This window comes from Carettochelys insculpta, chromosome 9 (genome assembly GCF_033958435.1).
Source record: "Carettochelys insculpta isolate YL-2023 chromosome 9, ASM3395843v1, whole genome shotgun sequence".
NCBI lineage: Eukaryota > Metazoa > Chordata > Testudines > Carettochelyidae > Carettochelys > Carettochelys insculpta.
The window spans coordinates 65,281,595-65,755,000 of NC_134145.1; the positions used below are offsets into that span (position 1 = coordinate 65,281,595).

General features: G+C 47.7%; 8 protein-coding genes and 2 long non-coding RNA genes across 28 annotated transcripts; 4 read left to right on the forward strand and 6 right to left on the reverse strand.

Moving 5' to 3' along the window:
• The first annotated feature begins 12,016 nt into the window (after nucleotides 1-12,016).
• On the forward strand, nucleotides 12,017-30,624 carry HSD17B7 (hydroxysteroid 17-beta dehydrogenase 7). Of its 3 annotated transcripts, XM_075003075.1 has the most exons (9): nucleotides 12,017-12,113; nucleotides 12,204-12,407; nucleotides 13,847-13,939; nucleotides 16,377-16,491; nucleotides 17,520-17,714; nucleotides 21,944-22,048; nucleotides 26,577-26,633; nucleotides 27,285-27,383; nucleotides 29,613-30,617. In XM_075003075.1, exons 1-9 carry the CDS (start codon nucleotides 12,079-12,081, stop codon nucleotides 29,715-29,717), a joined length of 1,008 nt encoding a protein of 335 aa, XP_074859176.1. In that variant the 5' UTR covers nucleotides 12,017-12,078; the 3' UTR covers nucleotides 29,718-30,617. The 3 variants fall into 3 exon arrangements, with proteins under 3 accessions (XP_074859176.1, XP_074859177.1, XP_074859178.1); XM_075003076.1 differs by lacking the exon at nucleotides 17,520-17,714 and having other exon boundaries at nucleotides 29,613-30,624; XM_075003077.1 differs by lacking the exons at nucleotides 17,520-17,714; nucleotides 21,944-22,048; nucleotides 26,577-26,633; nucleotides 27,285-27,383; nucleotides 29,613-30,617 and having other exon boundaries at nucleotides 13,847-14,000; nucleotides 16,377-16,488.
• A 760-nt stretch (nucleotides 30,625-31,384) lies between these two features.
• Nucleotides 31,385-33,302, reverse strand: CCDC190 (coiled-coil domain containing 190). Its single transcript, XM_075003327.1, is given in 7 exon segments — nucleotides 31,385-31,447; nucleotides 31,449-31,533; nucleotides 31,535-31,706; nucleotides 31,709-31,963; nucleotides 32,463-32,543; nucleotides 32,887-33,080; nucleotides 33,226-33,302. Coding segments are annotated over 7 exon segments (927 nt in total).
• A 1,254-nt stretch (nucleotides 33,303-34,556) lies between these two features.
• Nucleotides 34,557-76,559, forward strand: OLFML2B (olfactomedin like 2B). Of its 2 annotated transcripts, none has more exons than XM_075002743.1 (8): nucleotides 34,557-35,292; nucleotides 36,847-37,110; nucleotides 45,551-45,658; nucleotides 53,834-54,010; nucleotides 60,342-60,567; nucleotides 69,604-70,236; nucleotides 72,252-72,428; nucleotides 73,591-76,559. In XM_075002743.1, the coding sequence occupies exons 1-8, from the start codon at nucleotides 35,119-35,121 to the stop codon at nucleotides 74,190-74,192; spliced, it is 2,361 nt and encodes a 786-aa protein (XP_074858844.1). In that variant the 5' UTR covers nucleotides 34,557-35,118; the 3' UTR covers nucleotides 74,193-76,559. The 2 variants fall into 2 exon arrangements, with proteins under 2 accessions (XP_074858844.1, XP_074858845.1); XM_075002744.1 differs by having other exon boundaries at nucleotides 34,563-35,274; nucleotides 73,591-75,987.
• LOC142017652 (uncharacterized) lies at nucleotides 43,675-51,025 on the reverse strand. The gene is made up of 3 exons (XR_012646572.1): nucleotides 50,476-51,025; nucleotides 49,090-49,244; nucleotides 43,675-44,946 (listed from the first exon to the last, which is right to left on the reverse strand). It is a non-coding gene; the product is annotated as an uncharacterized LOC142017652 (long non-coding RNA).
• Nucleotides 76,560-85,344: 8,785 nt separating the features above from the next.
• ATF6 (activating transcription factor 6) lies at nucleotides 85,345-238,847 on the reverse strand. 3 transcript variants are annotated; one of them, XM_075002222.1, is made up of 16 exons: nucleotides 238,763-238,847; nucleotides 238,238-238,314; nucleotides 237,107-237,194; nucleotides 236,387-236,478; nucleotides 232,654-232,765; nucleotides 231,123-231,329; nucleotides 213,564-213,784; nucleotides 187,580-187,765; nucleotides 184,564-184,655; nucleotides 180,592-180,732; nucleotides 177,950-178,063; nucleotides 176,819-176,921; nucleotides 166,486-166,550; nucleotides 152,961-153,075; nucleotides 120,629-120,713; nucleotides 85,345-86,979 (listed from the first exon to the last, which is right to left on the reverse strand). In XM_075002222.1, the coding sequence occupies exons 1-16, from the start codon at nucleotides 238,833-238,835 to the stop codon at nucleotides 86,771-86,773; spliced, it is 1,980 nt and encodes a 659-aa protein (XP_074858323.1). In that variant the 5' UTR covers nucleotides 238,836-238,847; the 3' UTR covers nucleotides 85,345-86,770. The 3 variants fall into 3 exon arrangements, with proteins under 3 accessions (XP_074858323.1, XP_074858324.1, XP_074858322.1); XM_075002223.1 differs by having other exon boundaries at nucleotides 152,961-153,072; nucleotides 231,123-231,332; XM_075002221.1 differs by having other exon boundaries at nucleotides 231,123-231,332.
• Nucleotides 198,388-204,517, reverse strand: LOC142017411 (uncharacterized). The gene is made up of 2 exons (XM_075002225.1): nucleotides 199,945-204,517; nucleotides 198,388-199,117 (listed from the first exon to the last, which is right to left on the reverse strand). Exons 1-2 carry the CDS (start codon nucleotides 200,408-200,410, stop codon nucleotides 198,807-198,809), a joined length of 777 nt encoding a protein of 258 aa, XP_074858326.1. The 5' UTR covers nucleotides 200,411-204,517; the 3' UTR covers nucleotides 198,388-198,806.
• Nucleotides 238,848-238,999: 152 nt separating the features above from the next.
• Nucleotides 239,000-249,225, forward strand: LOC142017451 (uncharacterized). 7 transcript variants are annotated; one of them, XR_012646530.1, is made up of 3 exons: nucleotides 239,000-239,103; nucleotides 241,860-241,964; nucleotides 246,923-249,225. It is a non-coding gene; the product is annotated as an uncharacterized LOC142017451 (long non-coding RNA). The 7 variants fall into 7 exon arrangements; XR_012646531.1 differs by having other exon boundaries at nucleotides 239,025-239,103; nucleotides 241,886-241,964; XR_012646529.1 differs by lacking the exon at nucleotides 239,000-239,103 and adding an exon at nucleotides 239,105-239,243 and having other exon boundaries at nucleotides 241,886-241,964.
• Nucleotides 249,139-303,888, reverse strand: SELP (selectin P). Of its 8 annotated transcripts, none has more exons than XM_075002310.1 (18): nucleotides 303,805-303,888; nucleotides 301,525-301,615; nucleotides 299,401-299,790; nucleotides 298,038-298,145; nucleotides 284,531-284,716; nucleotides 283,640-283,825; nucleotides 277,805-277,990; nucleotides 277,211-277,396; nucleotides 276,348-276,533; nucleotides 275,897-276,082; nucleotides 273,432-273,617; nucleotides 272,981-273,166; nucleotides 272,050-272,235; nucleotides 270,698-270,883; nucleotides 268,250-268,372; nucleotides 261,264-261,294; nucleotides 260,034-260,089; nucleotides 249,139-249,277 (listed from the first exon to the last, which is right to left on the reverse strand). In XM_075002310.1, exons 1-17 carry the CDS (start codon nucleotides 303,805-303,807, stop codon nucleotides 260,035-260,037), a joined length of 2,661 nt encoding a protein of 886 aa, XP_074858411.1. In that variant the 5' UTR covers nucleotides 303,808-303,888; the 3' UTR covers nucleotides 249,139-249,277; nucleotide 260,034. The 8 variants fall into 8 exon arrangements, with proteins under 8 accessions (XP_074858411.1, XP_074858409.1, XP_074858408.1 ...); XM_075002308.1 differs by lacking the exon at nucleotides 249,139-249,277 and adding an exon at nucleotides 253,198-255,419; XM_075002307.1 differs by lacking the exon at nucleotides 249,139-249,277 and adding an exon at nucleotides 253,198-256,084.
• A 55,855-nt stretch (nucleotides 303,889-359,743) lies between these two features.
• On the forward strand, nucleotides 359,744-364,247 carry RGS4 (regulator of G protein signaling 4). Its single transcript, XM_075002790.1, is given in 4 exon segments — nucleotides 359,744-359,844; nucleotides 361,639-361,700; nucleotides 363,153-363,319; nucleotides 363,996-364,247. Coding segments are annotated over 4 exon segments (576 nt in total). The 5' UTR covers nucleotides 359,744-359,749.
• Nucleotides 364,248-376,017: 11,770 nt separating this feature from the next.
• Nucleotides 376,018-439,653, reverse strand: RGS5 (regulator of G protein signaling 5). The gene is made up of 5 exons (XM_075002785.1): nucleotides 439,546-439,653; nucleotides 423,561-423,662; nucleotides 398,631-398,692; nucleotides 387,152-387,318; nucleotides 376,018-382,734 (listed from the first exon to the last, which is right to left on the reverse strand). Exons 1-5 carry the CDS (start codon nucleotides 439,587-439,589, stop codon nucleotides 382,573-382,575), a joined length of 537 nt encoding a protein of 178 aa, XP_074858886.1. The 5' UTR covers nucleotides 439,590-439,653; the 3' UTR covers nucleotides 376,018-382,572.
• Nucleotides 439,654-473,406: the final 33,753 nt, after the last annotated feature.

The following is a 473,406-nucleotide window of genomic DNA, read 5'->3' on the forward strand; positions in this document are numbered from 1 at the left end:
GGGGCTGGAAGGACAACATTGGGAGATGGAGGCAACAGGCATTTGCCAAAATGGTGTATAGTGAGAGCGGCTGGACAAGTCAGAAGTGGGGAAGGGCAAGAGGAGAGATGGGCATGATGGAGGGAGGTTGGTGAAGGATCAGTGGCAGGAAGACAGCAGGACAGATGGAGGAGGGACAGTCCAATGTTTAGGTCACTAGCCTGGGACTTGGGAGGCTGGAGCACAACAGGATCCCTCTAGTCCAGGATCCTGTCTACAGGCTGGGTCAGGAGCAGCTGCTTCAGAGGCAGGGGCAGAGACCGTGGATTTGGGATGTGCCTTTACCAAGTCACTCTGGCCTGGCCAGTGCAGAGCACAGCAGATTTACAGTTTGGCACAACCCTTCTCAAGAACCAAGGGACTGTGGGACTAGCACTCAGGGAGCATAGGAGGGGCGTGGGCCCAGGGGACACATACTGGGGCTGTCATACGTTCTGGGAAAGGGAAATAAGAACTCAGTGTTGCCCAGGGCTGGTGTGGATGAATGGCTTGTGTTGTGCTCAGGGTTGGAGTAGCCGTTCATAGTGGTTCCTTTTGCCCTTAATATCTCTGAGGTCAGACTTACATGGGGCTTGCCACAGAGAGGCCGTGTCTACACTAGCCCCAAACTTCGAAATGACCATATAAATGGCCATTTTGAAGTTTACTAATGAAGCGCGGAAATACATATTCAGCACCTCATTAGCATGCGCGCAGCCACAGCACTTCAAAATTGACGCTCCTTTTCGAAAGGACCACGCCTACGTCGAAGTCCCCTTATTCCCATCTGCTCACAGGAATAAGGGAACTTCGAAGTAGGCGGGGTCCTTTCGAAAAGGAGCCCTGTCTGGACAAGCCACGCGGCGACGAGCCGCATCAATTTCAAAGCGCTGCAGCTGCCCACATGCTAATGAGTTGCTGAATATGTATTTCAGCACTTCATTAGTAAACTTCGAAATGGCCATGCAAATGGCCATTTCGAAGTTTGGGGCTAGTGTAGACATAGCCAATGTGTCCAAACTAGGAGATGGCTGAGGCCTGAGGGAAGGCTGCAGCCCCATGTGGATGCAGTTGGCTTACTGGATCTCTTGGTGTTTGCACTCTTACTGAACTGGTTTGCTTTAGGAAAGCTGCTTTCCTAACTTAGCAGCAGAGGTAAGTTAAACTGCTCAACCAGGTGAGGCAGAGCTGGAAGGGGAAACCAAGGCAACTGCTGTCTCACCAGGGCTACGTCTACACTAGCCCCAAACTTCAAAATGGCCATTCAAATGGCCATTTCGAAGTTTACTAATGAACCGCTGAAATACATATTCAGCGCCTCATTAGCATGCGGGCGGCTGCGGCGCTTCGAAATTGATGCGGCTTGCCGCCGCACGGCTCGTCCCAACGGGACTCCTTTTCGAAAGGGCCCCGCCTACTTCGAAGTCCCCTTATTCCCATCTGCTCATGGGAATAAGGGGCCTTCAAAGTAGGCGGGGTCCTTTTGAAAAGGAGCCCCGTCGGGATGAGCCACGCGATGGCGAGGCGCGTCAATTTCGAAGTGCCGTGGCCACCCACATGCTAATGAGGCGCTGAATATGCATTTCAGCGCTTCATTAGTAAACTTCGAAATGGCCATTTGCATGGCCATTTCGAAGTTTGGGGCTAGCGTAGATATAGCCCACGGCAACCGGAGTGGGTCCCCAATGGAAAAGTTGTGCTATCACCAGCAATATTGGTGCATTTTCAAGGAGATAAACAAAAGGGATTTCTGGGTTTGATAGAATAGGTAATTCTTGTATGCAGTAGAGTTCCAGATGTGTCAGTCCCAAGATACTAGTGAGACAAGGTAAGGTAATCTATGGTATTACCTCATCCATCTGGTCTTTCTAATCACTAAATGTTAACATTCGGCCTCTCTAAATTTCCTCTTCAATTTCACATGGTTACTCTTCTCCACTTCCTGACCTAAACTATTGTGTAGTCTTGATGTAACAGTGGCTGCATTCTGCCCCTCAACTATCTGCGTTTCCATGACTTGTGTGTATATATAGTTTGGAAAGATGTTAGTAAAACTCTGGGTCCTTCAGGATGAAAGATACTATAAAAGTGTACGATACAGTAGGTATTAATTATTGATAATTGTTAAGCTTCCTAGCAACCACAGGTGCAAAATGCTCCTTTCTTATAACACGGAGCAAATATCTGTTGCATGCAGCAGGTCCAAATCTGCACTTCTGGGACCTGGTGTTGCCTTTTACACAAATGCAACTGTGTGTAAAGAGGGTATGAAATTCAACCCTTGCACACATGCAACTACTGACACAAGGTACACAGTAGTGGAAAACAGGCCCGAGACTTCTTTGATGCAAGTTGGCATGGTGAGCTTCATAGGGGAGCGTGCCTTTCAGAGGTATGGCACACCTGTAGCTCACACTGACTCCTTGTGCCAGTTGGGCCCATCAACATCTCTGCAGAGCAGTTTCATAAAGGAGACCAGGCCAGATTTCCTCTCCCTGCAGTAAGTCCTCCTCAGTGTAAACCCACTGACACTGGGCGAGGTGAGCAGGAGGAGAATGTGGCCCCGGATCTAAACGATGTGGATGCTTTGTTGCTCTGTGCCTGTGTTTGTAAGTACCAAGATTCTCTGTTTAATGAACCTTGATGTATGTTTTCCTGCCCTCTCCCACTGGTTGCTGAACCAATGTTGTGAGCTAGGTTGTGGCTAATGGGTCCCTGTGCTGTATAGCTCAGCCCTGTGCACAACATGTGAAATGTCATCTTCCCTTCCTAGTGCATAGTGCTGCATCTGCTCAGTGTCTTGCTCCCAATCCTCATGCCAAACCACTCTCTACAAGTGCTCTATATTTGAAAAGGAGGCATGATACACATGCATAGATTTCTGTAGTTCCTTATTTATTCTGTGTAAGGACACCCTGCATTGTACTTCTCTAAAGTTATTGATTGTAAATAAGAACCATCTTTAAAAAGTCCATGCTGCTACCCGCATTATGTCTGCACAAAACTACAGGATGGTCCAAGTTATGTGTTGGGCTGTAAGTGGGGTTGTGGGTGGGGTGTCCCATGCTTGTGCATTGCTCTTCACTGACTAAGATCAGTGCAGGGACATGCGCACTTTGCGGCAGAGAGCAAAAGCCATTCCTATCCCTTACTTTGGGGGAGGTGGCTGTAGATTCCACCAGCACAGACCAGTCCAAGCTTTGCCTCCTTTGGGCTATGAGCGCTACCTGTCCCTGCTGCAGTTAGCTGTGTGATTGCTGTTTGGGATAGGAATACCAGAGCTGGCCTTAATCTAGCTAGGATGACTAAATATACCAGTGCAACTGCCATAGTAAGGGCTTCAAGCACAGGCTGTACAAGCACCCAGGGATGCTGGTTAGGCACCTACAGGCATGTCGCCATGTAATTTGACACAGCCTGTACTGCCTGAGTGGGGCTCATGGTGTTACCCTGCTGGTAGGGGTCTGGGTCTGGACTTTTCTTTGAGAGACTATGAAATGTGCTCCATAAAACATGCATCATTTATGGAACAATACCCTAGCATACACACGTTGTAATAAAACAATGCATGTGCTTGGAGCTCCATAGGACACTAGGGATACCACTACAGATTCCACTAATGGGGGAAAAAAACCCTAAGTAACCTAAGTTCTCTTTAAGGTGAAGAGCTGTGCAGACACACAACAGACTACTGAAAGCCATGCAAGGGCACATGGGGAGAAGTGCTTTTTGTGACAGCTCCAGTGTGGTTGAGGAAGTGGCACCTCTTGCATGGCCCCACTGGAGCCAGCAAGCCTGTCTCCCAGTCCTAGCCTTATTGGAATGCCCATGGCTGGAGAGAGGTGTTCTCCTACAGCCTCTGGCTGCTGCAGTGATAGAGAGCCAGAAGGAGTCCTCTCTCCCTGTCAGTATTCCCTGTAAGCAGAGCACTTGGGTAGCCACTCAGGAGAGGTCCAAATGCTGCCTAACTGATTAGCAGAGCGCCCACAGCTGGGTTTTGTTTCTACTAGTTCTGTACATTTACACATCCCTCAGCACACATAGAAAAACTTATTTTGTACATGGATGGAAAAAAATCTGCACATGGATGGAAAAGACTAGTGGGAACATTGGTCCCCATCACAGCTTTGGGGCAGCCTGCATCCCAAATCCCTCATCACCAACCCCATCCCAAGAGCCCTCATCTCTAGTCCGAGCCCTCACTCCAATGTATGCCAACCCTCTGCCATAGCTCTGAGCCCCCTTTCATATCCTTGGCCCCATCTCTAGCCAGAGTTCTTGGCCTCCCGTACTCCTATTAGCCCTTTGCCCTAGCCCTCAGCCACCTCCTACACTCTGAATCTCCCATCCCCCTCACACATCACCTCCCTACGGGTGCACACAATATTTATTCTGCATGTGGATCTAAAAAATAGAGGGAACATTACTGGCAACTTTGCTCATGGTGCATATACACATAGCCTGGGAGGGACATGAGCAACATGTAAGATTAGCCATATAGCGTCAGACCAAAGGTCCACCTAACCCTGTATCCTGTCTTCTGACAGCGACCAGTGCCACGTGCCCTGGGTGGGGACGAAAGGAACAGGTAACTGTCAAATGATCCATTCCCTCTCAGCTCCTGATGAACAGAGGCTAGAGGCACCAGTCCTGCACTTCCTGGGTAATAGACTTATCTGTTGTCAACTTATCTAGTTCTTTTGAGAACCCTGTTACAACATCCGCTGGCAAATAGTTCCATAGGTTGTGCATTGTGTGAAGAACTACAGGTTGAACCTCTCTAGTTTTGGCACTCTTTGGTCCAGCAACATCCATGGCCCAGCATGATTTTAGTTCTCCGGGTGTCTAGTTATCATGGGTGTGGTCAAGTTTCCCACAGACCCATGAAGTTTGTTTCCAGTCATCAGTCCTGGCTTGCAGTGTTCTGTGATATTATTTAGCTGTAATTTATCCCTAAATTTAATCTAAGAGCCCAGTAAGCAGTGGAAGTATTGGCAATGCTGCTAGGCAATAATGACCTCCCATGTTTTGGCAAATTCTCTTATCTGGCACTAGTCAGGTCCCTTGGGTGCCAAACTAGATAGGTTCAACATGTACTGCCTTTTGTTTGTTTTAAACTTGCTGCCTATTCATTTCATTTGGTGACCCCTAGTTCTTGTGTTACGAGAAAGAGAAAATTGGACTTGCTCATCTACTTCCTTTACACTAGTTATGATTTTATAGACCTCAAGCATATGTCCCCTTAATTTATCTCTTTTCCAAGCAGAAAAGTTCTAGTCAAATCTCTCCTGGTATGGAAGCTAGTCCACACCCCTCAAAGCACAACAGTTATGGAAGAAGGGTTAGGTTAGTAACTTTTCTTTTTTTGGCAGGCAGAAGGGGGGTAAAGGGGGGCATCTGACGCTTCCTATGAATTGTATACGGAGCTTGGGCGCCCAGCTCATGGCCGTGAATTCCAGTGAGTATGCTGCTGATCTGCTTAGCTATGCAGCAGTGTCAAAGTGATCAACTTTGGCTGATGTTAAGTACAAATCACCAGAGGACTGAATGTAGAGGGAGTGAAATATGGTCACCAATGTTGTAATTATTGTGGCAATAATGAGAAACAGGACCGTCCTTAGCCTGTCCCAAATGAAGGAGGCCACACTCAGGCCTGGTCTACACTGTGGAACAAAGTTAGTCCCAGATACACAATTCTAGCTACGCCATTAGTGTAGCTAGATTTGATGCATCAGCGTTGACTTTCTGCCTTTGTGTAGCTTGGGGCTCTTTAAGCTTGGAGCAACTTTCCTAACTTCACCCAATAGCATGGAGTAACAAGATAAACAGCCAATGCCAGAGAGATTGATTTTGCCCTGTCTTCCTACATGTGGCAAAATTGAACTCCAGAAGACCATCTTCCCGTTAAGTATGTAACTCTTCTGCTGGAAGCAGTTGGCAGCAACCAAGGCCGGATTCAATATCTAGGGGTTCCTTTTCACCCATCTCACATAGAACTGGCTTGATACTCCACCCAGTAGACTGGGAAATTCACGTACCCTGGGCGCCTCGGACATGCAATGCTTCCCCACTTGCAAGCAGAGTCTGAGTGTAGAAAAGAAACTTTTAATGAAAGAGGCAGAGAAGTCACACGGCATTAGCTTGGGAAAATACCACACCCAGAGTTCATAACCAACCCTCAAGTAACCATCCCAGCTCAAATGGATTGAGCAGTGTCCTTTGCCTCTAAGGCTCACCAGTCCAATACTGTAAGGGTCCCTTTCACATCCCCAAACTTTCTCCATACCCCCTTTTAAATGCCCCACTTACAACTCTGTCCAGTCCGAGCAGGCCCTGACACATCACCCTGATGCATTCCCTCATTGAGCCTGAGGCAATGCCACCTCTGTGCTAGTCCAGTGGCCTGCTTGTTCGTGCCAGGGGCTGGTTTGTTCTGTTCCACTAGCCGCTTGGCCACTGTGTTGTGGGTTTTGCGGTAAACAAAACCCTGTGATTCCAGCTCTCTCTCGCTTCAGCTGGCATTGATTTCAGCTCATAGTGGATTCAGCTCTGAGCCTAACCCCAGCATCCACCAAGGTGAATTCTCACAAAATAACTGTAGACCCCAGCTTTAAATCTATCTTTGAACAGTTGCTGGAACAAGTCAAACCAGTCTTACAACTGCATGGCCAAAAAGCTCCCAAACAGCTGGTTCAACCATTATCCTTTCCCTCCCTCCCCCTCTTTCTGCCTCTTGATGCTCAGATGCGGGGAGTGCTGTGTGATCCATATCTTACACAGCGCTGATGACTGCCCTGTATGCACCCCTCCCCCGCCCCGCCAACATCTTCAAGCATTGGTGAGACTCCACAATTCTTACACTGGGTGATAGCATAAATTGTGACTTTACAACATGCAAACATGTAAACACATCTTTACAATAGATGAAATTTCATTGCTTCACCTGTTACCCATCAGGCTTTATTTACAAGGCATTACATATGCACACCTTTGCATTTTCATGCAAATAACCTCTAAAGAACACATTTCCCAAAAATCTTCTGCAGTACTGAGCTCCTGCTGGCACATTCCTTACATCTACAGACTCACCCTCAGTTGAACAAAACCTTGTTAACCCCAGGGCTTGAATGGCAGAGTTCTATGAAAGTAAACAGAATTGAGACCAGCATCCAAACCAGGAAGCTGCAAATCTTCCCCATGGGTCCTGCTTGGGCTGGTTTTACCTGTTACCTACCCGACCCCAACAGCTCTATTAGGAGCTCCTTTGTTATGTTAAATGCTCAACAAGAGCTGACATCACTTGAGATTGGCAGTGTTTCTGCCCAGCCTGCAAAAAGCTGAAAAATTACCAAGGCTTGCTCTGCAAGGTTTGTCCTCCTAAACTGCCATTTGGTGACACAACAGCTAGGCTACATCCACACAGGCAGCCTGAGAAACCTCTGCAGTACCTCTGTTGACAGATCATGTCCACACGTAAAAGCAGTTCAAAAGAGCAAGCTGCTCTGTCAACAGAGCAGCCAGAAAGCCCTGCCCTCTGTTGACAGAATGGCTGACCAGAAGCTCTGCAAACAGGGCTGCCCAGGAAACCGGAAGCCCTCTCTAGTGACAGAACTGTCTACATGGGCACTCTGTCAACAAAACATTGTCAAAAGAAGTGTGATACCTGATCAGGGAGAAGTATAACACTTCTGGCTGAACAGCTAAGTTTTGTAGACAAACAGAGCACTTTAACCATGTAGATGCTCAGTAAGTTTTTCAACAAAAGACCAGTTTAGATGTAGCCCTCGAGTCGGGGTCGGGGGGAAGGGGGGCAGAATGGTGGATGCCTTGTTTGGTGACAAAAGACTTCCCCTCATGACAGACTTTTTTTTCTTTTCCCCTCCCTTTATTGCAAAGAGGCAGTGTAGAGGCTGCTGTTTGTTTTGTTGACAGTAGCCCACAATGCCTGCCCTGATAGCTGTGCCCCTTCCCCGTCAAATCTCCCAGAAGTATCTGACAGGCTCTTCTACCCTCAGAATCTGTGCTTGTGAGTGGGAATGTATTGCCTTTCAGAGGTGCTCAGCATTGGTGTGTAAAGGCTTAAGCCAGTTCTGGGCTGTGTCAAAGGAAAGCAACTTCTAGATCTGTGGTGTCCAACATGCTAGCCACATGTGACCAGCTGTGTGGCTAGTTGGCTTGAACAATAAATATATTTGCAGAATAATGTGGCTAGTTGACTACAGCAGTATTCACTCTAGTGGCTAATGCTTCAGAACTGGTTGCACCCCACAGCTCTAGATATGGAATCTGGCCCTGGTTGCCACATGCTCCACGTGAGAGAAGGGTTACATTATGCCTAACTCTGTGTGGTTTTACCCTTTACCCAAATATTTTGGTGACAGTTCCTTTTTTTTTTTTTTCCCCTTGCTGTTCATCCCAGTTTAATTCTGTCATGTCTTTAGGCACCAGTGGAGCTTTCAATCATGATGAATGAGGGATGAGTTTGCTTAACTAGGATGACATATTTAAAAAAAGTTTCCTGGTATCACTTTTCTTCTCTTTCTCTCCGAGACAGTCCCCATGCCACTGAATTTTCCGTCTTTATATTTGTTGGAATAAAGTCTGCACAAAGTGTATGAAGCAAGAAGGAGGATTTATTACACACAGTGCTGGTGGAGTGTTACTTTGCCCATCAGGACTTGGTGGTGCACTGCCAGACAATAAGTTACAATTGATTATATAGATTATTGATGGGCGGGGGGAACTATGGCATTGGTGTCACCCAAACCTGGATAGGTCCTAGCAGTGAGACAAAATGAGCACAATAAGCCAATAATCTAAAACGGTTACAGAGTATCTCCGCCCATAGCTTATAGAGCATCTTATCTCTAGTACAAGTAGTTTTCCCTAACAAGTTACTTAAAGCAGACATGCAATAACATCTGTGTGTCTAATTGGATGGATAATGTGTCTACAAGAGCAATGATGCCACCTTTACACGGGCACATTCAGGGGTGCTTTGCTAGAAGATTAAAGCAAAAGACAGTAACAGCATAGAGCAATAACACATTTGTTTTGAAACAAAAAGCAGTCAAGTAGCACTTTAAAGACTAACAAAATAATTTATTAGGCGAGCTTTCATGGGACAGACCTACTTCTTCAGACCATAGCCATACCAGAACAGACTCAATATTTAAGGGCCAGAGAACCAAAAATAGTAATCAAGGTTGACAAGTCAGAAACACCTTGATAATTTTTTTCTGACTTGTCAACCTTGATTACTATTTTTGGTTCTCTGGGCCTTAAATATTGAGTCTGTTCTGGTATGGCTATGGTCTGAAGAAGTAGGTCTGTCCCATGAAAGCTCGCCTAATAAATTATCTTGTTAGTTTTTAAAGTGCTACTTGACTGCTTTTTTGTTTTGATAGTATATAGACTAGCACAGCTTTCTCTCTGTTACTATTCAACATTTGTTTTGAGTGCCAGTTTGGGATATCCTTGTTCCCACTTGCATGGCCTCTTCTTGGAATGTGGTTACCAGGGAAACTATCCCTCGCTCCAAGGCCCTGTGGGAGTTGGGATGACCTTCTTTGGGTTGTGTAAGTGAGATGGAGGAGGGAGCCAACCAGGGATAATCTTCCACCCATGCTAACTGGGTTTCTGAACTATAGAATTATAGGACTACTCCAGACTTCAAGGTTCGGATAGGGGGTCTTTAGCAGAATACCATAACCTGCCACAGAAATTTCTATCCTACAATATTTGTGTTATTAAATGTCAAGATTCTTCTTGGTATTGATTAAATGAATGCAATAATAACAGTTCCTCTCCCTGGGGCTTTAGCTCCATGAAATGCCACCTCTTAGGTTTCTAGGCAGTAATTAGTTCTTGGATCCCGTAAGCACAAATAAGAAACTACAGCTCTTTGAGCCCCTGGGGCACTCTGCTTGAGGATTAGGGCTCTTCAACGTAAGACAAGTATCGAGGGGTAGCTGTGTTAGTCTGTACCTGCAAAAACAACAAGCAGTCCTGTGGCACCTTATTATACCTTATTACCTTATAACAGATATTTTGAAGCATAAGCTTTTGTGGACAAAGACCTGCTTCATTATGAGAGTTGCCACACTGGGTCAGACCATGGTCCATTTGGCACAGCATCCTGTCTCGGACAATGGCCTGTTCATCACAGCAAGAGCTAATGGCTTGTCAGAGGATCCTTCCTCCTTAATTCACTGTCCTTCATGAAGTCAATGTCATGAGCAGATAGATGGAAGTAGAAGTAAAGCAAAAGCCACTGTCTTTGGCTATATCTGTTATGGCATTTAGCGGTGCTAACCCCTCCCTAACCTCCTGAAAGACAAGTTCTCTCACAAAAAGTGCTGGTGTGAATAGTGCTTTGTTGGCAGGAGTACTTTCTTGCTGATAATGCTGTTTGTAGTGGATAAAAATATTTTAGTGGCTACAATGCTTTAATGACAGGCTTGTGTCAACACAGCCCTATCGCTAAAAAGCTGCATAGTGTAGCTTAGCAGTTCCCAACCTTTTCCAGACAGAGATCCATTTTGACAATTCTGGAAGACGTGGTGACGTAAGGCAATTCAAAAATGGGGGGTGGTAAGATTAGTGCCATAATTAGCTAATTTTGCACTTGAGGCAAGAATATAAAATGGTGCCCCCTTATGTTTACATATTCATAGTAGTTATTTCATAGAAAAAGGGGAACTACATTAATAATAATAAAATAACTGTTTATTATAGTCAATTATTTTATAATCACAGTTGATCTGGGTTGTGGTGGGGGAAATACCTTCATCCCTAAATTGCTCCCCCTACACTCAGAGGCTGGAGGGGCTGTGTGGGGAATCACACTCAGAGGCTGGGGGACATATAAACAAAAAAACTAAAACTGACAAATCAGCTACATAGAACAGGAAGCAGGGCAAAAGGAGGGAAGAGAAGAGGGTGGGTGAAAATTAGTTACTGCAAGAGTATTGAGTGGCTTGCTTGGGTTGGCTACAAATATCAAAGGTGGAGAAGCTGTCTCTGTAATACCTAATTGCTTCTCTATGGTTAGAAATAACTGCTGGATGCGGCAGTGTTAAGGAGCTGCAAATGGCTCTTTTAAGAGCCACATGCAGCTCTGAGCTGCTGGTGACCCTTAACAAATCTAATTGTGACGTATAGGTTGAGAATCCCTGGTGTAGCTACAATTCCTCTGTCTCCTCTTTGTGGCTTACGGTGGAGGCCCAGGCAAAATGCAGCCTCCTGCAGACGTCACACTCCAACAGCCTCGGGGATGAAATGCACATTTCTTGTACCTCTCCCTGCTACTGAGGCATGACCACTCACACAGGTGTTGGCCCTTTTAAGGCTGGGCTGGGATCAGTGCGTCCTTGTCCCTGGCGAACCGATGGGCGCTGTCACCTCGAAAACAGCACGTTTCCCTTACACTCCTCCACTCTGAAGAAGTGCGTCTGACCCACGAGCTCATTCCCTGCGGACGCAATGTGCCAGTCCTGGCGGTGCTGCAGGACGGCTAGTTTCTCACAGTAAACTCCACGCGCAGCTGCTGCGCGGAGTTCCCCAGCTGGCGAGGGGGCAGCGACGAGACGCACTGAGCCGAGGCGGAGCGGCGTGCGACGCGGAGCGGAGCTCCACGCGAACGGGCGGAGCAAGCGGACCTGCGGCGGCGCCTCCCGTTGCCCGGGCCTTGCTCTCGGAGCCGAGGGGAAGGAAGGGGGCGGCGCAGCGGTGCGAACGGAGGGCGCTCAGGCCCAGGCAGGCTGCGTCAGAGCTGAGGCGCGGCTGGGCAGGGTACAGGCAGCTCAGCTTCAGGGCGCCGGCACCATGGCAACCGCAGGCCGGGCCAGGGGGCGGGCGGGGACTCCTGTCAGCTCATCCTCGCGCCACCGTCCGGGCCCCCGCGAGCTCGCTGATTGGACGGCGGCAGTGCGGGGCGGGGCCTCGGGGGGCGGGGCGGCCCGCCGGGGGGGCGTGGCTCGGCGCGTGGCGCGGCCGAGCGCTTTATAACCGCGTGCGGCAGGACAAGGCGGCCGTCACCTGGAGCGCGGCGGCGGGGGGATGGGGGCCGTAGTGCTGGTCACCGGCGCTAGCAGGTGCGGCGGGGGTTCGCTTCCCGGGCGGGCGGGCGCGCGCGCTGGGGGCGGCCTGAGCTGACTGGGCTCTTCTCTCCCCGGGCGCTGCAGTGGCATCGGAGCCGCTCTGTGCCAGCGGCTGCTGCAGGAGGACGCCGCGGTCCGGCTGTGCTTGGCCTGCCGGAGCATGCAGAAAGCCGCCGCCACCAAGGCCTTGCTGCTGGCCGCCCACCCGGCTGCCCACGTCAGCCTCGTGCGCCTGGATGTCAGCAGCCTGGAGTCCGTCCTGCAGGCAGCCGGCGAGGTCCAGCGCCGGTGCGTGGGGCCCCTGGGGGTGACCGAGCCGCGGGGGCCGCCTGGCCAGTCTGCCGCAGTCAGAGGCGGCCTTGCGGTGTCCGGGCCGGCGGGAGGCCAGCGATGGGCCCAGGCACAGTCAATGTGCTCATGTGGCAGAGGAGGAAAGGGCTGAGATGGGTCCTCTCCAGTGCAGCCGGTGTTGCTTAAAGCCCTGTCCCAGTGCCACGCCAGGCTCGCCTGTGCTTCGGGAGGCAGTCCTGTCAGGGTCTGCAAGGCCCTTGTGCAGCCTGGGGCCTGAGCACCAAGTTTCATGGCAGGGAGAAATTCGCTGTGTCCCCAGCAGAGGAATGCTGTAAGCCTCACTGCCACCAGTCTTTTATCTCTCCTGCTCCTGCAGGGGGCACTTGCACCTGTCACAGTCTGAGAGTACACCACTGAGCCTGACCTGCAAAAGCTTTTCCCGGAGCTCCAGATAAGGAGATCTTCTTGCTTCTGTGGTGGTAGCCATTATGTGTCATCTTGAGCAAGTGGATTGGCTTTCCAAGAATTTCCCTAAAATCTCTGGCTGCCCTGGGCTTTTTAATCAAATACTTCCTGCTGTACCTTCCATTAGTTCTGAAGCAATGGGAGCCTTGGTGTAGTAAGGCTTCAGTGAACCACATGCTTGCTGAGTACCGTTATCTAGCTTTTGTCAGCAAAAATGCATGTGCCTCAGGAACCTTATGTGCTAAGGCTCCCAGTATTCCTTCCCAACTCACCAAATTAGCATGAACAGGTGGTAGCAACAATAGGAATTCTTTTTTCTTTTTTTTTCCTAGTGCAGGTCAGGGTACTTTTGAGTTCCTTAATTCCCTAGTTGGCTGTATCTGAGGTGGTACTGCTTCCCAATGACAGTACTGATCTCAAAGCAGTAGCTAAACAAAGCTTTGACTGCAGAGTTACTGTGGTGATATCAGTGTTATCTGTTGGAACTGGGATTGTTATATTAACCTATGGAAGTTAGGTGCTTAAATCCCATTGAATCAATCTCCTTTTATTTTCTCATAAAATCCTGTGTAGCTAATTGGGATTTGCAACATAATGTTTGGAAAATGGATTACCTGTCATCATCAGTTATATTTTAAGAACCCTGGATTTTAACTTGCTACACTCCAGATTTTGTGGGATTTCATGGTGAGAGTGAATTTTAAGGTTCGGCTCCTATAGGGAGATTAATTAAGAACCCTGAATCCTCGTACTCTGACTATGGGAAGGCTTGTCATCTGGATCACATCTAGTTTTATTTTGCAATGTGGCCTCATTCTTATTGGTTTAATACTTTTTTGAATGTCAAAACACAGACATGGCTTGTCTCTGAGGCACTATCTCTGTTGTGGGCTAGTACTGGCTGCTTTTTAAAAGATATGCTTTAAGTAATAGCCATAATCAGCCATAACATTTTTGTTTCCTTTGTGTAGGTTTCAACGCTTGGATTATCTCTTCCTGAATGCTGGGATCATGCCGAATACCCGTGTTAACTTCAAAGCACTTGTCTCTGGTCTCTTCTCTGGGTATAAGATATGACCTTTAAGTGACAGTCAGATACTCTTCTCTTCCTGGCTTTGTCCTTGTGTGAGTGGGGAGAGAAGGGGAACGTGGAGAGAGAAGAAACGGATGATGGCATAAACAAATATTCCAATAATTCACTGAAATTCCTGTGTGGCTAAGAATGTGAGAGGTGGTTAATGACCATTCTTTAATGGGTGGTTATCTAAGAGGTGAACAGATTGTCTGTCTTTCTGGTTTTGTCATTACTTAGTCATAAATGTACATGATGGTGTACAAAGGCGTTCTGTGCAGAAGAGCTCACCATTCAGGTAAAATGAGAAGGCTTGCCAAACTGGAATCAATGGATTATAAATAAGACTGAGATTTTTATCGGGGGTCTCTTTAGTAAAAGTCCTGGGCAAATAAGAAATAAATCACAGAAGATATGATCTGTAAAATAATGGGGATCTGTGGGTCCCCACACTGCTTACAGCAGGTCAGCTGTGGGGTAGCTGGAAGCTCTGGGGGGGAACCCAATGTGCGTTGGGTGTTAGAGCTCCACCCCACCCCCTCCTTCGTGGCCAGGACCTGTAGGGTACCACTTCAACAGTACCCCGGGTAGCTCATGGGACCTTGTAGCTCCAACCAAAAGCAGGCTGAAGTCACAGAAATTGCTGAAAGTCATGGATTTTGTAACTTCAGCTATCTCTGACTAAACGGTAGCGTTAATCATAATAGCGTTCTCAAACTGGGCATTATGAATCTGCACGTGGGGGTTTGAGTTGTCAACCTTTAGCCCAAACCCTACTTTGCTTCTAGCACTTGTAATAGTGTTTATACATATCAGAAGTGGCTTTTAGTCTAAAGGTGGAGGGGATTGCATTCAGCGGCTTACTATGTGGAAGTGGTCACAAATACAAAAATTTTAGAAAGGCTATTGAGGATCAGTAAAACTAAGGAAACGGGCACTTCCTTTTGGAGAAGGAGATGCATAGGTGGTGGGTATAGTAGGTCAGGAAAAGCATGGCTCATCTAGGCTGGCAAATGAGGGGAAATGACTTGGGGTTCCGTTGGCCAGTGTCTTCTCTGGCTGTGGAGTGTGTCTGCTCAGAGCTCTGACTATGTGGTACCTTAGAGCTAGCCTCCCTGAAGTTGATGTTCACTGGATGTCCATGGGGTGCTATTACCACAAAGTAGTTTGAAACTGGTGTTTGAGGACTCTGTGGAAGAAAGCACCAAAGGGAAATGTTGGAGAAATATTGTTAGGGCTGTGGGTTGAGCAATGTGGCAGAAAAAGAAGGGGTGACCAAAGATTTGAAACTATACAGGAATGTGGAGTAAGTTGTGAGGGATCTCAAAAATGAGTGTGAGGAGCTCAGTTATTTCAGAAAGCACTAAGTAAGCAGGTGCTTGTTCTGGTACAGATTATGTAATGGCACAAGGAATTTTTATACCAGTGTAACCATCTCAGTAAAAAAAAAAAAAAAAAAAAAAAAAAAAAGTCATACCTTTTAACTCAGGCTGGTCTATGCACACCTCTTGTACCAGCATAAGTGTGGAGGCAAAATGTAATGCTGTAGATGGGGACTCTGGATTTGGTATTAGGAAGGAGGAATGAATTATCCCAAATAAGTCAGAAGTGTTAATGGCCTAACCTGTGCGAGATGGGGGTTGTGGTTAGAGAGGCAAAAAACATTAATAGGAAAAAAATGGATCACCAAACAGCCTTCACTGAGTCTTTAGTGTCAGCATGCAGGGGTGCATAGGAGGTTGGGAGAGAGCAGGAGACCAACCATAGCATAGCAAGGCATCAAGTACTTCCTCAACACAACAAATCCAGATTTATTTCTATCCCTCTGAAATAGGGAAATAAGCCATCTTCCCTGCTACACACAGGGAAACTGAATCATGGAAGTTAAGTGCAAATTCAGTGGCTGACAGAACCAGAATGGGTGACTGTATTTATTATTAACCCTGGGACTATTTTTTTCTCTGAATTACAGCTCAGGTTACAGGCTCCCATTTAGTGTGTGAGCAGCAAATTGGGAATCATTTTTAAACTGTTTTGTTGTAGTAATGAATCTCTAAAATCAAATCTCACTAAATTGCAGCTGGCAATTTCAATCTTTCAAAATTTAGTTGAATGGATTTTAAACTTTTTTTAAATACAAAGAAAACTAAAACTTCCTGACACTGTTATTCTTTTGCAAAATTTATGGCCTTAAATATGTAAAAGATTATCTCAGTTCTTCTTTTTCAAAATCCAAAGTTACTATTTTGAACTTTCAAAATGAAAGTTGTTTCCAAATTAGGCTCTGCAGAGGTTTACAGTTTATTGTAGAACTGCTCAAAATACTGAAAATGGTAAGTGGGAATGATTAAAAATTGTTTAATAAATATTTGGCTAAACAAGCAGTAGCTCTGTCTGAAATCTCTGCTGTTATCCTCTTTGTATTCTAGGAAAGCAATCCACATGCTGAGTACAGCGGAGGGGCTGATAACCCAAGAAGATAGTGTCACTGCAGATGGCCTGCAGGAGGTGTTTGAAACCAACCTCTTTGGGCATTTTATACTGGTAAATCTGTTTGACAGTTGGGCCTTATTCTGGATCAGTGGGTAGTTTTGGGTAAAGTGGGAATTAAGTGAGTCCGTTTCACCTCTGATTGCAGTATTCCTGTACACTGCTTAGCTACCCTCCAGACCAGGTCACAATGTGTAGTGGCCCAGGCATAAGACTGGAGGTCAGATCATACCCTGTATGTATCCTGGTCTGGCCAGCTGTCTTGGGTTATGTCTGTGCTTGCCCCCTTCTTCAAAGGGGGCATGGTAAGCAGCATGATTGCAGAATGCTAACGAAGTGCTGCAATGAATGTGCAGCACTTCATTAGGCTAATTCTCCATGTCACAACCTTGAAGTGCCAGAATGCCTGCTGCTTCACAGTGCCTTTACTTCCCCAAAATTTTGTGGATCACCATACAGCCTTCAAATATGCTTTCCTATATAGCTTCCAACTTTTGGTGAGTAAAGGCACTTCACAGTAGTGTGGGCACTTCGACATGCCCATCACTACACAGCATGCCAGCACTTCAAAGTTGCTGTGGGAAGAATTAGCCTAATGAAGTGTTGCATGTTCATCGCAGCACTTAATTAGTATTCTCCAATCAGGCTGATTACTGTGCCTCCTTCAAAGAAGGTGGCAAGTGTAGAGATAGCCTTAGTGTTTGGGGGACTGCCAGACATGGCTGTTAATCAGTGTTGCCTTCATACCGAGTGCTCAGCGTAGCCTGCAGACATGTTGGCTCCTAAGAACAAAGGCCTGTTTCTCACTGCTTTGCAGCCTGTGTAGCAAGATAGTGCTGTGCAAAGTGAGTGTAAATGGGCTCTAAAATACAACCAACTTGGGTCTGCTGCATCCAGAGGTTGTCTCCTCCTGGCTGGCATCAGTGTGCCTGTGGCACCAGTGACATGATTCTCTGCTTGTTGCTCGTGCCATCAGTTAACCCAAACCCCTACCCTTCAGACTAGTGTAATTAAGAATGGAGAACTATTTTAAACTGTCCTTGGGATACTCCTGAAATGGATAAGGACTTTTATCTCCTCAGGTTCGGCAGCTTGAGCCTCTGCTATGTTGTCTTGATAAGCCCTCCCACATCATCTGGACATCTTCTGCCAATGCCAGGAAGTCTGCTTTCAGTCTCACTGACTACCAGCACAGCAGAGGCAAAGAGTCATACAGTTCCTCCAAATATGGTACTGACCTTGCTAGTGTAGCTCTGAACAACCACTTTAACAAGCAGGTGAGGTGTCTACTCTATGGTATGATCCAGAAGCTGTCACACTTGAGCACATGGGCCTCAGATAAGGTGGCATGCTTTTCAGTTGCAATAGTATGTTGATACGTGATTATGTACCACTTAAAAGGGTTCAGTTGCTTATGAGGTTGCTTCATGAATGTGAAAGCGCTAAGCTAGGGTGAATTTCATAACCTCAGCCATGCAGAACGCAATGCCATTAACCGCCTCAAACAACTCGACATTGTCATCCAAGAGGGTGACAAGGGAGGGGCTGTTATGAATAGGACAAACTACCAAAAGGAAGCTGGCAGGCAACTCTGCAATACCACATTCTACAGGCCTCTGTCTGAGGATCCCCACTGAGGAATACACAAACTATAGCATCTGCTCAAGACCCTCCCTATAAACACAGGAACACACACCTTGAACCCAAACCAGGTATATTCTACCTGCTACCCACGAGCCATAAACCTGGGAATCCTGGACACACCATCTCGGGCATTGGCACCCTCACCACAGGATTGTCTGGATATGTGGACTCTCTTAGATCCTATGCTAGTAGTACCCCCAGCTTTCTTTGAGATACCACAGACTTCCTCAGGAAACTACAATCCATTGGTGACCTTCCTGAAAACACCTTCCTGGTCACCATGGATGTAGAGGCCCTTTACACCAATATCCCATATGAAGATGGACTCCAAGCTGTCAGGAACATCCCTGAGATCGAGGCACAAATGTTGGTGGAGATTTGGCTTCGTCCTCACCCACAACTGTTTCAGATTTGAGGACAAATTATACCTTCAGATCAGTGGCACTGCTATGGGCACCTGCATGGCCCTTCAGTATGCCAACAGTTTTATGGCTGACCTGGAACAACGCTTTCTCAGTTCTCATCCTTAGTGCCCCTCCTGTACCTGCGCTACATTGACATCTTAATCATCTGGACCCATGGGAAGGTGGCTCTTGAAGAGTTCCACTGTGGTTTCAACAGTTTCCATCCCACCATCAACCTTAGCCTGGACCAGTCCACACAAGAGATTCACTTCCTGGACACTACTGTGCAGATAAGCAATGGTCACAGAAATACCGCCCTATACCAAAAACCCATGGACTGCTATGCTTATCTACACACCTCCAGCTTCCATCCAGGGCATACTACACCATCCGTTGTTTACAGCCAGGCACTAAGGTACAACCATATTTGCTCTGATCCATCAGACAGAGACAAACATCTACACGACCTTTACCAAGCTTTCCTCACACTACAATACCCACATAAGGAAGTGAGGAAACAGATTGACAGAGCCAAATGGGAACCCAGAAGCCACCTGCCACAAGACAGGCCTCACAAGGAAAACAAGAGAACACCACTGACCATCATGTACAGCCCCCACGTAAGGTCTCTCCAGCGCATCATCAGCAATCTGCAGCCCCTCCTGAACAATGATCCTTCTCTCTCACAGACCTTGGGATGCAGGCCTGTCCTCGCCTACAGACAGCCTGCCAACCTTAAACAAATCCTCACCAGCCACTATAGATCACAAAACAGTAACTAAGCCCGGAACCAGCCCCTGCAACAATCCTCACTGCCAACTCTGCTCAAATATCTACACCAGTGGCATCATCACAGGACCTAGCATCAACCATACCATCAGGGGCTCCTTTACCTGCATGTCTACTAATATAGTATATGCCATCATGTGCCAGCAATGCCCCACTGCTATTTACATTAGCCAGCTTGGACAGTCTCTCTGTAAAAGAATAAATGGACATAAATCAAACATCAGGAACAGTAATGTACGGCAGCCTGTGGGAGAGCATTTCAATCTGCCTGCACACTCAGTAGCAGATTTAAGGGTTGCAGTCCTGAAACAAAACTTCAAAAATCAGATGCAGAGAGAAATCTGAGCTGCAATTTATTTGCAAATTTGACTCCATTAACCAAGGATTAAACAGACTGCGAGTTGCTCGCAGCTTACAAAAGGAGTTTCTCTTCCCTAGGTGTTAACATCTCCATATTAGACTGACACTGGGCCATATTCCCGCCCCCCCAGCCCGTCTTAGCTGACCTGTTTTTTTTCCTCTCTTCATAAGTACTACTGATGAGCCTCTTCCACCCTGACAGAATAGATCTTGTCAGCTCTGGCCCTCCCTTTTACTGGGACCCCACTCTTTAAATACCCCTCTGAAACCACCCTCACACTCATGCATCTGGTGAAGCGGGTCTTTGCCCATGAAAGCTTATGCTCCAAAATATCTGTTAGTTTATAAGGTGCCACAGGACGAGTTGTTTTCATTGTTGGTACAATTGATGGGGATTGTTTGGTGAAAAAGTTGCTTTGAGGTTTGAAACATAATTGAGCTCAACTTCAGAACACTTGGGAGCTATAACTTTGCGTTTAGGATGGATGGTTGGTCTCTGGCTGTATCTTATTGATATTAAATACACCTTCCACTTTGGATTCAATCGCATGACAATTGGCCTGCTCTCATGTGGAAGAAGGAGTCTATCTAATCTAGCAACCTGTATTCATGGGTGGCTAAAACATTTTAAAGCAATATGCAAGAGACACTTTTGGGACAGCCATAAATTAACTTGCCTCCCCCGCATGGCCCCACAGGGCTTGTCACTGTTCCCTGATGAACATAGTTTAAAAGCCTCTTCACTAGCTTTGCAAGTCTGCCCACAAAGATGTTCTTTCCTCTCCATTAGATGGATCCCATCTCTTCCTAGTATCAGAGGGGTAGCCGTGTTAGTCTGGATCTGTAGCAGCATCGAAGGGTCCTGTGGCACCTTATAGACTAACAGAAAAGTTTAGAGCATGAGCTTTCGTGAGTTAACTCACTTCTTCACATCTCTTCCTAGTAACCTTTGTTCTTGAAACAGAATCCCATGGTCCAAGAAACCTAATCCCTCTTTGCAAAACCACCTGCACAACCACACATTTATTTCCACAAATCTATGATCCCTACCAGGACCCAGTCTTTCAACACAGAGGACAGAGAAGAACACCACTTGTGCTCCATATTCCTTGATCTTTCTTCCTAGAGTTACATAATCTGCTCAAGGTCATTCTTTGTGTCATTGGCTCTTACGTGGACAAGTAGGTAATCTGCAAAAAATTTTTTTTTTTTTGGGAAGAGTTACATCCTGGATTCTAGCTCCTGCTGAGCACCAAACTTCTTGAGATTCCAGGTCTAGGTGGCAGAGGCATGATTGTCCCTCTTAAGAGGGAATCCCCAACTATCGCTACCCATCTTCTGCTCTTGGGGGTGGTGGTTGTAGAGCCCCCATCCCTAGGACTGTGCATCCCAGGCCCTTAAGTCAGTGGGGTCTTCTTATTGCTTCCCTGAGAGGTGTCTGCCACAGCATTCTCCACTATGGTACATGTGCAGAGAGCCTGAAAGCAGTTGCTTACCTCCACTGGAGTTGGAGATGCCTGAATTGACCTTCTCCTGAAGGTTACACACTTCCAGTTTTCTTCCTTATTTTGTACTGTCCTCACTAGTGCTCAGCCTGCTGTGTCTGCAGGACTAAATGCTGCTGCCTGTTAAGGTCCAATATCAACCCTCCAATCTATCAGAGAAGGTGAAGACTTCACGTCTTCTAATCTTTCTTCCAAGATGGTGACCAGCTTGCACTTGATACAGACAAAATACCTTCTGTCTTCTGCAAGGAAAACAAACATGGCACATGCTCTGCAGGTTACAACATTTGCCTTGTTACTATCCATTTTTCTTTCCTTGTAGAGAGGCGTTGATAGCCCTTCTAAAATATATACCTGATGTGACTGAGGATGGGCTTGTAATTTGTGGCATGGCAACAGGTATTTATGTGGGAGCTAGTGACTGTCCAACGCTAGAATCTTGGACAAGAGGCAATGCCTCCCTGTTATGGGCCTGTGACTAGAGCGAATGGTGCTTTCCCTTGTTCTGTACCCATCCATAGGTGGCCACTCTTCTTTCTTTTCTTTGTCTTGAAAGAGTTGCCATCCCTTACTGCTACTTAATTGCTGTCTAGTGGGATTGGGTTTTAACTATATGTTACAGAAAAGGAGTGTGTAATATTTCTGTACACCTTTGCTTGCTGCTGTGAAGGGTGACTGATGGCTTTATATTATGAGGCCTTAGGAAGGTGCAAGCCACCTTGTAAATGTTTTTCATGTGTGCCCTTTCTGAGCAGACATGCATTGTTTACTGTTGGTTGGCTTTCTCTCGTCTCACTTCTGCAGGGACTGTATTCCAGTGTAGTTTGTCCAGGTCTTGTGATGACCAACCTGACTTATGGAATTCTTCCATATTTCTTTTGGAAGCTGCTTATGCCTATCATGTGGCTCGTGAGTAATCCCTTAAACTGTGGGTTTATTTCCAACCTTACAAGGGCTGGGAAGGACTTAGGGCACTGTGTGATGGTGTGAAATGCCCATCTGCCTTACAACCAAGGCAGTTGTACAGTGCCCTTCATTCCTACTTTGAAGGGAAATGTAGCAGATTGCTTCACATTGGCTGTGTCTATACTTGCCCCCAGCTTTGAAGGGGCCATGGTAATCAGGGCCACAGGAGATAACTAATGAAGTGCTGCAGTGAATATGCAACACTTCATTAGGCTAATTTTCCCCCTCAGCAATTCCAAAGCAGCAGACTTCCAAGTGCCAGTATGTGTGTAGCCACAGGCTCTCAAGTGCCTGTGCTAGTTCGAAGTCCATTTACTCCTCAATTTTGAGTAAAGGACTTCAGAGTGCCCACAACTACACACACGCAGGCACTTCAGAGTGTGCTACGTCGAAGTGCCCATGGCTAAGCACATGCTGGCATTGGAAGTTGCTGTGGGGGAAAATTAGCCTAATGAAGTGCTGCATATTCACCACACACTTCATTAGCAATCTCCTATGGCCCTGATTTACCATGCCCCCTTTGAAATTGGGGGCAAGTGTAGACAGAGGCATTGAGTTAAGTGGCCCCCCTTCCCCTCCCCCCAAAAGTGACTGACCCATCTGGTTCTTAGGGGTGGGATTTCAGCAAGGAGGTGCCTAGCTAGTGTGAGGCTCTTATCTGTGGAGGCTTAGAGGACTGGTGAACTGCCAACCATTTGTTCCTGGTTCCTGTGTTTTGTAAATGGGTATGAAGCCTCTGTTAGATACTGCCTCACAGTTATGTGCCTTATGATGGGGTACAGAGGGTCCTCCATAAGTCCAGGTTATGTATCTAAATAACGTAACTTACAGCAAACCCTTGATTTTAATGAACAGATGCAGGGGGGAAGCAGTGTCCATTAATGCTGAAAGTCAGGTATATCTGGTTATACTGTGTGATGATGCACTGATCTTCCCAGCATACCACTCACTCCTGTCCTCTTACCCCCCCCACTTCCCTTCCACCTGCCCCATTCTTCCACTCACCTCCCTCTCTCCCAGTTATCAGGAGAGGAGCTGAATGCTGGCCTGGTTCCTTCCACCTCCTGCAACTCTGTGCTGCAGCTCCTCCAGCTCCAAGCTGCCTGCACAAAGGTAGAGCGTGGCTGCCCCCAGCCTGCCAGTGGGCAGCAGCCTCTGATGCTATGGGTGCTATTTGGTGCCATTGCTGGCAGTGGCAGCTGGGTGCCAACATGCTTCCAGCACATGGGGCTGGGGGAGAACTCCTGCATCCCACTGCCACCCACCCCCCTTCCTGCCACTGGCCCTGGTAGCCTCAGCCTCTGTGATGGCCCCTCTAGCCCCAGCAGCTCCGCCAGCCCTTGCAACAGCTATGGTGAGTCTTCAGAACTTATTTGGAGGGAGGCTGAGGGGCAGCCTAACACAGTGTCTGTTTCTGCAGTCAGTCATATCAGGGCCCATTAACTTGAGGGTTTACTGTATAGTGAAACTGCTTCAAGGGCAATTGCTATCCATAAGGAATAATGTAATTAGCTTGAGAGACATTCCCAGCACATACAGTTCACACAGGTGTAATACATATGATGTGCCTATAAGCCACAAAAAAAAAAAATAGAAATAATAAGCCAGTTCCCCTCCAGTTGCTCATCAGTACCCTACGCTCCCCACCAGTCCCCCAGGACTTCAGGGCTCACTTCCTAGGCCCCCACACTACAGCACCCCCTGGCCACCACAAAGCTGTATGTTCCTGGCATTTGGTCCCTGATCCCCAAAATGACTTAAGTGTGGATCAGTGCAGCTTATAATGAATCTGTTTTCCTGACTTAATTAACGACTTATATGTGAAATGACTTATAATGGGGACCCCCTGTACTGCTATGCGTTGTGCAACCATCAGAGAAGCTGTACCCTGGTATAACATGCATGCCAAAGGACCACTTCATCGTGATGGCAACTCTCCTGCTTCCCTCTGTTAGCAGACTTTTGAATTCATGAGTTATTCTCCACCTTGATAGCAGGCAGGACAGGCTAGACCTTTGGGGAGTATAGAGCAAGTACCTGGGACAGGCATAGGCTAGTAGAGCAAAGAACCTAAGAATAGTCAAGGCTGGGAGTAGGTTTAAACTGAATTTGTGACCTTCATGAATTTCTTTTGGGTAATTAACCCAAAGCATGGTAAGGGGATGACTCTTGGCAGTGAGTGAGGTTGTCTGGAGCTGGGAAGGGAATATTACTGCCCATCGCTCTTTATGGCACAGGATCGATATTGCTGCTGAGAAGTACTAATGGGGGGGGCCCCTAGATGTGGAAGCAGATTTTAACCCAGGCTTCTGATCTCTGGTGCCCAGCCACATTAATTTAGCTAATTTCCCAGATGTGCCAAGCACTTGACATGCCCATAACCAAGTGTAGTTTAGTACACTTCAAAAGCAGAGGGACCTCCAAATATGAGACCATTCTTGAACATATGAAATACAAACTGGACTGGTACTTTCAAAGCATGAAACATTGGCATATATTAAACTTCCCACTCTAGTAGGAACAGAATTGGACACAGTGTGCCATAACTAGGGCTACCAAATGAAATGAAGGGGTAGCAGGTTTAAAACAAACAAAAGGAAGTATTTCTTAATGTAAGGCACAGTCAACCTGTGGAACTCCTTGCCAGAGTATGTTGAAGTCCAAGGCTGTAACAGGGTTTTAAAAAAAAAAAAAAAAAAAAAAAAAAAAAAAAAAAAAAAAAAGCTAGATGAAATCATGGAGGATATATCCATCAGACAATTAGCCAGGATGGGCAGGGATGGTGTCCCAGACTCCTCCTCCTCCTCCTCTGGGTGACAAGGGAGGGATCACTTGATCACCTGCTTCCAGCCCAGTAAAAGTGAGGGTGGGGAAGAGCAAGCACTAGGGTTAACAAACATGTGGACAAGAGGGATCCAGTAGATATAGTGGACTTAGATTTCCAGAAAGCCTTTGAGGTCCCTCGCCGAATGCTCTTGTGTAAATTAAGTTGTCATGGGAATAAGAGAGAAGATCTTTTTGTGGACTGAGAACTAGTTAAAAGATAGGAAACAGGGTATGAATAAATGGTACATTTTCAGAAATGGGCGGGGGAGGTAGTTAATGGCATTCCTCAAGGGACAGTCCTAGGACCAATCCTATTCAGCTTCATAAATGATCTGGAGAAAGGGGTAAACTGTGAGGGAGCAGAGTTAGCAGATGATACCAAACTGCTCAAGATAATTAATACCAAAGCAGACAGTGAAGTTCGAAAGGGTCTTAAAACTGAGTGAGTGGGCAACAAAATGGCAAATGAAATTTTAATGTGGATAAATGTAAATAATGCGGGTGGGGGGGGGGAGGAATAGCCCCCTCCCCCATCATATTGCATGTATAGTTGGGTTAATTTAGCTACAGCTAACCAGAAAGAAAAGAGATCTTGGAGTCATCGTGGAAAACATCCATGCAGTATTCAATGGCAGTCCAAAAAAAAAGTTAGTCATATTTTTAAAAAAAAAAAAGCATATATGATGGAGAATATCTGATTGCCTTATATAAAAACATGGTACGCCTACATCTTGAATACTGTGTACAGATGTGGTCACCTTATCTCAGATATTTTGGCATTTAAAAAGGTTCAAAAAGGGGTAACTAAAATGATTAGGGGTTTGAAATGGGTCCCCTATGAAGAAAGATTAGAGGCTAGGACTTTTCAGCTTAGAAAAGAGGTGACTAAGGGGGGATGTGCACTTTCTCCACACCACTCAATGTTATATACCTTTATCACAAGGAAAAACTAGGGGACACCAAACAAAATTAAGGGCAGCAGGTTTAAAACAAAAGAGTTCTTCACACAACACACAATGAAAATGTGGAACTCCTTGCCAGAGGAGGCTGTGAAGGCTAGGACTATAACAGGGCCTAGAAAGGAGTTATAATAAATGGCTATTAGTTGGGATGGGTGAGGAATGGGGTCCCTAGCCTCTGTTTTTCAGAAGCTGGAGGTGGATGGCAGGAGAGAGATTGTTTGGTTCACTCCCTCTGGGGCACCTGGTATTAACCTAGATGGACCTTTGGTCTCACCCAGTATGTCTGTTATGCTGTTCTTAATGGGGTGGGGAAGGGGAATAGAGTGAGCATGGTAAGGCTATGGGAAAGGGGCAGGACCTCAGAGGCAGGCTAGATCTTGAGATGCACTTGACTTTCCAGAGTCCCAGATTGTATTCCACTCACAGCTTGGATGCTAGCTCAGGAAGGACCTAGCTAGAAGAAAGACCAGCAGCAGGGAAAGACCTGGTACTAGCTTGTTGTCCATCTGGGTGGTTCTAGTGAATTGACAGGTGGCTTTGGGTTGGAAGATGTCCCTCTAGCCATAGGCAGGTGGCCTGGTATCTTAATGCTATTGATAACCTACCAGGAGCTCGGTCTTGATTACCTGCTCGAAGGCATAGGCGCTAGTAAGCTTTGTGTCTTGTTTCTTGTTATCTTTCAGATACGCTTTTTCACCAAAACTTACACGCTAATGCCATATAACGGGGCAGAAGCTCAGGTACGTACCAAGGCTTGCACATCAAATTGCTGCTTGTCTGCAGCATACTACTCCTCACAGCCTATTAGGGTCTGGTACTGGCTGCGAATGCCTCTTTTGCTAGATGAATGCATACACAGCGGTGTGTTACTGTTGCCCTGCACATCCTGACTGGCTTTCTGCAGTAAAAGCTAACAAATGGCTAGTATCTGAGTGTCCTTGAGCAAATTACTTTTTATCACCTTCTTCCTCACCTGTTAAAAGATCTTTTGCAGAGAGACCCTATGGTTTTCAGATCTCACCTGTGAGGGTCCCTTCTGCTCTTATCCTAGCCAGAAACTGTATCCATAGATGTAAGGCCAGATGAAACTTAGCAGAGCAGAAGGTGATAGAACTAAACCCAGTAATGCTTGCATCAAGCAGAAACCACAAGCTTCTTGCCTTCAACCTCTGCATAAGTGTAACTGGTGGCTACTAGGAGGGGGGCTTGTGCTGTTTCCAGTACTGCAGGGAGCAGGACAGCCAGATGTCTCTCTGTTGCTCCACTGGAGTATCTCATTGAGGACACTGGACAACCCTGCATGTTGCCAAGGTGCTTTGTTTTAAAATGCAAGGTTGTGAGAACAAGTTGGACTGCCTGCTGATACAACTCTGCTATTGTTGTCTTTGAAGGTATGGCTCTTCAGACAAAAACCAGAGTCACTGGATGCGCTAATGAAATATCACAGCTGTACTTCACCATGGTGGGGGAACTATGTGGAGGCCAGAAAGGTAAATTCAGCAATGACTCTAAAAATCCAATTTGCTTTTGCAGGAGTTCTGTGCCAAGAAAACAAATTCTGTGCACGCTGTTGTAAAATCTTACAAACGTTATTTGTCAGTAAATAAAAGTGGAGGCTCGATGATGACGGGCAAGTACAGGCCCCTGGTTGCACAGAGATGGGTGATGATCCTGCAGCTTTGTAAAATTATAGAACACTACAAATGGAAGGAACCTTTAGAAGTCATCAAGCCCCGTCCACTGCCCCCATGTCAGGACTAATCACATTCTAGACCGTCCCTTACAGATGTCTGTCTACCCTGCTCTTAAATGTCTCCCGTGATGGAGATTCTGCAACCTCCCTTCCCTTCACTAGGATCCAGATTTGGTGGTGAGGCTGCACCTGGCCCTGACACAGCATGACACACCCTGGGCTTGTCCTCTATTCCAGGCTAATAGTTAGGCTCATTCTGGCCAAATCTGAGGGGTGGGGAGAACCAGGTGTGAGGTGAGAAGGGGTTCAGAGTGATGCAGGCTGGTCGGGGGTAGCCCTGAAGGCAGCGGGCCCACATGCAGGGTAGCCGGATGCACAGGGGCTCATTCTGTGCAGGGGAATGGAGCCCAATAAAGGCCATCTGGGCTTGGGCACCTCAGTGCTAGAAGAATGGAGCTGGGTGGGGTTCCGGCTACCTGGAGCACAGTGGGATAGGGATCTAGGGCCGTGTGAAGTCATTGGGTGGTCAAAGGGCAGTGGGGATGGGGCATATTGGGCTTCAAGTGTAGGAGGCTCAGTGGGGGGGTCTAATTACAAGGGTGGGAGTCTGTATGTATGTAGCGGGGCTGTGTACAAGGAAGCTTGATTGGATAGGGGTTCTGGATGTAGAAGGGAGGCTTGGCAGGCCATTGTTGGTATGGGGTTGGGCCCCAATGCAGGGCAGGAGCAACTCCCTGTGCAGTGATGCCTGCCCCCATAGTCAAGAGGAATGGGAGCAGGAAGCAGAGAGGGTTGGCATGTGCAGAGCTTCTTGCAGCTTGGGTGGGTCTGGCCTCGCCCTTGCTCCAGCTACTCATGTAGGGATAAGAGAAGAAGTCCTATCCCCCTGCGCACCCAGTTCAGCTGGGACTAGCAGATTAGCACATGGTAGGAGCCACTGGCTAGCATGTCTCCAGAACACCCTTCCTCACATCGCCGCAGTGATCTACCTCTCTGCAGGCTCCTCAGGGTGCCCTGAACAATGCTGCTGATGTTTATACGTGACTGCGCAGTGCCCAACCCTAGCCTGCTGGTCTCAGCATCTTGCTGTAGGAAAGCACTGCTTCTTGATTAGCAGCAGTGTGCCTAAGCAGGTGGCCACCTGACTAGCCCTTACAGGACAGTGTCCCCACCACCAGCCCTTTTGTATCCAGAGCAGAGTCACCAACCCAGGGCTTGATACAGCTGCCTACAAAGGGAGTATGGCAGCCCAATGGATTAATGGGCTTAACAGGCTAACAGGAACTCAAACAACATCTGAGAGCTTAGGGTGAGGCCCCCAGTAAGCCTGCATTCTTTTCCAGCTAATGGAATTTAACATACACTTTTTCTATTTAGGGCAGTTGGTGATGGGGACCAGGTAGGACTGGGCTGGGGAGGAAGGAATGCAGTGGACAGGCATGGCTGGGGCCTGGCAGCTGAAGGGCTGCAGTCGCAGCAGAACCAGAACCCCCAGCTAGCCAGCCATTTTCACTATATAGCAGGGAAGCTCGCTCCCCAGAGTCAGAATGTGGAGTAGAGGATGTGAGGAGGTCGTGATGGCACCTCCTGCTCCCTCAGCAGGGGTTAGTGCTGACTGTCTTGGGAAGGCACCTCAAGGGTGGCTGCAGTAACGTACACCAGGCAAGTTCTTCCTGGCTTAAGCTACTGTTCCCTCATTGCAGAGGCTGTGGTTAGCAGTGTCCTAGGCTGCTGGTGCTAATGCTGCAGAGCTATTCCCTGGCCCCCAAAGGCTGCTACTCCATGTGCTGGCCATCGGGGAGCAGCTTTCTCTTTCTATTTTGTCATCCTTGTGAGATGCCACCTCTGTCATTTGGGGCCACAGCCCTGATCTTGGACTCCCTGGGCACAGGGAATAAGTGACTGAGTGGTTACCTTTCAGGCAGAGACTAAACCTGCCCTTGTCTTTGTCTGTCCCTGGCAAAATCCAGAGGTTCAGTCCACATTGTAGCCCCTGAGTCTAATTCTACTCCTGTTTTTCTTGCAGATGGATGTGGATGAAGAAGCTGCTGAAATATTTTATCAAAAGCTGTTGGAACTGGAGAAGCAAGTCCTAGCAAGAATGAATGTTCCCTTGAACACCCAAAAATAAGACTCAGACAGTGCTTCCAAGCGCAAATCTTTCTGGTGCTAGTGACATTGGGTACTATGCATTTGCAGTATAGGCCTCCTTAGGCTCACATGGCTTTGGTAGCTCAGGCTCCTTTTCTTAGGCTGGGAGGAATGTTCTTCTAGAAGTGGAGCTACCAGAGTGACTGAATAATTATTAGTCTCCTGCAGTCAGTACAAGACTGCTCTCTCCACACTTAATGCTTTTTAGTAACTTGTCTAAAGCAGACTGCCATTCCTGTATGTTAGGGTCCTTACAATAAACTGCAGTCACCCAAGAACCGAGGAAAAGCGTGACTGGGGGGGCTCAGTGACACAACAGGTGGAAGGGCTGGTCTTGAGCAGAAGGCTCTACCAGGGTGGTGTGATCTGAGTTGCCAGACTTCTTGGATAGCTGCGTATGACTGCTAAGGTTAGGCTCTTCAGAAGCTGATGTCCATATCTACACGGACACGTGCATGGTAGCCCTGTAGATGTGTTCTACTGTTGCTTGAAAGAGCAACGTGCATTATAGGGCTTACAGTGAGCAGCAGGGGCCATGTGGCCATTGTATGCTGGACACTGGAGTCTGTGACCTGTGGAACTTTTAGAGATCACCAGCAGGATCCACACAATTACTTAATGTATGATAAACTGGATGGAAAGAGATGACTGTGCTCTGCCTAAAGCACAAAGTACTTTTTATGTAACCAAACCAGCAGTTATGTTTTCACGTTGGGGCTGTAGCATCTTGCATCCAGGCACCAAGTTGGTGTCTGCAGTCTCCCACAAGCCTGCAATCTGCTGGTCTTGGTTTTTAAACAGTTACAGGCTCTTTCCAACTGCTGCCTGAGCCTGCAGAGAGACTGCACCTCAGCCCCACCTGAGGGCACACGGCACCCAGGAGGACATGGAATGTGACTTAGGACATAGTGGGGGCTCTAACAAGTGCAAGAGATGCATGTCTCTATCTGCAGAGCCCCAGACATTGGAGAATGCTCTTGGTGGTTTTGGATGTTTGGAAACATTGAGGAGCTGCTCCCCTTCGGCAGAGGAGCGAGATCGACAAGCTGTCTGAACTGTTTTGCCATTGCAGCGTTGCAGCACACACACACTGTATGCTTGCCTCACTGAGACTTGCTGAACGGTGTCCCTTCTGGGACTTGCATGTCTACAAGGCTGCCGAGACATGGAGAGGGCTCAGAAGAGCCCCAGGACCAATTTAAGCTAGGACAATTTTGCCTTTGAGTGAGACAAACTCCACTCCATCTCTTCAGCATATTGAAGAGAGGACAGTTAAATAGCCAGTACCTCTGTGGGGAGGTGACTGCCGAGAGAAGAGGCTCTTCAGTCCAGCTGACACAGGCACAATGAGTCAAGAGCTGGATGCTGAAGCTAGAAGAACTCCAAGGGGTAGGGAGGTGAACTTACAGTGCAGGTAAAACATCTTCTCCAGCCCTGTGGTGGAGTCTTCCCCAGCTGACCTTTTCCCAGCAGGAGTAGGTGTCTTTTGAAAAGCTGTGCAGTAGTTCAAGTGTAAGCTATGGGGCATACCTGGCTGAAAGTCCCTGGTCTGTCTCCTATAGCAGGTCAGAGTAGATGCCCTAGTGCCCTTAGTCTGTGACTCTGGCCCTCGCATGCTTCGCTTGGGGAAGGACCCATCGTTCAGGATTATACTGCTTTCATTCTGTGGAGGTTGGGATTTAAGTTGTTCTCATGCCCAAAGATTTTTGCACAGGCTGCATTCCTTCTCTGTGGCTGGAATGCCCTTGTGCCACATACACTTGGCCTTCCTGACTTCAGGGTACGAGTCCAGAAACAGGCCTACTGTGTGTGGGTGAGAGGTGGCTGCTGACACGGACATAGGCAGCTGTATCAGATCTCAGCTTCTCCTGGTCCAGGGAAGTCTTCCTTCTCTCTTTGCAGCTAGTGGGTTTGGGCACAGTACCACTGCCATTTGCAGGGCTGGCCTTGCCTGGTCCATGCGCCACTTGGTATCCAGTTCTCCTTGGCTGTTGGTTTCTTCCTGATTTGCTGGCTTGGCAGAGATGCTCAGCTACCTAGCAACAGAATGTTTGAGCTCTGGGATGGAGCTTGCAGCTTTGGCCTGGGTACATGGTGAGGTCAGCCCAGGCCTGCATGAGGACAGCTGCCTTGTATCAGCCAGGACACCATGGTCATGTGTCTGCTGCAAGGGTGATAAGGCTGCCCTGGAGGGTCCCTCCAGTGTGGAAAGTACTTCTACATGCGCTGTAGGGACGGGAAATGACGCACATCACATTTCAAAAATCCAAAACTTACTAAATTTTAAGAATTCAAAATTTCTGAAACTTACTTTAAAAAAATCATTAAATGGTGCTGTTATGCTTCTTGTGCCAAAGGGACAATGGCCCCAGTTTGATGTTGTTCACAAACTTGTAGCTGTAGGTTTTGACCAGGATTGTTAGTAAGTGCCACAAGAAGCTGGTCTGCTATGGTGGTAACTTCCCTCAGGCCAAGACACTTGGCAGGGGCTAGGCTTCTCCAGTTTGGAAGTTACACCTCTTGTGATGAGCTTTTCAGCCAGAGAGGGCCAGCATGTTTGTAACCATCTAACTTTCTCCAGTGTTGCCCCCCCCCTTACCCCACCCCCACGGTAGGAGAAGGCTACAGCACTCTGTACAGCCTTGCACCTGCCTGGCAGGGTGCTGTGGTGTCATGGAGGTTTGTGTAGGGTGAGTGACCCAAGTTGTGAGGCTGCAGAAATTACACAGTTGCTCCATTTGGCTGTTGCTGTGGCGGTGCCCTGACATGGAGGCAAGTATGGGCAGAGCTGGCCTTTTATCAGTCTCTGGGGAGAGACCCTGCTACAGGGGTGTGAGCCTTCTGGGAACTGCTTAAGACAGGGGCTAGCACCAATCATGGCAAAGGCTGGGGAGCAGCACAGGAGAGCCTGGGGCCCACAGAAGCCCCCCTCAGCAAGCACAGCTACCCAGGCAGTGCTGAGGGCTGGTCGGGCTGGCTAGCAAACTTACTCTACATTTCTCTTTCCTTGGGTCATCTCCACATGCAGTGCTGTCCTTGCCCACATGGGCCTGTTCACCTCTGTGCCCCACCCTCAGCTGTGTGTTTGCTCCTATACTGCTCCCACCCATGTGGCACAGCCATCTTGTTCTCATCCACCAGCTGCTCACCTTGTTGCAGTTGCTGTAGCTCCTGGAGCTGCCACTCCTCTTTGATCATTGTATTCATGTGATAGAGTTGTGCATCCTTTGAGTCCTGCAGCCCATGGCTGAGGGGGGCTTCAGCCTGTTTAACATTCTGTCGCTCCAGCTCCCAATGCCTGACTTGGGCTCCCTTGGCCACAGAGCTTCTGGGTTGATGCGTGCTGCCCCAAAAACGGGAGCCTGAAGCTGCTCCATGCCTAGGCTGGGCAGTCTTTCTCATAGCCCAGCACCCTGGCAAGGACCTGAAAGGAAGAGCTCTGCAGGCCAAGGTGCATGGTGCAGTGTGAGACTGGCTCTATCGCTCACCTGAGGAGCTGGATCACAGTGCAGAACTGGGTGGCATCACCCCCCAGACCCTTCCACTGGCCAATGCAGACAGCCATTTGATGATTCACCCAGCATGTCAGTGTCCCAGGCTACCTTGGCTAGTCTTATGGAGCCCCCCCCACCCTCCTTGATCTAGCAAATGCTGGTGCTGCTCCAGCACCCCCGTCACTGGGTCACACCTGGTTAGGTGGGCCTTGTGCAGCAGGCTGGTCGAGCAGTTTAAAGGCACCCATGCACCACTGCATGGCCATGATATACTTGCCATTTGCCCCTTCTGGCCCCAGCCTTACAGGCCTGGTGCAGCAGGAGTGGTTTGCTTCTCTCTGCTGTGTGCAGGCTGCCAAGCACAGTCCAGCCCTGCACCTGCAGCCATAGGGCTCTCCTCCTTGCCAGGGGGCCACACAAACCTCCCTGTAGCTATTGAACTGTGGCTAGGCGGGGAGTGCTGGGAGGCTTTGGTAGTTGGTTGGTAACGCTGTACCATGGGGCAGTGGCTCAAGAGTGGCAGCATACCTCCCCCTAGCAGCTGGCCCCAGGCTTTTTGCAGGGTCACACAGCTCAGCCCATTGCCTGGAGCTGTCTGCTGTGGGTAGGGCTAAGGCACCTGTCTCCTGCTCCTAGCATGGTTTGTCCTTTCACCTTTGTTGAGGAGAGCAAGTAAAGGCCTGTGGTGGGCCAGGCATCCACTGCCTTGCAGTGGGCCATGGGGGTGTAGCCCCCCCGCCCCAGGCTATTAGAGAGGTGTGCTGAATGAGGGAGTAGCTCACTGGTGAGTGAGGTGAGTTTATGGCGTTCTTGGCTGCCCAGGTGGCTGCAGGGTTGATACACTAGTTGTCCAAAGGAAGTGTTCAGTGTGCAGGGAAAGCTTGTCTCGCTCAGCAGCCCGTGCTGAAGGAAGGCAGCAGCCTGAGCATGGATCTGTGGCTCTGGTAGCAGCAGTGCACTCACCGGACTGCCACCAGGGGAGGAGTCCTAACCCTTCCAGTGGCCCTTCCCACCACCACCCATCTATGAAGCCCGAACACCCCGACGCCAACATTAAGTTCCTGCAGCCTTGTGGCACCTCACAGACGAACAGATCGGCACCTCTGAGAATTAACGTCCTGGACACCACAACCAGCATCAAACCGAAACCCTACAGCCCCCCGCAAGCCACCACGCCTGCCCACACGGGTGCAGGGACCACCCCAAGCACAGCCGGCAGTGCGTATCGGCAGCCGGGCCCTCCCCTAAACACACGTTCTTCGGAGCGAGTCGGAGCGCGGTTCCAAGCCGCGAGCAGCGCGGTGCAGCCACGTAGCTGCCACCGGGGGGCACCGCGCTCCCATCGTGGGAACGAATCCCCGAGAGGCGCCGAGCGGAGGCGAGCCCCGGGCTGCAAAGCCGCAGCTGGGGGGCGGCAGGAGTCTCTCCGCGGCCTGTGTCCCACGGGCTGCGGCGGCCGGGAGCCGGCACCCCGCCGGGGCTGCTGCTGCTGCAGTCCCACGCGGCGCCCGGGAGCGGGGCGACCGGCCAGGCCAGGTGTGAGCGCGGAGCCCGGGTCCGGCGCTGCCCGGGGAGATCCGGGGGCTCAGCCTGCCGCGACCTCGGACACAACTGCACGTGCTGCTCGGCCGCCCGCCCCGAGCCCGCAATGCGCCCCGCTCCCGCCGAGCCTCCCCGCTGAGCCGGGCCTCAGCCTCGCCGCAGCCCCGGCCGAGCGAGCCGCGACAGCCTGGCTCCTCCTCCTGCCCCTGCCCCTGCCCTGCGCCGCCGCCGCCACTCGCCGGGGAAGCGCGGCCGCCTGCGCCAGCGGAGCCTGCGCCTGGCCGGCTGGGACATGTGCGGCGCGCCCCGGCTGCGCCCCTAGCCCGCGGGAGCGCCCGGAGCCCCATGGCCCCGCCGCTGGTGCTGCTGTGCTGCTGCGCGGCGCTGGCGGCTGCGGACTGGAGCGCGCCCCCCACCCGGCCCGCCGCGCCGCCCGCCGGGCTCCCGGAGGACGAGCTGCTGCAGAACGAAGCGGACAACCAGGAGAACGTCCTGTCCCAGGTACCGCCAGCAGGCTTGGTGAGCCCCGGCCCGGCCGCGCGTCTTAGCTCCCGGCGGTGCCAAGCGCGGCCCCTGTTCGCTGCCGGGGCGCGGGGAGCCGGAGGGGTTCGTTATTCCCCAGTGCTCGGCGCTGCACATGCCTAATGATCGCTCCCATGTTAATACCCGTCCTTCTCCGGGGCTTTACCTGCGGCCGAGGAGCTGCTGCAGAGGGAACTGGAGAATCAACTCTCAGCCCCTCTGCTGACAGGCTGACTACAAGTGGGAATATCCCAGGGGCACCAGTCAGCCTGGAGCTTCTGACGCTGGGGACCGTGACCTGTCAGCCTCCCCGCAGGCCCCCTTCACCTCCTGCCTTTGTAATTGTATTCCTATAGAAATGTGCTTTTACTTTTTACTTTGATGCATCTGATGAAGCAGGTCTTTGCCCACGAAAGCTTATGCTCAAAAAAATCAGTTAGCGTATACAGTGCCACGGGACTTCTTGTTTTTGCAGCTACAGACTAACACGACTACCTCTCTGCTACTTACAGGGGGTGGTCAGTGGTGTGAAAGGGGTCACCAGTGCAACCCTTTGAGAACCACTGGGTAGCCTCTTGGTCCCAGAATGTTAGCCTGACAAGCTGGTGGGGCTGTAATTTGTACTGGACCAGTTTCTGTGGGTGAGAGAAGTGAGCCTTCCAGCTCGTTCTGAGCTATTCTTCGGACCATAAGTCTTGGCTGCTCTGGTGTCTGTGTGTTTTGTACACCAGTCAGACCTGCGTGCAAACTTGTCTCTCTCACCCACAGAAGTTGGTCCAATCAAAGATATTACCGCCTCCCCCTGCCCCCAGCCCTTGTCTCAAGACAAGAGCATCTGGATTAAAGCAGCAGAGTTCAGGGTGTGTTCTGGTCTAGATTTGGCAAACATCTTGCACTGCACCGCCTATCCCTGAAAACAGCTAATTTAGATGAATATTGAAAACATACAGCCAAGTTATTTTGTACTTAAGTTTCATGACTGATTTCTGTGAACTGCCATGAAGGAGACCCCTGGAACTGTAGAAGACTATTAGCAATGATATATTACCAGGAAGTACATGGGTATTAGAAATGACACATTGATAGGAAGTAAATGGGTTATATTTATGCACTATTCTAGACCACAAATCGACTCCCTTAACTCCTAAAACCCACCCAAGTAGGGCACCTTCTAGGTAGTTGCAAAAAATTTGGTAGATTAACTGATAAAATCAGGGTATTAATATACATTCTGGTGGCTTTGTCCTTTTGTTTAAATTTTAACATAGCCAAACCCTTTGTAGCTAACCAGTGTTTGGGTTTGAGCAGTATCTTTTTCATGGGTGAAAGGAAATACCCCTCCACCCCCAGAAATACCTCTTTCCCAAATAGCTAAGGAGCAAAAATCCAAGCACTCTCAAGGAAATGTTAGAGTCAGCAATCTGTGTAAGCAGTGACCTGTTTCTGCAAGGGTCAGAGTGTCTAAGCTCTCACTAAAACTTTACAAAGCAAACAAAAAGCAAAATCTGATGTTAGGTGCACACTGATGCATTGTGGTTTTTTTGTGATTAGTTGCTAGGTGACTATGACAAGGTGAAAGCAGTATCTGAAGGCTCCAACTGTCAGTGCAAGTGTCTGGTCAGACCCCTGGGCCGAGGCGCATGCCAAAGAATTAATGAAGGCGCTTCCAAAGCAGAGGATTTTTACACTGTAGAAACCATCACATCAGGGCCTGACTGCAAGTGTGCCTGTGTGGCTCCTCCTTCTGCTCTGAATCCTTGTGAGGGGGACTTCAGGTTGAAGAAGCTGCGGGAAGCAGAGAGCAGTGACTTAAAGGTACCAGTCTCCTTCCTTTTCTGCAGGAGTACATGGTTGCAAAAGACAATGTGCAGTTGAAACAGGCATGGCTCAGCTCCGTTAGATGGTATGCTAACCTAGATCAATTGCCTCTGAGGGCAAAGCTGCTGCTAACAAGTTTTGGCTGTAATGATGTGCGGGAAGTCTCATCTACACGAGGGAAACTGCTGCCACCAGCTAGGGAGCACTAAAATGTCCCCAGATGAAAGAAAGACAATGCTTTCCTCAGCACTATGCACAGCATAGCTCCTACCTGCACAGCAGTGATTTGTACTGACTCAGTGTAGAAGTACTGCTGGCGTCTGTGGAAGTTGCACAGGCAGACATGAATGGCAGGTATCATAGACCAGAGAAGGCTGCCTCTCTGGACAGCCAGGCTCCCACCCTGAGGCCCTTCTCCACACCTGCACTTCCCCCGTGGCCCTCTGCATGCTGCCCCTCTTTCCACCCTCGCTCAGCCTCTCCCCCAAAAGCCAGCTGGGGCTAGTGTGGGTGTGGGGCTCGGACCAGTGGATGGGTTGCTACTTGTGCTGGAGAGGCTGGGGTGAGGCACCTCTGGTTGCAGTGAGGGGCTCAGGTCTCCATGGGGTGGTAGGGGCAGGGCTGGTTGGAGCTGGGACATACCCTTCCTGATGGATGGATTCATGCTCTCCCGATGCATGCAGAAGAGTACAGAATGCGCAATAGATCTGAAATCTGTAATGTTGAAAAGCTATTAATGAGTGGATTGGGGAGAAGAATGTTGCCCTGAAAGTATAGAATATCCATGACAGATATTGCCTGTTCCAGCCTGAAACCTAGCCCAGTAGGCTTTGCCAACTCAGAATAACATCACCAGTATCTTTTAAAGCTGTTTTCCTGCTTTTGCTGCACTTTAATTATCAGATGGATTTTTGCAAATGTTCTCTCTTGGCTGCTCCTGTCTCTGCCTGTTTTATACATCAGTCTAGCTTAAAGGAGCCATAAGGGAGTGATTTAATGAACACACCACAGTGGAGTCACTCCTAAAGCTGACACTCAATCCTTGAGGTGCATTGTTTTCTCAGGGTGCTATAGCTCTGGCCATGTGAAATTCTCATTTGCTCTTCTGTGGATTCTGAGCCCCAGAGTGAGTGGAGCCAAGGATGGCACTTCCCTGTGTTAAGCAGTGACTGCACTGCACTCCATTGGAGGTGTGTGTACAGATGAGTCTATAAGGCATTCTGGGTTGCCTCGGGATAAAGGTAACAATGAAAATCTACGATCATTGTTGCACTGGTGCAGGATGAAACGGTCAGTAGGTCTTTCCCATTTTGATTTTTTGTGACTCTACAATAACATACAGTAGGCCTCGATTTACTCACCCTCGTGTAACTGGAACTTTGTGTAAGTCAGGGGCAGCTTTTTCCCCAGCAGAATGCATGTTCTGCAGCCATGGAAGCAGCAGGAGCACCTGCAGCTCCTTTTGAAAGGTAAGTCCTGGAGTTTGGGGATGGGTTGGAGCTGCAGGGGCACAGAGGGTGGGGATTTGAGCTGGAGCCGCACACGGGGGCGGGGGTTTGAGCCGGAGCCACATATGGGGGTGATGAGCCAGGTCGCAGGGGGTTTGAACTGGGGCAGGGGGGTTGAGCCCTAGCTGCACACAGAGTGGGGGTTGAGCCAGAGCCACAAGTGGGGGAGGTGAGCTGGGCCATGGTCAGGTGGTGAGCTGGCAGGGGGTTTGAACGAGGTCTGGGAGGGATTGAGATGGAGCCGCGTGTGAGGGGTGGTGAGCCAGAGCCGGGTGCAGTGGTGCAGGGTTAGCTGGAGCCATGTGCAGGAGGTGAGCCGGCGGAGGGGCGTTGAATGAGGGCTGGGCTGGGTTGAGCCGGAGCCGTGCGTGAGGGGTGGTGAGCCGGAGCCAGGTGCAGGATTAGCCGGAGCCATGTGTGGGTGGTGAGCGGGGCTGGGAGGGGATCAAACCAGGGCCGAGGGGGTTGAGCCAGGGCCAGTGGAAGCGGGATTTCGAGTGGCGCTTAACTCGCATTAATAAGAGTTAAGCGCAATTTGCAATCATGCATTTCGAGGGTTTACTGTATTACCTCTTTGCTTTCCAATGACACAGTGAACAGTAATCAACAAGTCTGTGGGCTTAGCAGCTGCCGAGGGTCGGTCTCTTTTTTGTGAGGTAGTTTGAAATTCAGGTGACAGACCCATATGCTGAAGTTCTGTTTATCCCCAGGCATGCAACAGCAGTGTGAGCTTCTTGCAGAGCAGCCTGTCCCAGGCCCAGCACGGAGTGAGAGCCTGCCTAGGAGTTCTTTCTTCATCACTAGTTCAGCTTCCTGCCAGTTGTGGCATGGATATTTGTCATCTAGGAACGGGCTGAGCCCTGCCAGCTCAGTTCAGAATGATCCCTCAGCAGAGTTAGCCAAACTTTTTTTGCAGCAGAAATTGAGCTGCAGAAGCTGTAAGACCAGGCTCTCTCTCCCAGTGGGCAATGTTTGCTGTTGCCAGACAGGCCAGTGACATTTCTTGTCCAAGAGGAAACCACATACTGAAAACCCAGGCAGGGAAAGACGGGCACTAGTGGGTTCTAAGCTTTTGCCTTGGGAAACGAATCACTGAGTCATAGATATTAAGGCCAGAAGGGTCCCCCGAGACTGTCCTGTGTTACCCACAGAATAGTAGTAGTAGGCATCCTTCAGTCTGCATAGACTATGGATCGTGCCCTTAATAGTTTCAATTGAGGACTTCATTTACAGTGTCTACTGTGACTATGAAGACCCACACGAGAGTGACAGTCCTTGCTGCATCTCTTGCAGATGTGGTGGGTATCTGGCAAGTCCTTAGTGTGGTTTCTGTGCGCTCGCTTCTCCTCTGCTAGCTGTCTGATTCTCATCTCGCCCTTCTGAAGGGCCTTGTGTAACCCCTGCCTCCATCTGCTGCGGTCGTCTGCTAGTTCTTCCCAGTTGTCCAGCTTGATGGTACCTCTCTGAGGTCTCTCTTGCAGACATCTTTGCAGCGCAACCCACAGAGTGCAATACCATGAACCTTCCAGAAAGGTTGGATTTGAAAACAGCAAGGAATGGAGAATCCATCGCTTCCCTTGGGCATTTGTCCCAGTAGGTAATCGCCCTGCCTGTTAGAAATGTGGCCTTATTTACCATTGGGGTTGCTGTGGCTTCAACTTCCAGCCATGGGTTCTTGTTCTGCCTTTCTCTGCTCGATTAAAGAGCCCTTTAGTATCCACTGTTTTCTCCCTGTGGGGGTTTTGGCAACCCCCAGATCAAGTCACCACTCGATGTTTTTATTAAGATGAAATGATGGAGCTGGAGCTCTCCAGAATTTTACCGGCTCTTTTTTGCACCTTTTCTAATTTTTCGACGTCCTTTGTAAGATTTGGGCATTAGTCTCACCAAGGCCATATACAGAGAGAAAATCACCTCCCTCCTTTACTCTCGTGTTTAGACCTCCAAGCATCATGTTCTCTTTCTGTCACAGTGCCAGACCCGGAGCTCCTGTTTAGTTTCCCATCCAAGGTACAGTCTCTCCTGCTGCAGGGGTGGCCTGCAGTCTTTGCTCTTCAATGCACAGTTGTTCAGGACTGGATGGCTGGCAGGGCTGTCAATGGACTCTACAACTTTTCTTTGCTAGGTCAGTGGTGCATATCCAGCCTCTAACATATCAACAATGTAATGATCTGATGGTTGTTTGGTACTTTATGTAAGATCTGTTGATGGTCTCAGTCCAGTTCCTAATGGAGAGTAGGTGAATCTCCACAAAGCAGACTGTCACAAAAAGTTGCACTGTCATTTAGCACAAAGTCTGGCCTGGTGGCAGGCTTAGCGGGGTTGCCACAGAGCCTGGGATGGCAGGACACTAGCTCTGCTCAGAGTGTTGCCTGGATTAAGGTCCATTGTCAGAGGTCTCTGGTTAGCACTCTGATCCCAAAATACAAAGATACAGGGAGAGAATATTTTTCAACCACCATTCCAGAGGATGTGTGTCCATGCTGTTGATGGGTTTTACTTGATAATGAGCCAAAGCAGAACAGACCAGTGCATTTTCATTTTCATCGTCTAAGTCAGATGTCACCAGCAGAAGACTTTTTTTTTTGTGGTGGTTCAGGTTCTGTAGTTTCTACATTGGAGTATTGCTCTTTAAGAGCTTCTGAGGGCATGTTTCACACCTCCCTGTCAGATTTTGGACAGCACTTTAGATCCTTAAACCTTGGGTTGAGTACTGTAGCTATTTTTAGAAATCTCAAATTGGTACCATCTTTGTGTTTTGTCAAATCTCCTATGACAGTGTAGCCAGACAAAAATCTCCCCACTACAGACCAGCTTTTGCCTCCCCTCTAAGGTGCCTCAGAGCACACAGGGCACTGAAAAGCAGTTAAACAGCACAATCTTTGATGCCTTCCTAAAGGGGCCCAGATGTGCTGGCTCATCATGACCCTGAGAAACAGAAAACACAGATAGAGGGCTAGCAGGCTAACCGTTAACGAAGGGCCTCAGAGAACTGCCGTTGGCTGGCATTAATGGAGTGATGCACCACACAGTTATCCCAGTATAGAAATCTCCACCCTTGTAAAAGAATGTCCTGTACTCCCAAATTGCTAAGAATTGCCCTTGTAAAAACTGGCGTCACAAAAGACAGACCAGTACGTTCTGACACCATAGATAAGAAAGAGCATATGTGACCCAAGGGGTATAAAGATGGGCCCAGCAGCACACTGACTCTGAGTGCATTCCCACCAACTACCTGCTGGTTGGGTCAGGTGATTGCCTCCCGAGGTCCACAACGGGGGATGTCCAACCTCGTATTCGTCTTTCTGCGGAATTGAGTGACCGATCCTGGCTTGGCTACGCTGGTATCGAGAGACACAAGGAGGGTAAGATGTACCCACATTAAGGTCTCTTTTTGGTGTACACAGTTAAAGAATTAGAGCTCTATAGATTGATGTCGTTGTATTGGATTGTAATGTAATCTGTTAACACCTGTACTCTGCTAGCATATAAGAAGTAGACAATAGCCTTTTGTAACCGCACGCTTATAACTGTAGCTTAATAAACTTGCAACTAGCTAAGATCTAAGCCTGACTGCTGTTACTCTTTGTCACTCCAACACAGCCGGCACAATCAAAAGAACTTTAACCGTTTGGTTACCACAGCCTGGCCATAGGTGGGGGTGCTGAGAGCCTAGCGTAGAGTCGTGCCGCCTCCATGGGGCAGACTCCTGGGGCGCCCGTCAGTCAATCCTGGCTGCCTGCTGTGAAGGAGCTCCCTGCTCTAGCAGTAAAAGACTCGGGTGTTTAGGACCCCGGGGCATCCGTCAGCCTGGCCCAGGCTGCCCGCTGTGAAGGAGCCCTGCGCTCTAGCAGTTAAAGACTCGGATGGTAACAAGGGCATAGTTGGTACCTCACCGCACATTACCCGGCCACCGGCTAACAGACAGTGTGTTTATTTTGAGCTTAGCAGGAACTCATAAGTGTAGAATCAAAGAAGCAGTGTTTGGTACACTGCAAAAGTATTATGTTCCTGTCTCAGAAAACTGATGTTAAACTGGCCAGGGACAAGCCTCTGGAGTCTTCTGTGGTAGGAGATGAAGCACTATTTGCTGTGTGAATCTTAGTGATATAGCTGGTGTCATCCAGGGTCACAGAACTGGGTGGGGAAAAGGGAGAAAAGACAAAGAGCAATACCCGCAGATTGAACTGGACCATTTCAGTGGATGACTGTACAGAGTCAAGCTCCTTGGGACTGTGGTGCTGCTGCCTGGAGATTTAATTTTCCATTTGCATCACCTCCCTGTGGTTTTAGTGGGCTGTGGGGGGCGGGGGGGCTTTCTTGGTTAAATGAATGCTCGACAAATTCAGTCCAGCTGCTTCCTTTTCCAGAAGAGGCATCTGATGAGTTAAAGCTGGAGGAAATGCTGAAGCCTCAGCAGGATGTTAATTTTAATTAGGCTAATGTACACCTCATCAACTTTTCACTGCTGATGATTCTTTCAGAGCATTAGCTAGACAGTCTGGAATTGTGGATGGTGTTTGTGCGTGGATCTCTGTAGAGTGCTGCCTTTTCTATCTTGAGTCCCATGCCCAAGTCTTGATCTCAAACCTTTTTCAGGGTCTGCAGTGTGCCAAGTTTTGTTTAATCCTGTGCACTTGTGTGCTGCTCTGGGGTGGAAGAGAACAAAAATGCTGGAACAGCTAGAAGAGAGCCTGTTCTCATGGCACATCCAGATAAGCTGAAACATATGGTGGGAGCTGAACCCACCCTCCTGAACTCAGAGGAGGCCACCCACAATCCCAGCCAATGCTGTTTCATTATTTATATCCCATTGTTATAGCTGTCATTTTCCCCCCGTGTCTATTGAAGATGTGCCACACTAGTGTTAAGCAGTAATCTGGCTTGTCCCATGTTCTTTCTTGAGTGGTGGCCAGTGTGTATGCTAAGAGGAGGTGTAGCCATTCATGCTCTAAATTGCCTAACTGTGTAATACCTTCCTGTTTGAATAGTAGCAGAGAGAGAGAGAGCCATGCTAGTCTATATACTATCAAAACAAAAAAGCAGTCAAGTAGCACTTTAACAAAGTAATTTATTAGGTGAGCTTTCGTGGGACAGACCCACTTCTTCAATGGTACCAGAACAGACTCAATATTTAAGGCACAGAGAACCAAAAACAGTAATCAAGGAGGACAAATCAGAAAAAAAATGATCAAGGTGAGCAAATCAGAGAGTGAAAGGGTTGTGGGGCGGAAGGTCAAGAATTAGATTAAGTCACGTATGCATATGAGCCCCTATAGTGACTCAGAAACTTTCCATCCCTGTTCAAACCACGTGTTAATGTGCCGAATTTGAATATAAAAGACAGCTTGGCTGTTTCCCTTTGAATAGCGGTGTGAAATTTTTTTTTCAGTAACACACATACTTTTAAGTCTTTAACAGAATGGCCCATTCCATTAAAATGTTGACTAACAGGTTTGTGGATCCGGAGTGTTTTGATGTCTGTTTTGTGCCCATTAATCCTTTGTCTAAGGGAGTTAGAAGTCTGTCCAATATACAAAGCATCTGGGCATTGTTGGCACATGATGGCATATATGATGTTAGTAGAGGAGCATGAGAAAGTGCCCGTGATTCTGTGAATAACCTGGTTAGGTCCAGTGATGGTATTTCCAGAGAAGGTATGTGGACAAAGCTGGCAGCAGGCTTTGTTGCAAGGAAAGGTTCCAGTACTGGTATTCCTGGGGTACAGACTGTGGCTGTTGGTGAGGATCCTCATGAGGTTGGTAGGTTGTCTGTAGGAGAGGACAGGCATGTCACCCAGGGCCTTCTGGAGTGTGGCATCCTGATTAAGGATAGGTTGTAGGTCTTTAATAATTCGTTGCAGTGGTTTGAGTTGGGGGCTGTAGGTAATGACCAGTGGTGTTCTGTTCTTGGCTTTTTCGGGCCAATCTTGGAGTAGCTGGTCTCTGGGTATTTGTCTGGCCCTGTTGATTTGTTTTTTTACTTCTCCTGGTGGGTAATTCGGGTTTATGAATATTTGGTAAAGATCTTGTAGTTTTTGGTCTCTGTCAGTTGGATCAGAGCAAATGCGATTGTATCTAAGAGCTTGACTGTAAACAATGGATCTAGTTATGTGTGCAGGATGGAAGCTAGAAGGGTGTAGGTAAGTATAGCGACCAGTAGGTTTTCGGTAGAGTGTGGTACTGATCAGGCCATCCTTGATTTGTACTGTAGTGTCCAGGAAATGTCTCTCTTGCGTGGAGTAATCGAGGCATAAGGTGATGGTGGAGTGTAGATTGTTAAAGTCTCTGTGGAATTCTTCTAGAGTCTCTGTACCATGGTTGTCCTAGTTGGTGAACAGTATAAATCCTTACACTATGTACTAATTTTAACACTGGCTAGCATAGGCATTAACTGTGCAGGTACTCCAGACTGGGAGCACCTGTAGAGACAAAAACATAGCGGTACTGGCAGCCCCCAATCAGCACCCCACTCCCCCAGTGCCTCCTTCCCACCAAAGGGCCCTGCAGCTCAGCAACTCTCCCTCTCTTTTTGCACCTTCTGCTCATCACAATCAGCTGTTTCATGGTATTGGGGAAGCTCTGGGAGGAGGAGAAATGAGGATGCAGCATGCTTAGGGGAGGGGGCAGGAAGAGGCAGGGTGGGGGTGGGGCCTTGAGGGTTTGGGGACCCCCCAGGCAGTTTTGCAAGTCAGTGCCTGTGTTGGCTGTTGTAAATGCAGCGGCTGTTGTGCCCCTGTAAATCCCTAAAATGCTCAGCTTGACTTTGAATGTTGTCTTCTAATTCCAAAATTCTCTAGGCTGCAGCTATGAAAGGAAAATTGTGTCTTAAAGCCAAGATGATATTGCATAGTAGGGAAGAATTGGGGGTGGGGGAGAGAAAGATGCAAATCCCATCTTGATTAACATTATTTCACCTTTGTTTTACAGCTATCCTCCATCGTAGACATGCTAGAAAGTGCTTTCTATGGCTTAGACCTCCTAAAGTTGCACTCCGTCACAACAAAATTGGTGGGCCGAGTGGAGAAGCTAGAGGAGGTAAGATGAGGTCCATTTCTTTCGCTTTGGGTTGTTGAGTTAGAGACGATATCATGCAAAATGAAGTGGCACCTAATTGTTTGGCTTCTGGAGCCAAATCGTGGCTTTCCATTCCTGGTGGGAGAATTGGTAATTCACCACCATTTCACTAACCATGTGGCCACACTCATCATGACCTCTGATTCGACATTTAGAGAAAAGAAATCAAGGGGTAATGTTTTCAGAAATAATTGAGTTTGTTAAGGGTCTTTAGGCACCTAAAAATGCATATTTTTTTTACAAATCCTGCTTGATGCCCGGTTGTTGCTTTAGAGGCTTAAAGACCTTTGAACATGGTCCATAGATGCCTAAGTTCTGTTGTCTTTCACTGAGGCTTAGATTCCTAAGTGCTTAAGTCACTTTTGAAAATGGAACATAAATTCCTAAATTATTTAAGAGTTTTTAAAAAAAAACTCCCCAGCCCGTGTTGCCAGTTCTCACAAGCCTTCAGATATTTCATTCTCTTCTTAAAGCCCCAATTTCTGGAATCACAACATTTTTGTGAGAATCTCATCTCTCATTTCAAAAGAGAAAGAAGGTCTTGTGGTTATGAAGAAAAGCTTGGAAATGTGACCTGAGTTTTAAAGACTAAACAATAAGAATTTCAAACGCTTTGTTTTTGAAGAGCTTCATGATTTTTTGGGGTGTGACTCATGGTTTTTGAATTCTGGGGTTGGCTATGCAGAGCCTGTTTCTAGTAATCCATGGGTGTGGTGAAAGATCACGTTCTAGTCAGACACAAACACACATGACATTTTGTAAAACAGTTGAGGCAGATCAATGAAAAGGGTCTCTCGAAAGGAGATTCAGGGTGTGGAGTTTGGTGCTGTGTTTGTGAATCTGGTGACTCCTGTCCTGCATGTAGGTTACTGTAAACAAGTGTGGTCTCTTGGGACACTCCTGAGAGTTCCTCGTTCCAGAGAAGGTAATCCTGTAAACTTCCAGTGTAAGCAATGTCCAAGTTAAGTCCCAAGCAGACTGCCAAGAGTTACAAAGAGAGCTCACAAAACAGCATGACTGGGCAACACAAATGCAGGTGAAATTCAGTGTTGATAAATGCAAAGTAGTGCACACTGGAAAACATAATCCCAACTATAGACACAAAATGATGACATCACTTTACTGTACAACCACCCAATAGAGAGAGCTCGGAGTCATTGTGGATAGCTCTTGGAAAGCATCCATTCAATGTTCAGCTGCTGTCAAAATAGCAAATAGAATTATGTGAATCCTTAAGAAATGGTTAGAGAATAAGACCGGAAAATATCATACTGCCTCAATGTAAATCCATGGTGCATGCGCATCTTGACTACTGCATGCAGATATGGTCACCCCATCTTAGTAAAAAAGATCTATTGGGATACGAAAACAATTCAGGAAAGTACAACAAAAGTTATTAGGGGCATGCAATGGCTTCCATATGAGGAGAGATTAATAAGATTGGGAATTTTCATCTTGGATAAGAGACAAATAAGTGTTATGATTGAGGTCTATAAAGCATGACTGATGTTTAGAAAGCAAATAAGGAAGTATTATTTACTCATAACGCAAGAACTGGGGGAGGGAGGTCGTGAAATGAAATTAATAGGCTGAAGGTTTAAAACATAGGAAAGGAAGTATTTGTTCACACAGTGTGTAGCCTTCCAGGAGGTACTTCAGCTGATCTAGAAATGTGCCTAGTTTTACAACAGGCTACATAAAAAACACTAGTAAAGTCAGTACAATCTAAAATTTCAGTCAGACAATGACTTGTTCCTACTGCTTCATATGCCTTACGCTGAAATGTAAGTACAATATTTCTATTCCAATTTATTTATTTGGTAATAAGATGGTAGAAAGTCAGCAAGTTTTCAGTAGTAGCCTTCTGTGATATTTAGCATGTTTTTGGAAGTAGTTTTTAAGTGAGGTGTAACTTGGTGTTACGCAAAACAAATCTGGTTCCTGCAAAGGGTACAGGAATCTGGAAAAGCTGAATTACATGTTTCAAGACTTCAGATCACTGTAGGACCATGTTTCTTAACTGTTGGTATGCGTACCCGAAGAGGCACTTGAGAAGTCTGGGGGTTCTTATATTTTTAAAGTGGTACCTATATATATATATATATATATATATATATATATATATATATTAAAAAAAAAAGTTCAGAAACACTGGTCTAAAGCATACAACTCCAATTCTGCCAGGCTTTCTAATCCCCTAGTGCCATGTACAGTTTTATCTGACTATGGCATGAGCATCCATTTCCAGGTAGTCTTGAGAGGCAGTAGGCAGGCAGCAGGTTTAAAGCAAACAAAAGGAAATACTTGTTCACACAAGGTACAGACAACCTGTGGAACTTCTTGATGGGCAGGGATGAAACCCCAACATTGGAGAGGGGCAGGGTTGTGTAGGGGAGAGAGGCAGGCAGCATGAAAGCAGGGACTGGGGTTAAGGAGCCGCGGGGACTGGGAGCCAAGGCACTGGAGGCCAATGCTCACCAGGCAGGGGAAGGGAGAGAGGGCTGGCACACGGCCTCTTCCTGCAGCGAGAGTTAGGACTCAGCCTTTTCATCGTTTTGCTGTCTGCAGTGCAGGGGCGTGCCCTGGCACTGCCTCCCCCTCCACCAGGCAGCCCAGCAGAGCTGGGGAGAGCCTTGTGCAGGTATTCATTCCACTACCCACAGATATCTGTGGTTAGGCAGGGCTCTGCAGACATCTGTTGTGTGTTGCACTAGTTGTATTGATGGCACTGGAAACTCCAGGCACAGAATGAATGTAGAGCAGGAAAGAGTAGGGTGACCATCCATCCCATGTTAGGTGGAATAGTCCCGTATTTGGGACTCCAAAAAGGCATCCCTACTTAGTTTTTAAGAGGGACTAGTTGTCCCGTATTTGAACCCAACTCTGCTGACCTTTTCCGCCAGTAGCTGTGCACACATGACTGCTGCTGGGAGTCACTTCCCTGAGCTGCAGGGGAGCATGGGTGGCCGCTGTGTCCCTGCCACTTGCCTGGGGCAGGCCGGCGGCTGCCACTTCCCTGGGCTCCTGGGCAGAGACAGCGGCTGCTGCTTTCTTCCTAGGGCTTGGTGGAGCTGGGAGGAGCTGCTCCTCACCGTATCTCCCTGTCCCATATTTGTGACAGCGAGGTATGGTCACCCTAGAAAGAGGCACATGCAGAGCGGGCAAAGAGACTTTTTCCATGGTGTTCAGAGCACTTGAGTGTTTGTCAGGTACATTGTGGTCATGGGATGAGAGTGGCTACTTAAGAAACTACCCTGGTGTCTCCAACTCTGTGACTCTGGGGTGATAAGATGTAGGGAGCTGGGAGTGATGAGACAAGTTCAGCAGGGCTGCCTGGGTGTAATCAAAAGAAGAATTTGGTCATGTAATTTCCTCAAGACTAATTAACTTACACTCATCTTGGGCCAAGTCCTGAATTCAGAAGAGTTGCTCCAGATTTACACCAGGGGAAACTGACAGCTGAATCTGGCCTTTTGTATCCTCTGCTAGGGCAAACTTTTGCTCATCTATCTCCATGCAGGTCGTGGTTCCAACATCCTTGTTCTTCCTGCAGCAAATTCACAGGCACAGGGAAAGCAGAACTTTGTAGTGGGGAGCAGTGAGCACAAGTCTGCCCCTTATTCTGTCAAGTCATTTCTGCCTTTTGAAACACAGTAAACCCTCGAAATGCACTATTTCGAGTGGTGCTTAACTCACGTTAACGTGAGTTAAGGGCAGCTCAAAATCTCACTCCTCTCAGCCCCCAGTTCAACTCCCGCCAGCCCTGCTCACCACCCGAGCAGGGCTTCGGCTCACCAACCCCATTCGTGGCTCTGGCTCAACCCCCCACTCCTCGTGCCTGGACTGGGGGGAGGGATAGCTCAGTTGTTTGAGCAGTGGCCTGTTATACCCAGGGTTGTGAGCCCAATCCTTGGGGAGCCCATTTAGGGATTGGGGCAAATAGATGTCAGGGATGATGCTTGGTCCTGCCAAGGGGGGCAGGGGGATGGACTAGATGACCTCCCAAGGTCCCTTCCAATTCTAGGAGATGTGCATTTCCAATATTCTATATTCTTTTTTATCCAGCTCAACACTCCCCCTGCTCTGGTTCAAACCCCCCCACCGGCTCATCACCCAAGCATGACTCCAGCTCACCAACCCCCCTGCTCTGGTTCAAACCCCCCACCGGCTCATCACCCAAGCATGACTCCAGCTCACCAACCCCCCTGCTCTGGTTCAAACCCCCCCACTGGCTCATCACCCAGGCATGACTCCAGCTCACCAACCCCCCTGCTCTGGTTCAAACCCCCCACCAGCTCATCACCCAGGCATGACTCCAGCTCACCAACCCCCCTGCTCTGGTTCAAACCCCCCACCGGCTCATCACCCAGGCATGACTCCAGCTCAACACTCCCCCTGCCCTGGTTCAAACCCCCCACCAGCTCATCCCCCAGGCATGACTCCAGCTCAACACCCCCACTGCAGCTCTGGCTCAACCCCCACCTCCGTGGGCAGCTCAAGCTCAACCCACCTGTGCACAGCTCTGGCTCACCACACACACACGTGGCCCCTATTCAATGCCTCCATGGCCTAGCTCACCACCCCTGTGCGTGGCTATAGCTCAAATTCTCCCCTGCCCTGTCTCAGTTCAACCGCCCCCCCATCGCGTGGCTCTGGCACAACTCCACCTCCTGCAACCCTAACCAACCCCAGGCTTAACACTCCTGCTGCTCTCCCATGGCTCCAACCCACCATCAGTCTTAACCCTCCCCAAAGCACCCCCACCATCCAGGACTTACCTTTCAATGGGAGCTCCAGGTGCTTCTGCTGCTTCTGTGACTGCAGAATACGCATTCCTCTGAGGAAAAGCCACCCCCAATGTACACAAAGTTTGAGTGATGTGAGGGTGAGGGGAATGGAACCCTCGTGTAAGCTGAAGCACCACTGTGCTGACAGTTACGCAGGAAACCCATTGTGGCGCAGCCAGAGAAGAAGTCAAGCCAGGGTGGGGGTCTCAAATAACAATAGAAACATTGGTACCCCTCACCCTCTTTTGTAGATCACCAGGAGTGGTCAGTCCAGTGGCACAAGACGCCACATTCACACACACCATTTTCAGATGCCTCGTCTTTGGCCTCTTGGCCGAGTTGTGCAACACTCTCCCGAGATGCTGTGTGTGTGGAATTTTGATGTTTTGAATCCATTGCAGTTGGCTCATGTTTAAGTCTTTTGGGGTGGGCCTGCATTTAACGGAATGTGGATTCACTTTCCTGGACAGAGTGTGAGAGGGCAAAGCGCCAGTATTTGTGCTGGGAACCTGATGTTACTGGAGTATAACAGAGTGCAAAGATTTACTGGCCACAGCTCTATTACATGGCATGAAAGAGAAAATGGTTTATGGAGAAACCTACTTAAAAATTAAGTTAAGGCCGGTAGCTTATCTTTCAAGATGGATGTTCACTCTGAGGTGTTATATGCTGAATTCAAGACAGAATATACCTCTCTTGCCATTATTTGCTCCTCTTGGGCACTAGATGCTGAACCTCTCTAGTTCAGCACTTTCTAGGACAGCATGTGCAAGGTTACCAGATTTCACTGGTTTCCATCCGCGTTGTTCTTTCCCTTTTGGTATTACTAAAGTGACATGCCTGTAAAGCCCATGGACGTGAAGTGAGTTTCATGATGATTGCACACAACACTGACTGTGAGAGCCACACGCTGGAGCCCCAGGTCCTACAAATGACCGTAGGAGCGCTGAGTGGTGTTCTCTGGGCAGCACTGAGAGCTGGGTGGTGTGAGGACTGGCTGACCCTAGCCCCGCCACCTCCAAGGCCCTGCCTCTGCTGGGGGCACAGAGAAGCCCCTCCCTGCCCTTGTCAGGGGCCCAGCAAAGCTGTTGGCTCTGCTGTCCATAGATAACTGCAGCCTGCCAATCACCCGCCAGCCTCAGTTACCACTTCCAGGGCGATCCAAGCACCCTCCCAGGCTAGGACGTTCACAGAAACAGGTGTTCTGCACTGCCCAGCTCTCTCCTGTAAAGGGTCAATGCACAACAGTTTGCTACCTTAATAGGAGTTACCCAACCCCTTTGGTTCAAACACAGTGCTGGCTTAGCTTGGATTCAAAGTAAAACAAGGTATTTAACTACCAAGGGATGGTTTTAAGTGAGTACAAGTCTAAGGTATTAAAGTCTGAAATGCTATAAGAGAAATAAAGACAAAATCCTTTCTAGGAACTGATTTTAACAAGTCAGCCTTGAGTTAAAGTAAAATCCTCACTGCTTGTTCCCTGCACTAGGACCAGCCATACTCTCCAGACAGACTATAGCTAACTACCATGGCAGTGCTCCTTGCCAGTGAGTTCAGGAGGGTTTTAGGTGCCAGAGGATGGGGACAGCACATGACTCAGTGCAACTAGCTTGAACTTCTGCAGACTGGTCCTGAGCACAGCTCGGCTTGCTGTTTGATTGCACCCAGGATGGTGGTAACTGCCAAGGGAGTGTTGTGTCAGCCTTTCCCCAGCACTTTGAGCTGAGGTGGCAGCACCAGCTCAGACTGTGACAGCACAGAACAGCTGCTTCCCCACAGAGCCCCCACCCCTGCGGCCACACGTCCCATCCCTGGCGCTGGCTCAGACAGTTACCCTTGTGTTATTGGACTGTGATGTTATTTGATTAAAACAGGACCAAGGATTCAGGAGCCAATTGGTCCAATCCCCAGCCCTGCCAATTCCATCCCACAAACCCTGCCAGAGCCCCGAGCCCCACCACCACGGCCACCCCTCCGGGCTAGCCCTCAGCCCTGCCACTTCCATACGCCCTGCCTGCTGGAGCCCAGAGCCCCTGCCCCAAGCTAGCCCCCAGCCCTGGGGCTCTGGGAGGGAGGGCAGGCAGGCAGGCAGTGTGGCAACAACCCGGCCAACCCTGGAGCACCAGGAAGGTGGGCAGCACAGCCCCAACCCCTGCAGCCAGGCTGCAGAGGAAGCAGAGAGTCTGAGGCACAGTGTGGGTGGGGCCTTATCTGCCACCCATGGGAGTTCTCTCTGGGTGGGACTAGACATGGGAGTGGCTTGTCTTGCTCATGGCTTCTTATCTCTGTATGTGGCCAGTAGGTAAGAACAGCATTGGGAAGCCCCCTGTTCTCACTGTGGAATGGGTCCTGTGGAATAAAAAGGCCACACACAGCTCTTTGTCTAGCAAACATCAGAGCAGCCACACTGGGTCAGACCAAAGGTTCATTGCACCCAGTGTCCTGCCTGACCACGCAGGCTCATGCCAGGGGCCCCAGGCTACGTCTACACGTGCACGCTACATCGAAGTAGCTAATTTCGAAGTAGCGACATCGAAATAGGCTATTTCGATGAATAGCGTCTACACGTCCTTCAGGGCCGGCAATGTCGATGTTCAACTTCGACATTGCGCAGCCCAACATCGAAATAGGCGCAGCGAGGGAACGTCTACATGCCAAAGTAGCACACATCGAAATAAGGGTGCCAGGCACAGCTGCAGACAGGGTCACAGGGCAGACTCAACAGCAAGTCACTCCCTTAAAGGGCCCTCCCAGACACACTTTCATTAAACAGTGCAAGATACACAGAGCCGACAACTAGTTGCAGACCCTGGGCATGCAGCATGGGTCCCCAGCTGCCGCAGCAGCAGCCAGAAGCCCTGGGCTAAGGGCTGCTGCACACGGTGACCACAGAGCCCCGCAAGGGCTGGAGAGAGAGTATCTCTCAACCCCCCAGCTGATTGCCACCATGGAGGACCCCGCTATTTCGATGTTGTGGGACGCGGATCGTCTACACTTTCCCTACTTCGATGTTGAACTTCGAAGTAGGGCGCTATTCCCATCCCCTCATGGGGTTAGCGACTTCGACATCTCGCCGCCTAACGGCGATTTCAACTTCGAAATAGCGCCCAACACGTGTAGCCGTGATGGGCGCTATTTCGAAGTTGGTGCCGCTACTTCGAAGTAGCGTGCACGTGTAGACGCAGCCCCAGAGGGAGTGCAGAGAACAGGCAGTCACTGAGCGAACCCTGCCAAGTTGTGCCATTCAAGCTAGCAGAGATGCAAGCTCCAAGCGTGTTGTGACCCAGAGTCTGAATTTTGTAACGCACCAGTGAAATCAGAGATTGCACTTTCTCACTCAATTTCCCAGGAGTTGTCCAGAAACCTCACCACAGAGAACAAGCCATTCCCTGGGAACGTGGATGCAGTTTGGAGCGAACCAAATACAAGGGACAAGGAAAATGGTTCCACCAGTATCTCCAACAGCCTCCCAGACATCCAGAGCTCACTGCAGAGGGATGCTGCAGCTGCCTACACCCACCCTAAGGTAAGGCAAGCTGCACCCTCTGGGCTGCACTCGGAGCTCTTGTGCAGCCTGAAGCCAGGAGCCTGTTCCAGTCCAGGAGCACTCAGTGCTGTGCAGGCAATGGAGAGAGAAATGCCCTGGAGCTGCAGGGTCAGCTCTGAACAGTAGGGTTGGAAGTTGGCGAATATAGGCATCTTCTCATGGCACCGTGCGATGAGAGTTGCATACCCTTGTCATGCTGGTGACAGGACAGAGCAGCTGTTTCCCCACAGAGCCCCCCCGACTTCCCATCCTTGCACATCTGTTCTCCTTCTCAGCCTTGTCAAGACCATCACTGGCGCAGCTGCTCAGAGCTGTGGGTTCAGACCCAGCGGGCACTGGCAGTGCCAAGGGCACCATGACTTGGGGACAAACATTAAATGTCCTTCACCTGCCATGGCTGAGGGCAGTGGGTATTTTTACTAGGGCTGCAGGAGAGGGAAGTGCTGCAAACACCTTACTGTGCCAATTCAAGGTAAAACAACACTTGTGGCTTGGCCCTGGGGGCATGCAGTGTGGGGTTCAGGCTCTCTCATGGCCAGGGTGCCCTCTCCAGTCCCATCCTTCTGGAGAGGCAGTCGGGGAACTAGGCGTTTCTTATGGAGTCGCTTTCATTGCAACGGCAGTTTTCTGCACAGCTGCTGCAGCAGTTGGTGCATGAGGTTGCTAGGCCTGATGTACAACTGAGATGGAATATAGGGGTCCAAGCTGTTGCTGTGTGCCAGTCCTGCCCCAGGGTGAGCCCAGGTCTGGGCCAGGATACAGAGCCCTTCAGCCAGCGCAGAGGCCTGACAAAACACCCAGCACACAGGTGTTAACCCACTCCTGAAAAAAGGGGCAGATCTGTATAGGCAGATGTGTGGGGTCGGGCACTGTCAGGCTCTCATTGTAACAGGGGCCTCCACTCCTTTCCCTTCAGCTGGAGGAGCTGTGCGAGGAAAGGGCCTCGTCGTACAGCTCCTCAGGTGGACTCACACGTGGCAGGCGCTGTCCTTTGAGGAAGCGCAGTCAGCTGAGCATGGCCTCTCGGTGGTGGCAGAGGTGATGTCATCGGGGTCCCTCTCTTGGGCCTGGCCTGGCCTGGCCTGGCCTGGCCTGGCCTGGTCTGGTCTGGTCAGGACAGGACAGCTCTCTGGGGGCCAAGGAGATGTGGGAGTGACAGCTGCGAGCGAAAAGCCTCTCACAGTTTTGCACCTTCATTCCGTAAGGACCCTGATGACAGCTGTGGCTGGAACTAGTACCAGGCACGCCAGTGCTGGTTCACTTACTTCCAGCTCCCCCGATCTGCTTGTAAGAGCACAGCTGCTTGAGTCCTTGGCTTCTGTCAACTGTCAGCGTGGCGCGAGCCTCAGACCGAGGCTGCTTCTCCTGCACCTGTCCAGAACATTCCTTGCTGAAAATCCCTCGACTGGTGTTCCATGGCAAATTCCTGGGCAGGCAAAGGCATTAGCCCAATGGCCCCCTGGCTACGCATCGCGGGTTCGGCCCAGGTGGAGGAGGATGCCTGCTGGGGGAGTTAACTTTCTTCTGGCTCCTGGAGTTCCTAGAGCCTGCGCCAGCTGTCGGCTCTGTGTCCCAGCAGCTCCCCTGTGGCCCCCACAGCTCTTGCACTGCTCTGCACTCGGCAGCGCCCGACTCTTACAGCTTGCTCTGCAGGCCCCTGCTCAGACCTAGCCTTGCTCACGGTGAGCCTGGCAGAGCATCTCCAGCACCTGCTTCCCACTGTGCTCCCTGCAAAATTCCTCCAGTGCCTGCTGCCTCTCCCCTCTGAGCGCCAGTCCCACACCCACGCCAGTCCCCAGCAGCCCCTCCGGCACCTGCTTCTCACCTCTCCCTCACAGCCCCTCTGGCACCTGCTTTCTGCCCCTCCCCCCTCGCCCCCCAGCGCCTCCGGCGCCTGCTTCCCACCCCTCCCCACTCGCCCCCAGCCCCTCCAGCGGCTGCTTCCCACCCCTCACCCCCATCCCCTCCGACGCCTGCTTCCCACCCCTCCCTGCTCACCCCCAGCCCCTCCCGCGCCTGCTTCCTGCCCCTCCCCCTCATCCCCAGCCCCTCCGGCGCCTGCTTCTTGCCCCTCGCCCCCCAGCCCCTCCAGTGCCTGCTTCCCGCCCCTCCCCACTCGCCCCCAGCCCCTCTGGCGCCTGCTTCCCGCCCCTCCCCCTTGCCCCCAGCCCCTCTGGCGCCTGCTTCCCGCCCCTCCCCCTCATCCCCGGCCCCTCTGGCGCCTGCTTCCCGCCCCTCCCCACTCGCCCCCAGCCCCTCCGGCGCCTGCTTCCCGCCCCTCCCCACTCGCCCCCAGCCCTTCTGGTGCCTGCTTTCTGCCCCTCCCCACTCGCCCCCAGCCCTTCTGGTGCCTGCTTCCTGCCCCTCCCCACTCACCCACAACCCCTCTGGTCCCTACTTTCCACCCCTCCCCGCTTGGCCACAGCCCCTCTGGTGCCTGCTTCCCGCCCCTCCCCGCTCACCCCCAGCCCCTCCCCTGCCTGCTTCCTGCCCCTCCCCGCTCACCCACAACCCCTCTGGTCCCTACTTTCCACCCCTCCCCGTCTGGCCACAGCCCCTCCGGCGCCTGCTTCCTGCCCCTCCCCACTCACCCACAACCCCTCTGGTCCCTACTTTCCACCCCTCCCTGCTTGGCCACAGCCCCTCTGGTGCCTGCTTCCCGCCCCTCCCCACTCGCCCCCAGCCCCTCCCCTGCCTGCTTCCTGCCCCTCCCCGCTCACCCACAACCCCTCTGGTCCCTACTTTCCACCCCTCCCCGCTTGGCCACAGCCCCTCTGGTGCCTGCTTCCCGCCCCTCCCCACTCGCCCCCAGCCCCTCCGGCGCCTGCTTTCTGCCCCTCCCCACTCGCCCCCAGCCCTTCTGGCGCCTGCTTCCCACCCCTCCCTGCTCACTCACAACCCCTCTGGCGCCTGCTTCCCACCCCTCCCTGCTCACTCACAACCCCTCTGGCGCCTGCTTCCCACCCCTTCCCGCTCTCTCACAACCTCTTCGGCGCCTGCTTCCTACCTCTGCCCGCTCGCCCCCAGCCCCTCCGGCGCCTGCTTCCTGCCCCTCCCCAGTCAGTCTCCAAAGTGCCCTAATTTGGCTGCTGATGTGCCAGTGCATGGTGATTTACTTGCTCTGACGCTTGCCGGAGAATTCCCCTCCATCCCATCGGGACGAGGAGGGTCCGATGCTCTGCAGGGTAAAACGCCAGCAGGGGTTGTTGCAGGACTAGTGGTGGCTACAAGAGGGCATTTCCTCTGGGTAAGGGGCCCCCCTGACAGGCCAGACTAGTTTCCAGTGCTTTTTTCCTGGCTCAGCAAACCTGATTTCCGTCCTCAGACTCCACCCTGCTGAAGTCAGCACAATGCAGCCAACCCAGCGCATAGGGGGAGCAGGCCCAGCCGCCCCATGGCCCTCCCCCGAGGTGTGGGTTTGAGGTCAGAGATGGAAGGCAGTGTTGGCGTCTGGAATTCCCTGATGTTGCCTTGCAGCTGGAAGCAGCAATTTGAGGGGGGGTGGAATTCTCTGGGAACAAGTACACTGCAGTGAGGCCACATCAGTCATTACCACGCGCAGGCACAGGGGTGCTATGTATGGATGCTATGCCACTGCGCAGCTCCATGCCAGCTGCTGCCAGGCTCCCCTGCTGTCTCCTGTGCGATGCGGGGTGGAGCGGGCACCAGGAACAGCTTCAGCTGGCTGGACTTCTGAAGCACGGCAGTTTGATTTGCCTCATTTCAGGGGGAGGAGATGGGGGCACTGAGAGCCCCCTCGTGCTGGCCCAAAGCTGGTGTGGGACAGCATTTCCTACCCCATGCCTGCTCTGCAGTGGCTGTAGGAAAGAGGTGTGAGTGGGGCTTTCCCTAGGCACTGCGATGGCCCGTTCAGGACACTGGCAGGTGGTGTAATTTAGAGCAGCTTTGAGCTGCTCCGCATCAGGCTTTGCAGAGCCGGCCTGAGCTGAGCTGTGCTGAGCTGTGCTGTGCCCGGAGCCAACAGTGTGGCTGTGGCTCTCTCCTATCCTGTAGTGGTGCTGGGACTCTGTGGTGCAGGGCAGGGTGCCATTCCCTCAAGGCCAAAGTGAGCTGCTTTAAGTGTACTGCACGCACACTCAGGATGGCGTCACTGGTGGTGCCAGTCCGGTGCTCAGTGACTGTGTGCCTGTTTCACCTCTAGCTCTACCTCGCCCGAGCCCATGCACAGCACTCGCTGCGCCTGGAAGGCCAAGTGGGGAACCACCTGGGCAAACAGGGCAAAATCCGCCTTCTCGGGGGCCATTTCTTGGGGCTGGCGACCTTGGGGCCCGAGGCCGCCTTGGTCATGGACTGCAGCCCGAGCACATTACATAGGGTGATCATCATGTGTAAGTGCTGAGCCATACTGGGCCTTCCTCAGTAGGGAGACATGGCTGCTCTGTGGGGGGGGCCCCTACACCCCAACGTCCTGAGGAGCACAGGAGCCTAGTGATTTGATGCACGGAAAGCAATGCCGGCACAGTGCGCACGCTGTGCCTCAGCAGCCCACAAAGGCAATAAAAAGCTAAGTCTGGCATGGTTCCCCGCCACACTTCTCCACAAGGACTGTACACTGAGACCGTGCCCTTCTTGCTGCAGCCCTTTCCCGAGCTGCCCCCTCCTGGCACACCAGCATCCTGCACCAGCCACCCACAACTGCTGGTGTTGGGGGGACTCCTCTGGTAACATGGCAAATCCCCAGGAGTGTCGGGGGTGAATGAAGGTTGTGGTGTGCAGCCAAGGGTAAGGACACACTGTGACTCTGGGTCTGGCCAGCACCTAAGGTTAGGGGGCTTAGTTTTGCATTGCCTTGCCTTGGGTCAGGCATGTTGTGTGAGACCTGCTGCTTACCAAGCGGTTTTGAGTATTCACCTCACGAGCAGCCAGCTGAATGGTGGAGAGCATCCAGTCCCATCTGGCAGAAGTGCAGCACTTCAGGTGCACTGCATGTCCTCGCTTCCAAAAATTCTGCTTGTGTTACTCATTTCAGCCTGGACCCATTTACAGGAACCCTGGTGCCACCCTTTCAGCCAGCTAACCACTGCTGCAGTGGCTCAGGGTCTCTCTTCATTTCCTTTGAATGAGATGAAAATCAGGGTATTAGCCTAAAAATGGACTGACCATCTAAAGCCAGGCTCTGGGAATGCATTGACTCTGGCATTAGACCAGCTCAGCTTCTTTCATAATTAAGTATTTCTGCCTTTGCTGTGATAACGGCTCCAACACACAAGCACACCATGGAACTCTGGAACTTCATCCACAGCACACAGATGTACCCTCGTCGTATACAGGCTAGCATGAGTAACATTCCCACACTCAGCGTACCGTTCATCTTCACATACACAACACCACTGTATAACATGCAGCATCCCTCAGACACAGTGTATACTGAGCTCTCTCACACAGCAAACACTCAGGGTCAGTTTAGGGAGGAAACAGGATGGTATTCAAGATCCTCCTACAGTCCCCCCCCCACCCCAGCTCCCACCAGCTCGAAGAGACTGGAAGTTTCTAAACAAAATTGGTCATTCATGAAATATTAACAGTGTTGGGATTGCAATGGTCATTGCTGTGCTTCAGGATGCTCAATGAAAGGGATAGTTGCGTGCTCTTGTTTTGGTCAGTGTCTGTCTGCAGACTCAGGAAGACAGCCCCATATTGCTTTACGTTCACTGCGTTTTCTTTGCAGCTGAATAGGTAGAAGTATTTTCTTAAGGAAAGGTCCAGTTCTGCAGGAAGTGAGTGGATTGGAGGAAGTCAGTAAGCAATAAATGTGCTGCAGAATGGCTGGTGTGGCGTAACACAACCAGCCCTTGCCTCACCGGCCAGCAGACATTATGGGGGGCTCAAACCCTTGCTTCATGGTGCCTGGAGCGCAGGGACTGCCTCTTGAGCTGGTTTCCTTTAGCTGCGAGGTGATAGGAGCTGATATATCTGCTCTTTAAGCCATTAGATGGAGACTTGGTCGCAAGCACTAAGTCCATGTATTTCACTAATGCTAAGCACCAGCCCTGCAAACACACTAACAGCACAGCCACTGTGTCATCATCCTAGTATGTACAACACATAATTTAAATAATAGAGCCTGTATAGCCTGGTTGTCACGCAGGCATCACATCACAAACACAACATAAGCTACTAACACTGCTCATCCCTATTTACAATACTTTCCGTTAGCCAACAATGTAGCTCTGAGCACCTAGGACTATTAAAGTGCAGCAAATCTGACCCAGGATGGTGTCAACCCATTCTTCCATCTGCCAGTTGTGCAATTTAGCCATCATGTAACACCCTCTTTTATCTCATAAAGGAAAAATATGAAGAAAGATTCCTGCAAGATGAGATGGTTTCTCAGCAAATCAACTCTATCGAGTCCCTGCCACAACTGCTGTCCGCTCCAGAGGTAGTGAAACCGAAGCAGCCCTTTCGGAGGAAGATGCATGTCCAGAGCCGGCTTCCTTCCAAGCCCACCATCGTTCGTGGCATCACTTACTACAAAGCCAAGTTTGCTGAGTCAGAAAATGACCTGGAGGACCGTGAGTTATGTTTGTGGCCGTGGCTGGCTTTGTGGAATTAGCCATCTGTTCCTCTTAGCAATGGGATGGGTACAGCCTATAGACAATAAGCCTCTTCCCCACTCCACAGCCTGGCTAGCCAAACTGAGTACAAGCGAGTACCTTTCAACATGTGACTCCGCCAGGGAATAGTCCCGAGGGGGAAGCTGGGTTCCGTGGCCCAGCTAGGTTCTGCATCACCAGGCCTTGCATACTCCTTCACTCTAGTGCTGTCTGCATTCCCTGAGCACCATCTGGCCTCGCCTCTCCCATTGGCATGGGCGCTGCTGCAGAAAGTGCAAGGAGGGATCTGAAGTGCATGGGGCTTGGCTCCATGCGTAAGGAGCAGTGCGGTAGAGAGCATTGCACTACATCAGTAAGAGATCTGTATTGTCTCCAGTAGTGTTAATGCAAACCCATTTGTTGGGGGGAGCAGGCAAATGGGCAGTTAGGGCTGGCGTGGCAGGCAGAGCAGCTGAGAGACAGAAAGTGAAAAGCAATGAAAAGTGAGAGACGAGGGGAGGCGCCGATGTGTGAAGAGCGTGTGCAAGGCACGGAAAGGGGTGAAGAGATGGTGATGGGCTGTGGAGATAATCTTAGCACATTTTATGTAGCTATTGTTAGAGCAGGCACACAGAGTAAGCAGCTAGTCCATGTGCCCCATTCGCTAACAAACAAAGGCTACGTCTACACGTGAAGCCTACATCGAAGTAGCTTATTTCGATGTAGAGACATCGAAATAGGCTATTTCGATGAATAACATCTACACGTCCTCCAGGGCTGGCAACGTCGATGTTCAACATTGATGTTGGGCAGCACCACATCGAAATAGGCGCTGCGAGGGAACGTCTACAGGCCAAAGTAGCACACATCGAAATAAGGGTGCCAGGCACAGCTGCAGACAGGGTCACAGGGCGGACTCAACAGCAAGCCGCTCCCTTAAAGGGCCCCTCCCAGACACACTTGCACTGAACAGCACAAGATCCACAGAGCCGACAACTGGTTGCAGACCCTGTGCATGCAGCATGGATCCCCAGCTGCAGCAGCAGCAGCCAGAAGCCCTGGGCTAAGGGCTGCTGCACACGGTGACCATAGAGCCCCGCAGGGGCTGGAGAGAGAGCGTCTCTCAACTCCTCAGCTGATGGCCGCCATGGCGGACCCCACTATTTCGATGTTGCGAGACGCGGATCGTCTACACGTGCCCTACTTCGACGTTCAACTTCGAAGTAGGGCGCTATTCCCATCCCCTCATGGGGTTAGCGGCTTCGACGTCTCGCCGCCTAACGTCGATGTTAACATCGAAATAGCGCCCAACACGTGTAGCCGTGACGGGCGCTATTTCGAAGTTCGTGGCGCTACTTCGAAGTAGCGTGCACGTGTAGACACGGCTAAAGAGAGCTAGAAATGAAGGAAATTGAAATAACACCAAAACAGACACTGTAGTGTCTCCAGCAAAGATCCAGCTGCACTAGAGGTGGGTGGGAATGGGGAAAAGAAAAACAAACAAACCTTTTTCTAAGGTGTTTCACAGAGTTAGAGCCCAGAGCATCTGCTCACTTGGAGAACGGCAAACCAGTAGCCTAGATTATTTGGTAGACACAAGGACTGCTGCAGAAACTTGGCTAAATATTGTCAGAGTTGCATCTTGTGAACTTGCATCCTGGGGAGCAGTGCAGTTTTGCAGTGCAGTAGCTACGGTCATCTGGCACTATCACAGATTGCTGTAAAACCCCAATACAATAGCTTTCCAGATAGTAAATGCAATTCATCAGCTGTGTTTGGACAGAAGACCAACCTAGCTGAGAAGTTAGGTGAATGCACGTTTGCTGAAAATGGCACAGTATGAACCAACAGACAGTAGGTAGACTTCCTTATGGCTCCCAGGACCATGATAGCTGGCAGGAGACTGCAAATCACAAGATAATGTCAGTGATACATCCAACGAAAGACATTCCTTTTACCTTAATTGAGGAAATAAAACAGAGCTTGGAAATAAGGAAGATGTGAAAGTGTTCTCAGCCACTTCTGTTGGAAAAAAATAAGGACTAATGGAGACACAGCCTAATGATTCTACTCACCAGTGCCACTTCCTTTCAGACATGCCCTTTCTAATAAGTTTCCGCTAATGCAATTGCTTATCCATAGACAGCCAGATTCCAAGTTTGCAGCTCAAGAAACCTTTGCAATGTATGCTCTGAAAAGTAAAACTCTAACCTACCTTCCTTTTTCTGCTGGGGGCACAGATGCCATGTTGTCTCCTCTCTCGCACATTAGAATTGCTTATTCTGTATTTAGATGAACTTTCATTATCTTTGCCTGAGCCTAGTGCATGTTCCTTTGTCTAAAGCATAGTGTTTCTACACTGCTTGCCAAACACGTTAAGAATATAGTTGTAGCCTGTCTCCATAACTCTTTGCACACAAAAACAACAAGAAGTCCTGTGGCACCTTAGAGATTAACAGATATTTTGGAGCATCAGCTTTCATGGGCAAAGACCCACTTTGTCAGGTGCAGTGTAGTGGAGAGTGCATCTGATGAAGTGGGTCTTTGCCCACAAAAGCTTGTGCTCCAAACCATCTGTTGGTCTATAACGTGCCACAGGACTTCTTGGTTTTGCAGATCCAGACTCATGCGGCTACCCCTCTGATCGTTGTACACCGCCTGTCCATATATCATGGCAGACTTCTGAAGACGAGTGAATTATTGGTATTCCAGTTTCTTCCATGCCACCTTTTAGATGCATATTATGACGCCAGTGAGTGGGGCAGTGAGCACGTTAAACCAGAGGAGCTGCCAAACCAGCAGTGGTATTAGGACGAGCTGCCTGAGGGGATTAAAAGAAGTTGAAATGATAGATGGTGTGTGCATTTGGGCTGAGCACCTCAGAGCAGAGTGCAAAAGGCTGTAGGGAATTCTGTACTACCCTGTTAGTAAAGCTGTGTTTTCTGTTGGACATAAAGTGAGCAAGGCTGTTTGGCCTGCTGACCCAGACACCGTTATGCAAAAGTTGAAATGCCTGTTTCACAATCTAACATGGTCTTTAGTGGCTTAGGGGGTGGTTAAACTAATTGGAAAAATTAATGCCCAAACTTTCTGTGGGTCATAAACTTGGAAAGAAATTGTGGGGAAATGACCTTTCCTGGTCCTGGCAAATCAGACCCAAAGAGCCAGTGAACACTGGGATCCATTCACCAGTTTTAAGTACTCAGATGCTATTCAGCCAGCTGTGCTGTCAGGAGAGGCATCAGCTGAGGGCCAGGTGCAAGCTTTACACAGGAAGGGCAGCCAGCAGCATTCACGCTGAGAGCCCCAAACAAGGGAGAAGGAAACCAATTCCATGTTGGAAAGCAGATGCTGGCAATGGATTTATTGTTTTACATCCCACGTAGATGCAGCTAAGAAAAAAGCACATGGATGTGCCTGGACAAAAATCTGTTTTTAATACTCCCAAGAGCTGAGGGTCCACTGCTGTGTTTACAAGGCTGTATAGAACCCACTGGCAAAGAAGCAAACAGATTACCACCTCAGAGCCAAATGGCTGACCGTGAGCCTCCGACACGTGACACCTAGCACGCCTTCCAGCCCCGTAGCATTTGAGATTGAATGCACTGACACGTAGAGCCTCTCTTGCATCGGGAGTGGGTTTTCCCGTGAGCTGAAATGGACAGATTGAGAGGGCTCAGCCAAAGAAAGAGCAGGGCCAAGTCCCAAACTGACACGAAACTGGCCAGTTTGGGAACCAAACAGTGGGGAGCACTTACCTGCAGGTGGCACTGATTTGTCCAGCAGCTATCTAGGAATGGGAAAGTGAGCCCAGATGGGGCACACTCAGCTAGGTCCTGGTGCTGCTAGGAAACAGCAGGTTCACTCACAGCTCTTACAGTGGAGGGCAATGTCCTTATTCCCAAAACTGGAGCACAGAGAAGGGCTTCCACAGTCAATCAGCAGGCCACTGACAAAGCCAGGATTAGAACACAGGTCCTCTGCACCCCACATCTGTGCCCAGCCCTGTAAGCACTACAGGGCAACATGTTTGCTTCCAGGGAGCCCAGAGTCCCAGCACAATAATGGCAAAAGCCTACAGCTGTTGAATTGACCAAAGGTGCCTATTTCCTAGTTTTGCCATCTTCAGGTACTCGGCGTAGTCACTGCCAGTGGCATGAGGACACCCAGAGAGCACTGAAAACTCAGCTGCTGAAAGTGCAGGCCCGCTACTGCCAGCCACAGAGAGGCAGGAGTCATGCGGCTCACCCAAAGGAAGGGGCTGTTGCGCACTGGGGTTTTCAGGGCTTGGCATGTGCTTTGTCCCCCCTGCCACCCCAGCGCTTCAATGGGACAGCGCCTCTGACGGCTCTGGCCCAGCTACAGGTGCTCATCTCACCAGGGAGCTGCACTGTGCTGGGCACTGGATGAGCAGAGCCAGGGCTGATTGTCCAGTGCAGCGGAATGTGATGAGAGGGGGTTGGTGCATCCCCATAAGGCCTGCCCCAGCTGGACTAGTGAGAATCTGGTGTGCCCACTGCCTCCCCACAGGCTGGCCATGACCCTTCCCTGGAGCTGCCTGGGAAGAGGACACTGTGCAGCGCCCAGAACATAAGAACATAAGAACATAAGAATGGCCATACTGGGTCAGACCAAAGGTCCATCCAGCCCAGTATCCCGTCTGCCGACGGCCAATGCCAGGTGCCCCAGAGAAGGAGAACAGAAGACAATGATCAAGTGATTTATCTCCTGCCATCCATCTCCTGCCCTTGTACTGAAGGCTGGGGCACCATACTTTACCCCTGGCTAATAGCCATTTATGGACCTAACCTGCAAAAATTTTTCAAGCTCTTTTTTAAACCCTAATAGAGTCCTGGCCTTCACAGCCTCCTCTGGCAAGGAGTTCCACAGGTTGACTGTGCGCTGTGTGAAGAAAAATTTCCTTTTATTAGTTTTGAACCTCCTACCCATCAATTTCATTTGGTGTCCCCTAGTTCTTGTATTATGGGAAAAGGTAAATAATTTTTCTATATTCACTTTCTCCACACCATTCATGATTTTATATACCTCTATCATATCGCCCCTCAATCACCTCTTTTCCAAACTGAAAAGTCCCAGTCTCTCCCCATATGGGACCCGTTCCAAGCCCCTAATCATCTTAGTCGCCCTTTTCTGAACCTTTTCTAATGCCACTATATCTTTTTTTGAGGTGAGGAGACCACATCTGCACGCAGTACTCAAGATGTGGGCATACCATAGTTTTATATAGGGGAAGTATGATCTCTTTTGTCATATTATCTATCCCTTTTTTAATAATTCCTAACATCCTATTTGCTTTACTAACTGCTGCTGCACACTGCGTGGATGGCTTCAGAGCACTATCCACTATAACTCCAAGATCCCTTTCCTGATCTGTCATAGCTATATTTGACCCCATCATGTTGTATGTGTAATTTGGGTTATTTTTTTCCAATGTGCATTATCTTACACTTTCCCACATTAAATTTCATTTGCCATTTTGCTGCCCAATCACTCAGTTTGCTGAGATCTTTTTTGTAGTTCTTCACAATCCCTTTTGGTTTTGACTGTCCTGAACAACTTGGTGTCATCTGCAAACTTTGCCATCTCAACTCATTGATGAATAAGTTGAACAGGATTGGTCCCAGGACTGACCCCTGGGGAACACCACTAGTTACCCCCTCCATTGTGAAAATTTACCATTTATTCCAATCCTTTGTTTTCTGCCTTTTAACCAATTCCCGATCCATGAAAGGATCTTTCCTTCTATCCCATGACTGCCTAATTTACATAAAAGCCTTTGGTGTGGAACCGTGTCAAAGGCTTTCTGGAAATCGAGGTATATTATGTCCACTGGGTGCCCCTTGTCCGCATGTTTATTAACCCCTTCAAAGAATTCTAATATATTAGTTAGACATGACTTCCCTCTGCAGAAACCACGCTGACTTTTGCCCAACAATTTGTGCTCTTCTACGTGCCTTGCAATTTTATTCTTTACTAATTTGCCTGGTACTGATGTTAGACTTATCAGTCTATAATTGCCAGGGTGTCCTCTAGAGCCTTTTTTAAATATTGGCGTTATATTGGCCGTCTTCCAGTCATTGGGTACCGAAGTGGATTTAAGGGATAGGTTACAAACCACTTTTAATAACTCCGCAATTTCACGTTTGAGTTCTTTCAGAACCCTTGGGTGAATACCGTCTGGTCCTGGAGACTTGTTACTATTCAGCTTATCAATTAACTCCAAAACCTCCTCTAATGTCACTTCAATCTGGGAGAGTTCCTCAGATTTGTCACCAAAAAAGGCTGGCTCAGATTTAGGAACCTCTGTAACATCCTCAGACGGGTGACTGGAGTTTGCTGTAGACAAACAGTGCTTGCCTAAGGAGGTAGCTTCTGCCTAGGGCAAACAGGCCAAACCTGAATGGTGCTTGAGACCACCAAGATGTCCCCCCTACCCCCATCTACCAAAGCTACTCACTCTGCACCCCACAAAAAGCCTGATGGACTCTGTGTGGGGATCCTGTGTCCTAGAGGCTGAGCATGGCAGCAGTCATAGAATCACACAATCCTGAGGCTGGACATGCCCTCAGGAGCTGCCTAAAGCAGGATCAACCCCCCACTAAATCATCCCAGCCAGGACTATGTCAAGCTGGGACTTAAAAACCTCTAGGGATGGAGAATCCACCACCTCTCTAAGTAACGTATTCCAGTACTTCACCACCCTCCTGGTGAAATAATGTTTCCTAATAGCCAATCTACACCTTGCCCGCTGTAACTCCTTGTTCTGCCATCTGTCACGCCTGAGAACAGGCTGTCTCCATCTTCTTTAGCGGTCCCTTTTCAGGAAGCTGAAGGCTGCTATAAAATTGCCCCTCAGTCTTCTCTTCTGCAAACTAAATAAGCCCAAATCCCTCTGCCTCTGCACATAGGTCATGTGCTCCAGCCCCCTAATCATTTTTGCTGCCCTCCGCTGAACCCTGTCCAATGCATCCACATTCTTTCTGTCCTGGGGGAGCCCAGAACTGGACACAATATTCCAGATGTGACCTCATCAGTGCCGAGTAAAGAGGATAATAACTTCTCTAGATCTGCTGGAAATGCTTCCCCTAATGCATCCCAACATGCCATTAGCCTGCTTGGCTACAAGGGCGCCCTGTTGATTCATATCCATCCTTTCATCCACTGTACTCTCCAGGTCTTTTGCTGCTGCACTGCTACTTTGCCAGTCAGGCCCCAGCTGTACCAGTGCTTGGGATTCTACCAGCCCATGTGCAGGACTCTGCGCTTCTCCTTGTTGAACCTCATCAAATTGCTTTTGGCCCAATTCTCCAATTTGTCTAGGCCTCTCTGGACCCTGTCCCGACCCTCCAGCGTAGCTACCTAACCCCTCACTTAGTGTCAGCTGCAAATTTGCTGAGGGTGCAATCCATTCCCTCATCCAGGCCATTAGTCAGGTAGCTTGCCTAGGGTAGCAGCTTGTCTTGAGCAGCCGCTGGTCTGTGTACCAGTTCCACCAGCCCATGGTTCCTGCAAGTAGCAAAAAGACCTCCAAGCCATGCGCTTTCTCGCTGACCTGCTTTCTCCTCTTACATACAGGGCCAGCTGCCCCTCCCCCACCCCGCAAAAAAAAAAAAAGCACTTACCTAAGTACAGCTAAATGAACATGTCCAACAGTAAACTGACTTCAGACACCAACCAAATTCACAGCTAAAGCAATGCCTTGTAATGCAGGGCCAGGGCAATATGTTTCTGACCACCTTACGTGACCTTTTTTATGAAGCCGTACTTCTGGCCGGTCCTACCTATTTATTGGCAGGGTAATAATGACAGCAGATCGGCTCCCTAGTTAGCGCCAGAGGGAAAAAACTGGCTATGTCTACACTAGCACCCCCCCAACCACCCCGCTTTCACAAGGGGGTGGGCAGGATGCTGATGAGCCACTTTGGGATGGGCTAATGAGGTGCTGCAATGAATATGAAGCACCTCATTAGTATACCCCAAAGTGAGCATCCCCCCCCCCCCCCCCCGCTTTCAAAGCAGGGGCGGGAGGAGGGGGGCGCTAGTGTAGCTACAGCCTTTGTGTTCATGTACCCAGCTCACACAGGGCACCCTGAACACATGGGGCTTGCAGGTGCCTCCAGGTGCTGTGCGCCTGCCATTGGGCACTGGGCAGCAGGATTCTGGAGGTGGGAGGTCACAGCCAGTATTGCTCATGTAATAGTGCCCATGTCTGGGGCCTTGCTAGGGCTTAACTCTGGGCTTGCTGGCTATGACAAAGCAGAGGCTGCCAATGTGTTCAGTAAAGCACAGCTCTTTGAGCAGGCACCCACGGCTACAGGGCAATAGCGGCCCATGAGACCAGGCCCTTTGCCAGGCAGGCTGGTGAGGTTGGAGCTTTTGTGTTAGAGAGACGAATTCTGGTTCTAGCTTTGTCTGCAGTGACCTTGTGTGTGGGCTCAGGTCCTACCCTGATGTGGGTGACGTACAGTCCCCCACCCCCATATGGCTCGGGGCCATAACGAAGGCTGGTAAACACACATATTAACAGCACTCAGGCTGGGCGGGGGTACAGCGATTTGGCACTTTGTGGCAGAAGAGATCTCACAAAAAAAAACTTCTGACACGCCCCCCCCCCCCCCCCCCCCCCCCCCGCCCCAAAGTCCAGACTGGCATTTTGTCGCCAGCTCTCTGTCGGTAGCGGTGCGCTTCCTTGCCGCTGCCAACAGAAACGCTCCACTCTGCCCTTCTGCTGTCGACAGCCCCCACAGGGAACACCGGAGGCCCCATGGGGTTTGTCAACAAAATGGCTGTTTTGCCGAGAAATCCCCCCCGCGTCTTGGTGCCAGAGCTGGGCCATGCTCACACACTGCTGGGGCGCCGGCTCACCATGGGCTGGCTGAGTGCTGTGGCCTGACTGTGCTCTGCGCACCAATGGGGCCAGGCTAGTACAGGTCACCTTGCCCAGATCAGGTCTTGCCACCCCCCCCCAGTGACATGCGCATGTTTGCTTGGCAGAGGACGAGGGTTTCAGTGGGGCCCACACAGTGGATTTGCTGATTGAAGACCAGCTCCTGAGGCACAGCAGCCACGAGCGAAGCAGCCCCACGAGGATGCCGGCACCAACGGGCAGGCCTCTGACACGCCAGGACATTGCTCCCCTGCCAGCGTCCCTCTCACAAGCCGCCCCTGCCATCGCTGGGGCTGCAGGAGCAGAAACTGCCACCACGCCTCTGCCATTGTCCACTGCCACCCCAGCCCCCTCCAGTCAGCAGGCAGCAGCCCTTAGCCCAGCAGTTCCTACAGCCACTGCAGACCATCGCTCATCTGCACTGGGGATCTCTGCCACGCCTTCAGCCACCACCATGCATGGGTTGGTAGGTGAAGCAGCCACGTGGACACCAGCAGCTGTGACCCAGACAGGCACACAGATATCCACAGCTGCACAGCTCCTGCCCAGCGCCACCGCCCCAAAAGCAACCATTGCCACGGCAGCCACAATGGGCCACATCTCGCCACCAACTGGGACAAGCACTGTGGCCTCCATGCATGCGGCATCAGCTGCCACAGCCTCTTCAAGGCCAGCCCGCCATACGCTCCAACCCACACCCAGACAGAGCCTGGATGAGGAGGATCTGAGAAGCATCATTGGTGAGTCTGCCCTCCTCCACTCTTCTGGTGGCCCAGCAGCCCAGTGGGTGGGTGGGTATGAGGCCTCATGGTCTAAGCTAACTTTGCAAAGACACATGCACAGCAGTATTTTGGAACAGAGGCTCTTTGAAAGACAGGGAGCTAGCACAGGGGGTAGGTAAAATACAGCCCATGGACCAGGTGCAGCCTGCCAAGTTCCAGATCCGGCCCATCTCATGCTTTCTGCTCCATCATGTAGCCTCCCTCTCCACGTCCGTCTGCCCCCTCTCCTGTACCCACAACCCCTCCCAGACTCTGCACCCCAGTCCCCTGCCCTAGGTCGCAACCCAAACCCCCGCACTTTCCTCCTGCATCCCAGAGCCCTGCCCCACATCACAACCACCACCTTCACCCAAACTGCCTTCCACACCCCTTGCACGCCAGTCCCTTATCCTAAGCTCCCTTCTGCACCCAGTCTCCATCCCAGACCCCATGCCTCCTCCATTAAGATCATGGCAGTGTGCTGTCCGCAGCAACTTTCCAACTTCTTGGCCTGGCGCCCTATCAGAAATTATTGCCCAGCCCAGAGCTAGTGGCTTAGCCAGAGCTCCTGGGACTAGGTTCACAACAGGATTTAGGCACTGTAATATCACCCTCCATTGCCACTCCCGTGCCCTCCTCTGGCCAGGCTCCCAGTGGTTTGTGGCAAGCACTGATTGGGATTGGCTGAAGCCATAAACTGCATGGGAGCTGCTTGAGCCAGACAGGAGTGAATGGTCGGGAACATGGCAGGGCTTATGGAACAGAGCTCCTCAGCACCCCACTCCCAAGGAACTGGGCCATAAGCACCTCCTGCTGTGCAGGATGCTCAGCTGTGACCTTGTCCTGGCATTGGACACCTGCACCAGGTGTGAGACCCCTTCCTGCCATGACAGCCCAGTGATCAGGTCACTGCACTCAGGGTTTGATGCCCCAGATGCCAAACCTTGGGCATCTTGGGGCGGGGGGGGGGTGTTAAAAAAATACAAACCTTGTAGCTGCCTTGGGGCAAAAACTTGAATTCAGGCCCTCCCCTCCCCCCCACCCCCGCTGAGGGGCATGTCCTGCCCCTGTAGTAGCTCCCAGTGGAGCTGTGTCGGTCCATAAGCAAGCGCTCCCTGGCCACGGAGCAAGCAGGCCAGGAAGTGTGACTGCAGCCCAGGATGGGGATGGGAGGAGCCAGGCTTCAGTAGATCACCTTCGCTGAGGCCAGGCCTCCGCATCGGTCTTTTTTGTGTGCGCGCGCGCGCATGCGCAGAGATGCCTGCAATGGCAGCTGAGTGGGTTTGAGATTAACAGGCATGCCTATGGCTTAGACCAAGAGACCTAAGGAGGCAGTTATGGGCCCAAGTCCAGCTGGGAATGTAGCCCCTGGATGCTGGTTGCACCTTCTACCACTCTGGTCCCAAGCTGGCCCTGACAGAAGGCAGCCAGCCCTTTGGGACTGCAGCTCAGCCAGTGAATGCAGCTCTGCTCGTGCTCCAGCACTGGTGCTTGGGGCTTTATGAGTCAAGCCCACTGAATTTCTGCAATTCATGGAGCCCTTGAAGATCTTCAGATTTCTCTGGGCACTGCTGGCAGGTGACACACTAAGGGTCCCCTGCAGGTGGTGTGCAGCTCTTGCAGACTCTAGCCCTGAGCCCTGCTCCTGTTCTAGCGACATTTGCCATCCCTGCTGCAGGGGAAGGGACTGGTGGCAGACGGGTAATTCACCCAATTTGCTCCATGCAGTGGGGCTGCCTGATAGAGGAACCTGCACAGTGCAGCTAGTGCCGATGCAGCCTGGCATGGCAGAACATCTGCTGAGTCCCAGGGCCTGCACTGGGGACCAGCTGTAGGCCGTGGTTTCTGAAGCTGCTGAGGTGGGTGGGGAATGGCCTTGGGAAGCTGCATGAAGTTGCCTGATGCCTCAGTCTGTGGCTTGAGAAGAGGTTCAGCACAGCCCCTGCATCCCCAGTAACTGTCGAGTGAGTGACTACACCTTTCCCCTGTCCTAGGGCGCTGCAAAGACACACTATCCACCATCTCAGGCCCCACCACCCAGAACACCTATGGGCGGAATGAAGGCGCTTGGATGAAGGATCCGCTAGCCAAGGATGAGCGGATCTACGTCACCAACTACTACTATGGCAACACCCTGGTGGAATTCCGAAACCTGGAGAACTTCAAACAAGGTACGCACTTCGGTGGCTCACCCAGCCCTCCAGGTCCCTTAGTTGTGCTGGTCACTGGGTGTCTTGCTGCAGGTGGGCATGGCCCAGTCTCCAGTCTGTGTCCCAGCTGCATGGGATGGCTCTGTGCAGCTGTCCTGGGCATGACTCAGCTTCTCAGCAATACACTCAGTCACCATGAGCCCTGGCTTGTGACACAACTCCATCCGGCTGGGCCAGGCCAGCTGCTGTCTGCTGGTTGCAGTGTTGCGGTTGCTGGTGATGATAGGACTCCTGGATACGTGCAGGCAGCCCAGCCCAACTGCCTTACCTCCTTGCCATGAAACACTGGGATTTCCTTGCTGTGAGGGAGAGGGTCTGAGGTCAGAGGCAAGCTGCAGGTCTGTAGCCAGATGGACAGGCATGATTTGGTCCTGGGAAGGTGCAGAAGCCAGGCTAGCATCAGCAAGTTTGGGTAGGGAGTATCTGGGGTCACTGAGACAGAGGGAAGAAAGTCACCAGGGTAAGTGGGGGTGGGGTGGGGGAGGGGTGGTGACTGCTGCTGCTTTGAGCCTCAAAGGAGCAGGGGAATGGTGGTGGAGACAAGCAGGGCCGTAGGCTGAAGGCAGCCTGCTGTACTGGTCCGGTGCAGAAGACCCTTGGTTCATAGCTGAGCTTCACTCATAATGGAGGGAGCAGGGGCTAGAGCAGGCTGGCCAGGGAGAAAGGGCATTCTTAAAACGAGAAGCCAGAGGCTCAATGGTATTCAGGTGCCTAACGCCCTCACTGCCAACATAGAGCAGCTGCAGTCCCTCTGGGAATGGGCATGGCCCTGCCTGGAGGACCACTAGCCGACGACCAAGCGACCCTGGGGATAGGACTGTGTATGCCCCTAAGGCACTAGAATAGTGTGGTGCCTGGGCGAGAGCCAGGGTGCTGGGTGGGGAAGGGAAGTGGTGGTGGCACCATGGGTCACTGGCCTGGAAGAGGGACACTGGCCCTGCAGAGCATGACCTGCATTTGCCAAATCCTGGCACAGCAAGTGCTAATTGGTGCCAGCAGCTGCAGTGGCAAAGCAAAGAGAAAGGGGTGGCCGGGGGAAGAGGTTGCTGAGTGACAGAGGGCAGGCAGAGGAGAACCTGGCGCGAGCCAAGGGTTTAATTGGTGCAATGTCTCTGCTGGCCAGGGCGCTGGAGCAATTCCTACAAACTCCCCTACAGCTGGATTGGCACAGGACATGCAGTCTACAATGGCTCCCTCTACTACAACCGGGCCTTCACACGCAACATCATTAAATACAACCTGAAGCAGAGGTACGTAGCTGCCTGGGCCATGCTGCATGATGTGGCCTTTGAGGAGGCCACGCCATGGCAGTGGCAGGGCCACTCTGACATAGACTTTGCTGTGGATGAGAACGGGCTCTGGGTCATTTACCCAGCCATCAGCTACGAAGGTTTCAGCCAGGAGGTCGTTGTCCTGAGCAAGCTGAACGCTGCTGATTTGAGCACCCAGAAGGAGACCACATGGCGGACAGGCCTGCGCCGGAACTTCTACGGGAACTGCTTCGTCATCTGTGGGGTGCTCTATGCTGTGGACAGCTACAACCATAAAACCGCGAACATCTCGTATGCCTTCGACACTCACACCAACACGCAGATCATCCCGCGTCTGCTCTTTGAGAACGAGTACTCCTACATTACCCAGATAGACTATAACCCGAAGGACCGCCTGCTCTATGCTTGGGACAATGGGCACCAGGTCACATACCACGTGATCTTTGCTTATTGAGACTCTGGCCACAGGACACACTGAAAGGGCCACTGGCATCTTTTATTATTATTATTTTGTACAAATTGACGAGGACATGCTGTTTTTAAAGTGGATTGTAGATCAGTCCACAGGCCAGAATCAAACCCATTATTTTTGGCATAACCTTGCTTCTCTTTTGTACTGATGCTGCTGTCTCCCATCCTGCGCAGGGAGGACGGGCGGGGCATTGCTTCATGAGTCCATTTGCCGAGCGGTGTCTCTGACGGAAGGGCTGAATCCTGATTCCCTTTCAAGCAATGCAACGGTCATGCAGAACGGGAAAACAAATACAGCGTGTTACTTTTTTAAACTAACCAATAACTAATAAAAAGATCAAACCAGCCTTGCTGGGCCCAAGTGGCGCACGCAGAGGTGGCAAGGCCGGTCCTTTCAGGGGCTGCGCAGAGCATGCTGTGTGCACTGAGTCAGGTTTGTGACAGTCCCAAAGAGCCACAGATGAATGTGACAGCTGTGGCACCAGTGTGTTGTGCTGCAGCCTCCTTGGGCTACATGGCACCTGTGAGCCAGTGGTGCCGTGATTTGCCTTTGCTGCCATAAGCTCTTGCTGTAGCGCTGCCCACATGTGGCCTGCCTCTGTCCTGCTAGTGCGAGCACTGTGCTGGGAGCCACGCTGGCAGTGCCCTGCCAGAAACAGGCACAATGAATGGCTACTTGTACATAACGCTGGCTGACCTTGGCCCCAGACGAGGCACCCCCCCCCCCCCCCCGCCCCTGGCCACAGTATTTGCTTGTACGTGTATCACCCCCCCCCCAGCAGTGGCTCAGCTTTATCATTGGGCCACGTCTTCCTGGAGCTGCTCCCTCCCAGCATGGGCAGAGCATGCCTGGCCTGACAGCAGCACAGTTCCACATACGTCAGGCTGTACTAATTGCACCACTCTAGCACAGTAGTTTGGGGGCTCAGGTTTGTGCCTGCCCTGCAGTCCCCCAGGCTGCTGCCACGCCACACAGGTAGTGCATTTCCAGCCTGGGCGATGCATTCACAGCTCTGCCAGCAGCTTGTTGTATTTACACACATCCAGTAATAAAGTCTTGTACCTTTGCAATTTTGGGGTTTTTTTGGGGGGTTTGTTTTATTCTCAGGGAGCAGAACACGAACTGGACTGTGCGCTGCCAACACAGATCAGGAAGAGGCTGTCCAAAGGCTACTGGGACAGGAGAGCACCATGCGCTCGCTGGCCTTGGAACAGCCATGCTGGAGGAGGCGCGCAGTGGCTGCAGTGTTTGTACGCCAACCCACTGCTCACTCCTGATGCACACCCAAGGGCAGGCAACCGCTGCAGGATCCCAGACACCTTTTCCCTGCATCCCAGGGTCAGCTTCCTCGTGGTCTGAGGCCGGGAGCTGGGGTAGGAAAGGAACAGTGGTGGGAGGAGGACGGCTTTGGGGAGCACTCTCACTGCTTTCCCTGGCACTGCTGCCACCACTGTGCTGAGGGGTGGACAGACACTTGCTGCCCCCCCACCCCCAGCTCTGTGCGGTGACCCACTCCCACTACCAGTGCCTTCTTGCTGCCTGCTCAGCCCCAGTGGGAGGATTCCTACACTGTTGCTGGTGGGGTCCTGCCTTCAGTGCTGGGGTCCGGGCCACCACCTGTGCTCTCCAGCCACTCAGCTCTGAAAGCAGCAGTGCAGCCATGAGGGTGGCAATACTGAGACACACCCCCTCTCCACCCGAAATAACCTTGCACTGCTCCTGCAACTCCCTTTTCATAAGGCCCTATTTATAACCATGAAATAAAGTTACTGTTTCTGCATACAGTGATCCTATATATTATTAAAAGTAGAAGTCAGAACAGCATCAGACCCTAATCCTCAAACAGGATTTGATTTTGCAGGTCTAAAAATAATTTGGACGAATAGCCCTGCTGCATCCATCTTACAAACTTTCCAGGGATTGCTACACCGTCTGTGCCCTGCCATAATGGCTTTGCTGGCTTTAGTCTGGTCCTCTGGAGTGCTGAGGGAGTCAGTTGCAGAACTGGGGGGGTCGATGGATCTAGGGCTGGATCTGAAGCTTTAGGACATGCTTTAGGAGTTAGTGTGTAGAGAGCCTGCTGTACCAGGCTCATTTCTTACTGCCTTCCAGCACAGAGAGCCGCACATCCTGGCTGCCGTTGGGCATGGTGCTAGTGTGTCATGGAGTGAGTCAGCATGAGGCAACGGACCTTGAATAGCAGTTTCTCATAGTTGAAAAATTTTGTGAAATCTTGTGGTGTTCAAGAGATTGTGAATAATCAAGTTACGCAGAGTGTGGTGCTGTGCATCCTGGAAGACATGCTGGTGGTCCATAAGGTTGGGGAGATCAGACAGTGAGGGACAGAATTCATTTATTTTAGGTCAAAAAGAGAAGTTACTCACCGTAGTAATGATGGTTCTTCGAGATGTGTCCCTGTGGGTGCTCCACGATAGATGTCGGGCTCGCCCCGGCACCGCAGATTGGATCTTTCCAGCAGTTTCTGCTGGACCGCGCATGCGCTGGCGCGCGCCGCTCCCCTACATGCTCCTGGCCACGTGCGCAATTCGGTCCCCGCCAGTTCCTTGACCAACCGCCTCGGATGCTCCTGCAAAACACCAAACAGAGATCCGAAGCGGGGAGGATGGGCGGGTGGTGGAGCACCCACGGGGACACATCTCGAAGAACCATCGTTACTACGGTGAGTAACTTCTCTTTCTTCCTCGAGTGTCCCCGTGGGTGCTCCACGATAGGTGACTACCCAGCAGTAACCCAAGAAAGGAGGTGGGTAATCAGGTTATGTGCAGCTTGCCCCTGAAAGGACTGCTGTCGAGAGGCGGATATCCTCTTGGAATACCCGGTGTAGGGCATAATGCTTGGCGAAGGTGTCATAGGATGACCAGGTCGCCGCTCTGCAAATGTCTTTTAGTGCGATGCCCTTGAAAAAGGCTGTTGATGCTGCCACCGCCCAGGTGGAATGAGCTCTAGGCGGGGCCAGTAAAGGAGTCTTTCGAAGTTCGTAGCACATCTTTATGCAGGACACAATGTGTTTCGAGATTCTCTGTGAAGAGAGACCCTCTCCTTTTGATCCGGGAGCGAGAGAGACTAAGAGTCTGTCCGTTTTCCAGAAGGACTTAGTTCTGTCTATGTAGAAGGCCAACGCCCTCCTCACGTCCAGGAGGTGCAGGCGTGCCTCCTTGTTGGAGCTATGAGGCTTCGGGTAAAACTATAGGTTCGTTAAGATGGAACTCTGAAGAAACTTTCGGAACAAAGGCTGGGTGCAGCCGTAAGGTTACCGCTTCCTTTGAGAATACCGTGCAGGGCGGCGTTGCCATAACTGCTGCGAGCTCACTGACCCTGCAAGCTGACGTGATTGCAAGAAGGAAGGTTGTCTTTATCGTAAGGAGACGGAGGGAAACCGTGGCTAAGGGTTCAAAGGGTGGTCCCGTTAGTGTGCTGTGCACCAAGTCCAAGCTCCACGATGGTGGAAGCGGTTTCCGAGTGGGGTACAGGTTTACCAGCCCCTTCAGGAACCTGGTAACAATAGGATGGGCAAACACCGTGGGCCCTTCCTCTTTATGCCGAAAAGCCGATATAGCGGCGAGATGGACCTTCAACGAGGAGAGGGAGAGCCCGCCTCTCTTGAGGTCCAGTAAGTATTCTAGTATGACAGGTATAGGCACTTCAAGGGGAGCTAACTGCTTGGTGGAACACCATGCAGTGAATCGAGTCCATTTCTGTTTGTAGGTCTTCCTGGTGGAGATCCTTCAGCTACTTTCCAGGACTTGTTGTACTCCCTCCGTACATGTACTTTCTAGGGAGCTGAGCCATGGATTAACCATGCTTGTAGGCGCAGGCCCCGGGGGTGTGGATGCACTATGGACCCCTGGGCCTGCGTGAGCAGGTCCGGCGCTACCGGAAGGGGAAGCGGTGGACAATCCGACATGCGGAGAAGCAAGGGGAACCATTGCTGTTGATCCCATGTGGGGACCATTAGGATCATGTGGGCTCTCTCCCTCCTGGCTTTCTGCAGGACCTTGTGGATGAGCACAGTGGGGGGGAACGCGTAAAGCAGTGGGCCCTTCCATGAAATCGTGAACGTGTCCCCCAGGGACCCCCGCCCCAGTCAGGCCCTGGAGCAGTATTGGGGGCACTTCTTGTTGTGCTGAGTGGCAAACAGGTCTATCTGGGGAAACCCCCATGCATGAAAAATCGGTCGTAGCAGATCGGAGCGGACCTTGAATAGCAGATGCCACTCGTGTGTGAGTGCGAAGTGCCTGCTCAGCTGGTCTGCCTTCACGTTGTGAGCGCCTGGTAAGTACGAGGCTTTCAACGTTGTATTGTCGGCGATGCACCAGTTCCACAGCCGGACTGCTTCCGCACATAAGGCACGGGATCGAGCTCCGCCTTGTCGATTTATATAAAACATGGTGGAGATATTGTCTGTATTGATCCCGAATACCTTGCCTTGCATGTGGTCTTGAAAGCGTTTGCAGGCGTTGAACACCGCTCTGAGCTCCAGTATATTTATATGCAGTGACTGTTCCGTAGGGGACCACAGTCCTTGCGTCACCTTTTCGCCAATATGTGCTCCCCACCCTATGTGGGAGGCGTCGGTGGTGAGAAATAGAGATTTGTGGTTGGTGGAAGGGTACCCGTTAGCATGTTCTTGGGGTTTACCCACCATTGCAGGGATCTGCACACCTCTGTCGTGGGCGACACCACCCTGCGGACGGTATGGGATGCCGGCTTGTAAACGCTCGCCAGCCAGTGTTGTAGGTTGCGCATATGCAACCTGGCGTTCTGTACCACGAACGTTGCCGCTGCCATGTGGCCGAGCAGCTGCAAGCACGTTACAACCGGCACCGTGGGGCTGTATGTAATGACTTGTACCAGGGAACCAATGGCGCAAAAGTGAGCATTGGGTAGATAAACCCTTTCTGTGATAGAATTTATGCGTGCCCCTATGAACTCTATGTCCTGTGTGAGGTCAATCTTTGACTTCGCAAGGTTGATGACCAGACCCAGAGAAGAAAACGTGTTTGCTGTTACGCGTGTCATGCGTAGTACCTCCGCCTTTGAGGCCCCTTTCAGTAGGCAGTTGTCCAGATATGGGAATATAAATACCCCATCTGTGCAGGTAGGCTGACACCACTGCCAGGGTCTTGGTAAAGACTCTGGGGCCGAGGAGAGGCCTAACGGGCAGAACTTTGTATTGGAAATGTTCTTTGCCGACCATAAACCGGAGAAAACGTCTGTGAGCCAGGTGGATCGTTATATGAAAATACGCATCTTGTAAGTCGAGGGCTGCAAACCAATCCCCATTGTCTAGTGCCGTGAGTATAGAGGCGACTGTGATAATCTGAAAGCGTTGTTTGTGCAAGTACCGGTTGAGGCCTCGAAGATCTAAGATGGGCCTTCAGCCTCCTGTTTTCTTCTCTGTGAGGAAGTATCGTGAATAAAACCCTTTCCCCTGAAGTCGCTCTGGCACTCTTTCGACCGCCCCTGTAAGCATCAGGTGGTCCACCTCGTGCTTGAGTTTCGCCTCGTGGGAGGCATCCCTGAGATGAGGCCTGGGTGGAGGTCTTGGTGGTGGGAGCGACTGAAAGGGGATCACGTAACCCGTGGCTATGATCTCTAGTACCCACTTGTCTGTGGTGATCTTTTGCCATTGTGAGTGGAACGGTTGGAGGCGATGATGGAACATTAATTGTGGATGACATTGCGCGATGGTAGTAATAGTGCAGCCCTCGACCAGTCCGTCAAACCTGTTGCCTTTGGGCCTGCCCCGAGGATGCACGGCCTTGTTGGGAACGTCGCTTAGGAGTTCTATACTGTTGTTGCTGTTGATGCCGCCCTTGGTCGTAGCCCCGTTGGTACTGAGCACGCTGAGGTTGGTACGGGTATTGCCGTTGTTGAGGGTAATACTTTTTCTTTCTGTATGGAGGGGTATAAATACTCAGGGTTCTGCGTGTGGCTCTTGAGTCTTTACTGGAATGAAGGACCGAATCAGTTGACTCTGCAAACAACTTCTGCGTGTCGAAAGGGAGATCGACAATTTTTGCCTGCAGATCCCTCGGGATACCCGATGTCTGGAGCCAGGATTCCCTGCGCATGACCACTGCTGTAGCCGTTGAGCGTGCCGCCGTGTCTGCTATGTCCAGGGCGATCTGGACTCCCGTCCTGGAAGCTGCATAGCCCTCTTGCACGATGGCCTTCAGCACCGGCTTCTTATCTTCTGGAAGTGAATCCATGAGAGAAGTAAGCCTGGAGTAAATGTCGAAATTGTGGTTCGCTAGATGTGCTGCATAATTAGCCATTCTCAGCAGCAGGGTGGAGGAGGAGTATACCTTTCTGCCAAATAGCTCTAGCTTCTTGGCATCTCTATCCATTCCCCCCGCTTTGTACTGGGAAGTCTTCGATCTCTGCTGGGACGATTCTACCACCAGAGAATTTGGTTGTGGGAGACTAAACAGGAACTCCATGCCCTTCGCGGGGACGAAGCATTTCTTATCCGCCCTCTTGTTTATAGGTGGAGCGGAAGCCGGGGTCTGCCATATGGTGGTAGCAGACTCCATGATTGCTTTGTCGAGCGGGATAGCGATTTTGGACGAGGCCGGAGGCCTCAGGTTTTTGAGGAGCTTGTGGTGCTTCTCCTGCACCTCTGCTGTTTGGATGCCTTGCATGAAAGCCACCCTTTTAAACAGCTCCTGAAACTGTTTGAGGTCGTCCGGGGCTGGGGGGGCGGGCAACATCCCCGGGGGCCGTAGCCTTGTCGGGGGAGGACAAGGAGGAACCACTAGGGTAGACCTCCCTTGAACTCTCAGGGTCCTGCTGCCGGTGGTACACCCTCTCACTAGAGGCTTGCGAGGGAAAATCTCAGGGTTCCAAAATCAGCTCCCCTTGAGACAGCTGTGTTTCCGTCCCCGTCCGTGAGTGCCCGCGGGGGTACTGGGCGGTCGAGGGGGACCTGCCCCTGGGTGTATGCCTGTGGTGTCTATGCCCAGCGTGATAAGGACGACTGTGGCAGCACGGGCATGGTTCCTGGGATGGAGACCTGGACCACTATTGAGGTGCATACCCCCGATGTCTGGGGGAGCGAGATTGTCTGGATGATTGAGACAATGGTGAAACTGGTTTGTGGTAGTACTCCAGAGGGTCAAATCCCAGAAAAGGCGAGGGTGGCCCGAGCCATGGTGATGCTGGTTGGAGGAACAGGGAAGGAGGCTCTGGGTAGGCTGGGGGACACCCATGTCTCCTGGTTGGTGTACGCAGCATAAGGGGAGGACTTGATGAGAGCAGCCCTGCAGCCCTGTCCAGAGAAGGGCTGCGGTGCCGGGTTTTCGCTGCTGCCTTTCCCCTCCCCTGCGGGGCTGGCTCCGCACCTCCCCATGCCGGGGATCTCGGCTCCGCTGTCGGCGCCGCGCTCGGCATGCTCATCTACGGTGACACGCGGGTGGTCTCCTCCGGTGCCTGCAGGCTACGTGCCTGTTGGCCCTGCACCGTTGGTGCTGCGGGGGTCTGTGCCGCCAGTTCTGGCGCTTGCCTGGCCGCTGCTCTGAATGTGCGGGCCGGCTGTTTAGTAATCGGAGGCTCAGCCTCTGCCACGTGCGCTGCTGCACTGCCGCTTGCTTGTGACTGCGGCTGGGGGCTGTGTGCTACACCCGTCCTGCTCGCTGTGACCGCCGGCAGGGATCGGGCTGGAGAGAGCTTCCTCCGTTTCTGCACCGAGGGGGTGAGGGACACCGCCTTCCTTTTATGGAGCCCTGTGGGTCCCTCCGGTTGAGGCCTCTCCAGCATGTCTGGCTGGAGGGCCTTATCAAACAGCAGCATTTTCAGCCGCATTTCTCTATCCTTTCTGGCTCTGGCCATGAGCTTTGCACAGAAGAAGCATTTCTGGGTGACGTGTGATTCCCCCAGGCACCTAATACATTGACTGTGCCCATCAGAGGCCAGCATAGCTTCGCGGCACGACTCACACTTCTTGAATCCTGAAGAGGACATTGCGGTGAGTCTTTGAGCTGTTAATAGGGTACTTAGCACCTTCTCTGTGCCTGCTTCCCTCTCACGGACTCCAGCCTGCTGCAGCAGGAGGCCTACTGGCCTTCACGTCCCCGGGTTGCCTCCACTCCTCCTTCTCGTTACTAAGACTTTCTACTTTTATATATCTATCTATCTATCTATCTATATATTTTTGCAATAAAGAAACAAACAATTTAACTAAGAACTCTGAAAGAAAACTCTAAAACTCTGAAAAACTCTAAATATGCTGACTCTGGCCGCAGCCTGAGCAGATTCCGTCTGCAGCCGATGGCGGTTAAGAAGGAACTGGCGGGGACCGGATCGCGCACGTAGCCGGGAGCGCGCAGGGGAGCGGTGCATGCCGGCGCATGCGCAGTCCAGCAGAAACTGCTGGAAAGATCTGATCTGCGGCGCCGGGGCGAGCCCAACACCTATCGTGGAGCACCCACGGGGACACTTGAGGAAGAATTAAAGGTTTCATTGTGTTAAAAATGTAACAAACATCTGAGAGACATTAAACCAACTCATCAGGTAAAACAGTTCTTAGGGTGATTTCAATATATCCTTGCAGTGACTGACAGCCAGACATCAGCTTTGTGTTGGAAATGGGAGCCAAAAAGTGGCAGTGACATGAAAATGAACAGCGGGGTTTCAGACAATGGGGATGAGGGGTATAAATACAAGAACCCAACTAGATTTGCTTTCACCATTCAAGGTGAGTGAAGGGCAAATCTACTATATATTTTAGAGCGCTGTTTGCCAGTTTGATCAAGAACTCCTCCTAAACAGTAAGATCCAGGACTACCAAATTTGGTATACAGCTTCCTCTTTTCATAACTTAAAGCCAGGTGAGAGTTTGGTTGTGCCAGGACAATGGGACTGCTATTCATAAAACCAAACAGACAAGAGACAATCGCCAAATCAAGTACAGTCTTCATAACTGAGTGAATTTTGAGACTGAACCAAGATGAGCCAGAAAAATGGGATGAACCTGGAATAGGATTGCCTCTCAATAAAATTTACAAAAAACAGCGAAATTTTGAGTAATGCTCTGTTTTGCTACACCTAAATCAATGCTTAAATTCTGAAAACTAGAAGAAAATGTTATTGGAAACAAAACTGACTATAGCCCTTTTTGTCAGAACGTAGCAAATGATAAGAATTTACAAGGATTAAGAAAAAAAATACACTTATGGCATTCCCACTTAAAAAATTTACTAAAAAAAAATTAAAGCAGACAAATTTAATTATCCCTTTCTAAAAACTCCAAAATAAAAATTCACTTAGTATCACACTATTTTTGAAAATTACAATCATTTAAATAAAGCATGCATGTTCATTTGCCCTTTATTTTCCAAACCGTTCCTCTCAAAAACTTAGTTGAACCAAGTAGCTGAGCAACACCATGTAAATCTGCTAGCAGAAAAACACAGAACATCAGGGTGAAAAGGATGTTTAAAAAGACACTTTAATAACCTGAGGTATCAGTGAGGCAGGGAAGGTGTGTTTTTATGCAAGATTAAGCTATTTTAATCAGAGCTGCCCCTTCAAATAAAAACAAACAACTCAAGATCAAGACGATTAAAATTAATGAGCTGAATTCTGCAATTTAACCTGTACAATCAAACCATAAGGACTGCAGATTGGCTTCCAGTGTTCCTGCTATTTCCTCTGGCATCACTGATATGTGCAGGCCAAGTGTGGAAGCCACACAACGAGGTTAACAGAAAGTTTAATGATTAAGACAATTAAGTATCACCAGTCCAGTACAATCCATAGAAACACGCACATCTTTCATCACAGGCTTCATTACACTTGCCAAGGGCTGGATCCTTTCACTGATCTGCTAAGTCACAATGCTGGTAAAAGAAGGTTAACAGAATTGTAAAATAAATGCTTTTAACTAGGTGTTCCTTGTGGATTGCTACAGCATTGACCATTGTAAGCACTGATGCCAAATATGTGAGCACCAGGACTGGGACAAGGCATCTGCGCCCCACCCCCTCTCAGCATGTAAGCATTGGCAGCCACTGGCCAAGGAGTGCATTTACTGACTATCTGCAGGAAGCCCTCCCCCTTTGCAGAAAATGTGTCCCTGAATGTTAGCACTGTTACTGTACCACTTCCAGTGCAATCAGCTGGGAAGCATGAATGTGCTCTCCCACACATCCACAGAAAGCCACCACAAACTTGAAAAATTCCACTTTGCAAAAGTAACTGCTGTCCCCCCCGACCCCACATCCTGTGTCCTGTCATAGCCCAGTCTTTAGTAATCCTTAGCCTGTAGGCTACCACCTTTGCTCCTCTGCCAGAGCTCATGCAGCCAGTAGCTACGAGTCCTAATGGCTAGTGAAGCCACATCTGTCACTCATTTGTAGAGCAGTGGTAAAGCAGTGGAATCCCACTGCCTCCAGGCATTATTCTGGGGTACTGCGAAAATAGCCACTGCATAGCAAGAGTGGTGGTCCCTGCTATGGAGGTATTCATGTCTGCTGGTAGCTCTGGCTTTTGTAGCTGGGCCCCAATACCCCACTCATTTTAGACTGGCATTTCTCTGCTGTACTGCCCAGGTGTCATTCAGCTACCTGGCCTGTAACTTGCAATGTAGCTTGGGCTACTCAATGGACAATCCATCCCTCAGCTGCAAGAAGCCCATGTTCCACTAGGGCACACACAAGTGAAAAAGACCCTGTGAGATTCTATGAACCTCCCATAACAGGAAGCATGAAAAACAGCTCACCACACTGACTAGTTCCTTCTCTCTAGCGTTGTATAACTTGGATCAGGGCCAAGCTGCTCAGACACAGGAATTAAACAACAAAAATCTCCGACTGCAATGCACTGCAGTCACTCTAAAGACACACAGGAATAAGCATGGACACTGCCTCCTTAGGGACTGGGCTTAGAAAGCCCCACACAGATCTGCTCTGTTCCAGACAAGCCCCATGTTGTACCGGCAACTAGATGGCAGACAGGACCTTTCAAGGAGAGACTGGGGCTCTCATGTCTGATCTCATGACTGAGAACACAGCAGATGCTGGCGCAGTCACCACCTGGCAAAGGTGCACCACAAGTTGCAGGGGAGGCAGTGTGCCAGCTCCTTATAAACCCACACACTCCGCTCACACAGGGCACAAAGGAAAAAGTTCTTTATTACAGCATTTTGTGCATCCCTCCCCACCCCCCAAACTTCTCGTAATGGGGCATCTGGTTGTTTCTGCAGATACTCAGTTACCTGTAGCTTGGCTTTCTCCAGGGACCAAATCATCGAAGGCTATTCCTGGTTGCTGGGCTAGAATCAGCATCAGCACGCCAGAGCACAAAGCTTTTCTCAACCATTCCATCCCCACAAGGGAGGAGCACAAATCCCTTAGCAAGGAATCAGGTGGCCGGAATTCCCTTCTCTCAGTTAGAAGAGGGTGTGTGCCTGAACAGAAGGAGCAGCTTAATGTGGCAAGGAATGAAGGGTACTGGGTACAATAGGGTTCCAGGGAAACACATTCAGACTGAGCAGCTGGAGAGCGCTGGTGGTAGTTACTAGACTAGAACAATCCCCACCACAACCTGTGTGTTGCAGGTGGTCAGATAGCAGATCTTAATGCTTGTTTGGCTTTTGGGTGGGGGTATGTACTCTGTGCCTGCTCAGGGCAGTGAAGAGCTCAGCTGTAGTTACTGTGTGGAACTGAAAGGGGAGTCACAGAGGCCAGGCCAGCTATTGCTTTCGCCCATCCTGGTTCTGAGCACTAAGTGCAGAGCAGAGCATGAGCAGACTGGTCCCCTGCACACTGTTCCAGATGGAAGCTGCAGCCCTACCTCTGCAGAGGTGCTGCTGGCTTGAGGGCATCCCGTATCTTGCTGCCCCCTCCACAGATAAACTTGCCTATTCTTCTCCTGTCCTTTTTGATAACACACTTAAGCATAAATAAATACTGTAACTGTAGGCTTTTACCAGAGCCTCCCTCCACAGAATCGCCAGCAGGTAATCAAACCTCAGCCCCCCTGCACCAGGGAGGTAGGGTCTGGGTTCGCATGTATTTACAAATGGGAGTCAAGGGAGTTATGCAGATCATACAGCAGGTAAAGCTGGCCCCAGCCCTGCTCACTGGCCTGGCTGTACTGCCACTCCCACATATCACCAGCTTTCTGCCCAGCTTCCTTCCCCTGCCTGCCCAGTCCCTGCAGGGGAGGTCATTTACTTGTGCCATTCCAAGGCTGATGGCAAACACTGGCCTGGATGACCCTGGGATGTATCAGACAGGGGAAAGGCTGAATGGGGAGCATCAGTAATGCTGGGCAGGCAATGAGCAGGTCAGCATCATGCGGTTCTGCTTAAACATCGTGTTTGAGGAGAGATTATGCCCAGGCTGAGCTCTCTGGAGTTCTAGAAGCCTGGAAAGACCAGACTGACTGACTACTACAAGTGGCAGTGCCTAGGGCTTGAGCTGGGGCTCCCCAGCTGTTTACCTAATATTAGTGACTGGGTGAAGGTGGTCTGTACCACCCAACAATTCTGCTTCCTTGCTGAGGCTCAGGGACTGCAGCTCCAAGGATTCTGGGAGCTACTGCAGTGATTCCACGATTGCTCTCCTGCTGGGGGCTGTCTCGGGGACGGTGGGAGCAGCACTGTAGAATGGGCTGGTCTGATTCTCTTGCTGTTCTCGAAGGTACAGAGGTATGGAGGAGCTTTTGATCTGGAGGATCCTGGTGTCCATTACTTCACAGTCTATCTGCATCATCACCTCATAGTCCTGACCATTTATCACATTCTCTGCAAAAGGAAAGGGCAGTGTTAGCTCTGCAGCAGTGTCTCTTTTCTGTTACATTGGCCCTTTGAAACCAGGATATAATAAACACACACACATCAGATAACAGAAATGGCAATATACAAAAACCCATAGGAGAGCACTTCAGTCTCCCAGGCCACACGGTAGCAGACTTAAAAGTAGCTATCCTACAGCAAAGAAATTTCAGGACCAGACTCCAAAGAGAAATTTCTGAGCTACAGTTCATCCGCAAATTCGATGCCCTCAGCTCAGGCTCAAACAAAGACTGCGAATGGCTGGCTAAATACAAAAGCAGCTTCCCCTCCCTTGGTGTTCACACCTCCAGATCAACTGCTGGTAGTAAGCCTCACTCTTGCTGACTGAGCTAACCTTGTTATCCCCACCCTTGCTCTGGCTTATTTATACCTGGCCCTGCAGATTTCCAAGACCAGCATCTGATGAAGTGAGTCTGTGCTCACGAAAGCTCATGCTCAAAACTTTTCTGTTAGTCTATAAGGTGCCACAGGACCCCTCGTTGCTGTTACAGATCCAGACTAACACGGCTACTCCTCCGATACAGGATATAAAGATACTTTCTAAGGCATTTGGACCCAAGAGTTTCATAAACCATATGCATACAGCCACCTCTGGGGCGTAAGGCCTAAGAAGTCTTGAATCTGGGCCTGCAGAGCTATCACGTAGCAGACACCTCTATGCTACCATTCAGCAGCAGCAGCTCGTGCTTTGCTACAGGCCTCTTACCTCCCCCAGCCAGCTCCTGCAGTCCCCAAGCAAAGCACCCATTCATAGGTATATTAGCTCATCATCCAGTGGCCTGAGTGCCCAGCAGAGCTAGCCCCTTTTGTGGCATACCCAAAGTGCAAGGAAATGGAGCATTTCCATATCCTTCACAGTCTGTCAGTTCCTTAGACTGCTGTTCATTACTGCACCAGACACATGATGTAATGCAGCTAAAGGTGGCGTGTGGCATGAGGGCTGCAGCCCTTATTGTGAGCCATGAGACAGGATAAAAATTAATTCACCAAGGGAGGTGGTGGAATCTCCATCCTAAAGGCCATGTTTGAAAGCCTTCGCTGGGATGATTTAGTTTGGGTTGGTCCTGCTTTGAGCAGGTGGTTGGGCCAGATGATCTCCTGGGGTCTCTTCCAACCCTGATCTTCTGTGAAGCTACAATGGCAGTTCAACATAAACTATAGCTTTTTTAAAAAAAGCCCAACACAGCTGGAGTTTTGACCTGAGCTGGCACAGCACACAGGGCTGTGCTATGAAGTGTAAAAGGAGCAGCAAATCTATTTATAGATCCAAATTCCTTTATACTGACCTGTTTCCTTATTTTCACATGTGACCCTATAAAACCATCAGTCACAGGTAACTCAGGACAGGAAACATTGGAAGTAAATCAATATTACATCAGCAAAAAGCAGCTAAGTTTAATGCAGACTGGAAAGTGCAGCCATTCCAGCATGTGAACTGTGAGGCTGGACATAAAACAGTACTGTGTCTTGGGGCTTTCAGTCACAGCCAGTTCTTAGCCAGCCTGCCAGGCTCTCCACCTCACTGTATGGGGAAGCAGAGGGTTTCTGGGCATAGGGCTGTGGGGTAGATGATGAGCTGACCAGGAGCTGCAGAGGAAGGCTCGGGTTAAGAACGTTAGGCTTCAACAGAGATGAGAGACAGGATGACGCCAAGGATTAGCAATGCACAGTGCAGGGTCCTAGCAGGGAGAACACAAAGGGCTGTGGTGGCGTCTCCATCACTTGGTACTTGTGGCTCAAGATTGGGGGTCTCTTTCTGCAGCTCACTGGACTGTGTTAGGTAGGAGCTCAGGCTGGAAGGTCACAGTGGTCCCTTCTGGCCTTGAAAGCTCTGAGTGTTCAAGGCGTCAGGAGTGAGGGAGCTAACGCAGCATTGGTATGTGCAGCTGCAAGTGTAGGCCACGACCATGGCTACAATCTACAGTAGGATATTTTATCGAATAATTCCCACCTGTAGCAGCATATGTTCAACTTACAAACTGTACAGGCATCAGTCCTAGCAGTGTCTTCGAGCACTGGTGCCTTTCAGACTCTAAGAACTTGTCTACCGTACACTTTAGGGCATCTGGTGAAGATCTGTATGCCGGTGGAGGAGAGCTCTCCTATCGGCATAATAAATCCACCTCCCCACAAGACAGTAGCTATGTTGGAAGAGACTCTCCTGCTAACATAGTACTGTCCACACAGGCACTTAGGTCACTGTAACTTACGTCGATGAGTGGGTGGCTTATTTACACCTGAGCAGCAAAAATTTTGCCAAAGTAAGTGGTATTCTCTGTCTGGCCTGACTCATGAAAGTCAAAATAGCATTCTGCCAAACTCTGAAAGCTTCAGCTTAGCGACTCTTTCTCTGCAAAAGGTCAGCTCTCTCTTCCCAGCCAGTTGTATTTTTTTTTGCCCCTCCCAGAGCTGGTGAAAATGGATCACCACAAACAGCTAGGAAACATTAGATTGTCCACTATCCACATCTCAGGAGAAACTGAATCATTCATGCTCAGGCTTCCCACAGTGATTCACCATGGCAGAGTAGGCCTTGAGAATGTTATCTTTAAAAGATAATGAATCAAAAACGCTAACGGCATCAGAACCCAAACAGCCTATGATGGAAATGCACAGGCACCCTGAACTATTTTTGTCACTAGCATGCCAGCTGTACCCATACTCACTCCTCGTCACCTGGCCTGTGGATTTAGCTCTGATCCTGATAAGCAAAACATTGATGGATAATGTTTGGTTGAATGTTGTGTGTGTGACATTAAATGACTGGTGAGATCCAAACAGAAGTTTTTCCAAGGCACACAAACCACCGTGTCTTTCTTCTGTTAATACTGATAATATTTTCATTTTCATTTAGGCTGTCAATTGCAGTTAAAGTACACAGGTAACTCAAAAAATTGTGATTAAAAATCAATTATGATTAATCACAACATTAATCACACTGTTAAAACAATAGCATAACAATTGAAACATGTTACATTTTTGGATTTTTTCTCTATTTTTGAATGTACTGATTTGTTGTACTTTTACCAAACAGAATACCAAGTGCACAGTGCTCACTTTATAACAAATATCTGAACTGTAAAAATGATAAAAGAAATACGGAGGGCCCTTGTTGTAAGTCGCTTTGCTGTAAGTTGTTTCCCTTCTATTTCGTTAAGTAATTCAGGAAAGCAGATTCATTATACGTTGCACTGTTCTGCACTTGTCATTTAGGGGACAAGGGACCAAAAGCCAGGAACTTAGCAGAGCATTGTGGTTGCGGGGTGGCTCTGGAAGTGAGTCCTGAAGTCATGGGGGACCGGCGGAGAGCTGTGGGTGAGGAGTCAGCGGAGAGCTGGCAGGTAGCTGCCGGAGCTATGGGGAGCAGCGGGTGGAGACTGGTGGGAAGCTGGCTTATCTTTTTCTATTTATTTTATTCTATATTATTATGTATCTATTTATTTATTTCTATTCTAATTCAATTTATTGTTTTTTGTGGGTTATAGGTACATTATATGTACCACACGTGTGAACTGTCTGTGTTGGGAATGTATTTCAAGCTAATTACATTATTCCTTATGGATAGAACACCAGAACTGGAAGGGACCTTTATAACTCCCCTTTGTAAGTCGTTTCACTATAAGTTGCATTATTTAGGAAAGTAACCTGGATTTATAACGAGGACCCCCTGGAGTACATTTCAGTTCATCTCATACAGTGCAATAGTCCAAACTCTTTACTGTGACAATGCAGCTTACACATGTAATTTTTTGGGTTACATAACTGCACTCAAGCACAAAACATTCTACTTGGAATGCCCCTTGAGGTGGTTGAAGACCAGTATAAAATCCTGCCTCTTCCCCCAATTCTTTTCTTCTGCAGACTAAATAATCCCAGTTCCCTCAGCTTCTCCTCACAAGTCATGCACCCCAGCTCCCTAATCAGTTTCACTGCCCTACACAGGACTTGCTCCAGTTTATCCACATCCTTTCTGTAGTGGGGGGCCCCAAAACTGGATGCAGTAGTCTACATGTGGCCTCAGTGACAAACAGAGGAGAATAATCAGCTCAATCAATCTCCTGGAAACGTTTCTACTAATGTAGCCCAATATGCCATTAGCCTTCTTGGCAACAAGAGCACACTGTTGACTCATACCCAGCTGTTCCTCCGCTGTTATCCCCAGGTGCTTTTTTGCACAACTGCTGCCTGACTAATCAGTCCCCAGCCTGTAGCAATCCATGGGATTCTTCCATCCTAAGTGCAGCACTCTACAGTCATCCTTCCTGAACCTCATCACAATTGTTCTGGCCCAATCCTTCAACCACTTTCGACCCTATCCATACCTTCCAGCAAATGAGCTGCTCCCTCCAGCTTAGCAGCTGCCACAAACTTGCAGAGGGTGTGATCCATCTATCATTCAGATCAGTAATGAAGACATTGAACAAAACTGGCTCCAGGACTGATGCTCTGCCTCTGACCGACTGCAAACTAAACATTGCACCATTGACCCATCCTCCAAATGTCTTCATGTCTCAGGCTATATCTACACTAGAGGGTTCTGTCAGCAAAACAGCTGTTTTGCCAACACAATCCGCGGAGCGTCCAGATTCCCAAGGCATTGTGTAGACAGTAAGCTGGCCTGGACGTTCCAGGGGGTGCTGTGTCGACAGACAGGTCTTCCAGGACACCAAGCAGCCCTGTCTGCCATGCTTACATTTGGGCGTTTTATTGAAGGAGCAGCTAGGTAGTCCGGCTGCTTCTGTTGACAGGGCAGATTGTGGCCAAATTGCCAAGCAAGAGCAATCTTTTGACTGAAGTTTTGTTTGAGGGTATCTTCTGACAAAAACATCTGTCAACAAATCCCTGTAATCTAGACACAGCCTCAGTTCCTTATTTCAGCTGGTGGTATGGGAGTGCCAGGAGTTTTCAAGTATCGGATGGGTAGCTGTGTTAGTCTGGATCTGTAACAGCAAAGAAGGGTCCTGTGGCACCTTACAGACTAACAGAAAAGTTCTGAGCATGAGCTTTCGTGAGCACAGACTCACTTCATCAGATGCTGGTCATGGTCAGGAGTTTTCAAATGACCAATGGTTCTGCAATCACATCAGCCAACTCTCTCAGCACCCTTGGATGCATCAAAACTGGCCTGATGGACTTGTCTATGTCCACTTTTTCTAAGCAGTCCTTAACCTATTCTTTCATGACTGAGGGCTACTTACCGCCTTCCCATACTGTACTAGGCCCATTGCCCATCTGTGAAGACTAAGGCCAAATAAATAAATAGAATACCTCATTTTTTCCACGTGACCTGCCAGTAGGTTGCCTTCCCCATTCAGTAAAAGTCCCACACTTTCCTTGACCTTCATGTTGTTACTAACATATACCTGTAGAAACCCTTCTTGTTATCCTTCACATCCCTTGCTAGCTGCAACACCAGTGGCATTTTAGCCTTCCCGGTTACATGCCTGCATGACTGAACAGTATTTTTATATGCCTCTCCACTCATCTGTCCAAGTTTCTACTTCTTGTAAGCTTCTTTCTTGTGTTTAATCTCTCCCAAGATTTCTCTGTTAAGCCAAGCGGGGTGCCTGCCAAGCTTGCCATATTGGGCTTGCATATAGTTAGTTATTAGCTTTAGGTAACTGGATTCAGAATAATTCAGGGCACATCATTTGGAAGCAATGGGATGGGCAGGAGGGAAGAAGAGAGAAAGACCTGGATGTACTGGTTGATCACAGGATGACTATGAGCCATCAATGTGATGCCACTGTGAAACAGGCTAATATAGCAAGGTATTTGGAAGTGTCATTACTGTTGTACAAGGCACTGATGAGAACTCATCTGGAAAACTGGTTGCAATTTTTGTCTCCCATGTTTGAGAGAGTCAAATTCAAATTAAAGAAATGGAAAATCCACCCTTCAAAAGGAGACTGAAGGAGCTCCGCTTGTTCAGCTTATGATAACAAAGACTGAAGGGAGATATGACTGCTTTCTACAAATACATCAGAGAAACTAAAAAAACCCTGGAACTGAGAGGAGTTATTTAAATTAACCACCAAACTTGGCACAAGAACAGATGGATATAACTAGCCTTCACTGCAGGGTGGGTGTGGCCCTGTGGGGGCAATACAACAAGGACAATGGGAAGCACTGCCTTCACAAACAAGAAGAGTCCTGTGGCACCTTATAGACTAACACATTTTGGAGTATAAGCTTTCCTGAGCAAAGACCTGCTTCATTTTCACTGAGCTCCAATTTAAGAGACTAGCAAGGAATTCCTCAGAGGGACATCTCAGATGCACTAACTGAATGAAGGGAGATATGACTGTTGCCGGAAACCAGCATTTGATCTTGATATAGTAGCTTGGCCACAGTCACATTTTTCTGGAACCCTGCTGTCAACAGTCTAGCAGTTATGTTTTCAGAGCTTCTGCAGTTTGGGGGACAAAGAGTGAACAGGGCTGCCAGGGGCAATGAATGTCCTGAGAGGGTGGCTTGGACAGGCATGGGGAGGGAGGGTTGGTGTGTGTGTTGTGCATGTGCAGTGGGGAATAAATTCTGAAATGCAGAAGGAAAAAGGACTGTGCCTCTAGACCAAGCAATCAGTGCTAGAAAGGCTTTCCTGGCACAGTTATATTTGCTTCCCAGTATACAGAAGCAGCTGTGCCATGGAGACTCTTCCAAACCCAGAACCTCTGTCGAGAGCATAGTCCTTCTCCCCAGCTGCTCTGCCCTGACAAAAAAACATTTTTAAAAAATGTTCAAAAACAAAAAGTCTGCAGGCTAAAGAATGGATGAACTCCACTCTCCAGGCAGCTGTCTGGGAAATGCAGAGCAAAACCACTCCCACCCCTTCCAGGAATGAGATGTTACATGAGAACTCATGGGAAGGCAAATTCCCAGAGATTCCCACTCAGGGTTGTAGTACATAGACTATGAGAAGGAGAGATTCCATCATCCCCTGAACTGCAGTGAGCTTCTCATACTTGTCCGAGATGCAGCCCTTCCCAGGGCAGATGGATGTGGGAGAGGGACCATTTCCCAATGGTGCTGTTACGCAAGATGCTAGCACTGCAGTGCAGGAGACATTACACTGTGGTATTATGCACATAATAATAATGGTCTCCAAAAGGCTTTGTAGGGCTAGGCAATCCCGTTGTGCATATCCTGTCAGATCTTCAGTCTCAGGTAAGAGACCTTTGAGGAGCACCTGTTACTGGGGAGCCAGGTGAGGAGTAAAGTGACAGCACAGTGACCCATGGATCAGACTGTGTTTCAGGTGAAGGCTGAGGGCCTGTTGCTCAGGGCATTATCCCTGGCACCTGGGTGGATTTCAGTACAGGTTCCCTAAATCCTCCAGCACACAAACAGAAACATGTCTGCTGACTAGGTTTGCCCTGCCCTGTGAAGTCACTGCTGTGCTCCAATGTCCAGGGATCCACAGGGCAGTGGTGCAACAAGAGATCCCATGTTTAAATGGGAAGGCCTTGGCAACACGAATATTTTGACAAACTGAAGGTCAGGGTCAACTGGGACCCTGAATGGGTCCATTTTACTATGCAAGCACCATTTTTAGGCACATGATGCTGCTCTAGAGCAGAGTTTCTTAAGCTATGTTCTGTGGAACACTGGTGTACCCTGAACAACTCGCAGGTGTGCTGTGAACATTTGGAAAAATACACCAATGGTCTATATTTTCTGTTATTAGATACAATGTTAGTTCATTGCTATGATACCTGATTAAACTATTTTATTTTACTTTTGCTGCATATGTTGCTGTCCAGTTTTGGGGTTTTTGTTGTTGTTTTGCTTTGGTGTGATGACAACATTTTTGAGGAAAATTTTCATAGGTGTGCCACATAATTATTATTGTTTGGTGTTTCGCGATCTCAAAAAGTTTAAGGAAACCTGAACAATGCTTTCAAAAGAAGAGAGTAAGAGCTTAAATTAATCTCTCGGGTGGACACTAAAAATCATGGTCTCAATAAAGACAATGGATTTACGGCTTTTTACAACAACCTGTGAGCCACTAAACTCCTTTTTTCCGTTTGACTGTGGAGTTTTTAACAATTTCCATGAATTTTCAAAGGTAATGGCCAAAGGCTCTACAACAATATCTGCCAATTCCCTCAGTACCCTTGGATGCATTAAACCCAGACCCATGGAGACTCATGGAGATCGGGAGAGATCCCAGATGACCAGAAAAAGGCAAATGTAGTGCCCAACTTTATAAAAAGAAAGAAGCACAATCCAGGGAACTATAGACCTGTCAGCCTTACCTCAATCCCTAGGAAAATAATGGAGGAGATCCTCAAGGAATCCATTTTGTAGCACTTGGAAGAAGGGAAAGGAATCAAAAGTAGCCAGCATGGATTCACCAAGAGCAAGTCATGCCTGACCGATCTGATTAGCTTCTATGACGACGTAACAGGCTCTGTAAACATGGGGAAGTCAGTGGATGTGACATACCTTGACTTCAGCATAGCTTTTGATACAGTCTCCCACAACATTCTTACCCATAAGTTAAGGAAGTATGGATTGGATCCATGGACTATAAGATGGATAGAAAGCTGGCTGGATGGTCAGGTCCAACGGGTAGTGGTCAATGGCTTAACACCTGGATGGAAGTTGGTTTCAAGCAGAATGACCCAGGGCTTGGTTCTGGGGCTGGTGGTGTTCCACATCTTTATTGATGACCTGGATGAAGGACTGGACTGCACCCTCAGTAAGTGTGTACACAACACAAAGCTGGGGGGACAGGTAGATACGTTGGAGGGTAGAGATAGGATCCAGAGTGACCTGGATAAATTGGAGGATTCGGCCAAAGGAAATCTGATGTGGTTCAACAAGAAGTGTAGAGTCCTGCACTTGGGACGGAAGAAGCCCAAGCATTATTCTAGGCTGGGGACTGACTGGCTAAGCAGCAGTACAACATAAAGTGACCTAGGGGTTATGGTGGATGAAAGGCTGGAAATGAGTCAACAGTGTGCCCTTGTAGCCAAGAAGGCTAATGGCGTATTGGAGTACATTAGGAGGAGCATTTTGAGCAGATATAGAGAAGTGGTTATTCCCCTCTATTTGGCACTGGTTAAGCCACATCTGGAACACTATGTCCAGTTTTGGGCCCCCGAGTAATAAAAGGATGTGGATGTGCTGGAGCAGGTTCAGAGGTGGGCAACAAAAATGATTAAGGGGCTGGAGCGCATGACCTATGAGGAGCGGGTGAGGGATTTGGGATTGTTGAGTTTACAGAAGAGAAGACTGAGGGGTGATTTAATAGCAGCTTTCAACTTCCTGAAGGGGGGCTCTAAAGAGGATGTTGAGAAACTGTTCGCAGTGACGGATGGCAGAACAAGGAGCAATGGTCTGAAGTTACAGGAGAGGAGTAGGCTGGCTATTAGGAAAAACTACTTCGCCAGGAGGGTGGTGAAGCACTGGAATGCATTACCCAGAGAAGTGGTGGATTCTCCAGCCCTAGAGGTTTTTAAGTCCCGGCTTGACAAGGCCCTGGCTGGCATGACTTAGTTGGGTTGGATCCTGCTTGAAGCAGGGGGCTGGACTAAATGACCTCCTGAGGTCCCTTCCAGCCCTAGGATTCTATGATTTGTGTACATCTAGTTTTCTAAATAAATCTTAACCCCTTTCTTTCCTCACTGAGGACTGCCCACCTCCTTCCCCTACTGCATTGCTTAGTGCTGTAGTCAGGGAGCTGACCTTGTCTCTGAACACTAAGGCAAAAAAAGCATTGAGTACTTCAGCCTTTCCCACATCATCTGTCACCAGGTTACCTCCCTCATCCAGTAGCGGCCCCACACCCTTCCTGATAACCCTTTTATTGTTAATGTGTCTGTTGAAACCCTTCTTGTTGCCCTTTGCATTCCTTGCTAGCTGCAGTTCCAAATGTGCTTTTTGGAAGAGTATTTCTGAGGCAACGTATTAAGTGGATAAGCCATGGGTCTATCACGTTACAGGTCTGAGTTCTGTTCCCTGTTACTGTAATCGCTATTGGTACATCAACATTGCAAAAACTCACAACCCTGCGGCAGTGAGTTTCAGAGCTCAGGATTTGTGTACATCTAGCTTGGGTTTGCAATACTGGCCTAAAACAGCAGTGCAAATGTGCCCTCTCAAACTAGCGCCTGGGCTCTCACAGCCACTCCCTCACTGTATTTCAGAGTCCGAGCTCATTCTGAGCAGAAGTGCTGCAGGAAAAACTTCTGGCACCAACACTTCTATGTTTGGCTCTGTAGCATAAGCCCCGGGTCAGTTGATCTGAACACTGAGAGTTGCTGCTGCAGGTTTGGTTTTATTTATTTGCAGTGGAGACTTACTCCAAGTAATTTACAGAACCTTGCCCAATATGAAGTGCAGGACACAGAATTACCACCAACAGTTAGTTTAGGGGATAACTATAAAACTCACTGTCCAATGCCCCTTTCTACAGACCAAAGCATATTTTAATGATCAGCAGCAGGACCAGGATCCATTTTACCGGTGTTCACTTCAGAGACTCAGTTTTGAGTGCCAGTCATACTTGGTACAGCTGGTATATTTAATGGTTTTACTAACAATCCCCTAGCAAGCTCTGGTGAGTATAATGCAGCCCGCAAATGATGATTTATAACTTTAGTCCAACCTGGATGGAGTTTCATGAGGACGGGAAAAGGCACTTCCATAAATCAAGGTTTCTCCCATAATCTCAAAATTTGAAACGCTAGGTGCAGCTCATGCAGGCATAAGCACCCTCTAAAAATGGTCTGAAAATATTTATAATGGGAGGAGTCAGGCAACCCACCTACTGAGACTGCTCCCCTTCCCCTGTACTTAATGAACACCCATGTAAACATAAGCCTATCTAGCACTACAGCCAATTCTCATGTTTTTTAAACAAGGAAAAGGTGAGAACAAATGTATTTCAGGCTGAAGCACAGGAGTTCTGTTGCACTGTCACTGGTGACAAACAAACAGGAAATGGTGACTGGGGAAGCAAACAGCATCCCTTATGATGTGCAATGGAGATGCCACTCCAGGGATTGTCAGAGCAGCTCCCCTACGGATACTACTGAGGAACAACTTCCGGCACTGGTGCATGTGGGAAGTACGCATGCCTAATGTGGAATGTACATGAGAAATCACTCAAAGAATTGAACTTATTTAGTCTGCAGAAAAGTAAGGGGAATTTGGTAGCAGCCTTCTACAATCTGAAGTGGTTCCAGAGAGGATGGAGGTGGTGGCAGACGACAGAACAAGGAGCAATGGTCTCAATTGGCAAGGAGGTGGTCTAGGTTGGATATTAGGAAAAACAATTTCACTAGAAGGGTGAAGCACTGGAATGAATTGCCTAGAGAGGTGGTGGAATTTCCATCCTTCGAAGTTTTTAGGCCACACTTGATAAAGCCCTGGCTGGGATAAATTAATTGGAGTTAGTCGTGCTTTGAGCAGGGGGTTGGACTAGATGACCTCCTGAGGTCTCTTCCAACCCTAATCTTCTGATTCTATGATGCCCCATGTTCACGGACAGTTGAACTGTCTTCACAGGCTGCAGAAAAGCCAAGGAACCTGTTGTATTTTCCATTTGTCTTACATTTGTCAACCCTATTTTTAACCCCAGCTCCATTAAGTACCTGTCTGTGATGAAGTAGAGGCACCAATATGTACTTTTCCCTGCATAAGTCTCTTAGGTCTAACAGATTTGCCAACTTATTTAAAAAAATTCTTATAAACGTACTGCAAAATGACTGAAAGAACTAAGTTAATAACAGCATCTGCTTGCTCACGCCTGTGTTCCTGGGATTTTTGCTGCACGACTTCAGCATCTAGAAATTTATAGCTTTAAGCTAAGGATGCTGGCCCTGAGGAGAGTGAAATGAGTTTCCTTTTAGAAAGCATCACTTCAGATCTGCATGGCTTTCGACTCTGAAAGGAAAGGCAGTCTGAACTGCAAGTTTGGACTTTGCTATGACATTGGAGAGAACCAAGAGTTCCAGTTCCAAGAGTAATTTTTTTACTCTCATACCAGGACCAATACAGCAGCATACAGACAATCCAGGAAGCTACTGGAGAATGCGGGGGGATAACTTCCTGGTACAAGTGCTGAAGGAACTGATCAGGGGCCATGTGTGGCTTGACCTGCTGCTCATAAACAGGGAAGAAACAGTAGGAGAGATAGAAGAAGGTGGCAAATGGGGCTGCAGTGATCAGAAAATGGTAGGTTTCAGGATTCTTACAAAAAGGAAGAAAGATGAGCACTAAAATACAGACCCTTGATTTCAGAAGAGCAGACTTTGACTGAGAAAACTGATGGGCAGGACCCCCTGGGAAGCTAACATGAAGGGGAAAGGAGCTCAGGGGAACTGGACGTATTTTAAAGAAGTCTTATTGAAGGCATAGGAACAAACCATCCTGATGCGCAGTAAGTAAAGTAAATATGGCAGGCAATCAGCTTGGCTTACCAGGGAAATCCTTGGTGAGCTTAAACTCAAAAAAGATGTGTCTAAGAAGTGGAAACTTAGATGAGTAAGGAGGAATATAAATATACGGCTGGAGAAGGCAGGGGCTAAACAGAAAAGAGAAAGCACAACTGGAACTACAGCTAAGCAAGGAATGTGAAAGGCAACAAGAAGGGCTTCTACAGGTGTGTTAACAATAAGAGGGCTATCAGGGAGGGTGTGCAGCCATTACTGGATGAGGGAGGTAATCTCGTGACAGATGACATGGGACATACTAAGGTTCTCAATGCTTTTTTTGCCTTAGTCTTTGCAGACAAGGTCAGCTCCCAGACTACAGCACTAGGAAATGCAGTATGGGGAAGGAGGTGGGCAGACCTTGGTTGGAAAAGAATGGGTTAAGAACGATTTAGAAAAGCTAGACACACACAAATCCATGGGTCCGGATTTAATGCACCGAAGGCTACATAGGGAATTGGCAGATGTCATTGCAGAACCTTTGGTCATTATCTCTGAAAACTTGTGGAGATCTGGAGAGGTCCCAGATGACTGGAAAAAGGCAAATGTAGAAACCATTTTTAAAAAAGGAAAGAAGGACAATACAGGGAGCTATAGACTGGCCACGCTCATCTCAGTCCCCAGAAAACCCATGGAGGGGATCCTCAAGGAATCCATTTTGGAGCACTTGGAAGAGGGGAAGTGATCAAAAGTAGTCAACATGGATTTACCAAGGGCAAGTCCTGCCTGACCAATCTGATTATGATGAGGTAACTGGCTCTGTGGACATGGAAAAAAGTCAATGGCTGTGATAATACCCTGACTTTGGCAAAGCTTTTGATACAGTCTCCCACAACATCCTTGACCACAAGTTAAGGAAGTATGGATTGGATACATGCACTGTAAGATGGATAGCAAACTGGTTTGATGGACAGACCCAACAGGTAGCAGTCAATGGCTCAATATCTGGTTGGCAGCTGGTTTCAAGTGGAGTGCCCCAGGGATCAGTTTTAGGGCCAGTACTGTTCAATATCTTTATTAATTACCTGGATGAGAGGATAGATTGCACCCTCAGCAAACTTGCAGATGACACTAAAGTAGGAGGTCAGGTAGATACACTGGAGGGTAGGGATAGGGTCCAGAGTGACAAAGACAAATTGGAGAACTGGGCCAAAAGAAATCTGATGAGGTTCAACAAGGACAAGTGCAGAGTCCTGCACTTGGGATGGAGGAATCCCAAGCACTGTTACAGGCTGGGGAACGACTGGCTAAGTAGCTGTGCAGCAGAAGAGGACCTGGGGATTATAGTGGATGAGAGGCTGGATATGAGCGAACAGTGTGCCCCTGTAGCCAAGAAGGTTAATGGCATATTTGGGTATATTAGGAGAAGCATTTCCAGCAGATCTAGAGAAGTTATTATTCCCCTCTACTTGGCACTTGTGAGGCCACATCTGGAGTAGTGCATCCAGTTCTGGGTCCCTCAGCATAGAAAGGATGTTGACGCATTGGAGAGGGTTCAGCGGAGGGCAACAAAAATGATTAGGGAGCTGGAGCACATGACCTATGAGTAGAAGCTGAGGGATTTGGGCTTGCTTAGTTTGCAGAAGAAAAGACTGAAGGGTGATTTGATAGCAGCCTTCAACTTCCTGAAATGGAGCTCTGAAGAAAATGCAGAGAGAGACTGTTCTCAGTGGTGACAGATGGCAGAACAAGGAGCAATGGTCTGAAGTTAAAGAGGGAGAGGCGTAGATTGGATATTAGGGAAAACTATTTACCAGGAGGGTGGTGGAGCACTGGAATGCGTTACCTAGAGAGGTAGTGGAATCTCCATTCCTAGAGGTTTTTAAGTCCAGGCCTGACATAGTAATGGCTGGGATGATTTAGTTGGGGCTGATCCTGCTTTAGGCAGGGGGCTGGACTAGATGACCTCCAGAGGTCCCTTCCAGCCCTATAATACTATGATTCTCTGATGCTGTGACTTTTCCTTGGTCTTTGGTACTGATGGTTCCAAGGCATGGAAGATGCTTTAAAGGATGATCACTGACAGTAACAGCCACTGTAGAGGGGGTTTTGCCAGTCCTGGATCTGAGCGGGTCCTCAGTCTCAGTTTCCTCTATCAAGTACTTATGGAGGGGGAAGTCTCAAATTTCTCAGGTTTGGGGCAGGAAGTACTTGCAGATGGAACTGTGAGATGTGGTATTTGCCTTGCTAAGCAACACAAAGCACCCTAGTAATCTGGGGCATAGCCTCTGCCAGGGGTAGAATAGTCCCAAACGAGAAAAGCACTATACTAACTTCTCTTCACACTAAAACAACTATCTTCATCTTTTGACAACTTTATACATTGAATGAAAAGTAGTCATACTAAAAAAATGAAGAGTGTGAAGTAACAGTGTTCCAACTTTGGCCATGTGGCAGTACGAGCACATTGGGGAGGCCTCCACCCACAGGGATTATTATATCTTCATCTGGGAGAATGAGGGGATGTACTACGCACATGTGGGTCAATGGACACTGCTAAGAAATGCTTCCAGACTGAGGCACATGGCACGCACGTATATGCCATGTGGGGAACACACATGGGACCATCACTTGAAGAAATGTAAGTTATGAGTAGAAGTTCCTAGAACAGGCAGGCAGTGCATGCTTGAAAACACCGTGGTGGCTGCTGCTGAACTTTTGGATGTGGAAAGGTATGTTCTGCTTAGAAGGATAAGTAGGTATTAAGCCAAAAGATTGGATTCAAGATATAATTTAGAACAAGAGGATTTAGGGTGTGGCCCAAGCAGAGGTAGGAACTTCCAACATTCCTGGAGCCACTGCAGGACTCTCACCAAACCCACGGACTGCCTGCCTGCGTGCCTTTGCAGCCAACAACCAGGCTGCTTCCACACTCCAATAGACCCAAGAAGTAAAATGTCCTCCTTGCTTACTGTTTTTGGTTCTCTGTGCCTTAAATATTGAGTCTGTTTGGTCTGGCTATGGTCTGAAGAAGTGGGTCTGTCCCACGAAAGCTCACCTAATAAACTCTTTTGCTAGTCTTTAAAGTGCTACTTGACTGCTTTTTGTTTTGATAGCGTATAGACTAGCACAGCTTCCTCTCTGTTACGAAAACTGGAGAGTGTAAAATACTGCAGGCAGGAAAAGTTGCCCTCTCTGCATCCATAAGGTTGTCTCAGTGCTGCGGAGGCAACCCTGGCAATCTCAGCATTTAGTAAACTAATGCTGCAGTCCAATTCATTCACAACTCACTTTCTACCCTCTTCTTGCACACGCTGTTCCCAAGTAAATTCTATCTACAGGGCATACCCTGTGCAGGGAAAACTAGGCACGCTGAGCTTGCTTGTCAAACCGTGGTAAAAACCATGTGGTATTCTCTACGTATTAACAAAAGGGCAGGACCCACAGCAGCCCTCTCTGAATACATGATAATGGATTGTTCATTTAGCAATTTAGGAAAACAATGCATTATGAAATATTGCTTGGGAATTGGCCTTTATATCTCATTTCTCAGTTGTTCCTATCTAACTACATATGAAGTCAAGTGACAATTACTTTTTGTGCACAAAACACGAACCACTTTTTCAAGCTTTTTCTTGAAAAAGTTGTTCAAGTATTCAGAATCCTAGGGCTGGAAGGGATCTTAGGCAGTCATCTAGTCCAGCCTCCTGACTAAAGGAGGATCAACCCCAACTAAATCATCCCAGCCAGGACTTTGTCAAGCCGGAACTTAAAACCCTTTAGGGATGGAGATTCCACCAACTCTCTACGCACCTCTCATTGAACTTCTCCTTTCCCATGAAATACAATACACTGCTATTTCTTCCTTGAGTGCTTGCTCATGTCTGTTCCATGGCAGGTAATTCACATCACCCTTGCAGGTGGGCTCGAATTTTATGAATGTACTGACTGCAGCAAGTATTAGAGGGGCAGCTGTGTTAGTCTGTATCTGCAAAAATGAGAAATCCTGTGGTGCCTGATAGACTAACAGGTATTTTGGAGCATAAGCTTTTGTGGGCAAAGACCCGCTTCGTCATGTGCAACAGTCATCTTTGCTGATGAAAACTCATGCTCCAAAACACCTGTTAGTCTATCAGGAGCCACAAGACTTCTTGTTGTTTCTGACTGCAACACCGTTCTTCTGAAACTGGATCCATCATGGGTGTGCTAGGGAACTGACAACCATGTTGTGGCACTGCAGATGTCCTGGACTGGTATTTGTGCAAGAAATGATGAAGTCTGAGCTCTCATGGAGTGAATGGTCACGATGGCTGGAGGGAGACCCTTCCCTTGCTCATATCAAAATATAGGCAGTTTTGCAGGGTGAGGTTCTTTGGGATGACTGATAACCCTTTCACCGTTTCCGCTACTGCTACAAAGAGTTGCTCAAGCTTGCGGAAGGGCTTAGTTCCTTTATAAGAAGGTGAGGGCCTGCCAAACATCTAATGTCTGGAGCTGACGTTCCCTGTGGAGGAACATACAGCTCTTCTGCCACGCAGCACAGTAGGCCCTGGGACTGGTGGCAGTCATCACAGGATGAGGGTGGGAGGAGACGCCAAAGCCACCTGCATCCGTGAGGCAGACAGAAATTTCTCCTGCACTGGTGGAGCCACAAGAACTAGACTGAGGGCTCCTTTTCCATTACAGGTTCCACGTGTCCACTCCAAGGCGCCCAAGACAGACAAATGGATAAAGTTGCCCTTACAGAACTGACGTGCTCTGAGGCTGGACGGGGGTCAGGATCCCCAGCAGAGCCTGCCCAACAGATCAGAAGGGAGCTGTGGAGAGCCCCACAGAACAGGGAATAAGTGATTTTTGGGGTGGCTGGAATGGGGGATACTGGCACAATATAGAAGGCCTCTGCTGGTATTTGTAGTGGTGGGAAGGGAAGGACAATATCTGCCCCTCATCCCATTGTTCAACTTGTTCATCAATGATCTAGAAAATGAGGTAAGCAGTGAGGTGGCCAAGTTTGCAGATGACACCAAGTTGTTCAGGACAGTCAAAACCAAAACAGATTGTGAAGAACTACAAAAAGATCTCAGCAAACTGAGTGATTGGGCAGCAAAATGGCAAATGAAATTTAATGTGGGTAAGTGTAAGGTAATGCATGTTGGAAAAAATAACCCAAATTACACGTACTACATGATGGGGTCAAATTTAGCTACGACAGATCAGGAAAGGGATCTTGGAGTTATAGTGGATAGTTCTCTGAAGACATCCACGCAGTGTGCAGCGGCAGTTAGTAAGGCAAATAGGACGTTAGGAATTATTAAAAAAAGGGATTGATAATAAGACAAAAGATATCATACTTCCCCTATATAAAACTATGGTACGCCCACATCTTGAGTACTGCATGCAGATGTGGTCTCCTCACCTCAACAAAGATATATTGGCATTAGAAAAGGTTCAGAAAAGGGCGACTAAGATGATTAGGGGCTTGGAACGGGTCCCATATGGGGAGAGGCTAGAGAGACTGGGACTTTTCAGTTTGGAAAAGAGGCGATTGAGGGGCGATATGATAGAGGTATATAAAATCATGAATGGTGTGGAGAAAGTGAACATAGAAAAATTATTTACCTTTTCCCATAATACAAGAACTAGGGGACACCAAATGAAATTGATGGGTAGTAGGTTCAAAACTAATAAAAGGAAATTTTTCTTCACACAGCGCACAGTCAACCTGTGGAACTCCTTGCCCGAGGAGGCTGTGAAGGCCAGGACTCTATTAGGGTTTAAAAAAGAGCTTGATAAATTTTTGCAGGTTAAGTCCATAAATGGCTATTAGCCAGGGATAAAGTATGGTGCCCTCGCCTTCAGAACAAGGGCAGGAGATGGATGGCAGGAGATAAATCACTTGATCATTGTCTTCTGTTCTCCTTCTCTGGGGCACCTGGCATTGGCCACCGTCGGCAGATGGGATGCTGGGCTGGATGGACCTTTGGTCTGACCCAGTATGGCCGTTCTTATGTTCTTATGTTCATTCCTCCGAATATGAAAATTCAGGGATCGGGTCCTTTGTCATCACTGTCGGAGCTGATGGCAGCATGGATATTACTGGAGAGAGTGGTGAGGAGTGCCTCAACTACGGCATTTCCTATGCCTGAGATACAGTCTTCCTAGAAGTGGAAATCTCAGTTCTCCCAGGGCAAACACTGACCGGGGCTCTAGTGCTTTTCCCGATCTCCCTGGAGTCAAGGCTACATTTTAAGTCCCTGAATTGGTATGGGAGAAATGGTGCTATGGCTCTGAAGGATACCAGTGTTGATGGGTGTGTGTGGGGCAGCATTGGCACTGACAGCTCTGTCAACTTAAGCAGACTCTTATCACACTTGTGTGCTTCAGAGCATACTCCCTCCCCATGAGTGGCACTTGGGGAAGGAGTCTCTGCTTTCTTAGTTTCAGTGGAAGACTTACCTCCATGCCTATGCGCTTACTTCCTTCTATCTCGACCAAGCCACAGTGCTGGCACTGTAGCTGAAAGTGCACTCCTAGCAGCAGACTCAGGGCAATTTTCAGGGGAATTACCTGGCCAGAGTCTGAATGAGGCCTCACAAAATTTCCATGAGGTGCTCCCAGAGGTGGAGAGGTGTGCTGGGAAAAGATTAAGACACTGCACTTGGATGATATCTAGTCAGGCAGCAGAGAGAGTGCTGATGTTCACAGATAACTGAGAAGGAATGTGGGCAAGGACCATGGAGTTTAAAGCCTGGGATCTCTGGCATAGTTCAATACTCATGTATGGAAATGGGGCAGCTAGTGGGGTAGAAGTGGTAACACAGAAACAACCCCAAACCAGCAAACTAATAAGACACATATATACATAGTAAAAACAGTAAAATACTCTAAAAGTAACTATGTAAAACTGTATATTTTTAAAGTGCTTCACATGGTAGAGGACACCAATGGTTCTGACCTGGATCATGAGGTGGTGAGAAGAAAATGGGACAAGGTTGTTCTGCCCTGCCTTTTATCACCTCAGACAAAACCATGAGGCAAGCCAAGTGCATATGCACAAGCCATCAGCCACTTGTACTTTCAAAATGTTTGTTTCCATATACATGAAGAAACCCTCAGTGGAATACAAAAGGGACCACCACATGAAGACGCGTGTACAGAACCTCACACACCCCTGCAGGAAACAGCACAAGTCACACTAGAAGCACTGTGGATCCAGCAGGGTGTAGCATGAAGAGGGACTTCCAATCTGTCTTTTCTCTGAGTTTTCTGCATATTTTGTTTCTAGTAGTTGATCTGCAAAATAGGATCAGCCAAATATAACTGAGCAAAGGGACACTAATAACCACCTTTCTCATTGCCAACCTCGACTAGGAACTTGATTGGTCATACACAGCCAGCACTGACCACATGACCTCTTCTGAGCTATCTGTGAACTTAACCCAATGTTGACATCAGCAAAACAGCATTTTTATGAAAACCACATCTTCATACATGATACAGACTAAGGCAATGAAGTCAGAGGTGATTTGTACTAGTGAGAAATGTAGTAAAGAATGTTGCTTTGGCCAAACTTCTATGGTCATCCAAACCAATGCTCACCCAGTGCTTTTAGATAGCAATATTGTTTTTCTATGAAGGGAAACGTAGCGTTTACACAATATGAAACAACCCATGCACCAAAGCAGGAAGAATGGCTTGGCTGTCCAGCACAGTGTTGATGATAATTGTGATGTGAAGATTAACGTTAACAGCCCTACATAATTTTGCCAGCAGTTAGGAAAATAGGCGGCTAATGGCAGATGTTTTTATTTAAACTATATGAATTGCACCTCCAGTGTGTTTATTCTGAATCCCTGTTTTACAGCCAATGAAACTCTGAACTGCAAACAAAGGTTTTTTAGGAATGAAAACAACCGAAATCTTAACTAGTCTCTTGTGGGTAGTTAGATTTCTAAAATAATACTCATTGCATACCCATAACAAACATGATTTGCTTACAAAGAAAAGCTCATGTTTAGATTTAATGACAGTCGGCTTCCCTTACACAAAAGCCCTCAGAAGAGCACTGGGTAAAGCCTGCAAGATCTCTTTGCTGAGTCTAAATACCCTACTAATATGAATGCCAAAAGTGTCTTTTGGACAGATCACCAAGACGCTCCATCATGACAGGACAGATCAGCTGTCTCCTATACTCAGTAATCAGAATGAGGATAAGGACACTCAGCTGAGATTCCCAAGAAGTCCAGAGGAGTTAGCCATCCATCTTCCGCTAGTCTGGATAGAAGACCTGTGGCTAAATCTCTTACACTGCTTTGAACATCTCAATTTACACTTCCTCCACAAAGGATGTCCAACACTTCATAAACTCTGGGCTGGATTCTCCTTGGTTACACCGGTGTAAACTGCAAAATGAAGTCCAGTGAAGACTAGATCTTCCTGGACAAGAAGGTGAAAGATAACACTCAGCATGTAGCATTCTCTTTAACTTGCAAAGAAGTCAATGCACCACGATTAATATCAGGGTTTCTAGCCTCTCCAAACAACCAAACCTCACAACTGACTAGGGTTCATGCTATGAGGCTAAAAATAGCAGTGTTGACATCTGGGCTCAGATGGAACCCAGGCTCTGAATCCTGGTAAAGGGGATGAGTGTTGAAACCCCGGCTCAAGCCCAAGTGGTAACATCTACACTACTATTTTTAGCCTTGTAGCATCAGCCCTGTGAGCCTAAGTTAGCTGACCCAAGCCCTGAGACTTGCAGTCACAAGATGATTTTTAGTTGCAGTGCAGATGTACCTATACCACGAAGCAAGTTTGCATTTGAGTGAAATTAATGGTGAAAATAGCTGGACTGGCAGGCCAGGAGACAGAAGTCCTCTCTTTATGTAGACAGGAGGTGTATCACTAGCAGCTGTGTACAAGCTTTCCCTTGCACATCAGCCCTGATCTAGAGGAACAGCAAGGACACTCAGGAGTTGTCTACACAACAAAATTAGGCCAACTTCTTACAGCCTCTGCAGCAATTAAATTAACAGTCAATGTCCATGCTGCCCTTTTTCTGCCAGTGAAGCACACCTTCACCAGGAGCATTTGTACCAACTGAAGTGGGACACTGTGGGGCACTAACAGCCATGCAGGGCTCATGGGCACAGCCCACCATGCGAGGCTGACAGTTGGACCCAGAAATAAAATGTGAAATAACAGGAGATATAAAACTGGCCACAGAATGTCAATTTCACTGCTGGGAGGCTCCCTGCTGCAAGAATGAGCTACAGTTCAGGCAGTCGGTGTGGGCAGCTCCAACTGTGAACCCTGTGCCCAGCTGACAGCTCAGGTGGTCAGGGCGGGGGGCGAGAAGCACTGAAGTTGTGGGCTTCGTGCCCAGCTCAGAGCTCTTGTGAGATGGAAATATTAAGTCAATGTACATTGGCTGGAGCACCACTGTAGCATAGATACTGAGATATGGACAGAGTTAGGCTGACAAAAGATGTATTACAGTGAGCTAACTCCATAGTGTAGACCAGGCCTATGTTTCAAGGTTTTAAGTTCACCTGCGACGACAGTGTCAAGAGCTCCAGAAGGGGAAAGGAAGGACTTCGTATGCATCTCACACCTACAAGAGACTGAAAGAGCTGTGGGACCCCACATGTGAAATATCTGAATGATGACATGAAAAGGGAAAACAAACAAACCAGCTCATATGCAGATGTGTCTCAGCTCATTTTTCTTCCCATTAGTTTGTAATTCATTTACAGATACAACAAAACACATGGTGATTTCGAATCTCCCTCCCGCAACTGACCTTTAGTCTCCTCTCTAGAGCCATGCCCAGGTGCACACAGTGAGATGCCCTTCATTTCTTCTAATTCTAGCTTCTCACCAGCTATACACCACAACACAACTAACGCGGGAACCAATCCCTGCAACGAACCTCAGTGCCAACTCTGCCCACATATCCACACCAGCCACACCATCACAGGACCTCACCACAACAGTCACACCATCAGGGACTCATTCACCCGCACATCTACTAATGTAATATATATCATCATGGGCCAGCAATGTCCCTCTGCCATACACATTGACCAAACTGGACAGTCTCTAAGTAAAAGAACAAATGGAACGCGCAGAGAGTGAGAAGTTGGTTTAGAAAGTGTAGAGGTATGAGACAAGGAGATCCAATATCGCCAAGTATCTTCGTCACACACCTAGAGAGAGCGATGGACAAGATCAAGAAGAGGTAGAAGGGATACTGGTGCATGGGATAAAAATTGACAGCTTGAGGTTTGTGAATGATATAGTTATCCAGGAAGATGAAGAAAAGCCAGCAAGAATGGTTCAGGTGCTAAACAAGGAAGGGAAGTGGTACAGACTGAGTACGAACATCGATAAAATGAAAACAATGGTATTTGGAGATAAGGAAATAGGAAGGAAGATCAGCTTAGATGGGATCGAACTATATAATACAGAGAAGTTCACATATCTGGGGAGCAACATGACATCTGATTTATATTGTAAGAAGGAAATAGCTACTAGAATAGCGAAAGCAAGAACAAGTTTGAAGGTGATGGATAAGATCTGGAAAAGCAAAGCGATTTGCTTAGGAACGAAGCTGAGAGTCTTGAAAATGTGTGTATTCACCAGCATGTTGTACGGACGTGAGACATGGATGATTATGAAAGATTCAAAGAGAAGGATATTGGCATTCGAGAGGAGTTCTTATAGAAAGATCTTGAGAATAGGAGGGATGCAGAAGGTCACCAACAAGGAATTATATAGGAAGATACAGCCAGAAGAGAACCTACTGCTGAAGGTTATACAATGGAAAGAAAGGATACTCAACGTAGTAACGGTGGTTCTTTGAGATGTGTCCCTATGGGTGCTCCACATTAGGTGTCGGGCTCGCCCGGCGCCGCAGATTGGATCTTCCAAGCAGTTTCTGCTGGACCGCGCATGCACTGGTGCGCGCCACTCCCTTGCGCGCTCCTGGCCACGTGCGCGATCCAGTCCCCGCCAGTTCCTTGACCAACCGCCTCGGATGCTCCTGCAAAACACTAAACAGAGATCCAAAGCGGGGAGGATGGGCAGGTAGTGGAGCACCCACGGGGACACATCTCGAAGAACCACCGTTACTATGGTGAGTAACCTTTCTTTCTTCTTCGAGTGTCCCCATGGGTGCTCCACATTAGGTGACTACCCAGCAGTAACCCAAAATAGGAGGTGGGTAATCAGATTATGTGCAGCTTGTCCCCGAGAGGACCACTGTCGAGAGACGGGTATCCTCTTGGAATACCCTGTGAAGGGCGTAATGTTTGGCGAAGGTGTCATAGGATGACCAGGTCGCCGCTCTGCAAATGTCTTTTAGCGCAACACCCTTGAAAAAGGCTGTTGATGCCACCACCGCCCTAGTGGAATGAGCCCTGGGCGTGGCCAGTAAAGGAGTCTTTTTGAGTTCGTAGCACATTTTTATGCAGGATACGATGTGCTTCGAGATTCTCTGCGAAGAAAGACCTTCTCCTTTCGATTTGGGAGCGAGAGAGACTAGGAGCCTATCCGTTTTCCAGAAGGACTTGGTCCTGTCTATATAGAAGGCTAGCGCCCTCCTCACGTCCAAGAGGTGTAGGCGCGCCTCTTTGTTAGAGTTATGAGGCTTTGGATAAAACGAGGGTAAAACGATAGGTTCGTTAATGTGAAACTCAGAAGAAACTTTAGGAACAAAGGCTGGATGCAGCCATATGGTTACCGCCTCCTTGGAAAAAACAGTGCAGGGTGGCGTTGCCATAACTGCCGCAAGCTTGCTCACCCTGTGAGCTGACATGATTGCAAGAAGAAAGGTCGTCTTTATCGTAAGGAGGCGGAGGGAAACCGTGGCCAAAGGCTCGAACGGTGGTCCCGTTAGCGCATTAAGCACCAGGTCCAAGTTCCACGAAGGTGGAAGCGGTTTCCAAGGGGGGTATAGGTTTACCAACCCTTTGAGGAACCTGGTAACCATGGGATGGGCGAACACCGTGTGCCCTTCCTCTTCGTGTCTGAATGCTGAAATGGTGGCAAGGTGGACCTTTAACGAAGATAGTGAGAGTCCTCCTCTCTTGAGGTCCAGTAAATACTCTAATATTACAGGTATAGGCACCGAAAGGGGGGCCAGCTGTTTGGTAGAACACCATGCCGTGAAGCGAGTCCATTTCTGCTTGTAGGTCTTCCTGGTGGAAGTCCTCCTGCTACTTTCTAGGACTTGTTGCACTTCCTCTGTACATGTGCTCTCTACGGAACTGAGCCATGGATTAACCACGCTTGTAGTCGCAGGCCTTGGGGGTGCGGATGCACTATGGACCCCTGGGCTTGCGTGAGCAGATCCAGCGCCACTGGAAGGGGCATCGGTGGATGTCCCGACATGCGCAGGAGTAGGGGGAACCATTGCTGTCGATCCCACATTGGGACTATCAGGATCATTCGGGCTCCTTCCCTCCTGGCTTTCTGCAAGACTTTGTGGATCAGCACTGTGGGAGGAAAAGCGTAAAGCAGGGGGCCCCTCCAGGAGATCGCGAATGTGTCCCCCAGGGACCCCCGTCCCAGTCCTGCCCTGGAGCAGAATCGTGGGCACTTCTTGTTGTGTTGAGTGGCAAACAGGTCTATCTGGGGAAAGCCCCATGCATGAAAAATCAGTCGTAGCAGATCGGGACGGATCTGCCACTCGTGCGTGAGTGCGAAACGCCTGCTCAGCTGGTCTGCCTTCACATTGTGAGCGCCTGGTAAGTACGAGGCTTTCAAGGTTATATTGTTGGCGATGCACCAGTTCCATAACCGGACTGCTTCTGCACATAAGGCACAGGACCAAGCTCCTCCTTGCCGATTTATATAAAACATGGTGGAGGTATTGTCTGTACTGATCCCGACTACTTTGCCTTGTATATGGTCTCGAAAGTGCCTGCAGGCGTTGAACACTGCTCTGAGCTCCAGTATATTTATGTGCAGTGACAGCTCCGTGGAGGACAACAGCCCTTGAGTCACCTCTTCGCCCATGTGTGCTCCCCACCCTATGAGGGAGGCATCTGTAGTAAGAAAAACCGATATTTGTGGTTGGTGGAAGGGTACCCCTGTTAGCAAGTTCTTGGGGTTTACCCACCATTGCAGGGATTTGCGCACCTCTGCTGTGGGCGACACCACCCTGTGAACGGTGTGTGCTGCCGGTTTGTATACGCTCGCCAGCCAGTGCTGCATGCTGCGCATGTGTAACCTGGCGTTCTGTACTACGAACGTTGCTGCTGCCATGTGGCCCAGCAGCTGTAAGCACGTCAGGACCGGCACCGTAGGGCTGAAGGTGATGACCTGCACGAGGGAGCCGATGGCCCGAAAGTGAGTCTCTGGTAGATACACTCTCGCTGTAATAGAATTTATGCGTGCCCCTATGAACTCTATGTCCTGTGTGGGGTCTATCTTTGATTTTGCCAGATTGATAACCAGGCCGAGCGAAGAGAACGTGCCTGCTGTGATGCGTATCATGCGTAGTACCTCCTCCTTCGAGGCCCCTTTGAGTAGGCAGTCGTCCAGATACGGGAATATAAATACACCCTGTCTGTGCAGGTAGGCTGACACCACTGCCAAGGTCTTGGTGAAGACTCTGGGGGCCAAGGAGAGGCCAAACGGTAGGACCTTGTATTGAAAATGTTCTTTGCCTACCATGAACCGGAGGAATCGTCAGTGAGCCGGATGGATAGTTATGTGAAAATACGCGTCTTGTAAGTCGAGGGCTACGAACCAATCTCCATCGTCTAGTGCCGTAGGGATGGAGGCGATTGTGATCATCCGAAAGCGTTGCTTGCGCAGGTACCGGTTGAGGCCTCGAAGATCTAAGATGGGCCTCCAGCCTCCTGTCTTTTTCTCCGTGAGGAAGTACCTCGAGTAGGACCCTTTCCCTTGCAGTTGCTCCGGCACTCTTTCCACTGCCCCTATGAGCATGAGATGGTCTACCTCCTGCTTGAGCCTCGCTACGTGGGAGGCCTCCTGGAGGTGGGGCCTGGGTGGAGCTCGTGGAGGTGGGAGCGACTGGAAGGGGATGGCGTACCCTGTGGCTATGATCTCCAGCACCCATTTGTCTGTGGTGATCCTTTGCCACTGGTCGTAGAATGGTCGGAGGCGATGGTGGAATAACTGCTTCGGATGACCTTGTGCGATGGTAGTGATGGCGCAGCCCTGGATCTGTGTGTCAAACTTGTGGCCTTTGGCCCTGCCCCGAGGACGCACGGCTCTGTTGGGAACGTCACCTGGGAGTTCTGTATTGCTGGTGCTGTTGATGTCGCTGTTGCTCGTAACCCCTGTGGTACTGGGGACACTGTTGCTGGTACTGGTACCGTCTTTGTTGAGGGTAGTACTTTTTCTTTCTGTATGGAGGGGTGTAAATCCCCAGGGTCCTAAGTGCGGCTCTTGAATCTTTACTGGAATGAAGGACCGAGTCAGTTGATTCAGCAAACAGCTTCTGCGAGTCGAAGGGAAGATCGACTATCTTTGCCTGCAGATCCCTCGGTATACCCGAAGTCTGGAGCCAGGACTCCCTTCGCATCATCACTGCCGTAGCTGTGGAGTGTGCTGCTGTGTCCGCAACATCCAGGGCGATCTGAACTCCCGTCCTCGAGGCCACGTAGCCTTCTTGCACGATGGCCTTGAGCACCGGTTTCTTGTCCTCTGGAAGCGAGTCCATAAGGGAGGTTAGCCTAGTGTAGTTGTCGAAATTATGGTTCGCTAGATGCGCTGCGTAATTTGCCATTCGCAACAGTAGAGTGGAGGAGGAGTAGACCTTTCTGCCGAACAGCTCTAGCTTCTTGGCATCTTTGTCTGTTCCCCCTGTCCTGAATTGAGATGTCTTTGATCTTTGTTGCGACGACTCCACCACCAAGGAATTTGGTTGTGGGTGGCTGAACAGGAACTCCATGCCCTTCGCCGGCACGAAGTATTTCTTATCCGCTCTCTTGTGGACAGGCGGAATAGTCGCAGGGGTCTGCCATATCATAGTGGCGGACTCCAAGATTGCTTCATCAAGCGGTATTGCTATTTTGGAGGAGGCCGGAGGTCTCAGATTTTTGAGGAGCTTATGGTGTTTCTCTTGCACCTCTGCTGTCTGGATGCCTTGCGTGAAGGCCACCCTCTTAAACAGCTCTTGAAACTGTTTGAGATCGTCCGGAGGATGGACGTCCCCCAGGGCCGTAGCCTCGTCCGGGGAGGAGAGCGAGGAACCACTAGGGTACGCCTCTCTGGACCCTTCCAGTTCCTGTTGGTGATGGTACATCCGCTCGCTGGAAGCTTGCAAGGGAAAATCTCGGGGTTCCACAACCAGTTCCCCCTGAGATACTTGAGTCTCTGTCCCCGTTCGCGATTGCCCTCGGAGATACGGGACCGTCTGCGGGGATCTTTCCCTGGTAGATTGCCGGTCGTGTCTATGCCCCGTGTGATAAGGGTGACCATGGCAGCATGGGCACTGTTCTTGGGAAGGTGACCTAGACCACTCCCTTGGTGCACACCCTCTGCGTCTGGGGGAGGGAGATCGTCGAGAGACCTGGGACACTGGAGAGAGCGATTTGTGATAGTACTCCAGCGGCTCAAACCCCAGGAAGGGTGAAGGTGGTCCCAGCCAGGGCGAGGCTGGTTGTAAAAATGGAGACGGGGGCTCCGGGTAGGCTAGGGGGGACCCCTGCCTTCTAGTTGGAGTCTGCAGCATGAGCAGAGGCCTGAGAGAAAGCAACTCTGCAGCCCTGTCTGGAGAGGGGCTGCGGTGCCTTGTTTTGTGTGCAGCCTTCCCCCTCCCTTGAGGGGGTAGCTCCGCCCCCTGACGTGTAGGGGATCTCGGCCCCATCCGCGCCGTGCTCGGCACGCTTATGCGCGGTGCCGCACGGGCGGTGTCCTCCGGTGCCTGCAGGCTGCGTGCCTGTGCGCTCTGCACCGCCGGTTCCCCGGGGGTCGGTGCCGCTGCTTGTGGTGCCGCTGGTACTGGCGCTTGTTTAGCCGCCGCCCTGCCTGCGGTGCGGGGCGGCTGTTTGATTATCAGAGGCTGAGCCGCCTCCATGTGGCTCTCCGTGCCGCCGCCGATCAGCTGTTGCTGCAGCTGTGCTCTCCTCCCGTCCCGCTCGCTGTTGCTGCCGGCAGGGATCGGGCTGGGGAGACTTTCCTCCGTTTTTGCGCTGATGGGGTGAGGGAGGCGGCTTTCCTTTTATGGGCCCCGGAGGGTCCCTCCTGCTGCGGCCACTCCGGCACGTTTGGCTAGAGGGCCTTGTCGAAGAGCAGCATTTTAAGCCGCATCTCCCTGTCCTTCCTTGCTCTGGCTGTTAATTTTGCACAGAAGGAGCATTTCTGCGTGACATGGGACTCCCCCAGGCACCTTATGCAGTGACTGTGCCCATCAGACGCTGGCATTGCATCTCGGCAAGACTCACATTTCTTGAATCCTGAAGAGGACATTGTTTGTGAGTCTTTCAGTTGTTAATGGGGTACTTAGCACCTTCTCTGTGCTGTTTTCCCCCTCTCCGATAGCCTGCCGCGGCAGGAGGGCTAATGGCCCTAGGCTCCTGGCCTCCGGTGCTCCGCTTGTTACTAGGACTGGACTGAATGCCGTCCCGCTTGTTGTTTCTTTTTTTTTTTTTAAAAAAACAACAACTGGCTAACTTAACAGTAGCCTAAGAACTTGAAAACTTTAAAGAAAAACAGTTAAAACCATTGAATACGCTAACTTGGCCGTAGTCTAGTCGGATTCCGTCTGCAGCCGACGGCGGTTAAGAGAAACTGGCGGGGACCGGATCGCGCGCGTGGCCAGGAGCGCGCAAGGGAGTGGCACGCACCAGCGCATGCGCGGTCCGGCAGAAACTGCTTGGAAGATCCGATCTGCGGCGCCGGGCGAGCCCGACACCTAATGTGGAGCACCCACGGGGACACTCGAAGAAGAAGTTACAGCTATTCAGGCATATTTGCAGAATGAACAATAAACGAAAAGTCAAGACCCTGGTATTCGACAAAATTGAGAGTCTGAATAGGACAGGCAGAGCCCACTGAGAATGGGTACATGATATAGTACACTGGTGCTGAGCTAGTCTACAGAAACTAAGCCACTCTGCACTGGACAGGAAATGATGGAAGGAAACAGTGTGGGAGGCAGTGGACAAGAAGCAAACCTTGCCTTGTGTGTTACACGCAATCCAGTTGGCCAAGGGGTAGGAAAGAAAGCACAGCATGTGGCATAAGTCTTCATTTTTACCCTGGTGTTTCAGTTCACTTTGTGGTGAGACTGTGCTCCTGGCAACCTTGTGTGGGAGGAGTCCCTCCCCTTTGTAGTTCTGGCCCTCCTTCCTACAGCTGCTGTAAAGTCTGGTGTGGGTACTGGCAATATCCCAGGGCAGCTGTCCAGAATAGGGAGGTTAGTAGGCAGTGGGTCCAGTGAGGCTTCTCGGGTGGCTGCAGTTTCTGCAAGAAGCCAGCTTTTGGAGAATTGCCCCACAAGGAAGAGGACAGCACATTCTGAAGAGAGACAGCAGGGCTGGTGGGAGCTGAACATGTGTCCCTCCTGGCTCCTGCTCCCATCGTTCATGCTCTCCTCCAGCGACTCCTCTGAGGGAAGAGGGGAAACCATTGCCATCCGAGTGGCTAACAGCCTTCCTCTTGCTGTCATGGGCCTTTGAGTGCAAATCAAAGGGATGTGATTGTGCCCTTCTTAATGTTGAAAGAGTCCCCAGAATGCCTTCGTTTGCTTCCTTTTGCACTGGCCCTGACTTGGAACACAAAACATTGTTCAGTTCAACAGACAGTGGTTTGGGAGTCTCAGGTAATTTTTTAAGCAGAATTCTCATCCTTTTCTGACTGGCCCTGGGATCGCTCATCTGAACTGCTGATCTCCATTCACCCTGTTTGTGGGACTCCCAGTGACAGCAGAAGGTGTTCATGCAGAGAATAGATACAAGCACAGAATACACTGTCTTGAACAGCGACCATAGGCACATTTTCAAAATATGCTCAGCTCTCAACTATCTCTAACTATTCATTGCCCTAAATCTATTCCACATGCAGCATTCGGTTCAGCTGTCTGAATTTCACTATTTTGTGTTACGAATTCCATATTTGTAACAATACTTTTAAAAGTGTAATTTTTATTAAATAATTTAACTGATAAATAATTGAAATTCAGTGGCTCAGAGCAAAATGCAAAGTAAACAGCAACTTACTGGGGAAACCGAGGCCTGCTGGTATGCAAAAAGATGGGCAAGGGAAGGGGGAGGTAGCTCCAGAAAGCAGACTCCCCTCCCCACCTGCCTCTTGGAGCTGAGATGTGGCATTTAAATCATGTCCCAGCACCAGCTGGCTCCCTCCCTCCTTGACACAGCAGGGAAGGAGGTTGATCTCCCCACAAGCCCGTTTGGGCCATGAAGCAGCATTTTAGTTGCCTCCCAGTGCAAGTGGGCTCCTGCAGGGTTGGCATTGCCCCTCGTGGTGGCTCTGCAAAACACCACCAAGGGGGGAAACTGACCAATCCTGTGCCAGCTGGGACTCAGGCAGCCTTGTTGTTTGGGGGTCATGAATTTTCCCCCTACAGAGGCTCTGCAAAGAGCTGCAGCAAGGGGAAACTGATGACATTTCACAGCACACTTGGACATTTCTCACAACACATCAATGTGAAAACCACTGACATAAAAACCTGGGCTTGTTTAGTTTGGGGAAGAGAGGACTGAGAGGGAGCACGATGATAGTTTTCAGGTACATAAAATATTGTTACAAAGAGGAGGGAGAAAAATGGTTTTCCTTTACCTGCAAGGATAGGGGTTAAATTGCTGCAGGGGCAATTTAGGGTGGACATCTAGAAAAACTGCCTGTCATGGCAGTTAAGCATTGGAATAAACCGCTTAGGGAGGTTGTGGAATCTGCATTGATGGAGATTTTTAAGAGTAGGTTACGTGAATGCCTTTCAAGGATGGGCTAGATAATATTTAGTCCTGCCATGACTGCAGAGGACTGGGACTAGATAACCTCTCGAGGTCCTTGCTATTCCACTGTAGGTCCTCAGACTGAGTTGCTTATGTCAGGCCCACTAACTTTGGCTGCTGCCACTTTGGCCTCACCCCTTCTGGGACACAGAGCCACCCTTTCACTTTGCACCAGGGCCTGTGGTCATTATCAGTGTTGCCGTCTTTTAATACTAATCCACAATATTAATAGCTCAGCTAAATCAAGACTGAGCCCCCTTTCCCTGCCCTCTCAGTTCTGTACAAATCCTTACAAAATTAGCCCTCTTCTGGAACTGGGAAAGTGAGGGGTTGGAGGAGGGTTAAATGCAGTGGCAAAGTGAACAGGGAAGTGGATTAGGAGACACTGACAAGCATCAATTTTCCCCCAAATTATACCTGCCAAAAGCCAATGTTGGAAATTATTCAGTTCTGCACAAGACAGGGTTACAATGAGAAATCTGGTGATCCTATAGAACCAGAAACATGACCTTCACAGCACCAGGAAGGGAAATTTCCAGTTTCCTAACGAAACACCACCTTTTCTCCCAATCATGGTGAGACTAACCTATTTGACTCTAAAATTATGCAATTTAAAGCTATTTTTAGAGGCATTAATGGACTCTATACAGCAAAAAATTAACTAGACACCTGTGGAGGGCAGAAGTTCCATTTCATAAAGTATCTAGAGATTTCAAATGTGGTTGTGTTTGGAATTAGAACAAACACTGAATTTCTGAATTCTCAACAAAGAAAAATTCCATGTCAGGTCCATCCTAGTGGATCCCCTCCCCCAACAAAATTGGAATGTTTTATTTTGGTTTCAATTTGTATTGAAATTTTAGAAACAAAAAGTTATTTCAAAATAAAAACCAAAATAGTTAATTTTAACAACACTGAAATATGAGGCAATTTTGACACTGTTTGACTTTTTCTCTGATTTTCTTTTAAACTAAAATTCCAGTGAAATCAACCTGAGTTAGGACGTAGGGAGACAGGGAGTAAATTTCTCAGACCACCTTTAAAGTTAACTACAGCAGAGGGTTAAAGGCTGGAGACATGGGTTGCAGATGAACAGACCTGGAAAAAAGCTTCTACTGAAGAGTCAGATTCACCACTGTCCTTTAGTTCCGTGCCCGGTGAGTCTAGTGATGTGATGTGAGTTTCAGTGGTGTGAAAATGGTGTGAAACACAAATATTACAGAGTGACAAACTCTGAATGTTAGCACTACTACCTTTGTAATGTGGCATACAGAAAACAAGATGGTGTGGTGGGTAGACTTTATTGCACTTGTCTGAGCTGCACCGATTGCAGAGAAGACTGAAGTTGCTAAAAACTTTCATGATCACATGTACTATCCTCTGAAGCATGGAACATAAAAAGAAAGTTTTTCCCAGTGAAAAAGTGTTTACTGAATTGGAACAACGGTCACAGAATTCAGTGCTGTCTCTGTGTGGGCAAAGACCAGAAGAAAGCATGGAATCAGGAGTGGTTAGTGGAGGAGGGTTCTGCTATACTTGGTTCTCAGATGCTGCATCCAAAGCACACGTATTCTTGTAATGGATAACTTCTTTGAAAAAGGATCTGTGAGTACGGGAGCAGGCAGGCCTGGCACTACTGGGATAAAAAAAGAGACCTTCCCTTCTATACCCACAACTATCTTCAAGAGGCCCCAAATTATTGCCAGAAAGGCCAAAATATGTACAGTATCAGAGGGGTAACCGTGTTAGTCTGGATCTGTAGCAGCAACGAAGGGTCCTGTGGCACCTTATAGACTAACAGAAAAGTTTAGAGCATGAGCTTTCGTGAGTTAACTCACTTCTTCAGATGCTGTATGTACAGTTATCCAGCGTTAATGCAATGGAACTGAAGCAATTTGGACAGACATCATTCTTTATATAAATTGTAAGTCACAGTTGAATACTGACATAGTAGACAAATTTTATTTTTTAAACCTTTTAAAATCTAAGATTTCCCAGGGGTCTAAATAGCCAGAATCCTGGAAGGTTATTAACTAGTGACATACAGGGCTGTCAAATAGCCACTTATTCCCCCCTCTCCCTCCAGTAATGGGACCCTTGAACCTTGTTTTGGTGGGCATGTGAGTCCTCCATTAGGACTATGTAAATATATGACATAGCTTCTGCACCAAGAAAGCTATTTATTAAACTTACATTGCATTTCAGCTTCCATGACTACATAAAGTAGTAAACCACTTGTCTTAAGTCAAACTTTGGACGTACCACTGATGTTTATTGCAGGCAACACGATAGACATCTTGGGCCGTCTGGTCTTATTATGGGTGGTGGCAGGCAACAATAAGTGATCCTGGAAAATGTGAAAAAAGTGTTAATTTGTATCAGAGCACTGACTTGCAGAAATGCTTCTCCATTCTGTGCCACCTGTGTTTCATATAAACTTATTTGCAGTAAACTATTTGATACCCAGCAACCCAGGGACTGGGAGGTTGTTGGCTATTCAAACGTACCAGTCAATGGACAACAGCTGGGGGAGAAAAAGGCAGTGGTCCGTGGCCCCCTAATAAGAAAACTCAGCTCCTCTCACCCCCTCAGTGCCAGGTCCTGGTCAACTGCTTACCTTTTGGTGGGAACAACAGAAGACACTTGAGGGGCGGTGGACACCACCAGAGACATCCCTGTGAGGCAACAGGAGCTGCCTGCACGGCGGTGGGGACAGCCACGTTCTGCAGAGCTGCTTGCAGCATGGAAGACACAGCTGCGCCCTGCAGAGCCATTTCCTGGGTGGCCGACATAGCCGTGCACTGTGAGGCGCCGCTTACAGGGCGGCAGACACTGCTGTCCCCTGTGGAGCTGCTTTCAAGGTGCAGTTGCAGGATGACAGGCACAGTTGTGCCCTGTGAGGAGCTGCTTGTGGGGGGACATCACCGCATGACATGAGAAGACTGGGGGGCTCCCACTCAGCCTTGGGGGGATGTGCTCGCACAGCACCCTGGAACTCCCAGAGGGGGAACAGAAAAAGGAAGCTGTGTTTGCCAGCTATCTGAGTGTTCCAGTTAAAACAACGGATAAAAAAGAATTTATTATATGGAGATTTGGTGATAAGAAAAGTCACAGCCATTGCCCATATTGTTTAACCAGAAAAAGTTCTATCACAGATGGCAACATCTGAATTCAGTGAGATTTAAGATTTGGTGTTCTGTAACTTGCTGCAGGTTGGTCTCACCCAGTTTGCAAGCATCCTTATTTTTGACAAGGAGATGTGCTCCTTGGCAACATTAGCCTTGTGGTGAAGGTGAGTGTAGCAACAGACAGACCTTGCAGCCAATCTTTGGTCTGTATTCCGACTAACTATAATGTTAGATTAGAAATTTGGAGTTATTACTAATCAAGAGGAAAACATCTATAAGTTACTTTGCTAGCATTAACTTTACTGGGTCCTCATAATTTGCCTACATGGGTGTGGGAATATTATCTATTATCCACGTTACAGAGATGGGGGAACCTCAAGGGGGAGTGGGGGAGGGATTTCAAGTTATCTGTCCCAGACTATGGAGGGAGTCAGGTGGAGAGCTAGTATTAAAAGTTAGCCCTTATTCTGAGTCCCATACTCCAGGCAGTAAAGCAAATCACCTTTCTGCTCCACATGTCCTTCAGTAAAATTAGGTCTATATTTTTAGATATTTGGGGATGGGTGGTTATCTTTATCAGTTCTGGTGCCTTGAGGACCTCCTCCTTCCCTGCCCCATTACCTTTGCTTTATATCCTGACCAGCCTTAGGGCTGCATGTCTGGCTATTGATGCCTTTTGGCCATCTTGGACAAACTCACTAAGGTGTTGGCACAGCCTTAAGAGCATCCTTGGAGAAGGATGGCACAGACAGCAGTCTTTAGAGATGCTCTTCAACAGGCACAAAGACATCAAGCAATTTTCTCTGTTGTCTGTTTAGCCTGTCGCATACAAGAAGTTGGCACTCTCTCCACAACCCTTGCTGCAGCTTAGACATAGTTATTTGAAGAGTAAGACACCAACCCCTGCCCAGGCAATAAATCAGTGCAAAGATGAGTGCTTAGAAATGAGACACTTAAAAACAATTTTTAAAAGTATCTCTGTGTAGCATGTGATAGATTGGGCAAAGACATTTTTCCCCTGAATTCCTAAAGCATGTTCAATTTCTCCCTAAAAGGAAAAAAACAACTAATTATTCACTTCTGATCTTACCACAGTACATATGTTTATCTAAAATGAAAATGTAATTTGTAGGCTTGGTAAATTTTTTTTCTTTTTTTTTGCCATTTCAATGGGAAGCACCAATTTTTATTTTAAGCATTTCCCCGAATTTTTTCAACTTGAATTTTCACAGTTGCAGGACATTAAGGGGTGACGGAAGACAGACAATTATTTAATGACGATGGAGCTGCAGGGAGAATTCTGGTGTACTGAGGGGCCAGAGATACCTGAGCACAAGGTGCTGGAGAGGCTGCAGTCCTGTGCCACTGGAGCAGAGCCCCAGCCTAGGTCACACAGACGAGGAGAACCCAGAGGCAATCCCACTGCTGAGCAGCTCCAGACCAGAGGTAACCCCAGCGCTCGTAGCTGCTGAGAGAGCGTGCAGGACTGTGACAGAAGGGCTAGTTGCAGAGTGCTTCCTGTGCAGCTAAGGGCCAAGGATAATGAATCTTTACGAGTGCAAGGTATAGTAAACTCTTTCAAATCCAGCAGCCCCAGTACTGGAAGGTTGCTGGATATACAAATATTCTGGATAATAGAGAGGTATACCTAGCAGTGCATAACACTAAAGAAAAACAAGATTAGAGATTAAGAAACTAAAAAAAATGTATGAAGAGTACTTTATTTACCAACAACAGTTGCATTGTACATTGTAAACTTCCACTGTATTTCACTATGCTGTACTTATGGAAAATGTCACTAAAATTTACTTCTGGTTTAAATAACAGTTATGTAAGAGTTCTGACTAATAGAATGGCATTTAAGACAGAGTTTACTGTATTGGGGAGGCTGCCTCCAATGACTGCCCCCAATGTTTTTTTCCTCTTGGTCAATTTCTGTGTCACATGAGAATGATGCTTATTAAACTAATGATTTAAATCAAATCCTTCCAAGCCTAGTTATTTGTTATACCAACAGAGGTGGTAAAACTGAAGAGCAAAACCAAATCCTGAAAGCCAGCATCTTCTTCGTTCCTGCAAGTGTCAGCCAGAAGCAGAATAAATATTAGCCTACAACAGATGGCTCTGGCTCAGACCAAGATTTACACTTGGATGAAACGACAATTTCAATAGACAACGCAAAGCTGACAGTTGGCATCACCACTGGAAAAATAATAGCCTGGAAAGACAAGATTTCCACGTGAGACCTTGGCTCCAGCATTCTCCTTTTGTTAACAATCATTTCCCCAGCCTGGTGATACAAAAACCAGATGACCTAAATATTCTAAAATACATCCACACAGCTAATACCATTCTTTAATAAGTTTGAAATGCAGTCACTCAGAATTTTCTGGGGCTAAGGGATGTTAACTGTTTCTTATTAATGCCCCTGAAATGATTACATTTATCAAGCCGCTATTCTCACAGAACAGTCAGGGCCCTGCACAGTTAAAGTACTACCGCCTGTAAAACAGCATATGACACTTGACCTCATGAAACACTTATAAGCTATTTTCCTCATAAAATGGAATGTTTCACCAAATTCTGCTATTCTTTAGGCAACTCCCGTGTCTGCCACCTGCTTCCAGACACAACCACTGCAAGTGCTCAACAATGCAGTCTCTGAGAATGATGCAGGATAATCGATGAAGTCATTAAAGAATCTGAGGTTAAAAGATCAAAGATAAAATGCTCCAATTTTGGTAGTTATGCCCTACATCCTTAAATATCCCCTGTTGTTTCAGAAGGAAATGGAACTCCTTTTCACTGTGCTAAGATAGTTCAGCGATGCCAGATCCTGCTGTTTTAGTCTGAATCTTGTGATAGTTGGGGTGTTTCTTAAAAGCTTCAGCTCCTGGGGTTATGCGAGAACATGTGATAATGTGTGAGAATCTCAGCTTTTGTTTTATAGAAGCACATTTCTAGACATTACAGCTGCAGAGCAAAGCTTGAAATGTGATCTGACTGTGGCCTCAGGGTCAATCCACACAATGACCAGATCCCCACATCTGGCCCATGCCAGAGCCCAAGATCTGGAATCCTCCCCTCTTGCAGGGGTCCAGGGCGGCTCCAGCCCAAGCCTGAATGCCCACACAGCAATGAAACAGCTCCACAGCTCAAGCTCTGATAAGCCCTTGCTAGCTGGCACGGGGCTCTGGGTGTGCCTGTTGCTATGTTGACATAATGAAAGGGTTCAAACCCCCTCCCCAATTAAATTAAAAGGTTCCAAAATGTATTATTTTAAAAGTGATTTAAGGTCCTGACTCACAGTGATCAAATGCTTGGGGCTGGCATTGCTGTTTTCTGGTTTAGTGTGCCCTGTTAAACAGGGATCAAGTTTCACCCCAGCCACAGACGCATTTTAGTGGTGAATGAAATACCATTGAGTTATAGACATTTCTATGATACTCAGCACCCAAACACCGAAATGCTGCAAAACATTATCGGGATTATTGTTACTGCACCTGTGATAGCCCTTTGTGGAAAAATAACAGGAGAGTTTTGAAAAGTACATAAAAGGACTGTCTACACTTGAACATGAATTGGATAAAGGTGGGGTGAGAATTTCAGCACAATAACTCTGAGTACCTCCCTATGTGGGCACTCTTATCCAGAATAAGACTGCCTTGTCCTGTTTAGCTTAATCCATCTTCAAAGAATAGCTCTTCTGGAATACCTCAATGTAGACAAGCCATCAGAGCCAGACAGAACCCAGGAACAGATTTTTCACAATTAGCTTATGCATCTTAAGGACAAGGTCATCTATCCTCATTTTCTTACGTACTCCTACATAACCAGGCCAGGCTCCCCAGTATTTTGTTTAACAGGGTAGTTGTCTTATTTTTGTGCAGGATAGCACAGCTGAAAATTCTTTAAACAATCATCTGAATAATGCAATGAAGTTACAGAAGGAAAAACTTATAACAGATGTAATTTATAACTATAATTAATAAAATATTTTTAAAATGATGGTTTTGCTGACTTTAATTTGTTTAAGTAAGTTTAGAGTGAGAAGCTGGGTGAGGTAATACCTTTTATTGGGCCAATTTCTGCTAGTGAGAGAGACAAGCTTTCAATCCAAACAGAGCTCCTCCTCAGATGCAGTGATTCTACTCTTGATTTAATAACTTTAAACAATGGTCACAGTCCACAATATCCTTTGGCAAAATTCTATTACAGATACGAAGAGGTGCTTTCAGAAAAGTTGTATGGAAGAAAGATAAATGAATACACAAAATGAATTGGGCTGGTTCTCCTGAACAAAAGGTATGTGGTTCTTTTCTCACAATGTGTTCTCTACAGGATGTTTCTTTCTCTGCCTACTCCCCTAACCTTGACTGGAAGGATTGATAAGAATACCACGCATCCAAGACTCCAACCCCCACAGACTTACAGCTACTCCTGATCTGCTCAGGGTCACATGCTACAGTGGCCACATGGTTGAGCAACATGGGGTAGTAGTAAAGATCTGGATGATGCTTGGCAGTCTGTGTGACGTCACAGCTATGGGCCTAAGATAGGCAGTATACCATGATGCCAGGTCAGGCTGGCATTTATAAGCCTCTATCCCCCTCACAAGGGAGTCACCAACTACCACTACTCTACATTTCATTTTGGGGGTGGTGGCCATGACCCTCCCAGCCTTGGGGATATATGGTGTCTCTTCTGACACTTTTGGGACTGATTGCTCATCCCCTGCTACCAGAACAGCACACTGTATTTTTTATCTCTAAGGATGAGGGGACAGAGAGCAGGAGCAGAACTATATGTTCTTCTATACTAGCTGCTAGCTTTCTCACTATAAAGGACGCATTTTTCTCCTCCCAGAGTGTCACTACTGCAGTCCTCCCCAGCTGAATTGCTTCGTCTACTTTGGAGGTCTCTGTATGTATATCTTCAATGAATTCCTCATGTGCACAGATGCTCCTCAGCCCAACATGTTGCCTAGAACTCAAGCTTAGTTCACAAGGCGTTCTCCTATCTTCTCCAAGACAGCTTACTTAAAATTCTTTCCCTAGCATTTTCAACAAGTTTGACTGAGATCCTCTCCCATAAGATCAGTCCCGCAAGTGGCAACTTGCCCTCACAGACTGAAGGATTCAGCTGTCTCCCAGATATACTGTACTTTCTAAAGTTCACTGACTTACTGCTGAGAAGCATAAGCCCTGCTGGTGTTGGCTCTTCCCTCCAGCCCACACAGTCTATTCATTAGCATTCTGCCCACACTGTAAATCGACATCCACTGTGAAAGGTATATTTAATTAGCATATGACCAGCCATTACTTCCTGCCTGCAAGGAGTATTTGGAAATCAGGAAATGACAGCCTGAGGGACCTGACAGGCTCATGAACAATGGCTAAGTAGGAAGAGCTCCCCTCCTCATAGTAGATGCTGCTTGGGCTGTGACTTTACAGTCTTCTACTATTCCCCCTCCCATAGCCATCTTCTCCAGTTGGGATCTCGACTCCTCTGCATTTCTCATGCTCTCCTCATCACGCCTGCTTTCCCTACCAGACCCTGCTGCCCACACGCTGTTCCTTTAGCTGCAGATAGGATTCTCCTCTGTAGCTTACTCCTATGCCCTTCACTCCATTGTGCTTTTCAATGAGTCTTGGCCTGCCCTTGGTGTACTTTGCTCTCTGCTGCTAGTGCTCTTTCTCCAGCGCCACCTTCTGCACCAGGTGCACATCAACCTGTGACACTGTGCAAAGAGGCAGAAGATACCTCCCACCATTGTACAGACATGATCACGAGGAGACAGGGAGTAAATAAGGGGTGGCTGTTGGACAGTCAGATCTAAAACAACCACTAGTCTGAGGGAGCCTGCTCAGACAATTATTGTGCCTCAAATTCATCTGGCTTTTTAGAAGTGTAATGAGAAAACACAATGAGAAACTCATTTGAAAAGTATTTGGTATGGTCTCTCATGATATTCTTATCAAAAAACTAGGCAAATACAATTTAGATTAGGCTGCTATAAGGTGGGTGCATAACTGGTTAGATAATCGTACCCAGGGAGTAGTTCTTAATGGTTCTCAATCCTGCTGGAAAAGTATAACAAGTGGGGTTCCGCAGGGGTCTGTGTTAGGACTGGTTCTGTTCAATGTCTTCATCAATGATGTAGATATTGGCATAGAAAGTACGCTTATTAAGTTTGCAGATGATACCAACTTGGGAGGGGTTGCAACTGCTTTGGAGGATAGGGTCAAAATTCAAAATGATCTGGATATATTGGAGAAATGGTCTGAGGAAAACAGAATGAAGTTTAATAAGGAGAAATGCAAAGTGCTCCACTTGGGAAGGAACAATCAGTTTCACATATACAGAATGGGGAGAGACTGTCTAGGAACAACTACAGCAGAAAGGGATCTAGGGATTATAGTGGACCACAAGCTAAATATGAGTCAACAGTGTGATGCTGTTGCGAAAAAACCAAACATGATTCTAGGATGAATTAACAGGTATGTTGTGAACAAGACACAAGAAGTCATTCTTCTGCTCTACTCTGCGCTGGTTAGGCCTCGGCTAGAGTATTGTGTCCACTTCTGGGCACCGCAGTTCAAAAAAGATGTGGAGAAACTAGAGAGGGTCCAGAAAAGAGCGATAAGAATGATTAAAGGTCTAGAGAATGTGACCTGTGAAAAAAGGTTGAAAGAATTGGGCTTGTTTAGTTTGGAAAAGAGAAGATTGAGGGGAGACATGATAGCGTTTTTCAGGTATCTAAAAGGGAGTCATAAGGAGGAAGCAGAGAACTTGTTCTTCTTGGCCTCTGAGGATAGAACAAGAGGCAACAGGCTTAAATTGCAGCAAGGGAGGTTTAGGTTGGACATTAGGAAAAAGTTCCTAACTGTCAGGGCAGTCAAACAGTGGAATAAATTGCCAAGGGAGGTTGTGGAATCTCCATCACTGGAGATACTTAAGAACAGGTTGGATAGATGTCTGTCAGGGATGGTTTAAATAGTACTTGGTCCTGCCATTGGGGCAGAGGGCTGGACTTGATGGCCTCTCGAGGTCCCTTCCAGTCCTAGTGTTCTATGATTCTACGAAACTCGGGATCCACTGGATCCCGAGTTGCTGAGCTGTCCCAAATCTCCATTTAACCCCAGGGCCGTTTTTCTGGTTTTTCTTCCTCTTTGGTTTCTTCTCTTAAGGGCTAATCTAATTCCTGACCCACCTCTCTCTCTTTTCAGGGTGCATTTCTGATTATATTAAATATGGCTCTGTGCAAAGCAAGCTCAATCTTTTCAGACAGCAAGCAACTTGGATGGAACTTCAGAAACAGCAGTCTGCAAACTCTTGGAGGAGCTGAATATTTAAAAATTCAGAACAGATAAAGAGGTTGCTGGGAGACATTTTCCAATCTGCCAAATAAACTGGCTTTACCTTCATTTGCCACAAGTTTAATAATCTTTAAAGTTTTCAGATTAATCGATTCAGGCTGTTTGACTGCTGTAATAGATGTGAAATTTACGGACTGATCTGTTAAACATAGTAATGACTTTTACTTAAGCTATGCTATAATCTTCTCTATCGAAATATACGTCCATAGAACTGAAAGGCACCTCACTAAGTCACACTGGTCCAGACCCCTGCATTCCAGCAAGAACTAAGTAATAACTAATAGAGTCCTGAAGATCCGCAGATAGCGCTTTATATCTGTGGATGTGGAAGCACATATCCACAGCTCACTTTGGACATAGATACCAATTTTGTATCTAGAACTTGACAAATTTGTATCTAGAACCCTGAAAATGTGCAGATGTCTGTGCGCATCACAATCTGTGGATGTGGATCTGGATAACTGTAAATTGTTTTTGCCGATGACGACACCAATTCTGTATTTGTGAAGAGCTCTATTAACTAGACCACTCACAGACTCATAGAATTCTGGAGCTGGAAGGGACCTCAGTGGGTCATCTAGTCCAGCCCCCTGCTAAAGCAGGACCAAACCTAACTAAATCATTCCAGCCAGGACTAAGTCAAGACGGGACGTGAAAATCTCTAGGGATGGAAATTCCACCACCTCTCTTGGTAATGCATTCCAGTGCTTCACCACCCTCCTGGTGAAATAGTTTTTCCTAATGTCTGACCTATACCTCTCCCTCTGTAACTTCAGACCATTGCTCCATGTTCTGTCATCTGTCACCACTGAGAACACTCTCTCTGCATCCTCTTTAGAACCCCTTTCAGGAAGTTGAAGGCTGTTATCAAATTGCCCCTCAGTCTTCTCTTCTGCAAACTCAATACGCACAAATCTTTCAGCCTCTCCTCATGGGTCATGTGCTCCAGTCCCTTAATCATTTTTATTGCCCTCCGCTGAACTCTCTCCAATGCGTTCACACCCGTTCTATAATGGGGGGTGCAGAACTGGATGAAATACTCCAGATGTGGCCTCACCGCTGCTGAGTAGAGGGGAATAATAACTTCTCCAGATCTGCTGGAAATGTTTCTGCTAATGTACCCCAGTATGCCATTAGCCTTCATGGCTACAAGGGCACACTGTTGGCTCATATCAAGCCTTACATCCACTGTAATCTCTAGATCCTTTGGTGCTGCATTGATACTTAGCCAGTCAGTCCCCAGCCTGTAACAATGCTTGGGATTCTTCCATCCCAAGTGCAGGACTCTGCACTTTTCTTTGTTGAGCCTCATCAAATTTCTTTTGGCCCAAACCTCCAACTTGTCTAGGTCACTCTGGACCCTATCTACCTGACCCCCTAGCTTAGAGTCATCTGCAAATTTGCTGAGGGTGCAATCCATCTTCTCATCCAGGTCATTAATAAAAATGTGGAACACCACCAGCCTCAGAACCAATCCTGGTGGCACTCCACTTTTCAACCAGATGCTGAGCCATTGACCATTACCCATGGGGCCCGTCCATCAAGCCAGCTCTTAATTCATCTTACAGTCCATGGATTCAATCCATACTTCCTTAATTTATGGGCAAGAATATTGTGGGAGACCCTATCAAAAGCTTTGCTAAGGTCAAGGTATATCACATGCATTGACTTCTCACATCCACAGAGCCTGTTACCTCATCGTAGAAGTTAATCAGATTGGTCAGGCATGACTTGCCCTTGGTGAATCCATGTTGACTGCTCTTGATCACTTTCCGCTCTTCCAAGTGCTCCAAAATGGATTCCTTTAGGATCCCTTCCATGATTTTTCCAGGGATTGAGGTAAGGCTGATCAGTCTATTGTTCCCTGGATAGATTTTTTTTTTTTAAAAGATGGGCACTACATTTGCCTTGTTCCAATCATCTGGGAACTCTCTTGACCTCCACGAGTTTTCAAAGATGATAACCAAAGGCTCTGCAATGACATCTGCCAATTCCCTCAGTACCCTTGGATGCATTAAATTTGGACTCATGGACTGTGCGCATCTAGCTTTTCTAAATAGCTCTTAACCCTTTCTTTACCCATCAAGGGCTGGCCACCTTCTTCCCATATTGCATTGCCTAGTGTTGTAGTCGTACCCTCCCAGAATTCTCCAGCAATATATTTATACTACTCCTCAGTCACCTGTCCAAGTTTCCACTTCTTATATGCATCCTTTTTGAGTGTAAGCTCACCAAGGATTTCCCCTGTAAGCCAAGCTGATTGCCCACATATTTGCTTTTCTTACTACGCATCAGAATAGTTTGTTCCTGTGCGTTCAATAAGACCTCTTTAAAATACTGCTGAAAGATGTTTGTCTAATCTGTGTTTTAAACGCTGCTAAGAGAAACTCCACACACCGCCCTAGGCAATTTGTTCCAGTGCTTAACTATCCTGAGAGTTTGCAATTTTTTCTTAATCTGCAACCTAAACCTCTCTTGCTGTTATTTAAGCCTTTTGTTTCTTGTCTTGTCCTCAGAGGTTAAGGGAAACAAATTTTTTCCCTTTTACTTGCAACAGCATTTTGTGTATTTAGAAATGAATATCATGTCCAACCTGATTATTTTCTTTTCCAGATTAAATAAACCCACCTTTTCCAATCTTCCCTCATGGGTCATATATTCTAGGGGCCATGGCTACACTAGCCCCCGCCTTTCGAAAGGGGGATGCTAATATTCCACTTTGGCAGATGCTAATGAGGTGCTACCATGAATATTTAGTGCCTCATTAGCATAATAGTGGCTGCATGCATTTTGAAAGTGCCGCTTTTGAAACGCATGCTGCCAGATTAGACATGGGCCTTTCGAAAGGACCCCCCAGATTTTGAAAGCTCCGTCTACACTGGCAGCGTGCATTTCAAAAGTGGCACTTTTGAAATGCGTGTAGCTGCCATAATGTTAATGAGGTGCTGTATATTCATGGCAGCACCTCATTAGCATCCCCCTTTTGAAAGGCGGGGCTAGCGTAGCCACGGCCTAGTTGTTTAGTCATTTTTGGTACTACCGCCGAACTTTCTCCAGATTGCATCTCTCACCAGGAGTGTTTACCAAAACTGGATATTCGGTTGAGTCCATATCAGCAGGAAGTAGAGTTGGAAAACTACTTTTGTGTCTGGCTTACAAAACTCCTGCTGATGCAGCTCAGAATGATGTTTGCCTTTTGCAACAGTGACTCATTTAATCTGTGATCCACTAATTCTCTAACAAATTATGCCAAACCAGGTTGATTTTCTTCTTTGACAGGGTAATTGGTTTGGTGGTAGGGGCAAAGTGCTCGATACAATATATCAGAACTTCAGCATGGCTTTTGAGACAGCCCCAGATGACATTTTGATAAGTCAGATGGAGAAATGAATAAGGCCAGAAAACAAGCCTCACCATGGCAGTCAAGGAACTATTTAGCCTGAAAAGGAAAAGCGAAGAGGTGACTTGATCATGGTTTATGAATACTTACATGGGGGACAAACATTTGATAATGGGGTGGGCACTTCATTCTAGCAGACAAAGCATAAAATAACTAGGGGCTGAAAGGTAGAGAAATTCAGGCTGGAAACAAGGCGTGAATTTTTTTTTAACAGTGAGGGAATTAACCCCTGGAACAATTTACCAGTGGTTTTGGTGGATTCTTTATCCCTCACAATTTATAAATTAAAAAGAGAATATTTTTCTAAAAAGATATGACCTTGTTCAAGGTAGAATTTTTTTGGGGTGGTTCCATGGCCTGTGTTATACAGAAGTCAAACTAGATTGTCATAATGGCGCATTCTAGTTTCAGAATTGAATATATCAAAACACGTTTTCTTTTCATATTTAAATAATACCAGACAGCATCCATTTCAAGCTCCAGGACCCCATAGCAAATCAAATAAAAAAATACATATGATAAAATAAACAGTCTCCAGCACCTACCAACAGATAAGTAATAAACCTCACTAATAAATACATCATAACACTCTCTCTAATCTACCCACATTCCCACCAACCCACACTACAATTTTAAAGTCTCTAACAACTACCTACTTTTTGTAAAACTTACTACAGACAGAAATTAACATCTGGTTACAAACTACGTTCTCTAGCAAGAAAACTCCATTACTAAAAGGTTCGTGCGCACCTGAGGCAGAAAACCAAAAATCTAGAGCACATATCTTAGTACAGAGCAAACACATGACCTCCGTAAAAATGAAGGCTCTCTCTACATATTCAGTCTGGTAGCACACAGCATTACAGAGCGGCTCTGCTCCCCAAATCCCAGATCAGAACTCTGGCACAACCTCAGTTAAAACGGATAAAGGTATGCTACTACACCATTTGCATTTAGGACCAAGGAAAGCTTGTGTCCAGAACATAGAGGCAATGACAGAAATCAAATAAGCCATAGTAAAGGGACCAGAGACACCTTTTCTGGCCAGCACTGTGCATACATATGCCATGCATAATAGTTGTGTCTGAATGCAAAGGGGTGGTGGTGGGGAATTAATTCTCTCAACAGGAAGATTCAGCTCCTCTTCATGATGCCCTGAGCGAAGAATTTACTTTCAAATAAAACACTTTTAATTCCAAGGGTAACATACAATCAAGCCCCGGCATGAGCGCCAAGGAGAGATTCATACCTGCTTCTGTTCAGATTGCCACTCGACACAAAAATGTACGTTCACCTAAAATGGCACCAGAAAGCTTGAAGTCGTCCGTTCACACTCCACTCCTTGTGCCCTTTGATTCATACCCAGAATATTGTGGAAAGACCACTATACAACAGAATAGATCTTCTAGCAACAGTCAGTCATGGTTTCACTGTCAAAGTAAGTTATAACCATGCCAGGCTTGGTAGTAGGACCCAGAATTACAGACAGAGGAGCTGCATAATTAAATCTCAGACTTTAGTGTCAGATCACTTGCACAAAGAAAGAAATGACTACACAGTGGATTGGTTGTACGATGGAGATTTTCCACTCTGCTATGAAGCAGTAGGCACTAGGTACTGCCAGAGGCAGGATACAAAAACTGACTGATGGAGCAATGGACTTGGCTTTTGCTCCTCTCACTCTGCAGGCCAGCAATGGAAGCCTTCTAAAGCAGTGTGCTCAGCATCTGAAGGCTGAGAGAAGCAGAAGTCTCTCTCTGTTCAATATAAGCCCTTGTGGCTCCTTACAGAGCAATGAGCTCAGGGACAGTGCTCCTGTTCTCATTAATTACGGGGATAATGGCTATAATCCAGAGCTCGAGGACAGTAAAGAAATCTGAGGAATTGGGATGTTACGTGACAATAGTAAGCAGAGTTCTTTTAAAAGAGATGAATATGAAATCTAACTGGAAAGCAGTGGAATACAAGGCAAATTAATAAAATCTCTGCCTCACATTAAAGTACAGCTGTAGACCAGCTGCCACATAAACACAGAGGAGCTGACTATAAATCTCTCTCCACACCGGGCTCATCATTATCATCAACCAGGGGCTCAGTGCGCCTTGCTGTCTGATGCCTCCCTCACCATTTCCTTCCATCTTTCCTTGTCCAGTGTGGAGTGGCTTAGTTTCCGTAGACTAGCTCCACACCAATCTACTATCAAAACAAAAACGCATTCCAGCAGCATTTTAAAGATTAACAAAATAATTTATTTGGTGATGAACTTTCATGGGACAGACCCACTTCTTCAGACCATAGCCATACCAGAACAGACTCAATATTTAAGGCCCAGAGAACCAAAAATAGTAATCAAGGTTGACAAATCAGAAAATCATCATCAAGGTGAGCAAATCAGAGAGCAGAGGGGCGGGGGGGGGGGGGGGGAAGAATTAGATTAAGCAAAGTATGTAAAAGAGCCCCTATAATAAGCTAGAAAATTGCCATTATAAAAACTAGCTCATTGCAGGGGCTTCTTTTACATACTTTGCTTTATCTAACTCTTGACTCCCCCCTTCTGCCCCTTCTCCCCCCTTCTGCCCTTGACTGCCCCCTTCTGCCCCCCTTCTGCCTTCAGCATGAGCAATGCTGGCCTTCACGCAGTCTTTATACCTTTTGTGAGGCCTACCTTGATTCCTTTTGCCCTGGGAGAGTTCACTGTAGAGGAGTTGCTTAGGGATTCTTGACTCCTCCATTCGTATGACGTGTCCTGTCCAGTGAAGCTGGGTTTTCGGAATCATGGATTCAATGCTTGTGGTTCCTGCTCTGTCCAGGACTTCCAGGTTTGTAACTGTCCTGCCATCAATGTGTAGTACTGACCTCAGGCTGCGTATGTAGAAGCGCTCCAGCAGTTTTATATGTTTTCTGTACAAGGTCCAGGTTTCACAGCCATACAGGAGACTGGTCAGGACTACAGCCTTGTACACTTTCAGTTTAGTGGACTGTCGGATATTGTGCTGATTCAACACTTGCACTTTCAGACATCTTAGTGCCCAGCTGGCCTGACAGTTTCTGGTATTGATTTCTTTGTCAAGGGAGCCATCATTGGCTATCACACTGCCAAAGTACTTGAACTCCTCTACCGTTTTTAACTCTGTTCCTTCAATAAAGATTGAAGCGGGGAGAGCAGCAGATTCTGGAGCAGGTTGAAACAGTACCTTGGCCTTTCCTAGGCTGATGGTCAAACCAAAGAGGCGAGTGGCATCAGCAAACTTGTTGACGATGCGCTGGAGATCAGATTCCTTGTGTGCCACAAGTGCACAGTTGTCAGCAAAAAGGGCTTCACGGATGAGCCTCTCAAGCGCCTTGGTTTTAGCATTCAGATGACGAAGGTCAAAAAGTGACCCATCAAGTCTGTATGTTATGTAGACTCCATGGTCCAGGTCCCTAACTGCGTGGCTGAGGACGCACATGAAAAAGAGGTTGAATAACACTGGGGTCAGCATGCACCCTTGCTTCACATCAAATGGATCTGAGGATTCGCCATTTAAAAGTACAAAGCCAGTCATGCTATCGTAGAACAGGCATATCGGGTTAACGAATCTTCTCGGTGAGCCAAGTTTTGACAGGATAATCCACTGGGCTTCTCTGTTGACGGTGTCAAAAGCCTTGGTCAGGTCTATGCAGACAGCTTACAGATCCAAGTTCTGCTCTATGCGCTTTTCCTGGACCTAACAAACAGCAAAGATCACATCAATGGTGCTGCGGCCTGGGCAAAAACCCCACTGTGCCTGCGGTAGGTTCTCCTTTGAGATGCTGGTGATCAGACGGTTGAGGATGACTCGAGCCAAGATCTTCCCAGCAGCACAGAGAAGGGAGATGCCCCAGTAATTTCCACAGTCAGCTTTGTTGCCCTTGTTCTTGAAGAGCGAGATGATTGTGGCATCCTTAAAGTCTTTTGGCATGGGTTACGGCAGTAACGCTTGGGAAATGTTTTACACTCCTGAGAGGAAAGGTGTTACTGTACATAAACAAGTTTGAGTAAAATGCCTTGTGAACTAGGTCTAAGTAGTAAAGCTCTTGTTTTCATCAACACTGATCCCTTTTCCCTCATGCTGGTATTGGTAATTTATACCTGATGTAAGGCTGTTGTACATTGCCAGAGGGGTGCAAAGAGGCCTTAGCTTCAAGGACATTTACAGCCTAAGAATTTAGCTTGTGGAAGTGATGCTCTGCATTCCATACTGTTGGAAGGGAAGGCTGTGAGCCATGAAAGGGAGAAGACATTGTCAGGCACTTCTGCCCGGTTCTCTGCCCAGAACTGAATCAATATATTACTTTATTTGTATAGTTTAATTCAAATAGTTACATGCTCTCTACTTCTCAATCAGTGTAAACCCTGCCCACAGGAGTATAAAAATATGACAAAGTGAGTACTGTATTAAAAAGAAAAAGCCATAAAACAGAATAACAGGAAACACATGCAGTTCCCAATCAGAAGCCACAGTGAGTTTTAGTATGAAACCCCAGAGCAAATCAGCTCTCTGCAATGACTTTAATTCAGGGCTGGGTGGGTCTCCGTGCATCTTGGCAGCAAGGCAGACAAAGTTCCTATGCAACCAAATGTTTACGTGGTGGTCTGGCAGCTGTGAGTGTGATCAACATTCAAAATCCTTACTTCTTCCCAAAAATGTTAGTTCAGAAAAAATAAAGCTTTAATTCATCTTACAGTGGGTCAAATCCATCCCTGATTGACACAAAGGTTCTAGGACATTCAAAAAAGCTAAAAAATATATCACAATATCTTCTAATTTAAAAAACAGCCAAAGGAACCATGGTAAACAAATCTTACCCATGTTACCAAAAACAGCTTTCGTGATTATAATAGTAAGATTTTGAAAAGAAGGATTAATCATTTGTGATATTTGCTTCCTTTTCTACATTTTTCCCAGACCAGACTGTTTCTAGCTATGTCTCAATTCTGTTCTGTTTAGTAATTTTTTTAAAACAAAAGGTCTGTTCTGTCTGGATTTCCAGCACTGCAAAGGAAGCAATAAATCACCCCAAGAAATGGCCTGCAATGGTTGTTCACCAATAAAACAGAAATGGGAGATTTTCACAGGCACAAATATCAACTATGTACCTAAATGCACTGAGTGGTACTGACAGCTGGATTCCTAACCACCCGTCAAGATTTCTTCCCCCAATTATTTAGCTTAAACTACTTCCCCATGCCTCTGTCTTCAAGGGTAACAATGCAAACTATACTGCAGTGGCAATACACTGGCACATGGTCTTCTGCAGAAGGCTTAGAATTTGAAAACTGCTCACACTAGCCAGGGAGGAGTAAGGAAAATTGTTCACTCAAGCCATCCAAAGTGGAGATTTGACTTTAACTTTAGAGTCAGAAAGGGAGGTAAATAAATAAGCAGTATGCACATTTTATTACTAATGCAGGCTGTTTCCTAAAAAAGGCATTTCCAAGTGCAAGAAACTATTTGGATTGCAGTTTGCAGTATGATGGGGTAAAAGAAACAGGTAATGGTTGATGGACATGGTGCATGGAGAACAGATCATTTTACAACAGTAAGATTGCCCCCAGTAGTAGGAGTAGCATCCTTCAGTCTACGCAGACTATGGATCGCGCCCTTCGTAGTTCCATTTGGGATCATCATTTGCAGCATCGACTGACTGTGAAGGCCCACACAAGAGTGACAGTCCTTGCTGCATCTGTTCCATGTGTAATGGGTGTCTGGCAGGTCCTTACTGTGCTTTCTGTGGGCTCGCTTCTCCTCTGCTAGCTGTCTGATCCTCATCTCACCCTTCTGAAGGCCCTTGCGTAGTTCCTGCCTCCATCTGCTGCGATCGTCTGCCAGCTCCTCCCAGCTGTCCAGCTCAATGTCTACCTCCCTGAGGTCCCTCTTGCAAACATCTTTGTAGCACAACTGGGGGCGTCCAGGAGGTCTTTTGCCAGGGGCTAGCTTGCCATACAGGATGTCTTTTGGGATCCTTCCATCATTCATCCTGTGGATGTGGCCAAGCCAGCGGAGCCGCTGCTGCCTGAGGAGGGTGTGCATGATTGGGATTCCAGCTTGCTCAAGGACGGCGGTGTTGGACACTGTCCTTCCATGATATTCCAAGGATGCGCCTGAGGCAGAGCAAGTGGAAGACATTCAGCCTCTTTTCCTGGTGGGTGTACACAGAGTCCAAGACTCGCTGCCGTAAAGGAGGGTGCTGAGGAGGAAGCCTCTTTAGACTTGCATTTTGGTGTGGGTGTACAACTTGATGTTATTCCATACTCTTTCGCTGAGTCTGGACAGAGTTGTGGCTGCTTTTCCGATCCTCCTATTTAGCTCAGTCTCCAATGACAGGGTGTCAGTGATGGTGGACCCGAGGTAAACAAATTGGTGGACGACCTAACGAATAGTTGTCAGTGCTGATTGATGGAGGGTCAGCAACGTCCTGAGCAAGTACATTTGTCTTCTTAGGCTGATGGAAAGCCCGAAGTCCTTGCATGCTTTGGGGAAGTGATCGAGCAGTTTCTGAAGCTGGCCTTCTGTGTGTGGCACTACAGCAGCGTCATCTGCGAACAGCAAATCTCTGATGAGGACTTCCCGCACCTTGGATTTAGCTTTCAGCCTTGCAAGATTAAACAGTTTCCCATCAGATCTTGTGTGCAAAAAGATGCCCTCTGTTGAAGATCCAAAGGCGTGCTTCAGGAGGAGTGCAAAGAAGATCCCGAACAACATCGGAGCAAGGACGCATCCTTTTTTGATACAGCTCCTGATGCTGAAAACATCCGATAATGTGCCGTCATATTGGATGGTTCCTCTCGTGTCTTTGTGGAAAGACTGGATCATCTTGAGTAACCGTGGTGGACAGCCTATCTTGTGGAGCAGTTTGAACGGTCCATCCCTGCTGACCAAGTCGAAGGCCTTGGTCAGGTCGATGAAGGCAATATAGAGTGGCTTCCTCTGCTCCCTGCATTTCTCCTGCAGCTGTCTGAGAGAGAAGACCATGTCAACAGTAGATCTCTCTGCACGGAATCCGCACTGTGATTCGGGATACACCCTCTCAGCAATCTTCTGGAGTCTGCCGAGGATGACGCGAGCGAACAGTTTACCAGTGATGCTTAGGAGGGAGATTCCACGGTAATTGTTGCAGTCACTTCTGTCTCCTTTGTTCTTACACAAGGTTACATTGTTAGCGTCACGCATATCCTGTGGAACCTCTCCCTCTCTCCAGCACAGGCACAGTAGCTCACGTAGGGGTTCCAGGAGAGTGTCTGTGGCACACTTGATTACCTCTGGTGGTATACCATCCTGGCCCGGGGCCTTTCCTATCGCAATGCTGTTGATGGCTTTCTTCACTTCATCCACAGTTGGTACCTGGTCCAGTTCGTCCATTACTGGTAGGAGCTCAACGGCATTGAGGGCTGTTATCAACCACAATGTTCTCACGAGTACAGCTCGGAGTAGTGCTCGACCCAGCGCTCCATCTGTTTGGCTTTGTCGGTGATGACTTCATCAGATTTGGATTTCAGAGGTGCCATCTTGTTCTGGGTGGGTCCTAATGCCTTCTTGATGCCCTCATACATTCCCCTGAGATTACCAAAGTCAGCACTGGTCTGGATGCTGCTGCATAGCTTGAGCCAGTAGTTGTTGGCACAGCACATGGCTGTCTGCTGTACTGTTTTTCTGGCTGCTCTGAGTGCTTGCAGGGTACTCTAGCTTGGTAAGCGTTTGTATTCCAGGAGTGCAGCGCGCTTCTTTTTGATAGCTGGAATCATCTCACCGGAGTTAGCTTCGAACCAGTTGTTTGTGTTTCTAGCTCTTCTTCCAAACACCGACAAGGCCGTGTTGTAAATTGTATCCCTCAGATGCTGCCATCTGGATGTCACATAGGCACCCCCAGGGCTCCTGTGCAGATTCTCCTTGAAGGTCTCTCTGAACTTTTCGGCTCTTTCTGAGTTGGCTGTCTTTCTGGCATCAATGCGGGGCCTTCCACTTAGTTTAGAGTGGTACAGCTTCTTGGCAATCACCTTGAGTTTGGAGCAAACTAGCGAATGATCTGTATCGCAGTCGGCACTATGATAGCTGCGTGTCAGAAGGACGTTTCTGAGGTTATCAAGTCTAGCGATGACCACGTCTAGTTGATGCCAGTTTTTCGAGCGTGGGTGTCTCCATGACACTCTGTGCTGTGGCTTGGTTTGGAAAAATGTGTTTGTGATGCACAGATTGTGGCATGTGCAAAGTTCGAGAAGACGCTGTCCATTTTCATTAATTTTTCCCACACCAAAGTGGCCTAAGCAGGAAGGCCATGAGTCACGATTGGCTCCAACTCTTGCACTGAAGTCACCCAAAACGTACAGTTGTTCGCGAGCAGGTGTTTGCGCTATGGCAGCACTAAGCACATCATAGAACTTGTCTTTTACTTCTGGTGCGGCATACAGGGTTGGAGTGTAAGCGCTGATCAGGTGGACAGGACCGGCGCAAGTTTGAAGTATGACCTGAAGGAGTCTTTCTGATCCGCCCATGACTAATTTTACCGTTTGTAGAAGGGTGTTTCTGATGGCAAAGCCAACACCACGCTCCCTGGGTTCTTCCTGGGCTTTACCCTGCCAGAAAAAGGTGTAGTCCTTTTCCTTTAGAGATCCCGAATCTGTGAGTTGCATCTCTTGCAGAGCAGCAATGTCAATTTGGGGCCACTTCAGTTCCTCATTGATGACAGAGGTCTTTCGGGTGTCGCTGATGTCCTGAAGATCTTCAGTCAAACCGGTCAGCATGGTCCGCACATTCCAGCAAGCAAGCTTAAAACTTTGATGGTTTCCTTTTCTTGTTGATTTTCTCATTGGGTTGCCTGGTGCTCAAATTTCAGTCACTTGTCAGGTTTGGGAACCTTAAGCCTCATGCACCCAGTGAGGCAGGTGAACTGTGGTGGGACAGTATCCTTCTGCTGGGGGCTGCCCAGCTTGAGGCAGGCGGTGACTATCCAGTGAGATGTGACGATCTCTCCCACCGTCGAAGGCAACCCCTGCCACTCGTTCTCTACGCCAATCGAGCAAGAGCTTATAACCGGTATCTGTTGCCTCCCGTGTTGGTTCAACGCTGTTAAGTGATGCTGGAGTACCTCTTCAGGCACGAACATGGGCTGCCCAGATGCCAGTGTTCCCCTCTCGGCTTTACTGATGTAGTCCAAAGGAGAGGATAACCTCTACGTCTGGTACCAGCTCAGCTGCAGGAGTTGCCGGGTCAATGCCAGAAGCTGGCACAGAACTGCCTTAGGACTACCCTCTGGATCTTCTGTCAGGGTTTACTCTCTTTGCCTTGCTCCTTCCCAGGACAACCCACAAGGTCCCCAATAACTGGGTCCATAATGGGGCTGGGGAGACTTCCACAGTGTCTATTACATGTATGCCCATGGACAATTGCCTGTCAATTCCATGAATCTAAGCAGCAGGCTCACTACTCTCTCAGATCACAAACACCAAATTACACAGAAAAAAAGCATGAAGGAAGCTCCTTCGGAGCTTTCAATTATTTTCTCTTGTCCTCAAGGATGTCATTAATAAAGCACAAATTTGCTATAGTTCCTATGGTAGTATTTGGTGAGCAATACTGCATAATTTGACATTCTAAAATAAAGTCAAAACATCTAAAAGTTTAAAGTCTAAAATAAAGTGTGTATTAAGAGTATATTTTGCAGCCAGAGATCCAGCCTTTCACTTTCTTTACCTAAGGGAGTGGAGCAAAAATGCTGCTATTTACCTTTTTGGTTGTCTGCCTCCACTACCAGCAAGTTGGGTGCTCAGTGTGTGAATAAAACTTGTTCTCTCAAAGGGGTCAGAATTTTTCTAGTCCGACCTTTCACAAGATAATGGAATTGTGGCTGAAGTTTGCCACGCCATCTTGGCAGGATGTCTGCAAGATACCATGTTGAGTTTCCAGCACTTCCTTCAGAGCAATTTTGAGCTCACTAGACAATCTTTGAAATAAATCTTGGCAGTGGGTAAAGCCATCTGCCCTGGGAAATGGTGGGAGCATAACAGCCTCTTCCTGCTCTGCCCTGGATATCTTCTCTGCCTTGGTCACTAAGGCTATGCCTACACTACATGATAAAGTCAAATTAATGCCATTAACTTGATTTTACAATGTCATTGCCTTCACTGCAAATACCATTAGGTCGATTTCAGGGAGTGCTAAGGCCCCCATCATAACATTATAACTCGACATAGCATCAAGAATGAATTTGAAAGGTTGAATTAAGTCTAATGTGGAAACACCATGTCTTTTTAAATTGACTTTATCAGCCTCCAGAGACTTCCTGTATGTATCCCAAAATGCACTCTTGCCACTTTCATCTCCACTGCTGTCCAGGTGTGCAGGAAATCAGTAACAAGAAGCCCATGAATTTGAATTCATCACCAGCAAGCCCGGGAAATTTAAAGGGTGCCTGGAAGCCAGAATTTCTTTTAGCCATCGCATTGCAATCCATCTCTTGCCATCATGAGTACTCAGATTTGTGATCTGAGCTGATCCAATGCACTGCTCATGAATTCGAACTTGGATAAGGTAATGGAAAAGCGGTAATTGGACTTTCCAAAACATTTGTGGACAATTAAGTTTGAATTTATAAGATTGAGGTTAAAAAGTCAAATTGATTAAAAATCAAGCGTAGACATAGCCTGAGGTTTCAGAGGGTGGAGGCAGTGATCTGATATTGTTCCTATGTGGAATGGGGACCCTGCTATAGTGGCTTCTGTAAGACCTGCACAGACTCCAGTATGGCCAGCGACCAGAAAAGAGAACTGGCGGTCCCACCCATGGCTGACCATTCTATGGTGGCCATAAGTGGATCTTGATCATGTTTGTCCTGAAGGTCTGTGTGTCCTGATCAGAGAGATACCAAAGCAGAGAATACCCCTTGAGCCTTTTTATCATCACTACTGGAGAGATGCAGTACTATTGGAGACAGCTGCTGTTCCAAGTGAGATGTTGATGCCTAAGAGAGGAGGCTCCAAGGTGGAGGAGATCAACAAGTCCTTATGATGCAGTGCTGAGACCCTCAGTACCAAAGTGCGTGGTGACGATTTATTAGAGAAGCAATGTGAATCTGCACCAATGTAGATTGTGTCAGCACTGTTGGGCTTTGGAGCAGGGGGCAGAGCAGCTGTGAGTGTTGTCTCCTTTGGAGCTGTCTATGGTATTGTGTTGGGGGCTGGTGGCTTAAGAGCTCATAGCCTTGACACTAGGGCGCTGCATTCCAGCGGTTGCCATTAGGTGGGTGATGCCAGAAGTGCATGGAGTATTGCATGTGATGACAGCAATGTAGTTGACAACTGGTTTTTGGTGGTCTGTGCTCTTTGAAGTGAGAAAGATGTAGGGTGTTTTTTTTTTTTTTGGCTGGCTTTTTGGCTTTCAGGGACCTTGGCAGTGAGGGACCCAATGATCTAATACCAGTAAGAGGGTTTTTGTCCATGTCAGAGGCAGCAGGGAGGATGTCACCTCAGCCAGCCCCTTTCACCTGCTTACTGCTTAGCATAGCAGACTACTGGACAGCCTGCTAGGAATGTACTCCAGACAGCTCTTATTGGAACAGAGCACCACTTACCTTTACCTCTGGGCTTATTATTCACTTAGGGATAAATAAATGTGTCTATTGGCATATAACTCTTTTTCTATTATGGAAAACAGCACATATTGTATGGTAGATAACACTTCCCTACTTGTGAGACCCGGTTTTTAATCCTCTCTTTGGAAGCTTTATTCACCTTATCACATTCAAACTCTCATTCTCTCACTTCCTGATTCGTGTTCCCAGCCAGTATCATGAAGAGTAGGTCTTTTATTGAAACTTTGCAAAACCATACTGTCTCAATCTATTTCTTGGCCACAGTTCTTTGTCTGCCAAATCTGCAGCACACATTTTATAAACATATATATTACTGGTGACATCCGCCTGTAACTATGCTTTTTTTTTTGTTCTGGCGATTTTGCAAGCTGTGCTATATTCATCATAATTATCTACATTGTATGTTGTCCTTCCAAATGCTAGTTAAAAAAATAACAGTATTGGTTAGGTCTGAGGACTGGAACATTTGATGCTGAAGGAAGCTTAGTCACAGGATTAAATTTCTGACTCATGAAGTTCCAGTAATTTGTACAGAAGACAATAGATTCAGAAGTAAACAACAAAGAAAACGGACCACAATCTGTCTCCCAAATTACAGGCCTTCAAATAACTTCTGCTCTTCTTCCTTTACACATACACACTTGAGACAGACACAGCAAGCTTCAGTGCAATATGTCATTCCTGGCTTTGTCCAGGGACATTTTTAAAGAGCAGCTCTGCTTCCAAGGAGCCAAGTTTTTCTTCATTTGAATTATCCAGATTCTGTATTTTCAAACATACTCCTGGAGCCACCTATAGGACTCCAGTGTTTTACAGACAGGACAATTAACATTGGATGTGATACAACTGCAACAGCACAGCAACTTCCTTCCCAAGAGTACTTCTGCTCCCTTCTAACTACTCTTTAAGTCTGGCTAAGCCAAGCAGCAGCAGCTCTGGAGTGGGCACTATGCAGCTGCAGGCTGCTCCTCTGTAGCTTACTGCCCTGGTCTTTTTGAAATTTGAAAACCAGCCAAGTACTTTTGGGTTTGATGTAACCTAACATACATATGTCCTAGTTCCCTTACATCTGCATTTTGATGAGTCCCACATCATTAGTGCATCAGTTCCCACTAGGCGCTTTCAGCCTTAACTCTAGGATAACAATGTTTCTCTGGAGGGTTCTGGATTGTTTTAAAATGGTCCTACGGCTCTCAAGCAAAGAGCCCTGCTCCTGCTGACAATGAGAGCTCCAGGGCAGGAGACTCAGGAAGTGGAGAGTCTCCAGTCTGGACATGAGCTACTTCCTCCTCCTTTGAGGATTTTGCAGAGGAGAATCAGTGAGTGAAGATTTCCTCCCACGTGCCCCTCCAGGAGAGGGATTCTGCAGCAGCAGCAGCAGCAGCAGCAGCAGGAGGGGTTGTGGCTTTCGAATGTGTTGTGAGGGCTTGAACTGAATGATATTATGCTGCAGAGTGACACCAGGAATGAGGATTTCTCTTTTGCTGTGGCAGGAGGAGACAATCTGCATTGGTACACGGGAAAAGGAAAGCTGTCATAAGCACCACAGGAGGTTGGGGTTCTTTAGTTGATGGAGGGCATGGGGGGAAGGAGGGTTGGAACATGGTAGTAGGGTCCTTGACCTTGGAACTCAATCCCTCAACTGGTCTGATAGAGCTCAGCCTCTCAGGTTCTTCCTGAAGTAGCAGGTAAAGGGTCATGGAATGATTTAGGACAGGGGTCTGCAACCGAAATAGCAAGAAGAGCCATTTTTTCAAATTCAGTTACAAAATCAATACTTCAAGAGCCGCAATGCACGTGAATATGGGACGGTCTTTAACAAATAACATCAAACAGTACTTTTTGTAACCCCTATTTTAAAAACAGTGCACACACACTGATTTGTACCAGTTAGAAAGCCTGTTACTTTCACCCCTAGACTGGAGAGCAAATGCGGACAATTAAATGTCGTACTGGGGGACAGGCTCTTAAGCAGGAAGGAGCAATGTTTGCATCAACCCTCCATCCCTCCCCGCCACACTCCCAGGCTCTACCCCCACTTTGGCCCACAAACCCATCCCTCCATCTCCAGGCTTTACCTGCCTCAGCTCCCAAACCCGCCCCTCTATTCCCTGCCTTAACCCCTCTCAGCCCCAAACTCATACTCTCCATCCCCAGGCTTAATCTCTGTCGGCTCCAAGCCCCGCCCATATTCCAAGGATTATCCCCCTCAGACCGAACTCTACCCACCCCCAGGTGTTCCCATCTCAGCCGACAAGCTCCTCCAGCTGCATGCACTGCCACTTCTCCTCCATGGCCACCCCTTTCTCAGCAGGGCTGCGCAGCTCCAGCAGGGGCAGACTCGGCCACCCTCTCCCCAGCTCTCCTGCAGGCTTAGCTCTTCTCCCACCTGCAGCAGACAGCTTCCTGCCCAGCCACCACTGAAATAACGGAACTAAATTTAATTGGTTTAACGGCTGGATCCCTCCCACTGCCCTGCCGGCTGTTAAACCAATTAAATTTAGTTCTATTGTTTCAGTGGCATCAGGGCAGGGAGCTTCAAGAGGAATCAGCAGCAGTAGTGCCAGAAGGGCAGATTTCAGACCCTTGTTTTGGGAGGATAGATGGATGAATGCGTGACCTCTGTTTTGAAAGTCTGGACTGGTCCGAGAGCAAGTACACTCCCTCTGGGGTGGCCACTTGCAGTTCCTTATAAGCAGTGAATAGTTTATTCCTGATACATGTTCCTAGAGCCTTGGATAGCAACTTTCAAAATGAAGTAGCTAGAATCTTGAAGATGAATTTCACTATGGGAACAGTGTTACAGGTAGAACATTTTCACAAATGATAACAACAAGCAACTGCAGAAGTGAAGAGCCTGACATCTACAATTTTGTTCTTTGTTATGAAGTTGCATGGAAAATTTTAATAACGAACCACTCCACACAAAGCTATTTCAAGGCTCATACTAAATATATTTGTGCTGCTAAGAACTGTTGAAAGAGCAGATGCACTTGCCAAGCATTTAATAACAAAATTCCAACCTTCTGACACAAGCCTGGAAGCTAAATCTTATTCAACATAAAAACCTCAATTCCAGTCAGCGTGTCACTATTGGATTGTGTCTGAGACTTTCACAGACACAAAACTGCACACGTTAACAGAAAGTACTGCAGACCTGGCAGAGGGAAATAAGATGTACTCAGAGCTCTAACACACATTCACATGGACATATAGGGAAGAGGAATTACTGAGGATGGGAAAAATAAGGTTCTAAAAATCAGTTTACCACCAGGCCTTTGGATAAAGTATCTTTTTAAAGAGCCTTTTTAGGAGAGGCTAAATATTCAGCATAGAAAAGCAATTGATTAAAATGACACTGTCCAGTAGTTTACAGCAGAAATTTCAATTTTGAGAGAAAATGGTTTTACAAAAGCTAATATTAATAGAAATGCTTTTAAAGGTCAAAGAAATGGGGCTATGTGTGACCCATCCCACCCCCAAAGGCCAGGAATCCAAACACTGTAGAGCTACGTCTACACGTGAAGCCTACATCGAAGAAGCTTATTTCGATGCAGCGACATCGAAATAGGCTATTTCGATGAATAACATCTACACGTCCTCCAGGGCTGGCAACGTCGACGTTCAACATTGACGTTGCGCAGCACCACATCGAAATAGGCGCCGCGAGGGAACGTCTACACGCCAAAGTAGCACACATCGAAATAAGGGTGCCAGGCACAGCTGCAGACAGGGTCACAGGGTGGACTCAACAGCAAGCCGCTCCCTCAAAGGGCCCCTCCCAGACACAGCTGCACTAAACAACACAAGATCCACAGAGCCGACAACTGGTTGCAGACCCTGTGCATGCAGCATGGATCCCCAGCTGCAGCAGCAGCAGCCAGAAGCCCTGGGCTAAGGGCTGCTGCACACGGTGACCATAGAGCCCCGCAGGGGCTGGAGAGAGAGCGTCTCTCAACCCCTCAGCTGATGGCCGCCACGGCAGACCCCGCTATTTCGATGTTGCGGGACGTGGATCGTCTACACGTGCCCTACTTCGACGTTCAACTTCGAAGTAGGGCGCTATTCCCATCCCCTCATGGGGTTAGCGGCTTCGACGTCTCGCCGCCTAACGTTGATGTTAACATCGAAATAGCGCCCAACACGTGTAGACCCGTGACGGGTGCTATTTCGAAGTTAGTGCTGCTACTTCGAAGTAGTGTGCACGTGTAGACACGGCTTAGGTGTGTTAGTGTATGAGCATCAGAAAGAAAGCAGAATAACTGGCCAGTGAAAGCAACCAGCTATTACTGCTACTTCAAGGAATGAAGTACAGAACAGGTTAAATGCCTGAATTCTATCTACTATCCCCAGATGTTTATCAATTGATATGGGGGAAGGGATAGCTCAGTGGTTTGAGCACTGGCCTGCTAAACCCAGGCTTGTGAGCTTAATCCTTGAGGGGGCCATTTGGGGATCTGGGGGCAAATAGCTTAAAAAAATCTGTCAGGGAGACAGGTCCTGCTTTGAGTGCAGGGGACTGGAGGCAATGACCTCTGAACATCCCTTCCAATTCTATGAGATAGGTGTATCTCCATTATTATAAAATGCAGTACAGAATCTCCAAGGCTGGATCAGACCTGTAGTCCATATTGGCCCTGTACAGCGTCCAAAGAGAGACTTCAGAGCAGCGGTTCCCAACCTTTTCCAGACAGGGACCCATTTTGACAATTCAGGAAGACGTGGTGACCCAAGACAATTCAAAAATGGCCGGGGGGGGGGCGGGCAGCAGAGCCATAACTAGCTTATTTTGCGCCTGAGGCAAGAATATAAAATTGTGCCTCCTTCATGTTTATGTACTCATAATAGTTACTTCACAGAAAAGCGGAATACCTTAATAAAATAATAACACTACCTTTACTATAGCTAGTCAGAGTTGTGGTGGAAAGACACTCATCCCCAAACTGCTCCCCCTGGCTTAAACCCCAAATCAGGAGCTAGTGGAGTCACACTCAGGGGCTAGAGGGGGCTAGGGGGTCACATTGAGAGGCTAGGAGTCACTCAGGGCTGGAGGGGGCTAGGGAAGTTACACTCAGAGGCTGGGAGAGACACACACGGGCTGAAGGGAGCTAAAGGGGGCCAGGGGAATCACATTCAGTGGCTGCAGGGGGCTCAGGGAGTCACACTCAGGGGCTAGGAGTCACTCACTAGCTGGAGGGAGCTAGGAGAGGCACAGGGACCCCTGTGGCTGGAAGCTGGCTGGGGTGCAGAGCCCTGGCCTGCAGCATCAGCTGCGGGAACCCCAGCTGGGGATGGGGAAGACCTAAACCCCCTGCGGCTGGAAGCTGGCTAGGGTTGGGGGGTGGGGGACTCCCACCCCCATGGGCTGGAAGCTGGCTGGGGCAGAGCCTGCGCTAGCTGCAGGATCCCTGTTGGGGTCTGGAGGGAACCTCAGCTCCTAAAGAGGCTGGAAGCCAGGGAGCTGATTAGTTCTACCCTCCCTCCCACTCTCGGACCCAAGCCCCCACCTTTCCTGAGCTGGGCACTGCTGCTCAGGTATGCAATTCTCTGCCCTGCAGATGAAATGGTTCTCAATTTAATTGATCATCTTAACTGCCTGACAGCTCTTAATCCAATTAATAAGTTGAGAACCACTTCAGGAGTGTGAACGGCTTCTTGATAGCCACCTGTGGAGCTGCCCAGCCCACGACCCTTTTGAAATATAATGATGACCCATGTCTGGGTCCCCACCAATAGATTGGGAAACCCTGCTTTGGAGCAATAGCTTTCCAGAAGCTGGGAATGAATGACAGGGATGGATCACGTAATGAATACCTGTTATGTTCATTACCTCTGGGGTATCTGGCATGAGCCACTGTCAGAAGACAGAATACTATGCTAGACAATCCTTTGGTCTGAGTCAGTATGGCCATTCGTACGTTCTTCATACTGCTCAAACAGAAGGCACAACTCAGAAGTGTCTTGCTCAGTTAACAGCAACGAAGGATCCTGTGGCACCTTACAGACTAACAGAAAAGTGCTCATGAAAGCTCATGCTCAAAACTTTTCTGTTAGTCTATAAGGTGCCACAGGACCCTTTGTTGCTGTTACAGATCCAGACTAACATGGCTACCCCTCTGATACTTGCTCAGTTAAGTACATTAAGGTGCGAGTCATGAACATGGAGTACATTCAGTAAAATCTCTGCAGTACTAGCTCAGGGAGAGGATGGATCCATGAAATGGATCCATGAGAACCCTGGCCTGCTGATGGTGGTGTGGTTGTTGATGGCATCTTTCCTTGTCTATCCTAGTGCATCACTGTGCCACCATAAACCACAGGGGAAACAGTCCCTCTAATTTTTTTCCCATGGGAGGAATACATTTTATGTGTACTGAGGCATATGTGGATGTCCACCCTCAGTAGAAACACATACTACCGGCTGTAGGCACTCTGCTAATTATCTCGGCAATATGCAAATCTCTCCTAGGTAGCTGCCCAAGCGCTCAGCTTACAGGGAACACTGCTCAGGAAATGCCCTGTAACACCCTTCTCTCTCATCTATACAAAACCGGCACTGTGTCTCAAGCTGTGGTGTTCAATACGCTGTCCATTCAACACATGTGATGAACTGGACAGTGTGGTGTGGTGAAGTGGCTCGTTAGAGCAGCATACACGGAGCACCCTGTGCTCCTCCAAGCACGAGCCCCACCACTTGGTGGGACGAGTGTGTGGTGGCAGCAGAGCCTCCTGCAGCTTGCTCAGGGCCCTGGGGCAGGACAGTACAGCTCATGCGGGGCAGGGTGGCTTGCAGTAGGGCAGGGCAGGGCTGGGCAGCTTGGGGCTGGAAGGCTCCAGTGAGTCACCGGCAGATTGTGATGGGGGAGGGCACGGAGGGAGGGTGCCTGGCTGGGGGTAGGGGGAGAAGAGTACCTGGCTCGAGGTGTGGCACCTAGCTGCAATCGTTAACTTTCTTTTGGACACCACTGGTCTAAAGCATGCCATGTACATTATCAAGGATGAGGTTATGGCCATCTGAAACCCACTGCTGCATACACATCTGTATATCATTAATGCATATGAACAAGCCCACCCATAAAGGGTAGGGCCAGATGGACTGGCAAAGGGAGCAACTACCCTGGGGGCCCAGTGATTCAAAAGGTTTCCAGATGCCTCCCCAAGCCCTGCAAATTGCTAACAGGGCACTGTGAGGGGGGCAGCACTGAGTGTGAGGCCTGGTGCCCCCAGCTCTGGCCCTTCTACCCAAGACTCTGGCCCTTCCAGGAGCACAGAGCATCACCCCCACCTCAGCCAAGGGTCCAGCAAGTTTGTTGGCACCCCTGTATATGAAGCTATGAGAATGTGTTGTATGGTTGCTGTGGGTTTGGGAAGCAGCCAGACACTACTTTTCTAGAGACAGTGATATGGGAGGTAACCTCCACGTTCAGCTGTAGTCCTGAGAGAGCCTCTCACATGTTGATATCGTCGTGGGCTATGAGGACCTGGTGACTTACTGCATGGAGCTGGAGGATGAATAAAGTTTATGCTCAAATAAGTTGAGTCTGAGTCTTAATTTTTTGGGGTTGTTCCTTTCTGACCTTGCCATTCACAGTGGTTGATGGTCTCCACCCCCAGGAATTGTGGGGGGCAGGGTCAGAGTAAAATGTACTGATGCCCTTTGGCAGGGATGGAGTATTTATGTTCTGCCCACTTGGAAGTGGGGATGGGGGGGACAGAGGAGGGGGTATACCATAGGGCATTGGCTATTTTGGTCACCCCATCGTGGAGGGGTAAGGCCACCAAGGCCAGGGCTTCCTATCCCAGCACCCCAAAAAAGGTATCTTCAAGTTCTTCCTGCTGCTCCAACTGAAGATTCAAGTTGGTGGCCACAAATGTTCCCTCTAATCTTTTCTAGCCATGTGTAGATTTTTTTTGATCCATTTTGGGGATAAATTTTGTTATGTGCACCCAGGCATTTGTGAATGTTAACCACCAAGAAAATCAGCAGTGATTAGTCTTGGCCTTTCCAAAACACAAGCCCAACAAAAAACGCAGAAATGGTGCCTTTTGAGTTTATTTACAAGGGTAGTAATTCCTTCGCCACCTAATTACATACATCAACAGCTGAAATGCAGAGCAGTCAGTCAGTCTGATCTCAAACATATAGCTTTTTAAGAAAAAGAAAGCTTAAGAAAGATACTTAACAAGTAAACAAGCAGCATGAGTCAGGGACAGGATCAGTGGTTAGCAACAGCACAATTCTGTTCTAGTGCACTCCACATTCAAACTCCATTCTATTGATTTACTGGCACTCATCAAAAGAGAGAAAACCTTCCTGCACTGACACAATACAAGTTATCCTTTGGGCTAAGTTTATACCTAAAATTTATTCAGTAACGGTCAGACAAGAAATATAACCAACATTTAAGAACGAAAAAAAATCCATTATTTGCTTTATCCAAAAAACATTAAAACAATGCTGCAGTTTTCCCAAGACCCATAGGACGTTTGGAGTTCCACTTGAAAATGCCACCCTACAACGTTCCTGAAAAAGTCTAAACTAGGGAAGTACACCATGTCAGCCACACTAGACTAACCACACTCTGGCTGTGACACGCTGAGAACTAGAAGCTGTAAAATAGCCATATCCATCCATCACATAAGTTCATCTCATTAATGACCATTACATAATTGTTACAAGCACCTCCTGAAATTCAATGAAAGACACTTCCACTCAATAAGGACACTTGGAGAAGAAGTGAAACTTCCACACGAACTAGGGTCTATAGTAACCAAAACAGTTTAGAACACGTCGGTAGAAAAGGGAGCAGCAAGGGGGAAAAAAAATACCAAGTGTATTATGAAACTCCTTTTCCGATTGATCCCAGACAATGTCTGTCCTGGAATGAATTGTGGCATGTAACATTTCAGATCAATTGGTTTGTTTCCAGTAAAGCAAAGGGACTTTGAAAAAAACAATTCAGACTTAAAAAACTTCAACTGTGAACTGATTAGCACTCCTTCCCTAACTCAAAGGCCAAACCCTGAACCATCACGATCTTTACTACTGCCCAATTCAATACTGAATGTATTGCACTTACCCTACGAAATGATACCACATAGAATGTATCCCCCCTTCTGCGAATAGCTTCAAAGAAGTCCTGATAACTTCTTGGAGAGGTATAATAGATCTGCAGCTCGTTCCCTGCGCTCCTGCTGAAATAGAGGGAAGTTAACAACCTTAAGTGAGATGCCATCTTTAAGGATCAGATTTTAAAAAAGCTCAGCATGCAGCACTTTCCATTGTCTTCCTGAATTTGTGTGACAGAGCATGAGCACACGGGCATATGGTAAGGGCTGCTGGATGCATCTCTATTGAAAATAGGGCACTAAGAATAAGTCAGAGGTGAGAATCAGAATAGAACTTCGGAATCCTAGCTACTTACTCTTCTGTAAGTCTGGTTTTACATACGATGTTGGGGTGAGAGATCTCTTCAGCATGTTTAAAATATTCTGAGCGAAAAATACCTGCTTGCCTGACTCTCACAGCGCTGCCTTACTGTTTGTATGGTCTAGGGAGAAATTCTTATGATACATTGCTATCAAAATTTTTGCCCAGTTCGTCTTAATTAACCAAGATGTTATCTCATTTGAGGGACTTATACTATTATTTGGATTTCAGCATAACTATTATCTTTCAAGAAATTTTGCTTTAGTGGTATTCCACCTCCTTACAGCATTTGCTGTGGTCATACCATAGCAAACTGGGACAAAAGCAGTACCACACTCTAACCAAATACCAGCATCTTGGATTTTCAGATAATGGCACTCTGTTTATTGACCCAGTTCAAAGTGTTACAGAAGCAATAGGTTAGTTTTATTTTATATTTCTGAAGCGAACTTACTTCTGCAGTTCAGGGCAAAAACATGACAAAATGCCTTCCTGCTGGGGTGCTTGTAGCACTAACTCCTGAGGCTAGCTCAGTATTTTTGGAAAAGTAGTACTGCAACTCCGAAGCCCAGGAGGATCCCATTCTGTCCCATAAGGGCTGGCTAAAGATTAGGTGGTAAGAAACTGATGTGGGCATGACATATGACATTCAAAGTTCATGGGGATCATTTCCCATGTAAGATAGGATATGTTGTTTTTTTTAAACGAGACTACAGAAATGTTCTTCATAGGGGCAGAAGGCTGGACTGCCACAGGAACTAGGAGCAAGACGTGGTGCCCTTTTAAACTATAAAGAGGGTGGTCCCCCTTTTACCTGGAATGAAAACGTAACCAAATACCACCAAATAGCAATAAGCGTCAGGACAGCAGAATCATGACTCTAGTACTGAGACATTATCAGTCTTACCTTATTAAAGGCACGTCCAACTTATTATACATTAAAACACTCAAAGAGAGAAAATGTATCCTCAAAATAAACAGGTTCAACAGTTATCCATAAAACATGCTACATCTAGATCAGAAATAGAAAAAACACTCTTCAGACTCTAGGCCAACCTCTCTGATCCAAGATGCATTGGGGATCATAAGACCATTCCAAGTGTCTACTGGCAGAGGTTTTCCATGAAACCACACTAGTAGAGATGTCACATTCCAAATAGCCTAGGGGGTCAGCCTCTGGCCTTTCAGTATATGAGAGTTCAAAATGAGAAAAGGAAAGCACTTTGCCAAAAGAAGTCTACAGATAGGAGGCAAAAAGTTACCCACTGCTACAGTAATGGACAGGGGTCAGCAACCTTCAGCTCCAGAACCACATGCAGCTCTTGAACGAGTCATTTGTGGCTCCGCATACTGTTGCCACTGATTCCTCTGTGGCTTTCTAAAAGCCCTCTTGACAAGAGTCCCGCAGGCAAGGCCTGGCCATAGAGCTGCCCAGGTGGGCTCCCCGTTCCACTGGCAGGTTGCCGACCCTGGAACACAACAGAAGTCCAGGGGTATGTGCACTCAAGCTGCATGTGACTCTTTGAGCAATCAAATGCCGTGGGAACACTGTGTGCTGCTCTGTGAAAACATCCTTTCCCAGCACTTTGAGAGAGAAGCACGCAGCAACAGAGATGGTGCAACTGCTCTGCCAAGTCGATGGTATTAGATTACAGCAGGAGGGGGAGGAGGAGGAGGACAGGCTGGAGGTGCTTGGTTCCGCAGGAAATACTGGTGTAGAGGGTTGATGAGAACATTGGTCTTTCCTGCTTAAAAGCCTATCCCCAGGCTCAGCGTCTTTCTTTTCCTCATTTCCTCAGGGGCTACAAAAAGTATGGTTTGATGTTACATATTAAGGACTGTCTCGTTTTCCCATGCATTGCAGCTCTTGAAGTATTGATTTTGTAACCAAATTTGAAAAAAATGGCAGCTCTTTTTGCTATTTTGGTTGTAGATCCCTGTAATGGACTACCGTATTACTGAAACACACTATTACATTTATATCCAAATGCCAAGAACCTTGGAATTTTTGGAACCTGCACATTACTTTTACTGATCAGACCTTACATTTGGGGGAAAGCAGCATTTCTTTTTACTATCTAACATGCTCAGTTCTTGCAGGCCATCAGCACTGTACAAGGTGGCTTTATTTATAACAAAGCTATGTCATGAAGGGAAGATCAGTCACATAAATTGGTATATGTGCTGACTGTATAAGTACACCCTTTACCAGTACATGGTAGAAGAAGGGGGAAACCTATAAAGACCTCTATTATCTCATATCTGTACCCCTCTGAATATACTTACAGATGCTCATCAGGTCACCTCTTAGCCTTCACTGGAGCAAGCTGAAAAACTTTTTTCAGTGTCTCAATATAATGCAGGTTTTCCAGACCTGGAATTATCATTATGGCTCTTCTGCGAACCCTTTACAATTTGACAACTTCCTTTTTAAAGTGAGAATGGAGTATGTCACTACTCCTCTCATCCACATTCTAGACAGAGATAAAAATTGCCTCCTTCCACTGTCTGACATTTACTCTGTGATCAAGTTAGTTTTTAAGCCACAGTATGTCAGGGTGAGCTCATATTCACATTGTTCCCACCGTGACTATACAGTCCTTTTCAGCATCACTGCTTTCAATATGAGTGAGGAGGACAGACTCCCATGAGTCAGGAGGAAAGTCATCCATGACAGCATGAATGGAGAAACCTACAAAGAAAGTTCCTGATCTGGATAGGCAGGAAACCCATATGGCCATCCACATCCAAGGCATCCATCATTCCATGCCAGGAACTGGCAGGATCTTCACATATCTGTAGAGAGACTTCAGCTATGTTACAGTTCCCATAGGCTGTCCTTCTGGAGCAAACCAAATACAATGAAACTGAGCAAGGAGAAATGTCTCATCTTCTCTCTTATTGCCCCAGCTGCAAAGAATGCTTTATTTCATTGAGTATGGGTCATTGGATCCAGGTTTTAAAGGCTTGGGAGAGAAGGAAAACTTGCTCTTTGGGATCTTGCAATTTCTGAGCACAATCACTTTATAGAACTGCTGTGACTCTTACATTTATCCCCACCTTCACATCTCCTGGAAGTGTCAGGACCACGGTAAAAGGTAGCTGGCAAGGCCTCCACAAAAAAAGGCCTGCATTTCTTGGTCAGTTTGCTACCAGATACAAAGCAAGAACTTCCTCCTAGCAACTGACCACCACTCTGGCTCAGCATCGAAGAGCATCCATGGAAGCTCTCATGTATAAGAAGCTGCCAAGGTGATCTTGTGAAAGACAGATGTGACTCATTATTACACTGTTTCCCAAATGGCATTCTGTGAAGTGAAAATTTCATTGCAGCTCCAGAGCTGCATGTGGTTCTTAAGGAGTCATTTGCGGCTCCAGATTCTGTCACTGCTTACTCCTCTGTGGCTCCCTGCCCTGCTGCCACTGAAACAGTATAACTAAATTTAATTGGTTTAACGGCTGCTGGAGGGATCCGGCCATTAAACCAATTAAATTTAGTTCCACTATTTCAGCAGTGGTAGGGCAGGGAGCTGTAGAGAGCCCCTCGCTTGCCCCACTATCTGAGCAGCTCACCCCTGCCAGTGGAACACCTCCACACCAGCCTTCCTTCCACTGGGCACACTTGATGTCCAGCTTAGGCGCCCCAGCCAGAGCCATCGACAGGTTAGTTCCGGGGGCAGGTTTGGAGTTGAGAGGAGTTAAGCCTGGAGATGTGTGCGCGTGTGTTGCGGGGAGGGGGGGTACAGGGCTGAGAGGAGTTAAGCCTGGGGATGTGTGTGTGTGTGTGTGTGTTGGGGGTGGAGGGGCAGATTTGGGGGCTGAGGCGGGTAAAGCTTGGAGATGGGGGGTAGGGTTTGTAGGGGCTGAGGAGGGGGTTGACCCTGTGAATGGGGTTCTGCAAAGTTCTTTCTAGTTTAAAAGGGTTCCATTGCCAAATAAACTTAGGAAACACTGCATCATTAGATTCAGTCTAATAATTGGTCTATGCCAAATGGCCTTGAGCACACCTTGAAGGATGATAGCTGAAGCTTCATACATTTTTGTGAGGGATACTTTAATGTGTCTATTGGTTTGGCGTTCAGGAAAATAGGCCTGTGTCTACTGTGTAAGGAATTTGTAAAGTCTTGTCTATCTTAGGGGAACTGATAGAACTTGGTAGCCTGTTTTTCACATCATCAGTTTAGAGTTGGTTCTCCTCATTCAGATGGATCCTGCTTCAAAAATAGGAATGCAAGGAAAAAGAGAAGTTACTCACTTGTAGTAACGATGGTTCTTCGAGATGTGTCCCCGTGGGTGCTCCACAGTAGGTGTCGGGCTTGCCCGGCGCCGCAGATTGGAATTCTTCTAGCAGTTTCCACTGGATCGCGCATGCGCTGATGTGCGCTACTCCCTTGCGTGCCCTCGGTCATGTGAGCAATCCGGTCCCCGCCAGTTCCTTGACCAACCACCTCGGATGCTCCTGAAAAAACACTGGACAGAGATCCGAAGCGGGGAGGATGGGCGGGTAGTGGAGCACCCACGGGGACACATCTCGAAGAACCATTGTTACTACAAGTGAGTAACTTCTCTTTCTTCTTCGAGTGGTCCCCATGGGTGCTCCACAGTAGGTGACTACCCAGCAGTAACCCCAAGTAAGGAGGTGGGTACTCAATTCATGTGCAGCTTGCCCCCGAGAGGACTGCTGTTGACAGACGGGTATCCTCATCGAACACCCGATGCAGGGCGTAATGCTTGGTGAAGGTGTCGTAGGATGACCAAGTTGCCGCTCTGCAAATGTCTTTCAACGCGATAGCCTTGAAGAAGGCCGTTGATGCCACCACCGCTCTGGTGGAGTGAGCCCTTGGCGGGGCTAGCAAAGGGGTCTTTCGAAGCTCGTAGCACAGTTTTATACAGGACACAATGTGCTTTGAAATTCTCTGGGAAGAGAGGCCTTCCCCTTTCGACCTGGGAGCGAGAGACACCAGAAGCCTGTCCGTTTTCCAGAAGGACTTAGTTCTGTCTATGTAAAAGGCCAACGCCCTCCTCACATCTAGAAGATGCAGGCGCGCCTCCTTGCTGGAGCTGTGAGGTTTCGGGTAAAACGAGGGTAATACTATTGGTTCGTTAATGTGGAACTCCGAGGAAACTTTCGGAACGAAGGCTGAGTGTAACCGTAAGATCACTGCCTCCTTTGAGAATACTGTGCAGGGCGGCGTTGCCATCACTGCTGCAAGCTCGCTCACCCTGCGGGCTTACGTAATCGCAAGAAGGAAGGTCATTTTCATGGTAAGTAGTCGGAGGGGTACTGTGGCTAACGGTTCGAAGGGTGGTCCCGATAGCGTGTGGAGTACCAAGTCCAAACTCCACGACAGTGGTAGTAGTTTTCGAGGAGGGTACAGGTTTACCAGCCCCTTCAAGAACCTTGTGACGATAGGATGGGCAAATACAGTGGGCCCTTCCTCTTAGTGCCGAAAAGCTGATATAGCTGCAAGGTGGACCTTTAGCGAGGATAGAGAGAGCCCTTCTCGTTTGAGGTCCAGCAGGTATTCTAGAATTACAGTTATAGGAATGTCAAGAGGAGCTAACTGTTTGGCAGAGCACCAGGCGGCAAAGCGTGCCCATTTCTGCTCGTAAGTCCTCCTGGTGGAGGTCCTTTGGCTACACTCTAAGACTTGTCTTACTCCCTCCGCACACGTGCTCTCTAATGCGCTGAGCCGTGGATTAACCATGCTTGTAGGCGTAGTCCCTGAGGGTGGCGGGTGCACTATGGACCCCTGAGCCTGTGTGAGTAAGTCCGGCGCTACCGGTAGGGGGAGCGGTGGACGATCTGACATGTGCAGAAGCAAGGGAAACCATTGTTGTCGGTCCCAAGTTGGAACTATGAGTATCATGCGAGCTCTCTCCCTTCTGGCTTTCTGCAGAACCTTGTAGATAAGTGTTATGGGGGGAAACGCGTAGAGTAGAGGGCCCTTCCATGAGATCATGAAGGCGTTCCTCAAGGACCTCCGCCCTATTCCTGCTCTGGAGCAGTACTGAGGGCACTTCTTGTTGCGCTGGGTGGCAAACAAATTGACCTGGGGAAACCCCCGGGTACGAAATATGCTTCGTAGCAGGTCGGAGCGGATCTGCCATTCGTGCGTGAGTGCAAAGCGTCTGCTCAGTTGATCTGCCTTCACGTTGTGGGCGGCCGGCAAGTAAGAGGCTTTCAATGTTATGTTGTTGGCAATGCACCAATTCCACAATTGGACTGCTTCTGAGCATGGCGCACGGGACCGTTCCCCTCCTTGTCGATTGATGTAGAACATGGTGGAGGTATTGTTGGTATTGATCCCGACTACTTTGCCGTGCAGGTATTTCTGAAAATGTCTGCACGCATTGAACACTGCTCTGAGCTCCAGTATATTTATGTGCAGTGTCTGTTCCGCAGGGTACCATAGCCCTTGCGTCACCTTGCTGCCAATGTGCACTCTCCATCCTATGTGGGAGGCGTCGGTTGTAAGAAAAATGGAAATTTGTGGTTGGTGGAAGGGCACTCCCACTAGCAGGTTCTTGGGATCTGCCCAACACGCTAGTGACTTCCTTACCTCCGTTGTGGGCGATACTACCCTGTGGACAGTATGGGATGCCAGTTTGTAAACACTCGTCAGCCAATGCTGCAGGCTTTGCACGTGTAACCTGGCATTCTGTACCACAAACGTGGCAGCCGCCATGTGCCCCAACAGTTGCAGGCACGTTAGGACCGGCACTGCGGGGCTGTACATCATGACTTGCACCAAGGATTTGACGGTGCAGAAGCGGGCATCGGGCAGGTATACTCTTGATGTGATAGAGTTTATGCGCGCCCCTATGAACTCTATAACTTGCGTGGGTTCGGTTTTTGATTTTGCAAGGTTGATAACTAGGCCCAGTGAAGTAAACGTGTTTGCGGTGATGCATATCATGTGTAGGACCTCTGCCTTTGAGGCCCCCTTCAGTAGGCAGTCGTCCAGATATGGAAAGATAAACACGCCCTGCCTGTGCAGGTAAGCTGATACCACTGCCAGGGTTTTGGTAAAGACTCTGGGTGCCGAGGATAAGCCAAACGGAAGAACCCTGTATTGGAAGTGTTCCCCGCCAACCGTGAAATGGAGGAAGCGTCTGTGTGCTGGGTGGATTGTTATATGAAAATAAGCGTCTTGTAAGTCGAGAGCTGCAAACCAGTCTCCATCGTCCAGTGCCGTAAGTATGGAGGCAACTGTAATCATCCGGAAGCGCTGCTTGGGCAAGTATCGGTTGAGGCCCCGTAGGTCCAAAAACGGCCTCCAGCCTCCTGTTTTCTTCTCTGTTAGGAAGTAGCGTGAGTAAAAAACCTTTCCCTTGGAATTGTTCCGGCACTCCTTCCACCGCCCCTATGAACATGAGGTGATTCACCTCCTGCTTCAGCCTCGCCTCGTGAGAAGGGTCCCTGAGAGGAGGCCGGGCGGGAGGTTTTGTCAGTGGTAGTGACTGGAAGGGGATCGTGTAACCCGTGGCTATAATTTCCAGCACCCATTTGTATGTTGTGATCTTTTGCCATTGGGAATGGAACGGTTTGAGGCGATGATGGAACATGAGGTGAGAGTGGCACTGAGTGATGGTATTGATAGTGCAGTCCTCGACATACCCATCAAACTTGCTGCCTCTGGGTTTGCCCCGAGGTTGTACGACTTTGTTGAGAATGTCGCCTGGGGGCCCTGTAGTGCTGTTGCTGTTGATGGCGCCCTTGGTCATAGCCTCGCTGATATTGTGCGTGCTGTGGTTGGTAAGCGTAGCGCCTTTGCTGAAGATAGAATTTCTTTTTCTTCTATGGAGGAGTGTAGATACCCAAGGTCTTAAGTGTGGCCCTCGAATCTTTGCTAGAGTGGAGCACTGAGTCAGCTGATTCTGCAAACAGCTTTTGCTTGTCAAAGGGAAGATCCATGATCTTCGCCTGTAGATCTCTGGGGATACCAGACGTCTGGAGCCAAGATTCCCTACGCATTATCACTGCTGCAGCTGTTGCGCATGCCGCTGTGTCCGCCACGTCCAGGGCAATCTGAACTCCCATTCACGAGGCCGCGCAGCCCTCCTGGACGATCGCCTTTAACACTGGCTTCTTGTCCTCTGGAAGGGAATCCATGAGAGAGGTGAGTCTAGAGTAATTGTCAAAGTTATGGTTTGATAAACGTGCTGTGTAGTTTGCCATTCTCAATAATAGGGTACAGGAGGAGTAGACCTTCCTGCCGAACAGCTCTAATTTCTTAGCATCTTTATCCGACCCCCCTCATTTATACTGAGACGTCTTCAACCTCTGCTGGGACGATTCGACCACCAAAGAGTTGGGTTGTGGGTGGCTAAACAGGAATTCCATGCCCTTGGCTGGGACGAAGTATTTCTTATCTGCCCTTTTGTTCATAGACGGAATAGAGGCCGGAGTCTGCCGTATGTTAGTGGCTGACTCCATAATGGCTTCGTCCAGTGGGATAGCGATTTTAGATGAAGCCAGGGTTCTAAAATTTTTCAGGAGTTTATGACGCTTCTCCTGTACCTCTGCTATTTGAATGTCCTGTGTGTATGCTACTCTTTTGAACAGCTCTTGGAATTGTTTAAGGTCATCTGGAGGGGAGACATCCCCAGAGACAATTGCCTCATCTGGGGAGGATGAGGAGGAACCGCTGGGATAAACCTCCCCCAAGTCCTCTGGCTCCCGAGTTCGCTGGTATGCTTGCTCCCTCGTGGGCTGTAAAGGAAAGTCTCGGGACTCTGGACCTAATTCCCCCTGGGACAGCTGCATTCCTCTCCCAGAGCGAGAGTGTACATGGGAGTATTGGCGAGGAGTGGGAGGGGATCTGCCCCTGGATCTAGACCTCCGATGTCGGTGTTCAGTATGATGAGGACGACCATAACAACATGGACAAGGGCCTGGTGATGCAGACCTGGACCACGATCGGAGAGTGTACCCATGATGTCTGGGAGAGCGGGATCTCCGTGATGACACTGATAATGGTGAAGCTGGTTTGTGATAGTACTCATAGGGATCCATGCCCAAAAAGGGTGAAGGTGGCTTGAGCCACGGCGAAGGTGGTTGGAGGAACGGAGAGGGAGGTCCGAAATAGGCCAGCAGAGTTGCCGTCCGGTGACGTGGCGTGTGTATCTCGGGGCGGGGGGGGGGCGTGATAAGGGCATCACAGCCCTGTCTGGAGATGGACTGAGGTGCTGGGTTTTGGCTCTAGCTTTCCCCCACGCCTGCAGGGTGGGCGCCGCCCCCTCCCGTGCCGGGGATCTTGGACCCGCTGTCTGCGCCACGCTTGGCACCGTGGGTAGCTTCCTCCGGCGCCGATGGGCCCCGTGCTGGGTGCCCCCTGCGCTGTTGGCGCCGCTGGTTCCGGCGCTTGACGCGTTGGCGCCCGCGGCACCCTCCGTGCTGACTGCTGCATAGTTGGAGGCCTGGCCCCGGCCACGTGTGTGACCACGCTGCCGCTTTCATCAGCCCACGGCTGAGGGCTCTGCGTTCCGCTCGTCCTGCTCGCTGGAACCGCCGGCAAGGATCGAGCCGGCAAGAGTTTCTTCTTCTTTTGCACAGAGGGGGTCAAAGATGCTCCCTTCCTTTTATGTGACCCACAGGGCCTTTCTGTGTGGGGCTTCTCCGGCGGCTCAGGCTGGAGGGCCTTATCAAACAAGATCATTTTGAGCCTCATTTCTCTGTCCTTCCTGGCCCTGGCTGTAAGCTTAGTGCAGTGCGAACACTTCTGGGTAACATGGGACTCCCACAGGCAACGAATACACTCACTGTGCCCATCAGAAGCCGGCATAGCCTCGCAGCATGACTCACACTTCTTAAACCCCGAGGAAGCCATCGCAGTGAGTCTTTACTGTCAATCGGGTACTTAGCCGCTAATCAGTGCATTACACAACCCAAAATAACATTCACGGCCTTCAAGGTAGTGGACGGCTTAAACAGCCTTCTTTGTCCGCTCCTCTTAACTCTACTATTTTGTACGCTTTTTTTTTTTTTTGCTTCTTCTTTTCTTTTTTTTATAATAGGAAAAAACAACAAGCTAACAAGGAAAAACAACTATCTTAACTGTCTCAGGCTTTAGAGCCGGAGCAGATTCCGTCTGCAGCCGTTGGCGGTTGAGAAGGAACTGGCAGGGACTGGATCGCGCACATGACCGAGGGTGCGCAAGGGAGTAGCGCGCATCAGCGCATGTGCGATCCAGTGGAAACTGCTAGAAGAATTCCCATCTGCGGCACCGGGCGAGCCCGACACCTACTGTGGAGCACCCATGGGGACCACTCGAAGAAGACGACAACAGTCTCCTTAGACTCATTTTCAAGTCCATCCTCCATTCTGACCTTCCTTGTTCATCTTTGCTAGGTTTGGACTTTAGTGTAGCAGAGACTCTTTAAAACGTCATCTTCAAGATCTCAGGAGGCACTGGTCTACTGGGTCTCATTCCTCCATCTCTTCCTTGGGTGTTCTGGCATGGTTCCACAGCCTGATACTTACAGGCAAGAAAAGATTGGGTGCAATCTAAGACCACTCTCTGAGGCAGGCTCCATAAACAGGACAAAGCAGCTGAGGGAAAGAGGGGATCAGAAGCCACCGTGGCTGCTATGGGGTTATACAACAACTCAGACTAAAGACTGCTAGCCAAGTAGATCGGCTCTATTGCCTCACCCATTTTCTTAGTCCCAAAGTTATAGCCAGATGGGCAAAGTTGTAACAGACAATAAACTGTTCAAAAAAAGCTATTACTGCTTAAGTTTGCATCAATACCTGAGGCTTATAAGAAAGTATTTCAGCATGTGCAAAGGACCTGGGTGGGATGTATATGGAAGCTACCCTGCTGATGAAAGTATATCTTCATAAATGGGATAAAGATGCAGATGGCACAGTTTGCCAGGGGATGTTGTGAAAGCCAAAAGCAAAACAGTTCAAAAAAGAGGTAAATAAATTCATGAAAGACAGGTCCGACAACAGCTATTAGCCAAGGTGGTCAGGGATGAAGTCTCATTGTCTGGGTCCTTAGCTTCTGACTTTAAGAAGCTGGGAGTAAACAACAAGAGGATGGATCACTTGATGATTTCCTGTTTTGTTCATTCCCTATAGAGCATCTGGCATTGGCTGCTGTCAGCAGACAGGATGCTGAACAAGACTGACCTGTGGCTGGTCTGACCCAGTGTGGCCATTCCTATGTTACAGCTGCTACAAATAAGGAATGCCTCCATGGCCAAACTAGTCTGGAATGCTGTATTCAAAAACAAGACATAAGGGCCACACGATGGTACCGGGAAAAAAAGTTAGCAAGTTGGTTGGTGATGATTAGTCTTTGGTGATGTAGAGAGTGCTTTAAACTTGTAATTAGGTCTATTGTAAATATAGCTAGTTTTGGGGTCAATATAGGGAACATACCTTGGCTATGGAAGAAATCTTCCAGCAAAATTTCTGTCAGACCACATCCATGTAAAAAAGTATACAGAAAGAGAAATCTATTCCGTCAACAGACGGCAGCCAGACTGCCCGGCCCTCTCTCGACAGAATGGCTGACCAGAAGCTCAGCAAACAGGGTTGCCTGGTGAACTGGAAACCCTGTTTGTTGGCGGAGGGTCCCTTGGAGCATCTACACAGCCTTTGTATTGACAGAAACTGTTGACAGAGGCTTTATTCCTCATTGCGGAGAGACAGAATGCTGTCGGTGGAAGTGCTGAGTTTTGTAGACAGACTGTCAACAAAATGCATTGTGTGTAGATGCTCTGCAGGTTTTGTCAACAAAACTCTCTGTGTAGACATAGCCCTTCTGTTTAAAATGAACTGACACTCTCTGAATGAGTAATGCAGTAACTTTTTTTTTTGCACTATACTGTTTGCTTTTAGCAAGAAAAGTGTCTAGAGTTTCCTTATATGGCCTCATGAATATATTTCACAACAAACCACAAATGTAGTCAATAAGTCTAATATGAGTTCTAGAGACTTGTTGCTTACTCAGACTCAAGGCCCTACAATAAGGGCCTTATGAACTGCGAAAATGCTCCTTCCCCAACCAAAAGGAAAGGGAGAAAGCCTGCCTGCTTCCTATAACAAGAAAATCGGAAATTCTGCTGGCTGGGTACGGGGACCTTCTTAAAAGGAACATATTTCCTTTTTGTATGCAGCGTTGTGATAGCTGTGTTGGTCCCAGAATATTACACTGACAAGATGGGAGAGGTAGTACCTTTTGGTCCAATTAAACATGCTTTCTTTTTATTAGTTTGGTTTTGGTCTCTTTCTTGGATCCTGTAAAGGAGGGCATGTTGAAAACTTCCCTTTTTCCACAGGAGAGTGGGCAGGCTAGATCAGCAGGAGATGACAAACCAAATAATAGGGGACAGAGCTATGTACCTATTTTAAGTTTTCTTAGCCCTAACGTAAAAACCTTTTCTTTCATGTTGCAAATCCATAGAACACTCTCAAAGAGGAAAAAAATCCTTCCACCTTGAGCACCTGGATACTCTCAGAGGCCAACACAGTGAGTTGTTTTCAAAATAATTTATACAATTTGCACTATGTATAATGCAAATTGTGTAAATTATTTTGAAATTCCTTATTCCGAACTTGGTGCCATTCAAACAGCACTGAAGTTCAAAATAGGCAGCTATTCCAAAAGTTCCATTATCTGCTGTACAACAAGGGGTACCAGCAACAGAATACCATGCTTGAAATGGCTGCACTGTAGTTAATGTGGAGCTGCTATTTCGGGATACATTTGTATCTTGAAATAGCACTCCCGTGTAGACATAGCCAAAGAGTCCTCCAAACATCTTCCTAGCTTGGAGACTAGACTGATGGACGAACTTCCCACTGAGACCAGTTCTATGCTTTTTTCTGAAGGTTCTCTCTTCTTAGGCAGGGACTCAGTGGAGCAAGAGAAGGACTCAGAGTCATTGATAGAAACTCCTCAGAAAGAGAAGAAAATAGTGCCATAATACAAGGGAGTCTCCACTTTATATGCCAGAGACAGTGAACAGAAAGATTCAAATACATTAGTTTAAGAGGGGTCAGTAGTTTTGTCACTAGATGTAGAGGAAGTCTGAGGCAAATTATGACAGTGAGACTGAATATTCAGAGGAGGATGAGAGGACAGGTAAGCGTAAGGTAATAATCAAAAAGAATACTTAAACACCACTAGTCCAGAAGGACAGAATTTGTTCTGCCTTACCTGATGCTGGGGTTTCTGTTTGGCATGGCCATCAGCTGAGAAACTGCATTCTCCTCTGTAGAGCTCTGAAAAGGGAAAAGTAAATCACAATGAAACAGGGAACTCTGTACTGCACATGAAATCAGGCTGCCCACAAAACAGAGTACCTCGCAATGTACATCTGCAACAGGTGATCATAGATTCAAATCCAGCAGCAGGGTTTATGCCCAAGTCTGATAATAAGGCTATACACTACTTAGTGGGAGGTGGAAGAAAATGACAAAATGGACGCTCAGCTTTAGGAGGTACCATTCTAGGAGGGAAACCTGGGATTTTTGTTTTCCGTGAAGAAATGTCACTCATGGGACTGCAGAGACCTTGGCAGCTATGGATTTTATTAAGTGTAAATGTAAATGCATACATCTAGAATGCACACTGTAAACCATACTTAAGACAGGGGATTCTATCCAGGGAAGAAGTGAATCTGAAATAGATAGGGGGTGGAGGGTAGTGAGGCAGATTTTCAGTTGAGCATGGAGATATACATATTACATCTCATAGAACTGGAAGGGACCTTGAGAGGTCATCAAGTCCAGTCCCTTGCACTCACAGCAGGACCTATCACCATCCCTATCAAAAACAACAAGAAGTCCTGTGGCACTGTATAGACTAACAGATATTTTGGGACATAAGCTTTCATGGACAAAGACCGTTTTGTCAGATGCATGAGTTTGGGTTCCAGAGGAGGGTCTAAATTTATAGGCTCATGAAAAGAAGGGATTTCCAGACAAGAGAAGGACCAGAGTTGACAAGATCAGTTCAGTCAGGGAGGATGTGGCCCATTATCAGTAGCTAATGTGAGGTGTGATCATCAAGGGAGAAGAAACCGCTTTTGTAATTGGCCAGCCACTCCCAGTCTTTGTTCAATCTTTGGTAATTGGTGTCATATTTTCTTTAAGAAACCTAACCTACCCCAGACCCTTGAAGGCCCTCTAAAGGATTGAGCTCACACCCTTTGGTTTACAAGGCAAACAAGCTAACCACTGAGCTACCCCTCCCAAACATAATGAGAAAGTAAAGAAACTCAACCTATTTAGCCTAAAAAATGAGAACGTTGGCAAATGAACACACCTACAATGGGACAGAAATGAGCAAGCACTCAAAGAACACAAGTCACACCTACAGGTTGCCAGCCAAAGGGGGCCTGGCACCTAGTGACATCTTAAAGACCAAGGCTGTTTCTACACAGGCCACTTTCTTTGAAAGTGGCATGCTAATACACGGCCTGAAATATGCTAATGAGGCACAGACGCAAATTCCCTGTACCTCATTAGCATAAGGTGGCGTGATTTGGAGTTTGGAAGACTGTTCTTCCGGACTCCAAAATGACATTTAAAAGCGCCCCCCCACCCCACCCGGTGGTATTCCTGAAGGAAGTCCTTCTTCCGGAGGCCCCTTCTTCCCAAAAAAGAATGCTTTTAAATAGCGTTTTGGAGTCTGGAAGAACAGTCTTCCAGACTCCAAATCACGCCACCTTATGCTAATGAGGTGCAGGGAATTTGCATCTGTGCCTCATTAGCATATTTCAGGCCGTGTATTAGCATGCAAAGAAAGTGGCCTGTGTAGAAACAGCCTAACAGATTTATTTGGGCATCAGCTTTCATGGGTAAAAACCACTTCATTAGACATAAGTAATTTTCACCTATGAAAGCTTATGCCCAAGTAAATCTGCTAAGCTTTACAATATCACAGAACTCCTTGTTGTAATTACAGGTAGGGACTAACGCAGCTATTCCTTTGAGACTTATTTAGCTTAAGAAACAGAAGGTTACAGAGTGTCTTGGCTCACAGTCTTTACGTACCTATATGGGGAACAAATATTTAAGAATGGGCTACTCATGCTAGCAGAGAAAAGTATAATATAGGTGGACACTGAAGCTAGACTGAAAATAAGTCTTACATTTTAGCAGCAAGTGTAATTAACCACAGGTGTAATCAGCCACTGGAATCAGGGGTCATGGTTGAGTTGCCATCGCTGACAACTTTTAAATCAAGATTGGATGATTTTCTAAAAGCTCTGCTGAAGGAATTATTGTGGGGCAGTTCTCTGGCCATGTCTTACAGGATTACAATGGCCCTTTCTGGCCTTAGAATCTATATATATAGTAATTGAATTTAAGCTAAGCTGCTTTAACCACTGCTAAGGTCCACAATTAAACTACATAAACTCTAAGGAAAAGGCCCATTTCTGGTAGACTCAAGTTGAAAATCACCTCAGCTACAGTTCAGATGCATTCCCTAAGGCTTCTGCCTCTTGAAAAACCTCCACCTCCCCATATTTACTACAGACATTCTGCCCATATCCAAGGTGATGGGCACAACTGGACAATGTGGAGCACAAGTTTTTTGGAGTCACAGAAGCCAGAGAAAGAAAAACCCTGTTAGATCAGATCCACTCTGTCTCCCTTCCAGTATCAGATTGTTACCATCACCACATTTCTAGTGCTTGCTGAAGGTTCAAAGGCATGGGGCTGTACCACTTCCAAGGGGAGACCACCAAGAGGAAACTGAGGATTAATAGTTAATAAATATCTCCCATAGTGTCTGTACCATTACCCAGGATACTTCAATTCAATCCTTTTAAATGTTGCATTAAGAGCTCTTTATTAAGTAAGATGTTTGGAAAGTTCAGATACTCTTTGTCATCTGACAATGCAGATGAAGTTAAAAATCTGAACCATAAACCCAGATCTCATTAATTCTGAGCCTGCCCTACTCCCAGCAAGTTATCCATTTGGCAGTGTTTTAAAGCATGAATCCCTGAACAAAAAGACTCATAACATGAAACCTAAAAGGTTTGCTGTGGCGTATACTTAGCTACGCAAATCAGTTATATATCTTTGCAAAGTCAACGGTGCTAGGTATCCTATAGCATTTATGAAACGGGAACTTTCAATTTCTCTTGGACTTTGTTAAGTAGAAGATGAGAAAATTCCAATTAGTAGCTTTCAACAGATTCTAGTCAATTAAAACCAGTTCTCTGTACTTGTTTCTCTTGCCCCTTCAACCTACTTTATGTACATTGAAAACATTCCCATTAAGTTCTAGAATGTAGCACCTCAGTATTGCCCTTTAATGAGATATGATAAAGCTCTGATCTCATCTCAGTGGGTGCTGTGCTTTCTGGAGACAAAACTGGAAAGGACCTCGAGAGGTCATCAAGTCCAGTCCTCTGTCCCCTTGGCAGGACCAAGCACCCTGCCTGATATTTTTTTAAAATCTATTTGTTCCAGACCCCTAACTGGTCTCTCAAGGAGTAAGCTCATAACCCTGGTTTACAAGGCCAATGCTCAAACCACTGAGCTATCTCTCCCCACCCAGCTTGCCTCAGAGGCTTACTATGACCCTTGATGTACCCCTTCCCTCAGTAGAAGCAAGGGTCAAAGGCTACTGAGCCACTTTCATTATGGGCCAGCAAGGGGTTGGTGGGAGAATTCCCACAGTCTGTTGCTCCTTCAAGCTTAGTAGTAGCAGTTCAGCCTCCTGTCTCAGCAGGCATCTGTCTTCCCTTTCCAAGTGTCTCTACAGTTAATCAGCAGAAGGGAAACCTAGGCCCACCTTCTCCAAGCTCCAGTCCAGGGACCCTAATGATAACAGCTGTTGACAGTGTTTCCCGTCAACCCCAGAACTGCTTCAATTCCCTGGGATACTCTCCTATGGCCCTCTGCTCTCTCATCACTTCTTTCATCTGTAGGTTGTTGGTGTTTGTACTTTTAAGTCCTTTGGTAGCACTTCTGCCTTTCTACCTCCTCTGGGATCTCTTGACTCAAGAGGGGAAGTTCTTAAATAGCACTAGCAGGTCCTTTATTGATGTCAAGTGTCTCAATCGGCCTAACAGTCTCAACTGAAGTACTCTATAGACTAACAAAATGATGCATGAGGTGATGAGCTTCCGTGGGACAGACACATGGCGTGGAATGTCCAGATCTGAAGAAGTGGGTCTGTCCCACGGAAGCTCATCACCTAACACATCATTTTGTTAGTCTTTGAAGTGCTACATGACTGCTGTTTTGTTTTGTTAAAATACAGACTAACAGGGCTACTTCTCTGTTACCAATTAATGTGTGTTAATTGAAATTTAGCGGCTGCAAACTCTTATTGGACAAGGACAATATTTTAGATATTTCTTAATTATACAATATTTGCTATTTATTAGCCTCATTATTTGTAGCAGTCCAAATTTTTCCTATTGCATAAAAACCCTACATTCAGCGTGCAAAGTCTAACACGGAGGTAAGAAATGCCTGATTTAAGGTTCCTGGTGTGTGTGCACATGCACGCACACACACATACAGAGGTGTTGCCCTGGTCAGTTTCCCAGCTCTGCAAGTGGAGGGGACCCAGGCTACCTTCTGGTTTCCACTCCCCACCACTCTGGGCACCAGGAAACCTGTCAGGGCGGTAGCTGCGTTAACCCGAGACATGCGCAACTTGGTTGTGTGCATCTCGAGGGTTTACTGTATGGCATAATCGTGTGTAAATGTGTGAGCAGAGGCCCTTGTGGCTGTTCTACACAAGTCCTCAGTGAATATGCCTTGCAGGTAGGCTGTAGATACAGCCATCACACATGTGGAATGTGCCTGAATACCTAGTGGGGGTTCCCTATGAGCATTAAAATAGGCAAGTCTCATGCAGCTGGAAATCCATTTTGAGAGTCTCTGTTTGGAGATGGGCATGCCATGGGAGCTATCGGCAGTGGAAATGAATAACCCTGTTGTTCTCCGGAAGGACTGAGTTTTTTTGCAAGTAAAAGACCAATGCTTGGCAGACATCAAGGGTGTGCACGATTCTGTCCCTATTGCACATGTATGGTTTGGGGAAGAACACAGGTAAGTACACCAGTTCATTACAATGGAATGAGGTAAGAACTTTGAGGAGGAATTTGAGGTGGTTTCATAGGACCAGCTTGTCCTTAAAGATTGTGTACGGTGGTTTGGACACGAGTGCGCTGATTTCTCCTACCTTCCCTGCCAATTGCTACACGGAAGACTACTTTCATGGAGAGAGATAATAAAGAGCAGGTGGCCAAGTGTTCAAATGGTTTCCCCATTAGAGCCCTGAGACCCAGGTTAAGGTCCCATGCTGGTGTCCATTTTTTGATTGGTGGATACATGTTGCAGACACCCACTGGCAACCATTTTATGGAGGAATGGGTAAACATTGTGTAGTTTTGCACTGGCGAGTGGAAAGTGGATATGGCAGCCAGGTGGACCCTAACATTGCTTATCGATAAGTTTGCTTGTTGGAGGTGTAGTAAGCAGCTAGGTATATATGGCATCCCTGCTTGTGTAGGGTCACATGCTTGTGCATGACAGCAGGCTATAAAATGCTGCCATTTTTGTGAATACGTCTTTCTCTTTGCAGGCCTCCTGCTGTTTTTGAGGATCGAGTGGACCTGGGGAGGACAACCAACCCTACTTCCGTTCACTAAACAGGAACCATAAGTGGAGGCAAATGTGTTCCATGGCTGGGTGATGTATGGACCCGTTCTGCTGGGTCAAGAGCATTGGCACGGGAGAAAGATAGTGCAGAGGATGGCTGCACAGGGGCATCAGTTCAGAGAACCAGGTTTGTCTAGGCCATCTGGATACTGTAAATATGACCCAAGTGTCATTCCATTTTATCTTGGCCATGACCGTCCGGATGAGGTGTATCAGTGGGAATGCATACACTAAAGGAGCATTCCATGTGATATTGAACGCATCCCCCCAGTGAACTGTGGTCTAATCCCTGCCTGGAGCAAACCTGGGGGCAGAGTGAGTTGGGAGCTGTGGCAAACAGGTCAATGGCCAGGAAACCCCATAGTTGGAGGGGGCCTGTGAAATGGGACTCCTACATAAATATACATTGTGAGGTTGCGCGCACCATTTTGACTGGAACACTCAATGTTTTTTTCAGTGGGTGTATATGTGATCTGAACATCACTCTGAGCCAGGCATGCACAGGTCTCATGAAGAGGCGTGTATGTGGCACAACTGATATTGCTGCTGCCATGTGGCCTAGCAGGCATAGGTATTGCCTGGCTGTGACGGTAGGAGAGAGTTGCAGTTTGTATACAAGGTCCTGTAATATTTGCAGCCTATGCAGAAGATCAGCAAAAGCAACGAGGGGTCCTGTGGCACCTTATAGGCTAACAGAAATGTATGAGCATAAGCTTTCGTGGGCAAAGACCCACTTCGTCAGATGTGGAAGCTGTGAGGCTACAGTGGTCTCACAGTTCCAGAGCGCCCCTATGAATTCCAGTCTGGGTGTTGGCAAGAAGGTGCACTTTTGGAGGTTTATGCATAGACTGAGATTAGATAACAGACATATGGTGAATGTTGTTGCTTCTTCGTTCTGAGCCGAGGCTTGGACCCTTATAAAGCAGTTGTCTAGATAAGGGAAGATGGTCACTCCCTTTGTTCTCAGATGCACGGTGACCACTGTCAACACCTTTCAGAAGGCTGCTGGTGCTATGCGTAGGCCAAAGAGGAGCGCTCATAATGTTCGGTTTCTATGACAAGTTTGAGGCATCTCCTGTGTGATGGGTGGACGGTTATATGAAAGTATGCATCATGGAAATCAAGAGTGGACAGCCAGTCCCCCTTTCCAGAGTGAGGATAATCATGGCTAGCATTACCATCCTGAACATTTGACAAAGTACATGCTTTAAGTTCAGGTTCCTGAGGTCTAATATGGGTCTCCAACCCGTTTTCTGTGTAAGCAAATATCGGGAGTAGAATCCCCTTCCTCTGTGCTCAGTAGCTACCTCTTCTATGGACCACAGCCGCAGAAGGCATTGTACTTCTGTGCTACTTCAAGTCTTGTGAGAAGGGTCCCTGAAGAGGAACGAGGATGGGGTTGGGGTTTGGAGAGGAATGAAGTCACATAACCAGTTTGTACCATTTCTCAGACCCAGCAATCGGTCATGATGGCTCATCAAGCAGGGTAGAATGCTGCTAGCCTTGAGCTGAAGATGGTGCCCAGGTCTGTGTGGGGCCTGACTCTTGACCAAAACTTTAAAAATAATTGGCAGGCCGGAGCCTGATGTGTCAGAGACTGGCTTGATGCCGATCTCTTCCTTGGCTGTTTTTGGCATCAGCTATTGTAATACTGTCTATTGTTAAATGGTGGTTTATATTTGCAATTATATAGTTGTTGTGCTTTACAGTGGCTGTTTGAATGACCAGGGTATGCAAGTTGACCCTTGACTGTGAAGCACTGCTACGTCTCATTGGTGCTTTCTGAAAAGAGACTGGACATCTCATATTCAGCAATGGCTTGGACCTTGGGGAATCTGGAGTTGCAGCCAGGACGACTGCCAGTGCTAAGGACCTGGCTGCAGTGTCTGCTGTGTTTAGGATGGACTGTAACACCGATCTTGCAATTAAGGAGCCCTTGGGTGTGAAGTCTTTGTATAGGTCTATTTTATTGATTGGCATGGCCTCAATAGAGGTGTTAAGCTTGTCAAATATGTGATGCGGGTAGTTGGCAATGCAAAACTGGAGGCTGGCTGAAGAGTATGATTTCTTCCCCATTGTATCCAGCCTTTTCCATTCTGTGTTGCTGGGGTTGACTATGGTATTATACTGTCTGCCCCCAGTTCACAGCATCCTCTATTAAAGAATTTGAGGGTGGATGAGAGAAGAGGAAGGCTGAGCCTTCTGACACTACATAGTATTTGCATTCAAGTCTGTTTGATGTTGGTGTGACAGACGCTGGAGTGTTCTAGATGATTTTAGCGGGATCCAGCAACACTTAATTGACAGGTAGGACCAGTCTATTCTGTGTGGAGTTGTGTAGAATATTTGTTACTTTGTGTTTACTATTCCTTGAGGTAGAGAGAGGAATCTCAAGTTTATCTAAGATTCTTCTGAATAGATCCTGGAGGGATCTAGAGTTGTTGGTCAAGGTGGAAGGCTGAATTATTGAGTCTGTGGAGGACGGTGAAGAGACGTGATGGATAAAGAGTGGCTGAACGATCTTCCTCTCTAAGCTGAGAGTCACAGTCCTCTGTGTCAGAGAAGTCTGACGTAACAGATGACTGCATACTGGGATATGGGTTATGGCTAGGTACCGGAAGTGCTGGTGGGAGAGGCTGGTGTGCGAATACCACCCATGGGCCCCATTAGGCCCAACTGGGAGCCGAAGGTAGAGCCCATTGTTTCTGCCACTGCTGTGCATGTAAAGGTTTAGAGTGCTTCTTTGCTCTTTTCTGGAGTGGTCTGTCATCTTGAGAATCTGAGGACTTTGTCAGGTCTGTAGCTGGAGTGTGTGTCAGACAGCCTTGGATTATGCAAAGACTCAGCAGAGCTGTGCCAGGCACTGAATTGACAAATAAGTCCTCTGAGAAAGCGTATGGTATGAATGGCAGCAGAGGCATCGGTAGCGGGACCCCTTGCACCGTCCGTACCGGGGAACAGGAGTCAGTGCAGATAGTATGTTTTTTTTGGCATGTTGGCCCTGTGCTGGTTTCTCAGCACTGTCACCTGCCAGTACTGGAGCACTAAGCAGAGAAGCCAGTGTGTGCTTTTCAGTCACCAGCCTCTTCTGTGCTGCTGTAACGGTTGCCTTGTCAAACAGCCTAACCCAGTAGTCGGCAACCTGTGGCTCTTTAAGGAGCCTGTGTTACGCAAGAACTCTGATTAGATAATCAATCACAGTAGTCTCTTGTGGCCTTGGAAACCACAAATCTATGAAATGTCTAGCTCTGAAGAAAAGTGTGGTCTAAGGTTACACACAGCATAGTTTTCCTTCCTTCTCTTCCTGGTGGTCACTTGGAAATGAGTAGGATGTCTTCATGTCACACTCCTACTTGTGAGTCCATTGATGGCTGATCAGCCCAACTCTGGAGCCGCAGATCTTTACACAGAACAGGCAAGTGTTAGTAGCTGTTGGAATGGTACGGGGCATTTTCTGACATTTCTTTCTTCTTCCTTTTCTTCACAGCATAATATACAGGCATACTGTATACAGATTTTGCACTGTGAGCCTTTGGATGAGACTTGGATTAGTTGCATTAGAGACAGGAATCTACTCTCACCTCCCCCAGAAGTGATGCTTCACTACTTCTGTACAACATTTGTAAACTAGCAATAATGATGTTCACCTTGCTGCTAAGGCATGGTAGCTCAATAATGACTATTCAGTGCATAGGATTCACACTTACCATTAGTGGATGTTTTCCACTAACTCCTACACCAAAAGTAAAGAAGGAGCATATTGCTGCTTCTGGACCTTTATCCTCACTGAAGGTGTAGTTCTGTGCCTGGGCCTAGCACGTAGGAGACGAAGAACTATGGAAGTGCCCTCTGTGCACATCAAGGCCAACAGAGCGGGAAATATGTTCACTGCAAATGGTATCTTCAGAAATTTTTGCAGCAAGCCTCTAAAAAGCTTTATTGAATCTGTGCATATGACACTTTATAAAAGTCAATGCTGGCTGGATTTTCATGAAGTCAGCCAAAAGCACCACCCTGACTCTAGCACTGTCTCCTTGCCAAATTTCAAGCTCCTACTCCAAAGTACACAGATGCTAAAACTTTTCAGTTAAATGGCTTGACGTATTTTCTGAACACAGGGAAAAGTTGCATAAGCTCATCCTTTCAAATGGCTGAACCAACTTTTATTTATTTATTTATTTTTTTAATTTGGCTTGAAGCCAAGCGCAAGCATGGAAAAATTCATCTTGAATACTTAAAATCTAGCCAGCTAAAAGCTATCTGAAAACCGTGATTTAAGCTGGCAAAAGTCAAGCACTTTTAACTACAGGTGTTGCTGCCAGCTCAGCCTAATACACCAAAACACAGAGAAATAAAAAGATTTATTGCAGAAGAGGTAACTTACGCGTATTAGGTTAACCAAAACAAGATTTACAGTCTCAACACTCTCCTTTGTGTCACTGCATTGAAAGATTGTTTATAATGACAAGACTCAAGCAAGGCAGAGTCAAGGAGGTATCTACATCTTTTCTTCACAGCTCTTGTAATACCATTCAATGCACATCTGCTAGATCCACTGCAAACAGAGGCTTATAACCATGTCAAACTGTGGGAGTTCTGTGATGTGGATGAACATCTGTCAAGAACTTATGGTGAGGCCATTTTTGATTGAACTGAAACAACCTCAGATACGAACCACGGATTCCACAAATCAGCGTGTTAACCCCTTGTTCTACGAGCCTGCAGATTTCTTTCCACATTCAATCCATTTTACTTCACACAAAAGCCTGGGAGAATGAGCAGTGTTTCAGGAAAGTCAATCATGTTGCCAGCAGTTAACTTATATTGTTATTGATTCAACAGTACAAACCTACCTGGACAACTTGTGTTTTCTGCTGCTGGTTATTAGACATCCTCCTGGACCTTGTCCTTTCTACTTCATGCCTATGAACCCACCCTCGAAGTTCATGATTTAACCTGTAAATGCAACATTAAATTGGGCATGTCTTTAAAAAAAGGAGTCAAAAGGTCTTGGGTTTCGAGCAGCATTTTACCAATTCACTTTAAAATTCTTGTGATTTAATGATTGGGTTTTTTTTCACCTTAACATTTTATATTGTGTTCCTTTTAAACACTGGGACATGATTACTAGTCACAATTTCTAAGAGAATTCATAGCTAAATATCTGCTACATATTAATATTGGACTAGACTTTTCCAGCTAGAGAGGATCCTATATTTAATTAAACAAATCCTGAAAACAAAAGGGGATTGAGAATTTAAATCCCAAGGCTACCCACAAGAACAAAACGTGGATGAAATGCTCAATTAAACTTAACAGAGTAAAGCAGGGAAAAAAGAAAAACCATTCAGTGATTAATTCATGCCTTCAGAAGCCACAGAATTCTAGTTCTTCCAGCAAGACAAAGAAAGTACAGTAAAATCTTGATTTAATGTACTAATGGGGCAAGGGGTCTCTGTTAAACCTGAAAATGCGTTACAGCCAATGGTTTACTGCCCACACACCCCTTCAGGCTTCCCCAGCCCCAGCCCCCCACCCTCCAAAAAAAAAAGGCACCATGGACTCAGACCACTACCACTGGAGTTGGAACTGCTGGCACTTGAGGAGCTGCCTGAGCCAGCCTGCAGCCCATTCCTCTCATCAAAGGTGGGGCGCATCCTCAAATGCTGTCAGCCCGCATACATGCCCCACACCTGGTGGGAGAAGCACGTGGTGGCTGTGATGATGGTGGCTCCAGGGGCTTGGGTAAATACCTTACTTTTGTGGGAGGAGGCGGGGGGGCAGGATTTAGGATTTTAAGGCCTCAGTTAAGCAGGCTTTGGGAACATCCAGAGGCAGAGGGCGTGACAGATGTCTGTTGTTCCCAAAGTCTGCCAAATCGGGGTCCATAAAAATCAAGGGTTTCCTGGTCTCTTCCTCTATGCAGAATTCACACAACAATTACAAATTAGAAGACAGGCACTGGGAAATCAATGATTGCCGACCTGAGAGATTCAGTCCGGTTGATCAGAGGCTGACAGGGTGGTGGAGAAATATACAACAATGGATCTTCTGTTACTACCATTAAGGCTTTGTTATCAGAAACAGAACGTTCATACCTGGAAATAGAGACATCAAAAATACCTTAAAATTTCTTGCCAAGTTCCTGCAGCCCTGCCCAGTGAACATGAATCACCATGGGGCAATAAGAGCCAATGAACAGATTACTGTTGCTACAACAGATTCTTCTTATAGAAGGTAACAATTTGTGCCCAGTAACTCAGTATTTTACTCCCTATGTCCTCATGATTTTTGTAGGCACAACACATGGAAACATATCAGCAGTATCTTGGGCTGCAGGCCAGAAACAAAATTTTCTCCTTAAGCCAAAAAATCTGTAGTGTTCACATAAATAAGCCAAATGTTAGCAGTTTAATCATAAATCTAAGACAGTTATCTCCACAGGGCTGGAATTGTTTGTGTTCTGTGCCCAGTACAGTGGGGTCCTGACTCTATGACCAGGGTTCCTAGGTGTTACTGTGATACAAATACAATGATAAATTACCATTCTGATCAGATTCACCGACACCATTCACCACATGTAAACCTGCAGCCCACAGCAATTGCTTTGCTTCTATAGCATTGTGCATGTACGTGGAGTAGTGAACCTGGGTGAAGCTTGACTCCAGTGTACAGGCTCTTGGCAGTGACACACTGCACGGCTGGGGAAGGAAAATGAGTTTTTCCCATGAAGAAGTGGAAAATATTGAAGCAGGGGCTATCTAAATCTGCACTGTAGGCCATCCAGGCCAACTGGCAGGAGCCCACAGACAGTATCTCTTTCACGTGCATATTGTAACCACATTTCCAATTGATTTCAAGTTTTAAAATGCAACACGAAAGAAAGGGACACAGTCCAAAGCACAGCTCTACAGATTTCCTACCCAAAGACACAGCCTTCTATGGCCAGTGTGCAGAGAAGCCTCTGGTCAAGTGGCCTGCTCTTTGCTCTAGTGAGACAGAACCTGGCAACCCATACTCTAGGTCAGTGGTTCTCAACCAGGGATGTGTGTACCCTGGTGGTACACACAGCTCTTCCAGAGGGTAACTAATGTTTCTCAGTCTTTTTTATTAATTAAAAAAATTGGACTTACTGTATGTTCACTTTAAAAAAAAAAGATATTTTTGCACAGTCTTAAGTACAATGGCAAGTTTATTGCCTACAGGCAATTTCTTCCAACCAACTAGTTATGGTTAAGTTGTTTAAACAAATGGGTTGAAATGGTAGAAAAATTGTGTTTCTGAAAATTGTAGGTACTCGGGTTATTTCTAATTTTTTAAAGAGGAACTTTATAAAAAAAAGGTTGAGAAGCACTGCTCCAGCCAAGGGGTCAGCAACCCCAGCACACATGCCAAGAGTGGCATTCGAGCCCATTTTCTGTGGCACGTGAGGTGGAAGTTCAGCTCCACTCCTCCTCCCCACTATGCACCTGGGAGCTCGTGCCACTGTTACTCTGCTTCATGCTCACACAACCACACCACAGCCTCTCCCCAGGTGCTCCACACCCACCCTGCCACAATGGAGAACTCACCAAGGCAAAAGCAAGGCCAAGGATCACACTAAATGGTAAAGCTCTGCATCTTTACTTATTTATTAAGCTGTTGTAAGAAGGATTTTTAGTGACTTTAAAAAGTATCACTGGCACTCAGACCATACACAGAGGTCAAAAGCTCAAATTTCAGTGCTCTGCCTCAGAAAGGTTGCTGATCCCTGCACTAGGCAGAGAGTCTGATCTGTGTGGTCAGACCTCAGGCAAGGCACTCCAGAGCAATGCTCTCCCTTCACAGCAGCTACCTCTGCCCTTCCACTGCCTGCCTGCTCTGAACTGCTCTGCTTCTCTTGTTAAAACCTTGACTCCAGCTTGTGCAGGCCCTGCAGGTACAAATGGGTGGGGCCATGCGAGCCCAGAGATGTTTCCTAAGCCCCTGCTTTGCAGTCTGGTGTTTGTTCACCCCATCACAGCCCCATACATGGAACGCAAGCATCAACATCTTGCTTACTATGTTGGAAGAGACCAGGAGCTGCTTTTGAATGTATGCAAGTCCAGTGTTGGACTGTCACTTGACCTGTTCAACACCAGAATGGGATCAGACGTGGCCTGATGGAGCTGCATATGAAAAGCATGCACCTTAGTCCTGATTGGAGGAGGCATGAGTGCTCACGCAGCTCTCTCCCTCACCAGGCAATGCAAAGGCAGATTTGTCTGATTCAGGGTTTGGCTCATTTTTATATCTCAGTTCACCAAGACTCAACCTTGAAAGAAGAATCTTGACAAATCCCATAACTACAGTACAAGAGGAATCAGCTTTCAAAGCATGCCATTTTTAGGCTTAAATGCCATAACAGTTATCAGAGGGATAGTCATGTGAATCTGCATCTGCAAAAACAACAAGAAGTCCCATGGCACCTCACAGACTAACAGATTTTTTGGAGCATAAGCTTTCATGAGCAAAGACCTGCTTTGTCAGGTGCACGTTTTTGCCCTAACTATGCTCATTTAACTCTGGCTCATGATGTACAGGGACACTAAAGTCCAACGCATGATGAACAGCCAGTACTTTTAAACTTTACATATATTCATCTCACCTCGTCCTTCTCTGGGGAATGATGTTATCATGCATTTGCTGAGCTGCATTGAGCTGGCTGGCTGAGAACTCCAAAAGATTTCTGTTGCGGTGCTTATGGCTCACAATGGGTTCAGTTCCACTGGTATCCCTTTCAAACACACTGAAATTCAAAAATACATATAGTGACGTTATGTTCCATATCCTTTATGAAAATAAAACATGCTTATGCTACAAGTATGACATAACAGATATACTTTATGCAAGATAGCTCATGTAAAGGATCGTTAGAAAGATTATGATTTACTGAATATGATTATCCATTCATATGCAGGTAACATTTTTGTATTTAAAGTTCAAAACAAGTCTTATCACAGAACTGGAAAGGACCTTGAGGGGTCATCGCGTCCAGTCCCCTGCCCTCACAGTAGGACCTATCACCATCCCTGACAGATTTTAATCTAACTTGCCCCAGACTCTTGAAAGGCCCCCTCAATGATTGAACATTGGTCTGGGTTTATAAGGCCAGTGCTCTAACCACTGAACTATCCCTCCCCAGTCTAATTCCCCTAAGAAGAACATATAAAATGCATTCTTCTCACATATTTCTTACAAATATTAGAGCTCACATAGGCATCATAAAGGGATATATCCAAAGGTCTTCTACTACTTAAGATACCACCACCACCACACCCATGTATCATAAAACCGTAGAAGACAGACATCAGGAATCATCTACTCCAACCCCAACTAAACCATCCTAGCCAGGACTGTGCAGTTACTGGCTACATTTGGGCACTGAGCTGGCTGACCTTTGGGCCATGTTTGAACATATGGAACTAAATACAAAGAAAGAAAGACAGGAGACTCAGTTATCTTGTACAGACTCGTCTTTAGAGTGGAAAAGAATATCACTGCCTTGTCTCTGTAAAGATTAGTTCTCCAGGCATGCTACAGCACCTGATATTTAGCAATATTTTATTCCTCTAGTTTGTATGTCAGCTTGACAAATGTGGAAAGCCAGTTTTGCCAACTTTAATTGGCTTTCATCTCTAAACCTGGCTCACCAAATCTTGTACATTTAGATTTTTGAACGCTGACTTTTAAGCTGCATAGTAACTTTCACACTCAAGCCAACAATGATATCATACCAACAAACAAGCTCTGCTATAAAAGTTCTCTCAGGGTGGGATAATCTCTGAATATGCACTGGGTTTTTCCCTCTAACAGGATGAATGATCAATTGACAATGCTTGGAAATACCCAAAGTTGTTTCCTTCCCAACAAATCTGCCAGAATGCCAGTAGTTCTCTCTATCCAGTTCTGGCTTGCTAATCTCCTGATGAGAGCCCCATCTGCTGAGCCACTTCAGAGCAACATCAGCAGAGATTAAGATCCCCTCCTAGAAGAGGCACCCAAAGTACTACCTTGTGTTCCCTACAACTGCAGGGTGAGGAAAAAAGTAATCAACTGCGGGTGTTTTTCCCTAGTGAACTCAAACCACAATACGTTTCTATTAAGTCAGTCAAGAAAGATGTAAATATGGTCACTATTTTTGCTTTTAAAACTGTGATTTGCAAACAATTTATGATCCTTAGGGTCAAGCTTGGGTAACCTCAAAGTGTAACTGACACTGGTTACGCTAAGTGTCAAAGGAGGATTCCTGGCAGGGCATACCAGTCATTCAAAGTTATAAAGTAAATTACTTCTTTTATATACACAACACATTCCATTGCATTTACTACACATTCTGTCGCACATTTTGGGGGTAGCTTGGCCCCTTTACAGAAACCAGTAGCGGTACAGCATCCTTGGTTCACACACAATCTGTACAGCATTTATTCATTACCTTACCAGGCTTATGCTACCCATTATCTTATGTATTGTTATTGCAACTTTGTAGGTCCCAGGTTATTAGTGAGACTAAGGGTAAACCTACATTTATGCGCTGGCAATCAGTCTCCTGGGGGGTTGATTTAGGGCACCTAGCGGGGCTGCGTTAAATTGATCTGTGATGGTGCCTCTGTCAACCACGGTACTCTTGGCAGTCATGAGGAGTAAGGGAAGTTAATGCGAGTGCTTCTCCCGTTGACCTCCCACTGTGGGGATGGCAGCAAAAATCTATTTTAAATATGCCAACAACAGCTACGTGATTCTTCTAGCTGGATTTGCATATCTAAAATTGTATTTTATCCTCTAATATAGACCTGGCCTAAGGGATGACATGTCTTTTATTGAACAAACATCTGTTGGAGAAAGACAACTTTTTGAGCCACACAGAGCTCATCTTCAGGTCTGGGAAAGATATTAAGGTTATGTCCACACTAATACTTTTGTCAGCAAAACATGTCAGTCAGGGGTGCAAAAAAAACCACACCAACTGAACAAAGGTTCACCGACAACATCAGTGGTGCAAACAGCCAGTCGCTGTGAGTGGTTTAATTATGACAGCAAGAGAGCTTTCTCCCTTCAGCACTGAACGGCTACAAAGGAGACTGTACAGCTGTGCTATTGTATGGCCCGCAGCGCAAACATAGCCTAAGTGTGTCACAGCTAAATCCAAAACTAAAGAGATTGTGTAGCAGAAGGTGTTAGCCCATGATCTAAGTAATCATTCAAGATGATGTGATCCATTTAGTCACAGGAAGAAAAAAAAGGGAGGGCGGTTTTAAAATGGGTAATAGATAGGGAGACCATATTTCCCTATCATGAAAACACAGCCTGTAGGAGCACCCTTTATTTATATGCTATTGGGAACACCCAAAAAAACACCCTTTCCATTAGCAGTGGAACAAATTTAGCAGACAATATCTCCAAACATTGGTGCATGCTGCTTGAACTCACAATTTTTCGCAGGAGTATTTTCCTTAAAGACTTTAAAAAAAAATTCTTATACAAGATCATGCTGTGATGCTGGCAGAACAGGTACCAGCTCACTGAACACCAAACAAAGGAGTCAAAACAAGTGTTTGGCCTACACTGAGGGAGAGCATGTGCCCTGTCCAAAGCCTCAGTGTGACATAACACAGCAGAGAAAACTGTCTCTCTTTCAAGGATAGTCTCACTCTAGGGCTACATCAACGCTACTGAGATCTTTCAAAGAAGCCTCTCTCTAAGATCTTTTCCAGAAGAACTTCTTTCAATAGAGTGCATCCACACACAATAAAGCGGATCAAAAGAGTGATTCCCTCTAAAACAGGAGTGTCCAACCTGTGGCTCACAGGCCGCACGCGGCCCTGGACAGCTAGTAATGCAGCCCCACAAGATCGTAAACTTTTAACATTATTATGTGATTTATATACATTAACTATATTATATATTTTATATGCGGCCCAAGAGAATTCCTCTTCACTCAATGCGGTCCAGGCAAGCCAAAAGGTTGGACACCCATGCTCTAAAATCTCTCTTTATACCCTAATATAAACAAGTTAGTACAGCCCCTCTAACATAGTTATTACCCCCCGCTGTGCTTAGTTATCACCCATTACTTGTTCTTATCGGTTCATTCAAAACATCTCAATTACATACTGTCAACCTGACCTTAACTTATCATATTTCCATTATCCTTAAATAATCTTGTTGTACCATCCTTAGTATCAAAATGTGGTGGTACCACTTAATATGGGGGGTGTCTTTGCATGAATACACTGTGACTAGTATGTCGTAGAAATGCATATTTCTTCACTATCAGCCCTGTTCTTGTCGGATTCTGAGAGCTGCTCGTGTCTAATATCAAACTTTTAACACAAGAGTTTATGTCTCAGTTCCTTTTTTATTATACCCTGAAGGTATAGCTCACTCTTTTGCTCTCTGTGGTAACATGTGAACCATTGGAAGAAGGGAAAAAACCCTGTGATCTGAGCCATGACTTCCCACCCTCAGACTGTATTAACTATCCAGGGAATGGAGAGAATCAAGGCTACAGAGCCAAACTAAGAATTAATTCTACTGTTGTGGACAGAGGACACAGGAAGTGAGCTTGAAGACAGCTTACCTGAGTGGGCCACAGTTCAACATTACAAAGGCCAGTATCACCATCACACACACAGCTCTTCTCTTTGGAGATGGGATTTTAAGATTCTGGTTCTAAACAGGGAGACAGAGCACACACAGTGTGAGGGTTTGAAACCATATTACAGATGGCTAGCAGAGTGTACCACCGCAGAGTAAAAAATGAATTTCCCCTGATTTCTTAAAAATGCATTAACTCAGCCAAGTCTATTTAAAAACAAATCTAGTCCCTTTTCTACACTCAATTAAGTCCCATCTACCTAAACTTTCTATGGACAACCACAGAACCAGTAGATCTACAGCAAAAAGAAACTGAAACTAATACATTTTCTGTCTCCCATCACCACAGTATCTGAGTATTTCAGTTTAATATATTAATCCTCCCCCAACAATGTGAAACAAAGTCGTCCTATTATCTCCATTGTACAGGTGGAAAGGTGAGGTTGAAAGTTACTTCCCCAATGCCATCAGGCAGCCTCTGGCAGAGCCAGGAACCCGTTTCAACCAAATCTCAGATAGCATATTGCCCATTGGTCTACTCTTCCTCTCATTCTCACTTTTAATTGAAGAGCAAATTATTTTTAAACAGCTTTATGTAGCTCAAATGCCTGTCAATCAAAACAAGAAAAGCTCCTTGATTGAAAATTCAACTACTTTAGCTCTTACATTTAAGAGCTCTCAGTGCACAACACTTTGTCCTTCAGGAATAAGCTGCATAAAGCCCAAAGAGAAGACAAGCCTGAATAATTTTTAAAGTGAAAATATTGAGAGCAAAGGGAGAATCTACCAGGCCATCTTCACACATCATTTAAACACGACAATAGCCAGCCTAACACTTAACTTTTTCAGATCCTCTTTCAGTCCCCTTTTAAGGGCTTACTCTGACAGGGACACTCCAGCTGGAGAATGAGGTGTTTAAGGGGGTCTCTGGAATAATCTCTTCTCTGCAGACAGTTGCTAAAGGGAAGTGCTGTAGTCCCTTGAGTTATGCAAGGGGTCCATTCCCATGCACTCTCACATAACTCGAACTTTGCGTAAGTCAGGGGGAGGGGGAAGGTGGCTTTTCCCCTGGTGGAATGCAAGTTCTGCAGCTGGGGAAGCACCAGGAGTACCTGGAGCTGCTTTTGAAACGTAAGTCCTGGGGTGGGTGGGGGGCAGCTAGGGAGGGTTAAGCCTGGCGGTGGGTCAAGGCCACGGGAAGGGGGCAGGGCAGTTAAGCCTGGGGTGGTGTAGGGCTGCAGTGGGGTGGAGTTGAGCTGGAGCCATGCATGGCAGGGGCGGGGGCGGGGGAGGGAAGAGGAGAGGAGAGGAGAGCCTGAGCCAGAAACACACGCAGTGGTGGTAAGCCGGAGCTGCGTGGGGTGGGGTGGGGTGGGGTGGGGTGGGGTGGGGGGGTGAGCCAGGCCACAGCAAGCGGGGAGATGTTGAACCGGGGCCATGCAGGGAGTTGGGCCAGGGGAGCAGGATTTTGAGTTGCACTAATTCGTGTTAATGTGAGTTAAATGCAACTCAAAATTATGCATTTCAAAGGTTTGCTGTATAAGAATGATGCAGCAGGGTTAACATTTGGGAACTATGCCAAAGAAATCTGCAGTCCTGAAACTGTACTGCAAAATATTTCTCCCTTGTTCCATGCCAGCAAGAACAAAGACTAGGACTAGGATTATGTCAATTGGCTTTCATCTGCTGTAATTATTGCTTGAAAGACAGGAACACCTTTCTGGTCGTAAATGGAAAGAAGAATTAAAAAAAAAAAAAGAACATAGTGGTGGGGTGACAATTTTAAAATAAATCAAGACTGGATGATTTTCTGAAAAAAAAAAATATGCTCTAGGAATTATTCTGCAAAAGTTCTTTGGCCTGCATTATATAGGAAAGCCAAAAGATCAGTGGACCCCTTCAAGCATTTATCTATGGTCCTGTGCCAACAATACTGAAGGAGGGCATGGAGGGCACATAAGTACATGAGAGACACTCATGACTTACTTTAGTGAGTGCATTTGATGAAGTGGGTCTTTGCCCACAAAAGTTTATGCTTCAATATATCTGTCTATAAGGTGCCACAGGACTTCTTGTCTTCGCAGATTCAGACTAACATGGCTACCCCTCTGATACTCCTTATTTTAGTGTGGAGTTTCCTCTGAATTAACAATTAATTGTTAATTACCAGTGTTATTAAAAATGGTGATTAGCCTGGTAAGTAAACCAATGTAGTTCAGAAATGATGAATCTAGGAGTACTGGCAGGGAGACTAATATCAACTTATAGCAAACAAAAGTCCATAACAGCTATCTCTACAGCTCTCAGGTGTTAGCACATGCCATTATGATCCCTGTGCACCATTTATTCTAAACAAAGCACGATATGGTAAACCCTCAATTTAAGGGACTAATGTGGGGGGTGGGGGAAGGGTTGTCCATTAATGCAGAAAGTCTGTTATATCCTAATGGTTATACTGTATGATGATGCACTGACCTTCCCAGCCCATCACTCACTCCTGTCCTTTGACCCCCTTCCTTCCATTCCCCTCCCCCTCCTGCCCTATTTTTCCCCCTCACCTTCATCTCTCTCCCCCAGTTACCAGGAAAGGAGCTGAATGCTGGCATGGCTCCTTCCACCTCCTGCAGCTCTCAGTGCTGCGGCTCCTCCAGCCCCAGCTCCGAGCAAAGGTAGAGCGTGGCTGCCTCCAGCCTGCCAGTGGGCAGCAGCCTCTGACACCATGGGTGCTATTCAGTGCCACTGCTGGCAGTGGCAGCTGGGTGCCAACATGCTCCACCCACACATGGTTGGGGGAGGAGAATTCCTACACCCCACTGCAGGGCCCCCCCACCAGCTCTCATGGCCCCTCCAGCTCCAGCAGCTCCTTCAGCCCCAGCAGCGGCTATGGTGATTCTCTGGCATTTATTTGAGGGGTTTGGGTTCCAAAGTCCATTATATTAGGGTCTGTTAACTCAAGGGTTTACTGTACAGATTTTTGTCCTTCCACAGACACTTCTTACCTCTAACACCAATTCATCCAGCTGCTTCTTCAGTGTGCCATTCTCCCTCTTGAGCTGTTCATTCTCCAATAAGGCAGCCTTCAGCCTGACCTCCAGCCCCAACATATATTCCTTCTTCTTCCTGCGTGACTGGCAGGCTGACTCCCGGTTTTTGATCATGCGCTGCTGTCTTCTCAGGGTGTTAACCTAGAGGGGGATCAAGCAGTCTAGTTAAAATAGGGAATTCTAACCTACTTGCACATTGATCATCTCATCCATAATTTCTGCTCAGTTACTTTATTTTCAGCCAACTGACCACATGTATGTAAAAGTTCCTAATGTGTTCACCACTATAGCACCTCGTCTCTTATCAGGACATACAAAGAACTAGATCACAGAGGGAATGAAAGAATTATAAGTCCCAATTTCTTTTCTTTCTTGATCTGTACTATTTCATATTTCTTTGACAGAAACTGGTACTCATATACACGACTGGAGGATAACTGCAGTGCTTGAACAGCACATGATTATTAGGAGCCAATTTATGAAAGTAAAGAACTTGATGTGTACAGCTTTTAAAAATCTTGACTAAGACAAGACACAAGTATCAGCTACAGGTATGAGCATCAAGCAGACAGGAGTGTGCATGATGTGATACAGCAGGGCCAGAAAGCAGCAGAAGGGTGATAGCCAAAAGGTATACAAACACCAAGATGATCAGAGCCTTATTCCCTGTAAATAGACACTACTACAGGTTAATTAGAGCACCTGGGGCCAATTAAGCCCCTACCCAAGACCTTATAAGAACCGCTGCTTCAGTCAGACAAAAGGAAGGAAGAAGAGCTGTGGTTAAGAGCTGTGCACTTTGCCCAGAGGATCAGAGTACCTGGGGAAAGAAGACCCTGCCCAAGCAGGGGAGAGGCACTCCCCCAGCACAGAGGGCTGAGATAAAACCTGAGAAGCTGAAGGGGGCAGACCTAGGTCTCTCCCAGGCTCCTCTTGGCTCCCCGTCCAGGGCACTAGTATCATGCAAGTTTAGGGGCAAAGGCAGAACCCTGATGAACCACACCAAGGCAAAGCCTGAGACCCAGCACAATAGCAACAGCTATTTTCCACATCAGTGATATCTGAGGCAGAGAATGAAGAACAACAGAATGAAATTAAAAGAAAATGTAGGCTCAACATCAGGAAAATTTGTAAATAGTAACATTAACTCAAATGATGAGCTTTCTACCAGTCTCCTTGGAATACCATTTTAGAAAACTTGAACTTCTTGGCATACCAAAAAAAATAAAAAAATAAAAAAACCACCCACAAACCTGGACTAATAGACTAACCAATGCACTGGTAAATAAACTCTAGGGTTTGCAGGCAACAAACCTGCACTGATTTGCAAGAGAAGTTCCTTCTTATTGCCCTCCAAGGTTGGTTTATAAACCTATATGGCTAAGAATTTATCCCTCCAAACTCAGCATTGATTCTCATTTACACGAAGGCCATTTACTGAAAAAGGGAGAGAGGAAAAGAAAAAAAACAAAATGATTTGCTAACAGAGGGACTAACAAGCTGAACAGAAAAAAAGAAAACTGAGAACAAACAACAATGCCAAGGAGGTTCAGAATGGCAGCCTTGCTTCTCTTTATCAACATTTCAGCACCTTCTCACTTCACACCTCAATCTGACACTTCATGATGTTTTTATTGGAATAAAATCAACCCCCCAACCTTTTTGGTCACCAATTTAATGAAATAATATAAATTTGAGACCTAAGCTGACCTGGAAACATCTTGTTCAAGACAAAAATAGCTTGTCCACAATAGCTTTATATGGAGTTAGATTGCTGCCCCTGCCTTAAGAAGTCTTCCATTGAGATTCTCCTCCATGTAGCCTAGGAATGGGAATTGTGTTCTTTCTTTATTATGAAGACACACAATTAAAACGTAAGAAATCTTTCAATAAGTCACAACAAAATGTGTGTTATTTAACCTATTTTTACCCTTCTGGAGTGCATATCTACCTGCAGAATACTCCAACACCCTAATAATGCACAAATTTGTTGTTTACAAAGGTATCAAGGGTATCTACTTGCATGTTAGCAACAAGAAGGTGGTCAGAGAACGCATGGGACCCTTACTGAATGGAGAAGGGCACCCTTACTGAATGGAGATGGGGACCTACTGAAAGATGATGAACTAGACAGCACAATATGGGGAGGAGAGCAAAACTCAGTGGTGAAAGAACAGATTAAGGACTATTTAGAAAAGCTGGATATGCACAAGTCCCTGGGTGCTGAGAGAGTAGGTGGAGATGACTGCAGAGCCATTGGCCATTAACTTTAAAAAAATGACAGCAAAAAGAGGTGGTCACAGACAACTGGAAAAGGCGGTCACAGACAACTGGAAAAAGGCAAATGCAGTACTACTACTACTACTACTAAACCCTTGTACCCCACGGGAACAAGAGGTCATCTACAAATTTACAAGCCTCCTCCACTTCACTCTGTCTTGGGACAAAACTTCAAGCTGGCTCCAGGAGCACCCCAGTAACTGTCCTTCAGTCTCAGTAGACCTTCTCAACCTTGTCCAAGATCTTCCTCTTTTGTGTTTTCCTTGCAGGTTCCATGTGAGAGCTTGATGAACTGCGCTGGATGATAGTTTTCTGAGAGTGTGGCTCAGCCATCCCCACTTTCTTCTCTTGATTTCAGTGTCAACTGATTCTTGTCTTGCTCTGTTCCAAAGCTCCTTATTTGTGATGAAGTCTTGCCATTTGATGTGAAGGATGTACCTCAGGCATCTGTTTAAGAATGTCTGTAGCTTGTGATTTGAAGACTTTTTAGTGTACCAGGTCTTGAATCCATACAAGAGCACACTCTTCACGTTTGTGTTGAAGACCTGCAGTTTTGTCTTTGCAGATATTTGTGAACTCTTGAATGCAGCTGTTGCTTTCCCTATGCTGGCATTGATATCCTTATCTGTTCATCTATGCTCATAATACTCCACAAGTAGGTGAACTGCTCCACATCTTCCAGGTCATCCCCTCCCAGGGTGATGGTGGTGTTGTTGGACTGATTGATCCTCATTATCTTGGTCTTTCCCTTATTAATGTTCAGTTCTGTCACTGAGGCAGTTTTGTCTAGTGTTGTAACCTTTTCTTTATTGCTTTCATGTTGGTTTGAAAGGAGGTGACATCATCAGCAAAATCAACATCCTCTAGTGTCCACTGAATGCCTTGTTGATGGTCATCTGCCATCCTGTTCATAATCCAGTCCATTGTGATCAAGAACAGGAAAGGTGACAATAGGCACCCTTGTCGCTCTCCTGACAGTATGCTGAAGGATTCTGTCAAGACACAATTGTAAATAACTTGGCATGTCAAGGATTCATATCTTGAATGAATTAGGTCAATTTTAGATGGGATGCCATGGTGTTGCAGCAGTTTCAACCAAGTGTCTCTATCAATGCTGTCAAAGGCTTTTTCAAAGTCCACAAAAGTTACATATGGGGCAAGTTCCACTCAAGTGACTGTTCTATGATCACTCAGAGTTCCTATTTGGTCAGTACATGATCTCTCACTTCGGAAGCTGGCCTCTTCTCTTCTGAGCTGTCTATAATTTCTATCTTTATTCTCTCCAAGAGAATCCCACTGAACATTTTTCCTGGAATAGACAGTAACATGATGCACCTCCAGTTCTTGCATTCCTTTGGGTTGCCTTTGTTTGGAAGCTTGATAAGGTAGCCACATTTCCACTCTTGTGAGATCTCTTCAGGTGTCCCAAATTTTCCTAAATAGATTATACATCATGTTGACTGATGTCTCACTACCTGCTTGATTGCTTCTGTGGGGATATTGTGTGGACCAGGTGCTTTTCCTTTTTTCAGATGAGCAATGGCTTTTCTAATTTCTTCTTTTGTAGGTCTACTGCTGTTAATTTGCTGCATGTTGCCTAGGCCTTCTTTTCCTATGCTCTGTTTTCTGCCTGTACTTGTGCTTCCAATTTTCACGTTGAAGTCACCCATCAAAATCAACATATCCTTCTTTGCTTTCTGGTTCACCACACATTTTAATTTCTCATAGAAGGTAAAGGGTCTTTCATGGAGAACTACTGAATAGTATTAAATGTGCTCTTAGCTATAAAAGAACAAATTGCATTCAAAATCCATCCAGGAATAGATTAAATGCTTGCCATGACTAAACCTCCAGCCACAAAGCAGCAGCCACTATCAAGCCATTCTTGTTACTGAAGCAAAAAGAAGCAACAGATCCTTTGAAGGAAGGCGTGCCTTCTCCTTAGAGTCAATCCAAATTATTATACAGGGACCTGAATTATCTCTTCCCCTTTTGTAAACTTTGTGAACCTGATGTCCTCTGCTGAAAATTCCAGTCATAATAATTTAAGTGAAATATTCACATCCTGTCCAGAAAACTTGCCATGTTACAAGCCCTATGACAATAACATAAGTACTGTCCCATTTTTTTCCCCCATGGGATAGTTCCCATTATATTGTAAACCCAGCATTATCCAAAATAATTCCCTGGGTAGCTTAGTTCCAGTTATCTACGGGACCTTCCCATCACATTATGTAAGTAAGCATGTGGTTAAGGAGATGCCAGAGATCATGTGTTAAGGTCTTAAAGTTTGCTCAGAAAAATATTTGTAGGATTACTTTGAAATGCTAACTTCAGTTTGTAAAGTGATTGAATTTTCTAAGTAACTTTGAAGATGAGAGGATCATGTGAGACTAGTTATAAGTGTGGTAAAAATTATTTAGGAGAAAACTTTCTGACACTTACTTTGGACTTCTTTTAAAAAGCAAATATACAAGACATACAACATAGTACATAGTTCTTTAATATATGGTTGAACAGTTAATGCTAGTGGTCACGTTTTGACATGTTCTGAATGTCTACTTTGAGTCAAAGTTACTCCACAATTCAGCATATTTAAGAAAAGATCCAAAATATGGAAGTTAGCAAAACATGTAGTATGTTTACGTATATGTGAATTAGCAAAAATTGCAGACAATGCAAGATTACTTAAAATAGTTAAATACAAAGTGGACTATGAAGAGTTACAAAGGGATCTGACAACCCCATGACTGGATAATAAAATGGCAGATGATAAATGCAAAGTATGTATTGTATATGCACATGCACTGGGAAAATGCCAAGTATATGTAAGAAATAATGAGGTCTAAATTATCTGTTACCTCTCAAAAAAGAAACCTTGGTGTCAACATGGACAGTTCTCTTAAAACATACGCTCAGTGTGCACAGCAGTCAAAAAAAGCTAAAAATGTTAACACTCATTAGGAAAGGGATAAGTATTAAAACAGAAAATATGCCACTACGTACATCCATGATACATACAGATCTTGAATGCTACGTGCAATTCTGATCATCCTATTTCAACAAAAGATAAAACGGAATTGGAAAAAGCAGAGAAGGGAAGTATTTGTACGAGTACTGGCAGCAGAGTAAGCGTACTGGCAAGGTCACATTTGCATTACCGGTTATGCTGCAGACTGATGTTCCAGCGCTTTAGTGCTCCTGACAGAGAGCAGGCAACTTACAGCCTCTCAGTCTGCTCATTTAGAAGACCATGGCTGTGTTGTCCATTAGGACCTGACCAATGACAGTCAAAGCAGTCAGAGTCTGAGGCAGAGTTGTACATGCTGGACAGCATATGTCCATGCTTTCATGTGACTTAACAATGTCAGGCATATGTGTGCAGTGGAAGTGCCTTCTCAACTCAGACTAATTCTTTGGTAACCGTGAAGGGGAACTGTGCCAGGCACATCCTGGTGCTGGTGGTGCACTGCATGCAGATGTCAAGGTAGCAAGCATGGAGTCCAAAGACAAGTGCAGAGCAGACTCCATAAGGACAGCCCTCAATCAAATGTCTAGTTCTTTCTGCGTTCAGCGATGAAACTGCATTTGTCTTTTCCGTAGGACTCCCTCAGACACTTCAAACTCCTCTCATGAGGATCACTGATGGGCATCAGCCAGCAGCACTCAGAACATGGCTTACAACCTGGGAAGTAGGGCATGCCCTGATACAGGCCAAACAGGACAGGACTCTATTACTAAGCACTTAACAGCTAACTAATCACTACACTAAACAACAAAGAAGAACCATCTAAACAGGTAAGAATGAACTAAGAAGGCACAGGGATGGCAGTCCCAGTACACCACCACCAGAGAATGGCACTCCAGACAACACTACAGCCAGCCCTATGGATGCCAGTAAAGCAAACATCTCAAATAACCTTGCACATGGGTGTTCAAACACCCACAACAGAAATGACATGAGCAAGCATTTGAAGAACAGCAACACTAACAGCATTAACAATGCTGCAACATCAGCAACACTAACAGGACATATTATACAGTGCCACGTTCTAACAGGAGCAAAGGGGTCTGAGCAGATGGATTTGCAAATGTATTCATTGCTCCAAATGAACCAACACGGGAGGTGACAGATACAGGTTATAAGCTCTTGCTCGACTGGCACAGAGAACGAGCGCCAGGGGCTGCCTTCGATGGCAGGAGAGATCATCGCATCTCACTGGACAGTCACCACCCGCCTCAAGCTGGGCAGCCCCCACCCAGTAGGGTACTGTCCCACCACAGTTCACCTGCCTCACTGGGTGCATGAGGCTTAAGGTTCCCAAACCTGACAAGTGAATGAAATTTGAGAACCAGGCAACCCAATGAGAAAATCAACAAGAAAAGGAAACCATCAAAGTTTTAAGCTTGCTTGCTGGAATGTGCGGACCATGCTGACCGGTTTGACTGAAGATCTTCAGGACATCAGCAACACCCGAAAGACCGCTGTCATCAATGAGGAACTGAAGAGGCTCCAAGTTGACACTGATGCTCTGCAAGAGACGCAACTCGCAGATTCGGGATCTCTAAAGGAAAAGGACTACACCTTTTTCTGGCAGGGTAAAGCCCAGGAAGAACCCAGGGAGCATGGTGTTGGCTTTGCCATCAGAAACACCCTTCTACAAATGGTAAAATTAGTCATGGGCGGATCAGAAAGACTCCTTCAGGTCATACTTCAAACTTGCGCCGGTCCTGTCCACCTGATCAGCGCTTACGCTCCAACCCTGTATGCCACACCGGAAGTAAAAGACAAGTTCTATGACGTGCTTAGTGCTGCCATACCGCAAATACCTGCTCGCGAACAACTGTACGTTTTGGGTGACTTCAATGCAAGAGTTGGAGCCAATTGTGACTCATGGCCTTCCTGCTTAGGCCACTTTGGTGTGGGGAAAAATGAATGAAAATGGACAGCGTCTTCTTGACCTCTGCACATGCCACAATCTGTGCATCACAAACACATTCTTCCAAACCAAGCCACAGCACAGAGTGTCATGGAGACACCCACACTTGAAAAACTGGCATCAACTAGACGTGGTCATCGCTAGACGTGAGAACCTCAAAAACGTCCTTCTGACACGCAGCTATCATAGTGCCGACTGCGATACAGATCGCTCGCTAGTTTGCTCCAAACTCAAGGTGATTGCCAAGAAGCTGTACCACTCTAAACTAAGTGGAAGGCCCCGCATTGATGCCAGAAAGACAGCCAACTCAGAAAGAGCCGAAAAGTTCAGAGAGACCCTCAAAGAGAATCTGCACAGGAGCCCTGGGGGTGCCTATGTGACATCCAGATGGCAGCATCTGAGGGATACAATTTACAACACAGCCTTGTCGGTGTTTGGAAGAAGAGCTAGAAACACAAACGACTCATTCGAAGCTAACTCCGGTGAGATGATTCCAGCCATCGAAAAGAAGTGCGCTGCACTCCTGGAGCACAAACGCTTATCGAGCCGGAGTACCCTGCAAGCACTCAGAGCAGCCAGAAAGACAGTACAGCAGACAGCCAGGTGCCGTGCCAACAACTACTAGCTCAAGCTATGCAGCAGCATCCAGACCAGTGCTGACTCTGGTAATCTCAGGGGAATGTACGAGGGCATCAAGAAGGCATTAGGACCCATCCAGAACAAGATGGCACCTCTGAAATCCAAATCTGATGAAGTCATCACTGACAAAGCCAAACAGATGGAGCACTGGGTCGAGCACTACTCTGAGCTGTACTCACGCGAGAACATTGTGATTGATACGTCCCTCAATGTCATCGACCTCCTACCAGTAATGGACGAACTGGATCAGGTACCAACTGTGGACGAACTGAAGAAAGCCATCAACAGCACTGTGGTAGGAAAGGCCCCAGGCCAGGTTGGTATACCACCAGAGGTAATCAAGTGTGCCACGGACACACTCCTGGAACCCCTACACGAGCCACTGTGCCTGTGCTGGAGAGAGAGAGAGGTTCCACAGGATATGTGCTATGCTAACATTGTAACCTTGTCTAAGAACAAACGAGACAGAAGCGACTGCAACAATTACCGTGGAATCTCCCTCCTAAGCATCACTGGTAAACTGTTCGCTCGCGTCATCCTCGGCAGACTCCAGAAGATTGCTGAGAGGGTGTATCCCGAATCCCAGCGTGGATTCGGTGCAGAAAGATCTACCGTTGACATGGTCTTCTCTCTCAGACAGCTGCAGGAGAAATGCAGGGAGCAGAGGAAGCCACTCTATATTGCCTTCATCGACCTGACCAAGGCCTTCGACTTGGTCAGCAAGGATGGACCGTTCAAACTGCTCCACAAGATAGGCTGTCCACCACGGCTACTCAAGATGACCCAGTCTTTCCACAAAGACATGAGAGGAACCATCCAATATGACGGCACATTATCGGATGTTTTCAGCATCAGAAGCGGTGTCAAACAAGGATGCTTCCTTGCTCCAACGTTGTTCTGGATCTTCTTCACACTCCTCCTGAAAAATGCCTTTGGATCTTCAACAGAGGGCATCTTTTTGCACACAAGAGCTACGTCTACACGTGAAGCCTACTTCGAAGTAGCCTATTTCGATGAATAACGTCTACACGTCCTCCAGGGCTGGCAACGTCGATGTTCAACATCGACGTTGCGCAGCACCACATCGAAATAGGCGCTGCGAGGGAATGTCTACACGCCAAAGTAGCACACATCGAAATAGGGGTGCCAGGCACAGCTGCAGACAGGGTCACAGGGCGGACTAGCGCTTCCGGGGCAACAGCTAGCCGCTCCCTTAAAGGGCCTCTCCCAGACACACACAGCCTGCACAGCACGTGGTCTGAAGAGCCATAGGCACGCAGACCTCGGGCGACGCAGTCATGGACCCCCAGCAGCAGCAGCAGCAGCAGCAGCAGCAGCAGCAGCCGCCGCCGCCAGAGGTCCACCCAGCCGCCCCTGCAGGAGCAGGGCTTGCCCTGCTCCATGCCATGCGGGAGGCAGCTGAGCACCTCCTTGCCACACCGGAGGAGGAGCGGCCCGCAGGAGAGCAGGACTCAACCCCCAACCCGGCAGCACCCTGACCCGCCCCCCACCTCACACGCCGCCGCCTGTGGAGCTACCCCACCAGCACTGACTGGTGGGAGCGGCTGGTGCTTGAGGAATGGGACGACGACCGCTGGCTCAGGAACTTTAGGATGAGCCGGCAGACATTTATGGAGCTGTGCCAGTGGCTCACCCCTGCACTCAGGCACCAGGACACCGCCATGCGGCGTGCCCTCCCCGTGGAGAAATGGGTCGGCATTGCTGTCTGGAAGCTGGCCACTCCAGACAGCTACCGATCCATGGGACAGCAGTTTGGCATCAGCAAGGCCACCGTCGGGGCTGTCCTCATGGAGGTAAGGGGACCCAAGGGGAGAGGGGGGGGAAGGCAGCCCTTGCAGGGCAGGGGGGCCCGGGCAGGGCAGGGCCACGCACACCCTGCTCACCCCTCATTGGTGCTCTCCCATGTGCTTCCCCTGCAGGTCATGCGGGCCATCAACGCCATGCTCCTCCACAGGCTCATGAGGCTGGGGGACCCAGATGCCATCATCGTGGGCTTTGCCATGCTAGGCTTCCCCAATTGCTTCGGGGCTCTGGATGGGACTCACATCCCCATCCGCACCCCGCAACACAGTGGAGGACGCTACATAAACCGCAAGGGCTACCACTCAGTGGTCCTCCAGGCCTTGGTGGACAGCCGGGGCCATTTCCAGAACGTTTATGTGGGCTGGCCTGGTAGCACCCACGACGCCCGGGTTTTCCGGAACTCGGGCCTGTGCCGCCGGCTGGAGGTGGGGACCTACATCCCCCAGCGGGAGATCCCTGTGGGGGACACCACCATGCCTCTCTGTGTCATCGCAGATGCGGCATACCCCCTCCGGCCCTGGCTCATGCACCCGTACACGGGCCATCTCTCTGCCAGCCAGAAACGCTTCAACCAGCGCCTGAACCACGCGCGCCAGGTGGTGAAGCGCTCATTTGGCCGCCTCAAAGGGTGCTGGAGATGTCTCCTCACCTGCCTCGATGCGGGCCCCACCAACATCCCCCAGATTGTGGGTGTATGCAGAGCCCTCCACAACCTCGTCGAGAGCAAGGGGGAGGCCTTTTTTCAGGGCTGGGCTGTGGAGGCCGGCAGGGCTGACGTGCAGCCCCCGCTGCCCCCAGTCGCCAGGTGGACCCCAAAGGGACCCGGGTCCGGGAGGCCCTGCGGGCCCACTTCGATGAGGCCGCGGGGTGAACTCTGCCAGGCCCCCCACTGCGCCCCCCCACTTCCTCCACAACACTCCCTGCCCCTACGCCCACACCACGGAGCACCCAACAGCACACCCCCCCCAACTTTTCCTGGACAAATAAAAGCACGCACTTGTTTGTAAAATCAAACTGGTTTTCTTTTAACTGTTGTTTTAACTAATACCAAACTATATACAAGAACTTCTATTATAAGTGAATAATAAAAAAGTATGCATATATTTACAAAAAAACCCAGGGATTGCAAGGAAGGGGAGAACTATTTACATGGGGGGGGACGGGGCAAACGGGGGGCACAAATAAATAAGTCCAAACTATATACGGGGGGGGGGGGCACGTCCTGGGCCCCATGCCCCTATAGTCCGGCACTGGGGGTGGGCGGCCGGGAGCCCCGCCTTGGCCGCAGCCCTGTGTGGGGCTGGCTGGGGGCCGGGCGGACCAGAAGATACGTCCGGCGAATCTCAGCTGGCCCCAGGTCTCCCTCGGCAGTCCGGCCCTCGGTGGCGGGGCGACGGCGGCCAGCACGGCGACGAGCGGAGCAGCGGGTGGTGCGGTGGGTGGAGCACTCAGGGTGGGCGCAGCGGCGGCTGGCGCGGCATGGGGGGCCAGGTAGTCCACTAGGCGGTTGAACGTGTCCATGTAGGCCCCCCCCATGCCTCTTGGCGCCAGGCCAGCGCCCGCTCCTGGAGGTGGAGGCGGCGTTGCTCCACCCGCAGGCGCTGCTCCGCGACCTCCAGCTGCCGACGATGGATGGCCAGCAGCTGGGGGTCCGTCGCCGTCGGGTGGTGGTGGTGCTGGGTCTGCCGTCTTGCCCGCTGTGGGGCCGGTCGGTCCTCCGCCGAGGGGCTGGCCTGGAGCGATGGCCCCGGAGGGGTTTCCGGGACCACTGAAGCCTCGCCGGCGCTCTCCGGTCCTTCTGATGGTGCAGCTGCGGAACACAGGAGCGGGGAAGAAGAGTGGAGAGAGGCATTAGTGTGGGCCCCGAGCCGTGGCCCTTGTCCCCCGACCCCTGTGCTGCAGGTTCCCCATCCCCGTCCCTGGGAGATGCTGCTGTGATGGGGTTCACGGGTCCCCCTGCCCTGCACCCCGTCCCCCGGCGGGAGTGACTCTCACTTCACTCAGCAGGGTCTGACAGGAAAGGTTTCTTAGGCCACAGATGCCCAGTTTCTCCCAGAAGTGACACTACAGCAGTCAGAGACACTCCTTCCAACCCGTCCTGGGGAGAAGACCCCAAGGGGTGCCCCTCTGGGGTGTAGCTTTCCCCCTCCTCAGGCTGCCTGCCTTACAGCTCTCCCTTCCCCTAGCCTCTACCTGCGACCCCCCACCCCCGATTCAAAGCCAGCTCGGCTCTTCCCTCCTCTTTGTTCAGGGCAGAGGTGTAACCTGCCAGTTGTAGCCCCAGGATCATCCTTTGCCCCTGGCAGCTATTCAGCTTGTTGCTCATATCTAGCCTGAGTCTCGCATTTGCACTCCCCCCACTCCATCACATGCTGCTGCGACTGCTGCTGCTGCTGTGGGGTGTCCCACCCCTCCTCCCGGCGGACCCTAGAGGTTCCCCTCCCCCCTGCCCCGGGGATGGGGCATGGCACTGTCGTGCTGGGGGCGGGGGGGCGGGGCAGGGGCTGATGCACTCCTGTGAGGGACATGGCACTGCTGTCCTTGGGGCCACGGCCATCCGGGCATGTGGAGGGCCCTGGCCACATATCTATTACCCCTGCCCCTCAACCCCGGGGGTGTACACCGGGGGGTACATACCTGTAGGTCCACTCCCACGGTCGGGGGACACCCGGGGGGCGGACGCCCGGCTGCTGCTCCGGGATGGGAGGAGGATCTGTAGCCCCGTCTCAGTGGAGGAGGAGTCCCCCTCATCCTCCTCCTCCTGCTCTGGTGCCCCGGGGGTGGGCTCCAGGGGGGCGGGGCTTACCTCCGGGGCGTACTCCGCCTCCGGGGCCTGCTGGGGCTCCTCAGCCAAGGTGTCAAGAGTGGCCGGAGGGGAAGAGGTATGCCGGGGGCCCAGGATGTCCCTGAGCTCCCTGTAAAAGGGGCAAGTGACGGGGGCGGCCCCAGATCGGCCGGCCGCATCCCGGGCCCGGGCGTAACCCTGCCGCAGCTCTTTCACTTTACTCCGGACACGGTCCGGAGTGCGGGCAGGGTGACCCCGGGCGGCCAGGCCCTCGGCCAGCCAAGCGAACGCATCCGCGTTCTGCCTCTTGCTCCCCATTACCTGGAGCACCTCCTCCTCGCTCCAGAGCCCCAGCAGGTCCTGAAGCTTGGCCTCCGTCCAGGAGGGGCCCCGCTGCCGCGTCCCGGCCTGGCTACCAGCCTGGGAGCCCTGGCTGCCCTGGCTCCCCTTGGGGGGGTGCCCTGGGGGCGCTGGGGGGGCTGCCGGGCAGCCATCACAGCTGGGGTGGCTGTCTGTGCTGGCTGTGAGATGTGCAGGCTGGCCGCGTGTCTGGGCTGCCGCCTGCACGTTCTCTCAGCTTCCTGCACAGGAAAGGGAGGGGGAGGGGACCTTTAAGGGGCCGCTCCACGCGGCCACCATTGAGTTGAGGGGCTGGAGAGAGCGTTTCTCAACCCCTCAGCTGATGGCCGCCATGGAGCACCCTGCAATTTTGATGTTGTGGGACGCGCAACGACTACACGGTCCCTACTTCGATGCTGAATGTCGAAGTAGGGCGCTATTCCCATCCCCTCATGGGGTTAGCGGCTTTGACGTCTCGCCACCTAACGTCGATGTTAACATCGAAATAGCGCCCAACACGTGTAGCCATGACGGGCACTATTTTGAAGTTAGTGCCGCTACTTTGAAGTAGCGTGCACGTGTAGACACGGCTTAGATCTGATAGGAAACTGTTTAATCTTGCAAGGCTAAAAGCTAAGTCTAAAGGTGCGGGAAGTCCCCATCAGAGATATGCTGTTCGCAGATGACACTGCTGTAGGAGTAATAATTAAAAAAGGGATAGAAAATAAGATGAAGAATATCTTATTTCCCCTATATAAAACTATGGTACGCCCACATCTTGAGTACTGCGTGCAGATGTGGTCTCCTCAGCTGAAAAAAAAGATATATTGGCGTTAGAAAAGGTTCAGAAAAGGGCAATGAAAATGATTAAGGGTTTGGAATGGGTCCCATATGAGGAGAGGCTAGAGAGACTGGGATTCTTCAGTCTAGAAAAGAGGAGACTGAGGGGCGATATGATAGAGGTATATAAAATCATGAATGGTGTGGAGAAAGTGAATACAGAAAAGTTATTTACTTGTTCCCATACTATAAGAACTAGAGGACACCAAATGAAATTAATGGGTAGCAGGTTCAAAACTAACAAAAGAAAGTTTTTCTTCACACAGCGCACAGTCAACCTGTGGAACTCCTTACCAGAGGATGCTGTGAAGGTCAGGACTCTAACAGAGTTTAAAAGAGAGCTTGATAAATATTTGGAGGTTAGGTCCAAATACGGCTATTAGCAAGGAGTAAGGTATGGTGCCTAGCCTTTTGTCGAAGGTGGGAGATGGATGGCAGGAGACAAATCGCTCGATCATTGTCTTCGGTTCACCTCCTCTGGGGCACCTGGCATTGGCTACTGTTGGCAGACAGGATACTGGGCTAGATGGACCTTTGGTCTGACCCAGTATGGCCATTCTTACGTTCACACACAGAAGACCAGCTTCAGAAACTGCTGGATCAGTTCTCCAAAGCATGCAAGGACTTCGGGCTTTCCATCAGCCTAAAGAAGATAAACGTACCTGGTCAGGACGTTGCTGAACCTCCATCAATCAGCACTGACAACTATTCGTTAGAGGTTGTCCACGAGTTCATTTACCTCGGGTCCACCATCACTGACACCGTGTCACTGGAGACTGAGCTAAATAGGTGGATTGGAAAAGCAGCCACAACTCTGTCCAGACTCAGCAAGAGAGTGTGCAGTAACATCAAGTTGTACTCCCACACCAAAATGCAGGTCTACAGAGCCTGCATTCTCAGCACCCTCCTTTATGGCAGCGAGTCTTGGACCCTGTACGCCCGCCAGGAAAAGAGGCTGAACGTCTTCCACTTGCGCTGCCTCAGGAATGTCGTGGAAGGACAGAATGCCCAACACTGCCGTCCTTGAGCAAGCTAGAATCCCAATCATGCACACCCTCCTCAGGCAGTGGCAGTTCTGCTGGCTTGGCCACATCCACAGGATGAATGATGGAAGGATCCCAAAATACATCCTGTATGGCGAGCTAGCCTCTGGCAAAAGACCTCCTGGACGCCCCCAGTTGTGCTACAAAGATATTCGCAAGAGGGACCTCAGGGAGGTAGACATCGAGCTGGACAGCTAGGAGGAACTCGCAGACGGTCGCAGCAGATGGAGGCAGGAACTATGCAAGGGCCTTCAGAAGGGTGAGATGAGGATCAGACAGCTAGCAGAGGAGAAGTGAGCCCACAGAAAGCACAGTAAGGACCTGCCAGACACCCACTACACATGCAACAGGTGCAGCAAGGACTGTCACTCTCGTGTGGGCCTTCACAGTCACAGTCGATGCTGCAAATAATGATCCCAAATGGAACTATCAAGGGCGCGATCCATAGTCTACATAGACTGAAGGATGCCTACTACTACTACTACCTACCTACTCATTGCTCCAAAGAACTAGATTTTTATTAGAGATTTCTGAAATCACTGTTAAAGCTGCTTAAGATAAAGTCAAGTAATTAGCTGATCCTGCAGCTGAGGTGCCTGGATTTATAGGCAAGCAAAGAAAGGCTCAATTCCCCATTAAGTAGTCACTGAACTGTTCAAAAGCAAGTTTTCATTTAAATAATCTGTTTCATGCACATGCTTAGAAGTGATTAGCAAATGCCAACATCAAATTAGACAATAATGATTCTCAAATGCTATGAAGCATTTCTATAAGCAGTTGGAATGGCCCTCAAATGCTCATGAAAATCATTGAGCTTTCCCTATTCCAAGGGAAAAAGGACTGCATGAAAGAATGGGGGAAAGGAGAGTGGGGCAAGGAAACAAAGAAAGTAACTAGCTAGGAAGATTGTGTGAATCATAGATGGTGACGGGAAGAGAAGAGTAATGTAAACTGAGGCAGAGCTGTGCTCACCAACAATATGAGCAAACTCTTATGTAGAAAATAAACAGAAGACAAGCAGTTCAGGGAGAGCAGGAGCAAAGCATCAGAAAAGGAAGGTTGCTTCATCAATTGCATTCTGGATAAACTGCAAACAGGGAAGGTGGAGGTGGGCAGGTTGAGGATAAATTTGCAGTAATTAAGGGTCCAGGTCAGCAAAGCATATTAACATGTCTGAAATGCATTCTGATTCAGTACAGCACTTACAATTAAATACAGACTTAACTATGGGCTTAACCACAAGCAGTGAGTTAAATCCTTTGGGCTCTTCAATTTAGCAGATGGTTAAAAACGATCCAGTGGCTGGAATCTCAAACTAGATAAACTGGAAGGGCACATATTAATAAAAATCAAACAAACAACCCCCCCTGAAAAAAAAAACAAAAAAACAACCCAATGGCAAGTAATTAAATATCTGAACAGGTGGTAGTAGATTCTTCATTGCAGTTAATTTTTAAAATCAAGAGTGGATGTTTTTTCTGGAAGATCTGCTCTAAGTTAGAAAGGATCTGATTCAGGGCAGTCCAATGGCCTGTGTTACACAGGTAGTCAGCTAGCTCCTCCTGGACTTGGAATCTGCAAATCAGGACTCAAGGCAGGAGAGCATCAAGGCATGGACCAACATTCTGGCAGTCAGAACAGAGCACAGAGACAGCACTGTGGAAGAGCCAATAAAGGCTGACAGGAGCCTGGGTGTGGGCATGGGAGAGAATGATGGGGGAAAAAAAAAGAGATTAAAAAAGTGACTCCAGATTTGAAGAAGGATGGCTAATGTGGAGTCTTGAGAAGTTAAAAGTGATTGGAAAGAGAGCGGAGGGAGGACAGGAACCTCATCACTTTCACAGTCTCGTATCTTTCATCCACAGAAAGCATTTTAACCTCACTGTGCAGTGCTAAGAGACTCAACACTGGAACTGAAGTTTCTTCTTTTTGAGAGTTTAAATTAAGCTCTTTGGTAAATTTGAAAATACTGATACTTATTTCTTAAAAAGCTTGATGTACTTAATTGTGTTTTGGCTCAATCCACAAGACTAACATGCCTGTTAATACACAGTATCATTTCATGCAGGGAAGGGTTTGTATTGCAGCAAGAATGCTTTGTAGTGGAAGGTTCACTAAAAGAAATCCCCAAAGAAACTCCACAGCAGGAGAGAGGCTGCATTCACTTTTTCCAGCAGATCTGGAACCAATAAGTAGTCTTATGGCTTTTAAAATATTATGTGAGGTTTTTAAGGAAATTAAACAAAAATGGCTTTACCATCCACAGGACGAATGGGGAAATAATGTGTTTAAAATACGAAGATGGCTTTTTAAGAGCGACTGGAACAAACACTAGGAGCAGTATGTTCGTCTGTGCGTGTCAGAAAAACTGAAGCCAGACAATAAGGATGGAAATACCTAACCAAAAGACACCCACTAAGAGGCAGTCAGGAAAGTGGAGAAGGTCTCAATGGTAGCAAACAAAGATCAGCATACCAGGAAGTCACCTAGCACCTACCCAATCTGCTCATCACAAAGGGTCAGCTCTTCAGTAGGTGCCAATTAGCGTAGCTCCACTGAAATCAATGGCACTATGCCATTTGTCTCAGTGGAGGATGTGACCTCAGGTCTTATTTCATATCACCTTCTGTTAAAGTTCAGTCACTGCATCTTGTCTCCAACCTTTTCATACCATTATTTGTTTGTTGGCCATTTCTTGGAGAACTGTATTCTACCAAGCCCCGCTTTCCCTGTTTTCTTCTAAGAGGCTTGAATTGCTTTGTTTTAACTTTTTAAAAAACCTCACAGTTTTTCCTTTCAGAAAGAAATAGGCAGGTCAGCTAATGAGAAAGACAGGTATTTTATCACCTTGCCTTCATTTAAAAGCTCTACACCACTAGTCAGCCAGAATCCAAAAGCTAAAATGTTGCCAATGGTGCTATGTAGTTAAATGACTGATGCCCAGCTAATTTGGCAGACGGACTTCATTGCAAAATCCATCTCACAGTGATACCAGACCTGTCCTCTCATAAAGACAAGCTCCTTGCAGAGCACCAAGTTTAAACACTGTTTGCACTAAAGATGGAATAACAAAATCTGCTTTTCAATAATGTACTTCCCTTTCCTCCACTCACACATACACAAATATAACCAGAAATTTCAGCAATGGGCCTTCCACCAATAGTGTAGCTTTTCTTCATCATAGACTGTAAGGTAACTAAGTTGTGTTTGGCTAAAAATAAAGTGAGATACAATTCTTTCTAACCTATTTCTTAGCACCGTCTCAGAAGGCTTGAGTGAATTTTTAAGTCTAATTTTATATAATAAATGCAGATTGCTCTTTCACTGCATTCAGCATACAACATTCAAACAAGCAAGGTAGTTTCTAATCAGGTCCATGCTCTAACTTTCAGAAGAATAACAGATTGAGCCAAATATTATAGGTCAATGTTTTAATCTCAGCACAAAAGTTGCTTTCATTTGACCAATACAAAAGGGTTTTTTTTTGTTTTTAACGTTAGAGTCTGGGAAACTGCATCTTCACAAAGCATAGCATAGTCATAGTCATGCAGGCTTTTCCCACTGCAACTCTTCACAATAGTCCTTAGGGTTCTCCACTAAATGAAGTGGAAACAGCACCCACGCTACAAGGTCTACATTGATCATTACCAAGTTTCTAATGGTGGTTGCTTCCTCCTACCCCTATCTTTTTTTGGGTGGGGCAGGGGGTGGGGTTTGAGGGGCATACAGTGAAGACTCCCGCTCACACAAACTTGGAAGGTTCTTCTGACAATCTGAATCCCTTGGGAAGCAATCATTAAGGGGCTCAACATCTTACACATTAAGAGGTTACAGGCTAAGACTTAGGGGACTCTTAGTCCAGACACCATTGGGTCCTTGAAAAAAAGACATGCCAAGTTGGCATCCCTGTGGCCATTGCCCAAGCTCTTCTGGGACCTCCAGAACAGCTTCAGTAAGTTTGTCAGCCAAAGAAATATCAAGACTTAGATTCATTGACTTAAGGTCAAGAGAAATCATGCAGCCCAGGGGTCAGCAACCTTTCTGAGATGGAGTGCAGAAATTTAACATTTTGACCTCTGTATATCATCCGAGTGCCACTGATACTTCTTTAAAAATCACTAAACAGTTCAACTTACAACAGCTTCTATAGCTGACAGTTCCAGCAATGAATATAGTAGATGCATCTAGGGCCAATGTAACATTTACTCCTTAAGTCTGCCAACAAGAGTATGGATTTAGACATTTTTCCCACTTCGATCTGAAGGAAAAACAACAATTTGTTGCAAGTATGTCTTCAAACTGCCATGACACAAATTAACTGTTACCAAACCTAAGGACGAGAGGAACTGGGTGTCCATTTGCAAGCACTGAGGTACTTTTTCAAAATTAGGTCCTGTATTGCTTATCTTTATTGTCCATTGTGAACCTTCCGTTCAGCCATCACAGATACACTGTAATTCATATTTCCCAGGGAGTTTCCTCAAGATCCATTTCAGTCAAAACCAGAAGTTACTATACAGGTATCCCCATAAGTACACAAATATCTTCTGTACAAAGAGAGCAACAACTGATCACAGGGCATTCATTGTCTGTCCCTACAGAAAGAACCGTACGATCTGGGCTGGGCTGCTACCACTTGCTAAGCCACTAATTAGAGTAGGAGTCTCCAGCTCCAGCAGTGCACACTCTGCAGCTTTCAGGAATGAAAAGCTGAGTCGTCTCTTCACACTTGGCCTTTGCAGCTACAGGCATCCTGGACCAGAGCTGGACGTGAAATAGCCAGCTTAACACAGCAAAACAAAGCGATTTTGTTTGTTATGTCCTATTTATTGTTCTGCAAGACAATCCAATTCCAGCAGGCCATTACTTTTCTGATTTTGGTTAATTTACAAACTGATTCCAAGTTATTTCTTTGCTACAAAGACGACCATCTGTATCTGCATCACTTTCAAAGACCACTGCTCCCACTTCTGGTATCTTCACAGGAACAGAATCTGCTGAACAACAGAAGCCACCTAATGAGAACACCTGATTAAATTTGTCTTCTAAGGCTCATTTTAGCTAATTCGAAAACCACTGCAGACCCTGCACAATATTCAAGTGTGGCACGATTTGATTTAAATGCACATATATCAGAAAGTGTTGAGTTCAAATGTGTCACCTGCCTGGATTTTTATATTGGATGTGGAAGCCCTTTTATGTGTTCATTGTATCTATTGACACTGATATTGTGCCGGGTGGTTGTGAAAAGCGTGTAATGAAACCTGAGGATGCCCTGAATCTGTGTATGCTACACTCATCCCTCATTTAACGAGTACTGGACTTATGAGTACTCATTAAAATGAGGGAGACACATACATACCAATGCTCACTAGACAAGTAAACTTCCCTCGCTAATACGAGCCAGCCGCTGGGGGCGGGGGCTGCAAGACTAGCAGCCCCGCGCCTGGCTCTGCTCCAGCCGCAGGCTCCCTGGCTAGGGTGCAGGGAGACCCGCAGACCCACGCCTGGAGCCAAGCCAGCCATGGGGTACCTGGCTGGGAAGACTCGCAGCCCTGCGGCTGTAGCCCAGCTGGCCGCGGGGTCCCTGGCCAGGAGTGTGGGGAAACCCACAGCCTTCCACCTCCCCCCCACCCCAGACACAACATTCCCCCATCCCACTCCCAACACCCACCCCATCCTGTTCAGTTCCAAACCCCCTGCTCCCGCTCCCCCCAGCCCCTGGTACCTCTGGTGCAGCCAGGAGGAACAAGACGCCACCTCCTCCACCCGAGCCACCTACAGGTTTTAACTCACCCTCCCTCCCCCTCATGGCCCCAAACTGTCCCCAGCCTTTAACACCCTCCCAACCCCAGGTTCACTTACTTTTCAAAAGGAACGCTGCCTGTTGCCACTCTGAGCACTTGGAACCAGAGTCTTTTACAAGTATTTTAATAGGAATTTAGGGTCCCTCTTAGGAGTTTTTGCTGACAAGCAAAAAGTTGGGAACCAATTGTGCTCCTATAGCGAGGGATGAGTGAACATATATGTCTGTATCATGTTTGTAGGTAGACTTATAGGTTTTAGCTCTATAGCTGTATTAGCAATGTTTTAGTGCTAAAGATACAAAATGGCAGGTGTGGTTGGAGGCCTCTGCAGCCAGAGTACTTGTCTGAGACAAAGGAACGGATTCCCAGATGTAAATACATATCTAAAGAATTTGGGACTGCCTCCTGGGATTCATTCAATGGCAGTCTGCCACAACAGCTTACCTGAATCAGGTGATCTGGACGCCGCCAAGGAGTACTACAAAACCGAATGGCAATTGATTACCTCCTTCTACGCCATAATCATGGGTGTAGTGATTTTGAAGGCATGTTGCTTTAATCTCTCTGATAAAAGTCAGCTAATTGAGAGATGCCTCTCCGATCTCCAGCATCTGGAGACACAAATTAAGCAGAATACTGAGGGAATCCAGTGGTGGGATTGGCTAACATCCTGGATCCCTAATTTGGGTATTTGGGGAAAAAAGGTCCTTCTTGTGTTAATAACTGTTATCCTTTGTATAGGGGTCATGTATTGTTGTATCACTTGCTGTGTAACTTGTTGTACTAAGCTCTTCTCTAAGCTGCTGTATGGAATTGTCTGAATTGTCTAGATAATGGCACTTAGCCTACAAAGCCAAAAGCGGGGACTGTGGCGAACTGTATGAAGTTAGCATAACTAATGTTGCTTCTGTAAGGCTAAATGCCCATGTGATTCGCCCTGCTCGCTTGCTGGCAGATAAGCTGACCATGGTACGATCCCACACAGGAATGTGAAGCACGGTGTGATGGGGTTCAGAGATCCCCATGCACTGCACCCTGACCGCAGGCAGGAGTGACTCTCACTCAGCAGGTAGAATAGGAAGTTTATTAGGCAACAGTGGCCCAATTTCTTACAGAAGAGTTATTGCAGCAGTCAGAGACAGTCATTCCAACCCATCCTGGGGAGAGGAGCCCGAGGGGTGCCCCTCTGGGGTGTAGCTTCTCCCTCGCCCAGCTGGCTGCCTTCCAGCTCCCTCTCCCCTCCACCTTCTAACTGCCACCTCCGATCCAAAAACCAGCTCCGCTCCTCCCTCCTCTTTGTTCAGGGCAGAGGTGTTACCTGCCAGCCTAGGTTATAGCCCCAGGGTCATCCTTAGCCGCTGGGAGCTGCTCTGCTTGTCTCACACACATCCAGCCTGAGTCTCACACTTGCACTCCCCCCACTCCATCACACACGGACTGTAAGGAGCTGGAAAGAACAGGATCTAACTGAACTGGGAGTACTGTGCCTTGTCAAGATAAGATGTTAAAGAATTGTTGCTTGACAGTTGGGACATACCTGTTTGCTCATCCATTACTGTACCCTGTATCCAATCAAATGTATCCTAGTTACTGTGTTTAGCCAATCAACTGTATGCTAGTTAAGACTATAAATGCTCTGTTACTTTGCTATACAGGGTCCCTCTCCCTGGAGAGGTACCTTATGCGCATAATAAACACCTTGTAATTCTACCCCAGAGAAGTCTCCATGTCTCTCAGTTAGCCAGAACACTGTCATTTCTCCAACAATGGGAAGAAGAAAGGGCTTTTTCCCTCCATGGAGGAAACAAAAAAGAGAAACCACTATAAAAGGGGCCTAGCAGCATCCACCTTGAACTTGGTTTTGGTCTTAGTCTTTGCTCCTGTCTTTGTTCTCCCAAGCTTCCATATTCCAGCACTCTGGTTCCAGCTCGCCAGATATGCAATTCTTCTGTGACTAAGACTATGTGACCAGGAATCATATCTCCTATGAGGTATATTTTCAGAGACTTTCAAGACTCAGAATAGAACATCGCTGGCCTGCTTCAATAGCTGTAATTGATGTATATAAAGTATTGCTTTAACAATTTTTGCCTCTAACCCTGTTCTTTGTAAATAAAGATTTAAATTTTTATATCTAAAGGATTTGGGCAAGTGTATTGTTTAGGGGTAAGATCCAAGTACATATTGACCTGGGACTGTGGCTGGACCCCTTAGGGCCTGGGAGAATCTGTGTGGACTTGGTGAAAGAGGTTTTAAAAACTGCTCACCTGAGTTGGGGGTTGTTGGTCTGGCCTGGTATAGCAGCTGGGAAGTCTGTGGGTTTGCTCGTGTGGCTTATGCCTGGCCAGTGGGGCTGCCAGAGGTAGTTTTTTGGGGCTGACTGGATTTGCCTTAGCGAGAATGAAATCCCAGCCTGGGGACTGTAAGTGGCCCAGTGTTAAGCAAAGACAGCCTGGATTGATATCTGATAGCTATGCTCAGAAACCCTCTCATATTATATGCTAACATGTTGAAATCAACCAAAAAAATCCATTGAATGCCTTGCACTTGCAGAGACTGAGGTCACCAGCCTCCCAGTTGTGTAGCAAGCCCCATGAAGTCCTGTTGCCACAGCAGCACTCACCACACAGGAGTGCAACAGCCACCCCGCCCCATTCCCCGATGTAGCTGCCCTGGACAGAAAATTATGTTTTGATAGGAATGTATTTTTTGACAGAAACTTTGTATGACCATGTATCTTTGTATTTCTCTGTATTACCCTGCATCTATTGATAGGAGCTTTGTACTATTTTGTACCTTTGCATTAATCTATGTATTTGTTGTTTTATGCTACTATGTATTGTTCTTTATATTTGTCATTTTGTTTTCATAGACACTTTATGACTCCATATCGTAAGAAAGACTCCATTTTGAGGGATATGGTCTGCTGTATTAACCTGTAAACCTTGTGCTGTCCCTGTGTGAGGATGGATGTTTATGAGATTCATTTGGAAGTGTGAATGTGGATGCTTATTGAGTTAGCCTTTGGAGTTAGCTGCCTGGACAACAAAAACTTTGTGTCTGAAGAACAATGGGAACTGGATTCTGCAGCAATGACCCACCCAGACAGGAAGATTAAATGCCATCTGTAGGTGACGAATCACACAAAAATCTGGGGCAGTGGGAAAGGATCAAATCCATCTGACATTGACTGGTAACTCAGTGCCTGGGGCAGTGGGACAGAACCACAACTATGGACTAAAACAAATAAAATGTGTACACCAATACAGGCTCAGGTTCTTTTAGTCTTGTCAACATCAGAGCATTGATCCAGATCAACAGAACCTGGCTCCACAGTCACATCTAATCCATCTAGTCACTGGATTACAGTGAGCAACTTTTGGCAGCTACAAGACAAGTGTGTGCATATGTGTGGGTACGCCTATGAGTAAACAGAATATAATATATGCAGATAATATGAAGGTACCTCAAACCACAATGAAGTAAACATAAAACAGTTTGACAATGCTGAGTCAATTCTTTACCCTCCTCATTTGCTTGTATCCTCATCATCTACACTTCGTCTGAAGGGGCCACATCTCTGCTGTGTTTGTACATCACCCAGTCCAATAAATGCTGTTACAGTATTTAGTAACAGTAAGAGGTGGGAGAAGAGGATAATTTGCATTCGGAGGACTTAGGAACAAAAAAGTTAAATGTCTTACCCATTGTCACCAATCAGTCCATGGAAGATTTCAAATCTCGCAAGTCCCAGTCCAGTACCCTAACTTCAGAGCCAGTCTCCTCACCTGGTGTATACAGGCACTTCCACTGTTGGGCCCAAAGCACCCAAAAATAAAATGAGGCCCAAATTTGAGGCAAAAATAGTTAAGGTTTTGCTAATATATATATTATATATGTGTGCGCGCGCGCACACACACACACACACACACACGCACACACACACACACACAGTTAAGCTGTGAGCAACAGGCAGGCCCTGCTCACAGAATCCGTCAACAACAGGGCTGACACCGCAGAAACACAAACACCGAAGAGTTACAAGGTGCACGTTACACAGACACATGGCAGAATGGTATCAGAACACTCCATTAGGAAACATTTTGGTACCAACATGCTCCCCACAGATAACAAAAACACACTGACCCATATTAAGGATAGGTTAAGGATGACAGTATGACGGAGAGGAATGTTTTGATCTAACCACCATGTACAAGGTAATGGGTGGCATCCAGGTATGTCAGAAGGTGGCACCCTGATAAATCAAGGGTTGTATGTATTTCGATCATATGTGCATATAAAAATGAGTGTCTTTGTACAGCCAAGGGAAAAGTGGAAAGTCCTACCACCAACTGAGCTGCATCCATTGTCACAGGCACACATTCTTAGTAGTCTCAGAGTCTACCAAGTGCTATTACTATTCTTAATTTATAATAAACCTGTGTGGGCACCTTTGTCACTTGTTTGATTTGTAGTCGTTGGGGTTCTCTTGGAGTTTGCTGTGCTGGCTACCTGCACAAAATATAGGCAGCACAAAAAAGTAGCACATGCACACAGTTGAACAGTTTGCAACATCTGACAAAGCAAGATACCTGTCAGGACACCACATCAATAAGATCTGACAACACTACTCTGCTTGCATCTACACAGACACACACACTGCTAGACCAGCACAGCCATTCTCAAACTTCACTGCATTGCTACCCTCTTCTGACAACAAAAATTACTACATGACTCCAGGAGACTGACAGAAACCTGAGCTCACCTGAGCCCCACCTCCCCAGGCAGGGCTTGGGGTGGAGAGGGGGGCGGGAGGGGGGAGACAAGGAAAGAAGGGCAAAGCCTGCGCCCAGTGCCTTGGGTAGGGGGAGGCAAAGTCTCAGCCCTAGACAGAGGGCCTGTAACCTGAGCCTTTCTGCCAAGGACTGAAGTCCTTGGGCTTTCACTTGGCCCGAGGTGGTGGGGCTCAGGCTTCAACTTCAGACCAGGGCCTCAGCAATCTAACACCAGCCCTGGAAACCCAACTAAAATGGAGTCCTAATCTGTGTTCCCTGTAAGCTGTTCACTTGTGCAGCTGCTCAGGAGAGAGTCTCAAATGCCACCTAACTGACCAGAAAAGCGATCAATCTAGGTGTTTTATTTCTACTGGAGGTACACACAAGCCTCAGCACACGTAAAAAATATTCTGCATATGTAGGGAAATGATCAGCAGGAACACTGGTCGTGACCCACTTTGGGATCCTAACCCACATTCTGAGAATTACTAGCTAATCTTGAGAAAAGATCCCCCGCAATTTGACACAACGCCTTCCCTGGTTAGACATTAGGAAAGATATTTCTTAATAAGGCTGTGCAGCCCACAAGTACTTCCACTCTATGTGCCAGCAGCTGAAGGGACATGTGGTTTCAAACTTTAACTGTCATAAAACAGCTGGAACTTACATCCATGCCTGCAGTTTGGGGGGTGTCTTGGATGATGGGTTTGGCCAATGCTATTTTTCCACTGACTGAAATGCTTCCTGCAGCTGGTGCCAGTACATTCACAGTGTGACTGGGCAGTTGTGTGGCCCCTCCAGTGACAGCAATTATTGGCTGAGATGCAGGCAGAACTCCAGGAGTCTGAAGCTGCCCCACAGTGGACTGAGAAATCACCAGAGGCTGCCCTGGAAGGGAGACAAAAAAACAACAGTCACTGTGCGTTCAGTGGGAGATAAGGAAAAGAGAAGTTACTCACCGTAGTAACGGTGGTTCTTCGAGATGTGTCCCCGTGGGTGCTCCACAATAGGTGTCGGGCTTGCCCGGCGCTGCAGATCGGATCTTCCAAGCAGTTTCTGCCGGACCGCGCATGCGCCGGCGCACCGCTCCCTTGCGCGCTCCTGGCCATGTGCGCGATCCGGTCCCCGCCAGTTCCTCGACCAACCGCCTCGGGTGCCCCTGCAAAACACTAACAGAGACCCGAAGCGGGGAGGATGGGCGGGTAGTGGAGCACCCACGGGGACACATCTCGAAGAACCACCGTTACTACGGTGAGTAACTTCTCTTTCTTCTTCCAGTGTCCCCGTGGGTGCTCCACAATAGGTGACTACCCAGCAGTAACCCAAGATAGGAGGTGGGTAATCAGATTATGTGCAGCTTGTCCCCGAGAGGACCGCTGCAGAGAGACGGGTATCCTCTTGGAATACCCTGTGAAGGGCGTAATGTTTGGCGAAGGTGTCGTAGGATGACCAGGTCGCCGCTCTGCAAATGTCTTTTAACGCAACGCCCTTGAAAAAGGCTGTTGATGCCGCCACCGTCCTAGTGGAATGAGCCCTGGGAGTGGCCGATAAAGGAGTCTTTTTGAGCTCGTAGTACATTTTTATGCAGGATACAATGTGCTTTGAGATTCTCTGCGAGGAGAGACCTTCTCCTTTCGATTTGGGAGCGAGGGAGACTAGGAGTCTATCCGTTTTCCGGAAGGACTTGGTCCTGTCTACGTAGAAGGCTAGCGCCCTCCTCACATCCAGGAGGTGTAGGCGCGCCTCTTCATTGGAGTTATGAGGCTTTGGATAAAACGAGGGTAGAACAATAGGTTCGTTAATGTGAAACTCGGAAGAAACTTTGGGAACAAAGGCTGGATGCAGCCGTATGGTTACCGCCTCCTTGGAAAAAACAGTGCAGGGTGGCGTTGCCATGACTGCCGCGAGCTCGCTCACCCTACGAGCTGACGAAATTGCAAGAAGAAAGGTCGTCTTTATTGTAAGGAGGCGGAGGGGAACTGTGGCCAAGGGCTTGAACGGTGGTCCCATTAGCGTGGTAAGCACCAGGTCCAAGTTCCACGAAGGTGGAATCGGTTTCCGAGGGGGGTATAGGTTTACCAACCCTTTGAGGAACCTGGTAACCATAGGGTGGGCGAACACCGTGTGCCCTTCCTCCTCATGTCTGAACGCCGAGATGGCGGCAAGGTGGACCTTCAACGAGGATAGCGAGAGTCCTCCTCTCTTGAGGTCCAGTAAATACTCTAGTATTGTAGGAATAGGCACCAAAAGGGGGGCCAGCTGTTTGGTAGAACACCAAGCCGTGAAGCGAGTCCATTTTTGCTTGTAGGTCTTCCTGGTGGAAGTCCTCCTGCTACTTTCTAGGACTTGCTGTACTTCCACTGTGCATGTGTTCTCTAGGGAGCTGAGCCATGGATTAACCACGCTTGCAGTCGCAGGCTTTGGGGGTGCGGGTGCACTATGGACCCCTGGGCTTGCGTGAGCAGATCCGGCGCCACCGGAAGAGGCATCGGTGGACGGTCCGACATGCGCAGGAGTAGGGGGAACCATTGTTGTCGATCCCACGTTGGGACTATCAGGATCATCCGGGCCCTTTCCCTCCTGGCTTTCTGCAAGACTTTGTGGATCAGCACTGTGGGAGGAAACGCATAAAGCAGGGGGCCCCTCCAGGGGATCGCGAACGCGTCCCCCAGGGACCCCCATCCCAGTCCTGCCCTGGAGCAGAATCGTGGGCACTTCTTGTTGTGCTGAGTGGCAAACAGGTCTATTTGGGGAAAACCCCATGCGTGGAAAATCGGCCGTAGCAGATCGGGACGGATCTGCCACTCGTGTGTGAGTGCAAAACGCCTGCTCAGCTGGTCTGCTTTCACATTGTGCGCACCCGGCAAGTATGAGGCTTTCAAGATTATATTGTTGGCGATGCACCAGTTCCATAAGCGGATTGCTTCCGCGCATAAGGCACGGGATCGAGCTCCTCCTTGCCTGTTTATATAAAACATGGTGGAGGTATTGTCTGCACTGATCCCGACGACTTTGCCTTGTATGTGGTCTCGAAAGTGTCTGCAGGCGTTGAACACTGCTCTGAGCTCCAGTATATTTATGTGTAGTGACTGTTCCGTGGGTGACCACAGTCCTTGAGTCACTTCTTCGCCCATGTGCGCTCCCCACCCTATGAGGGAGGCATCTGTAGTGAGAAAAACCGATATTTGCGGCTGGTGGAAGGGTACCCCTGTTAGCAGGTTCCTGGGGTTTACCCACCATTGTAGGGATTTGCGCACCCCGGCTGTGGGCGACACCACCCTGTGAACGGTGTGTACTGCCGGTTTGTATACTCTCGCCAGCCAGTGCTGCATGCTGCGCATGTGTAACCTGGCGTTCTGTACTACGAACGTCGCCGCTGCCATGTGGCCCAGCAGCTGCAAGCACGTCAAGACCGGCACCGTAGGGCTGAAGGTGATGACCTGCACGAGGGAACCGATGGCCCGAAAGCGAGCCTCTGGTAGATATACTCTCGCTGTAACCGAGTTTATGCGAGCCCCTATGAACTCTATGTCCTGTGTGGGGTCTATTTTTGATTTTGCCAGATTGATAACCAGGCCGAGTGAAGAGAACGTGTTTGCTGTGACGCGTATCATGCGCAGAACCTCCCCCTTCGAGGCCCCTTTGAGCAGGCAGTCGTCCAGATACGGGAAAAGAAATACCCCCTGTCTGTGCAGGTAGGCTGACACCACTGCCAAGGTCTTGGTGAAGACTCTGGGGGCCGAGGAGAGGCCAAACGGTAGGACCTTGTATTGGAAGTGTTCGTTGCCTACCATGAGCCGGAGGAATCGCCGGTGAGCCGGATGGATAGTTATGTGGAAGTACGCGTCTTGTAAATCGAGGGCTGCGAACCAGTCTCCATCGTCCAGTGCTGTAAGGATGGAGGCGATTGTGGTCATCCGAAAACGTTGCTTGCGCAGGTACCTGTTGAGGCCGCGAAGGTCTAAGATGGGCCTCCAGCCTCCTGTCTTTTTCTCCGTGAGGAAGTACCTCGAGTAGAACCCTTTCCCTTGCAGTTGCTCCGGCACTCTTTCCACTGCCCCTATGAGCATGAGATGGTCCACCTCCTGCCTGAGCCTCGCTACATGGGAGGCCTCCTGGAGGTGGGGCTTGGGTGGAGGTCGTGACGGTGGGAGCGACTGGAAGGGGATGGCGTACCCCGTGGCTATGATCTCCAGCACCCATTTGTCTGTGGTGATCCTTTGCCACTGGTCGTAGAATGGTCGGAGGCGATGGTGGAATAGTCACTTCGGATGACCTTGTGCGATGGTAGCGATGGCGCAGCCCTGGATCTGTATGTCAAACTTGTGGCCTTTGGCCCCACCCCGAGGACGCACAGCTCTGTTGTGAACGTCGCCTGGGAGTTCTGTACTGCTGGTGCTGTTGATGTCACCCTTGCTCGTAACCCCTGTGGTACTGGGGGCGCTGTTGCTGGTACTGGTACCGTCTTTGTTGAGGGTAGTACCTTTCCTTTCTGTATGGAGGGGTGTAAATCCCCAGGGTCCTGAGTGTGGCTCTTGAATTTTACTGGAATGAAGGACCAAGTCAGTTGATTCAGCAAACAGCTTCTGTGAGTCGAAGGGAAGGTCAACTATCTTCGCCTGCAGATCCCTCGGTATACCCGAAGTCTGGAGCCAGGACTCCCTTCGCATCACCACTGCCGTTGCTGTGGAACATGATGCTGTGTCCGCAACGTCCAGGGCGATCTGAACTCCCGTCCTCGAGGCCGCGTAGCCTTCTTGCACTATGGCCTTAAGCACCGGCTTTTTGTCCTCTGGAAGCGAGTCCATGAGGGAGGTTAACCTGGAATAGTTGTCGAAATTATGGTTCGCTAAGTGCGCTGCATAATTTGCCATTCACAACGTTAAAGTGGAGGAGGAGTAGACCTTTCTGCCGAACAGCTCTAGCTTCTTGGCATCTTTGTCTGTTCCCCCTGTCCTGAATTGAGATGTCTTTGATCTTTGTTGCGACGACTCCACCACCAAGGAATTTGGCTGTGGGTGGCTGAACAGGAACTCCATGCCCTTCGCCGGCATGAAGTATTTCTTATCCGCTCTCTTTTGGACAGGCGGAATAGTCGCAGGGGTCTGCCATATCGTAGTGGCGGACTCTAAGATCGCTTCATCAAGCGGTATTGCTACTCTGGAGGAGGCCGGAGGTCTCAAATTTTTGAGGAGCTTATGGTGTTTCTCTTGCACCTCTGCTGTCTGGATGCCTTGCGTGAAGGCCACCCTCTTAAACAGCTCTTGAAACTGTTTGAGATCGTCCGGAGGATGGACGTCCCTCGGGGCCGTAGCCTCGTCCGGGGAGGAGAGCGAGGAACCGCTGGGGTACGTCTCTCTGGACCCTTCCGGTTCCTGCTGGTGATGGTACACCCTCTCACTAGAGGTTTGCGAGGGAAAATCTCGGGTTCCATAACCAGTCCCCCCTGAGATGCTTGCGTCTCTGTCCCCGGTCGCAATTGCCCTCGGAGGTACGAGATCGTCTGTGGGGATCTTTCCCTAGTAGATTGCCGATGGTGTCTATGCCCCGCGTGGTAGGGGCGACCATGGCAGTATAGGCACTGTTCTTGGGAAGGTGACCTAAACCACTCCCTTGGTGCATACCCTCTGCGTCTGGGGGAGGGAGATCGTCGAGACACTGGAGAGAGCGATTTTGCATAATAGTCCAGCGGTTCAAACCCCAGGAAGGGTGAAGGTGGTCCCAGCCAGGGTGAGGCTGGTTGCAAAAATGGAGAAGGGGGCTCCGGGTAGGCTAGGGGGGACCCCTGCCTTCTGGTTGGAGTCTGCAACATAAGCGGAGGGCTGTGAGAAAGCAACTCCACAGCCCTGTCCGGAGAGGGGCTGCAATGCCTCCTCTTGTGTGCAGCCTTCCCCCTCCCTGGAGGAGGTAACTCCGCCCCCTGACGCACAGGGGATCCCGGCCCCGTCCGCACCGTGCTCGGCACGCTCGAAGGCGGTGCCGCACGTGCGGTGTCCTTCGGTGCCTGCAGGCTGCGTGCCTGCGCGCTCTGCACCGCCGGTTCCCCGGAGGTCGGTGCCGCCAGTACCGGCGCTTGTTTAGCGGCCGCCCTGCCTGCGGTGCGGGGCGGCTGGCTGATTATCGGAGGCTGAGTCACTTCCACGTGGCTCTCCGTGCCGCCGCCGATCAGCTGTTGCTGCGGCTGGGGGCTGCTCGCTCCTCCCGTCCCGCTCGCTGTTGCTGCCGGCAGGGATCGGGCTGGGGAGGCTTTCCTCCGTTTTTGTGCTGATGGGGTGAGGGAGGCAGCTTTCCTTTTATGGGCCCCGGAGGGTCCCTCCTGCTGCGGCCGCTCCGGCACGTCTGGCTGGAGGGCCTTATCAAAAAGCAGCATTTTAAGCCGCATCTCCCTGTCTCTCCTTGCTCTGGCTGTTAATTTAGCACAGAAGGAGCATTTCTGTGCAACATGGGACTCCCCAAGGCACCTTATGCATAGACTGTGCCCATCGGACGCTGGCATCGCCTCTCGGCAGGACTCACATTTTTTAAATCCTGAAGAGGACATTGTTGGTGAGTCTTTCAGTTGTTAAACGGGTACTTAGCACCTTCTCTGTGCTGTTTTCCCCTTCCGATGGCCTGCCGCAGCAGGAGGGCTGATGGCCCTATGCTCCTGGCCTCCGGCGCTTGTTACTGGGACTGGATTGAAGCTGTCCCGCTTGTAGTTTGTTTGTTGCTTTTTTTTTTTTTTTTTGCAAAAATAACAACCGGCTAACTTGCAGTAGCCTAAGTACTTGAAAAACTTTAAAGAAAAACAGTTAAAGTCATTGAATACGCTACTTGGCCTTAGCCTAGTTCGGATTCCGTCTGCAGCCGACGGCGGTTAAGAGGAACTGGCGGGGACCGGATCACGCACATGGCCAGGAGCGCGCAAGGGAGTGGCGCGCGCCGGCGCATGCGCGGTCCAGCAGAAACTGCTTGGAAGATCCGATCTGCGGCGCCGGGCAAGCCCGACACCTATTGTGGAGCACCCACGGGGACACTTGAAGAAGAAGTGGTTCTAATCATCCATTCGGGGTGGGGTAGTTTAGATGTGGGGGCACTACTCACTCTGGACTAAGTTCTTAAGCATCAGTAAGCTCTCAAACAAAACTCTGTTAAACAAAACAAATCTGCAGGGTTCTATATTTATTCCCTCAGCATAATATCTGTTTATAAACCAAAATAAAGCTTCTCTTCTGCCACAATACACACTTAATATGGGACTTGAAAATCCAGCTGCACTTTTTTCTGTCTCTTATGGTAATCAGATTTTGCACTGAGAATTTAGCTGGCAGTTTTGCTGATGATAGATAAAGCAGAATAGAGCTCAGATCACTCTCCCAGAACTGTGCTGGCTCCTTGGGATTCACAAGAGTAAACACATTTTGGTGTCACTACACATGCTACAAGTGTGTAATAAAAAAAGTTGAGGGGAGGGATAGCTCAGTGGTTTGAGCATTAGCCTCCTAAACCCAGGGTCAGGAGCTCAATCCTTGAGGAAGCCATTTAGGGATTGGGGCAAATAGATGTCAGGAATGGTGCTCAGTCCTGCCACAAGGGCAGGGGACTGGACTAGATGACCTCTCAAGGCCCCTTCCAGCTCTAGGGGGTGTGTGTAATAAGAGTGACATCATTAATTTTAGCATTTTACTAACACTAACAATTCTATTAAATATTCTCTTTGTACATTGTTATTCCCAGTAAGAGATGAGGACACCAAAGGCACAGAGAGATGAAGTGACTTCCCCAAGGATACAACAGGAATGTGTTGCAAAGCCAGGAAGAGAACACAATTATTAACTCTGAGGAAAAAGGTTACTCACCATCAAATGTAGCTTTTCAAGAGTTACCTCCACACAAACATACACACAGGGTTCAATGCAAGTACATGGCAATGATCCTAAACCTACGGCCCCAGTGGGACTTGCACAAGCCTCATCTTGAGGCACCAAATGATCTAAAGTTTCTTAATGGTTGCTGTTAGCCCTCAGCTGCTCAGCTCCTGTTCAAGAACATGGACGGAGCTCTGTGGATGAGAATGAACATGAGAAACTCAAAGAACTACCAAGCACATATTGCCGCTGCTAGAGGAAGCGGGTCCAAATGACGTCTGAACCCTGAGCTAGGAAATCAGCCCAGGGAGCAGACAGGTTTTCAGCCTCACTGGTTGCACAAGCACCACATTCCCAGAAAGCTGTAGACACAATAAAGGACCAACATTTGCCACTATGAGTTTGCCCTCTACCCAAGCATAAGCTATTGCAAGGGACTGGGAGGAGGGGAGTTGAGCAGTTAAGACAAGAACACTCAGTTACGTAAGCCCTGGAGATTCTGCAATGCATTACTTTTAGCATTAGATGGTTCTTCTCACAGGTGCCAGTTAAAGATCCCTTTTATTTGTTAAGGTTATACATCCACACAAGTCATTACTAGCGTGTCTAAGAACAGAGTAAGTCACTGTCTCCTCAAGGACACGGCTCCAACTGAGTAGGTGTTCAGCAGCACAGCACATTGGCATAGGCTACAGCTACACATATAGGCTCTTTGCTGACTAAGGAATAGGTATAAGTTAGAGGCAGTACTGCAGTGAGTCTACAAGTTTTGTGGTTCATAGTACATTAGCTCAGCTAAACTAATCAAGGCATAAGGCCCAAAAAGCATGAGTGGCTAGCCAGGAGTAATGCTCAATCATAAGACAGCGCAACATGGAATGTTGTAATAAACAAGTATGACTAAAGTGCTGAGAGGCAATATCAGATTTAGCTATGCTATAGTTAGAACAGCAGCAGATGTCAGACTAAACCAATACTATGGCAAAAAACTGACATACATGCTAATAAGCTTGAGCTAAAAGGCCTGGACGCCAACATTAGTAGGTTAAGGAAAAAGGGCTGAAACATGCAATGGGAGTTGGCGTAACATATTACAAAAGCTGTATCACAGCCTGTGTGCCATGGGAGATGGCAGCACGACAACCACAGGTGATGGTGACTTGTTTCTGCAAGGGTTGGTGAGACTACAATATATGGATTATCCAACAGGAGACATTCTGACCATATTTTATTGTTTACCTACTTTGCTGGGGTAGAACATTTGTGATTTTGTAAACTGCACTAACAATCACTACAGGGACAGAACACCATTCCTAAATATAACCCTCTCCTTTGTGCACACTGAAGAGCTGTAATGTTTCTGGGTGTGGCCACGAGGCAGAAGCCTGCCAAATCACAGAATGCAAATTAATAAATGATTGAGCAGCATTACTTCATGCTATCATCTTGCTCTCCAAAACCTAGACCTCCATTAAACAAGCATAAGGGGCAGTTTGCAAGCAGTTCTTCAATCAATTTAAATCTGTAGAAAAAAAATGATTTTTTTCAAATCAATCTTGAAACAATGAAGTGTGGAAACTCCAGAAGACACTCAGATTGCCCAATGCCGTTGGCTAAGGAATATTCATGTAATATTTATTAATACTAAGTTTATGCATCTTTTGGAGTTTGAATACAATGGCCAGCTCTGATGGGGAAGATTACTAAGCTTCCTCCAGGAAATGAAATTGGTGTGAAGGAGGGGAGGGTGGCGAGCAAAGGTGAAGGTTGTATTCCTGTAGAGCCCCAGCCCAGACAAGTACCATTCTTTGGGAGGAACTGAACATACTGGTTCAGACTGGATTCAAAAAACCAGGAGGCCAAAAAAAAAAAAAAGCCAGGGGAGGTGGGGGGGCATAGAGGAACAACCTGAATTGCCTTAGAGTGCCTTATTCCAATCCAAAAGTGACATGAGATTGTAACCAAAAGAGCAAAGCCCTGCTAGAGGGGTCGGAAGGACTGGAACAGCCCAGGTCCCCTTGCAGAAGATGGGTAACAACTAGTGTACTTAGCATGTGTCAACTTAAATGTTTTAGGGTCCGTTTTCTCAGGATTGCTTCTTTCCTAAATGTACTGTGGTCTGTGAAATCTGGCTGATCAGTGGTAGAAAGGACTTCTGCATCATTCAATGTATGGGACTGATGCCACTGAAATAATGAGCAGCTATTTAATATTTTGTTTTATTGTTTAATATGTCGCCACCAAGTCACACTCTGCTCTGAAGAAAGAATTCATTTCAAGAGTTTTTCAATGCTGATCACTACAGTGCCGAAGTGGTTCTCAATTAATACATCCCATGAGGAGGAGTATTATCCCCATTGTACAGATGGAGAACTGAGTAACTAAGAAAAGCACAAAAAAAAGAAATTCATCAGTTCATTAATATTAACAAATATCACTAACTCCAGGAGTCCTATTTGAGACACCCAGGATCAGTTTTTCAGAGGACTTACCACGTTAGCTTGAGCTGCAAATATGAATGCTCAGCACATCTGCAAATCAAACCTTGAACGTGCAGGTGCCTCATTTTATAGCTGTTCAAATTATGGACCACCCAAGAAAAAAAGTGTGATTTAAGTTACTTGACTGATATTCCACAGGAACTCTCAGAGGCAAGAACAGAATCCAGTTCTCCATGGCAGCTTTCAACTACCTTAACCACGAGACCATCTTTTCTCTTTATGCAACTCATTCTCTCATTCACTACACACCTTCCAACTCCTACAACAAATGAGGGAAAGCTTCTACAGGTAGCAGCTTTCTTCACTGCACAGACCCGATTCACACATAGAACACATCAATCTTGTGCACTGACTGAGATAGGGTCCTGGCATGGAAAAATATAGTATGTGGTCACAAGGTTATAGACTGTGCCATCTTGGCTACACATCAGTGGGCCAAGTTATCGTTGTATGTATTTATACTAAAACTGTGCCACACCTTCAGCAATGCTCCCAGTAAGATGAGAGCTTGGGAAGCCACCCAAGAGAGATTCAGATGCCACCCAGCTGATTAGCAGAGCACCCACAGCCATCTGCCTGGGTTTCTATTGGTGGTGCACATCTGCATATACCTTGGCAAACACAAAATTTATTCTACCGATGGACAGAAAAATTTAGGACTGCTGACGTTCACTGCTATTTCTACCTATGCTACGTACATTACAGAATGTGCAGGAGAGCCACCCAATGCAACAATCACACCCCCCAACTGCAGCACGGACACATCCTAGAACCCTAACACAAGTAAGCGGGCCCAAACTAGTAGTTTTCCAGAAGGCTCCAGATCGAAGGCACATTGACCATGTATCCAGAAGTGGGGATATGTAGTAACTTCTGAAATATATTTTCCATTTCAGAACTACTCCCCTTCCAGCATGGACCAGGATTGCAATGCCCTGAGGATGGCATGACAAGCGCTCTAGAACCAGGTCTTTTAATCTAATGATTACTTCAGATTGCCCCACTTGTTGGCACACTTAATCACAAGCCAAGACTTGAACACTGATCTCCACCTCCACCTCCCCCTCAGAAGCTAATCCCAATTTTAAACTACTACAGGGCATGTGTGTGTGTGTGTGTGTGCATGCACGCGTGCGCGGACAGCTTAATGAAATCCATCACTATGCCCGCTAACCTGTCATGTGTTGTTACAAACTAACACAAAATGAGCAAACTGTGTAGATCTCTGGTGATTTTTGTCACAAGTCTCAGAATATTTGGCCTTTTTTTTTTTTTTTTAAAAAAGGTTAGTTCCTGCACCCATATTATTCAAGTATCAGAGAGGCAGCCGTAAGGTGCCACAAGACATATTATTCAAGAATCTCACTTTTATTCTACTCCAATCCACATGAAGATTCTAGTTCTTGCAGTTGCAGGAAAGAAGAGCTCAAAACCATGAACCGTAAAGTCTCAAATACTAGCAGGAAAATAAGCAAGCACCCGATATTTACTGTTTTCAAAATCTTGTGCATTTTTAATCCATCATGATTTTTGAATGTTTGGGATTAGCAGTTCTATATTCATACTATGCTACTTCTTTTCTCAGAAATGCTGATGAGCAAAGCAACATTTAATACTGACATTCAAAGAATCACCACTGGTATATGAGTGAGCATTTCATGAAATGAAGGGGACAATTCTCATCTCAGAGGTATAGTTTCAGGCCTTCTGTAAACACAGGTATCTTTGTACATTTTACACTTAAAAAACCAAGAAATTCTGTGGCACCTTGTAGAACAACAGATATTTTGGAGTATATGCTTTCATGGGCAAACACCTGCTTCATCAGATGCATGAATGGGGGTTCCAGAGGAGGGTCCAAATTTATAGGCTCATGAAAAGAAGGGTGTCCCAGTCAAGAGGAGGATCAGAGTTGACAAGGCCAATTCAGTCATTATTAGTAGCTAATGTGGAGGTATTGAACAGCAAGAGAGGAGAAACTGCTTTTGTAACTGGCCCGCCACTCCCAGTTTCTGTTCAATTCTTGGTTGATATTACCAAATTTGCAAACAAATTGCAGCTCTGCAGTTTCTCTTTGGAGTCTGTTTTTGAAGTTTTTTTTGTTGCAAGATGGCTACTTTTAAATTTGCTACTGAGTGTCCAAGGAAACCGAAGGCTACATTTATGTCATAGAATCCATGATTTCCAGAGACCTTCATGACATTTTCTGTTTCAGCCCCTGCAGGTGCAGGATGGGAGCCAACATCCAGCAGGTCCCGCCATAGGCGACAGCCTCCTCGGGGTACCAGCAATGGAGGACAGCCTTGTGCAGGGAAAGGAGTGTCCCTGCAGGTCCTAGCCTTTGCAATCACCAGTCAAGTAGCCATTTCACTGGCAAGGAAGGTGGGGGACAGGAAAAAACAAGTCGGCATGAAACCTCTTCCACTACAAGATAGGGTGGAAAAAATTGATTTTTTTCTAAAAATATATTCCTCTTTCTCAAACTAAAAAGTAACACATGCCAAGACAGATACAAGTTGGATAGGACTGATTTTGTTTTGCGCTTATGTGATAATGGACCTTGCCCAAGCACAGCAGAGGAGTTAGTTAAAACACTCTCAAAGACAGAAACAACATACAGGAAAGTACAAAGGCAGCATAGAAAGGAAGAGGAAGGGAAACAAAAGGAGAAAAAAAAAGGTCACTATTCAGCTCATGTACAGCTTCCTACATTTTTCCCACAGAAAAACCATCATACCTTCTGCAACTTAGATGTCTGCAAGTCACCAGGGCCTGATGAAATGCATCCTAGAATACTCAAGGAGCTAATAGAGGAGGTATCTGAGCCTTTATCTATCATCTCTGGAGAATCATGGGAGACAGGACAGATTCCAGAAGACTGGAAAAGGGCAAAATATAGTGCCCATCTATAAAAAGGGGAATAAGAATAACCGAGGAAACTACAGGCCAGTCAGCTTAACTTCAGTGCCAGGAAAGATAATGGAGCAGGTAATTCAAGAAATCATCAACAAGCACTTGGAAGGTGGTAAGTGATAGGGAACAGTCAGCATGGATTTGTAAAGAACAAATCATGTCACACCAATCTGATAGCTTTTTTTGATAGGATAATAAGCCTTATGGATAGGGGAGAAGCGGTAGATGTGGTATACCTTGACTTTAGTAACACATTTGATAAGATCTCACATGATATTCTTATAAAAAAAACTAGGCAAATACAATTTAGATGAGGCTACTACAAGGTGGGTGCATAACTGGCTGGATAACTGTACTCAGAGAGTAGCTCTTAATGGTTCTCAATCCTGCTGGAAGAGTACAACAAGTGGGGTTCCGCAGGGGCCTATACTGGGAGTGGTTCTGTTCAACATCTTCATCAATGATTTAGATATTGGCATAGAAAGTACGCTTATTAAGTTTGCAGATGATACCAAGTTGGGAGGGGTTGCAACTGCTTTGGAGGATAAGGTCATAATTCAAAATGATCTGGATAAATTGGAGAAATGGTCTGAGGTAAACAGGATGAAGTTTAATAAGGACAAATGCGAAGTGCTCCACTTGGGAAGAAACAATCAGTTTCACACATACAGAATGGGGAGAGACTGTCTAGGAACGACTACAGCAGAAAGGGATCTAGGGGTTATAGTGGACCACAAGCTAAATATGAGTTAACAGTGTGATGCTGTTGGAAAAAAAGCAAACATGATTCTGGGATGCATTAACAGGTGTGTTGTGAACAAGACACGAGAAGTCATTCTTCCGCTCTACTCTGCGCAGGTTAGGCCTCAGCTGGAGTATTGCATCCAGTTCTGGGCACCACAGTTCAAGAAAGATGTGGAGAAATTAGAGAGGGTCCAGAAAAGAGCAACAAGAATGATTAAAGGTCTACAGAATGTGACCTATGAAGAAAGGCTGAAAGAATTGGGCTTGTTTAGCTTGGAAAAGAAAAGATTGAGGGGAGACATGATAACAGTTTTCAGGTATCTAAAAGTGTGTCATAAGGAGGAGGGAGAAAACTTGGTTTTTGGCCTCTGAGGATAGAACAAGAGGCAATGGACTTAAACTGCAGCAAGGGAGGTTTAGGCTGGACATTAGGAAAAAGTTCCTAACTGTCAGGGTGGTCAAACAGTGGAATAAATTGCCAAGGGAGGTTGTGGAATCTCCGTCGCTGGAAACATTTAACAGGTTAGATAGATGGCTATGAGGGATGGTTCAGACAGTACTTGGCCCTGCCATTGGGGCAGGGGGCTGGCCTCGATGGCCTCTCGAAGTCCCTTCCAGTCCTAGCATTCTATGATTCTGGGCATAAGAGAAATCCTATCTGGGAATATTTTGAAGAAATTAATTCCCTGGGTAAAAAAAGAAAAATGTGTCAAGTGTGGGCAGTGTCAGGAGGAGATGCAGGGCCTAGTTGCAATGGCGATATCATCAGCCTATTCCCTATTTTACTTCAGCATAGCTCAGCTTTTCCAGGGGAACGCCAACCTACAGCTTTTCCTCACTCAAAAAATAGAAGTGCCAATGAGTTCAACAAGGTTTACTCCAAAATTAAGTGCACTCTAAGTGCAGGCAGTCTCAACTTCTTCTGGCAATTTGATTTAAATCAAACCAAAGCAGCAGAAATGTAGCACTTTAAAGACTAACAAAGTGATTTAATTGGTGATGAGCTTTCATGGGACAGACCCACTTCATCAGATCAATCTGATGAAGTGGGTCTGTCCCATGAAAGCTCATCACCAATTAAATCACTTTGTTAGTCTTTAAAGTGCTACATTTCTGCTGCTTTGGTTTGCTGGAGTACAGATTGACATGGCTATCTCTCTGTTACTGATTTAAATCAGTCCACCCTGCCACAAGATCTCTGCCCTCAAAACAGGAATAAACTTTATCTAGAGGTAACCCTCAACAAAATGCATTTCGAGGAGGACTGGACTACAAAAGCAAGGGGAAAACAGTCAAACTTCTCTTTCATGTAAGACAAAAGAAACAGCCTTTGGACTTAGACAGCAGATTCTGGCTTCATGAGTTAGTCAGCAATGTTTCTGTAAGTACATGGTAAGGGATTTCACCTTAAGCCTAGTTTAGTCTGTCAAATTTTAGTTTTTAGGAAACATTCCATCTCCATTTCTCGTTACCATTTCTGACTTGAATAACTTGTACTCATTTAAAACCCATCTTTTTGTGGTTAAATCATTTTATTATTTAATCAAAAATAATCCACTGTTGTGTTTAAACTGAATTGTGTGTAACCGCTGGATATTGATCCTCTTGTAAGCAACATCAAACGAAGGTACAACTCCAATTACATGAACAGCCTAGCTGGAGCCAACATAACTTACACTGAATTACCACAGTGTCCCCACTGTGCAGGTGAAGAGAGAGGATCAGCAGGAGAAACTCTCCTGTGAACGCTCTTTATCCTTCTGCTGGTGGAGTGCTGAGAGTACAATCAGCGACCGATTTAGTACATCTTTACAAGACTCACTAAATGACTTCTAGGGTATCACGCTCTGCCACGCTGATCTTCCCACAGGCAAGGGCTTAGAAGGGCAATGGACTGAAAATAGCTGAACTGTCCAGGAGAGGGATGTTCTGTGCAGAACCCAAGTTATGGGTGCTAGGAATGTGTTGAGTTACCTGCAACAGGTAACCAAGGCCGGTGGAAACCAGAGTATAACTGGAACATATTGGAAGGCTGAAGCTACACTTTGTGCAGGTGAGACATGCACATAGTTAGGCTTTTTATGAGGAGCCCAGTTTGGAAGCTACAACAGTAGAGCATTATAAGGCACCTCAGGTTGCAGAGAAAGAATGATACAACTTTTCATTGGGCTGGAATGAACTTCAGAATGTCATGGCGGAGGGATAGCTCAGTGGTTTGAGCACTGGCCTGTTAAACCTATGGTTCTGAGCTCAGTCCTTGAGGAGGCCATTAGGGATTGGGGCAAATAGATGTCAGGGATGGTGCCTGGTCCTGCCAAGGGGGCAGGGGACTGGACTAGATGACCTCCCAAGATCCCTGCCAGTTCTAGGAGATATGTATCTTTAAATATATTATATCTTCCCCCTGCTGTCCCCACAAGCTATTACATCACACTCTACACATGCTTCCAACTGGCCCCTGAGCTCATCTTCCACTGTCCCCTTGTTAAAATTTTCAAGCAAGTATCCTCATCTTTCCATGTACTGCTTATGCTTGGGAGGAGATTCCTTGAAAACTCCCATAAAGCCAACTAGCTGCCAACTCCCTCTCTAAAACTACTCTGTGATACGTACATGCATCTTGAGATAGGCATGTTAGTTTGCTGAAGAAAAAAACAATAAGAAGTCCAATGGCACCTTAAAGACTACCAATTTTACCATGGTGCCATAATAAAACTGTTAGTCTGAGGTGCCATTGGGCTGGGGGAGTGTTGGGAGCAGGCCGGGCCGAAAGATGCGCAGGGAGCTGCAGACTGGGGACGGGGAGCGTTGGGAGCGGGCTGGGCCACAGGATGTGGGGGGAGCTATGGAGTGCGGCTGGAGGCACCTGACCACATGGCTGAAGGCACCCCGCCACACAGCTGCCCCACCACACAACAGGAGCCACTCTGATGTGCACAGCTGGAGGTACCAGCATCTCTTCTGGGCTGCTTCAGCGGTAAGTCAGTCCTTAACTTACCTGGATGGATAAGTTCGGGGACTGGGCCAAGTGGGTGTTGGGAGCAGGCCAGGTCGTGGGGTGGGGGGACTGCGGGTCAGTGGGAGGTGCGGCTGGGTGCGACTACGGAGTCAGCAGGGGAGGTCAGGCTGCAGTGGGTTGGAGCCCTGGGGAGTGGGTTAGACTCGTATTAGCGGGAGGAGTTCACTCAGCTACCGAACAAGGTAGGTTTGTGTGTCCCTTGCTTAAGCAAGTATTCATAAGTAAAGTACTCATTTAATGAGGGGTGAGTGTACTTGCTCTCCCCAAATCATTTTCAGTTCAAACAGCAGCTGAACTGCAAGTATGTGTCACCATCCCCTGGTCAAAACATGCAATTACATGAGTTTGAGAATCAGTGACCATCCCACACAATGCCTGCTCTGGATAAACTCACCGCTCTTATCAGTGAAAGCTGAGCCCACTTCAGCAAACAACAGAATAAGTATGGCATCTAAACTTAAGAATGCAGAGCTTAGTGGACGGTTAATGGCATAAGGAACCTCTCCTCTTTAACAACTAGCAGTCCTGTGGCACCTGAAAGACTAACATGAGCTTTATCTGAAGAAGTGGGTCTTACCCACAAATTAATGTATTAGTCTTTAAGATGCTACAGGACTGCTTATTATGTGATGCTACTGACCAACACAGCTTCCCCTCTGAGACTACTTTCCTCTCTATTTCACTTTTTTCTTCTTTTTAAGTGTCATTCAACTACTTTAATCAACTCTGCAGAATGTTTTCTTGGTGTGGTGTTATGAAAAAGGATAAACAAAGACATCCAATTCACTTTGTCTAGACCATTTGTTACCAGAAGCAAGACTGGCAGCTGCACCTACTGATTCCCTCCACGTGCCCACGCTCCTTTCTCAAACAGTGCTTCCTAAGCTTGAAACAGCCTCTCTAAAAAACTGTTCATCATGTAGCCAATAGAGCCTCAAAAACCACCTCTTCACACAATTCTTTGATTTTTTTTAAATAAGTCTTAGGAATCTACAAGTGTCCTAACTCCTCTCGATTCTTTCTGAGAGATGGTAGTCTCAATAGCATTTTGCATGCCAGGAAAGTTCTTAGCCTCTTTCTGGGTCCTTTGTTCCAGATGTTAAAGCAAACTTCACCCACTTTAGTGGCCTCAGAAAGTGGCACTTCCCCTGTGTGCTGTGAATGTTGAAAGAACCCATCTTAACCCCTACCCCACCACATACCTTTAGAAGGGGCTGGCTGGATACTAACAACAGGCTGTTGCTTAGGCAGCGGCAAAAGTGTTGGAAGAGCCTGAATAATGATGGCTTTGGCCTGAATGCCCAGGCTGGCCTGAGCTTCAGGTACTGCAGGCAGCAAGAGAGGCTTGGGTTGAATTGAAGGTTTGGATGTTCTCTGACTAGATCTTTTTGGTGTCCTCACAGAGCTCTCTGCTGGAGAAAGAACAAAGCTGAGTTGAACCATAAGACTAAAAATAAAAATTCTGTACTGCTCTAGCTCTATGTGAGCATTACTGAAGTCCTTCTTTCTCCATCTATCTAGTAAAATATACCTCTTATACAGAAATGGATTTACCCATCAGTCACAAAAACGAGTGTGTGCTAAAGCTGGACTGCTGACATCTTTCGGTCAACATTTGCTGATGCAAAGCATGCAGTAATTGGACCTAGAAATGTACACAATTCATAAGCTCAACTGTGAAGAGTGTGTGAAAGTTCATAAAATGAACTCAAGGACCATATTAATATAATGCTCAAAGTACAAGCATGGGACCAGAAATTAAAACTGGTATGTTAGATAAAAGGCCTAACTGTTTTGTTCACCCACAAAAGACTGTTCCACTGATGATTCCCATTTGGGGTCCCTAAAAAGAAAGAAATGCTGGATAACTCCTTCAACGTGTGTGCATTCTAAGATATGATACAGTACCTGTATTTTGATCATGTTGCTAGTAAAATCTTATTCACATGCATTGCCGCGCTTGAATTATTGAGTTTTTACTGAATTAATAAAGTCTCTAGTCCAATAGCTTGTGTTCTGACAATGGACAATACCAGAGGCTTCAGAGGGAGCGAAAGAGAACACAGCACTTCATTAAGTGAATCATTCCCCGCCATCCAGTTCCAGCCTCTGCGAATCAAAGATTTGAGACGCACAGAGCATAGGGTTGCACCCCCAGCCTCTTGGCTAACAGCCACCGATGGACCTATCAGCTTCTTTTTTTTTGGACCCATACTGTTAGCATTCATAACATCCCTGGCAACTAGTTCCACAGGTTAACTGGGCTTGTGTGAAGAAGTACTTCACTATGTTTTAAACCTGCTGCCTATTAATTTATCAGGGTCTCCTGGTTCTTGTGTTATATGAAGGGGTAAATAGCACTTATTTTCGCCATACCATTCATGATTTTACAGATCTCTAACATACTCCCCTCGGTAATCTACGTTCTAAGATGAACCCTATCACTGTTTGTAGTCTCTCCTCAGATGGACCCTGAGCCACACTCCAATTCATTTGTGTTATACTCCTCTATAATTTTTCAGATTTTATATATCCTTTTGAAATTTGGTGATCAGAAATGCATGCTCTATTCAATGTGTAGCATACTAGGAGTGGCACAGTAGCATTACATTTTCTGTCTTATCTATTCCTAAGTGGAGTGCGACTTGGTTATAGTTATACCTTTATCTCATATATTCTATCTAAATTAATACAAATAGGCAATCATGCATTGTCGAAGTAGATCATTCTTACCAGACTGGTTTACAGCACTGGAAGGGGGTTTTTTATCTTTCAGACTTCCAGATGTCTTGCTGTACAGAGAGAGAGGAGACATATGGGAGCTAGTGCTGAAGTCCAAGTCTCCCTGTTGACAAAGAACATATAAAGCGAAGAGGAAATCATTCTCAGAACAGAATGTACTTAAAGCATTCAAAGGTGGTCAGAATGCTGCTTTCAGATCTGTACTACTAACCACAAATCTAATATTCCACTCACTCTCTCTTAATACCTTGTACTTAAATATTGCCCAGTAGCCTTGAACTGGGTCTCCACAGACCTTGAATCTGTTTCTGGTCAATGAAAAGCTGAGTGACTTGGGCAAGTTTATTCACCATGCTCTCTTTCATTCCTTATCTGTTTTAGCCCTCAGAATCCTCAGGAGTATTTTGTATATCTAGATCACATGGCACATAGGGGCTTTGTGCACTTTTGGAGCACAAGTTTCCCTGGGGATCCCTGTGACGTCACTGGGAGCAGGCCTTACACAGCATTTCAAAAGTTCAAAGCTCCAATGCAGAGTCAACGTAACACAAGAATCAGAATGACAGACTCTAGAAATCGAAAGACTAGTGAGTTCATCTCCTTAACATAGGATTTAGTGTCTATAAAAGACCTGAATTAAGTTTATCTGAAAAGCTGTTTCTCATTACCAAAGAAACCAAATAATAATGAATAGTTGGTTTAAAAAAATAGACAAAGACCTATTCCCTAACACCCCCTGGGGCCGAACACAAACTCTCAAAAGAGATACACACAGGAACAGCATGCAACCAGCATGCCTCATTGGCAAGGCTATGTATTAGTCATATGTATTTTCAGTAAAAACAACAAACAGCCCATGGACAGCCAGTCAAAAATCTGCAACCTGTAACCCGTCCAAGTTTCTATTATAAACGATACAGACTAAATGGTGCTCTGGGGGCTCCATACACATGGCTCCTGGGGCATGAGGGTGCTGCTACTACTACAGCTGCAAAGGGAAGCCTGGGACTACAGCTACTGCAGCTCCAGGGTATGGGAGTTGGGTCACCCAGGGGTGGTGCTACTATGGCTGGGGGGTGGGTGGGCCACTGCTAATGGAGTTGAGGGGGAGCACAGGGCTACCCCAGAAGCAGCCAGTGGGACTGGCCCAGTGGGGGTAGCCATGGGGACAGCTACACCAGCTGCTGAAGAAGTCACAGGATTCCCTACCTTCTGTGATAGACTCACAACCTTATTTCACGGCAGCAAAACAAATAATCCATGCTCATGCTCTTCAGACAGCACAGGCACCACAAGCATAGTTCATGATCAGTGCTCCCTCTAAACTGACCAGTTGGGCAGCCGACCAGGAGATTCAGGTGCTTCCCAGCTGATTAGCAGTGTGCCCGCAGCTGGCAACGTGTGTTTCTATTAGTGGTGCACATAAGAAAATTTATTCTGCACATGGATGGAAAAAGTTAGCGGGAACACTGTTCATGACCTGGCCTTACAGTACACATTTGTAGAAAGGATCACAATCTAGCTACCTCAAAGACCTTCTTATCTACTACTTTACATCTGTGTTGCACTGACTACCTGCAAGTCCCTAGATGGACTTCAGACAATTGTGTGTAAAGCCCTAAACGATGTGAGGCCTAATTATTTGAGACTGCCCTTTTCAACACGTCATGCTGGTACAACTGCAACCACCAAAAGGCATCCAAGCTGCAACTCCACTATTAAATGAAAGTAAGCAGTTGACAAGAGATCTCCCTAAAGCTCTCTCAATTCCCTTCAGTCTGCCAGACCCTGAATTTAACCCTGCCTTGAATTTGGAGGTTCATCTCTTTCCCCCACAATGTCCAGGTAGCTTTATGTGGATGTAGAATGTTTGTACACAGGGACACAAACAGCCTGCTGAGGTTTTCTTTTTTTTTTTAAACTTGAAAATAAATGATAGGGATACATAGGGCATGAGTATGAATAATTGGAAAAACCACACACAAAATAAATATGAATATGTTCCAGCATCTATCAACACAACCATAATGCTACTGAATAGATCCAGAGTACTGGGTACAGACAACACTCTTGGGGCCCTAAAACTATGAGCACTGACCTCACTGGTAATTGTGTTCAGTTCTTTTTGTGTTGGATTTAAATACAGTGGCACTAAATGCCTTTTTAGAACCCAAGAGCACCTCTTTTCATCTGCAGGACTGGGAAGAAAAGAGGTAGCACCCATTGAAGGGGCAGGCCTATAAGTGAGTGCAGTCAGCTTTAAGACAGGCAGCTGTACACATGACTCACATGGTATCAGTGGGGTAGCATGTCAGCCTATATCCTCAAAAACAATGAGAAGTCTTGTGGCACATTGTAGACTAACAGATATTTTGGAGCATAAGCTTCCGTGGGCAAAGACCTACTTCGTTGTATCTGACAAAGCGGGTCTTCACAGACTAACAGATATTTTGGAGCATAAGCTTTCGTGGGCGATGTGCCACAAGACTTCTTGTTTATGCACCACATAGTAAGGTCTCAGGGCTTCTGCTGCAGCAATATTAGAAAAGTAGCAGCAAGTTACATCCTCACATTTATACTAGATTATGTCACAACATAATATGGAGCTGTTAAGGAAGCAACTGACCCCATTCCCCACAGTCCTCACCAGACAAGCAAGGAATCTCTTAAAATATTTAAAGAAAACTTTGCTTGATGACATTTTGACTTGAAAGGAATCATTTATCAACAGTTGTATAATTTTACAATCTCCTTTATTGTTTTGCCCTTATAGTCCCTTCTTCTCTATAGTTTGTGTATATGGGCTCTGTCCGATTTTTTGTTTCTGTCTGTTGCATAAATAATTTTGTAAAACTTAAATGAACTCAGATGATGGGGTATGATTGTTTAAATAACAGTTTTGCAATATTTTGTAACAGAATCCAATATTAGGATTGATTAAATGATTGATTAGAATAAAGCATAAGGATATTACTGTGTAAGGCTATTTCACTGGTAAAAGATCATTAAAACCCGTAGATTAAGCCCTGACCCCTAGAAACCCAGTAAAAGGGACTGCCATTTGCCCAGAACTGGGAATAAATAGGCTGCCTAAGTCCTCTGTATTGGGCCTTGAGCCCTAGGAACCATGTAGAGTGTCCTAGAGCGTGTGTGCAATATTAGGACACTTCTACCTGCTTCCTCAGCCCATGCTGTCCATATATCTCATTTGTATGGCTCACCTACAAGGGCAAGAAAAGGAAATGCTTTATACAGAAGAATCTCAGAAAAAGAGTCAGTGTTTGATGGGCAGGTACATCAAATTAATTTATACTGTGAAATTGCGCAGAATTTAAGACGAGACTGCACCTTTCATTTGTATTTTCTACATGAACCATAAGTTCGTTTATACAACATAACTGCACGCTATACTTTGCTACACAAGGGTGTGGGCAGGTTAACTTTAATATTAACGAAAAAAAACCTCAAAAACCTGGGGGACAGGGGAGAGGGGTAGCTTGGTGGTTTGAGCTTTGGCCTGCTAAACCCAGAGCTGTGAGCTCAATCCTTCAGGGGGCCATTTAGAGATCTAGGGCAAACATTTAAAAAAAAAAAAAAAATAACCATCAGGGATGGTGATAGGTCCTGATGCGAGAGCAGAGGACTGGACTCGATGACCTCTGAAGGTCCCTTCCAGTTCTATGAGATAGCTATACAGCCGTGGCACCAAGTCTTTACTACTTACAGGCACATGCTGCGCTGAAGAATCTGATAATGGTGAAGAGACTGAACAAACTGAAGTGGCTGGTGACTGAGGCTCTTCTTTCACATTTTCATCTGCAAGAGAGTGGTACACAGTCTTTTACATTGTACAGACTTCTAACAGTAGAAATTCAGCTCCTACAAGAAACATGCTGTTTTAGTCCAAACTTTGCAATAAAGCACACAAAGGAACAAAGTAAAGCTACAGCAACTGGTCAATCCGATACTTGCAGGGGGGGAAAATCACAACAATACCTATGTTTCATCTCAGAAAAATAATTATTATTATGTTCCCCTGTAAACAACAGATGGGGAACCCACGGGCTCTGCATGATGGGGGAGGGAAGGGACTGAAGGGAGAAATGGCTCTGTGCACTGCTGTTCGCCTTCCTTTCTGCTGCGGGAAAGGCAGCAGACAAAAGCTCTATCCCTGTGCTTACTTGCAGGCTCACTCATGTTGCTCCCACTGGCCAGGAATTGCAGCCAATGAGCATGATGGAGGTCACTGCCTGGCAGTGAGGTTTTTTTTTCGCTTGCTTCACTTATGTACAGATTCTGACTGATTTTTCTGTGTGTGAATGGTTCCTGTTCCAAAAAAGGGTTCCCCCCTCTTGCATACTCCAGAAAGCAGGACCACTGAAGTCTGTGTCTTCAGTAGTCACACTTCTAACAATATAGCAGAAACATCTGGCACGTAATTTACCTGTATAAGTATGTCTAGTCACATCCGAAGGGGCTGAATCCCAAGATATCAAGTCCAAATCAAAGTCAAGGTCGTAAATATTGTTTTCCTGTAGGTGATAATTTAGCAAAGTTAAGAAATGCAAAACAGAAAGTACTATATACTTCAACCATAAGCACTACAGCCCTTTATAACATAAAAATATTCAGTCATCCCAGTTTGCAGGTTTCAGTTGGTATAACAAACCATAAATATATATGAGAAATCCTGAAAGAGGAGACCTCTCTGATTGCACAAGGCAGGGTTTCCAACTAATCAGACTTGACCTGAGTAGTTATTTGTGGCTTTACTTCAAATCTAAACCTCACCTGAGTATAGGGAAGTGAAAATAATTATGACAATGATCTATACTCCAGTAATGCCTTACTAGTAATAATGACTATTTATACTGTGCTGTACAAACAGCATATTTTAATAATTTTGGCAACTGTTACAACAGATGTGTTTTATTTCTCATATTTAGAATAAATTGCTTTCTTCAGTTCCAAGAGTCTCCATCTCCCTTTCCATACTCAGACTCTAAAGCCCACCCAGTCTCCTGGGCCAGAGCTCAAATAGTTAACCAAAGTCTTCACAGAACCCTCATGATCCATACTGCCCAGCAGTGATGCAAGCAGGACAATACAGTCTGACACATTATACCAGCAAGTTATTTTTAGCCAGTACTGCATACCAGAAAGATTCTCAGCTTTTCATCTCCAGCCCTTCCACTGGCTGTCATGTCTCTGTGTACAGGGTAGAAGATAATGAAAGAAGGAGCTTCTTTACCAGCTTTCCCTACCAGCAGGGGAAGGAACACAACTCCCCATCACACTCCTCCCTACCAGCCCTATACAAAGCAGTAACAACTCAGTGGAGGGACAGGGCTGGAAGTTCTACTGCTTTCTTTTTTAGGAGAAACACAGAAAAGGAGCAAAACTGTCAACAGCTCTTGCGGCTATTGGGCTGTGCCTTCCCTGCCACCCCCAACAGGTAACATGGGATGGGGAGGGTAAAGTACAGCATAAGTTGTTACCTCTGCTCTGCCCCCACCCTCGACTTGCTCAGGCAACAAATTATTACACAAGCAAATGCTCATCAAAAGCTACTTACACAAATCTCACTCTCCATATCCAAATGCATTTCAGCTGTATCAAGCAAGTCACTGAATTCATCAAAGAGGGCAGACTCTAAAGACAAAGTGATACGCCATCATAACCTGACCAAGCAGTCCGGGAGCACCGGGAGCTTTCGTAGAGAGACCAAACGAACTATACAGAAAAATCCAATACGATGTTGGGTGCCTAATAATACCCTGAATGTTTACTCTGGCAATGCCAGCCGAGACCAGCATTTGCACTGCAGTAGTGCGCCAGCACCAGCACATCAGAGGCTGGGACTCTCACTTAGCAAGCTCCGTGGACAGCAAGACCCCGCTCAGAAAACGTGGTCGTAGTCGCGCAAGAAACCCAGGCAACTCCATTCAGTGCCGCCCACAGACGCGTGTCCGGACCGGGTCCCAGAGCCCCCCGGCCTGACACGCGCCTCCCCACCCCGAAGTCCACCAGCGGGCCTCACCGGGATGCCCAGCCCATGCTCTGCCCTGGCTTCGCGCCTCCGAGTCTGGGCTCGACTCACCCCAGTCAAGTCCCACACCGGGTGGCGACAGACCCGCCTCAGCGGCGCCCCGCTCAGCTTCCCCCGCCGCCATCTCTCTTCCGCGTCTCTGCCGGAAGCACACGTCTCCCAGAGAGGTCCGAGCCTGCGCAAAACACCTCCCTGCTACGGCGGCCGGGAGAGAACGCGAGGTCACAGGAGCATGCGCTCACAGCATGGCGCGCCCCAGGAGGCTAGTGACGCACACCTCGAGGGCGGGCCGAACTGCAGGTGCCCAATGGAGCGACGGCTCGCGCGTTGTCTGGATTGAAGTGCCCAATGGGGCGGGAGCTTGCGCGCGGTCTAGAACTGCGGGTGTGGTGGTAGGTGTGCGCCGGGAGTTGTCGGGTTGTGGTGGCGGGTGCGTGGCGCATAGCGGCTGCGGGTTCACGCTCTGTGTTTTGGGCTTGCGAGCCATAAACCAAGATTCGTGCGCAACAGGACGTATTCGTTCCATACCTAGGTCAGTGCTGCAGAGCTTCCTTCAGCAGCTCTGAAGAAGGCAAATCTGGGGCAAGATTAGGGCACCCTTATTTCTGCGTGGGACTGAAGCATTTATTTCTATACAAATACGTTGTTAGGTCTTTTCATCCAGTCCGAGGGCTGGAAGGGACCTCAGGAGTCATCGAGTCCAGCCGCCTGCCTAAAGCAGGATCATCCCCAACTAAATCATCCCAGCCAGGACTTTGTCAAGCCGGGACTTAAAAACCGCTAGGGATGGAGGTTCCAGCACCTCACTAGGCTTTTGCCTTGAGCGTACTGAAAACATTGGCATCTTTTAATGTCAGCCCTTACCAAGGGTTAAAATCTATCACTGACTGAGACGGCTAGAGGTTATTCAGTCACCTTCCAGCTGTTCAGGGCTGAGTGTTGGGATCTGGGAATCTTATGGCCCCATTCTTGAGACAACTTTAGATTAGTTCACATCTTGGGAGACTGCTGCTCGTGCCCCTTTCCAGTCGGCCATAGGCAGGGGTCAATGCCAAGAGAGGCAGTGTGGCCTGTGGATATATCACGGGACTGACAATAACAGAATCAATTTGTTCCAGTTCTAACTTCTGTGTCATATGAATGGAACATGGGGGCTCACATCTAGTGGATGGAAAGAGAATTATACCCAGTTGTTGGAGCAGGAATCTGGCTGGGATTCAGAATCCAGGGTCAGATCTAGAGTCAGAGGCCACAGCCATGCATCAAAACCAAAGTCAGAAACCAGTAACTGGTTATCTGAAATGAAGCAAGGGAGAAAGAGGCACAAGAGCTACTCGTAGGCAAGTGTTTTGGAAACCAGTAAACTGTACATGGTTCTGCTTGTAAGAGTTGATCTGCTGGATCTTTTCTAGATCATTGATGAACAAGTTGAACAGGATCGGTCCCAGGACTGACCCCTGGGGAACACCACTAGTTACCCTCCTCCATTGTGAAAATTTACCATTTATTCCCACCCTTTGTTTTCTGTCTTTTAACCAATTCCCGATCCATGAAAGGATCTTTCCTCCTATCCCATGACCACCTAATTTACATAAAAGCCTTTGGTGTGGGACCGTGTCAAAGGCTTTCTGGAAATCTAGGTATATTATGTCCACTGGGTGCCCCTTGTCCGCATGTTTATTAACCCCTTCAAAGAATTCTAATAGATTAGTTAGACACGACTTCCCTCTGCAGAAACCATGCTGACTTTTGCCCAACAATTCGTGCTCTTCTACGTGCCTTGCAATTTTATTCTTTACTAGTGTTTCTACTAATTTGCCTGGTACTGATGTTAAACTTATCGGTCTATAATTGCCAGGGTCTCCTCTAGAGCCTTTTTTAAATATTGGTGTTATATTGGCCGTCTTCCAGTCATTTGGTACCAAAGTGGATTTAAAGGATAGGTTACAAACCACTGTTAATAACTCCGCAATTTCACATTTGAGTTCTTTCAGAACCCTTGGGTGAATGCCGTCTGGTCCTGGAGACTTGTTACTATTCAGCTTATCAATTAACTCCAAAACCTCCTCTAATGTCACTTCAATCTGAGTGAGTTCCTCAGATTTGTCACCTAAAAAGGCTGGCTCAAATTTAGGAACCTCTGTAACATCCTCAGCCGTGAAGACTGAAGCAAAGAAATCATTTAATCGCTCTGCAATGGCACTGTCTTTTCCTTGATCGCTCCTTTTATATCTTTATCGTCCAAGGGCCCCACTGCTTTTTTAGTGGGCTTCCTGCTTCTAATGTATTTAAAAAACATTTTACTATCATTTTTTGAATTTTTGGCTAGCTGTTCCTCAAAATCTTTTTTGGCTTTTCTTACTACATTATGACACTTAATTTGGGAGTGTTTATGTTCCTTTCTATTTTCCTCACTAGGATTTGACTTCCACTTTTTAAAAGCTGCCCTTTTCTCTCTCACTGCCTTTTTAACATGGCTGTTTAGCCATGGTGGTTCTTTGTTAGGTCTCTTACTGTGTTTTTTTATTTGGGGTATACATTTAAGTTGGGCCTCTAGTATGGTGTCTTTAAACAGTTTCCATGCAGCTTCCAGGGAATTTTAGTTTAATTACTCTACCTTTTAGTTTCTGTTTAACTAGCTTCCTCATTTTAGTGTAATTCCCCTTTTTGAAATTAAATGCCAGAGTGTTTGACCGCTGCGGTGTTCTTCCCAACACAGGAATATTAAAAGTTATTATATTGTGGTCACTATTTCCAAGCGGTCCAGTAATGAAGGAGTTTTGCCTTCTCCCTCCTACATGTTTCCCAGGCCTGGCTGGGCTCTTGGCATCTAGACGGAACACCTGCTTTCGTGTAGGCAAGCCGCCGGAGCTGTGTTGTTTTGATTAGGTGTTTTTGAGAGTCCATGTTCAAGGACTGGGAGGATTGATGTGGCTTTTTTAGAGATAGAAGTGCTGAGCCAGTTATTGTAGCTAATTGCAGCTGACTGCTTTTCTCATAATAATGTGCTCTCACTTGGTTATAAAAGCTGTGAGAATAATAAACTCAGGGCCTTCAGACTATAGAACTGTTGGCCCCCTGCTGTCTATGTTCGTCTTTGTCTTTCATCCCTCGCGGTATCGCACCTCTGGGACCTGTCACTAAAAAGAAATACAACATCTGGCGCCCGAACAGGGACACGGAGGTGAGAAGCGTCCATGCGGCGAGGAAGGTGTATCAATACCGGAGGGACCGAAGAGAATTTCTAGACTGGGTAAGTCAGACCTTCGGGATTCGGGCAGGGTTAAGATGGGGAATTCCCCATCTTCTTACTCCTCTTATATTGAATTGCTTCAGACGTTACTGAAAAGCTCAGGAGTAAAAGTAAAACAAAGTACATTTCAGAAACTATTTGATCTTATTTGTAAGCATTGTTATTGGTTTACCCCAAGTGGGAAAAATGCTCTAGATTTAAAACAGTGGAGATTGATTATGAGAGCCCTGCGTCGAGCGCACCAAAAGGGGGAAATTATCCCACTCCCCGTTTGGTCTCTTTGTAATCTTGTAGTCCGTGCCTTAGAGCCGTTACAGTCTGGCTCTGAAGAGGGTTGCTCCCTCCCCCCGGACTCTTTAGCAGAAAGAGGAGCCAGACGCAGGGTTCCCAAGGGAGATGAGGCCTTATCGGAGGAATCAGGAGATTCCAGTGAGGAGGGCCAAGAGGGTCAGCCTATTACAGGAGATGAAAAGACAGGGAACTCTGAACAACAGAAAAATTATACTGCCCGTGAAACATCATCGGGCTTTTTCCCTGCTAATGTTTGTGTGGCTCAGCCAGAGCCCGATTTCCCTCCCTCCACGCCTTCCCCGCTCCCACCACCTACTAAGGAGGAAGGCCCCTCTGCACCCCCCTTTTCTTGTTATGGAAAGGATGAGCTTTTTGCAGAACCCCCGCGACAGACCGTTACAGAGCCTGTGACTAATTTGATGAGGACGGTTCTGGCGGTCGGAGCCCATGAAGGCTTTGATTTATCCCCTCTAACCCTTTCGGCTTTTCCAGTTACAATACAACAGGTCCCTCCTAATCAGCAATTCCCCCAGGGAGCAATTAATTATCACCATGAGCCATTAACCTTTAAATTGCTCAAAGATTTAAAACAAGCGTGTGTCCAGTATGGTGTTAACTCTCCCTACACCTTTGGCTTGGTGCAGGGATTAAGCCAGGCCGAGAGATTGATCCCGTGGGATTGGGAAGTACTGGGACGCACCGTGCTGAATGGGGCGGAATTTTTACAATTTAAGACCTGGTGGCATGATGAGGCTGCTCTCACGGCCAGGCGAAATGCTAGTCAGAATCCCCCTGTAGCTATTACTTTGGAACAGCTCACTGGTACCGGTGCCTGGTTTGGCATCCAGGCACAGTTACAGTATAATGATGTTGCAATTGTCCAGGTCCGCCTTTGTTGTCTTAAGGCCTGGGAAAAAATTGCTAAGCCAGGGGAGAGTACCCCCTCTTTTGTAAAGGTAAAACAGAGTGCACAAGAGCCTTATGTGGATTTCATAGCCCGTTTGAAAGGGGTTTTAGATAAAACAGTATCCCAGCCCGAGCTTAAAGAGCTCTTGTTACAGATGCTTTCTTTTGATAATGCAAACGGAGAATGTCAGCGGACTTTAAGACCGCTGAAATGTCGGGGGGCCTCCCTGGATGAGTATATTAAGGCTTGTAATGATATAGGGTCAGATGCCTATAAAATGGGTCTTTTAGCTGCTGCGTTAAAAGGGGATGGCCCCTATCAGTCTAATCAGAACATGAAGTGTTTTGAATGTGGAAAACCTGGGCACCTGAAAAGGAACTGCCGACAGGGGCAGGACCGATTAAGAAGAAATCAGAGAGTTACTGGGAACGATCCTGCTAACAATCCCCCGGGGATCTGTCCCAGATGTCAAAAGGGACGGCATTGGGCTACTCAGTGCCACTCTAGATATCACAGAAATGGCACCCCTCTTTTTCAGTCGGGAAACTTTCAAGCGGGCCCGACCCGGGGCCCGCAAGTAAACAATATGGGCAGCAGCCGCAGCTTTTTTCCGGTCAGCAGCGGCCCGATGCAAACCGGCTTTCAGTTTCCGACCTCAGGCATGCCACCCACGGCAGCGCAGCTTTAGACATAGCCATTCCAGACAATATCCTGCTGCAGCCGGCTAGGGGTGTGCAAAAGATAAAAACTAATGTTTTTGGACCGGTCCCGGCTGGGTCGGTCGGCCTTCTTTTGGGAAGGAGTAGCTTAACATCTAAAGGAGTAATAGTACATACTGGTGTTATTGATAGTGATTATGAGGGAGAGATTCTAGTTATGATGAGTGCAGATGTTCCATATCAGCTGGAGGCTGGAGATAAAATTGCCCAGTTACTATTGCTGCCCTACCTTTCAGGGTCGAAGCACCCCATAAAAAGACAGGGGGGCTTCGGAAGCACAGGGAGGAGTGTGTATTGGCAAACCTACATTGGGGACCGTCGGCCTGAAATTACCATTAGTTTAGGCGGTAAAGAATTCAGAGGTTTAGTGGATACAGGGGCTGATGTCTCCATCATATCAAAAGAGTTCTGGCCCTCGGCGTGGCCCTTGCAGAAAGTCCCAACTGTCTTTACCGGGGTTGGGGTCATGACAGATGTCTGCCAGAGCACCAATATTTTGCAGTGCCTAGGGCCCGATGGGCAGGCAGCAACCTTGCAGCCCTTTGTGGCTGAGATAGCTATTAACCTCTGGGGGAGAGATTTGTTAAATCAGTGGGGAGCCTATGTTACCATTCCCTCTACTCCTGTAAAAACTCAGCCACTGGCAGATGCCATGGTATGCAATTCTGCAAACACCTTAAAGCAATTTGATCATGATGGGTTGGGGTTCCCAAATTTAGAGTAACGGCCGCTGCTCGAGCTAGCTTCGCCCTGCCACTGAAGTGGCTGACTGACAGCCCAATCTGGGTGGAGCAGTGGCCTCTGTCCCAAGAGAAGCTAGAGGCTTTACAAATCTTAGTCGAGGAACAACTGAAAATGGGGCATATTGAAGAATCAACCAGTCCCTGGAATTCTCCTGTCTTCCTTATTAAAAAGAAGTCAGGGAAGTGGAGAATGCTTACTGACTTGCATAGAGTTAATACTGTTATTGCCCCCATGGGATCTTTACAGCCCGGGATGCCTTCACCGGCAATGATACCTGCCAATTGGCACATTATTGTTATTGATTTGAAAGACTGCTTTTTTACCATTCAGCTACAACCACAGGACAGGGAAAAATTTGCATTTACCATTCCTGTCATCAATCATCATAAGCCTACTCCCCGATATCAATGGAAGGTTTTGCCCCAGGGCATGCTTAACAGCCCTACCCTTTGTCAATATTATGTTAATCAGCCATTACAGCTACTCAGACAACAGTTTCCCCGAGCACTGATCATTCATTACATGGATGACATTCTGCTCTCCTCTCCATGTAAAATGGAGCTGGACAGGGTATTTGAACAAGCAAGGCAGGATTTGGATAATTTTGGATTACAAATAGCTGAGGAAAAGGTACAAAGGGATTTTCCATTTGCTTATCTTGGTACCATAATACAGAGAAATATTGTGACTCCACAGAAGGTGCAAATTCGTAGGGATTCTTTAAACTCTCTGAATGATTTTCAGAAATTACTGGGAGATATTAATTGGCTTCGCCCTTCTCTCGGGATTCCCACTTATGCCCTGGAAAATCTGTTTATCACACTCCAGGGAGATCCTGATCTTAACAGTCCACGTAAGTTATCTATTGAAGCAGAGGCTGAACTTAAATGGGTGGAACAACAAATCCACTCAGCGCAGTTACAACGCGTGCAGCCAACGCAGCCGGTTACACTGTTAGTTTTTCCCACTCCTCACAGTCCGTCAGGAGTTTTGGCCCAGCAACATGCTATATTAGAATGGATCTTTTTGCCAAACAAAGTGGCAAAAACCTTATCCACCTATTTGGATAAGATTGCTGATGTAATTTATCGAGGCCGCTCCCGTTGTAAACAGCTCACAGGATGGGACCCCCATTCAATTACAGTCCCTCTCACCTCAAATCAGGTTAACCAAAGCTTTGAGAACAATATGCAATGGCAAATTAGCCTATCTAATTATGTGGGAGAAATTGGTAATCATTATCCTCACGCCAAGCTGTTTGCCTTTCTTAAAAGGACCCCGTTTATTTTATCTACCATAGTCAGGCACCAACCCCTTGTTAATGCTGCAACATTTTTTACTGATGCTAGTGGGCCTGGCAAGGCCGGTTATACCGGCCCAATTACCAAGGTGTGGCAGACCCCTTATAATTCCGTACAAAAGGCTGAACTTGCTGCTGTTATGCAGCTGCTTATTGATTATTTACACCCTGTTAATATAGTCACTGATTCCCAATATGTTGAATTTACTGTCCAACAGATAGAAACAGCTACTATTTTACCTTGTTCTGAATTGCATGAAATGTTTTTGCAATTGCAATCTTTTGTTAGATCTCGTATACACCCTATTTTTATTACACATGTTCGTGCTCATTCTGGCCTACCGGGACCAATAGCTGCAGGAAACCAGAGTATTGATCGGCTGTTGGTAGGCACCACCCAGCAAGCAAAGGATTACCATTCCTTAACTCACATTAACACATCTGGCTTGACTCGCAAGTTTCAAATTACCAAAAGTCAAGCACAGCAAATAGTGGCCCAGTGCCCCACATGTGGGCCCATTACTGCCCCTACCTTTCCCCCGGGAGTAAATCCCCGAGGACTCAATGCAAATGACTTGTGGCAGATGGATGTTACACACATCCCCTCTTTTGGGAAATTAAGCTTTGTACATGCATCCATTGACACGTATTCTGGATTTTTATGGGCCACCCCGCTAACAGGGGAGACCACAAATCATGTAATTCAGCATTTATTAGAGACGTTCAATATTTTGGGCGTCCCCAAACACATTAAAACAGATAATGGACCGGCTTACACCTCACAACGGTTTGCTGCATTTTTAACACAATGGGCCATTCAGCATACCACAGGTATTCCTTATAACCCTCAGGGTCAAGCAATTATTGAAAGGGCCCATAGAACACTTAAAAACATGCTAGAAAAACAAAAAGGGGGAGTATGGACATCACATTTAGGAAAAATAACACCCAGACAGCAATTACATATGGCTCTCTTTACTCTTAATTTCTTAAACAGTTCCACAATAAATGATGTGTCCGCTGCAGAAAAACATTGGTCTATTAGCAAAAGAAGAAACCTGAATCAACCCATATATTGGAAAAATGATGAAGGACAGTGGGTTCCAGGAACGGTTAAGATTTGGGGCAGAGGGTTTGCTTGTATCTTTACAGATCTTGGAGAAACGCGCTGGGTTCCGGCTCGATACATCAAGCCAAGATATGACAACCCCCCGGCGAATGAGGATGGTGCCCCCGGTTGATATCGTCTCCCCCTCACTGTTTTTGGCCGTGCTGGTAGTATTGACCACAACCGTAAGTGCATCAACACAAAATTTCACATATTGGGCATATGTGCCTAACCCTCCCCTTAACCGTGCTATTCATTGGTTGGATCCTCCTATGCCTATTTATGTCAATGATTCCCGATGGATGCCAGGGCCTTATGATAACCGAGGTCTGTTAGCCCCTTCGGAGGAAGGTATGCAAATTCCTACTTATATAGTAGGAGTTGAAGGGCATCCAATTTGCATTGGAAATGAGGGACATTGTTTAAAAACCCACGCCCAAGCCTGGTTGGCTATGATCCGAAACACAAGTGATAATTACCATTTATATCTTCTTGTAGCTCATACATTTAATAGCTTGGAGCTGACTAATCAAGCACCTCCTGATCTGCCTCCCTGCGTCCAATGGATAACAGCGTATGTATCAGATTGGGTTCATTGGGAGCCCTGTCGTGGGAATACAGGCCGAGTTCTAGTTAATACTTCCTATGGAAGAGTCATTGATTGGAGCCCTGTTGGCTCGGCTCGGCGAAAGAACACCGTGGTGGATCTCAAATGGCGTAAAGCAAATAATAGCGTGTATACAAGTGCCCCAGGAAGTATTGTTTGGCATGGAGGTGGTATGTCTCCTCCAGCCCCTCACTTACCTTTTGGCCCCATCCATGACTCATTATGGAAATTAGCCACAGCCCTACAACCTATGCGAGCATGGAGAGGGATGTATACCCAAGGAAAAAACAATACCTTTTCAAACGTCACATTTCATCTCAATTCTACCCATTATATCCAGGCTTGCGTTCGCATGCCATATTTGATAATGATTGGCCCTGCCATATGGAATGAGAGCGATTTTTCTGTTAGTTGTCATAACTGTTCTTTTTATACATGTATTAACCGTTCTGTTCCCTTTAATCATTTAAAAGATAGGATGTATTTGTTAAAAGCACGGACCGGAATATGGATCCCCGTTCGAATGCCTCGGTCTTGGCAGCGATCTCCTGAGATGTATCTTATCGACCAAGCCCTGAGCAGAATTCTTAAAAGAGCCAAACGATTTGTTGGTCTGCTGATTGCCGTGATTATGGGACTTATTGCCGTCACCGCCACAGCAGCAGTAGCTGGAGCAGCCCTACATCAAACGATTCAAACCACCGAGTTCGTACAAGAATGGCATGCTAATGCAGATAGACTTTGGACTTCTCAACGCCAAGTTGATAGCCAGCTAGCCTCTCAGATGGCTGACCTCCAACAGGCTGTCATAATGCTTGGCGATCAAATAGTTAGCATGCAGAAACAACTAAGAATGCAATGTGATTGGAATGTATCTTCTTATTGTGTTACCCCTTTACCTTATAATGATACCCACTTTCCGTGGGCAAATGTGAAAAAACACCTGTTGGGTCAAGGAAATTTGTCAATTGAAATACAACATCTGCAGAACCTAATCTTTACCACTTTCGATAAAAAATTAGAACTACTCTCTGGATCGAAATTGTTGGATGGCCTAGTGGATGGCCTGAGTTCTCTGAATCCACTCAAATATATTAAGCTGTTAGGGGGCTCAGCGCTAGTATTGTTAGGCCTGATTTTGATTCTTTTGCTCTTGTTTTGTGTTATTTGGAGGAGAAACAGAAACCTATCCTCCAATTGTAGGCAGCAAGCTGCTGTTTTTTCTCTGATGTTGCATAGAGTAGCTAGAAAAACAAAAAGGGGGAGATGAAGGAGTTTTGCCTTCTCCCTCCTACATGTTTCCCAGGCCTGGCTGGGCTCTTGGCATCTAGACGGAACACCTGCTTTCGTGTAGGCAAGCCGCCGGAGCTGTGTTGTTTTGATTAGGTGTTTTTGAGAGTCCATGTTCAAGGACTGGGAGGATTGATGTGGCTTTTTTAGAGATAGAAGTGCTGAGCCAGTTATTGTAGCTAATTGCAGCTGACTGCTTTTCTCATAATAATGTGCTCTCACTTGGTTATAAAAGCTGTGAGAATAATAAACTCAGGGCCTTCAGACTATAGAACTGTTGGCCCCCTGCTGTCTATGTTCGTCTTTGTCTTTCATCCCTCGCGGTATCGCACCTCTGGGACCTGTCACTAAAAAGAAATACAACACAGTAAGAGTTACCTCTTGGACCAGTGATCTAGAAAATGAGGTAAGCAGTGAGGTGGCCAAGTTTGCAGATGACACCAAGTTGTTCAGGACAGTCAAAACCAAAAGGGATTGTGAAGAACTACAAAAAGATCTCAGCAAACTGAGTGATTGGGCAGCAAAATGGCAAATGAAATTTAATGTGGGTAAGTGTAAGGTAATGCATGTTGGAAAAAATAACCCAAATTACACGTACTACATGATGGGGTCAAAGGTAGTTATCCCCACCCTTGCTCTGGCTTATTTATACCTGGCCCTGCAGATTTCCAAGACCAGCATCTGATGAAGTGAGTCTGTGCTCACGAAAGCTCATGCTCAAAACTTTTCTGTTAGTCTATAAGGTGCCACAGGACCCTTTGTTGCTTTTCTGTCACATGTCCAGCTCAGCTCTTGTATCTAACGGGGCTGCGAAGGGATCAGAGGGGTTGTTTGCAGTGCCAGAGCAGGAGGGCTAGGTACCCACTGCCTAGTGCATGGCCTCCTCTCACACCTGCCCTGCCAGAAACATGCCCTGGGGCACGCTCAGAAAGGAGGCATTGCTATGGGAAGGTTTCTCACCCATGGGGGTCAATTGAAGTGCACATGGAAACCCCTGGAGCTGGCAGGAGCAGAGTCACTTTGGAAAACTTATTTGCCCAGCCAAGTGTGGAAGTCAGTGAGGAACTTCAGCGGAGATCGCAGCAAGTCTCCAGTTGCTCCAGCCATGCTGCACCTGTGCTGGAGCTCAAGCAGTAAAACAGAGCCTGCTGAAGTGGTAGACACTTAATACACACATGTCCAGCTTAACATAAAAAGGAAACAAACCACCAAAAAAATGCTACCAGGAGAGACACTTGCCTTAACTTTTTTAAAAAGTCACATCTTTTACACACTTTTATATCTCCCTCTCTCCTCAACAGGATGCTTTCTCTGTTACTTTCCTACTCTCTAGGTTGTAATGTTGATCTCATGTGACCAAATTACCCAGCATTTTAACTCCACTCCATTAGCTCAGCACCACAGTGATCACAGAAAATACACAGGGTCCACATTGCGCTTAATGAAACTGACACCAGGGGAAAAAGCGGTGCATTTGTTAGCTAAGCCACATGCATGGAATCTGCTTTTCTCAACTGGGGGTGGGAGAGAGAGAGAGAAACTGCAGGGAAATTTTGCAGCTGGAGTCCACCAGCCACATTCAAGTCATTTTGCTGTGTTTACTATTGTTACTTTGACCACCAAACTCTAATCCATGGGGAGATTTCTCTGCAGATAACAAAGACACATTGTCGCTTTAGGTCTCTGCTCCAAATCCGTAATTGCAAACACACAAACTAAAAAGGTCAGCAAGGAGTGAGGGTGATCCAGTGTCTTGAGCATGCCATGTGAGGGTGTCCAGGGTAAGGGGCCATTTGATCAAGAAAATCCAATTATTTGTATATACGCATTTCCCACATAGTAATTATTTCATTAGTTGTCCTGTCTTTATCTCCACCCTGTTTTATGATAATTGGCTTAAGTTGGGGGCCCCTCCCTTGAACCAGGGGCCCTGGAGCAAGTGCGTCACTGCTTCCTGGTTAATCCGGCATCGGACAACAAAAATGATTAGGAGGCAGGAGCACAAGACTTATGAGAAGAGGCTGTGGGAATAGGGCTTATTTAGTCTACAAAAGAGAAAAATGAGGGAGGATTTGTTAGCAGCCTTCAACTACCTAAAAGAGTGTTCCAAAGAAGATAGAGCTAGGCTATTTTCAGTGATGGCAGATGACAATAAGAATCAATGATCTCATTTTCAGTGGGGGAGGTCTAGGTTGGACATTAAGGAAAACTTTTATTTGCAGGGTGGTGAAGCACTGAAATAGGTTATCTAGGAAGGTGCTAGAATCTCCATCCTTAGAGATTTTTAAGGCCAGGCATGACAAACCCTGTCTAGAATGATTTAATTAGGGGTTCTTCCTGCTTAGAGTAGGGGGTTGGCCTAGATGAGGGCTCTTCCAACCCTAATCTATGATTCTGTGATCTAGTAGGCTATCAGGACTCCAAATTTTTGTGGTCCATTAGGACCTAGACCAAGATTTGGGCTTAGGAGGTGATCTTGTCCAGAGCTCAGTAGTTCACACAAGATCAGAGGGAGCTGTCTATCTTCACTACAGCACCCCTGCTGAGGATGTGGAGTGGTGAATTAATGTGCTCTGAGGTTATCCTGAAGATAATTCTGGAGTGTCTGGAGCTTGGTTTTGGATCAGAAGTAAATGTGAATAAAGGGAACCTCTACTTCAAGGCTACGTCTACACTAGCCAAAAACTTCGAAATGGCCATTTCGAAGTTTAGTAATGTAGCGCTGAAATACATATTCAGTGCCTCATTAGCATGCGGGCGGCCACAGAACTTTGAAAGTGATGCAGCTCGCTGCCGCACAGCTCGTCCAGATGGGACTCCTTTTCAAAAGGCCCCGGCTACTTAGAAGTCCCCTTATTCCTATCTGCTCGTGGAAATAAGGGGACTTCGAAGTAGCTGGGGGCCTTTTGAAAAGGAGCCCCGTCTGGATGAGCCGCGTCTATTTTGAAGTGCCGCGGTCACCCGCATGCTAATGAGGCACTGAATATGTATTTCAGCGCTTCATTAGTAAACTTCAAAATGGCCATTTACATGGCCATTTCGAAGTTTTTGGCTAGCGTAGACACGGCCCAAGAGAGTGGCAATATGACAAAGTGAGCTTTCTGAAATATTTTTATTAAGCTTGTGTGTGCCTTAGTTTTCCCTATATGTTGCATGGCTACCAATGGGGGAAAAAACAAGAAGTCCTGTAGTACCGTATAGACAAGCAGATATTTTGGAGCTTAAGTTTTTGTGGGCAAAGACCTGCTGCATCAGATGCAATGTGGTGGAGATTCCAGAGGCAGGTCTAGTTATACAGTCTCATGAAAAGGAGGAAGTCCAACCTAGACCTCCCCCACTGAAAATGAGATAATTGATTCTTGTTGTCATATGCCACCACTGAAAGTAGCCTAGCTCTGTCTTCTTTGGAACCCCCTTTTAGGTAGGTGAAGGCTGCTAACAAATCCTCCCTCATTTTTCTCTTCTGTAGACTAAATAAGGGAGTCCTTTTCATAAGCCTGTATAATGAGACCTGCCTCTGGAATCTCCATGGCATTGCATCTGATGAAGGGGGTCTTCGCCTATGAAAGCTTATGCTCCAAAATATCTGTTAGTCTATAAGGTATCACAAGACTTCTCGTTTTTGCAGAGACAGACTAACACAGCTACCCCTCTGATACTTGTCACTAATGAAGGGAAAAGAACTGTTTGCTCTCAGGGCATGTTGGGAGATGTAGGTAGGAGTTTCACCTACCTGACTGAGCCTGAGTAGGTCATTAAAGGAAAACTGGCCAAGGCTGACATACTAGGATAGATAAGAGAATGTAACTGGTGCCAAATCATTGCTCACTCAGAACAGCGTGTTGGGTGTCCGAGGCACAATGAATATTGGCAATAAAGCAGTCCATTTCCTCCCTCCTCTCCTGAGTTTCCTGTTCTCTAACAATATAGTCTAATGGTTCCTTGTGCCATGAAATTCAAGTCATTTAAACTCACACTAAGGACAATTAACAGTGTGTAATTTCACCAAATTACAAAGGAATGTGATGAGTTGTCCTCTTTAAACTAGTTGTCCTCTTTCTAAAAGGTATACTGTGGCTAGAAACAGGCAGGAATCAGGTGAATTCTTTGGCCTATTTTATGCAACTATCTCAGAATAGATGATTTTACTAATCCCATTTGAAGGTTCATTTTTCAATTCAAGGTATTGATTGTGCCTTGCTTCTTTCACAGTGCTCAAAACTGTAAGATTAGCAAAAACCAGATTTCACATTCACACTTTAATTATTGAATTGTACTTTATTGGCCCACTTCTGAAAGAGAAAAAGGGTAAATTACAAGATACCCAATAAAATACTAATGTTCCATGTTCATAGTTATATTTTTCCATCTCTTTGGCTAATCACTGAGGGAGCATAAGAGTGGCATTGTCAATACAAGAGAGAAGTGCAAAATAGCTTCAGAAGCAGCAGTCCTAGGCAGCAAGCCTGGCATTCTACAAAGTTGTTATTCAGCATTTATAGACTGCTATAAACTGGGTTCAGTTGCCTTCCAAATATTTAGTGCAAAAGAGTGGAGGGGGGATAAGTTGCAGGAGGTGAGGGCAGAGTTGGGACAATCTTGCCAGGAAACTTCGGAGGAGGAAGAAAAATAAGGAGAAGCCATCAAACACTGGGCAAAAAGAAAGCCGCAGTGACTCCATGAAATGTTTGCCCAGACTCCTACCCTGACAGACAGGAAAGAGCTTCTTTGAAAATAATCATGTGGAAGAAACATTAAATTTCCATGGAGCACATGGTACAGGTTGAATCTCTGTAGTCTGGAACTCCCTGGTCTGGCAAAGGCATGGACTTCATGGGTTTCCTGTGGCTGGAGCACGCACAGGGAAAATTAATAGGTGTTGAGCTCCCACTGTTGCCAAGCTCCCCTAGCCCCTGATTCTTTCTTCTGCTGGTGGTTTGGCACGTATTGACTCCTTCCCCTCTCTCCCAGCACATCTGGAGTGCTGTGAGTCAGTTGTTTGTGGTACTCAAGCTCCAGAAAGGCAGAGGAAGAGTGGAGAAGGGTTCATTCAGTGGAGGAGGCAGGGAAGAGGCAGTGCTGCTGTGGGACCCTAGGCCAAGGCCAGGAGTGAAGCCCCATGGCATACAGCCAGGATCTAAAGCAGCAGCCTGGATCCCACATGAGAGACTGGTGGCCAGGACCTGGGGCCAGCATCAGAGTTCATGGGTTGGGGGCAGCAGCCAGGACCTTTAGTGGCAGCGTGGGCCTTGGGCATGGGGGTCATAACCACTCCTCCTCTACTTCCCCTGCCTACAGAGATCTGTGTGCACCATCATTGACTTCCCTTAAACTGGCAGTTTTCTGGGTCAGCGGCAGTCAGTTCCCAATGGTGCCAAACAAGAGAGGTTCAACCAATAGTAACATTAATAGAGGAGGCTGCTTAGGAAAATACAAATAAAATCACTCTGGGGTTAGCTTTTCCCATGTAAATCTAGGGCTGTCAGTAGAGGTCTATGAGCTTAATGAAGAGAAAAAAGGTCAGCCTTCATGGTCTACTTACAGCACTATCACTAATTATTCCAGGCTTTGTAAGGTGGAAGAGCCCAGCTAAAGAACCCCAATAACGTATTCAAGTAAGGGATGTAAGCCTCTGTAGGACTGTCTTATGTCTTCTTTCCCTAGTCAACATAACTTCAAGTTCCAACCAGCTATCTCGTTCCTAGATGGCAATCCCTCCAACTGCTCTGTTTCTGTATGATGTTCCATGGTCTACCATCACAGGCAGAGAGAGAAAAGACAAGAAGCTGGAAAATGTCTCTGGAGGGCAACTGGCAACTGACAACTGAAGACTTAATAAGCTGTTTCAGGTACAGTAGACCCCCCCGAGTTATGTAAGGGTTCTGTTGCACATACCCTCACATAACCCAAATTTTGCATAAGTGGGGGTCCAGCTTTTTCCCTGGCGGAACACATGTTCTGCATCTGGGGAAACAGCAGAAAGGTAAGTCCTGGGGTAGGGGTAGGCAATTGGGTAGGGTTAAACCTGGCGGTGGGTTGGGGCTGCAGGGGGAGGTGAGGGTTGGAGTTGAGCTAGAGCTGCATGTGGGAGTGGTGAGCTGGGCCACGGGGTGGGGTGGGGGTTTGAACTGGGGCCGCACATGGAGGGGGAGGGGGTTGAACTGGAGCATGAAGGTTGCTGTGGGGGGTGGGTGTTGAACCAGGGCAGGGGGAGGTTGAGTTGGAGCCATGTGTGAGGGGTGGTGAGCCAGAACCAGGCGCAGGGATGTGGGGGGTGAACAGCAGGGGGTTGAACCAGGGCTGAGGAAGGTGAGCTGGAGTCGCACCTGAAGGGTGGTGAGCTATAGCCACGGTTGGGGGTGGGGCTGAGCCCAGGCTGTGCGGAGCTGGGGGGCGGGGGCGTTGAGCCAGGGTTGCGGGGGAGCAAGTTAAGTACAACTGGAAATTGTGCTTTTCCAGGAATCCTTCTATTGTAGGAATCGGCGTCAGCTGCAAAAGAGCAGGGTTGCGTAGTCTGAGACCTTACCATACTGGCTATTGCATACATTTGTCATAGTACATCCATAAAGAGCTGGGTATGATTTTAAAAAAAACACAATCCCCCCCCCCACCCAACATATGCTGTGAATAATAAAAAGCACAGTTGGAGAAAGGTAGAAGAAATAGGTACCTCTTATGCATTTTAGCCAATTTACCCCAAGAGCTGACACTTTACAGAATAGTAACAATTTACTTCTAAAACACTTAGAAGGTACAAATTGCGTGTGAATGTTGACTATTATGATGGTCAGGATGTGACATGAGAGCAATTGAGGGTTTAGATACAACGGTCCAAGTCTGGAGGTCCTTTGAGAGCATCCAACAGGGAGGTGGATGAAAGAACAGTGGCTTGCAGGCCTTAACGTGATACAACTGGATTGTGACCCACAGCTCAGAGGCAGAGGAAGGCCAGGTTTCAGATCAGAACTGATTGTGTGCATCAGAGTTAGTATGATCCCTGACTCAGTCACTAAGAGTTCTTGTGCTAGAGGATGGCAAAGCTGAGCAGATAAGTAAGGTAAAAAACAGCTTCTAAAAGGATTGAGGCATGAGTACCGTCTTCAGGTCCTTTTGGGTCCAATGATCTTCTCTCCTGGGGGCACCTTCCACATTAGCTATAAAACAGAAATCACCCAAAGGAGAGTTTCTTTGAAGTGTTTGGGAAAGCTTGGTTTATTTCTGAGTTTATTCACATGCTGTCTGGATGAATTGAGAGTGGGTAGAAGAGTTGTTCTCATGTAGAGTTTTCAGATGTCTTTCTAGGACTACGCTAGAAATTTCTAGTATATTTTGCATGATGTATCAACTTGTAGAGTTTATGCAAGTATACAAAACAGGTTCTGTAGCATGTGTTGTGATCCTATGTCACAATAGAAAAGCACTTCATTACACTCATTCCATCTACCCTCCAAGAATGGGGGAGGGCATGATGTACAGATTGAGAACCTTTCCAGTAGTGCATAGTGTTTAGACAGTAAAATAAATAAACATCAAACCCTGTTGGACCCTCGTGTAACAGGCTGTCAACGTGTGTCTTTGTCTGCCACTAGTGGCTGGTTCACATAAGAGGCTGTGAATATATGGCGACTGTCTGGTTTAATTTACAAATTCCATTTTGCTATGTTCAATAGGGTGTATAATTATAAATCACTGTGAAACAGCTCAGCTGTTTGCTAGCAGGGTCCTGGCACATAGGGGACAGACTGTTTGGAAAGGTATGATGGGAGGCATAGCTGTGGCTTGACAGCTATGCTGTTGTAGCTCTGTAGTTTAGATGCTGCAACAATGAGAGAATGTGGTTTTCTGTGCCTATATTTAATCCACCTCCCTGAGAGGCAATAGCTAAGTCAGCTGAAAAATTCTCTTATTGACCTACTGGTGTCTACTTGAGGGCGTGGCTCAACTTAACTTTTAGTCATAGACCAGGCCACAGAAATGTTTTTTGGGAGGGGAGATGCAGGAAATCTGTCCTTGACTGAATTGCTCTATTCCTGTATCTGACCACCTGATGGAGACATATTGCCTGCACAATAGGTCTAGAACACTGCTGAAAAAAACACGACAAGTTAGAGGAATGGGCAGGAAGGGCTTGCCTGCCCACCATGAACCTGATCTAAATCCCAGAGGCTTAAAAGTAGTGGTGAGCTTTTGGAGGAAAAGAACTGCATGCAAATGTTGTTTTGGCTTAGCTCAGCAACTCATGTGCTTTCTAAATGTAAAATGTGTGTTTATGGAGTTCCTTTGTAAAGACTTTATGTTCCTTGATTTAACTATCATGTGGTTCCCAAAGAGCCCGACTATAAATTGTAGTGCCCATGATAGAAACCAAAGGTTGGGTCCCATACAACAGACTAGTGACGAGCCAGAGTGGCGATTCAGGTAGGGCTGTAACAAAGGGTAGGAGGGATAATTTGAACATTGGCCTCCTAAACCCAGGATTGTGTCTTCAATCCTTAAGGAGGCCATTTAGAGAATTTGGGGCAATTAGATTAAAAGAAAAAAAAGCTGGGGGGGAATGGTGCTTGGTCCTGCAAAGAGGGCAGGGCCCTGGACTTGATAACCTCCCAAGGTCCAGTTCTGCGAGGGCGGGGGCGGTGGTGCATGTGTGCCACCAGCTAAGTTGATTCCATGTTTCTTCTCCTGGAGTTGTCAGTGGGGATTGAAACAAGCATCAAAAACATAAGCTTCTCCCATCTGAGCAAAATGGCTGATTTCTGTATCTGACTGCTGTCACTCATATTGGCAAACACGAACCAGATACAGGAGAAGACAAAAACCCACTTGGCCAGTGTAGTCTGGTCACATTATACATAGAAATAAGTGCTTCATTCCAATGTGAAATTATTTTAACAGAGATAGGGGACCATATATACCTTGTACGTACAGTACCACAGAAATATATATATTATATATACATATGCAGTATTGTATCTGTTTTGGTCCCAGGCTACTAGAGGGACAAGATGGGTGAGGTGATTTTTTTTTGACCAACCAACTTCTGCTGGTAAGAGAAAGAAAACCACTATTGTGCCACACAGCGCTGTTCAGTTCTGGAAGAGGTAGTTGGAGCACCACAAAAATGCAATATGGAACAGATTGTTTAGCATAAATCATATGAATATATTTTAAGGGGGACCCCCCACCGCAATTGCAAATATCTACTCATCACCTACTATCCCATATTGGAACCCATATGGGATATCATCAAATAATTACAACCGATACTCATTGGATTCCCCATACTGATGGAAACATATCCTGAACCCCCTTTTCTGGCTTTCAGTCAAGGCCCAACCTCTCCAAGTGCATCACCAGAAGCAGGCTCTCCAGAAATCAAGACACACCAACTGAAAATGGCACCAGCCTCTGCAAGAACAGATGCAGAGCTTACAGACATATAAATCCACTGCTACAAAGATCAACACTCCTGAAAACACAGCTTTCAAGATCCATGAATCCTACTCATGCCTATCACAACTTGCAGTATATCTCGTCGAGTATGCTAAATGCCCCAATAAAAGCTATGGTGTGAATCCAAACAATCACTAAGCTTTTGAATGAACTTTTATGGGAAAGTGATAAAATACAAAAATATATCATGTCTGGGGAAGGGTGGCAAGTTATGTGGGCTCATGGTAACCAGGCACTAGGAATATTCCCGACTCGAAGGCCCAGCTCCAGCAAAGTTCAGGGCCGAGTCTCTCCACTGATCCTACCTGCTGCTTCTCCCTCCACCCATGCCAACCCTTGAGTTTGTCCTCCAGCCTGCCTGCCATCCCCAGGTGATTTGTAATAGTCTGGGGGTCCTGGCCACCACCACTGGCAGTGCAGTGGGGCTAGAGTAGCTTCCTGCCAGGCCTTGGGGAGAGGATGTCTCCACACTCTGCCCTGACCCCCAGTCCCTCTGTGGCCAATGGGAGCTGGGAGGGCAGTGCCTGTAGGCAGAAGTGCAGAGTTGCCCCTACCCCACCTCAGACATCTTGTCTGGAAGCTGCTGCCAGAAGGGGATGCCCCAGGTAAGCATGGTACCCCCCACGTCCTCCCAGAGCATGCATTCCTATCCCCTTCCACACACATACCATCCTACCCCCAAACTCCCTCCCACCCCTCTTTCTTTGCACCTCATCCCACCCTCAAACTCCCTCCCAGAGTTTGGGTGGAGGATGGTTGTGGTTTCTGGGCACCACCAGAATTTCTACAAACCTGCTACCCCACCTGTGGGTGAACAGTTCTCACAAAGAGATCACTCTATATCTGTTCTCTCAGTGGTCATCCTCAGAAGAAACCTTTATGCTTATAAAACATAAGCCTGAGAGCTTAAAGTCATAACTCTTCTAGATACTAACTATGATGCACTGAACAGAGACACTGAACTTACAGCAATCTGCTGCCCATTAATCCTTACCCCGCTTTTTGTGCTATGATTGCAGACATGTTAATGGCCCACTTTACCTTAAATGGTCCCTTAGAATGTGTGCTAATTATGCTAAACAGTCTGTTCCATCTTGCATGTAGAGCAGAGGTTCTCAGACTGTGGATTGGGATCCCAAAGTGGGTCAAATCCTGCTTTAATGGGGTAACCAGGGCTAGCGGTGGACTTGCTGAGGCCCAGGGCTGAAGGCAAAGCCCAAGCCTCACTGCCTGAGCCCCACTACCTGGAACTGAAGCCAAAGCCAAAGGCTTTCAGCCCTGGCTGGTAGGGTTCAGGGCGCAAGCCCCCAGCCTTTGGCTTTCCCCAGCACCCGGATCAGTAGAGCTTGGCTTTGGCTTTGTTCCCTTCCTTCATTTGAGCCAGCAGGGCTCAGCTGGGGTCAAACTTTGACATTCCCCCATCCTTCCTGGTGTCATGTATTAATGTTTGTTGTCAGAAGGGGGCTGCAGTGCAATGAAGTTTTAGAACCCATGACAGAGGCTTAGAGTGTATTTCCCAGACCTGAGGCAGAGCTCTGTGTAACTCAGAAACTTCTCTCTCTCACCAAAAGAAGTTGGTTCAATAAAAGATATTATCTCACCCACAGTGTCTCAGAAATAAATAAGCAATGACTGATTTCTCTGGCAGTTTACCTTACAAATCGGAGTCAAATGCTGCATTTGTAAAGACACCAGCTGCTCCCAGGTCACTAGACAACAACAGAAACACACTGGTATAAACCTGGAGTGGTGGAAAATGAGGCAATGCCTAGCATGGGTCAGAAAGCCCTTTTCTCTCTCGAGGAGCTAGTTCTTCCACCCTAGGCAAAGGAAAAATTGGGGAACAGATGTGGCAGGTTCTGTGGATCTACACATTTTCCTATAAGAGACACTTCATCTGTGTCTGGGAGGGTGTGTTATCAGAGACTCTCTATCCCCTGAACGTGGTGCAATAACCGCTCAAGACTGCATACAAAATTTTGTACCTGTGTTCAGCAGTGAACTTAAACTATCTTGTGAGCCTTCTCCAGTGTACTGTTTACAAAACCTTTACTGCCCCTCCAGATCAGCCTGCTCTGCACAGAAATCCAGGGTCTAACAGAACAACACTATACGTGCACAAGAGGAGTCATCCTCAGGGACTGCAAGCCACAGTGTTTTTGGCTTCATGGTGGAACTCATTTTAAATTCTTACAATATGGATTATAACACAGGCCCCTGGAACTGTAATTTTTAAAAGGACCCAATTAAAGAAATGGCTATTATTTTAAATACTGGAATTTAGTAGTAATCAATTACGGTACACATAGCAGGCAAGACAATCTCTTGACCATGGCACGATTTTTATAGAATCCTAGTTCATTCTGCAAGCTTTACCAACCAGTTGTTTACAATGCAAAACAGTACCCCCTGTCTTTCATTGGAACACAGGCAGATCATTAAAACAGCATCTGTCGTGCCTCTGTGTATGTACAAAACATTACTTCCAAAGGCTCATCGTTTGGTCTAATCAAAACCAGTTTTCACTGTGAGTCTCAAAATGCATTCCATTTTGAGAAGGTGTCTGTCTCCCTGCCAGCATTCAGTTTTATAGCCCTAGCTGGTTCAGCACTGGAGTTATGCATGTAAGGACTAGGTGGCATTTTAGAGAGAGAATGTGGAGTATCTTACACACCTGTGCTTGATACCACAAACCATTCCTGTTCAGATTTTCAAAAAAATTTATCTTTGAGTTGGACACAAATGTTTCCCCACAAACAGTTAACATTTCCAGTACAAACAGGAGAGTAGAAATAGGACTGTTAATCTGCCTGGCAGCTTCAGTGTTTGGGAAAGCCATGGTGCAAGTCAGAGTGATCAGCTCACAGAACACATTGCTCTTACCTGATGGGATTCAGCAGCTTTTTTGTTTCCTCTGATGATTGAATCAAAAAATCCATGGGGTGACGCAGAAACAAGAAGAAAAACAAAACAGACCGTATCAGTGAAGGATATGGCAAGCATGCGAGATAAAGCAGTTTCTCACAATGTCTTCTGAAAGTGTATTCCACGCTGTGACGGTTACTGACAATACACTGTGCTCGGGTACGTATATCACCCACCTGGCTTGACTTCACACCTGGGTGGATGGAAGATAACTGAAACCAGTATTCCCTGTAAGCTGAGTATTTGGGTGGTTGCCCACCAGAGATTCAAATCCCGCCCATCTGATAGCAGAACGATCCACAGCCAGAGCATGTGTTCCTAGTGGTGGTGCCCATCTGCACGTGCCTAAGGGCACGTGATAAAATGTATTCAACACAGGGATGTTAAAAGTTAGAGTGTTGACTGGGCCCACCTTAAAGATGCCACCTGAGCCAAGGGGTGCAAGTGTAGGGCCTCTGGGACAAGAGAAGACCAAGACCAGCATCTGATGAAGTGAGTCTGTGCTCACAAAAGCTCAGGCTCAAAACTTTTCTGTTAGTCTGTAAGGTGCCACAGGACCCTTCGTTGCTGTTACAGATCCAGACTAACACGGCTCCCCCTCCGATACTGGGACAAGTGAAGTTATTATTGTGATGGAGTGGGGGGAGTGCATGTGTGAGTCAGGCTGGGTGTCTGAGGCAAGCAGCAGCTCCCAGTGGCTAAGGATGACCCTGGGGCTACAACTGGCAGGTAACACCTCTGCCCTGAACAAAGAGGACGGAGGAGCCGAGCTGGGTTTTGAATCGGGGGCGGCAGTGAGGAAGCTGGGGAAAGAGGAGCTGGAAGGCAGCCAGCCTGAGGAGGGGGAAAGCTACACCCCAGAGGGGCACCCCTCGGGGTCTTCTCCCCAGGACAGGTTGGAAGGACTGTCTCTGGCTGCTGTGCTGTCGCTTCTGTGAGAAACTGGGCATCTGTTGCCTAATAAACCTTCTGTTGTACCTGCTGAGTGAGAGTCAATCCTGCCAGCAGACGGGGTGCAGTGCAGGGGGACCCCTGAACCCCATCACACTGGTGTCAGAAGTGGGATGCACTGCACCCACGGATGAGCTCCCAGCAGTGGCTGTCTGAGCACAAGAGAAAGAAGGAGCCTCATAAGAGCCAGAGGGGGAGCAGAGCAATTCCTGCAGCTGCTGCTGGTGAGTGGACACCCCGGGAGGCAGCGGGGAGATGGATTATACCCGACTCCTAAAGGCAGAGCTAGCGGGGCTGTGCAGAGAGAGGGGCCTGACCGTGGAGAAGGCAACCAAGGCCCAGCTGATTGCCCAGCTGGAAGAGAGTGACCGATCCGGGGGGGCAGAGCCTGTCCTGGCAGAAAGTGGCCGGTCAGCCTCGGGAAGTGTTTCAGATTCTCCGACAGGAGCAGGGGCTCGACGCCGTCAGACAGACGCGGTGCCCGCCAGGTCGCACTCAGCTAGCGGTGGTCCATCGCGGGCAGAGTCCCCCGCCGCAGAGCTGCGACGGATGGAGCTCGAGGTGAAATTAAAGGAACTGGAGCACCAGGAACGGGAAAGAGAGCGTGAGCATGAGCGCCAGGAACGAGAAAGAGAGCGTGAGCACGAGCGCCAGCTACAAGAGAGATAGCGGGAGGAAAGAGAGCGAGAGCGGGAGGAGAAAGAATGAGAACGGAAGGAGAGAGAGCAAGAGCGGGAGCATGAGCGGGCCATGGCAGAGGCGAGACGCCAAGAGGCCCCAGCTGCGGTAAGCAGGGAGAGGGCCAGACGGCTCGGGGTGGCCAGTCACTTGGAGACACGTGTGCTGGCCCGGTGTCAGGACCCAGGGGACATGGATGAGTTCCTTACCGCCTTTGAGCGAGCCTGTGAGTTGCATGAGGTTCCCCCAGATGAGTGGCTCCGGCACCTCACCCCCTTGCTGGGCCAGAAGGCCGCAGTGGTGCTCAGCCAGCTGGAGGGGCTGCAGCCTGAGGACTATGAACGGTTCAAACAGGCCCTGCTGCATAAGTTCGGGCTGACTCCGGAGATGTACAAGAAGAAGTTCCAGGAGGCGCAGAAGAGGCCAGAGGAAACCCATGTAGATACAACTGCCCGCCTGAAGCAATACTACCAGAAGTGGGCGTTCGGAATGGGAGTCCAGTCCGTAGAGGACCTGATCGAGCTGGCGGTCGTGGAGCGATTCTACGAGATGTGCTCACCTGACCTGAGGGTGTGGCTCGTGGACCGGAAGCCAGAGGATTCACACAATGCAGGGAAACTGGCAGATGACTTCACAAACAGCCAGGCCAGGTTTGAAAGTGAGCCCCATAAAGAAAGCGAGCCCCGGGGAGAGAGGGAGTCCTGGAGGGAGGGGGAGTCCCGGAGAGACCGAGAATCTCAGAGAGACCGGTCCCTGACTGTACGACAGAGGGGACCATCTCTTGGGCGAGCCCAGGAAAGAGGGGCCAGCCACCTACCCCCCAGAGAGCCAAGCAGAGCCTGGGCAGAGCAGCCGGCCCGAGGGACACAACAAGACCCAGGCTGTTATCGCTGTGGGCGAAAGGGGCATAGAGCAGCCCAGTGCCCCAGGCTCCCAGACAGGTTGAGCAGGTTGGGGGGTCGTGGAGTCAACTGGGTGGAGTCCCAGAAGCCAGAAAGGCTGGCGGCCAAGGCGGGTGGTGCTGACAATAGGCACTCGGATTGGGCCGAGTCCGCCCCACAGACCAGCTCACCAGGGGGACCAAATGCTCAGAGGTCAGTTTACAGAGTGGGGGCGGCACTATCTCTGTGGAGCAAACGTCTCAAACACCTCGAGGTAGACGGGAAAAAGGTCACGGGGTTCTGGGACACAGGCGCTGATGTGACGCTGGCCCAACCCGGGGTGGTGGCACCGGGCTGCATGATACCCAATTCCCACCTGACGATAACAGGTATTGATGGGACCCCTTTCAAGGTGCCCATGGCAAGGGTGCACCTGAAATGGGGGAAGAAGGAAGGCCCCAAGGAGGTGGGCATGTACAGCCATTTGCCGGCGGATGTACTGATGGGGGCTGACCTGGAGAACTGGCAAGGTGAACGCCCTCGTGCCCTGGTCCTGACCCGTAGCCAAAGAAAACGACGGGTACGCTCCCCAGATTCAGGGGTACAAGCCCAGCCAAAGTCACAGGAGACACAGGGGCCAACCCTGAGAGAAAGGGGGCCCCCAAAAACCAGATCTCACAGGCCAGGGGTGCTGGAGCCAGACAGGGATGGGGAAGTAGCATCCGCCCCTGCCCCAGCCAAAGAATTTCAGGCAGAGCAGTAGAGAGACCCCTCCTTGCAGAAGCTGAGGGAACTGGCCAGTCTCAGCTCAGCTCCCCAGCTGGAGGAGGGCTGCGGGGAGAGATTCCTGTGGGAAAAGGGATTCCTGTACCGGGAATGGGCTCCCAGACGCAAAGCGGAGCCATGGAAGCTCCAGAGGCAACTGGTGGTTCCCCAAAAGTACCGGCGCAGGTTGCTGTACCTAGCCCATGATATCCCGCTCGCAGGACACCAGGGGATCCACCGCACCAGGAGAAGGTTGTTACAAAACTTTTTTTGGCCTGGGATCTTTGCAGCTGTCCATCTGTATTGCCTGTCCTGTGATCCCTGCCAGAGGGTGGGGAAGACCCGGGACAAGGGGAAAGCTCCCCTGAGGCCACTGCCCATCATAGAGGAGCCTTTCCAGAAAGTGGCTATAGACATAGTGGGACCCTTCAGCAAGGCAACGCGTTCGGGGAAGAAATATATTTTGGTAGTGGTAGATTTTGCCATGCGATACCCAGAAGCAGTGGCCTTGACCTCTATCGACGCTGACACCATGGCGGATGCACTGCTGTCCATTTTCAGCAGAGTGGGGTTTCCCAGAGAGGTCCTCACAGATCAGGGGTCCAACTTCATGTCAGCCCTACTGCAAAGCTTGTGGGTCAAGTGTGGGGTCCAGCACACCTGGGCCACAGCCTACCACCCGCTGACCAATGGACTGGTGGAGAGGTTCAATGGGACTCTGAAGCAGATGCTGAGAACCTTCATGAATCAATACCCCCATGACTGGGACAAGTACTTACCCCACCTGCTGTTTGCATACAGGGAGGTGCCCCAGGAATCCACGGGGTTCTCCCCGTTTGAGCTGCTGTATGGAAGGAGGATATGGGGACCCTTGGACTTGCTCAGAGAAGAGTGGGAGGGGACGGCCTCTCCTGAAGGGGAGTCAGTGGTACAGTATGTACTGTCCTTCCGGGAAAAACTCACCGAGCTCATGGGCCTGGCCAGGGAGAACCTCTCCATGGCCCAAAGGAAGCAAAAGGTCTGGTATGACCGTAATGCCAGGGCCCGAGCCTATGCCACCGGGGACCAAGTGATGGTCCTTGTACCTGTGCGGCGGAACAAGCTGCAAGTGGCCTGGGATGGGCCCTTCAAGGTCGTCAAACAGCTAAATGACGTGAATTATGTGGTGGAACTGTCAAACTGGGCCCACAGCCACCGGGTCTATCGTGAACATGATGAAACCTTACTGGGACAGACAGAACTTGGTGCTGGCCATGTGCAGACACTGGGAGGGGCAGGGGGATGATCCCTTGGTGGATTTACTCACAAGGGCTGGAGCCAGCTCCTTGCTGGAGTCTATTCCCCTCTCAGACCAGCTGACCCCTGCCCAGCAGACGGAGATCAAGGAGGTGCTGCATTCGCATCAACAGCTGTTCTCTGACAGACCTGGACGCACTGACCTAGCTGTCCACCGAATAGAGACAGGCACCCATGCCCCTATCAAGTGTGTACCATTCAGAGTCACAGGGAAGATGGCTCAGGACATAGAGCAGGAGGTTGAAGACATGCTGGCTCTGGGGGTGATCCAACCCTCGTCCAGCCCCTGGGCCTCTCCCGTGGTGTTAGTCCCTAAAAAAAGATGGGTCTGTTCGGTTTTGTGTGGACTATCGCAAGCTTAATGCCATCACTGTATCGGACACCTACCCCATGCCCAGGCCTGATGACCTTTTAGACAAGCTGGGGGAAGCCCGTTACCTCACCACCATAGACCTCACCAAGGGGTACTGGCAAGTGCCATTAGACGAAGATGCCCGGCTCAAGTCGGCTTTCATCACCCCTGTGGGGCTCTACGAGTTCCTGGTCCTGCCCTTTGGCCTCAAGGGGGCACCTCCTACCTTCCAGCGTCTGGTGGACCAGCTACTGAAAGGGATGGAGAGCTTTGCCCTGGCGTACATGGACGACGTTTGCATCTTCAGCCAGACGTGGGAGGACCATGTGTCCCAAGTCAAGCAGGTGCTGGACCGACTCCAGAAGGCTGGTCTGACTATCAAGGCAGGGAAGTGCAAGGTGGGAATGGCTGAGGTGACCTACCTGGGCCACAAGGTGGGCAGCAGCTGCTTAAAGCCAGAGCCAGCTAAAGTGGAGGCTGTCAGAGATTGGCCCACACCCCAGACTAAGAAACAGGTCCAGGCCTTCATTGGGATGGTGGGGTACTACCGGAGGTTTGTGCCCCACTTTAGCTCCATCGCAGCCCCCCTCACGGAGCTATGTAAAAAGGGAAAGCCTGACAAGGTGGTCTGGACTGAGCAGTGCCAAGAGGCCCTCTGCGCGCTGAAGGAGGCTCTGGTCAGGGCCCCAGTGCTGGCAAATCCAGACTTCAACAAACCCTTCCTGGTGTTCACCGATGCCTCAGACGTGGGGCTGGGGGCGGTGCTAATGTAGGTGAATGACAAAGGGGAGAAACACCCCATCGTGTACCTGAGTAAGAAGCTGCTGCCCCGGGAGCAGAACTACGCAGCCACAGAGAAGGAATGTCTGGCCATGGTGTGGGCGCTGGGGAAGCTGCAGCCGTACCTGTTTGGACGGCGTTTCACCATGTACACCGATCACTCACCCCTGACCTGGCTGCATCACATGAAAGGGGCCAACGCCAAGCTCCTGCGGTGGAGTCTGCTGCTGCAGGACTACGACATGGAGGTGGTCCATGTGAAGGGGAACACCACCACCATAGCTGATGCCCTGTCACGCAGGGAGGGCCCCGAACTTCCCCAGGTCACTGGGTGTGATGGGGTTCAGGGGTTCCCCTGCACTGCACCCCGTCTGCTGGCAGGATTGACTCTCACTCAGCAGGTACAACAGGAGGTATATTAGGCAACAGATGCCCAGTTTCTCACAGAAGCGACAGCACAGCAGCCAGAGACAGTCCTTCCAACCCGTCCTGGGGAGAAGACCCTGAGGGGTGCCCCTCTGGGGTGTAGCTTTCCCCCTCCTCAGGCTGGCTGCCTTCCAGCTCCTCTTTCCCCCAGCTTCCTCACTGCTGCCCCCGATTCAAAACCCAGCTCGGCTCCTCCCTCCTCTTTGTTCAGGGCAGAGGTGTTGCCTGCCAGTTGTAGCCCCAGGGTCATCCTTAGCCACTGGGAGCTGATCTGCTTGTCTCTCACATCCAGCCTGACTCACACATGCACTCCCCCCACTCCATCACAATTATTAAGAGGGTCCAGCAAAGCAAGGTGCAGCTCATAGTGCTTCTCTCTCTCTGCTGGGGCTTTGACTACTGATTGAGGAAGACAGACAGTATTGCTTACCCTCACAAAGAGCTCCAGAGATCATAGACTGTTTCTCTGGTAATCTGTTTCAACAATAGCATGCCAGTCTTCTGTATTTTAGGCCCTTGGACCTCCCTTAAAGTAGAAGCAGTGGCCATGCTGCTTCTGATGACTTCAGTGAGGGTAAGCTGAGCCCGTTCATCTCATCAAGCCTCAGTTTCCCCTCCATAAAACAGGGATGACAGGGCTCCCTCTCTCTTACTGTGTCATGTCTTTTTAGGGATGAGCCATTTGGACTAATAAGGGACCATCTTGAATCACTTTTTTGACTTTAACTGCACTTCAAGGAATCAATTACTGGTTTCCAAGTAAATGCCCACAGCAGTAATGACCAAATGCACAAACAAAACTATATACGTCTTACCTTTGTTACTGAGACGCTTGACTAGCAGAGCTAAGGGTATTCCTGTCAGCAACAGGGCTACAAAAGCCACAGCTCCACCACCCGTGTAAAGCAGGGCTTGCTTGAAATAAGCAGAAGCCTCCTCTGAAATAAATTCCCAGGCCAGCATGTTAGGGTTCAGATCACTGAAATCAAATTATTAAAAGTGCCAAAGGGACCTAGGGCCAGATTTTCAAAGGTATCTAAGTCCCTAATGAGACAAACTGGCCCTAGTGGATTGGAAAAAGCACCTAAGCAGGTGAGGTGCTGAACTCTGGAGATTAAATGCCTCTGATACTCCCACTAGGCCCCTGTTTGCATCTTTAGGTGCCTCAGTACTTTTAAAAAGTTGACTATACATCACTTAGCTAGTTCCCTTTTCAAAAATGACAGAGGCACTTAGTAGGATTTAGCTGTCTAAGTCACTTAGACCTTGCAATACTGAATGAAGCAACATGTCAATACTTTTAAAAATCTGAACTTTAGGTGCCTGAATCCAATTAAAAGTTACCAGGGCTATGTCTACACGTGCCCCAAACTTCGAAATGGCCATGCAAATGGCCATTTCGAAGTTTACTAATGAAGCGCTGAAATGCATATTCAGCACTTCATTAGCATGCGGGCGGCAGCGGCGCTTCGAAATTGACGAGCCTTGCCGCCGCGCGGCGCGTCCAGACGGGGCTCCTTTTCGAAAGGGCCCCGCCTACTTCGAAGTCCCCTTATTCCCATGAGCTCATGGGAATAAGGGGACTTCGAAGAAGGTGGCGTCCTTTCGAAAAGGAGCCCCGTCTGGACGCGCCGCACGGCGGCAAGGCTCGTCAATTTCGAAGCGCCGCTGCCGCCCGCATGCTAATGAAGCGCTGAATATGCATTTCAGCGCTTCATTAGTAAACTTCGAAATGGCCATTTGCATGGCCATTTCGAAGTTTGGGGCACGTGTAGACACAGCCCAGGAGTCCTGTTGTTCCTAAATCAGATGAAGTTAGATGTGGAGTGCCAGAGTCTGAGTAGAAGTGGGAGGCGCATGAACCTTTCATGGACCCACCCTCTGCCCTTCATCTTCCTCCAAGACCCTGTCTCCCTTGTGGTAGAGAGTCTAGGTTTCTCCACAGTGGCCTGGGCTCCTTGGATGGCTCTTACCTTGGCCCAGCTCCATCTTCTGTCCTGGCCAGAGAAGACAAGGTCTTGGGAGAAAAGCAGGAACAGGGGGCAGGCCTGTGGACAGTGGCCATGCCTAGTGGTGAAGGGGGACTGAGGCTCTCCTGAGCCCTGCCATGGAGAGAGACTTGTGCTGTGAAGCAGGGGCTATGCTTCCCAGATGATCAGCTCCCCACTGCAAAGCACAGCCCCTGCATGGGCATGCAGTTTGGAAGGGCAGCATGACCTCCAGCCCACCCAACTACATCCATGGGTGAACATAACTAGTTCTAGCACCCTTGGCTAGAGAGAATAACTCAAACTACCCATGCATCATACTGAGCTGTAAATAAGATGTGTGAGCTCAGGAGACAGACTTGGGCATCACTAGTGACAGACAACTACATGGAAAGCGCTACTCTGCTTTATGTGCAGTGGCAGTCAACACCCCAACAAATTGTTAGGATGCAATGAAACTGGATGGAGCATAATATGGAAAATATAGAGCAGAAAGGAAAGGGCTATGCTTGCCTGGGATTCAATGTTAATGCACTCCCCGCAGCCCCAATGACATTGCAGGATTAGTGCAGGGTGGCTGGTGAGACAAGGGGAAAGACTGTGAGTGTTGCTGCAGAGATGACACAGATAAATGAGGCCTAGAGAACATTCTCTCAAGTCTCCTAGCATAAGGAAACATGCAATGAAAAGAAAAGCTGAGAAATTCAAATCTGATAGAATCATCATCATGGCATGGTGCACAAATGTACTGCTGATAGGCATCTGCTGTCAGTGCAGATCACAAGAGGATCTGGAGTTGTGACAGCACACACTAAACACAGTCTTGGAAGGACAGGTGCCCTGTTGCTTGAGTCAACCCCTGCAGTTAATGGATCAAATTATCCCGCATCTGCCCGCTATGTGGCTTCTTCCACCTTCCTGAAAAGCATCTGGTGGTGGCTCCTGCCAGAGACAGGATGCTGGGTGGGTTAGATGGACATAGTGTCTGATGCCCACTGGCCACCCTGTGTGCCACTCGCTAGTGCTTGCTGCTTTCATCTAAGTGCGCAGCTTATAAAAGGGCTGTAATTGTTAGTGTGTATCAATGGGGGCTCTGCTCTGCTGTTATGGAGCACAGGCTCATTGGCCAGACCACAGAACTCCTTCCCCACACTGGAGATGCTCTCGCCTCACCTAAGCCTCTTCACATTCACCTTCTTATGTATTCCCAGCAAAGGACTTCCAAGGGAAAGGTACTGCTCCACATGGAAGCTATAACATAGCAAAACAACGTACCTTGGCAGGCAGGCATCTTGTCTGACCACTGCCCATCAAGCTGGCACTGCACTCTGCTCGTCCCATTGAGGTAGTAGCCTGGAGTGCAGTGAAAGTGACACATTGACCCATAGCTGAAAGGTCCCAGAGGGTGGGAGCAATTCATAAAAATTGGCTCTAGGCCCCTCAGCTGGGGGCATCTGATAACTGGAATAAAGAAAACAAATATTCAGACCCATCTTGCAGATGTCAGCCTTACATACTGCAATACACAGTGCAGCCATTGCCAGCTGAGGAAGACACCCTGTCCTCAGTGCACCCCAAGGGCCAATGGGACATGGAATGCAGCAAGGACAGAGGTGTGAAGAGTTCAGAAGATGTTGGTGACTGATAACTCTCACAGTTTAACTGGGGAATTGTTAATGGGAGCGTGCTGTGTATTCCTTCTGTTGGGGAACCATAACTAGAGACACTGGTTAAGCACCTCTCAAGGTTTGTGCCAGCCCAAGATCAGGCAACAGTCCAAGCCTGGAAGTCTACATAGCAATCAAATAATCCTCAAATGTCATCACGTGCCAGCTATGCTCCTTTGCCATGTATATTGGTCAAATTAGACAATCTCTGCGCCAAAGGAGAAACGGGGACAAATCAGGCATCAAAAAAATGTAACATACAAAAAATGGTAGAACACTTTAACCTCCCTGGACACTCAATCATAGATTTAAAAGTAGACATCCTTTGACAAAAACCTTCAAAACCAGACTGTCAAGGCCCCAGTAGAGTGGCCTTGTGACCCTGCACACCAGGTTTCAATGTTATTCACTCAAATTTGGCTCCGGTGCCTTCTGCCCCTTGTCAGTCCATGTCCATGTCAATCCATAGGCCTAAGAGCATGGGTGGCACATAAAAGTTTTCTTATCTTGGCAGATTGTCTTGAACAGCCTCTGGTTGAGGAGCTCTGGTCAGGGATTTACGGGCCAAGTAAAATGGCATGACAGAGACGGGGTGCTGCCAGACTGGGTGTCAGCTAAGGGGATGCAAGTGAGCAGCATGACAGGAACATGGATGAGTAGTTCTGACAGATTGCACACTATTTGCACACACTTTTCGCTGGCGTAAATGGCTGCTTCGGGGGCAAGGCAATAGCAGCCTAGGCCCGTTGTGCTCCATTAAACAATTTTTTCTCAGTAAAGCAGTCCATTACGTCTGCCCCAGATCCAGGTACCCTCCTGCTCTGATTCCCAAACCACCATACACAATAGCTCTCCTCCTCACAATGGGCAAAGATCTGGGATCCTGTGGAAAGGATACTTCATATCACACCACTCACTCACATACTCTCTAAGCAGCCAAAGTTAATGTTGTGCCTCTACCTTCACAGCGTGGGGGGTGCCGTGTCCATTGTCCTAGGGCCGTGCACTCCAGTGTGTCTGGTCCAAGTAGCAAAAATCCGGTCTCACAGGAGAAAGCGCAGGTGGAGTTATATGTGAAGTTTCCATGCCAGTCAGAGCAGTTTAATTGGCCCCTCTGTGGAGTGTCCAGTGCTGGGCACTTGATGGCTGGAATAATAGAGCAAAAGTTTTAAGGCCAAAGTCTGTGTGTGTGAGGGGTAGTTGCAGGAGCTGAAGTGCAGGGGAATGGGCTGATGGGTAGGAAGTGTCAAAGGTGTGGGGTTCAGGGAAGGTTGTGGGGGTGCTGTGGATAAGGAGTTTCAGGGGAAGTGGAGTTAGGAGTAAACTAAAATGGTGAAATGAGAGGAGATGGGGTGCCAGGTGAAGGGGCAGAACATGAGTTGGGGTACTGGTGGCTGGGAATAGGATGGATATTGCTGCTGGTGAGCAGGGTTGCGGGAGGGGTATGTGTGACATGGGAATGAGGTAATAGGGTGACTGGACAAAGTGTCAAGGGTTATGGTGCGATAGGGCAGGGTCACACAGAGGATTCTGGGGGACAATGAAAAGTGACTGAGTGCACCCCTTCAAAAAATCCAAGGGTGAAAAACAGTCACTGACAGGCAGCGAATAGGGCTGTGGAGTGGTTCAGCTGAAGCAGTGTGGTATGTAGGGAGAGAAGGTGCTGGTAAGTGGGATGCTAGGGATATAGGCTGGCGTGTTATGCAGTGCCAGGAGGAAGGTACTATGTGTATTCTAAAAAGGTGCTGGGTGAATAAGTTAGGAAGGACATTTCCTGCAGAATGTAACATCCACCTTCTAACTTTGCACTGGTTCCTATGGAAAGTCACTTGGTCACACCAGCTTAGCAGTATACCTTTCACACAGCCCACAGCTAATGCTGTGTCTCTACCTTCACAGCGTGGGGCGGTCCCTGTCCATTGTCCCAGGGCTGCGCACTCCAGTGTCTCTGATCCATGCAGCACAAAGCCCATCTCGCAGGAGAAGGCACAGGTGGAGTTATACCTGAAGTCTCCATGCCAGTGAGTGCAGTTTAATCGGCCTCTGCCTGGGGCTGCCAAAGCTGGGCACCGGATAGCTGCAATACCAAACCAGAACAAAGTCTGAATGGCCCAGAGCACTGGGAATCCTGGCCTTAACTTACAGTAGAGCAGAGGCTACAGAGTCTCCCGTGAGTCTTCATGGGGGCCCTACATCCTGTGTTTAACATTTCCTTGCTTTGCTTTTCATTCTGATTGTTCAGACATTCTAAAGCCAACTCAGGATTATTCTCCCAAGAGCTTGCTACCAAGAGGGCAGAAACAACTTCCCAAGCCAGTCCTGCACTGTAACCTTAACTGTACCTTCACAGTGTGGGGCAGGCCCTGTCCATTGTCCCAGGGCCGTACACTGCAGTGTCTCCAATCCATGTCGCACAAAGCCAGTCTCACAGGAGAAGCTGCAGGTGGAGTTATATGTGAAGTCTCCATGCCAGTGAGTGCAGTTTAATTGGCCTCTGCCTGGGGCAGCCAAAGCTGGGCACTTGACAGCTGGAACAGGAAAGCAGAAGTGTATAAGGGGATAGGTTCTTTGGTGCTGGAGGGTGAGATATCAGGGAATCAGCCAATGAGGGGTGAAATGTCATAAGTATGTCAGTGTGTGAGGGTGAGTGCTGCAGGAGATATGGTGCCAGAGTCTGGGTCGTGTGATGCTGGGGATTTCAGATCTTTGTGGTGACATACCACAGGCATGGGGTGCTGAGCAATGTTCCCTTCAACTTTTACCATATATGTTCAGAATAACTTTTGTTATGTGCACCACCAAAAGAAACAAAACAAAACATAGATATAACATATTTTAAAAAAGATAATTACTCCATTCAGGACAGGCTAGGCATTTTAGGACACACTGCTCAACGATTTAAAATTTAAGCATAAGAGAGACAGAAGTTATGAAATGTACAGACTTGTTAAAGCACTGAAATAAGACTTTGAAAGAATAAAATTACAGAGACTATGTGTGTATTACAGGGAGTACCAAGACATAACAGCAACAACAATGTAAGCATGTATTGAGAGATGATTGTGAGAGACTGACAGAGCTGGCTACTGGGAAGTCTCAGAGACCATACACTGTCTCTTTAAGAAAGAGACCACCCAGAGGCTGCTGTCCTCAGATCTCAGACAGCAGGAGCTCTGAGTTCTTAGCCAGGCTGTCCTCTCTGCCCTGCTTTGTGAAGATTGGCTACAGGAGCAGTGGGGAGGTACCCTAAAATCATCACCACCTTCACCCGCTCTTCATAACCAGCGGGAGGGTTCTGGGGACAGCTGCAGGAGCAACATGGCTGCAAAGGAGGATGGGCACCTGAACACATGCTACTAGAAGTGGAACTCTGTGGCACCTGACTCCCACCTGGGTGGCCACCCAACCACACAGCTTAGAGGGAACACGGGCTGGTTGGAGCAATACTGTCTGGAAAGAGGTGCAGAGGTGTGAGGAACGCGGAGGATAAGATGCCATCATGAGTTGAAGGGCTTGATGCCTCTGGTGTGAGGTCAGAGGAGGAGAGGGAGATACATTGGAGGGTAGAGATTGGATCCAGAGTGACTTAGACAAATTGAAGGATTGGACCAAAAGAAATTTGTTGAAGTTCAACAAAGAGAAGTGCAGAGTCCTGCACTTGGGATGGAACAATCCCAGGCATTGTTACAGGCTGGGGACCGACTGGCTAAGTAGCAGTGCAGCAGAAAAGAAAAGGACCTGCGGATTACAGTGGATGAGAGGCTGGATGTGAGTCAGTGTGTCCTTGTAGCCAAGAAGTTTAATGGCATATTGGGATGCATTAGGAGAAGCATTTCAAGCAGATCTAGAGAAGTTGTTATTCCCTTCTGTTTGGCACTGGTGAGGCCACATCTGGAGTATTGTGTCCAGTTCTGCCCCCGCCCCCACCCCCTGTAAGGAAAGGATGTGGATGCATTGAAGCAGGTTCAGTGGATGGCAACAAAAATGATTAGGGAACTGGAGCACAGGACCTATGAGGAGAGGCTAAGAGATTTGGGCTTATTTAGTTTGCAGAAGAGAAGAGTGAGGAGTGATTTGATAGCAGCCTTCAACTTCCTGAAGGGGGGCTCTAAAAAGGATAGAGAGAGGCTGTTGTCAGTGGTGACAGATGGCAGAACAAGGAGCAATGGTCTGAAGTTACAGAGGGAGAGGTGTAGGTTAGGTATTAGGAAAACTATTTCACCAGTGGTGGTGGTGGTGGTGAAGCACTGGAATGCGTTACAGAGAAAGGTGGTGGAATCTCCATCCCTAGAGGTTTTTAAGTTGCACCTTGACAAAGTCCTGGCTGGGATGATTTAGTTGGGGTTGATCCTGCCTCAGGCAGGAGGCTGGACTAGATGACCTCCTGAGGTCCTTCCAGCCTTAGGATTCTATGATTTTATGATTCAGAGGGGTGAGCTGTTGAGAGGGGTGTACTAGGGACATGGATTGGTAGTTACTGAATTGCCAGGTCAATAGGGTGCCAGGAGATATGTGGTTGGGTCTAGAGGAGGGTTATGGGAATAGGAGAGAGAGGACAATAGTGCCAGGGGTTGGATTCACTTGGCACTATTGTAAAAGGCTGTCCAATAAGCAGGGCAATGAAGCTTTACACTGCATGGCTTCCCCAGATCAAATGATCTAGTGCCCTGGACTCCAAGTTATTATACACAATAGCTCTGTTCCCTAGATGTTGCAAAGGAATGGGTTCTTTAGAAAAGTCACTTGGGGTCACACCAGCTTAGCAGGGTACATTCCGTAGAGCTTATAGCTAACATTGTGTCTCTACCTTCACAGCGTGGGGCAGGCCCTGTCCATTGTCCCAGGGCCACACACTCCAGTGACTCTGATCCATGCAGCACAAAGCCCGTCTCGCAGAAGAAGGCACAGGTGGAGTTATAACTGAAGTCTCCATGCCAGTGAGTGCAGTTTAATTGGCCTCTGCCTGGGGCTGCCAAAGCTGGGCACCGGATAGCTGCAATACCAAACCAGAACAAAGTCTGAATGGCCCAGAGCACTGGGAATCCTGGCCTTAACTTACAGTAGAGCAGAGGCTACAGAGTTTCCCGTGAGTCTTCATGGGGGCCCTACATCCTGTGTTTAACATTTCCTTGCTTTGCTTTTCATTCTGATTGTTCAGACATTCTAAAGCCAACTCAGGATTATTCTCCCAAGAGCTTGCTACCAAGAGGGCAGAAACAACTTCCCAAGCCAGTCCTGCACTGTAACCTTTACTGTACCTTCACAGTGTGGGGCAGGCCCTGTCCATTGTCCCAGGGCCGTACACTGCAGTGTCTCCAATCCATGTCGCACAAAGCCAGTCTCACAGGAGAAGCTGCAGGTGGAGTTATATGTGAAGTCTCCATGCCAGTGAATGCAGTTTAATTGGCCTCTGCCTGGGGCAGCCAAAGCTGGGCACTTGACAGCTGGAATAGGAAAGCAGAAATGTATATGCGGGGTAGGTCCTTTGGGGAATAGTGAATTTATCTCATCTGTTTGTATCTGCTTGTGTATTGGTAGCCTCAGAGTCAAAAAAAGAGAAATAGTCCAATCACTGGGGAATTGTTAAAAAATGAGAAGTTGTAGTTATGGAATAATTTACACACCAATTATTTGCCCAGAAAAGCAGGATAAATATAGATGGATGTTTATGGATTTGGTTGTCTTTTAGTTAGTATTCAGACACAATGCAGTTATCTGCAAAAAAAAAAACAAACCCAGCACTTCTGCCCAACATTTTTGAATATTAACAATTGAAACACATATCTGATCTGTTAAATGTGTACATAGGTATTTCACTAAATTTTGTAAAGTCACCAGAAACAAGATACATGTTACAATGAAACTCTTTGGGCTTCATTAATAAACTCCCAACACCCTACTTACCATCCTCCCTTCGAAGTAGGGAGTTAGTGTAGACAAGCCCATTGTGTAATATGGTAACATTTTCTTAAACAGAGAGTGCTGATGAATGTATTCCTGTACAATCTCTTTAAACAACAGCTTGTGGTTATAATAATGGTTTTGTTTTTGATATTTACATAGGAAGGATTTATAAATGAAAGAAAGAAAGAAAAGAAAGAGACTAATGCTGTGTCTTTACCTTCACAGAGTGGAGTTTGCCCTGTCCATTCTCCCACGGCCATACACTCCAGTGTGTCTGGTCCTTGCCGCATGAAGCCCATCTCACAGGAGAAGGTACAGGTGGAGTTATACGTGAAGTCTCCGTGAAAGTGAGAGCAGTTTAACTGACCCTTGTCCGGGGCAGCCAGCGCTGGGCACCTGACAGCTGGAAGAGGAAAGCGCAGGTCATTAAAGCAGGAGTCTGGAGGTGATGGGGATATGGTCTTTGATTGGAGAGAGTGAAGTGCCAGGGGAATAGGCTGAGGAGTGATGAAGTGTCCCAAGTGCATAGGTGCACAAGGGTAGATCATGGGGCACTGGGTGCCATTGATGTTGAGTGGTGCACTGGTGGGGGTTTTACACCCTAGGATGGTGTGCCATGGATGCAGACTGAAGTAAAGGGCTGTTACTGCCACAGACAGATTGGGTGCTAGCATGAGTTGAAGGGATAGATGCTTGGGTGTGTTGTGTCAAAGGCAGACTAGGAAGTGGGCAGGTGCTGCTGCCTGGCTCCTACAAAAGGGCTGCCTGGGATCTCACCAGCTCAGGAAAGGACTCAATGTTATGCCTCTACCTTCACAGAGCGGGGGCTCCTCTGTCCATTGTCCCACAGCTGTGCACTCCAGTGTGTCCGGTCCAATGCGCACGAAGCCCATCTCACAGGAGAAGGTGCAGGTGGAGTTATATGTGAAGTCTCCATGCCAGTGAGAGCAGTTCAATCGACCATGGGCAGGGGTGGCTGGTGCTGGGCATGTGACAGCTGGAATAGCAAAGTAGAACTGTACTGATTGCTCCATGAAGTCAGGCGGAGTTTTCCGAGAGTGTTCATGGGGGGGTCTATATCGTGGGTTTAGCATTTCTTTTATTTGCTTTTCAGTTTGGCAAGTTCAGACATCTGAAGTCCAACACAACCTGCAAGAAATCTCCATACATGAGAGCTGTTCAGTTTGTCTTGCTTGGGACATGCAGCTGGAAGAGCTAAGTGTAACTCTGTAAGGCAGAAGTTGGACTGCTGGGTTCAGGTAATGCCCAGGAATGGGCTGATGGGTGAAGACGTACCAGGGATGTGTTAATTATGGTGGTAGGTACTGGCCAATGGACTGCTGTGACCCCAGGACTTCTGGATGTCAGCAGACAGAGGGATGCATGGGCTTTACCTTATGATGAAGGATCACCTGGGTCAGGCATATGCATAGTAATTCACCAAAGAGTAATGTTAAATTTCTGAGAGCCAGTACCTCACTGGACTTTGTAATTGTTGTGTAATGCATGTCCAGGTAATAGTTACATTTTGTATCTATGCTAGTAATTATATACTTAAAGCCTTGAATTTATAGGCAGGAGGAGAGGTGCCTCAGTCAGAAGGGAGCACACATTCATTTCCCTTTAGAACAGAACAAATAGAAGAGAATAGAATCATAGAGCTGGAAGGGACCTCAAGAGGTCATCAAGTCAAGTCCCTTGCACTCACAGCAGGACCTAGCACCCTCTACATCACTCCTGACAAATGTTTATCTAACCTGCCCCTAGGTATTTAAAAGATGTTATCATGAAATATATTAGAAACCCCAGCAAACTCTCAGCCCCGGTCATGGTAAATTGTACATATCACAAGGGTAGCATGTCTGCGTTACTGAACCCGATGCTAACACGAAATCACAAGAGAGGAGTACTGCAGAAAAAAACCACAAAAGCCACCATGGCACCCTGTTTGAGGGTGCCAGACAGTGGATGTGGACAGTATAACTGTGTGGGGAGGGTTGTGCAGTGGGACAGCTGGAAGCTTTACAAAGGAGATGAATTGTCAGGATATTCTGAGAGTTATGAAAAGAGGGTATAGCTAACCTGGCTAGAAAACCTTCCCAGGACACTGGATGAACTCAGCTTCATTGGGCAGGAAGTTATCCTGTTGGTTAAGTCTAGGCTCTAGAATGTATGCTAGGATTTTATTTATTATGTAACCATTTGTTTCCAATATTGCTACTTGCTATTACTTGAATCTGCGCTCTTTGTTACATAAACTTTCCCTTATTTCCACACTTAGCATACCTAAGTGATGCGTGTCAAACAAAGCAGAGATCTGAGGTGTAACTTGTAAGCTCATGTGTGTTGTTCTTTGGGGCTAAACAAACTACGGATTCCAGTGGAGCAGGGGTTGAGCATGCCAAAAGATTGCTTGGAGGGTTCAGAGGTTACAATATGCCTGTTGCTAACTCGGAGAGAGGGAGAGTAAGTAATGGTAGTCCATCGATCCGATGATGATAAATCTGTGCAGATCATCGGTTACTGGTCTCATGGTGTGCCCTCTGGTGACTGTATAAGCCAATTCTAGAGGTGCACATTTTGCCGCAGGTGGTGCACGGAAAGTTTGCAATCTGTGGGTTGTGCATTGCTGATGTTCTGTGACATCGCTCACATACCTCTTGTAGATGCCGGCAGCAGTCTTCCTCAAAGGCAATGCAGGTATTTCTGACTGTTGCACACCACTGTGTTCTGTCACTGGCGGCATCCTCAAGGTCCGTAGGTTTGATATTGCTGTACTGCAGATTGGCTTTGATGGTATCCTTGTAGCGTTTCTGTGGATGACCTATACGCCTTATGCCCTGGCAGAGTTCACCATACAGAAGCTGGCGAGGGATCCTGTTGGCATCCATGCGGCTGACGTGACTGGTCCAACGTAGTTGTGACTTCATAATCATCGTTTCGATGCTTGTCATCTGGGCTCTCTCGAGGACCTCAAGATTGGGCACTTTGTCTTGCCAGCGGCTCGTCATGATGTTACGGAGGCAGCGCATGTGGAATGCTTTGAGCTGCTTGATGTAACACCTATATAGTGTCCATGTTTTGCACCCATACAAAAGAGATGAGAGAACAACAGCTCTGTACACAAGCAGTTTTGTTGACATCTGGATGTTATGGTGGTTTAGAACTTTGACACACAGACAGCCAAGTGCCTGGCTCGCTTTGGATATTTGCGCATTGATCTCATTATCCAGTGATCCATCACTGGATATGACACTACCCAGGCATTTAAAGTTCTCCACTACTTTAAGCTGAGTGCCGTCAATGGAGATACTCGGAACAGGAGCATTTGATCCAGGTGCAGGTTGATGGAGAACTTCTGTCTTTCCGAGGCTGCTAGTTAGTCTGAAAAGTTGCGAGGCCTCAGCAAACTTCTTGACAATGTGCTGAAGATCGTTTTCAGCATGAGCCATAAGGGCACCGTCATCAGCAAAGAGTGCCTCAGAAAGGAGTTTCTGCACTGTCTGAGTCTTTGCATTCAGGTGACGGAGGTCAAAAAGTGAACCATCATGCTGGTATTTCAAGTATATATCTCGGTCCAGATCTTTCATTGCGTGGTTAAGGACGCATGCAAAGAACAGGTTAAATAGGACAGGAGCGAGAACACATCCTTGTTCCACGCCACTGGTGATGCTGAAGGGGGCTGATGTGGCTCCATTGGACAGTACTTCGCCTGTCATGTCATCATGGAAAAGGCGTATAATCTGGACAAATTTTCTTGGGCAGCCAAGTTGTATTAGAATGGTCCAAAGGGCTTCCCTGTTGACGGTATCAAATGCCTTTGTCAGATCTATGAAGACAGCATACAGGTGCATGTTCTGTTCAATGCACTTCTCTTGTATTTGACAGCAAACGCCATATCGGCTGTGCTCCAGCCGGGTCGAAAACCGCATTGACTTTCAGGTAGATTTGCCTTGGAAATACTGGCTATTAGGCAGTTCAAGATGATGCGGGCGATGATCTTCCCTCCAATGGAGAGGAGGGATATGCCTCCATAGTTTCCACATTCTGCTTTGCTGCCTTTATTCTTGAAAAGGGAGACAATAGCAGCATCACGGAGGTCCTGTGGTATGTTTTCATCCTCCCAAATGCTGATGATCACACTATGGAACGCTACTAGTGCTGCTGGACTTGCCACTTTCTCTCTCTCTGCTGGTATCCCATCTTTGAGGAGCTTTTCCTGAACTCATCTGGCTAACAGCTTTCTTAATCTCATCTATAGTGGGTAGAAAGTCAAGATCTGTCAGGATGGGTTGTTGTGGAATTTCATTGAGGACGTTATTATTCATGGTTGATGGTCTGTTAAGGAGGTTGCTGAAGTGTTCTCACCATCTTTCGTTGATGCCCTCTTTGTCTTTGACCAGCGTTGTGTTGTCTGATGAGAGCAATGGGGTAGTCCTTGGTTTAGAAGGTCCATAGAGAGTCTTAATAGCGCTAAAGAACATCTTTGAGTTGTGGGTCTCAGCATAGTGCTCAATTTCTTTGGCTTTGCTCTCCCACCAGCTATCTTGTATCTGACGGAGGTCCTTCTGTGCTTTGCTCTGAAGGTGCTTGAAATGGTCCCATTTGGAGGCTGAGGAGGGGTCATTCTGCCATTCAATAAAGGCTTTTCTCTTCACTTCCAGTGCTGAACATATTTCTTCTTGGTTCTCATTGAACCAATCCTGATGTATTCTTTTCTTTGGTCCAAGCGATGTTATTGCTATGTCAGTCACTATCTGCTTGAACTGATCCCACTTTTTGGTTACAGTACCGATCAGTTGACTGTGGGATGTTAATTTGTCTTCAAGACTCTTCTGAAAATTGTTGAAACATTGGGCATCCTTCAGTTTGGCTATGTTAAAAGCAGGTCGCACATGCTTAAGGCATTTGTGCCGAGAGGGAGCGATGTGAAGTTGAAGAGACATCCTGACTAATCTGTGATCTGTCCAGCACTCTGCGCCTCGCTTTACTCTGGTGATCAGTACGTCTCAGATATCTCTCCTTCTGACAATGGCATAATCTATCAGGTGCCACTGTTTAGACCTAGGGTGCATCAACGTCGTTTTGTATTTATCTGCTTGTTAGAACAGAGTGTTGGTAATAGTCAGGTCTCTTGGAGAGAGAGAGAGAGAGAGAGAGAGAGAGAGAGTAGAGCTTGCAAAATCCCAGTGGACAGTGCACAGGCAGCCTGTAGTCAGTGGGATCAGAGAGCTGACCCACAGCTGGCTGACAACTCAAAATATCTGGGTGAAGATTAAAAGGTGAAAAATCCAATAGCACTGCTATGGCAGGCTCTAGTGTAGGTCACCAAATCAAACTGAAGTGGATGAGGCATTGTTCAAGCAGGTAACTAGATTACCCAACACATATGAGCTAGTATTAATTGTTGATTTTAAACCTCCCTGATATTTTTTGAATAACTAATGCAGCATAATATATCCTGCAAACTCTTTGCACGTTTAGGGGACAACTTTTTGATTCAGAAAGTTGAGTAAATAACTAGGGTCACCCATTTTGCCTCTGGTATTAACTAATAGGGATGAATTAATTGCAAATGAGAAGATCAGCAGCATTTTTAGGATGACACAATTATGATCTGATAGAATTCAATATATCCTGGAAAGAAGGACACAGGAACACCAAAGCAAGGACCCTGGACTTCAAAAAGGCAGACTTCAACCAACTCATAGAAATAATACACAAGATGCCATGGAGAGAGCAGTTCAGTAGAAAAGAAGTCAAAATGTTCTGGCAGCTCCTAAAAAATGTAATGCTAGTAGTTCAACATCAAGTTATTCTGATTCAGCAGAAAGATAAGAGGAGCCACAGGAAGCCAATGTGGCTGCACAAGGAGCTTGTTAGCCATCTAGAAACCAAAAAAGGTTACATTCAGGTAAAGGAAGGTTATTGTCATTAAATAAGCTGTTTCTATCTTAGACTCTGTGCTTGCGAGGCTGGGGGAGAACTGCCTTACAGGCACCCAGCAAGCGGGGTGAGATTGTCCCAGGCCACTGGGTGGGAGCTCGAGCCAGTTGGTTGTATCCTTGACAGGAACCCCCTAGGAGCTGAACCCGGCCCTTCTGGCAGGCACCTGGCATTAATAGAAGGGTTACATAACGTGTGACTGGACAATCAGGGAAGATATTATAGACAATAAAGGGAAAGAGAGGCAGATCATGGTAAGTAAAACACATCAGAGACCTTCTGACCACTTTGAATTAATTCAGAATAAGCAGGGTCATATCCTATTCACCCCAGAGTGTTGAATGAATTAGCTGAAGATCTCTGGCAGTAATATTTGCCAACTCATGGATCAGAAGAGAGGTCCTAGAAGTCTGGAGAAGCTCTAACGTTGTGCCCTTCTTTGAAAAGGGTAAAAAGGAGGAGCTGGGGAACTATAGATCAGTCAGCCTGACCTTGATCCCAGTGAAGCTACTAGAGTAATGTATAAAAACAGTCTGTTTGTGACTATCTGGAGGATGAAGAGGTGATTACTAGCAGCCAGCATGGATTTACCATGGACAAGCAATGCCAGACAAGCTTGAGTTTTTCCTATGTCAGGAAAGGCTCAGAAAGAAACAGGTTGAGAAGATCTAAACAATCAAAGTTAATATTTTGCCTCTACCTTCACAGTGTGGGGGACGTCCTGTCCATTGTCCAAGAGCTGTGCATTCCAGCATCTGTGATCCATTCTGCATAAAGCCCGTCTCACAGGAGAAGGTACAGATGGAGTTATATGTGAAGTCTCCATGAAAATGAGAGCAGTGTAATTGGCCCCTGACTGGGGCAGCCAGTACTGGGCATGTGACAGCTGGAATGTTAATGGACTGATCAGGTTAAATGATAAGGACATTAAGCAAACAATTAAAAAATAATACAAAATCAAATTTAATCATATTTTATATCCCTGGGCAACAATGATATGATTCATGCTCATTTACCTGAGATTACATTTTCAAATCAACACAGAAAAAAGGCATCTTCATCAAACTAACAGACTCCCAGTGAACACAAAATGCACTAACCCAGATTGCAGTTAGCCATGACAATAGTTCCCTCTTTATCTCATTGAGATACTAAAGCAAACTTTGCTCTGAGTCTAGCCTGGTATGCATTCTCAATTCCTGACCTAGTAGGTCAGGCAGTGTTTCCTACTCATGCAGGGGCTTGTCCCAGTGACTACTATGGCTAACAAGATACTGGCCTTTTATTGTGCTTGTTAGAGATGGGCTGGTATGGGTACCTTCCAGACCTCATTTATTCTGTGCTGATTGCTCCATGAGGTTTGCAGCAGCCCAGAGCACTGGGAATGCTGGCATAACTGCAGCAGCTACAGAGTTTCCTGTGGGTGTTCACAGGGGCCCTGAATCCTGGATTTAACATTTCCTAGATTTGCTTTTCAGTTTTATCAGTTCGGACATTGTAAGGACCACTCAGGGTAACTCTCCCCAGAGCTGTCTACCAGGTGAGCAGAAGTAGCACCCCCAATAGTCCTGCAAGATAGCCTGTACTGTACCTTCACAGCGTGGGGTGGGCCCTGTCCATTGACCGAGGGCTGTACACTCCAGCGTCTCCAATCCATGCCGCACAAAGCCAGTCTCGCAGGAGAAGGTGCAAGTGGAGTTATATGTGAAATCTCCATGCCAGTGAGTGCAGTTTAATTGGCCTCTGCCTGGGGAATCCAGCACTGGGCACTTGACAGCTAAAATAACAAAGCAGAACATTATAAGGGAAAATCTGGAGGTGGCAGGGTGTGGTCCATTGGTGCTTTAGGGTGCAGTGCTAAGGGAAGTAGATGGGAGAACAGCAAAACAGAGACAATGGATTTCAGGAAGGCAGATTTTGGTAAACTCAGAGGCTGTGGCTACATTAGTATCCCCCTTTCGAAAGGGGGATGCTAATGAGCAACTTCAGCAGACGCTAATGAAGTGCTGCTATGCATATGCAGCTCCTCATTAGCATAATGGCAGCCATGCGCATTTCAAAAGTGCTGATTTTGAAATGAATGCCACTGGTGTAGAGGGGGCCTTTTGAAAGGACACCTGGATTTCGGAAGCCTCTTCTTCCCCTTTGGTTTGGGGAAGAAGGGGCTTTCAAAATCCAGGGCATCCTTTCAAAAGGCCCCCCTCTACACCGGTGGCACACGTTTCAAAAGTGGCACTCTTGAAACGTGTATGGCTGCCATTATGCTAATGAGGTGCTGAATATGCATGGCAGTGCCTCATTAGCATCTGCTGAAGTGGCTCATTAGCATCCCCCTTTTGAAAGGGGGGTGCTAGTGTAGTCACAGCCAGAGAGCTGGTAGGTAAGGTCCTGTGGGAAGCAAGACTCAGAGGAAAATCAACTGAAGAGAGTTGGCAGTTTTTCAAGGGGACATTATAAAGGGCCCAAAAACAAGCTATTCCATTGCACAGGAAAGACAGAAAGTATGGCAAAAGACCACCTTGGCTTAACCAGGAGATCTTGCATGATCTCAAAATCAAAGGGGTCATATAAAAGTGGAAACTAGGACAAATGATAAAGGATTAAAATAAGCAAACAATACAGTAGTGTCTTGATTTATGCAAGGGTTCCATTCCCATGCACTCTCGCATAATTGGAATTTTGCGTAAGTCAAGGGGTGGCTTTTTCCCCAGTGAAATGCACATTCTGCAGCCAGGGAAGCAGCAGGAGCACCTAGATCTCCTTTTGAAAGGTAAGTCTTGAGCTAGGGGGGCAGTTAGGGAGGGTTAAGCCTGGCGGTGGGTTGAGGCCGTGGAGGGAAGCAGGGGAATTAAGCCTGGGGTGGGTTAGGGCTGCAGGGAGGAGTAGGGGGTGGAGTAGAGCCAGAGCCATGAGGGGGGAGGGTGAGTCAGAACCAGGCTGGGGGATTTGAACTGGATGGGGGGCGGGGGGGGGTGAGGCAGAGCTGTGCATGGGGGGAGGGGTTCAGCTGGAGCCACAGCTGCACATGGGGGGTTTCAAATGGGGTGTGGTGTGAGCCAGAGCTGTGCGTGGGGTGGTGATCCTGCAGGGGGTTTGAACCAGGGTCAGTGGGGTTGAGTAGGAGCTGTGCATGAGGGGTGGTGAGCCCAAGCCAGAGCTGGGCATGGGGGTGGGGGAAGAGCCAGAGCCTTGGGTGGATGGTGAGTGGGGCTGGGGGAGGGGAGCATTGAACTGGGGCTGCGTGGGGCTGGGGGGTTGAGCCAGGGCCAGGGGGAGCAGGATTTTGAGTTGTGCTTAACTGGCGTTAATGCAAGTTAAGTGCAACTCGAAATCGTCTATTTTGAGGGTTTATGGTACATGTGTGCAGGGGCAAGATTAGAAAAGCAAAGGCATAAAATGAGCTTGCACTAGCTGGAGACATAAAGGGTAACAAGAAGAATTTCTATAAATATATTAGAAGCAAGAAGACGACCAAGGACAGCGTAGGCCCACTGCTCAGTGAGGAGGGAGAAACAATATCAGGAAACATGGAAACGGCAGAGGTGCTTAATGACTTCTTTGTTTTGGTCTTCACCAAGAGGTCCAATGAATGAATGCCTAACAGCAAAAATGCTAGTGGGAAGTGGGTAAGTTTAGAAGATAAAATAAAAAAAGAACAAGTTTAAATTACTAAGAAAAGTTAGATGCCTGCAAGTCACCGATGCCTGATGAAATGCATCCTACAATACTGAAAGAGCTGATAGAGGAGGTATCTGAGCCTTTAGCTATCTTCTCTGAAAAGTCCTGGAAGTCAGGAGAGATTCCAGAAGACTGGAAAAGGGAAAATATAGTGCCTATCTATAGAAAGGGAAATAAGAATAACAACCCAGGAAGCTACAGACCAGTCAGTTTAACTTCTGTGCCAGGAAAGATAATGGAGAAAGTTAATGAGGAATTCATCTGCAAATGTGTGGAAGAAAATAAGGTGATTGGTAACAGCCAGCATGGATTTGTAAAGAACAAATCATGTTAAACCAACCTGACAGCTTTCTTTGATAGGATAATGAGCCTTGTAGATATGGGAGAAGCGGTGAACTTGGCGTACCTCAACTTTAGCAAGGTGTTTGATACCATCTCACGTGATTTTCTTATCTACAAACTAGGCAAATACAACTTAGACAGGGTTATGATAAGGTGGGTGCATAACTGGCCACATAACCTGTCATGATCATGAGGGTTAGCCAGCAGCCTGGGAGTGAAAGGGTTAACCTCCTTAGCCAGGTGGGGTTGGCCTATAAGAATGTAGGTAAGAATTGAAATTTGACTCCTCCCTCTTCTGTTCTCTGTCTTTGCTTCTTTGCAGCCATGAGGGGGAGAGACACAAAATATCTCCCTCCAAAACAGGCCCTCCAATCTTCTGTAGGTTGGCTAAAGTTTAGATAGCTCCGTTAGGCTTTATTGTTTTATGGTTTGGGAAGTGGGATCTGATGTCTGTGCACTTTTTAGAAATATTCTTTTACTCCCCATGTAACTAAGTTCTAGGCCCGTGGTGGAGACTGCCCCTGTGTTTTACTTTGTGACTCTTCCATCTAGTCATCAGGCGCGCAACATGAGTATTGCTGTAATAATAAAAGTTCTCTCTCTTTCTTTTTATTAACCTGGTATTGGTTAATGTTTGTGTCCTGGTTTTCACTCTTGGGGCTGAGATTTCCCAAGTTGTCTCTCCCTGGTTTCCTTATTATTATTTGGGTGGTGGCAGCGAATTTTATCCCCAAAATCTAAGGTTTTTAGGGGGAAGTTTATACCAAAACCTGGTAGATAATGTTTTGGAGGTACTTTTGCTGGCCCCCACTTCTGCATTTATCTTGCTAGAGTGGGGAAGGAGCCATGAGACAACCACTCTCAGAGTTCACAGTCATGCTGGATAACAAGCGGAGTTCCACAGTAGCCTCTTTTGGGGCCAGTTCTGTTCAATATCTCCATCAAGGGTGTATGAATTGGCACAGAGAGTACGGTTATTAAGTTTGTAAATTATATCAAGATGGGGGGTTGCAACTGCTTTGGAGACAGGGTCATAATTCAAAACAAGCTGGATCAACTGGAGAAATGGTCTGAGGTCAATAGGATGAAATTTAATAAGGACAAATGCAAAGTGCTCCACTTCAGAAGAAACAATCAGTTTTACACATACAGAATGGGGACCAGCTGTGGAAAGGAATCTAGGGGTCATAGTGGACCACAAACTAAATAGGAGGCAACAGTGCGATACAGTTGCAAAAAAAGCAAATGTAATTCTGGGATTCATTGATAGGAGTGTGGTGAGCAAGACAAAAGTCATTCTTCTGCTCTACTTTGCACTGATTAGACCTTAGAGTATTGTGTCTAGTTTTGGGCACCATGTTTCAGGAGAGTTGTGGGGAGATTGAAGGTCCAGAGAAGAACAACAACAAGCATCATTAAGAGATCTAGAGAACATGAACTATGAAGGAAGACTAAAAGAATTGGGTTTGTATAGTTTATAAAATGACAGTGGTTCACAAGTACTTAAAAATGTTATGAGGGAGAAAAATTGTTCTTGGCCTCAGAATAGGACAAGAAGAAATGGGCTTAAACTGCAGCAAGACAGGCTTAGGTTGGACATTAAGAAAAACTTCTTAATGGTCAGGGTTGTTAAATGTTGCAATAAGTTGCCTAGGGAGGTTGTGGAATCTCCAGCATAAGAATGGCCATTACTGGGTCAGACCAAAGGTCCAGCTAGCCCAGCATCTTGTCTGCCAACAGCAGCCAGTGCCAGGTACCCCAGACGGGAAGGAGTGAAGACCATGATCCAGTGATTTGTCTCCTGCCATCCATCTCGAGTCTCTGACAAACAGAGGCCAGGCACACCATTCCTATCCCTGGCTAATAGCCTTCTATGGACCTAACCTCCATGAATTTATCTAGCTCTTCTTTGAGCTCTTATAGTCCTAGCCTTCACAGCCTCCTCTGGTAAGGAGTTCCGCAGGCTGACTGTGCACTGTGTGTGGGAACCCCCAAACCTCTTATTAGTTTTAAACCTGCTACCCAATAATTTCATTTGGTGTTCTCTAATTCTTGTAAGGGATGCACATGAGAGATAACTGTCCCACTCTTCTAGGCACTAGTGAGCCCTCAATTGAGTACTGGGTCTAGTTATGGGTGCCACATTTGCAGAAATATTTTGACAAACTGGGGAGTCTATAGGCAAGCAACACAAACAAAGACTTAGAAAATCTAGCCCTGTGGAATGGTTTATGTTTAATCTGAGAAAAGAAGAGGGGTATCTGATAAGTCTTGAGTTGTGTTAAGTATTGTTATGATGATGACGACAGTGATCAATTCTTTATATCCACTGAAGGTAGGCTAAGAACTCATGAGCTTAAGCTGTAGCAAGAGCAATTTAGGTTAGACCTTAGGGTGGAAAAAAATAAGTATAGTGAAGCTCTGGAACAGGTTATTCAGAGAGTCTGTGGAAGAAGAGGTTGGACAAACACCTCTCAAGGTGGTCTCAGTTTACTTGGTCCTGCCTCAGCACAAGGGCTGGACTTGAAGGCTTCTTGAGGTCACTTCCAGACCCACATTGCTATGTGTCAGATCATGTATTGCTGGGGTTTCAGACCCTGGAATGGCATGTCTTGGGCTCTGGATGGAGCAGTGCTATCTGGAATGAGGTGCTGGGGTGTTAATGCCGCAGGGGAATGAGGTGAGGCAAGCTGTCAGGAGTGGGGTACCAGGGACATGGACTGGTAGTAAATGAATTACCAGGTCAATAGAATGCCAGGCTGCAGGTGGCTGATTGGGTGTAGGGGAAGGTGATGGGGTGAGGAGACCAAGGATAGTAGCATCAGGGGCTGTGGGGCATCCACTTGGCCCTGGTATGCAAATCTAAACTGGGAGCCTGGCAAAGGTCTCCATTTTACACAATGTGCTCCGTAAGCTTTCTATTGCACATCTGCCCCAGATCAAAGTATCCAGTGTGTTTGGTCCCAAGCCACCATACATAGTAGCACTCCTCCCCAAAATGAGAGTAGAGCTGGGCTCCTATGGAAAGGGCAACTCATGTCACACCAGCTCCACCATGTATTCCCTGGACATCCCACAGTTAAGGCTGTGTCTCTTCACAGAGTGGGGGGTCCTCTGTCCATTGTCCCCAGGCCGTACACTCCAGCATCCCTGATCCAATCTGTATGAAACCTGTCTTGCAGGAGAAGGTGCAGGTGGAGTTATACGTGAAGTTTCCATGCCAGTGAGTGCAGTTTAATTGGCCCCTGCCTGGGGTGGCCAGTGCTGGGCACTTCAGAAATGGAGACAGAATATAAACAAAGTAAGGACAGTCAGTGTCAAGACCTCTGAACCCAACTCTCAGCCTTCACCACAACCCTGGTGGAAGTGGCAGAGCCAAGGCCAGTGACAATGGTATGATTGGGGCAAAAGAGCCCCAAGAGATAATTGAGCCAACTGCATAGCAGCTGTTTGTTTTGAGGGAGCTGTACAGGCACACTCGTGGGGTGCTAGGAGAGGAATACCAGCAGTTGATGTAATTCAGGTTAAGGCACAGAGGTGATTGTCTGCCAACATCTGAGCTTTGAACAGCAATGGTTGCTGCAGAACAGCCTATGGCTGCACAGCTTGACTTGTGGGAGGTGATGCATGACTTGGATTGTTGTGTGTTGGGTATCTTCCAATCTCAGCTCTTCTAAAATCAGAACAGCCTGGTGCAAGGCTGGATGTAGATTGTGACTGAGGCGCTTTTTGCAGAGCTGCGTAACTGTCTAGCATTGCAAGAGTTCCATGCTCCCCCCCTCCTCCCCCCCTTGTCACCTGTCAGATAGTCTGTGAGCAACCACCAGGTGCAGTCATGATGGCATTAGTAGGAAACAGTTATAATAATGCTCCCCATAACTACAAGTGGCCTGCCAACATTCCCTTTACAGGTCTAGCTTCAGTTGCCACCCTGAGACCATGACAACCCGCCGTTCCCACTGATGAAAGACATGCTGGCAACATGGACAGGAATAAACTCACTGTTTGTTCCTTCAGTCCCACCTCAGGAGTTTGTGCCCAGCTCTGCGTGTGAAGCCTGCAGCATTCTGGGACAGCCCCTTGCTTGTCACAGCTGCCATGACCCCTGAGTTAATCCTGATGCAGCAACCACATAGACAATGATGTCACCAGATTCAGGGCATCAGCCTCTCTGCCCCAGCGCTGCAGGCAGCTCCCATCATTCAGTCACCCACCCATGATGCCGCCTTCACACACAGGACGTTCCTGTTCCTTTTCTACTCTGCTTTTTCAACATGTGCTTATTTCTACTTTACCTGGATTGCTGTGTCTTTCTGATTGTCAGCTCTTCAGGAGAAGACTCATCTTCTAGTCTACAAGTGCCCAACACGAAAGAGTTCCAATTGGAGCCTTTAGGCCCAACTAGGAGGCAAATTGATGCTATTCATTAGAGGGACACCTATAGTTGATACCTAATGTTTCCATTCTAATTTATGTTTTTCAGTTGCTCAGAATTTTCTGAGACTTTTGCTTATTGAGCTATTGCTTATTTGTTCAGAGGTGACAGTTGAGAAAGTTTAGGTGAAAGCTAAGTTTCAATTATGAGATAAAGAAATACACTTTTGCCAGTATTATGAATTTCTGTAATATGTTTTCTTTAACACCTCTGCAGCCAGAAGCACTTTAGGATACATATTTACAAGGGAACAGTTGCAATGGGGGGAAGAAACATTTGTGAAACTTAGGTTAGATTTAGCTGCTGTGACAAAGTCAGTCCTATTCCTGGGCCTCTCTCCAGCCCTTTAGGGCCTTGTTGCCCTTACTGGGGTGAGGGGTTGTCTGGGGGAACCCAGCCCCTGCCCACTTGTGCTGGTTCCCACCCAGGGACCCTGTGCTGCTGCCAGTGGGAGGAGCTGACCCCTTGGCACAGCAGCTCTCCTCCCTAGGTCACCTCCCCATACAGTTCCTCCCAGTACCTTCTCCAGGCCATAGCAGTCCTAGGTCCTCACTCTTGTAGAAGCTCCTGCTCTCCCCCTCTGTGATCTCTGGTATTCCTGGTGCTCTCCTCTGCTTCTGAAACCTGTTTTCCCTCACTGCTCCTGTCTCCTTGCATCTCTGCTCAGTACCTCCCCCTACCCATCCTCCTGGGAAGGGTTTTAAAGGCCTCTTATTGGCCCAGTCATTGGGGCCAGCTGGCTTTAATTAGGCTGAACCATCTCTCACCCAGCTGCCTGCGATTACTCTGCAGGCCCTTCTGCTTGTTTGGGCTCCCTCTCAGGGGCCCCTTCACCCTGGCCCTGCCACACTGCATTTAGTGACACACATGCACTCCACTTTTTAGTGATAGCATTTATAAACCAAAGCAAATGAGTCCTGTAGCATCTTAAAGACTAACAAACTTATTTGGGCATAAGCTTTCATGGGCTGGAGCCCACCTCATCAGATGCAACAGCCCACAAAAGCTTACGCCCAAATAAATTTATTAGTCTGTAAGGTGCCCCAGGACTACTCATTGTTTTTGCTGAAATGAGCTAACACAACTGCTCCTCTGAAACTTGTCATATATAAAATCATATCTGTAGTGTCTGTGCCCAACTTAGTGCAGGCTGCATGCTCCACTCTCACACTGTGCTGCTGCCTCAGCAGTGTACTGATGTGATGGAGTGGGGGGAGTGCCGGTGTGAGACTCAGGCTGGATGTGAGAGACAAGCAGAGCAGCTCCCAGTGGCTAAGGATGACCCTGGGGCTACAACCTAGACTGGCAGGTAACACCTCAGCCCTGAACAAAGAGGAGGGAGGAGCCGAGCTGGTTTTTGAATCGGGTGCGGCAGTTAGAGGCTGGGAGGAGAGGGAGCTGGAAGACAGCCAGCCTGAGGAGGGGGAAAGCTACACCCCAGAGGGGCACCCCTCGGGCTCTTCTCCCCAGGACGGGTTGGAATGACTGTTTCTGACTGCTGTACTGACGCTTCTGTGAGAAACTAGACATCTGTTGCCTAATAAACCTCCTGTTGTACCTGCTGAGTGAGAGTCACTCCTGCCAGCAGATGGGGTGCAGTGCATGGGGACCCCTGAACCCCATCACAACTGAATGAGGGGCTCCAATAGGCTGGGGCACACTCAGCTAGGCAGGTTCTTGTCTCATTGAGTTGCATGCTCATTTGACAATGCAAGACTCTGTGGATAAGTGACTCCTTCTGAGCGTGAATGGTATTCAGGGCAGGGCATCCTGCAGGTACCAGCCAAAGAGTTCCAGACATTGCAATTTCTTTTTTCTTTAAAACAACAGCTTGGAAAATTCCACCCCCAAAATGATTCCCTCGAGACAATAAATTTGCATTACTGAGCTCTCAGAAATCAAGAAATGCTGATGTTACACCTTCATGCACAACTTGGACGAGTCACTTCCCCTTTTGTTGTACACTATAGTACAGTTTTCAGGAATGTGATCACATACTGCTTGTGTTAGCTAGACAGTAGGGGCTTGTCTACACTTGCCCCCAACTTCAAAGGGGGCATGTTAATCAGGGTGATGGGAAATTACTAATGAAGTGTTGCTGTGAATATCCCCCACGGCAACTTCTAAGTGTCTAACTTCAAAGTGCCAGTGCTACTTGAAAGTGCCTTTACTCCCCAAAAGTTTGTAGAGTAAAGGCACTTTGAAGTAATGTGGACACTTCAAAGTGCCCGTGGCTGCACGCGTGCCAGCACTTTGAAGTCTGACACTTCCAAATTGCGGTGGGGGAGAATTAGCCTAATGAAGTTCGGTATCTTCACCGCAGCACTTCATTAGTAATCTCCCATCACCCTGATATGGTGCCTGGTTAAATTACTTCATTTTGGTTTTGCTGTATATGTTGCTCTTTGGTTTTTTCTTTGTCTGAAAAAAACTTCATTGGCGTTCTTTCTAAAAAAAATATTCTTTGGTGTTATGTGGTCTCAGAAAGTTCAAGAAACACTGCTCTAGAGCAGACTAGGTTTCAAGCAGTTAGAGCATGCTGCAGAGACCACAACAGTGGACATGATCCAGGAAATGCACAGTGCAGCCCCTGTGTGTTGGAGATCTGCTTAAGATTGTCAAGGCTGCAGTCTGTAGTCACACGTTGGTCAGTTCTAGTCCTCAAAGTAAGAGTGATTATGTGTGGCATGTGCTACAGGTTGCATCTCCTAAAACTGGAACTCTCTAGACTGAAAACCAGGCAACCCAGGGACGGGGAGCCATGCTGGGCCAGGAACCCAGTGGTGGAGGACTGACAGTCCTGCCATGTCAGGAGCCTGACGAGGCCTGGCTGGAGCTGGAGCTGGAGCTGGAGACAGGGTCTGTGTGGCTGGGGTCCAGCAGCCCAGCTGGGGCTACAGCCAATGTTTGCTGGTAGCAGGGCCAGCATCCAGCAGTCCAGCCAGGGCTGGGGCCAGCCTGGCTGGGGCCATCAGCCCAGCCAGGCTGGCAGTGGGATAGGGAAGCTGGAGGCAGGAGTCATGCCTGGGGCAGAAGTGGATCCAGCGGCAGGGTGGGGCAGTAGGCTTGAGGGACGGAGGCCTAGGACCTCCCCTGGTCTGGCAAATTCTTTCATTTAGGACAGGTTAGGTCTCGAAGGTGCTAGACCAAGGAGGTCTGACATGCAGTATTTCTGTCACAGCTGCACACCCAAGCCAGCCTTAGCATTTGTGTAGCACTCCAAAACAATTTTTGTTAGCCGCAGTTGTAAGAGACTGTCGTCTACCATTCTCAGTGACGCTGCTATGCACAAAGCTAGCTGAGGATGTGAGGGAGGGTGATCAGGTTACACCCCAAACATATTTGTTCCGGAACACTTCTGCTCCTCCCTACTTATCTGATCTTGGTTTTTATCATGTTTCCACAGTGAGGGCCTCTGCTCTACTCAATGCTGCCAGCCTCTGCCTCTGGTTAGCTGGCTCCCACAAGCATAATTTGCTTTGTTTTGAATCTGCCCTTTGCCTAAAGTTTCCTCACAAAGTAGTCTGTGCAAATACAGAAGAATACTGAGTGCAAGTAGAAGTGGATTTTGCCTCTAAACACAGTGAAGGTGAGACCACTAATGGAAGCCATTGGCTAGTTCTGGACATACACTTTTAAAAGGGTTTTGCACAATTGGAAAATTTTCAGAAAAAAAAAGCTATGAGGAAATTTGTGGGCCCGGAAACCTGCTTTCTAGTGAATAGTAACAGAGAGTAAGCCGTGCTAGTCTATACACTATGAAAACAAAATGCAGTCAAGTAGCACTTTAAAGACTAGCAAAATAGTTTATTAGGTGAGCTTTTGTGGGACAGACCCACTTCTTCAGACCATAGCCAGACCAGAACAGACTCAATATTTAAGACACAGAGAACCAAAAACAGTAAGCAAGGAGGACAAATCAGAAAAAGATAATCAAGGTGAGCAAATCAGAGAGTGGAGGGGTGGGGGGGGAGATCAAGAATTAGACTGAGCCAAGTATGCAGACGAGCCCCTATAGTGACTCCGAAAGTGAGGGTTAGTGAGAATGAAAAAGATCTATATTTGTGTTATAAAAAACATTAAGAAGCAACTTAATTTGTAGATGTTAAATCCAGAAGAGACCATTATGACAATCTAGTCTGAGCTCCTGTGTAGCACTCCATGGAACGGCAATTCCACCACACCCCTTAATAAATTGTTCCACTGTTGATTATTCTCGTGGGCATTTCCAGTCTGAATGTATCTGGCTTCAGCTTCCAGCCCTTGGATCATATTACACCTTAGTCTGCCCGGCAGAGGAGCTGGCTCTACCTTAAGTAGCTGTTGGCAGAAGCTGAAGCTGTCCAAGGGCCAAGAGGATAGCCTGGGTTCCTGTTCTCTATAACCATATGAATCAGGGGCCTATGGCTGTGATTTTGCACCACCAGCCCTGGGAATCCCTGGTGATCTTTTAGTGACAAGCATCCTGCCCTAACCACAGAGTTACCTTGGTTACATTTTCAAGGGCATCTGCACAAGGAGCCGGGCGAGAACCTCAGTGTATTTTAAAAGAGATGTGGAGATTCTCTTTTTCATTTCACCAGGCAAGCTGTCATTAACCACCAGTGAGGCTGCCACTGGGGAGTGTCACACCATGGGGCTGTGAGCATGTTCCTGCAGGCACCAGGCAGACAGAAGACACCCAGCCTGCACCAATATTACAGAAATTCCCTTTCCAGAGTTCTTTCAGTGCACAAGGGGACTCAGTCTTCTGCCCTTCATTATGCAGCAGAAGCACAGGCTTCTTTCTACGCAGTTAGCACACATTTACCCTGGGAGTAGAGATCCACTTCCCAGTGGGGAATTTAAAGGGGAGCATAGATCCAGAGCCAACTAGTAGAGAAACTGAAAAAGCAGACAGTAACTAGCTGCTAGTTGGCAAAGCAGCATTTCCTGGTAAGTCCACATCATGGTGCTCCCTGAGGATGGCAAGGCAGAGAGGCACAGGGCTCCCAAGAGGAAACAGCCATGCCCTAGTATCAGCAACAGCATGATCCACATCCCAGTTTCCCTTTGCTCAGCATCCCAGTCTATAGAAGGTGCCAATGCCCAGAGCTAGGCCTCACGTAGAGAGGCAAGAGTGCTCTAAGGAGGGAAATGTAGTGAAAAAATATGGAAAAGAAGGCAGAGCAACTATCACAAACACCACTGCAAGTGTGGTTGTGCTTTGGTGAGGGTGATCTGGTGATCTGTGGCCCTGCCTGGGCTGGGCTGCACACAGCTGTGTAGCATGAGAGCCATGTATTTAGCCTGTAATGTTACAGAAACAGTAAAACTGCTCTAAGCATCTCTGTGCCAATGTCTCTGCAGCCTCACTAGAATTGAATTGATTTCTAAACAGACCTACTTACTGTGGCACAAAAGCTGTGTTGACAAGCTCCCACTCAGCTAGTCTGCTCCCAATGTACCTGCCTTAGTGATTCCAATAAACATTGCCACTCTTTACATTTGCTTTGCTGCAGCAGGGAGTGGGAGTGAAGGAGTGACCACTAGTCCATTGCTTCTCATGCCTCATTATATAACAGTCTGAGAACCTACTGAAGTTTGTGAGCAGCAAGAGCAGATGACAAGTAAAGGAGCATTAGCCCCAGACCTGTCTATGTGCCCAGACTAGCATTCCCAAGGCGCTGCAGCTGATGCATAGGAGAAAACATCTTTTTCATTGTAGTTTGCACACATTTCACAGGGAAACGGTGACATAAGACACATGGGATACTGGAATGCCCTTCCTCCAGAATCACCATGCAGCACAGGCCTGAGTGTGGATGGCAAGATGTTCTGGCTAGCCCTGTGTCCTCCAAAGACAATGGTGGCACAGATCCCAAGAGGATATCCAATGAGGCAGGATCCTGCAATGCCTTCAGCCAGGCCTGAGCACAGTGAGGTGGCTGATTCCTCTCATCTCTACGCCCTGTGATTTCATGCACGTTGAGTTTGCCAAACATGGTATAACGCAACAAAGATTGGATTTCTCCTCCGCATCACTGTCGCCGAAGTGTGAGATCCCACTCCAGTCCATGCTTCCTGCCCTATAATGACTGCATGGCCCTCTTTGACACACAGCTGTAGTCTGACAGGTGAGGTGGGGAACAACCCTCCTCCAACGTGCAGACTCGGATGGTTCTGGTGATTGCAGTGGAGCTTTCCAAGCTCAGTACATCAACCAGTTACATGCAGCTGGAGCTCAACTACGCTTTACAGTTAACAACAAACCACCATAGGCAGATGGGGAAACCAGCCAGAAACAATACTTGTACATGTAGTGCTGGTAGGCACAGATAACAGGGAGATGAGTATGGCATAAACCCTAAAGAGATCAAAAGATTAGTGATGGCTCCCAGCCAATCACTGGCTGTAAACACCACATGTGAAGTCAAATGGGGCAGGCTTGCTACAGCATCAGAGGGGTCAGGTGCTGGGGAGGTAACAGCAAAGGCAATTCCTCCAGTTTTGCCAATGCCTCTCCTTGGTGAATCTAGGAGCGCACAGACCATTGCCCCAGAGGACGCCTGCAGCGGGGACCCTCCAGAAAGTACATGCAGTGACTGTGGTAGGCTCTGCAGCAGGGCTCCCTCCCCTATTGTCCCTGCCTGGCTGCACTCACCGTGTTCACACTCAGATCCATAGAAACCAGGGTAGCAATCACAGGTGTAGTTCCCGATGGTCTCTATGCACTCACCATGCTGGCTGCAGGAAAACTGCTGGCAAGACGCTGCAGAGACAAGGCAAGGTTAGGATGCACCCTCATAGATCCTTAGAGGCAAATCACAACCCACCCCACAGCTGGATTTCTTCATTGCAGGATTCTTTCAGATCTTGTTAAAGTCATGGGGAAAACCCTCCCTTCAAAAAGCCTTGTCTCAGGCCCTACGTGGGGGCATTGACCCTTTGCCAGCAGAGTTGGGCAGCAGCTGCTTTGCACAGGTTGTCACACTGCTCTTGGACCCAGAGGCATGGCCTGTGCACAGCGCTGAACCTGGCTGGATAGGCTATCCTTGGTTTTGAGGTGGAGCCGTGCTGGGCCTTGAGGGCACACCCCTGTGCATTGATTAGAGGCCAGCATGTGACCCGTGTGGCTAGCAAGCTGCACTTTGACCTTCCTGCCTCCCCCTGCACCAATTGCACTCTGAAGAGGGTAGTAATGCTCCAGCAAGATCATTCGACTGCATCTCCCAAGGGCTCAGAACAGGTGCTCCTAGGGCTGAGTGCCTGGCCTGTCAGTTTATATTGGTCTTTGTGCTGTGACAAATATGGGGCACAGGTGTTGCACACAGCGGCTGACATGCAAAGGAGGCACAGGCCTGTGCTGCTCACCATGGGACAATATCAGTCATGCCTAATACCAGGTAGCATTAGCCTATGCTAGGGAATGACTATCCATAGAGAAGTCAGGGACTCAGTGGGACATGGAGACTGACTGACCCTGCAGATCAGGATTGTGGCACGCTGGCTGAGTGGGTAGGTTAAGTTCCTCTACCCAAACTATACCTCTTTGTAGCAGGACATCTGGCCCTTTCAGGGCTAGAGGTCTGGGGCCAGCCAACCCTAGTTACTAGGTAGGCACAGCTGAGCAGGGGCCAGCTGAAATCTCTGGATGAATAGCGGGAAGCTGCAGAGAAGGGGGATGCTCAGGGAGAGGCAAGTCAAGAAATTGGTGCAGTCTTCAGGAAGCTTCCATAGGAAACCCTTCACTGGGGGCAGTGTTTATCTGGATGGTAGCCAGAGTCAGAGGGCTGAGGAAGGCTGAGAGCCAGGGAGAACAGACTCTGGGGAGTAAAGAAAGACTCCAACCAGGCAAAGAGACTGTGGCTTGCGGCTAAACCTTGGACCTCAAAGGGGCACGAGAGGTGGCCAGTCCACTGACACTTTTCTATGGGCAACTAGGGATTTAATTCTCTAGCGCTGTCAGTCCAGTAACTTGCCCCAGCCCTACACATTAGACATACACACAGAGGTGAGGTAATTACCTTGGTAACATAGTGCCCTCTTTGGCTTGTGGCAGGGCTCATCATTCCATTTTCCAGCCTCACGGTCCCTCTTGATATAAATCTCCACACAGTCCTGGTTCTTACGTCTGTTGTTGGGTTCCCCGTTAGCCCAGTTTTCAGCCTCCTTTGTCAGTGCCTTGTTGGTACCCACCCAGGTCCAAACTCCATTTATCCTTCTTATCCCAATCCAGTAGTATGTTCTATGGCGTTCTAAGACTCTGTTGAGATAAGCAATTTCCTCCTGGTTCTGGATTGCTACAAGATCAGTGTAGAATGTCTGACAAAATTTTCTGGCCAACTCCCATGAGTAATCCTCTTTGTCACCATAATGGTAGGTCCACGCTCCCACTCCCTGCTGAGTCATGAGCACTGTTGGAAAGGGTGAAATAGGCAAACTAGTGTTATTGTCTTTGATAGAGCTAAGGGTTGACTATTGATGGGTTACATTGGACTATATCTTATATCATGAAAGAACTGCATTAAAAGGACACTATTTAGGTTGCAAAGTAAAATGCTCAAATGTTAAGAAATGCCACAATTAAGGTTGCTCATGTAACTGAGTCCAGCCCTCTTATTCATACGGACAATGATATAGTCTTTAATGGCGTGTTAATATACTACTTTCCCATAGGTCCTCTGCCTCATTTAGTGCAGAAGAGTGATGATGCTCACTAATTGAACAGCTATTCAATATTTGTTTTCTTTTCATTGGTCAACATGTGGCCACACTTTCCCCACACCTCCCCAGCCTTATTTTCTGCAGCACTCTACAAACCCTGCTCTGAAGACAGAATTATTCATTTTCCTCAAAGGCTTTTCTATAGCACTTATCACTAGAATATCAGAGTGCTTCACAAACATTAATGTGTTTATACTTACAACAGCCTTCAGAGATGAGATTGTGGTATCATCCTCATTTCACAGCTAGGAACAGAGGCATAGGGACACCAGTGCTCAAAGGTATTTAGGAACCTAACTGACATTAATTTCACTGCAAGCTAGATGCCTAAATACCTTTGAGGAGGTGAACCATTGAGATTAAGGTTGGAAGTATTTTTGGGTCTCCTGTGTGAGTTGAGCCCTCTGGGAATACACAATTTATATTCACATATGTGGTTATCCATGGATATAAGGCAAATATCGGCAGACTTGCAGGGCTCTAGTTAAAACGAAAGAGACTGGTTCACTTGCTTACAGACAGGAGACACTGCTTGCACACAGTAATGTGGATGGAGCAGCTGCCGGTGAACCCAATGCCTGCCCCAGGGGGCAGGGTTGGAGGCTGTACAGTCACACTGGAGGAGCTTCCCTGGGCTGGGGTCTGGCTCCTGTGAAAGGCAACCCTACGTGCTGTTTCTTTTGCTGCTGCAGTTCCAGGCCCAGTCACTGGCCATAACCCCACTGGTCTCATTCATTGCTAGGGCCCTGTGAATCCACGGATATCTGCTTTATATCCACAGATAGCTGCACCCACAGCCACATCCACCCATTAACAATGTTCTCTTCCTTACCCTGTTTCTTGCACTGTAACTACCACTGGAGGCTAGCATCTTGCCTGACATAAATCAGCCCTGCACCACTGAAATTAATGTCACTAGCTCCAAATATGTACATAGCATGTTCCACTTTTCACAGCTGACCTCCACATGGGAACTGCCACTAGGAGAGCTGTGGGCTGATGTTCAGCTGCCCAGAGCTGAATTAAGAAAGGGCTTCAGGGGCTGCAGGCCAGGGCCCCAGGCTAAGGGAGAACCCTGCATAATATCTTTAAGGCAGATCTTTTTGTGGGGTCCCTTTAGCCCATGCTCTAGGCTGCAGCCACTAAAGCCCTTGTGTTCTAGGCCTGCATGGGAGGGCAGAAGAGTGGGTGAGATACAGAGGGGCCCCAAAGCCAGGGGAAGGGATCAAGAGGGATAAGATTTAGGTACCTAAATAAGCACCCCAGGATGGGAATTCTGGCCCAGATGAAAGTGCTTCAGTGTGCCTGCGTATGCAATGTCCCTGAGGAGAGCAGGAGCAAATTATTGTACCACTTGCTTCCCAGGGCTTTCCCGGGGATATGTCTGTGAATTAACGCCACCAAAGAGATGGAGGAAGACTTACCCCAACTAATAGCAGCAAAGCACAGGAGTCGGGTGACATTCCAGCCACATCTCCAAGCCCTTGAACTAGAGCAGAGTTCCACAGTGCTGCCCTGCAGGTTAGAATAGCATGCCCATGAAACCTTTCAGTACCGCACAGAAAGCAGATCCAGGCACACTCAAGATGTTGTACTGAAACAGACAGCTGGCTGACTGGACATTATCTCCAACTAGTTCACATTTACAGTGCAGATAAAATGCAGAATCTCAAAGGGCAAGAGCTGCCAGTCTCCTCAGAGGAAGAAGACACAGCTTGGATTTTAGACTAGTGGTTAAATTTAGCAATATCACCTCCACAACAGGTTGTTTGTGTCCATCCCGGAGAAGGTGACCCTGAGCATCAGATAAACTGCTTAGGCTCTTAGTCGACCAGAGCAATGTTCAGGTGTAACTGAGTGACGTTAGATTAGAAAAAAGGGTAATGATCCATGGGTCTAAACCTGAAATGCTGAAAACTTCACTAGCCAGAACGCCCTCTCCACAGTGTTTGAAGGGCATGGTCCAGCACCAGCCTAAATGTATACACAGCCATGTGTAGGGCAATAGCAGGTGCTCTGCAGACCCAAGCCTGTAGATCTGAGCTGCAAGATGCACCACCATGTGGTTAAAACACAGTGCAGACAAACCCTCTGGCATCCAAGGCTAGCCTTACCCAGGGATCTGAAGGAAAGGAGGTGTGTGCACCAGTTAAACTAAGTTGGTGTGTGGCAAGACTTCTAGTGCTGGTTGTTCCTCTGATCTGGGCCTCAGCTTCCTTGGGATGGCTGACTGGCTCCCCAAGCAAGCTCTCAGGTCTCAGAGGCTCCATACTGTCCTTTGGCTGGAAGGGAGGCATTGAATGAGGCTGTGTCTGATAGTCCATCTCCAAGTTCACAACCAATCCTCATGCTGGCATTGCTGCCATTTCATCACCCATGTACCAGCTCTTAGTGATACCCCAGCTGGAACAGGGGGCCACAGGACCCACTGGCTAGCATGCAGTGTAGTCCTTGGTGATGGAGATCTGGAGGGAAGGCAGGAGAAGAAGGTGCCCCATGTGGCCTTTAACCCTTAGCATCCAAGTCTGGGATCTCCAGATGATGTGCATGTGCCATTCATGGCTTTGCTGGGGCAGAACTCCCAGCTTAGGTGACTGTGTGAAATCCCAGCTGCACAGCAGAATGGGTGGGTGTCTCTCCCTGGTCGCTCAGGGCTGGGCTGCACAGGGGTGGCTATATCTCCAGGAGCACTGAGCTGGGCAGTGGGATGGAGCACTCTCCCTAGAAAAATCACGACTGGGCAGTGATGGTTGGGGTTCTTCCTAGCAGCTCAGGACTGGGTGGTGTGTGGGGGTGCCCCCCCTGGAAGCTGAGGACAGGGTGGTGTGTGTGGGGGGGCTCCCCTTGTCAGGTCAGGGATGGGTATCATGGGGGGTTCTCCATGGCAGCTAAGAGCTCAGCAGTGGGAGGGGCTCCCCCTGGAAGTTCAGTCATGGGCAGTGTGTGTGGGGCGCTCATTGGCAGTTCAGGGAAGGGCAGCAGGAGTGAGGGTAGTGAAGGAGGGCTCCCCTGTCCAATTAAGGCTGGGGAATGGGGCAGCGGGGGTGGGCTGTTCCTGATAGTTCATGGATGGGCTGCTGGGGGAGGGGCTCACCCTGGCAACTTAAGGTTGGGCAGTGGGGATGGGGACCCCCTGGCAGTTTGGGGCTGTGCAGTGGAGGGGCTCTCCTGGACAGCTCACGGCTGGACAGTGTGGAGTTCTGCCCAGAAGCTCAAGGCTGGGCATCTGGGGAGGGAGGACTCTCCCTGGCATCTCAGGGCTGGGCAGCATGGGAGGCAGTGAGGGGGTCTCCCCTGGCAAAGTTAAAGCGGGGTGAGCAACTCTACCTGGCAGCGCAGGGCTGGGCAGTGGGGAATAGGGTGTGCTCTGCCAGGTCAAGCTGGCTGGTCTTATTTCAGTTAACACTGGAGAGCCGAGCAGAGGAGAGAGCTCATCACTCCTCCCCATCTGAAGTTTCCTTCTGCAGGTCGGTGGGGCTCTATCAGGGCATCATCCTGTTGCCCATTTATGGCCCTGCTCCGGGGCTATTTAGAGTTCTTATATTCTTACTGAGCCCAGATTTAGCATTGCCTGGAGCCGAGGGTGCAGGCTTGTATCTCTCCCTAATGAGAAGCTCCTCTGCTTGCCTCCTCCTTCCTACACACTGCACAGGTGAAGCTCCCCCCATATCCCCAGGTGGAAGAAGATGCCGGAATGGACCTACCATGTCCAGTGCTGACTTGCCAGTGCCAGCTTCACTCTCCTCCCTTCTTGCTCAGTGCCTGGATCAGAGACAGCTTCAACTGTTCCTCTGCTTGGCTGTGTCTTGCAGCACTTCCTTTCATATGTGCAGAGCCTCACTGCATCCCTTTCCTATTCCTCCCCCCACACTGAGTCACTGCTAGGCCAGAGAGAGCATGTCTGTGAAACCTGCTAGGCAGGGACTGACTTAGCAGGTGGGAAGTCCAGGGCCCAGTCCTCCTGCCCCAGTGATTTGATATTGATCCAGAGTACAGCAGCTTCAGTAGGAGAAATTGAGGGATCCTTCATCAGAATATCCCTTAGCCCATGATTAGGGAAACTCTTTTGAGAGGTGTGTGAGCTCTGTGCAATGCCTTTGTCTCCAGTAAGCAAATGGGAGAATTGAAAGTGCGGGTCCTATTGACCAGCTGTGCCCTAACCAGCGGGCTAGAAGCCATACGGCAGAAATCACCACCTCATCTCTAGCACTAAAAGCTGTCCTCTCAGCATGCACACTTGATTGAGCGCTACATGCACATAAAATGGTACATGTCTTCCCCAGATTCACAGGTTGTATTCAGTAGCAGATTAACATAAGGCAAAGGAGGCAGTTGCTCCAAGGACCTCAGGCATGAGGGGCCTCAGGGCACCATAACTCCATTTTGTTGAAACAATTCAGTTTCATGGAACAAAAGAAATATGTCATATTATTCTTATTTTAAAGTTAATTTAAGCATAATTTGAGCATGAATCATGAGTAATAATAAGCATGAATAGATTTTAAAGCATAAATAATGACATTACATGAATATTTTAATACATTAGGGGGATCCGTGTGACTGTGTTATCCCAGAGCCCCACCCATTCTCAATCTGCCAGATTGCATTGGAGATTATGCAGCAGCTAGGTGCCCAGGCTGTGTTCCCTGTAAAATGGGATGCTTGGGCAGTTGCTCAGGAGAGATTCAGGTGCTAACCAGCTGATTAGCAGAGCGAGGTTTTATTGTTTCTACTGATGGTGCATATTCACACATCCCTTGGGGCACATAACATTTTATTCCACACATGCATGGAAAAAATGTGCACATGGATGGAAAAGATTAGAGGGACCATTAGCCCTGAGGTACAATGTAGGTGGTGTGGGAACTTTTCCCTGAAAAGGTAAACGGCAAATGAGTGTAGGCACCTACAGTGGCCAGTGGGAGTTTTGTGGATCTCAATGAAACCTTAGATTGAGATGTAGGCAACTAAACCCCAGATTTAGATGCCTAAGTTTGGGGTTAAAGTGCCTGTGATATTCTTGGGGTACCCAGGACTGTGAGTCACCCTCTACCCAGAGGAAGGCTTGCTGTGGTGGCTGGCGTCATCTCTCTAATGCCATTACCCTTCAGCTGCTCAAGCACTCTCCTGTGGGAGCAGGACTAGACAATTGGCATTGCATCACCAGTTACCCAGAGAGAGGTGCCAGCTCTCTCTGACTGGAATGGTCCATCAACAAGGTACATTGCCTAATTGAAAACTTTTACTCGGAGGGCACAAAGCAAACTAACAATATAGTTACATTACTCCTTAAATGTTACTCTACCCACCTCTCACAATGATTGTGAGCCTTAAAAAATTACCTCTTATGGATAAATACACTGCAATATATATTTGGTGTACTGAGTTTGTTGGGTCTGAGATGAAATTTGTTTGCACAGAACGGGTGCCCCTTTGCCAAGGGATGTGCGTGTTACAACATCTAAGTACCTTTGTGAGTCTCACCCTTTGTCCTAATCCCAAGGCCTCTGTGCAGAGAAATTGTGGAGGTGGGATAGCCCTGCACATACAAGCTAGCATGGCACAAGCAGAGAAGAGGGCTGCACTCCTGGCCCCCCCTCATTGCATGTAACGGGGCAGAGAGTGGGCAGAACCTAGCTATGTCCCCTATCTGCCAGCCAGTGGGACAGGTTGTGTGGGATGTTAGCCCTTTTCTTCAAGGCACTCCATGACCTGGGCACAAGGATGAGACCTTGAGTGAAAGCTCTGCTTCTCTGGCCCAGTGGATTCTCTACCATCAGGGTCAAGCTCATCTGCGCAGAAGTTACTTGGTGGTTGGCGCCAGACAGAGAAATGAGCTCCCCCCAGGAGCTAAGCTCCATTCCAAATTTCCCCATTCCTGTGGCAAGGGCCAGAATCCTGGGTCTGAACTGCAGTCGCCGCTGAAAACGTAGAGCAGTGGCCATAGACATGTATGTGTCACACCTCATCAAAACAAGACACCAACTGCACATGCTTTTGCCCTATGGAGCGAATGGGAGAACAAACACCCCATGACAGCGCTTAAATCCCAACTGGACACTGTGCAGATGCTTGGAAGATGAGTGCAGTTAAGTACCTGCCTAGACTAGACTGGATGAGATGACACCCTGAGATGTCGCCTCTTGGCCCAGGAATGGATCTTGTGAATCCCTTCAGAATGCAGGCTGCCCTGTATCCCTCTGGCCCAGCCAGGATCATGGTGATCCATCCCCCTTCTCCCAGAATCCTGCCAGATGAAGACCTGGGCCCTGCTCATCTGAACAACTTAATACATTAGTTGCTGATATCCACAGGGATCCAGGAATATGTCTGGTTTAGTGGACAGAGCATAGGTCTATAGTTTAGAGACCTGGGCTGGGCAGCAGCGGGATCTTGGGCAGGTAAGTCCCTTCCTCTCCCTGTGCTTCAGTTGCTGAATCTGTAAAGTAGAGAAAAGTTCATTGAGCTCCTTTACACAGATCCTGGAGATCTTCTGATGGAACACACTCTTTGAGAGCCAGATAGATCCAGCTAGGAGACTGGAACATGATCAGATGTTGACTGAACAGTGTACTCTTCTGGAATGAAATACATTGTCTGATATTGTGCTAATTACAGGGTGTTCATTTTAGGACAGAATGGATAATTATTGTCTTGTATTTTTGAGGAATGGGGTATGGAAGTGTCTTTTTCCTCCCCTTCCTACAGCCATTGGAGTGACAGGGTCCCGGTAGGATAATTAATACATTTCCCCAAGTTTTCTAATTTCCTCTCTCCTTGATCACTATAAAGCCTTCAGAACTAGGTCCTATTGTCTTATCCAGGATAGCACTGTACTCTGTTGGAGTCTCTTGTTCTGTCCTCCTTCCCGGTAAAATAGCCCTAGAGGGATTTGGTTGTTTTCTTTTTCCTTCCAGGAATTATTTTGCCCTCTTCCAATCAAAAGCAAAATAAGAACATCCTAGATACACACGTTTCTGATGCCAAAGAATTGCCTTTGGCTCCAGAAGGAGGAATACCCGACAAAAGGAGGAACTCGAAATGTAATTCATTAAGAATTATGAGGAACTTGGCCAGTGTAAATCATTCCTAGAGTGGTATACCTGACCTGAACCCTCTTTTCATCACAAAATATATTGGGTAGAATTGTACATTTTAGTGAAGTAAAAATACACCAATGGGGATGACCTGAAAAGCCCCATAATTCCCCATAATGGCAGTTGATGAAGAGAAATGCAAGCATTCCGTGGTAAGCATTGCATGGTAAGCAGCAAAGGCAACTTGGCAGTTGTTCAGGAGCAGTTGTTTTCTTTGAGCCAAAAATCACACAGTTAGGACAATACTAGAAGGAAGTTTCCAAACATCAGACGCTGTGATTCCCAATAAATGAGGCAAGTGTAAATGGAGCTTCGCTCAGGGCTGTCAAAGGGGTGGGAGCAACTGAACACAAGTAGGTTTTGCTGCTAAAAATATCACTGGTAAGAGAAGGACAATGGGCACCTACTGGAGGACGGGGAGGCAAAGGCACCTGCCATAGAATGAGTTTTACATTAAGAACCTGAGAACAGCACAGTCCAGTGGTCCATGTAGCCCAGTATCCTGTCTTCTGACAGTGGTCAGTACCAGGTGTTTCAGGAGGAATGAACAAAACAGGAAATCATCAAGTAATTCAGTCCTTGGTGTCCATTCCCAGCTTCTGGTAAACATAGGCTAGAGATTAATAGCATTTGTTAATGTCTGTAAACAAGGTATAGAAGGAGAACCCCAAGGACATCCAAAACCTGAAGCGACAACGTGCAAAGCATTGAGAATACTGGCTCCATTCAAAGCTATAAGCTATGAAATTCAAATGTTGCACTGTGTAATCTCAGTCCTTGAGCGTGGATTTTAGCTCTCATGAAGATTGGGCTAATGCAGGAGTCTGCAACTTGCGGCTCTAGAGCCACATGTGACTCTTTAAGGACTTTTTTGTGGCTCTTGATGCTATAATTGCTAGGTAAAACAAAACAAAACGAAAAAACATCCTGCTTATTTTCAATAAAGAGTGAACATCTAAAAGCCCAACAATGAACAACTCAAATCTAAATAGCAAACAATACATGATCTCGAAACATTGGATAACTCCCCCTTTGATATGTGCAATGCATTGTGGAATATGACACTGTATCTGTGTTTTGACTGGGTTGCTAATAAAGTCTTGATTTTGAAAAGGAAAAAGAATCTTGTGGCATTCCTGCTGTGAAGGGCAAGATTTATTTAAGAAAGAAAACTGAAATTAAACATAACATAAAATTGGCATAATTAAAATGGGGTTGGAATGGCTTCAAAAATGAGGAAAATCAAAAATGAAAACACAGAATTTCAAACTGAATGAACCCAGTCTTTCACCCTTATATCAAATTCAGCTGGCCTCCCTTTATGTCTCATTTGCAATGAGAAATTCATCAACAACAAAAAATACAACCTTGAGATGCATTTTCTCAAAAAAACACACCACTTTTGCTGAACAATATCCACCTGGAAATTCTAGAAAAAAAGCCAGAGCAAATCAGAACAAAGTAAGAACATGTTAGCTAAATGGGTGTGGGCACATAAAACAGGGAGGCACATATCTACACCAGCTTTTGCAGATCCAGACTAACAAGGCTACTCCTCTGATACATATCTACACCAGTGACACCATCACGGGACCTAACCACATCATCCACACCATCGGGGCTCATTTACCTGCACATCTACTAATGTAATATATGCTATCATGTGCCAGCAATGCCCCTCTGCCATATACATTGGCCAAACTGGACAGGCTCAATGTAAAAGAATAATTAGACACAAATCAGATATCAGGAATGGTAACATACAAAAACCTGTAGGAGAACACTTAAATATCCCTGGACACTCAGGCTAGGGCTACACTCAGCTGTAGTGCTGGCAGCTTGATGCAAATGAGCAGTCTTGAAAAGGCAATTGTATGCTCATTTGCATATACACATGGCTAATTTGCAGCAGAAAACAAGCAGTGTAGAGGTGATTCTACCAGCAAACCCACCCTTTGTCAGCAGCCCCTTATGCCTGGAAAAAAATCAGGGATAAGGGGCTGCTGACAAAGGGGGGTTTTGCCAGCAGAACAACATCTACACTGCCAGTTTTCTGCAAAAAATATGCAAATTAGCCATGCAAATTTGCAAATGAGCATTCATTTGCATTTTCCAGATTACTTTTTTAGATCAAGCTGTCAGAACTATGGCTGAGTGTAACCCTAGCCTTAGTGTTCACACTTCTACATCAGCTGCTGTAAGAGGCACAAATCCTCCTTGACTGAACTGACCAGTCAGCTCCAGCCTTCCTCTTGATTGGTACTCCTTTCTTTTCATGAGTCTGTATATTCACACCTGCCTCGGGTATTTCCATTACATGCATCTGACAAAATGAGTATTTGCCCATGAAAACTTATATTCTAAAAAATCTGTTAGTCTATACGGTGCCACAGGACTTCTTGTTTTAGCGTAAGAAGGTGCAGTAGACAGCAAGTTCTCCCAGCTGTGATATTCTGTATGCCAGAGTGGTAGCCATGCTACAGGAAGGGGTTTAAGTGTGGTTTTGGAAAAAATAGCCAACATCAAATTAACTTCCAGGAGCTACATTCTGCATTGTTTTTGGGTTTCAGGAAGCCATCAATAGGCAGCATAGAAGAGATCTGCCTTTAAGTGTCTCCTGTCAAATGTCATAGGTGGAGCTGCACGAAGAACTGACTTTTCAGTTTGGCAGCCATTTGGGGTAAAGGGAAGGTTGAACAGAACAAATCCAAAATTTTTCAGAATTTTTGGCAAATCAAATTGTTTTTGTTTGACCAAATGCCTGAGGTACATCCTTCACATCAAATGGCAAGCGTTCACCACAGAGCAAACAAGAACCACTTGACATTGAAATCAAGAGAAGAAAGAGGGGATGGCTGGGCCACACGCTCAGAAAACCATCATCCACCATAGTCCATTAAGCTCTCACATGGAACCCGCAAGGAAAACACAAAAGAGAAAGACCTCAGACAACGTGGAGAAGCTCTACTGAGATTGAAGGACAACAACTGGGGTACCCCTGAAGACAGCTAGAAGTTTTGTCCCAAGATAGAGTGAAGTGGAGGAGACTTGTAGATGACCTATGCCCCATGTGGAGTGCAAGGGTTAAGTAGTAGTTGTAGTATTTAATTTTTGAGCATTTTGAAGGGCTAAACTCATAGGCCATGTCTACACTAGCCCCAAACTTCAAAATGGCTGTCCAAATGGCCATTTCAAAGTTTACTAATGAAGTGCTGAAATACATATTCAGCGCCTCATTAGCATGCGGAGGGCTGCAGCACTTCAAAATTGATGCGGCTTGCTGCCATGCGGCTCGCCCAGATTGGGCTCCTTTTCGAAAGGACCCTGCCTACTTCAAAGTCCCCTTATTCCTATGAGCAGATGGGAATAAGGGGACTTCGAAGTAGGTGGGGTCCTTTTGAAAAGGAGCCCCATCTGGACGAGCTGCGTCAATTTCGAAGTGCCGCGGCTGCCTGCATGCTAATGAGGCGCTGAATATGTATTTCAGTGCTTCATTAGTAAACTTTGAAATGGCCATTTGCATGGCCATTTCGAAGTATGGGGCTAGTGTAGACGTAGCCATAGACTGGCAGACAGGCAGTGCCCTCTTTCGACCTTTAGCCTAATGGTTATGACTACACTTTAGCAATGTCAGAGACCCAAGTTTAAATTGCAAGCCTGCAATAAGGTCTGGAAGAAAGAGGCATCTCCTGCTGCACAGGTGACTGCCTGCAGAAATTGGCAGTAGCCTCATTACTGCTTTCTTTACCTAGTGAATATTCCAAAGCATTTTATGAAGAGTGGAACAGCCTTCAGCAGGAGAGCTACTTACATGAGAATAATCATTAATCAAGGCTTTGGCCCTGATCTTGCTCCAGAGCAGCAATGCAAACCTGGCTCAACACCAGCCCTAGGCCCATGCTTTTTGGCTTAGCCAAGGGACAGGTGAAGAAATTCAGGTGTGGTCTGGTCCAGCTGCCACTATCTATCTGTGTCCTTGGAAAGACAAGCAGTTTTGGTGGGAGTTTGTGTCCTGAAACCTGTTCTGGACATTCTTGCTAGGACAGCTTATGGAGTGAGGGCTACCCTAGGAACCAGAGCGGGAAAGTAACCCTGAAATACTATGACTACGTGCCAGGCTGTTATTCCTTTGTCCAATGAAGGGAGGGACTTATCTCATTGGAGTCCTGCCCCAAGAGCAGCTTTCCAAAAGGGATTCCACTTGCATGGAGACCATCAGATTTTTGATAGTTAAAGACTTTGCAAGGGTACTGTTCTGTTCTGTGTCCAGCTCCAACTGTCTGTACCTAAGAATGAGAGATGAACAGAGCCCCAACCAGACTGGCAAGCTCACACCTTGATGGTGCACTCCTTAACAGGACAGTCAGTGTGAAGGTCTCTTTTCCAGGACTGGCTGCCACTTCTCTGAGGGCAAAAGGTATGCAACGAGACACCCGAGCCTTGGCTGTTGCTGGAACTGTAGTGTACTTAGGCTTCTGGCTGCGGTAATGTGTCTGTCCATTCCAGGGCCACAGGGTAAGGAGATCAGCACCTGATGGTCTGAGGGCTGCAGGAGGCACTTTTTGAAGAGGTTATTTGACCTCTGTATTTGTTCCTTGTGCAATGGCTGTTGGACTCCTTTGTAGGTTCAGAGCCATCAGAATGATTAAATGATTGGAAAACCTGCCTCATAAAGAGACACTTCAGGTACCTAATCTTTTCAGCTGAACAAAAAGGTTAAGGGGTGATGATTGCAGCCTTTTTTGACAATAGGCTCTACAGTCTATCTGAGAGAAGTAGAAGATAATCCAGTGGTCCCCAGCTGAAGCTAGACAAATTTTGACTGGAAATAAGGGGTACATTTTTAACAGTGAAAATAATTAACCTTGGGAATAATCTACTGCAAGTGGATGGTGGATTCTCCCTCACTGACAATTTTAAGATCAAGACTGAGTGTTTTCCTAACAGAACTGCTGTAGGAATTATAAAGAGGCTGCTCTCCAGCCTGTGTCCTCATGGAGACCAAACTAAATAATTACAGTGGTCTCTTCTGGCCTAGAGATCTATGAATCTGCAAAGAAGCAGCATTTGAAATTAATCTGGAAGCCTGATGTGCAGACACCTGGGTGCCAGGGCCAGGCTCTTGAACTGAGGAGGCAGTAAAGGAGGAAGCCCCAGGATCCTGAGCTGCCTAGTCTTGGCACAAGAAACTGTTGCAAGAAAACCACTCTCACTTTTTCTGCTGACCCTGTGTTGCTGATAGAGCGTCCAGTGCCAGAAACAAGTCAAGAATAAGGCTCTGATGGGATACTGCCACCCTACATGCACCATTCTAAACAGCACTCCTCGCTTAGGTTTTCTCCAGTTCCTCTCCTCCCTACTCTAGGTAGGCCAGGGGCATCTGGCACATGGGGGAGTTATATGCCAGCTTTGCACAGGGGAGGCCTTTGCCTGTTTTGGACAGCTGGAAGCTGACTGGTGCCACACAGTAATAAAATGGTTGCAGCAGAGCAGCCCTTCCATCCCTAATTCATCACAAGAATGTGTGTACTGTGTCTCAACTTGTGGGCTTCTTGCTGGGTTGGGGATGGGGGGTGGGAAATGGCTGTCTTTAAGATGGGCAGAGATGAGCTCCTCTGATGTTAGCCGCTGTGCTTTTTCAATCTACTCTAGTCAAACAGCAAATGCAGCTGAGCTGGGGATCACTCAGCAGCTCAGAGAGGTACCCAAACACCAGCAAATGACCACAGGAGCCAGCTGCCTAACTCCCTTGGGAAATCCCTACTCTTACCTGCCCATGGGCTGCAACATAACCTGAGAGCACCTCAGCCATTAGCAGCTGCTCTCATTTCTGCCCATCTCTTGGATGGAGCCCAGAGCTGAGCAGGCAACACCCTGGAGACACTCCAATGCTGGGAAAACAATCCAGCTGCTGCCATCTTGGCTAGCTCCTGGGGTTAAACCAGGGACCACCTTGTGTTGCTACTACTTTGTCAAAAGAGTCTTCTTCCTTGGCTGTGGCTAGAAAAGCTTCCTATTCCTGAGGCATGCTACCCAAATAAAAGTGCACTGGGAACTATATTTCAGTCCTACAAAGATGAGGAGGCCTTGTGCAAGTAAGAGGAAAGGGCCTCAGAAAAACCACAGCACGTGTCTTATGATAAAAGGAGGGTGCAGTTGTGCAGGTGGCAGGATTGAGCAATCCATCTGGAAGTAATAATCATATGACTTACTCAGATGGAAATGGCTTTGCCCCTATAGCTTGCATATTCTGGCACAGGGTGAAGTAAAGGGTACTTCCTGCTGTACTTGGCTTGTGCTGCCTGGGTGCTGGGCACTGTCCTCTTAGAGAACAGCTCTGGGGTGGGGTCACTGGGAGATGACTGACACCTCGCTGAAGACAGGAACTGAGAAATGCTTTTTTATGTGATGAATGGTTGGAGTGGAGCTGTCAGTCGCAGTCAAATCCCTTCCTGAAGCTCTGCTGCTTAGCCCATTTTGCTGGGAGATGCTCCTGTAGATGTAAAGGCCAGCAGAGAGACAGTTCTGGGGCTAATGTTAAAACCCCGCTGGGCTCAATGTTATGCAAACCCATAACCAAGGGGCTGCCCCTGCCCCTGATAGCCAAGCTAAGGAGCTATTTCCTTACATTTGGCTCAGCTCGAGGGGTAGGAAGCTCACCTGCTGCTGTACTCTTGGTGCTCTCAGGCTGTAGTGTAGAGGCTGCTCCTTGGAGTATTATCTGGGATAGGAGGGGCCTGTCTCAGCTTCCTACAGGTATTACAAGGAGTGCTCTGCCTTATTTCTGCCCCTCCAGCATGTGGCTGGTATTTCCCACATGGGCTGTGTCTACACGTGCACGCTACTTCGAAGTAGCGGCACTAACTTCGAAATAGCACCCGTCGCGGCTACACGCGTCGGGCGCTATTTCGAAGTTAACTTCAACGTTAGGCAGCGAGACGTCGAAGTCGCTAACCTCATGAGGCGATCGGAATAGCGCCCTACTTGGATGTTCAACGTCGAAGTAGGGACCGTGTAGACAATCCGCGTCCCGCAACGTCGAAATTGTGGGGTCCTCCATGGCAGCTATCAGCTGGGGGGTTGAGAGACGCTGTCTCTCCAGCCTGTGCGGGGCTCTATGGTCACCGTGGGCAGCAGCCTTTAGCCCAGGGCTTCTGGCTGCTGCTGCTGCAGCGGGGGATTCATGCTGCATGCACAGGGTCTGCAACTCGTTGTCGGCTCTGTGGATCTTGTGCTGTTTAGTGCAAGTGTGTCTGGGAGGGGCCCTTTAAGGGAGCGGCTGGCTGTTGAGTCCGCCCTGTGACTCTGTCTGCAGCTGTGCCTGGCACCCTTATTTCGATGTGTGCTACTGTGGCGTGTAGACGTTCCCTCGCAGCGCCTATTTCGATGTGGTGCTGTGCAACGTCGATGTTGAACATCGACGTTGCCAGCCCTGGAGAACGTGTAGACGTTATTCATCGAAATAGCCTATTTCGATGTCGCCACATCGAAATAGGCTACTTCGATGTAGGCTTCACGTGTAGACGTAGCCATGGTGTGCACACAAGGAGGGGACAGACAGACAGCAGGACCTTTGCTAGCCAAGCTCCAGCTCACCAGGGCTTGAGCTTCCCTCTCATGTAAGGCTCTCCAGCCATGGCTGGCTCTTGATCAGCAAGGTGCCCATAGAGGCTACAGCCATTTCCTGTGCTTGCCATGGTTTTCACTGTTGAACATAGCTAGCACAGGGGTGGACACTTGACCAAGCACTTTTGGGGTCCATTGGTGGAAGAAGTGCAGTCTCTCTATGGGGGCCGCTGAGTGCTTGTTTTGATCAGTTGCCTTTAGTCTCTCCCCTGCTGGCTGCATGCCTGAGCCAGCCTCAACCAGCCAGCACCCTGTCACGTGACTGGATTTTTATATTCAATCTGGAAGCCATTTTAATGCCCAGTGTGGCTATTGGCCCTAAATATTATACAGGGGGACCATATGAGGGTGTCTAAGGAAAGCTGATGATGCCCTGAATGTGTATCTGCTACTCACATGCTTGTATCATGTATGTAGGTAAAGTTATACATTTTAGTTACGTAGCTGTATTAGAAAACATTTCAGTGCTGAGCTTCACAATAGGAGGTGTGAACTCAGTCCCAGCCGGGACATTGGGCTGAACAATTGGGTGGAAACCAGATGATCAGACACTGAATCCCCATTCCAAATGTTTGGGATGGGTCAATGGAGTGCAGGTCCATTTCAGAAATTGCAGACTGTCCCTGGGATTCATCGAATGGCAGTTTGCCACAACAGCCCACCTGAGTCAGGTAGGGGAGGACCCTCAAGGGACTATAGGAAAAAGAAGGGCCTTTGTCTCTGAACACAGAAGAGACAACTACAAGAGAGAACAATGGTGTGGACTTAACAATGTCCATCTTGGATCCTTTGTCTTTTAGTCTCCAAGGCTGGATCTACAATTCTTCTCTCTAACCCTGTTCTTCCTTTTTTGTTAAAAAATCTTTAGATATTAAGATCTGAAGGATTGGTGAGTGTGTTGTTTGGGTAAGATCCAAGTATATATTGACTGGGGTATGGGGCTGGGCCCTTTGGGGGCTGGAAGAAATCTGTACAGTATTGGGTGAAACAGGCTTAAGAGCCTCTCACTTTAAGTTGGGGGTTGTTCGTTTGAGCTGGTACAGCAGCTGAGAAGTCTGTGGGTTTGCTTGTGTGGCTTTTGGCTGGTCAGTGGGGCTGGCAGAGGTGTGGTGGTGGCTGGTTAGATTTGCCTTAGTTAGAAGGAAATCCCAGCCTGGGGCTGTAAGTGACCTGGATTATAAACAAAGGTACCTGGATTGATTTTTCTAGCTGTGCCCAGAAACCTTGTTCTATCACATGCTGCAAGGAGAGACAGTCCTGTGAGGAACAGGAAGTGCAGGCCACCTCACAAGTGTCTCAGTGGTGGCAGTGTAGGGACAGGGGCACAGAAGCATGCTTTGTTTACTCTCTCTGGAGGTTGCTGTTCTCAGTGGTAGCAGCTAGAGCCATGTGCTTCCTCTGTTTTGTAATGGGCTTCAGCAAACCACACAGGAACCAAGTCACCCTGACAATCGCTTTTCTGACCACAGCCACGGAAGACACAAGCCGGGGCAGCTTTCCCCAAAGAGCCCTGTGTTCTCCCATCATGTCTGTCCTTTTGGGAAGAGCTGAAACTAGTTGATGTTGGAATAATCCAACTCCATTCCTTGGTGCATAGAACTGGGCATCATTTTTTCCCCAAGCACTGCTTCTGGCTTGACTCTTCTTGGCTGCTTGACCTGGCTTCTCCATTTACTGCCAAAGAAGGGCAGCCTGGACAGTAAGCCCCAGCAACTGAGACTAGCTGTGGTCTGCAAACTCTCCCTCATCTTCACTTGGTCAGCTGATTTGTGTAGATTTGATAAAAGGAGATGGATTTTTCATGAGACTTTCCTGCAGTCACAGCCAGATCTCTGAAAGGGGCGACTTCTATCAAATGCATGAGGCATCTCCTACCCTAGGCATGCCAGGGGCGCTGGGCATGCAGGTCCCAGGGTGTCTCTCTTCAAGCAGCTGTGCAGAAGCCAGGATGCCCTGTTGGCATTGTGCTGCTGCTGCTTCCTGAATGTTACCGAAAATTCGGTCCGCCTAGCTGAGAGCCAATAACAACTAGACAGGGATAAGGAAGTTTTCTTTATTTCTTCAGAAAGAAAGGAGAGCCAAGTGCCTTGGTACAAAGACTCTGCCTGGATACAAAGCCGGGGATCTTTTATACAGTGGCTGCACTGAGCTGTTACTTGATTGGTGGTTAACAGGAGACTCTGCAAAACAGTGTTTTTGCAGAATATAGAGAAGAACCGGTCTGAAGCTGGTTTCGGCTGCTTCAGGGCTGCAAGGGGGAGACAGTGCAAAAGTTCAAGGGGCTGCTGTGTATGTGAGGTCTCTGCTGGCTGCCGAAACCAAAATGGCTGCGGACTGCCCATACCACACTTTCCCATTACATGAACATACACATCGGGGCTGGTTTTAGAAAGGTTCCATGGGGCAGCATGAGTCCAACTGCTAAGTAAAGTCAGCCCATTGCCCACCTGGCATTTGGGACCAGGCCCTCCAGAGCTGGGGCAGGGTGGGGTGCCAGTGGGCTGTGGCGGTTGTGGGCTGTTCTGCATGACTGGAGGTGGGAGGCTTGGTGGGTTATAAGAGTCCTTAGAACAGGGCAGCATCATGCTCTAGCACCTGATAGAAGTCTGTCCTTCGGACTCACATATTTAGTCAACACTGTAATCGGAGTATGACTTGTAGAGGTACTCACAGTATTAGGAAGAGGGCCTAAGCTATAAGCCCTTATATCTGAAGCCTGGTGAGCAGTAGAATCTGGTTGGTTTTTAATAGGGACAGGGCATGCCCACACCACTAATTGTCCTTACATGGTTTCTGAACAAAGCAACTAGAACTTTTAAGTCCCTTAACATATGCATGCTACTAATACACACCATCAGGGAGCAGGGGACAGATGCTGCAGGAAAAGCTGAAGTGCTCAATGCTTTCTTTGCCTCAGTCTTCCCAGACAAGACCAGTTCCCAAACTACAGCACTAGGCAATACAGTATGGGAAGGAGTTGGGCAGCCCTCGGTGCGGAAAGAACAGGGTAAGAGCTATGTAGAAAAGCCAGTGGTACACAAAACCATGAGTCTGGATTTAATGCATCCAAGGTTACTGAGGGTGTTTGTCAGATGTCATTGAAGAGCCTTTGGCCATTATCTCTGAAAACTCATGGAGATCAGGAGAGATCCTGGATGACTGGAAAAAGGCAGATGTAGTGCCCATCTTTAAAAAAGGAAAGAAGGACAATCCAGGGAACTATAGACCGATCAGCCTTACCTCAATCCCCAGAAAATCATGGAGGGGATCCTCAAGGAATCCATTTTGGAGTACTTGGAAGAGGGGAAAGTAATCAAGAGTAGTCAACATGGAGTCACAAAGGGCAAGTCATGCCTGACCAATCTGATTATCTTCTATGATGAGATAACTGGCTCTGTGGACATGGGGAAGTCAATGGCTGTGATATACCTTGACTTTAGCGAAGCTTTTGATATAGTCTCCCTCAACATTTTTGCCTATAACTTTAGGAAGTATGGATTGGATACATGGAATGCAAGATGGATAGAAAGCTGTCTTGATGGATGGGCCCAACAGGTAGTGGTCAGTGGGTCAATGTCTGGTTGGTGGTCATTTTCAAGTGGAGTGCCCCAAGGATTGGTTCTAGGTCCAGTACTGTTCAACAACTTTATTAATGACTTGGATGAGGGGATGGATTGCACCCTCAGGAAATTTGCAGATGACACTAAGCTAGGGGGTCAGGTAGATACATTGAAGGGTAGGGACAGGGTCCAGAGTGAGCAAGACAAATTGGAGGATTGGGCCAAAATAAATTTGATGAGGTTCGACAAGGAGAAGTGCAGAGTCATGAACTTGGGATGGAAGAATCCCAAGCACTGTAACATGCTGGGGACTGACTGGCTAAGAAGCACTGCAGCAGAAAAGGACCTGGTGATTGTAGTGGATGATAGACTGGATATGAGTCAACCGTGTGCGCTTGTAGCCAAGAAGGCTAATGGCATATTGGAGTGCATTAGGAGAAGCATTTCCAGCAGATCTAGAAAAGTTATTATTCCCCTCTACTCAGCACTGCTAAGGCTGCATCTGGAATATTGTGTCCAGTTCTGGGCCCTTCAGTATAGAAATGATGTGGATGCACTGGAGTGGGTTCAGTGGAGGTCAACAAAATGATTAGGGGGCTGGAGCACATGACCTGTGAGGAGAACCTGAAGGATTTGGGCTTATTTATTATTTGGGCAGAAGAGAAGAGTGAGGGGCAATATGATAGCAGCTTTCTACTTCCTGAAATGGGGCTCTAAAGAGGATGGAGAGAGACTGTTCTCGGTGGTGACAGATGGCAGAACAAGGAGCAATGGTCTGAAGTTACAGAGGGAGAGGTGTAGTTTGGATATTAGGAAAAATTATTTCACCAGGAGGGTGGTGAAGCACTGGAATGCTTCTCTGAGAGAGGTGGTGGAATCTCTATCCTAGAGGTTTTTAAGTCCCAGCTTGACATAGTCCTGGCTGAGATGATTTAGTGGGATTTGATCCTGCTTTATGCAAGGGGCTGGACTAGATGACCTCCTGAGGTCCCTTCCAGTCCTAAACTTCTATGATTCTATGATTCTAAGCCAATGTGAAAGTTCTGAGTGCCAAAAAAAGCAAATGGGGCAGCATAAAAACAGGAGCTAACTCAGCCAGAAACAAGTTAAATTTCTGCCTCTTTTTGGCCAAACTGGCATCACTGAATTCAGGGTATAAAGATGCATCTCAGAGGGAATATCTTCAGCCAGCTGAAGGGGCAGTGGGAAGTGCCACCACTGATTCAGCTGCATCCATTGTCACTGGGACATGTGTATCAGTATCCTTGTAGAGAAGGGGGTCAGCAACCTTTTCCAAGTCAGAATGCCTGAATTTGAGCTAAATTTGAGCTTTGCATATCGTCTGAGTGCTGGTGATACTTTTTAAAGTCACTAATAGTCCTATTTACAAGAGCTTCATTAATAAATAAATGAAGATGCAGAGCTTGGCCATTTAGGTGGTGGTTGGTAGCAGTAGCTGGTCTTTTGTTAATCCACAGGCAGCCTGGCTTTGAGCAAGTTCCTGGCTGCATGGGGTAGGAGGGGTGGGGCTGAGCTCCCACCTCCATACCAATGACAATTGGCTGGTGTGCCACTCTTGGCACATGTGCTGGGGTTGCTGAGCCCTGTTGTATAGTCTGCTGGATTCTATTACCATGCTTTCTCAGCAATAAAACCAGTCAGGTGCCTCCTTACCTTATTGGATCTTATGGTCACTGGGTGCTGCACATGAGGTTTGCTGTGCTGGCTGTCTGCACTGTGGCAACACACGAGAACACACACACACACACACACACACACACACACACACGGAGCCAAACATCTAACCACACCCAGTGGAGCAAGCTTTGTACTAATTACACCTGTGACAGTCCAGGTTGTGCAGTCCCCTGCCCCCACTCCGATGCTGTGTGCTTGAGTCACTAGCTCACACTACCACAATTTCACTGATGCTGTCATTCAGCCAAGCTATATATTTGTTTTTGAGGTTCTCTTAGGGATTCTGTTTCCTGTTTTTCATATGTAAGCAATAAATACTACCCTTTGATAGACCAGCTGACAGGAAAAAGCTATACACTGGTACTGTTGCTCACATGGTTCTGGCAACTCTCTTAGTTTTTATACTGTCTATGCCTGACTGCTTTTCATGGAATATAGATATAAAATCACACTGGGTCCTATGGTCCCTCACCCTATCATTACCTAATCAGCAGCTTTTATCAGCTGGCCTTCACAGTGTGGAAAATGGCACATGTGAAATGAAATATGCAAAACAATACACTTAGGCTTCTGAAATCTGCTCAAACTGAAACGTGTAAGCTGGTATGTGCAAAGTGGCACCCATATGCAAGAGGATGTGCATACACCTGTGAAAAATTACCTGTATGTCCATTCACAATAACATGCAAAGTGGGCTACTTGTGCAAAACAGCATGGTCCCCATCTGGATCTGGCCACTTAAATCAGACTGGGTTGGAGCTGGTGTCCTGGGCAGGACAGCACATTGTCAACCCCTGAACCACCCCAATCCAACCAGGGCAAGGTACTAAGGAGTAGCCCAGACCTTGTTGCTCCATGACAGTGCCCATCTCTGCTAGAAGAGAGAGAGGTGGCTAATGCCTACATCACTTGCAAAGCCCAATTCAGTAGATGTGCTCAGAGGCCCCATAATTCCACAAAAATATTTGGGGGACAGAGAAAGAGCAGCTCATCTTCCTTAATCCCAGTGGTTAGAACATGCCCCTGAGGAATGGGAGATCCTCGCTCAAGTCTGCTTTGCTTTAAGGTGGAAAAAGGAGATGAACAGTTGCCTACAGCTGGGGGGCAGTTGTTCTGAGAGGGGACTTGCTCTTGCTGAGGTTCCACTTTAACTAAGTATATACTGGGCCTGAGAAAAAGGAAGAATATCTCCCTAGCCCATTGTAAGAGTGGTCTCCTGGGAGAGGGCAGACTCCACCTCTTCAAACCCTGCTTAGACTGAACAGGGACCTGAACTGAGGTCTCCTGTATCCCCACTTAGTGCCCTAACCCCAGGTTAAAGGTGATGAAGGAGGTGGATCCCTTTTCCTGGCTCTTTTTTTTTTTGGAGGCATGGAGCCTCTGAGCACTGCTAGTGGATCAAACTCCACAGATGAGTTGGCACCTGAACACTTGTCTTCCATTGGGTCATGCATGGCTCTGGGGCTTTGACAGGAAATAGGCTGCCATTCACCTAGAGGGAGGTGGCAGTGCAGGTGCTCTCAGCTGGGAAATGTTGGTGCTGAGTGAGTTCAGGCACCTTCAGCATTCAGTGGTGCTGAGCAGTTCTCCGAACACCAGTGATCCCTGCAGCTGGTAGGTAGGCAAGCAGGTTAATTAGGATTCAGTCCTGAGTGCTCCCAGCATCTTGGGCAGTACCAAACAGTTGCCACAGGGTGGCACCAAAGTCAAGACAAATGCAATACAATCCAGAGCCAAACCTGGGACCGAGGCACTCACTCAGCAGAAGAGCTGACACCCGTCCTTCCAGGTGGGTCCTCAAAGGGATGTCTGCAATACACAGCAATGAGATACCTGCAGATGATTATGCAGATGTTTGGGCTTGGGCTGGATCCTGGGCATAGGCCTCAGCAAGGCAGAAACATCACAGATTTTGGGATGCAGCCCAAGCCGAAATACCTAAGTCACAATTAGAGTCCATTTGCCCAAACTCCTTAGGCTGAGTCAGCTGATGCAGCCTAATTGCAGACAGATTCTGAATTTGTCAAGAGACTCAGGACCTGGACTTGCAACAGGCTGAGCATCTTGCTTGCAAACTGGAATCAGTGGAAGCCATGGATGCTCAGTGCCGCTGACATTCCTCCCCAGGGATCTCTACCAAGGCACCCACCATTAGCAGGTCCCTGAAATATGGACTGAGTGGGTCTAGACCTGGGTCTGCAACCTCCGTGCTCCCCTCCACGCTCCTGTCCACAATGCTTACTAGTAAAACTGGAAGATCCTGTCTGATAGTGCTGAGCACGCTCCATGGTGCCTTGCCTTGGGCCAGTCTCACCTCCCCTCTCATGACACCCAGTCAGAAGGATCTCAACAGTGGCCCTTTGAAAGAGATATTCAGCATTACCTCTTTGGTTTAGTCCTCTTGGCTCCTGCCTTAAAGCAGGTGAAGGTATCTGGCCTGAGTTAGACAGGAGGTCAGACTTTACACATGTAACAGCTTTAGGATCAATGAAGCCAGCTATGTCCTCTCCCTGTGTTTTATGTGTAATGCTGACACACCCAGGTTGCTAGCCCCAGGAATAGAACCTGCAAGCATAGGGTCTAAAGCCCTGCACTCTACCACATGAGCTAAAGGCCAGCTGGCTGTCAGCTGAGGCTGTGGAGCAGGGATTTCATTCACCCCAGATGAGGTCTCAGTGCCTCTGGGTACCACATATGCACCACTCAGACAGCTGCAGATAGCCACAGTATGGTCAGTGGCACTTATCCCTGAGGTAGCTTATAGCTCTGTGGTTTGCACATTGGCCTGCTAAGCCCTGCCTTGTGAGTACAGCCCTTGAGGGGGCCATTTAGGGATATGGGGCAAATACATTTTAAAAAAAATCCATCAGGGATGGAGATAAGCCCTGCTGTTAGGGCAGAGGACTGGACTCAATGACCTCTGAAGGTCCCTGCCAGTAGTATGAGATAGGTATATCTCCTTAGTGTTATTAGTATGTTCTGTGGTTTGCACCCCCCTAAGATGGCTGTGGATAGTTATGTAGTGTTCAGTAGTACATATCTCTTGGGTATCTGTGCATAGTCCTTGTATATTCCAGTGTTTCTCAACCTTTTTTTATAAAGTATCTCTTTTTTAAAAAACCATAAATACCCCCAGACATTCCTCATGGGGTAGGCATACCATTGGTTGAGAAACATGGTCCTCAGGTAATCTGACGTCTTCAAACAAGTGCCATGCAACCTTTCCATATTACTGTACCCTTTTTAGGAGTCAGATTTGTTTTGCATACCACCAACTTGCACCCCACTTAAAAACTACTTACAAAACCATGCACAATATCACAGAAGATTACTACTGAGAACTTGCTTTCTACCATCTTATTATCAAATAAAGGAATGGGAACAGAAATATTGTATTTATATTTCAGCATAAGGTATATGAAGCAGTAGAAACAAGTCATTGTCTGAACGAACTTTTAGACTGTACTGACTTTACTAGTGTTTTTAATGTAGCCTGTTGGAAAACTAGGCAAATATCTAGAGTTCATCCTTGGTCTTGGAAGACCTTGGTGTACCCCCAAGGATACTCATACCATTGGTTGAGAAACACTTTTGTATTCTGTATCCCCTTTCCCTTTCAAAAATTGCTCCTGTAGTCTCATGCTTGCTTTTGTTGCATTTCTCAGAGCTCCTGTCAGTTTTTCAGAGACTGGTTGGTGGGTGGAGCACTGAGATAAGAGATCCTGGGGGCCCTGCCTCCCATTGTCTCTTAGTTCAGCAGTTACAGTCTGCTCCTGGGCCATGGCAGACCCCTCTTCAGATCTTTTCTCTGCAGCAGGGAGAAGGGGAGTTGAACTGGGGTTTCACCCACACCACTTGCATGCCCTCACGCCTGAGTTAGAGGGCCTGAATTCAGGCCCCCACCCACACCTTTTTGCCATGAAACCATGCGAGAAGCTCTATCTGGAAAGCAGTGCCTGAGCAGAGCTACTAGATCAGGCCCACAGAAGAGATAGGTGGCTGAATACCTGCCTTGTGACTTGCTCTGGGGCATAGGCACCAGTCATGTATCTGGATGCTCACAAGGAGGCAGCAGTACGCAGGCCCAGGGACAGGACACTGAGGGAGCTTTGCAGACACTTAGGCCCTGAGTGAATGCCCTTTGGGGTTCTGTGAAGCATAAGTAAGTGGAGGCACTTACATTGGTGAACCTAGGCCACAGTCCTCACAGGCCTAGACTATTTCTCAGCAGTCATACAGGCAAATGGCATGGAAAGGAAACCTTTGCCTCATTCCATTAACATCACCATTCTGCCCTGCTGTGGGCAGACAGGAAATGAGATGGCTGGATTTGCTTGGAGAGTTGGAAGAGCTCAGTTCCTCCAGCCCATGAAAATTCTTGCTGGGAGCAGTCATTCCCATGCACAAATTGTAGGGTACTAGGCTACAAACAATAAGAATTAGAATTGCTCATTTAGGAGCATATACTTGATCTTGCTGCTCCCATGGAAGTCTGGTGGGATGATACCCATAAAGACTGAGAGGTGATTTAATAGCAGCCTTTAACTTCCTGAAGGAGGGCTCTAAAGATGATGGAGAGAGACTCTTTTCATTATTGACAGACAGCAGAACATGGAGCAATGGTCTGAAGTCACAGTGGGAGAGGTCTAGATTAGATATTAGGAAAATCTATTTCACCAGGTCCAGGTGAAGCACTGCAATGCATTACCTAGAGAGGTGGTGGAATCTCCATCCCTGGAGGTTTTTAAGTCCCGGCTTGACAAAGTCCTGGCTGGAATCATTTAATTGGAGTTGATCCTGCTTTAGGCAGGGGGCTGGACTAGATTACCTCCTGAAGTCCCTTCTAGCCCTAGAATTCTATGATTCTATGATTCTGTGATTGGAATGTTAAAAATGGTGATAACCTATCTTGGAAGGATTGAGTGGGAAAAATGGGAGATGGGTGGGACTGTCTATGTAAAAATGACATTGTGTCAGAGTAGCGACATCGAAATAGGCTATGTTGATGAGTAACGTCTACATGTCCTCCAGGGCTGGTGCCGTCAACGTTGGGCAGCACCACATCGAAAGTAGGCGCTGCGGGGGAGCATCTACACGCCGAAGTAGCACACATCGAAATAAGGGTGCCAGGAACAGCTGCAGACAGGGTCACAGGGCGGACTAGCACTTCCGGGGCAACAGCTAGCCGATCCCTTAAAGGGCCCCTGCCAGACACACTCAGCACGCGGTCTGCAGAGCCATAGGCACGCAGACCTCGGCGACGCAGTTATGGACCCCCAGCAGCAGCAGCAGCAGCAGCAGCAGCAGCAGCAGCAACAGCAGCAGCAGCAGCCAGAGGTCCACCCAGCCGCCCCTGTAGGAGCAGTGCTCGCCCTGCTCAATGCCATGCAGGAGGCAGCTGATCACATTCTAGCCACAGAAGAGGAGCTGCCCCCAGGGAAGGAGGAAGCAACCCCAGACCCTGCAGCCCCCCGCGCCCCCCCCACCGCACATGCCGCCGGCTGTGGAGCTACCTCACGAGCACCGACTGGTGGGAGCGGCTGGTGCTCCGAGAGTGGGACGACGACCGCTGGCTCCAGAACTTTCGTATGAGCCGGCAGACATTTCTGGACCTCTGCCAGTGGCTCACCCCCACTGAGGCACCAGGACACTGCCATGCGGCACGCCCTCAGCGTGTAGAAACGGGTCGGCATTGCTGTCTGGAAGCTGGCCACTCCAGACAGCTACCAATCCGTGGGCCAGCAGTTTGGTGTCAGCAAGGCCACCATCGGGGCTGTCCTCATGGAGGTAAGAGGACCCATGGGGAGTGGGAGGCAGCCCTGGGAGGGGAGGGGAGCCCTGGCAGGGGAGGGGAGGGGAGCCCTGGCAGGGGAGGGCCAGACACACCCTGCACACCCCTCACTGGTGCTCTCCCATGTCCTTGCCCTGCAGGTCATCTGTGCCATCAACGCCCTGCTCCTCCACAGGCTCGTGCGGCTTGGGGACCTGGATGCTGCCATCGTGGGGTTTGCCACCCTGGGCTTCCCCAATTGCTTCGGGGCTCTGGATGGGACCCATATCCCCATCCGTGTCCTGGAGCACAGTGGAGGACACTTCTTAAACAGGAAGGGCTACCATTCAGTGGTCCTCCAGGCCTTGGTGGACAGCCAGGGCCTCTTCCTGGACATATATGTTGGCTGGCCTGGCAGCACTCATGACGCCCGGGTATTCCGGAATTCGGGCCTGTGCCACCAGCTGGAGGCGGGGACCTACATCCCCCAGCGGGAGATCCCTGTGGGGAACACCACCATGCCCCTCTGCGTCATCACAGATGTGGCATACCCCCTCCGGCCCTGGCTCATGCACCCTTACACGGGCCATCTGTCAGCCAGCCAGGAGCGCTTCAACATGCGCCTGAACCACACGCGCTAGGTGGCTGAGCACACATTTGGCCGCCTCAAAGGGCGCTGGAGGTGTCTCCTCACCCGCCTTGATGTGGGCCCCACCAACATCCCCCAGATTGTGGGTGCGTGCAGTGCCCTCCACAACCTGGTTGAGAGCAAGGGGGAGACATTCTTTCAGGGCTGGGCTGTGGAGGCTGGCAGGGCTGACATGCAGCCACCCGCTGCCCCCAGTCGCCAGGTGGATCCCGAAGGGATCCGGGTCCGGGAGGCCCTGCGAGCCCATTTTGATGAGGCTGCGGGGTGAACGCTGGCAGGCCCCCCCACTGCACCCTCCCCATCCTCCACAACACTCCCTGCCCCTACGCCCACACCACAGAGCACCCAAGAGCACACCCCCCCACCACCACTTTTCTTGTAAATAAAAATAGACATGTTGTTCGTGAAAACAGAAAATGTTGAACTCTTATTATTATTATATTATTTACAACCAATATAAATATTATATATATTATATGATGATAAGGAAAAAAAAAGGGGAAGACAAGGAAGGGGAGAACTATTTACATGGGGGGGGCAGATATCATAAAATAACGGGTCTAATACAAACTATATACAAAACACAAGTAAAAGGGGATATGTACAAAGGGGAAGGAGGGGGGGCACGTCCTGGGCCCCGCACCCCCTAATGTCCAGCACTGGGGGTGGGCAGCCGCGACCCGCACCTCGGCCTCAGCCCTGGCCAGGGCTGGCTGGGGGCCAGGCGGACTGGGAGATATGGCCGGCGGGTGTCAGCAGGCCCCAGGTCCCCCTCGGCGGAGGGCCCCTTGGTGTTGGAAGGCGGTGCGACGGCGGGTGGAGCGGCGGGTGGAGCAGGCAGGGAGGGCACAGCAGCGGCTGGCGCGGCATGGGGGGGCCAGGTAGTCCGCGATGCGCTCAAATATGCGCATAAATGACCCCCATTCCTCCTGGCGCCAGGCCAGCACCCGCTCCTGCAGATGGAGCTGCCGCTCCTCCACCCGCAGGCGCTGCTCCGAGACTTCCAGCTGCTGCCGGAGGATCACCAGAAGCTGGGGGTCCGTCGCTGTCCGTGGGTAGTGCTGGGTCTGCCGTCGTCCCCGCCCTGGGGCTGGTCGGTGCTCCGCCAAGGGGCTGGCCTGGAGTGATGGCCCCGGTGGGCTCCCTGGGACCACTGACACCTCGCCGGCGCTCTCCGGTCCCTCCGATGGTGCAGCTGCAGAACATGGGGGGGGAAGAAGAGTGGAGACAGCCGTTAGTGTGGGCCCCGAGCTGTGGCCCTTGTCTCCCCACCCCTCTGTTGCTGGTTCCCCATCCCCGTCCCCTGGAGATGCTGCTGCTGCTGATGGGTGTCCCACCCCCTCCCCCCAGGGGACCCTAGGTTCCGCTCCCCCCATCCCCAGGGATGGGGCATGGCACTGTCGTGCTGGGGGGCAGGGGCTGATGCACTCTTCTGAGGGACATGCTAATGCTGTCCTTGGGGCCATGGTCATCTGGACATGTGGAGGGCCCTGGTCATGTCTGTTGCCCCTGCCTCTCAACCCCGGGGGTGTGCACCGGGGGGGGGGGTACATACCTGATGGTCCACTCCCACGATCAGGGGACACCCGGTGGGCGGACGCCCTGCTGGAGCTCCGGGACGGCAGCGCGATGTGGAGCCCTCCATTGCTGGAGGAGGATCCCCGCTCCTCCTCCTTCTCCGGTGTCCCAGGGGTGCGTTCCTGGGGGGATCCCTGGTGTGCAGGGCTTGCCTCCGGGGCCTGCTGGGGCTCCTCGGCTGAGGTGTCAAGAGTGGCTGGAGGGGAGGAGGTGTGCTGGGGGCCCAGGATTTCCCTGAGCTCCCTGTAAAAGGGGCAAGTGACGGGGGCGGCCCCAGATCGGCTGGCCGCATCCCGGGCCCGGGCATAACCCTGCCGCAGCTCCTTAACCTTACTCCTGACGTGGTCAGGAGTGCAGGCAGGGTGACCCCGGGCGGCCAGGCCCTTGGCCAGCCGAGCAAACACATCCCCATTCCGCCTCTTGCTCCCCATTACCTGGAACACCTCCTCCTCGCTCCAGAGCCCCAGCAGGTCCCGAAGCTCGGCCTCCGTCCAGGAGGGGCCCCACTGCCGCTTGCCAGCCTGGCTGCCAATCTGGGAGCCCTGGCTCCCCTTGTGGGGGGTGCCCTGGGGTCGCTTGGGGGCCTGGCGGGCGGCCATCGCAGCAGGGGGCATGTCTCTTGGCTGCTGTGAGACGTGCAGGCTGGCTGAGAGGCTATGCTGCTGCCTGCACGCTCTCTCAGCTTCCTGCACAGGAAGGCAGGGGGTGGGGACCCTTAAGGGGCCACTGCACGCGGCGACCATCGAGCTCAGGGGCTGGAGAGAGCGTCTCTCAATCCCTCAGCTGATGGCCGCCATGGCGGACCCCGCTATTTCGATGTTGCAGGATGCGCATCGTTTACACGTGCCCTACTTCGACGTTCAACGTCGAAGTAGGGCACTATTCCCATCTCCTCATGAGGATAGCGACTTCGACGTCTCGCCGCCTTACGTTGATGTCAACTTCGAAATAGCGCCCTCCACGTGTAGTCATGGTGGGCGCTATTTCAAAGTTGGCGCGGCTACTTCGAAGTAGCTGGCATGTGTAGACGCGGCTCAAGTCATTCTAGAGACAGAATGACTGGCTCCTTATGCACCTGTCTATAATAAAAAAAAGGGGAAAAAACCTGCATGATCTTTACAGTTGGAGTAACATGAATTTCAGAAAAGCAGACTTTGGCTCCCTGAGGGAACTGACTGTCAAGTTTACCTGGAAGGCTAATATGAGGAGGAAAGGAATACAGGACAGCGATTTGTGTTTTAAAGAAGACTTACTGAGGGTGCAAGAGCAAACCATCTGAATGTGCAGAAAGAATAGTAAATATGACAGGCAACCATCTTGACTTTACAGAGAAATCTTTAATGAGATTAAACACAAAAAGAAAGCTTACAAGAAGTAGAACTTGGACAGAGGACTTGAGAGGAGTATAAAAATATTGCCCGAGTATGCAGGGGGGTGTAATCAGGAAGGACAAAGCACAGCTGTAGTTGCAGCTAGTAAGGGAGGTGAAAGGTAAGAAGAAGGGTTTCTACAAGTATGAAAGCCACAAAAAGGTCAGGAAAAGTGTGGAACCCTTACTGAGTGTGGGACCCTTTATTCAATGTTTTCTTTATTAGTCCTCTCCTAATACATAAAGAATAACTGGTCACAGAACTAAAAAAATATTGGTAAATCAGCAACAAGTGATCATTATTTGGTCATATTTATAATGTGAAGGCAGACTAAAGATCAGATTAATGATATATATCTATAGCTACTAGTAACGTAGATCTATGATATAGATCTAGATAGATACATACACATACACAGATACTTGGTGCTTTAAATTACCACTTCTTAAAAGTTGAAAATAGTTTTGAGTTTGGAGGAAGAAAAATGTGAATAATAATTGGGAATTAAAAATCAGAAGCTAGGAATCGTTAAGAAGTGATAAGGGAAGCACAGGGGCACCAGGAGAAGCCAGGGGCCAGAAGAGGTAAGGACAAAAAGAAGGAGTTGCGTTTTTTCAAGTATAGGAGAAGAAATAGTCTAGTTGTTCCACTACAGCTGTGTCTAGACTAGCCCCATCTTCGAAGGGGGCATGGTAATTAGGTCGTCAAGAGATTACTAAAGAAGTGCTGCAGTGCATATGCAGCACTTCATTAGCCTAAATCTCCCAAAATTTTGAGGAGTAAAGGACTTTGAAGTAGCGTGGGCACTTCAAAGTACCCATGGCTGACCTGCGGCTACATGAAAGCCAGCACTTCAAAGTTTTACACTTTGAAGTTGCTGTGGGGGGAGATTTAGCCTAATGAAATGCTGCATATGCACCGCAGCACTTCATTAGTAATCTCCCAACACCCTCGTTACCATGTCCCCTTTGAAGCTGGGGGCTAGTCTAGACACAGCCTACTAAATGGAAATAGTAGCAGTCCTAACAATAGTGCAGAAAAGGCAGAACTATTCAATAAATATTTCTGGGCTATGTTTGGAAAAAAATCCCATTGTTATATCACATGACAACACTCTTTCTATTCCACTAGTACCGCAGGAGGATATGGAACAACAGCTACTAAGGTTGGACATTTTACATGGCCAAATAAATTACATCCAAGAGTTTTAAAAATGTTGGCTGAGGAGCTCACTGACCCATCATGGGCAATGGGGAGAAAAGATTTGAAGCGGGGTCTGCCACAGCCCAGGAGCAGACTGTAACTACTGACCTAAGAGACGGTGTGAGGCAAGGCTCACAAGATTTCTTATTTCTGTGCTCCACCCACCAAGCAGTCTCTTAGGCACCCTCTCTTGGGGCCAAGGACTCTCTCAGTGAAACAGCTTCAATAGGTCTCATTACTGACCAGTGAAAAAGCTTCAGTAGGAAAGACAACAGGAACAGGAACTGTCCCTTCCCCTTAAGAATCTCACAGCCCAATAGCTATGGCACTTATAAGGGAGGGGAGGATGCCTTAGGCCTGTTCAAATCCCTTCTCCCTAGAAGCTAGGAATTGTTAAGAATTGATCTCTTTTGTGCAAGTTCTGTGGTCTGTGTAGTATCAGAGAGGTAGCCATGTTAGTCTGTAGCTTTGAGAACAACAAGAAGTCCTGTGGCATCTTATAGACTAACAGATATTTTGGAGCATAAGCGTTCATGGGCAAAGACCCGCTTCAGCAGATGCATGAGTGGGGGTGGTTTCAGAGGAGTATTTAAAGAGTGGGGTCCCAGTAAAAGGGAGGGCCAGAGCTGACAAGGTCTATTCAGCAAGGTGGAAATGGCCCATTATCAATAGTATGTATCAAAGAGGAAAAAACAAGTCAGATCAGACAGGGGGATATGACCCATTGTCAGAGTCTAATGGGGAGATATTAACACCCAGGGCAGAGAAGCTGCTTTTGTAAGGTGTGAGCCACTTCCAGTATCTGTTTAACCCTTGGTTAATGGAGTCAAATCGGCAAATAAATTGCAGCTCAGAGATTTCTCTCTCCATCCGATTTTTGAAATTTCTTTGTTTCAGGACTGCCACCCTTAAATCTGATACTGAGTGTCCAGGGAGACTGAAGTGTTCCCCCACAGGCTTCTGTACATTACCGTTCCTGATGTCTGATTTATGTCCATTTATTCTTTTACGTAGAGACTGTCCAGTTTGGCCAATGTAAATTGCAGTGAGGCATTGCTGGCACACGATGGCATATATTATATTAGTAGATGTGCAGGTAAAGGAGCTCCTGTTGGTATGGTTGATGTTAGGTCCTGTGATGATGTCACTGGTGTAGATATGTGAGCAGACTTGACAGTGAGGATTGTTGCAGGGGCTGGTTCCAGGCTTAGAGTTACTGGTTTGTGGTTTATAGTGGCTGGTGAGGATTTGTTTAAGGTTGGCAGGCTGTCTGTAGGCAAGGGCAGGCCTGCCTCCCAAGGTCTGTGAGAGTGAAAGATCACTGGTCAGGATGGGTTGCAGATCACTGATGATGCATTGGAGAGGCCTTAGGTGGGGGCTGTATGTGATGGTCAGTGGTGTTCTCTCATTTTTCTTGTGAGGCCTGTCTTGTAGCAGGTGGCTTCTGGGTACCCGTCTGGCTCTGTCAATCTGTTTCCTCAATTCCTTAGGTGGGTATTGTAGTTTGAGGAAAGCTTGGTAAAGGTCTTGTAGATGTTTGTCTCTGTCTGATGGATCAGAGCAAATATGGTTGTACCTTAGTGCCTGGCTGTGAAAAATGGATGGTGTCATATGTCCTGGATGGAAGCTGGAGGTGTGTAGATAAGCATAGCGGTCCATGGGTTTTTGGTATAGGGTGGTATTTATGTGACCGTTGCTTATCTGCACGGTAGTGCCTAGGAAGCGAATCTCTTGTGTGGACTGGTCCGGGCTAATGTTGATGATGGGGTGGAAACTGTTGAAATCACAGTGGAACTCTTCAAGAGCCACCTTCCCATGGGTCCACATGATGATGTCATCAATGTAGCGCAGGTAGAGGAGGGGTGCTAAGGGATGAGAACTGAGAAAGCGTTGTTCCAGGTCAGCCATAAAAATGTTGGCATACTGCAGGGCCATGGGGGTGTCCATAGCAGTGCCACTGATTTGAAGGTAAAATTTGTCCTAAAATCTGAAATAGTTGTGGGTGAGGACAAAGTCACAAAGCACCGCCACCATTTGTGCCTCGATCTCATCAGGGATAATGTTCCTAACAGCTTGGAGTCCATCTTCATGTGGGGTATTGGTATAAAGGGCCTCTACATCCATGGTGGCCAGGATGGTGTTTTCAGGAAGGTCACCAATGGATTGTAGTTTCCTGAGGAAGTCAGTGGTATCTTGAAGAAAGCTGCAGGTGCTGGTAGCATAGGGTCTAAGTAGAGAGTCCACATATCCAGACAATCTTGTGGTATGCTGTAACCAGGGGGAGTGTGCTGTCACGTAGGGAGTGTGCTCTAACCAAGGAAGGGATATCACACAAACAGTGAGCTCTAACCAGGGGAGAGCTGTCACACAGGGAGTGTGCTCTGTCCTTGGGAGGGTGCTGTCACAGGGGAAAACCTGTTCTCTGCAGGTGGAGAAGGACACTCATGGTGCTACGTGACCCAGTTCAAGTAGCCTGGTGTTTTTCTGCTCCAGGGGACAGCTTTAACTCTCTCTATCTTGTCCAGCTCATTAAAAATCCCATTAATGTCATGTTCCAAGTAGGCTAATTTTGCACTTAGACGCCCTGTTGTCTTACATCTTATTGACTTAATGGGCTTAATTTCCCATCACTGATATGGAGATAAATGGTCAGACCTGGGAGATACAGGGAAACTTGCTACTACTGCTATTGTTACACAGCATATGCCAAGTTTGTTACTCATCCCTCTCCCCTGCACCTGGTAGAAAACAGACTTAGCTAATTATAGGGAGCTAGATATCAGTGCAGTGCCAGACAGAGACGGGCACACTGAGCCACTGCTCTTCTTTTCTGTTGCAGGCCAAAGTCTCAGTTGTGGCTACTTACAGTGAGATTTTCATAGCTCAGCATCATGGGTTCATGCTGAGAAGTGGGCTCTTTTTGAAAACTGTCCTTAGTTGTCTGGGGAGCTCTGCAATGAGTCGGGTTACCGAGTTTAGGAAGACATTGCTTGAATACAGAGATCTGATTTCCCATTTATTCCATCTCAAACTATCAGCTAGAGCCAATAAAAACTGGCTGGGCTAACCATGGAATCATCTGTGTCCACAATCAGATCTATCATTACGAGAACCCAACTCACAGCAGGAACCTTACAGTGGTGGGGTGTGGGCATGCATGTGTGGTGGGTAATTTTTTTCTACGGGGCATTGCTTTTAAAGCCTGCACATTGGCCATGGCCACAACAGCTGAAGAAATGGAGTCTACTCCTACAGTGTCTTTGGATGAGGGGCACAGTCATGGATCTTTTATCTTAGGCCACCATACAGCCCTCCCTGGCGCGCCTTATGCCCTGGCACTTGTCCACTCTGCCAGCCAACCCAGCACTGCAGCTGGGGGTGACACCGGGTGCTAGAGCTTACCCTGCTCTGCTCACCTCTCTAGCCAGGGAATGGGCTCAGGGCACTAGGGCTAAACCCTGTCCCCCCATCATTTCCCACCCACCTGAAGTTGGGGCCCACCCAAGTGCACCCTTTCGGCTATGCCTCTGATCTGGATGCTGTGTAAGATGGTGGCAGTGACAGAAGTGCATGCAGCATCTGGCTGGCCTTGCTGAGACTCTCCTTCATGTCAAAGCCCTCCTGTGGAAGCATGTTATGTTAATAAGCTTCTTTCCTGCAGAGGGGTACTTGTCCCTTATAGACACAGTGCATCAGTAAGCAGAACCCTCTCCAGAGCACAATGACCCTCAGGGCCTTGGAATCAGATTGACTCAGACCCAGACTATTCTAGCTCGCCCAGGGGGTGCAGCTTAGCTAGGGTCTCCGCTGTTGTTTCAGATTTGACAAGGAGCAAAGAGAGACCTGAGGGGTGGTACAATAGAGTGTATTTCTCATTGAAGATGTGCTCTCCTTATGATATGTCTGTCTAAAGAAATTTTCTCCTTATAAGAGCAGAACGGGTGCAAAACAGTGCCTGGGACTGGGAATACGTGCCCTTTTTTGGTGGATGTTTCAGTGTCAAAGTATTTAATAAAATAACAGTCAAGTTGGTGGTTTTCCTGCAGCAAAGAGCAATGGAAATTTTTTGCTCCTTCAGTTATCCCCGCTCATAAATAATCCCTTCAATCTGAGGCTGAGCACCAAGATCTCTGTGCTTCTCCAGCTGCAGAAAGTCACTTGGCATCTTCCTTATTTTTGTTGTTTTTGTTTTCGGATCTCCGTTACATTCCTCTTTCCCCTTGCTGTAAACTTAGTGGAGAAGAATGCTACTCTACAGCTCACATGTGGGTTGGTCTGAAATTCTGCTCTGTTTGTAAGTGTTAAACAGGAAAAACAGGAGAGCAGAGTTGGGCCCAACGGGACATAACTAAAAGGAGGATTTTTGCTCATGCTGATGCTGTGCAGTTTAGCTGAAGGGTGCTAATTCTGCAGACTTGCCAGATGGTGCGTTGCAAGGCAGGTGAGGAACTCCAGGCCCATGGCACTGAGCTAAAGACAGATGGGTGGTGGGGGGTCTGATATGTGAGCAGTGCAGTTTTTTCCCAGGGTAACCTAATGCCCTTAGCAGTGTAGCTGTTATAAACCAAGGAGCAAAACCCTGCAAATGTTATTCACACACATGCATAGGCTCCAGAATCAATAACTAGCTGGGATCAATGTTTCCTCTGTTTTTTAATGTCCATTTGCAGAAAAAAAATTGTTACACGCATCAAGGCGTGTGTGGATGTACATCTCTAGTAGACACATGTGCTACCAGCTATGAATCCTTTGCTAACCCAGTATTTGAATAACTCCTAGATGGCTACCCAAACACTCAGCTAATAGGGAACGCTACCTTGGAGCCTTCCTTTTCAAAGCACAGTTGCCAGATTTATTCCCCGGCCAATAGAATCATAGAATCATAGAATGCTAGGACTTGAAGGGACCTTGAGAGTTCATCGAGTCCAGCACCCTACCATCATGGCAAGACCAAGTACTGTGTAAACCATCCCTGAGAGACATTTATCTAACCTGTTCTTAAATATCTCCAGAGATGGAGATTCCACAATCTCCCTAGGCAATTTATTCCACTTTGACCACCCTGACAGCTAGGAACTTTTTCCTAATGTCCAACCTAAACCTCCCTTGCTACAGTTTAAGCCCATTGCTTCTTGTTCTATCCTCAGAGGCCAAGAAGAAGAAGTTTTCTCCCTCCTCCTTATGACATCCTTTTAGATACCTGAAAATTGCTATCATGTCCCCCCTTAAATAGACTTCAGATTCACTGGTCTTTCATGACATTTCCGTCTGGGACTCCAGGAGAGCAGGGTGGTTTAAAACCACTGAAGGTGCAGCTGCCCAGTAAAACTCACTTGTGCAGAGCAGATGTGTGGCTGAAGGAAGCAGGTGAGGGGTGATGGTGGTTTAAAGCTGCCCAGTGAAACTCCCTTGTCTGCAGCAGACGCACGGCTGAGGGAACGGGGCGGGTAGGGAGAGGGTGAGTGCCGCTGAAGGCACAGCTGGGCAGTGAAACTCCCTTGTCCACAGCAGACGCATGGTGAGGGGACCAGGCAGGGGTTGGGGGGTGGTTAAAGCTGCTGAAGACACAGCTGGGCTGTGAAACTCCCTTGTCTGCAGCAGACGCGTGGCTGCGGGAACTGGGCGGGTGGAGGGAGGGTGAGTGCCGCTGAAGGCACAGCTGGGCAGTGAAACTCCCTTGTCCGCAGCAGACGTGTGGCTGAGGGAACTGGGCGAGTAGGGGGAAGGTGAGTGCTGCTGAAGGCACAGCTGGGCAGTGAAACTCCATTGTCTGCAGCAGATGCGCGGCTGAGGGAACCAGGCTGGGGTGGAGGGGCGGTTAAAGCTGCCAAAGACACAGCTTGGCACTGAAACTCCCTTGGCCACAGCAGACATGTGGCTGAGGGAACCAAGTGGGGTGAGTGGTTAAAGCCGCTTAAGGCAGAGCTGCCCTGTGAAACGCCGCTGTCTGCAGCAGACACGTGGCTGAGGGAACCGGGTGGGTAGTGGGAGAGTGAGTGCCTCTGAAGGCACAGCTGGGTAGTGAAACTCCATTGTCTGCAGCAGACATCTGGCTGAGGGCAGCAGGCAGGTGCGGGGGAGGTTGAGTGCTGCTGAAGGCACAGCACATTCTATTTACTGCAACTCAACCCCCTTCTACCAAAAAAAGAGCATTCATTCATTACAGTATGGTTTAATTTATTGGCATTATGGCAGACATACATAGGTACAATGAGAGTTACAGATCATAGAATCATAGAACACTAGGACTGGAAGGGACCTCGAGAGGCCATCGAGTCCAGCCCCCTGCCCCAATGGCAGGACCAAGTACTATCTAAACCATCCCTCATAGCCATCTATCTAACCTGTTCTTAAATATCTCCAGCGATGGAGATTCCACAACCTCCCTTGGCAATTTCTTCCACTGTTTGACCGCCCTGACAGTTAGGAACATTTTCCTAATGTCCAACCTAAACCTCCCTTGCTGCAGTTTAAGCCCGTTGCCTCTTGTTCTATCCTCAGAGGCCAAGAAGAACAAGTTTTCTCCTTCCTCCTTATGACTCCCTTTTAGATACCTGAAAACTGCTATCATGTCTCCCCTCAATCTTCTCTTTTCCAAACTAAACAAGCCTAATTCTTTCAATCTTTTTTCATAGGTCACATTCTCTAGACCTTTAATCATTCTTGTCGCTCTTCTCTGGACCCTCTCTAGTTTCTCCACATCTTTTTTGAACTGCGGTGCCCAGAACTGGACGCAATACTCCAGCTGAGGTCTAATCAGTGCAGAGTAGAGCGGAAGAATGACTTCATGTGTCTTGTTCACAACACACCTGTTAATGCATCCCAGAATCATGTTTGCTTTTTTTCCAACAGCATCACACTGTTAACTCATATTTAGCTTGTGGTCCACTATAATCCCTAGATCCCTTTCTGCTGTAGTCATTCCTAGACAGTCTCTCCCCATTCTGTATGCGTGAAACTGATTGTTCCTTCCCAAGGGGAGCACTTTGAATTTGTCTTTATTAAACTTCATCCTGTTTACCTCAGACCATTTCTCCAATTTATCCAGATCATTTTGAATTATGACCCTATCCTCCAAAGCAGTTGCAACCCCTCCCAACTTGGTATCATCTGCAAACTTAACAAGCGTACTTTCTATGCCAATATCTAAATCATTGATAAAGACATTGAACAGAACCGGTCCTAAGACAGATCCCTGCGGAATCCCACTTGTTATACTTTTCCAGCAGGATTGAGAACCATTAAGAACTACTCTCTGGGTATGGTTATCCAGCCAGTTATGCACCCATCTTATAGTAGCCTCATCTAAATTGTATTTGCCTAGTTTTTTGATAAGACTATCATGACAGACCATATCAAATGCTTTACTAAAGTCTAGGTATACCACATCTACCGCTTCTCCCCTATCCACAAGGCTCGTTATCCTATCAAAGAAAGCTATCAGATTAGTTTGAAAAGATTTATTCTTTACAAACCCATGCTGGCTGTTTCCTATTACCTTATCACCTTCCAAGTGCTTGCAGATGATTTCTGTAATTACCTGCTCCATTATCTTTCTTGGCACTGGGGTTAAGCTGACTGGCCTGTAGTTTCCTGGGTTATTCTTATTCCCCTTTTTATAGATGGGCACTATATTTGCCCTTCTCCAGTCTTCTGGAATCTCTCCTGTCTCCCATGATTTTCCAAAGATGATAGATAAAGGCTCAGATACCTCCTCTATCAGCTCCTTGAGTATTCTAGGGTGCATTTCATCAGGCCGTGGTGACTTGCAGACATCTAATTTTCCTAAGTGATTTTTAACTTGCTCTTTTTTTATTTCAACTTCTAACCCTACCCCTTTCCCACTAGCATACACTATGTTGGGCATTCCTTCATCAGACTTCTCAGTGAAGACCGAAACAAAGAAGTCATTAAGCATCTCTGCCATTTCCAAGTTCCCTGTTACTGTTTCTCCCTCCTCACTGAGCAATGGCCCTACCCTGTCCCTGATCTTCCTCTTGTTTCTAATATATTTATAAAAAGCCTTCTTGTTTCCCTTTATGCCTGTAGCTAGTCTGAGCTCATTTTGTGCCTTAGCCTTTCTAATCTTTCTCCTGCATTCTTGTGTTGTTTGCCTATATTCATCCTTTGTAATTTTTCCTTGTTTCCATTTTTTATACAATTCCTTTTTCATTTTGAGATCATGCAAGATCTCCTGGTTAAGCCAAGGCGGTGTTTTTCCATATTTTCTATCTTTCCTATCAGTCATAAAGCTGTTTCTTAAAGCATACCTTGTTGCAACAGCCTGAGTGTGGCTACTGGTGGATGGCAGTGTAGATGGCTGCGAGTAGGGCCTGCATATTGCTTCCACTTCAGAATTCCAGATCGACAGGAAAGTCTCCTGCCTTGATTCACATATGTTGTGCAAAATAGCGCACGTTGTAATAATGGTGGTTACATTAGTGCCAGAAACATCCAAACGGGTCAATAAACATCTGAACCTCACTTTAAAATGTCCAAAGGCACATTCCATGATCATTCGGTACCTGCTCTGTCTGTGATTAAAGTTTTCCTTGCTGGGGTCCAAGGCTCCTGTGTAGGGTTTCATCAGGCAGGGAAGCAGAGGGTAAGCAGGGTTACCCAATATAACCATGTGCATTTCCACGTTGCCAATCTTGATTTTCTGATCAGGAAAAAGGTCACATCTAGGAGCGTTCAGTACAGTCCCAAATTTTGGAATATGCATGCGTTGTGAACCCTCCCTGACCAGCCAATGTTGATGTCAGTAAAATGACCTTTTTGATCTACCAACCCCTGCATGACCATGGAGAAGTACTGCTTTTGATTAATATACTTCAAGGCCAGGTGGGCTGGGGCCACGATGGGGGTGTGCATGCCATCTATTTCCACACTGCAGTTAGGAAAGCCCTGGGCAGCAAAGCCATCCACTATGGCCTGTACATCTCCCAGGGTCACAGTCTTCCTGAGGCAATACCAGCAAATTACATGGGCCACCTCCATCGCCACAAACCTCACTGTTGGTCTGCCCACCCCAAACTGATTTGTCACTGACTGGTAACTATTGGAGGTGGCAAACTTCCACAGTGCAATTGCCACTTGCTTCAGTACCATTAAAGCCTGCCTCATTTTGGTGTTGCTGTCCTTCAGGGCGGCTGCCAGCGCATCACAAAGTTCCATAAAGGTGGACTTGCTCATGTGAAAGTTTTGCACTCACTGCTGGTCGTCCCACGACTCCAAAACAAAGTGATCCCATCAGTGTGTGTTGGTCTCTCAAGACCAAAACTGCCACTCTGCTGTCAGCTATGTAGTCATTGCAGCCACCAGCTCTGAGTTCTTGGACCATAGTTGGCACAATTGCTGTTCCAAACCACCATCCTTGTCATCATTGTCGTCGTCATCATCATCATCATCAGCGGCACCAGTAGGATAGCCAAGCATGATTGAGCTTTGGAATTGAAGGACAAATTGCATGACAGACGCTGCGATTGCCGAAATGATCTGTGCTGAGTTGGAGCACTTGTGGATCTATGCCTGTGCTGGAATGCTGCAGCAGGGAATGGCAGGATCTCCAGTTCTTTTCTCACGTGGTTAGTGATGCAGTGAATTCTGGGATAGTGCTTGGTATTCTGAGATTCCAACAAGAAACACGCACAAACAGCCAGGGCTAAGGCACTGTGGGATAGGTATCCACAATACAGTGCCCACACTGTCAAACTTGCATGGGGCAATGGGGACGTGGAGATTTGACAGGGAGAAAAAGGTGGGCCGAATTTCAGGCAGCTTTGTGGACACTTTATTCAAATATACAATATCGTGATTAAGTATTCAAATTTATCAATTTTATCTCGTAGTGTAGATGCAGCCTCAATGTCAGGCCAGCTTCCTAGTTCTCCACACCATCTTGCAACTCTTTAGAACCCTGACAATTTGTCACTGCCTTTTGTGCATTGTAACACTGGAGTGGATACAGTAGCCGGGAACAGTCTCAGTAATGTTCAGTGAACTGCATACACGTGCTTTCACTGGCTGTAAGAATAAGAGAGGTGAGTAGAGAGACAAGGCTGACCGTAATTCACTGAGCAACACAGGCTCCTGCAAACTGCTCTTGTGCTGGCATGGCTTCTTTAGCCGCGTCTACACATGCTGGCTACTTCGAAGTAGCCACGCCAACTTGGAAATAGCTCCCGTCACGGCTACACGTGGCGGGCACTATTTCGAAGTTGACATCGACGTAAGGCAGCGAGATGTCGAAGTCGCTATCCCCATCAGGAGATGGGAATAGCGCCCTACTTCGACGTTCAATGTCGAAGTAGGGAATGTGTAGCCGTTGTGTGTCCCGCAACATCAAAATAGCGGGGTCCGCCATGGCGGCCATCAGCTGAGGGATTGAGAGATGCTGTCTCCAGCCCCTGAGCTCAATGGTCGCCACGTGCAGTGGCCCCTTAAAGGTCCCCGCCCCCTGCCTTCCTGTGCAGGAAGCTGAGAGAGCGTGCAGGCGGCAGCCCAGCCATGCGGCCAGCCTGCATGCTCCTCTGCAGCCACATCAACCCCCCCACCGCTGCGATGGCTGCCCCCCAGCCCCCTAAGCGCCCCCAGGGCACCCCCCACAAGGGGAGCCAGGGCTCCCAGACCGGCAGCCAGGCTGGGAAGCGGCAGCGGGGCCCCTCCTGGACGGAGGCCGAGCTTTGGGACCTGCTGGGGCTCTGGAGTGAGGAGGAGGTGCTCCAGGTAGTGGGGAGCAAGAGGCGGAATGCGGATGCGTTTGCTCGGCTGGCCGAGGGCCTGGCCACCTGGGGTCACCCTGCCCGCACTCCTGACCACGTCAGGAGTAAGGTGAAGGAGCTGCGGCAGGGTTACGCCCGGGCCTGGGATGCGGCCGGCCAATCTGGGGCCGCCCCTGTCACTTGCCCCTTTTACAGGGAGCTCAGGGCCATCCTGGGCCCCCGGCACACCTCCGACCCTCTGGCCACTCTTGATACCTCGGCCGACGAGCCCCAGCAGGCCCCGGAGGCGGAGTCCGCCCCGGAGGTAAGTCCCGCACCCCAGGGGCCCCCCCAGGAGCCCACCCCTGGGGTACTGGAGGAGGAGGAGGACGGGGAGTCCTCCTCCAGCGACGGGGGGCTCCGGAGCCACATCCCATCCTGGAGCTCCAGCAGGGCGTCCGCCCACCGGGTGTCCCCTGACCGTGGGAGTGGACCATCAGGTATGTACCCCCCCTGGTTCACACCCCCGGGGTTGAGGGGCGGGGGGTTACAGATATGACCAGAGCCCTCCACATGCCCAGATGACCATGGCCCCAAGGACAGCAGTGGCATGTCCCTCAGAAGATTGCATCAGCCCCTGACCCCCAGCAAGACCGTGCCATGCCCCATCCCTGGGGATGGGGGAAGCGGAACCTAGGGTCCCCCGGGGGGAGGGAGTGGGACACCCATCATCATCATCAGCAGCATCTCCCGGGGACGGGGATGGGGAACCAGCAGCAGAAGGGTCGGGGGGACAAGGGCCACAGCTCGGGGCCCACACTAACGGCTGTCTCCACTCTTCTTCCCCCCCGTGTTCTGCAGCTGCACCATTGGAAGGACCGGAGAGCGCCGGCAAGGTGTCAGTGGTCCCGGAGATCCCACCGGGGCCATCACTCCAGGCCAGCCCCTCGGTGGAGCACCGACCAGCCCCAGGGCGGGGACGATGGCAGAGCCAGCACCATCCGAGGACGGCGACAGACTCCCAGCTGCTGGCCATCCTCCGTCGGCAGTTGGAGGTCTCCGAGCAGCGCCTGCAGGTGGAGGAGCGGCGTCTCCAACTACAGGAGTGGGCGCTGGCCTGGCGCCAGGAGGCATGGGGGGCCTTTATGCGCACATTTGAGCGCATCGCAGACTACCTGGCCCCCCATGCCACGCCGGCCGCTGCTCTGCCCGCCCTGCCTGCTTCACCCGCTCCTCCACCCGCTGTCGCACTGCCATTCGTCGCCGAGGGCCCTTCCGCCGAGGGGGACCTGGGGCCAGCTGACACCCGCTGGCCTTATCTCCCGGTCCGCCTGGCCCCCAGCCAGCCCCGGCGTGGGCTGCGGCCAAGGCGTGGGTTGCGGCCGGCCACCCCCAGCACTGGACATTGGGGGTGTGGGGCCCAGGACATGGCCCCCACCCTTTGTATATATCCCCTTCACCTATCTTTTGTAAATAGTTTGTATTAGACCCCTGTTCTGTTATGTTATGATGATACCTGCCCCCCCCATGTAAATAGTTCTCCCCTTCCTTGTCTTCCCCCTTTTTTTCCTTTCATTTTATAATACGTATATATATATATATAATACTTATTTTGGCTGTACATAGTTATGATGTAATAATAAGAGTTCAACATATATATTCTGGTTTCATGAAAAACGTCTGTTTTTATTTACCAGAAAAGTGAGGGGGGGTGCTCTTGGGTGGTCTGTGGTATGGGTGTAGGGGCAGGGAGTGTTGTGGAGGATGGGGGGGGTGCAGTGGGGGCCTGCCAGCGTTCACCCTGTGGCCTCGTTGAACTGGGCCCGCAGGGCCTCCCGGACCCGGGTCCCTTCAGGGTCCACCTGGCGACTGGGGGCAGCGGGTGGCTGCACATCGGCCCTGCCGGCCTCCACAGCCCAGCCCTGAAAGAAGGCCTCCCCCTTGCTCTCGACCAGGTTGTGGAGGGTGCTGCACGCGCCCACAATCTGGGCGATGTTGGTGGGGCCCACATCAAGGCGGGTGACGAGACACCTCCAGCACCCCTTGAGGCAGCCAAATGTGCGCTCCACCCCCTGGCATGTGCTGTTCAGGCGCATGTTGAAGTGCTCCTGGCTGGCTGACAGGTGGCCCATGTAAGGGTGCATGAGCCAGGGCTGGAGGGGGTATACTGCATCTGCGATGACGCAGAGGGGCATGGTGGTGTCCCCCACAGGGATCTCCTGCTGGGGGATGTAGGTCCCTGCCTCCAGCCGGCAGCACAGGCCTGAGTTCCGGAATACCCAGGCATCGTGGGTGCTGTCGGGCCAGTCCACATGTATGTCCAGGAAGCAGCCCCGGCTGTCCACGAAGGCCTGGAGGACTACTGAGTGGTAGCCCTTCCAGTTTAGGTAGCGTCCTCCACTGTGCTCCGGGGTGCGGATGGGGATGTGGGTCCCATCCAGAGCCCTAAAGCAACTGGGGAAGCCCAGGGTGGCAAAGCCCGCGATGGCGGCATCTGGGTCCCCAAGCCTCATGAGCCTGTGGAGGAGCAGGGCGTTGATGGCGTGGACGACCTGCAGGGGAAGCACATGGGAGAGCACCAGTGAGGGGTGTGCAGGGTGTGTGTGGCCCTCCCCTGCCAGGGCTCCCCTTCCCTGCCAGGTCTGCCTCCCCCTCCCCCCGTGGGTCCTCTTACCTCCATGAGGACAGCCCCGACGGTGGCCTTGCCGACGCCAAACTGCTGGCCCATGGATTGGTAGCTGTCTGGAGTGGCCAGCTTCCAGACAGCGATGCCGACCCGTTTCTCCACACTGAGGGCACGCCGCATGAAGGTGTCCTGGTGCCTCAGTGTGGGGGTGAGCCACTGGCATAGCTCCAGAAATGTCTGCTGGCTCATGCGAAAGCTCTGGAGCCAGCGGTCATCGTCCCACTCTCCGAGCACCAGCCGCTCCCACCAGTCGGTGCTCGTGGGGTAGCTCCACAGCCGGCAGCGTGTGAAGCTGGGGGGAGGGGCGGGGTGCTGCAGGGTTGGGGGTTGCTTCCTCCTCCCCTGTGGGCAGCTCCTCCTCTGTGGCTAGGATGTGATCAGCTGCCTCCTGAATGGCATTGAGCAGGGCGAGCACTGCTCCTACAGGGGCGGCTGGGTGGACCTCTGGCTGCTGCTGCTGCTGCTGCTGCTGCTGCTGCTGGGGGTCCATGACTGCGTCGCTTGAGATGTGCGTGCCTATGGCTCTGCAAACCGTGTGCTGTATAGGCTGTGTGTGTCTGGGAGGGGCCCTTTAAGGGAGAAGCTAGCTGTTGCCCCAGAAGCACTAGTCCACCCTGTGACCCTGTCTGCAGCTGTTCCTGGCACCCTTATTTCGATGTGTGCTACTTTGGCGTGTAGACATTTCCTCGCAGTGCCTACTTCGATGTGGTGTTGCCCAACGTCGACGTTGAATGTCGACGGCACCAGCCCTGGAGGACGTATAGACGTTATTCATCGAAATAGGCTATTTCGATGTAGCGTTCACATGTAGACGTAGCCTTTAACAGCAATGCTATCTTCTGGCAAACACTTTAGAGAAGTAAAGCTTAATAACAGACTTAGCTCTTTTTTGCAGAAAACAGTGGCCTACTTAGAATCCAGAGAGTATTTGGACTGAGCAGTTATGGCCCTGGCCCAGGTTCACTTTTAACATTATTTTCACTGCTGCAAAATGAAACAAAGGAGAGGTCTGTGAAGAAGACCCTCAATAAAATAAAACATAGAAATAATATATGTTCCAAATTCATCAGGAGGCTTCTGCCATTTCACACAGGCAGGAAGAAGGCAGAGAGCAGTATGTCCATTTCTGGTAGCAACAGTTAGCCATGCAGGGAAGGACATGAATCAGAGAGAAGGTGAAAAGATGGTGTGAACAAGGGATTTTCTAAAATGATTAGGTGCCCCTTGTCCATTGAAAGTCCATGGAACAGGTGCCTCCAGCATGCTGTAAACACCATGCTCCAAAAAAATTAAAAAAAAAAAGAAACAGAGACAAAGTGGACATAAGACAGAGTCTTTACTCCATTTGTTCAGTGTATTTGTGCTTCTTGGTTTCATCTGAAAATAAGCAGGTTAGGATCCTGCATAGCCGTCAATGGGAGCTGTGCCACTCACTTGTATGGGTGCAAAATTGAAGAGGCTCCAGGGCGCAGAACTTATTCCAGTAGGGAGATGGAGCAGCCACTTTTCATCTCTTACAAGTAACTGACCAGGCAGCCAATAGCAAAATTGACTCAGCTTCCTGTCATTGTTGCATTCCTTGGAAAACAAACACCCTATCACAAAAATCTTCATTAGAGCACCAAATGCTGGTTCTCCTGCCAGCATGACACACAGCATGGGACCAACAAGAAGAATGGTTTGGGCAGCAGCCAGCAACATGATACACAAAACTGGGCTCCCTGTCAATTACTTCTCTTCCATCATCTGGCTCATGTAGCCTACTAGTTTTATATATTTATACATTTTTATACATTTATTAAGGTTACATTTATTTCTAGCTTAGCTTAAGCCTAAAGGTAGTTGGCCTATTTATCTAGTTGTCCCAGTTTATTCATTTTCATTGTAGGTAGGTGTTAGTATTGTCGGTAAATGTTTATGAGTATATACCAAAATAAATATATAAATATCTTATAATATCCTATATCTGATGTTCCAGCTTCGCTTGTCTAACCGGATGCTGACGCAAAAGGCGGCAGTTATTTTGTGGTTCATCAGCAGGTGCCAAAATCAGCAAAATGGCCCAGGTACACCGATTACCTGTTTACCCAAAAATAGAGACAAAGGTCACCAGGTGGTATATCTTGGCATTATACTGCTGGTGCCCATTCTTGGAATTTGCTCACAAGGCCGCAACATGACACTTCATGTTATTCAAAAAGGTGTTTTAGCTTAATTCCACCAATCAAATATATGACCCCTAAAATCCTAAGGTATGAATGCTAAATTTATATAGGGAGGCTGGGCCAAAATGATGTAAGGAGACTTATAAAATCCCATGGCATGTAGTGAGGGAGAGCTCTCCACGGGTTTTCTAAAGATTCTCTAAAACCACTCTAAAAATCCTTTGTCTTTTCTACTAGGACCAATCTCTCTTTATAAATCTTTTGAAGTTTCTCTCTAGTTTCTCTTTTCCCTATCATACTGTTCTCCTCCCCTTCTCACTGCCAGCAGAGTGGAGCAGATTCCTCAGGTTTTCAAGAGAGAGCATGAGTATGGTGTTTTAATAGACATAGAGTATAGATGCAAACCATAAATGTAACCAGATGTGCAAGCCACATTTATGTAATCAAGCAAAACAAGCTAGCTTGTATCCATATATATTCAACTGTGTAGAATCTCACTACTATAATAAATTTTTGCTCCTAGAATACTTTGTGGGTGATCACTGAAGTCCCATGAACTGCCTCCTGTCATAGAGCTCATCGAGCTATTGGTAACAGTGGTCTGGGGTAGAGGTTGAATGTCAAATCCTTAGGTCAGATTGGCAAGCCATCACCCAAATTAATAACTTTATCTATATATCCCTAACGCCAGTCAACACTCAACATCTTCTCTAGTCATTGGCATTTGAAGTAGATGTGCTCAGATCTCATACTGCAACACCATCTGGTTTGTAGAGCAGAACAATAATGTACAAGGGATATTAGGGCATCCCAAACCTGTAGCTGGAGCATGCATGACAACTCTGGTTTAATCCTGAACCTTACTGTAAGAGTCAGGAGCACAGATGCATGGTTTGTCTAATATTCCCACCAGATGCTGAGCTCCTGTGCTTAAAAACAGAATTTGCTCACCAAGCAGTGGGTCTTTAGTACAGACAGCAGCACCACTAACTCCTAGTTAGATGGTTTCCCAAAATCATGTGACTGCCTGCCTTAAACTTCATGGAAGTGTGAAACACAATAATTTCTGGCTACTTTGATTCTTCTGATTTGATTCTTCATGGACCACATTCTCAAGCTTTCCTCTACAGCCACAATGTCCAGGAACTTACTTTTGCTTTTCAATGTAAGGCACGTTTACAGAGCGGGAGCTGTCATATGCAGACCATAATTCACACAGTGCTCCTCACATTGGGTGTCTGGCCCTTTTATCTTACCCTTCAACAAGGCTTTCTGACAGCTTGAACAAACCCCATAACAGGGGTTTTCTGAAACTATTTTATCAAAGATGCATGTATTTTGTGACCATTTTTTCAAAGCGTTTTTCATTTGTTTGAATTTTTTTAAAAGCAATTGTTTGATTTCAGTCGTACCCCCGCCCACCATCTCTCTATGCTTTCTTCCTCCTTTCCCAGTGGAAAGATACAGGGAAGTAGACAAAAAGTCCACAGAAACTGGGATCTTGCCACCAAAACAAAGCGAAACATTTGTAAACATTTTATTTTGAATGTGATGTTGTTTATAACTGTTTTGGCTTTGCCCTGCCCCCCAGCTTCTGCCAGGGATGGGGGTGCCACTGAGGGGAAGGGTTTCCCAACCTGGAAGTGCTGCTGCAGGTGGGGTCAAGGAGCAGGGGCTTCCACTGTCTCACCCTCCTGACAGCTGGAGCTATGGGCTTCCACCACCAGTGGCAGATTTTTTTCCAAGGGTCCCCTTGTTGGCTAGGGCTCCTTTGGCCTAGTGCTTAATCTGACGTTGATCAGAGGAATGGAAAACTTACCCTATGACAGGAAACTGAAAGAACTTGGCTTGTTTTGCTTAAACATATGACAGCTGAGGGATGCTATGATTGCTCTTTGTAATAAATCAGAGTGATAAAGAGCAGGAGGAAGAGGAGTTATTTAAATTGTGTTAATATTTGCACAAGAACAAATGCTTATAAATTGGCCACCAATAAATGTAAGTTTGACACTAGATGAAGATTTCTAACCATCAGAGGACTGTAGTTCTGGAAATGTCTCCCAGTGGGGCAAAAACCTAATTGGCTTCAAGACTGAGCTTGATAAGATTATGAAGGGGATGGTGTGATGAGATTTGCCTACAATGGCATGTGGCCCATCTGTGATTGCTCATTGTAAATGACCACAGTGGCCATAGGTGGGGCACTAGGAAGATTCTTTTCCAGGTGTCTATCTGTTGAACCTTGCTCATAGGCCAGTTGCCTGCCATATTTGAGGTCAGGAAGCAACTTTCTCCCAGGTCAGATTGGCATAGCTGCTAGGGGTTGTTTGCCTTTCTCTGCAGCATGAGCTATGGATCACTTGCAAGTTTAAACTAATTTAACTGGTGGATTCTTTGGACATTGAAACCTTTTAAATCAAGGTGTGAGGACTCCAGTAATAGCCACAGATTACAGGCTTGTTAAAGGAGTGGGTGGCTGAGGTTCTGCAGCCTGCAGTGTGCAGGCCATCAGGCTAGATGATCATGTTGACTTCTAGCATTAAAGTCTATGGCTGCATCTTCACTGAGCTCTTGTGCCGATTTTTTCCAGGCATAAAGGGTGACAAAAGGGGATTTTGCCAGCAGAACCACATCTACGCTGCTTGAGTTCTGCTGTGAGTATGCAAATTAACTCTGTGAATATGAACATTAGTAACACAAATATGCAAATAATCCACTATTTTGCATTTTTGAGACTGCTTATTTGCATCAAACTGTCAGCACTAGGGCTCAGTGTAGACACAGCCTGTGAGTCTTTGTCAGTGCCTGCCATTCAAGTGAATTCACAGATGATTCTGACTGTATAACTGTTTATTTCATATTCAATTGTACCAGCCCTTTTTACACAACATAGGATATGCACCAATGACCAGATGGAAAAGTTGGCACTTGTATCTCAAGGAGTAACAGAGAAGTTATTTTAATTCTGTGTTTTGCACTGGTGTGACCACTGCTGGAATCATGTGTCCAGTTCTGGGGTCCACAGTCCAAGAAAGATATTGGTAAATTGCAGATAGTTCAGAGAAGAATCACAAGAATGATTAAAGGATTAGAAAACACATTTTATAAAGAGATTAAAAGAGTTCATTCTGTTTAGCTTAACAAAGAAAAGGTTAAGGTATGATTTGATTAGAGTCTACACATTTGTATATCAGGGAGCAAATATTTAATAGCGGATTCAGCAGAAGAAGATCTAATATGTTGCAACAGCTGAAAGTTAAAGCTGGAGAAATTCTAACTAGAAATAAGGTATACATTTTATCAGTAAGGTTATTAATTGTTATCTATCTGCATGATGGAGTCATCAGAAACAAGGGCTAGATGAAATAACTGTGGATTCTTCTTTACAATACGAAACTGTCTTGAGCTTCGGTGACATACCCGGGTACAATCCAAAATCAATGAATAGTCATGTGATGTTTACCCTTTAACCTGGGCTATCCTTTACAATGCCTTGCTACAGTAACCACCAGTCTGGACTGCTCACAATCTCCAGCACATATGTCTCTCCTGCCATATGTGTGTGTGTGCTGCAGCCAGTCAGCTTCAACTTTTGACAGCTTTAAAAATTACAACTGTGTCTTATGTGTATGAATGGCATCTGCTTTTGGAGTTGAACCTACAACCAATCTCATCTGTAGTTCCCTCATCAGCTTCGTCTCTCCTGTGAATGGTACTTAGCTGTTCTTGCATACATACGTTCAGCTTGGCTTCTTTCCATCTGTTCCTGGATGAGATGCAAAGCTACAGAGACCTACAGGGATGAGGACTGAAAATAAAACAGGCACTTCTAAATCCTAATTAGAACTATGAAAAAAACTATATAAATACAGTAAAGACATGATATAATGAACCCTGTTATACTGGACATTGGTAATAATGGACATCCACTGGCCCCCGCCCCCCACAAAGAAAGGAGAGTACAGTACTGTACTGTACAGTACTGAAAAAGACTCATCAGAGCCACCACTGGGACTTCCCACTGCCCCTGTGGCTCAGACCGCCACAGCCACAGGGTCCCTGGCCAAGGCTAGGACCACCACAGCTGCAGGGCATAAGGGACTAATGCCAGTTTGAATAGCTGTTTCTCTCTTATTTCCAACCTTCATGACTCAAGATAGGTCTGTGCTTAAGATGCTATAGTAACACAGCTGCATCATTGCAAATGAGCTGATATAGTGCTTCATCATAGACACAATATGGGGACAGGAGGAATTATCTCATCATTGTACTAATCTACTTCTCCAAGAGACAGTAGCTAGGTAGACAAAAGAACTTTCATTGACCAAATGCTGTCTACATGGGGACTTAGCTCATCTTGACTATACCTCTCAAAACTGTGGATTTCTCATGCCCCTGAGTGATATAGTTGGACTGATGATAGAATCATAGGGTTGGAAAAGACTTGAGGAAAACATCAAGTCCAACCGCCTGTTGAAAGCAGGACCAATCCCAACTAAATCGTCTCAGCCAGGGCTCTGTCAAGCTGGGACTTGAAGACCTCTAAGGAAAGAAGATTCCATCACCTCCCTAGGAAACCCATTCCAAAGCTTCACCACACTCCTAGTGAAATAGTATTTCTTAACATCCAACCTAGAACCTCCTCCCTCCCTACTGCAACTTGAGACCATTGGTCCTCATTCTATCACCTGTCACCACTGAGAAAACCTCTCTCCATCCACTTTGGAACCCTCCTTCATGAAGTTGAAGGCTGCTATCAAATCCCCCCTGACCCTTCTCTTCTATAGATTAAATAAGTCCAAATCCCTCAGCCTTTCCTCATAGGTCATGTGCCCCCCTAATCATTCGTGTTGCCTTCTGGTGCACTCATATCCTTTGTGTAATGGGGGGCCCAGAAGTGGATGTAGTGCTTCAGATGTGGCCACACTGGTGCCAAATAAAGGGGAATAATCACTTCCCTAGATCTACTGGCAATGCTCCTCCTAATGAATCCCAATATGAGGTGATCCTCCTTGGCTACAAGGGCACACTGTTGACTCATGTGAAGATTCTCATCCACAGTAATCCCTAGATGATCATAGAATCATAGTATTCTAGGGCTGGAAGGGACCTCAGGAGGTCATCAAGTCCAGCCCCCTGCCTAAAGTAGGATCACCCCCAATCAAGTTATCCCAGCCATAACTATGTCAAGCTGGGACTTAAAAACCTCTAGGAATGGAGATTCTACCACCTCTTTCCGTAATGCATTCCAGTGCTTCACCACCCTCTTGGTGAAATAGTTTTTCCTAATATCCAACCTACACCTCTCCCCCCGTAACTTCAGAACATTGCTCCTTTTCTGCCGTTTGTCACCACTGAAAACAGTCTCTCTCCATCCTCTTTAGAGCCCCCTTTCAGGAAGTTGAAGGCTGCTATCAAATCTTCCCTTCTGCAAACTGAATAAGCCCAAATCTCTCAGCTTCTCCTCATAGGTCATGTGCTCCAGCTCCCTAATCATTTTCATTGCCCTCCGCTGAACCCGCTGCAATGTATCTACATCCTTTCTATACTAGGGGTCCCAGAACTGGATGCAATACTCCAGATATAGCCTTACCAGTGCCCATTAAAGGGGAATAACTTATCTAAATCTGGTGGAAATGCTTCTCCTAATGCACCCCAATATGCTGTTAGCTTTCTTGGCTACAAGGGTACACTGTTGACCCATATCCAGCCTCTCATGCACTCTAATCCCCAGGTCCTTTTCTGCTGCACTGCTACTTAGCCAGTCGGTCCCCAGCCTGTAAGAATGCTTGGGATTCTTCCATCCCAAGTGCAGGACTCTGCACTTGTCCTTGTTGAGCCTCATCAGATTTCTTTTGGTCCAATTCTCCAATTTGTCTAGGTCACTCTGGACCCTATCCCTACCCTGCAATGTATCTACCTGAGCCTGATCTAATCTTCTAGTTCAGTGGTTTCCAATCTTTTTTGTGCTGTGGCACATATTGATACCTTTAGTTATTTTGAAGCTATATAGTGGTGTGTTTCCAAATAAAAGCATGAATATTCATGAGCCAATCCAGAATGAGGCTAGTAGGGTTAAAATAAAAATAAACCTGGCAGCTAATGTCACGTCACAACCTGTATCTTGTGACAGAACTAACATTGTCAACAGTAGAAACTTACATTAAAGCTAAATATAAGAACTATGGACAAAAGCATGCTCAGTGGAGAAAGTGAAACACACTTGCAAATAATCTTTTGAGATCACAAACAATTAATAACCGTTTCTTTTCATTCTCAAAATAGTCTTCCCAAGGGTGTCTAACTTTCACCGCTGGTTTTAAATACAATATACATCAGACCCATTCAGAGTATTGTCAACCTTAAAAAATGAAAGAAAAAAAATCACACTTCAGGAAATCAGGTGATTGGCCCTCCAAACGTGGTTATTTTCAAAGATTGCTCAGTCAAGTTCAGACTAATCTGAACCATTGTACTGCATAGTTCTGATTGATGGCCGCTGAATTTGCATGACGAGGGGCAAGGGTCTGTAACCAAAATAGAGAGAAGGCCATTTTTTTCAAATTCAGTTACAAAATCAATACTTCCAGAGCCACAATGCATGTGAATACAAGACAGTCCTTAATAAATAATGTCAAACCATACTTTTTGTAACCCTTATTTTAAGAACGGTGCACACACAATGATTTATACCAGTTAGAAAGTTTAATTTACTTTCACCCCTGGATCAGAGACCAGTGAAGAGAAGAAAAGTCCTGCCCCTGGGGATAGGCTCTTAAGCAGGAAGGAGCAATGTTCACATCAACTCTCCACCCCACCAACATTTCCCAGCTCTACTCCCCGTTCAGCCAACAAACCCTCCCCCAATCTACAGGCTTTACCTGCCTCAGCCCCCAAATCTGCCCCCATATCCTGAAGCTTTACCCTCCATCCTGAAACCCTCCCCAGGTTCAACCACTCTCAGTCCCGACATGGCCCCACCCCATCCCCAGGATTATTTCTCCTCAGCAGATGAGCTCCTCCAGCTGCATGGCTGCCACTGCTCCTCCTTGGCCACTGCCTCCTTGTCAGCAGGGCTGCGCAGCACCAGCGAAGGCAGACTTAGCTGCCCCTTCCCCCAGTTCTCCTGTGGGCTTAGCACTTCCTCCACTTGCAGCATGGGCAGCTTCCTGCCCTGCTGCACTGCAATAATGGAATTAAATTTAATTGTTTTAACAGCTGGATCCTTCCCACTGTTCTGATGGCCATTAAGCCAATTAAATTTAGTTCCATTATTTCAGTGGCAGCAGGGCAGGGAGCTGCAAGAGGAGTTAGCAGTGGCAGCACCTGGAGCCGCAACTGACTCCTTAGAGAGTTGCAAGTTGCAGACTCCTGAATAGAAGTAATTTTACCAGGAGTTCCATTTTCAGCATGGTGAAATTTGATCATCCTAAACAAAGATTGTCCTCATGTAACAGGCTTTTTCTAGGGCTGCCAAATATAAGAAAAACTAATTGTGATTAATCATGAGATTTTTAAAAAATCACAGTTTTAATTGCACCATCAAATAATAACAGAAAACCACTTCGAATTTATGAAAAGTATTTGCAAACGTTTTTTCCATGTTTCCAGGTGTACTCATTTCAATTACAGTAAATACCACGTGTAGCATGCTAACTTGTTATTGTGCAAATATTTGTGAACAATAATAATATACAAGATAGCAAAATCGATAAGTTGAAGCATGAGGGTGCATATGTCAGTTTTCACTTACAAAAGAATATATGTGGGTTTGTTCTTTTGATTTAACATTTCTTTTCTGGAAGCACTTGTCCTTTATTTTCCTGCTACTCTAGCATGTGAGTCATACAGTGATCTAATCAAACCACCTACCTGTGTGGGGGCATTATTACATTAACAATGGTAAGTGTCACATTTTTATGACTGATGTAGACTTTAGGCAGAACATAGGACAAATGTTCAGTTCTTTCTAGCTAACACTTGTATTCCCCAAAAGTAAATTAAACCACATTTCTGGCCAGATTCTGAGCAGGGATATAAAGTCTACATTGCAAGCTTTCGAGTTGTGACCTCATCAGACCAGGTGCTTGGCTCCGCAGATTCATACTGTAGCTATTGCTCTCTAGTGGCATCATTGACAACTTATGAAGGGGCACAAATTGATACTCCTTGCTCCCTCTAGCCCTGATTTCTCCCTAACCTATCCTTCAGAAGACCACAGAACTGATCCTTCTGCCCCCTCAACTATTGCAAGAATGAGTAACACCTCTCCAGGATTTCTACATTAAGTTGTATCTCTCAGCAGCTGCAGCCAAGGAATAATTAATCCTCATCCTTTCATGACTAAAGGAGATGGAAGAAAGCCAATATAATTGAAAAGTCATTTTCTTTGTATAAGCTATGCAAGGAAAATCGCTGAGCTGTGTATCTGAGTTGCTAAGCTATCAACATAAAGGCTGTGTGTGTACTGTTCTAGTAGGCACTACATGGAAATCACCAGTCTGTGCACTCAACTTCTCTGCATATAAACCCTGTTCTTTCCGGACACATTCAGGTAAAATGGCCAAATGCAAGACCACAAAACAATGACAGAGATTTCAGCTGACTGGGGAAGTCTGGAGCCTCAGATCTTATTTCTTTTTCCATCATATGCTCCTGGAATCCTCATTGTGGGTTCCCAGTACTGAAGTCTTGAGCTGGCAACTATAACTCACTGGTTTGTGCATATTAAATGTTCCCCTCTGCCCAGTCTGTGGTGGGCATGAGTCTCTTATAGCACAGAGGGAGCAACTTGGCTTAAGCTAGAGTAGGTTGTGCTGTTTAGCTCAGGAAGCCAATAGTGTGCCAGATAAAATGGCAGCCATCACACAGACCACAAGAAAATCTTCATGTTTTTGGACTCATAACTCAGTATTTCAGGAATCAAAGGAACACTAGCAATGACAAAGGCTCAGTACTAGACACAGGTAGTAAAATTGTTGATAAAGATGGAAACAAGCAGAGATTTCAGAAGTATTTCTCTTCTGTATTTAGAAAGAATCTGTATGATATTGTCATGATGCCTGGAATGGCTCACAGCTAAGAATGTCAAATGCATGAAAGACTGCAAGAAAATGGGACAGAATCCCCAAAATGATGGTATATTCTATTGTTAGATTTCACCAAGCCACCAACAAAAGTGTACTCCTGGATCACAGACTTTCTTAGGCATTCCAGCCCTTTTTAACCAAGAGGGCTTGTCTACACTTGCCCCCAACTTCGAAGGGGGCATGTTAATCAGGGTGATGGAAGGTTACTAATGAAATGTTGCATTGAATATACAGCACTTCATTAGGCTAATTCTCCCCCACGGCAACTTGGAAGTGTCAAGCTTTGAAGTGCCGGCATGTGTGTAGCTGTGGGCACTTTGAAGTGCCTGTGCTACTTCGTAGTGCCTTTACTCCCCAAAATGAAGAATCACTCCCAGGATTCAGTATTTATAATATAGTATTTATTGTGGAAGCCAACTGAAGAAGAGCTCCCAGTGCTATGAAGTGACAAAAATGATTAACACAATTCTTGGCAGTATAATATCTAACAGAAGTGCTTAAGTGCTGCTGTGTGTTCACTTCTGGGTCCCACACTTGAAAAAAACTAATGGTACATTGGAGAGGGTACATAGAAAAGCTATATGATGATTCAAGGTCTGGAAAACCTATTTCACAGTGGCTGTGTCTACACTAGCCAAAAACTTCGAAATTGCCATGCAAATGGCCATTTCAAAATTTACTAATGAAGAGCTGAAATACATATTCAGCACTTCATTAGCATGGGGGCAGCCACAGCACTTCGAAATTGATGCGGCTCGCTGCCGCGCGGCTCGTCCAGATGGGGCTCGTTTTCGAAAGGACCCCGCCTACTTTGAAGTCCCCTTATTCTTATGAGCAGATGGGAATAAGGGAACTTTGAAGTAGGCGGGGTCCTTTCAAAAAGGAGCCCTGTCTGGATGAGCCGTGCGGCGGCGAGCCGCGTCAATTTAGAAGTGCCGCAGCCACCCGCATGCTAATGAGGCACTGAATATGTATTTCAGCACTTCATTAGTAAACTTCAAAATGGCCATTTACATGGCAATTTTGAAGTTTTTGGCTAGTGTAGACTTAGCCACTAGTGAGACTGAAGAAGGCCATCAAAGAAAAGGTTAAGAGGTGATTACAGCCTGGTCTACAAATACATACTGGGTCAGATGTGGCAATTTCCTGCAAAAATCTGCACTAAACTCATTAAATTATGTTTTTGTATCTGAGAAATTCCTTGTAAGTTCAAATGCTCTCATGCTATTGTGTGACCATCTGTAATGTTTCCAAGGGAAGATAGCACTCATATAATCCCTGGGACCTTCAAAGGACTCTTTTAAACAATGTACATACCCCTCCTCCTGTTATGCAACCTCCCCAGTCTTTTGAAGCTAGGCCTTGAGAAGGGGTCCATTGCCTGTGCCTGGAATTTGAAGAGTCAAGGCACAAACTGTGTAAGGAATGATTGAACTATTCCATGTTTGTGCTAGTTGTGAGCTCAGATTGGTTTGAACTTGTAATAAAAAAAAAATCAGTGGATTTGGATGAACTGTTCCATAGCCCTTCTTGGAGTGGTGTAGGGGATCTCTGATAAGTTCTAACAGAACTGCAAAGGATCTTGAGAGGTCATCGAATCCAGTCAACTGCCCTCTCAGCAGGACCAATCACCATCTCTCATAGATTTAAAAAAAAAAAAGGCTTTTTGCCCCAGACCCCTAAATAACCTCCTCAAGGAGTGGGCTCGCAACCTTGGGTTTACAAGGCTAATGCACAAGCCACTGTATTATCAGTCTCCACCCCCATAGCACTCAGCTAAGGCCATAGTGAACACTCACCCACCAGGTCTCAAAATGTAATTATAAATAAAGAATTGCCAGCAAGTGGGTGTATTTCTAGTGGTGATTGGTTCTTGACCCTGTGCTATTTACCATTTATATTGATAGGCAGAAGAATGCATTTAATTGTCATAGACACAGATGACACAAAAATGTGGGGAGTGCTAAGTAATGATGACGGATGACACACACAATCCTCTGAATCATTTGGTAACCTGGGCAAAAGCAAACACTCTATATTTTAATATTGCCAGATGTAAATGTGTGCATCTAGGACCAAAGAATATAGGCCATACCTTAGGGGTTGAGGATTCTATCTGGGGAAACAGTGACTCAAAAGATTTGGGGGAATGCGGTAAATAATCAGTTAAACATGAGCTCCCAGTGTGATGCTCAAGCTAAAAGGGTTAATGCGACCTTTGGATGCATAAAAAGGATAGCTTGAGTCAGAGTAGAGAGGTTAGTTTAATATCTGGCACAGGTGAACATGGAGACCACATATTTAATAATGGCCACTTCAGTCTCGCATGTATGGAAAGAGCGATGGACAAGATCAGGGAAAGGTAGAAGGGATATCTGTGCATGGGAAAAGAATTAACAACATGAGGTTCGCAGATGATATGGTTATCATTGAGGAAGATGAGGAGAAGCTAGCAAAAACGGTGCAGGTGTTAAACAAAGAAAGGAAGTGGTATGGACTGATTCTGAACATCGATAAAACAAAAATAATGGTATTGGAGATAAGGAAATAGGAAGGAAGATCAGTGTTGATGATATTGAACTAGAAAATGTAGAGAAGTTCACATATCTGTGGAGCAACATAATGTATGATCTAGACTGTAAGAAGGAAATAGCGACTAGAACAGCGAAAGCAAGAGAGAGTTTGAAGGTGATGGATAAGATCTGGAAAAGCAAAGCAATTAGCTTACGAACGAAGCTGACCGTCTTGAAAACATATGTATTCAGCAGCATGTTGTACAGATGTGAGACATGGGTGATAACGAAAGATTCGAAAAGAAGAATATTGGCATTTGAAAGGAGTTGTTATAGAAATATTCTGAGAATAGGTTGGATGCAGACGGTCACCAATGAGGAATTATATAGAAAGGTACAGCCGAAAGAGAACCAGCTGCAGAAGGTTATAAAACAGAAGCTACAACTGTTTGGGCATATTTGCAGAATGAACAATGAATGAAGAATCAAGACCCTGGTATTCAGCATAATGGATGGTTCGAATAGGGGAGGCAGACACCACAGAGAATTGATAGATGTTATAGTAGATTGGTGAGGAGCTAGTCTACAGAAACTAAGCCACTCTGCACTGGACAGGGAAAGATGGAAAGGAATAGTGAGAGAAGCAGCAGACACCAATGGGCGCTGAGCCCATGGTTATTGATGATGATGGTGATGACTTCAGTCTAGCACAGGGGTCAGCAACACCTGGCATGTGTGCCAGGAGCAGCATTCAAACTGGCCATGGCAGGAGTTCAGATTGGTGTTGGCGTAAGCTTGATTTTTGTTATTTGAACTTAACTTGTTATAAAGAGACAAGCTATGCAAGTGGGAATTTTCTAATTACACAAAACTGAACACCCTTGTCCTGACCTTTCTCCAAGGCCCCACTTATATGACATTTCTTCTCTGAGGCCCTGCCCATTCACTTGGTGACCTCATCCTCAAGTATCAGAGGAGTAGCTGTGTTAGTCTGTATCTGCAAAAAGTGAGAAGTCCTGTGGCACCTTATAGACTAACAGATTTATTGGAGCATAAGCTTTTGTGGGCAAAGACCTGCTTCATCAGATGCATGATGCTCGCTCACTCATTTTAACCAGTCAGGAGGCTTTGGGTATGGTAGGGGCTGAGGCCAGTGTTCACTCTTTTTTCCATCCACGTGTGAATGGTAGAAACACATGTTGCTCTGCTCTGCTAATCAGCTGGGTGGCATTTGAAGCTTTCCTTGATTGCCCAAGTTCACAGCTTACAGGGAACACGGGTGAGGGCCTCTACTGGGATATAGTCTCTGCAGTGGGGGTGAGGTGGGTACAGGTTCCAAACTGGGACAAAAAATGAGGGATTCAGTGTGTTGGAAGGGGCTCTGGCGAGAGCATGAGTGTGGGTTCCAGGTTCCAGGAGGGAATTTGGAGGCAGGCAGGGCTCAGAGCTGGGGCAGAGGTGTGGGATGGATGTGGGATGTAGGCGCCAGAAGGGAATTTGGGTGCAGAAGGTAATTCTGAGCTGGGGTTGGGAAGCAGAAGAGAGTGTGGGGTGTGGGCTCCAGGAGGGAGTTGGGTGGTGCTTGCCTTGGGAAGTGGTTGCCTTGCTTGTTCAAATTCCAGTTTATGGAATATAAGATCCCACTTGATTCAATTCCTATTTTAATGCTATTTATCCAAAAGAGAAGTTCACTCTGATAAGCAGTGCATTAGGATTGGATGTGAAGAGCTCAAATGGGCCTGTAACACTCAAGCATTCTAAGATCATATGCCTGTGACTTTAAGGTCTCAAGGGACCATCATGATCAAATAGTCTGACCTCCTGCACATTGTTGAACACAGAACCTTGCCCATTAGGTGTTTGATTTTCCATGAAGACCCTACCATTGAAGTAATAATTAATAATAGAATAGGTTTTATCAATACTTTCCAGTGCAAAAGATATGAAGCACCATCTGGGTTTCTTACTGCAGAAGCCTGATTCATGTGAGCACAGCTCTTCTGATAACAAGAAGGAGAAAATGGCTCCAACCCAGAGGTAAGAGCCTACTGCACAGTGGGACTCTGGTCTTCCCACCTCAGTCATTCCAGTCTTAGACCCTGATTATCCTCTTCTCCAACGACCACTGTGTGGGAAGGGAAAATGTGGGAAGGGGGAATCTGTGACATGCCTCCCCTTCTTCAAAGGTCTCAGCCTTTCCCTCTACCCTAACGATATAGGAAATTGCCATGGGCAACCGTGTGGAAAATGGTTTTGGAAGCTGCAGAGGCAGGAATGACAAAGCCAGATACTGGCAGGGAGAGTTTGCTCCTTCATTACAGGGGTTAACTAACATTTCTGGTGGTACTGTTGAGGGTGACAGGGCTAGGTGGACACAACATATCTCAGTACAAAGGATGTAGCACACAGGTCTAAGAGGTTACAGTATGTCCCAAGAAGAAGGAGCCAGCATACAGAGCTAGGTGGATATGGTACATCCCAGAACAGAAGAGGGCAGCACACAGGTCTAGGTGGATATAGCTGTTCCCAATACAGAGGGGTTGGCACACATAGCTAGAAAATTATAATACAGCTCAGGACAGAAGGGCACAGCACACAGATCTAGCTGGATATAGTACATTCCAGGACAGAAGAGTGTAGCATGCAGGTTCCAGTGGATATGGTACATTCCGAGACAGAAGGAGGAAGCACACAGATAGAGGTGGCTATAGCATGTGTTGATACAGAGGGAGCTAGGAACTTGTGGTGATATGTGCTGAATTGTGCATGTGAACTAAACTCTCCACAGATCTCTCTTTGAACCCATCTGTCCCAGAAGTTCAGTGTTAGCCACAGGAGGGGCATTCATCCTAGTGAGTGGAGTGAGTCAGTGCATTCAGGGGATGGGAAATGGTGGTGGTGATGTACAGCAGTGCCTTGATTGATGCGAGGGTTCTGGTCCCACACACCATCCCATAACTTGAATTTTACGTAAGTTGGGGGGCAGCTATTTTCCCCGGAAGAACACGTTCTGCCGCCAGGGAAGCAGCAGGAACCCCTGGCGTTGGGGATGGTTAAGCCTGGTGGTGGGCTGGGGTCATGGGAGGAGGGCGGGGGGGTACAGTTTGGGGTGGGTTAGGGTTGTTGGTGGGTGGAGAGTTGAGGCGGAGCTGCATGTGGGGATGGGGCAGTTGAGCTGGGACAGTGTGGGGTTGAGCTAGAGCCACATGCGGGGTGGTGAGCCTGAGCTGTGCTCAGGTGGCGAGCTGGGCCACGGAGGTTTGAACTGGGGCCGGGGGGGGTTGAACCAGAGTCAGGTACAGGGGGCTTGAACCGGAGCTGCGCATGGGATTAGTGAGCTGGAGCTGGATGCAGGGGTGGTGAGCTGGAGCCATGTGGCGGCGGGGAGTTGAACCACAGAGGGGGAGGTTGAGCCAGAACCATGTGTGGAGATGGGGGTTGAGCCAGAGCCATACATGAGGGGGTGATGAGGTGGAGCTAGAGTAGGGGGTGAGCTGGAGCTGTGCACAGGTGAGCAGGGCTGGAGAGGGTGTGAAGTGGGGGTTGAACCAGGGCTGCGCAGATGAGTGGGGAGGTTGAACCAGGGCCAGGGGGCTTGAACCAGGGCCGGGGTGGGGATTGAACTGTGGATAGGGGTGTTGAACCAGGGCCACGCAGGCTGGGGGGTTGAGCCAGGGCTGGGGAAACAGGATTTTGAGTTGCACTTAACTTGTGTAAATGTGAGTAAAGCGCAACTCAAAATTGCATATTTCGAGGGTTTACTGTACTGGTAGGCTAAGCAAAAGTGCCGGATGAATGTCACACTCTAGCTATCCCTTTGTTTCCTCCTAGGGTTAGCCATGACGAAGTCCAGCAATGGGCTGGCTCTTTGAAGAACCTGATCCACCACAACAGTAAGTATATGAGGCTTCTCTGTTGGAGAACTCTGGGGAGTGAACACGTTCCATATTGTTGACTATTTGGCATGATGAGTAAGCCCAGACTACTGCTGCCTACTGCAACTATGGGCTCAGAGTTAAAAGCTTTTACTTATTTCCTTCAGCCACATATGTTTAGCTAGCTCCTTCCAGACAATGCTATTGGGGAATGGTCACAGGCACAGGGGGCAGTGGAGCTGGGGTGGAGAGAGGTTCCTCTGCATGCAAACATGGCAGAAGCAGACTCAAGACCTGTTTGTGATTCTGAGACTAGATGATGGCATTGACATCACCCTTATTGGTAAAGCAGCACATAATCTAAGTAAGCTGGGAGCAGATGAAATCCCATCCCTAGGCTATGTGGGGAACTCAAGGGATCTACAGTTTCCCAAACATGGGGGGAGTGGCTCTGCTTGGTCCCAGACTATGGGCAGGGGTGGGCCTGCCGCTGACCCCTGCATGTCTCACATTCCTATCCTATTCCCATTTACCCTCAAAGGAGGCAAATGTTGGGTCAAAATCAGCCCTGACACAGTTCCACTGAAGTCAACTTTGTTAAACCAGAAGCAATGAGAAGTCCTGTGGCACCATACAGACTAACAAATTTATTGGAGCATAAGCTTTGGTGGGCAAAGACCCACTTTGTCAGATGCATGTCACGCATGATGAAGCAGGTCTTTGCCCACGAAAGCTTATGTGCCAATAAATCTGTTAGTCTATATGGTGCCACAGGATTTCTCGTTGTTTTTGCAGATACAGACTAACACGGCCACCCCTCTGATATGTGTGAAACCACAGTGAATTTGGCCCATCTTGTTTCCTAGCTTCACAAGCCTGTCCTAGTGCTCAGCTCTAGTTGTTTTCCTGGGACCATTTCTACAGAACTCAGCCCTGTTGGCCTCTTGTGGGCACACAGCCAGGACATGTGCAATTCCAGGCCTTCCTGAAATTTTTTTCTCAGAGTAAAGCTTGTCATGGGTGACATGGAGGTCAGGCAGTGAGGTACAGTTCTCCAGCTGCTCATGTGGGAGCCCCTCTTGGCCTGTGCTGCAGCCTCTGGGCTTCACGCCAGCAGGCGAGAGGTTCCCAGACCTGGAATCACACACTGTATTAGTGGCCTGCCTGGGGGGTCAGCTGGAACCAGTTCTGTCTGTGTTCTGCTTTCAGCTGCCCTGAGAAGGTCACTGCTTGGGAGTTGGAGCTTGAGGGGCTCTGCTGTTTAACTGTCCTTTGAGGCCTCCTCTCACTAGTCATTTACCAGTTCTAGAAATCCAAGAGGGATGCCAAGCCAAACATCCAGCCTCTGCAGTGAATAGCTGCTGCCTATGGGTAAGTGGGCAGCCGTCCACGGGCTATGGCTGCTTGGTGTCACGCTAACACAGCTAAAAGGATCTCAGTTGCTGCCTATTGCTTTCACCCTACCAGCAGGTGGGCTGACTGCTTTCTGGGCTTTCCTCAAGTCTGAGTACAGTGAGGAGAACATTGAATGCTGGATGAGCTGCAGGGAGTACAAGAAAACCAAATCACCAACCAAGCTTAGTCTCAAGGCCAAGAAGATTTATGAGAAGTTCATCTCTGTGCAGACCACTAGAGAAGTAGGTGGAACACCCTCTGGAGAATCCCTCAGCCTCAGGGCTTAGCAGAGTGGGCAGCTGAGCTGGCTGCACAATAGCAACCTCCAAACAATATGACCCTGGCTGTTCAAAAGGGTTGGGGAGGGGCTTTGCTGTGTGGGCAAAATGCCAGTCAAAAGTGCAGCTAGAATGTGCCACTTTCACTGCTTTGAATGAGCTCTTCTTAGAGGGGCTCAGTCCCCACCCCCTTGCACCCAAATGCCACAACGAGGAGGAAAGAACGACACAGAGGGAAGTTTCCCAGGCCCCTTCCATGAAACTGAAAGAATCTATTCCAGAGACATGCCATCCTGCTCCTATAGAATGATCCTTGCTCAGTGTCCCAGAGAAGGCCCTATACCTCTTCCTGACTTCAGACTTGGGGATTCTTTCATGCAAATAATCCCATTTGTAGCTGGAGATCCCACTGAGGTCCATGCAATTCCCCTTTTCTCTAGTCTCTACTTCCACTGAGTTTTGACAGAGGGGATTCTGCAGCGAAAGACACTGCTCCACTCGTTCCTGAAGAGCCATCCCTCTCTTGGTGAATTTAACACCAACAGACTGCTGGGAAATGTCTGGATCAAACCCTAGTTTTCCATTCCTTGACCTGGCTGTGTCTAGATCAGCCATACTAATCTCTCCCTCCCTTCTACAGGTGAACTTGGATTCCTGTACACGAGAAGTGACTAGACGCAATGTCCTTGAGCCCACCCTGTCATGCTTTGACGAGGCTCAAAGAAAAATCTTCATCCTCATGGACAAGGAGTCTTACTGACACTTCCTTAAATCTCATTTCTACCTCGACTTGGTCAGTTCATCTGTGACCAGCTATGGGACAGAGAGACGCAAAAGTACAATGTCTTCCACCTTAGGCTGCTCCTCCCTTCTGGTGCCTCATTATGCTTAGCTCTGAGTAGGGAACTGGTAGGTCAGGAATATCTGAGAATGCATGTCTGCAAAGTTTGCATTGTTGCCAGGAGCTGCCTGTGAACCTCACCTATATTCAACGGTCCAACCAGTAGATCAGCCACCACTAGATTGAGCATCAAAACATATAATTTCCTCAGCCACAATCTGTGCGAAAGCCTCTGGACACAAATTTCCTCCCACTCAAAATCAATGTCAACTTAAGGGCTAAAGCATCAGGTGTGTATTGTGTTCTTTTCATGAGTGATAAACACACATATGTGGCTCCCAATGCACTATGGTGCAGGCCCTACTCAACATCACTTTATCACAAAGGCTGTGGTCCTGTGTGGTGTGACTTGTACACCCAGCAAAAGGCCTGCAATCACACTCCCTGCACTAGAGCATATGGTCATGTGCGTGTGTGTGTGTGTGTGCATGCACGCGCATGGTCTGTCCTGGAGTTGCCCACTTCCCACATGAGGCCTGCAACATGGCTGGGAGTCTGTGTGTCACTGCTAGGGAAAGCAAAGGGAGAGACAAGAAACATTGCCTTATCCAGACAAGCAGGAGCCAACCTAAGGGAAGTTCTGTTGGATATGAGAAAATCAAGGTACAATGCCCATGCTGTGACATTGCAGTGGCCTTGGGACCATGCTGGCTGTGCTTTGCCTGTAACCTGACAATGCTGCTTTTTGAGGCAACACACATAGGTGTGTGCATGTTCGTAATGTGTATCATTGCCAGAACTTGGTTCATTATCCCACCTCCTTAGCAGAGTCTCTAGCTGATCCAGGTTTCACCAGTGCCTGTACATAGTTAGCCTCAGGAAATAATACAATGTTGGAAGTCTGTCCAGGAATAGGCCTGAGTTTATTGCCAGTCTAACCAACTCAGTCCCTGACATGGCCCTGAGATCACCATGATGGGAAAACAGATCATCTCTTCTTCTCTGCCACTGCAGGTTTACTTCAGGCTCCTGAGCCAACCTACACCCTGGAGTCACCCATCCTGTACCTTCCACATCCTGTGGAAAGATCCTGTTGTCATTGCATGAAAGAAACCACCTGACATCCTCTCTTCTGATCTCCTCAAATCCACACAATGGGTGTAACACCTGGGCTGTGTCTAGTCTAGCCCCGAACTTTGAAGGGGGCATGGTAATTAGGGTATCAGGAGATTACTAATGAAGTGCTGCAATGCTAAATCTCCCCTGCGGCAACTTCGAAGTGCCAGCTTTCGTGTAGCCGTGGGTCAGCCCATGCTCCTTCTAAGTTCCTTTACTCCTCCTTTACTTCCTGGGAGAGGAAGATTAGGCCTGTACCTGCCTCTTCGGGGCTCCCCCTGGCAGTGGCTGGGGCAGTGGCCTCCTCTAAATAAACAGCAGGCACAGGCTTACTGGGCTGAGATTCTGAAGTGGAAGGGATGGCACCCTTCACAACTGCTGTGGCAACCTTGGCCACCCCCTGTTGTTGATCAGTAGCAGGGAGTCTGGCATCGAGAGCTGGGGCTGTTACCCCGCCTCAGGGTCTTGCCCAACATATCCTCGCCATCATCAGACAAGGTGGAGTGCCGAGACATGCACACCACTTTTTGTGCCTCCTCTGCAAAAGCTCCCAACCCTCTGATGAGGCGGGCTGGGTGGCAGAGGAGAGTCCAGGGGATGAGGGCAGTGGCGAGAGGAGAAAGGAAAAGGAGGAAAGGACAGCCAGGGAAGGGAGGAATCTCCCCCCTTCCCCACCCGTCTGAGTCCTGTCATAGGCCCTGCCACCCTCTCTTCCACAGGCCTGGCTTTATTGCCTGTTACGGTGTCAGCACCAGCATGCTTATCTGAGTCTGGTGGGGAGGCATCCTCTGGCACTTGAGCAGTGTTGATGTCCATCGTGGGAGGAGGAGGGGTGTCCCTAGGGTCTAAGGAGATAGTGCCACTGGCGATGATGTGGCTGGTGCCCTCCTGGGTGTCAGAAGTCCTGGGCTTCTCCCCAGGCTGGGCCATGGGGCACTCCCTTCAGACATGACCCATTGCCCAGAAAATGAAGCACTGGACTTTTCCCATGGTGTAGTAGACCTGGTATTGGGCCCCTTGATGGGGCAACATAAAAGTCCCTTCCAGGGTGAGCCACCATGTGCTGCCAGCAGCGGTTGGACCTGTGCCTGCCAACGGAAGGAAGCGATGTGGCAGAGGGTGTTGTCTTTGCAGCCCAGAAGGAGGGGACTCAGAACTGACAGGGGTTTCCCCAGGGCGGTCAGGAAAGGCAGAAGGGCAGTAGTGGGGAGGAAGGGCGGGACAGAAGAAAACACCACCCATACACCCCGTTCCTCCAGTGGCTCAAGAGGCACATGGACGCTCCCTACTGCCAGGCCCCTCTCCACTGCTTCGTGGGCAGCGGCCTCTGACACCAGGAAGCAGACTATCTTCCTGAACATCCAAGAGGCTTCCACCATGGCCACAGGCCCCACCACATGCATCATCACCCACAAGTAGGTCTCCACATGGGACAAGGCTGACTCAAGGAGACAATGCACACCGTGCCTTATAGTGAGGGTGGGGAGGGGCCATGGCCATTGGGGATGGTATTCCCAGAGGCGGCTGGACTGGAGTGTGAGGTGGCAGCCTCCTGGGCATATGACCTGTGGGCCAGAGAGCCAGGGCCCCTAGAGCTGCTGGAGGGAACAGGGAGGGCAGGAAGGATGGGGAGCTGTAGCAGATGTAGCTGCAGCAGGAATGGGAGCCTTTGCTGCTGGAGGATTTGCCTTCCGGGCAGGGTTCTTGCTCTTCCCTCCCCCCAACCCTTTCTGCCTTTCATAGGGGCTGTTTTGGAGCTGGAGCAGGCAAAGGGTGTTATGGCAGGTGCAGCAGGGGCCTTTGAGCCTGTGCCCTTGGCAACTGTGGGGGCCCATGAACCGGCAGTTTCAGGTGGATCCACAATTGCAGAGGTGGAAGGGAGAACAGGGGAAGAAGGGAGGGTGGGGGTGTCACGACAACCCCCCCCCCCCAACAGGGACGTTTGCCATAGGAAGGGAGGGTTGGGAGCAAGTAACAGGCTATGAGGGTAATTGAAAGGAAAATGGGGGGTAGGGGGTAGGGTAGGGAAGGGCAAGGAGGAAGGGAAGAGGAAGAGCTACCCATTCCCCACCCGCCAAGCTGTAAGGCTGGCCAGGGGGTGGTGGTTAATGAAGAAAAGCCACAACTCCCAGCACAGGATAGAGAGACCAGCTCCTGCTGCGGCACTGGGAAGATGAGGGAAGTTAAAGAAATATGTGGGGAAGTGAAGTGGTGAGGGAGGCAACTAATAAAAAGAGGTGGGTCTCAGGCACCAAACAAAGCAAAAAATGGGGGAGTGGGAGGGGGTGTGGGCATATGGGAAGGGGAAAAATAGGTAGAGGGGCAGCCAGCAAGGGCTGGCCTGCAGTAAGGAAAAGGGCGGGGTGGCCAAACACTGCAAGGGGACAGGTGTGCCAAGGGGTGCCTGAGAAGCAGGCTTGCAGCATCTGCTGCAGAGCCTGGCAGAGCAGAAGCCAGGGGGCAAGTGCTGGGGCTGGGATGGAAAGAGCCCCAGCTGAGGCTGGGGGAGGGAGCAGCAATGGAGATGGTGGCAGAGGGGCAGGTGAGGGGGAGTGGCCCACAACCCAGCACCCAACCCCAACTGCACCACTCACCTCTCAGGAGCCCAGGTGGAAAAGGGCTCCACACAAAGGCAACCCCCCACCACATCACTCCACAGCAAGTTGTGGAGGGAAGCACAGCCACTGCCTTGAAGCATCTGCCTTCCTCCTCTGCAGCAAGGGAAGCAGCAGCCATGAAGATGGACATCTAGACCTACAAAAAGGATGAAGGGGCCAGGAGGCCCCTAAGAAGATGGAAAAGGGGAATCTGCCCCTTTCTCTGCCTGAGGACAGGTCAGAAGTCCCACCGCCACCCAAACAGCAGCTCCAAGAGGTAGCTGGAGGAAATGGGGTGTGGAGAACAGCCTGCAAAAGAGCAGAAAAAGGAGGGAACTGGCGCAGGGGAGGCAAACAGCAGCTGTTCACCACCCCAACAGCCCACAGCAGCCTACGGGAGCCACATCCTATTGAGGACTGAGGATGTCGGTGGGTGTAAGCCTGCCCACAGCTACAAGATTCCCCTTGAAGGGGGGATCCACTAAAATCACAATCCCCAACTAAATATGGGGGACAACTAAAAAGAAAACAAGGATGGGTGTGGCAGTCATAGAGCTAAAATGAGGGAGCCAGAAGGGGATACAGAGCAGAGAGCCCCAAACAGCTCCCACTGCCCATTGAAGGTGTTGAGGGAGCCAGTGGATGCTGCCCAGAGCAACTCTGCCTGGATTCGTGAATAGATCGAAGAATGAAAATAGGCCTCCCCCCCGCACCCAGCCTCCTCTCCCTGGTTTTGAAAATGGCCACCTTGGCCACGGTCAGGAGTAGGCTGACAAGAAGGTCCCATGACTTTGCAGGGCCGTGGATGGGGTGCGAGAGGATCCGGAGGTGTGGACACAGGAGGTTCTGGAGAAGCTGGAAGAGGGGCTGTAACCTGGCGCACTCAAGGTAGCTGTCCGCCAGGATCTCCCTTGTGCCACAGAAGGAACAAGTGTCAAGAATAGGGTGAACTGCACCAAGTACACACCTGCGCTCGCCGCCGCATGGAGGATCCTCCAGCTGATGTCTCTGGTGAGCTGTGGGACTAGGATGGAGTACAGGTTGGCCCACTGGGCTCCCCATCCTCTGCTGATGGCCAAAGGTCCTGCCACTTGGTGTCTGGGTGGGACACAAGGATGGGGAAGTGGAGTGTGTAGTGCACAAGCCTGTACAGGTGATGTCTTGGCATGGTTTTAAAGGGGACCTGCTGCAGAGTGTACAGCTGGTGCGGGTGATACATTATAGCGTGTATATAGAACACTCAAAGTTCAAATATGGCAAGCCTAGCAGCTCCACCTCCCTGCACACTTCCTCCCCTCTTCCCCCCCCACAGCCAGTAGGCTGTCTGGATAGGGTCAAGTTCCAGGAATTGTCCCCAGCCTCCAGCACCTCCTCCTGTGTCCTGGAAGGGATGGCAGGGGACAGGCTCTGGAGAGCTGCCCACCTGAGGTTGTCTGGGGAGGGTCAGAGACTGCCCTCTTTTCCAGCTGTCTCTCCCTCCACCATATGCCCCATGACATGCAGGCTGTCTGGGGGCTGCCCCCACAGCAGTCCCCGATGCAGCCTATACACTCTTCGCAGGGGTGGAGCAGTCTCTCAATTTGGGGCAGGAGTGCTGCTTACTGGGTCTTTGTGGCAGGCAAGGTGGTGGAGCCCCAGCCCTGCTGACCTCTCTCTTGGTGCTGCAGCTGCCCCCAGTGGCCAGTCTCAATATCATGTCCCTCCTAGCTGTGCTCCCCACTTTCACCTCCCTCCTCCTTCTACTCCTTCTCTTTCCATGTTCTGGGAAATCCTGGGAGTGGGAGCTCATGTTCAGCTGATTATCCACCACAATTCTCAAATCTTTTTCAGTCTGTGCTTCATGCGATGGAGACCCCCATTGTGTAAGTATGCACTACATTCTTTGTTCCTGGATATATGCATTTCATTTAGCTTCACTAAAACACATAAGCTGTGTCTACACATGCACAGAACATCAAAATAAGCGTCCCTTTTTGAAAGAGCCGGAAGAGCGTCCACACGTGTAACGCCATCTTTCAAAAGGATATTGAAAGAATGGGGCAGACGTCAAAATCTGAACCCCGATCCCAGATCAGGAAGATCGGCCCCTTTCAAAATAGTAAATCGAAAGAGTACACGTGTAGACACTGCACAGTCCACTTTTTCGAAATAAGGTCCGCCATGGCGCTGGTCAGCTTCAGCGTGGGGCTGCTCCAGCCAGCAGCAGTGGGGCTCTACGGTCCCTGCGTCCGGCTGCCTTAAAGCTCCACACTCAGGAAACCCGTGGCAGGAAGCTGACAGAGTGCTAGGAGCAGCCTCTGCACATGCTCCAGCCTCACGCTCCAGCGCCGCAGCATGGCCAGCAGCCAGCCCCCCTGCGAGCCCCATGGGCCCCCCCTCTGAGCCCCTGCAGGGCTCCCAGGGGGAGAAACAAAAAAGGGCCACCTCCTGGACGGAGTGGGAGCTGTGGAAAACCTCCATGGCCTGTGGAAGGAGGAGGAGGTCCTGCACGAGATGGGGGTCAAGCGGCGTGATGCCACTGCCTTCAGTTGCCTGGCTCAGGGCCTCCTTACCGGGGCCACTCGGCGCACACCGCAGAGCAGGTACGCTTCAAGGTCAAGGAGCTTCGGCAGGGCTATGATCGGGCCAGGGACCAGGCTGGCTGCTCCAGGGCTGCCCCAGCCACATGCTCCTTTTTTCGGGAGCTCCAGGGCATCCTGGGGCCCCAGGACAGCTTCCCACCCCCATCATTCCTGGACACCTCAGCTGAGTAGCTGCAGCCGGAGGAGGAGGAGCAGCCCAGACCAGGGACCAAGGAGGGTGAGGCGACCACAGAATGGTTGAGGGAGGAGGGGGACCTCACCATCTTCCTCCCCTCCCACTCCTCCAGCCGGTTGACAGGGTGGACATCCCTGGACGTCACCCAGGGACCCTCCAGCACGTACAGGGAGGGGTGCTCACCTGCTCCACAGGGTGGGGGCAATGCAACGCCTAGTCGCCTGCATGCAGGACGGGTGGTCCTGGGCCTCACACAGGTCCCCCCCACACATGTGATGCAGCACCCGCCTTCAGTGGACAGCACTGCAAGCTGCACAGGGGCAGTGGCCAGTCAGTGAAGGACAGCACCTGGGGCCTGCACACCACAGGCTGAGAAGGGCCACTTGCATGAGAGACCCCTAGATGCACCCCCAGGCTGGGAGGCCCAGCCCATGGAGCGCAGGTCGGTGCCCATTGGGGGGGTCAGTGTCCTTTGGAGGGGTGGGGGCCCCATGGGGTGGGCTCAGGCGGGTGGGCCACAGTTGGGTCCCCTCCATCCAGGGCACACTACTGACATGCTGTTCTCTCCACACAGCCTCACCATCTGTGGGCTGGGAGCATTACCTGCTGGTGCTCCCTGCACCCTCTCTGCCCAGCAGGGACCCCGTACCCTGGGAGGCAGGGGCTACAGGGGCCAACAGGGCACATGGCCCACCACCCCTGCCCTGGAATGAGCCACCTGCCTCCTTCCAAGTTAGGTTCCCACCCCCTGTACATAGTTAACACAAATAGTCTCGATAAATGTTTATTTTAATGTTTACCACTCCGTGCTGTGCTCGTCTGGTGGGTGGTGGATGTGTGGATGTGGTGCTGGTCGGGGGGCAGGGATGGTGAGTGGCAGATGTGTGTGGGATGTGGGTGTGCATGTGGGTCAGAGGTGTCCATCAACAAAGGCCTGCCTGAGGGCCTCCCAAATGGGGTGGCCATCCTGGTGGGCCTGGCGGATGGGGGCAGCACCCGGCTGCTCATAGCCGGCACTGGCTGGAGGGGCCCCCTGGGGACGTAGGCATCCCCCTTTTCCTCCACAACATTGTGGAGGACGCAACAGGTGCCCACCACCGTGAGGCACGTTGAGGACCCCGACCTCCAGCTGCATGTGACGGCACCTCCACTGCCCCTTTAGGCGCCCGAAGGCCTGCTCCACGACATTGCAGGCGTGGTTGAGGTGCTGATCGAATGCCTCCTGGGTGGGGTTGCGGTGTCCCGTGTACGGCCTCATGAGCCATGGCTGCAAGAGGTATGCTGCATCTGCCACCATGCAGAGCGGCATGGTGATGTCCTCCGCCACGGGGGGACGAAGGTGCTGGCTTCCATGCGCCGGCAGAGGCCGGAGTTCCGGAAGACCTGGGCATCGTGGGTGCGGCCGGCCCAGCCCACATAGATGCTGGTGAACCAGCCCCTCGTATCGACCAGGGCCTAGAGCAACACCACATGGTAGCCCTTCCTGTTGATGTACTGGCCGGCGCTGTGTGGCGGGGCACAGATGGGGATGTGGGCGCCATCCAAAGTGCTGATGCAGTTGAGAAAGCCTAGGTCCTGGAAGCCAGCGATGGTGTTGTCCAGATCCCCCAGGTGGACGACCCTATGGACCAGCATTGCGTTGCTGGCTCTGATGACCTGCCGGGGGCCATGTGCTCTAATGCAGGTGTGGCAGCCGTCTCCCCCCCACCTCAGGCCAATTCTGCCCCCTCCCATCCAGCCCCCACCCTGTCCAGCGCCCTGTTCCCCTCCCATCCGGGCCCTTGCAGTGGTGCGTTCCCCTTGCCCCAGCCCGCCCCCCCACCCGTGGGGGATGTGTGACCCAGCCCTACCTTACTTCCATAAGTACAGCCCCAACGGTAGCCTTGCCCACACTGAACTGTTGTCCCATGGAGTGGTAGGAGTCCGGGGTGGCCAGCTTCCAGATGGCGATCGCGACCCATTTCTCCAGGGTGAGGGCTGGCTGCATGCAGGTGTCCTGGTGCCGGAATGCAGGGGTGAGCCAGTGGCAGATCTCCTCGAAGGTCTGCCTCAACATGTGGAAGTTCTGCAGCCACCTTTCCTCACCCTCCCCCCCGACATTCCGCAGCACCAGGTGCTCCCACCAGTTGGTGCTGCTGGGGTGGGTCCAGAGGCGTCGGGGCACCCGGGGGAGGGGGCACCCGGTGGTCCCCTGGGTGGGGGAGCCCCACGGCCCTGGGGGGGCTGCCCAGACACCCTATGAGATTGGTTGCAACTGCAGCGATGGTGCACAGCACTGCCAGCAGGGTGTCCATAATGAGGGTGTCCTCCTGCAGGAGCTGACACTGTGCCTCCATCATGGGCATGAGTGGGCTCTGCTGGGCTGGGAAAGGCTAGGCAGAGGGAGGGCAGGGTCCTTTAAAAGGGGCATCTGGCTGCGGCCCCGGAAGGGCTTGTCAGCCATGGGACCCTGTGTGCAGCATTTCCTGCCTCCCCTCTTTTGAAAGAGGGCTTGGAGCTGTGTGAATGCTCTCTTTCAAAAGACCTGCAGTGGCACTTCGCAAGAGCAGATCGAAATGTCAATCCGATAATGGCGTTGGCTGCTCCCTTTCGACAGCCGCCATTTCGACCCCCAAACTTTGATTTTTGCCCTTTCAAAAGGGCGCTCACGTGTAGACCCAGCTATATTGTTTACTTGCATCCAGTTAACCAAGTGATCCAGACTGCTCTGTGTCAGTGTTTTCTTCATTATTTATCACACCACCACTTGTTGTGTCATCTGCAAAACCTATTGGTGATGATTTTATATTTTCCTCCATGTCACTAAAACATGTTAATAATGTAAGGCTAAGAATTGATCTCTTCGGGAAACACACTTTGGTTGAAGATGGTTCCTGGTTTCCAGTTACATTTTGAGACTGATCAGTTAGCCCATTTTTAAATCCAGATAATTAAATCCATGAAAATGAGATGTACAAAGTAAGAGTACGCGTGGTTGCTTGCTTATAATTTTGCAGAAGGAAAAAGAAATGAAAATAAAAAAAAACTATGTGGGTGTTTGAGAGTTGCTCATGATGTTAAAAGTACAATGATATCGAGCAAATATTCTGCATTAATTTTATTTGCCAGTCAAAGTTATGACTTCTTGTATTAGGACTCCAAAATTGAAATAGTTAAATAAATGCAAAGTAATGCATATTGGAAAATACATCCCAACTATACACACAACATTATTTGGTCTAAATTAGATGTTACCACTCAAGCAAGAGCTCTTGAAGTCACTGTGGAAATATCTGCTCAATGTTCAGTGTCAGTCAAAAAAGGTAACCCAATGTTAGGAAAGAGATAAGACAGATGATGTCATAGTGCTATGACATAAATCCACACCTCACCCCACCTTGAATACTGGTGTACATCTAGTCAGCATGTCTCAAAAATGTGTTGGAATGAAAAAAAGACAGGCCCATCACGTCTCTCCAATTTACCCGCATGGTGGCCAGCGTTCTGGGTTCCCTGTGCATGCTTGTGTCTGCAGGGTCAAGATCTTCCCCAAGCCACATTCTATGCAAGAGCAGTCTCTGGGCCAGCTGGCAGCAGGGGTGGCAGATTTGCAGAAATGTTGATGGTACCCAGAATGCCTAGTGCCCAAGGCCCCCCCCCCAGCAAACACCCACCCCCTCTACATGCCTGAAGCTCTGGGAGGGAGTTTGTGGGGAGGGAGGGGAGCAGACTTTGGGAGGGAGTTTGGATACAGGCTGTGGTGTGGAGCAGGACCAGGGATGAAGACTCTGCAGTGTAGATGTGGTGGAGGCTCCCACCACCCATGTCACTGATGGCAGCAGAGAGTTCTGAGGCAGGTACCCACCTCACCCCCTCCAGCAGCACACTCACATGGCACCATTGTTGCTGCACATACTCATAGGGTCCCTCTCAGGTCTAGCCAGTGCCTCCCCTGTGCTCATCCCTAAGCAGAATGTGTTTGTGTGGGGTGGGGGGTTACCATACTGCACATGCCTCCTTCCCTACTGTTGCCCCTCACCGTAGCCTCACACTGGAAGGTGGGGGATAGGGTTGCCCCTTGCCCAGCAAGGGATAGGAGTGGTGGCTGCAGGGGGGGCTGTGGAATGTGCTGCAAGACACTCACCCACGAAGCCCCTCCAGCAGTTGGTCAAGTGAAGTCCAGCCTCTCCCCTGGCTCTTCAGGAAGCCCCCTCATCATTGCTTCCCGGTGTGTACTGGGAGATGGGCTGCTACTTCTACTCCTCTACTCAGCCTGCTCCCCTCCTCTCTCCTGTCTCACAGGTACAGCAAGTGGGGGCCAGCTGCTGTGAGCCTGCTGCCTCTGGCATTACTCCTGTTTACAGCAAGAAGAAGCAGCCAGCTGGGTGGCCCATGAAGAAGCACACAGGCAGTCGCAGCTACCTGCTTTCAAACTCAGTGGCAAGCAGGGCCAAGGGAGAAACCCATCTCCAAACATTGCTGGAGCGGAGCCTCCAGCCTTGAATATTCATGGTGCCTGAGCATCTCATGCCCAAATAACTTGCAGCCTATGATGCCTCTTGTGTCTGGGCTGTGTCCTGTTCTGGCTCCTCACTGGCTGTTGTGCTAGAAGGGACCCGGGCTGCTGGAGAGAGTTTGGCTTGGCTGTATTCTGTGTCATGCTGCCACAGGACCAGTCCTAGCCAATTGGCAGCCCTGGGAAGGGGCTGCCTGGGAACAAAGCGCTCACCCAGGAGCGTGGACAGTGCCGCAGGGACCAACCCTGGATCATGGGCAGTTAGGGGCTTTTTGGTGGTCCCTTGAAAGTGATGGCTCCAGGCAACTGCCTGGCTCACCTGCCCCTAGGTCTGGCTTTTTGCTGCCCTCTTTGGTCATAACTGGTGTTCTTTGAGCTGTGTTGCTAATGTCCATTCCACATTCGATGTGTGGGCTTGCCACATGCACTGGTGCTGGTGTCTCCAAATATAGTTAATGTGCCATCTAGTTCCATCTCAGAGGAGATGTCATTGACAGTGGGCCATACCCCAGCCCAGTGGGTGCCTTCAGTGTCATCGGTACAGCAGCCAGTCCCCTCGTCTCTGAGTCAATGGCCTATTATGGCATAGTAACCCTGGGCCCATAGGGGTTTACCCAGGCATCCCATCTCTCTCATATGTTGGGGGAGGGGCATCTGAGAAACCATTGGTGGCAGCCTGATGTCCCCCTGCTGAGTTGACAGTCCCAGAGCAGAACTTGTCCTGGGCACCTGAAAGAGGCTGCTTTCATTTGGCTTGCTAGTAAAAGCCATGTCCTGGGAATGCTTTGCTGAAGCCAAGCCCGGTATCTGATCATAGAGCAATGAAGTAAATAAACAAGTCAAAGAATCATGGCAGTGATAACACTTTTATATTCTGGTTACACTGAAGATAAGAGACATATTACATCAGAAAACCAGTTGGTCTACATGGCAAATGGGTGTGGATGGAGAAGAGTATCTTCAGGAACCACTTAACACCCTACAAGACAAGCCCTGTCATGGGAATTGACCTATACCAACGTTCACCCCTTGCAGTGGGATGTGATTTGTTTGACCTCACATGATGGTGACATCTTCAGTGCACAAAGGGCAGATTTGAAGCGATTATGGTCCTAAAGATTCTCCAGGTTGTGTACCATCAGCACAGGGTATTTCCACAGCCCACTCAAGGCAGTTAACAGCACAGGCATGATGCAATAGATACAGGCTTTAAACAATGCAAAATGAAAATGGGTCTCATTGAGAAGGAGGGAGCCTACCAACCACACACAGGCAAGTGGCCACAACCCAGTGGCCAGGAGGCAGTTCGTGCAGTAGGAGAAGCCAAGAGAGGGGCATTTAGTTCAGTGATTGCTCTGCCAGAACTCTGGAACTACTGATGTCACATGAAAGAAATACACAGAGATCAAGAAGTACAGTCTGGAACTGCCTTGCCAGGAGAGGGTCCCTGGCCAGTGGCCTTTCCCCAGTGTAGTACACCCCCCCTTGCTTTTCTTCTAAAGATAATAGCTGCTGCTCCAAGAAAGAAGTCGTCATATATCAACACAGTGAAAAACATTATAGGAAAATACCCATGAAAGGCTTAGTTTTAATACAATAAAATATTTGAAAGCCTATTTCTACTCGGTGCTCATGGCTGTGAGAGGCAACGGGCAAGTGTGAGAAAGGAGCAATCATGTTGTTAACTAATTTGCATTTAAATGATACATTTTGATTCACTGACACTAAGGAGCCATGTGAAGTTAACATGATAAACATATATAATTTGTATATAAGAATACAGATATATAATGTTGTATATATTATGCTGATATATGTGTAAAACAATAAAAGCATGAGTAACAGAACCTGATATATGCATAAAACAATAAAAGTAGGAGTCACATAACCTATATAAAATACTTGACAACAAACATATTATAGATGGCATCGGTCCCCTAGCAGATGTTGCTTGGGTTTCAGAATTATCTGCTTTGTCTTTAGATGGTGTCATCCGTCATATTTCCAACTATCTTTATGCCAGAGTGAATAAAAGTTAATAGTCTACACAAACACAGCTTTTAGAAATCCTATATGTTTCTGAGGGCACATGAACTGGACCATCCGTAGCTAATGGAGAACTAGGCTAAACTGGACATAAGTATCTGAAGAGGTTTAGGTTTTTTCATAGCAGAAGTGGAGTCTAGGAGGGATTTCTCATATATTACACTTTCAAAAGAACTCAAACCCAGGCCCAAGGCCTCTTGCTGCCTCGGTGCTACCAGAGGTGGTTGTGATACCACTATTTGTGCTGCCAGCATGTGAAACACCAAAGCAGTTTTTAGGTTACAAACCACATCTCAGTACAGAGCCACCCAGCACACCACTGTACTATTCTAATACAGCCAACATCTGTTTCTTATGAGAATGGTGGCCTGTGCTTTCATGAGACAAAGAGGGATTTTCAAAGGAGCATTATGTAGGGAGAAACCTGGTTGGCTGGGGAAGAACACAGGCTAGTTAGCAAAATAACCCACAGCACTTTTCACAGTCCCAGCTGACAGGCCCAGTCACCCTACCTCTGGTACCCATGATTCCTATGGCACATTGGTTGTCCATAGCATCCATCTTTCCTTTTAATGAGTGCAATGCACGGTCAGGCCCACCAACGGAGGGTGGGGGAAAGCGGGCAATTGTATAGGGACCTGGTGGATTAAAGGGTGCCCAGGGCTGCTGCCGCCACCCCATCCTTTCAACTAGCGCTGCTGTAGAGGCATGGCACCAGCTGCTGGAACCAAGCCCCTGAGCTCTGATATGCGAAGCAGCAGGAGGTGGGGCAGCACTCCCTGTTGCTTCATACTCAGGTCTGTACAGAGGCAGCAGCTTGCAGAGCAGAGTTTCCTGCTGCTTTAAATCCCCCCTCAGATCAGCCAGGCCTTCCCAACCAGCTCCTCCACATTCCTCGCCGTTCTGGGGTTTCAGTCTCCCCAGCTCGACCCCATGGCCTCTTTGGGTAGTGAGTTCTACAATGCCTTATTTCTTCTGGTTGGAGTCATTATTCCTATGGTAACTTTTAAAAATATACATTATAACTTTAAAAACAACAAGAAATCCTGTTGCACAGTATAGACTAACAGATATTTTGGGGAATAAACTTTCATGGGCAAAGACCCGCTTCGTCAGATATATGAGTGGCGGTTCCAGAGGAGGGTCTAAATTTATAGGCTCATGTAAAGTAGGGAGTCCAAGTCAAGAGGAGGGCCAGAGGTGTCAACTCATGCATCTGATGAAGCGGGTCTTTGCCCATGCAAGCTTATGCTCCAAAATATCTGTTAATCTATAAGTTGCCACAGGACTTCTTATTGTTTTTTGAAGATGCAGACTAACTGGGCTACTCCTCTGATCATTGTAACTTTGGCTTTTGTTTTTACTGGTAGTTCACATCCTCACATACTCTACACACATCAGAATGAATTGTTCACATGAATGAAAAAAAAAAGAGGGAACATGTCACTGGTGCATGTGCAGCATATATCTGGTGGACCATTGTGTGTGTGGGCGGGGGCAGGGGAGGGCATTGTTTGTTCTGTCCCAGGGCCCAGAATTGCTACCTGTGCACAGTCGTGACTTCACTGTAAATAGGCAGCTTGCCGAAACTTGTTCTCCTATGTAAATTGCCTTGCAGCAGGATTCATGGGACAAAGATTGCATGCTTTGGAATCCAAAGCAGATGGCTACAAAAGTGGGCTTTTAGGATCACATTTTCAAAAGATGAACTTGAGTTTTGGGTATGGAATGACTGCTCATGCATGTTTGCATGGTCAAACTGGCTCAAAACTACCTATTTTGCAGGCATACATGTGATAACTAGGCAAACAAACAGCAGAGCATGTTAAAATTTAGAAATTGACTGGAACTATCTCTGTGAGTATCCGTATGCTCAAGTATGCCTGTAATGTTCACATGTGTATATAGAGAGATGTGCATTTTAAGCACCATACAAAGAATCAGCCAAAGCAGATACATCACACAGAAGAATGACTTTTTAACTAGAGAACTGGATACATACAGGGTAAATAATCTCAGAGATGTCGCTGTATTAATCTGTAGCTTCACAAAAATGCAAGCAGTCCTGTAGCATGTTAAAGACTAACAATTTAATTTATTAGGTAATGAGCTTTCACAGATAAGACCCACTTCACCAGGACCTAATAAATTAAGTTGCTAGTCTTTCAGCTGATACAGGGCTGCTTGCTTTTTGTGGCTACATGAAGACACCTGAAAGAGGTTACTTAAATTAACAAGAAGTCATCTACTGATGACTTGGGGCAGGTTTTACTGGAGAGAGGAGGGGTTAAACATATTGCCAATTAAGACAAGATTTGTCTGGTTCATTTGTGACTACAGATTTGAATTTGTGATGTACCACTGAGAAGTATTTCAGTCTCTGCAGTGCCATCTTAAACAAGTAAGTGACATGTTGGAATCTTTCTGCTGAGAGACAATTTTAATCTTCATTTGTGTGTGCACTGTATGGCTCTCAATGTTATGTGGAGACATGCTGAACCAGATAACTTCTTTAAGAGACCTACACTAACATCTGTGGAATTACATGGGAAGGCTATGTGTCCCAGTGGATGTATATTTACCCTACAACTGCTGAACTAGTTTTGGTCTTAGTTCTGTTCTATGCCTAAGCTACAAGGCTTCTGTTGTGGGATATTTTCTACTTTAATCATTGCCTTTCTCAAGCAGAGAGGCAAGAGATGTGTGAGGTTCCTTTGCGATGGGCTAGACCAATTGTGATATTGTGCTGGACTACATTTCAGGCTGACTGACAGAAAGATTACATCTTTGTAGATGGGAAAGAAATGAGAAAACAAGGCAGTGGCCTAGTCTCAAGGCCTCTGACTTTCCCAGGCCATTTGCTTTTGAGAAAGAAAATAAATGCATTAATGCAGCCTTTGTTTCCTGGAACATTCAGCGCAATTACACATGTATTTTTATTCTGTCACCATAGAAATGAGGTATAAATATTGGAGAGGATTTTTTTATAGTTTGTGTAAGTGTGGAAAAGGTTTGCAAAGCCATTGTTTATTTTATTGCATGTTGCACACAGTCTCCTATGATTTGTATTGTCAGATCTGGATTCTAAGCGTGGGTGGCCTGTTTAAATTACCAAGAGTTTTGAAAAATTTTTAAAAGTGAAAATGCTGGAGCTATGAAGGCTGTGGAAACTGATACCCTGTATTTAGACACAGACAAGCTGTGGCACTGCAGGCTTCCTACCTTGGCACATACAAAACCACCTGGAGAAGAGACATTAATGCTAAGTCCTCTGCACCAGCAAGGAAGCCAGTTACTGACAATCATGCTGCTGATTGATACTTAGCTTGAAACTGGTTTGAGACCCCAGCTTTATTTGACACATCTCCTCTCCTCCCCCTCCATAGTCTGCCGATGGTCACAATTTCTGGGGGCTGCCGAGCTTGGCTGGAACCAAGGGAAAAGGCTAACATCTGTGAGCTGTAATATTTTTCAAAATGAGACAAGTTTTGCACCTTCCAGAAGTACCACCACTCTTCCCATCCAACTTGGCCACAAGCTGGCTAACTGTGTCAGTAAAACAAATATGCATGCCCCAGCTAAAGAGAATGAGGCATGTGGACAGAAGGAAATGGACAGCACAAAGTTCAGCACCATTTGCTGTGTGTTCAAGAAGGCGGGGTTTTATTTCCCCTATTTCCCTGATGACATTTCTGCCGTGCTGTTCTCAGCACCTAACCCAAAGGGTTTCTATTGGCCAGGTTTTTTCAACAATTTTTACCTCCTGCGTTTTACTTTATCTTTTGTGTTTGTGCGGAACTCTCACTTTGGCACAGTGCTCTCAAAAGATTAGTGGGGACAGAACTTCACCAGCAGAATAACCCACACTGGTGAGTTGAACACACCTTTAAACACCTGAGGAACATCAAATAAGGCTAGTAGGGGGTTGTCTATGACTCTGGGCATGACAAGCCCACTAAATCCAATGCAGACAGAGCTCTTGGCTGCTAGGCTCCAGTCCCATGTTTTGGATAAATGGGTTTTGTTTTATTCTTCTCCCTGTCTCCAGTTCAAAAGGAGTGCTGTTTGCTCTAGCAGAGGCATTGTGTTGAAGGGCCTGTCACTCAAAATAGCCTCCCACAGCACACTGGCAACAGTAAGTATATTACTAGTTCAAGTGCGCAGTCTGGGATCTCTAATTATGTCACATACCTGGGTATGGCACAAGTAGAACCATCATTGATACCAGTTTGTGACTCTCATCCTACCTGTCTTTGTCTGCACAGCAGCTGTTTTGAAAAGATAACCTTGTGCCTTCCATGCTGTTTGGTCAGTGCATGCTGGGGAAAACTCCATAGTGCTTCTGTGCCTGCAAACATGCTCAAAAGCAGCACGTGGGGCCATGCTCCTGCTTGAAAGGCAAGGAGGAGAGAGGCAGGCCAAAAGTCATGTGGACATTGCTTCACACTTCAGTTGCAAAGTGTCGGGCAATCTTGTAGGATGCACATGGAACAATGGAATCGAGAAACCTGCATCATGGGAGGCTTTGCAAACCCTCCCCAAAGCACCTGCAGCCAGTTGCACAGAGGGATACCTAGCCACAGTACACTGCTCTGTGTTGATGCAAGAGCTGTTAGTTGTGGATGCCCTCTGCAAACCCAAGGAGCAGAGTGTGAAGATGCACAGTGGTTTAATTAAAGCCATTGCTGTACATTAATGTAACTTTGTCAAAAAAACTTAATAGTTTGGACGAGACCTAGGAACTGTGATCTCTGCAGGTCACAGCCCTGCATAACAGATGATCATCAATGCTCTTGCAAGCCTCTTTGGAATCTCCAGGGAGTCTCTTTGGACAAGCTTACTGTCAACTGGCTGCCAATATGACTCTCAGTAATGCGGTCTAACAGCAATGCAGAGATGGAAAAAAATACCCAAAAAGTTACTTGATGAAAAGTGAAGCTGTTTTCATTTCTGGATATTTGAGTACAATCTAGACTTGATGCGTGTGTACTTTTTCTTAAGTAGCTTTCCAAAGGGACAATGGTGACTTGTACTTAAGTATATCCCCACTCTAGTAGCTGTACTTTTACTCAAGTAACTTTCTGGGTACTTTTTTGACCTCTGCAGCAATCGGTAAAATCACTAGGCCTTTTTCGTAACAGGGGCCTTAGGAAGGGAGAACATAGAAGAGGAGAGAGATGACACATAAGTGAGAGTCCAGAACAATACAGAAGAAGTTTAGCAAAGCAATTGAATTTTTTCTCAATTTGATTTCTTTAAGGCAAAGGAGCAACAGACAGAAGGTAGGTTTTGGAAATAGGCAATAGCATGGTTCACAGCAAGTGCCTACCTAGCAGTGAATACATTATACAGCCTTGCTACATTACTATTTGATTAACTCGTGATAAAACTCTGACCGCACAAATCTGGGCAGAGAGTCCTTCTCCATTAGGGCAAAGATTCGCTTCTGAGCCTCACTGAAGCTGTCTGCTGATGGCTCCATCAAGTTCTTCATGGTCACAGCTTTGGTGCTGTGGTCGATATTCACCTGTGACAAAGACACAAAGGGAAGTGAACAGGGCAAGGACTCAGTGCCATGAGCAGGGTAGTGGGACCCACGTGACACTATCCAGATATAGACGTGCAAAGAGCAAGGTAAGTTTAACTGGGTATTGACGGACATTGATCATGACTCCATAGTGCAGGTGGAACATTGTTCTGTCCCTGAAGAAAAGATTCAAGCTCTTATTTTTATATGAAAAAATAACATATACACTCCCTAGACTTAGATCACGTTTAACCCTGTGATTAGACACAGGCAAGTGAACCTATTGTGCTTGTAGAGGTAATTCTACCAGTCGCCACAGTGCCTCTACAGTTAATTTGCATGTAACATCCCTATTGACGTTAATGATCCAGTGGTCTGAGGGAAATGACCCATGGGCCTCAGTGCTGGACAGGCAGAGCACAGGGGAGCGTTCTAGCATAGAAACCCTAGGGTGGGGGGTCTCCCCATCTCCTCCTGCACAGAAAAACATTGCACTGACACAGCCCTCTAAACATGCAAGTTAGGGGGTACACTCAGCAGGGCACTTCAGCTGCTTTGCCCTACTCTGGTAATACAAGCAGCTTTACTCCCAGTGTAACTAACCAGTGTACTCTGACTTCTTTGGGTTGATTTGGTGCCCTAGGGATTCTGTTCTCAGAAATTCAGCTACAGAGGAATTGTCTAATGTCAGTGCTGACTATTACCCTCCCCTTGCCAACAATGCATTTTCTAGTATTCTCATCAAGATTCTACTTTAAAGTCTGTGAATGCAGATTTTTCAAAGCTAGGAAAATTCACAGACAAAATCTAAATTAAAAACCATTATCTTTGATTTTAGTTCTAGCTCTGTCAATGACTTGGGGACCTTAGGCAAGGTACTGTCCCCTCTGTCTCCTTTCACCCATCTTCAAAATGGGCTTAATTTTACCAACCTGCTTTGTAAAGCACTTGTGGATGGAGACTGCTAGGTAAGAGCTGTGTCAATAAGAGGGTGGTGAAGCACTGGAACTTGTTACCTAGAGAGGTGATGGAATTTCCATCCCTAGAGATTTTTAAGTCACAGCTTGACAAAGTCCTGGCTGATTTAGTTAGGGCTGATCTTGCTTTGAGCAGGGGCCTGGACTCGATCACCTCCTGAGGTCTTTTCCAGCCCTAGGATTCTATGATTCCATTTAACTCTTCAACATGCTTAGATTTCCCTTAACTCTCATTCTTCTGGCTTTATTATAGTGGCATGCGGGACCACTATAGTTAAGGTTCTACCAAGACATCTGTTTAAAGGCTGACCTCTGTAAAGTTTATGTACTTATCTGTAGCTGGATTCATTTCAATTTGGTGTGTCTCGGGAGGCTGAGAGGGAGGGTTAATGATTCAAGTTTGGAGCCATTTCAACTAACAAATCTTGAGATGTGAGACCAAACAATTTAAAGTGTTTCTTGGGGGAGGGGAATGGGGGTTTTCCCAGACCTGGAGAGCCAGCTATTGATGTCAGGTGGGTCAATATGATCTCACTCTCTGGAGTTTTACCCAAAATAATGCGTGTTGTCCATTGAACCTTGGGGGCCCAAACTAAGAACAGTAGTTAGGAATAAGTACATTTGTACATAGCATGTGCACCAATACTGAGTTGCCGGGGTGCATTAGTAATTCAGATATGGTGTCATTGGAATTAGGGGATTCCCTGTTACAGGTGCCCCACAAAACAGTTTTTCTTTAACTGCCTTGTATTAATAAACTGTAAGGTGTGAAGGACTGGATGAATCAACCTCATTATCGACAGCACCTTCTGTGAACCTACCAAAGTGAAGTGAATCACAGCCCCTCCCCCCAGTTTAAGACAAAAGATATTTTAGACTAAGTGATCGGCGGTTGCTACGATTTGTGTCATGAATGGCAATTTTGTGAACCCCCTTACACCCTCAGCTCTGCACCCCTGAACCCTCCAGCTCTGCCAGTGTGCCCTGACTCCTTGCATGCTCAGCTCTGCCAGTGCACTCCACCCACAGGTACCTCCAGGTCTGTCAGTGTACTCCAGCATAACTGCACCTCCTGGCTGGAGGGTGCCAAAGCCCATGCTTCTCAATCCACTTCTGCCAGTGCACCCCCGAGTTCCCCATGCCATTGGTTCTTACAGTGCACCCCAAAACCTCATCATCCCTAACTTTTCTTCTGTGCCCTAATCTTTGTACAGCCCATCTACCCTTCTGCCCAGACCTGACAGTGCATTCTAGACCCGTACCTCAATCCCACTGCATCCCAACCTGCCTGAACTCCACAGTTCTACAAGTGTGTCCTAAGCCCACTGCATGCCAGCCTCCTGCATTCCAGGTGCTGCCAGTGCTTCCCAATGACCTTGCACCCCAGCATCTTTCCATTGCACCAGGGACTGCATGTGAATTGGCTTATGGGAGGTAATAATGGCCATAGAGACATTTGCCTATCAGGGAATAAGGACTTGAGGGAGATGCAGTCCATTTTTGTTGTGGGGAGGGCTGGGTAAAGGGACATGGCTGGGGAAGCCTGCCAAAACAGGGCTGGTGGGATGCTGCTGGTATGTGTGTGTTGGGTGGGGGGCAGAATTGTCTCAGTATGTTAATTGCGGGGCATAAGTACAGCTGTCTAAATGGCTACCAACTTCCACCAGCAACATTTTTCCTTTAAAAAAATCTAGGAAATTCAATGGGGGGAAAAAAAACTACATTGATGCAGGGTTCAGGTCGCCTGTTGGTATGTTGAAAGTGTTAGCTGGAATACTGTGGGGGGAGAGTCCCTACCTCAATCCCGTTGTGTGGATTGTAAAAGGAGATGAAATGCTTGCTCATTTCAGCAGCTGTGGGATTGGCGGAGGAAAGGTATGCATAGAGGGATGTTGTTGAAAGAGGGTAGAGATAATGTTGCATGGGAAATCTTAACTGTGCATTTCCTGTTTCTTACAAATTTGAGTTTTGTGCAAGTGAGCTTTCTGCCACAGGACAATGTATCACCAAGCAGCCATAAATATATGTTAACATAGCTTTTTGCCATGGATTAATAGTTTTGCAATAATTATGACATTGCTGTAATGTTATTTCCCTTCAATTACCTACACAAACACTCAACTTTAACATTATCTTACCATAGTTTGCGTGAGAATATACATAGAGAGAAAACATCAGATGAGCAACTGTGACTTTCAGGCTGCCTCTCCTGCCTTTTTTCACTCTTGTTTGTTTGGACCATAGGGCTTCTCCACAAGAAGAAGATTGGTGAATTTCCTGCACCTGTCCTGTCACTGCTGGAAATTATGAGATTCCCTGGATGGAGCTAAGAAAGAGGGAAGGTGGAAACTGGAAACAAGCCTTGTGCTTGGAGAAAGGAGGCAGATCCACTGATGCTGGGGGCAAAGGGAGGGGAGGCAATTGTCACAGGGCCTGGCAATTCAAAAGTGCCCAGGGTTCCAGCTGCTTCTGTAGGATGGAGTGATGCTGAGAGCTGGCTGTCCCATCTCCATCCCTTCTGTCCCAGAACCTGACCCTTCTGAGAGTGCAGAGCTGCCCTCTCACTTTGCCCAGGGGCCCAGTGAGGCTATTGGTGTGCTGTAAAGAGGGAGCACCTGGGTTAGGAGACAGGCTTGCAGCAGCATTATGAACTGCAATGAGTCTTTGGAGGCTTGTGGTCCAAGAGACGATCATACTAACTAAGGCAGGAGCTTGAATAAATGCTTTTATGCATTTTGTAGGCTTTTGATACTGGGTCTTTCCAGTGCCCTAGGGCCACAGCTGTGAGGGTTAGACACAGTTTGGAGGTGTAGGTCTGGGTAAGGGCCAGGTAAAAGTGACATGCTGGTTGCCAGTGTGAGTGACAGGCAAGCTAAGGATGGTCTGGCTGGGCGGGGATGGAGGTGGGAGGAAGGGCTTGCGGGAAGTTTAGGCTGTGTTAGAGTTCAGTGAGAGCTGGCTGTTCCTGAGAGGTGTCAGAGACACTGAGGTGTCAGTGTGCATACACTGAGGCAGGTACGTTAGTGAGCCATCACCATAAAGATAAACCTGTTGCTGGCATCACAGATTCTTTAAATATAACTAAATATTTGCAAATTCTCACATGTTCCAAACCAGTGTAAGCCAGGTATCCTGTTCACTAGCTCTACAGAGGAATGGAAGCTGGTGCAACAAAAGTGCAGGCACCAGACTTGCATGGTGACCCTTCCCTCTACACCAGTGTGGAGCTTAAGGCTCCACTGATCATGCCTTTGGATTGTAGACCGGGTGGGTGGAATCTGCTCCAATTTCCACACATTTTCTATGGCTCTTCAGTTCTAGACACGATGCCAGTGTGGCTTTCAAATAAGCAAAATGTGAGCAATTTGCTTTGATAGTATCAGTTCTTGGGTCATGTCTCCCTCCCTCTCCACATCAATCACCCCTCTGACTGGACTGACCTCTTTAGGTGCCTCCGTCTGGATGAACTCCTCATAAATTTTCTTGGCTTTCTCAGCCATCTTGGTGAGGGATTTGATTTTTTTATATTCTTCACATGCAATCCAGAACTCAATGTTCTCCTCACTGAATTCAGATCTAAGGAAACTCCTGAAGCCAGCAAGCCCATCTGCTCAGAGAGAAAATTGAGAAAGGCTCCTTTCAACATCCCACTCCCCGGTACAATCAGCTGGAAGAAATGAATTTGCCATGGCTGGGGATGTTTGGGAGTGGAGGGAAAATGCAGCCATCAAGACCAGGCACATTCGTCTCTGCCAGACCCAACTTTTGTTCAAGGTGCTTCCATTGACAATGTGAGATCATACTGCCATGATCTCTGTGTGAAGGCACAGATCAAGTGTTTAATCCCAGTGGTCTCATGCAGTTAACACACAGCAGACATTTAAGTTCTCTGTACATTGTGAACAGTCAGACTCCAATCCCAATCTTCTCTCACCTTAGTAGCAAGCTTTTTTCAGTTGGGAATGTACTTAACTCCTTAGCAAACAAGCTCAGCATGACTCAGGTGCTTGACTTGGCATTCCTGCTCTGGGACACCTGGGCCCTACGGAAACATCACATCTGAACCCAGACTCAGATTTTAACTTCTTATCTGGCTTCTGTCTCTGCAAGGCCCAAATCCCCAGTCTGGGCCTTTCTACGAGTTTTGTCCTGCATGTCTCAAATCCAGGGGGGGAGGACAATAGGGAGCTGCATAGATGTGCCAGAATGCCTTGGACTGTATTTGGAGAAAAGAGTCTGTGTATGGGACTCTCTGCTTGATTTACAGGGAAGGACAGATGGACAAATGGTACAAGAGCAGAGAGTACAGAAAATATGTGGAGGGGTCAGACATTCCCCTAATACCCCTGCCTGGCAGTGCAGAAGTATGGAGAATGGGGATCCCTACACCCCTGGCTGGCAGCACTTTGAGGTGGTATGGGGGACAACTGCCCAGCTCCTGCAGGGAAGGGGTTACAGCAGTCTGGAGGCATCCTGTGCAGCACCCCATCCACCTGGAGAGAGGCTTGTGAAGAGTGAGTCAAAAGGAAGTTTGCTGGAGCAGCCCTGTATATCAGGAGCTGCTTGGCAGGCTAGGGAGGGTGCAGGACTGGCTCCCAGCAGGGGAGAAGCACCTTACATGGAGCAGTGTTGGGCAGGCTAAGGGGAACTAGGGAGAGGCTGCAGTCTGACAACTGCCCAACTGCTGGACCTGATACAAAGGGGTCATGGAGGAAGTGTCCCAGGAAACAGGAGGCCGTAGATGGGGAGAGAGGAGAAAGGTGGGGACAAAGCTTCTGCCACAGGGTCCTTGGCTGGGGTCCAGATAAGTGCGCAGACCTGGGTCCTTCCCCTTCCCCATTGCACTGCACCTAGCCACACGAAGGAGTGGCCATTATGGTCAATGGCTTGTTCCTGAGGTGAAGGGCTAGCTGACGCTGCCATTGACTCCAGTGGTGGGTGTATGGAGGCAGGATTGCTAGTATCCCTGGAGGGGGATGAGAGACTCTAGTGGGCATTGCTGGAGGGTAGTGTCCAGAAGAGGATGCTGTGACCCTGGTAATGATGCAGGTCTGGACTTGAACAGCAGGGGACACATTGGCTAGAAGGAGGTGCCAATCTGAAGCTCAGCTTTCAGCAGAGTACCTGGCCATTGAAATATTACAGGTAATCTAGTCTCAGGTTTCACTAGTGCACACCCCACCCCGTGCTTCCATTTTCTTGAGGGACATCACTGAATGTTGCTCTGACATTCTGTCTGCAGCAGGAATTTGGGGAGCTGCATCTGCTGCATTGTCCAGGGTTAGAGAATGCCTTAAATAGATTGTAAAATATATTTTATGAATGGATAAATATGTTCTTAATATATGCTTTAGTAATTGAACTCAAACCTAAAAGTCATTTTATAACACTTGCTCTCCAAAAAAAAAAATATCCCTGAGTGACCAGTAGGAGATGCTGCAGTGGTGAGTTCAGCCCCTTTACAGGTGGAATGGTGGTGTGGGTTCCCCTTGTGCACCTGACTGGCAGTCCTGTGTGATTGAAATGTTGTATTTTGAACATTTGGAAGGACTAGAGCGTTTTGAAGATGAAACCATTCACCTTCATGAATCCAAACTGTGATTTTTTTTTTTTCTGCAAGTAAAGGAGTCCTCTGAAAGTTGTTGTCAGGATTGCATGCATGCACCTTTTCTCCCAGAAGCCAGTTCCTGTCCAACTCTTGCTCTTTAAGCCCTTCCAAAGTTGAACAATGCTCATGTACTCATCAGGTCTGACCACCTGCACACTGCAGGTCACGGAAGCTCACATACGTGTAACAGACCCCTAAGAGAAGGAGTTACTGTAATCCCCAAATCACGGCTTAAAGTCTTCTCATTACAGAGACTCCACCATTGACACTTATGTAAATCTGCAAATGACCCATGCCCTGTCCTGCAGAGTGAGGTGCTAACTGCACCCCCAATCCCATGCAGTCTCTGCCAGTCTGAATGAGGAGAAAATTCCTTCCTGACCCCATATCTGATGACTCAGTTGGATTCTGGGAGTGTGGGCAAGACCCACCAGCCAGACCCTTGGAAAGAATTCTGTCGTCAGTCAGAGCCCTCCCCATCCAGCATCCTATCATTGACCTTTGGAGGTATTTGCTGCGAACAGTCAGGCCACTGTAGGCAGATTCATCACATCCTCCCCTCCATAAACTCATTAATTGTGGTCTTGATGCTACTTACATATTTTAGTTCTGTCCACCTCCCACTCCTTTTGGGAGGTTGTTCCAGAAATTCATTCCTTTGATGGGTAGAAACCATCTCATTTCAAGCCTAAGTTTATTGATGGGCAGTTTATATCCATTTATTCTTATGTGTGTATTAGTGCTTAACTTTAATAACTCCCCTCCGTTCCTAGTGTTTATCCCTCTGATATATTTATAGAGAGCAATCACATTTTTCCCTCAGCCTTTGTTTGGTTTGGCTAAACTATCCAAGCTCTTTGAGTTGCCTTTCATAAGGTCAGTTTTCTATTTCTCTGGTCATCCTCCTAGCACTTCTCTGCACGTCTGTTTGAATTAATCTTTCTTATGTAAGGAATGTGCCTGCAGGAACACAATGCTGGTGAAGGCTGGGAGGAATGCATCTCCCAGAGATCATTTGCATGAGAATGCAAAGGTGTGTATATGTGATACCTTGCAAACAAAGCCTGATGGGTAGCAAGGAAGCAAGGGAATTTTGTTTATTGTAAACACATTGTTGTAAAATCACAATTTTTGTGAACACTCAGTATAAGAATTGTGAAATCTCACCAATGCTGGAAGTTGTTGTTGGAGGACAGGGCAGTCATCATAACTGGCTAAGGCATGGATTGCACAGGGCTCCCCTAGTCTAAAGCATTTTAAAGTAGAAAAGGATGAGTACTATTTGAGCCCTCTAGTGGGGGTGAGTTGGCTTTGTCTAAGCTTTGTCCAAATAGCCATAACCCTGGTTTGACTAGGTCTCTTCGCTTGTTAAACAAGAGGGCTCAATGCTAGTGTTTGTATTTTTTAAAAGATATTGCTTTGGTGGATAGTGAGAGCTGAAATCATAAGATGGCAGGTGAGACTACTAAGAGTTAAAATCACAGAGTTTTGTCTCAGGCCAAACTCATAGCAGGTAGATGATCAGTAGGAGGAGCAATGGGCAGTCAGCAGTTGGCAGGAAGCCGTGGACAAGTAGACAGCTAGCACAGCCATGGTGATGTATTTGTGGACTCTGGGTCTTGGACTGTACCGTGAGAAGTACACCCTATAAGTGTGGGGGGAGGGTAAAGGCAAAGAGCCCTCAGAAAGAGACTTGGGTCCTATAAAGTATTAGGATGGTACCTTGTTTAATGGGGTTTCTCTCTCCTTTGTTTATATATATTGCATGTGTCCTTGTGTAACCTTGGGTTAGACTATTGTTATTAAACAAGCTGTTTCTATCTTAGACTGTGCTTGCCAGAGGGGAAGAACTACCTTACAGGCACCCAGCAGGTGGGGTGAGATTGTCCCAGGTCACTGGGTGGGGGCTCGAGATGGTTGGTTGCATCGTTGACAGAAAACTCTCTAGGAGCTGAACCCAGCCACACTGGGCTTTAACCTGGCATTAATAAAACCTAGAGAGCATAAAGGTGTAATTGAAAGGACAACATCCCACAATAGCCCACTGCAGCCAGAGCCTAGGGGAGTTAGGTACATGGTTGCATGGGCTGAAAGATAACTATCTCTGGAAGCAGGGCTGGTGCTCAGAGCTGAAGGAAGTAGAGTATGAGTGGCAGAGCAAATGGCTGTAGTGAGTAGGTGTTGCTTCCATGGCAAGGGCTGGGGCTCTTCTTGATTGTTTGGTGCCCTTTCTCAACTTTATTGCTGCCTTTATTCTAGTTAGCTGCTGCACAAAAAATCCTGCAGGGCTATTAAATGCTTTAAAATAGAAAATACCTTACATCACTTTAAAAACCATAGCCCTGAACAAAGCTCACAGTCGTCTTCTGTTTTTCCTCACCCTATGCTGTGTCTACACGTGCCCCAAACTTCGAAATGGCCATGCAAATGGCCATTTCGAAGTTTACTAATGAAGCGCTGAAATGCATATTCAGAGCTTCATTAGCATGCAGGCAGCAGCGGCGCTTCGAAATTGACGAGCCTTGCCGCCGCGCGGCGCGTCCAGACGGGGCTCCTTTTCGAAAGGGCCCCACCTACTTCGAAGTCCCCTTATTCCCATGAGCTCATGGGAATAAGGGGACTTCGAAGAAGGTGGCATCCTTTCGAAAAGGAGCCCCGTCTGGACGCGCCGCGCGGCGGCAAGGCTCGTCAATTTCGAAGCGCCGCTGCCGCCCGCATGCTAATGAAGCTCTGAATATGCATTTCAGCGCTTCATTAGTAAACTTCGAAATGGCCATTTGCATGGCCATTTCGAAGTTTGGGGCACGTGTAGACACAGCCTATGGCTACGTCTACACGTGAAGCCTGCATCGAAATAGCTTATTTTGATGTAGCAACATCGAAATAGGCTATTTCGATGAATAACATCTTCACGTCCTCCAGGGCTGGCAACGTCGATGTTCAACTTCGACGTTGCGCAGCACCACATTGAAATAGGCGCTGAGAGGGAATGTCTACACGCCAAAGTAGCACACATCGAAATAAGGGTGCCAGGCACAGCTGCAGACAGGGTCACAGGGCGGACTCAACAGCAAGCCGCTCCCTTAAAGGGCCCCTCCTAGACACAGTTGCGCTAAACAACACAAGATCCACAGAGCCGACAGCTGGTTGCAGACCCTGTGAATGCAGCATGGATTCCCAGCTGCAGCAGCAGCAGCCAGAAGCCCTGGGCTAAGGGCTGCTGCCCACGGTGACCATAGAGCCCCGCAGGGGCTGGAGAGAGAGCGTCTCTCAACCCCTCAGCTGATGGCCGCCATGGCGGACCCCGCTATTTCGAAGTTGCGGGACACGCAGCTGTGTCTACACGTGCCCCAAACTTCGAAATGGCCATGCAAATGGCCATGAGCTCATGGGAATAAGGGGACTTCGAAGTAGGTGGGGCCCTTTCGAAAAGGAGCCCCTTCGGGATGCGCCGCGCGGCAGCAAGGCGCATCAATTTCGAAGCGCCACTGCCGCCCGCATGCTAATGAAGCGCTGAATATGCATTTCAGTGCTTCATTAGTAAACTTCGAAATGGCCATTTGCATGGCCATTTCGAAGTTTGGGGCACGTGTAGACACGGCCCTGATGAGGATAGTGACTTCGACGTCTCGCCGCCTAACGTCGAAGTTAACGTCGAAATAGCGCCCAACGCGTGTAGCCGTGATGGGCGCTATTTCGAAGTTAGTGCCGCTACTTCGAAGTAGCGTGCACGTGTAGACACGGCTTATGTGTCCTGTGTTCCAGTCCTATACCCTGCACTGGGTCTTCCTGCCTGGCTCCTGGCTTGTGTAGTTTGAGCTTTCAGGCCTCAAGAGGCCATCAGCTACAGATATTAAAGTTGGTCTCCAGAATCCCTTTTCAGGCACTAAGGTTGGGTCTTCCGTAATGCCTGCAGGAGGCACCAAGTGTCTTTGACACCCATGTACACTCTCTTTGTTCCAGAGGTGGGGAACCTATGGCCCATGTGCCAGATCTGACCTGCTGCTTCCTTTGATCCAGACGGCAAGACTTGTGCCCTTGCCACACCCTGCTGCTCCAGCCATTGGGAGTGTGGGGGGAACTCTGGCTGAAGCACAAGCACCAGCTCCTCGCTGAGGGAGGGTGAGGATCCCTGATGCTCATGGGCCTGATCCAGGCAAGCCAGGGCTAAATCTGGGCTGCAGACTCTGTCTGGTGATGGATGGGGTGGGAGAAGAAGATTTCTGCACTCCTCAGGGTACCATCCCACATTGTGGGCAATGGCTGTGTGCATGCATTTTGGATGGTCCCAGCATGGGTGGGTTCCCTGCAACACACACAGCCATGTGGAGACATGTGCATGCCCCCTGAGTTGTGCCAGGTAGGTGGCCCCATCTCCTGACCCACCTCAGCCCAAACTGTGGACCCCCCACCCCCACATGCTCTTGGAAGACCCTGTACCCCCATCCCCCTGCACCCTCATTCCCATCACCACCCTGCTCCTGTATCCACTTCCAGCCTGCACCCCTTTCCAGCCCCACAGCCCCACTTTCTCATGTGCCCTTCCTACCTGCCAGTTACATCCTACACCTCTTCCTCCCAACCCAGACCCCTCACACCCTCTACTGCTCTGCTCCTGCAACCACTTCCTGTACCTCCCCTTCATCTGCTCCTGGACCTCCCACCCAGACCCTGCACTCCCAGCCTGCTCCTGCACCCTATGTCCTCACCAGACCCCACTCTTTAACATGAGTTTCACACAATATGAAGCTGGCTCTCAGCGTGCCAAGCTTTCCACAGCTGCGGGCAGCCAGTCAGGCTAAAACCCCATTTCCCCTGCTTCCTAGTGCAGCACCACTCGACAGCTGTGCCGGTTCACCCCCGTTACACCCCCACTGGCTCAACACCCTTGACCCCAGCTCACCCCTCCCATATGCCCTGGCTTATGTCCCACAGTGGGGGGCTACATCTGCATGCCTGGGGCCCCCTCCAACCCCTGTGGACCCAGCTTCAATGCCCAGGCCCCAACCCCCACAGACCTGGACCCAACCCCTTTGCGGCCCCAGCTCACCCCTGCTGTGTGGCAGGTTCAGCAAATGGGGGCTACAACCCTCCCCAAGCACCCTGCCCCAATTTACCGCCCCCATTCAACTCCCCCACCTGGCTCAGCCTCTCCCCCCGCAGCCCCAGCTCACCCCACGAGGTACAAGGCTCCATTTGTCAGACACTGACAGCATGCACACAGGCTCTAACCACGCCCCCCCGCCAGCTCAACTCACCCCCACCCCGGTTAACCCCCATTCAATCCCCCGTCTGCCCAGCTCAGTCTCCCCTGTCCCCAGCTCACCCCCCCCACCCATACGGGGCTCCAGCTGTCAGCCACTGCAGGCACATGAGGCTCTACCCCCACCTTAACACCCCCCTCAACTTGCTTGTGTCTGGTATTTCTGTGGAGGACATCTGGCAACCCTATGAATGAGGGATGTACTAGGAGGCATCAGTGACAGCCCATAAACATTGGCAGAACACTGGTGTAGGACTGGCACAGAGCCATCTCTGCCCAGGTGAAACAAGTGTAGCTATGGTGGCCATTGGGGCCAGAGAAGGGCTCCCCTCTGCCTTCCCTGGACAGGGTTTGCTTGCAGAGGGTCAAGACCTGCTTAGGCTGCGTCTACACGTGCACGCTACTTCGAAGTAGCGGCAGTAACTTCGAAATAGCGCCCGTCACGTCTACACATGTTGGGCGCTATTTCGAAGTTGAAATCGACGTTAGGCGGCGAGACGTCGAAGTCGCTAACCCCATGAGCGGATGGGAATAGCGCCCTACTTCGACGTTCAACATCGAAGTAGGGACGTGTAGACGATCCGCGTCCCGCAACATCGAAATAGAGGGGTCCTCCATGGCGGCCATCAGCTGGGGGGTTGAGAGATACTCTCTCTCCAGCCCTTGCGGGGCTCTGTGGTCACCGTGGGCAGCAGCCCTTAGCCCAGGGCTTCTGGCTGCTGCTGCTGCAGCTGGGGGTCCGTGCTGCATATACAGGGTCTGCAACTAGTTGTTGGCTCTGTGTATCTTGCACTGTTTAATGAAAGTGTGTCTGGGAGGGGCCCTTTAAGGGAGCGACTTGCTGTTGAGTCCGCCCCGTGACCCTGTCTGCAGCTGTGCCTGGCTCCCTTATTTCGATGTGTGCTACTTTGCCGTGTAGACGTTCCCTCGCTGTGCCTATTTCGATGTTGGGCTGAGCAACGTCGAAGTTGAACATCGACGTTGCCAGCCCTGGAGGACGTGTAGACGTTATTCATCGAAATAGCCTATTTCGATGTCGAAACATCGAAATAAGCTATTTCGAAGTTGGGTGCACGTGTAGACGTAGCCCTAGAGTCCTGGGTGCAGGATGGGGCTGAGTGCAGCCCACAGGGCATTTGAACAGCGAAGACCTTTTCTCTGCCAGGAAGAAAGACCTGTCTGAGCAGTGTGGCAGGTCAGAAGCTGCAAGTGGCAAATGCTTGATGGAGGATGAACATTTTGGGTGCTGGAGGAACACCTGTTTGTTCTCATTCTAAGCTCCAAGAGGGAGCAAGTCCTGCAGGCTGCATAGACAGCTGGGGCTTGTTAGGAGTCAGCCAGCATCTGCTTGCAGTCAAGCACCTGTGACCAGTTAAGGCCTCCAGGCTCCCTACAAAAGGCTTTCCCCAGGCAGCAAGAGGGGAGAGCAGTGCCTGGAGAGAAAGAGGCTGTAGAGAGCAGAGCAGAGCAGAGCAGAGCAGAGCAAAGCAAAGCAAAGCAATGCAATGCAATACCATCACCATCACCATCACCATCACCATCTATAAGGTACCAGAGGGAAGTGGTGGGGGCAGAGGCCTAGGGAAAGGTTGCTGCCATGGTGCAGGGTGAAAGCCCTGCCAGCTCCCGTCCTTCCTAGGGTCCCTGGGCCGGAGTCCAAGGGAGTTGGTGGGACTGGACTCCTTTCCCCTGGAGGAGTACCCAACTCAGGCCAAACCGGGGCAGTTCAAGACCTGTGGATTGGGTCCTACTCCATCTCTGCTCAAGACTGGCCTGTGATGAAAATGGCTTGGTAAAGGGAGATCCTAGCCGTTGGGAAGCCCCTGGGGGACAAAGACCTCTCTGAGGCACACAAAGAGCTGCCTGGAAGTGCAGGTCCCCTCCCCCCCCCCAGATGAGGAGTCTGTCAAAGCAGGCAAATATCTCAGTAGAAGGCAGCAAAATCACTTCAATTTTGCTGCATCAGTGAAGATGTGGCAAAATTGATCTCTCTGGGCTCAGCTGTTGACCTTTCTATGCAATGCTATTGTATGGAGTAAGGGATGTCAGCATGAGCCTAAAGAGCCCTGATCTATACCAGGGAACAAAGTTGATCCTGATAAGTCAAGTCAATTCTAGATGCTCTAGAACTCCACCCCAGAGCCTAGGGGGTCTGGGCTTAGAATAAAAGATGTTGGAAAGTAGTGGAAGGTTTCAGCTGTGGGGCTGTTTCATTGCTGCTTAGGTGCCAGGGTTTGAGACCAGTGTTTCTTAAACTTTTTGAGACCACAGAACACCAAAGAATGTATTTTTTTTTTTTTAGCGTGGAACACCTATGAAACAGGTTTTCTTCCAAAAAAAAAAAAAAAAAATTCAGACCAAAACCACACAACAACATATACAGCAAAACTAAAATGAAGTAATTTAACCAGGTCTCATCGCAAGGAAGAAGTAACATTCTAGCTGCAAGTTCCTCATGGAACACCAGTGTTGCGTGCAACATAGCTTAAGAAACGCTCTTCTTGGGGTTTGGCAGCCAGCAATGTCTGACAAAGATCTGAGAATGGTTAACAGTGGCTGCTGCTCCCAGGCAGCCTCTGCCTTGACTGCAGGAAAGCACATACTAATTAGTGAGCACCAGGCAGGGTTAGTCAGAGAACAGTCCCAAGAAAGTGAACTCTGGGAATCAGCTGGAGAAGGAATGAGAAAGCAAGAGATGTGTTGCAAAGCAGGGCACATGTTTGACATAACCCTGAATCCCCTGCCCGCTGAACTCGCTCAACCCAGTACCAAGCCTGGAGAAAGGGGAGCAGAGCCATACTGAGCAGCAGAATGACCAGAAAATCAAAGTTTCCTATTCTTTTTGAGTTTTTGGCTAGCTGGTCTTCAAACTTCTTTTTGGTTTTTCTTATTAGATTTTTTACGCTAATTTGTCAGTGTTTATGCTCCTTTTATATTTTCCTCACTAGGTTTTGACTTCCACATTTTAAAAGATAGCTTTTTATCTCTCACTGCTTCTTTTACAGGTTAAGTGGTCATTTAAAGTATCGAGAAACTTTATCATCACATCTCATCCTCAGGTGACGTACCCAGTCAATATGGGGATAACTGAAATCCCTATTACTGAGAGTTTCATTTTGATTGCCTCTCTAATCTCCCTTTGCATGTCATAATCACTATAACTGTCCTGGTCAGGTGGTCTATAATACTGTATAGCCCTATTGCTATAGTCTTATTTAAGCATGGAATTTCTATCCAGAGAGATTCTATAGAACACTTTGATTTGTTTGAGATTACTTCCTTTGATTCTACATTTTCTTTCACCTACAGTGCTACTCTCCCAGCTGCATAACCTGTTCTGTCCTTCTGATATATTTTGTGTACTTTAAAGAATAAACCACACCAATCAAAACATCAGTCATGAGCACTTTAAAGACTAACAACTTGTTAGTCCTTTAAAGTGCTACATGATTGCTGTTTTTGTTTTGATAGAATACAGAATACTAACATGGCTACCTCTCTGTTACAAACCATGCCAATGTGCAGAGAGAATAGCAAATATGACTGGCGACTGAAGATTTCTCTGTTAAGAAAACCTAATGAGCTTGAATACAAAAAGGACACTGAGTAGGGAGGGGTATTCGAGATTGCAGGGCAGTGATCAGGAAGGTCAAAGCACAGTTGGAGTTGCAGCTAGCGAGGAATGTGAAGGGCAAGGAAACAGGCTTCTCTGTGTGTGTTGGCAACAAGGAGGTCAGGAAAAGTGTGGGGAAGGGAACCTAATGACAGATAAGAGATGTTATGGAAAAAGCTGAAGTACTCAATGCTTTTTTGCCTTCATCTTCATGGATAAGGTCAGCTCCCAGACTGCTGCACTAGGCAGCATAGTATGTGGTGAGCTGCTCCCTTCTGGACCCTCTCTTGCACCCTACCCAGGAACTATCGAACCCCGCCCCCATCACGCTATTGTTAAAGAGAACCACCAGGGATGGGTCACTGCTATGTGTCAGAGGAGACATTTCACACTCTGGTTATCTCTGCTCTTGCAACAGGGTTAAAGGGAACTTACAAGCATTTTGCAGGATTTTCTCCAGGGACTCATGCCACTGCAAAGCCTCCTCTGGTGATGGCCTGGATGGAAAGAGAGAACCACAGAATGAGTGTGATAGTACATCATCCATGAAAGCATAGGAGAGTTGAGACCATGTCAGAAGCCTTATCAGACATTTTACAGAGGGGAAACTGAGATGTAGAACAATGATGTGACTTGTTCAAGAGCACACTGCGAGTCAGTGGCAGACACAGAGCCAGACCCCAAAAGTTTTGACTGAGGCATTAACTACTAACCATACAACTCTCCTTCTGGAGACACATACACACATAACCCGGACAGTCTGCTTGAGAGCTAGCTGAAGTTTGTATTAGAGGAAGTTTTTTGCCTCAAATGCTGACAAACCAAACTACTAGCTGGGAGGTACACCAGTTCAGGAAATACATGGCAAGCAGAAGAGAACTGCCTGCAGAAACTGGGAGCATCCATTGCCCTCTCCTCCTACACCTTTGCCAAACTACAGTCTGAGATTGTGCCTGGCCTTGATACTGGTTGCTGCTGGGAACCAAGATGATGTGGGAGTGCTGCGAATAGCTGGATCTGGAAACTCCTTGGAGCATAAGAGCAGCTCCAAGGAAAGTTGTTCCTTAGATAGAAAGAGCAGCAACAACTTTGATCTGTTTAGCAACATTAAAATGGTGAAATTAGACTTGCAGACACTAAGGGTTAGTCATTTTTAACAAGACAGAGCCCAGTTGGGGGCTTATGTTTCCCTGACATTCTAGGGTTTCCAAACATATGGTCTAGATTGCAGCCCACATGCAAATAATTGCTGGCTAATTGCAATGGCACATATGATATGTTGCAGTGTCAGAGAATAGCTAGGGCAGAGTCTAGCCCTGCAATACCCCCTTCTACTCCTGATCTTTCACAGTTGTGGGTTTTCTCGCCCTGCAGTTCTCAGAGGCTAGTAGTGGACAGTGTGCAAAAAGGAATGCTGGGGATGGAACAAAAAAACTGAGGTTCAGGTGATCATCAGTGGGAGTCTACTAGTCCTGCCTAGAGGAGAGGGAAGGGAAGGCAAGGCAAGATTATAATCTGCAGATGTCTCAGGCAATGTTGCTAACAGGATGGCTGTGGGGTATTCAACCACTGGACATAAAACAGGACTGCTCTTTTGGGTTGGGCTTCACCTAAGTAGTGAGCAGAAAAAGACTTTTGGAATGGAGGTTGACCCAACTGATTAAAAGACTATTAAGAGTTTGGAGGAGAGGGTTGTGAGATGTTCATGTGATCTCCATGCCTGATTCTAATAATCAGAAGGGGAAAAATCAAGAGAGGATAGAACTATAAGGAAAGAAACAGCAGTGGATAGGAGAATAGACATAGTGCCAATACCAAATGAAGCTAACAGTCAGATAATATTGGCAATAGAATGACTGCCTAAGCAGGTGTAGAATCTGAGCAAACCAAGCTGAAGCAGCTAAGATGTCTGTACACAAATGCAAGGAGCCTAGGAACAAAATGGGGGAACTAGAGCTACTGAAAGTGAAACCAAATATAATAAGGATAACAGAAACATGGTGGAGCAGCAGTCATGACTGGAATACAGATAGTGTGGTATGTGGTGCTCACTTAACTTTTTTCCATCTCTTTCCTGTAGAGTAGCATTGTACAGTGAATGCTTTTTCATCTGGCACATTGGGGTTCCAGGGAGTATCAGTAAATGGAAAAACTCCTGGAAGTCTGGGTGTGGGAGGGACCTTGAGGCAGAGGCTTGGGGCATGGGAGGGGTTTTGGGGTGCTCATTGTGGTGGATCACTCCCTGCAAGTAGCAACTTGTACCTGATTCCCTAGGAGAGGCATGTCCAGGTGACTCTGCATGCTGCCTCTATTCACAGGCACTATCCCCACAGCTCCGTCTGGCCACAGTTCCTGGCCCATTGGATCTGCAGAGCTAGTATGCAGGACGGTGGTGTGGTAGTGCACAGAGCCAATTGGTTCTGTTTTGAGCTAGGCTGTGGATTAGATGATCTTCCAAGGCTTCGTCCAACAACTAATCATCTTAGTCTCAATTTAATAAAACAGAATCTTTGTGGTTCAAGAGGGCTTTGGGGAAGAAACCTACCAGAGATTCCCTGAGAGAGGGCTTGCGGTATGCAACAGACTAGGAGATGAAATGAGATGTCTTTAGTGTTTATAATGGGGGAAAAAGTACTACTGGGAAGCCTTAATTTCACAGACAGACTGAAGGGCAAATGTTTCAAATAGATGGATATAAACTGGTCAGCAACAAATTTAGAGCTTGAAATTAGATGAAGGTTTCTACCCATTTGGAACAGTCTTTCTTTCAAAGGGAGCAGTGGGGGTGAAAAAACTAACTAATAAAGACTGATCTTGAAAATTGTCTGGAGAGGATGGTATGATGGGGCTGTCTGTAATATCATAAAGCTTAGATCTCCAAAGTCTAGTGACAGGACACTAGATCATGAGAGCTCAGAGTTACTATAGAGAATTCTTCCACAGCTGTCTGCATAGCAGATCTTGGCCACATACTCAAGGTCAATTTGGTGGTCCCCAAACTTTTAAAATTCTACCACCTAACCCTCTGGAAGACACTGTCAGGAGCCAGGGCCACAATCGGAGCTGGAGCTGTGGTTAGGATCGTGGCAAGGAGACGAGCCAGCCATGTGGAGGCTGGGTCTTTCTGTATCGGACCAAATGTTCCTTAACACACCTCTAGGGGACAGGCCCCATAGTCTGAGAACCCTACTCTGTGAGCCAATCTGATTCAGGAGAAAATGCCTTCACAACCCCAAATATGGCAGAGACACTCTTGTACTTTCTGGCCATGGAATCTGTTAATGTATAATTATTTTATGCTTAACCTTAAATATGAATTTCTTGTGTTTCTAATGTTTGGGTTTGGGATTATCGCAACGCTGAAATGTTTTCCCTTGATTACTACAGTGCACTCTCACCCAGAACTCCCATTTAATATTGTTTTCATCTGGGAATAAAGATGAAATTTCCCTAAAGTTTCCACTGTGACAGGAAATTGGGCTAATATGTGAGGAGGGAGATGGCCCCTCCTCACTTCCCGTTGCACTCATCTGATTTATCAGAGGATGCTGTGTCCTCAAACACTCTCTGAATCAGGGTTTGTTTGCAAGAAGGTGGGGTGAATCATTTCAGTTCCCTGCTCCAGCGTGGTGTGGGTCTGCTATCTTGTACTCCCACAGCCTGCCTGTCCAGTTCCCATGCCCTGCTGCAGTGCAGGACACAGGGATGACTCACTCTTTTTCTTTCTCAACTGAACATGAATCCAACATTTTAGAATTTAAACCTTTTGGGAAGTGCACGACTAATGAGATCCTGCTTGTGGAATTACTGAGATGAAGTGCATGGGGGCTGATCTGTGCTTTTGCTCTATGCTGGAGAGTGGGAGCATAGACTGTACTATCCATGTCCTCATTGTGCTACCCCCCCCCCCCACTTCCTGTTTGGCTCCTCCAGCAGGCAGGGAATGAGATGGCAGTGTTAGAGCAATGTCTGCATGAATCGCATTGAATCATAAATCTGTTGGCTGGAAGATGGGCTAGAACAAAGCCCTGGAACCAAATTCCTGATGTGAAGCTAAGCTTCCTGGAGAACTGAACAAAGTGCCTGAATCCAAGCAGTATATCCCTTCTGGAGGGGGAAGGTGGGCGCATCTGGCTCAAAATTCCACCTTCCTCAATAGTCAAAGTGCTCAGGTTTTGCACTATATGTGAGCATGTGTGAGAGAGAGAGAGAACTGGCACCCTCTATGTATGTCAGTCTGTACACTCATTACAGTATTGCATTTGATAGATATGGATGATTGTCAGTGGGAAAGTGTTCCCCTTGTTCTTCGCCATTTCTCTGATCTGCCTGTTAGGTTGCCTTTGTCAGCAAATCCACACTGGAGCTGAACATATAATTCCAAGTTTGAAACAGTCTCACACTAGCTTTGATCAAACTAATGCACTAAAAATAGCAGTGCAGCCACAGCAGCAGATGCAACTGTGGCTGTGCTGCTATTTGTGCATGAGCTTAATCAGAGCTAGCATGTCTTTTTGAGCTGGGAATTACAATCTCCACCTCCAGTGGACAGTCTGTCAGAGCAGTGCTGTTTTAGCATGGCCAGTTTGGGTTGGATGTATTCCTGGAGGTTTCATCATATGACATCTTTAACTCCAGGAGATGCCAGGACAGTCTTGGAGGGTTGGCAACCTTATATGCTGTGTCTCATGTTTGTACAGCACCTGGCACAAGCAAGAGGCTAATAAATAATAACAATAAAGTAGTCTAAATAAATGTGAAGTAGAGGCCTTAGAGTTTGGGCCTGCAGCATCTACACAGGAGAGTTACAGCACAAAACTTTGGCATAAATTGCAGATCCCACCATGATAGTCTGCACTTGGGGGGTAGCGTACCGATTCCCTTTGATTCAGCCATCCCAGGATTGTAACAAGCACCATATTCCATAGCAGTTTACTGCAGTGGCTTAAGAACATAGGTACAAACCTCAAGCACACTGTTAATAAGCAAGGCACAAACCCCAAAGTAGCTGTGAGTTCTGTACTTAGATTTCACCAATGAATTATCAAGCATGAACTTCTGAAGCACTATATTAGCTTTAACATGGAGTAACAGTCCCTTTGGGCACTCCAGTATATCTTGCCACTCACATAGGTTTACCTTTGAGATAGATGGTGCCTTACACGAAAGATCACAGAAATCGTCAGATGTCAGTGCAGGAGGCGTAGCTCAGTGGTCTGAGCATTGGCCTGCTAAAACCTAGGGCTGGGTGCTCAATCTTTGAGGGGGCCATTTAGGGATCTGGCCCAAATAGATTTAACAAAAAAAAAATCTGTTGGATGGTGATAGGTCCTGCAGTGAGTGCAGGGGACTGGACTCAATGAATTCTGAAGATCCTTTCCAGCACTATGAAATAGGAAACGAAAATATATGTAGATATACCTACCTGAGCTCAATTGTACTGTAAGTCTCTCACCAAAGGCAATCTTAGTAGTGAATCCTATATTAAATTAGCTAACAATCTATTAACTAGGAAAAGGAAGCAAGTTTTATTTACAGAGTTAAAGGAGGTAAACATAAATACATACAACTTAATTTTCCTAAATTTCAAAAAGTAATAGCTTCTATAATGACTAAGCTCTATATGTCTTATAGGGCTAATACATGCTAGTCACTAGGGATCTTTTACTTGGGCTTAGGCCAGCTATACACTAGAAACTGAAGTTGTCACAAGTTACATCAACACAAAGCTGCCACAGCGAGTACATACTTTTGCACCTAAAGACTTGGCTCCTTGTGGTAGCGGTCCATGCACTTGCCAAGAGAGCAATTATCAGTGAAGAACAAGGTGCTCCATGAGTAGGTATTCAGTGTACCATTTGCCACCATCTAAGGTGGTGTCTTTTGTAGGGGCCAAAAAGAGTATCACAGGAGTGATCAGGAGCATATGGTCCAACTTCCCAGTTTGTAAATGACTTTATCCTATTATGCTCTCTCTATCCCATAAGTTTCACATCCTTTTTTCTCCTTCAAAATCTCACAAACCCATATGGTCCTACTCACTGTCCTCCATCTCTGTCAGAAGCAAGTGTTGCGAGCAGATGGAGTACAGTCCTGCAGCATTTGCAGAGCCATGAGCAAAACTGAATCAGTGGGGAATGTGACAGTTTCTTGGAGGACAGATTGCTGTGGGACATAGTGAGAATGAATTCAAGTTTCTTGGTGGTGTTGGCAGGCTTGCTGCGAACAAGAGGGGGCAAGGCAAGCAAATGCATAGAGGCCTGACACTTCAAAGGGACCCAGAACTCAGTGCTTCTGCTGCAGTAGCTTCAGTAGTGGCTGGGAGCTCTGGTCCCCTTTGAAATGCTGTGGGCATGTTATTCTGGTACTCTGGATGACAGGTGGGCTCTAATGCCATGCTCTGGTGGTCTTTGGGCTGACTGCCCTTGGCCCTACCCCTTCTGCCTAAGGCTTTACTCTCTTCTGGGGATGTGGAGAAGCCCTCACACACACATCTTGCTCCCAGGCCTGTGGTGGCTGTCAGCCCTACTGGTTCACAGTGTAGCTGTAGATGGTGAAGCCCAAGACATAGGAGCTGACCTCTGGGATCATATCATAGTGCAGTTTTGGGATTATGAGCAGTGGTTGCAGAAATGATTGCAGGTTGGAATCAGGAACTCCACCACTGAGGTGATTGTCATACAGGTGTGCAGGTTCATTAATCATCTTGTGTTACACAGAACTGTAACTCTTGGCAATATGCAGGATCAGGTGGATGGATTTGTTGCAATGGGATAGTCAAATGACAGTGATATCCCTATTTTGACATGAGATCTCTTCCACTGAGTGCATCAAGAGACAAGGGCTGAATTTCTACAATTATGCAAGTGCCAATGGGTCACTGGGAGAGGTGCATGATACTCAGGTCTCGAAGAAAACAGACCACTGAAAGCACTGTGGGGTTTTTTTTTTTTGACCTAAGGGTTACCATTGAGAATACTGAAATTACAGTTGTGATCCTTGGTTACCTATGCTAGTCTTTGCTCCTCTAGACTATGAAGCTGTATCACAACACCTCAACAGAACCAAGGTGAAGAAAGACAGTTGAATGTGCCTTTGGTTATTTGAAAGGTGACTGGCATTGTTTACTCACAAGTTTGGGCCTCCTTTAGAAAAATATCCCAACCCCACAGCTGTCTGGTTTGTCCTATGTAAGTCCTGTGAAGAAAAGACTGAAGTTCCCTTTAGGATTGGGGGAGTGGTGTCTGAGTTTGAACAGCTAGACAGAAGGGCTATTAGAAGAGCTCAAAGCAGAGCTCGGGGAGGCTTGGAAAGACCATTTTAGCAATAAGCCACGGTAATATGTTTTGTTGCAGTGTGCTTTTCCTGGTCCTGCTTGGTTGTGGTCTGGTAGGAATTGTGTGGTGGTTGCTGTACATGTAAAAATATAAGATTGTCAGTATATCACTTGTTCAGGCTTATCCTATCAGTTATGTCACATTATAAGTAAGACTTATATAAGTATATGCATACTGAAGGATGCCTACTAAGTAATTGGTTGCTTTGGACCTGCCAAGCACTCAATTCTGCAAACTAATGAAGAATAATTATTTTAATAGAAATTTATTTTCTAAAACAATTTAGTGAAAAATGAAGCTGTCAAGGTTTAAAACACATACATTTAGAACTTTAACAAAACTCAGTACATTCAGAGAACAGATTCTGTGAGTGGGAAAAACACTAGTGTCCATTTCAGTTACAGGTACATCAGTGGTAGCTCTCACAGGTTAATGTATATGAACCTTTGATCCTCTGGATGGAGTGGTACAATGTGGGAGTATATGGTGGTCTTGATACTCAGTTTTCAATAGGCTGTGGATGGAGACAAGCCCCATTTGATCAGAATTCACACCATCTGTGTTCGCTTGTTGAGAAGCTCTACTATGTCCTGGGGCAGGTCCATCTCCCTTTCCAGCTGGGAGTCCTGCGTCTCTCCTCTCTACCTTATCCTTCTCCAGGCCTGTCTGAAGTGCTCATTCTCCAGGCTCTGTGCTCATTGTCTGATGCAGTGTTTCTCAACCAGGGGTACATGTACCTTTGGGGGTATACTGAGGTCTTCCAGAGGGTACATCAACTCATCTAGCTATTGCCTAGTTTTACAACAGGCTGCATATAAGCACTAGTAAAGTCAGTACAGTTCAAAAATTCATTCAGACAATGACTTGTTTCTACTGCTTCATATGTCTTATGCTGAAATGTAAGTACAATAGTTCTATTCCTATTCATTTATTTGATAATAAGATGGTAGGAAGTCAGTAAGCTTTCAGTAGTAGTCTTCTGTGATGTTTTTGTATGTAAATGGTTATTAAGTGCAGTGTAACTTGATGGTATGCAAAACAAATCTGACACCTGCAAAGGGTACAGTAATCTGGAAAGGTGGAATGGCACTTGTTTCAAGATGTCATATTACTTTAAAACCATGATTCTCAACCAATGGTATGAGAGAAGTCTGGGGGTACTTAAGATTTTTTTTATTTATTTAAAAAGGGGTACTTTATTTAAAAAAAAAATTGAGACACACTGGTCTGATGCACTCCTGGCTTGCAGGATCGTATTGTATGTGCCATCCTGAGTCCTCTGCTTTCTCTTAGTCCTCTGGCTCAGGCATTCTGTGGGTGTGGAGGAGGAGAAGGCCACTGCTGCAAATGAGAAATGGGCAGCATTGTCAGTCTGTTCTCTATGGAAAGCAAGACTCAAGATGCTGTACTCAGTCCTCTTGCTCCTAACATTTCAAGCACTACATTCTAACTCCTGCTTGGGACTGCATGCACGTGGCACTAGCCATAGTAAATCCAGGTGCCTGAGGTTGAGGAAATAAGGAAGGAATTGCTCAGTTGCATGAATCTTATAGTCTAGGGTAAGGGTGAGCAACTTTTTAGGCCATGCCCCCCTTTTTGGCCCAGCAATTTGCTGGGCCCCCGCCCCACTCACCAACCTGTGGGAGGACCACAGGAAAGGATGGAGGTGCGAGCATGTGCTGTGTGGGGCTCAGGTGCTGGGTGAGTGGTGGTTCCTCCTGGGGAGAGGAGGGAAGCACTATGGGGCCACACCAGGACACCCCCCAGCCAGCCTGGCCTCTGCCGCCGAGAACCAGCTGCCTCAGCCCAGCAGTGGGGCAAGTGCCACAGGTGTGTCTGCCCCCGTCCCTGATTGGCCCAGTGTGATCAGCTCCCCACCTCCTTTCTGCAGCTTCTGCTGCATCACCAACCCTCTGAGGTGGTGGCAGAGGTCTTACAATGCAGCAGAAACTGCAGTGGGGGAGGTGCTGCATTCTCTCCTTACAAAATGTCATGCTGCACTCCTCCCCACCCATACTCCAGTTTGCACATCCCTGATGTAGGGTGGTAGCATGGAATACTGGCTTCACATTTCACAGACGAAGGTGATTGTCTGGTGAGGGAGAGAGCACACCCTTTTGAAGCTGCCCAGGCCTGTCTGCAGCTAGCCCCTGTACTGCAATGCTGCCTCATGATGTTATTGCTGTGTGCATAAGAAAGCATGCTACTTTGAAATGAAAACTAAGGCTGCCAGTCCTAGAACCCTTTCACAGAAGGTGGCAGAGCACTTCCCCGGAGAATTCAAGGGACATCTCTGTGCACATGAACAAACTGCTCAGCATCCTTTCCCCCAACTCTAGAAGGGCAGGATAAGTAGCAACTCTGTCTCCTGGTTGTACTAGCATGAGGAAACTAATGAAAAGTCAGAATGAACAATTTATCTACACACTTACCCAAAGTTCCTTTCCACATATTGCGTCATCTGTGCTCAAGTGGCATGACTGGCCAGACTGCAGTGAAGTCAAAAATAGGTCCTGGCTTGCTGCGCAGCTGGATCATCATTGCACAGCTGGATTGCCTGTCCCACTTGCCCTTATTCATCTTCCTTATCCACCTTCTTCTCCTTGCTGTTCACAGCAGGAACTTGTGACTCAGAGTCCTGAGAGGTATCCACAGTGTTGTAGGAAGCTGGAAAGGTCACTGCTGAGCACTCAGCAATGGAGAGCTGCTAGGTGTGCTTACCAAGCCGGACAATCAGGAAAAAAATTCAAAAAATATGAGGAACTTGGATCTGTATGCTGTCTTTATACACCTGACCAAGGTGTTTGACACCATCAACAGAGAAGCCCTGTGGATTATCCTGTCAAGATTCAGCTGCCCGAGAAGATTCGGTAACCTCATATGCCTGTTCCACGATGACATGACTGGCTTTGTCCTTTCGAGTGGCGAGTCCTCAGCTCCATTTGAAATATCCAATGGTGTGAAGCAAGGGTGCCTACTGGTCCCAGCTTTATTCAACCTCTTTTTCCACGTGTCCTCAGCCATGCAGTTAGGGACCTGGGCCATGGAGTCTACACAAAGTACAGGCTTCATGGGTCACTTTTTGAACTTCATCGTTTGCATGCTAAAACCAAGATGCTTGAGAGGCTGATCCTTGAAGCCCTTTTTGCTGACGACTGCGCACTTGTACCACACAAAGAATCTGATCCCCAGCTTATCGTCAACAAGTCTGCTGAAGCCACTCACCTCTTTGGTTTGACCATCAGCCTAGGAAAGACCGAGGTGCTGTTTCAGCCTGCTCCAGGATCTGCTGCTCTCCCTGCTTCAATGTCTATTGAAGGAACAGAGTTAAAAACAGTGGACGAGTTCAAGTACCTTGGCAGCGTGATAGTCACTGATGGCTCCCTTGACAAGGAAGTCAATGCCAGGATCTGCCAGGCCAACCAGGCACTAAGACGTCTGAGAGCACAAATGTTGAATCAGCACAACATCTGACAGTCCCCTAAACTGAAAGTGGTATAAGGCTGTAGTCCTGACCAGTCTCCTTTATGAATGTGACACCTGGACCTTGTACAGAAAACATGTGAAACTGCTGGAGCACTTCCACACATGCAGCCTGAAGTCAATATTGCATATTTGATGGCAGGACAGAGTCACAAACCTGGAAGTCCTTGACAGAGCAGGAACCACAAGCATTGAAGCCATGATTCTGAAAGCCCAGCTTCGCTGGACAGGGCACGTCATATGAATGGAGGAGTCAAGAATCCCTAAGGAACTCCTCTATGGTGAACTCTCCGAAGGCAAAAGGAATCAAGTATACCTCGCAAGAGGTATTAAGACTTCATGAAGGCCAACACTGCTCATGCTGAATTAAAGCCAAAGCAGCTAGAGCACCATTCAGAAGATGGAACAGGCTGCTGTGCTCTTATATGATGTGTGTACGACAACTTCGAAGAGCAGCGACACATGCACCTGATTGATGCTCGTGAGAGGAGGAAAGCAACAGCAGCAGCACTGACAGAGCCAGGACCATTCTCTTGCCCCTACTGTGAACACCCATGCCCTTCAAGGCTTGGACTACTCAGCCACATGCGAGTCCACAACTGATGAGCCTGTGCAAGCTCAAGATGTCCTCATCAGACACAACAGACTATCAAGAAGACAAGCTAATGCCTTTGTATCCCTGCACTTATTGTGCTGGATTGCACAGCAGTGCCAAGCTGTGGCCCTTATGTGCCCTTGGAGTCAATGGCTGGGTTAAACAGCACTCTTAGCTGCCACCTTCATATGCCACCACAGTTCAGCCGCCCTCCACAATCCCCACTTTCACAGCACAATCATTTTACTAGTAACACAGAATCATAGGGCTGGAAGGGACCTCAGGAGGTCATCTAGTCCAGCCCCCTGCATCAAGCAGGATCAACCCCCACTAAGTCATCCCAGCCAGGACCTTGTCAAGCCAGGATTTAAAAACCTCAGGGGATGGAGAATCCACAACCTCTCTAGGCAGCGCATTCCAATGCTTTACCACCCTCCTGCTGAAGTAGTTTTTCCTGATATCTAACCTATACCTCTCCCTCTTTAACTTCAGACCATTACTCCTTGTTCTGTCATCTGACACCACTGAGAACAGTTTCTCACCCTCTTCTTTAGAGCTCCCCTTCAGGAAGATGAAGGCTGCTATTACATCACCCCTCACTCTTCTCTTCTGTAAACTCAACAAGCCCAAATCCCTCAGCCTGTCCTCATAGGTCTTGTGCTCTAGCCCCTTAATCATTTGTGTTTGTCCTCTGGTGAACCTGCTTCAGCAAATCCACATCCTTTTTATACGGGGGGGGCCCCCCCAAAACTGGACACACACTCAAGATGTGGCCTCACCAGTGGCGAATGGGGGGAATAACTACTTCTCTAGATCTGCTCGAAATGCTCCTCCTAATGCACCCTAGTATGCCATTAGCCTTCTTGGCTACAAGGGCACACTGTTTACTCCTATCCAGCTTTTCATCCACCATAACCCCTAGGTCCCTTTCCATCGTACTGCTGCTGAGCCAGTCGGTCCCCAGCCTATAACAGTGCTTGGGATTCTTCTGCCCCAGGTGCAGGACTCTACTCTTCTCCTTGTTGAAACGCATCAGATTTCTTTTGGCCCAGTCCTCCAATTTATCCAGGTCACTCTGGATTCTCTCTTTACCCCCCCAATGTAACTACCTCTCCTCCTAGTTTTGTGTCATCCGCAAACTTGCTGACAGTGCTATCCAGTCCCTCATCTAGGTCATTAATAAAGATGTTGAATAACATCAGCCCCAGAGCTGAGCCTTGGGGCACTCCACTTGAAACCTACCGCCATCCAGATATTGAGCCATTGACCACTACCTGTTGGGACTGACCATCAAGCCAGTTTTCTGTCCATCTTATCTTCCAAGGATCCAAACCATATTTCCTTAACTTATGGACAAGAATGTTGTGGGAGACCATGGGCAGGCACCACAGGGATCTTTTAGCTTGGGTACTAGGAGCGTTGTTGCAGAGCGAATGGGGAAGCCAAAACAACATCCCTGAGGAAGAGTGGGCCAGAAGGAAAGGAAAAGAGAGAAGCAACCAGTTTAACAATGGAAGTTATTTCTGGGTAGTGAATGTATAACAGTTACAATAGTTTGTGTGTGTGTGTGTGTGTGTGTGTGTGTGTATATATATATATATATATATATATATATATATATATATATATATATATATATATATATATATATAAGCCTTTAGGGCTAGCAAACCGTGTAACTAATTACATAAGACAAGGTTAGGCAGCTGTGCCAAGAGAGAGAGAGCTCACCACTCCATGGAGCTTGCACTGTTTGGGGTTCCCAGATGGTAGCTGGGCAGGGGAATGGGGAGCAGAGTGCAGGAGGCAAGCCGAGGCCCCAGCATGATCAGGCAGGAGATGATCAGGGCTCAATGGAACAGATGTAGAACTTACATCCAGGCATCAGAACAGTTTCTTGAGCAAGGGTGGGTGGTTTTTGTAGAGACAGGACAATAGTTCCAAGAACAGCACTGGATCTGATTATGAGTAAACTGAGGTGAGGCAATAGAGAGAGATCACGCCTGCTTATGGGCGATGTTCCTTGAGGGAGCTCACAAAGCAGCTAGGCAGTTTCATTGTTTTAATTATCATTAGGATCCATTACTAGAATTGGTCTAAATGACTGGGTGTGAGCAGGCCTGGGCTCATTAGCATCTTGAGCAGGGATTTCCCATCAGGCAGTGCTTCTTTGCTTTTGCTATTCCATACTTTGGTGCTGTTCCTGCTTTGGGAGAGCTGTTGTCCATCCATTATATTTATGGAGAGAACTTTCTGTTCTGAGGCTAGGGCTGTTTCCTTAATTCAATCGCTCTGGTTGGTGGGATTTTAGGTGTGTCCATCCTGCCAGTTTCAGTGCTTTGTCTTTGATTTAAGTAGAGGCCTGGGAGAAGTGGATTTGTTTTTCATGAGTATCACTCCCTGGTTTCCCAAGAGCACAGGGCTGACTGGCAGTCATGCTCTGGTTCCCCAAAAACACAGAGCGGGTAGGTAACAAGTCCCCCAGTTGATGGGATACTTGCGCTGAGAAAGTATCCCCATCACATGCTTAGTCCATGGTAGCAAGTCTAGTCTTCAGTCCATTGCAACTGTCACATCAGTCATTGAATCCAGAAAACTAGTCATATCAGACCAATTACTAGTATAATTTGGAAACAATGATCACCACAGTGGGGTGAAGCATAATCTTTAAAAGACCAGTTGCGCTGAGGCTCCACCCAAGCAAAGTCTCACACCAAGAATTCTGGCCTGTATTTTTAACTGTAACTGTAAACCCAGAGATCTGTACAGTCCATATAGCCCTGGTCAATGTATAGGTTACATTACAGAAAAAGTCATTAATATAAGATACTGTAGGTGCAATCCAATGTCCATTAACCAGTACAATATTACACCTTGTTCTTACACACACAAAGGCACAGTGAGACTTATTCCCAGCTTGTGGAAAGAAGCATTTGTTATTTTCTTCCAAGTTGCCCATAGAATTTAAACCAAATTGTTGGCATGAGTTTATCACAGCATGAGCCCTTTAATGGAACTACCCAGTCTGGGGAACCTTGCTGTATCAGGTTGTGCCCTACTACAGGCCAGTTCACAAGGGACCATGTGATATTCTTGCTGGTGGGTGTGATTAGAGACAGCTGCAGCTCTTTTCTGGGTAATGGAGGTGTCTGGGTGCCAGTGACAATGATGACATGCAAGAGCATAGTTGGTCCCCAAGCTGTCAGGACTATTCTGCACCTCTCACCATCTGGAAAACTGACATTACTGGCATTGGATGGTGGGCCACTAAGGTGTATCCTTACAACAGCTTACAGAAGAAGGGGATGGAGTCTGGTGTGGGCTTGGTTCCATGACAAAACTCGAATGACTCTCCAGGGGCAACATGTACAATTAGCCATAGTTTCCCAAGGGGCACCCTGAAGAGTTGCCAATAGCATGAAACTGATAGCGATGCTGCAGGGTTAGGAGTTGCTCCCACTTCTGTAGAATCCATGCATGTGGCTCAGTAATTTTACTTCCTGGGCCTCTCTGGGCAGGCATCTCCATTGGTTCAGGAGGATCGCAGGTCCAGCATAGAACTTGGTAGCATCAGACTCTAGATACTTAGGGCCAGCAGAGTGCTGGGGCAACAGGGGGAAGTTGTAGCTTGTGTTCAGGATCTGTAAAGAGGCAGGAAAGAGAACAAATTCCACACTCCCCTCGTATACAGTGAGAAAGTGTAGAATTAGTATTACAGAATGAGCATGAAAAGAGTATTAGGAAGCAGAAAGCAGTTATGCTGTTCCTTACAAGTCAGGTTGTTTATCCTTCCACTCTTTGATTTGTGAGGGATGAAACCATATTTTGCCCAGGTTTCCCATTTTTAAACCAAACTGCAAATCCCTTTTGTTTGGCACCTGCAAACCTCATGCCTCCCATGACTGGCCACTTAAGGTGTTTTACAAGGGGGAGGGGGCAGGTGTGTTCCAATCCTGTGATGAGCCCATACGAGACTGGTGAAACAGCTTGCTCCTTTTTAAACTCATCTCCTCTGTTTCCTTGGGTGAGGGTCCCATGAGTATTTGTAATGTCTTCCACTGCTACAGCTGGGTCCTTGTATTGCCTCTGGGGAGGAGGATCTCTTCCCTCAATTAAAACTTCAATATCTATTTTCCCACACTCTGCCTTATTTTTAGTTCATACACTGGGAAATTCTTGTTCCCATGAATCACTAAGGGAGGCTAGGGTGTTAGGTGCTTAGGGGTGTTTTTATAGCAGCACAGTGATGTATGGCTGAGATCTCTGCAGGCCCCTCTTCTAACCTCCATAATATACCATTAGCTAGATCCACAGTCAGCTGAAATGTTCAGAGGAATGGCACCCCTAAGGTCCCCTTCTCATTACGCTCATGAGCACAGTATTCTGTTTGCCCCATAGTCTGTCTACTTGCAAGCGAATGCTCTGCCAGACAGGAGCTGCCTGGGTTTCTCCTCTACACTCACTGAGCTGAACCTGTGTAGTGTTGTGGACTCAGGCCTCACTGGGGCAGTGGGGATGGGGTGGAGTTCCCTACATTAACTCAGTTCTCCGAATAACCTGAGACAAAGCATTTAGTTAGAATGCTGAGGGACTGGTGATCATATTTCTTCATACTTCCTCTAACTTTACCAGCTCCATCCATATCATATTTCTAAGGCTCTCCTTGAGTCTGAACTGCCCAGGGCTATGGGAGCCAGGGGAACATAATTGGGAGGGCGACTAGCAGAGTGGGAATCATTGTTTGTGAATGTAATGGCCTGTACTGGCTCTGGGATGGTCTTTTCCTATGATTCTATGAGCACTAAATTGGGCATGTAATTTACTAACCTCTGCCGCACACTTCTGATGGCTTGCTGCTGCCTTAGCTTCCTTATTTTCCTCTGCTAGGAAGTGAGTTGCTGCCCGTGCTTCCTCTAACAACCTTTTAGTGTGGGACAAGTCTTCTGTACTGTTCTGCATCCTTGTTGGCTTGATCCCTTTTCTCTTGCCTATTTCTAGGTAAAGTTGCCATTTTAAGTTATTCTGCTATAAATCCATACAATGCTGTTCTGTTTTTTCTCCAGGTCCAGTTCCTGCCTGCCCTTTACCATTTCAAGCATGTCCAGACATGCATAAAACAATGCCCATGCAGCCTCTGCATCTTTTGCATGACCTCGTGGTTTAGTGGTAGTGCAATATTGTTCAAAGCTCAAACTTGCTTCAAGCAGGGGCTCCTCACCTTTAAAGCTATCCCTGGCCCTTTTCCCAGGGGCATTCCCTTTCATTACCCATCTCTCTAGCCTGTTGGCTTTCTCCTGTCATAAGCCGTGTCTATACGTGCACGCTACTTCGAAGTAGCGGCGCTAACTTTGAAATAGCGCCCGTCACGGCTACACGTGTTGGGCGCTATTTCGATGTTAACATCGACGTTAGGCGGCAAGATGTCGAAGCCGCTAACCCCATGAGGGAATAGGAATAGCGCCCTACTTTGACGTTCAACGTCGAAGTAGGGACCGTGTAGACGATCCGCGTCCCGCAACATCGAAATAGTGGGGTCCGCCATGGTGGCTATCAGCTGAGGGGTTGAGAGACGCTCTTTCTCCAGCCCCTGCAGGGCTCTATGGTCACCGTGTGCAGCAGCCCTTAGCCCAGGGCTTCTGGCTGCTGCTGCTGCAGCTGGGGATCCATGCTGCATGCACAGGGTCTGCAACCAGCTGTCGGCTCTGTGGATCTTGTGTTGTTTAGTGCAACTGTGTCTGGGAGGGGCCCTTTAAGGGAGCAGCTTGCTGTTGAGTCCGCCCTGTGACCCTGTCTGCAGCTGTGCCTGGCACCCTTATTTTGATGTGTGCTACTTTGGCGTGTAGACATTCCCTCTCAGCGCCTATTTCGATGTGGTGCTGCGCAACATCGATGTTGAACGTCGACGTTGCCAGCCCTGGAGGACGTGTAGACGTTATTCGTCGAAATAGCCTATTTCGATGTCGCTACATCGAAATAAGCTACTTTGATGTAGGGTTCACGTGTAGACGTAGCTATAAGCAAGCAACCAAAGGTATTTTCTCAGACATCCCTAATCCACTTATTTCACTAGTGATCTTTGCCTGCACTAACAATACAGCTTGAAAATATTTACTTTCAAGGCACAATATTTACCTTCCTATTGCACAGTCCTACAATTATTCAAAGCACAATTACTAACTTTTACAACATTAATTCCTAGTTTCACAGGTCAACAATAATTCCCAGCACAGTTCAGAACTTTACCAAATATTCTATGGGAACAATAAAAGGAGCTCACTAAAGGGCTAAAAAAATTTAAAAAAAAAAAACAACTTCCTGAGGTTTGTGCATCAGTTTCCCCATTCTGCAGCAACTACTCAACAAGTACTATGAGTCAACAGTGTGATGCTGTTGCAAAAAAAAAAAAAAAAAAAAAAAAAAAAAAAGTAAACATGATTCTGGGGTGCATTAACAGGTGTGTTATGAACAAGACACGAGTCATTCTGCTCTACTCTGTGCTGGTTAGGCCTCAGTTGGAGTATTGTGTCCAGTTCTGGGTGCCACATTTCAAGAAAGATGTGGAGAAATTGGAGAGGGTCCAGAAAAGAGCAACAAGAATGATCAAAAGTCTAGAGAACATGACCTATAAAGAAAGGCTGAAAGAACTGGGCTTGTTTGGTTTGGGGAAAAACGAGGATTGGGGGGTGGAGACATGATAGTGGTTTTCAGGTATCTAAAAGGCTATCGTAAGGCAGAGAGAGACTTGTTCTCCTTGACCTCTGAGGATAGAAAAAGAAGCAATGGGCTTAAACTGCAGCAAGGAAGGTTTAGGTTGGACATTAGCAAAAAGTTCTTAACTGTCAGGGTGGTCAAACACTGGAATAAATTGCCTAGGGAGGTTGTGGAATCTCCATCTCTGGAGATACTTAAGAACAGGTTAGATAAACGTCTATCAGGGATGGTCTAGACAGTATTTGGTCCTGCCATGAGGTTATGGGGCTGGACTCGATGACCTCTCAAGGTCCCTTCCAGTCCTAGTATTCTATGATACCATGTGACCAGGGTACAGGATCAGGGTGCAACCCAGCCACGGAATCCAAAGGCACATAAGGGCCTCAGTTTGGCAGTGCTGTGCAACCAGCCCACTGAGTACAGGGATATATAAGATGTCAGCTTGTAGGTGGTGATTAACTGGTCCTCTCAGACAAACTCTGGCTGTGTGTGTGTGTGTGTGGTGCACGCTCACCTGAGTCTAGGGTGGAAGGAACTTAATCCTGTGGACCCAGAATCAGGAAAAATAGCTCTGTTGGGAGGGAATTAGCAGAGGGGAGAAGTAAATCTCGTTAGGAACACTAGTATCACAAGCAGCACAGGAATAGAATTAGTCACTTCTCCCCCTGCCCCCTTCGTAAGTCTAAGTAAATGAGCACACCCTCAGAGTAACAGGCAAATCTGGTAACAGAATGCCTCCTCTCCCATAGACCAATGAAAGCTTCCTTTGTTACTTCAGGTGCGGTGAATGCAATGGGCAAGGAGGGTGGGTGTCTTGGGACATTTGGCTCTCCTTTTTATAGTTTCAGACCCCTTTTTTGAAAAACATTTAGGAGACAGTGCCTTTCTAGAAGGGTGTTCCCTGCTTGCTTTTTCTTGCCTGCCAGAGCTTTCTCTGGTTCCCTTCCTGCTTGATAATTTGCATTTAAGCAATAAACAGTTAAGCAAAGCACATGTTGCTTTGTTTAGGACAGACCCATTTACCAATCTCAGTTTGGGCAGGGCTGTATGGATTGGAACATATTAACCATACAATACAGGGAAATCTTAGACTTTAATGGTAGTGTTGGCACACATTTTTCAGGACAATATGGACCAGCAAATTATGGGTTTTCAGATGTTGCCTGAAAAGACATGGCTTGTACAAAATGATAGTGTGTGTCATGTGAATGCAGTGGTATATCCAGTCACAATGTAGCACTGTGGAACTGCAGCTGGAGGACTGTTGGCATAAGTAATGTAATTGCTACACTTAATGCTGCATCAATCTAAGTACTTCGGCTGTGGCTCTTTGGTGACTTTTAGGCTCGGAAGGTGGTCCTAACATCGGTTTAATAGGGCAGTTATGGTGGTAGCATGTGCACACCCCCCCACTATGCTGATGTAAGCAGCCTTGCCAAGCGTCCAACCTAACTTTGTAGCATAGACCAAGCTTCCATAATCTTTGCCCCGTGGAGGCCAAGCAACATAAAATATGATGATTTTTTTTTTTTTTTTTTTCTGGAGAAGGCTTTTTATTCCTTTTCCTCTTCTGGTTTGAGTTGCAAGTTGAGCTGTTAGGAACAATTCAGTTGTATGCCTCTTTTCCATGGGGCAATGTTGGAGAGCAATCAACAGTCTTTTGAAATCTGATGCTCCACAATGCTTCATCTGGTGTTAGTGGCCCTTCTTTTGTTGGGTAAAAGATGCCATCTCCTTTGTCAAAGTAGTGTTTCACATTTGTTAACTCCTCACTCATGTCTAATTTATGCTTAATATCAGCAAATATTACCTTATGGGATGTAATACAGATGTTATGAGTGAAATTAATGCATACAGTATCTACAAGCATTCTGTACAATCTAAACACTAAGCATATTTTTACAACACTACTACCTAGTTCAACAATGCTCAAACACAGATGAGCCAGACTGGTTCCAGCTATGTGTTCGTTAGTGTTCAGTTGTGATTTAGGGGCACCTGATCTGTCAGTGTCAAAATCATGTCCATTCCAATGCACATACCTGGCAATACAATGTAATTATCTCCCAGTTACAATCTGGTCAGACCCCAAGGTCTCTCACAACAGTGTAAGGGGCACTTTCACTATCATGAGGTCAAGCCCCATATAACAGTAAATATTACCCCAGTAGCAGGCAGGAGTAAATGCTGAGGTGGAAAATGAAACAATTATCTCCATGCACAGAACAGGGACTCCAGATAGGTCTGTCAAGCACAGAACCATTTTTGTGGCTATCCTGTCTTTTTCTCTTTATCCTCATGTGACAATGCCTAAGTATGGATGCTGATATTAAAAACCCCAGGCACTCCAGAACCACAGTGCCCAATATATTCCTAACAGCCTGTTAAAATGAGGCTAATAGTCAATAACCACAGAACATCATGACCCAGATTAAATCTGGGAAGGCACATCTGCAGAGTCTGCCAGGTTTTAAATTAATTGGATTGATTCAGCCAAGAGGGATTCATCTGCCCCTGAAGGAGGCCATTGGTTTTCCTAAGAGAATCAGATACTAATGGGTTTGTTGTGTTCCAGTTACTGAAGCTGATGTGCCTCTGGTATAGATGTCAGTCTGTGTTCTTCAGAGATAAGGGAGGTGTTGATTCATATCGTTGATCTGCAGGCACTGGCATCTACCAGAGCTCACACCAGGAACAAAGGTAATAAAGTCTTTTAGACAAAGAATTAATGGGCACAAAACAGACATAAAAACACTCCTGATCTGGTCAGCTAGCATTTGAATGGAGTGGGCCATTCTGTTAATGACCTGAAGGTTTGTGCCTTGCTGAAGAGGAATTTTCACAACAGATTGGAAAGAGAGGCTGCTGAACTCTATTTTATATTCAAGTTTGACACATTAACACATGGTTTGAACTGGGATGGGAATTTTTTAGGTAATTATAGGGGCTCTTGTGCATACTTGGCTTAATCTAATTCTTGACTCCACCTCTACCTTCTGCCCCTCTGCTATCTGATTTGCTCACCTTGATAATATTTTTGGTTCTCTGTGCCTTTAAATATTGAGTCTGTTCTGGTATGGCTATGATCTGAAGAAGTGGGTCTGTCCCACAAAAGCTAATCACCTAATAAGTTATTTTGTTAGTCTTTAAAGTGCTACTGGACTGCTTTTTTGTTTTTAAAGGTAAATGAAAGACAAAATGATGTATTAATAGTTACCTGTTTTTCTGGTTTCCCATCTAGTCCTTTGTGGGTCCCATAGGGTTTATCTTTTTGCTTTTATTCCTGCACAACAACAAATCTGTTACCTTGGATCTGCTGTCACCACAAACCTATCCATGGACAAAGAACCAAACATGCAAACTGGGAAGGCAGCTACAATTTTTGGCAGACTTGTGAAATGAGCATGGAACAATCCTAAACTGATAGTGACAACAAAGATACTAATTTACCAGACGTGTATTGAGCATCCTGCTATAGGGATCTGAGACATAGACCACCTACTCGAACCAGGAGAAAAAATTGAACAGATTATATCTTCACGGCCTCCACAGTATTATGACTATCAACTTGCACGATAAAGTTTCAAATGCAGATGTCCTGTCAAAATCTGGCATATCCAGCCTTATAGCAGTCCTCAACAGCAGAAGACTACAATGGCTTGGTCATATGAGGAGAATGGCTGACAAATGTCTTCCCAAAGAAATCTGCTTTGGTGAACTGTCATGTTAGTCAAGAACAAGAGGAGGACCAAAGCTAAGATTTAAGGATATATGCAAAAATGCCATTAAGAAATTCAACACCAATCCAAACTTTTGGGAATCTACATCATCATCTCGAAATACCTGGTGACAATTGCCATAACAGGCACATCGTCCTTCAATAGTGTATGTGCAAGTAACACAAAATAACTTCATCTTAGAAGGAAAAACTCTGACTGACTCAAGAATTTGGAAATAGACAAGCTGACGTGGTTATTGCAATCAACCTTGCAAATCCAACATTGGATGCATAAACCATGAGAGAAGCTGCAGACTCAGATGCTGCCCATAGATCCTCACTGCCACTGCTAACCACCCTCTCTCAAGATGAAAAGGGGCCATATCCATATCTATTCCTACACACCCCGCTCCTAGCTATACACCTTTATTAATGTTGTTGATGAACTCTTGTGCTTCATGATCACCTCGAGACCCATTCTAGTTCATCTACCACTCCTCAGCATAAAAGTATTCTTGCCCAAGCTCCCCATGGTCTGAATTCAGGAACAGCTAGTGGTTTGAGGAGGTATCAATTACGTTCAAGATGAATACTGATTATATCTTAGATTTTTGAGGATATAAAAGTCAAATTGAAAGTGCCTTGGCCTGGAGACAGTGAGTAAGGCAGTGTAAGACAATAGCTTGAATCCTTTTACTTGCTTTCTCTGAAACTACTGGTTGAACTTCTCTCATCGGGCACCCTCAGGACCTGGCCAGTGCTGAACAAGAAAATTTGCTGGACCACAGGAGGCCAATATTGTCTAGCACATTACCAACACTTCCACTTTTTACTGGGCTCTTAGACTTTTAGGGATAAATTACAGCTAAATAACAGCACATAACACTGAGAGCCAGGCCTGGTGGCTGGAAACAACTTTATGGGACTGCCAGACACCACCACACCCATGATAAGTGGTCGTCCACCTAACTAAAATCCTGCTGGACTACAGCTGTTGCTGGACGAGAGAGTTCCGGATTAAAGAGGTTCAACCTATATTATGAATAGGTATTAACAATGCATAACAATAACAATGAATTACAATTACATCATGCGCGCGCACACAAAGGGTCCCAGAAGACTTTGCAGACCATTTTTAAAGCAGTACTGCAGGGACAGCCATGGTGAAGGAGCCCTGAGTGTTTCTACTTTAAGCTTCTGTTTTTAGTCATTGATATTTTATCTTAAATATTAATATTTTGGGCTAAAAATTTTAAGTTCTTGTACAAAATTAGGAAAGTGCTAGGGAAAATCCCTATTATTTTTTTAAAAAAAACACAGCCTTGATTTTTTGTAAATACCATGTGTTCTGGAGTTTGTCAGAATATGAAATTTGGCAATATTAGAATACTGAAGGAGTAGATTGTCTTTCAACGTCTGGGAGAAAATCTGTTTGCCTTGACTGTACTATAGGCCTTTGAACATGCTCCATCATTCCCTGCTAGAATGGTATTTATCAAGTTAGCATCTCTTAATCTTCTCTTCGCTAAGGTAGTTCAGCCTTTCGCAGAGAGGCAGGTTTTCAAGACCTCAACTTGTTCTTGTAGTTCTTTCCAGTTTTCCACATTTGTTTTAAATGTGGGCACCTGAACTGGATATGATATTCAGTAATGGTCTTGCCAATACTATACCCAGAAGTAATACTACCTCCTTGCTTTTACTCAGTAGACCGTTTTTCATACATCCGAAAATCAGTTTGATTTTTCTTGAGCCACAATGTTCCATTAGGCACTCACTTGGTTTCCATTGTGAAGTCCTGTGGCCTTTTCACAGTCACTGCTTTCGGAGGCTTGTAAATGCCTGCAAAATCAATCGTAAGGGGCTGCCGACAAAGGGGGTTTTCGCCAGCGGAACCAAGTCTATGTAGCTTGTTTTCTGCCAGCAGCAGCCTCCACCGGCAGAGTGATCCCATGCAACTATGCAAATTAGCTACATTAGTATGCCAATGAGCCCCCATTTGCATTTCAAGACCACTCGTTTGCATCATGCTGCTGGCAGCACAGTTCTGTGTAGATGCAGCCATGATGTTCCAATGACCCGCACCTTTTCAAGAGATCCAGGTTTGTCTGTAGAACTCACCTGTTCCCATCATTACTTATCACTCCACCAATTTTTTTTGTGTCCTCTGAAAATTTGAACAGCGAAGATCTCACCTTTTCATCCAGATCATTGCTAAAATATTGGTTCATGTTGGCTTGAGAACAGATTCCTACAGGACCTTTAGAGAAATACTCACTTTGTCTGATTCATTACTTTACAGTCACTTTTTGAGTTCTGTCAGCAAGTTTTTAAACTAGTTAATATCTGCTACATTGATTCTTTTAGTGCTGCTATTTTTACCTGGTATGTTGTTTAATTGGACAACAAATTACTTTTCAACTTTTTCAACATACTTACCTGTATCAATCAAATTTGAAATCCTCTTTTAAAATAAAATAAAATCATGTTTTTTTTGTAAAAACCTAATTGATCGGCATTAGTTATGCTGCCAACCATTACTTCTTTCTACTGTGTCCCACATCAGTTGCCATATTTTTCCTGTTGACGTCCAGCTGATGGGCCTCTAGTTAATCACTTAGCCTTTTTAAATATCAACACAACAATAACTTTTTTCCTGTGCCTCATGACTTTCCCATGGAACTGCAACCTTTTTTTAGAGCTTTTGAGGCAGCAGCCCAAAGTTCTCTTCCCCAGACTGGGGCTTTTGAGGGCTACCCTAGTCTAAAAATCAAATATTTTGATAAAGTTTTGTCCAAATCCAAAAGTATTGCAGAAATCTTGAGCGACAAAGAAGGGGAAAAGAGAATGGAAAAATTCATCCCTAACAGTAGCTTTCTCCAGATGTCTTTTTTGTGCATTATTTATTAGCTGTGACAGACAATTACAACCGCGACCCCTTTGATTTTACAAGCAGCACAGCCCTTTGCCCAGTGTGAACAACAGCTAGACTGAGGCTAGAGCTATTTGCTGAAACCCAGTTGCTGTTTAAGAAAGGAAGTTGAGGAGAACACCACATCCAGCTGGAACTGCAGTAGACATGGTGAGGAACATGAAATTACCCCTCAGGGAACTGGCCAGGACATTGTGCTTAGATTAGACAACTGATTTGAAAAATTAAGAGAAAAGTATCAAGCGAGAAGTTTGCCTCCCTCCAACCCTCTGTCCCAAAAAAATGCTAAATGCTTCTTGAGTCAATCAAGATGATGGGTTGTTCCACTCAGTTCTAATGACTAGTGCTCCTTGTAGTGCTCTTGTGAGAGTACTCAGGAGAGGTTCCAGTGATGTCCAGCTGGTTAGCAGTGTCCACAGCTAGGTTTTTCCCCCTTCCTCCCCAGTTTTACTGGTGGTGCAGATTTGCACGTGCCTCAGTCCACACAAAAATTATTACACACATGGATGGAAAAGATTTGAGGGAACATGGTTAATGACTCATATCGCCAGTATCTGACACAACTAACAATGATAAATGGTGAAATACTCACTTTTGGCCCTTGGCTGGCTTCTCCAGGTAGGGGATGATCAGGTCAATAGTGGAGTCAGGCTTCTGAAGGAGTGTACCCAATTTGGTTTTGATCTCCTTTGCTCTGCAGAGGGACAGAAAGGAAGTGTGAAGAGAAAGTGGCAAGAGAATCTTCAGAGTACATGCAAGTGTCCTTTGGCAATGATTACTGTGATTGTGTAGTCCTGGCTTGAAATAGGTAATTTGCCTCATTTTATAGTGGGAATAACAGGGAATGTGAATGAAAGGTTAAGTTGTAAATAGAAGCTTGACAAACAGTATCCTGGAGTCAGGATCTCTGTACTAGTTAAGATAAACAGCACATCTTTAGGCTAAGAACTCTGGATAAGAGAAACCTGGATTGTAAAGGTCAGATTGCACACAAACAGTGCATGCTGTACGGGGGGTTGTTTCTTGCTCAGTATCCAAGCCAAGCCAAAAATATGTAATGAATGTGTAGCAAGTGCAATGTAAAGGGTAAGTTGTCTGTAAAGGAGAAGTTATCTGTGCAATTTTGGATGTGTGGTATGTGTGCTCTATACGCACACCCTGAGCTTGTATCTGATCAACTCAGTGTAGCTTTCCTGTATCCCAAATAAAGAACCATAAGTCATGAAATCTAGAATTGAACTGAGTGTTTTGGATGTCAGAACTGGATGAAACAGGACATGATGTTCTGCATAAGCTGAATGGAAAAGGTCTCTAAGGGACTCCCGATATCATGTTTCTACTGAGTGTATTTGCCTGGGAAGAAGGTATGATCAGTGCAATGAGAGAGAGTCATTTATATGGGGGCTGTATAGTATTTACAATAAACTCTTTCTAGCTGATATTCTATCATCCAGAGCTCTCATAAACTGCATTTTAACTGTAAGTAAATTTTTAATTACACTTTCATAGAATTCTAGGGCTGGAAGACACCTCGGGGGTCATCTGGTCGAGGCCCCTGCCTAAAGCAGGATCAACCTTAATTAAATCATCCCAGCCATGAATATGTCAAGCTGGGACTTAAAAACCTCTAGGAATGGAGATTCCACCACCTCTTTCGGGAATGCATTCTAGTGCTTCACCACCCTCCTGGTGAAATAGTTTTTCCTAATATCTAACCTACACCTCTCCCTCTGTAATGTCAGACCGTTGATCCTTGTTCTGCCATCTGTCACCACTGAAAACTGTCTCTCCCCATCCTCTTTAGAGTCCCCTTTCAGGAAGCTGAAGGCTGCTATCAAGTTGCACTGCCATGGCCCTACCTCCCGGCCCTCCCTGCCACATCCCAGCACCGCCGGGGACCCAAACCTGGGGTGGGAGGGGATCCCATGGCCAAAGGCACTCAAGGCCTTCCACCCCTGCCTTACAGTAAACCCCCCTCCCCCAGTTGAGATGCTGCCATGTGCCCTGCCCCGCTTTAAATAGTTTGCCCCCCTTCTGCACTGTGTATAGTTCTATTCCCAGTTGTTTATATTTATACATGGTTATTAAGACAAAATTATGTTGTCAAACAACAATGTGCCATGTGCTCAGGAGGTGATAGGGAGGGGGCGTGTGCAGGAGTAGTGACAGGGAGGGGACAGTATGGGGGGGGGCCTGCTGGAGGTACCCCCTTTTGTTTATATACTGGCTTCTGCTGTGTTCCGGGGCATGGATTGAAATATGGGTCCCAACCAGTCTGGGAACCCAAGTGCTGTAAAGCTGCCAATGGCCGCATCCAGGTCTCCCAGACAGATGACCCTCTGTTAGATTATGGTGTTGATGGCCTGAACCATCTACAGGGTATGGAAGGTGTGTGCATTCATGAGGGTTTTCCCCATCTTTACCCCAAGAAGTTGATCATTAACTAATACTCTTACTGGGAAAATCCAGTCATGTGGTAGCTGCTACTGAAATATACCACCAGTATTCACAAATGGCTATTTAGATGGTAATCAGGTTTTGAAAAATAGCAATTCTGTGGATTTTTTTCTCTTTCCTGTTCTGTGTGTGAGTGTGGGATGCTTGCCAGGATTGTCTGGGTCTATCTCACATCATCATTTCCCTTTGATTGTAGTGTTCTCAGGCACTGGGGCACTTTGACCCATTCTAGTCTCTGCCTATGATACCTAATAGTCTAGAATCTGGTTTTACTTGAGTTATTGAGTTTCATGTGCAGGTATGGGGGTTGCAGTTGCTCTGTCAGGTACAGCTGGTCAGTCTAGATGATTTGGTTGTCTTTTCTGTTCTTGAACTCTGACTGCATCTGGTGGTGTACGCCAGTGACCCAATTTCAAGAATCTTGGCCTGTCTGAAGCTGCATGGAGCAACAGTGGGTGTAAGGATGCTTGTGTGTGTGCCTGAAAGAGGCTGTAGACTTCACTTTTGTCCAGCCATTAACACTTGCTTGGCGTAGACCTAAAATGTAGGTCAGTCCTAGTGGTGGCATCTCAAGAGGTAGATTTCTACAGCAGTAGGAAAGCACTTCCATTCTTCTTGTAAGATCTACACTCTAGCACTACCAGGTGGCCAGATATCCTAATTTTACTGGGACCATCTCAGCTATTAAGGGCTTTGTTTTACCTAGGATCCTATTACCATGCACACTGCATTACTCTCCCCACTCCCAAGAATGATTTTTTTTCTCACTTGCTCTCTGGTCACTGATTTTTCATACTTGCTGTCTGGCTGCAGTGCCATAAATCAGGGGTTAACAAACTTTTTACATTCAGCCCCACTTTTCATCCCTGCATTTAGCAGGGGCCCCCCAACCTGTCTAATGTAATCCAAACTGATGGAAATGTCAGTTATGTTCATATGAAAAAAACGCTTTTGGCACATGTAAGAAACTAAGTATGTAAAATCTTTATCAATCAGTATTTGAGTATGAATACACACACATACAAATAGTAGTGTTTTTCAACATTTTCAATGGGATGGATGAGCATGACACCCAACTGCCAATTGTGCTGCACCCCCTTAAAAAATTTCATACCCTCCTCAAGGGGGCCCGCCCCCTACTTTGCACACCCCTCCCATAGCTGAAGTGACAGTAGTAGAGACAAGCCAACAGGGAGATTTGGCTGTGCCAGATGCCCTGTTCCTGAGGCCAGGTCTCCATTACCTGGAAGATTGATCTGCTCCCTGGTAGGAATGCACAAAATTGACCTATCGGGGTTGGCAGTCGACCCCCAGTACTCCTCACTATCGCGATGAGTAAGGGAGGTCAGTGGGAGACACTCTCCCATTAACCTTCCTCAGTGAGGACCCAATCGCAGACCAGGTATTGAGGGGAAAAGTACATTTTTACACTGCACGTGCACCATTATAGGAGAAGAGCTAAAGTGTTTCCGTTTCCACTATTTTATATGCTTTAAAGATCAACTCTTGTAAGTGCTTTAAAATCTGAATGGGTAGCAATGGGCACATTGCTTTGAAATTTGGCATGTTTTATTAGGGCACTAGAATTCCAAAATTGAGGCAATTTGAGTAATAGACTCCTGAGTTACAGGCTCCCCCATGGCTTCCTTCTGTTGCTTTGAACTGTTAATCTGAGAGTAACATGACCAGACATGCCAATATAAGGAGTTTTGTCTTTATATATACACACACACACACTCTTATACCCACCCCCCAAAAAAATCAAGGGTCCCAAATTTTCATACTTGCTATCTGGTCATTCTAACTGAGAAGTATTAATGATTAGACTGGAGCGGGGGTCCAACCCATGGCCTGCAGGCCAGAATCCAACCCAGAGAGCATTTTTATCCAGCCCACACTGCTGGCAGCACTCCCCTTTTTAAAAGGCAGCTGGGTGGCTCCGAGCCACATGTGGCTTTTTAAAAAGCCGTTTGTGGCTCACACTGCTGCCACCTGCCTCTCTTTGCCTGCCTGGCTGAAACAATAGGACCTAATTTAATTGGTTTAATGGCATTTTATTGCTCAGAGTCGCATGGCAGGGACAGATCTCAGTTCCTTGCTGTGCTGAAACCATAGCAGTTAATTTAATTGGTTTAACAGTCATTAAAGTGATTATTTCTTTTTATTCTGCATTGATGAAGCCACATCTGGAGCATTGTATCCTCTGTTGGGTCTCCCACTACAGAAAGAATGTGGACAAATTGAGAAGGGTCCAGTGGGGTGCAATGAAAATGATTAGGGGGCTGGACCATATGACACTATGAGGAGAAGCTTAGGGAACTGGGCTTATTTAGTCTGCAGAAGAGACAAGTAAGGAAAGTTTTGAAAGCAGCCTTCGTCTACCTGAAGGGAGCTTTCAAAGAGAAGGGAGCCAGGCTGTTCAGTGGTGGCAGATGACAGAACTAGAAGTGGTGGTCTCCCAAGTTGCATTAGGGAGACCTATGTTAAAAATCTCAGTGAGAAGCTATTTCACTGAGATGGTGGAAGCACTGGAATGAGTTACCTCGGGAGGTGGTAGAATCTCCACCCTCAGAAGTTTTTAAGGCTGGGCTTGACAAAACCCTGGCTGGGATGATAAATTGGCATTGTTCCTTGTTTGGGAAGGGGTTAGACTAGATGACCTCCTGAGGTCTCCTCCAAACCTGATCATCTCTAAGACAAAGATCAATTTCTTTTAAAGAAAGGAGGTCAAACCGTCCTTCTGTCCATCTGGTAAGCAAAGAAAGGCAGGCCTTGGATGAAGGCAAGTAGTAAGGCCTAAACAGCTTCAAAGTGTGTGTGTGTGTTTGTTTTTTGTTTTTTTCAGCACATTAGCTGAAGAGAATAGAGCCAGGATTGTGAATGTTCTTTATTAGACACAGTCAGTCAGGCTGGGGCAAATGAAGATGGCTCTGTGGATAGGGGAAAATCAATGGATGTGATTTATCTGGACTTTAGCAAAGCTTTTGATATGGTCTCCCACAATATTCTTGTCGGCAAGTTACAGGAATGTGGATTGGATAAATGGATGTTAAGATGAACTGAAAGCTGGCTAGAAGGTCAGGCCCAGAGGGTAGTGATCAACGGCTCGATGTCGGGATGGCTGTCTGTTTCTAGTGAAGTGCCCCAAGGTTTGGTTCTGGGTCCTGTTCTGCTCAACATATTTATCAATGACGTGCTGAGGGTGCAATCCAACCTCTCACCCAAGTTTGCAGATGACACTAAGCTAGGGGGAGAGGTAGATACTCTGGAGGGTAGGGACAGGGTCCAGACTGCCTTAGGCAAATTGGAAGACTGGGCTGCAAGAAATCGGATGAGGTTCAATAAGGGCAAGTGCAGAGTCCTGCAGTTGGGCCGGAAGAATCCCAAGCATTGTTACAGACTGGAGTCTGACTGGCTCGGTAGTAGTTTTGCAGAAAAGGATCTGAGCGGTGTAGTGGACGAGAAGCTGGACATAAGTCAACAGTGTGCCATTGTAGCCAAGAAAGCTAATGGCATATTAGGCTGCATCAAGAGGAGCGTTGCCAGTAGATCCAGAGAAGTGATTATTCCTCTTTATACAGCTTTGGTGAGGCCGCATCTGGAGTACTGGGTCCAGTTCTGGGCCCCCATTTATAGGAAGGATGTGGGTACACTGGAGAGGGTCCAGCCGAGGGTGACCAAAATAATTAGGGGGCTGGAGCATATGACTTATGAAGAAAGGTTGAGGGAATTGGGACTGTTTGGTCTGCAGAAGAGAAGACTGAGGGGGGGCTTGACAACAGCCTTCAACTTACTGAAGGGAGGCTGCAAAGAGGCTGGAGAGAGGCTGTTTACAGTGGTCGTGGATGGCAGAACACGGAACAATGGTCTCAAGTTTCGGTTGGAAAGGTTCAGGTTGAACATCAGGAAAAACTTTTTCGTGAGGAGGGTGGTGAAGCATTGGAATGGTCTACCCAGGGAAGTAGTGGAGTCTCCATCCCTGCAGCAGCAATGAAGGGTCCTGTGGCACCTTATAGACTAACAGAAAAGTTTTGAGCACGAGCTTTCGTGAGCATCTGATGAAGTGAGTCTGTGCTCACGAAAGCTCATGCTCAAAACTTTTCTGTTAGTCTATAAGGTGCCACAGGACCCTTCGTTGCTGTTACAGATCCAGACTAACATGGCTACCCCTCCGATACTTGTCAGCCCTGTAGGTGTTTGTCTTGCCTCGACAAAGCCCTGGCAGGGATGATCTGGTGGGTTTGGTCCTGCTTAGAGCAGGGGGCTGGACTCCGGCTTTTTTAGGTCTCTTCCAGCTCTATTGTTCTATGATTCTAAGACAAGGGGACTATTTTTTGACCTGGGGCCATTTGAAGTATTTCTCATCCCAATGAGGGATGTAAAATTCTGTTTTAATTAGTCAATTGGTTAAACATTAAGTGTAACTGATTACACTGGGGGGGCAAGGCTGGAGGGGCTGCTCCAGCTGGGCTGGAACACCTGTGCCTGCAGGGTTTCCAAGGCTTCTGTAGCCCAGGGCTGCTTCAGCTGGGTTGAAGCACACCCCCGACCCACAGGGCGCCCAGGGCGTTCTTGAGATCTGGGCTGCTCCAGCTGGGCTAGAGCACGACCCACCCATGGCGAGTCCCATAGGGCTGGATTAGCCCCGTGCCTGCTGTTGGCAGAGGGCTACTCCAGACCCCACCAGTTAACCGTAACCAGTAAGCCTTGTCCATTTAGGGTGATGTTTACTGGTTAACCTTTAACAACCCTTGTGGCAACTTTAACTGAGATTTCATGAACTACTTAGGCAACTGAAATCTGGGGTTTTGTTTTTTTTGTGCAGATAATAGCTTAGAAATTATCTGAAAGGAGCACTTTGTCATTCTTGTATTAAGAAGCAATATTAAATAAATATTAAACCCATTCAGCTCTAATACTAAAATGTTCTGACATCTTGTGGCAAGTCACTTAAGGGACACTGGTTAGGTTTTAAATTGTAATGTCTATTCTTACTCAGTTACTCTTACTAAAATCAGAAGGGGCAATTGTGATCATTTTGTCTGATCACATGGGCTGCATCTTGCCCACCCATGGTTTAAGGACTTCCAGATACAAAGACTTCATCATTTACACAAGTTCAAACTTGCAAGTGACCGAGGCCCCATGCTGCAGTGGCAGGCAAAAGCTCCCAGGGTCTCTGCCAGTCTCACCCAGGAGAAAATTCCTTCCTGATCCCAAAAAGAGTGATCAGTTAGACCCTGAGCATATGGGCAAGACCCACCAGGCAGATTCCTTTGAAAAAAATTCTCTGTAGTCACTCAGAGCCATCTCCATCTAGTCCCTGTTTTTAAAATGCTGCCTACCATCACTGCAAGTACTTGCTGAGGTGCACTGATACCCAGGAGTGGACAAGTCACTCCCGAAGTCTCTCAGCTGGACACTTTGGGGGAAGTAAGAGTGTGGAAACCCAGAGGCTCAGCCTCAGGCAGTGAGGCTGTGGCTTCTCCTTAAGGAAGAAGGGGATCCTTTGGCAGTCTGGCACAAGAGACCAGTGTTCCTTGTAAGCTGAGTGCTTGGGCAGCTACCCATGAGAAATTCCAGTGCCATGCAGCTGATTAGCAGAGCACCCACCTTTTGTCCACAGCCAGCAGCATGTGTTTCTATTGGTGGTGTGCATCTGCGAATGCATTGGTGCACATAACAGAATTCATTCTGCTCATGGATGGAAAAAGTTAGAACAGTGCATGGAACTGTTTTTTAAAACAGAGGTCTGCAAACTTTTAAAGTACAAGGTCACTTTTGACTTCATGTGCAATCCACAATCTACCCAAACCCACGTACCTTTGCTCTGCCTCCTTCCCCACCCTCCTGAGGCCCCTTTCCTGGCCAACTCCTTCACCAAGGCCTCATTATGCTCAATCCATTCTTTCTTTCCCAGCCTCACACCTTCATCAAGCTGAGGCAGGGGTTTGGAGTGCTGTGGAGTTCAGGGTCTGGTCTTGGGTTGAGGGGTTCAGAGTGAGAGAGAGGCTCTGGGCTGAGCCTCGGGTAGTGAGTTGAGGTGCAGGATGGGGGTCAGGGTGCAGCAGGGTCTAAGGGCTGCAGCAAGAGGTAGGGGTGCCGGAGGAGTTTCAGAGCTGGGATGGGTTTCAAATGAGGGCTTGGTTTTTGGCACTATTTACCTCAGGAACCTCTGGGGCAGTGGTGCAGTAGAACTAAGGGAGGCAGCTTGTGTGTGGGCAGGATAGGTGGCTCCACATGCTGCCCCACCATCTTCAGGCACTGTACCCATGTCTCCCATTGGTTGTGGTTCTCCATTTCTGGCCAATGGGAGCTGTGGAGGGTTATACTTGTAGGGAAGACCAGTGTGTGGAGGACTCCTACCCTGCCTCCCCCAGAGGCCATAAGAACATACCCACAGCTTCCAGGAGTGGCACTGAGTAAGGGAAAATCTGCCTTAGCCCTCTGTGCTGCCAAGTCTTAAAGGTTAATCTCCTGGTTTTGCTGCAGGAGCCTCCAGGAGATGAAGCTCAATTTCAGGAGCCTCCTGGCCAGTGTTCCATACATGGATTGGAAAAAAATTAAAGGAAATTAATTTGTTGTGTACCAATATCAAGGTAAAGAGAAGATACGTACCACCAATAGAAACCAAAACCCCAAATATATTATGTAAGGAATGTGCCAGTAGGAGCTCAATACTGCTGAAGAATTCGGGGACTGTCCCCTTTAGAGCTCATTTGCATGAAAATGCACAGGTGTGCATATGTAATGCTTGTAAACAAAGCCTTATGGGTAGCAGGTGAAGAAATGACTTTTTGTCTACTGTAAACAGCATATGGTTGTAAAGTCCCAACTTATGCTGTCACCCAGTGTAAGAATTGTGGAGTCTGACCAATGCTTGAAGTTATTGTGGGGGCACAGGGCAGTCATCACTGCTGTGTAAGACATGAATCACATCTAAGCCTTGTGAGGTTGAAGTCGGGGACGGGGGAAGGAGAGTAGTTGAACTAGCTGGCTGGGAGTCTTTTGGCTATACAGCTATTTGACTAGTCCTCGCCAGCACTGTTCAAAGATAGATCTAAAGCTGGGTCTAGGGTTATTTGGTAACCATGAACCTTGGTGAATACTGAGATGCTGTGGCTATGCCCAGAGCTGAAGCCACTATGAGCTGAAATCACTGAGGCTGTGTCTACACTAGCCAAAAATTTCAAAATAGCCATGCAAATGGCCATTTTGAAGTTTACTAATGAAGCACTGAAATACATATTCAGTGCCTCAATAGCACATGGGCAGCTGCGGCACTTCAAAATTGATGCGGCTCGTCCAGACGGGGCTCCTTTTGGAAAGGATCCCACCTACTTTGAAGTCCCCTTATTCCCATCTGCTCATAGGAATAAGGGGACTTTGAAGTAGCTGGGGTCCTTTCGAAAAGGAGCCTCATCTGGACGAGCCGCGTGGCAGCGAGCTGCATCAATTTTGAAGTGCCGCGGCCACCCACATGCTAATGAGGCGCTGAATATGTATTTCAGTGCTTCATTAGTAAACTTCGAAATGGCCATTTGCATGGCCATTTCGAAGTTTTTGGCTAGTGTAGACACAGCCTGAGAGCTGAAGCCAGAAAGAGCTGGAATCACAGGGTTCTGCCTACAGCAAACCCCAAAATACAGCAGGCAAACAATGGTGGGTGGACAGCAAAAGAAGCAGCAGGTGGCAGGAGTGACTGGTGGGTGGCTGGTAGGAGAAGCAGTGGGTGGCCAGCAGGCAGGAGAGACCAGTGGGTAGCTGGTGGGGCAGCTGGCAGCAACAAGCGGAATGCCAGACTAGCACAAAGGTGGCATTTCCTCAAGGTCAATGAGGGAATGCACCAGGGTGATGGGTCAGAGGCCGCACAGACTGGACAGAGTTGTAAGTGGGGCATTTGAAGGCAGAGTAAGGAGACAGTTTGGGTGTGTGAATGGGACCCTTACAGTATTGGACTGGTGAGTCTGAGAGGCAAAGAACACTGTCAATCCATTTGAGCTGGAACAGTTATTTGAGGGTTGGTTATGAACTCTAGGGCCGTGTCTACACAAGCCCAAAACTTCAAAATGGCCATATAAATGGCCATTTTGAAGTTTACTAATGAAACGCTGAAATACATATTCAGCACCTCATTAGCATGTGGGTGGCCACGGCACTTCGAAATTGATGTGGCTCGTCCCGATGGGGCTACTTTTCGAAAGGACCCCCTCTGCTTTGAAGTCCCCTTATTCCCATCTGCTCATAGGAATAAGGGGACTTCGAAGTAGGCGGGGTCCTTCTGAAAAGAAGCCCTGTCTGGATGAGCCACGTGGCGGCGAGCTGCGTCAATTTCGAAGTGACGTGGCCGCCCACATGCTAATAAGGCGCAGAATATGTATTTCAGTGCTTCATTAGTAAACTTCAAAATGGCCATTTACATGGCCATTTTGAAGTTTGGGGCTAGTGTAGACATGGCCTAGGTGTGGTATTTCCTCAAGTTTATACCATGTGACTTTTCTGCCTGTGTTGTGTTGGGAGATGACTGTGAAAGATAGTGTGTTTGTGTGGGAGTGACAGAGATTCACATTGCCCCTTTAAGTATGCTGAACACAGTCAGCCATAGGAGCAGCTGTCAGCAAGCTCCCTCTAGCCTGAGCCCTGCTAGGTCCCCCTTGTCTGTGGGGGGTCGGGTACAGAGGTGGGGAAGGGTGACACTCTGTCAGAAACCCCTTCTTCTGTCTTTTCTACCCTTCACAGCAAGCAAAGGGCTGTTAGGGTGTGAGGGCAGCTCCAATGTGGAAGGCAGGAGCAGCACAGCAGCGGTTGGAGAGGCAACTGAAGTGGTGGCACTTCCTTGATAGCCTCTTGGCCAAACCAGTCAGGATCTTGGGTCAGAGGTTCCAATATCTACCAGTAGATCCCAATCAATGAGTTGGTGACCACTGGTTTAAAAGTTTGGGCATAGTGTGGATATGTGACAGGATCACTGGGCTGTGTGAGCTACACCTTTATTTGCGTGGGGATCCACAAGAACATGCCAAACCCACTGTGAATCTCAGAGCACTGGTGCTCCAGCTTTGCCCAAGCATAAGAGAAAACAAATGTTCTCCCATATCGAGGTATATGCCTCAAATGGGTAGGGGTTGCTTCGTGGGAGGAGTTTTGGAGACTGGATTATTTTTTCTGTTTAGAGACCTAATAATAATTGCTGCACCCTTCTATTCCTAATTTCATAACTTCTGAGCAGCTCCAAAACTGCAACCAGTCACTTTCCAAACCCCAGCATACCGTGCAGCCCCTTTGACAGGACAAGGCCCCCAGGAGCCTCAGGGATTCCTCCTGCATGACAATACCACCTTTGAATCTCCAGACTAACCTGGCACTGCTGACAGGATTCAGGATGCTTCAGGCTACTTTGCTTCTGAATGAGAACTCCCACACAGGGATTTAATGGTGTTTGACTAATTAGCTTTCAAAGGTAACTTGGTCCCCAAGTAGGCAAGCCTCTGCCTTTGGTCTCTTCTTGCAAGTACAGAGATAAAGGTGAATATTTCAAGTCAGTTGGACTGAAACCTTTATGTGTAAGAGTCACCGTTGAAAATGTGACAGTGGCTCCTAAATCATGTAGGCACTTTGAAAATGCTCTTGGGAACACACTGTGCATGCTCATTATACAGTTTTCAGAGGTTTGCAGCTCAGGTAGATCAAGTGTTTCCTTTGGCTCAAAGTAGGTACTGCAGCTCAGTGAGTGCTGTCTCTATGCCATCTCTGACCTGCTGGTCTTTAGATGGGCTGATTGTCACACTGCTCAAAAAGAAGTCATAAGCACTGGTCATATTCTGTTTGCACTCAAAAACAGTAAAATCATGTTCTCTTCTATTGTCCCCAAAACATCCTTATCAGGCAGAGGCCAAGGTCCCAATTCCCCTCTGACTTACACAACATACTCCCAGTTCTCATTTATATCGAGACCTCTTTGTCCTCCTCTGGCTACAGAAAGGCGGTCTAGGAACCTGTTTGTATATGAGAATTCGGCTCTGTGGTTACATCTACACTGAAGCCTGGATCAGGTCAGTCTACTGACAGTCGATTTAGCAGGCCTAGTGAAGACCTGACAAATGGACCACAGATCATTCTCCCGTCGATCCTGTTATTTTACCGCATATGAGACGAGTAAGGGAAGTTGATGGTGTAGGCCCTGTGGTAACTCAACTTAAGGTATGTCAGCTCCAGCTATGTTGTTCACATAGATGGAGATGTGCAGCTTAAACTGAGTTCTTGTGTAGTATGAATGTAACCAATATTGTCATTTCTACTTGTATAAAGGGGCCTGGATAGATTTAAACTGCAGCTAAATATTTACCAGAACTGCCTAGTAAAAACAAAATGGACATCAGATGTACATAAGATTTCTATTAATTACTTGATAAAGTGGGAGAGTTCTTAAAAGAATCTATTACCTGTTAGTTTTAAAGTATTTTCCAGAGCAAGATGAGCGCAGGGTCGGCCCTTATTTGTATGGAATACACTGTGAGCACAGTTTTTAATTAATCACAAACATATTAGAAGGAAATACAGGAAATTAGTCATTCACAACAGCTGTACCCTGTGAGGTCTTAGAAAAACTAGTGAGGAGAGGTGGGATTTTCCAAACGCAAAGTGACTCTTGGTCCAGGGGTACCTGTGACTTACACATCTTCGTCCTTTGAGTTTATGAAATTCCCAGCTGACACAGCTAAGACAGGCATTCTTCAGCCAGGGACCTGTAAATCTGCTGTTGGGAGAAGCCCTCTTGTCTGCATAGATAGTGGCATCATTGAAGTGATATAGCAGCTCATTTTAAGTGTAGACAACCTCTCAGAAGGCTATTGCTTGAAGCTTCAGCATTACTTGTGTCATCTCACAGGCCTTGTCTAGGCGGTTGACGGAGTCTAAGTATGATGGCAATCATGTAGCTGAAATTGGTGTACCCAAAGTGGAGTTTTCCTTGTGATAACATTGACCCCAGCTACTCTTCTCATTTTACTGGAGTGCTGGCATTGATGAGTGCATTCAGATCAATTTATTGCATCTGTGGTGGTGTGATAAATCGACCCTGAACTGAAGATGTGCCCTCACTGAAATCACCCTCCATCAGGGGCAGGGGAACTGACAGCTTCTGCAGGCCCCACCTCCCTTTCCTTCTCCCTCCCACCCTCCCCCATCATCAGTAGGCCTGATCCGGCCAGCAAGTTATATGGGCCCATGGTGTCCAGGCTGTATAAACATTCCTAGGCTGGGGGCCTGGCTCCTCCGGGCGGCGTCCACCAACTCCCTGGATGCCTTCGAGGAACGGTGGGCGCTGTCCGGGGTCCTCTGCTCGGTGTCCCCCTCCGGCTCCCTTATTTTAAACCTTTGACCCTCACTCCCGTCCCTGTTTTTCTTTCGTTGTCCCCCGTATTCATTTGGAACCGGGCTGTTTTTAGTGGGCCCCCTCTCATCGTGAGAGGGGCCTTTTAGCCATGGGCAGGCTATGCCTGCCCACTCCCCCGGTACTCCAATACGCTGGGGGCCTGGCTCCACCAATATTTGGAGCTGGAGCTCTTCCCCAACCTGATCCGCTGCTTTGCTTACCTCCCGCAACGTCAGGATGCATGTGATCTATGTGTATCTGACAAAGCAGGTCTTTGCCCACGCAAGCATATGTTCCAATAAATTTGTTAGTCTGTACGGTGCCACAGGACTTCTCCTTGTTTAAACTGTTACTGTAACTGCCCATAACCCAGACTTGACTCCACATGTAGTCCCAGGCTTAGGGCAAGGTGAGCCAGGGTTGCTTTTGGCCCTACCCCTTCAGGGGCCTGTGCTCCAGTCAATGATACCATTCAGTGCCTGCTGGCCAGACCCCACTGTCATCATGCTGCCTTGTGCCCTGCTCACCAGCCAGGTCTCACTGGGCCAGCTCTGTCCAGCTGTGCAGTGTCTTCCTTTTTAACTTGAATCTTGTGAATGTTGTTCAAAATACTAGCTTTAATAAAACTTGTCTATACTAATAATATATGGAGATATACATCTCATAGAGCTGGAAGGGACCTTGGGAGGTCATCAAGTCCAGTCCCCTGCACTCTTGGCAGGACTAAGCACCATCCCTGACAGATTTTTTTTGTTTTAAATCTATTTGCCCCAGGCCCCCAAATGACCTTCTCAAGGATTAAACTCACAACTATGGGTTTAGCAGGCCAATGCTCAAACTACTGAGCTATCTCTCCCTACTAAACTGTCTTATAAAGCAAAGGCACATCTAAATAAATATTATTTACAGATAGTTTACTATGTCTAGCCATAATAGATTATTCAAACACAGCCATTGGAATGCGATTTAAACATCCATTCACCAGGCCGACAGAATAGTACAGAATCAATATATAATTGGCATGGTTATATGCATGAGACAGGAAAGCCATAATACTGACATACAGTATCATTAATTTAATCATCATAGGCAATCTAAAGGGCTTTTCTTACACAGAACAGCTACTAAAATCACTGCACAGTTATTTTATCATGTAACCACTGTGGGAAAGACCACTTGAAAAATAGCACAAGCGTTAATTAGTGTTGTGGCCAAGGGGACACAGACGTAACTGTGCATATGATTTTGATGTAAAGTGTGAATGTGAGCCTGCTGATAAGTCAGTTGTGTTACTGATCTCCCTTGGTGCCAATCTGCAGAAGATACGAGTTGTTCTGCTCTCCCAGCTAGGAGCTGTGGCTCAATTTTATCAATTTCTGCTTTTAGTTCTGGCAACCTCTGGATCAGAAGGTGTGTTGGCTTAGGGTGGCTGTGGCTGTGCAATATGAAAAGAGGCATACTCTGCATATACTGGTGGAGGAGAGGAGGGGTTGGGGGAGGGTTGTGGTGGGAGTGGGAAAAGAAGGGACCTCTTTCCATGGAGCTCACTGCTGCTGGGGGGAGTCCATGCCACCCACCTGCTCCTCCTGCTGCTGATGTGGCCTTGTGGACCCCTAGTCCCTTTGTGAATCCATGCCCCCCATCACCCCGTACTCCGCAGCAGCAGAAGGGTTGGAGTGAAGAGCAGCAAGGTGGCTCCAGCTCATGCTGCTCTGCTGTCTAGCTGCACAGCACTGCTTTCTTCCAGGGAGTGCTGGGGCAGTCCTTTCCCTCCTCTGTAGTGACATGGACAAAAGGCATCACTGAGAGAGCTGGAGCTGCCTTGCCGCACTTTCTCCACCACTGTTGTGAGAGCAGTGTGGGGAGGGGGCTGGGACACAAGGTGGACTCCTGCTGCTGGCACTGGCCTTCTGGCCAGCTTCTCCTGCCTTGGGGGGGTGCATATGGCCCCATATGTACCCCACCACGTGTCATCTCTGCCTCCTATTCACTAACCCTCTGCCCCAGTCCCAAGCTTACACCCACCACCTAAACACCCTCACAGAGGCTGCACCCCCTCCTGCACCTAAACTCCCAGAGCCTTAGGCAGGTTGCATGCGTGTGTGTGAGGGGGGACTTGAAACAATTCTGGGCAACAGCAAAAATTATACAAACCTGCCACCCCTGCCCTCCATCACTCAATATGGGTGTCAACTCAGGAACCAGCCCCATGGCAGTTACAGCCCAGAGCCAAAGCCACTGCCCACTGATGTACTTTCCAAACCAGAAAGAGTGGGGCTAGTGCTGGTCCAGCCCAGGCAATAGAAAGAATCTCAACATGATGGCACAGTCCAGCTACAAAATCTTTCTGTCAAACGGTGCCGCCTTCTTCTGAGCACTGACACACCAGTCATAGTCCCAACACAGCCTGCGCTTAAGCAAGATTCCACCTAGGTCCTTAGCACAGTAATACTTCAGCATTCTAAATACATGTGCTGTTGGCTAGTGCATTACAGTAAATTAGCATACAGCCAGAAAAGACACCATCCAGCAGCTCTTTGAATCAATACTGAAAACTGCTTTTTATAACTTTTTGTAATGGTCCTTCATCTGACCTTGTCTCTCACCTTCCCCTGCAACACAGTTCCAGGCTAAGTATTTGCATATGTAAACACAATTTAAATTTAATTTCTTAAATTTAAACAATTTATGACATTGAAGCATCAACTACCATTTTGTTTTCTGCATAACCAGCAGTTGTTCTCACCTCTCCAGACATGTGTGGGGCAAGGCAGCTAATCCTTTGCACATTTTGTCTAGCAGTTATTTCCTCAGCTTCCAGCAGCTCCTGGGAGAAGGCAGAACAAGAAGGCTCCAGCTGTCTCTGTGATGCAGCTTTCCCCTCTCCAGTCATATATAAAGGCTCTCTCTGCCCTGGGCCTGAGCCAGACCCTCCCCCAGTCACACTACACAGAGCAGTTGCTGCTGCAGAACAGACAGAACTCAGATGACCTTAGGGAATGAGAAGCTGAGGGGCTTTGGTGTTCATTGATGTCCCCCAACCTCAAACCTGTGCACTAGGGCCAGTGTGTCAGTGGCATGAGAGCACGTGGCCAGATGTGAAGGCTGGGCAATAGTTTGTGTACCCCCTAAGACCCAAGTGGTGGAACAAGTTAGTGGGAGTGCTGAGAGCTTTTGAGCCAAACTGGAAATTCTGTATATAATGAAAACCACTTCAAGCCTGAGGGTGCTGCAGTGCTTCCTGCACCTCTAGTTCCAGCACCTGTACCCTAAGGTTTCCCCTTATTAAATCCCACACTGTAGCAGAGATTGGTAACAGAGAGAAAGCCATGCTAGTCTATATGCTATCAAAACAAAAAAGCAGTCAAGTAGCACTTTAAAGACTAACAAAATAATTTATTAGGTGATGAGCTTTCGTGGGACAGACCCACTTTGTCAGATCACAGCCATACCAGAACAGACTCAATATTTAAGGCAGCCTTGATTACTATTTTTGGTTCTCTATGCCTTAAACATTGAGTCTGTTCTGGTATGGCTATGGTCTGTAGCAGTGATGTCAGGCTCTTGCTGGGAAAGCCCTCTTCTTACTAACTCTTTGTGCTATCCTATGAAAATGTAAAGCAGTAGCCCCGCAGACTGAATTTCAGGGGTCATTTGCCTCAGACTTGCATGCTGGCAACACAATGCAAATTCCTCACATAGCCCCTCACCATTTATTCAGCTCACTGCAGCAGGACCACTGAGGCAAGATAAGCTTTTGGCACATCTACCCTGATGCCCCACTGCCTGGAGGCAGTTAACCATAACAGCAACAATGACAGCCAGCAACCACAGAAGCAGCCACTTCTCTGTAGCAACCACCTGCCAAGTACATCTGCCTAGCAACCACATGTCCATAGTAATCACACCATCAACCTCTTCTCACTAGCAACCACCCTAACATGAATTTACTTAGCAACCAACCCACAATCATGTGTCCATAGCAACAGTGTCTCCCAAGCAACAATCCCAATGAGCAAGTCTCATTACTAACCACTCCTGAAATCACATCTCCCTGCCATCCACACTGGCAACAAAGTCTCCCAACCAAGCACCATGGCAACCAGGTCACCTTAGTAATATCTCCATAATGATCAGACCAGCAACCCTTTCTTCCTAGGAACCTCCCCTGCCACTGTCTCCCTAGTAATCACCCCAAAATCTACATCTCCTTATTGCCCCCCCCAGCAACCAAGTCTCCCATACCAACCACTTGGCAACCAGTTCACCCTATAAATATGTCAAAACTGGTATTGCATGAGACACTCCAATCCAGGAAACCTCAATTAAAAACTTTTCCATCAGGTTTAAAAAAAAAAAAGCTAAACCAAACACAAACCAATAAATCAAAACAGTCAGCCCTGAACAAACCTACTCATAAGTGAAATTAAATCTTTCCCAACACTGAAACAAAATATGTCCAATATGTCACATATGGTCTAATTCTGATTTCTTGCTTTATTTAGAAGTATTTTGTAGCCCTAGTAACACTGCTGTCACTATAGATTTCTTACAGTAAATAAGATTTTTACAAAATATAAATTATCCTTAAAATTGTCTAACAATGTTTGATTTTATCTTTGCAGTAATATCCCAAGTATTAAATACATCCCCTCAAAGCAGCAGCACATTCATTGACTCCAAAACCAAGATTACAGGATATTCTTCTGCTTGGCCTTGGCTATATTAGCCCCTGCCTTTCAGAAGGGACATGCTAATGAGCCACTTTGGGAGATGCTAATAAGGTGTTGCCATGAATATGCAGCACCTCATTAGCATAATGGCATCCATGCATGTTTGGAAAGTGCTACTTTTGAACTGCACACTGCTAGTGAAGACAAGGGCCTTTTGAAAGGACCAGACTTCAAAAGCCCCTTATTCCCAAAAACCAAATGGAGCTGTGTCTATATTTGCATTTCTTCTTTGACAGAGGTATGCAAATGAAGACAATAAAAATGCAAATGAGGCCCTGATTTATATATCTGATATCTCATACACATATTCTCCTTTCAAAAGAGTGCATTCACACAAAAAAGCAGATTGGACTGGGTTTGTGAGCATTGCTTCCTGACTAGTAGGAACAGGGGAGACCAGATCACCATTTTCAGGTCCTGCTCATTTCTCTGAGCAGAAGTCGGGGTGTCCTCCTCAGCAGGTGGGTATAAGAGGATGACTTGAGGTAGAGAATTGCTTACTTGCCTTGCTTCCTCCCATTGGTGTGTTTCTTTACCTCTGTCTTTAGTGTGCTGGCCAACACAATCTTTCTCTTTCATTTTTGTTACCTTTGTTCATGCTGTCCATGGAACATGGACCAGCATTCTAATTGAGCTTCCCCACAGGCAAGGTCTAGGGAGCTGGGAGAAATTAGAAAGGAACATATATTGTGTGTGGCAGGAGACATGAGAGCAAAGCTCTGATGTTATTGACTCAGTTTGTGGTCAATGAATGGGGCTGATATGGATGGGAGAGGGAGGTTGGGGGTAAAAGCAAGATTTTGCACAGCAAAAGAGCTTAATGTAATGATGGTTCATCCTGAGCTGTTTCTGCTGTGCTTGCAGGGGAATCATCCAGGAGCCACACCAAATGAGAAACTGGCAGAAGTGGGTCTGAGCAGATGTGATGTCATGGGGGATACGTGTGTGTGGCTCGCAGAGGGTGTGGGGGTTCCTGCTGAGGGTGACCAGGTGAGGCCTCTGTACTGCAGACAAAGTGGGAGGTTGAGCTGGGATGTGCCTACCTCTGGAGCAGCGCTGGAGGGGGCTGCCTAGGGCTCTAGCCAGCCCCTCAAAGCAGGGGGTGGGGCCCCCAGTCCCTTCCCCCTAGTGGGAGCTTCTACCCCCCATGGGCGGGGGTAGGGGCAGAAGGGAGCCCCACCAGTGAAAATGTGACTCCATTGCCCCTGCCAAGGGTCACCGCAAGGCTCAGTCCCTCTGCTGCCACCCCTGCTCACTCCATGGCCCGTAAAGACTTGTGCCCTGTGGATATAGTTGGGGAGTCTCGATTGAGCAGGTACAGGTGTGTCTGTCAAATAACTGGTTCCTTACAAACAAGGCGTGATCTGATATTAGTGAGTTATATTGGGGTAAGCAAACTTTTCATCCCAGCAATTATCAGGGCCCCCACAACCTGTCTCATGTAATCCAAACAAATGGAAGTTTCAGTTATGCTCATGTGAAAAAGAGCCTTTCAGGATGTGTAAGAAAATAAGTTGTAGAACGTAAAAACCTTATTAATTGATACATACTTGTGAATACACAGACATAACAATGGCAGCACATTTCAACATTTTAAATGAGGTGGGTGAGTCTGAGACCCAGCAGCTGATCACACTGTGCCCTCCCTTAGGAAATTTCATGTGCCCCCAAGGGGGCCTGCCCCCGACTTTTTGCAATTCTATCTTAGACAAAACATGGTTGTTTGGAAAGGAGGTGACCTGGCAGGGCTGGTTACCAAAATGTATCTTATAAAGGTATTACTGTTAAATAGCCAATGAGGCTGTAGAAAGTATTTCAGTTAAGGGAGTGGAAATCTGGTGATGGTAATAACCAAATAACGTTTGTTTATTAGGAGAGCTATAGAGAATGACTAAAAAGGGTAGCATGCTGATTTTTAGTTAGAGCACCCATCCGCTGTCACCTAGGCACAGCATGCGTGCATAGTTGGTGATGGGAGTTTTGGTGTGATGACTTCTCCCATGTACACAATAAGCTTCCACGCCATCTGAAACCCAGACAAACGGAACACTCTTTTTCCCTGGGAAACAGGAGAAAGGGCCTGGCTGCTTTGAATTGGAACTGGGCAGTTGGGTGAGGGAGCAATCTCAGCAGACTTGAGGGGGAGCAAGGAGGGCCAGGGTCACGGCTCAGGGACCCCCTCCAGGCCCCTCTCTCCAAGATGGATTGTACCGACTTCCTCTGGTTTCAGTGCTACCAAGTCTGTTCTGCATGGTGTCCCTGTCGACTGTTAACCCTTCTGTTCTCCCTGCTGAGTGAAAGTCACATCTGACTGTGGGTGGGGTGCAGGGCCAGGTTGACCCCCCCACACTCTGTGACTCATGGTGCCAGTAGAGACAGGGACAGCACCAGGAGGGACTCACTGCAGATGTCAAGTGCCTGAATCTCACTTTGGTAACGTACAGCAAAACCTACCTCTACCCTTATGCTGTGCGCACAAACCAGACTTGTTTTCCCACTGCAGCACCCTCCTCCCCAACCTCTTCACTCCTTTGCCTGAGCCAGGCTCCTGGGCTGGTGTCTGCGTTTCCTGGTGGAGGTGATGAGCAAAGGCCTGAGGGGTGACCCAGCACAGCACTGGGCTTTTCCATCCCGAACTGGGTAGTCGAGGGGCCACATTGTTGCACCTCTGTTTGGAGCCTGTATCAATAACTTTGCAATTATTGTATGTAATTTGATTCCTTAAACGATGATAAGTCTCGTCTTTCTTTTTTTCGTTCTCTGCAAACCCTGTTTAAACCATCCATCCCCATACTGTCTTTTTCTTTTCTCTTTTCTCTCTTTTCTCATGGCGCTTCAGATATAAGATTCTAAAGGAAGGGGCAGCAGCTTGATTTCTGGGTAGGACCTGTGATATGTGTATTGACCTGGGAGTGTGGCCCATTCCTGGGGAGTGGAAGAACCTGCTTGTCGGATGAGGTTGGTTCTTGCAGCTGCTGGGCGCGGTGCAGGGGAGGATAATGGGGAAGAGGCATTTGGGGAACCAACATGTCAGAGGGAATTGATTGTGTGATTTCTTGTTAGCACTTGGGACAGATGCTCCTCTCTGCACTGGTGTGGGGTCGGGGCGGGGGGGTGGAATCTCCTAGCAGGAGAATCAGCCAGGAGCCCTGGGAAGGGGTAAAGGTGGAAAAAGTGCATCTGAGCACCTAGACATCATTCTAAGGAGATTTTGAACAGTTCTTAGCTTTGTGCCTTCTGCATACCTTCTTGTGAGTAAGCTGTCATTTTCTAAATTCCTGATCTGTATTCTAATGTAAGTTCTGTCATACTATATGAGCGTCCTGACTGGGCACAAGGCCCTGTGAAGTTGAGCCTGGGGAAGGAAATAATCCTCGGTGCGTAGTGATTATTTTGGATTTATGTGCAGTGGGTGTCTTTCTAATTGTATCGCTACAGTGGTAATGGGAAGGGTTGGTATAGTCCTGCAGTGCTAGGAACAAGAAGTTGTTATGTGACACTGCAGACTGAGATGCTAACTTGTTGTTTTCTTCCTCTTGTTCTAGGTGGAGTGCCAAGGGAAAAGAAGTCAACCATCAATCTACTCCTTATCAATGCTAAGCCAGAGCTGCCCATCTGGGAGTGGGGCAGCTGCCATTGTCACTGAGAAGTGTCTGGTTTGGCACGGGCTCACCTCATGGCCCACCTAGTTGCACCTACGGCTGCCTCCGCAGCTAGGGAGATTTTGTAAATGTAGGTTCCCTGTTAGGAGCAGTGGTTTTGTGGGAGACAAGGTTCCTGTTTTCAGTGGCAGCTTATTTCTTTGTGCAGATTGCACAGTATTATCCTCAGCAGATAGTTGAGTCCAGGAGGATGACTCCAGGTAGTGAGTTGCTTGCTGTGCTCTCATGTTTTTGTGTCCTCCTCTCCTCTTATTCTCTCTCCTTCATTGTGTTGGCCAACACGCTCTTTTTCTTTGTCCTTGCCTACTTTGTATGCCTGCTTCTAGGGGATACAGTGGACATTTTAGGTGTACGTCCCCACGGACAAAGTCTTGGGTTCTAGGAAGAAGTAGGAAGGAATATAAATTGTGGCAGATAGGGCAGACAAGAGCGGAACTCTTTAGTCATTGACTCAGCCTCTGTTCATCATGTGGGGCCAATTATAGATGGGAAAGGAAATCGGAGATGAAGTCAGTATATCATATGCCCTGTGGATCTTAGTGTAGTCGTGTGTCAGGCTGAACTTTTTCTATGCTTGCAGAGGGATCATCCAGGAGCCCTGAATCAGAGTAGACATTCTGCTTTACAGTGGAACTGAGGAGTGCTTTCGTGAAAGTGTGTGAGATGCTGTAAAATTATCTCTGTCCATTATCTCTATGATAAGGTCCTTCCTTGTGAACAGAAAGCACGGGATGGGTCCTTGTCTGGGACTGTCTCTTCCATAATTTCATGCCAGTCATCCCGCACATGTAGCGATACTCTGTAGTTCGTAGTCTCTCCCTTAATGTCACTGTTTTTTAAGTATCAGAGGGGTAGCCGTGTTAGTCTGGATCTGTAGCAGCAACGAAGGGTCCTGTAGCACCTTATAGACTAACAGAAAAGTTTAGAGCATGAGCTTTCGTGAAGAAGTGAGTTAACTCATGAAAGCTCATGCTCTAAACTTTTCTGTTAGTCTATAAGGTGCCACAGGACCCTTCGTTGCTGCTACTGTTTTTTAAGTCACTGGAGACCATGTTGAGCCTGGACATGAGGAACAGCCATTACTCTGGTCCTCTGAAGAAAGAATTCTGACTAGGGCATGGGACTTGTATACAAAGGGTGTGGCGAGATGCAGAAGCCTGTACTAGTATAATGGCTGAGCTGTACCAACAACCAAAATAGGGGCAGCTGCCCTGAGCCTATCACTAGGGATAGAGGCTGGGTAGTGATATGCAGACTAAGACCAAATGGAAACTTAAGTACGGGGGAGGACTGTAAAGACTCCCATCGACTTACTTCAACCTCCTTTGTTTTGATGGCGTACCAGGCTTGATGAGAGTGTGTGCAGCAGTAAATTTAGCGGCTCTTTGACAGATCCACTAAATTGACACCTGGAGAATCAATAGCAGCAGAGATGAGCCACCAGTAGTATTTTGCCCTTGCTTTTTATCTGGGTGAGGTCCTTTTGGATGAAGCCAGGACCTTATTCTGGGATATGATGAGAAACACCAAGTACTCTAAGCTACAGGAAATAAGCAGCTTGCCTAAAGACATGTAGGGTGAGAAATTACTACTGCAATCCAGTCTTTTGAAGATTGCAAACATAATATTTGTTTTGCTTAGTATTGGTTTTGCTTTTTACACTTAAACTGTCCTGTTTGCTGTCCTTTGTAAATATTTAACTACAAAAGGTAGGTTTTAATAACTTGTCTTTGTTTATTAAACCTAATCTCTGTACTTTCTAAGGGGAGGGGGAGGGGGAGGAGAAGTTGTATATACCCTTTTCCATATGGAAGTATGCTCATCCCTCCTTAAATGAGTACTTTATTTATTTAGAAGTACTTGCTTAAACAAAGGACACACATACCTCCCCTAGTTCACTCAACGAGTGAACTCCCCCTGTTAATATGAGACCTACTCCCTCCCTGTGTCTCTAACCCACTGCAGCCTGACCCCCCCCACCTGCCCTGCAGATACCAAACCACTGAAACCTAAACCCCCTGCTACCCCCCAACACCTGAACCATGGAAACTTAACCCCCCTGTCGGCCCTGCACACCGGAACTGCCGAAATTTAAACCCCCTGCTGCCCCCCCGAACTGCCGAAAGTTAAACCCTCTGCTGATCCCATGCGCCCTAGCCCCCCCAACCTGCCCCCCCATAGATCCAATCTGCAGCAGCCTGAACCCCTTCCACTCGCCCCCCACAGACCCAACCCACCACGTTTTAACCTTCCCTCCCACTCATGTCCTCAAACTGCCCCCAGCCTTTAACCCCCCCACAACCCTAGGCTCACTTACTCTTCAAAAGCAGCACCATCTGCTGCCACTCTAAGCACTTGGAACCAAACAAACTTTCACAAGTATTTTAGTAGGGATTTAGTGTCCCTCTTACGAGTTTTTGCCTATGAGCAAAAAGTTAGAAACCAATTGTGCTCATATAGTGAGGGATGAGTGGAGTGTGCAAATTTATTATCTTGTATTGCAGAGATTTCACTGTGCTCTTGGACGTTATTTTTGGGTGTACTTTACCGAAGAAAACTGTGCTTGATGAGTTCCTAGCTGAGTCTACCTGCTCAGAAACCTCCCCTCCCCCACGCTCTGCCATTCAGACCAGCCCTCCCAGTGTCCTGAGGTTGCCTGTGCTTCAGGCTCCCTACCCCCTTCCGAGGAGGAGAAGAAAGTAAAAAAGCTGGAACAGTGTTCCTGGGGCTGAGGAGGGCTGGCGTTGTGCACTATCTGCCCCAGTGTGGGGATGGCTGGGGACACGTGCATAGTCAATAGATGCAAGGGATGGGATAATGCAGGGTGAATGCTGTGTCGCAAAGCTAGCGCATGGGAGCATTTTAGAGATGTGATGGGACCAAGTGAAGTTTTTTGGGGATTTTGTTCCCCTTGTTTTACCTGTTTCCTACTGTTCTGTAGTAACTACATGTGGGTGCCTCCAGTTCCCTAGGCATAGCATCAACGGACAGTCAGAGATGGGTGTTTGGGTGTGCCTACTTCTCACACATAGGCATGGGCCCTGCATGACCCTGTGTCATCTGCTTGCCTAGGTCACACTTTTTCCTGGGAAATGGGGAAAGGCAGTGGGAGGGGCCTGGCCCATTGGAATTTTAACTGTGCGGATAGGATAGGAGGGTAGTCTGGACTGACTGGAGAGGGAAGAAGGAAGGCAGGGCTCTGGCTTGGGGACCCTTCTCTGGGCCCCCTCTTCTCATCATGGACTGTATTGCTTATAGTTTCTGTGCTGACAAGTCTGTTCCATGTGGTGTCCTTGTCCACCTAATAAATATTATGCTCTATCTGCTGTTTGAGAGTTGCATTTGATTGTAGATGGAGTGCAGGGATTGGTGACTCCCACACTCTGTATCATATGCATCTTGATCCACAACAGTGTGGTGCCATACAACTAGTTAAGGGAAGGCTTTGAGTGAAACACATAGTTCCCATGGAGACAGAGAGCTAATGTGGTGCCCATGTTGTTGGGTGATATGTAAGGTGAATGTGTGTGGTAGGGAGGGCTACAACCATAGCTTGAAGGAAGGGATTGAGTGCCACACACATTGATCATGGGGGTGTTGGTGACCATGAGGTGAGAGGGGGTGACAGTGTACGGGCCCTGAGAGGAGCTGTTTTGGGTGATATACACTGTACACTTTGTTCAGGTGTTGTTTGGTCTCCACGCTGCCTGACTAGACTGGTGAAGGCAGGAGCAGAAAAAGTGAGCAACCGTGATTCCTCTGATTGTCCCCAGTTCTTTTCCAACATTTCCTCGTCCCGCTTAGGGTCACCCCATCCTTCCCGGGTGAATCCCTTCTCTATGTTGGGGAAATCCATGTTGTTTATCATGACTGGTTTCATTTTTGTCACTGTGGTACAGCCTGTGTCACAACCCTGCTCGCTGCGCCAATTCTGTTAGCCGGTGGCCAGGTAATGTGCGGTGAGGTACTCCCCTGGGTCCTAAACAACCCAGTTTTTTACTGTTAGAGCAGGCAGCTCCTAGCACACTCATCCACGGCCAGGCTGTAGTAACCAAACGGTTAAAGTTCTTTTGTTGTGCCGGCTGTGTTGCAGTGACAAAAGGGTTAACAAAATAGTTAGGCTCAGAGTTTAACTAGTTACAAGTTTATTTAAGCTACGTGCGGTTACAAAAGGCTATTGTTTACTTCTTATATGCTAGCAAAGTACAGGTGTTAACAAGTTACGTTACAATCCAATACAAAGATATCTGTTATCATCTAACACAATGATATCTTGGCACAATGACATCTAGTTACAGAGCTCTAATTCTTTAGCTGTGCACAAAAAAAAGTCAGAGACCTAGCATGGGTGTATCTTACCCTCTCTGCGTCTCTCGATACCAGCGTAGCCAAGCTGGATCGGTCACTCAATTCCGCGGAAAGACGAATACGAGGTTGGGCGTCCCCAGTTGTGGACCTCGGGAGGCAATCACCTGACCCGACCAGCAGGTAGTTGGTTGAATGCACTCAGTTAGAGTTCTGCTGGACCCATCTTTTATACCCCTTTTGGGTTATGTATTCTCTTTCTTATCTATGGTGCCAGATCATACTGGTCTGTCTTTGTGACTCCAGTTTGTTACAAGGGCATTTCTACTTAGTTTGCACTTGTAAGACAAGAGATAAACAATTTAGGAGTACAGGACATTCTTTTGTGCGGGCGGGGCACGTCCCCTTCTGGGTGATTGTGTGTGCATCATATTGATCAATGCCAGCTGGGGTGATTTCTTGAGAGTTCACCCCCCCTCTCATGTTGACAGTCTGGCCTGTTAGCCTTCTAGCTGTACTTTCTGCTTCTCAGGGTCACGATAAGCCAGCATATCTGGACCTCAATGAGGGCATCAAAGACTGTGCTGTCAGCAGCCATTTCCGTGCCCTGTGTGCTCCTCAGTGGAGGGGGGGCAACGAGCAAGCTGGCTTGTAAGGGGGAGACTCTGTCTGGCTACATTATGTAATGTTGCACGTTGCTTATATCACAGAGCAGTACTTTTTGTAATGCAGGCACAGTCCCACTTGATGGGCCTGTGGGATAATGCCCCTAGCATTTTTCTCACATACAAAAGCAACAGGACTGCCTGTGCCACCTTATAGACTAACCAATATTTTGGAGCATAAGCTTTCATTGGCAATGACCCACATTGTCAGTTGGGGTAATGTGCAGAGCATTTTGGTCACAGGTCTAGTGCCCTCAAGTGGCTAGTTACAGTAATGCATGAACAAAGCCTAATGCGGCAAGAGATGTGCCAGGTAGGTACTTTCCTTAGTATCAATAGCATGCAGCAAAATTGATATGGCTGGCCACTATGGATTGTGCATGAACAAACTGTCAATGAAAAAACACTGACAGCACGTAGCTACTTGGGAAAATGTGGACAGTCTCCATAGTGATTTCCTGATGGCATAACAGTGACTTTAGCTGGCTTCTTGCGGGAACATAAGAACATAAGAATGGCCATACTGGGTCAGACCAAAGGTCCATCCAGCCCAGTATCCCATCTGCTGACAGTGGCCAATGCCAGGTGCCCCAGAGAAGGAGAACAGAAGACAATGATCAAGTGATTTATCTCCTGCCATCCATCTCCTGCCCTTGTACTGAAGGCTAGGGCACCATACTTTACCCCTGGCTAATAGCCATTTATGGACCTAACCTGCAAAAATTTATTGAGCTCTTTTTTAAACCCTAATAGAGTCCTGGCCTTCACAGCCTCCTCCTGCAAGGAGTTCCACAGGTTGACTGTGCGCTGTGTGAAGAAAAATTTCCTTTTATTAGTTTTGAACCTACTACCCATCAATTTCGTTTGGTGTCCCCTAGTTCTTGTATTATGGGAAAAGGTAAATAATTTTTCTATGTTCACTTTCTCCACACCATTCATGATTTTATATACCTCTATCATATCGCCCCTCAATCGCCTCTTTTCCAGACTGAAAAGTCCCAGTCTCTCTAGCCTCTCCCCATATGAGACCCGTTCCAAACCCCTAACCATCTTAATCGCCCTTTTCTGAAGCTTTTCTAATGCCAATATATCTTTTTTGAGGTGAGGAGACCACATCTGCATGCAGTACTCAAGATGTGGGCGTACCATAGTTTTATATAGGGGAAGTATGATCTCTTTTGTCTTATTATCTATCCCTTTTTTAGTAATTCCTAACATCCTATTTGCTTTACTAACTGCTGCTGCACACTGTGTGGATGTCTTCAGAGAAGTATCCACTATAACTCCAAGATCCCTTTCCTGATCTGTCGTAGCTATATTTGACCCCATCATGTTGTACGTGTAATTTGGGTTATTTTTTCCAACGTGCATTACCTTACACTTTCCCACATTAAATTTCATTTGCAATTTTGCTGCCCAATCACTCAGTTTGCTGAGATCTTTTTGTAGTTCTTCACAATCCCTTTTGGTTTTGACTGTCCTGAACAACTTGGTGTCATCTGCAAACTTTGCCACCACACTGCTTACCTCATTTTCTAGATCATTGATGAACAAGTTGAACAGGATCGGTCCCAGGACTGACCCCTGGGGAACACCACTAGTTACCCCTCTCCATTGTGAAATTTACCATTTATTCCAACCCTTTGTTTTCTGTCTTTTAACCAATTCCCGATCCATGAAAGGATCTTTCCTCCTATCCCATGACCGCCTAATTTACATAAAAGCCTTTGGTGTGGGACCGTGTCAAAGACTTTCTGGAAATCTAGGTATATTATGTCCACTGGGTCCCCCTTGTCCGCATGTTTATTAACTCCTTCAAAGAATTCTAATAGATTAGTTAGACACGACTTTCCTCTGCAGAAACCATGCTGACTGTTGCCCAACAATTTGTGCTCTTCTACGTGCCTTGCAATTTTATTCTTTACTATTGTTTCTACTAATTTGCCTGGTACTGATGTTAGACTTATCGGTCTATAATTGCCAGGGTCTCCTCTAGAGCCTTTTTTAAATATTGGCGTTATATTGGCCGTCTTCCAGTCATTGGGTACCGAAGCGGATTTAAAGGATAAGTTACAAACCACTGTTAATAACTCCGCAATTTCACATGAGTTCTTTCAGAACCCTTGGGTGAATACCATCTGGTCCTGGAGACTTGTTACTATTCAGCTTATCAATTAACTCCAAAACCCCCTCCAATGTCACTTCAATCTGGGAGAGTTCCTCAGATTTGTCACCTAAAAAGGCTCAGATTTAGGAACCTCTGTAACATCCTCAGCCGTGAAGACTGAAGCAAAGAAATCATGTAATCACTCCGCAATGGCACTGTCTTCTTTGATCGCTCTTTTTATATCTTTATTGTCCAAGGGCCCCACTGCTTTTTTAGTGGGCTTCCTGCTGCTAATGTATTTAAAAAACATTTTACTATCATTTTTTTGATTTTTGGCTAGCTGTTCCTCAAAATCTTTTTTGGCTTTTCTTACTACATTATGACACTTAATTTGGGAGTGTTTGTGTTCCCTTCTATTTTCCTCACTAGGATTTGACTTCCACTTTTTAAAAGCTGCCCTTTTCTCTCTCACTGCCTTTTTAACATGCCCATTTCAATTTCAGTTTTCTTCATGGAGTCACTGTGAGCTCATGTAGTCATGGAAAAAGAGGCCACCCAGGTGGCCACTTGGGGAACTAGGAATAGGGTTGGCTTAGCATGTTTGCTGCATGTGGGGAGTGCTATCTGTATTATTGGAGTATCCACTGGGAATTAGTGTTGGTCCATTAAATTTTGGTGGTAGTGTGAGTGGGTACTTGACTTTTTAGGCTTGTTATGTGAGTGAAGTGCTGTGTGCATTATGAAAAGTAGCCAATGTCCTCACTGTTAGTGTTTGTGATAGTATTCAGGGTATTGATTTCTGCGTGTTTTTTAAATGTCTGATGTTAAAATTTGTCATTGCAGGCTTTGTGCTGCTATGCCCCAATTTGTCCAAGAAGTGATGTATGGTGGTGGGAAATTGTTTTCACACAAGTGGATTTGCTGTGAGGCTCACAAGTTAGGTATAGTTATCAATCTGGAGCTTTGTTGTGGGGGAAGTGGATTCCACTGGGTGCATGTCACTGGGAACTTTGGGTATATGTCTTTGGAAGCTGCATGGTTTTTTGTCTCCCCTATTATGCCTTATCTAGGGGGTTAATTTTTGTGACTCTTGTTTCCTTTTTTTAATAGGAAGTTATTCTGGTCTGTGATCTGAAGGTTTGTAATTCTAGAGAGGAATTGAATGCATCTTAAGTGTTTGGAAAATGTGGAGATGCTGTCAGGCATGCCAGTTAAGTATAGTTATTGATCAGGAGATGTGGATATGTATTCCATGCTGAAGATGAGAAATTAATTTAACTGGGTGCATGTCATCACTGGGAACTTCAGGTATATGTGTGTTGGAAGCTGCTATGTTTTTTCCTTGTGTTCTACAGGGCTTAAATATGTGACTTTTGTTTCCCCTCTTTTATTTGAGGTCACTCTGGCCTGTGATCTGAAGGTCTGTATTGCCGTAGAAGAGTTGAATGCATCTTAATTGTTTGGAAGCTGTGGAGTTGCTGTCATGTATGCCAGTTAAGTATAGTTGTTGATCAGGACATTGGGTTATTTGCTGCATGCTGCAGATGCGAAATGGATTTCACTGGGTGACTGTCCCTGGGAACCTTGTGTTGGGAGTTGCCATGGAATTTTTCTCTTTTGTTCTGTGGGGGTTAAATGTGACTCTTGTCTTCCATTTTTATAGCAAGTTATGAAGGTCTGTGTTGCTGGAGAAGACTTGAATGCATCTTATGTGTTTTGAAAGCTGTGGAGTTGCTATCATGCATGCCAGTTAAGTATAGTTATTGACCAGGAGATGTGGATGTGTGTTGCATGCTGAAGATGGGAAATGAATTTCACTGAGTCCCTGTCACTGGAAACATCATGTATACATGTGTGTTGGGAGCTGCCATGTTTTCCTTGTGTTCTATAGGGGTTAAATATGTGGCACTAGTTTTCCCCCTTTATAGAGGAAGTGACTCTGGTCTGCATTGCTGTAGAAGAGTTGAATGCATCTTAATTGTTTGGAAGTGGTGGAGTTGCTGTCATGCAGGCCAGTTAAGTGTTATCAATCAGGACATTGGGTTATTTGCTGCATGCTGAAGATGGGAAATGGATTTCATCAGGTGCCTATCACTGGGAACTTCAGGTATGTGTGTGCTGGGAGCTGCCATGTTCTCCTTGTGTTCTGTGGAGGTTACTTTTGTGACTTGTTCCCCATTTTTTATAGCAAGTTACTTTTGCCTGTGATCTGAAGGTCTGTGCTGCTTGAGAAGCCATCAGTGTGATTTGAATGTTTCTACTGCTGGAAAAGTCTGCAGTGCATTTTTTTTTGAATATGTGGCACTTATGTATTGCTTGGTTTGATGTAAAGTGTCCTCTCATATTGATGGCTAGAATATATTATGGTATTGGCATTTATAGCGTGGGAGACATCAGAACTGACATGGTGGGAACATCAATAATACCCTTTCTGGATATTAAGTAATATATATGTCATTTACTTCACATAACCAACCAAGTAAATTAATGTTTAGAATAGGGTTTAAACCATGAACTACTAAATGACACTCTACTAGCTACAGTATTCTATCAAATTTAGAGAACACGAATGGGTTGTACTCATGTAACTTTTTTGAGCAATTTGGTGTTTGTCCATATCATCACACTGCATTTGTAGCAATGTACTGTGTTGTTCGTGTTGTGGTCAGTGCACAAAATCACTGCAGTGATTTGTAAACCCCAGTGCAGTCGAACAGCACCTTCAAAAGGGGTGTAAACAATCCTTAGCTTTTTGCCTTTCACAAAAGTGGCTTAGTGTAAGCAATTGGTTTTTGAATTCATCTGTATTTGCTGCCTATTTCTTAGCAGGCTGTCAGCTTCCTGTCTGGATGGCAGTGCCAGGGATGCTGTGTAGGGAAGGGGCCATAGTCTGCAATGCAAAGCAATTACTTTGGATGGAGGTGCAACAAGCTCTTTGCTAGTTGTAGTCTAATAGCAGTAACAGGAGGGATGGGTGGAACCCCAAGGTATGTTAAATGCCAGAAGAGATTGCTGATTGGGATGAAAACTAGTTTGGCTTTTCCCACTTTTTTCTGATGGGTTTGGTAGCAATGAAAAAAGTTACTGTGAGTCTACAACCAGCCCATGGTGGGAAGAGCAAGAGCAGCAAGTTTGTGAGTGTTGTTGATCTGAAACTAGAGCTGTCCATCTGGGAGCTGGGATAAGTGTCTGGTTTGCAGAGGGCTCTCCTTGTGGTCCACTTGGCTCAAGGGAGGGATAGCCCATTAGTTAGTTAAATTACAAGGTCACTATCCATAGGAGTGGCTCACTACTTTTGGTAAGAGTTGTGTCTTCAGCAGCTAGATGGATCTAGGAGCACAAGTTTAGGTGGTGAGTTGCTTGCCATCCTCATGTGTTTGGCCAACACAATCATCTCTCTCCCTTTTATCCTGGCCTCTACTTGTGCCATTTCCTTCTATAGCATGTGAGTGGCATCCCTACAGGCAAGGTCTCAGGAGCCCTCAAAGTGGGAGGGCACAAATCTTATAGGAGCAGGGAGATTTTTGCCTTCTGCATAACTGGGGGTGAATAAGTGGTCCGCTTTTTAGAATTCCCCATCTCTAGTCACTGCGGTTTACTTCAAGGCTGTCAGTTTCCTAAAGGGGTATGAGGCCTTATGGTATTGAGGCTGGAGGAGGGACAATTGGCTGCAGTGCAGAGAGTGACTGTTCCAGAGGGAGGTGCAACAGGCCCCTTTTTAGTAGCAGCAATGGGAGGGGCATGGCCCCCAGTGTGTTAGATGTGAGAAGACAAGGTTATGGGACGTTGCTGACTCTGATGCAACTTGTCATTTTCCCCTCCCCCAACATCTTGTGGATTTAATAGGAAGGGACAAGAAGTCAACTGTTAAATCTCATCATGCAATGGAAAGAAAATGAGAGGGAACATGTGAGTGTTATTGATGTGAGGAAAGCCATTCAGCTGGGAATGGGGCAGCCACCAGAATTGCTGAAGTGTCTAGTTTGGAAAGGGCTTTCCTCACGGCTCACCTATCTCAGGCTGGAATACCCAGTTAGCTCAAGTTGGGTATTTAAGTGGAGCTTCCCAGCTATCAGGAGTAGTTATGAGGGGGACAAAGATCCCCGTTTCCTAGTGCTGCTTAATTCTCTGGACAGAAGTGGACTGTCCTCCTCAGCAAATGGCTACATCCAGGAGGATTCCAGGTAGTGTGGTGCTTCCATTCCCCTCTCTCTTTATAATTTTTTTTAACCATCTTGGCATCTTTGTTCATGGAACAAATCTGATTTTTAGATGGGAGAGGGAGTCAGGATGAAAGCAAGATTTCAGACACCGTTGAAGCTTAGGGTAGTGGTGGCTCATAGCTAGTGGGATCCCCACCACCCTTCTGGGGTGGTCCCTTTGCAAGAGAATCGTCCAGGAACTCTGGAAAGAGGTAGAGGTGGAAGAAGTGCACCCAAGCTCCTAAACATCATTCTGAGGAGATGCTAAACAGTTCTCAGCTTTCTGACTTCTGCATACCTTCCTGTGAGTAACAGTCACTTTCCAAATTCCTCATCTGTACTCTAATGTAAGTTTTTTTGGTCACAGTATCTGAGCATGCTCAATGGGGAAAAAGCCTATGAAGTTGAGCTTGGGGAAGCAACTAAAATCTTCTGTGCAGACTGACTAATGTGGATGTCAGTGCAATGGGCTGCTTCATAATTGTACTGCTACAGTGGTAATGGGATGGGGGTGACATAGTCCTGTGGTTTGTGTGTGGCTTTTGTTTAGGTTTTTTCTTTCCCCTTCATTCTGTGTGGAGTTCCAGGGGAAAAGAAGTTAACAATCTGTCCCCTCCTGTCACGTGAGGGGAAGCAAGTGAGCTCAGCGACCCTGCGCATATTATCAATGGTAAGTCAGAGCTGCCCAGCTGAGAGTGGGGCAGCTGCCATTGTCATGGAGATGTGTCTGTTTTGGCACAGACTCTCCTCATGGCATAAGGCTGCCTTGCACATAAGGCTGCCTGAGCAGCTAGAGAGATTCTGTAAATGTGGGCTTATTGTTGGGAACTGTAGTTTTGAGGGAGACAAGGTTCCTGTTTTCAGTGGCAACTATTTCTTTAGGCAGATAGCTGACTCCAGGAGGATGACTTCAGGTAGTGAGTTGCTTGCTGTGCTCTCATGCTGCTCTCTCCTTAATGTGTTGGTGAACACACTTCGCCCCCTCCCTCTTTGTCCTTGCCTATTGTATGCCTGCTTCTAGGGAATACCTTGTCCGTGGGGATGCAGACCTTAAATGTCCACTGTATCTGGATCGAGGAAGAAACCTAAATTGTGGCAGGTAGGGGAGCCAAACTCTGTCTGTGACTCAGCCTCTGATCATCATGTTAGGCTGACTATAAATGGAAGAGGGAATCGGAGATGAAGTCAAGATATACATCTCGAGGAGCTTAGTATAGTGATGCATCAGGCTGAAATTTTTCTGAGCTTGCAGAGGAATCCTCCAGGAACCCCAGCCAGAGCAGACATTCTGCTTGACCGTGGAACTGAGTGCTTTGTTTCACACCAGGTCAAAGTTTCACCAATCTCTATCCATTATGTCTGTGATAAGGTGCCTTGAATATGGGATGGGTCCTTGTCTAGGATTGTTTTCCTCCCCATAATTTTCATGCTGGTCACCCTGCAGGTATAGAGATGGTTCTTCCCTTATCGTCACTGGAGATCATGTTGAGCCTGGATGTAAAGCACAATCCATTACTCTGGTCCTCTGAAGGAAGAATTCTGACTAGTATAATGGCCGGAGCTGTTTCAATCTCCAAAATAGGAGCAGCTGCAGTGAGCCCATCACTAGGGATGGAAGCTGAGTAGTGACATGCAGTGTAAGACCAAATGGAAACTTAAGTGTTGCACGGGGAGGACTGTAAATATTCCCATCAACTCACCTCAAACTCTTTTTTCTGGTGGAGTACCAGGGTTGAGGAGACTGTGTTCAGCAGGCAATTTAGGGGCTCTTTGCTAGACCCACTAAACTGAAACCAGGAGAATTAATAGCTGCAGTGTTTGATCCACCAGTAGTGGAGATTTTGCCCTTGCCTTTTACCTCAGTCAGGTCTTTGGGTGATTCCAGAACACTATTTGAGGATATGAAGAGAAATAAGTACTGTAAGCTACAGAAAATACATGTCTTCCCTTAAAACAACATGTAGGGCAAGAAGTTTCTACTTTTGGCCCAGTCTTGTCAAGATTGCGACCATAATATGTGTATTTTTGTCTTGTTGGCTTAGTATTTGATTTATTTTTTGTGCTTCATAAACTCCTGTTTACTGTCCTTCATAAACACAGCTCTAAAAGGTAGGTCTTGATCTTGTTTTGTTCAACCCAGTTTGTATAATTTCTACTAGCAGGGGAGAAGCAAAGTATCTTCCACATGGAAGTAGTGTGCAAATTTATCATCTTGCAGTGTAGAGACTTCTGTCACCTTGGACATTACTGTTTTGGGTGTACTCTACAGAAGGAAACTGCACTTGAGTGTTTGGTGACTTCCTGCTGAGAAACCTTGCACCATTCAGACCAGCTCTCATGTCCTGAAGCTGCTTGGGCTTCCCCCACTCACCCCAAAAGCTCAACCTGTGCCCCTGGGGCTGAGGAGGGCTGTGCATTGCACACCCTCACTGTGCTGCTGGGTCTGTACCCTGCCTGCCCTAGTCTGGGGAAGGGCAGGGACATGTACATAGCCCATAGAGGCAAGGGTTGGGGTTGTGTGTGTCTGTCTGTCTGTCCGTCCATCCGCCCCCAGGCCACATGCAAGTATTGTAAGTGTGGACCACCACGAACAAGGTCTCAGATCTTGGAAGTAGGAAGGGACTCAGTAGCATGGGGTGGAGGATGAAAGAACAGCACTCAAATTTTTGATTGTCTCTGTGCATTGAGTAGGACTGAATAGATGAGTGAGGGGAGAGTTGAAAACAAACTGACATAACAATAGCGCTTAGTGTAACAATGGCGCGCGCGTGTGTGTGTGTGAGAGAGCGAGAGCGCACAATTCTGGATTCTCTGTTCATGGAACAGATCTGACTTTTTAGCTGGGAGAAGGAGTGAGAAATGAAAGCAAGATTTCAGACACCATTGAAGCTTAGGGTAGTGATGGTTCATAGGTGTTTGTCCTCCCTCCCTCCCCCAGTCCCCTTGCAGGAGAATCACCCAGGAGCCTTGAAGGGTCAAGGTGGAAAAATGCACCTGAGCAGTTAGACATCCTTCTAAGGAGATGTTGAACAGTCCTTTAGCTTTCTGTCTTCTGCATATCTTCTTGTGAGTAAGGCATCATTTTCTGAAATCCTTATCTGTACCCGAATATAAGTGTTTGGGACAGTACATGAGCATGTTGAGTGGGGAAAGGGCCCTGTGATATTAAGCTTGGGGAAGGAACTAAAATCTTCTCTACAGAGTGACCAATTTGGATGTCTGTGCAATGGGCATCTTTCTAATGGTACCACTACAGTGGTAGTGGGAGGGGGTGGCATAGTCCTGCAATGTTAGGAACAAGAAGTTAGGTGATACTGCTGACCGAGATGCTAAGTTATTTCCTTCCCCTTGTTCTGGGTGGAGTTCCAATGGGAAAGAAGTCAACCATCAGTCTACTGCAGCCATGTGACAGGAAGAAAGTGAGCTCAGCAGCCCTGCACATATCAATGTTCTGCAAGAGCTGCCCAACTGGGAGTGGGGATGCTGTCACTGTCACCTGAGAAAAGTGTTTCTTGGGCTCAGGCTCTCTTCACAGCCCACCTAGCTCCATGTAACAATGCATCCATAGCTAGGGAGATTTTGTAAATGTAGGAGCAATAGCTTTGAGAAGACAAGGTTCCCCTTTTCAGTGGCAGCTTATTTCTTTTGGGCAGAAGTGAAATGTTAGTTGAATCCAGGAGGATGAATCCAGATAGTGAGTTGCCTGCCGTGCTTCCATGTTTCTCTGTCCTCCTTCTCTCCTTCATTGTGTTGGCCAACATGCTCTTCTTTCTTTGTCCTTGTCTACTTTGTATCCCTGCTTCTAGGGCATACGGGAGACATTCTAGGTGTGTCTCCGCAGGCAAAGTCTCAGGATCCAGGAGGGAAGTAGGAAGGAACATATTTTGTGGCAGATAGGATGTGATAGTGTAGCTCTCATCTTTGACTCAGCCTCTGCTCATTGTGTGAGGCCAATTATAAATGGGAGAGGGAATGTGAGATGAAGTCATGATATCCTACACCTCATGGAGCTTAGTGTAGTGACGTGTCAGGGTGAACTTTTTCAACACTCGCAGAGGAAGTGTCCAGGAGCCCCAACCAGAGTAGACTTTCTGCTTGAAAGTGGAATTGAGGAGTGCTCTGAAAGAGTATGAGCTGCTAATAAATGATCTCTGTGAAAGTGCCTCATTGCGATCATGGGGTGGGTCCTTGTCTGGGATTCTTTTCCTCCCCATAATTTCATGCTGGTCACTTTGCATGTATAGAGATGTGCTGTAGTTCATAGTCCTTCCCTTTGCGTCACTGGAGATCCTGTTGAGCCTGCATATGAAGCACTATCCAGTACTCTTGTCCTCTGAAGGAAGAATTCTGACTAATATAATGGCTGAGCTGTGCCGGCTCCCAAAATAGGAGCAGCTGCCCTGAGACCATCACTAGGGATGGAAGTCAGGCGGTGATATGCAGTGTAAGACCAAATGACAACTTAAGTACTGGGGAAGGACTGTAGAGTCCCACTTAATTTACCTCACCCTTTGTTCTGGTGGTTTACCAGGGTTGATGAGCGTGCAGCAGTCAATTTAGGGGCTCTTTGCTAGACCCACTAAATTGACAACAGGAGAATAGATAGCATTAATCCACTACTAGTGGAGACTTTGCCCTTGCCCTTTTACCCTGGTCAGGTCTTTGGGTGATTCCAAGACACTCTTCTTGGATATGAAGAGAAACAAGTATTCTAAACTACAGAAAATAAGCGGCTTGCCTAAAAACAACATGCAAGGTGGGAAATTACTGCTTTAACCCAGAACAACAAGAAGTCCTGTGGCACTTTACAATCCAACAGACATTTTGGAGTATAATCTTTTGTGGGCAAATACTTTGTTTTGTCAGATTCTGACAAAGCAGGTCTTTTGCCCACGAAAGCTTTAACTCCAAAATATCTGTTGGACTGTAAGGTGTTGAAGATACAGATTAATGTGGCTACCTCTCTGATTCTGACCCAGTCTCTTCAAGATTGTAAACATAATATGCATGTTTTTTGTTTGGTTTGTTTAGTTTGTTTGTTTAGTGTTTGATTTGTGTGCTTGGCAAATGTCATGGTTTTTGTTTGCTGTCCTTTATAAACAAGCACTAAAAGGCAAGTTTCAGTCTTGGGTTTTGTTTGTTTAAACCCAATTTGTGTAATTTCTACTGGCCCTAGCTCAATAGCAGAGCAACAGAACCATGTTGAGTGTACATCAGCCCAAAACCCTCAAGGTCACCTTTTTCATTGACTGCTTATTTCTCTGGGCACTGGTGGAGGGTCCTTCTGAGGAGATGAATGGAAGTAGGGGGATTCTTCCAGGTGGTGACTTGCTTGCCTTCCTATGTTGGTCCCCCCCCCACTCTGTCATGTGTTGGACAACACAATTTCTGTCACTCTTTGCCACTGTTTTGTGCCATCTCCTTCTACAGAACACAGGCAGGCATTCTAGGTGTGCATCCCCACAGGGAAGGTTTCAAGAGCCCTGGGAACATAGGAAGGAATGTAAATCATGGGAGATAGGGGAGGAGAGAGCTCTGTTGTTTACTTGTTCTCTGTTCAGTGAGTCAGTCCAATATGGATGGGAGGAGGAGGCTGGGAGGGAAGCACAATTTCAAGTGCAGTGATAGCTCATGTTGAGCTATTCTGCTGTGTTTGCAGAGCTGTCATCCAGGAGCCCCATCCAGAGGAGAAGCTGGCAGAAGTGGAGCAGTCCAGACATCCTTGCAAGAAGGCTGAGGTAGGTGGAGCTCAAGTTTGGGATGTGCAAGAAGAGCAGCTCACTTGACAGTGCCAACTGACAGTCTTTTCTCCCTCTTGCTTGTTTAGTACCAAGAGAAGAGGAATAAACCATCTACTCCACTCCCCGGCAATGGAATGAGGTGAGAGCAGAAGGTCTGTGAGCACTGATGCCAGGGAGGAGCTGTGCAGGTTGAGAGTGGGTCATCTGCTGCAATCACTGAGATAAGGATCCCTTTGAGTAGAGCTCTGCTCATAGCCTACCTGGCTCCAGATGGAGATCTCATTAGCAAGGCCTGGGTTTGTAAGCAGAGGTTTCTGACTAGCAACAGTGGTTTATAAGGGAGACCAGCTCCCCATTATGTGGGACTGCTTATTTCTCTGAGCAGGAGCATAGTGTTGTCCTCTGCATATGGTTTGATCCAGAAGGCTGAGTGGCTTGCCTTGTTCCCATGTGTTTTCCCTCCTCTCTCTGTCCCTCTCTTCTAGTGTGTTGGCCAACACACTTTTTGTTCTTGTCTGTCCTCGTGCTCTCTTCTGCATCAGGACCCAGGCAGGCATGCTACCTTTGCCTCTCCACAGACTAGGTCTCTGAAGCTATGGGGAGGTAGGAGATGTAAACTGTGTGAGCAATGGCCACAGGAATGGAGTTTGACTGGTGTAGACTCAGTCTCTCTCATCATGGAGTGATGCTGATGTAGATAGGAGAGGGAGGCAGGGCTGAAGTAAAGACTTTACATACCAGTAGAGCTTAATGTAATGGTGGCTCACACTTAGCTTTTTCTGCTGCACTTGCAGAGGAGTACTCCAGGAGCGCTGGCCAGAGGAGATGTTGGCCAAAGTGGACTTGGACAGCCTGGATGTCCTTCTAAGGAGACATGAACAGTACTCAGCTTTGTGTCTCCCGCAGAACTGTCAGAGTAAGCGGTCAGTTCTTGGAATTTCTCGTCTGCACTTGGTGTAGGTTTCTTCACAGGCTGTGAGCTTCTTCGCTGCGTGGGACCCTGTGTGAATAAGGCTGGGAAGGGACAAAATGTATTACACAGCATGACTATTTTTGGATGTAGGTGCACAACAGACTTCTTTCTATTTGTAGTCCTACAGTGGTGATGGGCGGTAAGGCAGATGTGAGAAGCTGCCTGATGATGCCAAATCAGATGCTTGCTTTTTGTGTTTACAGCTCGCTACCTGGAACATAATTCAGTACAAGGGAGGCAAATCATTGGTCTGCTTTCCTCTTTCCATGGCAAGAGGGACAGCAGCAAGCCTGGGAGCACCATTGATGCCAGGGAAGAATTGTGCAAATGGGAGCAGATCAGACACCATGGTCACTGGCAAGTGTGTTTTTGGCTAAGGCTCTGTGCATGGCCTGTGCTACTCCAGGGTAGGGATGGCCCCTTAGCTAGGTCTGTTGGTTTATAAGCAGAGGTTCTGACTAGCCGCAGTGGCTACAAGGGAGGCAAGGTCACTTTTCACAGACAAGTCACTTCTCTGGCACAAGTGCTGCAGTGAAACACTAACTAGGTGGTGGGAAAACTTGGAATGATGCAGACGGAGCATGGGACTGGCATGAGGTACCCACAGTTTTGGGGTGGAATGGCTTTGGTGATGCACCCTGTCAGCATGCTGTATTTAATTGAATGAAGACTTTCATGCACCCTCCCCCCCCATCACTACATAAATCACACAACTATTGCAGGATGTATTAGGCTGCTGCACACAGTGCCGTGGGTGAAAGATTTGTCTTATGCACTCAAAAGATTTGGTGAAACAAAGGGCTGGCGATTGTTCCCCTAGTGGTGGAAGCATGTGGCTGAGGGACACAGTCAGAGGGGAAAGACTTGGGTGGTGCATAATCACTGTTGGAAAAAGGATTTGAGTAATACTTATTCAGCTGTTGGTGGAAAGGTTTGTATAATATACACTCCACCAGGGGCATAAAGCTTATGCTGAGGCACCCGTCGCCATGGGGGGAAGAAGTTATGCACACTAGGCCACGGGGGAAAGGAGCAGGGTGATGCACATTTTCCCCCTCCCCGAGGGAAGGATTTGGGTAATGCCTTCCCCCACTTCCGTTGGGGGAAGGAATCGGCTGATGCACACTCGGTCGTTGAGGGAAGGATTTGGAGAATGTACACTTCCTTTTTGTTGGGGAGAGATTCGGCTGGTGCACACTCTGCCGTCAGGGGCAGGATTTGGGTGATGCATATTTCCCCGCTTCCGTTGGGGATGGAACGCGGAGACGCACGCTCAGCCGTCGGGGGAAGGAGTTGGGTGATGCACATTTCCCTTTCCATTGGGGAGGGACTTAAGTGATGCACATTCTGTCGTTGGGGGGAGGATTTTGGTGATGCACACTGACGGGTGAGGAGCGGAACGTAATAGCTTGGGGAAGTGGTTTTGTGACTCACACGGAACGCGCGGCTGGGTTTGGCGGAGGCAGTTGCGGGAAGGCTTTTTTGTGACGCTCAGCGAACACCTGCTTTTTACGTGGCGTTTTGAACCGGGAGCAGCGTGCGTCAGTGACAAATTTGGCCCGGCGGCTTCACACATTATTAGATACTGTGGTCAGTGGGAGTTTTGCAGGAGTCTGTTGTGCTGGCTAGCTGTGCCGAGACAGGGCAGCACACAGAGGGGGTGCATGCATGCTGATGAACCACATTGTTAAGCATTCTCAACATGTCTGATAACCAATGTTGAACTGCAATATAATAAAACTTATGCAGTCAATTGTGTGCTGCGAGACTGTAAATATGAGTTTTAATCATTTTCGCAGCACTGTTTACTATTTTCTGATTGCTTGATGTTGGAACAAAGTCTGGACATCCTGTATGAAGCAAGTGGAAGGCTTTATTATATGCGGTGCTGGTGAAGTGCCACTTTGTCTATCAGGACTCAGCAAAGCACTGCCTTACAATTAATTATTTGGGGGGGGGGGGGAAGGACTGGGACATAGGTGTTGCCCAAACCTGGCTAGGTCCTAGCAAGAAGATGAAATGACCATACTAAGCCAATCTGAAAAATGGTAGAATATCCCTGTGATGGGGAAAAATAGTGCAAGGTGAGTGCCAGGGCAGGGAAAGGGGGAGGGGTGAGCAAGAGCTTGGGAAAGGGAGGTAGTGAAAACCAAGTGAGGCAGCCTTGGAAGGAAGCATCCTGGAAAAAGATGAGCTTAGCTCAGCATGAGAATGTAGCTGCAGGACTGGTTTGAGCCAGAAGATTCAGGTTTCCATATCTGTGTAACCTATAACAGAACAAATGTCTAGTGTATATAAGGAAGTCTTTACTTAGTTTTAGTTGGGAACTGGTCACCCCTTGCCTTTTTTCCTGTGGCCCTGTTAAATAAAGTGCTTCTGTTAACCAACTAGTGATCCTGTCTGAATTTCTACATCACCTCCGCATCGTTTATAGAACATATCTCTAATGCAGGTGTTTTTCCTAACAAGTTAGTAGAACAAAACAGCCAATAACATTCCTGTTGGATAGGATGGATGATGCTTCTAGAAGGGTAACAATGGCTCCTCCATACTGGCATATTCACAGATGTTTATCTAGACAGTTGACACAAAACACATTAACAGCATAAAGCAATAACATATTTGTTTTAAGTACACATGTGGGACAGTAGAGGAGAAAACACCATAACTAGGTTCTCGGTTGCAGGGCCTTGCTGTGGAATGTGATTACTTAGGCAACTATCCCTCCCTTCAGCCTCCAAGGGCCTGTCCAAGATGGGACAACCTTCCCTGGGTCTTGAGTGACATGGGGGGCAGCAAGGAGTATCTCTGCTCATTCTCACTGGGTCTGCCCCAGACTTTAGGAACTGAATGGCGGGTCTTTAGCACAAACCATGGCCTGCCTCAGGAATTTTCACGCTACAATGATAACCTCTTCTGGGTGGAGGCAGGAGCTGCTTGGGCTAGGTTTAGTATTCAGGGGGTTTCTTTCCATCAGTACAACACAACATGCTGAAGCCCCACCACTGTAACCTGGGAAAGGTACCCACTACCCTGCACATCTGAGAGGCAAGGCTTCCTCACAAGTGAAGAGTCTGAGTCTAGAAAACAAACTTTTAATAACAGCTGGGAAGTCAGTTGATGCTGGGAGAATGTCCAGTGGCTTCATAGACTTAAATGTTCCACTCATAGTTGCTGCCTTTGTAGACTTCAAATTGATGAGTGCATCTGAACATTTTACTTCTTGTCTTGGGTGAGGAGAGAGAAAGAGGTACGTCAGTCACCCTGAAGGCTGCTCAGCATGCACTTGTTCTGTACTTCCACACTGCTGGCCATAGGGCACCATGTGCTGTCTTCCACCTTTTGGCTGTGATTGCTGCTTATCAGTTTGTTACTCTTCATATTTGTACAGGCTGGGCAGAAACAGTATGCCATCTCAAATGATTTCAGGTCCCTGTGCTTGTATCTCTTAGGAAAGGGTAGAAAAATCACAGCTGCTATTTCAATTAACATAAACTGGTTCAGGCTCCATCGTCTATTGCCTGGAAACTCTGCCTCATCCTTTTATGTTCACAAGGCTATAACAGTCTTGTATATTATTACCAATGCTTAGGTAAATGGAAACCCTGATAGGATAAGTCCTGATAGCTGTCAGTGAAGCGTTCACTCAGACCTTACCTATGTATGTATTGGAAATAAATTAGTTTCCCTCTATGATATTTGAAGTCACAATAGAGTCAAATGTTACAGCATCATATACATCAGGAGTGTGCAAACTGGGGGGTGTCCCCTGTCCTGGGTGACATTTCAAAAGGAGGGGGCACAGCCAGCAGCTCTCCTTTACTGTCTCTCGCAGACTTTCTCCAGTCATCTGCCCTATGCAGCACTCGCCACCTGGTCCCTCCTGGTAGAGAGCTGGCTTCATTTCCCATTACCCTCCTCACCCTGTGGGGACCCTCTTTTGCCTCCCTGCAGTATTTCTTGGCTCAGTTGCCCTCTGAGTGCCCTACCCCCTGCTGCTGGGCCTATCAGAATGCACAGAGGCCCTGAGACAAGTGGAGTGGGCAATTGGCAAGTTCCTGGCTTGATAAGGTACTCTCCTGGGCTCCATCCCTGCTACCTTCAGGTGTCCTCCCTCCAAATAGCCTTACCCCTTTGGGGCACCCTCCCCTGGAGTCTGCTGGCATCCTCTTCCTGAGTTTTCCACCCCCTTTCTGAGTGCCCCCCCACCTGCATCTCTTCCCATGGTTCTCCCACAGGTTGGGGCAGGGTAGCTAATTGCAGAACAGAAAGAGTGAAGCAGGTGACCTAAAGGTTTGCTCAGCCCTGACATACATGATTGTGATTTGTAAACAATTACAGAAATAAATTTCTCATGTTAATAAAAGGGAAAACAAAACCTTGTTTATTTTAGGCAATGGGTCGGCACTCCACTACAAATGGATTTCCTTAATTATGACTCAATAGTAGCAGTAACAGTGTGGCTATACACAATCTTAGCACAGCTAAGCACTGGTTGAAATGTGCTTAATTATGTGATTACCTCTCTCCTGTCAGCAATTTCCTAGGTGGGGCTTTGAGCAGCATGGAAGGAGGTGGGGGGGGGGGCAGTAAACCTGCCTTAGTCCTTTTGAGCAGGTGGCTGTGGCTCAGACCTATGGGTCATATTTATTTGCCTGGACCCCCAGGCAATTGGCCACTTTCTGGCATGACTGATGCACCCCTTACGTTAATGCCGCTGGGGTGGGGGGATGTTGATTAGGCAGTGCGTAATCTGTGGTAGAACTGAGCTCTGAGACTGCTGCCTGTACTGGGGGGTAGATAGTGGGGGTGGGGGAGAGATGATGGGAGTAGGGACTCTGGAATTAAAGTGGGAGCCAGTGATGTTTGGGGGTTGAGGCATAAGTTTTTCAACAGGTAGCCCTTTTCCCTAAAGCTAGCCCTGGGGATGGTCCGCATCTGTGGCCCATGCCAACTGCACCTGCACTGCAATAGGGTGTGACACTGTCCTCTATCTTGAGTGTGAGTCTGAAGGTATCTGCTTTGGCCCCAGCTTTCCAGCATTTAGCAAATATTCCCAGGCAGTATAGACAATGGTAGCACTTGTGAATTATTTCATTCAGCACCCACACAGCTGCACTCATTGTAATACACCCCCATGCCCCCAGTGAACAAGATTTTCCTGTTATGATCCCAAAATATGGTAACTGTATTCTCACCCAGTCACAGAATTTGAGGCCTCTGAAGATTATTAGCGAAAGACAGACATGAAGAGGAACAGCACTCGCTGCTGCTAACAGGCCTTAACTGAAAGGCTTTGCATTCCAGGAAGCTGTTCTTATAGCTTCCTGTGGCCTGCAAATCATGCTGGGAAATTGAGGGGGCGGGGGTGGAGCTTAGCGCAGTATTTAAACTGGGTCTGCAGGCTAAGGCAAGCATTCAGTGTTGTGTGACTCCTGAGAGGTGTGGGTTGAGCATTGTGGAGGTGTTTGTAGCTGTGGTGAGTATTGATAATAGGTAGCAATAGGATCTATTTATGGTTAATATATCATTCTTGTTTTTGTGTCACATGCTTTTCCTTAATTTCACATTATTCATAGTGTGTTTGGTTTGTGTCTTATCATTGTGAGGGTGGTTATTCTGTATTGTTTGTGTATTCACAACATGAGGGTGATGTTGAAGCCTAGTAGCTGACTGTGTGGGAGTTGGTGTGAAAGTACTATAATGCTTAATAGGAGTTACTGCTGGTAACCCAGCTATATATTCCTTCCCTTCCCCACCCACCCCCCCCTTCCATCTTCACTTGCATATAGCCCTGTGAATAGTGTGTGTGAACCAGCTTTGCAGTTAAACTTTTTTGCATGTGCAGCTGTATCCAGATTTGGTATTGATCTGTCTTGCAATGCAATCAGTCATGACAATCTTTTGTTTTTTATAGTAATGGTATATGTCCAAGCGAATTCAGTCTGTTGGAATGAAGACTTGATGACTACCTAGGAGAAAACAAGCTCAAGGAGGGCATCTGTCTAACTTCTAAAGTTAAGTATTAGCTGTGAGATTATATGGTCTGAAGCATTCCTGGTGTTGAGGCTCCTTGTCAACAAAAATAAGTTCTCTAAAATTTGTCTCATTCCCTTGGCTGTATGAAGTTTGCGGGGGGGCAAGGGAAGTACGCTGTACCTGAGGTGTATGCACTTCCTCTGGAGGAAAACTCATTGGCAGGAGAGTGACATCTATATAACTAGTGATGCTCTGTTCTCTGGTTCCCTCTCGTACACCCTACTAGTTTTGCATGACGGATCACTGTTGCTTCCTCCTTTATTCTGTCCTGGGTTTTGGTTTTCTGCAGGGTACATGAGCATCCTAGTTAGTCATGGGCTTGTAGGGAGGAGGACCACCAGTAGCATGTAGAAGCATACCCAGTCTGCATGGCTGAGAGCATTTAGGTGTGCTGGGGGAATTGCAGTAGAAGTATGGAGGGTGTGGTGGGTGAGAAAGCGGAGGTGTCTGTAATGTGCAGTAAGTGTTTCTCCTTTTTAAGGAAGTGGTAGGCAAGGTCACTTTTTGGTGTCATTGAGATGGGAGCTTGTTGACCAGAATTTAGGACACCAGCGTATGATCGAGCCATGTTTGTATTCACAGATGCATCCACGTTGCCAACTGGTCCCTCGTTCCACAGAGAGTCATGGCTAGTTCTGCGTTTGGCCGTCACAGCATCACCAACCAAGTGACATTGACCTATGGGAGCAAAGGTGTGTTGACACAGGAGAACCACCTCACAAGCAGGAGCAGCTGTCTAAGTTAAGTGTTTTCCAAGGGGTTGGATGGTCAGCAGTGTGTGTGGTTTTTGTGGCGCCTTGTTTTTGAATGGAGGTTGTCTAAAAGCTGCTATTTTCAATTGGGGGAAAAGTTCACCACAGGAGGGTGAGAGGTGGGTGGGAGTTTGCATTTTCTTGTGAGGGAAAACTTGATGGCCAGGAGAGGGACATGAGCATAGCTAAAGATGCTGCATTCTCTGCTGTCACTTCCTACACTGCACTGGCTTTGCATGACCAGTCACCACTACTTTCTCTTTCTGTACTCTATTTATTTGTGGTTTTCTGAGGAGGATGTGTGCATCCTAGCTAGCCATGGGCCCCTTTGGCAATAGGCATGGGGGAGCATTGACAGCATGTACCATTAGGGTTATTTGATTTGTGGGTGAGGGTGTTTGAGGTGGGTGGAAGATGGCCCAAGGGGGGAGAGTAATGTATAGGTGCTCCTGCTTTTGAGGAAGTAGTTGAGAGAATCTCCTCTATTGTGGTGTGGGGAGCTATGCCAGCAGTCTTAGCAACTGAGGTTTGCACTCAAGTTTTGCCTATTTGCAGATGAGCATGCAGGTGGTATGGTGCCTCTTTCCCTGGAGAGCTTGCATCATCATCATCATCATACAAAGGAAAACAAGACCTGGAAGGCCCATCCAAGTTAAGTACCAAAAGGTTGGATGATCAGAGGCATTTTTGTCAGTAAATCTGTTCTGAGCAGGAATCCTCTAAAAGATTGCACATAGAGTACAGGAGCATGAGAGGTGGGTGGGAGGTTATTGTGCAGAGAGCACATGTACATCAGCTGGAGAAAAGTTAATTGCTAAGACAGTGGTGTGCCCATAGCTAGAGATGCTCCATTCTCAGCTGTCCACTTACACTGTATGGGTTTGTCTCTTGTCTTCTGTTTGGTTGTGGTTTTCTGAAGAGGATGTGAGCATCCTGGTTAATGAAGCCCCTCCACGGGGATGGGTGAGTGGGAGGGCTATGTTTAAGAAATACCCTTCAGTATGGGCACAAATGTGTTTGGGCTCTTTCAGGATGTCAGAATAGATTATTTTAGCACAGGAGGTGGGAGAATAATGTAATTGTTTGTGTGTGTGTGTTTGTGTTTTTTTTTTTGTGCCACAGGTGGATCTGAGCTCAGAGGTGAGGGAGCGAGTCATGGGAAGGTCATCCCATGTAGTCAATGACTACTTGCTGTTCTCAAAGAAACAGCCCAATGTGGCTATCTCTTCGACAATAAGTTAAGTATAGTTATGGAGCTGGAGATCTCTGTTTTTGCATGGGAAATGGATTCCACTGGGTGCACATCACTGGGAACTTCACATATGTGTGTGTTGGAATGTGTTCTCTCTTTTCATGTCTTGTATTGGTATTAATTAATCCATGGAATTGATTCATATCTGTGGTCCGAAGGTCTCTGTTGCTGGAGAAGACTGCCATGCTTTTTGTGTGTTTGGAAGACTGAGAGTTACTGTCAGGCATGTCAGTTAAGTGTAGCTATTGCACAGGAGGTTTGATTTTTTTTTTGCACACTAAAGATGTGGTATGGATTGCGCTGGGTGCATGTCACTGGGAACTTCAGGTACATTGTTATGTGTGCATTGGAAGATGTTGTTGTCATCTTTCTCATGTATTGGAAGGGCATTAATTGTGTGAATCTGGCTTTCCTTTCCTCAAGGGAGCAATTGCTGTCTATGATCTCCATCTCCTTGATGCACAAGACTGCCATGCATCTTAAGTGTTTGGAAGAGCCGGAGTTGCAGTGAGGCATGCCAGTTAAGTGTAGTTATGGATTGGGCGATTTGGTAATTTTGCATGGTAAAGATGGGGGGTGGGGGTGGGTATTGACTTCACTGGGTGCACATCACTGGGAACTTCATGTACATGGTTGGTTGGTTTGTTTTTTTTTACGTGTAGGAAAGTGTCCGTCTTATTCATGTGTTCGAATGGGCATAAAGTGTGTAAAACTAGTTTGCTCTATTTATAGGAAATGATTTGTATCTGTGTTTTGTGAAGGTCTCTGTCCAGTGGAGAAGATTGATATGGATCTTATGTATTTGGAAGATCTGGAGTCGCTGACAGGCATGAGTTAAGTACAGTTACTGATCACAAGATTGTGTTTTATCACATGCAAATGATGGGAAATGGATTTCACTGCATGTCACTGGGAACTTCTTGTATATGTGTTCTGTGCATGTCAGAAGGCCTTTTCTTTTTTTCTTTCATGTGTTGGAGGGGCATTAATTTTGTGACATTGCCATTTTTCTAGGAAGTTAACTCTGTCTAGGATAAGGGCTGTATTGCTAGGGAAGACAACAATGTGATCTGAACACTGCCGCTGCTAGAGAAAACTGTAACGCATCTTACTTGTTTGGAACACCATGGAGTTGGTGTATTGCTTGTGCTTTGTGATGTAATGCCCTCTCAATTTTGAGGGCTAGAAATGCCACTGCCCTACTCGATTCTATCACGGGGAGGTACTGGAATTATCGGCAAGGGTATTACTGTATCTACCATGTCAAGCAGCAGATTGATTTATATGAAGTGGGGTTTGGAAATCAGGTTACTAAAGAAATATAGGAAATGACCAAAGTGTCACTTCAATAGTATGGGCAGTGGAAAACTCTAGCTATCAAAGTTAAAAGAGGACATGGGGTAATGAGTTGTATTGTCTATTTTTTTTTTTTTGTACACTGTCATTCTGCTGTCCATATCATTGTAACTACTGTATTTGTAGCACTGTAACCAGTCGTTTGGGTTGCACTCAGAGGACAGATTTTAGGTCTGTGAGTAAGGAGCAGGCAAAAACCACTGCAGTGATTCATAAACCCTCGTGCAGCATAGCAAAACAGCCAAAAAGAGGGACAGTAGGATAAAACCATCAGCCTTTGGGCTGTTTTACTGTGCTGCACTAGGATTGGAACTGTCCCGGACAGTCTTTGACTTTAAATTTTATCCACCAAATGAAGGTGTCGATGGGATTGCTATCCAGGTAGTAGGTGACATAAGGCTGAGTGCAGATTATGGATGTCAGAAGGGGTAGAGATGTATTTTACAGCATGAGAAGGTGAAGAAGTGGTTTGGTTGCCTCTGAGATGTCAAGTGTGTGGAACAAGTGCAGCCCAGCACTGTATAACCCATAAATCACTTGTAAAGTAGATGAATGAAAAGGCTCTCTGTAATAAAACATTTCAAATTCAGCTATGCCTTATTGTGATTGCCTGGCGGTCCAGACAGGGGGCTGGTGGGGGGTGGGGTCAGGGGTGGGGGGTGTGCAGGTAGGGTTGGGGGGTTAAGGTTAGGGGTAAGGGCTTGGACTAGGGGGCTGGGGTGAGGGGTTGGCGGGTGGCGTTAGGGTCAGGGGTTGGGTTAGGGTCTTGGGTGTTAGGGTTAAGGTTAGGGGTGAGGGTGAGGGGTTAGGGTAGGTTAGG

Bases quoted from the DNA above. Each gene is read 5' to 3' on its own strand.
- HSD17B7 (XM_075003075.1), top strand. From the start codon at position 12,079: ATGGGGGCCGTAGTGCTGGTCACCGGCGCTAGCAG. The intron at 12,408-13,846 runs GTGCGTGGGGCC...TCCTTTGTGTAG, and splicing joins GCCGGCGAGGTCCAGCGCCG to GTTTCAACGCTTGGATTATC. The intron at 27,384-29,612 runs GTAAATTCAGCA...TTTTTCTTGCAG, and splicing joins ACTATGTGGAGGCCAGAAAG to ATGGATGTGGATGAAGAAGC.
- OLFML2B (XM_075002743.1), top strand. From the start codon at position 35,119: ATGGCCCCGCCGCTGGTGCTGCTGTGCTGCTGCGCGGCGCTGGCGGCT. The intron at 54,011-60,341 runs GTAAGGCAAGCT...TATCTCATAAAG, and splicing joins CTGCCTACACCCACCCTAAG to GAAAAATATGAAGAAAGATT. The intron at 60,568-69,603 runs GTGAGTTATGTT...TTTGCTTGGCAG, and splicing joins AGAAAATGACCTGGAGGACC to AGGACGAGGGTTTCAGTGGG.
- LOC142017411 (XM_075002225.1), bottom strand. From the start codon at position 200,410: ATGGGGAGCAAGAGGCAGAACGCGGATGCGTTCGCTTGGCTGGCCGAG. The intron at 199,118-199,944 runs GTATGTACCCCC...TGTGTTCCGCAG, and splicing joins CCGTGGGAGTGGACCTACAG to CTGCACCATCAGAAGGACCG.
- ATF6 (XM_075002221.1), bottom strand. From the start codon at position 238,835: ATGGCGGCGGGGGAAGCTGAGCGGGGCGCCGCTGAGGCGGGTCTGTCG. The intron at 232,766-236,386 runs GTAAGTAGTAAA...CTTTGTCAACAG, and splicing joins CTTCAGCGCAGCATGTGCCT to GGAGACTTGGACTTCAGCAC. The intron at 231,333-232,653 runs GTAAGAATGATC...TTCTTTCTCCAG, and splicing joins CAGTGCTGTAAACCAGTCTG to CAGAGAGCTCTGTGAGGACA.
- SELP (XM_075002310.1), bottom strand. The intron at 298,146-299,400 runs GTAATTACCTCA...TTGTCTCTGCAG, and splicing joins GAGGGCACTATGTTACCAAG to CGTCTTGCCAGCAGTTTTCC. The intron at 260,090-261,263 runs GTAAGAGCAATG...GTTGTTGTCTAG, and splicing joins AAGCTGCTGAATCCCATCAG to TGACCTGGGAGCAGCTGGTG.
- RGS5 (XM_075002785.1), bottom strand. From the start codon at position 439,589: ATGTGCAAAGGATTAGCTGCCTTGCCCCACACATGTCTGGAGAG. The intron at 423,663-439,545 runs GTGAGAACAACT...GTCCCTCTGCAG, and splicing joins CCCCACACATGTCTGGAGAG to AGCAAAGGAGATCAAAACCA. The intron at 387,319-398,630 runs GTAAGTTCCCTT...CTCTCTGAGCAG, and splicing joins GAAAATCCTGCAAAATGCTT to ATGGGCTTGCTGGCTTCAGG.